Source organism: Caloenas nicobarica, chromosome 1, assembly GCF_036013445.1.
Source record: "Caloenas nicobarica isolate bCalNic1 chromosome 1, bCalNic1.hap1, whole genome shotgun sequence".
Taxonomy (NCBI): Eukaryota; Metazoa; Chordata; class Aves; order Columbiformes; family Columbidae; genus Caloenas; species Caloenas nicobarica.
In genome coordinates this window covers 94933632-95480747 of record NC_088245.1, presented here as the reverse complement: position 1 = coordinate 95480747, position 547116 = coordinate 94933632, and the positions used below count along the sequence as shown (strand labels likewise).

The 547116-nt window shown below is 40.3% G+C and overlaps 7 protein-coding genes across 26 annotated transcripts; 2 read left to right on the top strand and 5 right to left on the bottom strand.

The window, feature by feature from the left end:
• Positions 1-29377: 29377 nt before the first annotated feature.
• Positions 29378-92702, bottom strand: VWA3B (von Willebrand factor A domain containing 3B). Its single transcript, XM_065654066.1, has 27 exons — positions 92663-92702; positions 90813-91031; positions 88870-88964; positions 86224-86474; positions 83978-84137; positions 79976-80145; positions 77926-78041; positions 71239-71355; positions 69068-69255; positions 68275-68429; positions 66413-66551; positions 64529-64660; positions 61338-61436; positions 59624-59806; positions 58036-58163; positions 56383-56564; positions 55575-55712; positions 54363-54402; positions 54086-54242; positions 49909-50024; positions 47012-47062; positions 44648-44867; positions 36884-37004; positions 35933-36057; positions 34657-34794; positions 34022-34119; positions 29378-29651 (listed from the first exon to the last, which is right to left on the bottom strand). The coding sequence occupies exons 1-27, from the start codon at positions 92700-92702 to the stop codon at positions 29378-29380; spliced, it is 3852 nt and encodes a 1283-aa protein (XP_065510138.1).
• A 41755-nt stretch (positions 92703-134457) lies between these two features.
• On the top strand, positions 134458-237586 carry TMEM131 (transmembrane protein 131). Its single transcript, XM_065633348.1, has 41 exons — positions 134458-134659; positions 155469-155530; positions 168892-168932; positions 176657-176725; positions 186154-186277; positions 187147-187263; positions 188106-188228; positions 188945-189025; positions 192010-192160; positions 192277-192333; positions 193284-193345; positions 199099-199207; positions 201198-201306; positions 202140-202293; positions 202395-202565; positions 202887-202997; positions 203084-203218; positions 203688-203792; positions 205096-205182; positions 208752-208904; positions 209055-209130; positions 209237-209354; positions 211232-211370; positions 211480-211589; positions 211970-212036; positions 213006-213157; positions 213869-214011; positions 215118-215304; positions 216581-216766; positions 220266-220424; positions 220959-221554; positions 225586-225761; positions 226949-227076; positions 228450-228574; positions 228724-228882; positions 229624-229798; positions 230103-230224; positions 230314-230410; positions 231531-231628; positions 232990-233153; positions 236545-237586. Exons 1-41 carry the CDS (start codon positions 134503-134505, stop codon positions 236839-236841), a joined length of 5652 nt encoding a protein of 1883 aa, XP_065489420.1. The 5' UTR covers positions 134458-134502; the 3' UTR covers positions 236842-237586.
• A 15643-nt stretch (positions 237587-253229) lies between these two features.
• On the bottom strand, positions 253230-378750 carry INPP4A (inositol polyphosphate-4-phosphatase type I A). 17 transcript variants are annotated; one of them, XM_065658526.1, is made up of 28 exons: positions 378670-378750; positions 357235-357293; positions 326396-326455; positions 302468-302530; positions 299980-300198; positions 299127-299171; positions 297558-297676; positions 297326-297442; positions 296211-296290; positions 293584-293737; positions 292508-292598; positions 291709-291856; positions 290863-290993; positions 290398-290502; positions 289482-289590; positions 287794-287811; positions 285085-285268; positions 283517-283735; positions 282111-282384; positions 278763-278795; positions 274359-274531; positions 272790-272913; positions 271836-271962; positions 269419-269559; positions 267825-267922; positions 266085-266197; positions 265573-265727; positions 253231-256519 (listed from the first exon to the last, which is right to left on the bottom strand). In XM_065658526.1, exons 5-28 carry the CDS (start codon positions 300083-300085, stop codon positions 256387-256389), a joined length of 2997 nt encoding a protein of 998 aa, XP_065514598.1. In that variant the 5' UTR covers positions 300086-300198; positions 302468-302530; positions 326396-326455; positions 357235-357293; positions 378670-378750; the 3' UTR covers positions 253231-256386. The 17 variants fall into 17 exon arrangements, with proteins under 17 accessions (XP_065514605.1, XP_065514598.1, XP_065514601.1 ...); XM_065658529.1 differs by lacking the exons at positions 357235-357293; positions 378670-378750 and adding exons at positions 320307-320450; positions 341558-341698; XM_065658527.1 differs by lacking the exon at positions 357235-357293.
• Positions 378751-387143: 8393 nt separating this feature from the next.
• Positions 387144-390649, bottom strand: LOC135986761 (cytochrome c oxidase assembly factor 5). 2 transcript variants are annotated; one of them, XM_065631161.1, is made up of 3 exons: positions 390428-390646; positions 389940-390023; positions 387144-387840 (listed from the first exon to the last, which is right to left on the bottom strand). In XM_065631161.1, exons 1-3 carry the CDS (start codon positions 390527-390529, stop codon positions 387799-387801), a joined length of 228 nt encoding a protein of 75 aa, XP_065487233.1. In that variant the 5' UTR covers positions 390530-390646; the 3' UTR covers positions 387144-387798. The 2 variants fall into 2 exon arrangements, with proteins under 2 accessions (XP_065487233.1, XP_065487225.1); XM_065631153.1 differs by lacking the exon at positions 387144-387840 and adding an exon at positions 388397-388501 and having other exon boundaries at positions 390428-390649.
• A 22-nt stretch (positions 390650-390671) lies between these two features.
• On the top strand, positions 390672-395610 carry UNC50 (unc-50 inner nuclear membrane RNA binding protein). 2 transcript variants are annotated; one of them, XM_065631141.1, is made up of 6 exons: positions 390672-390734; positions 391597-391880; positions 392771-392891; positions 394517-394656; positions 394733-394834; positions 395417-395610. In XM_065631141.1, exons 2-6 carry the CDS (start codon positions 391601-391603, stop codon positions 395551-395553), a joined length of 780 nt encoding a protein of 259 aa, XP_065487213.1. In that variant the 5' UTR covers positions 390672-390734; positions 391597-391600; the 3' UTR covers positions 395554-395610. The 2 variants fall into 2 exon arrangements, with proteins under 2 accessions (XP_065487213.1, XP_065487205.1); XM_065631133.1 differs by having other exon boundaries at positions 390710-390779.
• A 5175-nt stretch (positions 395611-400785) lies between these two features.
• Positions 400786-479818, bottom strand: MGAT4A (alpha-1,3-mannosyl-glycoprotein 4-beta-N-acetylglucosaminyltransferase A). 2 transcript variants are annotated; one of them, XM_065631120.1, is made up of 16 exons: positions 479710-479818; positions 475347-475661; positions 448324-448491; positions 445581-445721; positions 442873-443006; positions 432404-432450; positions 431700-431813; positions 431017-431092; positions 429509-429623; positions 418891-419021; positions 418150-418257; positions 417544-417737; positions 405409-405487; positions 402876-402942; positions 401424-401577; positions 400786-401299 (listed from the first exon to the last, which is right to left on the bottom strand). In XM_065631120.1, exons 2-15 carry the CDS (start codon positions 475438-475440, stop codon positions 401441-401443), a joined length of 1605 nt encoding a protein of 534 aa, XP_065487192.1. In that variant the 5' UTR covers positions 475441-475661; positions 479710-479818; the 3' UTR covers positions 400786-401299; positions 401424-401440. The 2 variants fall into 2 exon arrangements, with proteins under 2 accessions (XP_065487192.1, XP_065487183.1); XM_065631111.1 differs by having other exon boundaries at positions 401465-401577.
• A 17029-nt stretch (positions 479819-496847) lies between these two features.
• On the bottom strand, positions 496848-523703 carry CRACDL (CRACD like). The gene is made up of 10 exons (XM_065658251.1): positions 523637-523703; positions 522508-522673; positions 519230-519365; positions 518703-518867; positions 518065-518133; positions 514575-514805; positions 510756-512415; positions 499674-499873; positions 497813-497948; positions 496848-496993 (listed from the first exon to the last, which is right to left on the bottom strand). Exons 1-10 carry the CDS (start codon positions 523701-523703, stop codon positions 496848-496850), a joined length of 2976 nt encoding a protein of 991 aa, XP_065514323.1.
• Between the last annotated feature and the right edge of the window lie 23413 nt (positions 523704-547116).

The following is a 547116-nucleotide window of genomic DNA, read 5'->3' as shown; positions in this document are numbered from 1 at the left end:
ATGATCTCTTTTTAAAGTACACTTTTCAAATGTTATTACTCTCTGCTACATCGTATTGCATTTTCCATAGTCTGTAGGCACTGGTAGCTCCTGAAAATGCACATAATTTATACGCATAGCCTAGTAACCTCAGTACTAAAGATCTGTCAAACAAACACACTGCCTCTCACAGGTACTCCAGGATGTGCATATACTATACACAACAATGCATATTCATATATGTACAACACATAGTTAGAATGAAATGCATATGATTATCCTTAATCCATTTGATGGCTGAGTCCCTGCCACCTTGTAGTAGCAAAATAAATTTTTTAAATAAATCGAATTATTTGGACTGAGTTTCCCTTCTGTATCTATGAATTATTATTAATACAGTTCAATTTTCTACGATGTACTAAACTTTTTTGCAGACCATTTTGCAGACTGGACACTGTTCAGGAGCAACTAGCTACGTATATTGAACATTACATTGTAAATTACAACATAGTAAATTACAAATTACAGTTGACTGGGCAGCCAAGTCACATTGTGTTGTTTCCGTTGCTAGTACGGGTTAACGACATGCAGAAAAACGTTTTTATACAGAAAATAAGTTCTGTGCAAGGCTTCTGTAACCACTGTCCAAAATTTACCAGTTTTGCCAATATCTTTGGCAGTGCATTCATTTGCCCACGTAGCTCTTAAAAGTGAACATAACAAGGGCATGAATACAGCTAAAACACAGCAGGTTTACATTTCTGAATGAGCATCAATAATATATATAGATATATGTTTACATGTGTGCACATGCATACATTTGAATGTTACCCATTCAAATTCACTCCCTCCTTTACGTAAACTGTCACAGCCATCCCGTTTGGCCAGGGAAGGAAAACATGTGAGGTAATTTGTGTCACGTTTCACAAGCAGTAACGAGGCACTCCACAGAAGAGGATTTAAGAGACGCTAATGAAAAGAGATGGCAACATCGGAGAAGGTTGCAGGATAATGTGCTGAACCGAAATGACAGAGCTTGGGTGCAAATTGGATGACAAAGGCTGGGGATGCGCAGAGGCATATGAAAAGCAAAGCTGAGAGATGCTGACATGGAAGGATGGTGTATAATTTTTTAAAGCTGATGTGCTCTTTTCTCCAGTCATTCACTGCTTGTTTACCGTGATTATCCTTGCTGATCAGACATCCAGAGAGTCCTATTATCATGCATGCCATGTATTTTTCTGATCAGATATGTTTAGCACGCATACTCAAAGCGACAAAAAAGATCAGAGAAAAAAATAAGTGCCAACTGAAGGCCAAGGTATGCTATTTCAAAAACTACAACATCTGAAACTACAATTTATTCAGCTGTAACAATGAAAATTACGGATTTTAAATACAACAGTCCTCTTACTATTTTCTTTGAATGTAACAACTCTCAATCTGGAAAACAAAATGTCGTAAAAATTGCCCACCAGTAACCAGTACCAACATTTACATTTAACATCATTTCTTCAGAGATTTAAAGTAGCATTCGTGCCATTTTTCCTTGTCTTCTTTTGGCTTTTTCCTCTTAGCAAGTGAGTGGACCATGCATTGGAGAAAGACACTGACTACAGTCATTACTGTATCTTGCATGTTCTTAGGCACACTGTGGTCTTGTTGACACTACACAAGTTTTGCAAAAGATGTCATATTGCTAAAAAACAGGGTCAGTTTAATGGGAGCACCAGGAATGCCTGGTAAGTGATTTCTTCTCACTGCATTTGTAGTATTTCCTATCATTTTCTTTATGTAGGGTTTGACAACCTCATCCTTATACCACAGGCCCCGGGCAGCAAAGTTGGAGGCACATGGGTCAAACCAATAAAGCGAAGACTCGGTCAGCAGGAGCGGGGTCATTCCCCCCAGCCCCACTTCTGTACGGATTTGTACCCTGAATCCAATTTAATTGTGCATACACTGTGACAATCGAATTAACACTTTTCTTAAAACAAAAATATTTTTTAAAATTTAAAAGTTACATTTCCATATCAAGCTTTCGCGTTTGGATTTGAAGTCAGATGCAGGACACGATCCCACTCTCACAAGCATCACAGAACCAGAGGATTCCTGCCTCCTTTCTTCTCTTCTCCAGACTCACCTTTCCACGCTTTCCTCCGCAGTATCCCAATTCAGAACCTGTCCGTCTGTCTGTCCGCAAGCAGGCGCTTCGGGGCCGTTATCCTTAAGCACCGCAGACAGGTAGCGCTGCCCTTCCCCGCCGCGGTTTCGGTCCGGACGCCGCTCCCGGCCCGCGGCGCCGGGCAGCCCCGGCTGCTGCAGCCCTCCCCGGCGGGGCGGCCCGGCCCGGCCCGGCGGGGGCGGCGGGGCAGGGCTGGGCCCGCCGCGGCCGCCCCTCCGCTGGGCGCGGGCGGATTACAGCCAAAGCCCGCGCCCCTAAGCCCGGCTCACCGGGAAAAGCCGCTCGAAGGGCTTTGCGATCCTGTTAAGTTCTCGGAGAGGATCAAGACGTCAAATCAGCTCGGCGGCGCCCCGGCACATTGCTTGCCACGCCGGGGAAAGTTGGGAGCCCACCGCGGGCAGGGCAGGGCCGGCCCGGGGGCTCTGGCGAAGCGAACATCCGCAGTCCCGGGTGGCGAAGCCGTTCCCCGCACGATAAACGACGCGACCCTGCGAGACGGCTCCCCGCGACGCCGCGGTACCCCCGGCAGCGACACACGCCCCGGCCCCCGAGGCGCCCGCTACCTGCGGGGCGGAGCCGCGCCCGGGCGGCTGCTCATCCCCGCCTCGCTCGGGATGGTGGCGGGTTCCGCGCCGCCGCCCAACCCGCCTCAGCCTCAGCCCCTCCCGGCCAGGCGGGCTCCCGTCGCCGACGCTATTTGGCTGCTGGCCGCGCTCTCCGCTCCCGCCGGTGCCTCCGCGGCTGCCTCCGCCGCCGCCCCGCGGTCCATGCCACGGGGAGCCCGGGCGAAGCGGGGGAGGCTCCGAGGCGTCCCCAAAGGGGCCGGCCGCCGCTCGGGAGGACAGCTCCGGGCCGCCCTCTCCTGCCTCCGCGTCCCCCTTCGCAAACCCCGGCACGACGCACACGCCGCCCCCTGCCCCTCCATCTGCCGCCAGAGGTGGGCGCGGAGGGGCCGGGCCCGGTCCGCGACACCGTCCCCGCCAGCCCCCACCTCGAGTGGGGTCGTGCGAGGGGGGCGTCGTGGCGGAGTGGGGCTGCGGCGGGTTTGGTTGGGCGGGGAGCGGGGCCTCCTCAGGAAGGCGGGCGGGGGTCGTGCCGCTGGCGACTGGAATCCTGTCCCCCCGGATTTCTCTGGGATTTTTTAGAGTTTCTCTGTCTCTTTGCCGCCCATCCCCGCACGTCCTGCCTGAGGGGTACAGTGAGGGGATGATGCCCCGCAGCCGGTCACAGGGCTGCTGTTGGGACCGGCACCTTCTGCTTGGTGAGGAGGCGTTTCTTCTCGGTGCACCGCCAAGTTTCTTCAGTTCTTTGGTCCTCGCTCCCCGACCTCCTGGAGGGAGCTCACCTTCCCCCGACTCTCAGCCTGCGTCAGGCAGCCAGCTTCTCTCATCTTGTCCCCCTGAAGCTCCCTGAAGGCTTTCACACTCCCTGAACTTCACCTGTTCGATTCAGAGTCCGCTTTTTGCAGGGTCCAGAAAAGCTTGAAACAAAGACCATGCATAAAATCTCCATAAAATGATTCTTCAGCTGGAAAAACAGTCAGCAAAAGCCATGTCATTCATAACTGAGGCTGCTGCACTTTGCTTCACAACGTCAATTCAGCTAGACTGCACACATGACACTAAGAATGCATTTAAGTGCTTGGGCTTATGGAGAGGCAGTTACTCACTGCTCTCCCTTTGCTGAGAATTATTTTACATAAGAAAGATGAACCACATCACACAGCAAGTACTAGTGAGAGGAAAGGCCATGTCTAAAGCTCCTAAAACCCCATCAGAAACTCAAGGTATCTCTCATGCAGCTATCACATCGGTCTTCAGAGTAACAGGTTTGTGGGGATCAAAACAGAAAAGCCTGGGAAGTCGGTGTTTGAAGAGCATGCTTTTCTCCTCCTTTCCTGCCGGATTGCTCCCTGAGAGAACTCCGGACAGTGTCCTGGAAGTGCTGGTAGGGGACCTAGCAGACCAGGCGTGCACCATGTGCCAGGTTGCTATTGTCCCTCAAAAGGCTCAAGCTCTGGTTGCGCTTTCCAGGTGCTACATGTAGGTACGCACTCTTTGCAGGTCCTGGCTTCCTACTGCGACCAGGTCTAGTTGTACACCTTGCCCCCAAGTTCTAGTTGCTACGTGAAGAAAGCCTAGGAAGAGAATGCAGGAAAAAGCTGTGGAGATTTCTAGAAGGTCCCAGATCTGGACAATAAGGGGATGAGGCTGGATTGACAAAAACAAATGTCCACATCTAGAATACATCACTTTTCCAAAGTCTGCCATAGTATTCAGAGGTACTAGTGTAAGAAAATTTAGAGAAAGTACTATGTTGAAGTTATAATACATCTTCAGAGTACCTCAGTTTATCTCACTCAAATTATTAAGTCTTTTCAAATCTTTTATATCATAGAATTAAATAACTGAGACAAAAAAAAAGTCTCATAAAGGAAAACAATGTTAACTAAATTTATCTAAGCATTTATCATAAAATGCATATCTGCTTAAAAGTACTATTTTCTATTCAAGGAAATAATGCATTGTCAATATAAGAACTTTTTTCAAAAATACAGAATTGTTTCTCAATTTTTAGGTGAAGCTGAATTACTTAAGTTTTAGAACAGGTAGTTGATTTCTCAGTGTATTAAATATACAGCCTGCACTGATTGTTTTCCTTTCTCTCCCCTGGGTTCTTCCTCCAGTCATCAGTCTCTGTAGAAATACCAAACCTACACTTACAGGTCTGTAGAGGGGTAAAAGCCTTAATTCAAACCTAAAAGTCCAAAACTAATATTCTTAATTTAATGTAGGTTGTTAAAATATACACTGAAGACATAAGCAATATTAAGCTTTCCTGTTGTGTTAGAACAAACAGCCCTTTCTACAGAAAAGTTTTTGCATAGCAAATACATTAAAAAAAAAAAGGACAAATATAATTTGTGATAGTGCCAGGGAAAACAGAATCCATGTGAAGCCTTTTTATCCTCTTCAAGAAGTTGTACTCACTGCAACACACTGCATGTTTCTCCCTTCAGACAAGACGCTACCTGGAACAACAGAAGATGTTACTGGCACCAGAAAAATATGCCCTAAAACCATTTGATGACCCAATAGCCAGGCATGCCTCACTAAAGCAACACAACAATAACAGAAGTGAACATGGAGCAAAGGGGAGATCAAGCTGTTGGAGAGAGTAAGGAACAGCGAGGAGGAGAAGGGGATGAAAATCAGGGAAGGTGGGTTTAGCTGAGAGTTTACGAAGAGAAGGACAAAGTGATAGCAAAGCTCCTTACAGCAAGAAATAGAACTACTGTTATGAAGGATATAGGCATCATTTAGGCATTGAACAACTCCTCGCCCAATTAAAAAAAAAAAAAAAGGCAACATCAGGTTTAAACTTGCTGCAATTTTAATAAGTCTTCTTATACATGCACCCATTACACGTCAAGTCAAACAAAAGAGCCCCTTTCCACCATACATACAAAGTGTGTGCTGGGGACATACAGAAGGTGAGAGGGGACTGAAATGGCTCCAGTGCTCTCTGTGCTCTGGCACGGTGTGTGGTCAGCATACGGTATGGTATGGAGCTGCTGAACCAAGTGCCTCCGTGTCTGCCCCTCCGGTGTCCTTTGCTTCTGAGGCACAGCTTCTGCTGAGGGCTTGGTACAACTAAGCACCACCGTGTTCAGCTCATTCACTAAAGATACTGGAACAGGCTTTTAGCTGGCATAAATTTACTCAAATTAAAATCTGCTTTGCTAACTAGACTGCCTTTCTAAATATTGGTGATTGTTCCAAACGTTGGTACCAGGACTATACCTCTTCAAAGGCAGCCTCGGTGATGTGGCCAGTAGTTATATTTAGAATTATATTCGAAATGAAACTTAACTAGTTGCAAAACTCACAGATTTAAATCTGCTAAATAATCTGCCAAGGAGATTGAACAAACCTATTTAAAAGGTAGAGCTACACAGACAAAAGGAAGTGTTGATGTGGAACCACTAACACTATAACTGCACTTAGCTAATAGCATGAAGTACTTACATCAAGCTGACCAAAAAGTTTCATTGCTGCTTATAGTCATCAGTCATTGTCAAAGTGGTAGACACTAGGAGGCAGAAAACCATCCTGAGTCCTGTAGTTGAATTTGGCAACATTTTCCAGTTCTCATATTAATTCCCGTGTGCTAATTATGTTCTTATTCAAACCCACTTACTAGCAGGTTTCAACCTACCAGTGGCAGAGGTTGGCCAGTTGCCTAGGTATTGAAGATGACAGGAAAAAAGAAATACCTTTTCACTTTTCAATTTTCTGAATTGTTAGATATAAGTAAAAACACAGTTATTCAGCGAACAAATATTCCTTCTTTCTAATATTTTCCTAATTTCCATGACATTTTCTTTCCAAGTTTAGCTCATGCTTTGTTTATACAATCATTAAACTGGTCCTCTGAGAGCCATCAACAAGTAGGTTCAACATACTGACAGCTGCAAGATATCATCCATCCAAATAGTTATTTTCAGCAAGGCACTACTGATGATTGATCTCAGTGACCTCTAATTACCGGTTTCTGACAGACACCTTTTGAAAACACAACCATGAATTACCACGTCTAATTTTGACAAAGTATTTTGTAGTTTTATATGCAAATTAAATACCAGTTTTGTTCCACTCTGTCTGCAATTAAGCAAAGCACCAGTAACAGTTTGCAGCTGGAAATTTTAATTAATAAGAAAGGGGAAAACTGGACTTCCAGCACCTCAAAATAGAAAAAAGAGGGGGGAAAAAAAAAAAGAAAATGTTATGTTACAGTCTTTCATGCCTTGGTCCTCAGCTATCTGGTTATTAAAAGGTCTTCTTACTCATAGCCCACTTTCTCCGTTTATTCTTTTTCAGCTTATTTACAGCTTGCAAGTGGAACTCCTCAGCTGTCAGTCCACTCTCCAAATTCTTCCACTTGTTTTCTTTCATTTTTCATGTCGTGAATTTCTCATACTTACCCTCAAGGCCCTGTTCAGCTGTGCCCATCTACTTCCCTCTTTCATGTTTTCTTGCTTTGTTATTGTGCCAAGAACTCTGTTTTCTAGATTTCTAGTCTGACTTCACTGTATATTTAGTTTTTTCTTCACTTTAATAAAACCAGAACATAGCTGCCAATACCTACTTTAAACTTTCCTAGTTTATTTTGAAGTCCAGGAAAATACTAACATTTAAGTAATATTTAATCAGTGCCTTTTTATCTAGAAACTTGCTTTATTAGATACCAGGCCTCTGCTGCTCATGCCTGCTCCCATTCAGGATTTGCTTCCTAAGATAACTTGGAGGAAGAAGAGATTCTTGAGTAAGGCACCAGTTGGACCACAGAAGATCTCAATTCTGTCTCCCTGCTTTTTCACAAATCTTTCTGTGCCTCAATTGCTGTTACTCAAGTGAGGATCATTTGCCACCTTAGAAATATTACCAGAATAGCTCTAGTGATGTCTATTCATTGTTAGGAATAATACTTCAGCTACTGAGCGCAGGCAGCAACATAGTCCAGGGGTTAGGTGCACACTTTGCGCCCTAGAGAAATGGCTTTAGTTTCTTCCTCTGAGAGAAAATTCTTGTGACCTATGGCAAATGGCTCAGGTCTGTCTCTGCAGTCAAATCTGTGGGCACTGGACTCCTGTGGAAACCAAATACCTCTGTGGCTCTAACCTTTAGATATCCTGATACACCTTAGTTCTTGATCTATAAAATGTGAGAAGTGTCTTTAAACAGACACAGGGACTCTAAACTGAGCATATGTGAAGACATGTAAATTACAGAATCACATACCACCCCCACCTCCCTTCCAAGTCTCTGAGGTATATTCGGGTATATTCAGCAATACATTACCTGCTCCACTCTCTTTTCCTACACTATTACTGCCACAGGAGATGTCAGTTAAGAAGGGCATTCCTTCGTATAGGCAACTAATTTCTACTGCTCTGTTAAAGTCGTTCCTCCTTCCTTTCCTTGCCCTGTCATTAACATTTCAAGTCTCTGCTCCACTCAGAGTTATTGCTTTCAGCCACACTTCTGCAATCTCATATACGCAGCCAACCCTCTGCCTCTTCATACCACTCAGAAAAAAAATCCTTGATACTTTTAAACTTGGAATTTATACTGTTCCAGGAAATTTGAGGCAGGGCTTAAATTTCAAGGAGACTGACTTAATAAATTTAGCTCAGCGGAAAAAGTTAACAGAATCAGACTAGGTTTCAAAAGTGTAGAGCATTGCTCCACCAGCTGGCACTGGTAAAGTGACTGTACAGAACGGAAAATAAATTCTATAATCAAAGTATAAAAGTTCAATTAAATAGTAGCATATTTGGTAGCAGAAGAATCAGGAGGCAGGAAAATTCTAGCACTTGGATTGCTGTTTAAAAAGCTGGTGAAGAAATGAGCTTGCTGCAGAAGAGAAAAATAAACCAGAAAATATCTGAGAGTTAAATAGCCAGGTTAGAAAAATGAAGAAATATAGTTTATATGCATTTGTGCATATCACCACAAAGTTAACCTTATTAACTTCCACAAGGATCCACAAGTTACTGAACACAGGTGTAGTAGATTGAGAAGATCAGACATCAGGCTGTCACCAGGAAGACAGTATCAGTCACCTGCTCCCTACTAAACACAGCTGGCATCAAAGAGTTTTCTGCTGCGTGCCAGGTTTCTCAGCAGTCCACCTCAAAAGAAGCGCTTCTGGGTCTCACCCAGCAGAGACTTGAGGAGCACGGGGCTGGCAAGGGCTCCCTCAGGAGAGGCAGGCATCTCTTTTCCTTGAGTGTCAGTTTGGTAACTTTTAAATTCGTTCTTATTCCATCCACTTTACAGACCACTTGGCTGTTGAGTTGGAGAAATGAGAAAAGTTTCCTCTGACTGCTCATATACAAATAACTATAACATCAGGCCATGTGTCCTGAAAACAGAGCCTTTCCTTGCTAGCAACCTCTGGTGAAAAGACCTTGCCAAGACAAAATATTTTTATCCTCTTATCAATGAGCAAAGCAGATGCTGGAGGAACATTCCTCACCAACGTGAGGGATATGATGGAGGACCCACATTCCTTTGGCTTACCCTGAAAACTTTTGCTTCTTTGAGCTCTCCCATTCTGGCTTTGCAGTATCCATTTCTTCCTTCAGAGCGTAACACACAAAGTACAGCCTCTCCAACTCCGATTCAGAGTGAATATCTGGGCTTTAAAAATCCTATAGCCACTAGGAAATGGCTGATGAGCTGAGGTGATATGTCTCAAAGTATTTTCTGTTAATATATTTTTCAAACATTTTAGGAAATCTTTATCTTCAGTAAGTTGTAGTGCATGGCTTAGACTATTTTCAGGAGAGAAAATGGGGAAACAGCCCTCCCCTTTGTCTGTGTTTTATGACACTGCCTGTTTTGTTATTTGCCTTTACTTGCATATAATTGCCTCTCCTATCATGCTGTGGGCTTTAAATAGGTCAATTTTATTGAATTCATTAGATGCCTGTGAGTTACAGAAATACTACTAGTAACACAATGGCTAAATGACCATAAAAACTATAGATAATCTTGAGCAATTTTCTTTAAAATAAAAAAAAAAAACAAAACTGGGGAAAAAAATTTGCAATTGTCGAGTCCATAAATTGCACTTTTTTATAACAAGTACTTTGGCAATCCTCTGAGAAAAAAATTCACACAGATATTTTCCTCCAGCTGCCTTCCATTTCTCCAGAGTTAGTCTGTCAAGTTGAAGCTCCCTTTAACTCCAGGACCAGCTGGCTTGTGAGTTTTCAGGTTAATCATCAGTAGCCTCTGAGAAAAAAAAAAAAAAAAGGACAGATGATGCAGCAATAACTTCTCCCAAATGCACTAGAAAAATAGGACTTTTCAGAGCCTTGACTGAGTCCATCGTAGAATGAAATCTTGAGCCCATGATAGACTGGAAGCATTCAAAACTCATCACTTGCTGGAAGACACACTACAGTGTCCTCCTGCATCCAGCAGCAGATCAGCATTTTGAAAATGTCTAATCTGTGAGGCAAGAAGTAGATCTGAGAAGAGGATCAAGCCAGCTGAGACTTGCAACCTGTAAATCCGCCCTGCTCTCTCCTGGCTCGGGCCCAGAGCATTGATGAGGAGCTGAGTTTCACTGATTTCACAGAGTTGAACCAGGCCCCGAGCTGGATGCAGACATTATGTCGGAGCTGTCCTTCCACATCCTGAGGCCAGTTCCTGGCATTAGTCATCTGACCATAAATGCAGTTTTTGAGTCTGCCGAGGCAGCACACCTCACAGACCATGTATTGTAATGACCAGCCAAAACATGGAGAGAGTCAGGCCCTATAGGGAGGGTGATCAATAGACAAAGCAGAAATTCTGGTACCTAATCATCCTTTGTTGTCAAAAAGGAGTAAGTGTTCAGTGACACTGCCAGAAGTCTCCTTCTGAATCTGTTAGGTGATTGGTGACGTGTAATCATGTCATCCAAGAAGTGATACCTCATCCTTTCATTCCAGTGAACTTCCAGGTTCTCAGCTGCTCTAAACTGGTGTAAGTCCAGGGCAATCAGCAGAGCTGAGCTTATTTACCGTACGTGAGGATTTGACTACGTGGTTCTGTTGTGAGGAGCACTGACATTATTCCAATAGTTCTTGCAGGACTGCTATGCTCTGCAATAAAGCACCACCAGGATGCATGACAGAGGAACAAGGCTTTTAAAATAAATAAATAAATGGATGAATGAATGAATAAATAAATGAGTTTTAAAATCTCATTTTGTTCAGGTTTAGAAATGATAATTTCCTGTTTGCACTGTAGTTCTGACCCATTTCTTCTGATTGTTCCACTTCAGAGGAATTAAATGAACAAAGATCTGTGAAATAATTGGACTAAATTGCAAACCTGAGGAAAGCTCATTTGGTTTCTTCCCAAGAGAAACACTGATTAGATCTGACGTAGAAAGCTACTTGCATTTAAACATCTTGAGTTATGATTTGTAGATGATCTGCAGAGTGGGAGCTCAGTTGAACAAGGCCAAGCAGTTCACATGCACAAATGCAAGACAAAAAGATTCGAAAGACAGAAAAAACAGAAACAAGGAATAGAAACGTTCAAATGGGGCATGTAAAATCCATATCACAGGTATCTGCACAGTTCTGAAACAGCCTAACCATGAGTCAGCCATGTGCCCTTGTGGCCAAGAAGGCCAACGGTATCCTGGGATGCATTAGGAGAAGTGTGACCAGCAGGTCGAGAAAGGTTGTCTTCCTCCTCTACTCTGCCCTGGTGAGGCCACATCTGGAGTACTGCATCCAGTTCTGGGCTCCGCAGTTTAAGGAGGACAAGGAATCACTGGAGGAAGTCCAGCGGCAGGCTACGAAGATGACTAGGGGTCTGGAGCATCTTTCTTATGAGGAGAGACTGAGAGAGCTGGGTCTGTTCAGCCTGGAGAAGAGAAGGCTGAGAGGGGATCTCATCAATGTTTATAAATATCTCAAGGGTGGATGTCAAGAGGATGGGACCAGACTCCTTTCAGTGGTGCCCAATGGTAGGATGAGGGGCAATGGGCACTGACTGAAACACGGAAGTTCCATCTGAATATGATGAGAAACTGCTTTGATGGTGCCAGAGCACTGGAACAGGCTGCCCAGACAGGCCGTGGAGTCTCCTTCTCTGGAGACATTCAACCCCCCCCAGACACATTCCTGTGCAACCTGCTGCAGGTGAACCTGTTTTGCAGGTGGGTTGGACTAGATGATCTGCAGAGGTCCCTTCCAATCCCAACCATTCTCTGTGATTCTGTAATCCTGTGAGGAACTGACTGCTGTAGAAAACTGAACATGAACAAGCCATTTTTAGAAACTAGCCTCACTAGAGCGAGAGATGTCCTGATAAATAAAAGCAAAATGGCACACATACCTGCTTAGTGTTCCACTTGGAATCTCCATGTTGCCCTAATTATAAGTTAATAAACTCTATTTATTTTACCTTAATCTGCACTATTTGGGGGGAGGTACAGTAAAAAGGAAAGCTAGGACTGCGTGCAATTCTTTTTTTAATCAAAATGAACGAGCTTTTCCTTGTTTTGCATAAAAATAAATTCTGAATACACAGCAGCTGCCATTGAAATCAATGGAAAGCATTCTGCATATTTAGGTGTAACAGAATTGGATCCTTGATGTATTATGTAAATGAAAGCCTTAGCATCCACCTAAAGCCAGTCATTTTTACAAGCAAAAATCACAATACAAGCCATAGGCTAAACTCTCCAAAGAATGAACAGTAAGCTTCTAATATTGTTTGGTGTTCCTGCCACAGCAAATAGAGGCATTTGCATAAGAGTCGAGCAAGGCACAGACAGATAAGGAACCTTCCCGCCTGTTGCCTGAGCACTCGGCTGTATCATTCCTGTAGCACAGCCAGTTTACAGAGCATTTCACAGAAAAGCAAGTAGGTGCCTGAGCCCAGTTCTCTGTCAGAAAAGAGCCCCAAGGGATGGGGAGCATATGGTCACTGCTCAGCAGAGTCACAGCTGGTGGCCTCAGAGAGGTGTGGAAATTCCTGGTGACTGCAAGCCTACCTGTGAATTCACTTGCCATCTTGTGTGAGTCAAACTCCCGAAGACACAGGCTCGGCGAGACGTGCAGAAGCACTGCAGATGCTCAGGGAGCATCTGTGAAGGTTTTTCTGTGAATTTTTGTGCTGCTCTGTTTAAACAAATATGATTGCAAATACAGCCTTCTTAATGTTTCCCAGGTGACGAACTTGGGATAACAAGCATACACAAACCCACTTATTTTTTATGTTGCTTCTCAGGACAATCCTATCTCTTAGTCAAAATAAAACTATCCTACTTTGTCTACGGGAATTTCAGGAAAATGCTAATCAGGCCTGAGGCACTGATAGCGATATGGCCCAATTCCTCCAAACAGAATAAATTGGCATTTTCAGTCACATAATGGTGGTTCATTAGCAGCAAGCGTAAGGAAAGAGATATGTGAAATATTAAGTAGGGCTTAAAAACTTTTCCCATCATGCTTTATGAAGGCAGTTGCTGTCATCGCTGGGCCTCAGTAATGAGCCTGAGGAAACTCAGTTGACAATCTGCGGCCAAATGTTGATAATCAGAGATTAAAGATGTCTCTTCCATGAACTCATCAATATCTTTACTTGGATCTGACAACAGTCTGCCCAGACTCTGAGATGGACTGTGTCCCATGGTACACGAGACAAACGTGGTAGGTCTCTAACTGCTTTCTGTAGGTGCTGCACCAAGTTGTAAACTCAGAACTAAAGAAACTAAGGAAATGAAAGAACTAAAGAAAGTGTATGGGAAAGCTACAAGGGGCTAACAGCTCCAGGTGCCCATATGCTGACCCTCGCTTCAACAGAACTTCAAGCAGTCTGATGCTTCCTATCAGAAAGCAGTGACTTAGCTCAACCACTGAGCAAAGAGGAGAAGAAAAAAATCCTATCCTCTGTATTTTGCTTTGGAGTTATTTTAGCCAAGACCATTTAGTTCCGTTTCCTGTATACAAGGCTCAAGGTATAAAGTATGCCTCGCTAATACTGGTATTAATAACAGCCATAAAAAGCAAGCATTTGAAAATGATACAGAAAGTTCAAAATTTCAGGAAGAAGGGCTGAGTCCTGCTGAATCGTTGTTTATCTGGCACTGTTAAATGTCTTTATATGATTTTCCACAGAACAGAGAGTAAAGCAGGGCAGCAGCAGTCCAACATGGTTCCATACAAACAACCCGCAGCCAGACCTGCAGTACTGGGACTATGGTATCACTGGCAGATATGGGCAGCCCCAGCTCACACAAAGCAGATGAGGCAAAGCTGAAACACTGAAGAAAGTAAGAAATGCTTTCGAAGAGCAAATATCACTGACTGGGGCAGGAGGGAACTGATGTATTATGTTATCAAGATGACCGCAGACAACAAAGGCAAAGAGACCAGAAATCTTTGCCAATGAGAACATACTGTGAACAAGCTTTGCATCAACACGCAAGCTGTCTGAGAGCTGAGGTCAGTGATTAATGTTCTCCCTCGCTGATTCACCTGAACTGAGCAATTTACTGGCTCTCACCACTCTCTTGGTGAGCGAGACAGGATCTTAGATGGCTCTTCTGTCTCTTGAGGACGTACCTTCTTTGGTTGTGTGAGTGCTAGGCTACCTATGTCCTAATGTCTTTTAACATACAGGCACACACACATGATTAAGGCATGATAACTTATCATGGACTGGCATAGCTTACCATAGCTTATCAGGACGTATATATTTAGCAAGATAAGGAAATAATTCTAGATTCAGGCCAGCTTGTCCTAGTTTCATACCAACAGGAGTTTTATTTCAGCAAACTAACAACATGCTTAAAAATTGTGTACAACAACCAAAGACCCTCCATTACAGTAACTATCAGCTACATACAAGTTTGAAAGTTGATGCTACACATATGCAAGGAATGAGGAGGACTATGCATCACTGTGTGCCTTTTGGCCTGAGTAGACTTGTGGAATTGCCTTGGGGATGTAACAGCTATGTCAGCGTAGCTCAAGGCAGAGGTATCGTATGTCTTTGCTAATATCACTGTGGCACCTATAAACACCTATATTCTGTTTATCATCTACTTAATGTCACATTCAATGGGACAGCAAGGCACTATAGTACAATGTTCTGGATTAGCAGCCTGCAAAGAGATCGCAACGAATTTTCTGATGCCTCTTGGAAAGCTGAATGAGAAACGGCAGCACAGCTGCCACTGGGAAAAGGGATTTCCCAGGATGGTGCCTCTTTTGTTTTTTTAACACAGAGGAAACTCAGGGAAAACTTTGAGCGGTCAGTAAGCCTGAGGGCTAGAGACAGACCCAGAGAGTTTTTGGAAATATCTTCAGAGGCTGGCAGTAAGACAGAACTACTCATGAGATTAATCCTGCTTAGATCCAGTGTGGCTGATGAGAATTAATTGTGCTTGCACCTGCCTATGAACAACACAACAAATACTGGCTGATTTTACGCTGGTAATGGTGAGAGGGAAAGGAATGATTTGGCAGATTATATTCATAAAAGTTAGCTCCCCATTTATTGCCTTACCTATGGAGAATAGCTCTGAAAGACACATTTCATGCCCTTAGAAAATAGAATTCCTAAATTTAGATTATCCTTAAACCCCTTTCCTTGGTAAGGGAGATGGGGCTTGCTAGAAAGTACAATGTGCTAGATCCGCAGAAATAAAGAGACTGAAACTGGGCTTCAGACACTTTTGTAATGCTGCTGAAAGACTGGGGAGGAGAGCTCAGCAGTTTCTTCTGCCTCTTCAATTGCCATGTAGCTGTCTTTCATGGAGAAGAACTAAAAGTCCTTTTGGTTTTAGCACTCTTCTCCCAGTGACAATTTCATTCTAGGGCTATTTCATTTGCCTTGACCTTATCGTTATGTATGGGCTGATAAGTACATAAACAGGTAGTGAATGGTGTGTGCCTCTAATTCAGAGGTAGGCAAGCCCAGATGTCTGGTTTACATGGTAATTAAGAGTTTGATAACTCATTCACATGGACTCTTTAAACACAAGAAAGAGGAGCGTCTGCTCCAAAATTAAAAACCTCTGAAATGTGAGCAATCACCATTCACAACGAAACTCCATTCAACTTTCACAGCTATGCCAAATAAAAATATAGCATAAAAAAATATGAAAACCAGCTTCACTGACTTCTGATTGCCAATCTAAGGCTCCAACATTCCATAGCATCAAAGTGCGATCAGGCCATTCTTGGCGCTGCAGGAATTGCATATATTTTCAAAAATAAATCCTGAAGTACTATCCCACATCAAAACTATTGGAAAGTGACATTGCTGCATGTTATTTTTTCTGAAAGATGGGCAAGGTAGGTCAGGTGACTAACTCACTGCTGCACTGGTTTCAAAGAATAACCGAAATAAAATAGGACAGCACGCTAGAAATCAATGTACCACAGAGAAGTCAGTGGCTACATTTTGTTTATACATCATATGCAGTAGTGAACAGCAGAGGGTGTTAGCTTAAAGGAAAACTTGAGTGCACTGTATGGAATATATCCTGTTTGCTACAATTCACAACAAAAAAAATCAGGTCCTGGGAAGCACAGCTGTGGCTCAGTGTAAACGGCACTAGCGAACCTGCCCGTCGTCTTCTTCAAGACCAAAGTGAAGAAATAGAAGAATTGCAAACAAACCTTTCTGCCCACCTCAAATCTTACTCCACAAATTCTTCATGTCCAAAGAGGGTCCAACTACCGTGGCTGGGCTTTTTTTTTTTGTCCTTTCGTGTCGTAATGATTCAGCAGGGCACGCTGAGGCTTCAGCTGGGCTCAGGCAGCCGGCAAGGTCCTCGCTGCATAGAAGGGCTTTGCCAAGTGGGGCTTGACCAGAGCTTGGAGCTGGATCCTGCTGGGTGCTGGGCACTGGGTACAGGGCATCACACCTTCAAGTCACTCACCCTCACGAGGAGCCCTGGGCCAGAGTTTTACACACTTACTTACACATTTTGTGGGGTTTTCAGGAGCAGCAGCCACTTAAATCAGCAAGAAATACGCTTTTTTGAATGTCTCTGTAAGTGCCTGTCACCTTGATGCGGCCCATGCGACTGCACACAAACAGTGCTCTCAGACGAGAGAAGCTCCCTTTCTCATTTGCTTTGCCACCCTGATGGGAGAAAAAAGCCATAGAGGCTTCTTTCTTCCACTAGCAAAGTACTGTTTGAACACACACACGCACAAAAGGCAAACGTGTCAAGTACAAAAGCAGGCTGGCAAAGGCGAATGGCACTGACAGGGCCTGAAACTCCATGCACAGCTGAACACACCTGTAAGTTGCAACAGATTAAAAAAGGTGCTATTTCCTCAGCCAGGAAGCCTTTCTCCAGCTGAAAGATCTGGCTTTGCCATCAGCAAGTTTCAGAATGGTAGTTATGTTAATGTTTCTTATGTCATTTATGACTATTGTTTAGACTTGAATGATTTTTCAATGTACCTTGCAGAATGGATAAATGTTCTCTTGATGACTTTCCAAGCAGCAGCTCAGAAAACCTTTTTAATGAGATTTTTTTGTGGCATGCCTTGGTATCAGTAGGTGTGCCTTTGTTTTTGAAAGCTTTCTAAGACCAAAATGATTTCTTCCACTCTTCACATAATCAAGCAGATATAAATGGTAATGGATATAAACGGACAAACCCAAGCCCCTCCTGCAGCATCCACCAGAGGGAATGACTTCACTGACAGGGCTCAGTGCTATTTCAGGTCTATGGATTATCTCACCCAGCATCTAGCAGCCAGACCAAATGAGTCTTCCATAAGTCCCAGGTCATATACGCCAGCCTGAACCAGATGTCTTGAAGACCCTTAGCTATCTCAGATAGCACTGGACAGACGTGTCTAGGCAGCTGGACTTCATCCTGTTTGTTTCAATTCTGTGTCTCCGAAGAGAGAAAAATAGAGAGAGATTTTTGAAGTTCCTTAATTTATTTAGACTTCCTCAGGAAGCATATTTGTGGCTGGATTTTCCTCCAGCTCAGCTCATTTATTATAGATGCTAAATCTGTACCCTGGGCACACGTGTACTCCTCACCAAGTGCTTGCATTTAGATTTCAACTTCCAGATGAAAATTGTCAAGCATGAATCTTACTTGGCCAACTTTCTTTTGTACATTTTAGCTTGTAAAAACCCATATAGGTGACAAACAAGACACGTTTTAAAAGTACCATATAGTCATAAGTACCAGATGAATATGATGATAATTAACTGAAATCACGTGCATTGGCATCTCAAGTGCCTGTAACAAAAACCCCCTAAAGTTTTCTGGGGCCACTACTGGAAAGATTAAAAAATTGCAGTGCCATTGAGTTCGGTATTATATAGCTTATACTTCTACAAGCCCTCGTAGAAGTACTCATAATCTAAATCAAGAAAAAAAAAAGGCAAAACAGCAATAGATGTGCATGTAGATACAATGTATAATAAGATAAACCTTTTTTTGTTACTGACTCCACCTGACCTACAACATAAGTATTCTCAGATCTGTCTTCGCCACTTTCTGTGAAGGAGTGGACCTGACCTCTCTGCTTCTCCCTGACTTCTTTGAAGTTAAAAAGTGCTTGCCAAAGCACCTGTAAACCTTGTATGCACACATATATACAGGAACAAAAAAAACCCAAACCAAACCAAACCAAACCTGTATGCACACATATGTAAAGGAACACAAGTTTCAGTGGGAGACACAGTCAGTGGTGGGAGGTAAGGAATATTGCGTTCAGTGCTTTGGCACGCTGTGAACTTTAAGGCTTCTGCAGTCAAATTGGACAGGTTATGGTTAAAACTGGCCAGACCTTTATTTGAATGCATTGATCTCTTTTTTAAGCAATACTGGGTGGATAGGCTTGGAAAAGGGGAGAAAAATGGACCACGAGTTACTAGTCAGGCACCAGTTTGTCATTAGGAAAATTCCTCTTGGTGGACCAGGTTCCACTCCACACAAATGTCTCACATTTATAGGAGGAAGGACACCCAAAATCCTCACGGACTACAGAGACTGGTGGGGCTGTGCCCTCTTAAAAAGCATACCGTCTTATGCTTCTCCCTTGAGAGTAACCCATTTCTCTGGGGTGGTAAAATATGCGGTCTCCTGCTGCTCTTAAACGCGGAATTAAGCACAAGATCCATGGTATGAAAAGGAGAAAGAAAAGGCAAATAAATTTAATTTTGTCAAGGAAGACATGAAGGAAGTCTACACGTAGCTTTTGTTCTCAGGATGAAAGGACACAGTGAGAGCATGGAACTGCTCTTTGACCACAAGGGCTGGCAGAGCTGCATGGGACAGGCAAGCACTGCACCACTCGCCCCAGCCATCACTAACGTGGCTAAATGCATTAAGCCATAGATTTAATTAGGAGAACAAACAGACCAACACTAAGCTGCTGGCACTGCAGGCATACTTAAAATGTAATTGTCTGAAAACAGATTTTTAAATTCATATGCTAAAAAATACTTAAGCACTCGATACCAAGCTGTTAAGTTGAAATGTCACCTCGTTTGGCAAGGAAGGGTCTGAGTTTCCTTCATCTGTAAAACAGCTGCATAAAAGAAAGGTTGATGGTAAACCTTGGCAGAACTTTCTTGCAAAAGATTTTTTTTCTGTTGATATAACTCTTACACCCATCTTGAAGTGAATGAAAAACTGGTCAGTAAGTACCCAAATATACTTCTGCTCAGATATAAAAAATAAATACTGAAAGGTACAACACAGCCTGCCTTGGTGTCTAGTCTGCCACCATTCTATGAGTTATCGAATCCAACAGTATCTTGCCTTTTTATGGGCAACTCAGATTCAGTATCCATGACCTCCTACAGTGACAATCCCTACAAAAACTTGCCTGGCCCCTGTATTTTGTATGCGTATATTTATATTTATATTCTTTAATATTTTGCATGCCTAGCCAGGGCAAAGCTCTTTCAGTTCAAGGTGACTTTCATGTTAGATCAATGAAAACAACAGGAAAGAATAAACAGACAGCATCTGTGGGTGGTAAATGGATGTGCGAAAAGACTTTCAGAACAAAGCCAGGTTCTGCAGACAGGCAGAGAAGATGAAAGACATGAAGTATAGTAGAAGGAAAACAAAACATTTTCAGCTATATTCACCATCTGTATTCACTACATTGCCTGAATTCACTCCCCACACATATTTCCTGGTAAAAGGTTTGGTTTTCTTGGTAAAGGGTTTGCTGGACCCTGCAATATGTTTCACTGGAAACACTCAAGGCCAGGCTGGACGGGGCTGAGAGCAACCTGATCTAGTTGAAGATGTCCCTGCTCATGGCAGGGGGTTGGGCTAGATGACCTTTAAAGGTCCCTTCCAACCCAAACTATTCTGTGATTCTCTGATTCTGTGACTCTGTGAGTCTATTCTATTAATAGCTCGGGCCAGCGCAGCACCTGGAGCACAGGTAGTGGCACTGCTCACCACATATGGTACCAGCTGCCACTTCAAGGAGATGCCAACAGGACAATCCAAGGAGGACATAATATTAGTGATTTAATCTGAGGAGAACACTGAGCTTGAAAAGTCAGCACCCACAAGTATTTATTACTTAACTGCTGGCCTGGATTTTGTTTTCAAGCACAAGCAACCAAACTCTGCCTTAAGTCTGAGCCTACTAGCAGCTGTGTAGTTGTACTAGTGCCGAGTGGATCCCAAACCAATGCAGGCTGCTTATTTCTAGGGCTGTGAACTCAAAATATATTCCAGGATTAGGGAGAGCTTGGCTGGAGCTTGTGAGCTCCTGGGAACAAAGCTTGGTGCAGGTTTGAATAAATCTGGTCTGTTCTGGATCTTTACAGCAAAACCAGGGAAGATATGCCAGACTGTTCAGGTTAGCCTTGAGTTTTAGAGCTCAGCTGAGCCTGAAACTCACAGCTTACCTTAGGGGAACTAAAGGTGTTGGAGTTAGCCACAGCCCTAAAATCAAAAGCCTTCCATCTAACCCTGCTTTAACCACTCCAGTGGAATTCAATTACAGTAATTATTTTTTTAAACTACTGGAACTGAGGACAATAGTCCCAATGCAATGTCACAGAAGAACCACTCACATGCTGGAGGATAGATATATCAATGAGATCAAAGGCAAGCTCTAGGAACTAAAAAAAAGGCTGCCTTGGCAAATGAGGCCCTATAATACACCACCATACTTCTTTTTATGCCAAGCCATGCAATGGTTGCCTGGAAAACCTTATATACCTGTCCATAACCATTTCCACAGGAAAAAGACATGAGCAGCCTGAGGAAAAGTTCCAAAATATCCCAGTTTCCCTAAAAACTATGGCATCTCCGGTCCTAAATCTCCATCCCTCTTTGATCTTCTTTCCTCTCTGCTGGAGACAAACAACATAAACCAAAGATGAGGTGTACAGGGATCTCCAGTCTCCACATCACTGTCTGACATTAAGAAAATCAGCTTACAATCAGAAAACTAGGCTCAAGATCAGTGTATGCAGGTGGCTGTGACAACATGTCCTCAGTTTCTCAACACCCTGCCCACAAAAGCCTCAGATCACAAAAAATCATGTGGAAAACAGAGGCAGAGACGCAGCTGTATGGATGCCGCAGTGCTCAGCCCTGAGTTACCTGGGGAGGAAACTGTCTGGAGCAGGGAATGCCACTGCAGATGGACAATTAACTCTGCTAAACCTGCTAAAAACCAAAATGTGGGGCAACATTCAGTGGAAGGGAACTTTCAGCTGTCAGTGCCGAGGCCCCAATATTAAGAGCTAGGTGGAGTGGGAGAACTGGGCAAGAAGAGCTGGTGTTCAGTTTACGTCACATGTGCGTTTGTATTTGTTTGCTTTTAACCTTTTATTTCAACCCTGTAATTAGGAGACGAGCCTTGCAATGTGCTGGACTCAACCCTCACACAGTTTTGCCCTCCAGCATGTTTTCTATTAAATTGGAACCTGGGTACTACCGAGCCAGTTTGATGTGTGTCTCTCCAGAAGCAGCAAGGCTTCCTCAGCAAACCTCATCTCGTGACTTGGTTAGGGCCAGCACTTGCTTAGGGCTGTTGGCCTGGCTGCAGGGCCGGTGTGGGGAGGACTGGAGAAAAGGAGGCTGAGGGGAGACCTGATCACTCTCTGCAACTACCTGAAAGGAGGTTGTAGCATGGAAGGGGTTGGGCTCTTCTCCCAAGTAACAAGTGATAGGACAAGGGGAAATGGCCTCAAGTTGCACCACGGGAGGTTTAGATTGGATATTCGGAAAAAATTCTTCACAGAAAGGGTTGTCAGGCACTGGAACAGGCTGCCCAGGGAAGTAGTGGAGTCACCATCCCTGGCGGGGTTTAAAAGATGTGTAGATGAGTTTCTTAGGGACATGGTTTAGTGCTAGGGTTAGGTTATGGTTGGGTTCAATGATCTTAAGGGTCACTTCCAACCAAAATAATTCTATGATTCTATGACCGGCATTGCTAAGTGCTCCATTTTGAAGAGTAGCCAGCATAGACCTGCACCCCTTCCTGCCCAGCACCCCCTCTTCCCAGGACGAGCAGCTCACAACTGTGGGGAAAACCTCAGGTTTGATGGTAATACTCTCTGTTTATCAACAGGAGGTGGTTACAGGTGGCCCCAGATGCACTTGGAGCAATGTGAATGTGTGGTTACGAGCAGTTATGTGATCTCACACAGTGACATTTATCACAGTATCATTTATCAAAAGGACTGAGCCTTTTGCAGCTCAGTTGTATTTACGCAGCAGTCAAGCTCCCAGTGTTCTCACTGGGCAAGAAAGGAATCATAGAGTCATTTACATCAGAAAATACCTTTAAGATCATCGAGTCCCACCGTAAGGCAACAGCCATGGAGGAAAGGACCCTTTGCATACCTGTGCAGATTGAGTCAACGCTTCCTATACAAACTTTTTTTTCCATGAAGCTGCCCTTTACATGGAAGATAAGACACTGATCTGATTTCATGGTTCCACAACTGAGTAGGAGGTTACTGATGACTTTCTAAAAAAATGCAAGCTCAAAAGCTTTTCCACTTCCTCCAGTTCTATCAGCTGGTCTCATAAAAGCCTTTACACTCATTGTTTTCTTCTACCCTTGCTTCCCTTGGACCTTAGGAGTTTTCATTGTCACACTACCAATGTGACAGCTAGCTCGCAGGTATTCTTGTCCTACACTTTTCTTTTGCTCAATGGAGAAGTCCAGTATAAAGTATCATCTTTTACCTTCTTGTGCAGCACCAATTAATGCATGTAATGCTGAATGCCAGGGGCTGAGTCCCAAGCCCTGGGGTCCAGAGTTTGATCCAGGATGACTAATACAGGTGGGGTGAATATGAATTTTTTCTTTTTTTGTTTTTTGTTTTGTAGGCTATCTTTCTTGACAGAACCTGAAATTAGGCTGTCCTGGTCAAGCTCAGCCATCTGGCAAATCTAATTGGAAAATTCATCTTGTTGACCGAGCACTATATTAATAGTTGACTCTTTAAAACATATCAGTGGAAAGAAGCAAGCATATGAAAACATCACCTGTACATCTGCATTACAGCATGGAATTCAGGACAGAGCTCGCTTTGTGCAAACAGACCAACAGGAGTGTTTGAATGAAAAGAATAAATCATCCTGACAATTCCCAGGCTTGATGCAAAGCAATGCAACAAAATATTTAACCAAACTCAGGCAGGAAAAAAGTCTTGTGGGCTGTATTAGGGAAAATTAATAAATGTTATCCCATGACAGGTGCTTCTTGAGGTCAGACTGCTCACCCAAAAAGGAACGGTGAAATGGATCCTTAATAACATGTGAAAAGGGAACTCATTCATCACCATCCATATCTCTATAATGTATCAGTCTTTAAATGAAGCTTATCTAAAGGTCCAAGAGTGATTGATGATCACCCTTTACGCAGCAGCAGAATTCACCATTTAGACTACCTGTGCTGCCAATTTTGATCTTGCACTTGGTTAACATTCCTGTTTGTATTTCTCACTAATTTGTATTGTACCCAGTGGAATACTAAGGTAACTTCAGCCTTTTTTTCAGAAAGACCTTTGGTGGAGCTGAGCATTGCACAGTGTTTGGGACATCTTCTGTTCATTGCTCTGTTTCTTCTAGGTTTCAGGGAAAAAAACAGTCAAGGTTCTCACCATGCTACCATGGTTCCATTGTGCTAAGTGAAATATTTAGTGTGTGCTGCATGAAATAGAGATCCCTCACTCAAAGAAGCACTTCCTCACTGTTATTCTGAACACACAAACACACAGAAAGACCATAAAAGCAGCAATATGGCAAAACACCTGAGCTCCAGCCAACCCCAACTTAGAAAAACCTTTCTTGAGCAGAGGAAATATCTTCTCTATTTCTGTCCCACTCATTTTGCCCCTGATGGAAATTATTTCTCCATGTATCTATGCAAAAGCCTCCCTAACAACATGCAGAAATCTCTGCTCAGCTGCAGAGGTGTCCTTGGCTCATTTTATCACTGGCTCTTGTCAGGGCCCTAAGAGTCCCTAGGTACAGCAAGCACAGCAACCCTGCCACTGCCTCTGGAAATGTGCAGTGACCGCATTACACTCTGGGCATGTAGAAGAGCCAGGAGGGACAGACCTCATCTTGTAAGGCGAAATTGTTTCTATTCCTCTTCGTTTAATCATGCAGCAAACTTTAATATTTGCTAATTTACTCAGAAAGATATGTGGAATGTAATAATAATGTTTTATTAATCTAAGAATATTCTTCACCTGAGAAAGACATCTAAAAAGGGGAGAATCGAAGTCTAGAGGACATAATAAAGGAAAAGGCCTGAGATATTACTGCTACATCAAAGCAGAGTATCCTAGCAGTCAAACCCAGTCATAAATGCGTCATGTATTTGGAACACACACACACACACACAAAAAGGTCTGTGATTAAATTGGCTGCCATAAAAGATGGAATTCACCAAATATAAGTGTACTACTCGGTTGCAATATCTACATATTTACGCATTAGTTGGCCATCTTCTGTTTCTATTTGGTTAAGCGTATCTTTTTAACTCCGCTTTACTGTAAATGTAAAGATGAATACATACATCTGCCTAGAAATTGCATAAGTATCTAAAGTCAAGCTTGCAAGAATTTTTAATGTCTGTTCACCTTGATATGCCAAAAATATTAAGAAGCAGTCTTCACCTTCTTAACAGAAAGCCCCTAGACAACCATACAATTGTGTCACTACATCCACAAGTCCTTCTTGAGTTGAGGTGAGGATCGTCAGTGCTAAACACACTACATCCCCCCACTACTGTGTGTCATTTCAAATGTCATGTCTTGGACAGCGAATATCACATTACATTCGTTAGACAGAGAAAATGAAACTTTACTTGATATTTTTTTTTACGGCATTCAGTCACCTGTCTGTTATTTGGGAGCTAAGAGCAGAGATGCTCCTAAATGTGTCTAAGTGCAATTCCTGCTTTCATTTATAATGCCATAATACTGAAGCAATTTCTCTGCCTTCAGAGTAGCACTGGCTTTATATCTGTCCTGGTTTTATTAAAAAACAAGTTTCTCTTTTAGTGAATTTCCCTGTAAGCTAAAGCCTTCTAAATAACTGCAGTTTCCCTGAAAGCTGGAGACATGTTTTGGTAGACATAGCAATGGAATGTGAGGTCATTGGTAAGGCTGGATGCACATCCCACGAGAGCAGTGAACTGAAACAGGTGACCAAAAAACTGACCAACTAAAGTATTCCATCCCATTCATGTCATACTTCATATAAAAGTGGGAGATCACGAGGATCTCGTCCCTTTTTCCTTATGGCCGACATTGGGAGAGGACCTTGTGAGTTGTCCCTGCGAACTGAGGCCCAGTGACAGACCGAATCCAGCTCCGGTTGGCAGCAGAGTCCAGCCCAGGACTTCGGGTGCCGGCCCCACATCTGCCGGAGCAGCTGCCGGGACTTTCAAGATTGGTTTTGTGTATTTTGTATTATTTTCTTTATTTTTATTGGTAGCATTAGTAAAACATTTTTAATTTTTCCAACTCTCTTCTCTCTGTCCTTCTTTCCCTCCCAATTGTCTGTCCTTAGTGGGAAGGGGGGAGAGGGAGGGGTGAACAGGGGAGAGGGAGGAGAGAGGGTTAACAATACATCTGCCACAGTTTTATTGTCACCCTGCAATCAAACCACGACAATATCAAATGTCACAGAGAAGAATTCAGCCCTTGGTCTAAATCTGTGTTACCAAGAGGTCAGTCTTCGAGGGCAAAGCACCTCATCTGTGTTCTCAGGGGACAGTCCCCATCAGTGGAAAAGCTTAGGACAGACAAACTTAAAAGTCAGCACCAGTGGAAAACTGGGCAGGATCCCTGCAGGAGGTCTTCCCAGATGCCTTACAGACCGCAGCTGTGAAAAAGGAGTTTTGGAAAAAGGCATTTTGCAAGAAAAGATCCACAGTTAATAAATCAAATAGGCCTACTGCAAACAAAGGATACTCAGACAAATATAATTTTCCATTCTCTCTTCTAATATTGATACCTTTCAGCAGCACAACTGAAACTGTGACATTGTTTCTGTTTCATTACCATTTTCTAAGCTTGTAGCTGTTGTTTTTCCCATGCCAACTGTTGTTCTTATTCTTCAGGAATCATCTTCTGGTCCCTGCTGGGGACAGGGTACCGGGCTACATGGACCTTTGTCTAACTCAGTGCTTACCTTCTCTGGTTTGCTATTGGCAATACACTGAAAAGTCACTTTTTACAATCACACCAAATGAGAACACAAACTAATAGGCACCCTCCTGGCACAAAACCATGACAATCTTAATTAATGAATGGAAAAAGACCAGAAGCAGGAGGAAAATACGAAAGAGACTAAAACAGGAAGAAACAAAGTAAACAAAATTGCGTACTCTATTTTGCTCCATATATTTCTTTAGGGGGGATTTTTTGACTTTAAATGATCATATAAGAAACACTCATGTAGTAGAAAAGAAAACTGAGAGAGGCATCTGAAAAATAAATATATGATATATTAGGATGGGGAAGCAAAAGCACAGATTGAGTACACAGAGAGTATGAGATACAAGTACGATCAGTTTTCAGAATGCTGATCATCCACAGCTACCACTGAAAACTCTGAAGCTGAGGGTTTAAAAATTAAAAGTGTGCCTTTGAAAATTGTCTTATAAATGTACATCAGCACTTAGATGCACAAAAGGAACATTCTGATTCTTCTTGGGCAATCTAAGAAACAGGAATGTGGAGTTCACCTGTGTGAGGTTGAGGAAATTTCTTGGCTGTATCCTAAAAGCTGACAGTATCTGTCTGCAGCACAGAAACATTGCTGGACCAAAATACTGAAAGGAATTGTGGCTGTACTGCTTGAATAAAATGAGAGATGCACAGTTAAATGAGTGTTCCCCATCACACACAATTCACGAACTGTTTATTTTCTTCACCCAACACATGTGCTCTCTATGTACCTTCCCAAGATGTTGAAGAAAAACCTTCTGGTCTTGCTCCCAGAATCTGGACAGAATTGCCCTTTCTCTCCCTCAGACACCCCACCACATGCCTCCTACACCAGTGGAACTGCACTTCTGTCCCTTGGATGTCTCCATGTTTCATTCTTTACAAGGAAAAAGACAGGAACTTTAACACACTTTCCTCTTTTGATGAGCAGACAACCCTGACAGAAGAGTAATTCTGGCCAAGTTGTAACATGCTATCAATGGAAATACAAAAGCTAAATCTGGAGGCTGTTGAGGAGCTCTTAACAACACACAGCTGCAGTAAGTAACAGATGCAAGCGTAGCTGAATGGACATCAACTGCTTATTAAACAAGCCATGACCAGCAGATGGGAACACTGCTTTATTATGACAGCCTTCTCCAAATGCTGAATGAACTCTCTGGAAAACAAGTGGGTGCTACAAATGTGAAATCCTACTGTGGGAAATCCAGCCAACCCACTAGACTGCCAGGTGCCACAGCTGTTACACATTGAACACAAATCAGAGGAACTAGATTTGCCACAGAAAATAATAGAAAATGGTAATTTTCAAAGGTCTCCCATGTACCCCGTATCAGCAGTTACAGTAATTATCAGCGTAATTGCTTCAAGTCACATGTCATTATAAATTAAAAAGGATACTGGGGCTCTCTTAGCTATGACTTGCTAACGCATCAGGCAATGCAGTCTATTACTTTGTATCATACCTGTACTTACCTCTGAATTGTCTTCTGATTTAGTTTTTTACTAGATCACCATTTTGGAAAATCAATAAGGAAATAATGTGAAATGAACATTGAAATTAGGCATTACAGAACAGAGAGGAGACTAGAAAGACAGGGAGAAGAATTCTTCTATAGAAACAAATACATGTTTTTTAAAGTATCTATAAAAACAGTTATTGTAATAATCAACAAACTAGTCTTATTTGAGTTATCTAGATAAAGAATCATTAGCCCACTAACAGTAGCAGGAATTTGCCAGGACTTATAAACTTACAGAGCTAACTAACACAATAAGAGCAACAAGCATACACATTAGAATAATAATGTGTTAAATATAATAGTTCTGGAATAAATAAGACAAGATTACACAACAACACGATGATTAAGCTAATATACTCTAAATAACTAACAAAATTACTTAATCTTATTCACTTCTGTTAATGTTGTTTCCCTGAGTAGAAACAACAGGAGTGGGTTGATTGCTCCTAACAATCAGGAATATTTTAGCTGGGTACAAATGAAACCACAAACAGAATCACAGAATGTTAGAGACTGGAAGGGACCTCGAAAGATCATCTAGTCCAATCCCCCTGCCAGAGCAGGAACACCTAGATGAGGTTGCACAGGAATGTGTCCAGGCGGGTTTTGAATGTCTCCAGAGAAGGAGACTCCACAACCTCCCTGGGCAGCCTGTTCCAGTGTTCTGTCACCCTCACTGAGAAGAAGTTTCTTTTCATATTTAAGTGGAACCTCCTGTGTTCCAGTTTGAACCCATTGCCCCTTGTCTTATCATTGGTTGTCACCGAGAAGAGCCTGGCTCCATCCTCCTGACACTCACCCTTTATATATTTATAAACATTAATAAGGTCACCCCTCAGTCTCCTCTTCTCCAAGCTAAAGAGACCCAGCTCCCTCAGCCTTTCCTCATAAGGGAGATGCTCCACTCCCTTAATCATCTTTGTGGCCCTGCGCTGGACTCTCTCCAGCAGTTCCCTGTCCTTCCTGAACTGAGGCGCCCAGAACTGGACACAATATTCCAGATGCGGTCTCACCAAGGCAGAGTAGAGGCGAAGGAGAACGTCTCTTGACCTACTAACCACGCCCCTTCTAATACACCCCAGGATGCCATTGGCCTCACAATATAGACATGCCTTTAATCTAACAAGTAACAAACAGTAGAGGGATTGGAATATATATTTTTTTACTAGCAGGCACAAAGATTGGTGTTACTGCATCTTCACTGCAGCTACAAATGTTAAGGAAATTAAGATAGCATATGCTGGAACATGCTTTATTCAGTTCTCCCCTTTGCTGTGGAAACACATGCTGAGAATGATCAGTGTGAAGAATGGTTTCCAAATGAGGTGAAAGAACCTCGTCACATAGGACATGGGAAAGCAGGCTGGTCTACAACACAGAAATTGAAAAGCCTGGTTTCTTGTGTGGTGATTAACTGAAGGCTCATCAGATCTGTTTAATTCCTAATATTTATAATTTTCCAGAGCTACTTCTTTACCGTCAGATTCTTCTCCATTATTAGGCAGTGAATTTCTTCCTCTCTGTTTTACTTCCCTTCTGGAGACAACCAAAAGATCATAACAGTCCAACGTCTTCTTCCTGGGATGTCTTTTGTCTTCTGCTCTCCACTTCTTTTTCTTTTTTCCCCTATCTTCTTTCGCAATACTTTTATTTGCTTCTTCTCCTTCATCTTCCACAGATGAGTGAGGATTGGGCCTTGTGGTCTCTCTGTGTAGGCTGGAAAATCAGATCAGGAAATGCACTATGCTAAAAGCACACATATCATGTACTACTTTAAATCCTTTTTTACATGACATAGATTTCACCTTTTCCCACATCTCACAGCACTGACAAGAGAAAGACTTACCACACTCTTGACCATTTGACAGGACTATAAATATCTTACAATTCAGTTTCTCTTCTATTTATAAAATAAGTAAAGAATAGCCTAAAACAGGCCTCTGGCCCCTGATTCTGTCTACCTCTTATGACTCCACAAAGGATTTGCGCAATAATGATCTTTTACGGTGTGGGCCCAGAGCACATAACATTTTCCTTTGCATGTGGAATTTGGTAGTTATATTTGAAGAGTGCTTGTTCTACCACAATTATTTCTTTCCACTGTGATGGCAGGAAAACACTCCAAACACATGCCAGCATCTGATATTAAAATGATGAGAGCTATATTAGTACCTCTAAAGTTCAGTGAATTGAGCACGACCCCCAGCACACGCCGCATAAACATCAAAAGACAATCTCAAAGGACCCAGAGCTGAAGAGTTAGCCAGGCCATTGTAATACATCTACGCACACTGTGGACTCCCTGTCAACAGGGGAGCCTGGTTTATGCCTTTTATTTATTTTCCCTTACTTCTACAGGACTTAGCACACAGGATTGTCTCTTTTTGATCTCCTAAAAGTGTATTGCATTCAAACTTTTTGTTTCCTTTCTGATTAAATCATGGTTCTACTTTCTTTGTTTCTATCAACAATGTCAGTGTGTTCTCATTAGATCTGTGCACACCCATGAGCAATATGCTGCACTGTTCCCCTCTGGTAAGTATGACATGGGAGGTAGGTATCTATTTTAGAATATAATAAATAAAAAGTTCCAGTGGGAAGCACACTTCCATGCCCTTTAAAAGGTAGTGGCTCTAATGGAAACTCCAACTCAGTGTGAGCTGGAAAACTGCCATAGCATTGCTAATATTAGTAACTGATGTGTGACTAATGAAATACAGTTGTTTAGTGGCTTTGAATGTACACCTTCTCATAAAAACAATAATTCAACATGACATGCCAGCTACACAAAGAAACAAATATAAAGTAAAATCATGGCCAGTACCAGCTTTTTATGATGCAGCCACTGAGTTAATGGAGTCAATGCCCAGAAGAGGACATTATGTGTGTCTATATGATACTAAAGTGACACGGTAAGCAGCAAGAAAGGAACGAGATTTCACTTTACAAGTATGTGACTTTACAGAGAACTCAAAACTTTGCTAGGAATGTTACAAGCAACTGACAAACATTGTGAATTAGTAAGTGCATTTTCAGGGACTGTCTACTCAAATCTTACAACGCAATTTACTGTAGAAAGTTATTGATCCAAGCAGTAGGAAACTTAAAAGACTCTTAACTATAAAAGCTCTGTGGCATCAGGCTTCCATCACTATTTTTTGCAAAAGAGCCTAAAAATTCAGCAGAACTAGATATGACACATAATGTGGAAAAAGATGGAGAGAAATGTATTGCAGTAGATGATAAAGCTGGGAATGTGCAAAAGAAGGTGCTGCGATTCTGGCAGCAAAACATGGAATATTGATCACCGAGGTTTTATTGGCACACCAAAGCACTTCATCTGGGTACCTGGGAGTTAGGTGTGTGTTGCCTATATGCTAAAAATTACTATTTATGTAGTTTATGCAATGCCAACAGACAACTCTGGGAATCCCAAAAGCTCAAATATGTCTAGTTCAGGGCTGTAAGTGGGTATCTAGTTGAGAGAGTCTCAGTTTCAGATGCTTAGATCTCTTCGTCATTTCTTATTAGATACTTTACACATTTCACTACACTCTGCACTATAAATCTTGACATTCAGTATACACCCATGGAGCCAAAGCACCTAAATTCCACTCTCAGAGCTGCCAAATGCTCAAGTGTTGCTGCTTTGAGTCCAACAATGTCCCTTTGCTTATCTGGGCCTGAGTGTCTTTAAAACACTAGCAGTCAGAAATCATTTGAAATAATAATGTTTGGAGGCATTTCTCATGTTCCATTAATTTGAGGAAAATTTGAATACTGCTATCCTCAAAAATAGAGACATTTTGCAGAAAAAAAACATTGTCGTTTCAAATATGGTGGTTTGTTTCTAAAATCTACTACTGCTGTGAGAAAAAAACAGAAATGATGTAGTGAAAACTTCAGACCTTAAAACAACCATAACACATTGATGTGCAATTGTTATGCTTGCAAAATTTATGCTCTATTCCAGGCCATGCTAAAAAATGTTTTAGTTTGGTTTAAAGGGGATAAAATGAACGCCTTAACTGAGAATCCATTATTTTGTGCTGTGGCAACAATATTGTTTGGAATATTTTATTTAGGTTCCATTAATTTAATTTAAATCATCTGCTATACAAACTGACCAGTGCACTTACAATAAATCAGTGTTTACTAGCTGTAAACACTATATAGAAATTCACAATTAATATGACTTGAAGATGCAGTTTCAAGTACCTTTTTTAGGTAGAGATCTGCCAGATTTGATATCACTTCATCTAAAATTTAGATCTAATGAGTACATTTATTTCTCGTTTGCAAAAATTGAGTGCCTTCATTTCAGTCAGTTCTCCAAAGAATTCCTCTCTTTGCCAGTGAATAACTCAATTTTTTCATCATTTGTACATAACAATGGCAAGGCAACTTGCCAGTAAAGTGTTAGGAGAATGAATATTAAATTTTATATTAAAGCACTCAGTCATGAAACAAAGTGTTTAGAATGGAAGTCATTCTTATTTCTTATGCATTGAGTCACATCTTTTCTTAATCAGCTACTTCATTTAGAATATAGTCCAACTCAGTGGATGGGAAAGACTTCCACTGATTTTGCTCGAACTCAGCTCAATTATATACCTGCCTTTTTTCAACTAATTGTATGTATTAAGTAGGAAACCATGGTCTTCAGGTTAACTTTTCCGTGAAAAGAGGTAACCATCATGTAGGTGATCTGGCCTGGATGCATTTCCAGATTTGGAATTCTGCTCAGTAAAGTGGGGGTATTCATTTGTTTATGTGCTGTGGCTGCAAGCTGGCAGAAGAGTGAGTTTCAAACTGTGCTGGAATCACTCCTATAAAATGTCTGGGAAAAAGGGCTTAAATCAGTGTTGCTTTTTGTTCCATCATTCTCAGGGAACCCATAAATCAGCCCACAGACGGAACCCTCACTCATCATTTTTACATGTAATCTTTAACACTTATCTTCATATTAGAACATTCCAATAAAAATGGAGAAATTCTAAAACTGCCTTTAAAGGTAGGATTTGTCCTGTTCATGCAACCTCTTGGGAAGAAATCTCCCGTGATGGAGATTATACCATCCTTTGGCAGCAGTGCCCGTACTATGTTGACATACACGGAAGAGGAAACCCGTCAGTTTAGAATCCCTATGGGATGTCAAGGCAGATGGAAGATTCAAAACAAAAGCATATGTTTTCTCACACCAAATGTGAAAGTGTGCAGCTCCTTCTGGGAAAAGGCTATGGATGATAAAGGTTTATACATGTTCAAAAAGTAACTGCACAAATTCATGGAAGAAAAATCCATCAATGCTGTTTAATACACAGACTCCATTTCTGCTTCTGAAAATCCTTAAATCCCAGATTGCTGGAGATTGGGAATGTACTCTGGAGAAATGTCCCTAGATGACTGTTCTGGTCATATTCCAATTGCTAAGATCCATTGTTGCTAGCTGTCAGAGATTGTTGGTCCTCTGAAGGGCATCAAAATCCAATGCTACTTCCAATGGATTAAACTAGAACTTAATATAGGACATAAAAGTAATCCACAATCACTTGGAATCACTGCATGTTCAGCACACACTTCACACCAGAAAAATGTTACCTCTGCTGTATATAAGTTCTGCAGAATTTAAATCGGGTCTTATGTTCATCCTACATGTTCTCTCCCCATCATTCCCCAGATTTAAGCCCAGTAGAAGATTCAGCATCTTCGAAACAACTTGTGATTTAATGTATAGCTTTATATTTCAATAAATACCTTAAAAGAAAAATAAGGTCTACAATAAATAGAAATTCCCTTTCATGTTTCAGCAATCCTCTGACAGCTTCATGGGGCTAAGTTTCAATCCATCACATCCCACCAATGTTTCCAAAATGAAAACAGGGCAATAAATTGCCAGATAATAAAATGTTAGCATAGACAGTTAATGCTCTTCTGATCGACATGATTGTGGGTCAAATGACTTGGTTGCATGTGAAGAGCAAGCCAGCTACATACGGAAATCTGGCAGCATAGTTGAACCCAAAGTGCAACATTTAGGATTCATGCAAAATAACTTTTATATTTTTAGGTTCAAGCACACTCACGTCATATAATCCACCATCTGCGCCATTCTTATGTACCGACAGGAGAAGGCATACTTCATTTGGCTGATTTTAATAAGCCCGCTTCTTACACAGTGTTCCTGCAATAATACAATCAACATTCATCTAATTTAAATCTAAATCTCAGAAACTACGAAGATACATATGTATAAAAAGCCAACTGTTTAATGAAACTGTAATCAGCCTCTAAATAATGAAGATAAAATTTTCAAGTACAAAGCACCATTTCTTAATATGCATTACGAAAAATGCAGTATAATTATCATAATGGCTTACAAAGAAATAAACAAACATAACAAAATGAATTGAAGACTATACCGACTGTGATAAAGCTCCTCATGTTTCTCATTTTACCAGCATGGAGCTTGTGAAAGCCACCAAAGGGATTACACAGGAAAGAACAGAGTATAATTTAAGAATAAATTATCCTACAGAATTTCTTAGGTCATGTCTATTACATGAGCCCTATTTCATTGAGCCCTGAAATATGATTTACTTTGGTTAGCTGGAGACCGGGATTGGGACAGTGAGCTCATTAGACTGGAAAAGTATATCTGCCTCGTTAGAACAATGGTGATACCATTGCCAAATTGGTATTATCTCTTAGGTTTACTTACTTTCTTGTTGTTGAACAGCAGAACTGTGTAGAGTTTGTCACCCATTTCCACCCTCTTTGGTGTTGCTATGACAATGGCAGGTGCATAATATTCATTTCCTTTTAGCGTCCCAGTTCTGGCAAAGACATAATCTCCAACCTGCACACCAGGAAAACAACGGTTTGCAAGAACCGTGTAACTTGTCAGTTTTACAAGACATTAAAGGTAAATACTCAGATATTTTTACATAAATCATCATTCTAACATGTTCCTGTGCATTATTTTTTCTTTAAAAGAAACGAACTTGGTTGTCGCATGTAAAGATCACTCACAATTTCCACTGAATCAGGGAGAGAGCCCCACTACATGTATAAGGGCTCAACTAGCAAGTCAGACTCAATAAGGTAACTCATACAACTCTATGTTCCCTTGGATTTCATGCAAATTTATGTTTTTAATAAGCTTTTAAACCAACATTGGGAATTTTAGAGAAGTCCGGATGTACCTGACTTATACAAAATGATTTTAAAAATGAACACAGAAGACACAAATTTCTATCAAATTCTGCGGATGTTCTCTAGAGTTGGATGTTCCCTTTACAGAATACCAGGAACTACCATATCAGGATTTGCTTTCATTTCAAACAGGAAAAAAAGCATGTCCTTAGTTTTAAGTGTAACAAAGCAGTTATAAAAATGCTTCTTGTATTCAAAGTAGCTGTATCTATTCTGCATCCTTCCTGTATCCACCATCTCCCTGGTGTGTAAAATAAGAATCACCTGAAAAAAACAACTGTGATTACAGATAGACAGCTGATAAATTTTAAATAAAACCAGAAATAGACTAAAAAAAATTTTTACTATTACTGCTATTTGCCTTAGTATAAGGTTATCTGCTGTGTTTAATACACGCTGTGAAAAACAAATGGTTATGACCTGCTGTACATCACATTGTGTATAAAAGGCTCTCCTTGATTCGTAATCTATGTGCTAGGAAACAATCAGTCTGCTGGTAAATAGCTCACCTTCTATAGGTGGGCAAATAATCATGTTTTATAAAGAAGATAATATAGAATTCTAGTAAACAAAGGAATTGGATTATGATGACAATAAGTTTCAAACAAATAAATAATAGCATGTTGAAAACAGTATGATATTACTAGCACTAAGAACTCTTCTTTAAAATAAATAGATGTATATAAAAGAGTTTTTAAAAAGCTACCCTTTATTCTATGTGTGACCAAATGAACCAAGTTAAAAATACATATTTGCTGTCATTAAAAAATACAATTTTTCACCTGCAGATGGGGGCATGGCACAGCACCTCCCACAGGTATAGCAAACTTCACAGGCACAATCCAGGCCTCCCCATTGCTGAAGTCAACAAGTGCACAAGTAGAACTGATATTCTTTATCACAGTTCCTAAAAACCAACATAATAAAATATTCAAATGGGGTTTTTTATGCCCTTTGTGGATTCTTTTTTTTAATCCTATAGGCTGTCACACATCACTGAGGTCAAACATGTCTATATTATACATTCTTCATTTTCACTTAGGTAGAGTAAGCTATGCTAGGGCAATAGAGAAATCTGTACCTAAAAAAATACGGTCTTAGTAACCATTCTTAATAATGCCATAAAAATAAAAAGAAGAATAATTTTCAAGTCCAGGTCTGAAATTTGTAAACTGATCAGGTGGATGATTCCTGACAAAATAAAACTATTACCACAGTTAAAAATATGTAAATCTAAAAAAAAAAAAAAAAAAAAAGAAGGTAACGCAAAATAAAACCACACATTCACACACACTTATTTTTAAATGAAACAACAGAACACAATTGTACCTACTAATCATTCTGGCTCAAAAATCAACAAAGCAGCAGAACCATTTAGTGAATTCTTTGAACACACGCAAAAGCTCGGCTTTTGTCAAACACTCAACAGAAACATTCAAAGGAGACATCAGAGAGGGAAAGGTTCACACTCTTGGATACTCAGTTACTTTAAAGGATTTCCTTCCATACTCCTCTTCTGTAAATGTATCATTGCTTTCTAACCTTCCAAAATGCATGTCTTTTTGTAAGTGTATATATGGGCACACACAAGATATTTATTAATTTTTCAATAATATGCATATGTAATATTAAATCTGATTAAGACAGAAGCAGCTAATCATTTCCAAAACTAACATTTTATCAGTATTAAGAAATGCTAAAAAAATATTTTAAATGTGGACAAAAATATATACCTGGATAATAAAATCCTGTGACGTCTGATCTTGCAATGACCTTTTGGCTTTTGTGAGTCACAAATACTTGGCCTTTTTGTCCTTTTTTCAATTTTGACTTCACAGTCTCTTCTTCAAGTCTCTGTAATTCAATACAATTATTCTTTCCACAACAGCTAAGCCAGTCAGCCTCAATCTATCCTTTGGAATTAATAAAAAATGTAGGCAATGTAATGTTATGTCATCTACAGATAATTCACATTAAACTGGAATTATTTTAAACATTAAAAATAGTTATAAACAGAGAAAGTGATGTTACAGGAAGTACTCATGGATAACATAATCTAACAGCTTTCACTATAAAAATCCTCTTTTACATGGTCATAACAATGCCTAGTGTTCAAGAGAAAATTTACCTTGATGAATTATGGTTCTGGCTGGCATTTTGCTAGAAAAAATTCTACAAAGTTGTACAATTCATATTTGAAAATGAGGCAAGAAAATATCAACTGATTTTGCAGAATAAGTAAAGGTGCTATACAAATTCATTTTGTCCAGATAGGTGAGTCTTCACAATAATCTTGTCTTCATTCATTATACCTCACTGTATGGAATGACTGATTAAAAGTTCAAATATAAAATCAAAAAGTTTTTTAAAAATTCCTGAAGTGTCTGGACAAAATGCTTATTTACAAAAAATAAATTCAAAATTAAAATTTTGAGCAGCTTTAAAACATTCCAGCTTAGCAAAATATTATACCATATTTACTAGAGCTGCCACTGTCCATCATTCCGCTCTGCTGGTTTGGGTTCTTCATACACTAATTCTCGTCTTTGTGGGGCAACTTCACAGACTACAGCTCCCGTAATGTCCCACAGGCACACAGAATACTGGAGCTGGCTGGTGAATCGTAGCTGGGAGACCATGCACCAGGTGGTGAGAATAGAAATACGAGTGGGGCTGGCTGGCTGTGGACCGACTTAACTCCTAGTTGAAATCAGTGACCGCAATTAGTAACTGAATGAGGAACAGGCTGCCAGGAAAGTGGTTAAGTCACCATCAATGGAGGTGTTTAAAAGACACAGAGATGAGGTTCTTAGGGACATGGTTTAGTGCCAGTGTTAGGTCGATGGTTGAACTCTATCATCTTAAGGGTCTCTTCCAACCAGAATGATTCTGTGAGTCTATGATTCCATGAATGCAAAAAGCACGATGGATCTTGCACAACAACTGAGGCAGGGGGCTGTGGGAAACACAGTATGTGAAAACAGGCAAAGGTTCACAAACCACACGTGGCTCTATGTAAAAATATACTGTTGGGCTTTCCGAGCTTCTGTGTACATGACTTTGCAGTCACCAGATTCTTTTACCTTAAAGCCTTTTATCTCTCACATTAACACTTTATGGAGTCTCAGTGTTATTCGCCTTTGAAGTAGATCGTGTTCCTGAATCCCTTTTTTTCTAGTAGAAAGAATTTCTTCCCATTCAGGGTGTCTCTCTTACAGAAAGTTTGGAGAGGATCGGGGTATTATGTGGATATGTCAGAATGTGAAAAAACACTTTACATTTTGCTTTCCTGAGACAATTAAGAAAACTAATAATATAAAAACATTTTATTTCTAATACTGAAAAGTCCATAATCCCAGTGTTTTTATAATTACATTTTAATAATCCTCAAGAATAACACTATAATTTATATTTACCACAACAGCAAATTAATTCTTGAAAAAGTCTATTATTTTCTCCATAATGCTCACAATAATGTTTCTAAATATAAATTATAAGCAAGTGCAAAGTTAAAGAAATAATTTTCCCCATTCATTTTTGAAACACATATTTATGACCTACCTCCTAAACAATTTGCAAGCATCCATCTCTTATACAGTTCCTTTGAATCATCAAAACACACAAACTGACATCTCGAACTTTTCCACAGATCTACATGCTATTCTCAAAAACAATCATAACTCACAGATTCCTAAAACCCCCTGCTTGCTAGGGTGTGTATGACCTGCTTCCTTGTCTCATGACATTTTTCTTCCTAAAAATATATTTGATTTTTATACTCAATTTTCTCTAAAAGCCAATAATGATGGAAGAGATGGGAACAATTTTGACTAAATTGTTTGTTCTCAGTTTCACTATAACTATCACAAACTGTTTTTCCAATCAACTCTCACACAAAACCCACAAACAACCCTTTTAAAAAAGTCCTAAAAATAAGCAAAATACACACAAACAAAAAAGAAAAAAGATATTTTAAAAGGGAGATATGTGGGATTTTTCTAGGTCATTCTTTACCTCTACAGAATATAAATTATATCAACACTCTGTTATTCAAATTCAGTCTAAACCAGAGGCTCTTCACAATGCTTAACTGACCGCTTGACGTACAACCTAACAAAGGCTGATTTGAGTGCAAAGACTTAGAGATCCACAGACATAAAAAGGTATTTGGGTAAACCATTTACTTAATTCCTCAGGCTCCAAAGGGACAGCTGCTGCTGAATATTTATTATCAACTAATTTGTAATGCTTGACCAATAACCTGGGCAAGTTCCAGCATTCCCCATTAATCCAAGTACTAAAGACGGAACGGGCAGCCACAATGGCGATGCTGAGCCCTGCAGAGGTCAGGTGGCTCAGAAACATGCTCTACATTCAAATCTGTCTCTCCTTCCTCTCAGACAGCCTTTAGATGTTCAGTGCGATTGACCCAGACACTATCAGAGCATCCATTTCTGCACTATTGTTCTTCAGTATTTTTATTACAAAAGAGCCCTCTTTGATCATCAGGGATTTCCCCACTGTGTAGCTCTGCTTCTGTTGAAGGCAGTGCATTAAACGACATGAGATGAAGGGGACTTTGCTTACCCCTACCAACACCTGCTGCATTTTAAAATTATCTTTCAAAGAGATTAGGTTTTGCACTTTGGTAGAATCACAGAATCATTTTGGTTGGAAGAGACCCCCGAAGATCATCGAGTCCAACCATTAACCTAACTTTGGCACTAAACCATGTCCCTAAGAACCTCATCTACACATCTTTTAAACCCCTCCAGGGATGGCGACTCCTCCACTTCCCTGGGCAGCCTGTTCCAGAGCCTGACAACCCTTTCTGTGAAGAAGTTTTTCCTAATATCCAATCTAAACCTCCCCTGGTGCAACTTGAGGCCATCTCCTCTGATCCTATCACTTGCTACTTGGGAGAAGAGACCAACCCCCTCCATGCTACAACCTCCTTTCAGGTAGTTGCAGACAGCGATCAGGTCTCCCCTCAGCCTCCTTTTCTCCAGGCTGAACAGCCCCAGTTCCCTCAACTGCTCCTCATCAGACTTGTGCTCCAGACCCTTCACCAGCTTCGTTGCCCTTCTCTGCACTCGCTCCAGCACCTCAATGTCTTTCCTGTAGTGAGGAGAACTTTCCTACTGTAAGTGAGAATTGATAGGAAGACTATCCACAGATCTCCATGTGTCTTTGCTCTAACTGGCTTTTCAAAATCCTGACACCTCCAGAGCTGAGCAGCCACTGCATTTCCCAGGCTGTCAGTGGCAACAAGCCCATTCTGTGTAGACCACAGTTCAGTTTTACGAATGAGCTGAACTTTTTGCAGCTACACACTCTCCAACTGGTTACTTCACTGATGACAATGGAAATTTTGACCAAACATTTCCAGGTAGTTATAAATTTTTGTTGTTGTTGTGCTATTTTGGATGCTCATTTTGCCTTGTCTCCCTAAAGACACCCAAGAACAAAGACAGGGATGCCAAGCTGTTTAGGAAACATATGAATGCAAAAAAGGTATCAACAGACAGCAATTAGTGATCCTTGAACAGTGAGGAAGAATGAGGAGTGTAAGAATTAGGACAGCAGGAAATAGATGAAACTATCAAGGGAGATTTAGAATTTCCATTCTTGTAAAGAATCAAGTCTCAGCTATAAATATTTCATTAAGAATAATTAAATCAATTGTATATGAAATACATTTTTGAGAAAGAACAGATTCAATGAGCCACTAGAGGTCCCTTTCCACCCACATAAATGTGTTTTACAAAACGCATTATGCTTATTAGCCATTTAAGCTATTTTTATCACATGGTGACCATTCAACAGGATCACAAAGAAGTGTAAGCCCTGAACATTCAAGCTCAGCCTAAGGGAAACACAGGACTTCTAAAAGTATATTCTTAAAGAGAGTCAATCCTTAGCAAGGAATGCAGCTTCATTTCTCTGCAGAATCTGAAATCCATTCATATGAAGAAACAGAAATATTTAGTATGAGATTAAATCTCCATCACTCTCAAAGGCCAGATTGTGACCCTTAGGGAAAGGAATACTTTACATGAAGATGTCATGGCCATTATCAGAACGTACCAAACTTTACTGGAAGCTGTCCTGGAAGCTGTCGTAGTAGGAGAATAGTAACATTATGACCCTAGTAGGCCTGAGCTGATCTAATAAGAATTGGGTAGGAAACGAAGAACAAGTCCTTTTACTAAGTGACATCATGTTGTAAACAGCTTTATAATTCAGTGAGAAAACAAACAAATAAATACATAATAAGAAATGATGGTTGACTGTTATGCCTGACAAGTCCAAAAGAGAAAACAGATACAATATTTTAAGTCAAAGCAGTTACTTACTGGAAAAAAAATAAAGTAAATGATACCTTTTAATATCTTTAGGTGAAAGCTAAGTGCCAGCCTGAAGAGGAAGATTTTTGTCAACCAGTGCTTTAGTCTGTACAGCAAAAGGACCTGAGTAAACCGAGCAAAATACCACCTACAATTAGCCCTCCCATCATCAGTGTTCAGTGGTTTATATTTTGCCTGATAGTAACTAAATGTGTTTGCCCATATCCCAAAGCATTTACTTCTTCCACCACTAGAGATCTTCAGTCATCTTACAGCCCTGTACAGATGGATTTCTACTTCATCCTCCTCCAAAAAGGCTCTGGTGTACCCCACCTTTCACAGCTATGTGCAAACACAGCAGCCTCAACACAGCTCGCAGAGGTCAGAGCACAGAGGGAGGATAACCAGACCATTAATTCAGGTGTAGGCTTAAACAGAAAGCTCCCATAGCAAGGACATCCAAAAAGGATTACTAATTCTTTAAAGAAGTTGTCAAGGTAATTAGGAACCCTTAAAAGCTAAAAACTAAGGGGGTTTATTTTGAGTTTAGTGAAAAAATTAGCAGGAAATTTAGAAGTCTGCTTTGTTGAGTAGACCTCCAGGTTAATTGTGATTTTTCTACCATCTCACAATGACAATTTTCATTCAGTGCTATATCAGCTATTTCCTCGCTGTGATGTATTTCAACTGGCAGTTTATTTTTTTATACTCATTTCGTAGACAGAAATCACAGTTGGAAAAACCTCTGCCAGCATTTCTAAAAAGCTACTCGGATTTTTTCTGATTTTTTCACTATTTTTTCCACCACATAAACAGAACTCTAATTACATCTGCATTTCTGCCTCTCACTCTTAAAGCCTTTCAGTTGCAGATTAGCAATTACTGAGGATGGTGCTCTGATTAGGCTCCTAAAGCAGGGTGACTCAGGATAAGTGATTGCACAATGTTAATCACATCAAGTCTGAGAGCACACATTGGTTGTTTCAAGGCAACAGTAAAATTGCAGTCAACAAATGAAACATGAACATGTTTCTGCTGCTCTCATATTGGGACATTATATGGCAGAGGTAAATCAATAATCAAAATATGAGCAATGTATTATTTTCAGACTAATGTAAAATGAATGAAGATTACCTGTTTTTTGAAGACATTAAAAGTTTTTCAAGTGTACATTCTTAGTGGAGCACATTCTCCAAGATTACAGAAAAATGAATGTGATCCTGCCCATAATAATTTATTTTCATACATGGCCTGTGTTATCATATTGTATTCTATTCAATTTAACACATATATTTTTAATATCTTATGTCATGGTATGTAAAATCATATCGCTCATCATGAAAACTATTGTTGATCTTGATAAAAAGAGAGGTATATCTCAGTTAGAGAATGTCAAATAAAACAAAAGATTGCCTTTTTCAAGAATACTGACACATTTCTAGGCATGACCTGCTAGGCAGAGTATATGGATACTTGGCATAATTTACAATTGTAAATTCCAATTGCACATTCCCATTCATTGCTGAGAACTCACAGAGTAGGCTTGTACTCTGCTCATTTGAGCTTCACTTAGCTTAACCCTCCAAACTGGTGTTTGTGTATATATACATGCATATGTCAGGACAAAAAAAGAACTATTATGATCGTTTTATTATGTTTCCTACATGATACGAAGCATAGGACTTTCCTCAGCATTCACTGCAACTAGGCCAAGCACACCTTCAAGTTCAGTCAGAGTTGTTTCTCTCACTTGGTGATATAAAACAATGAAAAAAGAGAAGGAATATATTAATATATGAGCTTTATGATGATTTCTCTGTTTTTAATTATCCTCTATTAGAACTTAAAAGTCTGAGAGATTTTCTTTCTTATTAATTTTCTAGAGAGTTTATTTTAATACTATTTTGTATAACTGCACCTAGACAGCAGTTCTGCAGAGGCAGTAGAATTCCCAGTGAAGTACTCTTTGATGAACCTATTAGACGAAACAACTTGAAACCAAATAAACGTTGGTTGGCTTTGTTTTTTCAGAGGTTAGTACTTTGAATTTTAAACAGCGTGTACAGAAATATTTTCACTGGGGAAGGTTAAATTGCTTTTTAAAACTTGTGAGTGTGTTCTTCAGTTCCCTGAGAATTCATATTCATAACTTGAAGATAAGACTATTAAGGTAGAATCAATTCATTTTCAAGAATGTTCTGAAAGAATAAAAATAATAATAGGAGAATAAAACATTGTAACCTAAGACATGTTTTCTGAACATATATATCATCACAAGAAAAGCTAAAATGATAAAGTGTATTCTCTCTCCCAGTAGGGCAGCCTAAAATAACTTTCTAGTCTTATTTTCATACTTCCTGCTTCATGCATTTCCATAGGCACTTCGTTAAATCTCTGACAGCATTCCAGGTAAAATCAGAGATTCATCTTCGGGACATATAGATCTCTCTCAACCAAAAATCTCAAACTTTAATCACAATTTGAGTAGCTAGACTACTTTCCACTAATATATTAATGGACTGGAGAGAGCACTCTGGCTCACCAATACCAGGTGAACCCTTTAGGATGATCTAAACAACTTTCCAGATGTCACTGACTGTCATCTAGGGCTCTGTTCATAGTACTGTGAGATTAGCCACCAGTTCACATATGCCTGCTTTTTATGGACAGCTAAATTTCAGTGTACGAATACGAAGCTGAATCCCATCCCTTCTCTTTATCTTTTCTCTTAGAAGAAAGACACCATGGAAGATTATAGTTAATTACTCCAACATTACAAGACCTTTAGTCCTGGTTACCGATATTAACCCAACCACAAATCTTATATTATAATTGCCTCTTATATATCTCTTTTTTCTCTTTTTTTCATTTATATCTCTGCTGTCATTGCAGAGGAGGTAAAGATACTTTGCCCAGATTTGTTTCTAAGAGGCTTGACTTCTGCGGCTCCCTCAGCTCCAGAACTTCTGCTTCCCCAGCACGTCCAAGAAGTCATTGAAAGCTTGCTCTCTTTTTAACTACCTTCTTTCCCCTATCCGTTTTTATAATAAAATCATGCTCATGCTAAACACCTAATTTATCAGCTATTACCACAGAACAATATTATTCCAGAAGCAAATACTGAAGAGGAGTATCTGGTATATTTATTACCTTTTTATTGTTGCTTATGTGTGATTCCGAGGTTTTCTCAGTTTCCTCTTTGACAGCTTCCTGAAGATCAGAGGCTTGTTGTATATATGTTAATGCTGCCATTATCTCATCTTCTAACAATATCACATCTTCATAGGAAATCGGCCATCCCAAATTCTCTAAAGCCTCCAGCAAAGCTTCTTTATGCTGCATATATTGGACTGGCCCATCCTCCTTAAATCTTTAAAAAAAAAAAATCACAAGTAGGAAAAATTTTAATTTTGGTATTACTTTACAAATAAAATCACAAAGCTCAAAGGCAAAATAAAACACCAGATTCATCCAATTTATCTTCTGTATACCCTAAGTTCTCATGTTTCATCCAACTAACATTGTGTTTAGTCAAACAATCACAGCTGGCTTAACGACATCTTATAGAAAAACACCTACAGAGCAATTCAAGTGGCTTGGCATAGATGTCTGGTGCCATTTGAGATGTTCTAGAATATATGAGGCATCAATAAAGAACTTGCAGATATGACTGAGAAATTATAGAAATCCCTGGCCCTGTGGGGCAGCAGCTAGGGTGAAGTGGCAAGCATCTAGATGCCTATTAAGTCCTGATTTGCCACATCAGTCTTTACTGATCACGTAAAAAAAGAGAGAATCTCCTGCTGTTTATTGCTCTGACATTCCTGCACTGCTCGGTCTTCACTCAATGATCAGGAGTTCGTTTCTATTCATGGTTCAGGTTATGTCAGTGTCCTCAGAACTAAAGAGCCATTTTGAACCTACACACTGAAGGTACCTATATACAGAAAGGCGAATCGGATACAGTCATCTCATCAATAAAACTAAATTAAAACCCCCAAAATCCTGAAGAGGTAGAATTCTTTAAATCTCTACTTGGAAGTAAGAGATTTCTTTTTAGTATTCAGATAATTACTGTGGCTCTTCTCTACAGCTTCTCCAGCATTTAAAAACCAGGAAACCTGGAGAGAGTATTTAAGTGCCTGTCTTACCAACACATACAACCACGGTGATGCCCACCACATTGCCCTACTCTTTGTCACTGCTCATCTCCCTTCTCCTCTAAGAACCATTTCATACTAAAATTATACTGACTAGTATAGTTATTTAGCTACATTTTGTTCTCTGAGTCAATTATTCATCTATACTCAAGTTAACTTATCTCCTGAGTTGGATCTCTCAACCATTTTAACTACAAGCACAATATTACCACTTCTCTAGTAAATCTGAATTTCCCTAGTATCTGAGATAGCCTTTTAATACACACTAGTGAACCAGAGAGCTCCTCAGCCTATTCTTGCAGGATTCCTGTGACCAAGTTAGTAGACTTCATTACCCTCTCCCTTCAGATTACTAACGATTTTGAAACTGTGTTGCCATCCTTTTGTAATACATGAACATGATCATTTGAATTGTAAATAAATTGAAAATAAATAGATCAAATATTTTTATTTCTATGCACCAATATTAAAAATTTTAATATCCCACTCTAGCAACAGACAGTACAATTGCTAGGACTTTTTTTTCCTTAAATAAATAATTGGCCATATAATACCAAGAATAAAATATTTCGCATACCACCTAGTCAACTTTCTATACTCCACAACTCATTGTCTATCAACAGATATCTATTTCGTTTTTAAAATTATATAGTGTTCTTTTGTTTAACAGCCTTCACTTCCTCTGTAACAGAATGGGGTTTTGGTTCTCCTTTTTGATGATAGAACTGTGTATTTTTTGCTCATTAGATTAAGTCTTCTTGAAAGCATTTTACTTTTCATCCCCACTTTTCTGCCTAGAATATTTCAAGCCAATTCAGTTTTCATCAATTGATCTTCACTTTATCCTCTGAAGTAAACAGATGCTAACTTCACTGATGTCAGTCCTGTTTATACAGTTGCCAGCTTTCTAAATCAACATACAGAAATATTTACAGTAGTACAAACTTCCAGTGTGATTTACAGTCACAGCACATGCTGTAAAGGCACTTCTTATACCTTTACAAACCAGCCACTGAAGTGCTCTTTACCAGAGGAGAGAAGATTTACCTTAATGCCAAAGGCAATGAATGACATGCTGCCCTCCCAAGGCCCTGCCGTTTAACACTGATTAAGAATAGACCAGCACCATTCAAATGGAACGCAAGTCCTTTCCTTTAAAGATAAACAGCACTGCAAGAGGAGGTCCAGAATTTAATATTGCTCCATATCACATATACATTTTTGAAAGTAAGCTATAGTTATGAAATATTTAAAAATAAAATCAGTGGATTACAGAAATAGTGATAAAAAAGTATCAAGTATTTATGACCAGCCTTTCAGAGGTAAGTTAGAAAACCAAAAGGTGATAGCTTACTTGTCTCTTTCGTCCTGAGATAGTGCTCTCCAAATAACCAGGTTTAGGCGCCTATTAAAGAAAGCAAAGCAGTTTTTGAGGGAATGAAGTTCCTTGTGCATTTGCCCATCTCATAGCCAGCAAATAAACACACTTTCTTAAGATATGTGCACTGATTTGTATTCCAAGAGCAATATGTCATCAAATTGTATCTTCATCATTCATCTATGAAATTATCAACTGCAAGAGAAGATGGGAAAACAGCGTCTTCCATCAAGTAGCAACATGACTATTTCAGGGTCATAGAAGGACTAATGGCAACCGTTGGTGCTTCCTGCCAGGCATTTCTATGGATGGTTCCCTTCAGCACCAGCAAGTCAAATCAAATGACAAAACTGATTAAATGCCAGTTAAGCTAAGCACAGTTCTTCCAATTAAACAGTTGTAGAAAACGGTATCCTGAAGATACATGGAGAGCAATGCTTTTTTTTTCTTTTCTGCTAAGGTAACCCTTCAGTTTTGTAAGTTAGATTTCTACTTCATTAAACTCTGGCTATGAAGAAAAACTACCAACAGGAAAACAGAAGTGCTTATCCCAAAGCAATGCAGTTCTGAGATCTTTTAAAAGCACCACTAAACTTTCTGCTTTTGCTTTTAAGACACAGATTATAAATTCTTACTAGGTCATCTAGCTTGCAGTTTTTTCTGTTTATTAACTTCTCAAACAATTAAGCCATCACTCAACTACTGAATTTCTTACTATAGAAATAAAACTCTACCAATGATCCCAATTGCCATAATTACAGAAAAACTTTCAAACTTCCTTTGGAAATACAAGAACAAATTCATTGTTAGGAAAAATTCAGATTGTAACCATTAGACTTTTAACAGACTTGCTAGATTTACTGGTGCATGTACAAAAAAAGCTCATGAACATCAGATTTTGAATATGAATTTCTTACTGATTCATTTTATCTACTAGAAACCAAACCCCAGCATTTTTGGAATGCAAATTACTTAGTTCATTCACAATCTGCAGTCTCAGCATGCTCCACTGCCTATTTCATACTTCTTAGTGTGCACACTCATAACTAACTCATTTGTAAAAGCCTCTGGCTACAGACATTTTGAGTCTTCCAGCATTTTTCTCCTTCAACACTGGATATTCTCTTTGTCAGACCACCAAATTTCTGCCCTCACCACTTTTCACCCTCTTCATCTAATGCTAAGGTCAATCTATGTATGGGGAAGATATCGTCATGCTTGTTTCTGTGCTTGAAACCTGCATGCCCTCACATGTTGTCCATCTATAGATGTCAGAATAAATTTGTGACCAATCACTATTCGCGAATCTGAACTGCAGCCTTTGCAAGTTCCGTTACTGTAGAAGTACTGTGGCATTTACAGCAAAATAAATTTGACTGAGTTGCTGTTTCACATGTAAAGGAAAAGCAATGAGAAATTTTCTTTTACACTGTCAATTATAAGGATCTTCAGGCAGATCTCTCTTCTATACATGTTTTTCACAGAACTAGGGAACTCAATCCTACTATTGTAAATACACTGACTCATTGACCTCTACGGATAAACATAAGTAAGCCATACTTCCAATCATCAAAGTTTTAGGGAAACTGTGAAAATGCTGTCAGTAGAATATCATCAGAGTTTAAACAGAAAACACTTTTATTTCCCTCAAAATTTAAGTCAATACATGTAAAATATTCAGTGGTACGGCATAGCAACGAAAAACTTGAATGTTTTTTAGGAAGTCATCATCAAAAATATACCACTCAAACCTTCTGCCAAAATGAGTGACAAATCCAGATTACTATGAGTTCCTCATCAGCCTGATAATAATAGTATTGTCTCAGCGACAGAACACACAAAACAACAGATTTTTCTTCACTGAATTCCATTAATATTAGACATAGCAAGCAGCATTTGCAAACCATAATTCTTGATTTTTACCACAAAAGATGGAAACTTTTAGAAATAGGAGATGGGAATGAAAAAGACAGCTATTACATGCTTTAAAAAGAACTGGTGTGACCATAGAGCTACAGAGAAAAACAAACAAACAAAAAAACAACAACAAAAAAAAACACCTTAAAGGGCTCAGTGGAATTTGTCAAAAAACAAAGACTAAACATTGTCATCAAGGGTTTTTTCATCATATAAAGTAATAACATCTGTAAATGTTATTAGAATACAGCCTGAAAAGGTATCGCATTTATTACAACCATTCTAGTCAAAGCTCTCATAAAGTTACTGGCTGACATTAGCAGTCAAATAATTGTATTACATTAAAAAATGCACCAAGTTAGATCAAGGAAACAAATAGCTTAGACATATAATGTCCTTGTCCTATTTACTTCTGATGTGCTTCTACAGACATTTAATTAATAAGTACAAGGCATATCTTTCTCAAAAAAGAAAAAATCAATTAAAATTGTCACTATCTTATAGGTGCCTCAGTTATACTCTTTCATCCATAGTTAGGTGCTAGGAACCTGGCAGTGAAAAGCAAGCCACTAATTTAAATGCCAGTCTATGGATTTAGGAGTTTAATTGTAAGTTAAAAGTCTAGCTACTACTGTATGTTAAGGGGGAATTCCTCTCTAGGGATGACTGCTTCCAGGTTTATTCCTAGAAAGTAAAAGTTGGAGGTTTTTTATCATTGAACAAACAAAACATGAGCAACATGTTCTTTATTATCTCATTGCCTGTTATCTGTTTCTTCACTCTGCATTTTTTTTGAAGAAAATAAACATATCTCCTACTGGTTGATGGTGGATTAAAGTGTGTCAGTGTGCAGAATTACCAGTATTAGGCAAAGCATGTGTGAGCAAATACCCACTACATAAGAAAAATCTGAAATTAGATGGCAAACATGATACATTTCTGATGAATAGACTTGCCTTTCATAGGATTTAATTGCTTGTTCCAGCTTCTCTTTATAGGCATCGAGATTCACTGCCTGGGGATTAATTAGTGTGATTCGCTTCTTGTTGCTAACATGTGCCAATGGTAACATCTATTATACAATAAAAGACAAAGGCTTAGTTTATCATTCAACTTTTTCTCCACCAGAATAACTGAATGCTTATGAGTCCATGTACAAGCATCAGAATGGACTGAAGGAACACTTGAAAACTGCAGAAAGATCTGAGCACCCTAAAGACATGTCAGGAATAAGACATAGTTTCCAGTCTGCTAATAAAATCTTCTGAAATGATGCAATCACTCGATGCAGAAGTTGCAAATTAAGATTCCTAACTAACAGTTAATTCTGACGAAATCAGTACTGTCAAAAAAGTCACTCTAATAATGGAAGGGTAGGTGAGAAGGCAGACAAGCATGTCTAGATCATGACCATATTCCAGATTGCATTGCTTTAAAATAACACTCTCTTGCACTTATTAGGATCTGATTCTGTCATACAGGTGTGATAGTTACTTATTTAAGTGTATTTAATACTTTTATTTTGGAGGACCATATTTTTAAAGGAAGTAGAGTACTAAAGATGGAGACACTTTTCCTCATCACACTGATCACCAAAGAGTGAACAGGGTGGATATTGCTCACTGAATCTAGTCTTAATTAACCACAATAATGCTTAGGAACCTAACCAGGTTAGTCAGAATCAGGAACTTCAATACCTTTCAAATCTCACAATATAGCATCTACATAAGTCAGCTTCACTATAAAATAGAAATTCAAACAGTTACAAGTAGATCATCAAAGGGCAGAGAAAAGGGTAGAAAAGGGATGATGAGAGGAGGAAAGATGCCTTCCTAGCTCTCAGTCCAAAGTCCCACCATCCTTCAACCTCTTAAATTGCTCAGCAGCTCATATAAGAAAAGCTATTTTATATATCAATGTCCTAAATATGATTATAAACAGAAAAAATCCAAGAAAGAAATTGAGAAGACAGAGAATGTTACTCTCCCCAAAACTGTCTTCAACACATATGGTTGAGTGGGAAGCTGCTTCAAGTGCCTGTCTGAGATCAGGATATAGATGACATAAAGATGGATGAGATTCAATTTAAAGATAACTAAAACCCCTGTTGGGGAAATAAGGCAAGCAATCAGAAAACAAAACCATAAAAAGACTTCTTTAATTGAGAACATGTTTTCAGTGATGTTTTATTTGTGTTTGAATCATCACAGCCTGGCTGCATTCCAAATTATTGCTGTATAACCATTTTTTCAGGAGTGTGGTGGGACTTCATATTCCCCTCTCTTTCTGAGGACATCTCTCTGATTAATAAATCTGTGTCACATCAGTGCCAGACCACATCAAAGCTCCTCATATTAAATTAATCTTAAGATCACTTAGAAGCTCAAGTTAATGGGAATATGTCAGTGAAGTATCTTGCCAGAGACAGACGAGAGAAATCTCTGCCCAGAACTGCGAGCCATGAAATCTGGCTGCCTGTGATTTCCAGGTGGAGTTTGAAAGCTGCAAGGCAAGGAACTGAGAAGACCTGTCTTCCAGTTCCACACTGCCATGGTTGTTGTCCACTATGTTACTCAAACCAAGCTTATAAAAGCCCAGCACATAGAAGCCCTCTCCTGTAGTCCCTACAAATTCCCAGAGTAAGTCCAAGTACAACCAGCATAATTTGCAAAATGAATATTCAATACAGTCTATAAAACAATTTGAGTAGAATATGAGGGGCAAACATAAACATATTATTACAGTATTGAATAATAAAACCAGAATGAACATGTCCTTAGCAAATAGCAAACTTGAAATATTATGCACACTTTGAGAGCAATGAAAACTGCTCCTGAAGACAAGTGAAATTTGACAGATACAGCTGAGAGAAATCACAGGGAAGCTTTTTAAGTGCCAAAATGTTTTGTCATTTTCTAAAATAAATACTTAAACATTCATATCAAAAGAATTCACTTGTTTCAAAATGGCTTTTATTTCAAAACAAAAATTTCAAATTTTTAAAGACAAAACCAAAGCACAATAACTCTAGAAAAATTTTTCTTCTTTTAGACCAAACAAGATGTTTTTGTTGGCTGAATCTGAACTTGATTCTTTTGAGCAAAGCACTGAGTCAAAACTCCAAAACTTGCAAAGCTATAATTAAGATGCCACAATCTGCAACAGATACTCAGGTGGTTCTGTAGGGAAGGTTTGCTCCAGAACAACCATAGTGTAATTTAGATGAGCCCCCATGTCATTTTTTTTTCTGGATATGAATCCGATGGGTAGTTTACTGAATTAACCTCTTTGAAACAGCCTCGGTGAAACTGCTAGGTCACACAGAGCTGAAAACAAAAGGTCAGCCTCTTGTTAATGAACAGTTGTCATGGAAACATTTTGCTTGCTGCATCTCCAAGGTGAGAAAACCGTTCATAGTTATTCCGTCATCACCGCTAGCAAACACTGAAAATAAAAATTATACTATCTCCAGAAAAGCAAACAAGGATGTCCGCATTCCACACCAAGAAAACTAAGATCCCAGAAGGAAGAATGCAAAATTGTCTGTACATTTATTATCTTCAGTGAAGTCTTTTGAAGTACTGGAATAATCAAGATTCTTAATCAATTTGTTAATGTCTCCTATTTGAGGTCTATGTCTACTCTCAGAATCTATTTTCTGCTTTTCCTTGACATGCTGGCATGAAGCTTGAGGGAGAGTGGGTTCCACAGCTCATAAATTCTACTGGGTCCACCTCGTGTGCAACCCCCAACCTTATTTTTCCTTTCTATACTGTTTCAGATCCAGAAAAATCCATGCCTCTACATGCAGAACAATAATTCTCCACTGCCTGAGAAATTCAGTGCCTCTATACAACTAATGGGTATTAGCAGGTATGAAAAAGCAGTAAAAATTATATATCATTTTGTGTTTATAACCCTGAATCTAAAGAAAGCCCATGGATCACTGTTTAGATTCTGTAGAGAAGCTGTTCATTCTAAGAACACTGAACTTAATTCAGCCCTGAACTAGACCACCACAAGCTCAGAAATCAGACCTAAGAGTAATGTGAAAGTCACAATGTTTTTTGTTTGACATTTCACTTAGATTAGACGTTTTGTACAGTTTTGTAATCATTGAAAATCTAAAAAGTTAAAATGTATATTTTTAATGATTTTGATACAAAAAGCCATCTTTTTATTGCATACAAAAAAATTTACCATGTCAAAAAAATCCTTAAAGATCTCGGGTTTGACTTGGTTTTACTAAAACAGAGGATCTGGTTTTGCTTCCACAATCTGGGTGCTACAGCAAAAATTCCCATTCCTAAATTTAAACAACAAACATGAAAACTTTAAAACGTACAAATGTATACATTCATTCTAAACATTTTACTTAGCTCTATATCACATCCTATTCCAAAACCCTTGCTCATGCCTTATTTATTTAAACAGAAACTGTTTAGCTTTTTCTTTGAGTATTGTTTAAAGAAACAGTTTTCATTAGTTAAAACAAACTGCAACATATTCATAGCACTTTGATACGATGCAACACACAAGAAGAATTAGAGCAACTTGCCACAAAATGGATTTCCTTTAAGTGCAATGGCAATTAGAACCTCATAATACACAATTCATTGTGAATTTTGTTCGATCTCACAATTGCCTAAACCTATCAGAAGTAAATTTTAGTTACTGAATTCTAATACTTTTCAAAAGATCTTAGCAGACACATGTAAACTTTGAGAATGCACAAATCCACAAACTCTGCACCTGCACAGTTTTCCTAATGATTCTATGGACCTAAAATACATACTCCGGTGAATCAATATGTATCAGTAGAGGCTGTGGTGCTCAAGAAATTGCTGAACACCTGATGGCTGCACACTGCCATCAACTGGTAAGTGTGAAAGAAAGATATATAGCTCTAAAAGTTAGGGTAAAGTCTGCAGGAGATACTATTAACTATCAGTTTTATCTTCTACTGATGCATGAATGAACATTCAGATATGCATTATACATTTAGTGCACATCAACCACCTACAATGAACATTAGAGAATGCAATTATGACATTTATAGGAATGAATTTTAAAAAATCCTTTTTAAAACAGTGCCAAGTTTTATGTTTCACTGGAAGAGTGTAAGAGTTTTACCTCATCAAATACTTTAGAAACTACATGCTTGTCCAGAACTGGGATGTATTTGGTACCATGAGGGACAGCTGTAGGCGCTAAGGCATCCATGATGGTGAGTCGCCTAGCAACCAAGCCATGGGTCTTTAACCAAACAGCCGAAGAGACATCTAGAGAACTAGAAAAAAGAAACTATAAGGTGTAGCACAAGGTAGAAACACATTCCAGAAGTTTGAAATGACTGAAGAAAAAGATAAACTATAATTTTTGTGATGTATCTATATATGCACACACATACCTTTTAGATATCCTTTTCACAGATTTCTGCATTTTCAGATCTAAGATAAAACATTTGCATTTCATTATCTCACAGTTTTTGTGCACACAAAAGTATACATAAATAAGCTGACATAGAATAGCATGATGTTTTTTATTTGAGCCTGCTAGCAGTGTCACAAAGACTACACAATAATGCCTATTTCAGTTGCTAAACTAATCAATGAGGATTATGTCTCTGTCTTTCTTGGCACTTGATCAATAGTAACAGTGTTACTATATGCCTCATGAGCCCTAATGAATCAATGAGGAAATTTATAAGGTAGGTGGGGAATAATTTAATTAAAAACCAAACCAACCAACCAACCCAACAAAACCACAAACAAACAAACTAACAAATCTTTGTATGTTTTTATTTCTTACAACTCAAAAATAAAGATTAACCAGTTTATTCCCCAATTCAAGATGTGCACTATCACAAATGAGATGGCCAGGAATGGTTAATTTAAGGTATACTGCTATAAACATCTGTATAAAAGACATATAAAGAACTAAAAATAAGATGCTGAAATGTAAAAACGTCAAACATCTTCAAGTATCATAGGTGAGGTTTTAGAACAACTTAGAGAACCTATCATAAAGTTCAGAGTTGCACAAATTACTGAGGGAAATGAAAACTATTTGGATGTATATCTAAGCCTCATCGTAAATACCTTTGTCTCTACATATGCGTCTGCCCCAGAGAGCATGTTTTTTGCAAGTCTAAGCATATTGATAAAGTGCAAGCTCATTTTACATTGTTACCAGAGAATCAGACCCACCACTCGCAGCTTTAACCTCAACATTGAACACAACTACAAATTACTGTATCACAGCACCAATCTATTACTGTATAACAAGATTCTCATCTCATCATTCTTATCTGTTGATAAGAAGCAACTGTGATACCCTTTCAGCAGTCTAAGGCATAGTGGTATCGCAGCTGCTGCACACTGTGGACACAACTAAGCTGTTGTAAATTGAATAGTTTGGGCACTGGCAGGACTCTGGCTGCAGCTGTGAGGACCTTGTTACAATCCCCTGCTGCATGTCCAGCTCCCTGCATCTCTGCTGTGTTGCAGCCCTTCGTACTGCACGTCTGCACAGTGTTGCCTCAAATGAGGCACCATTAGTCACAAACGCAGCAGGAGAAATGTTATCGTCTGCCCCAGAGCTTCCTCCTCTGTCAACTTGCCTTTGAAAACGGTTGTACACTTCACACTCTTTTCGACAGAAAAAGTCTTTTTTTCAGGAGATATTCCTTCCTCTGAGCTTTCTTCCCTAGATTTCACACTGTGGCTCAGGATTCGCAGCAGACTCGTCTTTGTTTGCTCTGTAGGTGTTGAAAGGGAAAAAAAGGAGGAGTTAACTTACTGCTCAAATACATGTCTGGGATTTTTGAGCTCCTCTTTTGTATCTAGCCCCAATTTTTAAGGGACTGCCCACACACGACATCAAACACAAAATTACTTCAGTACTAATTTGTACTTTGCACTTTCCCAAGGAAGAAGACTTCTTCTACATCAGCTGGGTAAACTCGATTTCAGACTGCATGCAAAGAATACTTCAAAGAGAAAAATAGTGTTACAGGTGTAGTAAGGAGAAATATTAGTGTAAGTAATGCTGTAACTAGTGAAACATAGATCAGCTTTTCATTCTTGCCAATGATGTAGTTATTTAGAATAAAAAGAAATAAAAATTTAATATCTACTACAAAAAAACCTGCTTGCAGAGCTTTTAAAACATTCCATCAAAATTATTTCTCTTTCACCACAGGCATGTGATAAAGCATAAATGAGCAGACATTTGTCTGTTTGGGTCAAATGAGTAAGATGGCTGAAAAGTAAAAATGAAGAAAAGTTAGACAGAATTTCAGGAAGATGGTTATTTAAATCATCGAAGGCTTCATTTCTTCCTACATTGAGGGATGCTTTCTGCTATTTTCAACAGAATCTTTTCAAGCTAGTGAATAAATTCTGCTAACAACTTCATTTTAGCCCTACCTGCATATAACGCTTTTTTCCTTCGGGCCGGACTGTCAGCAGTGGTTTGCCAGGTTTGCTGATGTGGTGTCAGCGCTGGCTGTTCTGAAGCACAGCACAGCCTGCTGCTAAGAGTAGCGCTCAGCTCTTCAGCGTCTTTGGTTCCAGAAGACACCGCATGTGTCTCCTTGTGATTGCTGCTTCAAAGCGACAAAAAGAAGAAACAAGTAAGAAATTATCTCAAACATATATCACTGGTTTAAAAAAACACGCTAAGCTAAAGTCTTCTGGTAATTTAAATGTTCATTTCAAATGCTTCCGACAATGCTTCTCTGTTAACCTAGTCTGCATTTCAAAGGGGAGTTCAAAGGAGGTTTAAAACTTCTCAGTTTTTTAAACTATTTAAAAGTCATTTCTTAGCCTATTTAAAAGATGTTCATTACTTTTAAGGCAACACCCTCATATATTTTTAATAAGGTCAGAATGTTCTATAATAGCCACTTTGCATCCTGGGGGAAGGAGTAAACTTGCCATCAGCAATGAAAATGACACACACACATATATATATGCAAATATATATATACACATATGCAAATATATGCCTATGTCCCAGCGCCAATAAAAAATAAAACATGCAAATTCTAAAATAAACACTTACCTACATTTTTATACTGGACATCCTCCCTGCCCTTCCACGTATATTAAAACATTCCACAGGACTCTCCACTTTTAATTTAATTTATTTTATTTTTAATGCTTTTATTTTAACTTACTGTTTTTAATAGATGTCTGTCTTTAAAATTTGATTTTTTTAATGTACTTTTTGCCTTTGTACTATTACCACGCAGATAAATAAGGCACCAGGCAAGCTATTTTTTATTAAGGCTGTGCTCCTGTAGAGATTGCAAGTAACTTCATGTTTGAAGCTAAGTCTGTGTTTGTTCCCTGAACAGAAACTCAGTATAATCAGACATGCAGAAAACTTTTCAACAGTGGCTCATGAGTCTGCTTTCAGTGTGCTGTGGAAGAACCTCTTTTTGAACAGTCATTCTTGGCACCATGAGATTTTTAACTGATGCTGAACATGAAACTATTTTTAATGATGAGATTACTTATCTTTTGTTAAAAAGCAAAGATAAATATGGCATGAACATGCAGACACACACTGCAAAATCAAAAATGTGAAAAGAAGGAAGCTGAATTTAATTCATGGTGTTTGCTATCTTTTAAACAAATACATTTGTACGTAATTTATGTCTCAATCAGCATATCCCAATGAGTGACAATTTAGTCATGAAGTACCAAGCCAGGTCTACCTATAGGACAATAATGAATTCTGTAGGTCAGAAGGGGCAACTTTGTGTGTGCTGGAGACAGAAAAATATTTTCACCGCTTTGCTTTAATTATTCCTAATAATTTGAGGCTATTGAGATATTTGAGATCATTTCGTTTCAGGAACCACAGTTTAGTGTATTTTTCCATAATTTTCTTTTCCATTACTGTAAATGTTTAAAAAATAACACAAAACAACAAAGAACACACACAAAACCCCCCACACCTTTCTTTTTAAAAGATAAGAATGTCAGAGGTTAAAAATGCAAGACAATGAAAAAGGAGAAATGTAACAGCTAGCTCAAATCTCTTATTAACATGATAGCAGTATGAGGACATACTTATTCTCTGGATCATTTTCCCCATTATAATAATCCATCATCAGACATTTAGCATGGAAGGTCTTCGCTTTCTCTAGGTCTCTTTCTCCTTGTTCGATCTCCCTTTTTAAAAGATGTATGTCTTCACTCTAACAACAACAAAAAAAGTCAAATCTTGTATCACAATTACTCCTAAACATGTTTTGTTTCTGAACTGAAACTATGCAAGCTTGGATAATATTTTTGAATAATGTCTCGGTTAGGACAGCTGCATAATTTTGTATACTTTTTCAGGTAGTCTCTGTTTCCTAAATCAAAGTTTGTTTTGTTAACTTTCTGTATGTAGGAACAAGCTTATAGAAAAGAAGATTAAAATGTGCTTGGCAACATTGCCTTTCAAATTATTCTTACTTTTTCAGAAAAGGACAAACACTCCCTAACAAGCCAGTAACCCCTTGAGATATGAACAGCCATATTTCTAAATAATATAATAAAGTCAGTAGCTCCACTCATTTCAAGCAAGTAAATAAGTAAATAAATAAAATACAAGATACATACATTACGACTGTTGTCTACGTTGTACAGATCACAGCTGTATTACATACTGTCCTTGAAAAATGAGAAGTAAAAACTATGTTCTTCAAGCAAACATTGGAACTGACTGGGAATCATTTGGACTACAGGAAGAAGCAGGAATGAAATTCCAACGATGTTCCCTCTACAACTCCCACAGGGTCAGAGGTCTGGAGATGGACAGCACAGACTTGGGCCCTCACCTTTCCGACATACACAGCGTCACACAGTCCACAGCAGCAGAATCACCAAAATTGCCCAGAACGCTCTCTTACATCTTTCAAGAGCTGGAATATTTTCACATCTTCCTACTGAACGGTGTCTGCAAAGTTCTAAATTTCCTGCTACTGCCTTGTTCCCGGCTCTTCTCACTGTTCCACTACCACCATTTTCTAAAAGTTTTGGAACTAATTAACTGAGTGTTAACCTTAATTAAAAACAAGAATATACTTTAAATGGGTGTCTGTGTTAGTCTATTCAGAAATTTCCTATTGGGGATTGTTAGATTGAGCTGCTTAGTCACACTTGAGAGGTGACTGCTATTCTAGTCATTTTATGCATTATGGATCTCTCCCCAGTGGCTGTTGTAGAGCAAACTTTTAGGAAAATTCATAGAATCATGAATTCATCATCATTCAAATTCAGGTCTGCATTCTCTCATTTATTAACAGAATACAAACCATAGTTTCATTTTAAAAAGTAACTTATTTCTGAGACAACAGAGATCAGATATGTTTCTTCCAGAGCTGAATTTGGTATATATGGGCGGGAAGTGGAGGCGGGGGCGGATGGGGAGCAGGTTTGCAAAAGTAGCAGTACAAATATATGTTGCATAATACTTGGGCTTATTTGTTGTCATCTAATAAAATTTCATAAGCAGATGATGGCACACTCATTGACTTCACACCACTTCAGATTTGATAAGGATTAACCCCCTTTTTAAATAATCTAGTGTAACATGAAATCACAATGATGTGGGGGCTGTGGTTCCTTCAACAGCATGAAAAAACAAACGTATTTATTGGAAAATACTCACATCGATAAACTCTGAAGCATCAGGGACAGTCAAATAAATGTTGTAATAATGAAACTGTCCCCCTGTTTCAGTAGATAGTTTGTACAAAAAATTATTAGCTTCTATATCATCACAGTTGAAGGATACGGTATGGATGGGAATTTTACGATGAAGCTGGACTTGAGCCAAAATTATTTGGGGGGCCTGAAAATTGAAAAATATATATTAAATATGTGGCATCTAAAATGTATTCATCAAAATATGAAGAATTTGTAAGAATCTAATCAGTCATACTGTTGCTTAGAGATAGATACAGATCAGTTAAAAGCATACATTTTATATGCACTGCTATTTCACGATTATATAAAAAGAGCTAATTTAAAATTCAGTTTGAAGCACTGATAATGTATTAAGGCACAGGATACTCTAATAAATAAAATTAAAATTATAATCAGTATTCTTTGTTTCTGAAGTCTTAAGGGAAATTACTAAAGTATAGGAAATTAAACTATACATCCACCATTCCTTGTGGGCCGCTTTCCTTTTATCCAGAAAAACAGAACAAAAAGAAAAGTGAGCATTCAACATTTTTCTTCCTTATCAAGGTATAAAGAAATTATTTGTGCAAGTTCATGATGCTTTCTGAATCTGAGATTTATTATATATGCTTCAGTAATGAATTTTATGTACCCTTCAGCCCAGCTATATACCTAAGTCAGTTTTTTTCTGCGTATTTGTTATTACAACCAAGCAAAATTTTCAACAGCAAATAAAGTATTTTTAAAATGCCATTCGTAGCATACCAGCTAGTTTTCACCATGCATTACAGCTTAAAAGCTCAGTTCTACCTCATTTGCATAATTGATCAACAAGTGGGCATTATATAATGTGATATAACACGAAATAGCATCGTTTTAAGTCATGGTAACAATACTTTCGATTTTGGTATCCAATTAAAGCTAGACCTAAAACATCTCCAGATCACTGCTACTCCCAAATTGCACATACATGAGACCAAATTTGACTCAGTAGGCTAAAAATGGCATTCGGTATCATACGGAGACCTAATGGAAAAATACCACTATACGAAAATAATGTAAATTAACCATTAGGCACTTATTCCTCAGACATAACATAGACTTTGTGTAAGCTCTGCAACAGAATGTAAGAAGGTACCTACTTATGTATTTGATGTCTTCTTTGGGGAAAAATGTTGAACACAAACTTGGGGGGGGTTGTGGTTGAGGTTTTGGTTTTGGTTTTGTTTGGTTTTGGTGGGGGGTTTTTTTGCTATCAATCATTTTCTTTTCAGATTTTCAAGTCATCACACAAGATTGCAGGCTTTTAATATTTAAATCCCACCATATCCTGGGACCATCATTATTTTCGGAGTTTTAAGTGATGATACATTTGTACTACTTTAGGGAGATATTTTATTTAACACAAATCCTAACCTTGGTACTCACATACAGCTTTTATATTTAATCAGTTACCACATTCTTAAAACAACTCATAAGAAACGTCATGAGTTATCATTCACCAAAGACTGGACTGTGGGCAGAGAGTTCTAATCAGAACACTTTCATGAACAGCACATTTCTCAGATACAATTTTTCAATATTATGACAACATCCAAGAGACTCGGCTCTGCAGGTATGATATTCATCTCATACTTCAGCCTTCTGACACCACCACTGCAGCACCACACTACTACGTTTTCTCTTTGCAGAAATACCTGGTCAGGTCTCCCATCAGTCAAGAGATAAATAGCCTGAGTGTCAGCATCAGCAAAAGCAACCTGGAGAGCTTTGAGTGTGTTTGTGGAACTTCCAGCCTAAGAAACCAAAAAGAAAGAGAAACAGCTATAAATACTAACAGCTCTTTGCCTTTGTTCTTAAATTCATAATGACAGTGTACTGATTCAAGGGATATTACAGAACCTAAATGAGTAATAAAATGGTGAAAACATTTATGGCAAAGAGCTAGAAAAATCGAAGCAAATGTTAAAGTAGCATAAATTGGCACCAAATTGGTATTCAGTGCTTATGCAAACACACATAAGCAGAATGCTGGCGACAGAAATATGAGCTGTAGAAGCAAAAGCAATTACTAAAAGTCTATAAACAGATGGGAAGATGAAAGATAAAAGTTACGTTCTATTATATTTTCCCACTGCTGCTCCTGATTGCCAACTCATCACACTCCCTTGAAATACACATTTTGCCTAACCAAATAATTCAAAGCTCCACAAAAAAGTTGCACAAGTTTACTTCTCAAAAATAGGTAAAGGACTTCATGGTTTTCCGAACAATATTTTTTCCAGACTATCTCACATCTACCTCCTCAGAATATCAAAGTAAACATCATTTATTTTTAGGACAAAAGTTATCTATAACAACAAAACATCCACAGTAAAGCGATACTGTGCCCCCTAAAAATTCATAGTTGTGCGCTTTTCCTGAGTCATCCACATACTTAGTGATCATGATCTTTTTTTGGGTTTAGACTAATGCAACTCTAAACTCACCAAAATGCATTTCATGGCTTATAGGAACCTAAAAACTACAGTCTATGTCTTCGGATTTCCACCTTTCAAACATTCAGTGTACAGAACTTTTGAAATGTAAGGGAAAAGTAAGGCTTTATCAGAATGAAAAGTGTTTTGTCAAGTTTTAGTCTTTTAAATGGGGTGAAAGCAAAATCCTAGAGAAGATATGAGCCTGGTTTTGCTAGCATAAGACCTGAGTACCACTTTGGAGGGCAGTGAGGATTGTAGTGGTGTGTGAAGAGACTCAGGATCAACATATATAATGCAATACAGAAGATAAATATAAACCACTAACATTGACCCATTCATGCAAAAACCATGTTAAGAGATAGCACTATTTCTTCAGTCCTATTAATCGCGTTAAAATTTCTTGCAGTCCACCCCTCTAGCAAACAATTCTATTAGAAAGGGCAAAGTAAGCAAACCAGGTGAAATGGAATAGGAAGTAAAGTCTGAAAGTGACTCTGTATGGCTGCGTAAGAATATATGGGCCAGGCATTGAGAGCTCAGATGATACTTAATAACCCTATCTTCTAATTCACAAACAATCCTTAACAGTACCCACTCATAAGAAATAACTAGCATAAGGCATTTTCTTTGTGTTAAATATATCTAATATTCCTAATGTTTTAGTAAGCATTATAAACTTTTAGACACGCATCCCTCATTATTATGTGTAAATTTGGTATTCTAGCTCTTTTCAATAATGGAACATGGTTTTGACCTGATTTGAAATGAATCAACTTCTGCTATATCATAGGAAAATGCTGTGTATGCTGATGATGTGAGGGAAATAAGTATGTACCATAAGGTAAAAGCTGTTAATTTGAGATTCCTCCATTGCTACTGTTACAAATGAACACTGTTTTTTTCAGTGTTTAAACAAAGTCCACATGTTTCAACTACCTGGCATAATCACCTCCAAAATTTTAAGTGTTATTACTTCTAAAGGATTTATAAGAAACAGTTGGTTACTGTTTATAGCTCAGTTTATGGCTTCAGCATCCTGGGACTGAAGTATACAAAAGGAGATCAAAGGATCTATTCTGATTAATATTCCAGAGCAATCTTCTGTTCATTTCAGCTTCACTGTAAAGCCAGCTTTCTGATCTCAGACTTATGCCTGTACTGCTTTAAACAGACTAAAAGGTCAGCAGCAGATGGCATCCCTTAAAAAAAGGCTGTTCTCATACCATTCCCTGTACTATTTCAGATATCAAGATGTGAACTTAGAAGGAAATTTAAGATCAACAATTCATAACTTCATCAATAATGATGAAAAAGGCCATTCCCAAATGCCTATACAAGATGGTATCAAATTATAGTAGTTCAAAGTATTATTGAACTTGCATGATGCTGTACCACATATATGGCTTAAATGGAGCCAACTTTTCAAGTCTCAATAAAGGCAGTAAAATTAAATTTACTAACCTCAGTTGTAAGTATTCACCATCTACTCAGTGAGGCCACACTAATACTTTCTCTTCTTCGTATATTTGTCTATTAGTGTTTTCTGAGAATACCAAGTTATTTATCTTGCTTTGCAGTCCCAGAGGAATTATGTAGCTTCCCCAATTCCCTCATTCCCAGGAATTTCATTATTAATTCTGAGGTAGAGCTGCCATAATGCTTCGGAGTTTTATTATATAAACATGTTTTTTGTGTTAGAAAACGTAACATGAGATACATCTGTACTGTTGTGTGACTGATTTTCAGTCCCGTGCTCATTGCTGTCCACATTTGACACATGAAATGGTCCTAAGGCTGCTGACAGCTACAATCTGGTGGCTGACTGGGGCTGCCTATGAGCTTTTCTACTCTGTTTCAGGGAAAAATCCTCAGATTTTGGCCACTGTCAGAAAAAGAATATTGGGTAGATAGACATATCTGAGAACGGTTGCTCTCATGTTCCAGCTAAAGTCAGCTGTCTATCTATGCACCAAAAGGGACTAGAAATGCTCCTCCAACTGGCTGGCACCAGTTCCCTGCATCATCTCTGAGCTGTACGTCTGCCAGCAACAGTCCTCAGCCCTGCAGCAGCCCTGCAGCAAGAGTGACAAATCTAGACAGACGGGGTCTGAGCACCGTCAGGGCTCCTACAGAAACCAAACTGGATGCTGTTTGCATTGTGGCTACTAAACATAGCAGGCAGCAAGTTGAATTATTATGATCTTACAAACAGGTCCACTGTTAAAAGATTATTATACCTGACATGGATAATACATTGTACTCAGATCTACTAAAGTCTATACATTCTGTATATTTTCAGCTTACTCAAGTCAAACACTTAGGCAATCCAAAAACACCCCAGCCATACAGAGAAGACACAAATATAACTTCATACAAATATGCTTTGTGATAATTAGTTTCCATGTTACCTCAAGCCCTTTTATCCAAAGCCAAGCATCTTGCAAATTTTCCTCATTAACTTCAGCAAGTTTGTCCTGCCATGCCACTGCTTGGGCACTAAATTTCACAAAGTTAAATCTCTTTTTGTGTCTCAATTGTTCCTGAAAGAGACAGCATCTGCATTTTAGTCAATGTTAAAAGAAAGAATACTTGTATCTGAAATACTGACTAGCAGGAGTTGTTTCAATTAATATATAGTTGATTATATGGTTACAATAACTTATGATAATATTCAGTTATTATATACAAAAAGACATACAGAGACAGAGGAAATGATTGCCTGCAATTATTAAGATTACTTGAACTTCCCGAAGTAAGTCTCCATTTACTCATATTTCTCAAACTACTTGAACAGCAAATGTCTAGGAGGGAAAAAGGGGAGAGATGAAACTGGGCATGAACTGGGTATAAGAGATTATGACTGCTTACCAAAGGAAACTGAAATCAGAATCAAAGTAAGACACCATTTAGAAGAGGAGAATAAGAATCAAATGTAGCACACCAGCAAGAGGGACTAGGACAGCAAGAGAGAACTAAGTTAAGAATTTGCTGAAGTTGCTTTTGCACAGAAGTTGTAAGGAGTGATAGATTTGTGCAAGCTAGTAGAAACTTTCAGAACCTGGAATCTTTCCTCCCTTTCATCACCATTTCTGTGAAACCTTCTGGCTCAGTATCTAATCATTTTCTAGTGCTGATCTGTTTAGAGTATCACATCATACTATGTCCTATCACTTATGAACTTAGCTCAAAAACCTCTCTGTTGTAGTTTTACATTTTCTAGCTCTGGTTGCTATTGATGCCAGACTGATGGAATTTTTATTTGTCAGTTACTCCTCTCAGGTCTAAAAAAGTTGAGCTGAATCACGTTTTAATAGTGCTTGTTTGTCTCAAACATTAATGTAAGCTTCGGTGATAATATTGCAGATTTCTAAACCTAGGTGAGACAAATCCTGTCTTAGGTGTGTCTGCCACTACTCACTGCTTTTGAGGTACTTCTGCACTTTGCAAGTCCTTTTGCAAAGTTCTGAGTCACTGTAAGATGCAAGCAAGTTCGAAACATTCTATGCTCTCTATTGTAGAAGTATGAAAGTGAATCTAGAACACACGTTACAAATCACGATATGCTAGTGGAATTGGATGACGTCACTTAAAAATAAAAATGAACATTCAAAAGGTGTTTCATTTTGTTTCGTTTTGGTTGGTTGGTTGTGGAGAACTATGGTGGGTCCATGGATTCCCTGACAGAGAGCACAGGAACAGAGACCAGCCTTGAAGATATTAAGGCCTACTCATGAGAAAGATGGGAGTAAAGGAGTATCCGGAGATATTAAGGTGTACCCATGAGAGAGAAGGGAGTAGAAGAGTAACATTGATGATAGCAAAATTAGCCAATGAGATGTTACTGCTGTAATTTGTAACCAATAGTGAAGAGACACATGAATTGGTAAAACTGTATAAAAATGCACTTGTGACAATAAATGGCATCTACTACTTTCATCCTGGAAGAACTTGGTCTATGTTGTTTGTCCGTCTCAACCGCGACAGTTGGTTGGGTTTGTTTTTCTTTTTTTTTCTATTCCTTTTTTTTAGGAGGGAGGTAACCTGAGGGAAAGAACTAAAACTTTTTAAATTTTTAACATTTTCTCCAAATTCTTTCAAATATTTGTAGGAATGATTAAAAAATACGTTTTTAACTGAAAAATGAGCACACGAGGAAAAATCAAAATATTTTTATAAAGCTGCTATTTTTAAAAAATAGTTTTAAAAAATAAAAATTAGAGTAAGAACCATCCAGAAAAGACCAGCCTACTCTAAAATGTTCCTCAGTCTTCAGAATCATCACTTTGGCATACCTGTATGAGTTGAAATATTTTCTCCTTCACCAGTGACAGCTTGTCCTTCATAGACTGGGATATATCAATAAGAATATAGACATCATCTTCAAACACATTCCCAAAGAGCCCTCTGCTTCCTTGCTGAAGCCACTTAATCCTGGGTGGGTGGAAAAAAAAATCAAACCCTGGTCTGTAAGATCTTTGGAGCTTTGTGTATCAGAACCTAACAGGAAAGATCTTTTTATCACTGCTGTACTTCTTATTCTCTTTCCCTAAGCACCTATTACTAGTCACTGTCAGGAGCGGTATATTGGCCTTGATGAACCAATCCTCTGTCACTACATAAATACACAAGGCACTTTTATTTTCTAATTTCATTGGGAATCTGGAGACAGATAAAACAGACAAAGCAATACAGAACCTTTTAAAAATCAATTATCAGGTACTTTGAGCTGGGAAATCCCACGAGGAAGTAACTCTAAGTATCGCCCCTGTAACTGTTCTCCAGCCTGAAGTCAGGAAATCATTTAAGCATAAGCTAATGTGCCTCCCTTTTCAGGAAACCGCTTGAGAACCTTTTCTGCAAGGAACTTGAGCACTTTGAATAGTCTTAATGTAACACAGATGCTTCAATGCTTTGCTGACCTTGAGCCTTAAATACAGATTTAATTTTACATTTTAAACAGAATTTAAGCATGCCTGCCAGTTAAATATGTGCATACATGCTGCTGTGTACAAGAACATTTCCTCAGTAACGGATGCAGCAGGTCCAAATCTGATTTCCCTTGAGAGTCATAAACTACTTGTCTACTCTGAAAAAGATACATTTAACAGACAGAATATAACGGCCCTGGGAAAAATATTACTCATCTCCACAGAGGTTTCAAAAAATGATATCATGGAAACTTAAAGGATCCTATTACATTTGCTACTGATAGCTATTTTGCCATTAGTTATTTCCCCTGCAGTGTTTGATGAGGTCTACCAAGACTTTTTAACAATGAGATGAAGCATTCAAAACAGCAAACCATAATCTTGGCTTGGATTTCAAACATACATACTCACCAAAACCCTTTACCTTAAATTTTCCTTTCACAGTAGGTTAATGTTACCCTAAATACATCAAGATGAAGATAAAATAAAAGGAATAACAAAACTCTGTTTGACCTTGCTAAATGTAATCAGGCTGTTATACTCTTGGTAGAGAAGCAGCAATAAAATGAAAGTTCACATCCTGCTTTTTTCAGTGAGACATCTCATTGTCTGAATATACATGACCAAGGGCAACATTTATTCTTTCAGTTCTACAATATCCATTTTGAAAGCTTCCTTCTCCTAATGTAGATATAAAAGTCAATTGACTTTAAGGCATCTTCAGGACAAATGAATTGGACCCTCAGATTGCCTATTTTTTTGTAGATGTCCTATAAAATCTAAGAGTTTATCTGTACAGCTGCAGAAAATCAAACCAGGGAGCTAGTTTGAGCACTGAACCTCTGATCATATGCATTACTTAATAGCTCATACCCTGACTCTGATCTAGACTGTTCAAACTTGTCTTCAAGACAAAATCGCAAAAAGGGCAGATAATCATTATTGATATGGGCACAAGCCAAGGTAGCACAAGCGATCCTAGGTACACAGGATGGATGTCTACCAAGTTTTACTGGGGATTCTAGAAATTCTCTGCCACGTTATGTCCCAATGTTTTTCGGCACTTTCAGCAGTATTTCAATAATGTGCAGACTGACTTTCACATTTGTGTCCCAGAAGGAGAACAAAAGATAAAACTGTTCATCTGTTTTCTTGACAGTAAATGACAAACATTTCAACACCAATGTAAAATAATACAAACTGATTTTATGTGACAGAACACGAACCTTTCTTCCACTCGTCTGAGAGCCATCCTCATTTTCTCTTCATATTGCTTATACTTTTCTGTACTGACGTATACATGAACTACAGATCCATCTTTCCAGAAGGTATGTACAAACTTGTCACAGTATTTTGCATGAATTACCTTCCTCTTTGTCTCCTGCAGCCAAGAAAAACATGTTTCATGTTCCAAAACACATTATTTTGCAGTGCCTTTAATATCTGGCAAACAAACTTAAAAGGTACATGCTTGTTGCACATGAGCAGGTGCAGAAGTAGACATGGGATAGGGTGGTCATAGAATTTTCTCCTACCAAAAGTCAATACTAACCGTTTTTATTCTTGTAGCTAGCAAGAACAGAAGCTTAACAAACAGTGTAATGGTCGCATTTGAGAAAAACAAAAAGAAGACAAATGAATCTAAATTTGTTCAAGGACCTGCAAACACTGGAGCAGCTGAGACCAACACTTCTTCTAAGGAAAAATAAAGACAACAAGTGATTTTTGCCCTACCTCACATGAATACGTAGTAAAACAAGGCATTGCTTAAGTCAGCCCTGATTCTTCCTTGCAGATTACAGGTGGACCAGGAAGTAGGCCTTGAAACTGTCATTTTCAAACAGCCCTTTGAAACACTCTTATTTAGGACCATCTTTTTCCCATTCCACTAACAAGCTGGTTTTAACAAAAACTAGGTAGCAACAGACCATACACTTTATCAGAAATCCATCTATCAGTCAAGTTTAAAAGAAAAATCAATCAACTCGAAGGACATGAGGGAAAATAAACAGCACTCACAGCATCAGTTTGTGAAGATTCATCCTCTGGCTTGGTTTTTATGTCAACAATCCCATCCGCATGGCGAAAAGTACAATCAGCAAGTGCGTCATACAGTGTGAGCTTCTGAGCTTTCAAGCCATACTTCTGCAACCACTTCTCAGAAGACAAATATTCATCAGATGTATCCGTTTGTAATGGATGATCAGCTTTGTTTGGTAATAAAGAAACAAAACAAACAAAACCTCCTGTATAACATTTTTCAATTTGGATATGGTATTTTCAAAAACAGGCTATGACGCTGCCTGTTCATGTGGAAACATTTGCTTTCTGATTGCTTGTGGTCTTTAGAACAGCCAGTGTGGCAAGTGTCACGAATGCACTCATAATTTTAAAATAAACAATAAACTTTAAAATAAACAATAAACTTTAAAATAAATAATAAATTTCTTTCTTCCACATGCTTTATGTAAAAAGTCATGTCTCAGTTCAGGTAACTACTGCATTATCTGGAGAGTGAGCAGAAAATTTGCCTCTTTTTCTCTCTCTCTTCTCCTGAGGAACATTGCAATCTTCAGAACAAACTACATTTTGCAGCAGAGCATTCTAAAGAGATCACAAAGAAATGCAGGCAAATGGAAAGACTGCATTATTTGGATCAATGGGCAATAGTCAAATAATGCTGAAGAACTGACAAAATAAAACACACTGCAGTTTCATTTCTTTTAATTTATTTATGAACTGATTAGGTATGAAGACAAACACTAAAAGAACATTAAAGCTGCAGTCAGGAGCACATAAATAAATGCTGAAGTTAAGGCTGCTCTTGCAGCTTTATCGTGGTCTTTTTGTTCATATGCATTACTGTATAGCTGTTTAACTTCATATGGGAAGACTTGCTAAGTCAAAAGATGTTATTTTCAGTATAAAAACTGTATTATGCCTTCACAGAAGAAAAAATTCAAGCTTAAGTCCTGCAGAATTATGTTACTGACAGATGTTCAAACCCAGTGCAGGCAGATAAAGTTCCCAGCTTCAAGTCTTCAACATCACCACCCTAAAACACAGTGCTGAGAGTCCCGGTGACTGACCAACTGACTGTACAAAGTGCTCCTCAGCAGGCGATCCAGAAACAAGCATCTGGCCCCAGCCTCCAGCCAGCCAAAGCAAAAGCAATTGCACTGCAAAACCAGTACTGGAGCTACACAAATTCACTGATGACTTGTGCTAACTCAACCCAAATCTTGTATCGACTTATGCAAAAAATACCACTAGACACCATATAAGTATTTTAAAACCAGGGACTAATGCAGAATATAGGCACTGACAATCACAGCTACGATCCTGAAAATCTACCCCTTCAGTTGCAGTCCAACACTGAAGCTGCCTAGACTTCACAGATTCCTAAGTTTTCCGTATTTAAGTCTTGTCAGTGCGATCGTTCCACTCCAGAGCGTGCCCAGAGCACCTCCATCTTAGCAGGACTGAGTAGCTTCCCACCATCCCCTGTTTAAGTCTTCCAGAGATTCAGAAAGCAGCTATACTTCTGTCTTCAAGAGGGCTCAATCCAATCAATATGCACAGAACAACAAATGGATCATGGTTTAGGCCAAACATAATGGTGGGAACTTTGGTTTAATGAACAAATGTGGGTCTTCCCCCATGTTTCTTAACACAAGAGTTGACAGAGCACTCATCCAGAATTGGTTTCAGTCCTCTGCCTTTGACCAAGAGAATTCAAGCCCACACTTCTTCCCTTTTAGGGGAATGAATTAGATACCAGGTTGGAGGCTGTTCCAAGAAGACTGGAACAGAAGAGAGAGAAGGCGCTTCCCCAGCACCACATAGAACAAAGTTAAAGATTTACTGGCCCCAGCAGACAGGGAGAGACCACAAAAAAATGAACCTAAATATCTTGAAATCTAGGCAATTTCTAAACATAGTCACCGGTGAACTAAAAAGGCTGTGTTCCAGCCTGAGCTGTTAAAGTTTAGCAAGTTTAAGCAGTAGTAAACAGAGATGTATAATGCTAAGTTTTAAGCAACCCTAAGTTTAGATGCTAAAGGGAGGTGCTATACATAAATGTTTCTGAGAAAATCATCCCCAAAATGACATGTAATCAAAACTGTTCAAAAAGAAAACATTGATCATGGATGTAATGGTAACTCTCTTGAAAGAAACATAAATAATACCATCTCGAGAAGCAGGCTGCTCAGATTCTGATACAATTTTTTGAATTTGTCTCACTGTACTCCTGGCTTCCTCCAACTCCTTCCAGATCAAAAAGACATCTTCACGGACACCAGCTACTGGAAAAGAAATCATAAAAAGAACTTGACATTTTGAGAAAATTTCTGCTTCTCATAAGTCTTCAATTACCACAAAGTCATTGGATTAATCCAGATGTTGCTACATAACCTTTTTCTTGAGGCCCGATTGCAGTGGCAAATGCTGTTCTTTGATAGACTTCAAAAAAGGGCTCAAAGCTGGCACCAGGACATGAGAGGTGCTTAGTATGGTGGAGGTAACCCCCAGAGTTGGCCACAGACTGTTCCCACAACAGAAAAAAATCCTTTTTAACATTCTTGAGAATTCTAAGAAAACTCCACAAAGAAATTCACACGTTGTCCCCTGGACTTCATGGCAAAAGCTGGCTCCAAATATTAGACCCAATTTGAAACTTTGAAGAGCAGATATTTTCAACTCTTTCAGTTCCCTTAAAGTACATAAACACCTTTATTTAAAGTTAAATCTTCTTTTGTGAAGAGTATTGATGAAATTTTGCTTAGATAAGATTATTTTCATCATAACAATTCTCAACAGTAATAAATAAAAGCTAAAAAATTTAAAATGTTTTACTATCAGGCTGTATTCTGAAAAAATTTGGAAAATCCAAAGCTGGAATTCATATAAGGTTTTCTTTATCTCAATAGATATGCTTGTCTTGACTAAAAAAATGAAAATATGTACTTATTTAGTAGACTACAAGTATTAATTTTGAGGCACCATGGATACCTAAGCAGTATGAACACTACTAAAAATGTGTTAAGTCAGGTTAGTCTGAGAGTTTAAATTACAATATAGGACAATACAGAAACAGTGTGTGTAGTGTTACAGTAGAAAAAGAAATGGAATCATGAGCTATCCTAACCACAAATGCAGACTACAACCTATTGTAGATTACAATCTGTTACTGAATTGCACATAAAGATGCTGAACAAGACAAGCTATATATTATCATCTGGTGGTTCAGTTAATATACAGCAGTGGTTCACTGTATAAAAGATAAGACATGCAAGCTTGTCTACTAAAGTAGGCTATCAGTAAACAAACAAATCCGATCATTTTGTTCTTTGATAAACTTCCCTGAAAAAATATGAACGTTTTACAAAATAACAACTCAATTTTAATTGTAAAATGCTTTAGTTTCCAAGAAATATTTTGAAATGTGTTATTGTACACTGCCATCTCCTGGGACCTTCCTGCAGTTCAAAACCATCTGTTTCAGGCATTCGGACAAAGATCAACATCTCCCAAATCACAAAAAGCTTTAGTAAAGCAGGTCATTCTGCAATATAAAACACAAAAGAGAGAAAAAACCTCAATCTGCCATAACTACCTTTTAAGAAAAGTGTTCTGTTCAAATACTTGAGAAGGAAGTCAACTTTCCTTTTACAAACAATCCCTCCCCAGAAATGCAAAACATACAAAATGTGAGCATTGGCAAAATTCCAGCAAGTAGGGAGCTAGACGTTTTCTGATGAGTAGTCAGCCACTGAATATATATATATATACACACTTCTTGTCACAGTCAAAACCACAAAACACATGCATTCACACCACACATGCACATACTTCTAAATTTAAGACTGTTGAGAATGCAATTCTAGTGGAGATGTCTCCAAATAAATCTGGATACGCTCCATAAACTATAAAATACTGGGACTGAGATTTAATTTTATTAACATTTTTAACATTATGTTTGAAAATATTGAAATGTGTATGTGTATTTCAACCGCCTTTAAAGCAATACCAATTCTATCATTGTGCTGCTTCATTTCCCCTTCAGCTGATGCTACGGACTCATCAAATTTACAGCATTATTGTTACTGTCCCCAGTAAGACGTGTATTGAATTGGCATTACACAAGAAGGTATTTTTTTCCTTATTTATGCTGCAGGACAGCAAAGTAAAACTGCATGCACTTTCAAAGCAAGTATGTTTGATGACCCTTATTATATAGGACAAATGTGGCCATGAACAACTGCACATTGTGAAGGTCAAGTTGCTTAGGAAACCTTTTATCTGGTACCAGTTCTCCCTGGATTCAACTGGAAGAACAGGTCACAAGTGGTGACAACCGAAGCAATTTTGTCCCTCTACGTGGGAGGCTCATCCCCACCACCACCTCAGCCTCTTTTCCTCTCCAGCTAAGGAGGAGTGGGAAGGAAAAGCTGTGCCTCTCAAAACTGAGCCCCCAGACTCAAAATGTATATATACACATAACGCATAGTATCTTCCAGATGCGGTTCTCAACCTGCAGCATGTCCCTCAAAGCGCACCAGTGAAAAATGACCAAGAAAGCACGAACCTCTCTTGGCTTTAAATTCCCCACGCTCGCACCTCAGCTGCACCATTTTGGGGGCCACCAACCAAAAAGTGGCTGAGACTCCCCCGCCAGGGTGGTGCAGCCCCCAGGCCCACTGGCTCTTGCCAACCTTTGGGTACCCGCATCCCAGGAAAATCCTCATCTTAAAAAAAATTGCTTTATCCCCAGAGGGGCAGGGCCCTCCCGATCCCCAGCCACCCTGGCTGGTGGTTTAATGGCCAGACCCCTGTGGAGCCCCTGGTTCATGACTCAATAACCACCACAGGGCAATGGCAATAGGGCGGCCACCAGGTTGGTTTCGGCTCTCACCGACCCTGCAAAGCAGCTCACACTGGGCAATGCCTCAAGACGTGCCCTTGCCCTCAGTTAAACGGCATTTCTGCCCTGAAGGAGGGAGGCCCTGAAAAAAGAGGAAGAGGATGGGGAAGGGCACGGGGAGGGCCTGCGGTGAGGGGCAGGAGTATTTTGCTGACGGCGGGGGATTGAGAAGCAAGATGGTAGGTGTAAGCAAAAACAGAAATACACTTGCACATGCACACGGAAACTCATAACCGCCCTCATTTCCATTTCCCCGGTTATTTAGCACTGTCAGGCAATCTTAAAAGAACCAGCTTTTCCACACCTACGTCCCAGCAGACAAACTCATCTAGTTTGACAAGTGACTGTAACCCATTTGATTTCATAGTCAAGATACAAAACCTGCAGAGAAAAAAAGCCCATACGAAAAAAAAAAGCCTGCAAATTCTACAATATCTTTGAAACATCAAGCAAATATCAGTGCAAAGGCAACTCATGGAAAACTGAAGCATTTCTTACATCTCTGATTATCTGACTTTGACCATGGAAGCAAGCAAATACAAATATAATGCAATAAGATCTATTTTAAACTTAATTTGCCTGCAAGGCAAGAAAGGCAATTTCATTTTTTCACTGCTGGTCCCTTCCTCAGCCTCTACGTGGCAGCAGAACATAGCAATATCCCCTCAAGCGCTGATTTTTAAAATCCCCACTTACAGAGGGATGAATGGAGGTACAAAGGAGCACAGGAGGGAAGTACCCAGCTTTACCTGCATACCTGCCAGGTCAAGCAGCGCTGGAACTCACCGTAGCCCGATCCTGCCCCTTTCCCACTGGGCAAATGGACAAAGCAAATGAACTTTGTATCCCACCTGGTTTCACAGAGCAGCTATCTGCATCACTCTCTACACGTAAGCAAAGAGATTTGCCAGGCCAAGGTTAAGCTGCTATGACTAGACAAAGCACATGCAAGAAAAAAGCAGAAGCAATGATCTTTGCTACAGCTTGTAGGCAATGTAGCAATTCTTAAATTATTATCCAGGCTTTCCAAAAGGACGGTTTGGTCTCTCCCATGTCTGTGCATGTGAACAGTGCAGAGTTCACTGATTTCAATGTCATAGAGGAGGCTGGCACTCTTATGCTTCCCATTGTACACATAGCAATCTGAAATTTTCCCTGTGACCATTAAGTAAATGTGGAAAATCAAGCAAACCTAAGAATACAGCCTTACACTGTTCACCGGGAGGTCAGACACATTCCTCTTTGGATTTGTTACATCAGTCAAATCCTGATTTCAGTCCATTTGCATTTTCTTTGCACATTCTGGCTCATCTATTCTACCTCACAAAAAAACACTAAGCATAGATTTACTGTTGTTTCTATTTCAGCCAGAGAGGAAACTATTCATGTCAGATCTAGTTGAAAACACCATTGCTTTTCAAGCCTTATTTAGAGCTTATCTCCCTGTCACTCTAAGAAGATGACACAACTGTGCTTCTTTTTGGCAAGAACCTTCTTCTCCACAGCTTCCACCATTTCTTGCCCTCTATGTCTTCACGTTCCAACTTAAATTTCACCTCCCTTCCACTTCTAATTTTAACTGCATAACAGAATTGCTTAATTCTGCAGCTTTCTGCAGATGAAGAAGCTACACAAAGAACATAGGCACAAGTGATAACAGGAGAATCAGTGCTGGGTGAGGATATATCACCACGCTGGTGAAAGTCTGCTTTTATGTAAGAGCATTTCTCTGCCTTAAGTAAATCTGAGTCTGACAACATAAGTACCTTAATTTTTTACTGGCTTACACCTATTTTGATCTCGAGCACCTACTCAAAATGAGTGTAAAAAAATTCAATTTTTCATTTTTTCACACTTGCTTTCTAAATGACCGCTCAAGATGCAAAACAGGGGAGAACAGAGCTCTTACCTGAAGTTTTAAAGAATTCACTTCCAACTTGTTTTGGTTAAGCAGATGAAAAAGAGTGAACATGCATATACCCTGCATTTGCAAAATGCTGTTGTTCAGTGGATACCCAGAAAACTATCTGATGCTCTTAAAATTACTTTTCCAGACCATAGAACATAATGACAATTTTCAGTTTCCAGCTGTTGCATTTGTGGTGCAAAAAGAACCATAATCAAAATATTCCTGTGCCTCCCCTTATTTTCAAGAAACACCAGATTTGGAAGATTAAATCTCTGGTGCATTCTCTATTTATTTCCTTATATAGTTTATGCCACACATCCAAGAACCAGTTTCAGAGCCCATTAGCAAGTAACCGACACTTTTATTATTATTGCCTTCTACACCCTTGAAGGAGTCTCTGAAACAAGAGACATCAGACACAGACCAGAATAATGTCTCCAATGTGTTTTCTTTTCTGAAAGGACTTTAGATTATGCATATGACTGAAATGCTCTGATTGGCTGCCAGTGATGTCACGACAGGGCTTATAATACCCCATAAATGCAGAAAGCTAATTGTGCTCCTTTCTAATGTGTAAATCCTACTCCATAATAGCAATAAGACACAACAGACAATGCACTTCAAGGAGATTACTGCCCTTTTGAGCGATTAAATCTATTCAGCTTTCAGCTTTAGAAACAGTGGTGAGGAAGTAATTTCAGTCATACAGGAGCTCTAGGCCCATCTATTGAAACAAGCTGACTGCCCCGGGGGAAGAGGAAGCCAACCCGCCCCCACCCCTCCACCCCCCAAATGGAGTCCAGCAAGGAAGCTGAAGGAGATCATTATAATGCTCTGAACTCGTACAAAACAAGAGACAGGGTTTTGAAGCATATTCTGCTGTTGGTTTCTAAAGTGTGTGAGGCTTGAGTGTCCCACCACAATGCAAAAAAAAAAAAAAAAAAAAAAAATTCCAAACAAACAGGTGACACTTCACTGTCTTATTTCTGCCCTCCCACTATGGTTCTCCCGTACTGTTATAATCACAGTCCTAGTCAAGGATAGGTTAGTACAAAAGGAACTAGACTATAACCCAGGAAAATGGGCCGGTTAGTCCAAGACTGATATACGACCTTAGGTGCATCACTAAATCCACCTTAGGCCATACATTCCCTAGGAGCAAGAAGAGGATAACATCGTTCTACTCCGTTCTACCCTTGGGGCAATACTAACACCTCCCAGCATAATGGGGATGTGAACCATTAGAATCAAGAGGTCTTATGACTCCTGATATTTAAAAGAAATCTTTTTTTAATTTGACGTCCTGCTGATAAAGATATCAGACTTGACATACACAGCCTCACTTCTCACCATAAGCTGATCTCCCCCCAGCCTGGCTGGAATCCCAGTCCAGTGAATAGTGAGGCTGACTTATCCCAGAGGAAGTAGCACTGTGACTAATAAGAAACACAGAGAGCTTTCTGCCCAGTTCCAGCCCCCAGTAAAACCATTGCTTTCTGTTACTTGTTTACTCCAGTTTGTTTGTTTTTCATCAGTTTCCCTCCCCTTCTTTGCACCTTCTTCTCTGTGGTTATTTTACTGTGCTTGTTGCCTGTCTTTAAGACAAATCAGTTCTTGAGAGAAGCAAGTCAATCTCATGTGGATTTAATTCCCTTTTATTACACATGAACTTGGCCTGTATCGATGTGGCTGTTGTATCAGATGGCCTTCCACATTACTCCTCTTCCTTTCTGCCATTCTTCTACATATTTCCACAAGGTCACTGGCATAAGCACACTGGTACTATTCTTCATCTGCCTAAACAAATGTTCTTCTCCTTTTTTTCACTTCTCACATGCACATCCTCTGCTCTCTTCACTTCTCTCTTTTCCTTTCCCTCTCCTTCCCACTCACGGAATTTCCATTTGACCAGTCTTGTCCTCACCCAACCCATGCCGACAGAAGGCTTGTTTTGATCTTATACTTAGCAAGTTCCTATATTATATTTCTATTCTGAAACCTCACTGAGAAAATCAGTAGCATCTTGGCTTTTATATTGTCTACCTAGTGGCATTCGCCCTTTCACTTTTCTGGAATTCAGGACAATTCCATCCTCTTCACATTTTAGTGCAGGTTCAGTAACATCTCTGTAGTCATTCTTCTCAGCAAAAGCATGGAATCTGTAATACAAAATGAGTTTTCAACAGTACATAAGCTACATTGTCATGGTTGAGACGGACAAACGACACTACATAAATACTTTCCTAATTTTAACGAGATGTATGTCACATATGCAAGATAATAGTGGTGCACAACTTCAGAATCATTTGCTTATCTATTCAAAATAGCTAAAGCTTCACTACAACAACATTATGAATATTATTAAATATTTTATACACATTTATGTACATTCTGAAGTCTTTTCATGAAGAACATCCTTTCATTTTGGTATCATTTACTCTGAGGCACCTTCCTTTTCAATCTCCCGGAAATGTATTTTTAATTAATGCTTTTAACATGCTGAGCAAGCATGTCATTTGAGATGTCTGAGATGACACTAACACCTTTTTATCAGATTATCCTCCCAGTTGAAAGCCCAACAGGAACATTTATTTCCTTATCGACATACAAATCAGGAAGCCAAGCAGACTTCATTTACCCTCATTGCAAAAACAGAAAAGCTCTCAGGCAGGAAAAAGATGCATTTCTATACCAGAACTACACTAGAAATAGGCTCAAACATGAAAAGCCCATGAATTTGGCTATTCCTATGGAAACACTGACTTAAACTTAGAGACAGTTATTGGGCAAATACCCACCAGCAAGATACTAATTGGCCCAATAAGTCTCTGCACCAAAAGTAGACTCAGGCAAATAGAAGATAGTGGGAATCATATCAAACAAAATTATTCCTCTCAGCTCCCTGCCACAACCCTTCTTGCCTCTTTCTCTACCATACAAGAAACATTCACTTCCCTTTTACAAAGGAGCTGAAAACACTGCCAAAAGAAAATGAAGGATGGTGAGTGGCAATATACCTGGTATCATGGAGGTACCAGGGTTCTAAATGGCCACAATCATTTTAGGCACACATCAGACCAGAGCAAACATAACACTTTCCCACAGTCCTGTTTTTTGGCAGACGCTCCATCTCTTAAAAGCTACTTCTAAACACAGATGGCTATAAAAGAGCTAAGCAGCTGCCATCTTACCAATTGCTCTGCTGTCACTTGGGAGATTTCTACTGTTGGAGGACTTCCCACTCTTGAACAAACAACAGTGAAACAGAAAGAGCTAGCAGCCGTTTCACAGCTCTGCAACTGTATGGTGACTTCTGTAAAGCAAACACCTACTGACTCCTACTGCCCTCTCGCTGTTCAGCATGAATTCAGTATTGTGGGGTTTTGTCTTTGTTCATTTGTTTTCCTTATTTTGGTATCAGAACCAAGATTAAAGTTTTACTCTCCCTTTCTACTGAAGGCTGATTCTCACCACATGGCTGATTCCCAGCATAAAGTAGGCAACGAGTCATGTGGAATGTATCCGTTTCCACCAACCATACCAAAAAGATGCTAGAGAGCCTGGTGCAGAACTGCATTTCCACACAATCAGGTCTGATGGATAATGCCACATCAATTTTCTGTTATTCCAGGAACTGCCCATTTAGGACTGATATCACCTTTTCAGTACATATCTGTATGGCACTTGATCCAACAAAACTCTAGGTCCTGTGCCTGTGGATATTACCAGAGTACAACGCAATACAATATAAACTTGTTTCTGTTTATGTCATGACCCTTTCCCCTGAACAATTTTTGAGACTTCAAAAGAGAAGCAGATGACAGATGATCTAGTATATAAAAAAGCAATGGCCTTTCTGCAAGCCAGTGAGCACATATGTGGAGAGAGGCTGGTCTGTTCGTGTAGGTCCTGTATTTTAGTCATATCTCTTAGACTATTTCCCCCATTTCCCCAGATTGCTTACTGAGCTGCTTTGTCTCATTTTCCTCATGAGTAAAACCAGGATTATATTCGGCTATCTTCCAATACCATTCCTAGCAGCAAAGCACTTCATAAGTACTGAAATCATTACTGCGCTGCTTCTTTGTCATACCTGCCAGAGGCCAAGCGGCTCAACTCTTTCAGAAAAATAATAGTTTCATCTTCTCTAGCATTGAAAGATACAGTGTTGACTGGACAGGGGCCATCAGAAACCTTCTCAAGAAGTAGCTGCTTTGTGTCCACTGGAATGTCACCCACAGCAAAGTAATAAATGGCTTCAACCTGTGATTAAACAGGAAAAAAAAAAAAAAAAAAGTGGGAACTGGAAGACATGGTTTTGTTACACAGATACCTGGTACTTATTCAAGCACAGTCCTGTGCTGAGTACTGGTAGGAAAATTTGGTAGAACTGATGCATTACTTGGAATACAAGTTTTTCAGATCTTTGGTTCTCCCACTCATTTACACTAGTAATTCAAATTAAGTCCACACAAAATTTCCTGAAGTAAGAAGAGAACCTGGCCCACAGCCCCTGGGTCTGATTCTGCTCAATGCAAGCTCCTTTCCACAGAAGGTAACTGAAACCAAAGAGAGGTGTAAGGAAGGATTATTAGTTGGGACAAGGCTCTGTGCCACATTCCACTCTAACGAAGAGAGATTAGTGCCTTGCCAGGGCTGAAAATCAGTAGGAACTTTTATACCAAACATACTCTTACTGGCAGCATTTATTTTAAGGGTAGGAAAGATGTGTCATTCTTTGAATGCTACTGCTGGTATTTACAGATAATTTGTATTTTTTATACTTCCCAAGGCAGGGGGAGCTTGGCAGGTTTATTGTGACCACACACACTTATATTCTGAAAATGTTACTGCAAGAAGAGACAAGCTCAAGAAATGTCATTTAGTTATTGCTTCAGTATTACATTATGAGGGATTTGATGCTACCTGCACTTATCCATGCTAACAACTCTTATGGTAAGTATGCTTCTTGAATTTTCACCATTATTAAAAACAAATATAACAACAGCCATGTAAGCCAAACGTAACAACAATGGCAATGTTCAAGACAATAAGTATAGTACATTAGTCCTATGGCACGGTATATACCAGCTAATAAATATCTAATAAATAGTTGTTTAACTGAAAAACTACACTCAAGTATGATTAGGAATCACGGGACATGCACCGCGAAAGACAGCTATTTGAGTCTGGGATGGCACTGAGGAAATGTTTCTGCACCCATATAATTTTATGCAGTAGTAAAGCAAATTCATTATCACCTGTGTGTTCCTGCATTTCCACTCCTGCCTTTGATATTGATTTATAGTTCAGCTCCCTGAGTCAAGAGACTGGCACATGAACATCTTTTGTCCAGTTTGTACTCGAAGCTCCCAGGCTGTAGGATTCCTCTACTACGCCACATCATTAGCAGGCTGATATAAGCTGACATGGACTTCTGGATTTCAAGCTCTCTTCCTCTTCTACCTTCTGCCACAAATACTTGAGCTAATCCTCAGCACCGGAGGACATGTCTCCCAAGTAGCAACCCAATCTCAGGCTAGACCCGTCAAATTAACGAAGCAGCAGCTTGCCACCGTGGGCTTCCCTTGGATTTTGTAGAGGGAGTGAGATATTCCTTGTGGGAGGCAGGGCCCACAGTCACAGACCACACTCGCTTGGGAGAAAGCAGTCTGTGGTCAGCCAGGTGTCCTGGCATCACAGTTGATGCTACACAAATACTAAGGTTAAAGAGAAGAATGAATGTGTTTCATTAAAGTGCAAGATTAACAAAATACCTGCCAGCTTTAGAAAAAGGTGCACAGAAACAAAACACAAGAACTGTTGCACCTATCTGTGCTTTAGCTCAGTTTCACAAGGTTCCTGCTCTGCTTCATCCAGCTAAAAAGCTACCCGAGCGTGCCCACAGCTCTCCAACCTGAGACCCAGTCCTTGGACAACACCTTGTTCCTATTCCTTTTGCTGAAGAGGCTTCTGACCCTGGGGGAATGCATGCACATTGCACAACCACTTCTCCCTGAGTTCCTTCAGAATCACATCTTCTCACCCTCCCTCCTAAGACTGCCAATAATTGATAAACTGGATATTCAATAAAGATTATCATTTTTTACCTTTCCTCCAAAGGATTTTCTGCCTGCCTCTGCAACTTTTAAAATACTGACATTTCCTGGGCATAGCTGATGCAGAACCAACTCCTCACAAGAAAATAAAATTGCTAACCACAGACAATTCACTCTACTTAACTACAAACCCAACAATACCACACCACAAAGGAAATGTTCCTTACAGATTAGCAGGGAAAGGTTAAAACCTTTCCATTTAGTCCTTCATGTTTTGAAAACTGTAATTTATGCAACCATCTGCTTAGATGCAAAAAGACTTCATACAAGAAGAGGAAAGAGAACAACATGAACAGTTCCTCAGAGTCTTTACCTTGGTAGGGAGGTGTGTTTTGGATGGGTGACCCACACTTTGTGGAGTGGCACCTGTACAGATCACAAGTTAAACACTGCAGATGCATCTGCGGCAGGTAGAGCTCAAAGCTTTGCAACCTTACAGCAGGTTGATCTTGAGCTTGGGACTGACAGGTCATGAGGAAAGGAAATCTAGGGAGTCACCACACTTGGGAAGAAAAACTCAGCTAAAGGAATGACAGGAAGAGCCAAGTCTAGGGAAAAAAGAGCTATTGTTTTGGAGCAACTTCTGTTGATGAAGCCAGTTCTGCAGAATGAGTCATTTACGACTGTTCAGTGAGAATGCAGCTTTTGCTTAGGAGTGAATAGGGTCTCCCCCACCCTGCAGTACAGCGAAGCTTGCACTCAACTGAACTGACAGTTATGAATAATAATGACTGTATTTGGGAGTAACTGAAGTTTTTTTTATGTTGTTCATCTGCCACAACTGACTTCTCCAGATTACCCATTAGCCCACCAATGTCCAGAAAAAAATAATAGGTGTCTCACTGTTGGACAGATTTTAACTTCTGTTTATTCATACACAGACCCATCAGGACCAGACTTTTTTCATCCAGACAATACTGAAATCTAAATACAATCTCTTTTGTTTCTCACCAGGAAGTCAGTAATATCCTGCAAATTGAAAATGTTAATAAAATTTATGAAGGAGGCATTTAAAAAAGCAGTCATAAAAAAACCCCAGTGTTGCACAATTTGTTCTTTACACAGTTCTTTTTTAATATCAGTTTCCAGACACCCCAGTTCATCTGGATGAGAATCCTCCAGCGCAGTGAACCAGAAGGAAACTCAAGCCAAATTTACTTTCTCCTTCTAACAGTATATCAGAATGAGATTTACAAAGGAGTTAGGATTGAATCTGTGCACAGGGATGGATCTTAATGGTAGTGAAAACCAATTATTCTAGTCCACACACAATAGGCCAAATTTTCCATTAAATTTGGGTGTTAGGGGACTGAAACAATGTCCATTGTTAGCAAATTGCACAAAACACCTCTTCAACAACACAAGTTTCAAGTGACTAGCTCAAATGATGGCATATATGCCTTGTGACTCTGCTATAACAAATAAAGTAACATGGTACTTTTAGAAACAGAAAGAACTTAATTGCAGCAATACCTGTGCATGCTTTGTTTTTTCGTCCTGGAAGAAACTCCAGCTATAACGTGGCTGACGAAAAAGGATTTGCATACTCCTACCATGATTTTAAATATATTTTTTTCATGAGCACATTGGATACATAACAAAGTAAAACAGTTTCACTGTCTTCGATACTGTCAATACTAGCAATTTTCTCATAAACTTGGAGCCCTGAAAAACATATATGGCAAATAAAGTGGAAGGGAAGATGTTTTCTCTTTCCCTTAATGACTGAATATGTTATTTATTCTGTGTACTCTAAAAAGAAAATAAACAAGTTTCTGCATTCAAAACATGGTACATTTACATAAACAGGCCATTGATAAACATAGTATGCAGCTACACTTGAGGAAAAAAAACTTTCCAAGTGCTTTCATTAATATTTATCTTTGCAATATTCATCAGGGCAAATCATAGTAGCCAGTCTGGCACTGAATATTCTTGGATTTACTTGAGGCTTCTGAAAAGATGTATGAGCTTACCGCCTCATCACTCATGGCTTCCAGCAGGGCTTCAGCAGAGCTGGTATGGCTGGCAGCTGTCTCTGGGTCCAGCTTCCAGAGCCACGTAACAGCAGACTTTACAGTGTACTCAGACACAGGAGTAGATTTCTGTTGCCACCTCATAAGATCCTGAGCAGCCCTGAAAATGACATTAACTATAAATCAGAAGTAGTGAGAATAATGCTGGCAGAGTAAAAGAGTAGAGCTCTTCTATTGTTGCTATTCTTTTAGATTCTTAAGTAATAATTGCAATAAACCACAGATACTAAATCTAGACTTGCAATAAAAGAAGTAGAGGAAAAATAAAACTCTTAGAAAAATACTGTAATTTTTATAAGAATTTTTTTGAGACAACAGTTTCAAAATTAGGGTCAAGACAGCTTAAGTACTTTACAAACAGTTCCTAATTCAGACTTACCTTTAACATAAAGGCACAATCAGGTTTTAAAAATATATTTCTGAAAAAAAAAAGTATGGCTTCTACAGGTCTGTTTCCACAACTTGCTGCATGACTTTTGTGTCAGATCTTTTTAAGTGACCTGCGTTTTCTGTAACAGCGCTGATCTTTATCTACCTATCAAAATAAAATTTGTGATGCTAAGCTTTTTGATCTTTCAATTGATGAAAGGCCTAATGGCATTACGAAAGTACAAAGCATATGAGCATGTATGCCTGTGCATTTGCACATAAAAAGACAAAAAGAAAATTAAAAAATGACTGGTTCTGGTGTCTGTGACATTCCATCATTGGTGTCTGTGACACTCCTATTTTGAAGAGTTTCCTGTAAATCGAAAGGACAAGTATGCTTTCCAAGATTCTTTTAAAGTAATGATCTGCATGCTGTATTGTCCTTTGTCTCCCTCCTCCGCAAACAAATTGATAAACACAGTTATTATGCCTCAATTTTGAGTTGGCTTTGCAGATCATTTTAAAAGAAAATATTTCATGTGCTTCTCAAAAGCTGTGGAAGTTACCTTCTACTTTTCAAATCTCAGGTGTATCACAAGGTAGAGAATTAAGATAGAGCACCAGAATCAAATCTGAAGGACAGAGCTTGGGTAAAACAACTTTAACAATCACAGTCTAGCTGCAACCAATTTTAAAATTATATGACCTAATTTGTGCATAATTTTTTTTCACAGTCACAAAATTCCATTCATCTATCAAAACCCAAGCTTACACCTTCAAACCCTTATGCATATATGAGAATTTGTGCAGAAATACATAAATTCAAATAGCTGCTTCTATTATTCTATTTGTAAAGAAATCCAAATTCATTTACTCATGTTAGGGAACAAGCACTTGTCTTTTGTTATGGAAATCTAGTATTGTTTCCTAGTTCTGCTACTGATTCCTGTGACCATGGAAATCTATAGAAATACAAATTACCATGCTTGTGCCTATGGCACTTGAGGGAGTGTACATTTAGCTGTAAGGCAGAAATATGTAATGCCTAAAGACACAAGAATGCCCAGACAGTCAGATGGGACCTTGCTGTTTCACTATGTAATACTTAGATGATTGAAGAGCACTACTGCTATTGCAAAGTCTCCCTTATCTTTCTGTTTTTCTGTGCTACTTTTGTACAAGGCATATATCAGTATTTGGATTCTGTTGGTCTTTATCTGTTTATCAGGGTAACAATGGTCTTCTGCCAAATGGAAGTAGCAAACTCAGCATGACTGTGGGTGAAACTCAGTGGAAAATCTATAGATACTACCATGACGCGAATCAGGACAATTTCCACTACAGAAAATATATTATCCAAACACATGTTTATTTGATATGAGACTCCTTTTATTCTCCAGAAATGGGTAGACATGGACTTCTTTGTTCAGCCTAAAGAAAAGAAGGCTCCAGGGAGACCTTATTGCAGCTTTTCAGTACTTAAAGGAGGCCTGTAAGAAAGATGGGGACAGAGCTTTCAGTCGGGCCCATAGCGATAGGACAAGGGGTGATGGTTTAAAACTAAAAGGAGGTGGATTTCTGCCAAATGTAAGGAAGAAATCTTTTGCAATTAAGATGGTGAATCACTTGAACATGTTGCCCTGAGAGGTGGTAGATGCCCCATCCCTGGAGACATTCCAGGCCAGGCTGGACGGGGCTCTGAGCAACCTGATCTAGTTGAAGATGTCCCTGCTCATTGCATGGGGGTGGACTAGATGACCTGTAAAGGTCCCTTCCAATCCAAACTATTCTATGATTCTATGATTCTTTCTGCTTACCGAATGAGGTTGAATTTGGCAATCTGGGTCACCTGTTCCACAAGTACCGTAGACAGTGCATCCCGACACAGATCAAATTCAGTTGGAGCTGCAGTGCCAAAATCCAAAACAATGACAATGCACTGTTCTTGAATCACTCCAAATATCTGCCGGCTCTCACTGGTTAACCATTCCATTCGCTGCTTATATAGCTCAATAGCTCCCATTAGACAATCCACAAAATGAAGAATCAGTTCTTTTTTGGCTGTCAGCTTTATTTAAATAAGGGAGAGAAAGAAATTGAACATCAAAACAAATAATACAAATGCAGCCCCAAGCTTAGCACAGCTGCAATCGCTGGTTTGCAAGTGCCAGATATGCCAGCCAAGGTAGCAGTGAAAACAACCCATTTTTCTTCCACTATTTCAAGTGCAAATACTTGACAAATGCGTCTAAGCTATAATAGAAAAGACACTGCATTTTGTCCTAATTGCTTTTCATAATCTTTTTATACGAGCATGGGACAGTGCCAGTGGGTTGTCTGACTTGTCTGTCTCAAGACTGGAGCAATTAGAATGAGCTGAACACAGGCTATGGTGTAGAAAGGGCTGCAGAGCAGATGGGTGAACAAACAAGGCACAGAAACTTTGTACCTTCTTAGACTACAATTTAGTCTGGCTCTCAAAATTTTGTACAGCAATACAAGGGAGCATAGGTTTTGGTTCTGGGGCACTTCAATCTCCACCTTGTCTTTAGCATTTGAAAGGAAAATGTAAAATGTTTCCTGCTTATACTATTATTTCAATACCAATGCCCAGCATTACAGCTTAACTATTTGTGGGTAGGTGCTGAGGCAAATTTAGTTCAGGCAACTGCAATCAACAACTAAAACTTTCCATACTATACCAGTAAAATAAGAAAAACCTAGATTCAGTATTAAAACGAAAAACAACAGACCCTCCCTATGAATATATGTATACACATTCACCATGCAAAATGATTTATGGGTTTAAAAATTCACTGCAGGTTCCAGTAAAGACATTCCCCCAAAATCTCTGACCCATGTAAGTTAATTTACCAGCTACCTTCTACCTCCAATTACCTTTCTGGGACTCAGTACAAAACCCGGGAAATACAAATGTTTTTAAACAAGAACATTTCTTAGGGAGAAGATATCTTGTGTGTCAGTCTGCACACTTCTTCCTCTCATTTGTATTTTTCTCTGTTCTTCAATGTCAGCAAGGGCCCTGTAATGTGCCTCCCAGATACAGAGTCTCGGGCTGTCTGCCAAAGGAATGTAGGCCTGGGAAGGAGCACTTAGAAAATCCAGTTTCCTCCTATAACAGCCAGACCCACACAAAAAAGCTGATTGCACTACACTGATCAAACTCCATCTTAAAATAAAGCAGTTTTCTTGCACCACCCCTCCACTTTTAGTTGGACAGTCCAGATTCCCATTTCTCTGAGGGCTGGAAAACTTCTGACTGTCCAGCCTAAATTTATTCATGGCAGTTCATACCTACTTATTCTTGGACTAGCACGCCTTTTAGCACAGAAAACTATAGCTTTTCCCTATCCATGTAATTTGCTTTTTTCTAGGCATTCAAGGGCAGTAATGCTACCCTTTGTCAGTCTTCTTCAGTCTTACTTACATATGTCAACATCAACCGAGCCCTCTTATAAGATCAGCACTCCACTGCAGTTCAGCCTACTAGCTCTTCCCAGTACCTGTTCTGGTTTTAGTTGCCTCTTCTCAACCTGTGGTAGCTGTACACAGTATTGTACATAATGTCCTAAATAAGATCTCACCAGACCTTGCATAGTGGCATTACTACCTTAATGCCACCAGAAATGTCTTCCCTACTGCTCCCAGCATGTCCTAAGATTAAAAGACATTATGTAGATATTTCATATGGAATTAATGGGAAAAAAATGAGGGGCAAAGGCTCCCTGAAATGGTTCCTTTCTCATTTTTAAGCCTTGTGCCTCAGAAGCGACTCTGGTTGTCAGCAAAAATGACAAGCCATTTGCTTTTGTAAAATCCTTTATGAATTAACTCTCTCCCCTCCTCGCTCACATATGTATCTCTTCAATCAGAATCCATCCTCTGAACAATGGGGCCGCCAGCAGCTGTTGCTAAGACATTCCTCAGAACATGAACCTGGGCAGAGATCCAGCTAGCTGTCTCCATAGAGCAGGCCCAGCCTTTTGTGACCTGCTGGCACTAAGCAAAGCAGTGCTTTGCATCAGCAATGACAGCACATTATATCTTCTTATTTCAGCGCCCCTATTTGTTTTATTGACTACGATTTTATTTTTTTTAACTCAGTCAAACATCTTCTTTTAATGTGTTCGCTCTTTCAAGATAGGGTAAATGTTGCTTAGAAACTGCAGTCTTTTCTGGAAAGATTTACTGCAATGCTGCACCATGGCAAGAGCATAACGCTTTGCACGGAAAAAAAGAAAATGATATCTAGCTTCTCTACTGCTGATTGTTATCACTAACAGTTCGACAAAACAGAAAAAAAAATTATCAAGAGCTAAAGTTCTCACACAAAGAATAAAAGTATTTCATGCCATAGACACACATTTTAGTCACATAATTCTGCTACAGTGATAATATCTTCTAAATGCACAGGGAAGTTACCACAAGTCAGTCACACTTACATTATACACGCTGCCATCTTGTGCTCTCTTGTATTGAGGAAACAGCCCATCCGCGTATCGAGAAGCCACAAGTTTCCCCAAGGTGGTCACATAATCTACAGTAAAGGTTACAAAAGAACAAGTTGCTGATCATCAGGATTACTTTAAACAGATATTTTTCAGGTTGATGTGCACACCATCCATGTGTGAGGCACAGGCATCTGTACTGAACTCCTGATATTAAGAAACTTGAGAGAAATTCTACTTGTTTTCGTTCCACAATATTTCTGGCTGTATTTATGTTGGGGCCCTGAGGGTACCAACAGGCCTTGACTGCCCTGGTCACCCTCACCTGGGGGCTTCTACTCACAGGGTTCTCAGGCCTGGGCACTCTTTGCTCTAGCGGTGTTGTAGGTGTACCTGTCTCAAGTTCTGCTAGTGGACCTCTCTCCTGGCTAGACCTCTCAGCCCGGTGTTACAGCCCTGTCTCCAGCTCTCTCTCCAGGATGTGGCTCTTAAACCTCTGTCATGGCCTTGCCTCCAGCCTTGTTTCTGGCCCCGTCTCCTGCTGCTCCTGTCTGCACTCACCGGCTGGACCCTAGAGGTGGTTCATCACCTCACGCTGTCTGTTAGCAGCGCCTTGCTCTGCCTGCCGTGCTTGGATGCTGCAGGACGGCACGCTGGTCAGTGAGGGCACTGCCTGGGCTGTGGTTCCCTTTGGCTCCCAGCTCATTTTCCCCTCACGGAGCAGCCCTGCTCGCGCTGCTCCCTGCCAATTTAGTCACAAGTGGGGAAAACCCCCACAATTTTTTATTTATAGGCCAAAAAGCTACATGGGACTTCAACAAATGAAAGGTTTAGGCAATTAAACCTCTGTAATGGATAACATTTACCTCACAACAGGACTTGCAAATATTTGTCCATCAAACCAAATACAAAATCTGGTACAGATAATGCTGTTCTCTTACACAACTAAATGGGTGCAGAAGTGGGTGCAACTAAGGAAAAGGTTGCACTCTGCTCTTTCAGTAGCTAGAAATCTTCTACAGGATCTCCACTGATAGGAACACATTAGGGGTGGGAATACTTAACGTCACAAAGCAGCTATTCTGTACAGCGTGCTGCCCTGCTAAGCTAGTACATTATGCTCCTAAAATTACACCGTAACAACATTAACCCTGCTTAACAGCTTCTTCTTCATCTACAGCATACAAGATTTCAGGATCTGCACTGTTGATCTTTGATTGCCCCACGGACACAAGCCAGCCAAAATCTTAAATCATGCAACCTAGAACAATTGCAATACAATTCCTACTTCTCAGGCAGCAAGCTCTTCAAAGAAAATATTAATATTACCATGCTTTGCAAAGCACTATTATGGCAGTGATTAATAATTAGCAAACTCTTCCCTTCCAGCTGTCAGATAACAGCAAAGGAACGTTTTTTCTATAGCCTGACTTTGCACAAAAAGCAGCCTGAATTCTAATAACATTTAACTGCTTCCTTAAAGCTGGATCCATGGAAAAAATACACTATTCCCAAGCAGGTTGGCTAGCCCTGATGATCAACTAGTAGATTGCAGATTATAGCATGGCAGACATTATCAGAGATCTTACGGTGTTAATCGCAGGAAGAACGGCCTCAGCAATACGAGTTATTTCCCAGCTATAGCTTAATTGGAGAGGATTTGAACTGCAGCCTAGGGTAAAGTAACAGTACAGAGGAGAAAGGAAAACCCTTCTCAGATCCTAAGTCCTTCTTACATCAAAAGGAGAAGGAGTTCCTCAGTTCTCTGGACTGGCAATGTCCGCAACTGTGGATACAGCTTCCTTTTCTGCCATTAGCACTAGATAAGAGGCAATGTGAAAATCCCTGTGTACAGTGGAGTATAAAATGAGTGTGACCCTGTAGACTATTCAAAGTTGGGGTTTCTTTAATTATTTTGTTATTGATTTGTCTTGTACCTTTCCTGTGCTGGAATCCAATCTGTGACAAAATCTGGGATAGGGATAATTTGTTTCTTTTGAGCCCATGAACTTGAAGCCATTTAGCAGATGAAATGAGGGGTTGTACATCCATGTCCCGCTGACCGACTGCCAATCTCCTCTCCTTCTCTTTTGATTTCATCTTGTGGGCCTCATGAGAATCTTCAGGATCTTGCAGTTGCTTTGAATCAAAGGCATCTGTTTTCAAGAGAAATGAAGGAAACACAATATTTATACTTGAACCAAATTATTCACTTGAATTGTCTCCTTTCTTTACCTATATTCCATGGTAGTCTGTAAACATATAGCTCGTCTCTTGTTTTGTTATACTGAACAACGTTCTTAATCTGGAGAGCTGCTCTAAGTCCTACACATCTACTTGCTCTTATGTCTTTTATTCATCCATATACATTTATCGTCAATTTATTAAAGAAAATGTCTCTTGGATGATGAAATCCAAAGTCCTGAAATCTAAGTCCAGTTTGCCAAATGGCAATTCTTTCAGCTTCTAAGACATCTCTCCTAAATCTTGGGAATCAGAACTCATAATAGGCATTCAAAGATTGTCCAACCATCACTACATGCACATTAGAAGCATTATGCAATAAATAAGGATTTGTTAACAATTACATATTGAACTCCTACCATAAGCAATAGCAGTGCAAGCAGCAGATCCTAACTTTATTGCAAGTCTGGTGAAACTCCCAGTCGTCACTTCATTTAACTCAAGTGTAAATGATGGTTCTGGCAGTATCTGCTCCAGGGTGTGATGTATCACGTGTGTGCACAGGAAATCATGGACATGAAGGTCCAGTTTCATTTTAAGTTCTCCAGAACCTTGAAATATCTCAGCACTGATGTATAGTTGGCTGGGCTAGCTCCATTTGAAACTGGCAGCAGAGACAGCCCAGAGCTGAGAGTGGCTGAGGCAGAAATGGAAGCGATGACAACAGTAATGCCTCTGTTCCTCAGCACAGAGGTTCTAGGAGGACTTTGGTATTTCCTGTTCATTCCCAAAATATTCTTGCATGAGTTAAGATGGCTGTAGTTGATTAAATACCCTTGCTGTATCTAAGTTTATTTTCTGTGGACTTTTGCTATTTCTGTCCATTTTGGCCAGCATCAACATTATCTGGAATATGTCAGTCACCCAATGCCAATATACTGTAAGCTGGCTGTAAATGCACCACATGGATAAAACTGATCCAAAATACAAAGAAGGGTACTTCTGTCTTTAATGACTACAAAATAACCTTCAGTCTAGTATGGAATATAATCAGAACGCTCTATAAGATCAAATGTTACGACAACTGACCTGGTTACAAAGTTTCATTAGATAGACTGTTCCTCAGTTAATACTACATAAAGGAAATGAGACTGTATCTTCAGAAATCATCTCTCAGTGACAGTAGCCTTCTATATGGTGCAGACTGGCACCAGCTCTTTCACAGCCATCAGTCCTACGAGCAGGGCACAGGGCTGGCACGCCTGTAGAGGTTGGCATTTTACCAGCCCTCCTCCTCTGCTCAATACAGAAGCAGCAGTGACAGATGTTAACTCTGAGGAGAGACAGGTGAAGGTTTGCAGCTGTTTGAGCTTCGTATACAGTCAGGCACTGTTTATAGTCATTTGAACAGTCATTTCCAGTTTCCTCCTCCGAAAATGCAGAAAGGCCAGCCCAGCACCCCATGTACAGCACAGGTGAGAGTGGCACAGCTTCATAATGGCTTGTACACAGCTATCAGCGTGCACACCACAATGCTGCAAATGAAACTGGAAGTTGTCCAGGAAAACAGAGATCTATACAAAAATAGTCCTGAAATACTCACAGTCACTCCAAGCAAGTTTCTTAGACAGATTGCCACTCATGATAAATCTCGATCGGCAGCGCCTCTCTGATTTCTTCTTAAAAACCTGAGAAGTATTATGTTTTTCAAAAATTAAAATATTCCCATGCACAGGTCAATATGAACTGGAGATGAGCTCCACAGGCTCAGGTAATGATAAACTGCAGAAGGTTAAGATCAGGATTTTCCCCAAGGAAAGCAATAATTTAAATGAAAAAGCATAGCTACTCCCTGTGCCAAGAAACACTGAAGTCAGATTCGACAGGGAGCCCCATACTCAGAAACAGGAAAGTGGGAAATTGGTAATATGGTTTCCCTTCCTTCCCTCTAAATCATCATAAAAAAAAGAGATAATGTGGAAGTTTCCACAGAGATAGGCTAGAAAAATGAGTGTGGTGTTTTGGTCCACTGTCAGCCAGTTGCATTATATTCTATGATTGCTTTCCATTATACCTTACCTTTGCTGTAATCCAATTTATGACTAATCATGGGAGTATCTGAGAAGCAATTTTGTGAAGAGATTCATAACTTTGCCTATAAGACTACAAGATGATTCACAAAGAATTATGCATATATACATGTACATGTATGTGGTATCACAGAATCACAGAATCACAGAATGTTAGGGATTGGAAGGGACCTCAAAAGATCATCTAGTCCAATCCCCCTGCCAGAGCAGGAAAACTTAGGTGAGGTTACACAGGAAGGCGTCCAGACGGGTTTTGAATGTCTCCAGAGAAGGAGAATCCACAACCCCCCTGGGCAGCCTGTTCCAGTGTTCTGTCACCCTCACTGAGAAGAAGTTTCTTCTCACATTTAAGTGGAACCTCTTGTGTTCCAGCTTGGACCCATTACCCCTTGTCTTACTGTTGGTTGTCACCGAGAAGAGCCTAGCTCCATCCTCGTGACACCCACCCTTTATATATTTATAAACATTAATGAGGTCACCCCTCAGTCTCCTCTTCTCCAAGCTAAAGAGCCCCAGCTCCCTCAGCCTTTCCTCATAAGGGAGATGCTCCACTCCCTTAATCATCTTTGTGGCCCCTATAAGGCCCAACTGTGAATAAGACACAATATATGAATAGAAAATAAAACGCCAGACAAAGGAAGGTAGCATAAATTTGCTGAGTGTATCACTTTGAGACATCATGTTTTGCCACTGACTTTGTTCTTCTTTTAATAAATAAAATGAATGAACGAGGGGTATTTATGAATCACTAGCAGGCCAGCTGCTAGGTATTGTCATCCAGTTTTTCTATGGGAAAGCAAAAATGGGATAAAATAATCTAAAGACTTAGCTTCCTCCCTCTTTCTTCATTGCAGAACTAAACATTCTATTTATTCCTCCTGTATGGTTTAAATACCCATATGGGAACATATAAATCATTCCAGTCTTTGTCCTGCTGGTGCAGAAGGACATGAACAGTTCGAAAGGCAGGGAGGACTTTAAAAAAACAGGACTCTTTTCTGCACCCTAACACTCCAGGCATCGTGCAGAAGATGCACAACACCTGACTACCCTGGACTAGGTGGCAGCACAGTAAAAAGGAGCCCTTGCCACAGAGGACCCATGGCAGACAATGCCCATAGTGAACGGCCATAGCGAGCCACCAGACTTGTGCCATGTCTCTCTCAGGCTGCAGAAATAGCGACACAGCACTTTCAAGGTAATAGCTGAGACACATTTCAAGCAGCAGCCTATGTCAGAGAACAAATTCCAGGTGCCATCTCAGTTTTCCAGATGCCCAGGGGTGTGGCAACAGATTTTCCCCTGCATTAGCCTCCAGCAACACCCCTGGCTGCTTGAACAGCACCTGGACATGTTGCATGAAAAGGGCCATTTGAAAGGAGATGAAGTAACTTCCAATGGAAACAGCAAGTTTACCTCAAGTCTTGGAAAGCCGAGTTCAAAACCGATGACAGCCGGGAAAACCTCCAGCCTAAAACCTTTACAAAAACGGGTTATTTTTGAGAGGTGAACCAGAGTTCATCAGGGCACCCCGACCCTTCCACTCTGGCCAGCGCAAACAATCCACTAAAACCTTCACCTCCCATGCCCTTTGAGTCTGTCACAGCTGCGGCCGTGTTTGCCCAGGCCATAGGACCAGGCTGTCCCCCACACTCAGGACCGCCTCTGGAAAGCCCACCCGAGCAGCCGGCCCACGCCACCCGTGGTGCCACATGAACAGTGCGCGGAGGCCTGATGCGGGCAGCCGCCCGCCGCGGAAACGGGGCAGACGGTGCCATTGCAAAACCACAGTGGGGCCCGGCGGAGACGGGCAGCGCGGGGCGAAGCCGGACCTGCCGTCGGGGCCACCCAGGGGGAGACGCGGCCACGTCGCTCGGCGGCGGCAGCGCCCTCGCAACCCCTGCCTGAGGCGACCGGCACGTCCCCACGTAACAACTGCATGGAAACAGGCGGGGAAGGGAAACCGAGGCCTTCACCCGGGGAGGTGAAGGGCTGCGGGTCCGTCTCACACCCCCCGCCACCGCCCGCCCTCACCTGCCTTCGGCCGCGGCGCCGCCGCCACCGCCCTCCCCGCCCGCCCTGAAACGGCGTCGCCGCCGCCCCGCTGTTGACCTGGAGACCGCCCGGTTGCTACGGCACGGCCTCAACCCCCCCCCCCCCCGCCAGGCCCCAAGCCAAAAGTGTGGGAGGAGGAAAGGCGAGAGGGCAGAGCCGCCGCAGGGCGGCACATCGGCAGGACGCGGGGGTGGGCGAGGGCAGCACGTAAACGCGGAATAAGCGCAGTGTTAACAGACGCCACCGCAGCGGCGTGCGTCCAGGCCTTTAGGAGCCAAAAAATACACAAGCCAGCTTGGAATGTCACAGAAATCTATATATATAGTGGCTCTGAGACTTTCTGGTCTTGTTAAGTCTTAAATTAGACGAAGCCATTGACAATATTTATATTGAGAGCAGCCGCGTGTCCTTTGTTTAAGTCAGAGGAGTGATACACACTGCTGGGGAATCACCATGCTCCTGGAGGTGCCTAACTAAAACTTACTCTAGTGTAGTAAAATATACAAAAATACATGCATCATAAACCTGAACTCGATGTTAAACAGCTTCCATTGATGTTGGACAGCCAGAAACCCAGGTTAGTATCTGCAGTATTTGGGCTGTAAATGTTCATGGGCATAGTTTCCAGCAAATAAACAGCACTGAGCTCTGCACTTTCTCTGCTTTGGTTTACTACGCAATCACAAAGTAATAAAAGATCAGTCATTTTATAGGATCAGCTGATCAGTCTTATCTATGTATTGATGTTCACGGGGCCGTCCTGCAGCACACCAAAGCGTTGGCTTCAGCTCTCAGAGATGACTTGGTAAACAGAGATAGGAAAGAAAAGTTCCTTATAAGGCATGCAGTTGGGTTGGGAACACAGCTTTCTGGAGCTCCAGCTTCTCAAACAGTTGGAACCAAGGGTTTAAAGACTAGCCTAGGCATGGCAAGTCATTCGCTATTGCACCACTGTTCCCCTGAGGTATAGAAAAGGCATTTGTTTCTCAGGCATGAAACAGCTTCCCATTATATCATTTAAAATAGTAGGTACTGAATGTTCTCTGGATTCTTCCGGACACCGCGACTACCATAACACGAGCTTCTTTAGGGACCCATGTTTTCTGAGGTGGGGGCTTTAAAAGTTTCTCTTGAAATGTATTTATAAGTAGATGACTCGAATCAATCTAGTCAATCTCCTGATTTGTTTTGCTGCTTCCAGCAACGGAAGTTATTTAACAAATACTTAAATTGCCTCACTCAGGTGGCTTTTTCCACTGTACAGATCGAGACCATGTATCCTGATGCCTAAACATCTGTAAACATAGTAACTACGATTAAAAAAAAAATATGTAAAAATATATACATATATATGTATATGTGCTGTAACTTTCTATGCAAAGAGTCTAAAGAGTCTGCCAGAAACCTTCACTCTAGGCTTGGCTATGCTAAACAGAAAGTGTTGCAAGAAAACATTCCTTACAATGCTTTGAATTGCAGCACTTGTACAACTGCCTGACAAGCCCAGGGGGAAAGGCTGGCAAATGCAAAGCGACTTCTAGCTCCCATAGGCTTTGTGATCAACTGGCTGTCATTCTTAGTTAAAGTTCTTAGGAAAGTAAGATGCTCTCTGCACTTCAAATAAACATTGCTCCTGGTTCACGTAGAAGCCCTTTGCCTTGGCCACTGCCTGCCCTTGCAACTCATGCGGAAAACAAGGGATCAATTCTCCAGATGCTGCCTGCTGAATGAGGCAAGGCTGAATAATAAAGGAGGCAAGAATCCAAGTAACTAGGAAGTGGGAATTCACTCCTTGCGCAGGGATGATAAAAATAAATCTTGAGCCATTCTGTCATCTGACCTGTAGGCTGAATGATGAAGTGATATTGATGGGTGGAAAGCACATTATTATGGCGTTCATTAGAAAACTGTATTGTAATGTGGGCCTGAGATTGCATTAGCAAGCATGACTGTGTTGTGACTCTAGAATATTTCACCTACCAATAAATATTTTTGATCATTTTTTTTTTCTGGCTAAAAATCAGCATTTTATTGTCATTTCCTCTAGTTAGTGCTTACAACATGGAACTGTTTGCTTGGATTTTATGACTATCTTTCATTAGCCAAAATAAAAAGATAATCCACTCTTTTTTTGTCTTCCACTTGTTTAAAAAATTCTTTAGCATTTCACCATTTTTTTTATCCATGCAAAGTATCGTACATGGTGCATCTAATCTAACTGCTATTGTACTAAGAAAGAGACAGTCTCCTATAGTCATACATGGGATCAGTAAGGATAGTTACGCCACTGATGCTTATGGCTACGATAGCACAAAGAATGGAGCTTCTCCAGGAAGTTTAACACTGTCACACTTCCTGCCCCATGGTGTCATGCTTCCTGTTGACTCCCTCACAAAGAGGGCAGGAATTGACTGCAAGGGCTAAGGAAAAACAACAAAAGCAAGCTGGATTGAAGCTGGGTTAATGCTGTCCTTACTAGACACATTGGTTACAGTGATTGTCTACAAAAAAAACCCAACATACACCTAAAAAACAGGTTGGCAGCACAGGCAGAATACAAAAAGCATCAAAAGGAAGTCAAATAAGTGAAATATTTAAAATAATAGAATTGTAGAATGGTTTGGGTTGGAAGGAACTTTAGAGATCATCTAGTTTCAAACCCCTGCCATGAGCAGGGGCACCTTCCACTAGACCAGGTTGCTCAAAGCCCATCCAACCTGGCCTTGAACACTTCAGGGATGGGTCATCCACAACTTCTCTGGGCAACCTGTTCCAGTGCCTCACCACTCTCATGGTGAAGGATTTCTTCCTTATATCTAATCTAAATTGACCATCTTTCAGTTTATAGCCTTTATCCCTTGTCCTATCAGTACATGCCCTTGTAAAAAGTCCCTCTCCTCTTTTCTTGTAAGTCCCCTTTAGGTACTGGAAGGCTGCTATAAGGTCTGCCCAGAGCCTTCTCTTCTCCAGGCTGAACACTCCCAACTTTCTCAGCCTATCCCCACAGGAGAGCCGCTCCAGCCCCCTGATCTTGTTCATGGCCCTCCTCTGGATTCACTCCAGCTGGTCCATGTCCTTCTTATTTTAGAGGCCCCACAGCTGGACACAGGACTCCAGGTGGGGTCTCACCAGAGCAGAGTAGAGGGGCAGAATCACCTCCCTCAACCTGCAGGCCGTGCTCCTTTTGATGCAGCCCAGGATATGGTTGGCCTTCTGGGCTGCGAGCACACATTGCTGTCTCTTGTTGATCTTCTCATCAACCAAAACCCCAAGTCCTTCTCCTCGGATCTGCTCTCAATCCATTCTCTACCCAGCCTTTCACGTCAATGTTGTTCTCACCCTTCAAGAGCCTCCTAAAAAAATTTCTTCACGGTATCTCTGCAAAAGTCAGAGGTAAATGAGCTAGCCATAGAAGGGCTGACTCCTGTTGTCAGTGACGGTGTAGCGATATGAGTGTGGAATTTTGCCTGTTCTTGCCTCGAAGGCAGGCAAAGGAGGCAGGACAGAGGATTTGGCAGAAGCGCTGGATTTAGAGCGGGCTCAATCGCACCTGTATGGTATTGCACTGTACCTTGTACATTTACCCAAACAGAAGAATGTTAAGTTTCTAGGCATTCCTTAAATTGTTCCTTCAGTTTTTTAAGGTGTTCCTTAAGTTCTGCATGTCAGAATTGTGCAGCCCACAGCCTGTGGACTGACTTGCAGTCCATGGGCACCTTTGTCTAATGTGAGCTTAGAAAGAAGTAAGCAGACTTTTGGGTGAGGACATTGTAGGGAGGTGGCATGAAATGAAAAAATAAGCATTGTGTAGTGGGAGAGTGGAGAATGAAGGGAGACATGGGGAAGAGCAAATGAGGATAAGTAAAACTTCAGGGGGAAAAGAAAGAGACAGGAGGGGAGCTAAGGCATATGTGACTGGTGTGTGATGGCAGGGAGAAGCAAGAATGCAATGTGTAGAAGCGGGATCTGCATTAAAGATGTGGGTACATGTAATAGGAAAATGGGGAAGGGCTGGACTGGCATGGTGGAAGTGACGTGTATTGGGGGTTTTTACCCCTTGCCCCACAATCCGTATAACAAATTGGATGCACTGAATAAACTGTGAGTTCCATGCTGTAGGAGCATTCTACTGGAGGAGGAAGGCATGGGAGTAGGGGGCTAATGTCACTGCACATAGGTCTAACTAAACTTTAATAGCTGTAGGACTAAACTGTTAGCCATAGAGTAATAATAAAAAGCTGGGCATCTCCTGTGAATGTCTGGTGCTCATGTTTAAAAATCTAGTCTCAGGCCTTGAGGAAAGAGAGTCATGCTTCCAACAGAAGCCAGCAATGGGTTGTCTTCAACAGTCCACCCGTGGTTTTGAGTTGTGCATATCTTCTCTGCATAGTCATCCTCTGCTGCTTCCCAAACCTGCCATGTGCACTTTTGCAAGAAGCATGCTTGTTGAAGATGCACTTACCATTCTGTGGCTATTATTTTTTCTCTTCTTTTTACTTTTCTTTAGATCTATATTTAACTAGAAGTTTTTCCAAACTGACAGGAGTAAACAGAAACTTCTCCATGCCTGCCAATTTCTGTCTTCCAGTTACCACATGTAGCATGACTAGGTACTAATGGAGGTGAGCTTGTCACTGAAGCAGCAATGCTACTCGGAACAGTGCATAACAGATCAATCAGATCTTAAAATTTAAAAATTAAAAAAAAAATAGCAGTGCACCATGGACCTTTGTGTTTAAGACAGGTGCTGCACATCAAGGTTTGTCACTCCCTGGTACCCACACGGTGTTTGTGTTTTCTGGAATGGAGGATGAAAGATACGAATGCTGCTGATTCCTCACTGCCCTGTGGTGATACTGCCTTACCTATATCACGTGGATTTCTTTCCAGGGAGCCTGCTTGCTTAAGCACAAAAACATGCTAGCAGGCACAGTGCCTATACTGGAGAGACTATAGTGAAAGGAGGAATATAGGCCATAAGCTGCATGGAAGTGCTTCCTCTCCTCCTCAGCAAATAAAGGCTTTCACAGCTCTTGTGATGGACTTCCCCAAGTCCATCATCAGTGATGTGCTTCTTCCCCTTTCCAGAAGTCAGTTTTGTTTACACCTTGTCCATGAATCAAGGGGTTCTTTTTAAGTGGAGTGGAAAGAAGGGAACTGGTTTCTTATTCCATTGAGGAATCATCTCATTTGCTGTGGTATCTCTCTCCATCATTTTTCCACCTCTGTTTTTCTGTCACAGGATGATTCTAGTTAACATAAGTAGGAAGCCCCTGCGTGCTTCCACCAACATCTGCCCGCCAGTATCCTTTGGGCTGTGAATCCCCAGGACAGAGCATATCTACCCTGGAAGATCTGGAAAGTGCTTTCAATATCATAGGCACTGGTAGTCTAGAAATAGTAAGAAATTAGGAAAGCCTTAACAGGCAAAGAGGCTGGAAAGCATACAGAGCGAAAGTGAGAAAGTAAGTTGTTGTTGGTTGGTTGGTTGGTTTTTTTTCCCAATGTTAGCGCAACAGACAAATGAAAGAGACTAAGCTAGCCATTAATTATTCTAGTTTAGAAAACAGACGAACTTCTTAAAGGGAAAAAGAGTGAGGACCTGGAACAGACTTAAAGCTGGAATATTGGTGGGACACAAACAGCTTAAAAGATAGAGGTTGATATACAAGGGACCAAAGTGACCAAGAAGGTCCTGCCCATTCATCTGTTTTTTGGAGTAGGAGTGCAAAAATGCTAAATGCAAGATATAAAATGAAAGAGAATAAAGAGGCATAAATGGAGAGACAGGAGGAGTGAGAAAAGGAAGGAATAAGTAGATTAATTTGCACTGGAGGGGAAATTTTCAATGGAGTATTTGAAATAAGAGTAAGTAAAACATTTATTAAAATTTGCTTTAGGTTCAAACACTCATTTTATCCCATCATAAAAACACTTGCATGTGGAGAGACATTTGAGGCACAGCTCGTGTGCACATAGTGACAGAAGTTTATACTGAAGATGCTTCAATTGTTTGGGTGCCAGAAGAGTTGAAAAATCTAACAAATATTCTGCAGAAACATTTAAAAGCTAGTAAATAACTTAGCAAGCTGAATACATTAGCATAAGTTTATTCTTCCAATGCAAGATGGAGAATGAACAGTTTCCTCCAGTAAGGGAAGTTTTTGCTTATTATAAGCACTAGGGAGCAACAGTAATAAGTTGTGGTTTGTGGAAACCAACAGATTCAGTGTTGGTTCAGTAATAAATGACAATTGCGCAAATGAAGTGAGTGTCATCAAAAACACCGAAATCTGTCTGGCACCATCTGGTGTGAAAGGGTTAGAGAGAGGTCATGTATGACAAAGTCATCAAGATCCATCAGAGTCCCTGGGATTCCAACCAAGCTGAATCCAACTCAAAGAACATTCATTTATAATGAAAACAGCCTTTATGAAAGTCAGGTTGTTTTATTCATAAATATCTAGAGCTGTACTACATTCGCAATAATCCAGCTGTGCTGTGACCCTGCCATTCACGCTCAGATGAAATCACCAATGCATGCACAAGGAATTTTGCCATTGCATTTTATTTTCTTAAGTGCTCACCAAGGGTGTTACATATTTTTCTGTCGTGTTGTCTGCCTTCTATATGGAAATATGCATTCAGCAGAATTCCTTGTTACAGTGACTAAGTCTATGAGAGTAGGGAATGTTGGGGGAAAAAAAAACAACCAACCAACCAGAAAACCCCACTAATTGTTAAGAAATTTTTTTTTAAGAAGTTGCCTATCTTGTATAGCAGATAACAGAGGAACTTCACTGCAACAGCAAATCAAAGTGGGTATGTTGAGATTTCTAATCAAGCCTAGACAAGAGGTATTGTAATGTTATTGTATTACTGCCAGAACTATATCAAGGGTGGGGTAAGAGAGGCACCAACTGAGGAAAGTAAGTCCAAGTCCCCGAAGCGATGGCCGATGCAGGTGGAGGCAGCGTAAGGGTGAGCAGGAGGCAGCTCCGGATCAAAGCAAGCACGGCAGGAGCCAGAGGAGGGGAATCCATAGGAACCAGGGCTGCCCCAAAGTATCCCACTACCATTCTGCAAGGTGTATAGTATTATGTAACAATAAATTCAACACTTTAATGTACAAGTGAAAAGCCTACATCAGTAAGCTGCTCCAGTATAAACCAGGTTGGGTATTTTACTGTGGTCAACTGTGAAAGCAGCTTTTTCCAATTTAGATAAAGTTGATCTGGACTCTTCTGCTCTTCAACTATTAAACATACAACAAAGGGCAATGCCTCAGCTTCAAAAACTATTTAAGCTAAACAATATTTCTTTCATGTAGACTATAGTATCGTGGTGTTATCAAAAGAGATGAGAATTGTGGTGGCATGCTGCCGGTCACTCAGGCCCACAGAAGGAGTTTTGCCTCATGTGAATGATGGGCAGGTGTGGCCCCACCAGTGGGCTCTGACTGGTGCAAGTGGCCGAGACAGATGCACTTTTTTGTTTCTCAGTGAGAGAAATGCATCGGTCTGTGCTGCTGCAGCAGAGGGCTCTCACCGTTCACATCTATCTGCACCAACTCTCCATCGGGTAGCAGGAGAGATGGGACCAAGAGAGTGGGTGAGGACCTCGCAGCTCTGCTGAACCCAAGCTGCTTGGGGCTATGTGCCAAAAGAAAAGGTCTCAAATCTGACTCCTAAATCTTAAGCTGAGATCACAAGGCTGGCCATTAAAAGGGGTAAAAAAGACTTTTTTTTTCCATTTGTAAATGCAGCATCAGTCCAACAACAATCACTGAGAGATGGTATTGATCCTGAAAGCAACATCTATACCCAGTCACTGCGTTTATACCGAGACCTGTGTTTTGAACAATAAGTGAATTACTCTACATTCACTCATGCTAAGGGTTACTTGGCCAACATAAATACATCGTAGATGGCAATTTTTACCCAGCAGGATGTACGCTGGACAGTTATTTCATATAGAAAAAGTATCTAGTGTATAATTTGCAAAACGTAGAATATTTAAGGATTGGCTTTCGCTTCACTGGCCTATCTGCAGTCTTTTCAGATTATATGAGTTACATCAGGTTCTATAGGAGACATTAAACCTATTAATGCTATATTTAAAAACATTTTACTGCCTTTTAACAATATAAAATAGCTTTAGTGTTGGTAAAATCCTGCAGAACATTTTGATAATACAGGAAAATAAGTATATTAAGCAATTAAAAAATTTTTTCACCTTTTAGTTTTCATATATTTCCGTATTACATTTGTGATGGACACGTTGCCTAGAATACCTTTAGGCAGAACTTTATGCTTAAATAACTTCAGCTCTCTCTTCACTTTAAAGCATTTTAAAATATTTTACTGTAATACCACTGAGCTCATTCAGAAGAGATCAGTAACCTCAGTGCATTGTAATTATTTTTCGGGTCTAAGCACAATTAAGATAATAATTCTCAAGTCTGGATAACTCTTTACAGCATATTTTCATAAATACTCTACAGAGTTATGAAATAATTCATAGATAACAACTTCCATGAAGTACTTACTGATATTTTAATCCCAAGTTGTCACTGTGGGCCGGACATGCCTCTTAGCAATAGTGTAATTGGAACTCGGCCCAGGTGATTTATAACTTGGCTCCAGTTCCTCCTGCTGGGATTGTCATATGATGTCCATGAGAAGGACAGTGACACACATCATTCTGTAGTAAAGAAGTTGTATTTAGCAATATCTGCACACATGGTTCTCCAGGATTTTAAGTGGACGTGAGTTTAGAACAAGGAAAGAGCCAGAGAAGTGATGCTGGAGGGGATGATTTATATCATCATGGAAGTGCATTTTGTAAGGCCTTTGAAAGGCGATTAATAGCATTAAGTAAAAAAAAAACAAAACCAAACAAACGAACAACCCCCCCCCCCCCCCAACAACAACAACAAAACCCCCTTATTTTGTACTGAGCACGGAACCTGCCGACTAGGCTTGTTGTTTTAATCAGCGCCTTTTGTTGCCTTCCACCCTGGTTGTCAGAGCTGCCAGCTTCATCGCGGGGAGCGGGAGCCGGGGTGTCTGCTCACGGCTGTCTTGCTGCAGGGCTGGCAGGAGGTGCTGATACCGAGCTGAAACCGATTCACACTCTGCGTTTGGAAACCAGATGCGTGGATGTAATTATGCTAATCAGGGGAGTTATGCCCCTCCCACTTTTCCCATCTCTTCCAGCTGTGGTACTTTTATTGTAATTGAAGCAGTATTATGTCACATTAATTTTAATTTCTCATAATACCCCCCACCGTTGGTGTGTGTCTTCATAACTCAGGGCCCATTTTACAGGTGACTCACATAGTAGTCAAAGTTATTAATTTATTACAAGACTGCCTGCAATCCCAGTTTTTACAGTGTGCCAGCGTTGCTCACAGACTTAAAATCTGGAGCCACTCGTATTACTCATTAGTCGAGCAAAATAACTGGAAGAGTTAGTGTAACTATTGTTTTACAGGGCCCCAGGCCATGGCATTGCATGCTGGAGAGTCAGTGGAGCCTCTTGTCCCACCTGGGTGGCTCAGAGCTTCTCAGTCACCCTTTGTCTGGTCCAGGAAGCACCTTTCTTCATGAGCAGTCCCACAGGCCGCCGCGGAGCGATGCTGAGGTACGCCTCCATGCCACCTGAGTCAGGACACCAGAATGTGCCCCTTAGGTGCTAATTAAAATCCACTTCATGCACAGAAATATACTTCCAATTAACACAGTAGCCCTGGAATGCATTGTGGGATGTGGGAGCAGAGCAGAAGCTATTGTAGAAAAAAAAAAAAAGTAATTGGAGCATTTAAATGACAGGGCCCTTGTGATTAGTCTCTGTTGTCGTACGAATTACCTCACAATAAGCTGGCTCCAAGTTCCAAAACAGATGCTTACATTAAGGTTCTTCCAGGACTTCCAAGAGCTGGGCTTCTCAGCAGTCCAAAAATCTGAGGAAATCTGGCTTTTTTGGTTTCCTCACTCTCGAGTTTAGCATGTCACAACATGGTCAAGAGCCAGAGCTCTTGACTGTTCAAAGACCTTGAGGAAGAATTTGTAAAGGACAAACAAATATGTCATTCAGAATGCTGTCCTGGAAAAAAATCCAAAAATCTCCTTCCATGAGAAATTTCTAAGTTAATTTTTTGTTTTGGAATGACATTTTATTTTGGAATTTCACTTGGAATAGAGATTTGAAGACTCTGCCAGTTCAAGTCTCAGTTGTGATTCAGCTGTTACTCATCCATTAAATTAATAAGTTTATGTCCTGTTTCTTAATTCGTAGACGTTTATCGTAAGTTTATCATTACCGTTCCTCATCCCCATCAAATACTAACCAAAGCACTATTCAGGAGAGAAGTAAGGAGAAGGAGAGACTCTATCTGAAAGACTGTGCTGAAGCCCAGTATGTTTATTTTTCTACAGAGGGGTAGTATATTTTCCTTTTTATGCTGCTTTGCTTCAGGAAATACTAAAACAAGCTCTTCCACCATTTTGCACCTAAAATCTGTGAATCCAGTACCAAAGCCACACTTCAACAAGAAAACACGTGCCATCAAGTAATCCCCAGTATGCCCAGGACATTTGCAAGCAATAATCACATCAGACTCCACCTCCTGCAGCTACCTACATTGGCTGCAGATGCAGTTAAATTGTCTGTCTTGCAATTACTATTTATATAAAGCTGTGATTCCACACTATGTCCACAGTTTTTGGTCTGTGCCAGTAAAATAAAGGGGCTCAACCGCAAGGAACGTTTTGACTTTAGCCATAAAAATGAGCACCAAAAGCAGTTTAAGGTGCAGCCAACTAGGAAAAGGGTGTTGGCACTCTACAGTTCATATTCTTTTTGCTAAATCATTTACTTTTACAAGTATTTAAACAAGCACACGGTGACAGGTACACAACAACTTTTGAGAAGCTTTGTGTTTTTGGTGTTGTCATCATGTGGCAACAGTAAATACAGAAAAAACTGTTGCCTCCAACAGCAAACAAGGAGATCTTTGAGTAAGGTGCTACAGAAAGCCCTGCTCTCCCGCTTTCGACTTCTTCCTCCCAGAGACTCCATCAGCCACCTGTGACACAGCAACCCTGGCTCTACATACAGACTGGGGAACAAGAAGCTGGAGAGCAGCCCTGCAGAGAGGGATCTGGGGGTTCTGGTTGACGGCAAGTTGAACATGAGCCAACAGTGTCCCTGGCAGCCCAGAGGGCCACCCGTGTCCTGGCTGCATCCAGCACAGCGTTGCCAGCCGGGCAGGGAGGTGATTGTCCCGCTCTGCTCTGCGCTGGTGCGGCCTCGCCTGGAGCGCTGTGTGCAGCTCTGGGTGCCACAGGATAAAAAGCGTATAAAGCTACTGGAGAGTGTCCAGAAGAGGGACACGAAGCTGGTGAAGGGTTTGAAGAGGAAGCCGTGTGAGGAGCGGCTCAAGTCAGTCTGTTCAGCCTGGAGGAGACTGAGGGGAGACCTCATCATGGCTTCGTCACAAGGGGGAATGGAGGGGCAGGTGCTGAGCTCTTCTCTCTGGTGACCAACAACAGAACCCAAGGGAATGGCAGGAAGATGTGCCAGGGGAGGTTCAGGTTGGACATGAGGAAAAGGTTCTTCCCCCAGAGGGTGGTGGACACTGGAACAGGCTCCCCAGGGAGGTGTCACGGCCCCAAGCCTGACAGTGTTCAAGCAGAGACTGGACAAGGCCTCAGACACATGGTGGGAACTGTGGGGTTGTCCTGTGCAGAACAGGAGTTGTACTCGATGATCCTTGTGGGTCCCTTCCAATTCAGGACATTCTATGATTCTATGATTCCCCTTTCACGTCTTCCCAGAGCAGACTCTGAGAAACAGATCCAGCCTCGCTGCTGTAACAGCTCCCATTCCACTTTCGGACACAAAATATAAAAAAAAAAGCGGCACCAGAATCTTGCCAAAAAGTATCTGGTTTTGAAAAATATTGTCGGTGTCCTGGAAACCAGAAGCCAAGATGACCCAGTCTTTAGCAACGGTTAAACATGTTGAACTGAAGGATCACAAGCAATGAGCTGAATGAGAACAGCCCTTGAACCCAAAGCAAGATGGGAGCACGTTTTGACCCCTTCTGCTTTGATGGATCTGCATTTGTAGCAAGTAAAATAGAATTATCCAACAGAGGCTTCTCTTTTGCTTATTTTGATACATCTGCTTTGTTTTAGGTTGTCCTCTGATTTCCAGCACTCCAAATAAATTCATACTTGGCATACACAACTATATCATTGGAATTTTCTGGGAAAGGAAGAGATTGAGGCAGCTGGCAGAGGTGGGCTAATGTTTTTGACAGAAAAATGCAGAATTCACCACAGCTTATTAGAATCTTCAAGTACTTCACTATTTGTATTCAGGAAAGGGCACACTTCATTTCTCCCTCTCTGTTTTTCCTTGTTATTCAGAAAAATATTTTTGTAATAACAAAAAAGGTCCTCAGCATATGCTTCACTGAATGTACACATGAATCCCTTCAGTACATATGCAAAAACATTCCAAATAGAGATGGACTTTACTTAAACAGGTCTGTGAAAGGAAGAAAAAGTTGCTGTAATTAGTCTGAAAAAACCTGGAGTGCTGATAAGTTCCTGTCCCCAAAAGGAACTCAAACTTTCTCCACTTTGTTTTTCACACCCTGTTCCTTTTAGTGTCAAATCCTGGTGCCTTGTCTACACTACAGAAGTGTAAATGTATAATTTTTCAATATATATGAGTGATAAACAATAAACTTTGTAATTTAGTTGGTAATAAAAGATGAAATTTGAGCCTTTCACTTTTCCTAATTTACCTTCTTGGGGGTCAACTCCTAAGTGTGACCATTCATTCTATGTATTCAAAAAGGTTCTAACTTCTACCGAAAGAGAGTGTGTTATTGTTCTGGTTGAAGATTGACTCAGTCATAAGCTCTTTCTTCCCTGAGAGAAACAGCTTTCAGATTTTTAAAAGACATGCAAAATAAAACTCAGAAGCTATTCATCTATATGAATGCATGCTTTACTTTTCCTTAAGCTAGAGATTATTTTGCTCTGTAAGAAGAAAGTATTCTTTATTGTCACGTATTGTCATGTATATATATAGCATTTAAATAATTCTGATTTAATTTTGATTGTAATTCTGATTTTATTACTCAAATAAAAATTTGAGTAACTTATCTTTTTCACTGCATGTTTTCCTTTCTCACAGATATGACTGGTATATCTATAAGCATGCCGTAGTTTAAAATGTAATAGAAAATCAGGCTATTCCTTCATATTTCTGCATGTATACAAATACTATGATACGCATGGCCTACTGTATGGCTTGGCTGGTGCTAACATTCAGAAAAAAGCAGTGCACAGACAAACACGGGACATACATGCAGGTGCAATGCAGACATCATTTTTCAGCTCGTTGTTGATATCACATTGGAATGAAATAAATGAGCACCAGGACATTTCTATGCAGATCACCCAACCCCTCTGTGTTTCTTTGTTGCTCTCACTAACATGGAATGAAACACACTTAGATGCATCTCAGGCTGATGTCAGGTTTACTCTTCAGTTAATATGTGCAAAGCAGAGTAAAATGTAATATGCTAGACTAGGGAACTATAGAATATTATTGTTTATTCATTGCCACATCTGTGGCAGCCTTTCTGAAAACTATTCAGCAAATTATGCAATTATAATTAAATTATTATTAACTAAAATTGTATAGATGTGCATGTTATCTTTTTTTACATCTTTGTAGAAGTATGAAAAAAGGTATTTTTAAAAATTGTTTCCTTTTCCATTGGCGTTCATGTTAATGGTTTTTACACTATTGCTCTCTCTCATCTGCATATACTCAGTAAAACTAACATAAAAATGCACAGCTCTGGGAATTAGTATTGATAACTAAGCCCCCCATAAAACAGTTTCTCAAGCAAAACTTTAAGGAGCACAGTAATAAGTTCATTTAGCAAATTCCTCAGGAGCTTCCCAGATATTATTATTAAGATGTCATTATATTTTTAAGCTAGCTAAAATTTATTTGTGTGCTCTTTACTGCTGTTCCTTTAGATTTTTTTAAATGATGCACAATAAATCTATCAAATCTATAAAAGTGAAAAAAAGAAAGCTTTCAAAGAGGTTAATATCTTAGAATGAAGAATGTAGCTATTACAAAAACACAACACATATTATCAATTACTGGAAACCTGCCTAGTTGATCAGTCTGCTGAAAAAAATGTGAAAACGTAAGTGGCAGTGACCGTCAGCATCCCCATGACACAGAATAACAGCAAAAAGATATGTAAGAGTCTGCTTTGAGGTAAGGCATTGTGTTTGGAAGATGATTCCTGGTTTAATTTTGAGAGGGGAAGCTGGGTCTACAGCCCATTTAATTATATTGTTATGAGCAGTTGTCTCTTTTTTATTCTTTACAGAGAACTCCTCTGCCAACACCAGTTTCAGAAAAGCAGGGCTGTAGGAACTGAGACTTGCTGCTGAGGGCTGGTGACAATGAGGAAGAAACAAGTGGAGAAAATGGCCAAGATGTAAGAATTTAATGTATATTATATCAAAAATTACATGGCATTTAGGATCTCTGGCTCTTGGCAATTAGTGAAAGTGCAAGTGATTATAGCTCTGTTACAGCAGAAGTTTTCCCCTCTCAGTACTCCCAGGTTACCATTCAGTGCTTTCACATACCTGCAGCGCTGCGCAAATTGCCATCCTTTGCTAGGAAATCCCTTTAATTGGCATGGAATTAGGTCATTGCCCAGTTGCCTTTCCCACAAGCGCAGGAAAACGCATAGATGCTTAGAGAAAGAGAGGAAGGACACTCCCCGTTTCCCAAAGAAGACGAGATGGGAAAGTAAAATATCCAAGAAATTACACTAAACATAAAACAATCCTGCTCTTCTATTTGCAACGTGTTTTCTTATTCCCACTCATCTATGCTGCTGCTCCAAAGATAATCCCGCTCAACATAACCACAGAACCAACGGAAGACAGCAAAATATATACAGCTGCATATTAAAAATGACAGGCAGAGCAAATTAAGCCATAATTAAAGCACAGCATAGCCTCAAAAAGGTGGCTTTGTATGTTAATATGGGCAGGAGAGGTATGGCAAAGGCTGCTGGCATCCCTCTGCCAAAGCCCTGGGTGTTGCGGTGGTGTCAGGGGCAGGAGTGCAGGAGTCCCAAATAACACTTAGCTCCCAATCTTGCCAAAGCACTTTACAAACATGAAGCTAATCTCATGGCAGCGTGCCCAAAGTCAAGTGACTTGTGTGGCCACACGTGGAGTCACCAGGGCAGGGCCAGAGAGAGAACACGGAAATAGCTGATTTTTTTGCCTTATCCTAATTCCTCTCTATTGAAACCATCCCTAACTGCAGACCCCATTTCTTTCCTCAAAAACTGAATGGCAAAATTTTCCCTGAATGCTGTGAATGCCAGACAGTGCCTTAAATGCAGCCCCCTCCCTCAGTCCAACACTGAGGAACATGTAGCATTTAAGGATTATTCGATTTCCAATCTGGGCTTGTTGCCTACTATGGCTTCAACCAGGCTTTCCATCTCAGATCGTAAAACTGGATTCCTGTGACTATCTGAAACTGGCAGTGGCACCAGCTAGCTTTACAAATCAGAAAAAAACTATTTTCCAGCTATTTTTGCCAAGCAGTGAAAGTTCGCCAGGAGCAAAATAGCTGCTTATGTAACCAGCCTCAGTTAACTGGGGCTGGGTGTACATATTATTATTTTTAAATATTTAATTAATGTTTATAAGAACCTCCAACAGATTCTTAATGCTCCATGTCACACTTGAGTTGCCCTTTGTAGATGAGACTCTAAGAGAACAAGCCCTATACCTGTTTTGGAGAGGGGAACACTGTCAAATGTAAAAAACCTGTGTCAAATTTTCTTACGCTTTTAATGTAGCTCCTGTTTCACAAGTGCCTTCCTCAAGCTGTTAAACAGCAGTTGTTTTCTTACAGGCACCCCAGCAGAAGAGGGACTTTAAAACACATTACAGGAAGATGAGATGACCCAGGGGGCCTCTTCCATGCAGAAGAGGATGCCATGGAGGAACGTGTTACGGAAGGAGAGAATAAGGTATCATCACAGATATCACAGATAAAAGGGCTGCAAGAAATGCAACCCATTGGCATTAAACCTTAATCTTCCTGAGAGGTGTTTGCCTAGCAAAATAAAAAGATTTGTCAATTATGAGTTCAGTTTACAGTCAGTGTGGTCTTCTTAACAAAAGCTGTAGGACTTGCTTGAACTAATGCATTCCCCAGCCCAGTAGCTGTAGCTGAAAATATATTTTAGAGAAGTCTTTCATTTGGATTTTGAAGTTAATTGCGAAGGAGAAGCAATCTTTGGCAAGTTGCCTAGGGTTTATTTTCCTTCTCAGTTAAGACAGATTAAAAGACCTATTGGGACGAGTCTGGGGTGCTTGTGTTGTCCTTTGAACTACTTTTTCTCACTGCATCCTCCTTCTTGCTTATTACTCTAATGGCATCTTCATAAACATTGCTGCACGAACTACGCAACTGTCATAAATGACAGGACTGTAGCTGAAGGCAGCAGCGATAACGTCAGGTTCTGCATACAGAGTCCTATTTTTAAATTTTTGCTTTGTTGAGAGGGGAGGGGGTTTCCTGCAAGTGTAATGAAGTGGTGCTTGGCTGCGTGCTACAAATAATTTCTCATGCAAATTTTACACAAGGTTGTACTTAAGGTTCTCTTACAGCCTTGAATGGAGAAAATAGAGTCATCTATACAGGGATAATAGTTCGTTAAAAGAAAAAAAAAAAAAAAAAGGAGATGTCATCTTCATGACAAAAAAGGATAAAACACCTTTCTCCAGAGAAACAGGTATATGAAAATTAATGTACCAACTAGAATTTGTGCAACACAGCTTTAATCCATTTATTCCAGAATCTATAGGAATCTGTGGGAACCATGCCGTAGCCATCAGTGTGAACTGGGCCAGGCTTGTCAGGGGTTTCTGAGCAGCAGCTACTGAGAACCTCGGCTCTAATCCTGCTCCCCTACGGCAGGAGAGCAAAATCTCTGTAGCCTACTATAGCACAGCAGTGAGATGTTCATGTCTTCAAACTCCTGCCACAAGCTTCCCAAGGCCTTATTACGCCCCTTAAGAAACAGCAGGAAACAATACTCTGAAATAATGTTTAATTTAATCATTGAATCTTTCTGATAAATGAAATGATGATTCAGTCATTCATTATTTACTCCAAAAGTATATTAAAATGTGCCTACCAATGAAATCAAAACAAAGCTTTTAAACTAATCTCAGTAATAAACAGTCCAGTCATTTATTTCAGGTCTGAAAAAATATTCGCAGCCATCAAAAAAATTATTATAAAACTTAATTAGCTCAGTACAGTTAATTGATGTGTTCTGTGGCGTCCTTCGAATTTAAATTCTGTAATTTGAAGTCATAAATTAAATAAAATTAAGAAACGTATTTTAATTTTTAATCCCATTAAACATTTTAAGCATGAGGGAGCCTGAAATTCACAGTCGACATTTAATGAATAATCAGATCTGGAACATATAATTTGTCACAGCCACAGAAAGAGCTTGGTAAAAACCAAGCCTGACAAGTTAATTAAATAACTCTGAATATACTGGATGGTAAGAATATTTGCCAGCTTGTATGTATTGTTTCTTGCTTTAAAATTTATTCTGGCATACAGAAAAAAAAATAAAGACAAATAAAATATACATCATACGGAACTACAAATCTTGACCAAAAAGTGTATTTAAATATTTAATGCCTACTGGATGCAATTCTTCATGCTTTTTATACAAAATTTCCTTCTCAGAAAACTTGGCCAATATTTAAAAGCATATTTTCATAAATGGCTTGGCCTTACAACCCTTTAACCTGATGAGTCATTCCAGAGCATGCTAAAGCTTACTCATGAGGAAGAATGCAATTTTTGGATCCTTAGCTTCTGACCTCACAAAGCATTGATGCAAACTTTACTACCACAAGCGAGAAAACTAAGTGCCGTATCAGGGTGCTGGAATCTCTTGCTGGAGGAGATGGAGCTCTTGTGCGCCTTCATAGGTAGCTCTTGCTCCCTGCTGCCACTTCCATCCACATGAAAAGCTGCTCAAGTGGATCAGGCACTTGCAATACCGAGCCATCAGTGTGCTGTCTTCTCCTAAAGGACCTGGTCTGGCAGTGTGCTCAGTCTTCTCCAAACCAGCTACGTACTTCCAAACTCTCACTAAGGCTGGTTTTTTGTTTTGTTTTGTTTTGTTTTTTAAGAGGGCTGGCATTGCCAGTGACTGCCTTCCAAAAATCGAAATCCTTGCCTTCACAAAGATCATGAGATGTTTATGTCTCTCTCTCCCTCCCTCCTTCCTTCTATGCAGATAGGCAGATACACACGGACGCACCCATCCATGCCATATATACACATACCTATGCGTGTATGGGTGTAGGCATGTGTGTGTATATACACATTAGAGGTGGGTTTGTTTGCTCTCTCTTTTTTCAGGCTTCAGGAAGCCTGCATTTTCAAATACTTTCATGATAGCTGCCAACATCATCCTTTGACAGGAGGGGAAGGACAAGAGGGAAGAATCTCATAAAATCCCATGACTCAGGAAGCTGGGATTCCAGATGAAACTTTGTCACTCATAAAGAACCTGTGAACATTGCAGCGACTGAACCAAGCCCACAGCACAAGTTAGCAATGTTTACCTGGTTCCCCATTTTGAACTTTTGTATTTTGAGGTGTATTTTTGCTACTGTGAAAGAGCAGCTAATGAGAAACTTGGTATTTATGTGACATTAAGAAACTGTCATCCTTTAAGTATTATTGATCTTTCAGAGTAATAATTGACTACCCACTATTTCACCAAAAATAATATTTTGGTGTGATTGCAGGTGAAGTTTTCTCCTCTGGCTGGTGGTTTGTTACCATACAGCAAAAGGTACATTTTTGTAGGAGTTGTCTCAAGTCAATCTCCTGACACCACAGAGCTGCATCGCTAGTGGAACCAGGTGGTCATAAAACCTCCCTGCAGCTGTTGCCTTTGCAGTGGACCCTGTCCAGATTCCCCCTCCCAGCAAGGAGAACATAACAGAAGATACATTGCAGCCTGGGACACTCTATTCTATAGATAATTTTTCTGCTGGGAGTGAACTCAAATGCCTTTTTTGCTCTTTGCTTGTAATAGCTACCTGACTGCAGATGAGGGCTCTTCCTACTGTTTCGGAGGAGACTACAGTGCTGGGGAGATGAGTGGTACTTTCTCTGCTCACACATATCCTCCCGAGGCAGAGCATTTATCCCCTCTCTTCTGCCACGTAACAACTAGGGGATGCATTAGTAAATAAAGCAAGCGCCAAATCCGGAATGGGAGGTTAATCATCCTGCTGAAAAGTCAGCAGTTTTAGTCATGGTGTAAAATCTCCCGTGACAGCATTCCTTTCTGAAACCCGATCCTGGAGAGAACAGCTTACAGGGCTGAAGAGATGCCAGGCAATGATCTACAGCCCTGGCCTTCCTGAAATGTATTCCTCCCCAGCTCCTGTAAGCTGTCAAGTCATCTGTGTAGTCCTCATGTATGTGTAATACATCCTTGAGCCATGACTTTTCTCCTGTGGTTCAAAGCCGTGTTTTTATGTGGCTCTGAGCACTTTAACTATGTGCAACATTGGGATACAGGTCCAAACAAAATAATTTTATATCAGCTTCCCTGTTTTGAGAGAATAGCTTATGTCCTGCTTGGCTGAGTGATTGGAAACATTTGGGAATAACCCTCAACAAACTTCGTTTAAGCTGGAAGTCTGAATGCTACAGCTAAGTGCAGGCAATCACATGACCATGAGCGTAATCAGGACGACACATCCGAAGGATGTCTTTAGCCATTTCCGGAACTTTGGATCTGTTGCAAGAATTGCAAAATTTAAAAAAACTATACTCTTGCTATTAAAACCTGTTATTACATACAGTAAAATTGTTTCTACCTAAGTAAATCTATAAACCTTTAATGATCTGGGGCTTTTCTTCCAGATATTGGAACCAGACGTGGGGGAAGAAGGGAGAGAAAGGACTTCTTGGAAACTTGGGCATTTAGACTTTTACCAGCATGAACCTGATTCCCAAAGAAATTGTAGCTTAAATCATAAACCAGCTAAAGTAAATGAAGTAATTTTCATAAGAGATTCTGATGCTGAAATGTCCAGTCTGTCTAGAGTTTGGGGTGGATGTATGATGTTTACGACTTCTGGCCAACCTCTGGAATGAATGTGCCCTTTTCCCATTTGAGCTGTTATGCCACAAATTTGATCTCATCGTTGCAATCACAAGTTGCACAGAACACAAAGCAGCGCTGCTGCTAGCAAGGGTTATCTGTAGCTCATGGTTCCTTCTTTTACAATTTGGTTACCAAACCCAATACCAAACTCGCTGTGGTTTCCCACAGTTGTTGATCGTAGGATCTAGATGTAAGGCATACCTTTAATTACTGATATAATTATTTCCACCAAGGTATGGGTGATGTAGAATCCCATGAACTACGTAACTGCCTACATTACCCATATATCATAGGCACAAACCCACATGCTCTTCTGAAGAAGTCTTTAGTGTCATTTCTGTACACTTCTCTCCAGAAATTCTCCTAGAAACACTCTTCAGGATTTAAAGAGGTACAACTTTTATTTGCTGGCTTTTTCTTGACTTCACGTGTAACCAGTGACTGCCTCATTTAAGTGCAAAACCCAGCCCTTACAACCAGCACACTTTCTGCTCCACGTTAATTTTCTTGTCTTCCTCACGCATTAAGGGTGACTTGTCAGGGGTAGGATGATTCCTGTTTGCAAAGATAATTCAGGGAATTTTCAGCACACATTGACATTTGATTTCTTTTTCCTGCTAAAACAGACAGTTAGAGGTCACCTTACATTCAAGGCTGCCCTAGACTTTGGTAAATGTGGTACTGTCTGCAAAAAAACCCCCCAGCTAATTAAAACCGCAGGCAGTTTTCTACTGAAGAGCCTATTTTCAGTTTGATCAGCATGATGGCCTCCCAGGACAGATAAAATATACTACTTGGTATTTACATTGGGATCTTCCCTTCCTCCTGAAATTACTGAAAACTTGACATGTCTACAACATTCTCTGCAGTTTTTGAAAATTATTTGCAGATGACAGGAAGGGATCTGGTGGTCTCTCATGTTTCTCTTGAGTCTTTTCCAATTAAAGAATTCAGGCAGCTTCAAAACTTTAGCTGTATCTGATTAGTCAAAAGAAGCCCATGACCAAAAGCTGTTCAGCAGTCAAGCACAAGAAGTGGTGGGACAATGGAGATACAGAAAATCAACAGAGGAAGACGAGCAGAAAGCACAACTTTGTGAACACCCAGAAAAATTCTTTCTCCCTATTGTAGATAGTAGCCTTTCCTCCTCTTCAACTAGTTGTATTTAAGTGATTTCTTTTATAATTTTTAACATATCGGTGGTTTTGTTCTTCATTCCTGGCTTCATCAGAATGGAACAGATTGGAGAACTGAAACATGCATATATCAACTCTTCAGCAACAAGAAGCACTTAGTTTCTTATTGGTTTTATACAGTACTCTGCAGAAGTGTCTAGTAGCTGGAAGAATGAGTAAGAGGAACAGTCTATGATTGATCTCTTGATCACTATAGGAAATAAGCATTTTTATTAGTTGGGTCTTTTTTTCCCTTATAACCTGGGTTCCTCTGTCCCTTTTGTCAGAGACTTTTACTGATAAGAAAAAGTTGGCAGTATGCTAGGCAAGAAGGCGGCACTGGGATTACCAGGTATGATGGGATCAGAGCTGTATCATCTGCTGGATCATCAGCTGCCAAAGGACCGTCTCGCTCTTCTGCAAAAGGAAAGCACTGGAGTCACACCACGGGGATGGGAGGCACAGCGTCGCACTCCCAAAGGAATTGCAGATGGCTGGACAGATCTCGGATATCTTTGGCAACAGAGGATCAATAACTCTCACCCTCAGAATGATGGGGGAAAAAAAAAAAAAAGAAAGAAAACTGGCCTTCCTTCAGCAAGAAAGAGACAGGCACAGATAGAAGGGTCTCAGCCACGTGTCCAGTATTTCTATTCATGAGCCCAGAAGGCCTTGCTTACTAAGCAGTTTCCCCTTCAGGGAAAGAAAAAGGCAGAGCCTTCTGCACAGAGCTTGTTAGACCACACTCACTGTTCAGAGCCATCTGATACCCTGGGAGTAGGAGATAGAATTCAAATATCTGAAATCATCAGAGTGAGGACTGTACAAGTGAACAACTAAGATATCAGGTGATGGCACATGCTATAATTGCTAGATAGTATGGAAATAACATTCAGCAGCTGTTATTTTACCAGCACTACTAACTCTAGTTACCCACAGGCATAAATTAATAAAAAAGCTGTCTACTGCCTACGAATCTGAGATCACAAGCCATGGGCCTCAGAAATGACTTTTGTCCTAAATGTCTGCATTTTATCATGGTGGTAGATATATACCATAAACAAAATGAACCAAAATATTGATTTGTTTGGTAACTAAAACAAATTTCCCTACCTATCAATACGCTCCTCAAAGTATGAGTAAATGTGGACTGATGACAAGTGAGTCACAGAAATAATAAAATAATCCTGTTTATCTTTACACATCAGCTGTTATGCTATATAAAAGTCATTCCACATTACAGAGTTTATAAAGTTAAATGAGATTGTACTGCTACAGTAAGGAATTACTCTAGGCCTTTCTTTTCTGTGAAGAAGTAAAAAAGGAGAACAAAAAACTATTACGTACAATTCTAATGCTAATATTCACAAAAACATCCATTTTACTCGAGACAAAGTCTTAAACAAATGATTTATCGTAAAGGTATTGGTAACCCGGCTGGGTCAGTGCCTTAGATTACCCTACTAATCTTTGACCACACAGCAACCAAAAATCAAACTGGCAGAGGTATGAGTCAATATTCTTTCACTCTGATAACGAGGACAAGATGGTTTGACAAGCTGCCTCAGTTGCTGTTCATTTACTGAGAAAAGCGTATTACCAGCAAGCCTGGTTACCTGAAAGCACAACTACGCAGGTCCAGCTCCAAGCCCAAGGGCCAGATTCAGGCTCAAAAGAGTCTTGCGAGTCTCTCATCATTGCCTTGACTTGACTTAGGCCTTCCTCTGCACAAAAACCATGCGCAGCTTTAACTCAACCATTACCTTTTCAGCAGCTCAATTGCCTCTAGGTTGCAGCCCCAAGTCCCTGCTGTCTCCCAGGCAGGTGAGGAAATAAGTAGTTAAAACTTATTAAGCCAGACAGCACCTCCTCCAGAAGATGGAACTGTATTTTATTAAAAACACGTTCTACAGCTTTATACTGCAATTGCAGCCTCTGAGCCAGCGGCAGTAAAGGCAGGCAATGCTGTTCTCTGCACTGGGCACGTTACTATCTTTCCCTGGTAGCCACTGAGTGCTCTGCACCTGTGTAGCAGGCTCAAAACAGAAAAAAACATTTCTTCTAAGAAGAAACTTGTTAGCTTTGAGTAGGAGGACTTTCCAGTCACAGAGCTGATGCTCCCTGAGGGTAAAGGGAAAGCAGGACAGCATCTTAAAGGTGCTTCTGCATGGCAAGGCCAAAGCCTTTTGCCACCATTTTTAATATGCAGGCTGTGCCTTTTGCGAAGTAGACACTTATAAAACTTTTCTTGAAGTGCAGAAAGGCAAAAAGCAGAAACGTGGCTCCTTGGAAATGTCAAATAAACAGCAAACTGAAAAGCAGCAACCTCCACAGAGATGGTTATTTGCATTGAGGAAGCTTTTGCTGGGGGTTTCCCTCTGCCTTCTGGTCAGAAGATGGTTCAAGTAAGGCAGAACTTTGTCTACTGAATTCAGAATCAGTAGTACACAGAGACAGTGTACCCAGGGGGAGGCCATCAGAAACTCTTGTATTAACATTTACTTTGAAAAGAGTTTGCACAAACACAAGTCCTAGTTTGTTTGCTGAGGAAGATAATGTCACTGATAACGCCGTGGACAGGCTACCGAACAAGCTATAAGCATGGAGACAGAAATTTAAGGTCTTTTTTTAAAGGTATCAGCTGTGAAACCCCAGCCTCGGGGTGAGTCATTTAGACCAGATGCAGCATTTCAAGGAATCATTTCTAGTGAGCGACTAAAGAGTTGGAGGAAGCCCAAGTGCAAAGCATTCACAGGCATCCCATGGGTCAGACAAAAGAAGCTGTTTCTTAAGGGGACCCTGGGCCAGATGGTATTTGCAGATGATGTGGAGACAAAGGCCAAAGAAGGTGGAGTTGCCCAAAGGGAGGGAAGTCTCTTCCAGGAAAGCAGGAGCTGTAGAGATGTCAGCACAAAAAGACTGACCAGAGCAACATATGTGAAGATTTGTCCAGGCACCTGCTGCTCTCCACAGAAATCAACAGCTGAAAAGGGTCATGATTTGGTGAAAATATGATCCACAAAATATACTTAGAAGCTGAAGGAGAAGAAAATGTACTGCTAAAATAACACTGATAGCTACTAAAAAGAAATTAATCTCCATTCAAATTTGGTATGTCTGAAAACTCAGTGGACTATGTTGTGTGATCAGTATTTCTATTGCTATTGTACTGAGAGTTGTCTTCATCTAGGGACCTTGGAGGTGTTCTGGGCTGCTGAAGTGAGTAAATGTGCAGAACTGAAACCCTCCACAGAAAGCTGGCAGGAACTGACACAGCTCTGGGGAGTTCTCCAGGCTTCAGATGCTTCTAGAATGAGTATGGAGTGACAAAGATTAATTGATCCCCGTGATAGCTCTAAACTAGGTCGTTGTGCAATAGCACACCTCAGTGAACCTGTGTGAGTATTTGAAACTACAGCTGTGCTGCCAGGTTTTCTCCTTGTCAGGATGCAGCCTCACATGGCATCAAAAGTTGAGCTCTAAGTAAGAACAAAAAATGTGATTGACATTACCAGACCCTAAGGACAATATCCAAACATTTCACAGCATGTCATGGCCAAGAAGTGTGAAACATCCCACTTTTTCTAGAAATTAGGGAAACTTTCACAGAAGATGAATAGAAGCTAATGCTCTACTACAACCCATTTTCCTTAAATTTGCAAGGATTTGAGCAATGCAACTGGGTGTACTATCAGGTGACATACCACAGTGTGTCCTTGCATCTTTTTTTTTCTTGTCACAGTGTATAACTGTGAGGAGTTACATTGGGTGGTGGAAAATGGCCTGACTGCATCTACATCATCTTGAACTTCCCGTACTGCAACTATCAAAGGAAAAAAAAAACCCTCAACAACTTTCCCAACAACTGAGTCAAAGCTTTGCAATAACTATGAGAAATGCAATTCAAAATAGCGGCACAATTTCCCGCAATCAAGAGCGTAATGTCTTATTGGTTTTGACTGGGAGTCTGGGTCATCCAATTACATTGACACTGACAAATTAAGACAGAGCACAAACCACTGCAAGTTCTCCTAAATGCCTTTCATATCATAGAATCATAGAATGTCCTGAGCTGGAAGGGACCCACAAGGATCATCAAGTCCAACTCCTGTCCCTGCACAGGACAACCCCGCAGTTCACACCATGTGTCTGAGGCCTTGTCCAGTCTCTGCTTGAACACTGTCAGGCCTGGGGCCGTGACACCTCCCTGGGGAGCCTGTTCCAGTGTCCACCACCCTCTGGGGGAAGAACCTTTTCCTCATGTCCAACCTGAACCTCCCCTGGCACATCTTCCTGCCATTCCCTGGGGTTCTGTCACTGGTCACCAGAGAGAAGAGCTCAGCGCCTGCCCCTCCTCCTCCCCTTGTGAGGCAGCTGCAGCCCCATGAGGTCTCCCCTCAGGCTCCTCTTCTCCAGGCTGAACAAACCCAGTGACTTCAGCCGCTCCTCACACGGCTTCCCCTCCAAACCCTTCACCAACTTCGTGTCCCCCTTCTGGACACTCTCCAGTAGCTTTATATCCTTTTTATCCCGTGGCACCCAGAGCTGCACACAGCGCTCCAGGTGAGGCCGCACCAGCGCAGAGCAGAGCGGGACAATCACCTCCCTGCCCGGCTGGCAACGCTGTGCTGGGTGCAGCCAGGACACGGGTGGCCCTCTGGGCTGCCAGGGACGCTGTTGGCTCATGTTCAACTTGCCGTCAACCAGAACCCCCAGATCCCTCTCTGCAGAGCTGCTTTCCAGCCTCTCATCCCCAGTCTGTATGTACAGCCAGGGTTGCCATGTCCCAGGCACAAAATCCGGCACTTGCCCTTGTTGAACTTCATGTGGTTGGTGATGGCGCAGTTCTCCAATTTGTCCAGATCCCTCTGCAGGGCCTCTCTGCCCTCGAGAGTGTTGACAGCTCCTCCCAACTTTGTGTCATCAGCATATGCATACACCAGAGATATTTCAGAGGATGATAAATTATCTAACTCAAGACATGAAAACTGAAGACACCCAAGAAAACCCACAGGAGGAAGATAAAGCCCAGGTTTGTGAAGCTTTTTTAGAATATTAGTTAAGAAAGTTTAACTCACTGAGGATGTAATTGACTTCTGCACTGAAGCCTTCAAGAGAGAAATTGCATGCAATGGATGTGACTGGTTGGCAGAACAAACATTTTTGTGTCACCAGTAATCTAGAATGAAGAATGTAGGGTATCACCCAGACTTGAGTAGGCAATCTCATGCAGGAGCCTGCAAGGACTGGTGGGCTTCCTGCAAGCATGGAGATCACGGCTGTGATCAAATTGCAAACGTCTTCAAACCCTTGCTACACAAAATAGAGAAAAGTTGCAGAGAGTGCCTGGTAGTGATGCTGTATGGTTGTCTTAGTGTGAAATTGCTGTGATTGCATTATATTACACTTTTTGTGTTTCATGGGTGAGGAGAGGCAAATGGAAGTAGTGCCAGCGCTTTTACTCAGAGTGCTCCTCTAAGTCTCAGATTTCTATGTGAATGATAAAACAACCAGGCAGAAGACAGCTTTAAACAGATAAAACTATGCCTATTATAAAGTCTTCAACGCTAAAAGTATTCCTAAGATATTTGCTTTATTCCACATCTGATCCCAGCTGACCGAAAAGAGCAACAATGGGAATTTCACAGTACCCCACCCAGACTGTCCTCGAGAAGACCAGTCCTGCAAACTATAAGATGTGTGTGTGCAGGGATCATACTTTTTGATCTTTATTTCCTGTGCAATCTGCTCCAGGTGAACCTTCTTTAGCAGGTGGCTTGAACTAGATGATCTGCAGAGGTCCCTTCCAATCCCAACTTAAATATGAGAAGAAACTTCTTCACAGTGAGGGTGCCAGAGCACTGGAACAGGCTGCCCAGGGAGGTTGTGGAGTCTCCTTCTCTGGAGACATTCAAAACCCGCCTGGACACCTTCCTGTGTAACCTCATCTAGGTGTTCCTGCTCTGGCAGGGGGATTGGACTAGATGATCTTTTGAGGTCCCTTCCAATCCCTAACATTCTGTGATTCTGTGATTCTGTAACCACTCTGCAATTCTCTGATAACTGCACAGATATTTTAAAAAAAAAAAAAAAAAAGTTCAGGCTACAAATTGACATTGTTATTTAACAAAAAAACCCAGCCACCTGAAATAAGGCCTTATCCATCACCACTTGTTCAGTGGGGGGAAACAGCATATCTGGCTTCCAGTCCCGCAGCTGCCTGGCTGAACAGGGCTTGGGAGCACTGAGGAGCTACTGCTGCCTAGGAGGAAGGGAGTGCCTGGCATTAGTCACCAGAAACCCGGTCTGAATCAGTTCATGGAGTCCTGATTCAGCAAGTTAAACATTGGTGTGAAACAGGACATGGGTCCTCAGCACTCGCGTGGAAAAACTGCTGGGAAACCTGAGGGGATGCCAGTGACGTGGCTTTGGAGCCCACGCACGATGCAGAGCCAGTGAGACGGGACCTGGGTCTCTGTGGGCTTGGACCTGGGTGTGGGACATTTGTGCATGAGGTGGCTCTGGGAGCCCATGGCCACGTTCAGAGTTTGCTTTTCCCCATCTATTTTTGCTCACCCTGAGCAGAAGATACAAAGGCTTCCACAGTTAGGCCTCCTGTGCCTGAGAATGACTGCCCACACTACGCAAAGCAAATGTGCGCTTGGGGAATGCCACATCAGCAGTCCTCCCAGGGTGCACAGAGGACTAGTGCCAGCCCCGTATGATGTTTACATAAAAGGATTTGATCTGTGCTTCCTCGTGTGATTCACAGGGCTCTGCCCTGCTGCAGTAGCTAGAAGTTAATTCCTCTGCTTCTGTGCCTGGTCCCTGGACTCTGCTTTCTACAGCAATTGTATCGGTAACAGTAACGTTGCAGCAGACATTATGATCCAATTTTAACACAGATATTTTTAATTGGCATTTTTGGTTTTTCTACATTTTTAACCTTATTTTTTTGAGCTTACGAACCAAATTTTCAACTGCAAATCCTGCTTTATTTAGATGAAAACCAGAACACTAACATTTAGAAATACAAAGTTGCCAGCACTGTTTAAACACCTCCTTTAAAATATGTAGGTTTGCAAAAATGAAACTGGTGCCTCTGTATTTTGAAGAGCTAAAAAAGATACTGGTTTCAAAGATATGAAGCATGAAAAGAAAAGTTAGACTATAAATAACTCGGTTTTCGCATGTGCTCCAGAAACTTGCACAGCCTTCTATATAGGTAGCTACTAGGGTGCCAACTTATTTATCAATGACCAAATGTAGTAACAAGTTTTGCAATTTCAGAGAAAATCACTATAGCACTATTTTTTTTTCTTTTATTAAGGACAGCAATTTCAAAAATATGGTTTCTCATCTCTTAAAAATGTATAGGTCTTCTATCGAAAAAACATTGCTACAAAGCCTTGGTGTTCCCTCTTCCTGCCTTTCTGTCAACATAACCATTTTGCATTTCGGTTTTGTGACTTTGAACAGATCACAAGACTTATGAACCACACAAGAATATAAGAAAGCTGCACTTAGCAATATTTGCAAGTCTTTCGCCTTCCCAATATTTTAGAAGGGACATGCAGGTAAACCAGAAGGGATGGTAAATAACCATGTTTCGAGCAGGATCAAGAGTTTAGGACTTGCAAATTCTGGACATGACCAGCCCCTGTTGCTCTCAGGCTCTCAGTTATGATCCTGAATGATCTTTGCTCTTTATCTGGCATGACTGCCACTATGCAACATTTTCATGCAGCTTTATTGTCAAAATGCAGGTTATCACGGCAATATGTACTTTGGCAGGTAATTTGTTATCTTGGTTTGCTCTTTTTCTTCTTGCAGATTTATTTGTTTGTTTCATTTTTAAGTGTGGTGTGGTATTCTGGATACTTCCAACACAAGCAGATGTTGCTTAAGGGAGAAGCTGGACTCCTCAGATCCATCTGTCATCGTTGTTTGCCCAAATGGTTCTCTGGGGATGTTTCTGTATTAGAGTTTCCATGAAAGCAGGCTGATGGCTGGCTGCACAATCCCCAGCCAGGAAGTCCCCTTGGCTGCTTTTCATCTAGTCCCTTTCTTCTGACACATCCACAGCTTTGGTGGCCCTACAAGGAGCCAGGCCTCCTCCTGAAAGAGCCACTGAGTTCACTTGGGACACTCAGGCAATCATGCTGTGTCAAAGTACAATGAGAAGAAGAGGAATGTTGGCAAGAGAAAATTCTGTATAAGCTATGATTAAGACATTAGCAGAATCACCTATTACCCAATTTTCTATCACAGCAACCAAGATCAGAGGTTTTGTCATTTATTCCTCTATGAAAACCTTATCTGTATCAAGTTGAGTCATAGTTTACAGATTTGTGGGACTCCTTCCCACTTGGGTTTTTCAAGAACTTGCAAGCATACTTTATTGAGCCCAGCCCTCTATGACCATCTCCTCCTCATTCACCACCTAAATCATTTCTGCACAAGTAAGTCTGGATTTTGTTGCTCACTGTTTGTTTTGGAGCCACAAGAAACCCATTCATCTTCAGAAAGCTTGATTTCATTTCAAATTTTAAATATGTCAGTTTAGAGCTCCTCTGGTTTAATTTTTTTTCTTTGGTTTCAATATATTGTCATTTTTACATTTCACTCGAACAATCCAAAAGAGATTATATACTATGAAATGCAAAATCATATACTAATGGTGCTGTTGTGAAAAGAGCTGTTTGCTTCCACTGTGCAATGACTGCCAATTCACTCATGTATCCCTGTACAACTGCTGCAGAAGCCTTTGTGAGAGCTGACTACTGCAACTAACCAAAAGGGTCCGTCCGTGCAGAGTGGTGCATGCAGTTGCTCATGGTCTGAGCTAGCTGGACGTAAGCCAGACCGGTCTGGGTATTAGGCAGCTGCATTAACCCAAAGCTCAGAGCTGTGTTGATAAGCTGTACAGAGAGAGTGGTTATGGTGTGAGCACAGTGTCACACCACTATGGTTTCAGTTTTCGTATTGGAGCTGGCCTGCATCCTGGTAAGCTCAAAGTGCAACAGTAGGCAAGCAATTCTCCACACTCATCCATTGAAACATGATCCCTGAGGTATGTATAAGGTCCTTCAGTGTTCCAGAGAGCGCGTCAGTACCAAAATGCTCTGTCTTCTTGAGGAGTCTCAATACCCCTGCACTGTTCTTCCTGTCAGATGAAATTCCACCTCTGTCCTGATGCATGCCCAGACATCTACACCTCGGTTTGGATGGGCAAGGCTGACAGCTCTTGTGTTGCTGATGGGAGAGCAGCACCTGGAAGAAGAGCAGCTGGTTCTTTTTAAAGATAAACTTCTTCAAGAAAATTGACTGCTCATTCAGGAGCCTCAGTTCAGGCTTCCTTGGCCCTCCAACCTGCTGCAGTTCTTCACCCAAGGCAGCGCTTCATCTTTTTAATCTTTTTATACTCTGTGGTATAACATAAGACTGGGATGTCTCACACTCAGCCACATCTCGGCTTGTGCAGACTGGGATTCGATAGACACTAGATACAACTTCGCAGGGCAGTAAGACATGTTAGCCCAGTTAGGATGAGCCAGCATTGGGAACTGAAGCCAGTTGCTGAATCACTGGCAATATCCCATTAGTGGGAGTGCTCAGCCCCATGCTGTTACTGAAGACTCTTGCAGGAGCTGTGTTACTCCTGTCCCACTCAGCTGGTGCCACATCTCCTTCTTCTGCCCTGACAGATCTGGTATCTTCTCTGAAGGGCGAAAGGGAGGGGACGACACTAATGAACTCTGTACCTCAGCTCTACAGACCCCACTCTTTCTCCCAGAGCCTACAGCACAAAAGGGACAGCACGGCACATTTTAAAAGAAGCTGGGGTGGTCACAAATAAACATGGAAGCTGAGGGAATCAAGCCTTGAATGATCATACTAGTACAGTCTATAGTAACCGTCACCCATAAACATCTCTGTATTGCTTCCTGGGAGCCTTTATTTCCCAGTGTGAGAGATTAGATAAAAAGGACTTGGAGGCATGTTAAAGTGACATTAATCAGTCACCAGCAATAAAACACCAGGGAATCTCTTTCCAAACCTACAGAGCTGCATCGTGAGAGTCTACTCTAGCTTTTGGTCTCATCTTTTTTTTTTTTTTCTATTTTAACATGCAGAACCAAAAAAGATGCTCACCCACAGTCACAAAGGGGAAGTCGGACAACAGTGAAGAGCCATCGTTTACACAACCCAGCTCAGAAACAGAAATGAAAGAGACAGCAGAAGACCAAAAAAGAAGAAGTGCACATCTGAGAGCCTGTACCCAGAATGCCAGTACTAATGATAACATAGGCTACCTGAAAGGACAGGAAAATCCAGACATCCACCTACTCAGTCTTCATATTATGTAGCATATGACTCAGTTAAGATGGAGAAAATATCTAGAGCTGTTTGAAAGGCAAAGAGAAGCAGCTTATCATCAAACTATTCAAGCTCCTCCAGAAGAGAGATTTTAAAGACAGACAAGAAGATACACCACAAGCACATAAAGCAGGAAGAAGCAAGTGGAGCTGCTTTCAAACTTTAAGGCATTTAATCAAATTCTACCATCAGAATTTCATCCTGCCTCATCCTGCAAGTTGATCTCCATGAGCAGATGTCTCTGATTTCAGTAGTCTTCTTTAAGAATCAGAGGCCCAGGCAGCAACCAGAATCTACAATGCCTGATATGTGCCCTTTTTGCCTGCTTCATCTATCACTCTTTTCAGCTTATGAATTGAAATCAATAGCACCTCGCAAAAATGCCCTCTTATGCCATAAGGATATCTGGGTCCCATGTGCATTAGCACGGGACTGAATAAACTCTGGCCAAGAATTTCAGATGGAGGTGTCTGTGGCTGGGCCTCTGAATCTGCATGGAGGACAACTGGATAAACGATCAAGCGTACTGATCATTTTCAAATTGCCATGAAAATCACTTGCACTTCACCAGTCTCAGTATTAACTAACATATTTTCACCTGGCATGGATACCTTTTGGCACTGGCACATGATTGCAGTGTTGTTGGATGTGCCCATCAGAAAAAAATACACATAGCTGAGTATATCAACATTTTGGCAGAATCCCATTAAACTGAAAGAACAGGTGTGGGAAAATAATGGAAGACTGGCCAGAAGGATTGTAAATGTCTTCAAGTGACCTGCAGCTGGGGTGTAGAAAAACACATATATCATACTAATTGTTGTTTAGCCTTGTGTGTTGGAGAAATAGAACATCTGTGTTTAGATAACATAGGCCTCTGATAGACTCAGAGGCGCACTCTCGAACATGCTTGGATTCCTGCCCTGCTGTGGAAAAGATGAAAGCACAGTGGTAAACTGTGCCTGTGTGAATCCTTGAAATACAGGCCAGAAGCAGGTTTGGTGATGCTCTAGCACGGACTGAGCCCCGCAGTGCCTGCGTCCCCTCTTGTGTGCCTCTGCCCAGGTGGTGCTTTGGGGAGCCCCCAGTTGGTGAGGTAAAAAAAATAAATTTACTCTTGGCATTTCATCCATAGTTTTGTGGTCGTTCCTGCATCCTGCCTGTGCCACCTCACACAACAGGTTTACAATAAGTTTCAACTCTCAGAAAAGCTTTAGGAACTTAAGAATGTAGTCTGTGTATCTTTGGGTTGAATAGGGTTTTGGTTGGCCAGCACTCTGTTTTGTTTTCTATTTCTATTTCTTCCTCGTTTCTCTTTCTTTCTAATGCATCACTAGATTGCTTCTGCAGTCAAGGCTGGTTTTGCACTAGATGCCTCCTATCCCAGAAGAAGAATCAACACATAGAATTTACAACACATTTAGCAGCTGTCTAGCATGATTCTGTAGGTACCACACTATGATACCATGTCAGCAGTCCTGGTTTTCTACCAGACTATAATTAAGAGGAGTTTCATATTATGAAGTTCCAGCTGAATCAGTGTGGAGTATGGGGGAAATAAATATCACATACCTTGCTGTCACACCAAAACACCCATGAGCTACACCAGAAATGGTGCCAGATTGCCAAACATAGGGGAGGCAATACTACTGTGCTGGCAGCAAAAGGGGACTGTATTGCTGCACCCTTGGGGAATTAATTTGGAAAGTCTGGGGCATGCTAGCAAAGCATCTAACAAACACGTGGTGAAACAGGAGCAGTTCCCTTCGCAGACAGTACTACGGAGCTGATCTGGTGTTGAAGTCTTCTGCTGTGTTGGACTTTGTGGTGGGATTGAGCCCTTTGTGCTGTATCTCCAAAGTTCGCTATGTCTCAGTATGGGATAGGGCCTGAGGACACTTCTAATGCATTTGGTTAAGTAACAGTGGTCTGTCACTCAGTACAGAGAGCTCGTGTCACTATGCGACAGCTACACAACACCCACAGAACGGAGCCAGCCTCCTCTGAGTGCCTTCACCTTTTATACACCAAACCTATAGGGCAGACACAACTAATGAGCTCATTCCAGATCAGACCAGCCCACTCTGTCTGGTGTCAGGACCACAGCAGAAGAGAAGGGCTATGATGTGGCGATTGCATGACCCCAATGTAGCAGCAGCGAATCGTGAAGTGGTGGTGAAATGAGTGAGGCTAATGCTTATTGCATGCAACTTGCTAGTTGTAAATAGGGCCTATAAGATGGAGACAGACTTTTTAGCAGGGCCTGTTGCAATAGGACAAGGGGTGATGGTTTTAAACTAAAGGAGGGGAGATTCAGGCCAGACATGAGGAAGACATTTTTTGCAATGAGGGTGGTGAAACACTGGCCCAGGTTGCCCAGAGAGGTGGTAGATGCCCCATCCCTGGAGACATTCCAGGCCAGGCTGGACGGGGCTCTGAGCAACCTGATCTAGTTGAAGATGTCCCTGCTCATTGTGGGGAGGTTGGACGAGATGACCTTTGAAGGTCCCTTCCAAACCAAACTATTATGTGATTCTATGATTCTAGGTATAGATCCACAGTAACAGTTCACATCATAGTTCACAATAGCAATACTACAGCTAGCACTATTGCCAGGAAAATACTGCATTATTAGAGGAAACCAGTAAACTAAAATCACAGAGTGTCATGGTTTTTGTCATGGCAAAGCTGAAAGCAGGCTCTCGTTGTGTATCTCAGTGTGTATCATAAATGATGAGCCCGATGAGAAGGTGATCATCCCTTTCTCTGAGAAAGTAACTTCTGGGTCATTCCATTTAGTTCATAAAATGTAAAATTCTTAAAGAAATTAAGGATATTTTTTCTCAATGGGTTAATAAAAATTATATGACATATCTTGGGTTTTAATTTAGGTGTATGATCATATGAGCGATTAAGTGAACAGAAAATAGAAGTAAAACAAATAATAAAAAAGCAAATTTACCACTGTTTACCTAGAAAATAAAGTCATTAAGTAAAAAGTAACAAAGATTCACTGAAAATAAATCTTGTAGAAAATCTTTAATATTAAACCCCCAATATATCATATCTACTCTGTTTCTTCATGCACAAGTTTTGCAATGCCACAAATAAAATGCTGGAGACCAAGCTCTCCAATGCCTTGAAGCTGTCATGGACAATTAAGTGGGGCAGGGAGGAGCCCTGAGCCAGTTGTCCTCACTGCAGGGCTGCCTCCAGCAGACAGGTCCAGCCATGTACCAGAGCTGCAGTGTATTGGCAAGTAAAAGATGTGCCACAGGTCCACAGGGTGGTAAACCTAGTTTTAGGGTGTTCATGAAAGTAACCAAGTGATGCAAACTCATTTTGGCAGCTTGAGCTTACTGAAACATTTCTGAATGGACAACTTTTCCCAGGCAGACTCAATGCTGGTATGTATGTGCACCATTTCTGTGCAATCAATCATAACGTCGAGGCAAATGAGGCAATTTAAGGAAAAGCAGAAAGAATTATCTGGAAGAGCAGTTTTATAAGGAAAGGTTAAAAGAGTTTAATACATCTAGTTTTGTTAAAGCAGAGGTAGAGGGAGGCATGTCTCCAGACAGCAAGTGCTTAAGTAATGCAAACCTTAAGGATGTGGAGGAAATACTTGGGCTTATACATATGGGAGCAAGTAGGAGTAAATGAAAAGAGGGTGGGAAAAGACCGAATATCTGAAAATCTTGTTGGCAGAGAGAGCTTGTGCAAATTTCGCAGAGGAAGTGGCAGGAATTCTTTTAGTGAAGTTATTTTAAAAATAATTTGAAAAATACTAATAAACAAACTGCCAGGGCTGAGTCTGTACTAGCAGGAAAGTTGATTGGATGATCCACCAGCCTCCTCTCTCCCCATTTCTTTCTTTGCTTGGTTTATTTTCAACCAATTGACCATGTACAACAATTTGGTGAAAACAAAGAGGAAGTAACCCAGGGCATATTCACAACAGTGAATTTAAGAGACTATATTTCCCACTGTGAGTTCCTGTCCTCCCAGCAGAACCTGAGAAAGGGACCCCACAAGCATTTCTCATTTATTCAAGTGTGACATCACCTGGATTTGATAGGTGTCCCACAGAAGAGTTAACGCCCCACAGGACAGACAAGGCGGTTAAAACATTTGATTATTGCTTTTGGAGCCTGTCAGGCAGATAACTTCTAGTGAGTACCAGCAGCTCTAACTAACTGCTCTGCCACTCTCCCAGACGTTTCTGCCTCCATAGCAAAGATGGCAGGAGAGAAACCACATATCTGTATTTGAGCAGTTCTGGTTTCTGGCCCAGAAAAAAAAAAAAAAAAAAAAAGAGTATAAACTATCAACGAAGGTAACTTCCATGACAGTCAGGTGCTGACACTTGGGTGCGCTTAGGAGGAATAGTTCAAACTACCATAGCTTAGTAAATGTCGCAGTCTTTAAGTACACACTTTTCCACTGAAGGTAGGCAAGAGTGAAGGTAGACCCTACCCCTTCTGGTCTTAAATTCACTCTGTTTTAGCAATCATGCTAACAAAACTGGCAATGGATGCACAATTCAGAGTACGGCTCCCCATTTCAAAGTCTTTCTGATGTGCTCTCCACTAGAACCGGACATTTCTTCATGTACCAAGCCAGGTGTCGAACTTCACCATATAAGCATTCACGCAATTTCTGTTTTGCGACACATTTCCATAAGGATTATATTCTATGTCTCATCATAGTTTATTATAAGAAGGTTGTTTGTTTTGTTTTGTTTTAGTATGGGAATTGGTTTTTTAGGAAACTGTTCAATAGGCTCAAGCAATACTGCAATACCCAAATATTAATATTTATATGCACTGCATGCATAAACCAAACAACTTGAAGAGCCTCAAACATGCATGAAATAATATAACCTAGATTAATTCAGAAATAAATTAACAGAATGCTTTTTGCTTTATCATTTACAGACATTGAACCATATTGTATTTTTTCCTGCACAGAAAACAGTAGGAGTTCTGGACAGAGATGAAAGGGAGAATATATACTGTGAGCTATTTGTTTTCTACGCATCTAATAATAGATTTTGAAAAAGACATTCCGTACATAGAACAATTAAAAACTGCCCATATTTTAATGCTGTAAGGTTGAAGATTCATACATACCATAATGGTAGGACTCACAGTTGTTCTCTCATTTGTATCACCAACTTTTTTTTTTTTTTTTTTAATAGCACAGTTGGCATTTCCATTTTTACTGCGAGGCAGACTTTGCCATGCTTACATCTTAGTTTCATTAGAGTTCCCATTCATTTTAGTGGGTAGGACGCTCTACAGCATGAATTAGAGCGAGAAAGTCTGGCTGCTTGGTTGTGCAACACTGGATCTGAAATATGAGAAATAGAAAATAGCTGACTTGTTTTTTCCAGAAAAGTAATGCATGTACAGCAGAAGCCTAGTTAAGAAGGTAAAATCAAGATCACTGTAATAAAGCAGCAGTGTTAACTGCTGTTTGTCTTTCTGAGTTCTTTACTTAGGTTTGATTGGGCTCTTTGATGTGCATACCTATCCCCCCCCAGCAGTCAACATGTGGGCTTCTGCTCACAGCGGTGATCGGGCTTTATATTTACAGTGGCCTGTGTGGTTCTGAGAAGTGTGACCAGAGACTCATGCTCCTAAGTCACTGACTCATGTATGCCCTTTTTCAGCGCAGTGGTCAAAAGATTATGCAAGTTTGAAAGATTACTAATTATACAGAAGGCTTTAACTTGATTCCTCACACATCTGCTGGAAATGGTCACTGTTGCTGGGGAAGGCGTTGACCCAATGTTTCTAACTTTTCATTTCTCCCTTGGGAATAAACCTAGTTGATGCTGTGGCCATAGTTCAACAAAACCACAGTATCCAGAATTTCAAGGTGGTTTTGGGGTGTTCTGACAATAAAGAACAGTGTATGTTATGATTGTGTAAGAGCCATAACAACTGTTACTATTTCTAGTTAGGCTGTGTATTAGTCAGTTCTTTAAAGGCTGGAAATATCACACTATCCAAATCCATTATGCTGTTGTCAGAGCTGAAATTCAACCACATGTTCAAGCACTTCAAACCCAGTGTTGGTCACACAGGCAAATGAATGATTAAGGAACAGAGCATGGGTGCATACAGCTTTTTACTCTAAAAGGCTAAGCCAGTTCATCACTGAACAGAACCCATTTGTACTACTGACTCTTCCCTCCGCTCCTTTATCCAAAATGACTTTGGCAGTATCAGCCCTAACCCTGGACACACGATATCCAGAGCAAGCTACAGCTGCGGTTCGCACATTTTTATCGCCAGCCTTGCCGCACCACGTGCCTGGCGTCACAGCCTCTTTCAGCATCGGTGAAAACGCACCCATCTGCCAAGGCAACGTTGCGTCCGCTTGCCGGATATCGATGTCGGACTTGCAAGAATGTGCCTTCTGTACTGCAAATTTGCTTCATGCTTTCCACAAAGGCCCTGCGCCCACCCGCGTCGCTGACGCACATCGTGACAGGCACCCATCTTTCCTCAGGAGCGGCAGGCGCGCGGTGTCACACCCTCGCTTCAGCCAACGGCCTCACGCCGTGGCTCAGGTGCGCGACACCTCGCTGTCCTCCGATTTTATTGCTGGCGAGGCTGCCGTAGCCCCGGGAGCAGACTCCCTCATGGGGAAAGCTACCGACACCCCTGCCCCACCACATCCCGGGCCTCCGGAAGCTCAGGCACGGGAAAAGGCCACAAACAACCGGAGAGAAACGTCCCCGCCAGGCGGCCTCTAACCGCGGGCACTGCCGCGGCCGCCCCGCCAGCCAGGCCGCAGGGCGCCGCGCACGGACCGCCGCGGGCACCGCAGGAAACGGGCCTTCCCCCCGCCCCGCCGCGGGCCTGCGCACAGCCACCCTCCCGCCGCCATCTTGAAGGCGGGCAGGAGAAGCCCCGATGCCCTCCGTAGGGAAACAATAACAGCGATACACCCCCGACCCTTCGAGAGACGAGGAGAGTGCTAAAGAGGCGGGGTGGCTCCGGCACGAACAGCGAGCACCCACAGAAGAGCTAAAGTCACGTTTAAAAAAAAAAAAAAAAAAAAAATGCAAAGCATAAGAACCCACCGCCCAAACTCTCTACCCCGGAGGGAAGCAGGCGGCTTGCCCACAGTTAAAATGGCAGCTGCTTTCCGCCCTCTCCTGGTAACCCCGCCCCCTCAGGCGGACGGCAGAGCCGCGCTGGCTAACCACGCCCCCTCTCCCTCCCCTCCCGCTCCCGCCCGTGACACACGCGTCAGGAGACGCAGCGCGCTGCAGGGTGCCCGCCCCTCCCCCCGGCCCCGCCCCGCCCCGCCCCGCCCCGCCCCGCCCCGCCTCCTCCCCCCGCCCCTCCCCGAGCTCCCCCGCGCGCGCGCCGCGGCCCGGCCGGAGACACGGAGCACCCGCACCGGCTGCGGCAGCGCGATGACGGCGCGGCGGGAGGCGGCGGCGGCGCCCGGCTGCCCCGGCTGCCCCGGCTCCCCCTTGCCTCGCGCCGGCAGCTGGGCGGCCGCCTGGCGGGGCGCGGCGCTGCGCTTCGCCCTGGCGGTGCTCCTCCACACGGCCCGGGCCGAGAAGGAAGGTGAGACCCAGATTTCCCTTCATTTCGAATCCTTCCCCCTCGCCTTCCTCCTCCTCCTCCTCCTCCTCCTCCTCCTTCCTCCGGCGACGGTTTTGGGGCCGGTGGCGGCCGCGGCCCGCGCGCTCCCCGGCGGTGGTTGCGGCGGGGGCGGGGGGCGGCTGGTGAGGCTCCCGGGCCTCGCCGCCCCTTCCCCCTCGGCGGGGCCGCCGGGTCCCGCTGCCCGCCGTGCGGCGGCCGCGCGGGCGCTCGCTGCCGTTGTCCGTCCGTCTGTCCCGTCCCGCCGTCCCCCCGCCTCCCCACCCCAGCTCTCAGCCGCGGCTGCCGGGGTGCGCCGGCGGGTCTGCGGGTGTGTGTGCGTGTGGTGCCGGGGGAAACGCCGCTGGCATTGTGGCGATCTTAGTGAGGTTGGGGTTTGTCCTCCCTGACAGCGGCGGGGATGGAGCTGGAGCTGCCCTTTAAAAAGGAGAGGGAGGAAAAAAGGCAAAGAAAGAAAAAAGGCTTTCTCGCGTTGAGCTGGTTTCCCTGCGGCAGGCTTCCAGCGGGAGACCGAGCCAAGCCAAACAGACGGCAAACCTGCCTGGGAAAGGGCAAAAATGCACGTTCGGAAGTGACAGCAAGACCCTCTACCCGCCCCCCGCTTCGCCTCCCGCAACTTTTGACAGGTGCCTGTCGCTTTTGCGAGGTCGATGGCGTCTTCTCCAAACTTTAGTGAAAGTCAGAAGAAGACTTTTTAACTTCTAGTGTCTTTGATTTTGGCACGTTGTATTTTCATTGTGGTTTAACAAGGAAAAAACGCCTGGAGCGAAACACCTAAGCATATTCTGTAGCATTGCTGAGGAGGACTTTCAAGCATTTCCAAGGTGCAGACTCACAGTCTACTTTAAATTGTGGTTGTGTGGCAGCGTTAGAAAGCAGCAGATAAATGTAGTGTGCTAAGAAGTAGGTGAAACAGATTTACTTGGACTGACATGAGAATTTACTTTTCAAACAAGTTGCTGCACTGGAGGAGGGTATATTGGAAGGAGATTGTAATGTATCAGGCCAGATGGGGTCCAAGAGGATGAAACGGAATAAGAATTAAAAAGAATAAAAAGGGTATGGAATAGGAGTTGAGTGAGGAGGTTGTAGTCATGTCTCTAGACCAGACTTGAGGGAAGAAATGCATTCTAATCATGTATCAGAATAAATGTAGATATACCTTTCATTTTCTAATGAAAGGCTCAATTTGAGTAATTTCTTAGCAACTTGTTTTTACAAATATGATGGTGTTAATATTAAGGTGATGATAAAAATCAATTTTGAGTCTCAGCCACTCTTGCTCTCTTGACTTTGTCTTCAGAGAATTTAACATTTAGAAAACAGTATGAAGAAGATGCAGTATTCTTAGAGTGATGAGAATTTGTAAGTCTGTCTGTTTAGTTTGTAGTGTCTTGAGGTACTAGAAAACTTCAAATGCTTCAGAAATACCTACTTATTAACTGTAATTTTGATCGCGTTCCTTTACAGGTAATAGCTTGTATGAGTTTATAAGCTTTATCAGTGATGTCATATACTGGTATGATGGAATTGATTCATGCCCTAATAGTTGTGACAGCTGGGGTCACGACCTGGCTTTGTTCATTTGTGGAAGTGGTGGGGTTTAATCTGTCAGACAGCTAAACACCACACAGCCGTTTGCTCACCCCCTTCCCCATAGTGGGATGAGGGAAAAAATCAGGAAAATAAAGGTAAACCATGTGGGTTAAGATAAAAACAGCTTAATAGGACAGAATAGGAAAATAATTGTAATAATAACAGTGATATAATAATAAAATAAAATGTGCATCACTTGTTTTATAATGCAGTTGCTCACCACTCGTCAAAACAATACACCACCAGTTCCCGAGCAGTGATTCCCATGGCCAGCATCCCCCAAAATATATACTGAGCATGACATCATACAATATGGAATATCGTGTGGCTGTGCCCCCTCCCAGCTTCTTGTGCACCTGGCATGGTGTGAGAAGCTGAAAAGTCCTTTACTACTACTTCACAACAACTAAAACATCAGTGTGTTATCAACATTATTACCATTCTAAGTCAAAAACACAGCACTCCACCAGCTACTAGGAAGAAAATTAACTCTATCACAGCTGAAATCAGGAAAGAAAGAGATACTATGGACTTTCTCTGTGGACTTCCTTGGCATTCCTAGATCAACAAAGACAGGTTTAGATTCACAAAGTTTGAATGGATATGGTTGAAGCCCTTCAAGAAAATGGAATTATTTGTACTTGTACCATTTCCTTCTATTGATACAGTCTATTACTTAAAGCTTATGCCAGCAACACTTCTGTCATTTTCGACAAGTGGATTTGATTCTCATACAGAACATGGATCTTTTTTCAGTCTTTCTGATTTCTGACACTCATTTTTCTTCCCAAGATTTCTGCTGCGTGAGTGTAGTCTATGAGTAGTGGATTTAAGCTTACTAATAAGTCTTGGTTTGGTGGTTTCTATTTTATTTGTTTTGGTTTGGTTTTTAATCAGTCTTTTATGGATTAGTTAGAAGAACTTGTTGATGATCTGCATTTGTGGATCGCACATTGAAAACTGTTATCTTGGAGTCTTCATTTTGCTGCGTGCAATGTGTGTTTATAGCCCTGGATAAAAGAACAGTGGAGTTTTAAAGCAAGACAACGTTGAATAGTGAACTTGTGAGATCCAGTCCCACTGACCTTAAATTACAATCTAAGTGCCAGTCTGGAAGGGGCAGTAACTGAGCACAGGTGAGGAAAGACCAACTTGGTCAATGGGCTTTCAGACCAAGGTAGGAGCTCACAATGAAACACTAGTTCAGAAGAAAGGAGGGGAGGCTGTTTCAGGCTCGGTCCTTCAGCGCCTTAGCTTCTCCCAGATTAGGTCAGGGTAAGCATAGTAAGGCACAGTTTAAAAAAAATCAATAATCTGGAAGTAAGGAAATACCTAGGAATATGCTTTCCGTCCCCCAAATGTGGGCATACATGTTTCACTACAGCTGTAGAGGGATGAGAACTGAGGTTGTGGATTCTTGCTCCTGTACTATTTCTGGACTGCTGAATGGAAGGTGACTGTAGTGCAACACAGTGCAGTATCTATTCCAGAGAAGTTGGTACAGAAAAAAATTGATAGAAATGGGTACTTGGGCAATAAGAGTGAAAAAATAATAGATCAGAATATCGCAAAATAAACTGAAAAATGGATTTGGAGGACACTATTTTCCTCTTTTCATGTACAGGAGGAGAAACGGGGAAAGATGGAGCTGATGTGCAGAAGAGTAATGCTGCTGCTTTATGCTTCTGTGGAGAACGAGCAGCAAACCATTCTTTATGGAGCTGTCATGAGTAGGAAGAAGATTGATGCTGAAGTATTCCAGATTGACATGACTGCTTCTAGTCCTCAATCTTAGTTAAAGAGTTTGAGGGTAAAAATGTAACATAAACAGCTTTGCCATTTGTCTAACAGCAATAAGCAAAACTGAAATCCTTTGTGTATACAAGCTGTAAATCAAACTCATGGGGAACAGTGATATTGCTGTATACTCTCTCTGTGCTGGAGAAAGAGAACTTGTGGAAAGTATCTGCTATATGAAGAAATACAGGAGCAGAGAAAACTGCATGTGGGCCAGCCAAAAAAACTTAAACATCACTTTCAGACTAAACACTGATATGCGTGACTTTTTTTTTTTTTTTTGTCTGGCTGAGTCCTCAGTGCCCATGTATTGCTGAGGAATGAGTAAGACTGAGAAGGTTGTAATTTTTTTTTTTTTTTTTCCCCACTCAGGAACTCTGTGAATCCATAGCAAAAGAATGACATGGCAGTAAAAAAACTCTGCATTCAGTCTCGAAGAACCTCATGCCATTTAGGAGGGCAAAAATAACTTAAGAGTTTCTTTTGCTAATACATATGATTTTCAGGCTTTTTGTAGGCTCATCCTTTCCTAATGTAATTATCACGTTCTGTATTGCCACATGGATCAAGGACAACTTCAGTTTGTTTGAGCACGTGTCATTTTTGTTTTGTTTTGGTTTAAATTTTTTTTTTTAGTTGTTTTTTGAAGGGACATACAACAGCCCTCTGGGTTTCAGGTTGAAGGAAGCCATAATAATGCCATAAGCACCATGGTGAGTAAAATAGATCTTGAAGACAAATGTCTAACATCAGCATGCTTTTCTGAGAACTGTTTTGTGTTGTTCCTTTATTTATGTTAATGTATATTGATTTATATTTTTTTAAAAAATTTATTCAACAGTGATTTTTTTTTTTCAAATCACTTTTTGTTTGGCCAGCTGACTGAAAGCCTGTTGAGACTATTTTGATAGTTCTCTTTTCTACCCACCTGCTCACAAGATTGGTGCAATTAGAGCAAGGTTGACACTTAGGCTAGGTTCAATCCCTAACTGTAACTTTTCAAGTTATATCTTAGTGCTAGATCTGGGGAAAATTACTATTTAAACATCTAAGATCTGATACCAGATAGGTCAGTGAAAATGCAGAATGTTATCTTTTTCCAACGTTTGACATGCTCTCTGCTAACATCCTAGAAACAAAGATAGTTAGTGTAAATGATAGCTAAAATAATCATGGAAGAGTTGAAGGGAGGTGTTGTCATTATAAGAGTGCATTGAGATCCTGGAGTTCTGGTTCCGTTTTTGTCATTCTGTCTAATCTCAGACAAGTAGCTTTTCCTTTTTGCTTTTTTTAAACAATATCTAAAATGGCAATCCAGGCTACTTCATATGACTATATGAAGTAGACTAATGCTGGAAGGTGGTGTGGGAGAAAGCTTTTATGTTTAAAATAACATTATAAAAGAGCTCTTCACATATACTGCTTGTTTGTCATATCCTGCTATCAGAACTAATATAAAGTACATTATCATTTATTTTAAAGCTAATGTTTTGACCCTGACTTAAGTCAAAATGTGATCCAGAAAGAATGACCTCAGTCAAACTGGAAACACTCTAGCAGCTGAAGGGAGCACAACAAAATCATGACTACTGTGAGGAAAATACAGTGAATAAAAATTGACCATGCTGTCTCACTGCATTTTTGAAGCTTAACTATGGGAGAGCTGGTTAGGTTTGTGCTATGTCTTTGCTCTTGTGAATGGTAAATATTAAGCATGTCCTTGGATTGAAAGGTCTTATACTTGTCTGCAGAATCTTTGGGCTAAATTAAATTTAAGAAAAAGTTGCACTGGACAGGAGGTCAAGCCCACACATTCTCCATCACCTTCTGTGTAATCATGACATGTTTGCTGTTCCTTTCTCTGCACCTCCTTCTCCCTCACCTGTGTGCAGTTGTATTGCAAGTGTGAGGCAGACTGAGGTACCCTCACCTGTAGAGGTCGATTGAAGGATGGTGTGCTGCAGCTCAGGGCCTTGGTTTGTAAACTCTTGAGGGAACTTGCTCTGTATTTGTATAGTGCCTAACATGATGAAGCCTCTCCAAAGTTTGAAGAAGTCTATAGGCTTTGCTTTATTTAAAGCTTTCAGTTGTGGTTTTTGTGATTGGTTGCTGGTATTGCAATATGGGTTACTTTGAGTAATTTGGATACATTTGTGCATGTTAAAATTTCAGCTATTTGCAGTAAAGCTTGGATATTTGCCATGTGTCACTCTATTTCAAAACATGCCTAGTTTCGCTCTGCTTAAAGCAATACATGTTACAATTCCATGGTATGATTTGCAAAGTTTGTAAGTATAAAGAATCTTTCAAACTGTAAACTTGGGAGTTTGACAGTGGATGGTGTATGTTGTGGTTCATGCATAATCAGCAGTAAAAGTTGTGTGACTGAAGTGCAGGCTAGAACCAGTTTCGTTTGCTCCTGTCTTTGTGGGTTCAGCAAGAATAAAAGTCAATAAAGATCTTTTTTATTTCTCTTGCTAGTAACTGCTATCCAGTGTGGTGCCTCTGATTTTGTCAGTCTACAGCCTGAACTTACCTGGGTGTAACAGGAGCTGTGAGAAGGTGTCTTTTTTTTTTTTCTTTCTCTGAAAGACAGCATCTGAAGTAAACCTGCACTTTTCATGGTGATAAGTGGGGCTACTCACAACTGGGCTGGGTGATACCTTGAGCAGCTTCCTTGAACTGGACCCGCTCTGGCCAGGCAGCCAGGCTGGAGGCCTCTGGGGTCACTTCCAGCCTGCGCTATCCTGTAGTTCCAAAAGGTGAGTGAGCGCACCAGGTGCTTATTACAGAAGCAACTGATTCGATCCATTTGCCTGTGGTAGTCAGCAAATTTGAGTGTAAACTACCGTTATTTTAAAAATCCTTTCTCTGCTTTCTAAAAATTGGTGTTAGTATTTCAGCATATTTTATTTGTAATACCGAGATAGAGGATGCAGAATTTCTTCTTACGTAGGGAGTATATCAGTGTCTTGCTTGAATGGGCCTTATTTTGTGATTGACATTTGGTGTTAGTAATCTAGCTTGTTAATTTGAAAATAGGAATATAGTTCAATTTAGTTTGCTCACTGTCACCCACCTTTCTTATATGGAAGAATTGTTAACAAACAGTCTGGATATGGAGGCAGTAATTCGTGCCACAAACTTCCCTTTTTCTGTTTTGTAAAGCTTGTAGACCGAAAATATAGATGCCTGATTTAGGAAACCAAAGGAACCAATGACCATGAGAGTTAAAGGGGAGGTATTTATCTTTCTAGTAATAAATACAGGTGAAGAATAATACTGTGTCAGATACGGGTTTGTTACAGGCAGCTGGTAAAATTTTAACATGATGCAGGAATGTTGGTTATTTCTGTTTTCTGAACTGTCTACATGGAATAATTAGTGATTTACCAACAGTAGCAATGATTTGATGCAGCATCTGCATTTAGCACTTCTTAAATCTGTTTTTAACATTTTCTGATAAGCAGGCTTGGATAACTTGTGCTCTGGAATATTAAAAGAACTAAACCAGGATTGTGTACCATCATACTCACTCTCTTTTTAAAAACCTTGGATGTAATGGGAAAACAGCAAGGAACTGGAAAATAGCAATGTGGTTCTACTCTCTGAAAAGGAGGAAAAAAATTAAGGTTTTTACACTAGTTTGAGATTTTTCCTGCTACACTTACTAGATCTATCTTTTTGATAAGACTATCATGGAGTGATTTTTTGATACCTCTCTTCCTACTGCCTGGCATGCATAGCAGTAGAGAACCATCTGAAAACAGCTGGAGTTTTACTGTGGTTGTTGAACTGGTTTTAAGGATACCTGAGTGAAATTTAATGGAAGGAGGTGTACAGGAAACAAAACTGTGTACCTGACAGCTCCTTCTGTCCGTGTACTGTGTGAAGTTACAAAATGTTATTTAATAGAACCGTTCAGCTGACTCTAATACAATATGCTTAGGTTTTCAAAGTTTTTTGATCAATGTATCCATTAACTATTCTTCATAATGTAATCTGTTTTAGCAAGCATGTCTTAAGGCTAATCTGAGGGGTTTTTTCAGTTGAACATCTAGATGTATGTTGGACTGTACAGATTTTGTATAATAGAATGTGCACAGACGTTTTAAAGTTACTTAAACTTAAAAAATCCCAAACCACTCTTTGTTTATAGGGTTTTTTAAAGTTATTTAAGTCAGTAAGTACAGCTAATGGTGGTGTGAAACATTAAATTACCATTTGAGGGAGTGATGATAGGAGACAAAGTCATAGACAAGCATGGTACTGATTTAAATAATTTGAAATGCTTGTTTCCACTAAACCTCTTCTATACCCATTTTTTATCAACTTGACTTTTTGGATCCATATATCTGAAGCAGAGTGAAGTCCTTGAGAGGAGAGTAGTCGTGAAGAAAAAAATTTCTGAGAGAAGTTCTCAAAGAGAATATTTTTGAAGGAGGAATTTTAGCTTTTGAAGGCATAAAGTTTTTTCATTTCCCTGCAGGCATACTCTGTTGGAAACATCTCAAGGTAGTTTCCTCAGTGTGAAATTGGATAGCTTCAGCATGGTATGATGTGACTGGCTTATGAAATGTCTTTATTTTTTTTAATAGATAAGCTGCAGACTGAAAATGTCTGGTTTAGATTGAAGATTATAGGAGATATTGATATTGAGATAGAGTACAGAAATCAGCTGTTTTTCATGACATCTGCTTCCACCAGGGGATTTTTGGGTCCTCCATTTGAGATGTTGATATAGTATGTTGAGTTTAAAAACTGATTATCTGAAGCTTGTCAATAAATCTGAAATCATCTAGCAATACAGAAAAAGTCTTAATGAGTCAGCGATTTAGACCAAAATACTGTACAAATATTTGCAGGTGGAATTTGTAGATAGTGATAAAAACTATCCAGGCAACTAGATAAACTACAGGGTGTTTGGTTTTGGTTTATTCCCAGCAGTGGTTCATGCCCTATCTTGGAGGCTGCTTACAAGGAGTTCCTCCTGGCTCTATTCTGGGACCTGTCCTGCTTAATATCTTTGTCACTGATCTGGTGTTGGTGTGTACTGAATCTGGGGAGCAGTCATTGTGTTCAAGGGCAGGGCTGCATTTCAAAGAGATCTAAACAGGACAGAGCGATGAGCTGACAGGACCCTCATGAAATCCAAAAAGGACAAATAAAAAGTCCTTCAAATGGGACAGAATAACCAGTTGCAGGGGGTAGAAGCTGGAAATGCTATACATGAGTCAGCAATGTACCCTGGCAGCAGACAGGAGTGTAGCCACTAGATTGAACAATGTGATTATTCCTGTTTATACTCAGCACTTAATAGACCACACCTAAACCACTGCCTCCGGTTTTGCTCTCTGCTGTCCCACTGGAAGGCCACAAAGATGGCTGGTGGGCACATGACCTATGAAGAGAGGCTGAGGGACCCAAAGCTGCATGGAGATGAGGCTTCGGAGGGACCTCATGGCAACCTGCTGATATCAAAGTAGAGGTTATGAAGAAAGAGGAGCCAGACTTCTCACAGAGATGCATGGCAGGGGCTTGGGAGACAACGGCCATAAAATGAAACAGGGAAGGTTTGTTTTGTACCAGGAGGTGCTGGTCTGTGACAATGTGAGTAAGAAAGGCACTTAGTCACTGTACAATATGATTGAAAATGATCTTTATTAGAGCTAATGCTGTACAGAGAGAATAGTATAGATAATCTTACCTTTGTTTTGATGCTGGGAACCCGGAGTTGTGCAGCATCAAACAGGCCTCCAGACCATGTTCAACATATTGTGCAGACCTCATTCATAGAAAGGGTTACCCCATGTTGGTCCTTCCAGCTATTGTTGGATTTCCGTGCAAGAAAACAACTCTATTCATGGTTTCTACTATAAAGCAGAAACGATGCTCACATGAGACCTTCTAGCTGCGCTTTTAGATAAAGGCAAGGCTGCCCAGGTGGCATAATGGCCGGTACCAAGTGGGAGCTGCCTGCAGGCTCCTTTGTTACAGGGAGCTGGCTGTGCTCATCCTGCAGCCCAGCACAGGCTGAGAGCCCAGCTTATGCATGGGGCACAGCACAGGCATGGACCTATTCAGGTTAGGTCTTGTGTGAATCACTGACTTCTCCATGGATCACTACAATGTTCTGGCTTGACATAATGAGACCGTATTTCACTGTGAAGACAGGCATTGAAACAGATTTCCTAGAGAGGCTGTGGAATCTCTGACCATGGAAGTTTTCAAGGCCCAGCTAAAAAAATGCCTAAGTGACATTGTCCAAATGCAGCATTCACCACGCTTCAGCAGAAGGTTGAGCTAGATGACGTGTTGAAGTCAATTCCAGCCTGAATCGCTCTTTCTCTGTTTTGGGTCGCCCTCATGATCTTAAAAACTTAGTTGGAAGTTCTGGTAATTTTGTTGCAACTGATGGGAACATCTGTAAGATAGGAGAACTCTGGATTTCCATGTAACTCCATGGTGAAATCAATGCTATGGTAGTAGTAATTTAGATATGATTTAGAAAGAAGTGGAGTTGTAAATGGATCCAGGAAGTTTCATGTGCTGCTGCATCACTAAAGAAATGTCACCATAGAATAACAAAAAGACCCTGTCAACCGTTCTGTTTCTATAGTCATGCATCACATAGGCTTTATTTGTCCCCTAGTTCTCATTCTTTCTCTTGAAAATTTTGTTTCAACAGAAATACTTGTATTCCATTTTTCATGTGAAGGATAATATAGCCATTGGTTTCCATCTTTGCTAGCTGCTGGTAATGTGACAATAAATTGGATTGTGGTTGACATGTTAATATACAAGATGTATTAATGTAATACTTAACAATCTGTGCAACTCTTATATCTGAGGTCATACTGGGAGATCTGGATATTGAATGTTGCCAAGTTTGGCTGTTCCATTCTTGCAGCAGGAGACATGGTCCTTACTGGAAACCATTTCCTTCTCATATATTTGCTTTGGTGTTCTCGACCTGTGGGTAACTTCAGTCTGTGGAGCCAGCAATGGGCAGTCTAGAGAGGTACCTGAAATGACCATTATCTGGTGAGACCCTTGCCTCCAGCCATCCTGCTACTTAATTCAGTGATAGAAAGCACTGAGACTGCTCTTGCCCTCTGGGTTGTTGCTCCTAAATCTAAGAAGGTAAGGAAGGTGTGTGTGGGGGGAACTTCTGTATTATGATACAGCTGCTTCTGTATTATCATATACCTTGTTAGTTGCCTTTCATGTAGCTTAACTAGGTCATGATCTGCTCAAGTGGCTTTGGCTAAACTGTATCTTGTAATGATGAAAAGATGAACAAATTCCTTGGTTTTGGGGGAAACCTGATTATGTCCATTGCTGAAGGAGAGATCGTTTTCATTGACAGACACTGAATCTTCACAGGTGTAGTTACTCTGCCTATTAGTACTACCGAATATTGTTATCTGATGGAGAAAAGGCTGAAACAAACTTCCAGTTCATTGAGGAAAATTTTATCAGAGTTCCAGTACGTGATGAGTCCCATGAATTCTTCCTTCCATTGAATTGAATTTCTCTAGGGAAAATACATTACAGTAAGGAACTCAGAAACTGAATAAAGAATTTATTTAGCATTATTTAATTGTGCTTTAAAAGTACCTGTATTGGGGAAAAAAGTCTAATACTAAAGGGCCATTTAATCTAGCAAAGGTATACATATTTAGGCTGAGACTCGGTGCTAGGTGTATCAAAGTAGAAATGAGGTATTCTTGAGTGAAAATAATTGACTGTTATCTTAGGTAAGGGGCAACTTAGTGATGTGGGATGATTTCAGTCTTTAAAGTAGAATTAGATGTCTCTCCAAAACAGACTCTGGTACTACACCTAAGGGTTCAGAATGATTCCATGAAATCGTGATCTGTGTTGCACATGGTGTCAGCCTAGGTCATCGTGGCAGTTTCTGAAAGAGTCTGACCAGAAGAGATTGTTTATTTACTTCTGAAGAGTAGCTGCTTCCAAGGTATTTTGGGTAGCTGAATTGAATTTCTGCAATTAAACATACTTAAGCATTTCATTTCCATATGCCTACTTGCACCGTTAATTTCTTATTAATTTTTTTAAATTTTTCCCAAAAGCTATTTTATTTCATTCCCCTATTTTGTTTCATTCTACTTGCCCTATATTTTATCTTCTTTCAAAACTTGCTGCAGTTATACTTCTCCACCCGTTTTTCTTCTGGCTTTATCAGGCATTGCGGCCAGCTCCTTCCTGCTCCTCTGTGTTCCCACGTGGCAAGTCAACAGTCTGGATCGCTAAACAATCGATATACTTATTACTGCCACATCATTAACACTAGGGCTTTACCATTAGGCTTTTCCTACCTTTTCTTGACCTTCGATCATTGTATTTATAGACTTTGTATGGCAGCTGATTAAGCATAAGCTTGCTGCTTTTTTGCTTGTCCTCCAGGCTTAATAGCTGTTTCCAGTGGACACTTGAGTAACAGCTGCCACATGAGCACAGAGAGGGTGGAGATAGTGGGCTCCTCCCTCTCAATGATTCTTCTCTCCAGTCGTAATTTAGTCTTAACCAAGTTGCAGGTGTTAGGCAGCAAAATCTAAGTTAATGTGTTGTCCAGGTTACCTTGTTGTGCTATAAATTCATGCAGTTCCTGAGAAGTGACTAAAAAAAAAAAAAAGGGCAGGAGGGATCAGGGCAGGGTAAAGAGCAGAACTCTCACCCAGTAGGCACTGTTGCTGTGTTGTGACGTGGGTTAAGATGAGTGATACAAATCATCCTCTATAGCAGGTAACGAGTTAGGAGTGGGGATTGAAAACTGAGTGGTGGCTGCAGAGCATAGCTGTGGCTCTTAGCTGATGGCATTCACGTTGCCAGCAAGGCATTTAGATGTTGGAAGGTACCTGTCTGGCTCTGTAGTATTCCTGTTCTGTGGGGTTTCTTGGAAACTATGGAAATCCCATCCTCCTTCCTCTTTTCTACAGTGCAGAGAACAATTCTTGCTCTCTGTGTAGGTTTATCAAGGTCATTGATCAGCCTGGATGTACCTTTTAAATAGGTGTTTGCACTAGGTTGGCACAATCCATTTTTTTGAGCAAGTGGGTTTTATGGATCTGTTTGGCTAATTTCATAAGAGTGCAAGTTTGGAAGGCTGATGTTAATGGTAATAGTTACAATAATTGTCAGTTAATGCATTATTCTGAGGCTGCAGAATCTGTGAAGTGACTAATTTCTTGTAAACTACATATTAAATGTTTGTATGTGCTGAAGAGGTTAGAACTCCAATTGAAGTCCATGTTATCTGTGCACACATCAGTATGCAGTGCTACATGAGTAGTAAAACTTCATGCCACAATTAGAAGTTTATGGTTTAACATTTGGCAACTGAAGTGTCATGAAGATTTAAGAATAGTTTGGAAGGGCTGCCACTTTCCCCTTCTCTCATTGCAGGACAGGTTATCTCGTTTTTGAGGTTAGTTCCAATTAATTTTATGTCTGTACAAGCTAAATAATGACAAATCTGTAGAGGTGTAACCTAATTTAGCATATGGAAATTTTAAAATATTTTAAATCACCATCATTAGAAAGAATAAAAAGCCATAATTTATATAGCCCCAAGCCAGAAAAAAGGATGCTATTTGTAGATGTTTGGTTTGTCTTGAACTTCCTTTTAATTTTTTTTCCTCTCTTTAAATGATTTATGAGAAGTTTCCATGAGTGTCAGAAGTATTGTTCTCTTTGGCCTAAAAATAATGTGTGCTGAAGTCTTTCTCCAGATGAGAGAATTTTTTTTCCTTTTTTTTTTTTAATTTACTTTGAAATAGATGTTCTCATTCATACACCACTATGAAGTCTTCATGAAGAAACAGAATTTAATTTATTTCCCAAGAAGCATTTTGGAGCCAGCAATTAAATATTTTTAGAGGAACAAATGAAATTATTGCAGTGTTTAAAGCACCAACTTAAAGAAAATGTTTTTAATAGGTATTTTAGTCTAGTGACTTTTAAAGTTGTATCATATTTATTGCTACCATCTGAAATAGACCATTTTGGTCAATGCCAGATAACTTTTTAAACTCTTATTTACAAAACAGAGTAAAATAAAAATTGCTGTAGCTGAAGTGGATGAAAATGCAAATTTCCTCAGGCTGAGTACAGAATAAGCATCTGAGAATAAAGGTGTTTGAATAATGTGTTTCTTTTTTTTCTGCCCATCTAAAATCATCTCAAGTAATTTTCTTACAAAAATAACTAAATGAAAGCAGACTGCTAGGTGTAGTAAGTGTTACTTCCAGTGAGCTTTTTTGTTTCTAGGTATGTTTCTATAGTTTCATTGCAAGGATATATCTGTTACACAATACATCCAAGCAGTGCAAACTCCTTAAAAGAAACCTTCAAGCAGTTGCATCATCTTCTGAAGCGTGAAACAACCGTCGTGAGCCAGATGTGCGAACTGTGTCTTCAGGAGGGGGAACCGCTTTCTTCCTTTCTCAGCCTAAGCGGTAGCTTCGTGGTCTGTCGGGGGCCCGTGTTCTGAATCAGAATTGTGCTGTCACTTTCTGTTCTGTGGCTGGCTTTAAGAACTGCATTGATCACTGCATTCCTAAAAACCTGCATCAGCCTTAACTAAGGGGAAAGGGATGAGTGGATGAACACGATGTGACAGCTGTCCTTACTGGGAAAGAGCCTTGCTGTGTAAAGAAGCCTGTCTGGTATCTAAAGTCAGAAATGACACATGAGTAAGTTAGTGAAAGATTATATGCAGACTTAGTTGGGCAACAGTGTATGCACTCAAATTTGTGCTGTTGTGTGCAGTAAAATACAAATTATTTGACTCTTTTTCCCCTCACTGTGGAATAGTGAGTTGTGCACTCAAGTATTGCAGTGCAGGTGATCTGCTGTCTCTTTAGCTTGTATGAACCTGGGCGTAGGTTTTGGCACGTGAACTTCCTTGAGTATGTGTTGTATGAAGTCATAATTTTTTTTTTTTTTTAATAATCAGTAGTACAAAATGAGGTTTTTAATGAAAAATCTATCTTTTTGTTATTTAGTTTAATTTAATGCTCTTTTGTTTCACATGTAATATATTTCTATGTAAAAAGACTTCAAAGTGACTTAATTTTGCATATGATCTTTACTAGTTTGTGTCTATTTACTGTCTTAGCTGTGATGGCTCTTCCTGAAGTCTGTTGGAAAAATTATCCATTTCCCTTCGTTACGGCCTACTGGAAAAGAAACAAGCAAGTTGGCCATGTAAGCGCAAGAGGATTTAGCTAGAAAGGAAACCTGCTAACTGGTGCTCGTCTCTTGGAGCCTCTTGCCTGAGGTTCGGTGGCTCTTAAGAGAATGGTCTTTTACATTTCCAGTGAATGCTCACCTGTTGAGATGTAGACAGAAATTCAGGCTGATAGCTACACTGACTCTTCCACCTTGGAGAATAGGCCTTTCTTTAAACAGATTTTATGTTGTTCAACACTGAACTGGGATGTGTTTCTTGAGGCTCACCAGACTTTTGTGTTCTTCAAGCAGATAAAAATGGCTGCTTGCATTACAGCATAATTCTGTTTTTCTTTATCTGTGTGGTATTTAATTTTTTACAATGTATTGTTCCTTTTATAATGATGTTATTTTATCATTCTTTATCTACCTGCCTGCAATTCACAAGCTGCTCAATTTTCCACTGTTCAGGATGATTGAAATTGTGTGATTGTGCATACGCAGTTAATTCATAGTCAAAGCTTTAAAACCAACTCATCCAGTTTTAGTTGTGCTGTTCAACCTGTAGTGATACAAATGCTGTAATTACAATTACATAGACAGAAGTGAATGACACTTAGCACATTGTAACTGGCTCATGTGGTTGTACTTACCTTGAAGTGAGCTTAGTCATTAAGACAAAGGGTTAGAAACTGGACTTTTAAAAAAACTTAGTGTTAATTAGGAGAGATTTAAATAATCCTCCTGGCCATATTTAAATAAGTTGGGACACTATTTCCAGAATTTGGAGAAAATTCATAAACTAGATGATATCAGATTATATAAATACAGTTTATAAGAAAATTGGAAGATTGGTTTAGACAAGAGTTAAGGGAGAAGACAGTTCTTACAAGCATGTAAGAGGACATATAATGATCATTAACATAAAAATAAATGAAAGCACTGTTATGGAGTAGCTGTTCCAGAACGAAGTAATATTTCAGGATAGTGTTTTTATAAGCATATAGGCCAGAGTATATGTTCCTATTGAAATGAAAAAACTGACAATCGCTAAAGGAAAGAAGAATTTGCAAAGCCACCTTAAAAATCAGATCTCAGTCAGAGGAGGCCTCATAACCTGTGAGCCATGGAGAATGTTTTTTATCGTCATGCACCGAGAGTCTTGACATATTGAGTGGTCTAACATTACATGCAAATTTATTCTGTTATGTGTAATTCAGGGACATCTAAAGACTGGTGTTGGCTAAAGTGATTTTTTGATATTAAGTTCCGGTTTACTTTGGGGAAATACAGGATTTTAAAATTTTCTTCTTGTTACATGACGCTTTATATGTCTGTAGTTTTCTTATTTTGAGCTAAAATATAAAAGGCTTGGACCAGAGACAGTTAAAATAGGAATGCGTTTGAGGAAAATTTGGCTGCTTAGCTATGTCAACTTGTGAGAAGATTGTGCTTAAGCTTTGAGGAGTTTAAGTGAATTCAGTATCTCTTTAGGAGAGTCACTATTTTTTCCATTTTTATTACTCTAGGTGTTTACCATCAAGCACTGTGATGTTGTTGGAAAGGGTAGGGGAAAGCATTTAGAAATCCACTGGTAATAATGGCTAGATAGTGTTTCTGCTGTTCCAGAAGGCTGTGGTTTGGGGGTGGGGATTATGGCTGTGGTGGTGGTTTTTGTTTTGCCATTTTTAAAAGAGCTTGGAAAAGCTTAGAAAATGCTTTTTGTAGAAAAAGGTGTTTTGGAAGCAAATGGAAAGACCTACATTCCTAGTTTTTAATGATATCTTTAATGGGCTTTTTGTAGAAAAGCTGCCTTTAACAAAGAAGTCGCATTTTAGAGGCTGTAAATTGAAAACAAACAGAAAATGAAACAGTATTTTTAGTGTTTGCTCTTGCTTATATCACTTCTGTTAATAGCGACCTACTGTCTGAAAGGAGGTAACCAGGATATGTACGATACAAGCTGGAAAAATTTGACCCTGAAATCATTTAGTATCCTAGTGGTGAGAGTGAATCTGATAAATTTGCTTCTTGCGGCTGCTTGAAAGGATAAAAGTTTTCTGCTGAGGGGGATCTGTGTATACCTCTTAGAAGAAAACATTCTGTTCAGCAGAGGTGAGGAGGAAAAGCAGACTGATTCTTCTGGACTTGAAATCTGTGGATGATGAATCTTCATCCTTCTCCTTCTTTGGGCCGTGAACTTGCTAATAACATATCAAGTTTGACTAATAACTAATATTAATCAGCCTTCAGGACTTCAATTGCCTGGAGGGTCAGGAAGAAATTATTTTCCTAATGTGTAATTTGGCTTCTTGGCTGCTGATTAGTGCAGGGGCACATCACGCTGTGACAGCTGAAATGCTTGCTACCCCAAATGTTCTGTTGTGCCCCTCTTGTAGTGGTTACCGGTCATGTGGCAGGGGTGACTGAAATGGCACAGTCAGCAGTTTGTAACTTGCTGCAGTTTACTATTCCAGAGTATTAAAGTATTGGCTACAGTATTAAACTGATAATGGAACATGATGGTATCAGCCTGGACATTCGGAAGAAGTTTTTCCAGGAGAGATTAAGAAACTTTGCAGAAACAGTCATCTTCCTCTGTAGCATGGGGAATGGTTCACCTAATAAAGCATGCCTAAGTGATCTCATACTTAATTGCTTGCAGAGTCTTCTGGCATTGGTAATAACCTATTCTCTATTGGTGACATATATATTTTGTGTAAAAGGACAGAAAATACTATTTTTGGACTTGCACTGCAGAAGTTTGTGAACTTACTTGGCTCAGGTAGGACGAGTGCAAATGGTGACCAACTGCATCTAATTCTGGAATGGGCAAGGATTCAGAAGGAAGCATTCTGCTCTTTGCGCACTGTCTGCATTTCACTTTGAAGAAGACTTTGTCCTCTCTGTGGTCCACATTGGACAGTTTCAGAGCTGCTCTTGCAGGGATTTGGGTGATTCTTTATGACTCATCAGAGGAGTTCTTTAAAAATTTAATTGGCTTTGCCCCATTTGAATGAGGTGACTCGTTCCTTCATCCAGAATTGAGTCTGAGAAGTCAATTGCAAAAACAAGCTTTCATCTTACCAAGGTGTAGGTATTTCCTTGTAATTTCCTTGCTTTGATGAAATAGCCGATAAAGTAGAAACCAAGGCTTGAAAATCAGTCTAAAACAAGTAAGGGGTATAGCCACAGAAACTTCATCACAGTCTGAGATGCGACTATTGCGAAATGGCCAGCAGCCAAGCTTTGCAGCGCATCTGACTTCACCTGGCACTAGCTGTCATCCACTCTCTGAAAACATTTCTTAAATGATATGATGATGAATGGCACTTCTATTTAACAGTGTTGTCCACTCAGAATGTTCTGTAACATCTATTGCTTTGTCCATAAGGTGCAACAAGGATGGAATAAGTGCAGAGTGTCTGAGAAAGTGTTTGGAGTTTACAGAAGGGCTACCCGTGTTCAAGCCGCTTGGGTAGGAGGCTTTGGCTGGTTTCTGTGAGCTGCCATGTGTGTTATCCCTGTGGAAGAATTGTACCTGCAAACAGGGGGAAAAAGGCCTGAGGAAAATATTAAGAATTTGTAGTTTTATGTAAAAGTATACGTAGGAAGAAAAACCTTTTGTGTTTTACTGGTTGATGATAGATTATGAATACAAAAAGCTGTTTTCTAATTAATTTTTTGTTATTTCTTCTTGTCACAGTCAAGTTGTGTATATTCTTTGTTTCCAGAGCTGGAAGATAGAAAATGAAAGAATGCTGGAAAAGCCAACTTCAGAGGTGCAATTCCTTTGAATATTAGGAAAGTGTGCTCTTATTGGTAAATTCTTATATTAAATTGTGTGTTTTAAACCCACAATAAACCAAATACATGGCAAAACATCCTTTCATTCTGGATTTCTCCCTAAGTTAAAAATGGAAATTTTCCCCTCCATATCAGATAATCTGAAATTTCTTTTTGTGTGTGTGTGTTTTTTAACTGTCACACTTTGATTTTTAACCTAACATGTCAAAGCTTTGTTTTCCTATGGCTTGCACTGCAGTTCACTTATAGATTTTTTTGAATAGTTTTAAAGACAAAATTAAACAGTGGCTTGAATGTCTTACATATGTATTGCCAGTTAAATTGACAAGAATCCACTTATTCTTTCATCCTGGATTAAACTTTAAACTGATAGACATAGTCCAGTAATTTAAGTTTTAAAATCCCAAATCTTCATAAACTGTAGGACTTGATCTTGCAACAGCTGTTTAAATGCTGTTTTGTTGTCGTTGTTTGTTGGTTTTTTTGATCTCTTGCTCTATGTTCTGTATAGTCCTTCAATATAAACGACTGACCCAACCCCCAGTTCTTGGATTAAGAATGATTTTTGTTTGGTTTGAAAATCACTAAGGTAATAGCAATAAATATGCACAAACATTTTTCTAAAATATCACTGACATGACTTGACTAGTGCCACTCATGCTATTGTTAATATGGCAGGACATGCATATTATTTATAATCCAAGTTCCCCCTTCCCCTCTGTGGTGATTTTCACACTTCTGCATGAGCTGGGCTGCTTTCTCAGCCTGTGTCGCCGAATGTTGGAAATCTGAGACGTGGTGGCTTGAAAAGTAATTGTATAAAATCTTGTTCTTTGAGATTTTTGATTGGTTGGGGTTTTTTTCTGCATACCAAAAGAGACTTTTGGAGATGACAGAAGCAATCTTTGTTTTACATTAACTTTTACTTTTGGCCGTATGAAAGCAAGGTTATGGAGTTTGTGCCATTTAGGAGAAGGTATCAAAATATGGGGGAAGCCAGGGGTGCAGAATGGGATGTGCGAACAGTGATATGTTAAGTAGCAGACTGAATTTTGGGTGCTGAGCGAGGTGTCACTAAAACAGCCAGCGAGGAAATGCTTGGGACAAATATGTGTCAAAAATAGTGCTTCTCTGTGTGGTAGATGCCTTTACTCCTGTCTGCCAAGAGTGCTTTTTTCTTATTTTTGCTTTCTGAAAGTAATGTCACTTTTTCTTTTGAGACATCTTAGAGATAAGTGACTGTGTTGGTGACCTAATAATTGTTCTTATTGGAGCAATGACCTTCAAAGCAGGAGATGAAGGTTTAAATATCCTTTTTCAGACTGGGATGCAAATTCCATGTTCCAGAAGCACAAACTATCTCTTCTGTGTGCTGAGGCATCTTTAACTTCTTTCTGTTTAAGTTGTTCCTCTTTGTAGAAAGAGGAGTGTGTTCTCACTCTCTAAACTTCATCTAGCTGAATAGTAAAGCCAGTCATGGAAAAAGGTAGTAGAGGAAGGGATGAGTTATTTATAGAGATTTTTTTTTTTAAATAAAATTTTCTGGTTTGAGGTTGTTACTGCATTTTATCCTAAAGAGCAGCTGTTGTGTGTGTGAATATTCTTTTGGGGAGTAAAATTTAGATCTCTTTGAACTTTTCTTTCCTCTTTAACTCAGGTTCTTTCTTGTACAGATTATTACATTTTACAGGAAGGGCAATGCCCTTTTTTCTTTGTCTTTAAAAGAAAGTAGCATTCCCTACATTTTGAGAGGAATTGAAGAACAATTGCAACAATTGCCTGACCAAACATTTAGAGGAAATGAGTAGAGGAGGAATGCTTCATTTGAGGATCCTACATGTTTCTGACACAATCGTATGGTGCAAACAATTCTAAACAATTTCAAATTTTGTTACATTACCGTCTAGATGGAAAGAGTTGTTGCCATGCTGAGGGTTAGGGAACAGTGTGAAGAAGGCTTTCCAGATGTACAGTTAATATTTTCAGTGTAAAAATGAAACCGGAATTCTTTTTGGAAGTGTTTGAATTCTTTTGGGGCTTAGATGTATTCAATTCAGTTTAGGTACCCAGTCATACTGGTTGAAGTACTGAGTTGGCTTGGTACAGCCAGTCTTTCTAGGGAACCTAGAAGAAGTTGTTCACTTTGGAGTTAAACATTTATATGCCAAAAGACTGATTTGCAAAGTGTGGTACTTATTCACATGAATTGGAGCTTTCGGAGGAAATTAGTGTTTTGTTAGACTCTGCATTGTTATTTTGGGTTGTCACAGCTCTATTTACAAAATGACGCACAGCAGATTTTAGATATTTAAGTTGCTCTTTTTAATAACAAAATTTTTTTCTATTAAGTTATTTAATCTTTTGTTTTTCCTTGCAGCTTTCATCAAGTCAGATGGCATAATAGAAATGCTACGTTTTGATGAAGGAGACCTATTGCAGGTATGTAGTCTTGAGTAAATCATATGAACTAGCAATGTTTCATCTTCTTTTTGATAGCTGCTTTTTGAAACTCATTTTGAAAATGAGCAAGCATCAAACTTAAGTCCAAAACACTTTTGGACCTTCTGGAGTTGTTTTCAACGATGTGCTTTGGTGTGTCCTGAGGTTCTGGTTCCCTGATCTTTTCCATTGGGCAACTGGTAGAGTTTACCACAGGTTCCATCCGTCCTGTTTGTCCAGTTTTGTTTTGTTTTGTTTTTCCTCAAAAAAATCTAGGGGATGCTTTATGTTTAATACTCATCTTCATGTAGAGTTGGGATGCAATTGGGTAGCAGAGCTAGAGGAACTGGGAAGTGTTGCAAGATTCCCAAATGTAAAAGTAGCCCTTCGGGACCAAGTCACCACTGGGTTTAAAGAAAGTTCAAATTACTGCAGTGAGGTAACTGCTGTTGCAAATATGGATTTTTCAGGTATAACATTGCCATTCTTGTCATCTCTCTGTTGGCGTAAGTCAAAACAGATAAAATGTTTACTTTAAGGAATATGTGCTGATACTTGGAGATGGTAGTAGTAGTTGGGATGAAAGACATAGCAACCTGGTTTGATACATTAGAGCTATGTAGTTCTGAAGTTCTATTGAGTAGAATTTCATACGCATGCATTTTGTGGATTGTATTTTAAGAATATCTTTTGTTAAAATTCTTCGGTGTAAGTCCTGGCAGTTGAGAGGGAGAAGAAGCAAGCAAGCAATTAATTGTTTAAATGATTTGAACTCATGGCATGTGACTATGTTTAACTTGATTAGTTAATGAAGTTAAGCACTGGTGCAGTGCTTGATTTACAATTCCTAACTCCCATCTAATCTAGAAAAGACAATAATGTGAAAGTTGTGTGGTTGTGATAGTATTATTTGAGATTTATGAAGGTGTATTTTCTTTTTCCCTCACCTAGCTAAGTGATTTGAAGTTTTTTGTTGATTGTTTGGGGTTTTTTTTCCCTTCTTCCACTGCTTGATCCCTAATGTAAGTCAAGATTAATTTATTACAGATTTTATGATTATAAAGTATAAGGATAAGATCCTTCAAAATGATCTAAGCTGGTGACAGAAGTTTGCAGTTAAAAACAAACACACACAGGAAAAACCCAACCAACTAACCAACCAAAAACTGACCTACCAATGAAGCAAACAAAAAAGCCCCAGGTTCCTCATTAAACAGTTGTTTAGATGTCATGTACTAAACACATTCTCATGCTAAATATCTACATAGGCTTCTTTTTGGACATACAGAGTAAAGTGGTGAAAGTTTTCCATATAGTGGTTCCAGTCTCAACTACTGCAGGTTTTGCCTCTGAATATTTATTTAATTTGCATGGAGATACCAGATATCGGTATTAATATAGAGGAAAAAAATCACTAGACTTAGTTTCTTTTATTTTACGTACTCTATTAGAATATGTTTTGTTTAACAAGAGTGGTTGAATAAAAATGACAGACAGGTGTTGGCCCAATTTTTAAGATAAAAATGACATAGTCACATTCACTTATCTACATTTTAGGTGTTCTTGAGTTGATTGTTTTTGTTTGGTTTGTTTGTTTGATTTGGTTGGAGTGGGGTTTAGACCCAGGATTTTTTGTTACTGTTTTGTTTAATGAATTAAAATAATGTTACAATTCTGGAATTATTTATTTAAGCATTCTATTAATCACTGTAGTTCTCAGGACTAGAAAGTGATGGTGCTGCTGTGAACCACCTGCATAATTCATATAAAGATGGAAAAATAAAACTGCTTGATAATCTTTCCAACTTTGTTGCAAGATGTAACAGACAGGAAAATAAGTTTAAATGTTATGATGGGACAAATTTAAGTAATTCTGGATGTTGCACTGTAAACTTCGGTGCTTTAGATTGCATTTGGCTGCCGCTTATAACACTGCTGAGAGTCAAAATTTCTAATAAGTGGTATATATGTTTTATATTATAGTTGTGGCTCTTAAGCCAAAAATACCTACATAAGTGAAACCAATTCCGTTTAATCAGAATGATACAGCATATTTTCTCTAGCTTACAGGTTTTTTTCCCCTGTAGATTTTAATGTGGTGACCTCTTGTGACTGTTTGCTGCAATTAAAAAATTAAAGCAAATACATGTTGTAAAAACAGATTTACATCTTGTGAACAGCAGTTACTGAAGTATTAAACCTACTGTAAAGTCACTCAATGTTTCTGTTTCAGTCTTTCTGTGAGTTTTCACAAATGTTTGTTGATTGTAGGTCATCTATCATTACAAAACAAATATGATGTAGTAGTAGTTCAGTATTGTCTAATGATACATCACCTTCAGGTAATTTTTTTTAATACAAAACATAACCAATTCAGTGCATAAAGTGATTAATAATAATCAAAGTGTCTAAGCCATCTCCATTCTTAGTTTATTTCCATCCCCCTCAAAGAATTTCATATCTTTACAGTGGAAGCAAGCTTTTTTTCTTGTTGGAAGGAGTTGCCTTCCAAGTAAGGTAAATCAAATGCTGAGTCTTACATAATTTAGTCATTAGAGATTCCTGCCACCTCCCTCCAGTTAGAGTATATCCTCTTGATACTGTTTTTTGTGCTTATGTGAACTACATACTATCGGTAGAACACTCCTAATATGTTATGAAACCACTGCACACAATCACATTTTAGGACTTTTGTTGTTAAAAAAAAAAAAGTATTGGAAAAATTTGTTTTGACCAGACTGACTGAAAACAGTTATTTATTGAAAGAGCATAAATATTTTAATATTTAAGTAAAAAACCCTTACATCTAGTAAAAATAAACTAGCAATGGAAATTTCATTATTTCATGCTAGTGGGTAACAGTAGCAAAGTAGAGACTCTATTTTTTGTGTGAACTTACAGTATGTGGATTAGAAAGTGCTATGTCATGTAGCTTTACCCTCTGTCTTAACAGAAGTGAGTATTTTATTGTTTAGCATACATGTTTGGTTTAAAGGTTTACATCTGAATAAATTTATGTTACTTCTGACCATGGATTAGATTACAATAATGAGAGAATTTCCTAATTCTGTCTGTTCTTCACATGAATCAGTCCCCTTAAGGAGTCAACAACTTTTTGAACTCTTCAAATAATTTATTTAGATCCTGAACATAGAGTAGGAGTTGTATTGATATAAATTGTCCATTGCTCAGTGCAATATAGAGTTTCTTTTTTGTTTTGTTTTTCTTCATTAGCAGTCATTTGCAGATGTCTATATAAATGGTTGGCACTTCACAGAGTCGTAGGTTTGTTTGATTGGAATGGTCCTCAGGAGATTACCTAGTACTTTCTTCAGGTAGCATTGTGTGTAGATGGACTGACCTTGGCAGATGCTTGGCTCTCCTGTTCTTAAAGCCTCTAAAGAAGTAACTTTTACAAGTTTCCTTGAGTACCTATTTGTTTCACACCTAAGCTGATTTTACTGCTGCTTTTTTCTCCAATAAATAGTCAGTTGGTTTCTTGTTAGGTTTTTTTTTTTTCCCTCTCTTTATCATGATAATTTTGTACTAAATGATACCTGTAGCTTCTTCATGCAAATTTTTGAAAACACCATGTAACTTTCTTTACTGGATTTTTATTTGTCTACACACTACTTAAAGCATAGCATTTAATTGGAACATTAGTATGCAGAGGCTTTGGGAAAGGACAGAGTAGTTGCTAGTTGCTTCCCTGTGTAATAACACTTGTTCTAGTAATTCTAAAATGAGTTGTAAATTTTTGACAGCATTTTGTTTGGTCAGGTAGTTTGTGTTTCACTATGCTCTCCAGACACATTTTCTTCTTTAGCGTACTGCAGCTTAGTCAGTTATTCCCAGTTTTAGATTTGAGCTCTCCTTCAGCCAAACTTCCCCTCCTCCATGTGTCCTGATTATCTGAACCCTTGTCCAGACCTGACAGATGCTTCAAGCCTCTGACAGTGATGTCATCTGCAAATATTAGGAGTCCTGAAATAAACTACAACTGTTGCTTTTAATAAATTATCCTTTCATGTTAGGCCAACATACTGTCTCACTTTTGGAGGACTTTATTTTGAAAAATGAATAGTAAAGTAAAATTTATTTTTCAGAGCAATGTTTTCGTTTGCTTTTAGTTCATAAAAGACAGTTTCCCGCATCGTCTTATTTATTATGAGAGCTTTTGCCTTGTGTATCTGATGTTTTCCTGAACAGCGTAGTTGGACCCGCTATATTCCAGAGTGATCTATTCAGACTAAGTGCTTGGAAGGTACTTCTATTTACATAGTAGTATTTTTAAAGTAGCATCTTCCTATGGTGAAAAAGGAAAATGGTAAGGCTCTTCAGTCAAATTCTCGTAATATGAATCACTACACTTACCCTTGCTGCAATAATCTTAAGTGTATGAAATGCTTTTCTAGAGGTGACCTCCTAAAAATTGTTTTACTCATACTTACTGGTTTGCAGAATAGCTAAAATAGGGGAAAAAGAAAACCTGTGTTGTTATATATACTTAATACATACTTTCTGTCTTTGTTCATAAACTGCTGTAAGCTGCTAGTCACAAAAGCTGGTAATAAGAATCGCAATGGTCCTAAATGTTAAATAGACAGATTTTTAACATGACTTGCGGTGACTGTTGTGAGGAGGCTACAGAACTGAGTTACATGCATGGGAATCAGCAATACTCATCTCCTACTGGAGAGATTTTAGTATTTTCTGCATGATCTGTACTTCATTCCGAATGGCATGGTAGAGAAGTATCTCAACAGAAGTGGCAACCATTCAGTTCTGGTATATCAGAAACAGAGTTTTGGGGGTGGAAAGTTTAAATGAATTTTTTTTATTACCTCAAATTTTCATATTGTATGTTGACTTTTAAAAAGGTTTTGATGTGATCTCCATTGATACCTATATAGCCAAACTGCTAAGATGCAGACCACATAAGTGGGTCATTGACCTTGATGGCTGTATTCTGTAGTATGTCGCTTAGCTGACAGTCAGTTAACTGTGATGGAGCTTGATACCGAGGGCAATGCTTCTTAATGTCTGTCTTCATTAGTGACTGGAAAGCTGCCCAGCAGAGAACAACCTGGGAGTGTTGGAAAGGGACCTGGGGGTATTGATTGACAGCCGGCTGAATATGAGCCAGCAGTGTGCCCAGGTAGCCAAAAAGGCCAACAGCATCCTGGCTTCTATCAGGAATAGTGTGGTCGGCAGGCCTAGGGAAGTGATCGGTCTTGCTGTACTTGGCGCTGTTGAGGCCGCATCTCAAATCCTATGTTCAGTTTTGGGCCTCTCACGACAAGAAAGATGTTGAGGTGCTGGAGAGAGTGCAGAGAAGGGCAATGAAGCTGGTGAGGGGTCTGGAGCACAAGTTTGATGAGGAGCAGCTGAGGGAACTGGGGCTGTTTAGCCTGGAGAAAAGGAGGCTGAGGGGAGACCTGATCGCTGTCTGCAACTACCTGAAAGGAGGTTGTAGCATGGAGGGGTTGGTCTCTTCTCCTGAGTAGCAAGTGATAGTACAAGAGTAAATGGCCTCAAGTTGCACCAGGGGAGGTTTAGATTGGATACGAGGAACAATTTGTTCCTGGAAAGGGTTGTCAGGCACTGGAACAGGCTGCCCAGGGAAGTGATGGAGTCACTGTCCCTGGAGGTGTCTGAAAGTTCTGTATGCAGATGAGATTCTTAAGGACATTGTTTAGAGGTAGACTTGGCAGTGCTAGTTTAACAGTTAGACTTGATGATCTTAAAGGTCTTTTCAACCCAAATGATTCTATGATTAGCAGCGTGGCTGGTGTTACAGAGATTACTCTTAGTAAGTTTGTGGATACTACCAAATTGGGCAAAACAATTGGTATACTGGAAGGGAAGGCTAGTATCCAGAGGGACTTTGGCAGGCGGACAGGAGCCTCATGACATTCAGCCATAAGGCAAATGCCCGTCCTGCACCTGTGAGGGAATAACCCTGTGTGACTGGGTAGGCAGCAGCACTGCAGAAATGACCTGGGTGGTCCTGGTAGACAGTGAGTTGAACATTAAGTTAGCTGTGTGCCCTTGTAGCAAAGAAGGCTGCCAGCCTACTGAACAAATGTAGAGCCAGAAGACAAGGGGTGTGATTTCTCCTCTACTTAAGCATTTGTGGGGCTGCAGCTAGAGTACTGTGTCCAGTCTGGGCTACCAAGTACAAGGAAGGCACTGACATACTGGAGCAAGCACAGCAGAGGGACACTAAGATGATCAGGACAGGAACGCTTCTCATGTTAGGGTGTGCTTCTTCAGCCTTTAGAAGACCAAGGATAAAACTAGTTGCTGTGGGCAGTGCAGAGTTGACAAGAGCCAGATTTTCCATTGTGCACAGTGAAAGGATGAGAGACTTTGGACACAATTTTCAGCATGTGACATTCCAAACTCCTGTAAGGAAGAAAAGCTTTTAAACTTGAGGGTGACCAAACACTGGACCAGGTTACTCAAAGAAGTTGTAGAATTTGGAGGTATCTGGAACTCAATGGCCCAAAGCTGTGAGTGATCTGTACTAACTAGACATCCCCTGAGCAAGGGTTGACTAGATGGCTTACAGAGCTTTCTTCCAATGTGTGTGATTTTATGAAAGCAGAAAAACCATTTCGGTTCATAGCCATTGCTTTTGAGCAGCTGAAGTCATGCTGCTTAGAAAAAAATTGCAGGTTCTTCGTCTTGTACAGGAAGAATTGCCATCCCCAGGCTTTAGTTTAAACAGAATTAATTGATGCCCAGGAGTGACTCTTGCAAAGCCAAAGTCAATAGCATGTGTTGCATCAGCTAGAGTCAATTGATGTTTTTGTTTCCTCATATGAGTTTGGGTCATGAAAGAGCATGGCAAGAATGACTCAGTTCAGTCCACTTTCAGCTACGTTTCAGATTACAGCATTCATTTTTTTCATTACCTTAAGCAGGATATTTGTCATTTATGTTTCTTTTAATTATCCTACTTATTAGCATAGAGCTTATTAATGCAGCAATGAAGTTTTAAGCTGCCATCTATGTATCAGTTTTGTAGCTGTCTCCCCATTTAGTTGCAAGCAGCAGATAGCTTTTCTACATGAAGGAACCAGCCTTACTATAAAATAACAATATGTAAAGCGTTCTGAAATGGTATTTCCTACTGAGTCTTTTAAATTAGTGTGGATACTCTTGTATGGGAAAAAAAGAAAGCTTTGGTTGTTGAGAATTTTGGTAAACATGAAAGAAATGTATATGGTGTCCAGAAAACTCAGGTGTTGATTAAGAGGGCCTCTTTGCTTCACCCCCCTGCCCCATCCTTGTTTAAGACTTCAAGGCTTTAATTCAGTTGCTTAGACACAGGTAACCAGTGCTATTTGAGATGCCCTAGGCTGTCCCAGACAACCGCATGGACCTGGCAGATATGGCAGGGGACACAGGAGAAACTCTGTGTCCTTCTGGATGTCAGTCTGAGACCAGGCAGTTTGCCCCAGGCTATTAATCTCCTGTGGCAGCAGATGCCTGTGTTTAGATGACAGAACGTAGTGCAAGGTAATAAGACCTCTTACCACGAAGTGAAGAATAGCTGTTATAACAAACTGGTGAGACATTAACTACTTCATTTTTTTTGGTGGAGTTTTTTGTTTTCTAGCTAAAGTTAACAACCATGGGTATGTCTTTAAAGACAGACTTCAAACTGTAAGGTGTGGTTTTTGATTCTCCATGTGAGCAAGATTGTTGTCTGGTATCATTCCATAACTGTACTGAGTCTGCAAGGTGTGCTTTCAGGTCCAGGTTCTCTGTGAAATCTTTCTTGAGGATATGAGACTCTGGAGAGAAGTTGTTTTAAGTCTTGAAACTGGTGCTGGCTGACTGCCTTCACATTTTCTGACAGTATGCAAGTTGTCTCAAGATCTTTATTCTGAAATCCCTGTAGTTTAACCCTTCTAGGGTTGTATAAGAGATAAATTAAGGCGTGCAACCATTAGTAGCAACAGCATAAATGCATATGCTGTCTTTACATTTTTTTAAAAAATAATTGATTTAAAAAAAATAATCATCTGTCTCCAAGACTCAAAAACAGCCTTTTGGTTGGAAAGGTTATAGGCCCCCAGTACTGGTAAAAGGGGTGATTTTTTTTTCCCTCTCCCGCTTCTTTTTCCCACTCAATTGTGTATTTCTACTGGTTTTGTGCTGACTTGTTGTTAGGCAGTCAGTTGGATCAGGAAATTATTCCAATTGATTTTTTTGCCCCTGTAACTTAGCTTATTATATCTTCTGAAATATTAATAGTGTGCACATGCAGACTTCTTTCTGATATATATATTGCAAGGTAGTATTTTGTTATTTGTAATGCTTTTCCTGTACAGATAAGATTTAATAAAATTTTCCTAGAAATCATGTTTTGTTAATGCTGCTCTATTACAGATATATCCTTTACAGGAAGAAAAAAAAGACTGTATTTATTAAAGAGCATTATTTTATTTCTCTTTACCTGATAAACCAGCAGTATTCAACAAAAGCTACACTTTAGATAGTGTATTGATGTGATATAGTTTTAGTTCTTGACATTTATGTTTGACAGTTTTGTGCAGTCACATAGGAAAAATAGCATGCCAGACTGCAGCACAGTAGGTCTGCAATTTTACTTGAAGATCAAATTTAAAAAATAGTATTTTGAACATGTAACTGAACACATTTCTATGTTTTTGTTTACTACATGACTCTAAAGATTGACATGTAATAAAAATGAGTGGTAATTATAGAAACTGCCACATGAGATTTATTTTTGGTTTAGTTCCATGATGCTATGGTTGATGAGCTGCTGAAGTTGGTATGCTATTTCTTTGCTCTTGATTGACCCTGATATTAAAAAAAAAGCAGCCCCACACCAAGTAAAACCCAAAAGAAAACCCACAGAACAAAATACACACAAAAACCCCCAAACCAACCAAAAAGCAAACAACCCCCTGCTGAAAACACGGAAAGTGTCATTGAAATTAATTTGTCATTTTGCTTGTATTTAACAGATGTCTGAAAGCAAAAACAAGGCTTTTCGTTATAAGTGTGGCTCTTTGATGGATCTCTTAAGTATATTTCAGGCATATGATGTCCTACCAAAGTAATTTGTGATTTTAAACTTTACAGATAGTAGACTAATATTTTAATAGTAAATCTCTAGTTTCAGAACATGGAAAAACTGGAGTGTGTGATCAGCCAGAGAATTTAACTCTCATCAATTAACTACAGCCATGGCTATGTAGTAGGTCAGTTATTGTCAGTGATGTGTATTTTCATTTATTTCTGTATTTTTCTGGAGTTAAATTTGATTTCCAGTACCCTCTGTCTAAAAGTTGGCCTGAGTGGAATCTTAGACCAAGACTAATATTAGAGGTATTGACTGCCAGTTATGATGCTAAAGAGCATAGATAAAAAACAACTTTCCCTACTGAATAATTTAAAACCTAATAGAGCATGGTCTTTTGTTTGTGCCAAAGCTAGTTGTCAAGGATGGGACAGTGTTGGTCATGACTATTTTGGTTGCCGTGTCATAGGATCTGAGTCTGTTAGCTCCCTCATCTGTCAGGTAACTGCTGGTAATTCAAATAAGTGCTTTAGTTTGTTTCTAAAGAAAAATCAGTTACTGAAAGGAAAGTCATATATAGTTGTAGCGAATAGTATGCTTTCAAGGACATTGGCAAGGAATGCAGAGTCTTAATACGTCTGTTAACTTCATGGAGTCTCAAGTTTTGTTGTTGTTGTGGTTTAACCCCAGCCAGCAGCTCAGCCCCACGCAGCCACTTACGCACTCTCTCCTGATGGGACAGGGAGAGAATCAGAAGAGTGAAAGTGAGGAAACTTGTGAGTTGAGATAAAAGCAGTTTAATGAGTAAGTCAAAAGCTGTGTGTGCAAGCAAAGCCAAACAAGGGATTCATTCAGCACTTCCCATGGGCGGGCAGGTGTTCAGCCATCTCCAGGAAAGCCGGGCTCCATCATACATAACAGTTACTTGGGAAGACAAACTCCATCACTCCAAACATTCCTCCTATTCCTTCTTCGTCCCTCAGCTTTATATACTGAACATGGCATCTTATGGTGTGGAATATCTGTTTGGTCAGTTGGGGTCAGCTGTCCCAGCTGTGTCCCTTCCCAACTCTTCATGCACCCTCAGTCTCCTCGCTGGTGGGGTGGGGCGAGAAGCAGAAAAGGCCTTGATGCTGTGCAAGCCCTGCTCAGCAATAGGTAAAAGATCCCTGTGTTATCAACACTGGTTTGGTCACAAATCCAAAACACAGTACCATGCTACTATGACGAAAATTATGCCAGCCAAAACCAATACAGTTGTGTAATGATATTTCACGGGAACACTGTCTCAGCAACTTTGGTTGTCTCCCTCCAATAGGCAGGAAACTCAGTGGTGTGAATGCATAGCATGGTAGAATGGAACTGGTGAAATCAGGAGAGAAATGGCTTTAAATGACTGTGCTGTAGTAAAAAAAAAAAAGAGGGATATATGCAGTTGTTTGGTAGAGAGGAGTAGCATATTATTTCAGTTAGTATACTAGTGAAAACACTTAAACTGGATTTGGGTAATTTTTGGTTACATCTCAATTACTGATTGTATTGTGTAGCTCTTCAGATCCGGAAGTTCCTTATTATCAACACTGGAAGTGTACCTGCTTGGTACATTCATCAGAGATGTGCAGAAAGCTCATAAATGCTGAGACTTATTGAGCAAATCATCTATTAGCTTAGATTGATAGTAGCTGCCTGTGGTGAAGATCAACTTGCCCCTTGGCTGCAGTCGAATAGCTCGAGCTCTTTAGCCTTTACAAGCAAGCACTGCTCTGTTCCTACTGAATAGACTGTACAGCATCTCTTGCAGAGCCGTCTGATAGTCTGATATGCTTTAAGATTGAATGGGTACATCTGCAAGCTGTAGGCGATAGTTACATAGTTTAAAATAAAAAAAAAAAAAAGAAAAATTAAATTGGAAAGGCAGACATTGATTCATGGTTGTCAAATTTATTATAGAAAAGTAGATAATAAGGATATGTAATTATAAGTGGCTGTCTGAAGCTTATTAAAACCCTTTTTAAAACACTCAAGCAATGTGTATTTTCTGCAGAGCTTATAAAATCAAGCTCTTGTGAACTAGAGGAAGTCAGTGGCTTAATGTTTTGAACAAGTGCTTATATGAAGTGTTAAACCAGCTTTTGACAGCACAAGTCCTTTTTGGTTGGAGAAAAAATCTTTTAAGGCAATTCACTTTGATTCAGTTTCTTATCTATTTTTCAAGTTGAGAAATTAACGAGTGGCTATCTAAAACTGGAAGGTTTGCTCTCACCTTTCCAGTCTTGAGTTCAAAATATGGTATGCGAGGCAGAGATGTGCTTTTTCTGATTAAATTATTTAGATTTCAGAGCTAATCAATTAGCTTGTTATGCAGTACTTCATGGGAAGTTTTAGATACAAAACATTTTGTATCTTAAGCATTAATCAATTAACTAAAACTGATTTTAAATTTCTGCTTTCTTTTTAATTGATTTTCTATTCATATTCTGAAACAATTCACTGCAGTTGTCATTATTTACTTCTGTCTTGTTGGAAACAGAAAATTGAGGGTGACATCAGAAATTAAGAAGCTGACCTAAAAGCTTATCAGTATGTAAGTAGTATACCTTAGCTAGGAAAACTTAATGGAAAGACTTACAAGCCAGTGTGTTTTAATGAAGAATAAGAAATACCCTGTTTTCCTAATTATGGTACAAATGGAATACATAAGTTTAAATGAAAGTTTGCTGAGTTTAAATGAAAACTTGCTGATTTTAAATTATAATAAAATTGGCAATATAAAACAACTTACCTTGTATCTTAGAATCATGTTCAGTGAGGAAAAACTGCAGTGATCCTGCTTTACTGCAAAGCACAATTTCATGTGAGCCTCTTCCTCCTGCAAGATCCCTTTAAGCAAGGCAATCTGCCCGTGTATTTCAGAGATTTTAAAATAAAAAAGCTAATTGATGCTTTGCCTAAACATTTAAAATTGCAAGTAAATCCTCAAGTTACAAACATTAACTTTGTTTTACAGTGATAAATAGTACAGTTCCAGCTTTCTTTAGTCTGGAAAAATTGCAGGGTCAATAAACCAAATAATTTCATTTTAAATCTGAAACACTACTTAGATTTACAATCCAGAATTGATCCTTGACATGAATCAAACATTGATGTTTGTAGACGAAGTGATTTAATAGTAGTAATTATAAAATTTCAAAGAAGTGTCTCCAAAATGCAGAATAAAGTTACATCTTCTTTTATTAGAGACATTTTAAAGTAACGATATCTTTAAAAAATATTTTAAGAAAAAGTAGTTTTATCTTAGAAGAAACACAGAAGGAAAGTGTAGTTTGTAGTTGAAATATAAATTAGTAAAGTGTCCAGCCAAGGGATTTGATTTTAGTTCTGAAATGAGTTATGAGAAATTTGTATTCCTCTTGCAAACAAATGACATCTTTATACTAGAGGTGAACTGCGTCAGGTGAGCCAAGGTGCATCATAGACTTTTATCAGGCCTATAAGCTTTCTTTCCACTCCCGGAAGACAAATACCCATCTTGGTCATGAAATGCCTTTAAGGGGAGGACTGGAATCCTTGGTTTGGTCTCCAAATACTATGGGAAGACAGAAGTTTTCAAAGTCAGGTGTGTTTTAACTTTTGCTGCATCAGGAGGACATTCCAAACACAGCCCTCTAAACCAGCTGGGCTTTTTTAGACAAGGGTAAACTACTTGGAATTAGACAACTTAACCTCTCTTGTTTTCAGGTAATTTAATGTGCAGCAGAGTAGTAGTAAAGGTATGAATAATAGAGGCTGGAAGATCATTATGAGGGAAGGAGATGAAGTTTTCCTAATCAAATGGAGATTATAGAGTTGTTTGTTTTCTAGTTTGTTAAATTACACCAGTGAGATAATTGCTTGACTGCTGTTGTTTTAATATGCTTTTCTTTGTAATGTGTTTCTGACATCTATGCTAGGTTTTTGTTTTACTCCCTGCAATGTTGTTATTTCCTGGACTTTTTTCTTCCTCTCAGTTTCCAAGTTGTTAAGTTGCTGCTCATCTTACAGTTTGTAGGAGTTCCTGCCACTGGAACTGATTGCAGTTCTTGTTCAGGGCCAAACGGTCTTTCAGTAGAGGCTTAATTTCTTTAAGTAATTAATTAGAAAAAGCCAATTGTGTTTCATTTTCTGCTCCAGATCAGAACTTCTTTTGTCTTTCAAGATCTGATCTACTAACTTATTACAGTTGCTGGTGGTTTTTTCCCCATAGGAAGTATAATGCCGTCAGTATCTTAAATTCAAAACTCTTTTTTTTTTTGTGTTACAGACTGAGACAACTATAGGCCTCAGTTCATATCAACAGAAAAGGTAAGCATGATTTTATAAAAGTTTAATCCAGCCATTCTGTTGTGAGATTTGTGATATTTTTCGTAAGAATAACAACATTTTTGTGTAAACAATATCGAATACAAGTCATGTAATTTTTCAATTATTTGTCTTATACAGAGGAAATTTAAACTAAAAAGTAAAACAATTTTTAGTATTGAACAGCTAAATAACTTCATATATGGAATAAGAAATGGAAGAATTACTTAATTCACTTTGTAATGTATACCACAGAGTAATTCTCTGTAAATAAAGAGGGGATAAACTGAGACTCTGCTTGTAGATTTTTTTGTTGCTGTTCTTATCATTTTACTGAATTTTTATTGAGAAAGGAGTGGGTTTGTTCAGCTGCTTCAAAAGTTCTTGCAGTCCTTTTGAAGAAAAACTTCATGATGCTAGTTTCCTTAGATTCTTCCCCGCTCCCCTGGTCCCTGTTGTTCCCCCCACTGTCCCCAAAGACATAATCTGTTATCAGAGAACTTTGCATGTATAGTATCTGAGAAGAAAAAGAAGTGGCCTCTTGTTTTCCTTGGTCCCTTATTTTTCTCTGGAGACTCCTCAAATACTCCTGTGTATTTGACAAGTACATTGCACAGTAATAGTGAAGTTTGTTTCTTATACAATAGCGTTCAAACTGTCATGTGAAGCACAGCTTATTTTCAGTAAATACAGCCAGATTTTTTTTCGCCAGTTGTTTCTGTTTCCTTCCCAGGAAATCTAGTAAAAGGACTATTTCTTTTTTTTCATTTCAGATGAGTATGTGAAAAGTTCTTATTTTACTGTGTATATGGTTGCTTAAACATGAGCTTAAGAGCATTCTCTCTGCAACAAGTTTTGAAAAATCTCTGGAAAAAACCCAACATTTTTCATTTAACACTTAAAAGCCTTGATCCTATCTGTGTCACTTGCCACCAGTCTCTGCTGCCTTCTGATTAGATACAGACCTAAACTGTGCAATGTGACTCTCCTGAGTTGTATGAAACTACTGTAGACTTTGGCTTACCTAGCAGCAGGTTTCTAAGTATACTTGGAATTCAGGTTTTCAGGCTAAGAGTGAACATGAAGGTGCTGAAGAATCTTAGGAGCATATGGCAGGTCTTTCACTCTATGTGAAATTAAAACATAAATTCACATTATCTTTATTGTCATAATGTAAAAGAGAAGAGCTAATGTTATGTATTGAAATAGGGCAGTTACTTCATATTTTGACCTGAAGCTTGAGACACTTTGTGTAGTATGGTACTGTGAATTTTGTCAAACTTGTATTATACGAACTTCTCATTTGCTCAGTTGTTCTGCATAAAGCTTGAAATTTTATGGTGCTGTATCTTCCCTGAGTCTGTCGTCTTTTCCCTTCCCCAGCAATGGAGGCTCCTTTTTGCCCTTCAGGACTTTGCCCATTTATCTCTTCCTATGAAGTCCCTCAAATTAAACTTTCTAGCTGGTGCTTTTACTAAAGTACTTATTTTCTGCTTGCTTGTTAACATGGGATTAAGCAAGCACAATATGCATTTCGCTAAACTGCTCTCATAAATAATCGCATCCAAAGATGTATTCAGTACTGATTTATCTGTTAACTGCTGACACATACACATGCCTTTGTGTGTGTAACGATACCATGATAGGAGAATGAATTACCACATGTAAAGTTACCATGCATTTAGAGTTACTTGAATTTGATTTTCCTGGTTGCTGTAATCATGTAAATTGTAACGTTTTGGTCAAGATCAGATTAGAATGATGCACTTTAAATCATTTGTTTGCTTGGAGTTTCCCTCATTTTGCTATCTTAAACCACTCGTGTGCAGGCCTGTGCTTATTACCTAGTAGTGCACTCAGACTTTGCACAGCAGTAAAAGGATCGCTTAAATTTCATTATTGAACTTCTCTTGTATGTTGAAAGATAAATAAAATGATCCTTAATGCTTCCGGAAGAACACAATCAAAGCAAATAGGTTACAGAGCAGTATAACTAATGTTAACTTCCAAACCTTCCATTTCCATAAGCCAGGCAGTGTATGCTAAGTGATCATTGTATTCTTCCCTGTCATGGTTTGTAATATTAAATATCTGGTCATTCTTAACTCCCAAACAACATGAGTGGTTTAAGATGCTGGTACCCCGGTTGTTTTTACCTGTCCTTCCTGCCAAGGATTCTCTTTCCTGGGGCAGAGAAAGTTTGTGTGTCTGGGGCTCAGCTGCTGCAGTTCATGGTCCGCTGACTTATTTTACCCTGCCAGATGGGTTTGTACCTGGATTGTGAATTGGAGCTGTTGTGCCGTGGGTATTTGTTGCATTCTTCCGTGAGCCCTTGGGGATTGCAAAATGGTAGGAGACACAGCTGTGGACAGGAATTTAAACAGCTGTAGCTCTGCGCTGCAGTATGTCCATCAGATTGCATGTATGTCTTGGGTAGAGTCAGACTTTATAGAGACAGTTTAAATGGAATAGTATCTTGTTTTAATCGTTGAGTCTCAATGGCAGAAAGAAGGTGCCTTTATTAGGACCTAGGGATTATGTGCAATTTTTTCGTCTCCCAGGAAACAACTGAATTTGGTGGTCCGTGAGAATGAGACTGAGGCTATGGGTTAGATATGCTTCCAGGACTTCTTATTTTAATTTCTCATCTAAGAAGATTGCTTTCTGTGTTTGAAATGTCAGTGTTCTAGAGTGTGTTCTAATAAAGCACTGGTTTACAAATTTGAAAAATCTCTAGGTTTGCCAGGAGAAATAATCTATTCCACTTCAGAGTGCTAGCCTATTTGGGGTTCAGTCACAGAGTGATAAAGATCTGCATCGCAAGCTCTTCAGTGCCATATTACAAAGTAAACACCCAATTTGCCGTCTGTACATTTCTCTCTCTCTGTGTCTCTCTCTCGCTTTCATTATTGGTTTTACACGGATCTTTCAAGTATTTTTTGAGGTGATTTTTTTCAGTGGCATTGCTAAAAACTCTGTTTCTGATCCACGTACTTCTTTAGATGACTTGTCTTTTATGTCCTTATTAGAGATTATAATATCGCCTTCTCGGTATAGCTTGCAGATATTTCTTCCCTATCGAGACAGTTTATTCAGTTCTTTGATCTGCTTTTTAACACTAATTGGAAGGAGGGAAATGAACTAGCCATTTAATTTGTTTTGTTCTTCCCAATGGTCAGGTGCTATTCAAGCTTCTCCCTGTTCTTTCCCGACTCTTTCCCCAGACAACTGCCTCAGGAGGTGTTGGCTTTGAAGTTTAAGATCTGATATCATAAGTGTGTTTTGCCGGTACAAGGTTAATGTTGGCGTAACAGCCAACCACTAGCTGGCTGTAGTTAGTGAAAGACTTTTATTGCTAGTTGTCTTCATCTGCACTTCCAGCAGTGGTAACTGCCAGATACCTAAGTCATTGAATGTTTTGTGGGAGTTCATTTTCTCAGTGAGACTGTGTTTTGATACCCATATTTCTAAAATAGTTTTAACTATAAAAATTTAAGTACATTTTCTGATATATGCAGCTCAGCCTTATTTTAAAATATGAACAAGTCATGGATGCACTCAGGGAAGTATGTTGGGTTATTAACTCTTTTAGCCAAAAATATTCTGTCTTTGAGGTGGCTCTTTCAAGGACATTGTGGCATGAAAAATACCCACTGTGAGGTATTTGCCTAGTGATGATTTTAAAAGTTCACATGGTTATTTTTGGACACACTTTCATTTGATTTTGTAGTAATAGGAATAACAAAGTTGTGGCTTTCTAAGAGTTTGTATTACTAAGTAAAATGAGATCTCTTGCTATTTGACAGCTTAATGTCGTCTTTATTTCTCGATGATTTATGGCACAGGAGAGGAAATAAAACCCTTTAAAAAAACTGGTAAAGTAATGTGGGAAAAAATACATGTAGAATAATGCCTAGATTTGAATTTTCCACAGTAGCAATTAAAGGTGGTACAGATAAGATTTGACAGAGCACAGGCCTCCTCCAGAAATCCCAGAACAGCTAGAAAGGTAAAGTGAGGATACAGAGAAACAGTTACTGCCAAACTCTGCAGAAATCTTTAAATACTGTATTAGACAAGCATTTTCTTCATATCCAAATGCAGAGATGTGCACAGATTATTTCAAATTATGAGTGCACAGTACTCTATGATAACCAGGAAAACATTATAGAAGTGCTGCAGTGTGTTCTTAGACACAGATAGACATCCATATCACCTGCAGTCTTTCCAGGCATTGATATTTTGACCATCTTTATAACCGGATCTGTGACTAACCTTATTGAGACATAAAGTTGCATTTCAGTGAATTGCATCTGGTAGTAGGTTACCTCTGGGTAGTAGCAGGATGGTAGTTAGTAGCTGAGGTTGATGCCCTCTCACTTGGATGACAGAATGGATGGTACAGTGAGGGTGATCACTGTGTTGGGGACTGTGTGTACTTTACTCTCGAGTCTCATTTTTAAAATCAAAATTCTTGCAGAAGGGAAAAAGTGTTGGGACCATCTCAAACCATTGCCAGGAGCTAGTCATTCTTGAAATTTCATAGGTTCAGATGACTCCTGGCCAATGCTTGGCCTGCTGGAGCTTGTTGGCAGATGTCGGTAGTCCTTTCTTGTCTTGCTTTTCATGTTCTTTTTTTTTTTTTTTTTTTTTACTTTGAAAGTTAAAAAACTTGAAGGAATAGGAAAAGAAAAATGTTTAAATTCTGATATAAGACTGGGAGCCATAGTTCTACATGCATACAATAGTAATTAACTTAAATGTCATTATGCTATAAAGTTGCCCTACCCATGGGTGTATACAGCCTTCAGTGAGCAAGTGCCTAGCAGAGCAGACATTATCATTATTTTCTGAGTCTGCTGCAAGTTGACTCATGTTGAGCATTTCAGGAGGCAAAGTTTGGGAATTCCAATATTACTCATTCCCATTTAAATCTTGTTACAGTTGTTACTTTTATTGTAATAGTTGGCCTTCATTATGATGTAGTTGCCTTTACCAGACTTTATCCATGTAAAAATTCTGTGTTGTCTAAATGGCTATCCAGGATAAGATAGCTATGCAGTCTGAGAAAATGTTGCTTAAACTTTTAATGTATGTGGAGAATTGTGTATGTCCTGATTGCTCAAGTTAGGTCAAGCTACTCTTGATGGTATTTTCAATGCATTTGAAATAAAGATGTTCATTATTGCATTTGTCAATACCGTGAATATTTCTGATAACTTTTTCATAAAAGGTATTGGTGTGTCCTTTTACCGATAATTATCAATGGAAAAAGAGGTGCTGGATGACTGTTCAGAGTTTTGAAATTGGACAAAATTGCCAGAAATATTTTAAAAATCATTATTGAGGAAGAGTAGTTTCTGCTTAGTGTTATCTTGACAACATGAGATTTTTGTCCTTTTCAGTTTAAAAATGCACTCTAAGTGTTTTTTTTAAAGTTGGACCATAAACTTTGAAAAGTAAGAAGATCACTTTGAAGACTTGTTATCAACATTTTTTATCTTTTCAAAATATCACTGCTAATAGAATTTTCCAACTTTATTCCTTCTGTCCAATGTCTTTTGTAAACTTGATTTTATCGAGCACTCGTTCCATGAGGTTTGATTTTAGCCTGAGAAGGTATACTCAAACTCTTTCTTATTTGACAACTGTATTGAGTCACAGCACTTGCTCTTAATAGTAGCAAGAATTGTAATCATCTGTAGATCTGAATACAGTTCTTCCTGTTAGTGTGTCTTAACCTTCACTTCTGTTGTTTTGTGATCTATATATACACATGCATGTGTGCACACACACACATGCATATATAAGTGTATACTAAAGCTGACTGTACTGTGTCTACTCTTGCCCCAGCAGCATTTTATTATGTGGATAAAGCTATTTTTAATTACTAAACTCTAAGTAGTATTGAAGATGCTTTGACATCAAAGCTTAGAGAGCTGTAAATTGATCAACATGAATAGAGATCTCCCTATTATACAGGTATTATACTTGAAGTGTGAAGATTCAGTTGTGGAGTACTAGAGTGAGCCTTAGAGACTTTGCACTTTCATAAGAAAAGCTGTTGATTTGTTATACTGTTGTCGTTGCCTAGATCTCTGCTATTACAGAATACAGTTTTCATACCCTGTTCTTAAATTTTTATTCCTGTAATAGCTTCTTTGTTGAAGTGATTCTGGAGTACAGAAAGACATCTGAATTTGATAAATAATTAGTTTTCCTGGAAGTATGCTGTATGGAATTAGATTGAGTTTTCAAGGCCTCAGCTTTCATAAGGTGAGCCACACGGACCTGGCTGAGGGCATCTTCCAGGTCCTGGCTTCTCCCTCTGTTGAGGCAGAACTGGGTGGTTCTGCTGCCCTGGCTGGGTTTATGGAGCAGCTTTGCTTACCCAGGACACATGTCTGCAACCCTCTCTTTGGGCATCTAGGATTGATACAAAGTCAGAAAACAAGGATATAAAACGAGAGTGCTATTTTTATATCAAAACCAAAAGTATTTAAAGAAAAAAGAAAGCCATTGGTCTTGAGCCGTTCAGGAGCCATTGGTCTTGAGCCATTCTTTAGCCTTTCCTGTTTATTTCTTTTATGTTATTGTCTCCCTGTTTTATGTTTTATTGCGTGAATATGATTTTTACTCAAAATAAAGCATTACTGAATTACAGCGATCCTGATGTGTGGTCACAATCACATCGTTCTGAATAAGATGATGTTTCAGTCAGTGAAACTGTTTTGTATTTTTTCTTGTACATTATCTTGTGGGTTATTGATTGTGCTGTATTTAACGGTACTGGTAATATAAGCAGTAGTAGAGAATGTTTCCAGATACTTCGTTGTCTTCACTGCTGGATTGTTTAAGTGGTATTTTAAATTTTAGCCTTCACCTACTAGCATTCTCCTAAAGAGTTCCCAGTGGGAGGTTAATATAGGCAAAGGTAAGGAATACTTCCAGAGCAGAATCACAATCTTCTGGAGATCGTGAGTTTTTAATAGTAAAGACATCAGCTATTTTCTTCCATGTGGCCTCAGTACCATCAAATGGGTCCAATATTGTTTATGTACTAGTATAGATGTAGCTAGATAAACTCGTGATGGTGTATATAAGTTACTGTTATACATTGAAGAGAATGTTTGGATATTAGAATCATAGAATCATTTAGATTGGACCATCAGGATCATCAAGTCCGACCATAACCTAACTCTAGCAGTAGCCCATGTCCCTAAGAACCTCGTCTAAACACCTTTTAAACCCTTCCAGGGATGGTGACTCCACCACTTCCCTGGGCAGCCTGTTCTAATGCCTGACAACCCTTTCCATGAAGAATTTTTTCCTAATGTCCAGTCTAAATCTCTCCTGATGCAACTTGAGGCCATTTCCTTTTGCTATGAAAGGCCATTTCGTATTGCTATGAAAGATGATATAAACCTATTTAGCTTACAATTTCATTTAACCATCACTATATAGAGGAAAACTAACAGTTCAGTTATGTCAATTTCCACGATATGTACACTTGCATAATCTTTTTTGGAGACACCACATAATCATGCAAGTGGCTAGTAAAATTACAGTATTCTGACTGGACAAGTTTGTCAGGCCGTCCTCTTTTGAATTAATTGCTCTATTAGTTTGAATGGATATTTTTCTAAGAAAGGACAATTTGTGATGGGAAGGGAGCAAAAATGTATAATTTAACAGTATGTTTTACAGCATTTTAATTTTTCTTGCAGTGTATCCCTGTATCGGGGGAATTGCCGACCTCTTCGGTTTGAGCCACCAATGCTGGATTTCCATGAACAGTAAGTTAAAGTCTTTTCATCTGTTTAGTTAGAAAACAACCAAACAAAATCTCAAGAGCTTTTAAAACTGATGGAGAAGATTGTATATGTAAATGGCATTGATAGACTGACCATGTGGTTGACCTACTTGTTCCAGAGAGCTGGTGTACTCAGTCGTAGACATGTGTAGCGACCTTTCAGCTGCCATGGCTTTGGTAGCATAGGTACTTATACTTACTTCTTAGGTACTCGAACAGTTATTCTGCAGACTGGAAACAGTTTTAAGGCTGGAACTTCATGTACTGAAATGAGATTACCTTTCTGCTTTTATATAACCCCGTCAGAGAGCATCTACTCTACCATGTCCATTTTACTATTGCTTTGGTGGCAAAAAACTTTGTCAGTGCACCTGCAGTTGTTAGAACAGCAATATAGAGTTATGAAAATACAGCCTCAAGGAGAGCAAACAGCCTCCAGGAACCTAGCTCAGTACTCCACCTTGCAGATGGTTGCTGGTTTGCATCTCAGTGGCTGAATGTAATGGTTTACAGCAAACTTATCTGTGAGTTCTCTAAGAGATACAAGAAAGGAAGGAGGAAGGAAGTTTAACAATTTCAATATACCTGTTTGTAATCTGAGAAGTGATTCAGTCTTAGCTTTTCTTACCAGTAACTGGTTATTTGGTATAGGTAGCTACAATCATTTTCTTGTTAACAGTCAAAATTAGTTCTGGAGTTGGTGTACATGGATGCAGCCTCTGTGCACTATTGGTACTTTGACACAACATAAGCTGCAGTGAGGACATTTCAAACATTTTGTTAACAGTTCAACCTGGAAGGAACAAAACAGCCCAGGTGTGCCTTAGCACAGCATTGCTTCCCCCATCCTCAGCCAGCAGTGCTACTGGATGAGAGGCTGCTTCATTTACAGATAAACCACAGATTATTAATAAACATATAGTACTCCTTCTCTTTAGGAAAGACCATTGTATGGTGTGGTGACTACAGAGATGTTCACGGAAGCCCCTGTCTATTGATATGGTGTATATATACTTCTGTGTTTCTGAAAGAGAGGCTGTAGCTGTGTATTGTCTGTGCAGAGTAGTTTTCCAGGACTAACCTTTATTCAAAAAACCAAACACAATGCCACTAAACAGCAAAGCTATATGAAAATGCATCACTGTACATTTGTGCACAGTCTAACAAAATTGTAACTTTTATTTCTGAGTAAAGACATAATAAATCACGCTGTCCCCTCTTCCTTATTCCTTCAGAATTTCAGAATCTTAAGCTTTTTATGTTTTTGTTTGTGTTGTTTTGTTTTGTTTTTTGTAATGTAACTAGTCCTAGGTAAGGGGATATTGAGCTTCTAAATTGAATAAATACATAATGATAAGCCCTGCTCTACTGCATCTCTCTCTATAACCAAATCAGGCTATAGTTAACAAATCATACTGGTGAGTGCAATACAAACACAAACTTGTAGAGCAGTTCGTTCTTTGTTAGAGTTACTGTAAACTTACCTATTGATTTGGTTTTAAGTTATTTTCTCTAAAAAATGTAAAAGTTTTCAGTTCATGGTAGTTACAGAATTTGACACTTGAAATGTATTTGATATACCTTTTTCTAAAACTAATAAGGTGATTTGTTGATGTGCTCTGAAATACCTTGCTTTTAAAGGTTGTCTGTACTTTGTGTGCTTATCCGAATAAAGCTACATGTGCTTCTTTGCTTTGTGAATTTCCGAAGCTGCCTTTTCTTTTCCTCTTGCTAAATATAGAGCCTACATAGTATTATAAATACTTTAAGCTGTTGTTCATTATATTTTGGCTTTTTATGTAAGCTGTTGTTGTCAGAGCAGAAAGCATTGAGGAAATAGTGTCAATCTAGTACACTGTTAAAGTGATACAAATCTTTTACTTAGGGAGGGCTCTGTACAATAAATGCAGAACTGCACAAGGGATCGCTGCCTTCTGTCAGTTAAAATAGGGAAACTGTGTGTTAGATCTTGTTCATTATGTGTTCTGTTTATTTTTTTTTCTAACAGTATATGACAATTAATTTATTTGTTGTAGTTGAGTTCATAATCTCAGGCAGAAATTGACTTCTGATTTAATAAAACTTTAGTAAGACATCAAAAACAGTTTTAGAAAAGGTTTAGATACGGAGCCCCAAAGTTCAGTTTAAAATCAGTACTTAGGCATTTAAATGAAAGGGAACCAACTCCGAGAAATGCCGAGTAACTCAGCCTTATGGGGAGAGCAAACTGCAGGTGCCAAGTACCTTGGAAGTCAAATAGTGCAGATCTAAGCTTTTGGCTTTTTTGTCTTTTAAAATACATAGCGTTTTCACATTCAAATTCTGGCTTTTCTTTCTTTGTTAATAATGGATTTTAGTAAAGGCATAAAATGCATATTTAGTTTCTGCGTAAGTACCGTACCTAAACAGTGTTTTGTTTATAGGTAGCACATAGGATTTAGTAAAGCAAGCTTGTTCAAAGTTCATGTTTATGCTGAGGTATCAACATGTATCATTCCTAGACTAGAGAAAGGTGCAATATTTAATTTCAATTGTAAGCTAGCCCATCCTTCCTGTGGCATTTTTGATCTGCTAAGAGTGTGTGGGTTTAATCAGATGTTTCAAAAACATGCCAACTTGAGCAGGAATAATATTTATTAGAAGTAATTTTACTAGAGATCTCAGAACATCAAAATCAGTATGAAGTTGATAAATAGGTGCTGTAAACATGCTTCCTGTCTTCTACCTGGAGATGAGATTACAATGGCCTTATACTTCTGGTTTATAACAGTTGGGGTGTTTTTAATGCTGTTTTAATATAACATAAGCACCACGATACTCTACCACTCTGAAGGCAGTCCAGTTAATCTCACGTTTATCAAAGGAAATTTATGCTATACGTTGAGATATGCAAATATGTTCTCTGTATACATTAAGCCTCTGGGAATGGGGTGGAACTGAGGCAGGTTCTCCCATATCATGGCTCCAGGGGACTGCTTAGACTAAGTGGAATACTCATTTGGTTATATAATGCGAAAGCCTCCTGCTTGTGTTTCTGAAGCAACACCAGCCTTCCTCTGGAAAAAAAATCTGCAACATATTGGATATCGGAGATTTGGGGCTTTAAAGAAAATAAACAAGCAAAAAAAACCTCCTCCCAGAACCAACTTCACAGCTAGCTGCTTTTCTTCTTAGCTGTGTTCTGTTCCTTGTAATCTTTTGTTTAATCTGTTACTCTCCCTGTTGTTAAATTGGAATGGAATAATTGAGGTGTTCTAACATACAAACAGTAACGATTACGTCATCTTCCATAGCTTTGGGAGTTGGTTGCTCAGGGGCTGTTTTGGCAGAACAGTCATTACCTGTATGGCTTTCTGTGTTCGAGACTATTCTTCATCTTAGAGCTCTCGCAGGTGGCCCCTCTGGGTGAAGGCTGCAGATTACTGTTGCAGGGTAGTTTGTATTCAGGTCTCGCGCCTGCTGCGTGGGAGAACTTGAATCCTCGTAGATCTTGATACATACATTGCCCTCATCTGTGTTAATTAAACTCTGACTATATCAAAAGTAAAACTTTTAAGTTCTTCACGAGTAATTTTTTTTCTAGAAATAGCTTTTGGTAATGGAGCACTTGGGTATTGAGTATTTTAGGATACTAATATGGGCCAGAACTGCTTACCATCAAAATTTTAGAATGTGGAATTAATTTAAAGCTGAAGTTGACATCCCTTGCTTCATAGAAATGACTGGTAATGCATGAAATGATACTTTTGGCAAAAGTAATATTATAATCGCTGATCCCCATATGCTTCTGTGGTGAACGATGGTTCTTGCTTCATTCCATTTGAGCAAGGTCCCATTCTCTACACAAAGTTGTCTTGTTGGTAGGACAATGTTCTGAGAATTTGTCTTCCAGTTTTCTGTTGATAAACAATCTCGCTTTGCATTTCTTTTGAACATTTTTGTGTTTCTTGTTTGTGAGCTCTAGTATTTGGCAGGATATTCTATGAAAGCTTGACCTGGCGTTGAAAGCAATTGCTTGGTAATGTTCAAGTATTTGAGACCTTGCAGGTCTTAAGACCTCATGTTACTTGAAGCAACATAAGAGGATGGGAAGTGTTGCAAATTGGTCTGTTTTCTTCAAGAACTCTAATCTCTTAACAGTAAATAGTAAACAATTTTAGCAACTAGAGAGTTTATCCAAATCACTAGTTTTCTTACGTTTTAAACAAGTATATTTACAAATGGTGAAAGGACCTTTATAGGTGCCTATAATGTGCAGCCAAATGTTTATACAGTACATTTGATACACTTCTAATATGTGAGAGTTTGAGGTTGTTGAGATTTTTAAAAAATGCTGCAAAATGAAATTTTCGTTTCCCTTGGAGTTTTTTAAATGTAAGAAACTGTTGACAGTAAATTGACACTTAGTCCAGATCTACCTCTGGTTTTGTTCTCATATCATGCTAGACTGCAAAATACTGCCAAAGCAGATAATAGTTATTACACTCTTAGATTCATTCAAATCACAGTTGGTGACATAATTGGATAAGACTCTACTACTGGTGGTTTTTAAATGGGGTTTTGCTGACTGTTTGGAAAAGGTATGATTTGTTGCGTGGGATCTAAGATTCCTAACATAACATGAGGCATTTGCTCCTTTTAGTGTGCTACATGGACACTAACTTCTTGCCTAGTGTAATATAAAAGTATTTTCTTGGTTTGTTAAAAGCCAGTGAAATCTGGAAGCTGAGAAACAATTGCTCTATAGGCCAGTACATATACAAAAAAACCCCAACCCAAAACAACAAAAAACCAAAACAACCCCACACACGAAAAACCAACCAACCAATAAAAGACCCAACCAAACAAAAGCAACTTCTGTTTTCTTCTGCTTTTCTGAATTAGAGACACATTTGCATTCTCAAACTTATGTGCTTCAGTTACTCTAATTTCAGTTAAAGAAGCAACTTGCCTGTGTCACCCAGCTGGTGACGCGTACAGTGTAATGTGAAATGGGAAGGATGCTCTAGTCACTAATCCTCCAGTCTTGTAGCTCGTGCAGGCTTCCTTTACGAAAGAAACTAGCATTTTCTTCAGAATGGGGTACAAAAGGCACTCCTTGCAGTCTCTAGAGGTAACTTTGTAAGACCTGCTCAGTTCATTTCATTAAAAGTAGCTGGATACATTACAAGTCAACACCAAAATTCTGTTTGTTAGGGCTCACTCGCTCTGATCTTCTGACTGGAGAACCATCTGCATTGGTTTAGGAAGTTCCCAAGCTGTATGTATTTAGAGGCTAGGAGAGCTTTCTGGGCATCTAGCTTTGTATGCTTTCTACATTATTACGCTTTCACCTTCTAGGCGTCTGCTGTTCACGCCTATCTGACACAGGATACTGATTTAACCCATGTGAAACTTCTGATATGCTGTGTGACAACTAGTCTTCAGTTGTTTCAGCAGTTGCCAAAGATGCTAAAAGAAAAAAATATACTTAGGGAAAAGCATATTTGTTAAACTCTCAAATTCATGAGAAATTTACCTGAATTGAATCTTGAGTGTATTTATCTATATTCCCAGGATTCCAAAAATCTAAGTGGGAAGCTTTTGATTGACTTCAGTTTGCTCTCCAGTCTCATTAGAAAGGAGATGGAAGAGGAAGAACATATCTGCTGAATTTATATCCTTTGCTTTTCAGGAATAGATTTGTATCAGTTTTCATAAATCAAATGAGCATTTTACAGAGGTTTCTACATGCGGTAAGAAAGTGTAATTACTCTTTTAAAAGGGCATATTTGCTTTGGAGTGAGTATCTAGATATTTTTGCAAGTTAAGTTTGAACCAATAACTCAAGGACTCATCTCCCAAACTTTTTGCAGGAACTGGTTTCCTTTGTTAAGAGAGTCTGCCTCTTCATCCCTAGAGCAGCAATGAATTCCATCACAGGGACGTACTTACAATACGCTGCAGATACTAACTCAGACTTCAGAAAGAGTTGAGTTGCAGCAGTGAAGAATGTGAACACGGGCCTCTTTACCTATTTGAACAGGCACCTCGCCCTTGTTACTTACCATCTTTTCATCTAGGTTGTGCTATCTGCTTTTTATCAGTGTGATTATGCAGGAACAAAAGATCAGGGGCGAAATTTTACATGCTTTGACAGTTCATGTCTGCCTGAAGGTGTGTGTCTGTACCAGCTTCTTGCAGTGACAAGTGCCAGCTGTGACTGCTCCAGGAAATTCTGCTGTAAAATTTGGCACCAGGTTACACTATACTTGTGCAGGTCATTGTGGCTTGGTAATCCACAGCCTGGAGAGCATCCCTTATATGATTATTCCTTTAGATGTAGGTTCATTAAAGGTGTCTGGTGCACACTGCTTTACCTGGATTTTACCATGTCTGGTGGCAGAAAAAAAAAATAAGTGAGGTTTGTCCTACTTCTGTAGATTTGGCTAACATCAAGCTTGAATATAAGGAAACCTGTATTTGAGCAAAACATAATACTGGACTTATTGTAGCAAAATCAGAATGTCAACAAAATAGTAATATAAAATGTAGTCCTAGCAACAGAATTCCTTTTTACTGACTTCTGCCTTTATCACCAATGATCATACGCTGGTGGTTTAGTCTGGAATCTGAAGTTAGTGAACTATGTGAGGGCTGCCTCCCTACTAGTTGTTTTTATAGGCTTTAGCCTCTCAATTATAGTCCTACATTCCTGTCTTTTCAGAACTGGAAAAGCGTGAAGGCCTTTTTAAAAGATTGCTAAGATTTGAAACATTTCCTGGGATAATGCGTTTTACTTCCAAACTACATTTCTGACAGGAACAGGCTGGTGCTTCAGTATTACCGGTTCATTCAACATGATTTTCTTGGCTTTGTGGTGTTTCACACACTACGTATCATAAAAAGTGTCACTTAACTCAACTCTGTTTTGAGTACACAGCTGAATTTCTGTAGACTCCACAGGTGATGCGCTAGTCATGTTGTTTGCTCACATGTAATAGTGCTTAAAATCTACCTCACCTTCTCTTGCTTCCTGCTGTTGGGGTTGGCAGGAAGTGTTCTGCTTTAGTCTTGTTTTCGGCTCTTAAGCTTCTCTTATGAAGACTGGTTTGAGTGCATAGTAATAGAGAAGGAGGATGGTTTTCCCCTTCTCGGGGAGCTACTGAATGTGCTCTGGGGAAGAGAAGCACCCAGAAACTGCACAGTGGCAAGCAAAAGAGTTGCAGCAAGGTGCTGGGAGCATGTCTTCCATTGAGGAGAAGTTGCAGTGAGAACCAGGGGACAGACAGCTGATCCTCAGGAGAGACTGAAAGAGCTTTCTTCAATGTTGGAGGAGTTGGACTATTTTATATGGGTGGGGTTTTTTTTTGGTGGGTGTGTTGGTAGGATCAGAAAGTGCTTGTTTAAGGCATGATCACTTTCTCTAAACAAATTCACTGCAAAATTGCAGACTGTTACAAAAGCTTGCTTGTGCCTTTCACAGTTACCAGCTGTACTGGTGTCAGTGAAGGAGTGTTTGAAGCAGTGGGTTCAGAATTCAGGAGGTGCTGGGTAACTCCGTATCAGCAAACGCTTTTCTCAGTTGTGCTTTTGTGGGTTGTTGTTGGTTGTTTTGGTTTTTGGTGGAGGGGTGAGGTAGAGATGGGGAACTTTGGAGGGCTAGCTCTCTGTTCAGATTCCTCTGGTCTGATAAGCTTTTCCCTAGCAAAGGGAGAACAAGTGTATAGGTTTACTGTTTGATTTCATTGATCAGCAATGTAGCAGTTACAGCAGTTAATGTAAAACATGACAGCTGATATAAACCATTTCCCTTTCTAATATCCCCATGTATGCTGGCAACAGAGACAAGTATTATTGTGTTACGGCTTAACCTGGATGTTAGGTTTTGTGTGAGTCTTAAAAGGTGAGGAGAAAAATTCTCGTCTTCATTACCGGTTAAGTTGGAGAAGTCGAAGTGAGGGTTTTTTTTCACAGTGAAAGAAGGATCAACAGCAAGGGTTTGCTGATGGAGGCGTGAAATGAGGTGGACTCAGCAAGCAAAGCGAAGAGATTTACACTAGTAGAGTGCAGATACAGTCTACTGTCACTGATTATGCAGTTTATTGAAGGTTAATAATTGTGTCTTTGACGTAATATCATGGTCTTCAGCATCTGTTTAGCCTATGTTTCATAAGTAGGAGGTTCTGTCTGCTGCTGTAGTCACTTTGTAAATCGTGGTGTAGTTAGATTACTGTCACTAAATCCTCCATCCAAGGCAACCTTTAATTTGCAGCAAATGTATGTTGCTCTGTTTATTGAAACATGCCCTCCTCTTCCACCCCCACCCCCCCCAAGTTGAAAATCTGTGGTGCAGCTACAATAGCAATTATTAATTTGGCCTGTTAAATTCACTGAGGATGGCAGAACAACTGCTCGTTGTTGGTCATCATCACTTCAGGTACTACAGATAGTATTTCTTATCAATAGTGTTGTGGTCCTTGCAGTGTTTGGACTGGGTGGCATGGGTGGGAGTACTACATGGAATATGTGTAGCCTGAAAGTTAACTGTTTTGAATTCAAAAATTTAATTTGGAGTAAATTGTAATCTACACTCTTTATTAGCACTTTGGTGCTGATGCTTAACATGTGTGTTAAAAGGCATGAAAACAATTCTGAAGAGATACCAAAGTCTGAAAAACAAACGGTGAAACTAAAGCATTTATCGTCACGTCAGCTGTTGTAAGCAAAAAGGAACAAGACTAAAGCTTCTGTGGAATAAATTGTTAGCATGCATTGTTACTGAAAAAGTGTGTTGATGTTTAAGTGTTTGACTTCTGTGTTTCAGACTTCTTAAATTCAAGAATTTATCTCAAGCATTTCTTATTTTTTTCCTTAAGGTATGAATTCAAGTGCAATATACAAATAAAACGGTTTTTTACTGCATATGTCTGTGTACTTAATTCTGTAGAGCACATTATAAAATATAATACTAGAAAAATTCTGGATTCTGGGTAAGAGTATTTACAATCTACCAGGGAAATTTGTGCTTAGACTTTTGTCTAGGGTGTGTTCTGTTTATTTTAAGTTACTGTGTGCAACCTTTCTTGAAATAATTATTTAGAGGTTCTAGCACAGTAACAGGAAACTTAGCCTCTTCTGATTCTGAAGTAAAAACCTGAAAAATAGAATTTCATTTTGGAAAGGTGTCATTTTAGAGGTTGATACAATGTTAGGCAAGCCTTCAGGAAAAGTAATCAACAAAATAATGGAAAATATGTTAATGAAGTAATTCTTCAAGGTAGAATTTACATATTGTGCTTGAAAAAACATTTAATGCAAAGTTCTATTGTCAGTGTTCGTCACTGTTATGTTCCTATCTGGTTTAATGAGACAAAGCCCAATGCTGCTCTTTCTCAAATCCTAACACTTTGAAAATATTCTCTCTGACAGGCCAGTTGGAATGCCAAAAATGGAAAAAGTTTACCTACATAACCCTAGCTCAGAAGAAACAATTACATTAGTATCGATATCTGCTACAACATCACATTTTCATGCATCATTTTTTCAAAACCGGGTAAGTTATTCTGTTTTCTCAAAAATCAGCTTTTTTGTTCCTCCTCCTCACCCCGAATGGGAGCTTGTTAAATGAGCTGCTGCAGTTCTTGATCTTATACCAGTTACCAAGCAAATTTGAACTGAGCACAGAAACACATATAAACTCTCCTAGAACAGAAGGAATAAAATACTGCATAGGAGTTCCAACTATGCTGGAAGTGTATACTGTAACTGCTGGCTTAACAGCAGATCTCCTTTGTTGCTGAAGTGACTAAATGTACATTGTCTTAGAACACATACAGGAACAAGCTGTTCTTCTAATTTTTCTGAAAATTGTAATTCCGGTGAAGTGGTATTAGTGTGAAGCAGTCACTCCAATGCACTTACAACTACTGCAATCAAGTTACAGGAACTTGCAAGTTAACCCTGCTGACACCATGCTTTTTAACTCTTAACGACGTTACTGTTAGATATAGTCCTCTAGTTTCAGTTTTGTTTGAAGGGCCTGTGGCTTAGCAGAGACCATGTAAACACTAAAGACTTTAGAAAACCTGTCTATAAGCAACGTTTCTCACTTAGGTAAGTCTTGTAGTAATTGACTTTCTCCAGTGAGAACTCTTGAGTTCAGAATTCAACATAAAAATCCAATTAAATGTCATTCTGCACTGCATAATAGTTGTAAAATACTGGCGCTTTTTTTTTTTGTCTACAACTTCCACTCTTTTTTTTTTTCTTTCAAATCTGCAGTAGAGTTTCTAATTTCAGTTTTCCATAACGAACAGATGGAGATTTTCTCTAGCACAAAGACTACTGTTCATCTGCGGGGTGGAATGTCTTCACTAAACAGTTTTGCTTATTCCTCTGCTTGCTTGCTTTTATTTTTTCCAGAAAATTCTTCCAGGAGGGAATACGTCCTTTGATGTAGTTTTCCTCGCAAGAGTAGTGGGAAATGTAGAGAACACTTTATTTATTAACACTTCTAATCATGGGGTATTTACTTATCAGGTAAGAGAATTATATTCTTTCAGAAGAAGTTGTGGAGTGGGAATCAACTAGAGCAGTATCTATTATGGCATGCTTAGCTATCCAAGGATATTTGCACAATAGGCTTTTTTTTATCAGCCCAGTTGACATTTTCATCCTTGATGCTTGTTGTAACATGGAGGTATCTCATTGTAAATATCTGTAGGGCAGTACTGTAAGCCAGATCAATGAATTTATGTAGGGTTTAAAATCCTCCCAACAACTTTGGTGTGTGTGTTGTTTTAGTGGCTCGTTGTAGCGATCTAGCTCATTCTTTAGCTCTGTACTCATCTGATCCAGTGACAGGACAATGTTATTCATTAAGCTGGCAAAAAATTGCTCACTTGAGATTCAGAAAGATAAACCAGACAGATGAGAGAATCTGAAAAATGAGAGAAATGCTCTTATTGAAAGAAAATTACTTTTACCATGGCAATGTTTTGAAAACAACAACAAAAATGCTTCCCATATGGATAGTCTGTTCCATAATGGTATGATTAAAGGATATTTCACATCTTTTTAACCTTTAGCTGGTATCTAGTGTTTCAGAGTATCAGAAAAAGATGGTATTTTGACTTCCTGTGTTCTAAATATGTCAGTGTAAGTAAGTAGTAGCTATGAGAAATACCCTTTACCAGCAAACTAAACCAGTTTCTTTATTTCTGTGCTTTAGCATGGTGCTGGTTTTAAGTGTTCATTTAGAAGCATACTTTAAAATTGGTTGAAAAGAGTACTTGGCAGATTACTGAAATTGGCACACACATGTTGGGCTCTGCAACAGCTATGTGCAGCTACTTAAGCTTGTTTTTCTTTTTCTGAACTAGGTGTTTGGCATTGGAGTACCGAACCCCTATAGATTGCGCCCATTTATTGGGGCACGAGTTCCTGTAAATAGCAGTTTTTCTCCTATAATAAATATACATAACCCTCACAGTGAACCTTTGCAGGTGAGCCTAAGAGAAAACCGCTAAATGCTCATTTATGTTTATGATATTAAACTGAAATTTTGTTTATTTTAGTACTTCTTAAAATCCTGTTTGGATTTTAAAAGCTATTTGAGGCCAAGTCCTTCACGTTATATAAATGTTTTTGTGTCTAAATGCAAGTCAGTTGTTTTAGAAATTGTAGATTATGCTCACAGATCTCTTCATTTGCTAAGCTGAGGTTTTACTGTGAAATTTCCGTTTATAAAATGGTCTTAATTACTGCAAAATAAATAATTAAACTTCACTGCTAATTAGGAAAAATACTGAAGAAAACAAAGTTGAGTAGATCTTGTACTTTTAATCCAGGCATGCTTCTTAGCTTCCTTCTGCTTGTTACGCACGGCATAAGTTGTCTTTATGTGTATCCTAGTGCGTAACGCTGACAAACATTCTTATATTAAGGCAGTGTTGATGTCTATACCTAACCAAACAAGTAAGTGAATAGTCCACTGATAAATGTGATTTGATTCGGTTAAGTGATCAACAGACAGTGAAATGCTACAGAAAACAAAGTGTTAGCAGTAGCAAGTGGCTATATCTTCATTAAAAGTGAATTTATAAGATACTCCAATGGTCAAATAGTCGATAACCCATGCCATTGCACATTAGAATACCTGATAATTAAAACAGGATCCCTTTAAAGTTGAGTGCTAACATCTTCCTGTTATCCACCTCAGGTGGTAGAAATGTATTCCAGTGGAGGTGATCTACATCTAGAGCTTCCAACAGGACAGCAAGGAGGTACAAGGAAACTATGGGTGAGTAGTTGTCTCTTGCAGCTTTCATTGTACCTGTTTAGGGAGGTTTTATTTTGATATGATTTTAGTTTTGGTTTTTTTACCAACTTTTGTTTCTTGTCATGTAGTCATTAAAAATACCCCATAAAAATTGAAACGATAACAGGGTCTGTTAATTGTATGGTAATAGGAATTGAAGGAAAAGTGTAATTACAAGAAGTTATGTGCATTGAGCTGTGCTTTTTTGAAATGAGAGGAACAAGATGATTCCCAGTACAATGAATTGCACCTGCTTGAGTGTTCAGGACAATGTAGTCCTCCGTTGGCATGTGAGCTGGATCTAACCCACTGGAAAAATATATGGATTTTTTTTTTTTTTTTTTTTTAAACTGAAGAAGTCCTTCCTGCAAATCGTTATGAATACGTACATGGCTTGAAAAGGCAGCTGAATGAACTCAGGGAAGAAGAATCTATTAAGGACTACTAAATAAATCAACAGTATGTCTAGCTGCAGTAAATCCCTAGATCCATGAGTCGAGAGTGGCTGGAAACTGTTATGGAAAATATTCCTACATGCGTGCCCTGCAGTTGCTCTTTACTCTTGATGTTTGTTGCTGGAGACAGGATAGTGGGTTGGATGGACTCATGGTCTGGCCCTTTAAATCTGTTTTGTTGTGTTATTCACTTAATGGAGTTTTGAAGTAACACATACTGATATCTTTAAGTGAAATACAGTTCAGGAGCATCCTGAAGGTAAAGTATTGGCTCTGTGCTCTATATCATGCTCTTGGTAATGTCCAGCTAGATACAAAACCTATTTTGCTCTCTAATTAGAATGGTTCCTTTTTGACGACTGTTATGGGAGAGACTTTGAAGTCATTGGGCTCCAAAACTTGTCTCTTCCTCAAGTGTATCATTATAGTCACTTGCAGTTACATCTGCTGTAGTAAGTAAAGCCGGGATATTTCCAAATGAGCTAAGGAGGATGATCACAGACCTTAATTCCTGTCTTTTCTGGAGAATGGCACTATCTTTTACTTTTAGATACAAAAGTTGCAAACAAGTGAGTGTGAATACAGATCACAAGCATTTTAAAAAATGCAGTGGGAAGACTAAACACGTGCTGAGGGTTAGATGTAAACATTAAAATGGATTTGAAAACACAAAGTCCCTAATGTTTTGACACCATTTTAGTCAAATGGCATTGCTTCTAAAGATAGCCCATTACTTGTTGTAGAAAGAACTCAAGGGGAATGTTGAATTCTGTAGCCATTAGTAGGTAGGTAACAGACATGTCAGAGCCACAAACAGAAGAAGAGAAAGTTTTTAAATGTCTGTTTTATTTCTAGTTCTGTTTCTCAAGCATGTAGCTTTTCAGCTTCTTTAGGCCAGGTTGCCAATTAAAGCAATGATGACTTCCATGTGAAAGCTTCCAGTGTATTGTGTGGAAAGGCAGTTAGGCTAATACTAGTCAGCAGCAATCCTCTTCTTTTTCATATCAGCCACTGGTATTTTGAAACAATAAGGCAACTAGAAGAAATTAAACCAGTAGGAGGAAACATCCAGATCTGTAATTGTGTTGGTGATGTCCAGAGCTGCGCTGCAGTTAGAAAAAGCTGCAGAAGAGAAGAAATTATTTGAAATACGGTGATAATACTTTGACATAAGGATGTGCATCTTTGTCTAAAATTGTTTCGATGCCAAATGTTTAGAGTGTTGGTTGAAGGAGTCTGCATACGCAGGAGTGATTTTGTAATCACTGTTCAGAGTAGCTTCAGGGATCTGACAAACCTTGGATCCATGGTTACACATATGGAAGAGTCAAATCACATCCTCTGAAACATTAATGAACTGCTGCATTACTTAGGTCTGTGAATAAGTGTGAAAACAGAAGATGAAAGCTTCATCATTTAGGGATTCACCAAGTGGTAGCAGTTGCAACTAGTTACTTCAACAGTTTTCAAAGAATACATCTGCAGTCATTGTGCCGTGGAAAATATGGCTTGACCTCCAGAATGGATTGGTATGAGTTTGTACTACAGAAAGCACAGAAGAGATGTGTAAGACAATCAGCCCCTATATGGATTATGTCCTGTCCAGTTTCCTTCACCAAAAACACAAAAGAAAGAATCTGTCAATTGAAACAATTGATGGACTTCCAAATCAAATTTGTTACTTATGATAAGATTTTTTTTTATCAATTGATGCAAGGACTACTCATCAAAAATTCATACTTTCTACCATATTTATTTGCATTTAAAGTGGAACAAGCTCCAAATTTCAAATCAAGGTTTTCATCTTCTATTTAGGAAAAAAAGAATTTAAAAAGGAAGATAAATCCAGTTCTGCAGCCCTTCTGTAATGTGATGGGGGAGAATATGCAATGTTAGTATGTCAGCTCTCGTTCTGAAGCTAGTCTTGGGCTGCAGCTGCGTCCAGCAAATACAGAAAAGGTTGTCTTTGAAACCCTGAATACAGATTGGAACTGATGGAATAGGCTTTGTACAGAAACTTGTTTGGTGACTTACAAAGCTGTACCTCCACAAACTTCTGTCTCCTTGCAGTTCTGCACTGTTTCAATTTGTGTTCAGCACCAAAACTGAATGCCTTATGTATGGTTTGGAGAAAAAAAACGATCATTATATATAAAAGCAATGTCTGATGTTACTGCACTCAATATTTTTATGAATAATTTTGTTTATTGGTAGATTCTGGCAATTTAGTCTACTGTCTTCTTACCACAATTTTAATACATAAAACTTAATCAAATGGGACATGAAAGTCCTCTTACACGTACCTATTTTTAATCAGTGTCATATTAGATGATTACAACTATCCTTACTAAATTTAATGGTAATTTTAATAACATGCAGCCTATCTCTTATTGCAATGGCAGCTTTTTCTCTTAATACATTTATACTCAGTGCTTCTATTGTATTTTTTTGATGTGGCAGCTTTTTTTGTGATTACTGCACTCTCATAGATGTGCTTTGATTATTTATCAGGAAATACCTCCCTATGAAACAAAAGGAGTGATGAGAGCCAGCTTTTCTTCAAGAGAAGCAGATAATCATACAGCCTTCATTAGAATAAAAACAAATGCCTCAGACAATACAGAATTTATCATTCTCCCTGTTGAAGTAGAAGTTACAACAGGTTTGTAGAAAAGTGGTGGTGTGGTTTTTTCATTGATTGCTGTTGGTTTTGTTGTTTATTCAGCTTAATTAACTTTAATATATTAGAAAATGGTAACTTCTTTTTTTTTCTTAAAGCACCAGGAATCTATTCATCAACAGAAATGCTAGATTTTGGTACACTACGAACACAAGGTAAATTATACTTAAGGTCTCAAAGTGTACTTAGTAAGGTGGGGAAGGGAAAGGCCAGTTCTCTGGGTTGCTTGTGGAATGATGCTTTTTAAAAGCCAGGGTTTCAAAAGCAGGATTACAGTGTGTACAATGGTGCATAAATGTATTCACCTGCAAATACACCTGAGATGTGTACCAGCAAACAATACCCTGCACATCCAGTTAAAAGTCCAGAAATAACATTAGTCTTACACAGTTGCGCATGGCTTAGTCTGAAAGCCATTGCCAGTTTACTTAATTTGTGAACCTGTTTTGAAAGATCGCTTTACATCTGCGGAAGTTTAAACAATTTTCAGACACAGGGAATAGTGAGAGTGTGCAAATCAAATTTGTTACTTATGGTAAGATTTTTTTTTTAAAGTGCCAGTTACACATTTGTGCCTAACATTTTACATTTTAAATTAATATTGTTTAGTGAAATTTAAAAAAACCCCATATATATGGCAGAAAGTAGTAAAATAGAAGGCATCTTTTGAAACTGTGGAGGGGACTCCTTAGTGAAGAACAACAGTGTATATCTTCTCTGAACTAAAAAAGGTAGCTTCTAAAGTCCTTTTCCACACAACTTACTTAACATGTAAAAATGTTTAAATAAGATGAGTTTTTGCTGAGTATTGATGCATCTGGCAAAATCATTCATAGTAGGATTTTTAGCCTGTTCGCTTCTTAATGTGTTAGAAATACGAGCAGTTAGCTGAAGCATGTGATACCTACTTAAAAATGCAGGTTTTAAGTGTGTCATATTATTGGGACTAGCCGTTTTTGACTGGCTGGACTGTCATGTTAGTGTAACTTTTAAACACTAAACAACAGTGGATTTGTATGAGAAACCAGCTAGTGCAGATGACTTTGTATAAGGTTCTTCTGTTAAAATGGCCTAATAGCCAGGTATGTTTTTTGTTCTTTAACAGATCTGCCAAAAATTTTAAATCTGCATTTATTAAATTCAGGAACAAAAGATGTGCCAATTACAGTAAGTTTTATTTCCTTTCAATTTGAAACTTTCTACTTGGATTTACTTTCATAAAAATTGATCATTCACAGGTTCACTGCACAGTGTTCAGAATTAGAAGCCAGGTGATGTGTAACTTAAAACCTAACTTAATAGTAAAGCAACTAATCTATACGCATGGTAAAATTAATTTGCTTCATCGCCTTCTTTGAATGGCTGTTTCAGCATTTATAGCCTGGAAGCTTTTATACTTGTGAACAGTAACTCCCGTTCAGTGAACAAGAGATTAATGCAGAATCTGCCGGGATTCTTTGTCCTCATCACACACTCCATGAGAGCGTATAAAGTGGTTGCCCAACATAATCTTTTAAGATGAGCAAAGAGGAGCTTTGAAGAGCATACTGTAAAATGACCCTTGTTTTCTTGAGGTTATCTGCTTTGTAGCTTGAAACAAGAAAAAAGCCCGCAAACACGCCAGAGCCCTTTCCAGTAAGATCACTGCAGCTGCACATGAAGTTCAGCTAGCTTCAGAATTTTGGGATTTTCTACCCTTTATTTTTATTACAGAATTTTGGCTCTAGCATGGTAGTCCACCTTTATTCGTTCATACCTTTTCCCTGTGTAATCTTTCTCACTGCCCACTATTTTTCTCACTTCTTCCTTCTCTCCTTCTTGTCTTCCTTGTTTTCCAGATTTAGTTGTATAGCTAGCTATGCCTTGTCCCAGTGCACTTCAAAAAGTGTCAAAGTGTTGAAAAGAAACCAGAGAAGCCAGAAGAATGACTGAAAGATTGGCAGAGGGGTCTTACTGAGCTCTTGAAGGGCATTTCTGTGGTTTTTGGAGAATATAAGTGTAACTGTAGGGAGTAGTTTAATAGTAGAGGTCTAACAAAAACTTAAAATAGGGTGCTGGAAACTGAGGCTAGATGAATTTAAGCTAGAAACAGAACATATTTTTAGTAATAACTTTCCACTGTGATAACAGTCCATTGCAATGCTTGCTAAGTTGTTCACTAATAATTTTCTAGTTGAGAGAAACTTGCAGTATAGTGCAAACAGAATTTAATTCAACAAAGTCCTAATGTTTATTGCGTTCATGAGGTCAGATGATACTATAAGGTCTATTGTGGCCTTGTAAGCTGTGAACCAGCTTTCATGGAGGGTTTTTATTTTAAAAAACACCTGTATATTATTTTTTACAATCAGAGGGTTGGTAAATTTATTACTGCTGTTGGATGTCATGTCCATCTTCTTAGATTTGCCAGGTTTTTGGCATAGGGACAGGTTTTTGTGTGTTTGCGGTTTGGTTTTTTGTTTGTTTTTAAGTGTGCAATGTACTTCTTGAGTACAATGCGAATAGTTATATATTCAAACCATCAGTATCACTTCTAATGTCTGATAATGTACTACATGATTCAAATTCCTCCATTTAAAAAAAAATACTCTTTTAAGCTATTGTATTTGGACTGTAGACCATCAGCTGTGGTCTAGTGGAAGGCTATCATTTGATAGCCATTATACATGCCATGACAGAACTTTACCAGATGAATTATTCTCTTACGGTGTATCAAAGCAGTAAATTTGGTGTTCTTAAAGCTTTTGGGACTCACTGTTGCAATGATAAAGTTGCCACGTAGGTCTGGATATGATGTATTTTTCAGTGTGTCACATATGGCACGTGAAGTCAGTTGTTCTCATTAAGGCACAGCTTTGTTGGGAAGTTTGTAGCATTTGAAGCACTGTGTGAATTTCTGCTGCTGTGCCAGTCAGAGAATTTCGAAGTGTTAAGCAAGAGTAAAGAATTTTTGGAAGGAACCTGGTGAATACCTTACTTTTAGGAAAGCTCAAGAAATGGATTTCTGACCCTTTAGAGCAAGAGTTTAAAAGCAGTGAGACAGAGCTCTGTGACAAATTTCATCTTAATGTCAGAAGAAAAGGCCAAGGCTATATTTAGCATATATTTAAGCTGGGTGCTGGAGGAACTAAATATCTTCAGGTCATCTGTGTATGAGAGGCTGCTAATGCTGTTGCCAGAGTTGTAGTTGTTCTGCCTTTTAGTACTTAGTCATGCTGTGGTCCAACAAATTGGTTGAGGAAAATAAGAACCAGTCACTTGACTTTCTTTTTTGAGTTCTAAAACTCTTTATAAAAACTTTCTGAATTACATTTTCTAGGGTTTTCTCTATTATTAGGGAGAATCATGTTTATTTCATAACGGAATGAACTGTTGTCATGCTGCAACAATTAAGCCATGCTGTCAAAAATCTAGTAAATGTAGATTGCTGAACGCCTTCTTTAGAATGAAAATTTTGTGTTTCCCTAACGCAGTTTAAGTCCATCTGATTGCTAAAAGCAGTTTGAGCTCCTGATCATGTTTGATGCATAAAGAACCAGGAACTTCAGGACAGCTGTATATTGAACCTGAGTTCTATCAGTTTGAAAATAAAAGTGTTTGCATAAAAAAGTATTTACTTGCTTCTGTCAAAATTTCACATGCTTCAGAGTAGATTTTTTTTTTTCTCTTATCAACCTGCAAGAAGTAGTTTACTTCTGAGTTATGTTTTCAGTCTGCATGTTTGAATATATCTCAAAGTTATCAAGGGAATGTTCCTTTAAAGGATTAAAAAAGTAGTTTATTCCATGGTTATTCTGGATGGTGTTTTATGGTGAAAGTGGACTTCAATTAGTTGTGTCCCTGTTTAAACTGAAGGTCAAGTTATTACTGACAAAATAATTGTGTATGTAAAAGGGAATAAAACAGTACAGAGGTGGTTCTGATACTCACTGAACCAGCCTTAGCCACGGGGCTTTTTCCTCTTGCAGCAGGGTAACTGTGTCTTTACTATCTGTAAGTAAAAGTCTAGAGCCTGCTCAGTCTTTAGAGCGATATGCTGGGTAGACAAGACAAAACTATATTTGGGAGCCTGCTAACAGGTAAACAGTGTGGATGAACATGTGCTAGTGTTTCAATCCATGCTCTTCTCCTCTTTAGTTTATTAGACTAGGTATAGTCTGAGAGTTGTTAAACCTTCAAAGTCTTTCCCAATAAGTGCTGCAGTAGCACAAAGCTTTATCCCGCCTCAGTGTTCTGTAGAACACTTAAAAATCCTGATTTTCTGCTCTTTTGCTAAATATTGAATGTATCTTCATACAGCAGGGTTAGAAGTCTTGACTGAGGCACTCCATGGGAGAGCTATGTGTTAATGAAGCATGTCTGGTTTTAATTCTTCTTCCCCACAGAATCATATAATTGTTTAGGTTAGAAAAGACCTTTAAGATCATCAGGTCCAACCATTAACCTGGCACTACCAAGTCCACCTCTAAACCTTGTCCCTAAGAGCCACATCTACATACACAGCTTTTAAACACCTCCAGGGATGGTGACTCCAGCACTTCCCTGGGCAGCCTGTTCCAATGCCTGAAAACCCTTTCTGTGAAGAAATTTTTCCTAATATCCAATCTACACCTCCCCTGGTGCAACTTGAGGCCATTTCTTCTCATCCTATCACTTGTTACCTGGGAGAAGAGACCAACCCCCTCCATGCTACAACCTCCTTTCAGGTAGTTGCAGACAGTGATCAGGTCTCCCCTCAGTCTCCTTTTCTCCAGGCTAAATAGCCCCAGTTCCCTCAGCTGCTCCTCATCAGACTTGTGCTCCAGACTCCTCACCAGCTTCGTTGCCCTTCTCTGCACTTTGTCTAGCACTTCAATGTCTTTCTGGTAGTGAGGGGCCCAAAACTGAACACAGGGTTTGAGGTGCAGCCTCACCAGTGCTGAGTGCAGGGGCACGATCACTTCTCTCGTCCTGCCGACCACACTATTCCTGATAGAAGCCAGGATGCTGTTGGCCTTTTTGGCCACCTGGGCACACTGCTGGCTCATATTCAGATGGCTGTAGGTTGCTGTCAGGACATTTTCTGAGAAAAATTGGTGGTATTAGATCCTTGGTGGAACTTGTGTGCATGTTTTGTCATGACCTGTCCATATTTGTTGATCCTTGACGCACATCTCAGGACAAGTTTTGCCTGGGCTTTACTTGAAATAGGTTAAAATTTGAGAAAAGTAAAGTTGAAAGGATTCTTAAGGATGTTGGTTTTTCCTTTAGTTGTCTTAATTCTCTATTTCTTTTATAACATGTAAGCAAGCAACAGATGAGAAATGTTTATGATGTAGTTAAGAAATTTTCAACAAAACAGTGCTCAATTACTTCATTAAATAAAGTCTTCAGTTGTAGACATTTTGAGTAAATACATCTAGGTTTGTTACACTTGTGTTTTAAGAGATGCTCGTCTGAAACCTGCCATTTTTCTCGCAACAGGCTGTCCTTTTGAATATCTCTGATTTGTTTTACTAAATGAAATCAGCAGTAATTAAAAAACCCAGCCTTTTCCATGAAAAGAGCTACTAGAAATGGTTGTGCTTTCTGCCATGCCAGAGCTCTGAACCTGATTACAGCTTTGGTTTTGTCTGCCTTAAGAGGTTTTTTTTAAAGGCACCTCAGGATCTCAGTTTTGTAGTATGGATTTCATTGGAAGAAAATTGTGATAATTATGAATTTACTTGGGAGGAGAAGTAGCAAATATCTGCACCACGTGTATGCTGGTGGTTGACAAAGGTCAGTATTATAAATCCAAAACACAAAAACTTAAGTTCACGGATTATTCATTAGCTGTAGGAGCAGCACTGCTTCTTTCCTCTAAAGATCACGTGGCCTGCAGAACTTAATTATGTATGCATGGTTTTATGGCTTTAATTTACAATCGAGGACAGCTGAGCTTGGAAAAACTGTAATTGGGTTGTACCACTAGCCGTCTGCCTTGCTCCTCTCTGATCAAGAAAGGCTCAGCTGCTGGTGAAGCAGGTGCTAAAGCTCTGCAGCCCTGCACAAGGTAAACCAGTGCTCATTTCAGTTTCCTTAACACAACATCCTGTAATTTGCAGTAGCTTAACAGCTTCTGCGTGAGCAGCTGAGCCATTCTTACAGCAGGAGAAGGCAGCTGGGAAGGAGGAATCATGGCAGCCATCCTGATTTTAAATAAAACAAGAATAAGAGCATTTAAATGCTCCATGCCCAGTTTCTCTCCACGGAATCTAGATAAAGAGGTTGCTAGCAATCTTTTATAGAGTCTTCAGATACTGACTTGGAATCCATAATCCTGCTGCATAGCAGTATCTATACAAATCAGCTCTGGCACTAATAAGGGACGCAATTGCTATTCTAGTAATGCCCAATTCACCTTTTAATTTAGTGTAAAACAGTAATCCTCAGATACAAAAGGTGATCTTGTAAAATGTTGGTATAGAATGAGTGTCATCTCAGATTTACGAAAATGTTCTCTGTACAGTTAATTTTTTTTCCTCTGGCAGCTCTGCAGACTAGCATGGGAGCAGGGACAAGGCAGGTGTCTTTATCATCATCAGTAATTAGACAAGTCAGTTAACAGCTTTGTTAATGAGCGCACCAAAGCAAATGGTCTAGCTATTGTAAACCTGCAGTATTAAGAATAAAAAAACAATCTCTATTTAAATGAAGAGTGTTTTCTATTCTGTCCATACTGTCACTTTTGTTGCCCACTTTCCTGGTTACTTAGTAATTTGGCAGACCTGAAAAACTTCTAAAGCCTCTTACAATGCTGGTTTGTTACAGGAAAGACAGACCTGTAAGAACTCAGCCAAAACTGAGTGCTATTGTATCACTTTGAAGGATATGTGAAGGCTGCACAGTGTGTTAACAGTGATAAATTTACAGGTGCTCTGTATTTTGATTGTTTGCAGAGTGTTAGACCCACACCACAGAATGAAGCTATAACAGTACATTTCAAGCCAGTTACGTTAAAAGCCTCTGAAAGTAAATATACCAAAGTTGCAAGTATTAGCTTTGATGGTAAGTACTGCTCCTCTCTTCTTAGAATTTCTCAAGTGCTTCTTAAAACTTGCTGAAATTTCATGAATTATTTTCCCCTCTCTTAACAAAATGTTATTTGTAATTTTGAGAAGGAAATGGAATTTTCCTACCTGGAAAAGGCTTACAGTTCTAACTTATTTCTGAAAGGATCATCTCTAATCGTAATCAGCGGGTAACTTAGGCCGGTAAATATTGGTGAAGAGAAGGAATTCTTAAGCAATCTTCTATGTGTGTATATAAAAATTGAACATCAAATTTCTATTAAATGTAAGCAATAATATTATATTAAGACACAGATTATTTTAAAGGTATTGTTAGTCTAAATAGGCATTTGATTTTGAGAAATGCTAACAAACCAGGACATGTTCCTCACAGTAATATATATTAGAGGAGAATATATCCCTTGAATTACCCTTTGATCCTTCATAGCTTAAAAAGTAATCAATATCTTATTTCTAAAAAAATTGCCTTTCATGTTGGAACATGCATGGAAACGGGGCTCTGCAATGCTCTTGAGAACCTTATTATAAAAGTTGGCTTATTTTATTTTGCTATCTTGAATTCATATTGCAGAAAAAGGGAGGTGAAGATGGAAAAACCTTTTACTGGTACCTTTCCTACAAAGATATGTTATGTATGCTGATACTGACTTTCATATATATCTTTATGAAAGAAGTGCTGGGTCATTTCCCTCCTGCATAATGTGACTCCAAATATTACGCTGACATTTTGTAGAAAGGCACCTCCGTTTTTATGGAGATTTTAATCAGCTGCCAGAATGCTACTGACCTACTCAGATGTTAGTGCTTTGAGATACTAGTTGGTGCTGTAAAGTTTCTTTCTCTGCTGGGATTGCTTAGAAGTGGAAGTTTATAGACACAATGTTTTTCATTTCAGACATAATTTTAGAAGTTGTGTGGAAAGAGAGGAGAGGATCAGTTTTTATTATTGTTATTTATTGATTAGCACTTCAGATTTTTAATAGCTTATGGTTTGTAAGATGATTGAAGTATGTTTTAGCCTGTAAATAAATTCTGAAGTAGCTGAACTCTGTCAACCTGAGGTGGTATTATGTTCCAATTTTGAAGCTGGAGGAAATCGTGATATGAGGACCTACTGACTAACATACAGTTGATCTTGGAACTAACGGTAGTTGGGGAAAAATACCCAGACAAGCTGCTTAATGTGTTTTTAAGGGATTGACTTGGTGAATTCTTTTAAGTGAAGCTGCCAGCCCCAAATATTTGCTATTTCAGGTGTCCTAATACATGCAGGGACTTCAGAGGCTGATGGTTTCTCCTAATTAGTATTTGAATCCCTTGACTTTGCCAGCAGTGTTGCTACCAGGATAACTGCTCGTGCTGTGATCTTGGAGCAGACCTATGAGCTTCGTTCTTGGGGCTTGTGTAATTTGGATTCTTACATGGGTTCTGATTCTATTTCTGTGAAGTTTAGCATGTCTTTGAGTTATTGAAATGTTGCTGCGTTCCTGGCCCGAAGTCTTGCTCGACTGGTAGCTCTAAGTGAGGAGCCCAGCCATCTCAAGTTCCCTGTTAGAGAAGTTCAATAAGCTAAGGCATTCTATTTCCGAACATTTCACTTCTGTTTAGGGGAGGGATAGATGTATTCCATACCTGAAATCAGCTCACCTGGGATCTGAATTATCCTCTGAACATGTCTAAGTTATTTATTTGACAGGAACAAGCAGGCTTCCCTGTCATTAGATAAGCTTACTAACTCAGGCAGGTCAGCTAACTGGTGTTAAGGAGGAGGAACTCAGAACCCTGATCTCTTGCTTCCTACACTTATTCCATGTCAGTTGCTTTTTGAAATTTTCTTAAGATCCATTTTTCTTCTCCATGATACTCTGGGCTAGCTCTGTGCTTCTATTTTTCCATTCATGGTAGTTTAACCTAATGGATCATTTTTTTTGTCTGCTTTAACAAACCTCATATTCTTGTGTGCGCAGCATCAAAAGCAAAAAAAGCATCACAGTCTTCTGGGAAAATAACTGTTAAAGCAAAAGAGAAGAGCTACTCCAAACTGGAAATACCATATCAAGCAGAAGTGTTGGATGGGTAAGCTTACAGTAGTTGAACATAGTTCAAGACCTAAATGCTGTAAATTAGCTGATGTAGCAGGGAATTTAGCCTTTTTAGAGGGAGAGGGTTTATAAAGAGCTGATTACTAAGTTTTCTGAATCTGGAGGTTGTTTAGAACTACAATTACTTGTTTGAATTCTTCTGTTTTTACACTAGTAGATGAGGTAGTCTTAGTAATGCATAAGCTGGTTTCAAGGCTTGAGTTCAAAGTGACCCTAGGGAGTAATTTTTCAGAGCAGTTGAAGGCTGCAGATGAGACATTTTAAAAATACAGTATTGGAAATTTTTCCAGTTTTGCATTTGCCGTTCTATCACTGTATTAAGTAAGGATAGAGAAAATATTTTTGGTTTTAAGCAAACTTTTGGAAGACCTGTCAGTACTTCCTTATTTTTTGTTATTTCCTTACTAAGTGTGGCTAAGTTGATTTCAAAATTATTGTTGAAATGGGGCGCTACTTTATCAACAGAATTGACAGAGTATTTTAAAGGCAAATCAACTAAACCTTACCTATTAGAACTTTTGTGCTGCAGATACCCGATTTGGTTAATAAGGAGATGCACAATTTGCAAACTATCTTAATACTCCAACACGTACTTTTAGTCCTCCTAATATGCTGATTCACATACTTTCTTATCTGGTTTGGATTACTTGATTATCAGTGTCCCTGTAGGGCTAGTAATATACTTTCAGCATGCAGTGAGAGTTATGTACCTTTTTTGCTCTTGGATTGAATGAAATCTAGTGTTTTGTGTAATAAAAACACTTCGAGGAAAGTATTCATTTTTCTCATACAGTTTTCTTTTAATAGATATTTAGGATTTGATCATGCTGCCACACTCTTTCACATCCGTGACAGTGCTGCTGATTCTGTAGAAAGACCAATCTACCTAACAAACACATTCAGTTTTGCAGTCCTTATACATGATGTTGTGCTACCAGAAGAAACAAACCAAATGTTTAAAGTAAGTCGCATTTCACTGAAACTTTTTACCTAATAGTAAATGCTTTAATGTGATACACTTTGTTAAATTGTAACATTGGTCTTCATTGTTCACTGATCCAGGTCCAGAACTTCAGTAAACCAGTCTTAATTCCGCCTAATGAATCCAGATATGTTTTTACACTTCATTTTATGCCTTCCACATCATCTGTTCATATAGATAACAATATTTTACTTATCACCAATGCTTCTAAATTTCACCTACCTGTCCGAGCATACACAGGATTTTTAGATGTAAGTAATTTCTTTTTTTCTTTAGCTATTTTAGACTAATTAAGAGGCAGACTTCATAGGACTGTTTTTAATTCTTTACTTGTATAGGAGGATGGCTTTTTTAATTTCAGAATTATTTCGCCACTACTTTTCTGAAACAGCTTTGGTCGCTGCAGAAAAATTGTTTTTTCTTCCTTTTAGTTTTACATAGAAAACTTACAGAATTTTGAGGTTGTCACAGAGCTGCTATATTAGACTTATTAATGCATTTGGTAATGAACTTAGAGCTTGAGCACATTTTATATTTAACTTACGCTAAAATACCTTTATCAATCTTTCTAGTACTTCGTACTGCCCCCCAAAACTGAGGAGCGATTTATAGATTTTGGCATATTGAGTGCAACAGAAGCTACCAGCATTTTATTTGCAGTCATCAACAGCAATCCAATAGAGGTAAAGATGAATTTATTTTTAGTTTGCCTTTTAAAAAAATTACATCACTGTTGTTACTGAAAACAGTATGTTTTGCTCTTTTTAAGCTGGCTATAAAAAGTTGGCATGTTATAGGGGATGGTTTGGCCATAGAACTTCTAACAACAGAAAAGGGAAACAGAACAACGATAATTGCAAACCACCATGAACTACAAAATGCCAGTGCATCCTATCAGTCCTCAGTAAGTAATCTTTTGAATCCATTGCTTAAAGATAGGTTTAGGAGGAGAAAAAAATAGACAAATCTGCGGAACTTCTTGCAGTTTCATTTTAGCAAGGGAGGATAAGAATTCTTAATTTTTGTCTGAATGTGAGCATCATAAAGCATGTAGAATTTCTTTATTTTTAGAAGGATTATTATGCTCAGATTTCATTAGATTTTGAAAGGGGAAACTTCAGAAATGGTAACCTCTGTGCCCTCAGATGATATTCATTATTTATTTGGGAAGAGTGGAATTATCACTTCAAGGAATAGGTAATTTTTGTGTTAGTAAATTATGTGTTTGAATTTTTCTTTTTACCACTGACAGGTGTTTTAAATGGATTTTGGTTCAGTTGAAAGAAATTAGAGGGAGCTTGGTATGTTTTTTAGTGAAATTTCTTTCCATCTAATGGAATACAATGGATGACTTTTTTTTTTACTGTTTACAGGTGATACTAGCATCAGGTTATTACGCTGTGTTTAGAGTAAAACTAATGGCGAAAGAACTTGAAGGAATTCATGATGGAGCTGTACAAATCACGACAGATTATGAGGTAAATTTATTGTATATTCATGGCTGTAGCCCAAATGAAATGTTCAGTTCTTGAGAATAAACAGATGGCAGTATCGGGGAGAAACTGAGGTTGGAAGGGACCTCTGGAGGTCGAGTTCTCTCTGCAAATTAACCCTGCATCAAACGACAGTAACACCACTTATGCTGTGTCTGCTCTGAATGAAAGAAGAGTGACTTTTATTATGATTTTCATCTGGCTTTCAGAAATACTTATATCTCACCTGATGCTTCGAGCTATGGATTCTCCAATGACTTGGTACATCCTCAAAGCGTCAATGCGTGGATCTTTTGGCATAACGCATGCTGACAATGTGCTTTTTGGTACATTATCAGTTACTGAAACTGAACTATCATTTCCAAGGTCTTTTTGTCAAAAGCCAATGTGAAAATTGTTTTGGAGAAATTGCAGTTTGCTGAAAATTGATGAAACAGAGTTCTTACACTAAGATTAGTAAGAGAGAGAAGAACAAACAGTTAATTCTCAACTTCATATGTCTGTCTTGTTAATAAATTATTTTGCAGAAGAGAGAGATTCTAATACATAATGGAATCTCTATTTAATATCTTTGGGTGATATTATATAGAAAAAAAGTGACACACTGCCTATGAAGTCAGGAAACTATATAGCTTATTGTGTTGTTCTCATGAAGACACAGAAGATGAGAAATTCCACATTTCTGCCAGTTATCTGAGATTTTGAGCTTTTTAATATGTCTGTACATGTATGCGACCCTTCAGCTACATCTGAAGTGTTTTTATCTTCTTGCATGTTCTTACAGGTTATTCTACTTGTATTAGTATCTTCAATAATACACAGAAAGGGTCTCATTGCCATCCTATCCATGCTTCTTTTTCTAAGTCTACATCTATCTTGAGGTCTTACCATGACTTCCAATGTTTTTTGGGAAGTTCCGTTTGTCCTCTTCCCTCATACTCATTTACTTTAAATGTTATCGTACTGTTTTCCAACAAAGTAAGCCCCACTTCAGTGAGACCTATCTAATGCCCCATTGAAGAGCTTATATTTTAACTATGCTTTTCTGTTCCATTTAGAATGGTGCTAATTATGACTGAACAAAGGTCAGTCAGTATGGAGTGGCTGTTCTGAATATGATGATGTGTTGAAATCTTAACTCATGTCTCTTTGTTTGAAATGTGTATATAGACCTAGACTATATTAATTGTAGAATTTCAGAGTTTTATTATTCTATGCCATTTAAAGGTGGAAGAGACATTTACAGGCTGAAATTTAAGAGGTTTTTTTCTAACTTTTTTTTCTCCAGATTTTAACTATACCAGTGAAGGCAGTGATTGCTGTAGGCTCGTTGACCTGTTCCCCAAAACATGTTTTTCTTCCACCTTCTTTTCCGGTAAGATAGTTGAGTCATAGCATTAAAAGTTTTCTTGCTGTGTTTTTTGTTTGTCCTTTTCAAGGGAAACTGCAGTCTTGAACTGTTGCATGTCAAAATGCTGAAGAGATCATGCTGTGTACCAAACTGTTATCAGTTTGTAGCTATTTTTTGTTTGGTTTTTTTTCCCCTTCCCCACATCTCCCACGCACGAGTTACATCTCCTCTGCTGCCTGCTTGAATGGTATCTTGGAATAGTGTAACAATCCCAAACCTGATTCTTCGCAGCTTTATTCTACTGTAGCTGTGGTCACTTGGTCATTGCCAATTCATGGGCATTAGCACCAAGAGTAAGAGAGATATGAAACTACACAAATGCGTTTTTCAAATTCCTGAAGTCTAATACCAAAGCCAACAAAGTCAGCTAATAAACTGATGTTTCAGCATAAGATGTGTGTGGTCTCTGTGGAAGGACTATTGTATTGTTTCCACACTGAAAGTAGGTCTTCTCAAATGTACATGGTAGAGTAAGCTCGGTTGGTCTACAGCTCTCTGCAAAAGTACCTGATGGCTGTTTTCATCTCTGCTCCTGCAGTGGTGTTTAGTGGGTGAGTGCTGGAAGCAGCTTCTTTGCTCAGGGCTACAGACTCAAGCAGCAAGCTATTAACAGATAATACTTTTTTCTCATGCAGCATTCCGCATAACCATAGGAGCGTGGGCAGTCAAGGCATATTGACTTGGCAGTTGGTGTTTCATTGAAGTCTGAACTTTTTATGTGACTTTGTGATGAGTGAGAAATGTAATATGGTGGGAAATCATAGGGAGAGAGATTGAAAACTGGGGAGAAAAAGTAGCAAAAGGAGACAGAGATGGCAGTTTTCTGAAAGGATAGAACTAACTCCATGCATTTGGCCGAAATGTTTTTTTGTTTCTTTCTCCTGCATAGTCTTAATCTGTTGTAGAGCTCTGTCTGTTCTCAACTTCATCTTCCGATAGCTCCTTAGTATCTCCTGCTTATCTTACAATTTGTGTACTCTTAAATAGTAATTTTTCCCTGGCACTTTATCAAATGCTTTACCTCATTTCTGATAGATAAATTATGATTTTTTGAACATGTAGTGCAATAGTTCTCATTGGAGGAAGTTAGGTCAGTCAGCAGGACTTGAGTAAATCATTGCTACCTTTTGCCCCATTATGCATTCCATCTCCCTCCTGATCTCCGGTTTCACAAATTGTTCTGAAGTCTTTTGCTACTCTTGAGGTCAAGCACTCATGCCTACAGTTGCACAGGTCACTTATTATCTTTTACCTTCAGGATCTATATTTCCTATTTGACTATATGGCCTCGCCATTATATGGATGCTTATTACACTGACTACTGTATCTGTAACTACATCAATGAACTCTTCCATAAGCCTTTGATAAACTGAAATAACTTAAAGGTCTGTAGAAATTTTTTTACAATGAGGGTGGTGAGACCCTGGCCCAGGTTGCCCAGAGAGGTGGTAGATGCCCCATCCCTGGAGACATTCCAGGCCAGGCTGGACGGGGCTCTGAGCAACCTGATCTAGTTGAAGATGTCCCTGCTCATTGCAGGGGGTTGGACTAGATGGCCTTCGAAGGTCCCTTCCAACCCAAACTATTCTATGATTCTTTTTCTTTTACCACATACAAAGCAGTTTCTGTATTCTAATTTAAATATCCTAATTCCTGGCAAGATCATTGTCCCTCTTGGGTGCCACATTAAAATATCATCTTCCATTTTGAGCGATAAGGAAGTAATTTTTAATCTCCCTTTATTTTGGTCTAACTGGAATGGCTAAAGAGCTTCTTGATAGATCTTAGGATATGCCACAGGTCTTGGTTAGCTTGGATTTTTTTTTTGTTTTGTTTGCTTTGGTTTGGTTTTGGCAGGTACTACTTCTTATAGCACCTGTATTTCTCAGCCTCTAAGGTGTAGTTTCCTTGCTGTCATCATTCTTTATTGGCTTTATGCTCTTTTCTAGTAATGTGTTCATGTAAATATTAATTCAGCAGACCTTTGGGCTCCTGCATTTTGTTTGGGAGTGTAAATTCAGATCTAATTATCACCTTTGACAAGATTCTAGACTGTTTTCTGTGTTCAAGCCCCAAGCTTTTCAGAACAGTCAACTTCACTTACTACTTCTGTTGATCACTCAGCTCTTTTGATATTTGAGAACATTGACAACAGACTTCTCTTTTCTTGGATTCATTTCAAACTAAACTTCTGATCACTGAATTCATGATAGTCCTGCATCTAGTTGTTCTCTAAGGCCTCCATTACTTAGGAAAATAAGCATAAAATAACATCAGTTCTTCTTGTTTCAGTGGTTGGTAGAGAAATTTGACAGCTATAACATCCAGGAATAACGAGGTGCTACAATTTTAGTAACACATGTTTTTCAGCGCAAACCTAGGATGTGATTCTCCTGCAGCTGCCCGGTTCCCGGTGCTGTCTGTCTTTGTTTATAATTTTAGTGTATTCGCACCTAATTCTGACTTTCGGTGTGCTGTAGAAGTTTGTCAGCAATACACTGACAGTGTATACAGGCCTTGTAAAGATCAGTGTCTTGATTTAAACAGATCTTTAGCTGTGTTGACTTCTGCTTCATAATGGCATTTTTAGCGTACAGTGCCAATAGCTTTGTTCTAGCTTTGTTATTGCTGCTGGGTAAAGTTGTCTTCCATTATCTGTTGTTTCGTGTTTAAATGCTGTATAAGGGTCTTAGTAAAACCCTGTTCATTTGTGCTACAGATTTTAACAAGCATTTATCTTGCCCAATTGATGGCAGTTTGTTACGCATAAGATTCCATAAAGGAAGCACAGATACACCTCTTATTCAGTTTAATGGGACTATACTGTTTAGAGATCTCTCCTTGTTTCTTTCTCTGACACATTGTTACTACTGAGACTTACAGTATGTGACTATTTCCTGAGGCCACAGTCAAATTTTGAGCCTGCAAAAGTACGTCTCTCCCATCTGTCCACTTCAGTCCTTGCCTTGCTGGCTTTTTAAAAAGCTCAAAGTATTGATTTAAGAGGAACATGAAAAACTCTAGTCATGTTCACTAGAGAATAGTCCTGGGTGTTTAAATTTGCTTGTATGCGTTCATTTTACATAAATCTGAAAACACGTAATTGGTCCTGAGTTTACTCCGTACTTGTCAGGGTTGGGGTTTGAGATAAGGTAAAAAACATGTGAAGCTTCTTTCCCTACTGTAAAACGAGGCTCAGAAAACTGAAGTTTTCTCCTGCTTTTCCTCCTCTGGTGCTTTTTTAGCATGACGTGATTAAACAGAACTCTTGTCCTAGCTCTTCTAGACATTTAAGGTGTACTTATTTTTGAAAGACGGATGAATTGTGTTTGGAAGCAGATGGAGGAGAGGATACAACTTCACAGAAACTTACTTTGAAGTGTTAGAAGTGGCATTTTTTTAAGATAGCATAGTTTAAAATCTCAGTTCACTATTTCAGCTCTGCTGTGGTCTTTCCCAGCCTGCATAAATAAATACATATGCTAGGGAAAATGCATATCCTGCAGACTTGTTTAATTCTTTCTTTTCTTTAGGGGAAAGCAGTTCACCAAAGCCTGAACATTATGAACTCCTTTTCTCAGAAAGTGAAAATACAACACATACGCTCCCTGTCGGAAGATGTAAGGTTTTATTATAAGAGGCTAAGAAGTAATAAAGAAGATTTAGAGCCAGGGAAAAAATCAAAGGTTTGTTTATGCCTTATTTCTACATTTTTACGTGTTCTCTCATATATAGTATATGTCATGTTTTTGTGGTCATCAGAAATCTTCTTTTATCTTTGGTCATTAGATTTACTCTGCAGTTTCTTAATTGATCTGCTCTTACCTGTTTTGCAGATTGCAAATATTTATTTTGATCCTGGTTTACAATGTGGAGATCATTGTTATGTAGGATTGCCTTTTCTATCTAAATGTAAGTAACATTCAACTTTATAATGAAAATCTTGGGGAAAAAAAAGTTTTCTCCTTAAGCAATGATTTTACATTAAGAGTTTAAAAAAACATGTTATTTCTTAAAGCGGAATCTAAAGGTCAGCACAGCGTAGCAATGCAAGAAGACGCGTGGGATTCTGACTGGGATTTACATGAGAATTTATTCAGAGAATGGATAGAAATAAAAGAGAACTCAAGCCATAGGTAAGTATTCTATCCCTGTTACTTTCTCAGGCCTTAAATCACTAGTTAATTCTGTGTTATATGTGCTCTTATAAAATACAGAGTTTCTTAATACTGCAGTGCTCTTTAAAAAGAGCATTTTAAAAGTTAAAAACCAGTAATATTTTCCTCAAGGCAAACACAATACTGAAAGCTACTTTTCACTGGAGTATGCTGCAGTTATTGAAAAGATGGCCACAGCAAAGTGGTCTTTACACTGCAAAAACTTCGTAAAACAGATTATACTGTCTGTGCAGTATCCCTGCTTAATCTGCTTTAAAGTAGTAACCTCAATATCCCTCCTAAGATTTCATGAGGTTTTCTATTGCTACTATTCTGAGATGATTGCATCTCAGTGAATTATCAAATTGTCTGGTGTTTCTCTGCTTCAGCTAAGTAGAAGGTGATTAAGGATTGCTGTTTCATTTTTAGAAAAAGTCAAACTCTGCAGGCTGCTCTATACCTTTCAAACATCTGCCTTCTCATATATAAAGTGATTTAATCTCTGAGAGACATAAGTTAGCATTAACAGCAAGTGCATGTGTCTTTTGTGATGACAGCACCCAGACTACCATTTCAAAAAGGGTATGCGTATTTGCAGAAAAACAAAATGATCATATGTAGCTAAATAGATTAACAAAAGCATACCTCCTTTATCACTTTTTTGTTATAATGCTGGTACATCAATAACTCCGGAACAAATTTGATCTAACCAGAATTCTCTATTTAGCCACACTGGTAACTTTCAGGAACGTCCATCACCTACACTAAGAGGACAGTAAGGGAAAATTCTATGAAAAACTACTTCTGAATAAGTAGTAGTTCTAGGTATTCTATACAATGTTTTAATATTATTTAATGTAATATATAATCTAAAATTTGTCCTGCTTTTTGAGAGAGTTACAATTAACCAGCTATCCAACATAGCATTCAGTGAAAGAGAAACTGCTCCTTCTGAATACAGAAGAGTTCCAGTGTGGGCATTTGGAGTCTCTCCAAAATACATCTCTAGGTTTGGAGTCTAGCATTTCATCCGGTTTGCTCACTCAAGAACTCAACACTGTTGCGGTGGAGAGCTTGTAGAACAGGAACCAAGTCTGTTGCAGAGGTTGGTTGATAGCAAAGAAGTTCATTCACTGGTGGAAACAGTAGCTGGCCCCAAGTGTGGCTAGTTCAGATTTGGTTTAGATTTGTTAGACTGGAATATGGGCACATATATCCGTGTATCCATTGCAGATTTACAGTACATTACACATGTTCAACCACAATACGCTTTCTGGATGTCGGATTGGAAACAGGCTGTAGCAGGACTGATGTTTTTTCTTTGTACTGTTTATACCTTTACAAATCATCAAATACATCTTGGGTTATTTTTCTTACTGATCTGAATCTCAGTTAAATTCTCAAAATTTCTTTCTGCTGTAGTAGGGGCTATGCACTTCCTAATGACAGATAAAATATGTGTCTGTGTCCAGAGAACAGTGATTTAAGAGAAATGCAAATACTGAAAGATTTGTGATGCATTGCGTAAGTCCTACCACATTTTCTGCTCAACTTTATCCATAAATAGGCCATAACAGAACTTGGAATGGATGGATGTTGGCAACAATACTTGAATAGAGAATATCTTTAGAATCTTTGGGTTGGTCTCACATAGCATGTTTTGACAGTTTCTGTTGTGCTTTTTAATAGCAGGACATATGTGCAGAGCGCAGTGTTTCTTTTAATTGCATACAAATGCAGTGTATCATTCTGTTTCTCAAACTAATATCGTTTTCAGGGTGCTTTTAAGCACGCTGCTTTTTCCAAGCTTTTGCTATTTTACTCCTGTGAAGTAAGTTTTGTAACTATTTCTCCAGACTGAATGCAGTCTTTGAAGTAGACACAGATCTTCAGAAGAATGTCCGGTTGAAAATTACAGCAGAAATGACCTGGCCTTCCATACTTAGTTCACCACGACATCTAAGCTTCCCTCTTACCAATACAAACAGTTCATCAGTAAGTTATTTTGCTAAAAGTATCATTTTGGAGGGACTGCATTTTGAATAAGTGTTTCTAATTGCATTAACCCCAATATAAACTTTACAAAAATTGTGTTTCTGAATAGGAAGAAGAAATTTTTCTAGAAAATCCAGCTGATGTTCCTGTGTACGTTCAGTTCCTGCCTGTTGCTTTGTATTCGAACCCATCCACCTTCGTTGATAAAATGTTAGAACGGTAAGTATTGTTTCAGAGTAGTTAGACCATTCTCGCTCTACAGCAAAATGCATTTTACAAAAACAGCATGCGGTGTTTGGCAACTGTGTTGGTAGTTACAGTTCTGGCCACTTCTAGAATTTGAATCATTAGGCCAGTTGAGAACTGAATCTAGGCTGATTGCCATGGAACTCACATCTGTAATTTTTGCTAAGCTAAAATAATGTTTACATTTCTTCCTTGACTTGAAGTGTAAGGGCGGGAAATAAGAAAAATTGAATGATCCTTTCAGCTGTGTATTATTTGAGTCCTACCGTAAGTTCTCGATTTGTGCTAAAATCCTTAAGTGCGAGTATGTCGTCTTCCCTGATCTGGGGAAAAAAATTGCATATCTGTTTCAGGTTCAATTTGAATAAGCCAACTAATTTCAACCTGAGGACTCTGGAGTTCCAGGTCTTCAGAAATTGCGTAAGTATTTCGATAGGTTCTTTAGATTTTAAAATTTAGATATTTTAATGTTTTAATACTGCTTCAGTTGTGCATCTTTTCAAGTTTCAGTATTAGTATGTGTGAAAAATGTGATGCTTCTGTTGGATATTTTCAGGGAATTGGGAAAAGTATTTAGTCGTATGTAACAGTTAAAATATCATTTTTTCTGTGTGCTCACATTATAATAGGATTGTGGAAGTTACTGGAAACTGCATTTATTCATTCTGTTGCTGAAACATGATTATTTTCTTTGGTGTGATGGCTGGTAGTTCTAAAATTAGCAAAGTACTGAGTTTTCCATTGCTTTGTTCTTTATTTTAAATGATTTGAGTTTTGTGGCCAACGTTACTTGTATGCTTTTTCATATAGAGCATGCCACATCCCGAACACTTGCTTTTCTCATGCAATATGTATACCTTTACCTCTCAATTTACAGGTAGTTTTAGATTAGAAATTTGATGCTTTCTCAGTATGTAATGGCAAACTTAGCAAAATACACTTTTTTCAATAGGTCTTCTATTTTAAGTTTGCTTTTCCCCTTTTTTTCTTAGGAAAAACAATAGTCTAAAAATGTTCTAACAATGGAACATTTTGAGGGTAGAAAATGTTACATAATGGCTTAATGCTAGTTTGGTGCTAAATATACATTTAGAAAACTTCTGAACTCTCTTTTCTACTAGATCTTTATGAATCCACGAGTGTAGCTTAGCTCACTTCTGTCTTGCTGTGTTCTGCTTCTGAATAAACACAGGTCGTTTGCTAATAAGTAGGGAAATTCTTGTGCTATCAGACTTTCTGGTTAAAAAAAACCCCACAGTATATCATTGAGTAGTACGCTTCTTTATGACAAGACCAATTTTCTAGCTCAAATAATATGATTTCTATCAAATATATGTTAAAAAATCCTATTTTTAAAAGTGTTACTTCGTTTTTCCCACTCTCTTTAAGGTCCAGCCACTGCAGAACACTGTAGGACTTACAAAGGGCCTGGCTCGTCAATCAGTTTTAAGCCTAATATTAAAACCTGGTGAGAGAAAGTCTGTCAAAGTAAAGTTCACTCCAGTTCTCAATAAAACAGTTTCATCGTTAATTGTTATCAGGTATGAGAGATATTTCTGAAATGAGTGTGATTTTTTTTTTTCTGATGGTTTTATTTACATACAAGATCATATTTGTGATCAGCTGCCAATAAGAAACTATTACTTTTACAAGAATAATAGTAGAATTACATGTGTCTGAAGAAAGATTTAATTTAAATGTAATTTTGATATGTTTTACAGTAGATAAACTGTATTCAGTGCATATATATATATATATATATATATATATATATATATATATATATATATATATATATATATAAAAATAGAAATATGTAGTCCACTGTTATACTTGGGAAACTTGAGTTCTTAAATACATACTCTATCTTGAAAGCAGAGACTCTAGTTATAGATGGCATTTGCAAGATCAAGCTACAAGTCCAGTCTTTGTAGTAAAGAGCTCTGTTTGAATAAGTATTTCACTTTTGTATCAGGTGTGATAAATTAATATGATGATGAAGCAGAAACTTTAACCAGTACCTGATAGGGCTTTTTATTTGTACACTGTTGTGATTTCTTAGGTTTTTGTCTTGCAAACTATGTTTGAGATCCCCACTATTCACTTGCATATTGTGGGCAATTATCTGTGGAACTGCTTATGTTTCTGCCCTCCAAATTTGGGATATAACTCCTTAATCTCTAGAGGAGCTTGCAGGAGCAATAGACCGCATAATCCTTTTCTGAATGTTTCCCCTTTTTCTTTGTATACAGAAATAATTTGACTGTAATAGATGCTATAATGGTACAAGGACAAGGAACGACTGAGAGCTTGAAGGTTGCAGGCAAACCTCCTGGTCCAGGAAGCTCTTTACGCTTTAAAATCACAGAAGCATTATTAAAAGACTGTTCAGAAAGTGAGTACTTTGTGAGCTACTATGCTGAACAGAAAAGAAATTTTACACCTACAGCTTGAAATGTGGAAGTATTTTTCCCCTCTTCTAGTGCCCCAGAAGTTTCATTCCTTTGAATACGTTAAAATGGCTTCTTCACTTGGGCAAAGCATGAAATATTTTACCTTTTTCATTTTAATGTTAAAATTAGGAATGATGAAACAAAAGCCCTTCATCTGCTAAAATTCAAGATAGAGGAGGTGAAGGTCCTAATACATTTATGGGGTTAATCTCTAATTCCTAAATTTAAGTCAAATTGGATCACAAATGAAACTTTCTGTATACTTTTTTTCCCCTCACACCTTCAGAATCTGTGCGCACACAGCCAACACGGAAAAAGGCAGAGTGTGTTCCTTGATGCAGATTAAATCCCAGCTACATTCTACTCTGGAGTCAGAGGTTTTCTCCTCTATGGCCCAGGCTTGCTTCTGAGAAGAGAGCTAAGAGTACCTGTATTACTAAAGGAACTGGTAGAAGAGATTTAGTTTTATTTGGTATTAAAATCTGCTTTGTCGCTTTGCAGGTTTCCAGACATGTTTGTAAAGTGCCATGTTAATTATTATCTGAGATAATTCTGCTTTTTCTGAGGGATGAGAAAAAAACTTCATGTAAAGCTTAACCTCTTACATGTCATGGTTTAGGGATTTTTTTGCTAGTAAGATGGTTGTAGCTCAACCATGGATTTTATATTCAACACACAAAACCAAGTTTTAATTCTCTTCAATGTGCTACTTTTCCCAGAATTCCACAACACTAAGCAGTGCATCAAAGAACTTTACAGCTTAGATGATTTTTTGGTGAGGCAGCAGTGCTACCAGAGGTTTGGTGGTTTGTATTCTTTCCCTGATGAGTTGGAGTGCTCTGGCATTGTACAAGTGCCCTGCCTTGACAGTGACGAGAATTTGGCTGCAGAGATCTGTTCCTGCAGGTTACATAAGGATTTGCATGGGCCTCGCGGGTCCCCTGTCCTGCTGCAATCCTGACAGAACTCTCTTTGGCTGTAGAATATGAATATAATGAAGGACACCCATTTAGCACAACACTAACCACTTTCTGCTGTTCGTTTCTAGAAATGAAATACAGAGAACCGAATTTCACACTGAGAAGAACATTTAAAGTGGAAAATACAGGACAGCTGCAGATTAATGTGAAAACTATGGAAATCAGTGGCTATACGTGTGAAGGATATGGATTTAAAGTAGTTAACTGTCATGAGTTTGCACTAAGTGCCAATGCCTCTAAAGACATTGTCATATTGTAAGTAGTTTTTCTTACATCTAAATGGGGTCTTACATTAGGAATTCTGTATACCTAATTCTATTTTGAAGGAAAACTCTGTTGGTTGAACTCTGAGGTTTTTACTTAAGCTTTGAGCGTTTTGGGTTTTTTAAATACAACTTAAAACGTGAAATTGTTCACTTTTCTTGCAAACACTATTCAATACTTAAATAACTTCAAGTTTTCAGACTGTCTATAGTATCACTTTCATTACTATCCAGTAAGTATAACTTACTCAGTTAGAATAGTGTTACTATATGTTTTTTAAATACATTTCCTTCATTTGAGTTGTGAATGCACATGAGATCTAGATTTGCATGGTTTTGGTGCATTGCAGTAAATAGAAAAGAGCCTTTGGACTAAGGATTATTATCATAATGCACAGCATTTGAGTCTTGAATATTTTGTCTGTTGCCTAAATGGTGGTGGTTTAATTCTGTCAGTTTTTATTGTAAAACATGTCTGCACCAAAACCAATCTTTTAACACTGCTTGGATGTAAAGTTAACCATTCAGAATATGCTATCTAAAAAGTTCAGAAGATGCTGCTTTTCTGCAAGAGGACATAGAAGATATTGCAGGCAGTGAAACTTCACTGGTGTTTCTGCAACAATCATAGTTTGTAATGAGACGGAAATATAGTGGTGATGTTTTTGAAAAGAGATATTGTTGTGACTTAAATGTGAAGTGTTTAAAAACTTCATAGTTCACATAATAGTTGGTTCCATTGCTTGCTTACAGCTGCTGTGATTTTTTTTTTTTTTTTTTTTTTTTTACTGCATTCATAGCTTTCTTTTAACAGATTGGGTCAAAACTTAATTTCAGTTATTAGAATATATCTTCATATGGTGCATCTGGGCAATCTGATTTCAGGTGTGTTAAGCATAGGTGTTTATGAACTGAGTCATACATCTTGGGGTATTTGAAAGATACTCATAAGTATTTTTGGGCTAATTGTGTGGATGATTATTAGTCATACTACTAGGACTGTTTGTTACAAATGTTTGATTGGAATGACAGGTATAGGAGTAATGGTGGAGATGTTGTTGTTGTTCTGTTTGGGGTTTTTTGGTTTTGTTTTTTTGTTTGGGGTTTTTGGTTTGGTTGGTTGTTTTTATGTGGTTTTGGTGTGGGGTTGGGTTTTTTTGCTTTTTTTTTGCTTTTTTTTTTTTTTTTAATTTATGAGTAATATAAATGACCGCAAACTTTCATGCTGTTCATATGAAAACTTCTAACATGCTTTACTTTATTTTCAGGTTTACACCTGATTTCACTGCTTCCAGGGTCATACGTGAATTAAAATTCATCACCACGGGAGGCTCGGAATTCATCTTTATCTTGAACGCATCCCTTCCGTATCACATGTTAGCAACGTGTGCAGAAGCGCTACCCAGGCCCAACTGGGAGCTGGCCCTGTACATCGTCATCTCAGGAATAATGAGGTAGCGTGTGTGCATCTGTTCTTATCGGTGTATGTGCACAAACTGCTACTGCTTGAATACAGGTTACAGAGGAGCATCTGTGTATTCAGTACGTGCTGTAATGGGTGTAAAATAAAATAAGGTGAGGTGAAAAAGGAGAGCACGTTAATAACTAGTACTGTGGATTGAGTGCGAACAGTTTAAGGCTGAGGAGTACTGGCTTGCTGTTCAACCTGAGGACAAAATAATATACTTCTTGCTTGGGCCTGTTTCCTTAAGTGAGATACATACTCCTGTTAAGCGTCATAATGTGTAAGTTTTTGATAAATAATCACGCCAAACTTGAATCAGATTGGGTATTAAAGCGCTGCTAACCGTGAATTCCCATATAAATGTAAGCGTTCTTCTGGAGTATTGTGCTTTAGAGAGGCATGAGGCAGTGACTGCAATGAGCTTAGCAGATGCTTCGGATTAATTTAACTTTGCTGCCACTTGGATGTGACAGACAACTGGTGATACTAATAATGGGATTTCTGAGAAGCTAAAGGACATTGTCGGCAACTCAGAGGTTACGTAGTAGCATATTAATGTACTTTTTTCTCAGCAAGCAGGCGTTTGTTAGCTATGACTGGTTTAAATATGGGTTGAAAATTCCACTCTGTTTTCGTAGTCTAACCTCTACCTCTCTTTATTTATTTGAAATCTGAGGTTATAAAAGATGTGCTCCTCTCACTTTTAGGATGCGAGACACTTCCCCTCACTGCCTTTATCCAGAAAAAATCCCAGCATAGAAACTTATGAGCATAAGTTATTACTTATCAGTAACAACGAACACTGTTTTACTTTGTCATTAGTGTTAAGCTTATATCTTCATGTGAGATAGGTAGCAGCAGCTGTAGATGCATGTGGTGAGAAAGTGATATTTCTGTGTGCTGCAAATCCAAAGTATTATTACAGAAATGTAATATTTTTGCCTTGTTTGTTTGTTTGTTTTCTTCATATTAAGGTAATGGCTCTTCCATTTTGCTGCACTGTATTACACAAATGTTCCATTAGGCTGTCTTTCCTTCTAAGGATTAATAAAAGAAATAGAGAAGATAAAGTTACAGCCTCCTTCATTTTCTGTTTTGACTGTTTAGCACTTTCCTAAGTAATGCAGTGTTACTTAAGAAACTTTCTTTTCCTAAGTAATGGGAAAATTTCTGTTACTTAGGAAATTGTTTCCTGACTAACATTGCATTACTTAGGAAAGTGCTGAGTAAGCACTTAAGCGGCTTTCTTCTGTATATTTGCTAGAAATTTATAAGCTTAGAGTTTCTCTTTAGTTTGTTGACAGAGTAAATAATGCTTGTCAGCTCATGAGTGTAGTTTGCGTGGATAATTTTATATGTACTGTATTTATTAATTAGACTTTACAACAGAATACTAAGCCTTCGTCTTGCTGTGTCCTTTTCCTCCAAGTACAAAACATCCTTCTTAGCAGCAGACTAAAGAAGAGTCCTAATGTAACCACTTCATAATATTCCAAAGATTGTATGCACAGACAGGCTCGAACTTCTACGATGCCGTCACATAGGGATTGTTACTTCCCTATTGTTGCAAAGTTGTCCTTAATTGCTAGGAGTGAACAACTCTAGGAGTTTGTCTAGTTCATGTTTTTAACTTGATACGGTGGTGTTTATTGTTGCCTTCCCTAAATCACTATTGTTTTGAGTTGCTAGCATACTTGTGGCTCTAAGTTTTGAAGTCCAGCATGATACGATGTGTACAAACACAACAAAGGAGCCAGTCCTTTTCGTGAAGAACTTCCCAACCAGGCGTGTGTGTGCTCCAGGATAAAACCGTGAGGGGAAAGAGGGATGTACCACGATCATTCTTGGGTGTCTAGACTGTGTTCTTCACACTAATTTGTTTTGTAATTTAAATGATGTGAACACTCTAGGCTAGTTTTCTTTTTCTTTTTTTTTTTTAATAATAATTTTTTAAAAAAGCAAAAACCCAAACCACCACTGTTCCCACCACCACCACACCAAAACCAGAACGTGCAGTTAAAAAGATGACAGAACACGACTTGTTCTGGTTTTGTTTCAAAGCTGGTATTTATTTATCAGAGCACCAAAGCTGGCTTCTGTAAAGAGAGTAGAGTCCTTACCCAGAGCATGGTGGAGAAGGAGAAGCCCTCGAGGTGACCTTTTGCTGCAGCCTCCCCTGTACAACCTCTGCAGAGCCCAGCGTTGATATTATTACCGTGAGGGGAGCACTGTGGGGCTGAGGGGGAAGTGTCTGCCCAGCTCACCAAAACCCTGTGCGTGCCACCCCAAGTTTGCATAGCGCCATAGTGGTTGATGCAGACACGATGCTCTTGTTGGTATCAGGCTTGTGAAATTTTCAAAGAGCATCATGGATTACAATTAGTAAGTGAAAGAGATGATGCCTTATTCCTTACACCCCAAAGCTAATTCCATTTTTGATGGTATGGCACCCAAGGCAAGCATTACTCTTTTGAGTAACAGTTGGTGTAAGCTTGTCTGAAAATTTCCCCTATTGAATTTAACTTTTCTGTTGCTTGTTAACATCTTGGATGAAAATTATCTTTCCAACCTTCTGCCATCTGGTTATGCATCTAGAATCCTTTTTAATCCCTGAGGCAGGGAAAAAAGCACTGATTACCAGCTCTCGACAACTGAGTTGGTCTCCAGAGTTGGTTTTAGTTTTGGTGACAGTTAAAACTTAAAAGCTATCTAGACTGGATTCTTTTAGCTGAAATTTAGCAAGAGGTATCTCATCCTTTTGTGTGAATTGATGCTGGTTTTCATACATTTGGCTTAGAAAAACTGGCAGTCAGAACAGAGGGGAGAACAGAAACCAAAGTTGCTAATTTAAAGTTATTTTTTCATAAATTTTGTAGTGTAGTAGGCAAGGCAAGCTTTAGCCATCGCCATTGTGTCTCCTCCCTCTGAAAGTCCCACCTATTAGAAGATGAAACCGATAGCCCTGCGATGAAGGTCTCTCTGCAGTGGTTTTATTGCTTCATTCAAAAATATAGTTCACTGCAGTGCATTATGTAAGTGGAGAACTCATAAACATGGTATTGCAGCAGATGCAGTTGGTTGTAAAACTCCTTGAAATCATGCTCTTAAATGTTACTTCTTGAGCAGCCGTACAGTTGTCTACAGAGGGTCTCTGCCTTTAAAATGGAATTGCACCAACAAGCTGTGAGAGCTGCTGACCAGTTGGATGCCATTTTGATATTTTAATTATATCTTTTATTCTTCTTTTGGTTTAACATCGTTGGCAAGTGCGTGTCAGACTTGAATCTACCTTATGTTCTCAGTGTTAGTGATGTGTATATCATGCCAGACTTGGGTATTTTATGTTTCTATCAGATGAAGTTGTGGTTTGGATGCAATTTTCAGCTTTTCAGTACAAGATAAACACTTTTTGTCTTGTGATTAGATTCGTTAACCTTAAAATGTTCAAAACTAAGAAATACTTAGATGACTGCCTCTCTTCTCTGCAGTGTGCTCTTTCTCTTGGTAATTGGAACAGCATATTTAGAAGCTCAAGGAATTTGGGAGCCATTTAGGAGACGCTTGTCCTTTGAGGCCTCAAACCCTCCCTTTGATATGGGAAGGCCACTTGATCTCAGGAGAATAGTTGGAATTTCATCTGATGGAAAGTAAGTCTGTTTGGATTTTCTGTGGGATGTTTTCCCCTTTTTTTCTTTTCTTTAGTTATAAGGCACCAGTAAGAAAGTAATACTGCTTTTTAGAACAGGTGAATGAATAAAGATTCTCCCAGTTACTTATAAAAAGATGGCTTGAGTAAAAAGAACACCAAAAAAACCCACCAAAACCAAATCCTGCCAAGTTTCCTGTTAATGTTCTTGAAAATGAAACTCATAGACTGCAGAAAAAAGGCCACAAGTTCCTGCCTTTGGTGTCTTAAGTTTAAAAAAAAAATCACCTTTCAGTGTTCCCTCCAACATATATATTGACTGTCATTTTCCTGTGTTATTGTTCATATGTACAGCAAGCAAGTGAACAGGAAATGGCAAAGGCTCCTGACTTGTCAAACAAGTTTTAGGCATTTTTGTTGGTTATATGCCAAGAACAGTGTAGTTCAAGGATTCTTTTGGACCTAGTGAGTCTTTTCTTCATGTGGGAGAATGGAAACATTGTAGAGTATATTTAAACACCTGTTGTTCTTCCAGCTTGAATGCACTTGGATCAGATTCTAATCACAGTTCATCCAGAGGGATCTATGGAGCAGGCGGTTCGTCTTCACGATCCAGTGCCGGGAATCATAAGCAATGCAGTGCAACAGCACACCTTCACAGCAATAGAAATGCACCTGATGTTGAAAACATCAAACCCAAAAGCAGCTCGAGCATACCTAATAGGACTTCAGCACAAGCAGCTTCCGTGCCGTCAGTGAACAGAGCCAGCTCCTTTACTTTGGATGCGGGTGCCGCAGCCCAGGCTCATGCTGCAGGCAAAAGGGCCAAGGGGACGAGGCAGCACCAGCAGCCGACGCAGCAGCAGCCCCCAGCTCTGGCAGAGCAGCCCCTCCAGCAACCCCCGGTGCCCGGGCCCCAGCAGCAAGAGCAACAGACTGAAAGTGCTTTGCCACAGCTGCCGCTGCTCAGCCCGCCCCATGGCGAGTGCACCAGCAGCAGAAGACACAGCTCGGAGGATTCAGATCTCACTGGGCTCATAGAAACGATGGAAAAAGACTTTGACCACCCAGAATCCCCTTCCCCAGATGTGTTTACAGAGCAGCCCCCATCTCCACTAGCAAAAAACAAAGGTAATACAATTCTGCGGTTTTTAACACGATTCATTATGTAAGCCGCAGAACAAGATTTAATCAACCGTAGAGGTCATGTTTTCATAGCGTGGAAAGCGAGAGCTGCTCCGCTGTTCCCTACCCTGCTCTACACGCCTGTGTCCTGAACACTTCCTTTATTCATTTTGTGGCAGTGGAGTTCTCCTCGCAAAGCTAGATTGTGATTTTTCCTGCAAAATTTTTGGAACATTTAGATGAAAGCCAGTGTGAATGTTTAGACATCTGACCATCTGAAGAAGAAAGATGCTTTTGGTTGCTACTCCTTTGCCTTTGGGTTAGCATCCCCATCCCTCCAGTCCATCATTTGTACTTGGGGCTGGGGATTGAGGAAAGGAAAAGGAAGTTGTCTCAGTGTATTATGAAAACTGAGACAGGGAGAAAGGGAGGAGGGGGAGAGAGAGGTGAGTAAATCCCTGTAGTATTGTTTGGGAATGGAATTCTTCATGCCCAGACTTGCAGTTGTTGAAAAATCCTTGATGTCAGGTGGACAGCAAATTGATATATGGCACCCGTGTTTATAAGTTGCATTCATCTTTGCATGAGGTTAGAGCAGAGTTTGAATTGTTTATGCATCTTGTCAATTGTCTAGTGCTTAAAAAATGTTTTTAATTTCTTACATTAGATACATTCAGACTTTTAAAATTATATGTCAGTAATTTTCCTTCTTATAAACACTTCGTTAGAGTAGAACTTCTAACCGTGCTTTTTCTATTAGCCATTTCCATTGTGTCCCAGAGTTATGCGATTATAAATTTAATCTTAACGTGTTTCTTTCTAAATTATTTCTCACTTTTTTCTAACAGCACTATTGTACAGAAACGGTGTTGATACTGTGGTGCTTATTAGAGATAAAGCTCAGAAAATGAATGGTGGGAAGACACACAAATCCTGAAGTATCTGTATGATCAGGCACCACCAAAGAGGAAAGCTTCACTCTGTTAAGTAGTCATGAGCAGGACATTCTTAATTAGTTCAGTGTGGATGTGGTGACGCATCTGGACTTTTAAAGTGGAGACTCTGATGAGAGGTTTTAGGATCCTGCTGTGAAATATGCTACTTTGTTTCTAGGCTGTTTCAGTTTTAATTTAGACAAGGGGATGTAGTTGGGGAATTAATCTGAAGTGAGTTATGACCAGTTTGTCAGGTCTTCATTTCATGAACACTAAATGGTACTGCAGCAAATGATGTGACCCTGGGTAAGTTTCAAAGGCAGCGTCTATGTTAGTGAATAGTGCGGTACTGGAGCTTTGGAAAGCAAAATGACTGGTAGCGAGGATGCAACATCCTCATAGGACATGTCTGAGTGAAGGAGGAAATTTTTGAGGAAGACATTTTTTACAGTGAGGGTGGTGAGACCCTGGCGCAGGTTGCCCAGAAAGGTGGTAGATGCCCCATCCCTGGAGACATTCCAGGCCAGGCTGGACGGGGCTCTGAGCAACCTGATCTAGTTGAAGATGTCCCTGCTCGTTGCAGGGCGTTGGACTAGATGACCTTTGAAGGTCCCCAAGCTGTTCTGTGATCCAGCCTATGCACTGAATGCCTGAAAGGGCTGTGAGCACTTCTGGAGTGCGTCTGCCACGTGTAGCTCAACTTAAAGAGAAATCAGCTCTTGCACTGTAGTACTCCTGTACAGTGCAGTTGCTACACAGTATGTGGGGACCGTGGAGTTCGGTTTCAAAAGCATATTCCTGATCCAAATAATGCAGTGTACCTATGGCAACTTCTAGCAGTCAATGAATTTGGAGCTTGTCTTATTAAATAGCTGCTTCTAAGTGTTGATAGACCTTTGACTACATTTTTTTCAACTAGATTTAAATGCATTTTTTGAGACGGCTGCTTGTGTGGATTTGTCTATCAATTTCAAAAACTGTTTAAATGATGATAAAATACTTAGTTCTTAATCACTCTACATGGATTCAGTTTTTTGGCATTACTTTCTTGTTTTGTAACTTTCTCCTGATAACAAATTAATTCAGATAAATTCACAGTTTTCCTCCTGTTACAGGGGCTTTGCATCATTTGTGATTTGACATGGTGGTCTACTGAATATTTAAACATATATTGCATTGCAAAATATATTATGAATGTTACATTTTGCAATCTGGATAGGTTTCTTGACCTCTTCATCATCTTAGATGAATAAGTCAGGTTTATGCATGTAGACTTCTTTTTGGACAAGCTTTATTAAAAAACCAACCAAACAAACAAAAAAACCCCACAACCTGTAAACTGTAACTTCACTCACAGAAGCTCAGTGCACCAAATAGAACTTGCTCATTTCCATTTGCCCTCTTTAAAAATGCAAAACCAGAGGGGAAACTCCATGATCTATCTGCATCTACATATAGACATTGATATTTGTCTTTAGATAAATTGCTAGAGCTGGTCACAAACATTTGCAGAAGCAGCAGCCTCTGGACTAAAACTGGCTGGCATCCCATCCTGTGCCGGATTCCCCTCTTTATGGTCGCCTGTTTCAGGTTCCTAACACTGCAGTCCTAGCAGGCTGCTGCAGAGGCTACATCAGATTTCGTGAAACAGATGCTTGACATTACGTTTTTATGTCATGATAACATTTTAAATAGATTTTCTAATGATGAACATTACACTGTTCAGCAATCCTGAATGCAGACTAAATGTGAAGCACATCTTAGAATGAGGACACCTTCTGAGGCAAAAACCTCAGACACACACCTTCCTGTGTAACCTCACCTAGGTGTTCCTGCTCTGGCAGGGGGATTGGACTAGATGATCTTTCGAGGTCCCTTCCAATCCCTAACATTCTGTGATTCTGTGAAAAACAGAACCCTCAATAAGCTTGAAGCTGACCTTTAGAAAATTTCCATACAAAGATCTGCTTTTATTTACACTTTCATTTGCATTCACAATAAAAAGAATGTTTTCTCTCCAATATTTTGTTGTTCTTGGTACTGAAAACATTAAGTCTGAAAAAAAACCAAACACGACAAAGTTTGAAGGCACTGCCCTTTGATATGTATCTGGTATTTGGCAAAATACTGAAGGCAAATTTGTGTTTTGGTACAAACTTTCCCTGAGGGACATTTTGCCAAATGAAATATGACAGCTGTCATTGTGCTTCCAGACCCAATTCCGACTTGAGCTGGTACAAATCCCAGAAGAGGCTGAATCCACTTATTCAGCACAGGTTAATTGAGTCTTTACTTGAGTGAACTATTAAGTCCATCCTGGAAGCTGTAGACAGGCACTGTGCGGCTTATAAATGAGAAATTTAGGCCGAAGGACAGTATTTAAGAAAGATCTTGCTGGTAAAGGCATAGATTACATCTAATGAAAAATAGAAGAATATTGTGAATCTTCTTATCCTGTAAGAGAATAACAAGAGGTGATGGTAAGATGATGATGACTCCACACACACAGTTTCTCTGTATTGATGCTTTTTTTGATAACTTTTTTACTCCCCAGGAGCCTAATCCTGCCTGTTTTGCAAGCCATGACCTCTGGCTTGATTTTGAATGTTCTTAAACCTCTACACTTTGAACTTACACTATGCTACATTTCAGTTAGCCTGTACAAACTGCAGAAAAAACAATCAATTCTTCAAGTAACAATTCAAGTAATAATTTCTTTTGTTCGGATGATAAAGCTTGTACCAACTTCTGAAGTTCATGTTTAAATCTAGTCTTACATGGTTAAACTGTGAAATTAAATTCTAAGGTGTTTAAAAGGTACGGCAGGAACAAAAGCAGAGAAGAATTATAGGTAGCCAGGTGCCTACTGTCTACAAAGAGGCGATGGAGGTAGAGCTCGGGAGCATAAATGTGACAATGGAGTTCGGGGTTCTTCAGGTTTGATGCTGTTGCTCACATTTGGTGTGAAGTGGCTGTGAATGGTTGGTGGATCATAACAGATGACAAACTTGGGAGTCTTAATCATGTGGATTAGCCTCCAAAATGAACTAGCCCATCTCCAAGTACTGCTGCTGAGAACCTGAAGCATCCTTATCTCCCTAGGGAAAGGGAAGACGCTTCAGCGCAAGGCTAAGCCACAGAAGAAGCGGGAAGAAAAGGACAGAAGAGGGAAAGGAAAGCAACAGGAAGATGAACTGAAAGATTCCTTGGCAGATGATGACAGTTCTTCAACCACAACCGAAACCTCCAACCCAGATACAGAACCACTTCTCAAAGAGGTACAGCACTGCTCCTAAAAGGAGGCTCTTGTGTAGCTGGTGGAATATGGTCTCGTCCCCCCAGCCCACCCCCAACCTTCATATACTATAATACCTATCAAAGGAAGAATGCTAATTAAAAAACACCTTTCCCAGTCTTTGCCCTTGCTTCTTTCCTATAAAATTTGCTCTTCTGAGTGTGAACATGCTTGAATCGTGTAGTCTCAGGACAAACTACCTAAGTGGCTGTGGCTTGAAGAAGACACCAGCTGTCTGCAGCATGGTGGTAATTGTCTCTCTGCAGGCTCCTAGTCTGTTCTGTTTGCAGACTAAAACACCGAAGTATTGACATGAATGTTACTCAATAATTAATGTGTATGCTAAAACCAGGCATTTTGTCATTACAAAGGGTCAGTTGAGTGGTGGTAACTTGTCAGCAGGTAGTTAACTTCATTACCATTGACAATACCCCTGCCTTTTAGTCATTTGGCTCACACCCTTTTAGGTAATAAACTAAAGCTCAATAATTTGTTTAGTGGTCAGGTTGTCTTACGTTTTTTGTTCTAAACTATATGCTAGGGAACCAAACAAAGCCAAGGTAATCGCAAAGTGAGGAAAACCAAGCCTAAATTTTGACATGTCTTAGATTTGAACTTTGGAAAAGATAGGGATTCCAACTGGGGGAAAAAAAAAAAAAAATAAAAGAAGTCCATGTAATATATTTGAAAAGTTATGGTTTATTAAGTTTTCATTTGAAAATCATCTTTGATTTTTTCAGAATGGCTATTTGACAGTATACTTGTATTCAGGAAGTGTTAAAGCGTGGTTAAAAAATAATAAATTGAATGGTGAAGTTGCTAATACACTTTGCTCTGTTGAAGAGTCTCTTTTAGAAGGCCTGGACCGCGTACAATGGATGTAGTGTAGGTCTCAGTACAGAGCTACCACCTTTTTAAGTAGGCTTGGAGGTGTTGAAGCACATTAATTTGCTAGACATTTCAATTTCTACTTCTCCAAATAGGAAAAAATAGATAATACATATTTTAGGTATACTCAGTAAGTAGTAAAAAGATACCTTCTAGCTACAAAAATGCACATGTTTTCATATAGCTTTCTTTCCTCAACCCTATTTATACCATCTATGTTGTGATGCAAGAGGAACTTTACTTTTCATGAATATTAACGTGTTATTATAATGTCTTTTATAGGAACCTGAAAAACAAAAGGGAAAAGTCATACCAGAAAAACCTGACAATGAAATAGTCCAAGTAAAACAGAAAACTAAAAAACTGCTAACAAGCATCAAGAAAGAAATCCCTGTAGATGTGAAAACCAGGTAAGCACAACAAAGTCTTTTTGGTAGAGAAGGCATCGTGCTTGAAGGGAAGATGGGTTGATAAAAACCTGGGTATTTGACTGTTGTGGCTGCCAGTCTGGCTAATGCCAACAGCAGATAACTTCAAGCAGCTTCCTCTTCCTTCCTGATATCAGGGAATATCTGAAGCTTGTAAATAATAAATTATTTAATGTGAATATAGTGTGTAAATAAAATGAGAACTAAATCCAGAGAAATCAGGTTAAGCAATTTTAAGCATACATGAAATAGGGTTAATGTTTCTACAGGAGCTTCTAACGGTAGCCCAGTAAGCCAGTGTTAACATGCGGGCCTCTAGTTGCCCTTGATGAAATCACAGCCATGCAATTTCCTTTTTTGTATCATAGAGTAAGATCAGAATCTGGGGTGTATTACTAAAAGAGGCTGCTGCTGCCAGTCCCTGTCCCTTACTGGCAGGCATTTGACTGCAGATTATAGAAAGGGGAAAAATTAAGAACCTTAGTCTTACTATATCTAGTTCATTCTGAAATCAGATTGGTATCCAAGTGCCACAGAAGTAAATTTTACCAAACTGAGGCATGTTATATTGGCTTGTGTTTTCCCTGTTGCTGTCACTAATGCTATATTAACTGGGATTAGTAGCTAGTATAAATTAATTTTCTCCAAAATATTTCTGAAAACGTTGCCTGGCAAAGTCTCCTGCTTATCATATTTATTCTTACCATTATCTACTTTCCGTTATCATCAAAATCACAAGTTCATTACATGTGACAGTATTCAAAAGCCATAGTATGACAGCTGGTTTGGAATTCTTCTGCAAGAAATGGGTAAAATAGTTCCTCCCTAGAATGACTGAGAGACATAAATAGCTGGAGAAAAAGAACAATATATAGCCAAGTGAATTTGGTGGTAGGTTTAAGTAGTTTTATGTCGTTGATTAAAAGATGATCATGTCCATTCAGGGCAATAGCATATTGGGAGGATGTGCTCTAACAAGAGTGTGTGGGGGCAGAGTAGAAAAACGGCTGTTGCCATCTCTTCTTTGCCTCTGTGTAATCAACAGATTTATAATCCTGGAGCTCCAGGATGAAAGCTGCTCCTGGAAGGTGAGTGAGCCCTAATAAATGTGTGGAGCAGTGTGGGTAGAAAATGAGCCAGGGCTAGGAAGGGTGGAGTTGCCTATAGGATAAATACAAAACTCTGTTTATTAATAGCTTTGAAGATGAGCACAAGTTTCACGTAAGAAAGCCACAGAAGAGTCTTTTGTAAGACCATATTGCGCATATATCTATATTTGTGTGTGTATATATATATATGGTCCTTTTCGGCATTTGAGAGAGCTTAAAAATAAATGGATCTCTGTTTTCATTTAGTTCCTTGGAATTGTCTTATACCCCCCCACTGGAAAACAAGCAGCGCAAAACCTTCCCATCCAAGATATCTACACAGCACCTTTTGACGAATGGGGCTAAATCAAGAAACCTCCCCAAAACAAGAGGTAGAGTGAGGCTATTTTTTGTAAATACCTCAGGACTTTTATTCGGTTGGTTGTAACCCTTCTTGAGTGCTTAATTCTAAGTCTGGTGTGTGAAGAAAGCTGTTCAGTTTACTATCCATGGACTTGCTTTTCTTCTTTTGTTGTGATAGGTCCAAGCAGTAAGTTAATGGAGAGCAGGCCATCAGTATTAGCAAAATTTCTCCCCAGTGGTTCTGGACAGGAGCTAGGAAACACTAGCAGCTCAGAAGGGGAAAAGGATTCTCCGCCACCCGAGTGGGACTCCGTGCCTCTCCACAAAGCTGGCAGCTGTAAGTAATGGCTAGAGGACGCAGAACTGGTCTGCAGTCAACATCCGTAGGTAGGCGTGGTCTGTGTATAGATCTTCCTGTCTTTTTTTCCCCTGCGTAGCTGCGCTCCTGTTTTCTGCTGTAGGCCTCGTTGACAGCATCTGGTTTGGGAGGTTTGAAAACCGCATGGGCAGAATGTGGGCCATTCTGCAGTTCTTCAGTATTCAACAGGATTTAGAAGCTGCTGGGGAACTTGAGAAAATGAGAATTGTCTCTTGAAAACAACATGTATTTTCTACAGCAGATGGAGTTTTCCTTGGTCAAGTCTGCTGTAGCTAGAGTTGAAACTAATTATATGATCTGTCCTTGAGAGGAAACACTGAAAACACCTTAATGCAGTGGTTAGCGTGGTACTCCATTAAAAGCTCTTTGGTGGTGTTTTAAGTCCTTTGTGTGGGAATTAAATCACTGTCCTCTTGGTTGCATGCAAGCATAAAGTCATGTCTCTCCACAGCACTCACTTAGAAAGCTGCTTTCTTCTGTACAAATCAGTTTATCTTTGTGCTTTTATTGCACTACAATCTCTCTGAAAATAGGTGGAAAACCTGAACGAGCATAGATGAACAGGAGCTACTTCTTCGATCACTGAGAACAGCCTTTGTCATAATTCCTCAATTTGAACAGAAAGCATAGCAAAGGTTAGAGAAGCCTATGGTTTAAAGTAAATACTACAGCAAGGTGTTTTGTGTTTTTTCTTTATAGCTACAGACAACCTTTATAAACTCTCCCTGCAAACCCTGAACGCAGATGCTTTCCTGAAACAGCGACAGCCCTCACCGACACCTGCCTCTCCATCTCCTCCTCCTCCTCCCACATCTCTGGCTTTTGGGCCACGAGGAGGCACTTACAGCAGCATCGTGAACAGCAGCTGCAGCAAGTGAGTCCAGATCTGCACCTCTGTCTGGTTTCCCAAGCACAGAACACCTGGGGAACCCACGTGGTGCAGCTCCTGTTTCTCACACCCATTTCCTCTTCCCATGGAAACTGCTGCTTTGCAGATATTACTGCGCATATCTTACCATGCTATTTATATTTTTCTGGGGTTTCTTATGGACTGGGTAGATTGGAAAAAAGTGCAGTTACACGAGCTCATGAATGCTAGCTTAATTTGCTGCTTTTTTTATCAAGCTGCTGAAGTCCAAAACCTTACTTTTTTTTTTTCTTTTTTTTTCTCCTTTAAGTGAAACGAAAAGCAAGCAGCCGAATGGCACCAAACACAAGCTGGCAAAGGCAGCTTCTCTTCCAGGCAGGAATGGTAACCCCACTTTTGCTGCTGTAGCTGCAGGTTATGACAAGAGCCCAGGTACTAAAACCAGTTCGGACTTCTGAGTATTTCCTAAATATTCTGTTGTTATTTTTTTTACACATTTTGTATCTTATATATTCTTGCAGGTGGCAGTAGTTTACCAAAGGTTTCTCCAAGCAAGATGGATGTTTCCAGCAATATCAACATTTCCCACACAGTTGTTGACAGTGATGGCTCTGACAGGTAATTTTTATCTTCTCTAAGCAAATACCTAGGCCCCTAGAAAGGAACATTGTAAGCTCTTAATAGCATTTTGAAGGTAGTGACAGAATTCATTCTGGTTCCTTTTTTTTTTTTTTTTTTTTCCTAACTGTTTTTTAAAGTCTGGGCACACTATCTTTCACCGTGCAAAAAAATTAAGAACTCAGGAGTGACTCAAAGAGGAGGATGTTCTGGATGTGATGGGAACTTTCCCTGCCTCATTCCTAGTAACTCAACCATCTTGTGTTCCCCAGGCATCCAAGCAAAGAGAAATCAGCCTGGCTCTTTCAATATTGAGGAGTGTAAACCAAGGTCACTTGAAATAGTTCATAGACAGAATTATCTTGCTGTACAGCAATATCCTTCACTCCCAGTGTTAACACCAAGACCAGAACTGTTGCTGGGCTTTGCATTATGAGTAGGAGCAGAACAGATCTGCGCTCAGTCACGTTCCCCAAGGCACGCTGGCTTTTCTGACATGTTTTGACAGTGCACGTCTATCTGAGTTGTAAAAAGCAGTGAGAGTCAGGTAACCTTTCTGAAACAGGAAGGAGACTTGAATTCAAGTTTCGATATGCAGAGGAATTGCTTTTCTGAGCAAAGTTTGTGGGCCGGGTTTTGGGTTGTTTTTGTAAATGTTTATCACTGGTTCCAGTTAACTCATCTGCAGTTTCAAGAAGCTTGCCCCCAAGCTTGAGCGTGAGCATTTGTATCCCTCCTGAGTCATTTTAAATCTTATCTTTTTGTCAAAAAACTGCGCTATGGCTTACACCCTGTAAGTTTTCTGAAAAACTGATCAAAAGAGCTACTCTCAGGTTTGTGGTGGAGCTCAGGCTAGGGATTAAAAACCATTATGTCCATAGCAGTGTGTTGCTCCAAGGTAGATGTATACATAGGAAAATGGTATTTCACTGAAATCTTTTGTTTAAACAAAAATAGGCTGATATCCTAAATCTTGGTCACCATTAAATATATATATATAATTAAATGCATACCAACCTACATCCATTTGTACATTTGTATGCAGATCATAAGTGAATATTGTTGTTAGTACCGTATTAATGAGTTGTGTATTGCTTTCCCATTATTCCATAATCTTTAGTTCAGGTTTGTGGAGCCCTATCAGCAATCCCAGCAGTCCCGACTTCACCCCTCTCAACTCATTCTCGGCATTTGGACATTCTTTTAACTTAACTGGAGGTGAGTTTTTGGGATTGAGTATTTTCTGTATTCAAATACAGGTAAAGAAATGGCGTGTCTCCATTCTACTGTTCTAAGTACAGTGTTCCCATCTCTGTCCCCAAAAAGGATGACTACTTAGGAAAGTATGTTAAAAATGTGGCAGTGTGTATTCTGTGTTTCAGCCCAGAGAGAGTAAATGGAAACTCTTTACAGTGTTTGGGCTGGAAATACTTGGTTTTGAAGTTTTTTCAGTTTCAGAAAAATTTCTTGATATTCGTGGTTTGGTTTGTGGTTTTTTTTTTCCTTAGTCTTCCTTCCCTCCACTCCTCCCCCTGAAGCTTTACTGTATGTCTCAGAAATGTGCCACTGGGCCTGTGGTTTCTTGAGCACTTAATACCCACATAAAACCTTTGCTCTATGAATAAGGCAATGGCCTGTCCCTCATGTTACTTTCCTCTTGTGTTTTCCTCCAGTGTTTGTGTAGCTGCATGATGAGCTGATGCATAGTAATCCTGTATTTAAATGTTTAGGTAAACTTTCTGTAAGTTGGGCCTTGATGCAGGCAGGGCATGGATGCTCTGCATACTTTCCATAGATTTGTATACCCTGTTTGGGGATGCATGGTATTTTTTTGAGTTGCCTGCAAAAGATAAGCAAAGCAAATCTTTCATATGGCATCTGCAAAATGGATTGTATGTCTACTGAAAAAATGCTGTCTACTGAAAAAATTCTATGTCTACTGAAAAATGCTGGGTGTATGCCATCAACAGCAGCTGCTGCTGCAGAGTTCTTTCATCTTCATCAGCAACACTCTGAGGGCTGGCAGTAAGGTGCTGCGGGTAGTTCTGTGTGCAGGGACCACGCAAACCGCGAGTGCTGGTGGTGCCTTCTCCTCTGGCGGAGATGGGGTCAGGGCTGGGTACAGCTGGGGCTGCCTTGTGCACCGGGGTCACCAGGGCAGGGAGTGCTGCCAGGCAAACAAGTGCTGCAATTACGAGAGGCTCCTTCAGCCCAGTTCCTTATTCCATCTGCAGTTACCTTGTTAGGAGGAACTGCTGGGGCTCTCAGCAGTGCTGTGCTTCTGCCTGGTTCCCTGACTGTTTGCTGGTGGATAAATACCAGGAACCAAACAAACCCCATACGTGGATAGCAAATAAGACACAGTGAGCTTAGAACTCTTTTCCTGACTATAACCTTGATTTTAACTTTGTAGCCACTGTCTGATGTTGGGCATGTGAGATCTGTGTGACCTTTCCTTGCACTGCAGCAGGACCTGCTAGAAGAAATACGGGAAATAACTGTGCAGAGTATTAGTCTGCTATGGTTCTTGGAAGAGGATGAAGAGTAATGTACTCAGTCTTATTTCATTTTCTTTTTAGAGGTTTTTAGCAAACTTGGTTTAGCTCGATCTGCATATGGGCAGGATGTTCAGAGAAACTGGAGTGAATTCAGTAACGTTCCATCATCCATCTGGGATCCTTCAGCTACAGATTCTGCACCCTCCTGGCCAACAAGCTCGAGTTCCCCAACTCACACAACTGCAGTAAGTATTCAGTCCAAATACAGAATCTTTTTACTATTCCAAACCCATTCTGTGTCTGCCATCTAATTTCATTTAGGGGATTTTAAAATTTGGATTAAAAAAATCAACTGAAGAATAAAGGAAAAGGCAAGTTATATGTATTCATCATTCTGTGTAGTTGACATGGCTATTGGACAACGAGTGATTAGTCTGCTCACTTGTGGATGACGAATCCATGTAAATTGTTTCACATGAAAATATTTCTCACAAGAGCACCTTGCAGCACTTGCAAAAGTGTGCTCCATTCCCACATGCTTCAGGATTGTGGAAAGCGCTGTTCTGCTCCTGTGCCGTGGCTGGACGCTGCCTCTGTTGCTTCCAGTTTGGACAGTTGCAAAGTAGCCGATAGGATAACTTTCAGACTTTGAATCTGCCTCCTGAATCCAGTGTTGCACCTAGTTATAAATTAACAGAAGGTCAAGAATGATTTATCTAAACGACCTCAAATATATTCTTTTCAGTTTAGAAAACACACTAAAGGCCTGAGCATAAGGTGAAGCCTTTAAACTGACTCCTAATTTTGATGGAGATCTTGAGTATAGACAAAGAGGAAGAAAAAACAACTTTTACACAGATTGTAGCAGTGCTCTCTCATCTTTGTGCTTCTCTATCTGTCAGAATAAAGCTCACACCACAGCAGCTGTCTTCAGTGCCAGCTGAAATCATTCTTCATCTTGTCTTCTGAAAATGTTTTTGTAGTGAGTAAGAGGCAGTGTTTACTTCACCTGGTAGCAGTTCAGATGGAGCGGAGGCAGGTGGGGGCAGGGGAAGCTGAAGAAGGTCATGCAGCTTCTTAGAGACACACACTCACCAATCCTGCCCTTGTCATGTGGTTACAACCATAGCTGTAACCTCACTAGAACTATGTAAGAGATTTTTGCTTTTTAGTCACATGGAGGGCAGATGTCTCAGCATTTGATAGAAGGAGGGATTGAAGACAACCTGAACAATCTCTCTAGCCCCTAACCTATTTCCTAACTACTACTGAAGAATACTTGGAAGTGTGCTTTAGGGTGCACTTTAGGAAACATCGAGACAGAAACCAGATAAATGGTATAGAAGAATTGTCAGTCTGTCTCTTTAAATGCTTCAATTTTGGGGAAGAAGGAAAAAAAAGGGGGGAGGAAGGGAGTCATTTTAGGGGCTTATTCAATGAGAAGATCACTTAACAAATGAGCAACAGCAAACAGACTGAAGTATTCAAAGATGTTTTTAGTGAGAGTGATTTTTTTTTTTTTTTTTTTTTTTTTTTTTCCCCAAGTGCTAGTGATAAGCCAGAACAGGAAGACTTGGCTGTACTGCCACTGAACCTCCTTGCTCCAAGTGCTAGATAAGAGTGCAGATACCAGGCCAGGGCCCTGGCCTTTTCTCCTTTCTGGCACAAGAGCCAAGTTCTTGCAAATGGCACTTACACAGTGGCTTCTGTGTTACCCTCTTTTCTAGGAAGGTTTCTGGGGAGTTGATTTTGATCATTTTCCTTCCTTATTCCTCTTGCTTTCCCATTTTATGCATAACTCTGCTTCTGTACTAAATAGCATTTGACTTCTGGATCCCATCTCCCCTCAGGCCTTGCTGCAGGCCTTCTTCCCAGGTTTCTTTCTGACTGCAGTCCCTTATTCCTCTTTCCTCCATTTCCCTGTGTGTAGTTCTGTCCAACGGCCACTTTGTACATCCTGCTGCCAGCCCTGAAAGGGAGTAGCAGTCTAGTCTCGGGTACTCTGCTCTTCCTTTCCTGGTTGCTTCAACTTTATGAGCAATTGCCTGTCTATCAGGCTTTCCCAAATGCTTTTGGGACATGTAGGAATAGTTTCTGGCTCTTGCCCACAGGAGAAAATAGAGTAGACTTTCAGTGTGTCATGGTTGGTGTCTGAGGAACAGAACAAGTGTTTCCTGCTGTAGGCTTAGTAGTCTAATGCCTGTAGAGCTTAAATATAACCTTTTAGTTATGTAACAGTAAGAAACTGTGACCCTAGTTTGGCTCAACTTCTCAGTGACATTGGAGAGCCCTCATGATGTTGGCCCAGTTAACCCCTGAGTATGCTCAAAACTCCTGTCCAACCCTTGGTAATTCTATGAGGACCCTGTGGTAATGTGTTAGTGTCCAACCAATTTCAGGTATGATTACAGTGAGCTGATCTTCATTGCCAAGGAGAAAATAAAAAACAGAAATGAAGACATTTGCAGAGTTTACCTTGTTTGCTTTTCTAAAGGGATTTTTATTTTCATCTGCCCTAACTCTACCCAGTAAATCCAAACATAAGGATGGTTGTACCTTATAGCACTTACTCAACAAGTCTACTGCCTTTTGGATGTATCAAGTTTACTGTATATTTGCAAATTGAATTTACAGCATCTGTACACTAAATGTATTAGCACTGAGGTATGTAGTGCGTTAAGCCTACATGTAGCAGGTTCTGTGCTAATATTAGCATGAAAGTTATGCTTAACCTTTCTTATCTCCATCTCTGGCTGCTTCCGGGTATCACTTTGCACCACACCACGGGTTAGATTCCTCTGCTGGTTGCTTGCTACTGTTTGGGCTTTAATAAAACAGTTGACAAAACCTGGCCCTTGTTCATTTCTGCATGTGTTCTCTAGGCTTGCTGTACCTGTCCTATGCATCCCAAATGCAGTTGTGACATGTTGCAGCACACCTGCATTTGCACCGTGACCATTTGTCAGAGACTTCCAGATGTCTTGAACCAAGATAGACTTACTGGAGCTCCATGACAAATGGCCAGTTCCCCAGTCTCCTCTCCCTTCATCTGGAGCCATTTTGGATGGGAGAAAAGTATACACTGGGAATATGGGGAGGTACAGTGGGGCTGAACACAGGTAGGTTCACCTAAAATGTGTAATTTATAACAAGGAGAAAGGTTTGCAAACAGCCAAAAAAGGATCAAGGAATAGACTTTGCTGTGACCTTCCATTACAACTTGAATTTTGTTGGGTTTTTTTGAGACGTGAACCACATTCATCTACCTCATTCTAACTAGTTTTAATTAAGCTTGAGCTTTTTGGCCCTTTTGTGTTAAAGCTTGAACACTAGTAGTGCTTAAATTAGTAATGGTCTGGGGATGGATAAGCGCAAATGAAAACAGCTTAAAAGCCTGTAACGTAATTGCACCCTACAGCCCATTCAGTTACCAGAGGTGTTTGGTGACCATTAGTAGTATGGTTCCTCTCGGCAAGCTCTAGTAAAGGGAGTTCCATACTGCATGTTGCAGTGAAGACAGAAGGGGTTTCACAGCAGCCTTGCTGCTGCTTAGATACTTTTCCTCCAGGGGGTTGTAAACAAGGTGAAAATAGAGGTTATTGAACTGCTGCTTACTGGGCTTTGTCTTCACTGCAGTCAATCCTTGGCAATCCAACTGGCTTGTGGTCCACCACTCCTTTCAGCAGTTCCATTTGGTCGAGTAACCTCAACAGTGGCCTTCCCTTCACCACTCCAACAAATGCGTTGTCAGGCATCGATCTCATGGGTAGTGAAAACTCCACTGCCGCTCCACCCCCACCCACTGCTGCTGCTGTTGCCAGTCCTGCCGAAGACATGGGACAGACCTACGATCCTTGGAGAATTTGGAGCCCAACAATTGGAAGAAGAAGTTCAGATCCTTGGTCTAATTCACACTATCCTCATGAAAACTGAAGTTCAGCAAAAGGAAAGAACTCTTATTCAGGTCATGATACAATTCTGAATGCAAATTTTTGAAACATCATTTTCAGGCTGTTGCTGGTCATTGCTTCTCCCTCCCCTTTTCTTGCCCCCCACCAGTCATGCTTTCATCACTTGCTCCTTTTTGAAGTCTGTCCTGCAATATGGTAGTGTGAGATTGTGGATAAGCTTGAAAAAGTCTGGGTGTGGTCACAAATCCCAGCTACAGCTGAAGCCTGTAAATCTGAACAATTTCACTGGTTTCATATTTTACCATCTGCCATCTCTATTTAGGAAACAATTTGAACTATAAAACGGCCCTGGCATGCAATACTTTTATGAAGAGTACCAGTTTGGGTTTTTAAATTTTTTCCAGTATTATCCTCCAAGTTCTAATTTAAAATCAAAAGGCACTTTGTGCTAAAATGCAGAGTATTTTTTTAAAATAAGGCTGTCTTTGTTAACACAGGTTCTAAGAATGTAAAAAAAAATAAAAATCAACAAAAAAACCCAACAAAACCAACACAAGACCTTAAGAGCAAATGGCTGAATGTAAGAGCATTCTGTTGAGACTGTAATACACTTTCTGTGCTGTTTGTACATTTGTAAACCTGAATGCATTTTTAAGTTGAACTGAAATGCACACAGCCAACACTTGTGGAAGAAACAAGATACCTTGTGCATTTCTTACGGGATACAACTTTGGGTTGTACTTTAAAATAAATACTGCTTTTTTCAAGATTTGTCTGCTGTAATTCTGTTCTCCTGGTCTTTTCTGCACCTGAGCATGCATAAATCTACTTGGCAGAGGTAGCCTTCAGGCCAGAATTTACTGCGCGTAGGGCCTATATGAACAGAAACTTCACTGCAGATGAAACCTGGCTTCTTGGCAGCGTGGGTTTACATAGCAGTGGAGAATTAGAAATTATTTTCAGGGTTACACAGTAGCACCCACTTGAAAGCTGGATAGCAAAATGGTGAAAATGTATCTACACTGGCTAAGTTTCCCGGTATCAGGCATAGGAGCAGATGCTGCTGTTTATGCTACACCCACCTTTGTAACACTGTTCTTGTATAGGTCTGAACAGGAACTTTACCATTTTTAGAAATTATTTATCTGTCCCTTTAAAGTGCCTCTTTCCATTCATTAACAGTAAGGCAAGCCCCAGAGACTACATATGTCTCTCTGAGCTAAAGCCAGGTAAAAATGAACCTTTGCATTACAAGAAAGCATTAGCACTAGCAACATGAATTTACTTAGGACTTGATGGCACTTCTTAAAATTTACAGCAGCAGATTTTTATCAGAATCCATCCTTTAAAAGAGTAAGAACTCTATATTTTAGTTAAAACCTTTATGTTACAAAGAATATGTGATCAATTGTGATCAATGGGGCGGAGTCTGGTTGGAGGCCTGTATCTAGTGGAGTGCCTCAAGGGTCAGTTCTGGGACCAATACTGTTCAATATATTCATCAATGACTTGGATGAGGGAATTGAGTGTACTATCAGCAAGTTTGCTGATGACACCAAGCTGGGAGGAGTGGCTGACACGCCAGAGGGCTGTGCTGCCATCCAGCGAGACCTGGACAGGCTAGAGAGTTGGGCGGGGAAAAATTTAATGAAATATAACAAGGGGAAATGTAGAGTCTTGCATCTGGGCAGGAACAACCCCAGGTTCCAGTACAGGTTGGGGAATGACCTATTAGAGAGCAGTGTAGGGGAAAGAGACCTGGGGGTCCTGGTGGACAGCAGGATGACCATGAGCCAGCACTGTGCCCTTGTGGCCAAGAAGGCCAATGGCATCCTGGGGTGTATTAGAAGGGGGGTGGTTAGTAGGTCCAGAGAGGTTCTCCTTCCCCTCTACTCTGCCCTGGTGAGACCTCATCTGGAATATTGTGTCCAGTTCTGGGCCCCTCAGTTCAAGAAGGACAGGGAACTGCTGGAGAGAGTCCAGCGCAGGGCCACAAAGATGATTAAGGGAGTGGAGCATCTCCCTTATGAGGAAAGGCTGAGGGAGCTGGGTCTCTTTAGCTTGGAGAAGAGGAGACTGAGGGGTGACCTCATTAATGTTTATAAATATATAAAGGGTGGGTGTCACGAGGATGGAGCTAGGCTCTTCTCGGTGACAACCAACAGTAAGACAAGGGGTAATGGGTCCAAGCTGGAACACAAGAGGTTCCACTTAAATGTGAGAAGAAACTTCTTCTCAGTGAGGGTGACAGAACACTGGAACAGGCTGCCCAGGGGGGTTGTGGATTCTCCTTCTCTGGAGACATTCAAAACCCGCCTGGACGCCTTCCTGTGTAACCTCACCTAAGTTTTCCTGCTCTGGCAGGGGGATTGGACTAGATGATCTTTTGAGGTCCCTTCCAATCCCTAACATTCTGTGATTCTGTGATTCTGTGAATATTGTATGCAACAAAATGTGAGGGTTAAGTAAATGTGGCCACTTTTCCTGCTCACACTATGTGAACAAAATTTCTACAACTATCAGCTTGCTGTTTTCTTCCTGCCACCAGCAGAAGCTGAAGAAATAGATCTCTGAAATAGGAACTTGCTGAAACGCCTTTGTTCTTAAAATTTGGGTATTTCTAGAACCATGCAAGGTCATGAAATGTTCAACTTGGATTTGTATGCAATTTCCTTCTGAGTAACTTGGCAAACAAGTCTCTAAATGCAAAATGAAGAATAAGGAGTTAAGCTGCTGACATGCCAGGGCCTGTTTCTCTGTAAACAGAACTTGGGCAGATAACTAGCAGGAACTTCAAGGTGAAAGAAGCTGCTTAAAGTGATGTGCCACCTCTTTTCTCCAGGAACTGTTTATATTAGAATTGATTCCATGGAGGAAAGAAGCAGAAATGAATTCTGAGATTCTCTGTGGTTTAAGCATTTGTAAGGACAGGAAACAATTTCTCCTGTAAAAACATTTCCCTTTGAACAGGACAAGGCAGCACACAAATATTTAGATCTTTTCCCCCCAACAAATGTGAGATATTCTCTTGTGTTAATGCAAATAACCTCTGCTGCCTTTAGAATATTCTCAGTTCTTGCTTTTGAAGAGTTTCCTCTTGAGCACCAATTAAATATTACTTAAATTCCACAGGTGAAACAACCTGAACTATTGAGATCTTTGACACATAGTTTTCAGTTTCCTAAGAGAGTAGAAAGTATGTCCTTCCCCCCAAATTTATAAAGAAAATGTCCTAGGCCTAAAGAATTCCTGCTTGTGAGTGTCCTATCTTCCTTCCCTTTAGTCAAAGGTTATTTTGGAGAACTACTTCATGCTGTTCTGCCTAGTTAAAGAAAGCAAAAGAGCTGCCTTGAAAACAAGTCCTAACTGTAATTTACAGAATTGAGTTGAAATAAAATCTGGACACAAGTTGGTTATTTCTAAAGAAACTTCTGTGCGTGGTAGTACACATACAACACAGGTTTTGCTGCTTTCTCCCTGCCAGCTTTTATGATATGATCATTCTTTACATGTGTTGAAAACACTTGCAAAATTGCTGAAAAGGGGAGGGGGGAGCAGTGTGGGGATGACGAGCCAGAAGCATCCACAGACATCACAGAATAAAAGCAAGGATGGACCTCTTATACTGACGTAAAAATAAAACTAGGTTTTTTGCCAAAGCACATGTGAAGTCTTACATAAAAACCTAGATGAGGTTGAAAATGTTGCAGCCTGCTAGAAGGATAACTGAAATATCACAGGGAGAGCTAAGGTCAGAAGCTTGGAAGCAAGGGTGGACTGTGTTTTCAAAAGCAGAATGAACAAGATGAAGCTCAGACCATGAGGGAAGTTCTCTCTTGAGTAAAAACACCAGAGGAAAAAAAACAGGTTAAAGTGCTTGGAAGATGGGCTGTCCTGGAAACCAAGCAGCTCACAGCGCCTCTGATAATTTAAAACATATCTTCAGAATAGCATCAGGGCCAAACTACCATGAGTCAGCTCTGCTCTTCCAGACCTGGAAGCTACTGGGAATAAAAGGAAGAGAAACAATTACTGTTAATTTTGGTAATTATTTTGGTACTCCTAAAGAGCAGTTCTATTCTGCCAATTCTAACAAATAGACTTTAAAAACCCGAAAAGTTTCTGGCCCGTTTTTAAATCCTAAAAGCCTGAAGTAGGTAAGTATGGCCCTAACATGTGAGACCAAGTTAATTAGCACAAGCTCTATTTCAAAAAGCTCTTGAAAGGCATTAGAGATTTTGTTAAAGACTGTATCAGAACAGGATAGAAAATTCCAGTCAAAGGCCACTTAGTGTTTATTTCACAGATGCAGACACCTGGAGTGAAAAACATACCGCTGAACAGGGCTGGGCCCAGCCCTGGTCAGAGCTCTGTCAATAGCGGTACATACTGTAGCTTGGCTGCTGCCCTGCAAGAGAAATACCAAACTCTAGGACAATGTAGGGTGCAGGCTGTGAGTAAACAGCAGATTCTCAGCACTGGAGCATCGTGCTCAGCTCATATGAAAGTTGTCCACTGCATGCCAGCTGACCATGAACTGTCTGCCCAACCCAATGAGGGGTAAAATTCAGCGTGCACCGGTGTTCTACCTTCACTGGGTAAGAAGCTACCTTTCACTGAAACTATTCCACCCGGAGTGATGTTTTACACTAAATACAGCTTTGCCTGTGCCTTCTCTGTTTTCCCGACCTGTAATTATGAGCAAGTTTTCTGAGCTTCAGTGTTTCAGCCTCATGAAGCAGTGGTGACTTCAGCTCACAGTGAGTCACTTCGTTAGAAGAGAGCCACATGCTGGCATTGGAAATAACCTAGCTTCTCCTGTATGGTTGCTGCAACTGGAAGAGCACAGTATCACCTCATTTTAAACAGGTTCTGCTTCAAAACCGAGTCTTTTGCCCAGTGCCTGTTTTCATCTAACCCCAGTCAAGGATGGACTTTATGTTCAGTCACACAAATACTCAAGCAGTCTTCAGGATGACTGGACCAGCACACTCTTCAGCAGTCCTCTGAACACGAGTGCTAACCATACTTACTACTACTAGTTTGCTACTTAGATGCTGTGTGATCCAGCAGCAGGTGGCGCATGTATTTTCTTATTCTATATATAGCAAAGAAGAAATCAAACAACCAGAAAGTAAAGCCACAAGCATCTGCAGGAGTCAGAGAAAATGTAATGAAGCACTAGCCTAAACTCGGACTAATAAAAATTGAGTCTTAAGAAGAAAACCCTACTATATTTGCTGGAATATGACGACTGTCCTGAACAAAACTCTTTTTTTTTTTTTTTTTTTTTTTTTTGAGCAGAACAGTATAAAGGTAGCTGCTCAAATCCAAGAGTAGTGCAGAAGGTGGAAGGAAGAGTGAAGACAGATTTGACAACCACTTCCTAAGGGAACCTCCTTGAGGTGTTTTGTCAAGCTAGGATCACCAAATCTTGGTCCTTCAGGAAGGACCCTGTAGCTGAGACATGACTTCATGCTCTATCTGCCTACTGTGAAGCAAATGTTCGAGTCAGAGTGTCATTAACACTGGATAATATGGGTTCTTCAGGGGGGGTATGCTCAGACTCTCCTGAATTTTTACAAGATAAGACTCAAGTAGTACTTGAGTGGCAGTGAGAAGTGAGTGGGACGTTCTAGCGCTGCGATAATGGGATTCACTTGGGCTGTGTGCCAGAGGGTACTTACAGGCGGTGAAGCAAACAGACTGCCCTGAAGTCCGAGCTGGACTCTCTTGCAAACTGTGAGAAATCACAGTTCAATTACTTACCCTAAACAAGACAGGAGATCTGGAGTCTGGCATCCTACAAGAGACTAAAGGCATGGGCTGGGGAGGGCATGAGAGGAGAGATACCTCTAGGAAGAAGGTACAGGGTATCCATTTTATAATTCTGGGGCTAAGAAATTCCCAAGGGGAAAAAAAAAAAAAAAAGATATTCTGGAAAGTTTCCTAGGTGTTTTTTGGTATGGGTCCATGGCAGGATGAAGTCACTTGTGGTATTTTGGCCTAGTTACAAGGAATTTGCTGGGAAGCAAGTGTACTGGGAAAGCGAACACCTGGAGCAGCTTCTGCCTCGCCCAGTATCACTCCCTGGCCCTGGAATTATTTTCAGAGAAGACAATACTCACAGGAGAGAGGACATTAACCTGATTTATGGCCATGTGGAAGACAACAGAAGCAAGGGAGGATGGCTTGCTGCCTCTCAGGAGGGAAATACACAGAAGCTGGAATCAGGCAAGAGACTAAAATGCTTCTTCACGGGCTGTTTTTGGTTTTCTGGAAGGGGAAAGAACTTTTAGCCCCTTCAGCTTTGCATCGCCCATCCTCCTGGTATAGTCTGTCCTTATCAGTCAAGTTAATTGCCAGCAAAATCCTGCCGACATTGAAGAGTTTGGCAATGAAGAATGAAGAAAGTCCCTAAAAACTATGCAACATTCTACATTAAGTGGGTATGAGTCAGCTTAAGGCTCACAGGGAAATTCCTGTTGTGCTGGATAAACTAGGAATCTTTTTGGATAACAGTAATTTCAGGGAATATTAAATTACTTCTTGTTCCAAACCAGCAACACAGAAGTTTCTTCCTATGAGCTTCTGACTGCCAAACCTTGCTCACATCTGCCTGCCTGTCAAATTCTGTTCTGTGGCTGGAGACTCAGCCTCAAATTCAAGGGAGAGATGGGGTGTAAAAATCAACAGAGCTGAAGAAAACAGCAATAATGCCTTAATGATTCAGCTAGACTAAGCAAAGGCCATGGCAGAATGGAATATCTTAATACTTTGAAATACTGAGAAGGAAAAAAAAAGGCACAAGGAATAAAACAGTTCAGCTACATTTGGAAAGTTAGTGACAAATTCAGATTTCTTGTATGTGAGAGGGAGGGAGGAAGGAAAGGAAGGATAAAAGAAGGTTCCTTTCTTTGAAGCAGCTGAACTCAACTGTCTAAAGAAATGCTCCAAAAGGGTAATTCATCACAGCTCAAACAGAAAGCAAATGTCCATGCTACAAGGGGCACGCAGAGTGCCTCACTGTTATGTAGAGATTTATTTCAGATGTGCAAATGTGGGACCTGGGCGTTGCCTGTGAGTTGAATCTCTGGTTCCGGGTATGTGAAATGAGAATGAGGTGCATTTTGTTCTGACTTATTGACCTTGCATCCATCAACTGCATGCAAAAATCCATACGATGCAGTTATTAGAACAATAAAAACTGAATATTGCTGAAGTCAGCAGGTTCAGCACCAGACAGCTTCAGAAAATGGATGGTATAGGTGCTGGCTTTCTTTTTAAATGGAGCCTCCTTGTGGGAAGTCACTGATTTGGTCAATACAGCAATATTAACTCATGGGGGAAAAAAAAATTCTGGTAGACTTTCAGGAATTCTGATTAAATCAGCAAACTGGAAGACACTTTTCCTAACTCAATAAATATGAGTTATGCTGTTTCCTCTCTCTGCACAGTGAAGACTAAGAGTCCTACTATTTAGATAAACAGCACACCTCTGTGGCTATGATGAGCATTCAGGCCATCGCAGCAGTGCCAGCTGGCCTTAAAATTTCCTCCCCGATTTTTTCCTGAAACCTTGCAAAATAATCTGATATAGTAGTAGCATTTTGTGTGAACGAGTTGTACATCAAGAAAATTAACACTCCCCACTGCCTGTCTATAAAGCTATCATTCCTTAACAGTAATGTGCCAGAAATCCTAAATCAAGAGGAACTGGAAAGTTCTTGTAGTTCAGTGGTGAAAGTCCCCAAATCTTTCATGATGAGAAAATCTCCCAGGGAAGTGGTGGATTCCCCAATATTGTGTGCTTTCAAGATTCACCTGGACAGGGTACTGGGCTATGTGCTTTTGCCAAGAAAGTTTGGACCAGATGATCCTTGTGGTCCCTTCCAACCTGGAATTCTATGATTCTATGAAATGGGGGCACCCTGTTAGTCACATCAGGCTTTTACTTCTCTTTAAGCATAGTATCACAACATGCCAGATATATATTTCCTATAGTTTAACATTCCTTTCATTAAACTATCTGCAAATGAACCACTTTTCTTTCTTTCCCCTTCTACATGCTTTCAGTATGTTTTCTTCTATATCTGCTCACCTTATAAATGTCCCCAACATTGAATCCTTTTAACCTGCGATGTTCTGTACACGTTCACGACTCCCAGCTCCTCCAATTCACACAGAACTTTTTTACAACTCATTCCTACACCCCCTACTTGAGGGATTGCATGCTGTTATTTGTATTTTTTGTTCAAATCTCCAACACATTGGTTTCTGCTCTCCTCCCAATCATTCAGTCCACTTTATCCCCATGAAAGGCCTTTGCTGAGCTTTTTTCAGGCTCCGCATTCACTCCCCTTTGAGTATTTCAGTTCTATTTGTTTGTTCTGTCCCACTAACTAGTTTCAATATCAAAGCCCTGCTGCAGCCCTGCTCTCTTCCAGGTTGCATTGGGTGCCTTGCGCAAGATGTATTGGAGGAGTTAGTGATCTCCGGCAGGTTGTGCCTACTGCCCGGTCTCCTCCTTGAGGCCTGAGCAGCTGGTGCATTAGCAGGGGTAAGCCCTGTGTGACCCCATGTAGGCAGCACTGGAAGGGGATGTGCTAGAATGCCCTGTGCCTGCTGGTGCTGCACTCTGGTGAACATCATGAAAGAGAGGACGGGATGCTCCTACCTGTCAGGTGGAGACAGATGGGTTTGATCCCTACGCAACACAAAAGGCATCACGGTGCAGGAGGGGACTGAACTTCGGATCTGCCATGGGAATCCATCTGGGGTCTCTCTGATGCTGCACGAAAGCATGGCTCCCAGCACCTGTCAGGAATTGAGATTTACTATCTATATTTCTTTTTTTATTCTACCTTATAAAGTGGCAATGTTATTACACTATGTGCCTTTCTCACTGAGATCCAAAAGAGCCCTGTGCCCACCCCATGCAGAACCCAGGTCACCATAGGTCACCTACATTTCAAGATGCATGAATAAATATTGATTAAAGAAAAGAGTAAATGTTTTAAAGCCAAACCCATCCCAGGTGTAAGCGCATTCAAAGCTTCTGCCCTTCTAAGTCCCACTTTTCTACCCTGTTTTAGCCCTGACTCCCAGCTTAGCTCTTCAACAACCAACCAACAGCATGAGCATAGTGCCATGCAGCTGTGAGACACTGAAGTGGCACTTGAACTTTAATACTGTGGATGGTCCTGAACCGCCCCTGCATGCCCTCACATGGTCCTTCTCCACCTCTGCGAGAACAGACTTTGGGCTGCCACCTAACCTTTCAACAGGTTGGTAAAGTGGTGGGACCAGAACAGCAGTTCACTCCTCTCAGTCTTTCGAAACTACCATGAGTTCGGAAGTTTGCCTTCCTTGGAAAAGCTGCCCAATTTTTAGTAACGCTATTCAGTAGTTCTGCATTCTTTAAATAACCATCAGTCTTGATCTACAATATGAAAATAAGAACAATGATCCGATTACTGTCCTTCTAGAGCCACAGTCTGACAGCAGACAGGAATGTATCAGTAAAATGCAAAAAACGAAACAAAAAAGAAACCAGCTACCGCTTGTTGACAAGCCATCAACTTTCTAGTTAACTAACTCCACCACAAAGTAATACTACAGGTTAATTCAGGTACTCCATGCACAACTTGCATAAACCTCATAATCCTTATTCTCTGAGGACTCAAACGATGACAGCCCAAAAGGAAATAAAGAAAGAAATACACAGAGAAGGGGAAGTAGAGATGATGTGACACAACAGAAAGCACCATACTAGCACTATACAAATGGATTCAGAGCTGACACTTCTGACACACACACTTCTGAACGCGCAAGTAGTAAAAAAACTGTACAAAACCACCTGGAAACACCACATTATGTTTCTGTCCTTTCACAGTTATAAGGTAGAAGCCACTGCCAAATACAGGACATGAAGTTGGTTTTTGCTGTCACAAAGCACAGATGTTTTGAGGTTCCTAATTTAGGTTGGTAAGCCTTGAATCTAGCTGGCTGCCCAATCTTACCTATTAACTGCCTGTTTAATTAAGTAACTCCCAAGACACTTAGAATTACTTCTGTGTCTCCCCAAGCAGGACCCAGAATAACAGCATTTCTCTGGCCCTTGGGGAGCCCCATCGATATGGGTGTTCCTGGAGCAGACCAAACACCAGCAGAACAGCACTGCTCATGAAATGTAAGCCTAACTGCAAGAACCCTGTACCCGGCAAACATTTGGGCCATGGAACTACAAACAAGAGGCTGCTTCTTGCGTTCACCCCAAACCATGAAAAACAGGTAGCTAACCTAGGTTAAAAGTTCTTCCAGGAAAAAGTTTGCACCTGGAAATGCCCCATGGCACTCAGCCTGCCTTAGTGACAATCCCTCCTGCAGACATGAGAAGTCACTTTCCCACCTCTCCACTCAGTAAAATCCCCACTGAATTCCCACAACCTAAACCAGCAGCACTTCACCATCTTACTGGAAAGGGCCGCGCTGGGTAGCAACTCATGCACTGAAAAAGCCTCTGGTGCTTTTGGAGTTGTCGCCAGAGGATGACTAGAGGAAAGGGAGGGAGGCACAAAAGCTCTTCCAGCATCTTGTGCAACCAGCTCAAGCAGTGGAGCTGCAAAAAGGCTCCAGTGGGGAAGAATGGTGAATGACGGTGACTGGGTTCTATTTGGCTGCAAAGCATCGGAGAGCAGAGGGTGCAGGCAGCAAACGAGGACCTTGCCCACAAGCCGTGTTACTCAGCTGCCTGTGACAAATGCAGCTGGGGTAAGGCTGTGGCTGTGCCCGCAAGGCATTACTTGCCAACAGCAGTACTTCAAGACATGGCTAAAATTATAAGCAATTTGTGATGAAATATTAAAAGTGGTTAGCTATCTTGCCTTCATATAACATGTTTTATTGCTACAATATTTTATGAACTCCATAGATCAACTTGCCTCTATTTCAAAACTGAAATTCTAAGCAAATGCAATGCAATGCAATGCAATGCAATGCAAATGCAAATGCAAATGCAAATGCCTTGCAATGCTTGGAGACCCAGAACAGCTCACAGGCCACATCCAGGAAGCCCAGGCCCACAGCCTCACCGCCCAGGGGCGGGGCCTCGGCCCGGCGGGGGCGTGGTCACCGACGAGGGGCGGGGCCTCGGCCCGGCGGGGGCGTGGTCACAGGCCCGGGGGCGTGGCCCGGACAAAGCCACAGCCCGGGTGCAGCAGCACCGGCCGTGGCCGCAGGACGGAGCTGGACGGTGGGGGCGGGCCACAGGGCAGGGGGTGGCCGCGGGCTTGGGGCCGCAGGGGATGCAGGCTTACGGGGAAAGGGCTGGAACCCAGGGCCCGGCTATAGGGCGGGGGCAGGGCCACAGGGCAGGCCAGCCCGGGCTGTTCTGGAAGACACCAAAGCGAAAGAGAGGGGCTGATGATCAGCTGCTGAAACCAGGACAATTTTCAGCGGCTGTTGAAGCGCTGCAGGAGCAGCAGCACCAGCGTGTGTAGACAACAACGACCAGGCACAAGCGTACGTCGGAAAGTCGAGCAGGAGGGAGTCACGGCCCGCCAGTAATTGTACTCTGACAATTCTGCTTTTAGGAAAGAAAGAAAAAAAAAAAGGGGCGATAGCACGACCGGTCTCTCAACTTCTCTGTCAAGGCTGCCCGCAGGCTGACAAATTGCAATGGCATTGCTCTGTCCAGCCTGGCAATCATCTGCTCGGCTGGTTTCTCATCGCTAGGTAGCAAAGGCTCGCTACCCAGAGCAAAGCAAAACGGAGCTGGGCGGTGTGTCGCGCGGGCTCTCCGGGCTTCTCCCTCCTCCTCCTGCAGGTCCGAGCGGCAGGATTCGCAGCTTCTGCCGGGTGTTGCCTCCCGAGGAGCGGATCCCGCCGGTGCTCCGGAAGGCCGCAGTGCCCGGGGACCCCCGGCCCCCCCCGAGTGGGCTCCCGGCACTCGGCAGCCACCGGGGCGGCCACCGCCCCCGCCCAGCGCAGCCGCAGCCGCAGCCGCAGCCGGGCCAGGCGGGGAGCCGGGCCGGCCCTGCTTCGGCAGCCCCGGCGGCGGATTGGCTGGTGCGTGCGGCACGGAGCTGGTTGCCGGCCCCTGAGTGGGCGGGGCTGCGTCCGGCCCGTGTGGGCGGGGCAGCGGGCGGAGGGGGCGGGGAGAGGGCGGGCCGGGGCTGGGGGGCGGGGGAGGAGGTGGGCGGGGCGGGAGCGGGCGTGGGCGTGGCCTTGGTCGAGGCCCGTGGCGGTGGGCGAAGGGTGCGAGAGTGCGGGGAGCGTTGTCCGCGGTGGCTGTGGGGCCAGCAAGGGCTGTTGGCGGAGGGGCTTTGTGGGGATGCGGGGAAGGGGATGGGTGGGCAGAGAGGCTCCCCGGGCAGGGGAGAGGTGCCCAAGGCTGTGAGTGTTGCAGAAGAGGAATGCAATTTTTAGGAAGTTTCATTTAAGCACAGGCTCTAACAAATACTACGACAGGATTCTCGGTCCTATTGGATTGAAGAATACTACATTGCTAGCATGTTTCTAGAAGAGATGCTGCAGGCTGGGATGAGGGAGCACAAGTCTGATGAGGAGCAGCTGAGGGAGCTGGGGCTATTTAGCCTGGAGAAAAGGAGGCTGAGGGGAGACCTGATCGCTGTCTGCAACTACCTGAAAGGAGGTTGTAGCATGGAGGGGGTTGGGCTCTTCTCCCAAGTAACAGGTGATAGGATGAGAGGAAATGGCCTCAAGTTGCACCAGGGGACGTTTAGATTGGATATTAGGAAAAAAATTCTTCCTCAAAAGGGTCGTCAGGCACTGGAACAGGCTGCCCAGGGAAGTGGAGGAGTCACCATCCCTGGAGGTGTTTAAAAGATGTGTAGATGAGGTTCTTAGGGACATGGTTTAGTGCTAGGGTTAGGTTGTGGTTGCACTCGATGATCCTGAGGGTCTCTTCCAACCGAAACGATTCTATGACTCTGTGGTAGACCACACCGACGAGCAGCCCTTGCTGCTGCGGAACGGTGACCTGGAGTAACACGTACGTTGCGGGGAAGGGGGCTCCACCAACCGCCAACGCGGCCGAGCGGGGTGATCACTCCCGCGCCGCACACCGGCCGCCAGTGCCGACCCGCCCGCTGCTGCCTCCCGCTCAGCTCGCTCCCCGTGGGCCGCTCCCGTCGCCAACCCTACCTGAGGGCACTTCCCTCCCCTGCCCGGCTCCGGCCTCCTGGCGCCCCGGGGAACTTACGAGCGGCGGCTCCGCCCCGCGCCTGCCGGGAGGGCGCCCCCGTGAGGGCGGCAGCGCCGCCGCCGCCGCCACCCGGGCTCGCTGGCGCGCGAGGCCCGGCAGCCGTTGGGGCTGGGGGCTGGCGTGCGCGCGCGGCGGCCGGTTGAAAAGGAGCGGGAGGGGCCGCTCGGGGGCGGGGTTAACGGGCGGCTACGGGCGGAGCGGTTATCACGGAATAGAACAGTTTGGGTTGGAAGGGACCTTCAAAGGTCATCCAGTCCAACCCCCCGCAATGAGCAGGGACATCTTCAACTAGATCAGGTTGCTCAGAGCCCCGTCCAGCCTGGCCTGGAATGTCTCCAGGGATGGGGCATCTCCCACCTCTCTGGGCAGCCTGGTCTCACCACCCTCGGTGTAAAAGGGCCCTGGCAGGGCAATGGCTATTCTCACTTCACGTGTTGAGGGACATGGTGCGCCTCAATCTCCCGTGTGTGGCTGCTCATGCACACGTGGGCCCACAGGAGTTTTGCCATTGCTTAACAGCATTATGCTCATTCCTGGCTTCAGAGAGGTATGATATACCTGCCAGGCCTCCCTGCTGCAGGAACTGCCAAGGTACAGCTTTAAGTTCTTTGCTCCTGGATAATAATTTTGTTTTTGTCAATTACTCCTGTTGCTGTTACTTTCATTATGCACTGGCTAATTACATCACGAGTAAATGCATAAACTGCATCCCTCCTGACTTGATTTAAATCGTGTTTCTCTGCATCATACTGGTACATAGGCACAACTCACACAGGGCCTCGGCAGCAGTGAGGTTTTTACTGATGCTTTGATGCATTGGAAAAGCTTTATGAGCTTGTGTGAAGCAGGAGACTGAAGCGACTAAGCACACACTGTAGTTACCAGCATCAGGGCTGATCTGAAGGTCCTGCGGATAAGTAACTGGTTTATATTCCAGTTCTGTATTCCTTATCATTAAAACTTTGTATTAGATTGAGAATTTTCTAAAACTTTTTCCCTTTTCGCCCCCACCATCCGATGGGGACATACTTACAAACTCTCTTCCAAAGGTTTATGCCAGGAATCCCTTTGCAGTGTCAGCAGAAAAGGTTTCTAATGACTTTGATGGGAACACAAAGCAAACAAAACCATTCCTGCCCCAGATCGCCAATTCCAGCCACAGTGTAATTTCTTCATGTTCCAGGTAACGCCTTTCCCACTAACCAGTGTAATCTCTCTTCTTTTAACTTTTCAACTTTACGAATAATTTAATGTTCAGTGAGCCTGATGGGCAGTGACTGAATCCAGGCTGAGTGATCTAGTCTGGGGTTACAGCTGCCAGTACTGTTCGGGACATTTGGAAGGCTCCTCAACCCTGCTCAGGAACAGTCAACAAGCATCATGACTTTGGGTTAGGTACAAAACGATACACATCAGTAATAAACGGCACATTATCTCAAGTATTTGGACTACACAGACCAAAAGTTTACAATAAATTACATTAGGGGATGTAAAGTACATTCCTTAATGTTGTAAAATAGAGATTTGCAGAACTTTACATTCAGAATACTTTGGGTATATGCACCAGTAGCCACCACAAAAAATAAGAACTTGATGCCAAAGTCTGTGCGGAATACCAAAACCATCAGAAATTATAGGGTGAGCCTGGCAAATAACACATAATAGTGGCATGACTTAATAAAAAATACAGGATGATTGGCAGGGATACCAGGCTCTTAAAAACTGTGTTTTCATGCCATCAACTGATGACGTTAGAAACTACTGAATAAAGTACGACACAGCTTCACATGTCACCATCATACTGCTGAAGGGAGCCAGTTGCAATGGGCAAAATATTCCATTAATTGGCAGAAAGTTCGCCAGACATTTAAAATAATGTGAGAAAAAGATGTTGTTAAGCTTTCCCGTTCATAGCCTGAAAGTCTTGTTACTCATTAGAGAGAGCGCCATCTTAAACAAACCCACATGCAGTTGGCAACAATATATAGATACAAAATTTCTGAGGTGACTCTTAGAAATGTTTAGAAATTCACAAACTGAAAACGGCCAAAAAAGCTTACTCTTGGTCACCAAAATTACCTACTGTTTCTTCTGATGAGGACTCTTTTCCTGGTTTAAACAAGCGTTTTGCTATTTGTTGTATTCTTTGTGGTTTTCTAGTCTCGTGCATTTTTTGTGTTGCATCTATTATCATTTCCTCTCTTCTGTCAGAGTATGTGTTTCAAACTTTAAGACGTTACTTTTGTGACACCAAGTAAGCCATTCTGAAGTTAGTGCCCATACAGAGAAGCCCGTTCCAGAGCTTCACGTCCTGCCTGAAGGCTGTCCAACAGCAGAAGCCACGGAAAAGAGATGGAGCGGGTTCTGGTTCCACACCAGCACATGCGGCCATCGCTGCCTGCAGCACCATTTACAGCCCACGGACACACGTGCCCTTCATCCAGCCGCAGTTCCACAGGCCACCTGGATGCACGGTTGCCTTGAGTTTTGAGTAGAACAGCCTTTACCGAGTCAGGTACATCAGTCTCAAACAAGTGACAATTTCTCTACTAGCTCAGAACGCCTTTTAAAGGTGTTAATTTTTCAACCATCTTTTAAACTCCTCACCTTTTTAAATTAAAAAGAACACAGGTGGATACTTTTTTGACACCAATTTAAAAATTTTGAAATGTAGATATGCACACATGTATGTATATGTATTTTGCATTTGCAGTTTAGGAATTCCTACCTGTCAAGCATCTTCTCTTTTTGCATGTTGAATGAAAGCAGTGTGGGTTTTCCCCTGGTACTGTTTTTCTTTCTATGTAACAAGAAAAACTAATTCATTGAGCCCCACCTGTGGCCCTCTGTCATGCAAATAAAATGGTATTGGGCAGTTCTCAAACATCCAGTGACAGCAGCATTATATTTTTGTTTTCTTTCTATTTTATAGAAATCAGAATGCTCTGGATTATTGTCTGTTACACCATTATATACAATTTATTTAACCTGAAATCAGAACGACAATCAACAATGACAACCTATCCCTGCTGAAAAGCAGCACCAGCACTCAAGCTGCGGGAGGGAAGAGTTGGCTGAAGCAGAAGCAGCAGCAGAGAAGGAATTCTGTTAATAGAAGGAAGAGCGCAAAACATACAATGAAGCTCAGTAAGGTCTCATAGAAGATTCATGGAGAAAGTATGTAAGATTTTAAAAAAAGATTTAATACTACTGCTTTAACTGTTGCTGCTGAATGATTAGAGTGCGGGACAAACTGGTGCCTGACTTAATTACAGAAAATTGATAGCAGCTGTCCTTCAGCAGGGTAACTACTTCCTGACTTGCAGATCTGTATAAAATATCCCCATACACAACTTTACATATTCTCCAACAAATGCAGCATATCAAGCCAAGAAACCTGAAAGTGATGTTTTTAATTTACCATAAACACATTAGAAGTAAGCCGTCATTTGTTATTCTTGTCAATTCTTTATTGGTTTTCATCCTAAAGACTAGCACATTTACAGCATACATGGATTGGATGAACTAGAGTATATATAAAACAGTAGCCATATGTTTATGATATATTAATACTGCCCAAAACCAAATAAATAAAGTATTTCAATGCACAAAGCTTGGCAAATACAGTTGTGTTGGGACAAGACAGTGTTGTATTATACAATAATTTTACATGTATAAATGAAACAAAAGGCAACTGTGCTGTAGGTACTTTCACAGAACATACACAGAACATACTTGGCAACAGGGTTTTTTTACCTTTGTATGTTTTATAATTTAAAAAATGTACTCAAAAAAGAACATTAGACAGAACTTCATTTTACAGTAATCCTTAAATTTGCCTCTCCTGTGCAACAGAAAAGCTTACTTCACCCTGGTGAAGTGTCCTATGTGGATTTCAAGTTTCACAGTTTTTTGATTAACTGCTCGAGATCTTACGGTTCATTCCGCCCTTTAAACAAGCCCGTCGACAAGCAAGTACCGACCATGTCACATCTATAAAATGTTAGCTGGATGACGACGTTGTACATGTAAGCATACTGAAATCAGAATATTTTAAACAAAGTAATGCAGTACTTGAGACCGGTATTCCACCACTTTAAAAAGGTGAGCAAAAACCATGCACGTACAAAATCCCGCAACTTCTTCTGATGACATTGGTATACAAAATAAATAAAGGACTGTTAAGTTCTAGAGTAGTTCTAATGTTTGTTGGCCACAGTCTAAGAGTGGCACTGCTAATTGTTACAATAGACCTCTTGTTATTTTCTTCTGAAGCTGAACATTGGAATATTTTTAGTGTAACAATATAGGACTTATAATTAACTATGTTTAAAATATACAAAACAAAATTATCAACTCATAAAAACTAAGGGATATAAAGAGTATAGTTTATACAAAAATAAATGTAGCATTTAATAACGGGCTAGTGACTGGGAGTCGAGCAGAACTAATGGACTAATGTAGAAAGAGATTCCATTCAAAAGTTTTTCACCACGTGTTTGTTTACACATTAGCAATAAAATAAAATCAACTCTCATTTATTAATTGGCATACAGGGTTTGTAAAATTTCCAAGAGACTTTTCTACTGTAGACGATTTGTTCAGACCTGGGATAGGTATGACAACACACTGGATTTGCACAGCGTTCAGTGAGTTTTTATCCTAGAGAGACTGAAGGAACGGTAACAACCTAGTTCAGCAGAACTCTCTGACCTGGCTTTGTGACATGCTGCTCAGGGTTAAACTGAAACAAGCAAAATGCAAAAACTGCTAGACCTGGAACCCCCAAACCTACATGGGAGCAGAATGGACATGACTGATTGATAGAGCAGTGACAGCACAGACAAACATCAGTGAGAGGGCAAAAGAAATCAGAAAACAGCCATATACTTACCTGGCTGTTGCTACTCTCACCAGAATAAACGGGCAGATTTTTCTATTCCAAAGCTTATATGCTTAGAAACCAAGAAGGAAAAGGGCATAGTGTGCTGAATGAAGCTAGCTAAAGGTGACTCAATCCTGTTACAATCTGGAAATAATGCTGAGCTGCTTTTTAAAAAGGTATCTTAGCTTCAAAGTCATTCTTTGGGGATCCTTTCTGAGGAGATCTGTTGAACATTTTTTATCAAATGATACCCAACTGATCCCCTTAGTCATAGGCTAGAAAACATCTGCAGTTCTCATGCACTAACAGTAGAACACAAGCAGTTCCTTTCTACCAACACGGGGCATCGCCACCTTCCTCAGAAATACTCTGAAAACAGTCGTACTTTCCTCTCCCTCCAGGATTCTGAACATCTACCCAGGTAAAATGCAAAGCTAAACAGAAACCAGTTTTGATTATGAAGTAACGGGGATGTGTTGGGCACTTTGAGCATTTTTCTGTTGGCATACAAAATTGATATGGAAAAAAAAAAATCAAACACCAATCAAAAAAATGTAACCCCTCAAGATACTAATTCTTACAATCCAGAAGTGATATAAAAACCCATGGGTAAAAATGTATTAATTAATATACAATATCATGGAACATCCTGAATATGTCACGTGCAACATTAGCAACTTGCCTGTTGCACTTGCCTTCTAGTGGGGAAGGGCAGGGGGAACAGTTGCTGGCATTAATAATTAAGTATCATTATGGTTTTGAAATGCTTTTTAAAATTGGTTGTGTGCCCAAGTCCTGATCTGCTCAAGACAATAATTTGTTTTATTTGGACGGAACTAGAAACTAGACCTCATATGCATGGCCTTGTATGTATCGTTAACTTCATATATGAAGATGGCATCCTATATACAGTAAAACAATTTATAGTCCTGTTTTTTATTGTGCTGATTCATTTTAAAAAGTTAAACTTCAGTTTCGTGATTGTAACAATGCATTCTACAGTTATTAGACTGTCTAGGATCCAATCCCTTTTTATTTACAACTTCGGAGTTTTACTCTCAGTTTTAAAAAGTTTATGAAAAGCTCAGTCTCAAGTCAACTCAGTATAAAAAGATGTCATGTGAAACAGCTGCCTAAATGCCATTCTTAGAGTCCTTGCCTATCCAGAAGGTACCTAGCTATTTGCATATAGGTAATTATTAAGTAGCACAATATCTGTTCATCTTACAAACACTGAAGGCTATTTAAATGGGCAGAGAGTCATCACACTATTCTCAAGCTAAGGTGTCAGAATAATTGTTACTATAGATTCCAATTCTGTAGGTAACATGCTCTGTGTAACCTAGTGAAACGTATGAGAAGGTTATTGATCTCTTCTGGATGACAAAATCATGTATTAATCTAGAGTGTATCCACATGTTTTAATGGAACAGCAATTAAAGGACATAGGATGCTTATGTTTCAACTTTTCCATAAGTTCCTTCTGGAGGCCTGTAATACTTTGGGAAAGCCTTCAGTTGCAGGGAATTAAATGCATACTTGCGACATCCAACATTCTTCATTGTATTTTCTCGCCGACAACCCTCACTGGGGAAAAAAAACAAGCACAAAAAATGACAGCAGTAAAAAGGAAAAAAAAAAAGACTTAAACTAAGATGAAATGAACTGGTTATTTTATAGCATTAACAAAAAGTTGGTTATATTTAATGAGCATTTAATTAATTTGCCACTGCAAATATTTAAAATGATGACTCATCATTCAATGCTAGTAAGAAGCACACAGAATGGATACATGCTATGTCTGATCACTAGTTTTGCATTTGTAAAAAGCAGCTGAAAAAAGTTCTTTCACGACGGTTTCATGTATTTCAGGGTGCACCGTTGTGGAGTTCACATGCCGCTTCATTGCACAAGAGATCCCACGAGATTGCTTAAAAGCAGTTCTGCTAATTTATTAGTATATTAAGCTGAAAAACTGCCGATCTCTCAATAAGAGCTTTAAAGTAATTTTACTGTTCCCTGTTTGTCAGTATTATCAGTACTTACTTAAAGATTAGAGCTGATACAAAAATAATGACTTTCCCGTTATCTTTGCATGCATGAACTGACTTGAAAACCAACATACTCTAACAAAAAAAATCTTAATCATGAAATATCAGCTTTGAGTGCAAAAAAGATTGACTGTGTTGACAGTCATCACCCCAATGAAACAAAGCTGTGCGGAATTCAATTTTTACCCAATGTTTTGGTGCAACTGCTCCACATTACAAAGAGGTTCTGTGCTACAATAAAAAACTACTCCAGTGATAAGGCTTCTTTACACTTGTAAATCTACTCCAGAGTTCCTTTGATTATATCCAAAACCAGACATACAAAGAGGAAGCACAATCCAGGCTTGCAGGAGAATGTCTTTCCCTGATAGAGAATCGAAACCTAAACCATGAATACTAGAACTTTACGGCAAAGTGTACAGTACACCATCTGATGGTGGAAGTGTCCTGTCTTGGAGATGGTTGCAGCATCTACCAGGTAGACTGTGGTCATCTCATTCAAAAGGAGGGTTTGGATTCTGGTTCAGTTTGAAAGCTTTCTTGCTGACCTCACTGTTTTCTAATTTTGGTTAATCAAACTGACTGTAACTGTGTTCTGTATGTACCGCTTAGTTTGACTTCATAACACATTGTAACTTTTTGCTTTCAGAAACAGTTCAAGTAAGTTTGAAATTTGTCTCTGGAGCACATTCTGTGCGTGCCTTTTAAAACAGAATGGATCATACATGATGACACTTTTTATGGTATTGTTTCGCGTTTTACAGACTATCCCCCCCCCAAAGGCTGTCACAGTCAAATAGTTCCATCAAAAATTTGCACAAATTATACTTCAGAGATCTAAGAAAAAGTTGTTTAACTAGCAAATCTGGGATGCTAGATGAGCATTTTCACTCCAAATAGAATAATTCTGTTCATAATTCATTCCACTGCACCTGGCTATTAAACGTGTCCCCCTGTGACACAGCTGGGCCACAGAGATGGTGACAAAGATGTATTTCACACACCATTTCTTCTGCTGGAGGCATGTAAGCGGAGTGCACTACAGCATTTTAAATCTGAATGCCTGAACAAAAGCAGAGATCAAGCTAAGAAAGAAAAATGATGAAAACTTGTCCCCACCAAAGTTTTAAGAAAAAAAGAAAAAAAACTACATTATTTTCAAAAAGCTTAGGGTTTCATTCTTGATGAATTTAAGGGTGGACTTAATGCAACCCTAATGACAGTCGTTAGCAAAGCCTTCATAGGGATTAATAATTAAACAGGGGGAGTTGAGTGAAGATACACCTACTAAAGTTACTTTCACATTGTGTGAGACTGAACCCAGGACACCCATCACATTGCAAGAACGAGGCCACAGTCCAACCTGACATTTGTTTGCTTGGTAAAAAGGTAGATTTTGGTACCCATAACAAATGAACCAGTGCTTGTCAGAAAGAAGAGATAATTCGTACAGAGACACAGTGGTATTAGATATCAGCACAGGACATGGATATGTCCAATACCACCATATCATGATTTTAAATCTCATCAGCAGTAAGGCATTGCATAAATTCATTGCAACTAAAAATAAATAGGATACATGCTTAAATATATTAATGTAAAGATACGTGTATGTCTTTTTTTTTTTCTTTTAAAAACAAAATTGGAAAAATAGTGAGGAAAAACACCAGGAGATAGTGTACTGTACAGTCTGATTTCATGAAGACACAAATATAAGCACATACGTTCTTTTCTTAGAATATCCAGCAACTTTAGGATTTTTTCCTGATTTTTATTCTGTGCTTTTTTCTTTTTTTTTAAGCTTACCTCTCTCAGAAGCTTTCAAATTTCATTGAAGTTGGTAATAAAAGCTATAGCTACCTATGTTTTTTGAGCAAGTTAATAATAGTAGAAAATAGAAATCACAGTACTAGAAGAATTCTCCTCAGAAGCCCACTTTTCTGTCATCTCAGGCACCAAGCGAAGTAAATCCCTTTATGAATTTAGCAAACTATATTAAATGAGGTTAGGCTTTTTGATTAGCTATTGCTATTGCCAAGCTCTGCCAGACCACTGCATCAACAAAATCTTTTGGTTTAAATAGGCCTCTCACAGTTCGGTGTAATATATAAATGATGATTAAATTTCATCTGCAATTATTCTGCGTGACTAAACTAGGTAAGCTGCTTTAGTCTCACCACTTAAATAAATGTTAACTTAACCATCATCCGTTTATCTCTAAGTCATTATCAACATAATAATTTATTAAAGCTGTTCAACACTTATAAATGGAAATAACAGTAATATTTAGTCTAGTGTAATTAAAACAAAGCCCAATGGAAAACCTCAAACCCACCCACTAGAGGAGCTAACTGATACCTCCCTCTTCTTGCCTGAAATATTAAAGACCAATATCCTAACTTCTAGGATGATAATGACCCTATTTCAGAATAAACTCTATAACAGAGCACCTGAAATATAATGGATCATTAGCAGGCTAATGCCAATTACATCTTCTTCCTAACCACAAGTCATTCTCTTTAGTTCTTTAATACATTACAAAATGCAGATCTACAAACAGAATGAAAGAATTCTGCATGCAGCGCACCGCAAGTTGTTTTTTGAGCGAGTACACTAGTCTATTGGAACATACTTAACCATGAGAAAGGAACAAGACTATGGTTCTACAAACTGTTCAGTAGTGGAATTTGGATATTATGCTTTGAAACAAAGGTAGAAATTTGTTTATTTCTTTAAATAAATTTCTCAGAATTTCTTATAAACCCCACCCATGTTTTTATTTTTCTCTTCATACCTCGTAAAAATGAAAGGCAAGATTAGCATACACCTTAAATATACAAAAAGATACAAAATCTTTCAGATAGAGTTCCTTTCTCTGGAATACATGAAGCAAGTAACACAAAACTGTATTTGGATCTTCAGGCCGGCTAAAGTAACGAGGTAACAGGCCAATGTCAGACTATGTTACAAGCACTGAAAGCAGAACAATAATTTAAAGTTTCAATACAATTCTTTTTGATAAAATAATTTGATGTATATTTACAGTTTAGTACAATAGAAACGTAAAATTGTAAGGCATAATAATTCTTGGCAGACAATGCTATGACACATTCCTTTGTCCAGCAGGTACCAAGTGGCAATACACATTCAAGCACTTTTTTAAAAAAAAATCATCTTTATCTTCACTTGCAACGTAATCTGGCCACCAGGTATGCTATGCTCAGGAACAGCCACACAATCAGTAAATTGGGGCTGAGAGCTAGTAAAGGAATAGAGTAGAGAAGGCTGGGATCTAGTCTGAAATCTCGGATGGGCACCAAGCCACTCAAGTTCTTCTGGGTGACTACCTCCCGTGTTCCAATGCTGTGAAAAGGAAGAAGGTTGGGAGGAGGGAAAAATAAAACAGAAAGGAAGATGGACATGCAAATGAATGTATAAAAAGAGATGGTAACACAAGGTGGTCAAGAAAATGAAAAAACATGGAAGAAAGCACAACAGAACCAGAAGATGAAGTAAAGAAAGAGTGGAAAAACATCTCAAAAATATGTATCAGCATAATTACAGAAATAAGGAGAGGGAAAGAGAATAAAAGAGAAAAATAAGAAAGAAGTACTGTAGTCTACTGAAAATAAACACATGTAGGTTGAACATAAATGGTTTTCCATGTTCATTCTTTCAGATTACTAAGCAACAATATCCCATGCTGCTCTGCCATGCTTCCGCATGCTGCAAAGAAGTGGAGCTCTGAAAAGCAAGCTGAACATGAATAACCATTGTGGTATTTGACCCTTTCAAACATCTTTCCATGTAGGCTGCAGTGAAATAATTTAACCTCTTAACTACCTAGTCAATATACAAACAAAAACCCCAATCCACCCACTTACTTTTCTGCTTCAACATGAATTCAAATCTGTTATCAATATGCTTTCCAAAACCCATGTTTGTGAAGTGCCTCAATATATGCACGTGAAGGCGAGACACGCTGTACAGCCCATCTCATTATGCTGAGGCTTTGTAGTGTGGTGTTTCATTTTGGGTCACTCTGACGCCCTGTGCAGTTCAACTCTATTTTTAGTTTACAAAGCAACAACTAAATGCAATTTGTGAGTCTGATCCTGTTAGGACAAGTGCACTCACTCCATCTGTAACAGAGGATACATAACCTTGCTGGTTGCGTAGTGAGGTTAGGTAACCAACAGAGAATGTCTTGGAAAACATCAGAGATATTCTAGAGGTGGTCAAAGAGAAAAGCAGCCTTCAGATACCAGTGACACTTCAAGTCAAATGGAATTAGGTGGGCACGGAGCTAAACCAACTGGTGCCTACACTGGATAAGGGCAGATGGAATCTGTGATGCCCACAAAGCCCAGCTCTCTTTGGAGGGGAAGGGAGGGGTGTGTGTGATCAGGAGAATCAGTAAGTGGGAAACTGATGTTGACTGGAAGGTGATGGATAAAGCCTAAACAGAATACTCTGGAGGAAGAAAAGTGTTTTAGGATATAGATAAGGAAGTAAAACAATGGGAGAGGCAAAGAAAGAAGAAAGGCTCAAAAATGACAGTTTTACACAAAGACATATGCACAGACACATACAGTGGGAATGGAGGCAAGAGCTGGAAAGTGCTTTCCTTGTCACTGTTGGCCCATGAAGATGCTTCCAACTGAGGGGCGAAAAGTCACCTTTCAAAAATACTAAGTATATCAAATTTTACAGTGTCTTAAACCAAAACATTCATCATCAGACTACCCCTAGGAGAGCACCAGGGTAAAGAGACGAAGCAAATTCACTGCCCATCCAGCTTGTGTATGGGAATCTTCTCTGTGAGAAGATGCCGGGGCTGCCCCGTGCTGGACACAACCAGCTCCGGCTGGCTCAAATGCACCCACCGCAGGCACAGCCAAGCCCCCCAGCCGCGATAGTGGGGCCTTGGGGAAAATGTGCCTAAGAAAAGGCAAAATGCTGCATAGCAGTGAGAAGTGATGGGAAAAGATGCAAAAAACAGCCCTGTGAGCACCAAAGTTAGGGAAGGAGGGAAGAAGGTGCCCCAGGTGCTGGAGCAGGGATTCCCCTGCAGCTGTGGACATGACCACAGTGGAGCAGATAACCACACTGCAGCTGTGGAGGACCCGAAGGTGGAACAGGTGAATATTTCCTGAAGGAAACGGGAGCCTGTGGGGAGCCCACACAGGAGCAGGTTTGTCTTGAAGGGCTGCAGCCTGTGGGATGGACCCACGCTGGAGCCGGGAAACATTGCGAGGAGGAAGGAGCAGCAGAGAGGAGATGTTGTGGACTGACCACAAATGCCTGTTTCCCATCCCCTGTGCACTGCTCACTGTGGGGTGGAGATAGAGGAGGTGGGAATGAAGGAGTGAAGTACTTGGGCCTGGGACAAACAGGGTTGTGGAGGAAAGATGTTTTAATTTTTGTCTTTGTTTCTTACCATCCATCCATCTATTTGCAATACAATAATTTTCTCTGAGTCTGTTTTGCCTGTAACAGTAACTGGCAAGGGATCTCCCTGTCTTTATCTCAGCACACGAGCTTTTTCATCGTATTTTCTCCCCCCTGTCATGTTAAGGAGGGGGAGTGAGAGAGCAGCTGGGTGGGCGCCTGCCAGGTGGCCAAGGTCAACCCACCACAATTTTATTATTAAAGGAGGTCAACCAGTGAAGAAGTCCGACCAAGCTTTTTATCATGGCAGTTTTACTGCAGTGGGTAGTCATATCCAAACATAACTGTCAAGGCTTTACTATGTAGTCTTTTTAGTCAGCATCAAGGCAGCTAAAAGAGATTATTTCCCTCACCCCATTTCCAGTTGCTTTTTAAGAGTCTGTATCAGAGACAGCTCTTTGTTGTCTGAACTGCTTGTGTCGCAACTTCCTAATTGGTTTAATGAAAATGAGCTAGGCTACCTTAAATGTGTAAAGGATTTTGCTCCCCAGGCTGATTTTGACTGAAACTGGATTAGTGCATATTCCCAAAACCAGCTCCGCTGGCGTATCTGACAGGACAGCAATCTGGTACGGGGAGGGCAGGGAGTCATGGGTCTAGTGGGAGGTGTTGGCACCACCGCGGATGGAAGAGGCTACGTGATCCAGTTGGACTTTGATTCTTGAGCTGCCTTCACTGGCCAGGTATTCATTTCCTCTGTAGCTTGGACTTCCAGCCACATCATCATTATTTTACTATTTGTAGGCTGTGAGTTACCATATCTTTGATTTGGGACTGGAAAAACTGCGTCTTATTTAAAGAAAAATGAGTTCATTCTAATAGGATATTTGTTCCTAAGGTGAAAGCCACAAACTTGTATCTCTGAATTTCTACAAGAATCTATGATGAGCACTCAGTGTTCTCTCCCTGATGTCCATGCTCACTGAATATAATTATCACAGATACATAATTATCACAAGACTAGGAAGGAAAGGAAGTCCCTGAGGACAAGTAAGTGGGAACTTACACCTCTGAAGACCAACGTCACATGGAAGAAGGTGCTTTCTTAATTTTTCAAGAAGAGTGTAAGCAAGGATGCTTTTCTTCTCTGGAAAATTACCAGTAGAGATGAAATACTTCTTTGAGTCCCACAACTTAATAGTACTTCTTCCCTGTCCTTCCAACTGCCCCAGAAACTTCTGCAGTCTTCAAGACTGAACCAAGCCTTCCTTCTCCAGTACAGTTATGCAAATAAAAAGATCCAAGTTAAAAGAAAAAGCACATCTTCTGAATGCCCTGAAAACAATTTGTTACCCTTTCACTTCCTCTTTCTGTCATCTAGGTCAGGTCATCCTATCCAGGCTGAAATGGGTTTGGGTGGAGTTGGACTCCTACATATTTGTTTCATAATCCTATCTCTTTCATTAAGCTTTGTTAATTCTGTGCCCTTGTTTCTGAGCAGAATTGGCAAATAATTTGAAAAACACAACCACCTACCCCAAAGAGCAATGAGATGTGAGGAAGAAAGAGTGATGAAGAATGGTCTAATCTCAGCATTCCTTCAGGACTAGTTAGTATTTGTTCTGCACTACCTCTCTTAGTCAAAGATCTAACAGAAGAAGAAAAAGTCATGTCTGTCACCTGTGAGAGCAAGCCCCTGATGTTGCCAGAAGACACGAACCAAAGGTTTTGATTAAATTGGCCCTCTTTCAACCTCCCTGTATAGGTCAACATAAAGCAATGTGGTTTTTTGGTCATTATTTTACCTGATCCTGTGTTATATTAAATTGACAGTCTGATGGTGCAAAGCAATGTTATTATTAACCTCTGTCTCTACTGTGTCCACAACTGCATTAAAAAAAAAATCAACTCAGTAACTAATTTAAAGTAACAAGATTCCTAGTATTATGCTCATTCAGTTTTTATTCTTAGTAAATAGACAACTGTGCAAAAAAGCTTTTTTTCTTTCAGATGTCTAAGTCAACAAGCTGTGTAATTTAAATAAAGACATTTGAGAGCCACTTAGCTCCAGTTAAGCTAATAACTTCTGCCTCACAAAGCTGTTCCAAGTTTTGTTTCTAACATCAAGGTTTAGTCTCTGAATGGTTTTCATGTACTGTACTACCTCTGTAACAACACAGCAAAAGGTGTAGCTAAAGTGAAAATAAAAAAGTCCAGTGACATCCAATTAAATGTAGATATTAAAAAAATTATTAGTATAAGAAGTTGCAAGCGTTATAAGACATTCTTCTTCTTGGCAACCAAAGAGTAAGAAAGGGTCAAACAGTAAAAACATACAGAAAGGATAAGAGAATTGAACACTCTAGAGAATTTGGTGAGAAGACACACAGTACAGTACATTCGGTAAGAGTGAATGTTGAAAAACAGGACTGAACAGCATTGTTGAACTACATTGATAAAGACTAAAGCTAGATTTCTTATCCTTTCTTTTGGTATGTGACTTACGGAGTTTTCCAGCAGTGCTTGAAACAAGGCATTGAACAACAGTAAACAGATTTTTTTTTTTTTTTAGTACAGTAATTCTGCAAACATCTCTGTTGCTTCAGAATACAGAACATCATTATATTGATACGACAACAGCACACTTGACAAGTTGTGATGAAATTTGGTTGCTATATTGTGAAACACTCATACTGACATTTCGCCCAGTGAGCAATGTTTCACTCCTAAAGAATACACGTGACAAACCAGTGCAAATTGCAGGTGTCTCTGTTTCCAAGAAAAAAAAGACAGGTCATCCCCAAGAACACTGCCTGATCTAGAACTAAGAAACCCAGTGCTATGACAGTTCAGGTAACCTCGTCATTAAGCAGCTTTCAAAGCAGCACCAGTTTCCTGTTCTGTAAGCTCAGCATTAACTGAAAACATGTTTTTACATACTTCTCTGAAAACTCCCGATTCACTACTGAAAACTAAGGCCCATCTGATCCAAATCTGGTAACAACCACTTTAGGATACGCAACTCACTAATACATGCAAGGGGGGGATGAATTCTAAACAGCCAGCTTTGCAGTTTTCTGGCTTTATTTTACCTTTTTTTTTTTTTTTTTTTCCCTCTTGATAGAAACAGAGACCATTGCTCTTCTGCAGTTTGCATGATTCCTCATTTAGGAATAAGTGACACAGTCAAACTCTTACCTCCTCATACACTCCAGAGCCTGGGTGAAGACCTGTGGAGCCATTCCATGTTCATGCTGTAGGATTAAACACTGCTCCAGGGTGACTGACATGGCAGTCCTGTCCTTGGCACTTTTACAGCTTGTAAATCGAACACCGTTCAGTCTGCGGCATATCTAGAAACAAGATATATAATTCATCATTCCTTGCTCGTGCAACAACCTTCTGTCAGAGAGCACACCTGGGTTCCTCCTTAGACAGACACAAATGCTGCATAGGACTTTGATGTCAAAAGCTGTCATATATGAGAGAGCAGAACTTTTGTTACATGAGTTGTAGGGAAAATACTGATGTGGAAAATACATTTTATCTCCCCATGTCTCATTCTAGAGGAGGTTTAACCTGGCAGCATTTCCAAGCTACATTCAAGCAAATGAAGGCATTTGAAGGTATCAGTAATAAAAAAGGGGGAAAATACATGTGCATACAGAAAATCAGCTGAACTATGCAGAGGTGCTCAGATTAATAAATACCTCAGCAGCTTGCCAAAGGATATCAACATTCTTATTTTTCCTTGCATGTACATTTTGTCCCAGAAATCTTAACAGTTCAGGCAGGCACGTCTGACTACGAGATCGAGGTAGACCTATAAAACAAATAAAACCAACTCCACTTATTTATCTGTATTTGACACTTTTACAAAGATAAGTTATGTGGAAAGTGTTCCGATCTGTGTGTTGCAAACACCATCATGTTTTCCTGAAGCTATCAAAGCTTACAACAATTAATCCAATTCTTAATTACTTAGTACCACCAACAAAATAAATTCCAGTTTAATTAAACTCAACTGGAAATATACATTCATGTTATTTAAAACTTTCCAGGCTCAGAATCTGATAGCAATAACAGAGTGAACAAAGGGAGCAAGATGGTACAGTATCTTGGTTTGTGTGGCACAGACGTACTTGCTTTCACATGCTGTTCAGAACTGTATATAAACATGTAACTATCTGTATTATCACCCTGCTGAGGTGACAGGATATCATGTATGTCTCTACAGAAACTCTGAAGATACCATTTTACATTCTGCACACATTTGCAACTTCAAATTTGAAAGCTGGCCAGTTTTCAGTTGCAAGAAACACTCTCTCCAACAGGGCACTGCAATGCCACAGCCTGTTCATGAATATTTCACTAAGTGGAAATAAATGAGTTGAAATTTTTCAATATTTCAGAGTGCTTTCAGTAGTCATATGTTCAAAATGTTGCACATCATGTTTTCAATATGTAGCAAGATAGTCAAGACAATCAATGACAAGCATTAAACAGGTGTTTGGGGTTTTTTTTAAGGGGTAACTACCAAGGACACCAATTAAAGCTATGACTGGATAAATAAGGAGGTATACACTGTTAAAAAATGAGTATGTGACAAAAAGTATCCTACATGGATGACACACAAGGTTTTAATTTTTGGACCACATCTTTTCTGACAGTAATTAGTATGTTTGCAACACTGTGCCTATCCTGGTCTGCTCTGCAGGAACTTTACACCTAGAAAGAAATACCTGTAAACAAAAAGAGTGCACAGACCATCTCCCCAAGTATTTCTAAAGACAAGGAGAGCTAATGGAACAAGGACAAGGAGCTAATGAAGCTAAGACAGTAATTCACTTCTTTGAAATTCTGCAGTACTCAAGAGCACAGGGACAAGGACAGTGGATCAGGAATCAACTTTCCATGTGTATTGTTCTTGAAGGGAACATTTCCTGGATGTCTTGTGACCTAGAATGACCCATTTCGTTTTCCTTTTGCCTGTACTTATCACAGACTATATCACTAGCTGGTCACAGTAACCACCTGTTTTACAGTTAAATTATAAAATGTAAAAAACTCTTGACAAGGGTTCATGGAAAAGTATGTTTCACTTTGTATGTTCTATATATCACCACAGAAGAGGTACAAAACACACTTTTATGCTTTCCCCTCATGGCAATCTAACTGCCTAGCTGCATGTGTACACAGCACATAAGGCCGCTTAGAAAGAACAGAAAAGTAAATTAAAAAAGGAAAGTTAAACAGACTGACCTTTAAACTTCTTGAATCTGCTCTACTAGTAATAATGTATTAAAACACGAGTTGCCTTATTTCTTGGAGATTACAAATCCTGGTGTATCATCAACATTTAAACAACTAACATGAAGCCAACAAATGAAAAAAAATCAGCCTGAATTGTGCTGTTTAACCAAATTTGCTGTTAATTACCAAATACTTACAATCATCAGGCAAAACTTCCTTGAACTGCTCAAAATATGAATTCAACCGTACTAAGCTTTCCATGTTAATTACTTCTTGCAGTGAGGTGTCTCCAAACCTTTAAAAGGTGAAGAAAGGAATAGTTAAGCCCAAGGTTAAGGGTTGCTGCTGTTCTTTGACACAACTGCACTTGGCAATATGACCACCACAAACCAGTTTAAAGATTCACCCCATGAAATTCCAAACTATTCAAATACAGAGCAAAGTGTAACAGAGAAGTGCTGTAGAGATTCAGTACAGAGAAAGAAAATATATGAGTGTGAAGGGGAAAGCAGGAAAGGAGGTGAAAAAAAATCTTGTAGCAAATGCTACTTAAAATTCTTTAGCTTTTGTGTCTCTCTTTCAACATTAAATACTCATCTGGTAAATCATTTTGCCAAAATTCAAACTTTTAATAATAGATTTAGCAGTTTAGTTATAATTATAAACATAGTATCAGCAGACAGGATTGAGAACTTTGACTTCAGATATGTATGTGAGAATTACGGATCTAGGAGTAATAACCCACAAATGTAATAAATACTGTCAACGATGCCATGATTCTTCTCATCTAATTATATCTACATACATAGATACACACAGTGTTGACATCTGTAACTATGCTTGTCACCTTGGGCTCCCTTTATAAGCAAGAGAGGACAACAATAACTCATGAAATGCCTTTGTTAGACTTTTTCTAGGCATCCGCCATCATACTGCGCACTACACCCGGGTACCAAGGCTGCCGTCATGACATGCATGTGCCTGACTTCACTGGAGTTCTCCGTTGGAGCAGAGCTCTGTCAATGCATCCTTTACAGGATACGGCCATAACAGAGGGAAGCTCTGGTGGCCCTTTCAAAATGGAACGGTTTCCCTAGCAAACATAATTACAAAATAATATTTTGCAGCTTTACAAGAACAGTGTTGCATTACATAAGTACTGCAAGGATACGTTAAAACAAAGGTCAGTCTAGCCCAGTGGTGTCAAATTCATTTTCCCCGGGGCCCACATCAGCCTCGCGGTTGCCTTCAAAGGGCCGAATGTAATTTTAGGACTGTATAAATGTAGGAGTAGTTACCCACACTAGTAGTTCCCGGGGAAAATGAGTTTGACATCCCTGACCCAGCCCATTATCCTGTTTTCTGACAGTGACCAGAAGAGGGAGTCTAGGGGACAGGGCAAAACCAAGAGGGCAAACACACAGCCATACTCAGAAAGATCTCTCAGTCTCTGCCGATCTGTCACTCACAGAGGTCACAAGCAGCACCTCTGTGTTAAATACGCCATGATAGATTCCCTCTTCTAAAAATTCACTTCTGAACCACATAAACCTGCACTAGACTCAGACCCATGCGGTAAGGGGCTCCACAGCTATGTGCCGTATGAGGAAGGATCTCCTTTTGTTCGTTTTGCATTTGACAGCTTCATTTAATATTCCCTTATTCGTGTATGGGAGATACTGAATCACTGTTAGTAATGCAACAGTGCAACTGCAGAGAGACATAACTTTCGTCAGAACAGGAGATTGCTGAACTGCCATTAAGGTTGAGCTTGCATGACTGAATACATACTTCTCTGCTAGGGTTTGCTGCTCATTGATTCCCACATTGAAAAGAACAGGCTGAACCCTCAGTAACATGCCACTCTGAATCTCTCGCGGCAACAAATCAAACAAGGCGCTTGGCAGAGGGATCCTCACGTTAAATCCATCACTGCAAATAAATAAACAGCTATTAGATGTTAAGATCAAAAAGCTACATTCTGAGCCATGTGTTATTTATGTGAAGAGGGATAACATATAGAACATAGTATGACTATTAAAAAATAAGTATCAGTCAAAACTGAGGAATTTAAGAAACTGCCACAGCTTGCTCTAAGCAGAAAAGCTATTGTAGTTCAAAACCAAACTTGCAGCAACCTGTAATGTTGATTTTACATCCTCATGGACATTTCAATCAGATCTGCCAACTTCCTGACAAAAGCTGATTTTGCTCTGCTCATTAAAACCACAGCTCTTGTACGACTTGGCTAGAAAAAGCCAAATTTTTCCTCATCTCATCAAGAGTAAAGTATATTTGATTTTAAAGTGGTAAAGCCTAGTGATAATGCACACGCATAACAGGATACATTTTTTGATACAGTAGGTATTACTGACATTTCTGAGAATGACTGGAGCAATGGTAGTAGCGACCCAAGCATAAATTGAATGGGGCGCTAACAAAAGCACTTATACAGGAACCTTATGCCTCAGACCTTCAAGCTGTTCCTGCAGCACAACAGGTTACCTTGGGTCAGCTGTACGACAGCAAAGAGCACTGTGTATGCTTTATCTCATGACAAATGGGAGGTAACACAACATATCTCATCCCATAACATCAATGCAGATTAAGGTATGTCGTATTACCCAGTGTTGGAACTGCCCAGACAGAAGTTACTGTGTTTTGTGTTCTGCGTGTTAACCTATTGGCAGCAACACCTTGGCAGAACCCTCAAGTATAGCATATACTTTCAAGTACAGCAAAAGATCTCTGAGAAGTGTACAGTAAGACAATCAAAATTGGTCTATCCAACATTTACATTGGATGGACACACAAATCCTGTGCTGTGTCTGAAAGCACAAAAACCTATTTTCACCTCTAAATGTAAAGCTTCCAATAGTTCGGACCAAAATAAATACACGTGCAAAATAATAAGCAACACTATCAGACCCGAAACTAATGAAGATTGGTTTCCTGCTGATTAGTGTCCTATAGCTGATGGCAAATTTCAACTAAAGATTTTCTTTGAAAGGGGTTTTCCGTCAGCTCTTAGCCATTTCTACAGGTCTCAGCCATTTCTGTAACATACATGATTGTACTGCAGACCTCCTTCAGCCACAGCACTTTTCACCGCATGTGAACCTTAATGAAGTTCCTCTAAATGTTTTTATCTTTGAGAATTCTAGCTCTTTTTCAGATGTGGACGAAGCTGGGCAAAGCTTCAGTGGAGGTTGGTACAGCACACTGTAATCGAATAAGCCTGATTTCCTCCAGAAATCAGATTTGAAACTAGAAGATTATAAAGACTCTGAAATACAGAAACATTAAAACATCAGCTGCCATGAGGCCTCTGTCCTTCCACAGCGTAATCCTCATTTATGAACTGGCTCCCCCTGGGCAAGAACTTTTGCAGGGGCCCACCAGCCCCATCAGAAACCAGTGTAAGGCCAGCTGATGAGCCAGCTGAGGCAGCAAAAATTGAAGTTTGACTCTGTTGTAAATGCTTCCCGTCATAATAAAGCTGTAACAGGTCACTCCCAATCCATTTTACATGAGGATGTGAATGTTTGTTACTTCAGACTTTTACAACAAAAATTGCTTTTAAGCTCAAACTGGAAAATATCTCCTTTTAGACAAGTGGCCAAAATGAGCAGCAGTCTGGTGTTTCACAAACACCACTAAGTTAAAGGCAGCTTGGCCCTGATACTTTGGAAACTGAACCTAAATAGCGGCCCTGATACTGTGGAAATTGATCCTAAATAGGCCTCACCTCAGCAGCAGCCCATCAACTGCCTGATACACATTCCATGTCCTGTTGTGCTAATGGTGACCCATTAGTCAGTGGCATACAGTAAAGCACTGACCAACTGATCAACAGCAGTGAATTTCAGACAGTGAGATCAGTCTCAAAAAGTAAGTCTGAAATTTAAAAACGGCACAAGTGCTTAAGAAAAGAATGAATACTTCTGGCTTATGATTTTGGAAGGCTAGGTCAAGATGATATTTGTTCATGAAACACTACTGCCATGCTTGCCATATACCCCTTTTCAGCTTAGCTCCCTGTAAAATGAAATAGCGGTAAAAATGAGTAAGGCCACTTCAAAACATTTCTTTGAAGTTCTGAGAAGACCAGCACAGTACAAAAGCAAAGAATTCATTTCAAGTGCAGTATCACTGCTTCTCCTGTCTGCAGTCCCACCCCACTTCCTGCCCCCCATTTTTTTTTTTACCGATTTCCAGTGATGACTGGCAGCATGTCAGTAGATGTATTTGACGTGGCCTGAGTTACTTTAAAGGTTACATTCCTCAAGTCCATGATTCCCAAACTCATGTCCTCCAGCATTGCCAGCTCCTCACCTAAATCAAGGAGGAAAAAATGAATTGTAATCATTATTTGTTACATACAACTCCCCTTTATCAATCTGATGATGACTGCAGGTCATCACTCTCATAAAGAAGTTCTATGGACGAAGCAGGTGCAAAGCCCAGGCATTCACCTTGACCTACAGACAATGTCATGATTTACTTTATGAGTTTATTAAGTTTAGGAAACACCAATTAACTAGCATGGCCCAGACTGTTGTTATTGAAATAGATTATATGCTGATTTTCCAATTTGGACAATGCTAGTAAGGTCTTCCTGGCATTGTCACAGCCGTGATGCCCTTTGTGTTGGAAAGTTATAAGGTATTCCAGATTTGTTCAGTAAAGCATTCCCTAACTGGCATCCAGATGGCTGTTTAGACACAGGACTAAAACACTTTACAGTGAAGTACTTTCCCTTTTTGTATTTTCTCTTCAATTTCACGTTGTACTCTAGGATTACAGGACGTCAAGAAAACTCAAAAAGCGTATTTTGGGCATAGGTTCTCCCATCTTACCAGAATTTTGATCCATTTGTTTTCTGAAAAAAAAATATCAATGTGATACTTTTATTTTTTTAATATATATCATAAGGCGAGTACATTTTATCCTTTAGAAGCAATTCAATTAAATGCAAAGAAAGTCAGAGTTGCTAGCTAATTAAGTACTCCAGATATAATCTGGATTTGCATTTCAGTTTTCAAAATAATTTTGTAGCTAAGCTGCAGACAGTCCCAAACACTCATGTCCTGCTGTAGCCAATTTAAAGCAGCATTTGCTGACTCAACAGCTAATACCACCCACTTGCCCTGTGCCTTTACCATAAGTGCTCAGCAGGCTCTCAAACTGAGCCAGCAAGCCAATGGTGTAGAGTTGTCTTAGAAATCCATCATCATGCAGGCAGTTCCTCAGCTTGATAATGAAACCACAAATGAGAGCTGTCAGCTGTGGGAGAGAAAACACAGAGGAGTGAAATGATTCCAGACAAAAAAGGCTCTTCAGTCCCAAACAGAAACAATATCACATATAAGAGGTGCCATAAAATCTGTCAGACTGTTGCTCTTTTCTCTTAAACATCACTCTTCCTTGCAGCTGAAGAGAGACAACGAATCAAGAAAAACCTGAAACACTCATAAAATCAGATTTAGGGCACACTGTCTTCATCTTGCAAGCTCTCCCAAGACAGGACTGCTGTTGATCTTCCATCTATTTGTTTTCTGGACACAATCACTTGTATTAAGGTCTACAACTTACAAAGTACAAAAGAATATCCTTGGAGAATTGTTTTAGTTACAGATGGAAAAGCAACACATCTAGTTCCAGGCCATGAATTCTGACAGTATGAATAAATGATTTCTTTTAAAAATAGCATTGTAAGAAAATGTAAAAATGCAATGTCTGTTTGCATTATCCAAAGATTCAAACTCTAGCATTACGAGATATTCAGGATAAGGTCCTGAAGACACAGTACTAAAATCTAAGATTAGTCCTAGCCTTAATTCACTCTGTCAACAAAGGAATTTCCCAGGTGATTGCCATAAGCTATGTACATAGGTGTATAACTTCATTACAGAACTAAACAGAAGGAAATACAGTTCTGTTTATGATGTGTCAACATATTCAAAGCATTGAGTTTAAAAATTATCTGCAATATGAAGTGGGTTTTGAATAGAAACATTCCCTGAATTTATCTCTATGAGATATTATATTTTGAGACAACAGCCCTACCAAACAATGTCCAAGAGATAAGCTGTTTGAAATAAATGAACAAGATACTGATTTCACAGGGAAGCAGACACACTACAGAAGTGTAGTGGGCAGAGGAAATGGGGAAGGTTTTTTAGTGCAGACGCCTGCTAGTCAGTGGCTGACACAAAAGATCCCAGCAGGACTAGAAACAGAACATCTAGGGGAAAAAATAGCACTAATTTCTCTTCCTATAGCTGGACTTTTCTCCTTAGGTACCACAGGTCCTGTTGGTTTTCTTGATGCGGAAAACAACAAAGGTAATTGAGGGAGCATACTTTCTGCTCATGGGCTTCCTCCCCCTGGCCCCCTCGCCTCTTTCACATCTTTTGATTTTAGTTTGGTGGCATTGGAAGGCAAAGGTTGTTTCTGCAGGCAGAAGTATGTTTTCCATAGTTCTGGAATAATGTTTTTTTTCAAATACTGAATGCATATCCAAGGGGCCACTTAAGTTATTTATTGCCAAATACATGTAAGTGACATGTAAGGACAAGATAGCACAGCCTGTGAGAGGAGATCACAGTGTTAAACCCAAGTGTAGAACAGATCTGAAAAATTCTGAAAACAGTCATCTTTCATATTTCATATAAACCCCATCACATGTCAAAGTGGTGCAATCAAATAATGCATATTTGCTTGCTTACAGTTTGGCAGAAGACAACATCCCTGCGATACTGAAGGCTCAGGCAGAGCCCTATTGTCGGGGCGCTGTCCTGCATTAATAAAAAGACCATGGCTTTCTTTGCCTTGTCACTCATCATGGCTACGCAGTCTGTGAGTGTTGTCAGCAAAGGATAAAGAGCTTCGCTCCATTCGCCTGGTTAAAAGAAAAAAAAATGGCAGCACTGTAAGTACCTTATTTGAAACAAACATGCATTAAGAAGAAACTTCCTTTTGCAAGTCCAAGTTGTTGATAATTCACATTTAGGTCTTGTTTTATTTTCACTGGCTGGTTACTCCCTGCTTATTATTAATTAAGTAATCTTACAGAATTTTATTCTGTAAGGATGTTATGACTTTCCCAACCATGTAATAGCTCCCAGATTTGTGCACACAGAACAGGCTATACAATAGCTCATTCGGAAAGCATAACAGAAAGATTAATTTCTATATACACAAGTGTATATAACTGTGTGTACATGTGCAAACACACCCTTTCACAGTGCATGTGTGGGACAGACAGTATGGAGTCCAACATATAACAGAGGTAGTGACTATTTGCTTAGCCATTTCTGTCAATGAGATTTCTCCCAAATATCTTGCCTTGAATCTTTTGTGAACTCATAGGTATATCATTTAACTGTCTCACCAACATATTGATCCTTGTTGCACCTCAGTGCACTAAGACAATGCTTATCTCTCATTTGTAGCATAGAAATAATAAGGCAGAGAGGTGAAAAATCCATGTAGGTACTCTTAGGTGTCCTCTGCTGAGTGGCTTTGAAGGCTTAGAGCTAGCAAGCAAGAAACACTAAGTACAGTGACTTAAAAGTGCATTGGTCAGATCATTGGAAGTAGTTTGGAGCTTGACTTCCCCTGAAATACATGACGTATGTCCCAGAGGGACTCTGTTCAAGGTCCCACACAGGCAGCACAGAAATGAAACTGGGTTGCCAAAGTCCTATTTTAGTACCCCAAACTTTGTGCCATTCCCTCTCCCTAAGAGATTGCTCTGCCTTAAATTGCCCCACAAGCTCATTTGCTTTTCTTTCCTTCTTTCACTTTCTGTCTTAACTACCAATTTTAAAAACCTATTTCCAAGACTGTATGAAAAATTATTCAGATACTATACCAAAATCCGTTCTCTCTGCAATACAAAAAGAAAATACAACAGTGCTTTGGTTTTGCCCTCCTTAATGTAAAGTTGAAACAGAAGAAAACTTCTCTTTTTAAAGGCAAGGAGAATGTGTTTTATTTTTAAAAAGCATCAGAGCTCACAAACAGGACAAACGCAACCCCAGCCTGGTTGGCTGTAGGAACAAGGCAACATACAGATCAGAATCTGCATGACTGGGGCACTGCAAGCCCCTGAAAGGAAGTTGTTTGGGATTTTGACTCAAAGGCAGGACCAAGAGCTAGGAATAATAAACGGTTCTTTGATAACCAGCCAAAGAGGGGAACTTTGGAAGTCTCCTAACAGAAACATAACTGACAAGATTAACAGAACTATCCTTCTTGCTTTTGTTCTGTGTGGCAGATAGATAGCATAATAAACTACACAAAGAGGAAGTTGTTTGGCTCTGTTCCCTTGCCATAAAAAAGCAGGAAAAATCAAAAGAACAGGCAAGGAATCACAGCTTGTCTTTTATGTTCTTTTAAGTGTCTTTCTCTCAAAATACATCAGATGCCATAACATGGCCCCAGGAACACTTAAAAAGCAAAACACGGATGATACTAGCAGTGTTTCTCTTACTGCATTTAAGAACTTTTCTATAAACAAATGAGAATGACAAAAAGAACAGAAAAGATCTTCCAGCACATCATCATCATCCCATTGCCTGGATATACATACATGTGTATAGTTATTAACTCAGTGGAGATTCCAAATTGTACTGTGTCTGGCAGCACTTAATTTGAAAAATATGCTTATCTGTGGTAATCATAAAGTATACTGGTGGTACCCCAGCCTGCCTGAAGACAAAGCAATTGTTAGATGTTTTCTTTCTCCCAACACTCACAAGCAATGCAGTGGTTCACCAGGGTAATGAGCAAAAATCCTCTGGGCTGTGTATTCTCTTGGTTAAAAATTCGGGCCATGAAAAAACAAACCCTTGTCAGCCTGCAAAATTCTAAATGCTTTTTGCCATCTACTTCACACAGGCATCACCTGTGTTTTTTAAAATTTTTTAGTCAATGGCAGGTGCTACTAACAGTAAACAGAAATAAAAGGAATTGCACTCCCAGGCTCAAATCAGGTTGGAACATTTCACTGGCAACAACTTAATAAATGAGAAAGGACTCTGAGTGTTCAACTTTCACTTGGATTTTCCTGTCCTTCTGTGTTCCCCTCATTAATTTTCCTAACAGAACTTTATTACTGAAAGTATATTTTCTATCAAATCAATCAACAGCACCTTCAAACACCATGAGGCACCAATTCTACTGTGAAATCTACTCTGAGGTCTCCTCCTACATTCTGTGAGATGACTAGAACTTTAAAGAACTATTATAGACTCCACTGGGCAGATCCGTAGCTAGGATGATTTGGCACAGGGCCTGCAAAATGGAGATGCAACAAGTTGTTACAAGTTTACAACTGCTAAAGACCTAGTTCAAGCTAGCTGTTTGTAGGTCTGGGACAGAAATCCTGCTTTTTAATCAGAGTTTTTCTAGCTCATGTTAAAAGTTATTCCGTCTAAAAACTGGCATTGTGCAAACCATCAGGATGCCTGTCATTTGCCTGAGGTGCTTTATATTGTACAGCAGGAAGCGAATCCTGCAGTCTCCACTCAGACAGCTACCACTGAATTCTGGCAGGTAAGGAAGGGCCAGACTTGGCGCCGTAAGTCTTCGCTATTTTTCTTACGAGTGCTGCCAACCAAAGTCATACCTTAATGTACACTTGGAAATGTGGCATTTTGAAAAAGAGGGGGAGAGAGAGAGAGAGAGAGAGAGAGAGATGCTACGAAGGCCTATGAGTTCACGTAGTGCACCTTCTCTGACTATATACTACTGACTATTTTATAGAACAATGTCCTGTTAAAGAGAATCTAATACATAAAGCCTGTATAAATCAAGGATGTAATGACAGGTGAGAAAGTTTTTGCTTTTTCTCTCTTCTCCAGAGCAATAAAATTATTATTAAAATAACTGTCCTCCAGAGCCTTGAAAAGATATTTTAGTCTTTTCATATTAAAAAGAACCCTTAGTATCCACACTGGGCACCCACAGTTGCCCTCGGTTTAGGTCAGGGTTGCAAGCACTCCTGGATCTCTAAAAAAGAGATTTACTAAATAAGTGGCAGTTGCTTAGGCCTGATCTAGTAAAGTATAATTGGCAACTCACTTAAGCACACAGTCATGTCACATTTGGCTTCGGAGGAAGCAAGTATTAAGTATTAATTAAATATTTCACTACACTGTGGCTTCAACCACTTATGTTTAAGATGCGGTTTTGTGTATATCTGGGTACCCAGTTGGGGTAACCTGGCTGCTTTTAATTACTCCCATCTTAAAAACATATAAATAGCATTCATTTATGTACTACATTCATATTTTGCAAAAACTAAAGGGATGTTCCAGGAATTAAAAACGTGTGGAGTCTTTTATTGTTAGAAACACTTTCTTAGAAACAGAGTAGACAGCTGAGAAGAACATTGATATATTTTGTGAAGATGAAAATCATACCTGCACTGGGGCTTTATTTTCCCTTAGTTTCACTAAACCCAGAAGCCCACCTTCACTGGACTCAGATTAAACTACTCTCAAATGGGAGAAATTGCAGCCATCTAGTTGGGAGAGAGCAGTATTACAGAGGTATATTATTCAGACCTTGTAAATGCAACACCAGTGTGTAAGTACAAGGACAGCGGAAGGAAGGCTAACAGCGCAATGAAATTCTCCTCAATTCTGTATTCCAAAACATTAGATTTGCAGTGTACAGCACTGCTTGGTGTGTACCCACAACAGAGATTTTCCATCCGCCTTGCTGACTGCTCCATGTTCTGCTCGAGTTCTCATTCAGAAAGGCCAGCTCAACAGCACATATGAAAGGGCATGTCTGAAATAGCTGAAATGTCAGACTCCCACAGACTTCAGTGACATTTGGAAAAGGCCTCAAATTGTTGTTACCTTCAACAGTTTGCTGAAACACATCAACTGGAGAAAGCAAAGAGGCCATGAACAAGTGCTTTCCCATACCTGGACATGAGAAGTTATGAGATACTCCCTTGCACTATTATCTAGAAAACAGTAACTTCTCAATATGCTTAATGCAGAGCATTACCATTTCAAAATGGTCAATCTTAACAGCAAGGCACTTGTTCAGTTGTTAATTATGAACAAACCCGTGCAATTTTCAGAAGAAGCAGAAGCCATGAATGCACGTACCTGGGCCAGATTCTTCCGGAGCGGGGCTGCAATCTGCACAGAAATGGAGGGGCAACATGCATGATTAAGGAGCAGCAACACAGTCTAAACAAAAGCAACTCAAATGCTCAATGCCAGAGTTCTCAAACACTTTCACCAAGGGAAGAGGAGCTCAGCAGAGATATTCCTTTGCCTGCAGGCACCAAGGGCATGGGCTATCTCCTCTGCTCCACTGTTTCTGATCAGAGGAACACCTGGATGGTGACTTGGAGGAAAGCCAGTGCCTGTGAGCTCAAGGGCTCTCTGTGGATTACCAGCAAGTTCACTGTCAATCCCCAGTGATCCACAGGGCACAATTTGAGAATCACTGGTTTAGTGCAATTATAGAATAAGCTGGCAATAAGGCTGCTAAACAGAATAGCAAAAGACTAGCAGTAAATTCAATGCACTTAACGGAAAATTACATTTAGGCATCCACAATGCAAGAGTAATAAAGAAACAGGACCTCACTATCTTAGATGAATTTCTGTTAGACAATTTTTGAGATAGTTAACACGAGCATTAGATTGTATATTAAGATCTGAAACCTCACCAGTGAAGCCTGTGAGTGTTCAACACTCACTTCAGTGGGAGGAACAAGCTCTCAGATTAAAATACACTTCAGTGCAAGGCAAACAGTAAAAAGATAATATACACCCTGTTACAGCAAGCCTTGCCTTACTGAAAAGTAGTTTATTAAGCTAACAGGATTTCAACTTCCGTTATTTATATCTAGATTCACTAGTAAATGAATTATGAATTTAAAAGTAACAACAGAAAATATCAAATTCAATTGCATGCATTAGGACAATCAGCTGAGCTAGACGATCCAAGATAAAAACCTCTCCGTGAATTAAAACTCGTGTTCATTAAAGAAGCTATATGCCCCCCCGGCAATTTTAGTAATGAATACCTAAGCCTATAGCAAAAATACATTTTAAAAGGATTTCATAAATCCCCCTTCTACTATTTCAGGCAGTATTTTCTTTCACAAACATTCATCCTCTAAAGTCCTCTGATAACATTCTACTCTTTCTCATACCAATTCTGGAGCTATCTCAGTTTGCTGGTTTTCACACTGCTTTCAAAAAAATTTCTGGCCACTCTGCTCAGTGTCATTTATTCAAAGCTCAAAATCAGTAACAGAAAAAGTGTTAGTTCTTTGAACACATGACAAGAAAAAGCTTTAAAATGTTGTGATTCTGTACTTAGAGAAAGGATCTTCTTTGTTCTTCAATTATTCCCATGATCAGTTGTCACAAGTGACAGTGAAAAGGTAAATCACAGAATCACAGAATAGTTTGGGTTGGAAGGGATCTTCAAAGGTCATCTCATCCAGCCTCCCTGCAATGAGCAGGGACATCTTCAACTAGATCAGGTTGCTCAGAGCCCCGTCCAGCCTGGCCTGGAATGTCTCCAGGGATGGGGCATCTACCGCCTCTCTGGGGAATGCATTCAGTGTTTCATCAGTGCCACTGCAAAATATTTCTTCCTTCCATCTAGTCTAAATCTACCATCTTTTAGTTTAAAACCATTTAACAGGCCAAGTTTGGTATAGAGTCAAGGAAAGCAACTCAGTGGAAAAATTCCCATTCATTTCAGTAAGACCAGTCTTTTTCATAGTATTGAACCTGTTCATCTGTCAAAAATACTGACCATTAATTAGAAGCTACATTTGATAAGAAGGTGATCAAATACTCAGTTTGCCCTGGCTTACAATAAATTTCCCAAGTGCAATTCTTGATTTAATGTTTCTGTTCCAGGTTCTGTGGATTAAATAGTAAGATTTTTTTCCTATTTTGGAGGAACAGCAGGGAAAGATTACAGAAACTCTTGGCACAAACAAAACGTTTGATAGGTAAGTGCAGCTAATTCTACTTTTATATGGCATAAGAGTCAAAATCCAGAGTAGATTTAAAAGATCAACTGAAAATGAAAGACAATTATTGTTCTAAGATGCTTTCTGCATCAAATTGTCTTGGGAAAAGTTTCTGATATCACCCACCACAGACTTTTCCTATTATTTTTAATATTAAAAATCCACAACTTTTAATTATTGATATGAAGGTGCATTGAAGTTTACTGATAAAACTTCCATGTAAATACATATAAAACTTCATGTAAACTAGCTAGCAAATAAAAACATTTAGAGGTATCAAACTGGTAGAAGAAATTTCGTCAAAGAATAATAGAGAACACAATCTGAAACAAGAACCACCTCTTCTATTCCTTTATAATACACAAAAATGTCAGTCTAATCTAGAAAACACGGTCATTTAAGATACAAAGAAAACCATATGTAACATTTACAAAGCCATACAGAAATATATTAACATTTAACTTCCTTCTTGCTTTCTTCTTCTTAAGGTACTGCCTTCCACTGCAACGTTAACAATGGGATGGACATGAAGTCACAGACACACGTAAGAGACAAAGGGCCATCAAACAGTAAGACAGAACAAGCAAAAGAAATGAAAACACAAATCAGTCCTTCTAGAGCATAACTCGGCACACCTGCTCTATGAAGTGGCCAAATCATAGTGACCACATGTAAAGAATGTGAGAATAAGCCAAATAAGTACATATGTAAATAAAATAATTCTGAAACTTAATGAACAGCTGCAAAACTGTCAACCTAAACTGATAAGGATTTCTTTCATTCACATGCTAATGGCATTATGCTGGATTCAATCCAGCACCCACTTTACCTCAAAGTTTGATAGGATTATTCCACTGAGAGATTGCACTGCCAATTCTACCTCCCAGCTACGAGAAGTCTGACTAATTGAGTGCCTCAGCACCACAGCTTTTGACAATGTGGGATAAAATTTGCTTTACACTCCAAGTTCATCCAAGTTCAGCTCAGTCTAATGGGACTGCTTGGCTCCCCCTCCTATGCTTTCGCAGCCCAGCTGGGACCATTAGCATTGCAGTAGTGCCTGCACTTCTCTCATGTTTTATTTATCTTTTATAGAGGTGCACTGTAATAAGCTTTGATCGCTGCAAAGAAGCTGAAGCCTCCAGGAGAGCTATGGGTGGTGTTTGACATGTGCTAACCCAAACACCTGTTTTACCAGCTTAAAACACCCGGTATGAAAACCAAATGCCACTGTTGTCAATGGATTTGGCAACGATTTCAGTGGGATCAGGACTTCAAAACAAGTAATGGGTTTAGCAGCTCCCTGTACACGACCGGCCCCTTTTGCCTGACATCAGTGCTCAACACCACCATTAAACTAAAAACACATGGAAGGATGTAGCGGAGGTTTAGGAATGACGCCAGCGCACAGCAAGAGAGCAGCAGCGAGAAGCGGTGTCTGGCATACGCACTTGTCTTTCTGAGAGAATGGCATGCACATGATGATGTGGATGAAGGTGGTGGTGAGGATGATGAAGGTGGTGAGGATGATGAGGTCTCATTTAAATCTTCTGGATTTATCCAGTAGGCACGAGTGTCCCGATTACCTTTCTTACTAGTACAGCTGATGTCGCACTGGAAAACGTCTTCACAGCTGTCACTCTGCAAGCGCTCCTTCTGGAGAAGTTTGTCCACTCTCTGTATAATACACTCCAGACTTTTGTCAACATTCAACCAAACCTTCTCCTTAAAAAAAAAGATTTATTTCTCAATTAAAAATGAAAAGAGACATTGGGTAACAAATTCCTTGGCAATATATTTCCTCCTGTGATTCTAGTCACAATTCCTCTGCAGAGTTCCCTCTGGGTTATCACATTTACATTTGTGCAAACACAAACTCTGGATATATAAATAATGTATACCAGTATGTCAACAATACGTAGTGACACGACTTGTGTGGTAAATTGCAAAGTTATTTTCTAAGTAAATTTGCCTCTTTCCACAGTATGGCTCCAATTTCCACTTGGCACTATTGTTTATTCTTGAAACTCATGTTTGACGTAATAATTGTATACAATCACACATCTTTTTTTGTATATGACTCAGTGAATAACAGATAAAATTACTGTATTGTATTATTATCTAAATAACTAAATTGGCTTTATTCATATCTCATTACTGTGAGTTTGATTGTAAATCAAAGTGAGCCAAAACCATTAAAACTAGCAAGGATCCATTTCCAAAATGAATTTGATCTCAATTCTAAATTGATATTTCACAATATTAATAATGGTTTTAATTAATCTTGACTATTTTTGAGATCTAATTCACTTCTGTTTATATTACACAATGACAGAATTTACACAGCCCAATTCTCATTTCAATTGGCAGCGTGGTAAGGAAAACCATTTAAATTCTTTGTGCAAACAGTTTTAAAATAATCAAAACAGAGATGGTCTGCAAGTTCTAAATATTTAGATGAGAACAAAAGCCAGGGAGGCTGAATTGTACAGCTAACACATGCAAAATATGCTTTATCTTGGAGAAATGTAAAAGCCCTTTGTAGTATGGTCATTTTTTTTTTTTTTTACTTTACAAGCTGTTTACTTGGAACTAACTTTAGAAAAGCCATGCACCTACTGCAATGATCTCCACTGTTCAGGAGATCCAGAAATATTCATTAAGGCCTGTTTGTATCCCAATGCCAACAAGTAACTGAGCACAGGCTGGAGGAAGTATCTTTGCTAGTTGAACAATACCTCCAAAACAGTCATCGTGTGCATATCCGGTGAGCAGTTATGGAGCTTATAAACAAAAGAACAAAGCAAACAAAATCTAAAAAGAAGAAAACATTCATCATTCCACTAACCAAACGTACCCATTCCTCTTCATGCCAATCCACCTGCAGAGAAGATCGGCTGTTTCTTCCTGTCCATCTGGCCACAAGTGTATCTTGATCATTCCTCAGCATCACTTGCTCCCCTTCTCCAGAGGTTGGAGAAGCTTTTGAAGCTATATAGTCTGGCCTTGCAGCATTCAGTCCATGTATTGAATTTGCCAACAGCTTGCAGTCACAGACTGTGACAAGTTGCCGGGTCTAAAAAGCAATAAACCCCCCACATGTTAACAACTTCTCAATTTATAGCAATTTATGCTATATTCTTTTGCAGAATGAAAAAAGAAGAACTAGTATTCTGGAAAACAAACTAACCATTGTCTGTAAGGTGCCTTCAAAGACGTTTTACAGAACGGCCTTAAAAGGCAATTTAGGATACCAAACGACAAATGGTACATTTCCAAAGTCAGTACTACTCTATTAGCCTTGTAGCTGTCGAAAATTTTACTAATAAATGTGCAATTCACCCTTTTTTGCACTCTCTATTTGATGAAAGCTTAGAACAAGGTGCAGACATTTTTATACCCCGCACAATAGTTGCCACACCAGAGAGATCATGCTTAACGTCCACCATCCTGTCTGAAATCAGAACAAGACAAGAGGAAGGCTGAAGATATAACCTCCTAATCAAAGTAACTTGTTCCCTGTCTTATTTACTGGTGTTGTATTAAATATTTTCTGCAAGTTATGTGAATATGAAAAGTATGTGGCCTGCACATCTATTAAAAAAAGAAAACAACAAACAAGCCCATACTATGTTACACATACATGTTTGTCCAGCTGTAGAAAATCCCACGGATCAATTATACACACTGTACCATCTAGAGTGAATATTATAATAAATAATACATTTATATGGGGTCATGTTATTTTTTGCACTCTACAAAGTCATATGGATATCCCCTCCATTGAGGCAATTTATGGCAAGCATATTGGCCATTACTGCCATTTCCAACCTTCAGATCTGCTTCAGGGACAGAAGTCACTAAAACTGAATGTGATTCTTTGTCCCTCTAAATAATATTGTGTTCAGCTGTGGGTCCAGTCTTGTTTCTGTCAGCACCCATCGAGAAATACCTGATTCACATCACTATAATTTAAGCAAAGGCTGTGTCAACATTATTCGTTATTTCACCAGTGGAAAAATACAGAACTGCTTCATTTACTTAAGTTTTGCCCAGTGCTGCTGCTTGACAGATGACTCAGAGGAACATTTTAAAAAAAGAAGATAGTCATGGAGAAAAGGGAATAAAAGAAAGTGAAAAACACACAGTTCTGGAATATAATGAATTAACAGAGGGAACCAGAGGACACTGCTCTCCACTGCACTCTCAAGAGAAGGCGAAGGCAAGAGTGTGAAAAGCAGGAGAAAACCTAAATAAAAAGCAGCAAATTTTAAAAGCTGATCTGATTTTGCTTTTGCTTTAGGACTGTGCATGTTACAATACACTACTGAACAAGGCAAAATAGATGTTTCAAGAAAACCTACTAAAGACAGAGACGGAAAAAAATGTGCTGTGCTTCAGTGTATAAATGTATTAATCTCCTACCTTGTCTGCTAGGATGGCAAGTGTTCTTTCAAGGCCATTAGCTGATCTATCCTTGGCAGCTCTTGAGAGCCTTTCTGCATAGTAACTGACTTGTGTTTTCAAGGTGTTGATCTGTGCAATAATTTCCTTTGCTCTAACGATGTCCTGTGGGATGTATATTATAGACTGGGAACTTGTTGAAGTGCTGGGAAAGAAAGACTGATTTTAGGGAGAAAATTGATCTAGGGGTACACACATTACAGTGGCATGCTGGGGAATTAATGGCAGACAACAAAAAATTACCTAAGCTAGCAATCAACAGTGAAAGGCTGGTGGGCAATTGCACAGCAGGAACATGATCCTAGAGCCTTCTCTGCCTTTACTGAAAGCATTTAGATGCAGATTTACTAATCCCTTATGCCAAGGGACTGTAGGCAGAGTTTGTATACCAGAGGGACAGTTTTGCTAAGGAGAATGTGGGTGATACAGATTTTTCCATCAGATGCAGAACCACTGGTGGCAGAGACAGCTTGCCCCACTCTCCCTCTCCTTATGACACAGACACTTCCCTGAGGCCTGGTGTACAAACGTGTATCATCACACAGCTCTTAACAACATGAAAAGAAAATCTGCACTCCTTCCAACACAGAAATGCCACCTAGGTCTGTAATAAAAACACTGTGGTATTAACAAAAATTCCTTCTGCTAGTGTATCCTTTCCTCTATTGCAGGCCTGATTCAAGTTACACCAGCAAAAGCAATCTTACGACACATAAAAAACAAATTATACCTCCAGGCTAATCCAAGGACCCTGTCCTTGGTGTAGGTTCTGTTTGTATATGTTTACTATACCAAACTAGGGACATAGTACAACTCTCCCTAGTATAAACTCAGCTGTAACAATATAAAGCAATACCAATCTTTATATTGGGATTCTACAGCTCCACTAAAACTGCTTACTTGGGCAGTGGAGGAAAACAGTTCATGTCCTCTAAGTTTAGGTATCTACACAAGTTGCTTATCTAGTCCAAGACAGATGCTTGGACTCTGTAAGTGTGGCAGAGAGAACAGCACTTCTAAAGGGTGATTTAATCCTACCTGAGAAGAGCCATTCACAAAAGCTGCCTTTTAGCTTAGAAAATTACTTTAAACTGAAGTTGTGCTCTTAGTTAACTATTTGGAACCAACCCACCACTATTTGCTTTGCCAGGCAATATGCAGGTTTTTTTCTCCCGAGTAGGAAAACTACAGAAAGATCAGGCCTTTACATCAGCACCAGTTGTGACAAGTGTTATGCCCACTCAGGATGTGGCATCAAGCATGAGGTGACACCAATTGTATATTGTCTTAACTTTATTCATCTTTCCCCAGTCATGAATGGCTTCAGCACAGTAACAGCACAGAATAACCTACTGTTCGCACCAATCTCAGCACTGTTTGATGGACACAGCTATGCTGAGAGACTACACAGAGGAGTTTCTTTTCCAGGCACAGTTACATCAGATCACAGCCTCCGGGGAATGTTGACTTCTGCAGTGTGTCTGTGAGGTAAGACATGAGGGTTGCATGGGGCACGCTTTAAAATCATTGCCACAAATACCAGCTGTTCCTTAATGGATATTAAGGCAAAGGAGCAGCTTAATCCCAGGATGTCTGAGCTCCGTTATGATAAAAGATTGGGGTTTTGTTTTCAAAGGATATACTGTAGAAGTGATTCTTGAAAGAATTTCCTTATTTGCGTCCCTCTGGTCACCCACCTGAGTGGAGAAGAGAACAACCACTCCTCGGTACTGCTATGCCATGCAGCAAATTAATCTCTGCTTTTAGGACTTTCCCTGTACATGATTGTTGCCCTCTGTTGACTGGTGATCTCAGTGACAATTCCTCTGAGCAATTTCTTTCCACGACAGTGTGGTTAACATGCATAAAGACGTATTTGGCAGGAAAGGCCATGCAGCATATTGAGATTTGATTTAGAATTATTACATTTTTAATCACAAACATTTGCTGGGATGATCAGGGGGAAAAATGTATGGTGTAAAGTTCACATATATTTACTTTCCAACCTGCAATTGCTTTTTCAAATGAACAGCTCCCTTTGTACTATATCAGCAAACTGTAACACAGCCTTAAACCTCCAGTGAATTAGGGTTCAACCTTTAATATGAGTAATTTAGAGCAGAACAACTGCGCTGGTGAACCATCAAGTAAGGTTTCCTTTTCATAGCACTGAACATCATGACATGAAGAAAAATACACAAAAATTAAGTGAAAATATTTAAATGAAGACATGGGTTACAAAAATATAAACCATGCCCAATCTATCACCATAAAGATTTAAAAATATGTAGATTTATCTTAATTATCTTCCACCTCTGGCAGAGTGTTTCTCTCTCCAGGCAGTTTTCAGTGGAAATAACAGAGAAAAAGAGGTAAAATTCTTGTGTTCTGATCTTTAGCTTTTTAACTTCTTATGATCAAAGAGAGCTAGGAAGCTAGCTGTTCATTACAAACAAACATTGCAGGTGAAATGAAATTCATTCACACATCATGTTCTACAAAGCAGCTACAATTACTTTGAGCACAATAGGGATACCATGATGCATAACATTAAAAAGCCCTGCACACTTTAAAACACACCAGATCTTTGCCAAAGAAAATAAAAGAAAAAGAAAACAACCCAAAGAACAAAAACCCTCTCTACAGAACTCTCAGAAACATAAAACTCACCAACACTCCTCATAACTGCTAAAAAAACAAAAAACCAAAATAAAATTAGCAGATTGTTAGCAAATACCAAAAGCAGAAAACAAAACAAAGGATGTCTGGGGAAATAACTTCCAGTCATCTTTTCAACATGGCGGGTACATAATGATGAAACTTGTAAGCACAGAAACAGATTGCCAGATGCTCATGTGTTGTTTCAGGGAAATGTGGATGCACCAAGCACAGTTTTGCCCATGAAAGGAGAAAGAACTGAACTATATCTATGTAACAGAGAAATTGAGGAGATGGATCTCAGTTCTACTATACTGGCTTTTATGATAACATAAAAGAACTTGAAAGTTATTCTTCAAATGTTGAACCGGCAGTTTTCATGGACCCAGAAAGAACAGTTCTGTAAAACTTAGAGGAAAATGTACTGCATAGAAATCAACTGATCAGCTAATTATTGGGTGAGGGGAAAAAAACCGAAAAGACATGGGAATTTAGACACTGCAGGAGTGAGGACCATTTTCGTAGCTAAGCTGACAGAAGGAGGTTGTTTCAGAAATCAATAGTGGTATCAAAGGAACAAGATGGGTAAGCCTAGCATATCAGTGTTTCCAGGTTTACTGTTCCCTCTAGTCCCATCCTAGCATACTTTGTAAGTCACGAATAATTACACCAGGCATATTTTTGCACCAATCTTTTTATCAGTACATATCTGATTGATGTTCACAGGATGCTGCTATTCAGTTCTCCACTGCCAGGACTAATTCTGTAGTTGGCAGCGCCTGGTTCCCATGTCACTCTCTCCTCCCATCAGTTCCAAATCCTACAAATCCTTTCTTTGGAAGGGCATTATCAAGGTCTCCTTTTCTGTAGCTACAATGACTCCTTGTCCTGCTGTTCTTATTGTTCCTTAAATTCTCCATACTGTGGCAAGAGGAATGCGGACCCTGACGGCATTATGTCTTGCTTGCGAGCTGGGGTGGGTGCCAGTCAAGTCTCTCCCTTCAGCATACGTGACCTTCCCAATTTTTATCCCTTCCTCTAGTTGCACTTCCAGAGAGGTCACTAGACAATCTCTGAAGACAGGACAGTGGAGGTCAAGTATCCTGCCTGCAGAGCAGAGTAAGGCCAGGCTGACAACCCTAATCTGTGCATAAACCTCGAGGCGGTACAGAAAAGCCTCCAGTGATAGTCCCAGAACTAAACCCAAGCTGTCAACAAGGAATCTGCCTATCAGGCACAGCTGTTCTGTACTAAAGAGAGTTCAGTAACAGGACCCTGAAGCTTTGAAAGGAGTGAAAGTCTGCTGAAAATAATAAATTGAAAGCATAATGCAGTGCATCTGAGGAGGTTCTACAGACTGTTTTTCTAATCCACAGTTAGACAGAACCTAAACTCAACACCTAAAATAGCTAAATTAAATGAACCAAGAAGTATTCATGAAAATTAAAGATTTCACTAAAAAGACTGTTAGAAAGGGCCCATCAGTAAAACAAACAAATATGGTAATATAAGGGGGAAATTGTTTTCCCTTTCCTTCTTTGGAAAAAAAGAAAAACCAACACGGAATAATCTTCACATTGTATAGTAGAACTATTGAATGAAGTGCAACAAAATCAGAGAATAGAATGGTTTCCCAAATCACTGAGCATGGACTAGAACGAAAAGGCACAATAACAGCTGACAACAATATTTCTACTTACTGTTTCTTTGCCTCTTCAAATTTATGCAGCTTTTTCCGCAAGCCACCTGATTTAAAGCCTTGACAATGAGCTGCTGGTGCTCCTATGGTGACTATGTCGTAGTTCTGATCTGGGATGGACAAAAAGGACTTACAAATGAAAGCTTGTCATCTTTACTGTGGACAAACAATTGTGGAAACTTCAAAAACTACTCTGAAACTAATTTTTGTAGAACTTTGTGCCAGTGTTTTGAAGAACATGGAAAACCGAATTGTTTTAGAAGCCCTGGAATTCCTTCAAGTACTTGTGAGGTGAAAGTATCATACTTGAATGCAGGTCCTCTGTTTCTTAATCTAGAAGACTGACAGTGAAAAGGAAGCCTTGAACATTGGTCTTTACACAAAACCTGCCATTACTGGAATCCATCACATGGCTACATGGGACAAGTGTGTATCCATGGCTAGTGGGAATTACTGTCAAAAGGGAAAACCTAGGTTACTTACAAAGAAACAAGCTTGATGTGAACAAACCAGTGTGACACTGCGTAACTGTACATGATGGTTCCAGAGAAAAAATGCACAAGCTTATCAACAAACACCAGTCAGAACCTTTGCTATTCTGCTACAATCCAAAATGACTCGAAGGGACACAGCAGCTTAATCCAATATATTCTCTAGTACAAAGGCTGACTTGTGTCACCTACGGCACAGTTAATTCCAGAACCTCGCCACCTGTAGGGTAGTGATAACTATACTTACACCTCTTCTTTTGCAAAAAGATTTGGAATCTGAGGATAGAAAGTGTTACAAAAATGCTAAGTAGTACTAGTACTACAGAGCAGTAGTTTGTAGAGACTTGGCTATATGGCTGAGGACAGAAAAAGAAATGGAGAGAAAATTAAAAGAATAAGGTGAAGAAAGAGAGAACAAACAAATACCTGATCCTCCATCATCCTGGACTCTCATTCTCTGTATATGCAAATTTGTAGGAACAAATTCCAATTTTTTATCAGCTTTCAAGCTACTGGCTTTAAATGAAGGACCTGAGAAATGCAGGAGAAAAGTAAGCATAAAAACCCTCTGCTTCTGCTTATGCTAAAGCATTCAAGGAGCTTCATTCATCATTTGCTACATGCTGGAAGTAAAGCAGAGAAAAGAAAAAAAAAAATATATATCCTTCTGTTACTGTTCATCATTGTTCCCGATTTTCAGGGTAAAATAAGAGAATGAATAAAGCAGATAAATATTCCCAGATCATAAGTAAACTCACAATAAATGTTAATAAAGAAATCTAATAATAGCATTTTTTATTCATCAAACTAAAACATTCTGGGTTCCAAATTTCAGAGGAGCACTAAAAATCACAGCTGAGACGTATCATGTTATTATGAAAAAGAAATCACCTTTATACTGATGCAGGTCAGTTAGATTTTCCTGATAAGTTAAAATAATTGTTTGGTACTGAGTAACTATTTGTCGACGAAGGCTTTCCCAGCAAGGAGACAGTTCTCCTAATTCTTCTAGTTCACAAACCCTAGGGAGGAGAAATTATTTAAAAAAAAAAAAAAAGAAAAAAAAAAGATAGGTGTTTAGCTCCATTTCCACTTGACCAAGTTTCACATTTTACCAATGTAGCACCATCCTCAGCTGGCAACATTCTCAATTCACTCTGGTCTAACCTACTCACCAGACTGGGAATGTCCCAAAGCAGAGCTGTCGGGCTCTAACCCAAGGTAGATATATTCCTCAGAAGCAGAATACACTGTGTGCCCCCAGGAGCCTCAGGTGTTGGTCAAAACTGAAGCTTCCCACCTTTCTGTTCTCAAACAATATGATGATTTGCAAATGATGGGCACTGTCATCATGTCAGGTGACTTGGGACAATGAGGTCCTTTTTAGGCCACTCCACTGAACCTCAGTGGCTCTCAAATCAGAACCGTGACAAGGGTTAGGCAGGAGATTAGCACCTATTAGGTACAAGGAGTATCTGTGCTGGCCAGGTATCTACACAACAGTTTTCAAGGTCAGACAGGAAAGGCCTAAGAAGCGTAAGCATTTATAAGGGTCTGGAGAGACTAAAGATGAGCCAACGAAACCTTCATCTGAGATTCTGTACAGTCAGCAACTTGCAGCTTTTACTATTTTTTCTTCAGTGCCTCTGTGCATGAAGACAGATACATTCCTTGGTAACTCAAATAAGAGCCATATCACTGCTGTATTATCATACATGCAAACCAGCCTGAACTCACCTCGCTGCATCTTCTTCTAGAAGAAGCTTCACAAATTGCCTAGGGATGTGCAGCGACAGGACGCTCTCAGCCATCTGCTCCAAGATTCTCAAGTGGTTTCCATCAGTGGTTGGGAAGCGATACATTCGGCAAATGGCGCCACCAAACACTAAAGAATTAAAATAATGTTATTTTAGCATAAGGTTTGAGTTGAAAGTTTAGGAAGTCTCTCCTTTTTTAAAGCAAACGGCTTCAATTCGCTAACATGCTGTAACACACTGCTGTAAAGAACTGGTTTAATCAGGCATCAGTCTAGCTTTTCCAAGCATGGTCATTCTGCAATAATCATTCTTTGGGCGTTTTCAGGAAAAGCCTCCAAATGATTTAAAACACTGGTAAGGAAATAAAATACACATCCAACTTTTAAACTACTTTTATTTTTCTAACGTACTGTGCATTTTCCTCTCATGCAATAATTTCCCAGAAAACGAATCTTTCTTCAAGAAATTTCTTTTAAAGCCACTGTTTTCCTCTGTCCCACTCCTCACCCTCCAATGATTGCTTTAGAATAGACTAGCAAATTGCATGGAAAATTTTATACTACAGTCATCTTAATGACAAAAGTTTGCTTCTGCTGTTTTTACTATACAGTTGATAAAATAAAATATGCCTCCCCCTCAGAGGGCTGCTCAATCAGCAGTCTGTTCCTGTTCAAATGAAGTATCTGCTTAAATAAACGCCCTGAGGCCACAGGCAGACAGCAAGAGATCAGCTTTTACTGATGCCTAATGCTTACTTGTTATAGGCCACAGTAGCTTACCAGATTTCAGTAGTGCATCTTTCCGTAATGAAGCATATTTGGATCTCATTCCTAAAGATTCTGTTAAACTTTCATCAACTGGCAACACAGTCTAAACAAAAACAAAAAAACCCACAAATAGCAAAGAATAAAACCTCAGTGCCAGGGCAATATGCAGTGATGACTCTATTACGCAGACTTGAAAGAAATATTTAACACAGTGGATGGTTAAAATAAGTATTTCAAATATGTTTACTGTGGGCAAAAAACATTGCAAGCTGAAATAATTAATGAGCTTAAACCCTCCAATGTAAATATTCTTATTTACTTCTACTGCACAGTTTGAAATGCTGTAAAAATTGTCATCCAGCCCATTAACTACTTCACGTTAGCACAGCTCCACAGTGCTTAAAGGTACTGCACCAATATCTGGCAGATACAGGTCTGGCTGGATAGAAAGTGATACTAATCCACATTGTGACTGTGTTACACAGATATGAGTACAATTATCACCAGAATATTCAGAACACAAGGTTTACAGAATTAAACATATGTCTAGGCTGAGAAAGTGCTATAAATATCTGCTCTCAGACAAATCTTTGGGGATCAGGAAAACACCAATAAACTCCACTATTGAAGTAATATGTTAAGTTTTATTAAAATCTTTTAAGTTGCCTGTGAAAATTCTGGAAATTCCCAGAGCATCCCCATTACAGCTTTGCTTAATGCCAACTTCCAACACACAACATGAAGTGGTCTTCCAGTTCTTTGTGAAACTGTTTATCAATGCAACAAGTACACCCACGCACAATACCACAAGCATATTCTGATGAAGGGCATGAGCACTTGAAGCTACAGCTTAATCACTGTAAACTAACATTTTCCCCAAGACTTTTAACGCCAAACATGAGCATCAAGAGCTCTGCAAAACACCAAAACCACTTCACCACCATTAGGCTGTTCTTTACAGTATTTTGAAATTGTAAAGCACTACTAAATACCAAGATGGACAGGAAAGTTGACAGCAGATCTCAACTTATTTCAATACTACCAATCAATCTCCATTTTTCTGAAGCTGATACAATACTCATACTCACCCTTCCATTAATTGTATCGGGTGACCTTGTCACTGGAGGCCTTTGGTCAGTTTTTTCCTCCATTTGCCATCCAATAACTGTAATGTTACCTACACGGTCACTTTCAGCCGACCTGCAACAAACACTCTGCGTTGAGATTTTTTTGGAGGTGGACCTGTTTATCAACAAGGGAACACTTATAAAAGGCTATTAATCTTCAAACTTAATGAACATTTTATATAGGAAGCGTTGCAACTTCATTTTACATATTTTTATAATGTGTTATTTCAACAGGAAAACGCTCCCTGCATTCTGCAGGGATACTGTACGGACCTCCTTAAGGAAGGCAACCTAAATCCATGCATGTGTTTCAATACTTCTGTAAAACCAGAAGAAGTTCAGATTTTACAATTAGCCTGTTGTAGGCAAAAGCAGCTTAAACTGTGAACATTAACAGGGAGCAGATACTTGGATGTATGTGCACGTGTGTGTGTGCATATGCGAACCTTTTAACTCTCAATCAGAAGCCTGCTACTTGCCAGCTGCTACTGGTACAGCTGCAACTGCTAAATTTGGATAATACATGGACTAAACAGCAGTAGCACATCCCAGATCTTCTACTTAATAGAGAAGTCAGCCAAGGTCAGCAATTAGGAGGCTGATCTTATCTTGTGCCTCTGCAGACAGACTATTTAGATTGGGAAAACTGGGGGCCTGACATTCCAGAAAGAAAAGCCAATGCTAAAAAGAAGGATTCCGAAAAGAAATGGTCTAGGGGAAAAGGTGAAGATTCTCAATGGAACAAAGATCCTTGAGGTAGAGGAAGATCCTGGAGATCAGGGAGATGCATGGAAACAAATGCTGGGGACCCCCAGGGACCTGGCCACTGTCAGCCGAGAGAGGTCACTAACAGCTGGGCAGCTGCACAGCACAAGCTGTCACAACTTTTGGTCCCATCTTCCCAGATCAGCAGCCATCTCCCTGCTGGGGAGGAAAACTGAGACAGTATAACACATGGCAGAGTGGGGAGTGAGTGAGAGTGACTCAGACACAGAGAATCAAGCGGGGTAAAAGCTCTAATCTGGCTGGTTTTAGATCCACACCAGTACCCAGATCTACCATGGATGTCATTTATCCTGTCTCAGCCCATGACACACAGTAATTTTGGCAGAGACTTCATGTTGTTGTTTTAAGATAGATTCTAAATTGTTGTTTACGTGTAAAAATATGCTGAGACAAAAGCACAGAAGAGGACTACAAGAAAAGGTTTAAGTAGCTAAATCATGCAGTATGTTTATAGGCATTGCTTGTATATCCAGGGGGTAACAAGACAATGAGAAGACCTTCTCACACTTTCATAATCCGAATATACTTGATACCAAAACAAGAGAGTTTAATTGAAGTCCATTTTCAATTTAGTCATGAAAGAATACACCTAACAGAATAACGATGTCTAACACAACCATGAAACTCTTGCCATCATATTCCTCCTCTTTTTCGTCTCCCTCAAAACACCCTCATCTTCACACTTATGATAAATCAGACTATTTTACGTACCACCAACATCATACTTTGGGTGTCTTTTCTGACTCATTTCCCTAATCTGCTCCCCCTTGTTAAATCATGTCAACTTTTTATTTGCAACACATTGTGGAAAAGCTGAAAACCTTATGCATCTCTTAGCATGAAAAGCTTTGCCCATGTTTTGTTAGTTGTGTCTGGGCTAAGAATTTCTTTAAGTTTACCTCTGTTGCTGTTTCTAGGGCTGATTTTGCTGATACCACCAACACAATCTTCCTCTGTCTCTTTGATTACACTTTCCCCCTTTAACTGACTCCCCCTTGTCTGCTCTGACAAGGATGCCTGTCCTACTTTCATCACATACTATTACAGCGTGCATTTACACATCAGTGCTCTCTTTCCATAATCTCACTTTGTTTTCTTCATTCTTCCCCAACCCTCTGCTTAACTCTGTCCCACACTGGATTTCAAGAGTGCAGTTTGATTTCTGCGATTAGAACCACTACCTCAAGGACTGGTGTTAGACTCACACCCTCTTTTTCATTCCCTCCTGAGTCACGTTGCTTCCACAAAAGTTTCCAATATGAATTAAAGTAGAAAATTACATCAATGTTGCTGTAACGTGACTCCTCCTGTTCCTTGTGCATTATATTGATAAATACACTATTCAGCAACAAATACACAATTTAGCAACAAGCAGGTGTTGAAATAGTAAATAGCACCTAGATTTATCTAAGCCAAGGTATTCCAAACAGCTAAGACAACCCTCTGTTTCATTGGGTTTCATTCTACCCATCACAGTTTCTTTATACACCAGCACAGTTTAAAATACACAATTTTGTCACTGTCCACAGACACATACGCTGAGGTAATAGGATGAAATGCAAAAAAATGAAATTGCTTGACAATATTTTATTGACTTGTAGAATTAGAACTAGAACCAATGCCTAACATTATTCACTATGTTGGAAAGGTCTTGTTCTACATGTTTTAATTATCATGCAATATAAAATAGCTTTTCCTTAATAGTGGCCTGGAAATAAAACAAACAAAAGGTTTTCATCACATCTTAAGCATGCATTCAAGAATAAAGAATTAATTCCTAAATGGGGAAGAATATTACAAACCTTAGTGTTAGGTGCAACCTGTGATTCTTCTCCTGAAGAAGTTCTTTTACAGTGAACATCCCAGAACCCAACAAATACATCTGAAATAAGATCATCACCAGAATTGTAATTATTTACCTTTACAATGAGCAAAGGCTTCATTCACAGCACTAAAGCCCAGAATACAATTATTATGCACAAAAGTCTTAAAACAAAAATATAATTACATGTGGCCATACGTAACTAATTAAAACCCTTTAAAATTTAATAAATTGGGTAATTTCTCAAAAATCCTTTTCCTCCTGGAGGACAATAAGCATTTTTCTTTCTCTAGGATTTGAGCAGAGGGACCTCAATATATATAAGGTTAGGCCCAGCAATACAGGAACACTGTAAGCAATGACTGAATGAGGCTCAGAGTGACTAGGTCAACACTTCATAGTCCCTCCCTGACCCAAACTTTGCTCCTCCTGAAGAACCTACCTCCTCTGGAGGTATTTTTCTTCCCCCCCAGAGCCTCCCCATGAAAGACTTTCCAGAGAGGGACAGCCCTGCTGCCCCTAAGAAAGTCATGGAAGGGCAGACACGTGCAGCCTGAACCAGTATTCTGGACAACAGGCTAAGAATAAATGGCCTGAGTTGCCCCACAGATTCAAGCAGCTACATGGAAGGGCTGGCATTTAAAACTTTGTTTCCGTAAGGGAAGAAATCTTACCCCTGAACAAAGTCATTAAGGGGTCAGGGCAGGGCAATTTCTGGAATTTAGCAGCTCTGTTCAAAAGGACTTTTGGCACAGGTTAGAGGCCTTCAGGTAGGGGTGTTGGATCCTGTTCCTTACCTAGTTCAGTGAAGAGGTCCACAACATAAGAGAACAAGTGACAGAACCTCTTCATTTAAATTAGTGGTTCCCAAACTTGCTGTAGACAAGCCTTATCTGAGAAAACTGGCAATGCTCCCCACTCTGCCAAACCCATCTCATAGCATTTGTCCCTCCTTCCCCTACCCATCGTGCTTCCTCTAGGATCAATGCTGCTACCCCTTTGCTTTATTCCACAAAAGTTACTAGTTTTATCTCCTTGCCTCTCATTTTCTTGCTCCACACTGAGGGAGGAGGCAACAGAAAAAAGAAAACTTACTGTTCCCTGAGATCTATCTTTGACGTCATACACAGAGAGTTTGATTTGTGTCATTTGATTGATAAGAGAGTCTTGGAAAAAGGCAATGCTGCTTAGAAAGATAGGATTACTTGTCCCCTGTAACCATAAACAAAAAAGGCAAAAATTAATGCAAGGTGATATCTGTTAGGGAGAAATACTTCTTTTGTTAGCTTCGATTTTAAATCTAATCCAAGAGTACCTCACCACTTACCTCAATAATTTCAGTCTGTGCATGCTTCGTCCAAAACGCCTGAGGAGGTGTAGTTACACTCACTGCTACAAAACTATTTGGTTTTCGATCTAGCGATGGAGTTAGCAGCTCACTGCAAGCTTTAGATAAATAAATTTAGATTCAGGATCTTTTTCAAACTGCTGTAAGACTCTACACTTTTATAAAAGCAAATTATATACCCTGAGCCATGAAGGGCCTAATATTCATTCTACCGCCACACTATAAAGGCAGATATCACTCACCTTTGTGCATGCAAACAATAAATATGCAATCAGATCAGCCTGGCACCAAGGTGTAGGGCTGTAATTTAAACTTCTTTTATTCCAACACCTGCCTATCCACCCCCCTGGCACACAGCTCATTAGACCAGAGCACATGCATAGGTTTTCCTCTGGTAATCTCATGAGCATGGCTGCATTTGATTTGAAGTCACGCTCCATTAAGCCCATTACCAAACTGCATTTTGCCACCGAGAACCAAGAGAAGTGCTTGAACATCAATCAAGCAGCACTGCTAGGAGGAGAACTAGCTTGTCACTGTAAAAGGACAGTCATTTATTTCCTCTAAAATGTTATTGGGAGTTTAACTGCTGGGAAGGGATTATGGTGAGTAGCAAACAAGTACCAAAAATTTCAGTGAATGACTCTACACAATTACATTAAACTTCAGAGCCAAATTCTGGCTAGCCAGATACAGGTAATTACAGTGTGGTCTGACTGCTTCAGCTAGATGCAGAAAGTTAATACTAAAATTTACCTTGGCAAGCAAAATGTTCAAACGTACTCTAAACAGCTTTGCAGTTCTATATATTTTAATTTATCTGAAAATATTCAAAATACCTTAACAGCTCTAGCGAGTTCTTAAGATTATTACTCATAACACAAGTACATACATCTGAGAAAATGTACTGTTAAGAGCATAACCTTCCAAACATTAGTCCACTATTAAGCCAAGAAAACCATGCTGCAGTTGAAAATGTAGACTGATTTTTCATGAAGGATATACTTTTCACTTTTTCTTCAAGTGAAGAATTCACAAGCTTCTTGTCCAAATTTAACCGTCCCAGAAATTAGGTCACTTCTGCATCTCATATTATCATTTGGCAGCAAAGACCACAAAAAAGAAGGTATGTGTAATAGTTGGTAACTCTTAGAAAATATTCTGTCCTAAAATGGTGCTTCCAGCAAATCTTCCATTTGCTTGAAAACCTGAACTGCTTGATATGTTGAGACTGAAGACGGTTTCACTCTATCTTCACATAAACAAAATAAACATTTAAAAATAATATTCACGTAGTAAAGATTTAAAATTTTATAGGGCAGATATTTTAATTACAGATTTCAAAAAACATCACAAAATCAAACTGATGGCTGCCTATCAAAAGATACTGTACAGGCAGCAAGAAAACTGTACCACATCTCCATAAAAATCAATGAAAAGTTTCAATCCTTGCTATATCAAAGGCACTTCAAAATAAACTATTAAAATACTGCACACATACTCAATAGCATGTATCATCAAATTTAGCATAAAAATCACTAAACCTACCTAAACTGAACTCTAAAATTGGCTCATCTGGATCCTGAATGTTTCCTGTAAATCAGAAAAATTAATACAAGATTAGGCAAACATTGCTGTCATGTGAATCTTTACCTCAAGTTGCAGTCATACAGAGAAAGAAATCCAATTTTATAGAAAAAAAAAAATTAAGTCAATGAGCCATGACTGGTATTTAAAATATAAGCTAATCTTTGGTATATAAAAATTATTTGATGGTCTCATTTGATAAAACCTGTTAAAATATGTAAAACTATGCAAGATTATATGCAATATGGGAATATAAAATGCCCAACCTCAGTAGAAAACAGCAGGATTAAAGCCACTTAGTGTCTGAGCCACTATTAACTCCAAATTATGGAATCAGATATGTCTCCTCTGTGATCAGTGAACAGGGAGAAGTTTGAAAGTACTTGTCTCTCTCACTAATCAAAGAAAGCCTCTGGGGGCTACAATCCTAATTTTCTCACTACAAAAGATGAAGGAGATAATTCTCAGCTTCCTGAACTCTCTTGAAAATTTTATACAATGTCAAACAAGGAGGTTGCCTAGACTCTTCCTCAACCTTGACATTCTTTGGTCGTTTTCTCCCTCTGCTGCTTATTTTTGACCAATAAACAGAATCACATAAAATCTAGTTTATATTTCCTTCCTTCCTTATTTCCTTCTTTCCTTCTCCAATGTTAATGTTTTCTTCTATTTTAAAAATGTCAAGTTTAAGATTTTTTTTTTTTTTAGTATAACTCCTTTATCTTATTCCCTCCAGATAACCAGACACATCTAAATCTTCTACCAATTAAAAGAAAAAAACTCACTGTTAATACACGGTAGATTCTGTACATACCTGCTAGAGAAAGGCCTAGCATGTCAGAGGTGACATCAATGGTGGAGGCCCGTTGCATGGTGCGGGATTTCGCCCCATGGCGGGGGCTGTGTTCTCTTGCTGTCATTTTGTCATGAAGAACCCTTCTTTTCTTGCTGCTTGGCTTTACTGATGTTTGTCTTACAGAGCAGCAGAGTGCAGCAGGTTGTCTCCAGCTGCTATTCCTCTCACATTACCACGCTAAGCAATAAAGAGAGCAAAAACATCCATCCAAATTTAAGGTCATGATCAGCTACTGTACTTTTTAAGAGCAGCAAACCTACTGCCATAAAAACACCTCAGGTCACTCGAATAAAACACTCAAAGCAGATCCAATGCAGAGTAACTCAATTTGCATGTACATCTGTAGCATTTTACTGCAAACTGTTGAAGACTGTACCACACGCAAGAAAGGCTCTTCTGTCAGAGAATGGGGGTTAAGAGAGACTCGTTAACAGACCAGCTGCTCTTCTCCATTGTCTAAGTTATTAAACCAGCCTTAATGAAGTTTCCTGGTTTTCATAATCCCCGGGGAGCACAAGTAAATTTGTCAGATGGGGCCTCTATTTGCAGAGGCAGGACAAGGGATAAAGACAAAGGGACAATGGGTCAGCAGAACGCAGCACAAAAGGGCAGGACACGTTGTTGGTGTCAGCGGGCTGTGTCGTTCCAGGCCCTACTGCCACGAGAAAGGGATATTGAAAACTATAAATAAAACCTACTGGGCCAGAGTGACGCTGAAATTCTGGGATGGTGATGGAAAGAAAAAGCAAAAGGGGATGCCTATTGATGTGGCACATGGCGGTCTCTGTGCTTTTCCTTCACCCTACACTTTATTGGTTGACAGACATCCATGACAATTGTTCTTCCCTCATGACATCTATGAAGTGAAATGTTATGCTAGCAAGGAAGCACACAGCCTATAGAAAATTTGGTTGTGTTGTTAAATGTGATGCTTTCAGTTTGGCTGATAAATTTGCATGTTCCTTCTGTCAGCCACGTTAGCACTGTAGTTATGGAACTTTTGTATTCATTTCATACTACTATTACAAACTCCATTCATTTAGGAAGTGAGATTAGGAGCAAAATCTAATAAACCTGAAATGTTTATTATACGGTGAGTGACTAATTCCTCTCAGGTTGAGGAACCTAATAATTGGCAAGATGCAGTCTAATCAAATAAAACATCTAGCTTTTATCTGTGTTTCAAACAGGCATTTTAAAACTGTCTGAAGGCCTCCAAATGAACATTCAACCTGCCTAAATTAAGTCTCTAAATATAACTAGTCAGCATCTCCCTCTGGAGGATTTCAAATGAATCTCACTCTCTCCACGGGGAACTCAGGCATTTTCTTAACTAGCACTGGTTCACTGGCTATCTGAAATTCAGATACAAGTTAAGCATCTAAGACAACTAAATTGAAAACAACCCTGGCCATCTACATGAGTTTAGGAGGGAGATTTTAAATGGGGAGCTCATTCTAGAGAGGAAGGAATTTGGGGTGTGTCCACCAGATGGGTCAGTCTATAGCTACTCAGAACTAATAGTTTGCCTCAGTGATTCAACCCAGGTTTATATGATAAGTCAAAAGCCAATTCCAAATAGGAAAAATGTAAATTATTGAGTGGAAGAAGCAGAAATTGAGGGCTCTGAATGTCCCATCCCCAAAAGGTATGAAACTCAGTGACAGCAGACAAAACACCACTCTGCTTATAGGTATAATTTGTGATAGCCAAAAATCAAAGCAAGCAGTTTTCCAATTTCCAGAATCACAGGATAGTTGAGGTTCGAAAGGATATCTGGGGTTCATCTAATCCAACCCCCCCTGCTCAAAAGCAGAGTCACCTAGAGCAAGTTGCTCAGGACTGTGTCCGGTTGGTTTTGTACAAGTGGTTAAGTGGCTAGTGAGTCACCAGTCTTTCTTAAATTGTACTGAATAGCCTAAAATTTGGTCAAATAAAACTTCCACCAAAAGTCTTTGCCCATTTCCAAGTATTTCCACTTTACTACTTTTTTCCTTTCTTTCAGCAATAGGTTTTCCTTGGTTTGTTCTTTATGTAATGTGATGTTTAATGGTTTGTAAGTCCATTAAACCTACTGCCTTATGAAACAGAACACCTACAGAATGTGCTTGCAGAGATTTAGGCAGGATGTCATAGCCCCTACCCCCAAATCCTACAAATACCTTGTTAGAGAATAACTAACATGTTTGCAAAGGTACAGTTAAATTAAAGAGTCCAGTTATTTTTCAGCTAAAATCTCTGTAATTGCTGACATCCCTAAAAAGGGTCAATCCTTGAGAAATTAAAATAGGGTCAGGTATTTTGTTTTGAAACTATTTCTATTGAAATATTACTGAGCGTAATAACTTTCCAAGGCTTTCTAAGTTCTCAACTATTCATTTAAATTGCAACATTGATTTGTCAGCTACTGATACATTTTTAATTTACTTACACCAATCATACTCACAGAGGGCTCTTTTCCTCATGTGTGAAGGGATTTTGCATATTGTAACATCAGTTAAGTCCACATCTAAAAAATTAACAAAATAATCATCATAAATAACCTATTTTTTTATACAGCATAAATCACATACAAGGGGCAGGTGCCATTCTCAGATTAACTGTAAATTTAACTTCTGATTACTAGGTGTCATATTAAAGTCTACTGGGAATAGAAAAAGAGTACGATCCTCTGCTGGATCTCACCCAGCACTACTCATAGCAATAGCCAGTCAGAGCAAAAGCACAAATAAATAAGCTTATGCTGAAAAGGACTGACTTCAGGTCTGCATTTGGTGAGTGGGTAGAATGGCTGTAAGAAACATATGTTAACATGTTTACTGAAAGGCTTGGTGCTATTAAGAAAAGGAATGTATATGGTAAGTTAAGTACAAGACAGAATCTGTTACTACACTTGCTTTTCTATAAACTTCCAAAATTTTTCTGTTTAGAAGAGTTATGGTCGTCACTGCCAGCAGAAAAGATCCTGTGTAAAAACACAGATGTTCAAAAGATCGGGATGAAGGGTTCTTTCTCCATTGGGTGAAATCACTATGCAAGGCAGGTTTCTACAAAATAAGCATATAGGAAAAGTGAATTATTTTTAAATCTACTGCAGGTTAACTGAAGGTTTGTATTTGCTAGTGGTACCATCTCACTCAAGTACACTTGCATTAATAGGATATGCCTTTTAAGATCTCCCGTGTATGCCATACCACAATAAACGAGATGGGGAAGTCTAGTCATGGTCTTCGACCAGTTTGATTTAATTGCCAGCCCTACCAATAACATAGCTCTTACCACTTATGGAAAGGGTTTTATCTCACCTAATCAGCATAGGAAGCAGGTATCTGATCTCAAGCAGGTATCCGATCTGATCGGTGATCTCTGATTCACCGCCCAGGTTCTCTACACAGTCAACAGTGAGACACAGGCACTTCCCAAGAATGAGTCACCATTTTCCAAGGTAGGCGGGATGAATCACCCCATGAAGGTACCTCTCTCTCTCTAATTATAGAAAGAATTTAGATGACTAGGTTAGGCCTGATGCTGCAGCTAAGCAAACTGGATCCCTCCCACGGTTGTGCTAACTCAGGCAGGGATGACTTCTATTCACTGTATAGCCTGATACATCCAAATGGAAGGTCCTCTGATCACTCTCTTGAATTACAGCTGTTTCAACTATTACAACCTTATGATCATGTTTTTTATAAAAATCAATAGAGGGAGGATTCCTACCAAATTAAAGGCAGTATTAACACAGCAGACAGTTTCTGCAATGGTACAAAAGACTGGTACCACTCCTGGAGCCAGCAATCCCAAAGGCTGATGTAATTCAAGTGCAGGCAAACCCCGTGTTAAAGATGGCACATGCACCTAGACACAGCCTTTGGCTTTGCCCTTACTAATGTTGTAGACAGTTGATGCTGACAATACAACCAGCTTTGCACTCCATGAAGTTTTGCTGCAAGCCCAGTTTTCAATTGTGGTTTCAGAAGAAGTGTGAAAAGCTGTTGTTGACCCCCAACACCAGTAACGGTCATTTTCATTGTGCAGAAAAGGCTTCTAAAGAAGCCTCCCTTCTGTTATGTGAATATTTGGTGCTCTATTGGCACAAAAGCACATGGCCAGAAGGAAAGATCTTCACCAGATGCCACTTCAGTCTTGGCTGAAGCCAGTGCCACTCTGCTCAGCTGCAGGGCTCCATGTGCTGTGGGCTTGAAACTTTCAGGCATTCAGTTTCACTCTGACTGCTTGCAAGTCCTCAAGCAAAAGCAATGATCATCTGTGGGCCCCCAAATCATCTCCCGATGATTATCTTGTACAAGTTAATATTCTCCTTATCTCTACAACTGTTTTGACAAAGTGCTTGGTCTGTTCTCTTCTTGGAAAAAAAAAATACCTCCTAATAAACCAACCTGTGTCAAATGAGATCAAGCCTTACACCTTACACTCTTACATCTACTTTTTGACACTCATTACACAACTGTAAGAAACAGGATTTTTCCAATTCACACATCAGTAAACAGGAGAAAGAGGCTACTCCAATTATAGACTAAATCAAAACCTACTTTGAGACTGTACTTTTCTACAGCCATAGTGCTCTGCGTTTATGGCATTTGACTGGGTAACAAGGCGTGCCAATGCTGAAAATGCAACAGCAGTGGAAGGTTAAATGTTATTGGTACATCTACATGAAGAGAATAATAGAGAAAGGGAGAGTGTGACAGCTTCTTTAATGCTTTAACAAAATGGAGATGCAATCCTACTAAAAGTTTATGATAATCTCCAAGAGGGAGTGAAAAAGTAGTTGTGGGGTACTTATTGAAATGCAATTAGTTTTGCCACTCTCTGGACTGTAAGAACCTTACAAATTAGAGTTCCTGTTCCTGAACAATCAGTTTGCAAACATCAAGAGGGATCCTTCAGCCAATTGCATTCTTCAGATAACATCTTAGTAAAACATTTCTCTGCTTGAAAATGATTTAGCAAACACAAAAAAGTGGAAATGAATACTACCTGAAACAGTAAGTATTTTGGATCTGCAAGACGGCCAGGTTTCCAGCTAACAACCTATTAACTCATATGATTATGGACAAAATAATGAAGAGGATGAAATGCCAGATAATGCTAATTTATGACTGTTGCCTTTCATGTAAGAGCATCATCTCCAGTACAACGAGCATACAGATTTTTTTTTTTTTAATTTTTTATTTTTAACTTCCAACTATAGAAAACCTTGGTAGTGAAACAAGATTTGCCATGCTGGCTAAAGATCAATCTTCCAGTAATTCCAAATTCCAGCATCCCATCTCCAATAGCTGTTTCAAAGAAGATGCAAAGAAATCTCTTGACCATGCCTCAAGGTCTGAGGTGAAGGTCTGGATCTACCCTACCACTCACAGATGCAGAGGCAGCCCAAGAGCAGAATATCAACTCAAAGGACAGCAAGTCCCAGTGAAAGCCTGCTAAGACCAACACCAACCAAGAGCTATTTTTTTTTTTTTTACAGTCCCACAAGCACTTCACTCTTCTGTCTCATTTAATGAATGTCCTAGATCTCACACAGATCACAACAACAGGAAAACCCAGAGCCATCAGTCTGATACCTTGAGTCAGGTTGTTCCTTCTGGCCAAATTCACGGGAGTGGTAACACAAACTACGCCTCCTGCAGATCCATTCACTCTCCTTCAGTTACCTCATGGTCTAGGACATCCTGCTTACCATGCCCCTTGGGAAGGTTAAAGGAAGTAAGTGGAGCCAGCATCCATTATGGACCTTTTATCTCCAACTGCAATCACTTCCCCACCAAGAGCAAGTTTGGCAGGTGCTAGTCTGTCAGCTTCACAAAGAAGCTGCATTTCCCCCTCTCAGTCTGCCCCTGAAGTCTACATTCCCCTCACAATCTGGTTCAACATCCCCCTCTCCCACTGTCTAGAATCTTGATTACCAAGGAGAAAAAAAAGTAAGCCTGCCCTGAAGAGTCTTCTTGTCACTCTCTGAAGCCCTCGGAATTCTAAGCAAGTCGGGGACCTCAGCAAGAACAGGGAAAAGTCTTCCAAAAAAATGAAATAAACTGTGGCAAGATACAATGAATACATTTGTGTAATGTGGAAATCCCCGAATGCAACCTTTAAGTGATATTTAGATAAAAGGCCATTTCAGCAGCAGAAAAGTATCTTGCTTTCTTTGCTTTCTGTCCACTCTCTCCCACTTATAGAGAAATCTGTAAGTCACAAACATTCTTCTTGATCCTTCCCCACTATGAACTTCAGCAAATTCAATTAATCTAAAAACCCAATTTTATCTCTTCAATACATTTGGGTACTTCTAATAGAAAACTGCAATTTAGGCCATTTAGGTTTTTTTGTGCAAATTAAGTCTATATTCACAACTGAAATACAATTAGCATTCTTCTTAATGAGATATTGTTTTAATTTCACTTGTCATCACAACACTGCTATTTCTTCGGTACTACTTCTATGAGCACAAAAATATGCACACCCACAGGTGGAAGCGAGCATTTGTAACACATGGTTGCTAACTAAAAAAGAAAAAGCACAGCTCTGTTTCATTTTGCAGAACAGCTTTTATCAAGTTAAGCACAGCGTAATGCCATGGAAAATAATGAGTCTTGCTATAAAGCAGTTTGAAGTCTAACCCCCTCAGCCTCCTCCGTTGTTTAACCAACAGAAACTGAAACAGCTCACAAATGGTCTTTACTCCAAATTAATCTTTTCCCTCTTCACAAGAAACGTCCTGGGTACATTGTGGTGAAGTTTCCTGTGCATGGGATGACTTTTCTCCCGATGACCCAGGGTTCTCACACAACCTTTACAGACACGGAAAAAGCCCATCAGAACAGGGGACATACTTTCTGTTGAGGAGTTTGGCCTGGTAACACATTTCTGATTTAGATGGTCCTTTGGACACCCTCCTAAAGCTTGCCTCTTCTAAAGCAGTCTTTCATCATGATGCTCACAATGCAGAAACATCGATGCTCTAACTGGAAAAAACAGTTTAACCTCCTCTCTGTGCTCCTCCTGCTGTAGGAAAGGGTGGAGCAGGGGAACAGAGGCAGAAAAACACAAACAAAAAACGCCAACAGTTTATGACCTGTAATAGAGATGAACTAGACCTTAGCGTTTACTAAAGATTTCCTATTCCTGTTGATTACAGATGGATGGCAGTAAAATATCCTCCAACACAGAGGCAAGGTGAGAGAGGGACCACAGAAGACAGGGAGGGATAAAAGCATTGATACTAGATCTACAGTCAAAAGTTTTGGTCAAGTTTGGATTACAATAAAAAGTCTAGGGAACTATCTGATCTATTGGCCTATAATACTCCCCCCATTTCACAGACTAACATAGCACTAATTAAAACTAGTGTATTCTGGTCAAAACAACCCAGGAATCACAGGCTACTGTCAGTACTATCCTCTGTGTGTTGAGATCTCACATTCTGCTCTGAAACCATTGGGTTACACTGAGCTTCACCTGTGCAAGGGGACTGCACTCTGGGGTCACAGTCTAAACATTTATGTACTTTCCTGACACTACATTTTCCCATATGGAAGGAATGCTCCCTTAGGTCATGGCCACACCACACACATCTCCCAAGCACTCTTAATTTTCATACAGCATTGCTCTGACTTGCTGTGATTCCTATGCTTACTGTTGAAACATTCATATAAACTAAAAATACATAGCAGCACCTGAGGACAAACCAGAAATGCATGAATTCTCTCTCTAAAAATACGTGTTTTCAATAAGACATAACTAATTGACTCATTAAATGAAAGTGTGTCAAGTATTTAGAAAATTTAAAAGAAACGTTAGTGTGGGAGTAATATTCCACAAGAGTTATTACCAGGATTTATGCAGCACAGCAAAACTGGAGTCTTATGCTTCTAACACAAATCTGCTGATGCATATTTCTGAATCAACATTTGTTTTGTACTCCTGAACTGTGTTTTGTGTATTTTTCCTCCATATATGTTTTTTTTTCTCAATGCATGCCTAGACTATGTCTAATAGCCATGTTATTGAATGTCTTTTCAAATGAAATAATTACTTTTTTTCGTTCCAGATATCTGATTCCTTTGTGCTGCTTTCATTTCTTCTTCCCGGAAAATAAAATGATTTGTTTGTTTACCTTGATCTTTCTAAATAAATGGGAGAAAGGGTTGTTGTGGGCCAAGATGCTGACCGCAAGGCTCTTTCCTCGATTCCTTTCTGGAGTCATGTAAACAACGGGTGTGATGCTGGCAGAGAAGCATAAGCATCCAACTCCACACAGGCCCACAACAGTGAACGCTTCCCACCACTGCTCCCATTTCAACACCTTGGTGGGATAGCTGTCCCAGTGAAAGGAATCATTTTTCATATCAATCCTACCCTGTGGGTTAACAGTAAGATCACCCTGTAAGATATAACAGGAGGTGTGTGCTGCCTCAATATCTTGCCAGTTTCCAAAAATATTTTCCTTGACAACTATTTATACAGCATGCAGACCCCACTTTTCTGGCCCTGTCAAAGACTTCAGACTCATCCAGAAAATCCTGTCCAAATTCCTGGGATCTGGGCCAAAGCCTCCCAATGTTAGGGTTGCTCTCTTGCCCAAGTTGTGAGAAGAAAGTATAGAGTTTCACACAGGGCTATCTACAAGCCAGATAAAAGCAGATGTGAGCTGAGATGACAGCCAAAAGGGAGTAGGGCTGGTAGGTTTGAGGATGGATGGATGGATGGATTGCTGAGTAGGACTCAGGACTAAACAGAGCAAAAGATATTGCTCATCACCTGTCAGCCATTAGCTATGCCTCAAGACAGACACTGAAAGAAGAAATAAACCTATTTCTGAGCGGGCCTTGAGCAAGATGCAGCCTTTATATACTCAAGAACGTTTATACATTAAAAGATTATTCAGGAGCACGAGCACTGTGAAGAAGCAAGAGGAGACTCAGGGACAACTAAAGGGACCGTGTTATTGGGTTGCATTGCCCGATGCAGCAGGCGCACTCCAGGTCGGTGGGTGCAGATGTGCTACCCCAGTTCCCCCCTGCACCCCACACCTCCCTCCCACATGCACACCAGACACATCCACATCCTCCCCGCCCTTCATAACATGGTCACAGCAGCTGCATTCTGATCATGGCCAACGAGACGGGGAAGCAGGAAGTGAAGTGACAGGGTCTGAGATACACGAATTTGTCAAAGTTTTTCTGCTATAGGCAAGGAACTGCTGCAGACAGCTCTCTTTCAGAAAAGGTAGCCATAATTTCACTTCCCGACAAAGCCAAAAAACATGAAGAAGTAATTTTTCAGAGGTCTCAGAATGTCACTATCTGCCCATTGCAGGTCACAAGGACGGATACTACTGACGCTCTTCAGAAAAAACTGGTTGGGATGGTAACTTCAGAGAAACCGACATTTCTACACTTCAATGTCAACAACAATAGCTTCATTTTAGTGACTGTGCTGATGAGAATTGTCAGCAGTAGACAATACATCTAGAATTTAAGTAAGAAAGAAGAAATAGGGAGATGTAAGGAAGCCCAGTAAAATAGTTCACAGAAAGCTGTATTATATTTCCCTATCTGTTTTTCACATGGAATAAACTGCACCTGGATTTTAAGAGAAGATACATTTCACCACATTTCCAAAAAGCAATGTCCACATCAAGTATAAACTGAACTGTTGCTAACAAGACCTGACAATGTCATTTACTAAATGGATTCTTAACTTGTAGCAGAGCTACTGAAACATGACAGTGTGTGAAAGATTACATGTATCGACAGACATGGGTGATTTTATGACATACTGGAAAAATATTTGGAATATATCGAAACATGCTGTATTTGTTTGCTGAATTTAAAAGGCCTAAATCAGTAACAAAAACTGGAATGAATAAAGTATGTGACCTACAAAAAAATAGACCATAAGTGGCTTGCATGTCTTTGAAGTGAACTCATAAGAGGAAATCAAACCAAATATCGCTGAAATATTTCAATGAATTTCATTATGAATAATTCTCCAATGTAAGATCAGTGGCTTTCTATTAGAATATCATATTTCAAAATTTGTCCTTTACTTGTGAAAATTTCCATGAGGCTTCCAAGCTTTTTATATCAGCCTTACTGAAATACTATATTCTTTGTTGAGGTGTGATTGAACAAAGGAACTATTAAAGAAAATAAATGTCTTGTACTGAATATTATGATGTCTCTGTGAAAAGACTGAATATTATGATAAGCTCTAAGACAGAAAAGTCAAAGATAAAATAAAGTTTGGAAAGAGTAACTAAAGGTATTTCTGCTACTCTGATGAGCTTAATGTATAAAATAAGCAAACATATGAACACCTACAAATAAAAATGTTGCAGGTACTTAGAAGGTTCATGTCTCCTCACTCCAATATATTACAGATTAAAGTGGTTTGTTCACACAGAGAAGGTAGCAAGTCCTTGTATAGCTGCAGTATGTGTTGTGCAACACTTTATTCTGCTATGACTACGTTATTTTCTTTTACTCTCATCTGCTAACAGACCAAATGTAACAAACTTTTCAGCCCCAAATTCAGAGAAAAATTAAGACTCCTATAGGCTTTGGCCACCAATTTCACATTTCTAGAGTCCAGGGCTTTTAAAAACAATTTTAAAATAATTGTAACTACAATCTGCTTGTTTGTTTTCAGCAACTAGTATTGATCAATCTTTAGAACTGACACAGTTTAGTGGGCTTCAAAAGTTTATTTAAAAAAATAACAACTTCAGAAGGGATGGTAGCAAAGACCACAAAAATATATAAATGCTATGCAAAGACAAAGGGCAAATATTAGTGCTGCGTTCCTTGCAGTGCTCAAAAATGAGCTTAAATGTCAGAGTTTTGTCAATTCTCCAAGCACTAACATGCCTTATAAAACTGCTATGTTACTATAGGCCAAGTTTATGCGAATTTCACTTTTTTAAGAAGCAAATTTTGCATGGATACAGAAAAGCCTGAAAATGTGAAGGATGCATCTCAAATTACTTTCCTTCTTAAAGTTCATGACTAACTCACTCTCACGACTGATACATCTGACTCTCGATTTTGTATGCTGAAGGCAAGCAACAGTGACACTGGCTTCTCCTCCTAACTCCAGATGCCTCCCACCACACTCTCTCAGAAATTCATAAGCATGCTGCCTATCACAGTAGTTAAACCTCCAATTCAAGGCAGGCAAGGCAGCCAAGACGATGTTTCTGCCCACAGCTGCCTGTCTTGCTCCTCTGGCCCAGGTGCAAACAGGTACCTGCACTTCAGCCACACAAGTTTTTAGTCCACGGTCTCATCGAAGCCACTTTCAGCAACAGGTTAAACTAAGATACTGAACTGCATCTCAGTATGGGCACACATTTCTACATCCACTGTCTCTGCTAGAGAGGCAGTATCTTTTGGCAAAAGGGTGGGACCAAAAGCTGAATATGAAGACTGGGTCAGAGCAAAAGGTTAATCAAGTCTGGAGTCCTCTCTGAGAGCAGGCAGAGAGACTGAGAAAACCAGTACAATGAACAGTACTGGTATTTTGTGAAGCATCTTCAGGTTTGCATTCCCAGATTCAGCTGACAAGCACTCTAAGAACTTTCTGAGCTGGACACCACACCCAGACCTCTGTATTTATGGGTTGGTGGTAACATGACAGCTAACGTGTTACCACAGTTCATCATTGCCCCTTGTAGCACTGTTACCCTGTAGCCCTGTAATACCATACTGCCATCACTACTGACTGGCCATAAGCCTTGCAGGGGGGCTTGCAAACGCTGAGGACTTTGGCTTTTCAGCCTTGCTTTGTCTGAACTTTACTTGACCTGCGTGCAACTTTGTTTTAGCCTGCAATTAAACTTGGTTTAGTTGTAACAACAATTTTTCCAACTGCCCAGAACTCAGTGGCTAATTTGTTTTTACTTTTGCTTATCTTTGTGTGGTAGTATCATCATTTTATAACTCCCCAACAACCACAGAATCATAGAATGGTGTGGGTTGGAAGGGTCCTTCAAAGCTCATCTAGTCCAACCCCCCGCAATGAGCAGGGACATCTTCAACCAGATCAGGTTGCTCAGAGCCCCGTCCAGCCTGGCCTGGAATGTCTCCAGGGATGGGGCATCTCCCACCTCTCTGGGCAGCCTGGGCCAGTGTTTCGCCACCCTCAGTGCAAAAAAATGTCTTCCTCATGTTTACCCTGAATCACCCCTCCTTTAGTTTAAAACCATCACCCCTTGTCCTGTCACAACAAGACCTGCTAAAGAGTCTGTCTCCACTTTTGTCATAGGCCCCTGTTAAGTACTGAAAGGCCACAATAAAATCTCCCTGGAGCTTCCTCTTCTCCAGGCTGAACAACTCCAACTCTCTCAGCCTGTCAATGATGTGGTGTAGAAAAATACAGGCCTGGTATGATAACAGAGGCCTTGAGAAATGGAGACATAGGATGCAGAGGAGAGGAGTACAAGCATGGGATAAAAAGAGATAAGGTACAGAGCTGACACTTGGTGACACTGTGGCTATAGACCTATGGTCACTTAAACAACTGCAGACTTGAGGCTGGCTAAACTGGCTTCAGGGGCAATAAACAGAACAAAGAAGTAGTATCTAACGTGTATGTAAGGTACCACATATAGTAAATTTAGATGTAACGTGGAGCTGCAGACCAACGAAGCAAGAGCCAAGTTTAAAAACTTATTAGCAAACATAAAAATGGTCCTAAAAGGATCTGAGAGCGAAGAAGAAGAGGAAACTATCGACATGAACATCATAATCCTCATGTCAGAATCTGACGTACTTTAGATAATAACAACTTCCTGCCTTTAGATGTAAGATGTGTTTCATCTTTGCACATTAAAAAAAAATTGAGTGTAATGGCACAGATGTGGAATTTAGTGCCATTCTTCACTGTTTACTTGTACCAGCAGATGCTGTTGTCATCCTGTGTTTTAGGATAGAAATTTTTGAACAGTTGGGAGCACTAATTTCACTGTTTCCAGCTTTTTAAGGTCATGAAGATCTCATCTCTACAGATTCATTTAGGGAGTTTTTATAGACTAAAGATGCAAGAATGAGAGCTAGACATAACATTGTCAGGATAGTTTGTGATCACTGAGATAACATCTATGCTCCAAGCACAATCTATTTTCATCCTCTGAAAACATAAAATGATTGTCTGCCCACTGTGAACCACGGATATCGGTGTAATGCATCTTCATAAAATAATTGTTTTAAAACAATAAATGTCGTTAAACTAAATTTTTTTAACAGTTTGAAGTGAAACAAGCTAGAATTATGACAAAATGAAACAGGACATCATTAAACTCCTATATCAGTAGCTTTCAATCTTTTCTGATTTGAAAACTTCCTGAAAATTTTCCAGTGGAAGAACCCTTTGGAACAAGCTAATTTAAAGCTACTGATCGTAGGCTTGCTTTCCTCTGCCACTTCCCACCAACTTATTTGCATAGTTCATGGACAATTTTAAACCACCAACTTAAAACATTATAAGAACTGAACAGCTATGATTGTCAAGACTGTTGGGTTTTTGCTGTTGTTGTTCTTTTCATTTTACATTATTTCCATCTGCTCAGAACTACACACATTATTCACCTAACATTCTAAATTTTTCCATGTTTCGTCTTGATTTAGAAGTAAATTTGTATTCGGAAAATGTGAGCAAAAGGCTTTCTGGGCATTTTCCAGTTCTGAAAAGGGAAAGTCTAATAATAACTTCTTTATCAAATTAATAACAACAACAACAAAATAATCTTTTTCAACAAATAAAAATGAAGTGTAACTGAAACCCTGCATGGCAAATAGTTTTTTATGAGGTATAGACTTACAAAAAAAACCCCCAATCCAAAACAAAAAACACCAACCAAGCAATTTGCTATCCCAAATAAAAGCGAGTTAAAGAAAAGTCAGAGTCTGGCATTACCTATGAGGAAAGAAGCCAGTGACTACTAGTTGAAATGCAGGAGACTAGCACTCAACCCAAGCCCTGTGGATCTTTTAATAATGAAGCAACAACAGTGTCAAATTCTTACGAAAATTCAGGCTGCTAAAGGATGATGCAGCCTCAGTTCAAAATAAAGACTGTGAAAGCCACAAAAATGCTGTTCTCTGCACTTCTGCTGTAGTACAAGTTTTCGTATAAGCCCCACAAGTAGTTTAGCTAATTTGAATGATTTGCACTGTAAACTCCAATTTTACAAATGAATGAGTGTTTTCAGAGATCCAGAGGGAGTGAGAAGGTAGAGAAGTTGGACTGTACAGTCAGACAGAAGATGCAAAAGTGAACATATTTTTTAACATTTCTGTTTTTAAAGCATGATCACTACACAAATGGGCAGTTTCGCTTCCAGTTAAACTCGCATAAAAGTGAATGTCATGAAACTGCAGCTGTATCTGCCTTTTACAACTGTAGATAAAATTACATTGCCTGGGAGTGAACAACAGTGGCATCCAAATAACAAGTGACAAAACATATTCTATTTTCCTCCCCAGTGACACTCCCAGGTCAAGCCTGCATAAGTGAGAACAGAGTTTGCAAACACTTATCCAAATGGATTTTCCTAATGTGATCTGTCATAGTATAAAAGGACTCTTTAATCTGCCAAGATCAAAATATACTATGAATTTCTTCTCAGTTCTGGGAAAGCTCTGACCATGCCGTAATTGCTGTGTCTGTTTTTCAGGAGACTTAACAACCACAGTCTTCTCAGCTCTCATGTTCAGATTTTCCTTTTTGAACACTGACATGGAAACTAACCTCAGGACAGAGGATATCTTACTCCTTTCACACTATATGATTTCAAAGCGAAAATATTAAGATTCAATACGCCAGTGCGGCCTCTCTAGTGACAGATGCAGCTGGTCATAGAAGGGATCTTTCTTATTCTGTGAGGCTCCTATTTAGTGTACCGATTTTGTCTAGTCTAATGAAAGATATTCTTTAACGGATGCCAAGTACTTATGGGTATTTATTGGTGCTCCTAGGAAAGGAGAAAAAGGAAAGTTTTTTGAATGACCCAGAAGAGTAGCTCCAGCTGAGTGAACCTGCACTGAGAAAGTTACGAGCTGCTTTTACTTTAAGATTTGAAGAAAAATCATCAGAGATTTTTTGTCTGTGCTTGCCTCTTCACTGCACAGCAAGACACCCAAGCTCTCATTTACAGACAACCTGCAGTAGACCAAGTGCATTTCGCCATAAAGCTGAATAAATATCAACAAATGTATATGGTAAAACACATCTCTCTTGAGACCACTCATTCCCAGTGTTCTGGGTGGCTGTCTTGTCTGCGGAGATCCATCACCACTGCTCCCCAAGTGAATTTTGCTCCCAGCAGTGCTTTCTTGAAAAATCAGTCCTCGAGAACTTCTTCTTTCCATCTTTGCTCCTTCCCCATCAAATAATATCTGAAGGCATTGCTCTCCCAACTTTCCTTCTCAAATAAATAAACAACTGTGTGGCAGTGTTAGTTGACTGTAACTATGACTTAACCCATTAAAGCAAATGGGTTAACACATATAACCCATTGTTTGTCTGAGGATAAAATGCACCGACAGGCACCATACAAAACAAAGTTGATTTGTCATACTTACAAATCTGAAATACAAAAGGCTTTTCTTCCTGTTATAGTATATGGATTTCAAAGCTGATTAATAGAGAAATATCAGGGAAATAAACAAGAAAATATTAAAGTTTGTAATTCAGAAATTAAATTCTACCTTTTAAACTATTACTAAGTGCTACATATGTCTGAAATGTTTACAAAAGACATTTTTTTCAGAATCTCTCTTCAACCACCATTTAAGTATACTGTTACAGAACTTACCCTTGAACTAGCAAAGGACTCATCTGTTTGAGAATGCATCAGTTGACCCAGAATGTTTTCTGTTCTCCTACCTTATTGTTCAAGAGATTAAAATTCCCCCCAAACACTTTCTCTTTTTACTTTGTTCCTATTTATGTAGCCTATGAACTATAAGACAATAACAAACAAGAGCAGCAATAACCTTTTTTTCGCTAAAAATGAAAACATGAAAATCACTTATAAGTAACTGTAATTATATGCCAAGTTTAAACCTTTGTAGACTTACATGTGAAAATACTCATAGCTCTTCTGCTAAAAAGTTAAAAAAAAATTTAAAAAATTCCAGCGAGCCAAACTAAGCTGTTTATATAAACATGTACGCATGTAATTAGAAGGCAAGAAACTCCTCTCCTAGTAACTGTGGATAGAAGGAGGATCACATAAAAAATTGGCTTTTGCTGCAGAATATGGTATTGAGCCAAACAGAAGGGAGTCTGATTGTTTACCATCTTTTCTGTATTCCTGTTACCAAGATTATTACCATGATATTCCAACCACTACTTGGACATGCTTTCAACTTGTTTTTTACCAGTCTTCTTTCCTAATATTGTTACTTTCTTTCTGTAAGGAAGATGTTAATTTTTTTCCTTTGCTAAAGGTTATTTATGTTCTTCATAGTAAAATCAACGAGTTATTGAATTAACCTGAGCTCATGCATTAAAAGAAACAGAATGCAGGGAAACTCAGTTACTTAAGGAATAAAGGTGTTGAAAATATTTCAGAAGTAGTTTCCTTTAATTTCTGTGGCAGTTTAGCTAAAGTTTCCCTTCTCTCTAGATTGAAGATCTTCATCCCACACCTTAAAGCACAATGAAAACCTCTAAAAAAGGAGAATCAACAAAAGGTATCTCATGGTGGCTGCTGTCCGATCCACCACCCATAAAAATTACAGCTGGTGCCTTGGTTCGAACAGGTTTAGCTTCTTAAGTCCAGCCTTGTTCAACTAGTGCTAACAGGGTTCACTGCAGACTAAGGCACCTGTCTGTATTAACTGGTATGTTTATTAAATGGATCCCGGCTCACCTTATGGGATGGAATTAGCAAGCTGCGAGTGCCAGGTGAATAAAAACAACAAAATCTCAAGGTGAAGATTTCCAAGTTTATGGAAAGAAGCTCCCAACCAAAGCGGTGGAAACCCCACTGTCCAAGATGTTTCCAGGACACTCTTAACAAACCTATAGGGTTACACAGCCAGAATTTCCTCCACGTGACTCTTTTTCTCCACACCTCCACTTTGAATCTTCGAGAATATTTGGCAGCTGCCTGGCACAGCTCCAAAAGATCACCTTATCACAAATCACAGCAAATTTACATAGAGGAAAGTTGCCAAGGCGAACATGCACAACCACAGTGAAAATACCTCCTTTCAGAAACACCAAATAAATGTTCAAACATCCCACTAAAAATAGCTCAGTGTTAACAGCTGAGCAGCCCTTTTAAATAATTTTTCTTTGTTTGCTCATGTTAATGTGTGCAAAAATTCAACAATAAAGTACAATTTCAGACAGCTTATTTTTTAATGCTTTCAAGGAGAGTAAGCTCTCATAAGGGCCCGAGCTACAATTCATCTTTTAGACTATCTCATCTTTGTGTTCTAGGCATTTCTGGGATTAAAGTCTAGCAGGAGCTGTATTAAGATTTTTTTCTTAATATGGAAATTACAGAACAATCTTGAACATAAATATTTCCAAATGGATGTATTTTTGTTTCAAAGCAAAATTAGCATAAACACATTTGAAGAAGAAATTAATATTATCTCTGTCATGCTTGTCTACAAACCCCCAAAATACCTTGGGACATTTTTAGTTTTTACAGCATATAATCTATCCAAACAGAAAACATATTATTAAAAGTATCATGATAGAAATAACCAAATAAGTTGGAACAACCTTCTCTCTTGTACTGCATATAGTTCAACAGATACAGTTCACATAGATCCTATTTAATAGTACAAAAATATTTCATTTTTTATTACTGTTTAAGAATCTGTGTGAACAAACCATAAGGACAGTGCTTACCTTGACTAAACACTACACTGCGAAAAGGTTAAGCAAGCTGTAGAGTCTTCAGATGGGATTCACTTCACTGAACTGTACTGAAGTTAAGCCAAACAGGCAACTAGTTAGAACTAAGCAGAGAGAGACAGGAATCCTCAGAAGGCAATTCTTTCTGACTTTCAAACAGCTATCTTAAGAGACTATGAAACAGGATTAATTTTGCATTCTAATATCTCGTGTTTAATAATGATCTCCAACAGTTCTTTAGCAGACCAGGGAAGCATTCCAAACCTGACAATACTTGTCTCTTAAATTTGTGCTTATTTCACCCATCCTATCCCCCAAAAAAGAATTGTGATGGGAAGCAAAGGTTTCCTACAAATTTCTCTATTTGTTTTTCTTCCTCAATAGGACTGTGAGAAGCCTTTTTCCTTAAACTTAAGAGGCAGAAGTCCCTCAGACGTGATCATCTTTTCTCTTCCAGAAACCTCTTCAAGTGTTGTTCTTCCAGTTTTTCTGGGCATCCTTATAAGTGACAGTCATGCAGGCCTGGGATGCTTCAACTGTTGTCTCTCAGGAAGAGGCTTAGACAGATTTTCAAATTAAACCCCCGGTTTACTAGCCATAAAAACATGACTTGGAGCCAAATAAAACCTAGAATATAGAAGAAAAGGCCAAACCTAAACTGGGACAGATTCTAAATCTAAGGGAGTTGACCAGGACTCTAATAAACCTGAAAAAGCACTCAGAGTTTTTCACTCTTCTCAGTCCTCTCGCCTTGCCATCCATCCTCTCAGACTGTCATTCAAAGCAGTGTTTCTAGCAGAACATCCCCTTTCCAAACTATTGACAATTCACTCCATAAACAGTGTTTTTCTTTACTGTGGCAATTTTCCAAGTAAGGACTGTGAGACCATTACACAATTGTTTTTTACCACGGAACAATAACGACTTAGTACGACTATGCAATAATTAATTAAGAAGCAGGAAAAAAAAAAGAGAAGCTGTACTATTCTCTGCTGATATTTTTCTAGGCGCTTAAAAACCTCAGAAACACAAGCCCAAGCACTTATTAATAAACAAATAACTAGAGAGATAAACATATCATTGCCAGAAGTACATTAAAAAGGTTTCTTGTTGTGGCATTTTCTTCCTGTTATTTTATGGATAATTCAGCTAAATATAATGACCTGATCAATGTCTTAATAGCTGATAAAGCCACTTAAAGCAACTCAGGATTTGCAACAGAGCAGAAAGCACATTACTTACCCCTGCTCAAAGAATTCAGATCCTTTTTGAACCTGGTGATGCGACAAACCAGCATCTAGCTAAAGGGCAGTTCTTCACCAACATACAGTTACAAGTTTAAGCATTTCTCAAACTAAGGAGATATCTGAGGCAAGGGCTGTCACTGACTGTAAATACCGCACTCATCATTTGCCACTACAGGCACATCAGGGATCTTCACAATTTTCTCGTCAGAGCGAGCTTTCTTCTCACTGGTCGTAAGTTTGCTGCTCAGCAGTCTCCTTCTAAATGTATCTTTGTCACAGGTTAAACTTAACACACCTTTGTCCAGCCCTACAAATTCACTTGATGCCTGATTTATCATGCAGCTTTCCTTGTGCAGTGCATAGAAACTACAGCAAAATACCAGCAAGTATCACACTGTATGGGAGGGATCAAAAAGCACAAGCTACCAAACAGCCTAACTCCAAAGAATCCAAGCAATCATCGCCCTTCAGAAATCTTTAAGCTTTTCCTTAAATGTACATCAAGCGTTCTCCTACCGACTACTGCCATATATTACAGGATTATCTCTTTGCATTTCTATGTTGGTTAAATATTTTATTCATGTTCTAGGGACACACACAAACACCAGTCACTAAGAAATGTCATATATTCAGTTCATTTCAACTCTACAATCCCGCATCTGGACACTTCTGTTTCTGTACCATAACCTTCCTACAATAACACACTGTTAGATGTAAACTTTCATTTGTCCTCTGATGGACTACAGCCATCCCGTGTGTTAGCTGTCACCCAGCTGCTATCAGCCACATTCCAAAGCTCCCCATGACTCCAGCAGCACAGCTGCAGTAATTGCATTTCCCATTTTGCTCCTCTTCCTGACATAGCCAACACAGCTGCTTCAGACTCCTCTTGTAACATCGCTCCTTTGATCATCCCTGCAGCTTTTCTCTGCATCTGTTACATACTGAGCTGACGTTTCTTGGATATTACAAGAAGTGTTTCACACTTACTCCAGATCAGATCCCAGTACAGATGGACCCAGCTGAGGCGCCCTCCCTCAACTGCAAATACCTCTCCTGACACTTCTCTGGATCCCATCCATCATTTTCATGATGGTGTCAAATTGACAGAGTAGAGACAAACTTGCACCCACTTACCCTCATACAGGCTTTTCTCCTTCAAAGTCATCCACTGCTGAACTCCCTGCTCATAGAAGTTTTTGCATTAGTTCCTAAGCTGAGGCTGCAGCACCATCCAATTTCAGGCATTCAGGACAGATGCCAGAGTCAAGTGCCCAGGCTCTGTTAACAGTCAAGAGAGAAAGGCAGGAGTTGGGTGCTTAATTAAAAATCCGCCACTTTCCACCAATTATATAAGAGCTTAGACTGCTAATTTTGATATCAAGGTTAAACTCAGTAAGTGAATTCCTGCCAGTATGTGGCCTGACACTTCCCTGTGTTGAATTCCATCCCTTTAGTATTACCTAATTGTAAAATTAATTGTATAGTCATTCCATCTAAAACTGTGTACTGGAAATTAATCAGCAAGTTTCAACAGCCTGCTTTCAATACAACATGACAACAAAATCAACTCAACCCAAGAAAAAAAAAGGCAAGAAAACTAAACAAGTTAATTAACAAAGAATAGTTAATCTCATATGTCTACCCCCTGTTGTCTCCCCTTGTGCCAGTTCTTCGTGTGAGTTTACAGTTCTTATACTAACCTAACCTTTCTCCACCTTGAACAGTAGTTTTGATCCAGCACTATGTTAAATGGTTCAACAGAATCCAGAGAGACCAGATCTAGCACGGGTTTTTTCTTTTTCTAGAAAACCTACTTTCTTATTAAAAAAAGATACTAGGTCAGTCTGACATGACCTATCTTAGCAAAAAAGATTGTGTTTCATCCTCCTTCCACTCAACTCCGGTGTCTTTAATTATTCATTCCTTCAAAATTTTTTCTAAGGTTATTAAGGTCAAATTAACAAACCTGAAGTTGCCTAGACCACATTTTCCATTTCCTTAGAGATATAGATAACATTCAACAGTACCAAGTAATAAAAATCCTCTAAGATATCTTAGTAACAAATCTACATTTTAATTACTCATAAAAATAAGTTACCTTTAAGAAATTCCCAACTTGGGAATTCCCAATATAGCACCTTAAAAAGTCACTCTGACAGCCAGAAAGTCTTGATTGCTTTTAAAATCCGAGAGATGCAAAAACTGAATGCTTCTTCTGAGATTACAAAAATCTACGTGAAATGATGAGTAAAATATGCAAGACTTCCTGAAAGCTCCTGAGACCCCAAAATCACAAGATGCACAGCAAGATATAGCGAGGGCTTTGTTTAACTTGGGAAATCCCAGCGTCAATCTGAGATGCTGCTGGGATCTCTGTTACACAAGCCTCTTTAAGAGGTACACAGTATCTTAGATTCGCAACATTCAGTACAATTTCTTATATTCACAAACTGTTCAATATGTTCATGTAGACTTTTTGATGCGTTGGGTAACCCAAACATAATACATCTGGAAAAGCTTTTGTGCTGCAGCATGATTTTCTTGATAAAATTAAGACTTCTTAAAAGGATAAATACACTATCCAGTTCAAGAAAACTGTTTGATAGCATGTAAGAACCTTTTCTTCCTTTTCTTATTGATTCATTCTTTAAACAGTAGAAGTGTGAGTTGTGCACCCTGGTGCTTTAGAAGTAGGTTCATAGCTGTCTGTACAGGTCACACAATGTTCAAAACAGGCAGCCAGTTAAGATTCCTTCTAAATATCATGGCTAAAAACTTCTACTTGGGCTCTGCCTAAATTAACACATGTGGCACCTCAATAAACTCTCGTTCAGCAAGGCAACTCAGTTTGGGGGCAGCACATAAGCCCATGTGTAACTATAAGCTCCAGTCCCACTGAAATTAGCAGAAACATTAAAATTCCTCCTAATGTACTTTAAGACTGACCTGACCTCCTGGGAGATCTCAGATCATTGACAACTGTTCTTCACCAAGAGCTGCAGGTGCTCAGTGTCTGCAAATGACTTTTATTCAGATGTCAGAGTTCAGATTAAAGATATGTATTTGAAAATTCGACCTTAGGTATTTAAAGGCCATCTGCCCTGCCCTCTCAAAAGTTATGAAAAATCATGCACTAAAGCTAAAAATAACTAGGAGCCCCTTCTGCTATTTATTCTGCAGAGACTGGCATGCTAGCAATGCCCCAGTCTGAGGCATACTACCAGTTTTTTTGCTTTTATTACAGTGCTTCAAGCTACTGTATTCCACCTAGCCTTGGAGACCATACGGAGAACTAGCAAGTGTTAGTACTGCACAATCCAGACCTTTTGATGTATAGAGGACTGGACGGAGGACCCACACAGTCACTTCCTGTCTTACCTTCCTGGCAAAAAACAGCACTGGAAGTAGGAATTATCCACATCCAAAGTTTCCAAAAATGAAAGTATTAATAGTATACGGTAGGTAGTTGATTTTCAGGCTTGGTTTAAATGGTTCAGATTGTGTTAATCCTCTCGGTATGTTTTAGTGAAACAATTATTTCTGAAATCCTTATAATGATTCTGTAGTAATTCATCTGTGTATCTCTCAAGGATAATGCTGAGATTATTAACAATTAGGCATGGGACATTTTGTAATTTAAACACTGCAACAGTTTTATAATTAAAATGCAAACACAAGAGTGAAATGAGCATCTTATTGAATTGTATGTGAGCTTGGACAGGATAATGTTCCAAACACTCCCAATGCCTGACTTAAGAGTAGCAGTTAATACCAGAAAACCCTTAATTTATTTTTGTGCTTGCACAGAACATGATGTAGGTTAAATACTTGTAAAAACAGACAGAGTAATGATAGTAAAGAAACAAAGTAATAGCGCGCAGATCATGGTAGTCTCTAGACACTTAAAACATCTGCGATTCTGCTGCCTTCTTCTCACTGACTCTGTGCCCCCTACAGTCGTTTCTCATCAGCTATGTATCATCGTGTCCTCTTACCCTTGTTTCTGTCCCTTTCCTTGCATTCAGGCTCTGCTCAATCTGATGATGCCTTCATTTAAGATTTTATTCAGACTCATTCCTCCACCTCTGTCTTCACTGCTAAAGTCACAGTTAACTCTGAGAGTCAGAAAAACACCTAATGGAATACAGAACATTATTGAAAGGCCAAGCGCCTCACATTATGCAATAACTACACAGTAGTTACTGCAATTACACATACCAGTCTGGCACAGTGCATGCAACCAATCTAGCACTAACAAGAGGATGATGAACATGATGGTCTAAGAAACTGCACACTGAAGACAGCCATGCATTCACACATGGCCTGCTCTGCATTTTAATACACTTGTCATGTATTGATAAGGATAATGGCTGAAACATTGTGGCAAAACCAGTTCATCCAGCCACAGGAGAAGATACCTTCAGTATAGGGTGAATTGTGATTTACATATCAACAATGAGCTAATGAGCCACAGACAAGGCCGGCTGGCCGATACTGGACGTGGGGGATCTGCCAGAGGGCACATAGCTCCACCTTCTGATATGCCCAGCATGGCACAAAGGGAAAAGCTGAGACCCTTCAACATGGCCTGAGACTTTTCAGTCTTTCGCAATCACCCCCTCCCCCCAGACTTTCCTCTCCTTCACAATGATACCTCCACAAAAGACCAAAAGTTACGCAAGCAGGCAACCCAGAGGGCTATAAAGGTCCACCTTGTGCAAGCACTGGTGGCACCCATCCACCGTCCTGAGGACCACTCTGCCCACCAGTCTCACCACATGAACTGAACAAGACACCAGAGGACACTTTACAAACAGGCAAGAAGGGAAAAGCAAGAGAGGAAGGAACAAACCAGCAAATTCTGGTTTTTGTTAAAGAACAAACTGTGAAAGTGGATAGTAAGCATGAATTGAAAGCTAACAATCATAAGGTAGTTTGCTGTGCTAATAAAAATTGCCTTTCCTTAGTCACTCATGCAGTTCGTCCATTCATCACCTACACCAGTATGCGCTTTACCAAGGCATGTTTTCTGGAGAGAACTGACTGAGGAGAAAGCAAGGACAGTTACTTAAAAAGGGTGTCACTGAAGATAAACTCTGTGTTACACACAGACTTTAAGGAGCCTCAATCAAAAACACTGTGGAACTTTACATATGCAACACTGAGTTCGACTCTTAATGAAGAAGCCACTAAAGAAAGTATGCACCAAAATACCAAGCAAGGAGGCAAACAGAAGTGGGTGGCATTCTCTTGTCTTTCTTTCCTATTTTCTCTCCAGATCTCATCTAACACAAAGCTTCAAATGAATAGTAGAATCTGTCTATATGGAGTTGATTGCACAGCCAGGGCCATATTTGAGAAACACTTAATTAGGATGATACACTGTCCCTGCAGGGGAGCCCCAAATGCTGTTTTTTTTCCTCTATTGTTATGGATTTATTTGAAAGTGTGGAGACAGACCCCACTGGGGAGAAGACATAGCTGTCTTGGGGAAAAATGACAATTCTTTAATTTCTTCAGCAAGAAGTAGCGCTGAATTGGATGGAGATGCACGATTGCCCCAGGCATGTCTTTTCCAGTGCAGACAATGATTACTGAAAGATGATGATATAAAGAAAGATGATCTGAATGGCTAGTATTACTGCAATTCCTTTTAAGTCACAGTAAAGCTAGCTACAGGGTCTGGCAACACTAATTTGCTGCTGGCAACTCCATCTCTGCCTTCCTGGGATCAAAAAAGATCTCTAAGTGCATGCCTGTTTCCTGAGTTATTCTTCACTGAACGGTTCAAGATGGTGAAAGGAAAAAAATTGCATAAAGCCCATGGAGCATCCTGTTGTGCACTGTATTCCATTCTGCCCCAGTTAAATAACCAAGTCCATGGTACCGACTGCTCATTTTAATTCCAGAGGTAGGCACAATCATGGCAGCACACCTCTCTAGACTTTCCAATAACTGATCCTCAGTCTTCATTAAGGCACACATCTGATACAAGAAAAGCAATGCTGCATGAGGAAGTGCATTTGCTGATTCCATCTGCTTGATCTTACAAATGAGCTTTTTCTCCCTTAGCAGGAATTGGGGAAAAATATCTCTGAGAAGTCACTACTGTTCACCACTGACAGTATTCCAGCATTCATTCTTCGCTGAACTCTGTAAAAGGGCAGTAAGGGCACTATATGAGAGATGAGGAGACTGAGGTTTCCCCCTCAATTTCTGCACATGATTACTCACGTGACTGTTAGCATCACATTTGACCACAAGCATGGCATTTCACCCCTCGCTGCCTCCTATTCCCAGACCAGCAAAACCTCCTGCCTCTACTGGAAGACTTATTTGTCGTATCTTATTATCATACCGCCTTGAGGTTAAGGCCACATCCCACACATCACCAGCATGTATGCAACAACTTCTCTTACCCTCTGAAATCCCAGAAGCCAGGTGCAGCTGGTGAGTCTGACATACAGCCAGCCTGTCAACAGCTGCTCTGGCCCACACGAAGAAAGAGAAGTCCTATTACTGAACTTTGCTTCGAAACGAGTGGGGAAGAATCTTCTTGCAAGTCTTCTACTAGCAAAAACCCCACCAGGACACACAACAACCTCTCAGGGCCTAGTAAGGTGACTATCAGACTCAGCCCCCTGCCACATCACAGGCTGTGAAGTAATTCTTTCACTATGGAGAACTAAATACTTGACAAATGTTTGTGAAGTGCCCAACAGGTTTCAGTTCCCATCCTGAAGGATAGTGCTCGATGCTACAGCAATATTCAATTACAAAAAAAGCAGATCTGCCTTCCTCCATCTCTGTTGACCCAGGACGTTCAAGGGAAGAAAATTAAAGAACGACCAGTTTGTTCTTATGGTGGAAAAAGGTGCCAAATATTGACCTTTCAGCATAGGCTGTACTTTAAATCTCAAAAATTTCCAGAAACACATCACTTGTTCAAAGATGAATAAATCACACTGTCACTAGCTAATGACCTACCTCAGCTTCTGTGGACAACACACTCAATGATAACACAAAACCTCTGGCCACAGTACAACACATAGAGTAAGCATGCCGCTGATACCAGAATACAGGATCTTATCAGCACTTCATTATTTCTGAGGTTGAAGTTCCTTTTGCTTTGTACGATTCTAATTTATTTAATCTTTGAACCTTTGCATTCAGTGTCCACAAATCATCACACATTATAATAGCAGTCACTAGAATTATATTACCTTACTCCATCTTTCACAGATGAAATTTGGCATGTGCATCCAGTTCTTTTTTAATAAAGCCTGAAAGACACACAAAGGACAAACTGTTACAGACCGAATGGATCCAAATAAACAGGCTACTAGTATAGGAAAAAAAATCCAGGGGAAAGCAATAAACATAGGAACAATTTTTTAAAAAATCACATTTTATAACACAGACCCTTTATCATTTGAAATAGAATCTGGAGCGTGGGTCAGTTCTGAGGAAAGATAATACAAGAATAAAGCCAAAAGGGAAATTTCAGAATCAGGTACTGTTACTGTAACATTTTACACTTAAGGACTGCAATGTCTATCTCCCTTCTACTATATTAATGAAAATATAATGCACTTAACTAAAATACTTTTCTATTAAGTTTGTAATACACTCAACGCAGTTATGGTATAAGAAGCTCAATAAAGTATCTCCTTCACATCACCAGCAACAACCGAGCTGTCGCAGCACAGCTTCTCAACTCAGCTACCGCCTGACTGCTCCTTCCAGCTGCAGTCAGTGCTGGGGTCACCACATGGCACTGCAGCAACTTCTCCAAGAGGATGCTCAGTGAAACAGAAATGCTAACAACTGAACCCAGCCCCCCAAGCCATTTTTACTTCCTGCAGGTCCAGACTGAATACAGATGCCACTGGCAGAGAGATTTAAGAGTTTCATTTCTTGCTGCCAACATCCACAGCTCTTCCATTGTGACAAAGAACATACTGTCCTTGGCCATACCAACATCACTCACCACAGCTAAGCAATAGGCATCTTAATGGGGTTTTTTCCCTTCAAGAAGTATAATCAAGACATTTTCTAGCATGTTTTATCCCATAAATTGATCAGCCCAGAATCCTTATCCAAGTTCAATGCCAAACAGGTACACAATCCACACTGCAGTAAAGGCAGCTAGACATGAAGGTTAACTTTAACCTGAGAAAGCCACAGCCCTCCTAGGTTCCCTCTGTAGCCAGCCAAATCCAAGATCTACACCGCTTAATCCACCAGCTATTGGAGTCAGACCCCGAGGTGCAAGTGGGACTCCCCACCACACTGCCCAGGGCTGCTTCTGCTCTGCCTAACACAGTTATCACACAGTATCCTAACATTTCACTTGTGGCTTCTCCTCAGCCCACATGGTGATCTTAAAACACAATCATTATTTTGTGAGGGTACTGTTGTCAATTTTCCAGTTAACAGTTGCTGGAATGATGCAAAAGCTGTGTTGCAATCCAACAGAACAGTGCTTTATAGTGGCAAACTGAGAGTAGGTGCCTTGCATGCTGGCACAAGGGCAGCTGAGAGGCTGGATAGCGCAAAACCTGCCAAGATGGAGAGCAAGGTGAGGTACACAGACAAACCTGGCACAGTGCTGTCCATACAGGGAGCAGCCCATGGAGTGAATTATCTCTACCAATTCACTCATTCCGGATGCAAACCTGAAGTAAAGTAACATGCAGTATGAAAAAGCAAGGAATCAGGATAAGGGAGTAAACTGGAGAGCAAAATGCGAATGAATCATATGTGAAAAGGGCTGGGCTACAGGACAGTCCAAGACAGCAGCCAGCTGAATACTCTAGCTCGCTTCTCAGCCTTTGACTTTGAAGGCAAGAGACAGGCTTCCTCTAAAGTGGTCCTACTGAAGTTATTAACTCCTTCTATAGCCCAGACATGACCACCTCAGGTATACTGGGTTTTTTTAGTTTCCTCTTTTTTTTTTTTTTTTTCCCTAATGACATGAAAGAGAATGAATGTGAATCCATGCAGGTCCTTTTGCAGCATCACAGCATCTTGCAGGCTGAAACATTACAGAAGAGCACAAGCCAAGCCCAGCAAAATGACACTGGTGCATTCAGCACACTCTGCTGAATGATTGCTCCACTGCACATCTCTTTCCAAGAGGGAATCCATTCCTCAGCACGAGGTAATCAAATCTGAATTTACAGAATCATTCAGGCTGGAAAGTATAGCCCAGCTTTCCACTCCAAGCAAGGTCACCTCTCAGCTCAGACAAGGTTGCTCAGGGCTTTCTCCAGTTGGGTCCTGGAAATCTCCATGGACAGAAACTGTTCATCCGCTCCCAGCAAAGTGTTCCACTGCTCGACTACTTGTTGTAACAGGTGCCACTGGAACCAGTAGTACAGTTATTTCACATTTCCAAAAGCATTACAGAAGGAAAACAATAATTAATAAGCAATTGCTTACTCCACAACTGACGCACCACACAAATTGATTATTCAGTTTCACACCTTCGCCTCTCTATTTACACTCAGAACAAACACATTAACTATGTACCTGGAAATTATAAAATAAATCCATGGTTCAAATTTTTTATCCTAAGGCCAAAACAAAATCTTCTCAACTAGTATGTTCTCCAGGACAAGAACAAGTATGATTTTTAATGTGAAATATCTGCCATTTTGCTACAACAGCATGTTAGAAATCTTTGACTACAGTACCACAAAACTGTGGCAATGCAACAGGTTTCTACGTGAAGAACATACTTCTCTAGTAAAATACACAGATGGGGCAAATATATAAATACACACAGTAGGATTAAGAAAGCTAAGACTTTAATTCACAGAAAAATATACTGATCAGTCATACACAAAACACTCCTCATAATATTAAATTCAGGGAAGATTCATACATAAAGCAAACTGTTCAGATTTGTAATGCAGTAAATAACACGCTATGTGTAAATATTTTTGGAAAATCAAAACTATTAAAGAAGAACCAGGACTGAAGTAGAAGAAATAAGATGAAGTTAAAAGCACTAAGAGACACACTACACACTAACAAGAAGAACATCTGCTACAAATTGGGAGTTTATAAGTTGAGAAAAACCAAGAAAAAGGAAGATCTCTGTGTCAGACAATGCAGCCACAAAAAGGACAGATAATGCATGAGGGTGTACCAGCCAATGTGTTCTTGTCACTACAAAAAGCAGCAATGAGACCAAGTCAGGCACACTGGCTAAAACAAGCTGAACGCTGCCCACTTGGGTCTGTAACATGTAGTTATGAGGACAACTGAGAGTCAGCCTCCGCAGAGCACTCCAAAAAATTGTGATGTTTGGCTAAGTGAAGGCTGAGATGAATTACAATTTGCTCTCCAAAAGCACATGACAAGAGATAAACACCAGAGAGGTGAAAAAAGCTTTAAGATAAATAGAATATTAACAAAATAACTAACCTAACTAGAATGATGGCAACCAAGAAAGCTAGTTTAGCCAAGGAAAAACTTGGTTTCCATACAAAAGGAGCATTAAGCGACAGTTAACACTAGACACAACAGCTCAGGAAACTCCTTCCAGCTCTGCGCTTCTATGCGTTCATCAGCAAACCATCTAAAATTTCTTACAAAACTACACCTCTTCACAGAAGTAAGGCAGCTCAAGTTTTCTTCTCTTTCATTGTCCAAGGTGAAGACAGAACAAACTTGAGGTTCACTTCTGTGACTGTCAGTTCACATGAGAAGTTACAAAGCACTTTACTTACTCTGGCTTTTGGAGAGTTCCTCAATGAGGACAGAGACATCTGATATTACGTGGAGCTCTTTTCAGAGTTAAATGTGATATGCAGTAGTTTTTGGCAAAGTCATTTACTATTTTAAGTCTTTTTAACTTTCATAAATTCAGTGCAGGCACACAAAGTTCTAATTTGGTATCCTTTATGACTTCAACTGTATTTGTTTAGTATAGTTATTTTTTCTTTTTTTTCATTCTAAAAGCAGGGCACACACAGCTCTTAGACACCACGAAAGCTACTCAGAAAGCAAGTCAGAGCCAACCAGTCACAAGACCAACGGCTGATACAACGGACCTGCTACATTATAACCCTGTAATATACTGTACCACATTCACCTTCAGGTCATTTAATATAAATACTTAAAACTTCATAAGTTATTATTCATTACACCTAAAGTGAAGAAATTAAAACGGCAGAGATGATAAAGGAATCTAAAAATCCTATTTATAATACTGCGGCAAAAGGCTAGTTCTGTGGCCACAGGTAAATCCCTTTCACCTCTGCGGCTTAGCTCACGCATCTGCAAAATAGACACAGAGAGCCAGTACCTAATACATCAAGTTTCTCTGCTGGCAAGTTACTTTCATACCTTGCTCACCACTATCAGGAGGTCACACCCATTTTGCAGAGCAACATTGGAAATCACACATTCTAGAGTGATAGGTTTTGAAATCAGTCTGTCAGTGAGGGTTTTAGAAAAATATTGCAACTTCTGCAGAGCAGGCTACCTACCAATCTCCCTGCAAGGTCTGACCTCACGCAGGTGCCCTCCTGCTCTGAATCCCATTCTAAAAGCAACTTTGGTTCTCCAACTACATTTCTAGAATCCGCCTGTAAGTTCTCCTCTTTGACACGATCATATTTTCTAATTACACTCCAATTCTGTTGTGCTTTGGTACCTGACTAAGAACCACTACAGCGCTAGCTTTAGTCGTAACAACTAAATCGAACATCAGTAGTATAGGCCCAAGTACATGCCCAGAGAGTCCAAAGGCACTTGCATATGAAAGATTCTAACTGGGCACCAACTCAAGCCCCTCTTTTTCACCCTACGTTGTACTTCTCAAGTTACATTGCCCTGTAACAGCACTAATACGATGGCAATGTGTGGTAATGCGCTACTGCAGATCACACCAAGGCACAGGCTTCTTGGCATGTTCTGCCTCTGGCCTTCTGCATTAAGGAATGATGATAGGAAAAAAAGGTTCTTCGAAGACAGTGGCATGGTTTTGCTTAATTAAAACCATCTAGAAATTGTTTTGCAATTGACCGATGATGGTAGTTTAAGCTTTAGTACTTGCTGCCAGATTTTAAAAGCCATTCAGATCCTTCATGGTGAGGAAACGATACATAGCCATTTTTTTTCTCTCCAATGACTTGTACTTGCAACCAGGGTTACCACACAAACTGAAGAGAACACCAGTTCTCAAATTTGCCACACCATTATTCCTAAACACTGCAGAAAGTGAAGCACATAACACTATTCCCTGGGGAGAAACCTCAAAGTGTGACACAAAACAAACATAATAATGACAGGGAGTGTACATGCTCCTGTTGAAAATCCTTGACTTTCTCCTCCACCCTCCCTTCTTCCCTCTTTCGCACTCACTGGACAGCTGCTAAATCACTCCATGGAGGAAGGAACAACTAACCCTTTTCCTTTGCAATTAAACGTGGTGCCAACATCTTTGAAGGGTACCTGAAACTCAAGATACCAGGTGTGATTTTGCTCATTAGTTAAACAGAGAAAACAGAGCTGCCTTGCCCAGAGGCCAGCTGTGACAGCATTTGTGCAGGCACAGGTCAGCAGACATGCCCTTCCCATGGGAGTTGAGCCAAACTAAGCTACTGCCTCCCATTGCTTGTCCTCGCTTTCCCCCTCCTATCCACCAGCAAAACTGCAAATGTTGGTACAACCTAAACTTCTTTTTAAAAACAAAACCAACAAAACCCCCCAACACTAGACTACTTGGACACACACACAAAAGAACAAAACAGAACAGTTTGCAAAAGGTACAATTTAAACCAAAGCACTCTGACAGAACCAAGATGGGGAAGGGCTATATTTACTCTTTATGGTGACAAATTTGAGGAGCAGGAACCTCTGCAGTGCACAAGCAGCTGAGGATGAACCGCATGACAGTAGAGCTGCAAACAAATGCTCATTCAAAGCAAGTTGTCAGACCCAATGTAGGTCAGAAGACATTTTCCGTAAACATATTTTAAAGGCTCAAGTTTCCAATAATCAATCTACGAACTCGGGCAGCATGTTCTTCTTCTAGGTCAAGATAGTTGTGACCCCTGCTACAAACCTCAGGCACACAGAAGGTAGAATATACTGTGCATCCTGCTGTGCTCTGTCTGATCTTCTTTGCCTTGCAGCAAATAAATTGCAGCGTTCTCTGAACTCTTTTACAAACTATATACAATTTCCTGAAGTCTTCCCTCATATTTCCATTTTGATATACCAGTCTTCAAGATTTTAAAGAGCATAAACATATGGAGCAAATTATTACTGTGATCAATCTGGCGACTCCTTCTGCAGTAGTAACTTACACAAGATGCTCTCGCCATTATATCAAAATATGCCTTACAGAAAAAGAGGAAACTTGCCTTGGCTTGATCTAACTTCCTCAGAATCATTTCAGATTTGCTTGCATTATGTATGCAACCTGTACTTTCACAACATTAAATTTTGAGCTATTTTCAGCTCCTGGTTGGGAAGAAATAAAACACACATCTGTGACTGTATCTGCATCCCTGGTTGCAGCAGTGCTCCAGCATTCCTAATGCTAGGTCGTGTTCCTGAATGAGTCACAACTTCTTGTGGGGCAGAAGCACAGTCACTATTTACCTTGCTCTGCACCTGATTTTCATGGAAAGAAAATCATGGTACAAGCCAATACCTCCAAAAGTTGAACAGACACGGAGCCAGAACCCACAGCATGCCCCCCCATTAGGTCTGTTCCTCAATGTCGTCGCATACACACCTCCACAAGCCAGTCTAGCTAAAGACTGCTGTCCTGCAAAATGAGAAGTGAGCAAAAGAAGATTACAAAACACATTCTCAAGGTCAACCTGGTTTGCACAAGTGGATTCTGTATTTCGTATTCTATTTTAAGTACTAAAGAGAAGCCCTGGTTTGCTATTACAAGTATGATCGATCCAACCATTCGCTACGTGCTTATGTAGTAGAGATGAGGCGCTTGAAGAACGCCCGGGACCATAGTGAATTAACTTGAATGTTTTTGTAATATTCTTGACAGTAAATCAATGGTGTCCAGTACCTAAAATTCTCACCTTCTTCTTTCATTTATCATATTAGTGTCACAGTAATATACATTTTTTCTTAGTTACCAAATGCCCATGTGCCCACCCCTTTTTTATCACAGGAGCCTACGCTTTCAGTATTAAATAATATTCCACTGTAAAACTATACACCCAAGCAATAACGGGTGGAAACTACCTTCATGTAATGTAACCAAATGATAATTTTCTGAGGGTGTCCAGTTTTACAAAAATCCCTGAGATGTTGACATTAAGATGGGTTTTTCTTCTAGGGTAATCCATTGCAATGACCTTGTCATGCATATACATTTGTGGATCCCCAAATGCAACTTGAGAGCTGATGCAGATTAGAACACTGGGCATTCTACTCAGGAAATGAGCAGCACAAAATGGGGAAATCTAGGCTGCATTATTATTTTTTTGCACATAAATGGTCATATGTTTACTGTGAAGACATTTTCTTGGGTCCCAGAAATATGAATGACAGAGAAACAAGGGGAAAAAGTGCAAGTTGTAGGGAAGCTGGGAAAGTCATAGAGAAGTTGGGAAAGATATCATACTTCTAAAATATAAATGCTGTAAAATATTACACTCTCCATTAGCTACCTAGCCCTCCCAAATGCTTATTTGCCACCTCCGTTCTTTCTCTTAGAAGCCTTTTAGAGATTTGGAAATGCTGCTATTGAAAAGTAAGCACTGTGCTAGGAATGAACTACTTTTCCCATTTATCCTGTATGCCTTGCCTATGACAGGAAGGAGTATCAAATCTTCACACAAATTGAGTCAAATCACTAGCAAGTTCTTGTCTACTATTTATCACAAATATAACATCAGCTAAGCAGATCTTCACACTGATAAGTGTTCTGCCCTCTGTTTGTCTTTTTGCTAAATTTTAAGTAAAATTGGTATTTAAAGACACCATCAGGTTTTAAAGAGACAATTGTTATGTGTGCCAAATTGTTTCTAACCCCCAATAAAAATCTTACCAGTGGCCCCCTTGTGACATTTTTTTATTTTCCATGAAATTAAAATCTGTGAGGATGTTTACGTATCTGAAACATAAATCCCACTAATAAGCACAGGAAAGAACCTTCAGCTCTTCAGCTCTTCTTGGGCTGCTAGGAAACACTTGCCTCGCACAAAAAAAAAGCAAAGCATTTACAAAGTAGCCAAAACTCAGACATCATGGGTTTAAAGCCAAGCCCCTCCCTTCCTCAGTTCACACAGATAGGCTGGCAGCCTCCCATCACTTCCAAGCAGCCATTGGAATAATTTCCCCAGGGAACTGGCGGATTCCCCAACATCAGACACTTTTAAAATTCCGCTGGACAGGGTGCTGGGCCATCTTGTTTAGACTGTGCTTTTGCCAAGAAAGGTTGGGCCAGATGATCTTTGTGATCCCTTCCAACCTGGAAGCACAAGAGCAGCCTCTTTCTTTAAACACTTTCTGTGCAAATGGAAGTTTGTCCTTCCACGTGCCCCACCAAGTCCCCTCTCTCACTGCTCTCTGCACCCTGAAGGTGCTCAGACCTCTCCACTACCCCTATGCGCTGAAATGACACAGTGTCTTCAAAAGGATCCTGTGAGAGAGCTCATCTTCAGATGGAAAAACAAAACACACCAACTACCCCATGCAAACTGGCCAGCACCTCCACCTCCCTCTCCGGGGCACAGAGCAGCCGACAGAAACTCACGGCAAAAGGGGAGAAGAAGGGGGCTGGATGGCAGGAGCTGACAGGATTGCTGCTGCCTCGGCCTGACAAAGCTCCAGCTGCCGCGGGTCTCTCCCGGCCGCAGGCATCGCTGCCCTTCAGAAGGCAGCCCGGCCCATGGGCGGCATAGCCATGTCTCACTGCCCACTCAGGCCCACAGGAGCTGACTGCTGGGCGGCATTTGCGGTTCCGCTAAGGAGGAGACCTCAGATCACCGATTCAGTCTCTCTCAGACCATAACAGTTAAAAGGATAATAATACTTGTGTGCATTCAATAGACGCTGGTAAAAGAGAGGCAACAATAAAGGATGTAATTTCACTGTATAGCGATAAATGTGACAAATTAAGGTCATGGCATGGGAAGACAGTTTAGACTGTATTTCACTCTGATCCCTCCAGCCCTCGCTTCATGGAGCTCAATAAAATAAGCCTCTTGAACACCTCTAGCAATGAGGGTCGTGGCTTTCCTTCAGAAATCACAGGTCTGGGTCCTCGAAGAGCAGATTAAACACCTTTAAACACAATTCCCTTCAATTCAACTCTCATTTCTTACTTTAGCCACACCCTTAAGTGGCTACTTCCAGTTACCATGTATTTTAGTCAAAGTGCTATAGATAAACTGAGTGTACAAACTGTGAACATTCTGTAAAGACAGCAAAGCCCTGTAGGGTGTCTCATAAGATCCTCTATAAAACACCATGTCACTTCAAGACAAGCTTAGGACTAAATCTTTATTTAATTTGCTTTTGCCAGTAACGAGTAATACCTAGTGCTGGGAAAAAGCAAATTACATGACAGTATGAATGCTTGCTCACACTATATTATAAATTCTAAAAATGGCCAATCTGCAGACATGAGGAATCTTACGTTTGTGATAAGATCACAAGCAATTTCTCTAAAATTCACAAATTTGAGACCAAACTTGTCCCGATTCCCTTCGACTTCAGAGGAAGGCAGCCAAGAAGAATCCTCTCTAATTCCCCATCAGTCTTTCTTTCCGAAGTCCATTTCTGGTCAAGACTGGAAGTCTGCCTCACTGCTATGTACCAGCAAAACAGTAGTCACTTTTCCATGCAACTTTTCTGTGTAAAATCACTGCCCTTGAAGAACTTAATATCATGTTCTCACCAATGAGTCTACAAAGCTATGGGACAATAATCAGAAAACTTCCTTACGTAGGCGAAGCCACAAAGGCCACATTCTTCCTATTACTCACTACCTCCTGTTTACCAAAATACAACTGAAAGTCATCCCCTTATCTCAGAACAGAGAATAATTTCATGAACTTTTCCCAGACACCCACATTTGAGAGAAAAGTTTACAACAGAAAGACCTCATTATAGTCAGTTCAGCTGCATGAATTTTTATGTCATGTATTCACAGCCACAATACTAATATTTAGTGACGGTAATACTCAGGATGCAATCTTTTTCATACAAATGCTCCCTACTAACATACAGAGCTCTGAATACCTCTTCTTGCAAGCTCTCCTGAAACAGAGGACACTATCAGCATGGCATTATTTTTTCACATCCTTCTATGTGCATTAAAAGAATCAACATTTTACCTTGTTGGTCCATTTGTCCTCAGGATAAGCTCTCTCAATTGCTGAGCAGAAATAACATTGATGTCAGAGAAAAAATAAACCTTTTCCTTTAAAGTCCTTTAAAGTCAGACCGCTAGTGTCTATTTCTGAAATAAGACAGAAGTAGTATTTTATAGCAGCTTCTATTTCAGGAATCTGAGGCCTCAAATACACTTATCTATCACATGCGGGAAACCTGATAAAATTAAGGGCTTTTTAGTGCAATGTAGAATATTGCAGTGTCATTTTTTTTTTTTTAAATCAGAGTTGCTGCCCAAATAACCTGAAGAAATGGACATGCTCTGTTATTCACCTCTGCCTATAGCAGCTCTGCCATCTGGCACTAGCAGGCATTTATCTAAAAAGTAAATCTGAATTAAGGATCATGAACCCATTCCTTTTAAACCGTGTTTCATCTAAACACAGAAGGTCAATTCACAGTCATGGGAGACATCGAACCTACCAATTCACTACCATTTATTTAAGAAGCCAGCACAGCAAACTCAGAGGTACTCTGCTACTTTAAAAGATGAAGCACCAAACTGAAAACTGAGCTAATCCCAGATTTCTGCGTGCTTATAAAATATGAGGAGAATTCAGCACAGAAATAACATGTCATCATAATCCAGGCCATAATCTCATTTAACCAGAGCAAAATGAACTATCCTCATCCTTACGCTGGCTCCGATTCCAGGGCAGGGCAGGGGGACTTCAGCCATGAAGGATTAGACAAGTGGAAACTCAAACCCTGAAGGACCGTCATTGCTACATTCACAGTATAGGCTGCACCCTTCACTCTTTTTTTAAAACTGGCACATGCTCAAGAATACACAAAGGTTTCGACAGACAAAAATGGAGATTGTGACTTTTTGTGTGTGATACAAAACTTCATGTAATGCAATGAGGTGGGAGCCCCTCTAGCAGTTTGGGCCTTCCAGGGCAAACAGGACACGTTCACACCTCCCTCTGTCCCCCTGCTTGAACTGCTCCAGGATTAAGCGAAGAGCTTTTCAGGACACAGTATAAACAAAGATTTAACTGCTCTTTCCCCCTCCTCTTTAAAACCAGGCAGCAAATCTAATCCAAACAAGAAGACTTATTCAGAAAACAGGAAAAGGGACAAAGCAGATATCCTCTAGGTGTATACACATGTACAAATGAAGGACGCCCAAAACAACTGATGCAAAACCTCACATTTCTAAAAGTTATGCAAATAAAAAGATGAGTTCTCCAACAAACAAGATGGCTCAGTATTCAAATAATGCTATTCATACTGCTTACATACATGGATTTTGTTCCAATATAACTCCAGTTTCCAGGGGCTTATTGCTAACATGCAAAAAAAGAAACAAAAACTTCTAAACCCCCCCTCAAACTTCCTCTCTCCCTCCTTTTCAAATTTAGAGTTGAAAACAGAAATGCTGTGCTATGCTGTTCTGTGACATAAGGATGCACTACATAAATATCAATATACTGCTGATTTTCATATACTGCAGGGTCCTCTTTCGGAAAGTCTAAAGTCAAATAGCAAATCACCATAGAAAATATGGCAACCATTTTTTGTGAAAAACATCATTATTCAGTGCATGGACCATCGACTGTGTAAAACTCTGCATCTGATACAGCAGTGTTCCAGTTTGGGTTGATCATTAAGTAAAACTGCAATACAATCAAAAAATCACTCATATTAAAGATGATTCACGTAAATTTGTTTCGATAAGACTGGATTTCCCCTAAGTTCTTCGTCAGCCATTTAGCAAGGCTGGCTATAAATCATTGCTGACGCAGCTTTTGTGTAAAATAAGAGAGTAGGTGCTTCCTCCCACTGAGGGTCTCAGAGCTTCAAGAATTTTGGAGAAACGCTTTATTTTCTCCACGCCCCTCGTGGCTCCACTTACTACCCATAGCAAGAGCTGTGTTTCCTGCAGAGTCATTTCCCCCTGCCATGGTAGGGAGATATAGAACAGCCTGCACAAGGACAACGCCACTGCCCCTTTCGAAACTTCTGCTCAAGGACTAAGAAAGCAGAACATGTAAGAGATCCGAGCTAAGGCAGTAGCATTGCTTCCCATGTGCCAGGAAGGCAGTCGAAAGGCTCAGAATAACAGTCAGGCCACAGCCACAAAGGAAGCCACAGAAAAAAGCAGGTTTTACAAAGGAAGAAATAAATAAAAGGGCAGTTGAACACCCTGCCTGTCTTTCGTAACAACAAGCGGCACAGGTGCAAAAGGGAAGAGCTGAACCACATGAGCTTTGCATCATTTAAGGCTTGCCTAGGTGGAAAACCTACCAAAGGGAGAGAATCATTAAACAGATTACAGTAGAGCAGCTGAAGTGAGAATTGAAAAACGGGGCTTAAATTTTAGCAAGATGTCTGCAAAAGCTTTTGTGAGGGCAGAGATCACAAAACGTGGCTCTGGAGTAATGCAGAGCTGAGAAAACCAGGCATGCAAGCACCACAGATGCCCTGTAGGTTAAGAACAGGGAGGAGAACAGTGAGCTGGGCTCTTCTGCTTGAGTTCACTGGAGATAACAAACCTTTACTACAGAAAAGAAAGGCCAAGGAGATCATGAACTCTCACACTTCAAGTCCTGCCAAAAGTACAGGTGAAATGGCCCTTACAGCATGTGCCATATGTTGCCTTTACAGCCTGATGCAAAGCCAACTTAAAGCAATAAAAACTAACTTTCAGGGTGCCTGCCAGGCAGACTTTCACAAACCTTGTTATACCTATTACAAAATCCCTGCATAGAAGGATCAAACGCAACTGCTTCCTTTGCACTTAACACAGTTACGATCGCTTCCCTGCACAAACCTCTCCTGCTATTTACATTTTACTTGTGTCTTGCTAATATATCTAAAAGAAGAAATGTAATCATTAAGATAATATCATAACAAATCATCACTAAAACTGCTGTAGATCATCCCAGAAGCTTTCCAACTCACATAAAGCAAACTGTCTAGCTATCTTGCAAGGCTGGGGTTTTTGTTCTTTTTTGAGCTGATCCTCTTTCATGTAGTGGCATTCCGGTGGCAGACAGAGGGACATAGAGGCAGCATGAGAACGAGATAAATCAGAAAATAGTTCTTCCTGGTGGTCAGCACTTAAATAAAGAGTTTATGTACAAGCAGGATGGAGAGGCTGTCTTCAGGGTTGTTAAGCATGTTCTTGACATTTCTTTTCAAATGTTAACTGTTAATTATTTAACTGTGCCCACAATGCATTAGTAAAGAAATTAAGTAAACTCAATTGAAGATAATGGAAGTTTATTATAACAAATTATTTATTCTGGTTTGACATAATACAAAATTCATACTCTAAATGCAAACATACTTAAAGGCAAACATGACGGCAAACACAATTCTGACATGCAGTCTCAGAAAACAATAATTCAGACACAAATCAGTGGAAAAAATAAGACAAAAAAGACTGTTTTACTTGGACTTGTTTGGATTTGGGAGGGGAAGGAAAGACTGCCACGTGCCAGCACTTTGTTAGTGAGCAGTCCTAAAGCCAAGCCTAATATTGTTTAAACTAGCTTGAATATCTAATGCTGTAACATCAGAAATATATCAGAAATATAATTTCAATCAGTCATCAAAATTTTGCTCTGGGAGATGGGCATCCATGAGTGCCATAGTTTTAAAAGCTTCTCTCTATAGTTTTCTAAGCTGGACAGCACAAGAAGTGTAAAGATGCACTAACAAACCATACCTTCTATTATATTTAGAAACCTATTATTTTTTAAAAGAGGAAGTAACACCAAACCTAGTAATGAATACTACAAATTAGCAGATAGAAGAACGACCTAAAGTATGCTGTCATTTTTAAATGACCTTACTACAGCACCATGTTCCTTTGAGAAGACAGTGGTCATTCAAATGTAAATTATACAAGGAAACTAGTGGAAGTTTCAAGTGGTTGAAAGTAAGCTAGTAAAAGACCAGTTTTTGAAAGTATCTTCATTCTCGCGTTCTGAAAATAATATACAGAAGTGACCAGGTTCCCTTGTAACTAAGAACAGCTGCTAACTTCACTGTAAGATGCACTTTAAAAGGATGTTGCCTCGCAAATCCAAAATAAATGAAAGAAAAAAAAATAAAAGAAAAATAAGAATAAGGAAAAGAAAATAAAAAAGAAATTAAGATAAATTCATTATTGCAGTTCAAAACCAGAGTCCCTAACTTAGAAAATCTCTTGTGGGGAGTACAGCAAAGGCTCAGGATGCAGTGTGAGAATTTCATGTGAGGATAATTAGCAATACCAGTCTAGACTACACTAAAACTACAGCAGAATGACTAAAATAACAGTAAAGCCACTACAAAAACCTGTTTTACCCACTCTGCATATGTCAACACTAACTATAATATATCCTACTTTTTCAATATAGCCAATTGTCAGCATGGGACACATATATATGTGGCCTTTTAGTGGCACAAAATGAAAAACACCCCAATATCTGGAAGTATCATTTAAAGCATTTGAAGACACTGTAAACATCCAGGCACGGCACACATCACAGCGTGCGCACACTGCCAGCCTGAACGCTGAAGGCAAAACAACACTGTGATTCGAAAGGTAAGCAACTATTTTGCTATTTCTAATGCCACTGTTTTTATTCTAGTAACACAGAAATTCAGAACTCAGTAAATTTCATTTTAAGTAAGAACTACAGAACTGCAGCGCTCTCCAAAGAACTGAGGTCTGCTTAAAAACTAGCTGTTTTCCTTCCCCTACCGTCTAGCAGCACTGTTTCTTCGAAAGAGGTCTTCTGTCCTTAACATGGCTGCCATGCCTTACATAACATCAATGAATGAGAATCAGAGTTGTTTTGCTTCCTAGGACATGCACTGCCCATTAACCATATGATTCTCCATATGGCACCGCGAACAGTCGAGACAAAGCTTTGCAGTAACACAGCTCCAAAGATCGACATCCTCTGAGAATAAGCAGCAGAAAGAGACTCAGCCTTCACAAGCTCTAAATTCCCTTTTCATATCTTTCTCTAGTAAATAACAGGCATTCTTACCTTAAGAAAACAATAATAATAATAACGGTGCTCAGTAGAGCCTCCCCGGTTTCATCTGTGCTCGTAAAAAAAAATCTTGGTGCAACTGCCTGCTGCAGCAGGTAATCAATAACACAACCTGCTTCTTCTGTTGCCAGAGCCGCTCCATCGGAAGGCTGGCTAACGTGAACGCTGTCAGCGTGACTCATGCCAGTGACTCACAGCAGATGCAGAGCTGCAGGAGGAGTTTAAGTTTCAGGGCTTCCTCTAGCTTGCTGCCTCCTGCTCAGTGTCGCACAGGCAAGAACACACTCGCTGCCCCTGTGTCTGTGTGTGTCTGCAGGCTGCCCCAGCTTTTTATTTCAGCAGCAAGTTTGATTTCATCCTCCACATATTCTTCTATGTTTTGTCAGTTTATTTAGAGGTTGGGTTTTCTTTTTTTCTTCCCCCCCTCCCCCTTTTTTTTTAATCTCCCCAGGATGGCAATTCTGGTTCTTTCTTCACTCTAGATATATTTATCTTGAATGCAGAAGCTTGCTCTGCAAGCCAGGTCAATACTGTGGTATGCCAGGTGGTGTGCTACTATGGCATATCAGTGGGCTTACACCTCTCATCAAGACTAGGGGAAGAGCTCACCCTAAGAAAGATTCTGAAACAAAAGTATCGAGTTAGGGCAATATCTATTTATTCATCACAAGTTTATAGCAAAATGCCTGTGATTTCATCAATTGCTCTGGGGAGGACAAATTTGGTCTCAAATGCAGTGAGATAAAAGAACTGTAGGAAGGACTATGGTATGTCTGTAAGCAGAAATCCTTTGTGCCTGACACCAGTTTAGCATGGAGAAGCGCCTATAGGAAAAGAGCATATCTGCATTATAGACAGAGGCAGTGGGGTTTGGGCTGAATTCTGGCAGCCTCTCCCACAGCCATCCCTCTCACCAGGCACTGATTGCCACAGTCGAAGAGGCAATTTGATCACCTATTTATTTCCCAGGCCTTCCAGACTCCCCACTGCATACAACTGAGAGCATGCATCATGAAGCCAACATTAGGCACTTGATGCTAGAGAGCGCTGATCTGCAACGCTGTAGTGATTATGCTTTATTACTGAAAGGGCACACGATACTAAGAAGTTTCAGGGTTGAGCAAATCCAGCCTTCAAAAGAGAGAGATGCAGCCCTCTACTACTGAGCCAGCAGGTCAGCCACGTGGTAACAAATTATTACAGTGGGATTAATCAAGAGAGTAAAGTCAAAAGAAGCTGCTGGCCCAAGGAACAATGCCATTAAAACGTGTAGACCTGCTTAACAGACATTCATGTAAACATCCCAGATAGTTTGGGAAAAAGGCACTTGGTTTATGTCAAAGCATTTACAGCAGAACATCTTTCCTCATACTTAACAAATGTCCAGCTGGCTATTGCCCAGATAAAACAGACTTGCGTGGAGATTTCTCACGGAAAAGCTAGTATCAAAGCATGACTTTCGTGGTTCTGTGGTTTTCATCTTTTTAAAGAATTCTGTCTTTTGCAAAGCCCAGTCAAATTAAAGGTAAGCCCACCCATCCAATCCATGCATGTGCACAGCACTGTTCAGTACTGTATCTGTTCGTTAGTAAAGCTGCAGAATGAACTTTGTCCTCTTAATGGCAAATGTTTACTCTCTCCATGTATCTCAAAGCAGCCAAGAACATTGGCTTGGTAGGGATCAAGAGATGAGAAGGAATCAAGCTGAGCAAAACAATCCTTGAAGCATGGTCATGGAGATAACATAAACAAGGGGGATAAAGAGTAGCTGGTGTCTATGAAAACACGCTGACCTACACTCCTTCCCCTAAAACCACTAGTATTCCATCTATCACTTCGAAAATCTTCTGTTGAATCCCATCACTTCCTGAAATTTGCTAATGACAGTGAATCTTTGCTCCTGTCAAGCTTTCAAGGCTTTATTTTCATGTCTTAAATGCCTGGAAAGGCAAAAGAATGCTAAAATACACAGCATGCTCAGCAAAAAAAAATAAGAACCAAAACAGAAACAAAAAAAAGCCAAAGCAAGACTCCTGAGATTTTAAACAGGAAAACTAACAGCGAGGCCACGGTCCAAATGGTATCTATGATACAGACAGAGAAGACGACAAAACTGGAATGTACTTCAAATGTCTGGGGTTTTGGAGTTCTTTGGGGTAGCGGTGGTGTTTTTTGCTTGTCTGGTTTTAAATGTATGGCACACAATTGTATATCTACATTCAATTTTGTGCTGCTGTCCACCTAAAAGCATAGATTTGGATCAAAGATGACTCAAAGAAAAGAGCTGTTACAGGCCTCAAAGAGATAAAACACACCAAGAGTCAGCACGCACTAAAATGCACATACATGCCTCAGTTGCAAACAAAATCTACAAATCAAAAGTGATCTAGCTGCTGTAGGCAGCAGTTCAGTGTTGCCTCATTTATTAGTATCCTTAGCTGGACTTTCTTTAGTAGAAAGGGTTTGGATCCTGGATCTGAAAGTGGGAAAACCTGAAGCTTCTTACCCCAGAGAGGTAAAAGCCCAAAACTTAGACTGATGTGGATAAATTTGAACAAGAATTTAGTACAGCCTGCTAAACTAAACACTGATGCAAGAGATTTTGCATTAAAAGGCAGTGTAGACCATTATGCACTTTTAAAAGACTAGAGATAATAGTTTTTTCCTTTTTCTCCATTAGGAAACAAGCCAGCAAAGGCTTACCGATTCAACATGGTACCCTGGAACACGGTAGACTAAAGAACCCTGTTTCTCCTCATCATCTCCCCATCTCTGGGAATTTGTTCGGAATATTTTTTTTTTAAATCATCATTACGCCAATGATGATGGAAATGGTTTCCTACAGACTCTTCCTGGATGTCAGGTCCCATATTAACCTGCTTTCTCATGAATGCTCAGTGTACAGTCAGATTGTCCTTACGTAGAACACCACCCTCTACTCCTGTTCTTGAGCCTTTTTTCTGCTTAGCTATACTGTCTCAGGAAAAAAAAACCAAACTAACAAACAAAGCAACCAACCACAACACACATTTGTTTTCTTCAAGGACAGAGAGAGAAACAAAAGCAGACTGAGGACCACCACCAGTACGCACAGTGACACCTCCCCTTCTTCTTCCCCCTCACCCTCCTGGTCTTCCAGTCATCTTCCATCAACCGCATACTCTGTTGCAGCCTAACGTTTTGTAGTCTTCTTTTTCTGAGCCCTGTGGAAAGGTGGGAGTTCAGAGATACTAATTTTTGAGGAGCACTGACACATTTTTAAGACAAAAAGCAGAGCACATTTTCTGTACAGGCTCACACTGCCTTTATCATTGTTATGGGCATTACAGTTCCTTCCAAAGGCCCTCACCACTGAGCAGCCACACACGGAAATGAGCACTATGCACACACAGAGTATCAGAGACCCACTGCAAAAGGAGCACATATTTTGAAGAGACATACAAGCAAAAAGTTGAGATGGGAAATATTTTTGCATTGCCTTACAAAGCACAGCTAACTGACTTGACCATTGCTGCTCCACATGTCCACAACAAGGCCAAATGCAGAAACTAGATTTCAGTGTCTTGCTCACTACTAGGTCATCAGACTTCTCTTTCAGTGCATCTCAGCAGTAGGTCCATTTCTTCCAGCTAATTACCTTTCGTGAGTATTTTGACATGCTATGACAAAAACGCTGTTTGCTTCTCAGGAAAATTAAAACTCCTGCTGGGAAAAGCATCAGCACCAGAACCTTTAACCTGCGCAGACAATGAAAAGGAAGCCATGTATTAAAACAGAGCTTTAGCGATTGAGTATGGGAGGAGGGTGCACTTATTAATCACTTTTATCTCAAGGCTTCTGAAGATAAATAACAGGACACACTACAGCGCTTGAATTTTTATCATCACTACATCACCCACCAATGTCCCACTAGTATATCTTATCGCTACAAAAGCAGTTAGCAAAGCAATCCGCAGGATGCTGTGGGAAACATTTCCACCACACCACACAAGTGCATCTCTTCACTGAGATCACCTCCTCAAGCTACTGCTATAGCTATGACCCAAGTAAAATATATATTTTTATTTCTCTCATAACAATCCAAAGCTACATATGCTGCACTGGAAAGAGACTAAAAAGTGACAAGCTGCCTGTAGCATACTGCACGCAGATCTCAGAGGGAAGTACTACTGCACATCTAGTGAAAATGCACAGGACGACCTAAATTCCCATTTCCTCTTTATGGTCTGTTCTCAGCAGATGAAACAAGAGACTCTCAGAGACTAAGATCAGAGAAATCAGCCAAAACAAGATAAGAAAAATATATCTCATAGCAACACAGATGTACTGACCAGATGAGGGACTAGTTTACAGACACTGCTATGGCTCCTGTGCATACAGACATCCAGCCATTTGCTCCATGCGAACATTTGCTTGGATAAGGACTCCCCAGGCTGCACTTGATGTCAGCATAGTGTCAGCTGATCTTTTGGCAGCTAGCCTGCTCGTATCTATCCATTTCCGTTCCCTTTCTAATGCCCACATCTGTCCATGTTTTGCATTTACAGGAAAGGTCAGCAAGACCCTAATGATACATTAAACCTGATAATCAAGTGACGCACCATTTGCAATTACTGTGTGCCTGATCTCGTTCTTCTTACATTCAGAGCTCTGTTTTTTCCTAAAAAACTATGCAGTGCAAGTGTGGAAGCATCTGTAGTCTGACATCTTATGTACATGCTGTAGAGATCACTTTGAATACCACAGAAGGCATGTCAGAAAACACCTGGTCTCTTCAGGCTTCCCAAAAAAAGAGACACCCAAACCCAGGCGTAAACTCATTTTTAGGCAAACATATGATACTGCATGACATAAACATGATGGTTCTTTGCATTGTCTAACAAAAGGCTATACTCTGGTGGGAATTGCCTACATCCACTCATTTTGCTCATTCAGTACACTCTATACATTTTCTGAGTGAAGTTTTTCCTGTGGTCTTTCACAACAGACGTGCAGATGTCATGCTGGTCTTCATGACCTCTGACTGGTAGGTTCTTTAAATGCGTCAGAAAGAACAATTGCCCATGCTGGAGAAAGTCGATGCAAAGACTTATTGTTTTCTCAGTACCATCTGCTGCACTAGGTAAACTAAATCAAAAACCAGTAAAACTGAATGTAAAGCTGGACAATTTTGATTACTATTATGCAACGTTTCTTGTAAAATTTACTCCTCCTCATCTGCATGAAGAAAGAGCAGCTGTAATGCAAGACTTCTATGTCTGCGCAACAGATTTCTAATGCTTTGTCTTGTCTTCTCAACTCATCTGTACTCTTTGCAAGTTAACCAGTCCCTATCTTTAGAAAGGAAATAATCTTCTGATATGTTCCTCACCAGTAAGGTCATGAACAGGAACTTCCTATCTCTCAATGTTCTTTATTTTTTCAAAATAAATTATGTAACAATCCAACCAGAAAGAGTTATCTGAAAGCTCACGAATTTTATGTCATTACATGTAAATCCAACCTTTATTTGTGGTGTGCTGTAAATTATTCCCTGGATTAATGCCACCAAATATCAACGGGACCATTCAAAGATTAAGGTGCCGTACACATTGGATTGTGTATCAGAATCCAGGCCAGTGGGAGATCAAGGTGGAAAAGCTTATTAACAGTGTTGATAATGGAAATGTTTCTTTCCTGATTAATCTAAATTTTGACATTCAGAACTTAATTGACTTCAGATCATTTGGGATTTTCCTACAATTAGGCCACGGAAAAAGCTCACAAAACGTAGCACCTCAGTGTCTTTAATATGGTTTAAAAAAAAAGTCAAAGGCTACATGTCTTATTCTAATAATAGCCAACTACAAACTAGCAAACCTACACAGATAATAAAAGAAGGCAAAAAATACAAAAAATAAGAATAGTTTCAGAATCTCCTTATTAAAGAAAGCATTTTCTTTTGGTTCAGGGACATAAAAATACATACTGCCCCAGATACCTGTTTTCTACATTATTTTCACTTCCTAGTACAGTAAGAGGTCTCGTTGTCTTGGGGATGTCTTCAGGACTAGAGGGAGACCAGAGATTACAGATGTTTGCATCACGTTGTGTTTCGTGAAAAGACTTTGAGTCCTTGAATTTCAAGGGAATTAGACTGGGCAGATAATAATTGAAGACATTGCATCATTTGTTTGCCACGTTTAACGCATTATTAGAGTCTCATCGACCTTCTCTAACAATGTTTGTGGTCTGTATTAAGGAATCACAGAATCATAGAATGTTAGGGATTGGAAGGGACCTCAAAAGATCATCTAGTCCAATCCCCCTGCTGGAGCATGGAAGGAAGCATGATTAGTATTAAGGAATTATGATCAAAAGGAAAACATTATTAATTGTGCTCCTTAAAGGTAATTTCTTGACATCTATATCGTATGATTATACAAAGCCTTCATCTGTTCAGTTTCCTATCAAATGTATGGGATACATTCATTCAGTTGTTGAACAGACCCATCTAAGTCACCAAACAATTCCAGCTATGCAGAAAAGTGATGTATATAGCCCCACATACAACTTCTTGTTTATAGTTCAGTTCCAACAGCCTAAACTGCTAAGATTATAACATAAAAGGATGATGCCAGTAAAGGCAGTAAAACATGTATTTTCTATTACCCTGCCCCCCATCTCACCCTTACCCCTGCTTGCACCTTCTTCTAATTCTGTCTGTGATGTACTTAGCTGTCTGGAATTGATGGCTACTCCTGCACTTGCCTGATGAGGCTCGCAGTGGTCCCAGGCCACTGGCCCTGCTGCCCTGCACCACTGGGTGCTGTGGCCACCCTTTCCAGCCCCACCTGGGCCACACACCCAAAGTTTGCTTGACATGGAGATCAGTTTGGCAAAAAGCACAGGTCTGTTGGCACACGTTTTGCACCTGAGACAGTCAGGACAGAGAAAAGGCGTGCACCCGGAGATCTGGGAAACAGCAGGACATGTTATCCTCACTACCTATCTCCAGATCACCTCATGGGTTTTAACCCAAAACAGAGGAAGGTAAGGCTTCCCTCTCACCAGCTCAGCAGTTTGGGTTTTTTGGGGGTTGGAGGACTGCATGGTTGTGTCTTGGTTTGGTTGTTTTTGTTTTGTTTGGTTTGGGGTTTTTGTTTGGTTTTGTTTGGTTTTGGTTTTTTTGGGTTTTGTTTTGGTTTTCAAATGGAAGAATGAAGCAGAGTCTGAGGTGCAGCAGCATAAGTTTCTAGGGCCCACTTCACTTAGCTTGTAATGATTTTATTCATTACTTGCCTGACATTACCCAAAGAGTCTTGGGAACTGAAACTTAAACTCCAATTAGTGCACTAAATATTGGACAAGCTTTCTTTGAAGGTATTATCAAGTCATTTCAGGATAATGCTTAGTTTTGGAAGAAAGATATCCATTTATCCCCATCCAAATCTTGTGAGTTGATTCTAATCGATGTAGGGCTGTTTAAATAAGTATTTAGTAAATGGCAGCCACATTCCTAGAAAGGTATGCTCCAAAATACACTCACTTCTGCAAGCTGAGGATTTTGAACATTCATGAAATCATTTTAGAGATAAGTAAGACATACTGAAAAGAGCTGGCTATAAATACAAAATCACCAATACAAGCATAAGTTAGCAAGAGCCATAAAGACAGGTAGTGTAAAAATACTTCATCGACTGCTATAGTCCAAAATAGCTTAATTCTCTGTTAATTTCTCTGGGGAAAAACAATTCTAATAACCCTTCATGAAAGGGCTCCTGAAATAGATTACAGTATATTCATCTTTGCTGATTATATCAAAATTGAACAGAGACATCAAGCTGAGCAAAGAAGACAAAGCCTTTATTTGTATCAGATCCTTCAACACAATCTAAGTAAGAAATCCTCTCTCTAATACAAAGAGCAGTCATTTATAGCTTCAGAGCCACCCATTGTGCTTGAGAACCACTGAACTATCTCCAGTTGTTAACTACTGCACAGTGCTGGTTCAGCGAGGACATCACAAGTAAGGGCAAATACCAGCACAGAGCTGCAGTTGCCTTGAGCAAGGCACAGCAGAGTACGGAAACTACAGGATCCACACCCATGACTATGGAAGGACTCTTAAAATACACAGGCTGTAATTCAGTGTAACAGCTGTACTTAAGATGGAAAAGGAAACAGACACATTAAAATTAAAGCAAAACAAGTAAAAACTATCCTCACATTAAATCAGTTTCAGAAGTATGGGTGTCTTTCTTTTTACAGTGGTCTAAAAGAAGGGTAAGATGCAAACAGCACCTGCTAGGCAGTGTTTCTAAATAGCCTGTCTTTTTTAGGAATCATAGAATAGGCTGAAACCACACAAATACCAGCCAAACACTATTTCAAAAGGACTTGATGCTTTGTCAGCTTCATATACCTGAGCTTAAAGTTTATTTTTATAGACTATAATTTAGATAGCAGCTAATCAGTACAACCCTTTTTTCATACAAAAAGGGTGCGCATTTCTTCTACCCACACTTTCCCCACCTCATTCTTCCTCCCAAAAAATAATTGATTGCAAGTTCAAAAAATATCATGGAGACCGCCTGAGCCTTTTTACAAATGGTAACAAACTTTGCATGAAATTGGTAGCAATTAAAGTTTATATAAGAGAGTGAAAAGGAAATAATCATTTATTAACCCATATAAAAAGCTTTCTACACAGGAAAGCAACATATTTTTCAAATCTTACATGTGATCTTTTTGTTTGTTTGTTTTTAAGAGAAGCCTTTTCAGCATTATTACTCTAATGTTCCATGTTGCTATGGGCTAAAACCCTGTAATTTAGGTACTAAAAAGGGGAAATACATAAGTCTGTAGAGTTAAATTTTTCACTGAAAAATCTCCCATGAAGGAAAAAAAAAAAAGGAAAAGTTGAAACTCCAAAAATTGCATTAAAGAAACAAATCTATTGATTCTTCCTACAGATGCAGCCTGCTAACCAGGAATAAAGGAATATTTGAGAACATAAATTACACAGTTGTGGCTTAAAATTCTGTAACGCCTCTGATCTTTTAGTACCTTTAAAACGACTGCAATTCATGCACACCCCTTATATGTAATGCAGAGGCTGAAGAGACTACATTAACAAGAACATCGAGGAGAGTGAGAAAATGCAGTGAATTCTCTACTTTCTCAGAAACAAGACAGGTGGAGTGAAATTCAGAGCACCAAAGCTAAGCAGGAGCTAAGTTGCTGACTTAGGTGTCAGCAATCACCTCACTGTAGGCCCTCAGTTCCCTTGAAAACCACGGGGGGGGATGAAATCTGCTGGTGCTAATATACCCCAATCAGGCCAAGCAACAAATAAAAAAATCCACAGAAGACTTACAGAGATGCTGCAGGAGCTTAAGTGCTAAAGTTAAACTGGGAGACTATCCAGTAAAAGCAGAGTTCAAAATAGAACTTAGATGGGAAGAATTTGGCTGTGAGGTATGAGATGTTTTTAGAAGATGACAGACAGAAACAGAGGAAACGTCAGAGCTGGGGAATCAAGACTCTCAGGAAGGCAAAGATTGATGTTACCATCAAGAGGTATGAGTTCCAGTTAATATACCAACCTCAGAGCAGCTCCTAGCATATGGTCTTGAAAAGAGAGAAGTTAATAGCATTGTGGTGGCTTGCTAATGGGGCAAACTGGTTTAGAGAACAGAAAATGGAGAAGTGATGGCAAAACTGTACGGCAAATCATCTTAGGGGAACGTATGGCGGAGCAAGTCAAACAGTGCAGTTTACTGTACGATGGAGAAAGATCCAAGGAGGTTGATTCAGGAGAGGAGTGATTCAGGCAGAGACACAGGCACACATTTCTGAGCTGCAAGGGAGAGCTGCCTGGCTGACAGGCTGCTCAGAAGTGAACACAAGAAAAAAAGTTGCCTGGGGAAGGTGTGACAGTAACGAGAGAGAGCAAAGACAAAAGGACTTGGGAAGAGATCAGCAGGAAAGCTTCATAAAAGTATTGTTTGGCAAGAAAAGCAATGTTTGTCAGGCTTCTGGGGAAAAAAAATAATACACAACAAAAAACTTTGCTGTACTTAACTGCATGCACTCACAGCAGTGAGGCCTCTTCCACTAACACAGGTGTCTGAAGAGCCACGCAGACCTCTGCGTGTTTCAGCCTGGAAAAAAGGTCCTAATCACACCTTGACCAACGGCATTTTCCGATGTGAAAGTTCGAGTCTGACTGGCAGGAACCCAAGTGAGACACTAAGTCACTAAACTCTGTTATCAGAGGCTTCAAAAGTCATTGTTCAGTGGACAAACCATTTGCCATCGTGCAAAAAATTCTTCCATCAAAGCAAGCTCTACTTAACATGAAGTATTTAAGGTCTGCTTAGCCTCTTTAATGCAATAAAGGTAATAGTAATGAATAAAGGGAAAGTGATACCATGCAAATTTCCGCTGCTTCTTGAAACACGGATCAGAAACTCCTGGCCTGCCATGAAGCAATGCTCAAAGGTTTGGCTACTGAAGCTGCAATATAAAGCTATGCAAATCTTCCACAACCCCTGATCATGCTGTAGCTCAGTTACTCAAAACACATGACACGTTGAGCTTGGATGCTGTTTTGGGCCACCCGTCCCTGAGACTCCTGGGCTTTTGGCTCATGACAGAAATCTTCCTTTATAGTCACTACAGCTTTCTCCAAGTGTCACATTGCTGATTGGCTCTAGGGCCATTTTTCAGAATTGTGTGGCACTGACAGAAAAGCCAACAAGAAGAAAAATATCAGTAACTCCAGGAAGAACTGCTGGGCAGAGCCTCCACAGGGTATTTTACTGCACAGGCTGCGGGCCCGGAAACATACCATGGCAGGTTTGGCCTCTTAATATTGCAGAAGCCACACATCCCCAGAAAAATTAAAACCAGTACTGCAGAGTTTAAGCCTCCTATGATACTCTAGGAGTTATCAACATCCTGAAATTTATAACACAGCTGCCTGAAGCAGTTGCATTTTATAAGCCCACACGCTGCTTTTTGTACAATAAGCAGGAGCTACCAAGTACAGGCTCTTCTTGAGGAGATGGATGACAAATACAGGAGGAAGAGATAACTAACAGGACTGCTTCTTTACATCTTGGAAGTTTTGTGGGCTACTCATCCTCCTCTTTCCTCAGAAATCTCTTACTCATCATTTTTCTCACAGTACGAAGAGCAGTGGAGGAAGGCAGGGAAAAGGTATGTAGATACAGAGCAGTATTATGGTATTCCATTCTCAGCCTAGTTTCTAAAAATTAAAGGCAGTAACAGCTGAAGTACAAGACAAGTCTGGTTTAGAAGCAGCATTGTGGAGAATAAAGCACAAGCCAGAGCGAAAAACTGGCTTTCACTCACATAACACTCAACACACCCCAATTTGTGTACCAAAGCAGATCAGTCCTAGTTTATCGAAATAGCCTAAAATTAATCCCAGCAAGACACAAGCCATTGGATAGTATCCTTAGCAGTCAATCTAGGAGAGAATCGAGAGCAGCTGTTGCAAAGCAGGATGTCTCTAAAATAATCTCTAAACTGCTACCAAGTCCTAGCGTGCTCCTACTATCATCTGCAAGCACAAAAATGAGACAATTAAAAAAATGTCTGTTACTCCTTCTTCTCTCCCCTCAACCTCTCAAGCCTGAGAGCTAACAATGCTGATAAGAAAAATAAAGAGAAAAAAAACACCAAACATTTTTTAGATAACTAATTAAACTGGTAGGTTTTATTTTAGACAGAATTTACACAGTTAACCATCCAAAGAGTATTCAGTCTCCTGGAAAATTTTTATCACGTTGCCAGTTTGAACAAACAAAACATAGTCTATTTTTGCAGCATAGCGACTGACATATGGGTGCTAAAGAAGGGGGAGACTTGTACGCTTGTGGCTGATTAAAGGTAATGTCCCACTCATGCACACATGCACCACAATCAAGCACTTACCTTTATTTGCGTGAGCAAACACAAAAGCAGTCAGCTAGTTTATTAGTCATTTTTCTCTATTTTGCCAAGTCTGTCTGCTTCGTCATCCTTCAAATGATTAAAGCAGGGCTGCCACAAAATCATTCAGAGCTAATTACTTACTTGAAAAATATCTGCCTATAGGCAGGTGTAATTTTTAAAAGCAAAAGCAGCAGCAGTTTTCTCCTGGCATTCTTTGAAGTAATGCAAGATTTGTGTCAAAGAAGTAACTCCTGTATTTACAAGAAATCCTTTAATATATTTCTTGAATAAATTTCACTTAGAACATGAAGACTACAAATCTTGAACTCCTTTAGATTAAGGTCAGCAAATACAGTGAATACATTAAGATGACAGTACAGAGGCACGGACCCATCTTACTGCACAGGTTCATATTCATCCACATCTGGCTTAATGCTGCATTGGAAGATGGAAGATCAAACCAAGGAAAGGTATGTTTGCAAAGAAAATTAAGGAAGAAAAACACCTTAGGATGAAACTACTGGGAGAAGCATTACGTTGACAAGATATTGTGTCATCCCAAGTCTGGGGCGGGGTCATAAATTTTAAAGCACCTGTGGAGAGACCTATATAGACCTATATAGTGTATCAGCAATTATAAACTGTGTGATATTTGTCATTTTCCATAAATGCCCAATTGCTAACATTGTAAGATGAGGCAAAAGTCTCAGGTCTAAAATTAAGTAAACATCACTTCAAATCTCTGCTCTTTCATGATTTAGCAGAGGGAAGTTTGAAGACATGGACCACAAAAGTTCGAGTGCTGGAAATCAATTAGAAGGACCTCCACTCTGGGATTATTTAAAACCTCATCAATGTTTAAATCTAGCTTAAATAGTGAGTTTTAACAAGTGGCAGTAGGGCAGCTGCACCCAAACCAGCTTCCAGTTGACTGGATTGGAATACTGAAGAAATATTTAGCCCAGGGTTCAGTACCAGAAAGGAAAATCCATGTTGCCACAAAACACAACCAAATATTCTGTTCCTTTTAAAAGGAAGGGAGAAGGAGTGCAGATGAGCAGACACAGAGTAGCTGCCACAGGTAGCTGCTAGCTACCCTTCAAGAACTGATAGGAGACTGAGGAAATCTGCAGCCACAACATTTCAGCCATGGGACCAGAAGAACCAGCAAGCCCAGTCAAAGACCATGACTTCTACTTGTCTGTTGTGAATCCCTTCAATAGAGCCATGATGCCTGAAACAAGCTTGCATCTTGAGACAGGAGAAAGTAAAGAACTCCTAACACTGCAGTTTGCTTTCCTATGAAAATGCGAGTGATAATTTGAACAAGCATAGAAAGACTCATTCCTGCAGTATGTTAGACTAGGGCCTAATCACATAAATATGTCCTCTTTTTTAAAAATCCAGCAATCAAATGAAAATAAGGCTTAGTTCAGCGTAGTAACATTGTCGTATTAACCTGTGTATGGTGCAGAGTGAATTGCAGCTTATTCTTCCTAAAATATGCAATGCATTTTAAAAGACTAGTAAGAATAAGGTACTGATCAAGAATAGCAAATGTCAAAGAGCAGATACAACTAGTACCTTATATCCAACCCAAATATTATTCTATAAAAACAACACTTTCAAAACAGTTGGGATTTTTTGTTTGTTTGTTTGTTTTTAAAAAGGATCATTGGTTAGGATCAAAATAGTATAACACAATCTTAGACACATGAAAAGCGCTGATGAAAAAGACAGAAATGCCATTCTTTGGCTCTGACCTGCCTGTCACAATCAGATATTCCACATTTATGGCTATAAAGACAAAAGCTCAGGATCAAAGTACTGAAGTTTAACAAGTTATAACATATCAGCTGAACCACAGCAAACACAAAGCAAAGTCACTTTGCTTTACCTCACTCCACTGTGAATGACATAAGTAAATAACCCTACATGTGCAGTGAGCTAAGAATATGGCTGTGTAAGATTACTAATACATGCTGGCCTGTTAAACATCAGTAATGGGGTAAGGAGTCAGGTGCTGAAGTCAGCAACCTGAATAGATAAAATCAGGCCAAATACATCTTGGACAAGGTAGATTGTTTGCAGGTTGAGGGCTGCTGAAGCCATGAAGAACACCCTTTGACGTATCGGACCATCCCTGCAAGAGACAGTTGCATGGTGAATGTGAATATAACAGTAACACATGCAAAGAAGTCAGGAGATAGGTCAGTCAAGAATAAAAATCAAGACTTACTACTCAGAGTTTTTCTTATGAAAATTATGGTTGTTGTTCACTTCCACTAATCCACTACGAACACTATGCTCAGAGAGTCACCAAGATGGCAGCTGCATAAATAAGGTAGAAATTTTCCCAATTAACAGTTCTGCAGACATAGCAGTGATTCTTTGGGCTTCTCAAGTAGTTACATTAAGTACATTTCCTAGGACAAATCTCCATGCTAACAATTAGTGGATACTGCAATAAAAATCAGAGTGAGTGCTGTGCTAAATTTAACTTTAGCCGGTCTATACTGGACACCACCCTAAATTTTCTGTACGTCATAAGTTCTAGTGCTGGTTTTTTGGCTCTTAGCAATGAACTTTTGCTTTTTCCTTTCCACAACCACTGAAAAAGTGAGGTGACTCCCTTCGTAACAGCAGTGCTTTTCTTGTAGAAGAACAGCATCAATGTGTGATTTCCCCTACAAAGACACAAGTATCTGCCAGGCATTGCTACATCACAGGGTGCTCTCTACTCAGTTACTCCCGCCCTCTGTCTCTATAGCCATACATCCACAAGCAAATCCACCTCCCTTCCTCCCTCTAGCAACCCCTTTCAATTTGTTTCTGAAAAATGCTCAATGACAAACTGGTTTTCCCTATGGTTACAGGTGATTTCTTTAACAGAAATTATTTAAAACACTGACTCCAGTCAGATAACTCTTTATTCTGCAAGTAATTTCACCAATGTCCGTAAAACTTGGCACAAGAAAAGCACCAATGCTTGACTTTGAAGCTGGTTTTGGTATGTAGGATTGGGTGACACACAAGAAGAATTCAGTTTCCCAAGGCAGTTTTGTGCCTAGGGACTTCTGAGCACAGCTGCCAAACAGAGAGGAGAAATCCAAGACACGTTATCAATCATGAGTGTCTCAAGTGTCTTGTCCAAATTTGTCTCCTTTAGAAAATGGCTGGGAAGCACAAATCAATTAACCATTCATAACTCTGAACTTAGTGTATGTCTGAAATATTCCATTTAGCAATGAATTAAAAAAAAAAAAAAAGTAGCCAGAGAATCCATAGGGACATCAGAAGGAGAGATTAGCAAAGCCTAACACTTCTGTGATCCACATTTCTGGGTTTTTTTGGACAGGTATAAGCAAAACCAGAGAACCTCTACTGTAAAATGCAGACTACTTAAGAAATCTCTCTTAGCAAATTTCCTTGTTTCATGCTTAATACAGCAAAACCACCTTAAATATTCTAGTGGTACTAAGAGCATTAAGAAAATGAAAGGTACTCATCTTTTTGAGGGAACTTTTTTAGAGAACTTAGGTTCCTCTAACTATATCTGTTGCCTTCAGACAGCAATCCCCAAGTCCCATCGGAAATCTGTCAGTGCTTTAGACCTCAGCTTGCCTCTGGCTTGCACCTACTATCCACACAGCCCTTCAGCAGAAAGAACTCATGCCACCAATAATTTTTCACCTCCTTGCTACAAGACTTTCTAATATGCCTACCTGTTGAGGCCCAGGCAAGTTGGTTCAAGCCAGATTGGTGCTGGTTTCACCAGTAAAACCTGCAGAAAAAACAATGTGAGTCAGTCCTTCACTCCCACCCTACTTCCAACAGCAGGCTCATGTCCCTCGGAGTGCAGAGGACTGGGCTGAAGCCCAGGCAAATACGAGTGCACTTACAGCCTTTACAAAAACAGTAAGACTGATGCAAACAAGCGCATCCTGTTTCAGCTGGTTTCCAACAGTTACCTAAAAACGTCTCAGCTTTGCTCCAACTATGCTTAACTACCGGCCCTGTATTTCATCTTCCAATTAATCATTTCTCAGTTCCAAAGGTCTGCAAGCAGAAAGGATACATCAGAGCTAAAGCAGGGCTTTTCTATTCCCCAAAGAAGCAACATGCAGCTACCCCAACTCTCATCTGCAAGAGCTAGACCTTTCAGATTTTGTTGATGAACCAGAACATGAAGTCATTTTGTTTAAAAGAAATTACTTCTTTCATCCAAAACCAAAGAACTAAAAGTTCTAGTAGTATTTCTGTTTTCTGTACATTGCTTGTTATCTTTCCTCATGTTTGCTTGTCTTATTTCAAACTTCTTGGGATTTACACTTCAGGAGGGAAGGAAAGCCCAGGTAACTATTACTTTCAGAGGTCCACTAGAAGATTTTTTTCATTTATGCACCCTGTAAGAGAGAAATATTCATTTTTTTAATAAATGTGGACTACATGTCCTCTGTTCACATGATTAATTACAAATTATTTCCCTCCTCTTCAGTCTGTTTCACTTTGAAGTTCTACCGTTGCAGGAGCAGTTATTAAAAAGCAAAATCATTCAGATGAGAAATTCAGGTAAAATGCAAATCCTACAACAAAACACAGTACTTAAACAAAAAAATCCCTGCAAAGTGAGTACGAAGAAGTACTACAACTTTTCATCATTAATAGCAATGGACGTCTAAACACACACTCCAAGGAACAGATGTTCACTATATATTTTTGTTAGATTGCATGGTTTTAGAGGCAGAAATGTAAGGCTACAGGACTGTGACTTAACAGAAGAAGGTGGCCTTCTCCTGTAGAAGAGACAACATCTGTCTCCACATAGAATTACCGTTGAGTATTGATCATGAGACTTTCAGGTTTAATTGCTTGTAACAACCACAAGCAGTACAAACCACAGTAGGAAGCTGGTTAATGAACTTGCAGCAAGCCTAACAATTGCTACCAAGATAAAATTATGACTGTTTTAAATAATAGCACTCCTTTCTTCCTGCATTATTCCCATTTTCTCCCGCTACAAAAATTTACAGATGCTTTTTTCATCTCCAGTCTCTAAGATTTTCATAGAACTAAAGGTTTGACATCACTGGGTGTTGGATCAGAGGAAGAGACAAATCAGACCATAAAGAGAGGAAAATATCCAGGTCATAAAAGGTCTGTTCTGACCAATTTAGTGTCTGGCTTTAGCAGTTTTTAATGATACCAAAAAGAGCCTAGAACAAAGACTCCCTGAGCTGGAGACTTGACAGGTATCAAGCAAAGACAAGGATGGGTTTTGCGCAGGCTTCATTCTCTGTGTACTTATCATTGTGAACTCCATTCACGCACTGTGACCGATTTATGCTCCTGCAACAAAACGGAACTCGAAATTCTTTTTTTTAAAAAAGGAAAATAGTACATCTCTTCATCCTATCTTCTGTTACCTACAAAAGTTTCTAGTTTGTTGTCCCTACTAACCCAAATAAGTGCCCTGTACAGCCATAAATCCAAATTTAGGAGTTTGTATGTATATATAATTTACATACGTATGTAAGTTTTCATATTTGTAAATGTTTCTCACCCAAGGATGTGTATACAAATACCTATTTCTGAGCAGAAGACCATCTAGAGATGTCTCATTTATTTGCTCTCTCCATGCCCATAGCAAAAAAATAATAAATCTAGGTTCCCAGAACTTTATCTTAAACAAATCTGTCATTATTAAGTCAAGTACAAAGAGGAAAGCAGCCAACAGGTCAAAGAAAAAACCCCATAATATTTTGATTGGCCTTTTCATTGTTTTTGGAGAACTCCTGAATAACACACTGTGCACAGTTTAACTGAAATTAAAAGCCACTTTCAAGGGTAGCAACAATTCTGTCCAGCTAATAAATTATCATAATAATTTACTGTCACGAGTTGTCTCGGTTTTTATACCTCATTTTCCTTGAGCGATAAGAAAGCACTCATTTTAATTTTTCACGCAATAAGAAAATTTTCTGTCTTAAAGCCTACATTCACATTGCATGGCAAAGAACTTTTTCCAAAGCAAGATCATTACTGGTCACACTGTAACAATCGGCAAATGCCATATGCATCATATTCCTCTGTAAAACCAAACTTAGGTTCAAAACACACCTATCAAATTCAGGATCCCAGCCTCAATCAACTGTCCAAAAAGAGACAGATGACTAGAAAAGGACCCAGCATAACAATTTAAGAAATCCACAGTCCACATGCAGCACAAGCTCATATGCTTGTCTGCAGATGTTAAAAACTAGAACTAAGGGAAATGCTGAACACTCAGTCCAGTACCACAGCGCTTTCAAGACGAGGCTGATGAGTCTCCTCTTGCACTGTAGAAGGTCCCAGACTGGGTTCTGTCCACCCACGAGTGCTCACCTCTGCCATCAGGGAACACTTTGGACAAAACCAGAGGTAGTAAAGGGGAGGAAAGCCTGTAGATTCTAATACGGGCAGTGATTCGTACCGAAAAATCATCACCTCAAAACGTGAAGAACTACTATGATGTTTGTGCTTATATTTTTTTCTTGGACTCTCACCCGTCAACAGCCACATAGAGCCCTTTATGTCACTCTCCTAGGAGTCGTGTTGCATTTTTTCCTCCATGATGCAAGCAGCCATAAATAGATGTGGGAATCCAAAAATATTAAATGAGTTTTGTGGGATTTATTTTCTTTACTTAAAAAGGGAGGAAGGTTGAAAGAAACAAGAAAAATAAAATTATACAGTGCAACACATTTAATTACATTTAGAATTGTCAGGGGAAAAAAAGAGAATGACTTGAACAAATTTAGCATCTGAAACTAAGTCTGGAGTTTTACAGCACACCATAATGAAAACACACAAAAATACGGAACTGTCCCAAAGCCAGAGTACAGGATGTGTGTTTACCTTATGTAGACACCACCAATGCACACAATAAACACTGCTATCTATTAACTAGACATGCGAATATAGTTTTTCCCTTCTATCTGACCTACAGTCACGTGGCAAAAAAACAATAAGGAATTTCACTAGCTTGCAAATGTTGTGCTTGGTCTGAAATGGTTTGCTTTTCCTCCGTCAGGAAAATATGCCGAACTCAAATCTTGCTAAAATGTATGTTTATATAACCTCCAGAAACCCACTGTTTTTCTTGAACATTTTGCTTTTCACTAACTATAGTCTAAGAGAACCTGAAAAACAAAGATCCAGGAAATTTCTAAAAATCTCTGTGAAAATAGTAGATTAAATCATTACATCTCTCTAGGCAAGTATTTTCTTCACAAAACAGAAATAAGCATCCTGTCATATTTACTGTTGGTTTGGTTGTTTTATAAACTTGATCAGTGAAAATAAAAATTACAAAGCTTCCTACATCCGCTTTGTGAAGAAAGCACCAGAGAGAAAGAATCTTTCCAACTTGAGATCACTGATTACTTCTACTGTCCAAGACATTATACTTTGATTTAACAACTGGTGATTTGACAGTTTTTACTAAATAGGTGATTTTTACTACTGCAACACAGGCAAAATAATATTGAACTTTAACTTATTTGTGGTATGTTAGAAAACAGAACTGATAACACCCATATCACCAGTTATATTTCAAGCTTTGCTGTAATTTTGAGATAACATTTTTCTCCAAAATCTGGAGCACATGGTTTCTAAACAATTTGCAAAGTGCACATCACATGTATCACTGAAACTTTGATTCAACTAAATATTGATATTCCGTTGATATTGATCTTGAAACTTTGGCATACAAATGTAAAATTCTGTTTCTAAAAACTAGACTGTTAGCTATCAGAAGAGTAAAACATTAAACAAAAATCCTCGAAAACATATGCCTGCACATATAAAAGCAATCAGTATTCAAAGTTTCCAGGCAAAATGCAAGGTGAAAAATAAGTGATGCATCATTGCCACTGAAAGTAAAGCCTATCATATCCTTTCTCTTACAACTTGAGTACATGTCCAGAAGAAAAAAAAAAAGTATAGAATTTTTTTCATGCAAATGTTTTCAGGTGGGATTAAACACTGCACAACATTTCACTTTCCTGATTCTTGTTTAGTGAGCAGAAATAGACTGCTTTAAAAGTAGAAGCATTCAATCCAAGTAGAAGACACATGCTTCATGTTCTTCAAACAAAGCTCTTAGTCTGAACAAAAAAAGTTTAATCACTTTGCTCAGTTAAGCCTGAGCATTTAAGAAATATTTCTGGACAAGAGGTTTGAAAATGATCTTTTTAATGTTTGTATGAAACCAAGGTGATTTAAACAAAGAGGCCTTTTCTCTCTATATGTATCTTTTTCATTAAAAACAGGCTTCCAGTTCAAGACCTGCAGTGTGAAGGAAAATATACTGCTGTTGCTCAAACTTTATATGCTACTTGTTTAAGACTCAATTCCTCTGAACTGTCAGAACACAACCTTTCCACAGTTCAAACCTTCAACCAAAAAAAAAAGAGGAGACGTTAACAAACACCTTTGGGCTCACAAGGGGAGAGCTGGTTTGCATCAGAGCTGGCAAAAAAGCCTCTTGCAATAGACAATTCTCTTACACAGTTAATAGCCAGCCTAAAACCAACAAAAACGTCCCCCAAGATACTAATGGAGATAACACTGCAAACGTGAAAGTCCTTGTGGATGAGCATTTTTATTTCGGTTTAGTCTCAAACACTTCTGCTGTGAACTCTGGCTCCAGCCAAGGCTGCCCTGGTCCCTGTTCATGCTGTGAGTGGCAGTGAGGGGCTCTCAGTACCCTGCATCGCCTCAATGCACAAGCAGCCCTTCCCTCCTAGTCTCAGCAAAGGAGGGCCAGGAAAGATTAAGGTCCCCGGTACTGACCCCTACAGCTACAACGTATGTGCACCCACGACCCCGGCCACCGCACTCCCTCCCTGCCACACAGGTTCCTTGTTCAGCTGGTGTTAGCGGGACCCTTACAGTTGTGCAGCTACCAGCTCACCAGGAGGCTGGGCCAAGTCGCATTGCTCAGCTCAGCTCTAGTCCCACAATCCAAACAGCTGATGCAATGACAGAAAAACAGCACTTGTATTGAGTTATAACTTGTTTTCAGCAGAGGACATGGCATTCTAGATCCCAGTTACAAATTACTATGTTAAGCAAATCAGGGGAGAAGCATCTCATGCCCAAGAACCTGAAAATGGCTCTACCTAAGCTATACCATAGCAGTTCCCTTTTTGCCCCACACTGGCCCATTTGTGTCTATAAGCAGCATCTTCTACAGTCTGATCCAAACAACCACTGCTAATGACTCACTGAAGCACCATTACTAATCTGGGATTCATGCCATCATTTTTCAGTCAAGACTGATTAAAGAGATTTGGCAATACTGCAAACATAATTCAGCATCTCTGGCACTGTTTAGAAAACTGTGATCACAGCTTCACATGTATTAAGAATGGTGACCATCTGCAAAATTTCATGCTGATGCATCCAAAGAACATATATCCAGCCAGCCACGTGAACTGTGGGTGAAAAAGATGGGTGGGAAAAGATGATTATAAGATCCAACAGAGTATGATTAAGCAAATAACACTGTTTTAGAGAGGCTAAAGCTCCAGCATTAAAAACAGACACCTTGTGCAATGCTGTCTCAAGTGTGGCAATCACATTTTATAACACCAATTTTTTTATATTAACAACAAATCAAAAACCAAGACCTCTATTAAAAATATAGATAATGGATTTTGATACATCACACCTTAAACCAATAATTATTTAAATGTGTTATCAAACTGCAACATGCTTCTCCCCCACACTTGCTCTTTCCTTTTGACTTTGCCTGAAATGTGTACTCCAACGACAGGAGCAAACCCAAACTGCTTCAAGCATTCTTCTGGCACCAAGAAATGGAAGCAGGGTATAGAGTTAATTAAGACTGCAATATTAAAAGCTGTGGTATCAGCAAAGCGAAGGTGCAGACGGCAGCAGATTTTCTATGACTCTTTACTAGATAACTTGTCTCCACTTCCATCTGAAAGCCAACATCTAGTGCTGTGAATATGGAAATTCAGTTAAAGCCTGGAGGTCGAACTTCTGCCAGCAACAGATTTGAGATTCACGCAGATGGAAGAGAGAAACTCCAGCAGCAACAGGTAGGGACTGCTGCTGCTATGTGGGGCTATGCCTTCATTTAGAGGGTTTGCACATAGTTGTTAGCAAATCCTGTTCAGAGGAAAAGTAGGCCAGTCAGCCTGACAGTGCAAACAAATGACAGGATCACGTTTCCAAAGCCTTCCAATGTGTTGCATGTCCCGCTGATCAACCCCCTACACACATTTTCCAGCAAAAATCATCTTCATGGGGACATCACGGACCTCCCACTCCAGCTTCACGTCCCTCCTGTTCTTCTCCCCCTGCAAGCACCAAATACTGAATGTTGCGGAGGAACTAAATAGCCAAAAAATGCAATGTCAAATACATGTTTCAGTACTAAAATATCACTTTCAAATGTGAATGTGACAGAAGAGGAGGTCTCTGGGAAAGGACTTTTTTGAGCATTTGAAGCACATTGAGCCTGAATGTCAGGTCTGAGCAGCATATGGCAGTTTCTTAGTGTAAAATCAAGGGACAAGAGCGGGACATGTCTGAAAGGCAACATGGAAAACGGCTTTAGCTGGGCTGCCACAAGAACAGAAGGGTTATGAACCATTCTCGTATTTTGGTAAACGTGGGCACATGCCATATACACATACAGGCACAGCTTCTTTTTCTCACACATCCAGACATAAAAAGGAACCATGTAGCTTTATGTTCCTTTTCAGCCTTCACCTACCTCCCCATTACCTTACTCACAGCGGCTGCTCTCAGACCTGTGCAACATGTCATTTAGGAGAAAACCAGGTCTACACCCACATTACTTCCAACCTCACGTACCACAACAGGAAAGCACAAATATATCCTGTATCATTATATCATCTCATTCATCACTGCAAACGATAACCTCATACAAATGCAATACTCTATTACAAAGTATCTGCACTAAAAAAAAAGCAAACAAACAAACAAAAAATCTTTTCCTTACAGTTACCCACCTGCACAATGCCTTTAAACACTATTAACCAAATCCTTCCTCAAAACACTCCCACTCACCTTGTAAAGGGGTGTAACAGCTTGTTCAAAAGTCAACAGGGAGGCAGTAAACAGGATGGGGAAGGGGACTGACTTCCATTTGACAGCTTGGGAAGGCTTACACTTCAGGAAGGATGGGAAGCAGCTCTTCAGAGGCAGAAGGTGTTCCTCTGACTAGAACCAACTCTCATGCTGCCTGGTCTGGAGGAGGGTAGAGTTGTTTCTTACTCATGGGATGTTACCCTCTCTTTATGGTTCAGTAGGAAACAAAAAACCCGTGGTACCCACAGCCACCTGACGGAAAGGACTACAACCCACCATTTTAGTATGCAACAAAGTTCCACCTTCAACACACAACAGCCACAAGAGTCTCACCTTAAAAATATACTAACCAAGTGCCTGGTCAGAAGTAAAAACCTCTTCATTTGGGTGGAGAGAAAAGAAACTGGTATGCATCTTGGAGCTGATGGAAACAGGAAAGATGAGATCATGACAGCAGATTATCAAGGACAGGATAACAAGCCATTTCCTTGGTGTCAATGGCTTGTTGAACACATAGTCAATTGAGCAACCTTGGTTTTATTTTTAAGTCATCTTTCTTCCTCTCTGGAAATTAAGTACATTTGCATCTCTCTTTCTACCCACAGGGTAACCATTAAAGATGTTTTTATATTAGTAATCACTGACACTAAAATCAAAGCATTTGAGACAGAATATTTTAGAATAACCATGCAAAGTGAAACACTATTTCTATATTCATCAACTGCAATTAATAGTTTTCTTTGATTTAGGTATCTGTAGTAGTCAGTGTGTGGGAATCTCATATTTCGCTTTCAAGTTTTATTTTTGCCTGTTTTGCTTTAAGACTCTGATTCTGAAAGTATAGCAAATTCATATCCCTTAAAAATTCTACATGGCCTCTATACTGGACCTTCTAACTCACACAGTGCCTTGAAGGTACCCCTTTCAAGCATTACTTCAGTATTTTGAAAATGTATTGTGCAGAAGGCTGTTTCTCCTTTCATTTTCTTTCTGAGAAATGCAAATGTCCCATTTTTTAGAATTTTGGGTGCTTTCACTTTCTGACTGCTAATTCTGTTAATTCAGTAGTACCAAAGTCCCCTCAGAGGTCATAGTTCCCCTTCCTTGTTTTTTGTTTTCTTCTGTTTTCAAGTCTTGCTTCTTGCAGTTCCCTAAGCTATGCTCTCATGATCTGTGATCATAATTCTAGAGGGTCTTTCATTATCTCTTTCCCACCAACTACATCATAAAAACAATGACAGATAAATTATCTTCCCCATAAATTAATGTCAGGGTCTTTTAAAGTTCGTTTGGCTAGAAGTCATACATATAGCTTTTCCTAATCCTGTCAAACCTTCACAGACAGCCCATGCCTCTCAACTTCTGCTCTACGAGTACCCTTTCTGTTCAGGTATATCTCCTGCCACCTTCATGGCTTCACTGTTTCAAATGGTCTCAATTCTAGTCTAATCCTAATCTGCAAACATAACTGCAGCAATGAGGAATAAGAGGCCGTTGAAAAACTTTCCATTTCCTTCTACTTGTGGAACTAACACTTATATTTGCTCTTTTAGCCCCCAAGCTCTTGACACTTTTTAGGTGAACTGAAGCTCTCCTCATTCCAGAGCCACATAACAGTACCCTCCCTAGAGGCATATGTCTTCATGGGCTCTCCAATCTATCTGCTACATAATAAACCAGAAAAAGAGCAAGAATATAGATAGATTTTTACCACTTCTTGCCTCCTTCCAATCCTTAGACATCACAGTTTAAATGAGACCAACTGTTCACTAGGTCTAATTTATAAATCTCAGTGAGAGGTCCCAGATGGAAATAACTGGGCTACACTGTGCTCTGAGAACCTCAGAATGCTTCTGGAAGGGCACTCGTCATGACAGGGAGCAGCCTGAAATTAAATGCTTCCCATGACCTGGCTCAAAACCTCCAGTTCAGAGACTGTGTAGCTCCTGGTAATGCTCTGCTGCAGAAATGCCACAAACTGGACTTGTGTTTCACTAATTCTTCACTTTCTAAAAGTTCCAGTTAGATGCAATACATAGAGATACTGATGTCGGCATCGACCTGGTATCCTCTGCATAATTTTGCACCCTGAATCCCTAACACAAAGAACCATATACAATTACACAAATCCAGACATCTTTAGAAGCCCATATAAAAGTGAGTTTTGCCCATCCTCATAACCACTGTGAAGGGCCTCAGAGAAACTCAGAAACATGGAGATTTTGTGGAACCCCCAACAATTACTCCCGCAGGAATCACTGTTCCTTCTGACTGTTTTATCAAAGTCTCACAATACTCAGCCTTTTCATGAAAATCTGAGGTCCCTGAAGCATGTATTACACGTAGGAAAGACAAAACCTTTCACCCTATCATTGTCAGAATCGAGCTTCCAAACATGCTGTGCAAGTCAACTTGCGCAGAGGGCAGGACACATGTTAGTTGTTCAGCACCATTCACAGGCACAAAAAATTCAAAGACATGACGGTTTTCAGGAAGAACGGAATATGCTATTTTACTCAATATTATTGAACAGGGACTATTGAGATTGGGTGCTATCCTAAAAGCTCCCAAAGCTGGGAGACAAATATGAAGTCTACCGCAACGACTATTTCAATAACTCTCATGATTTTGAAGACTTTCTGTGATTTTCAAATGCTCAAGGTTGATAATACTACTGCCACATACATTCTCTGACATTATTTTTCAACTGTTGCATGTAAAAGTTAGGCCTCACAACCTTCTTTGTTCAAGAGAGAATTACTTAAGACTTTATTTTACTTGAGATGCGACCATCATGGATTCTCCTAGAAGAACCTTTCACTGGATTCTCAAAACCAGTTTCAAAGTACTATTTCCCTTTCCCCTTCTATGAACCTCATCTGTATAGCTCACCAGCTGCCCGTCCAAAATGCAAGAAGTAGGAAATGGGAGGGGGAAAAAGGTTTGCTCACAGCAAAATAAATTTCCACCCTCAGACTGAAAGTTCTCAGGAGCACCTTTGCAGAACTACTGTACCACTGTGTGTCTCTTCAGTCCCTGTCAGACATGGTGTGGAAGGGAAGACAGGTTCAAATAGCTCCTAAGGTGACCTATCCCACTCATATACACGTCAGTGGAAGGGACTGTGTTGTTTGCTTGCCTTCTTCACATAGCAGCAGATACTCCAGGAGCAAGCACATTCTGGGGATTTTAACTCTCCAAAGCTGGACAGGAGATGTTCAAAGCAAGCCTGGACTGCTATGGCCAAATGGTAATACAACACCACTGCTGTTCCCAGAGTAAGAACTAACACGTTACTTTCGGAGTTGCAGTACCCTGAATTAACTCTGAGATAAGGGAAACCAGTGGGAAAACATGCTTTCACTCCTCAGAGCAACAGAAGGTAAATAGAACAAGAAGGCAACATGAGTGAACCACTGAAATTTAAAAAAAAAGAAGAAAAAAAAAATCTATTCCGATGCCATGCCTTTAGCCCATGGAACATCTATGAGAGCGATGACATTTATATAACAAAACACTAGAAGTTTTCACTGCTTTTCCTGAGAAGTGAAATCTCACTAGAAGAACACTGATCATCACAATTCGTTCCCCACTAATTGTCTCCCCACATACCTGCTTTCTGCTAGGACTGGAGAGCAGTGTTTTTAGAGCAGCTCTCCCTGTGCTTAGCAGCTAGTCTAATTGCTGAGCTGCTTCTACATGGCAGAGCAGAAGCCTCCACTCCACCGGCACCCCAGGGCAAGTATTATCCTGCTGAGAAGTAACAGGCATTATGCACCCACTGAAAAGCACCGCAGAACACATACAAAGAGCCAACAGTGAGCCTGTGATGACTTCTAATGACTTTACTTACATCCCACCAGTCCATTTTTAGCAGCGCTCATTTTACCTGTGGGTTTTGAATACAATTGCTCAGTTCACATCCCCACCTGAAGGGTGCTGAAATTCGCAGTTTCTGACAGCACCCGGATACTTACCGCTCTACTGTAACTGGGCTACTTATGCTATGGAACAGAACTGCTAAATATTTTATGTAGGCATGTTCATTCAATATATTCATCAGATATTTAATCTGAAACGCTCTCAAAATTGAATACAGCACACATATCGAAAACTCTCATTTCAGATTAAATTCAATACAGGAACTTTCACATAGATTTCTTGACTTACTGTATTTTGCTGTGCTCTCTTTTTATAGAGTATATAATCTTCTGGTCATAACAGATTGCTTGCTCACAGCTGGAAAGCCTCTTGGGAGCACAGAACTGTAACCTACCATTAATATATTAAGTACAGAACATTTCAGACACCATGATGCAGAAATCACGAAGACAGAAAGCTAAGTGAGAACCTGATGTAGAATTAACAAGGCTTGTTCCATATCCATCTCTAGCTCAAGTGAAGCAGTAAACCCACAGCTCACATTGGAAGCCTGTGCCTCAGGCACTACTACTGTAGCCATTAGTATTTCTAGCAGAAACTTATTCCTAACTGATATTTCTTGGAAAGGGTAATTTTACTAAAATATAGATTGGGTCAAACTAACCAGAAAAAATAACTATTCTTGGATAATCTGTTCTTGACAAAAGAAACATATTGTAGAAAACATTCAATCAGAGCATATGTAGTTTTCTCAAGTCTTACGAACTTGGCAAGATGAAGTCTGTCTACTACTTGATGGAAAAAAAAAAGCTTAGTAATGCAGACAACTTAGATGGCAGCACACACATTTTGAGTTAGTGCTCAACAAATGCCTCCTCTCAGTTATTTGGGAAACGTACTTTGCCTGGGGAGAGAAAGAGTTTTGGTATACATCAAAGCAAAGATGACCTTCAGCATTTCCATCATTCTTACCAAAAAGGGGAAGAGTAGGAAAGTTTCTGTTTACACTGAAATAAGTTCCTTGCTATGCAAGATTTCCTGCATTTTCTAATGGACCAGTCATTTACATGCCATCACTAGTCCCATGTTGTTTTAAAAATCTCTTATATGCCACTGCATGCTAAACATGCTGTTGTCCCACTGCACAATAGCTGAGATACCTAGGTTCACATGAAGAGAATGAACAGTTTATAAAGCATTTTCTAATGCTTCACCTAGAGAAGAAAAATCAGGTGGGACCAGCAGCATCACCAGCCGTAACTATGGCTCCTCAACACCATTTCTTAAAAGACTGCTTTTTTCAGTTGCTAACATTTTTCCAAAGTGTGTGCCAAGAAATTTTTCATGCTGAGTGTTTGCCTCAGACTGATTTTTAAAGAATAATCATTAGTTTCAGATAAAACAATTAATCTACTGCCAAGAGTAAGGGCTAAAGGAAAATTGTTTTGCACAAATTTAAAAAACAACAAAAACTGGCAGACTTTCCTCTCTATCCTAATCCTTTTAAAAATCACAGTAAACACAGATCCAGTAGAGATTCACTCACAACTAAAATCTCCAAAAAACCTGAGTACTCTTGTTTTCCACAGGAGCTCTAACTGCACATGTAGTGCCCTACAGACAGACCCACCGATCCAGCCCAAGGGGTTCGGAAAACAGTTCATTTTAATAATCATTCAACATCAGTTTGGCTGAACATTGAACTGGGCCAACAAAACCTGTACCTCTAAGACGAGCCTTAAGAAATAAGAGAGAAATACCAAATTCAAAAGAATGGGGGAAAAAAAGCCTAAACCAAAGGAGCAGGAGAACAAGTAGTAGATTTGAAGAGCAGTACTGGCAAAGTTGGATTAAAAAGATGAAGGTGTCAGAAAACCAGGACTGAGGTCTGGGCATAGAAAGAAGGTCAGAAATTACATGGCTGCAAAGAATCATTGCAATAAAGGGCTCATGAGCAGACAGGTATGGGCAGACCAAAGAGACTGGACAAGGAGCATAAGAAGGAAAACCAAAGGGGGCAGCCTAAGCTGGTGCAAGGAGGCTGGGAACCAGCTGTGGGGACAGAAGAGATACTGGACACAGACTTCAAGGGAGAACCAGCCTTCTTCAGCAGAAAGAATAAAGTATTGACTAGCTTGGCGTGTCCAACTTGAGACATCCAAGATTCAACTTTGAAAGTATACAGTTTTTTACATAATGTATGCAGAAATACCTGGGAGGGCTTAGCAGTTCTGTAAAACTGAAACTAGATTTTATATCAGACACTCAAAAACTGAGAAATATTGTATTGACCAATGGCAAAAGGACAATTTTTAAAGACTTGCCTTGCACCACACAGGAACCGTGGGGAGTGGTAGGGTTGCATCCCAGGCCTCTGGAAGGATACAGCTCTCAATTAGAAAACCACCTTGTCCTCCTCTTCCTTGAATCCCCTGCTTTGACCACTATGTAACTTCCAATTTCTGCAACAAATAAAGCTATTACACTCACTGATGTCCTTTACTGCGCAGTTCATCCCCAAATTAGGCCCCTCCCGTGCATTAAATACAACACAGAAAAGTAGATCATCTAACCAAAGATTTTGCATAATTGGAACCCATGAGGTCAAACTGTGGTTACATGGATTGCTCTTTTAAGACCATTATTTTGTAAGCAGTGTAGGTCATTTGTGGTTTAAAATGTTGTCTTCATCCCTATAACTGTCTCATTTGTATGGGGCAGCATCACCTTCCATTCAGCATGAAACCAACAGTGCCGAACAATTCCCCCAACCCCAGAAGTTACGACTGGTGATCCACCCACACTTTGGGAGCAAAAGTTATGATCACTAGAAAAACTCAAGGAGCGTGTTCTTCCATGTTTCTAGAAGGATGCAACTGGACAGCAAAGCAAGTTCATGAGTCTACACAGAGTTAAGTGTCACACAACACTACCTCCTGACTTCCAGCTGTGACACCAACTTTTAAACGTGGCTAGACATACATGACTTTTCTAAAACTGGAAGGCATAAGATACCCACGACAGAATTCTCGTGCAGATAATGTGCATACAAAGCACCTGGGAAATGCCTTCTGGACCCAGACAGGAAGACTTATCCCAGATCTTACATTTTATATGTAGCATCTTCCACAAGACAATACACAAGCACCTTTTTTTAAACAAATACTGTAATGTTCAATAAATTCTGATTTTCACAGAGCTGCTATCAGAATTAACAATGTACTAGTACCTATCGCTTTATGGTAAAAATATAACAGAAAAATGGCACACAGAGGTCACCAAGTAGCTCTGGTGACTGAAAACATTACCACACTGCAGTTCAAGTTTACTGCCTCCCAAGCAAAGTCAATGGACCAGATCAAGTGAACACTCTTCAGAAATGTCAAACCAACAGTTTAAGTTAAGCCACTGAACTTTGCACTAAAGTTGCTGAAGTGCAGTCACATATTTCGTTCCACCTGTCCTATTGTGGGAGACAGTAATTTCCAGCCTAGTGAATGTAAAAAGTAGCTATAGGATCAAAAGAATTGTTAGTGGCAAGACAAAATGCAGCAAGATGTGCAGAGAAATCCAGGTGGGTAAGGGGAAAAAAAAAAAGCAAACCCAAAATCTTTAGAGAGTCTATCAATAAATACTTTATTCTGAGCAACACTGAAAACATACAAACAAAAGAGAAGTTGTTTTTCGAAAGAGAACTCTGAAAAATTAGAGGCTTAACAGACTATGAAAAACTATTCCCTTAACACTGGTCATCACAGAGAAAACGTAGAAAAAGAACGGGAAAAAGAATAGAGGAGACCCCAAACAGGCAAGTATTTTTAATACACCTTATACAAAGCAATTTCATTCTGAAGTCTTATTATAATTCTCAAAGACTGGACAATTCTTGAAAAATTCTTCTAAAGCCTGCATCCAAGCTTCAGACTGCCAAGGATTAAGACTTGAAACAAACACAAACCGGAATTACAGAAAGATCCAACGCCTAACTCTAGCAGTAAGCCCAGCACTGCATTTTCCCCAACACAACAGCTTTAACAGCAGAGAATGAGTGGAAGAACAAATTCTCAGCAAATCCAGTACCCTCTGGGCCTCCACTGTTAGCCAGAGTTTCTACCTTAGAGACTTGTCTTACTCATTACATGGTGAAACTCCAGGCATCATATTCTTTCTAAGCACAGTTCGTTTTGCTTGTATGTGCTTCTGCAGCTGGAAGGAAGTTACAGAAAACTCAGTGATATGGCAGGCTACCACCATGAAAAGAAGCTACTCGAGCAGAGAGTTACTCTGGACTACTTAGCCTTGTAAAAAAGGAAGGAACGGTGCATGTGCAAAGGCACTCACAGACACTGGTTTTATTTGTAGAATTCTGTACAGTTTGTTATGCTGCAGTAAGGGTACCTTAACTGTAAACTGCCTCAAGGAACTGATGTGTGCTGCTTCTGTATATATATGCTTCCTATAATTAATCATATGGTGGAAAGAATATTTGTTCTTATAAAAGTTTAGGTGGGTGGTAAAATGTATTATTTTCTTCAGTAAGATGAAAATGGTCATGCTTCTGAGAGCATATGACCCCAACTTCTTTAAAGTATCTTATCTAGCAATGGGAGTTCGCAACACGTGCACCCTGCACCTGGCCTTTGCCTGCAGGTTCTCAGTCAGAGTGGCACAGCCCCACTCCCAGTATGCTCCAGTTGAGGATGCAGCTGCCAGGGAAGCCCAGCTCTGAGGCCTAGCCCCTGCTTTTGCATTCTCTCCAAGCACACCCCAGCTGGAGCTACAGGTTGAGAACTCTGCCAGTTTTTTTGCAGAAACTACAACTTTGAAGTGCTCCACTGGCAAATGCTGTGAAACAAGGATCAGAAACAAACTGTATGCATTTTTCTACCACTCTCTCTCCTCTTTCTTTTATGGACCATCTACTCTCTCATCCTTCTCGCTCCTTTCCCTTCAGTTTCCCCCTCTACATCCACACTCCTCCCATGCTAGTCCCATTCACCTCACTCAGTTATCTGTTCCACAAAATATGTTCTGTCCGCAACAACTTGGAAGAACAGAGCTGTATTTACAGAGCATAATCTCTCACACAACAGGCTCCTCTGTTAGCATGGCAGAGCAGTAGGCCACAAACAAGATGCAGGCATTTGTGAGAAATGTAAGAACATCAAAGGGGTTACACTCTCATGAGCAGGCCAGGCCTACACATAACAGTTCAAGAATCTCAATGTATTTATGAATATAACCTGCTGATTTCATACAAGGTCTTAGCGATGACATGTGCAGTGAGTACTTTTAGTGAATACAGACACATATTTAAAAATCTTGGTTGCAGAGAAATCCTTGGTCATGTATTACAAGCTGCACAAAAAGTCTCCTTTAACTAAGATCAAGATCTCAACTCGCCTGGAGATTAGGGGGAAAACTACGTTACTTTCTCATATTTCATCAAGATGGTTTTAGCTAAGTTAGGACGTACCTTGGTACTTCAATTTCCCTATTTACTATTTATTGCATATCAGGTAAAAATATCATAAATCCAGAAATTCACACTCGGTGGAAGTATAAACAGTCAGGGTCAGCCTTTTTGCTGAGTGCATACACTTTACTGTAGCTTTCAAACGTTGTTTTCAAGAAGTGCTAACATATTTCTGCAGTGCTGGCACTCCCCTTTCCTCTGCGAGAGAGAAAAGCGGCTAGTTCAACAGGCTGGCAGAAGCAGCAACAGAACGTCCACCTGTGCTGGCTGATGCAACGTGATTAACCCCATTTTCTGAAACAGGGAAAATACAGCAGTAACTGCCAGGGAAGTCTGGGGAGTTTGCCTTCCATTATCTCATGCACACTTCCCTTACGGCATGCCATACAAACCACAAAAGCCGTCTATGACCCTATCAGTCCCCTGTGCAGCCAAGGCACACACGTCCTCCTGTCGGTCACGTCCTTAATTTACAAATGCTTCTGTTACTTTCCTTACTTCACTCGGCCCATGCTTCATTCTCAGCCTGTTTTGCCCTGGTGGTTCTTTGGCTTTGCCTCGCGTGCTGCCAATCTCCAGCGACACTTCCCTTATGGTAGGCAGAGCACTACGGGAACAGAACATGGGAAGCAAAGGAAGGAAAGCCGTGGCAGCGGGAAATGGCTGTGAAGCGGGAAAGGGAAATTTCTCTATCAGGACGCCAGAAGAATCAACTTGGTCTATAGTAAAGAGTTCATCATATTAGGTTAAGCAGCAATAGGTGTGATTTAAACACATTTGAGGCTACGTCTATCTGCCCATCAGATGTGGATGAGGCAAGATACACCCCAAAGCTTTCTTCTTCCGAGGCAAACATTTTCCAACAACCTTTCTGCAAAGGATGTCTGCTTGAGATTTAGGTAGATAATCCAACAATAGAGAGGAAATTCAGTTTGTCAGAAAAGAAACAGGAAGGGAAGTGACAAGCAGAAGCAAAGAGCACGTAAGAGCTCTGAGCTCTGCTGCCTGTGTTATTTCATCTCCTACCTCTAAAGGACAACAAGTGGAGGTTTCAAACTTCATCTCCAAGCGAGGCAATCGCTCTCCACATCCAGGCAAAAAATGGGGAAGTTTTTCCAACGAAGTAATATACAAAAGGCATCCAAGAGGTATTATTCTATTCTAAAGGTGCATCTTATGTACTAGCAATTAGGTAATTAAAATTTGCTGTAACAAAGCACATGCCAGAAGACTGAATTAAATCTTAACAAGGAAACAAGAACCAAAAGGGCATTCTTTGCCTTCTTATTTTCCTTCCTAGTTCCAGTACAATAATACAGAGATTAAGTAGCCCAGAATATACAGGAAACAGAGCAGCCATTTCTCCTAGCAGTCATTTCACTCCACAGGGAGAACTTCTTCCATTTAATACAGCACCTGTGCAACCAGACTGGACTTAAACAGGTCTAACAGACGGCTGAGAATATCCAACCTTCAATACACCTGAGATCTTAAGACCAAAAATTCTACTACCCTAATAGGGGTACAGCCTTCTGTCTCAGCTGACAGAAGTTTCTGCAGAGGTGTGATCACTGCCTTCAGTAACGGAGCCAAACACTCTCTGAAGATCACATGTCTCCATTGCCATACTTTGGCAGGGCTCCTTGTTTCTCCACAGCTCCCCACAAGTTACCGCCTACTATAGATTAAGTTAAAATTTGCTCATATAAAATAAATTAAATCACAGGCAAAGTTGTAATGTATCAAGAAAAATGCATACAGCCTCGATACGGATCCTTGAAAACAGCACTGAAATGATTATTTGCTAACAACTTGGTACTGCCAGCAGGGAGCAGTAAATAAGAGGTCACATCCACTTCAGAGTTTAGAAAGTACCAGATCTCTTAGATTTAAGAATACTAAATTTCAAATTCTTGCCCAAAATACATGTTCTCCCTCATTTGCTCTCACCTAACACTTGCACTGAGAACACTTGCTGTGCTGCCATCCAGCGAGATCTGGACAGGCTAGAGAGTTGGGCGGGGAAAAATTTAATGAAATATAACAAGGGGAAATGTAGAGTTTTGCATCTGGGCAGGAACAACCCCAGGTTCCAGTACAGGTTGGGGAATGACCTATTAGAGAGCAGTGTAGGGGAAAGGGACCTGGGGGTCCTGGTGGACAGCAGGATGACCATGAGCCAGCACTGTGCCCTTGTGGCCAAGAAGGCCAATGGCATCCTGGGGTGTATTAGAAGGGGGGTGGTTAGTAGGTCGAGAGAGGTTCTCCTTCCCCTCTACTCTGCCCTGGTGAGACCTCATCTGGGATTTTGTGTCCAGTTCTGGGCCCCTCAGTTCAAGAAGGACAGGGAACTGCTGGAGAGAGTCCAGCGCAGGGCCACAAAGATGATGAAGGGAGTGGAGCATCTCCCTTATGAGGAAAGGCTGAGGGAGCTGGGTCTCTTTAGCTTGGAGAAGAGGAGACTGAGAGGTGACCTCATCAATGTTTATAAATATATAAAGGGTGAGTGTCAGGAGGATGGAGCCAGGCTCTTCTCGGTGACAACCAACAGTAAGACAAGGGGTAATGGCTTCAAGCTGGAACACAAGAGGTTCCACTTAAATTTGAGAAGAAACTTCTTCTCAGTGAGGGTGACGGAACACTGGAACAGGCTGCCCAGGGGGGTTGTGGAGTCTCCTTCTCTGGAGACATTCAAAACCCGCCTGGACACCTTCCTGTGTAACCTCACCTAGGTGTTCCTGCTCTGGCAGGGGGATTGGACTAGATGATCTTTCGAGGTCCCTTCCAATCCCTAACATTCTGTGATTCTGTGATTCTGTGAATCAGAGAGACTTGCGAAAAAATTGGCAAGATATTGCATTCCCTGTGAGGGCACTGAGTTCCCATAAGCAAGGTAGCCCACTGAATTTCAATCTGCAGCAGAAAAAAACTTTACTAGTTTTTACATTAATAGCTCTTGAAAACGGCATTAGCAAACAGTGGTTCTTCAAGGGGAAACAAATAATCTTGTTTCCAGGACAAGAGGGTTCTTACTAGCTCATCTTCCTTGCTTTAGAGTTCGAGGACATACAAACACACAAGAGCCTCTGTTTCTGTTGCTTAAAAAGTAACCCAGCAAGACTTTCCCAGATAGCTCTCTGCTGCCAATGTAGACAAGCTCCGTACTACAGACTTTTGCAGAAAGAACGATATTGGCCTGCAGATGGAGAGCTACTGTCAACACAGAGAGCCTGACTGTCCAGGCAAAAGCCACTCTACCATCTATGCAGCACAGGCAGTCCATGCTGAGCTTTGACCAGCATATATTGACTGTGCTCATTGTATAGAGGAAAATATATGCCAGCGGGACAGATGTACAACTTCATTCTTAACACTGCTCCGTCAAATCCACGTGAAATGGATTATGGTGCATCAGTACTGCAAAGGCATTTCTACTACATTTCACAACCTTATTCTAGGTTAATAAATGCGCAAAAATCTGAAATATGCGCCGAATCAAATATTCAATCTTTTTCCTTTTAAAACTTCTCTACATGGGAAAAGAATCATAAAAGCTGGTCTGGAATAAGCTAAGGGAGGTTAAATGTTCTTAAACTTCCCACCACTTTCCACAGCGCACTCTGCTCACTAAGCTCTGCTGTTCAATCCCTGTTCCCTGAACGATAGCATTGCTGCTGAGAAAGCAGAGCCCACCGAAAAGCATGGGTGCACCAGGCATCACCAGACAGCAATCGTGAACAGATCCTCTGATTTGCACTTTTTCAAACTCCTGCCAGCAACACTGAAGGGACAATCCCACCTCAGGACAGGACCTCCCGCACACACAAGTGTTTCCGTGAGTCTTTTTGAGCATGAAAGCGTGCAGGTGTGGAGGCTGTAGTGCTACTCATGGTCCCAACCAGCCCACCTTGCCTTGGGGTCGCCCTACCACCACCACAACAACTGCGGCAGATCAGGAATTTCTCAGGGACGCGGGGCCTGCCAGCCTGCTGTTCTACAAACCCACGCCACGGCACAAAGCCGTAAAAGCAGCATCCAGGCTAATATCGAAAAGCACAAATCTCGTGAAAATACCTGGAAACGGGAACACACAGGAGCTTTCAAGCACCTTCTTAAATAAAAGATTAAAAGCAACTTTTTTTTTTTTTTTTTTTGACGTCTCACTCTTGCATCTCTTCCTGAGACAGCTGTTTCTACGCCCTTATTCACACACGGCAGCCCGGCACGGCTCACCTACGCCCAGGACAAACCTCAATAAAAGCTAAACGCGCAACAACAACCCCGGTAAGGCCGTCAAACGCAGCAGCGCGCTGCAGATGGCAACGACGACCGAAACCGCGGCACGAAGCAAAGCCCGGGTGCCAGGGCCTCCCCAAGATGGGGTCTCGCCGGTGCGCGCCCGGGCCGCTCTCAGCACCGGCTCGCGACGGCGGCGCTGCCCCCACCCCGCAACGGCCGCTCCAACGGCCGCCCCCCGCGCGCTGCCACCGCTTCCCCCCCACACCCCGCACCTGACCCCGGAGCTGTCAGCGGCGCCCCCCGCCTCAGACGTACCGGACCCACCGGGCCCAGCCCCCGCCCCGGCGGCACACCTTCACCCTTCGCCCCCCTCCTCAGAGCGCGGCGGGGCAGCTCCGCGGCTGCCCTCGGACCCGGCCGGGCGCCCCTCGCTTACCTCCGCAGCCCCGGCTCGCCCGGCACCGCCCCGCGCCAGCCCCGCACCCCCAGCGGCCCGGAGCCCGCCCGCTCGTGACGGCACCGGCGGCCCCGCCCCCGCCGCTGGGCTCCGCCCCTGCGGCCGCCCCGCCCCGCGGGAGGCGGGCAGGTGGGGAAGGCAGGGGCGGCAAGTAACGGGGAGGAAGGCGCGGGCAGGGGCCTGCTTTCAACATGCCTCCGGTAAGCCGAGACTCGCCTTCCAGCCAGCCGCCTGCTTTTTCGTGCTCTGTCATCTCCGACTCCAAAGGATCCAAAAATACAGAATCACAGAATGTTAGGGATTGGAAGGGACCTCGAAAGATCATCTAGTCCAATCCCCCTGCCAGAGCAGGAACACCTAGGTGAGGTTACACAGGAAGGCATCCAGGCGGGTTTTGAATGTCTCCAGAGAAGGAGACTCCACAACCTCCCTGGGCAGCCTGTTCCAGTGCTCTGTCACCCTCACTGAGAAGAAGTTTCTTCTCAAATTTAAGTGGAACCTCTTGTGTTCCAGCTTGAAGCCATTACCCCTTGTCTTACTGTTGGTTGTCCCCGAGAAGAGCCTGGCTCCATCCTCCTGACACTCACCCTTTATATATTTATAAACATTGATGAGGTCACCCCTCAGTCTCCTCTTCTCCAAGCTAAAGAGCCCCAGCTCCCTCAGCCTTTCCTCATAAGGGAGATGCTCCACTCCCTTCATCATCTTTGTGGCCCTGCGCTGGACTCTCTCCAGCAGTTCCCTGTCCTTCTTGAACTGAGGGGCCCAGAACTGGACACAATATTCCAGATGAGGTCTCACCAGGGCAGAGTAGAGGGGAAGGAGAACCTCTCTCGACCTACTAACCACCCCCCTTCTAATACACCCCAGGATGCCATTGGCCTTCCTGGCCACAAGGGCACAGGGCTGGCTCATGGTCATCCTGCTGTCCACCAGGACCCCCAGGTCCCTTTCCCCTGCACTGCTCTCTAATAGGTCATTCCCCAACCTATACTGGAACCTGGGGTTGTTCCTGCCCAGATGCAAGACTCTACATTTTCCCTTGTTATATTTCATTAAATTTTTCCCCGCCCAACTCTCTAGCCTGTCCAGATCTCGCTGGATGGCAGCACAGCCCTCTGGCGTGTCAGCCACTCCTCCCAGCTTGGTGTCATCAGCAAACTTGCTGATAGTACACTCAATTCCCTCATCCAAGTCATTGATGAATATATTGAACAGTATTGGTCCCAGCACTGACCCTTGAGGCACTCCACTAGATACAGGCCTCCAACCAGACTCCGCCCCATTGATCACAACTCTCTGGCTTCTCTCCTTCAGCCAGTTTGCAGTGCACCTCACTACCCGATCATCCAGTCCACACTTCCTCAGTTTTGCCGTGAGGATGCTGTGGGAGACAGTGTCAAATGCTTTGCTGAAGTCAAGGTAGACCACATCCACTGCTCTGCCATCGTCAATCCACCTTGAAAGTGGAATTCTTCCTTGTATCACCACCTGCAGCCAGGAATTGGGGATTTTGAGAAAGAAAATGTCAGGGGGCTGAGAAATACCCACATTGCAGCTATGAAGTTTGGGCCAATTAATTTGACACCCGCATGTTTATGAGGAGCGGCTGAGGGAGCTGGGGCTGTTCAGCCTGGAGAAAAGGAGGCTGAGGGGAGACCTGATCGCTCGCTGCAACTACCTGAAAGGAGGGTGTAGCATGGAGGGGGTTGGGCTCTTAAGTGACAAGTGACAGGACAAGAGGAAATGGCCTCAAGTTGTCCAGACGAGGTTTAGATCAGATATTAGGAAAAATTTCTTCATAGAAAGGGTTGTCAGGCATTGGGACAGGCTGCCCAGGGAAGTGGTGGAGTCACCATCCCTGGAGGTGTTTAAAAGGTGTTTAGACGAGGTTCTTAGGGACATGGTTTAGTGCTAGAGTTAGGTTATAGTTGGACTCCATGATCCTGAGGGTCTCTTCCAACCAAAATGATTCTATGATACTATGTTTCTTCCATTCATCCTTACTCCTTGTCCAGGCTTCAGGTTGCTTGATAGCGGTTGAGTCAGCTACATCTGTTGAAACTTGCGTAGCTGAATCTGAGCTCCATTTTTCAACCAATTTCTACACCACACGGCTATCACTGAAGGATTTAACCCGTTCAGTGCAAAGTGTAATTTGAAAGAATGTAATAAGACATCACAATCTATCTCTGCCTCATTCTATTATTTTTACAGGGTGCACAAATGCTGCGGAGAAGACAGGTTACTCACAGGCAGCCCTGTGGGAACTCCCAGGAGGTACATGAAGGGCTCCTGCACACAAGAAACATGCTGAAGGGTGGAAATGGTGAGACACACAGACACACTTGTCTGGATGCCTCCAGCCAACTGTGCATGATCTGCAGAGGGCCGCTGCCAACTACCAGTTGAGTCAGTCCCGACACCACTCTACTGTAAGAATTTTAATTTGCCTGCTGCAGTTCCCTGGTGCTGGAAGCTGCCAGCTCAAGTCCTCAATATGATCTGAATTTGGATAGCAAAGGCAGGAGATGCAGCTTGAATTCTTCATTTTTCTTTCCACCTGTTGGTGGTGAAATTCTGTTTTTAGCTGTGTGACAGGATTGAACCAAGCACTTTCATTAAAAAAAAATATATCAGATCTTACAGAGGAGAGCTTTTTTTCAATGCCTAGTCAAACGTGATTTTTAACATTTATCTTTGGTCACGGTTTAGTACAAAGCTGATGAACCATGCCACGTTTTTTAAACAAAAAGACGACGGAAAATACAAGTTCTTTGTATATCATGCAGCTTAAAGCCATCCTCTCATAAAAAATATTAAATATACTTGGCTAGGACAGGCTAGAAAACAAGTAAACATTGTCACCAACACCCTTGAATGTGAATACAGAGTTCAAAAGGGTTAAGAAGCATAAAACACTATAGTTTATTTGTAGCTGATGACAGTTTTAATCATCAATCAAAATAGGACCTTTTAAAAACAGCAGGCTTGGACAACTCCACACCAAGGATCCTTGAAGAACAGCATTTAGTACTGATGTCCACTTAGCATCAGTAAATTGAAGCAGCACTAAAACCCAACAGACTAGAAGGGCACCTGTGTTAAAAGTTGAAAGAGGACAAGGAGAACCACCCTGTTACTTATTGGCAATGCAGCCCAAATTGCCCAGGGCAAAATAAGAGGAAAGCCAGCAGGGTAGGAATGGATAGGGTAGGCAGGTTTTACTTTTTTTTTTTTTTTTTTAGGAGTACAGATTTCTTTGATTAAGAAAACCTAAGTAACAAACCTCAAAAACTCATTGTCAGAGGGGAGTTGTATTTGAGCAGAGAGCTGCCCTAGGACTCTTACCAGGTTTAAGACTATTCAACATTTTCCTCAAAGATACACAAACTCATTGCTGATTATATTTGCAGACAACACAAAGGCTGGCACTATGGTGAACAAAAGAACTGGGACATCATCTAAGAGTTATGGAACAGCTGATAAAGCAAACTGTTCCAAAAAAATTTTTTTTTTTTTTAATATCCAAATCTCAGGTTGTACATCTGGGAAAAGAATAAAAAGTTGTACCTTGAAACTGGGAAAACATCAGAAAACAACAGACTCTGAAAAAGGTATCAGGGTCATAAAAGACAAGGAAATAAACACGAGATCCCAACTTAACACTGTGACAAAATGTGACACGTATCTTGGAAGCACAATCCCCAGTGTACAAAGAAACAAGAGGGGATTTTACCTCTATATAGATCACTGAAAAAACCTGTAACAGGGGTTTATCTCCTTCTTAAAAGATTATGAATTTGTGTGAGCGGACTAAGGAAGACAAGCGTAACAAGATTTTAAGACTTCAATTCATGCATATCATCAAAATACAGTGAGTGGTTTTATAGTTTTAAATGCATTCCCAGCAAGAAAAAACAAGATACTACCGACCTCTTTTGCAGAGTCATCCCGTTCCCTTTTCCTGTAAATGGAAGCTGAAGCCAAATTCTAATCACGAGACAGACGTGCACTTTTAAGGAAGGGATTACTATCAAATGAAGACAGAGATTACATTTTATGCCTTTTTACAAGAGTCAATGCCTTTCTCTAGCATGAATACTTCACAGGAGGTCAGACTAGATGAAAGGATGTTAAACTCTCTTACCTTAACTGCTAATATAAAGCAGGAAGAAAGGCACACTTCACTGGATGTCCGGTCTCAGCTGATAAAGGGCTTTATGTAGTCTCCATCTTTATATTGAGCAATGCAAAATTTTAGAAAACCCACAATCAGTTTCTATTTACCCTCATTTTCTTCAGTATGCTAGCAATCCGACGATGTATAACAGATACCTTATCACTCAGATTTTTAGACACCACCCTGCTACAGCCATGAGAGAGGTATGGCTAATGCAGAATCAAAAGCCTGAGAAAAGCAGTATCTAACAAATATAGGGCCTCTGTGACCTACATACCAGAAAGACTAAGACTTGCCTCACCAAAAAAGCCTTAAAAATTCCTGCCATAATTTTGACAGAAAAATTCTATATTCCTCATGCTTCATGATAATGAGGGACAACACAATACCATTTTACAGTAGCACAATTTATCATTGGAACTTACGAATTACAAGCCAATTTCTATATTCAGTATTTTTTTCCCTAGCTCCTTTAAAGTAAGAGCAGCAATATTGCAAAAATACTTTTGGATATCTTGTTCCAAGTCACAGAGATTTGCTTGTATCATTTCCTCCATTACTAAAAATCTTTAAGAAATTATTCCCTTCCATTTCGCTGCAGCCCATAAATACCTACAGACAAAGAAAGAATATAGCACATGAAAGCTTTCACCAGGACAAAAAAACCTCAGCTTGATATAAAAAATAATTTCAATGTTTATCTACTAAAATACATTATTATTTGAAATGTATCACCTGCTGCTGACAACATTAAGCAGCTATTAAAATGCTAATCTTGTTGCTTCTTCAACGTTATTAATCTGCAATTTTATTTAATACTGTCATTTAACTTAATTCTGTAAATCCTGAAAAATCAAGCATAGTCCACTTCAAGAAGCTGCTCTTCATGTTTACAAAAACTTCTTCCTATAGAGAGTCAACCGAGTCATCAAGGAGCCTACCACTTACAAAAATAACTGGTTAATAATTTTCTGAAGATAGCTGGAACAAGACCATGCCAGAGACAAATAATTCAGCGTGCACATTTGGAAAAAGAAAAAGGAGAAAGGATCTTAAAGTTTCTGGTTAGCGTTCTGTCAACTACAGATTACGATGGAAATTAAGCTCTGTCATGCTCTTCAGCTTTAGACAATGAGATACATATTTAGAATAAATGCACATATTCCAAATGACCACATATCAAGCACTAGGGCAGCATGACTATTTGTGAAATTCATCATGTCAACAAAGCTGCTCCAGTTCTGTATTTCTAAGTTTTCCAACCAAGGGCTTAAACAACAGATACTGCTTACCACCTACGTTCTGTAGCTGCGTTTTTAGAAGATGATATCACTTAGTGCTCGTCTTATGAGCAGAAGGTGTCAGTCTAGTTTGTTCCAGGCTTCCACTGAAATAGTATTATTTTAAAAGTTTGCTTTGAAAAAAAGCATATTGTCCAACCTGCTGCTCTTCACAAACTTAAAAGTGAAGAGAGAATACACAACTAATTTCTTATGCCAATCAGTGAATAATGAAGTTCTTTGCAATACGAATGAATATATTCCGGAAGCAGAAAGGCTTTCAAAATTTTTTTTTTTTTTAAGATGCTTTGTCTTTTTTTTCAACAAGCATAACTTAAATAATAAATGCATGCATACTTGTTAAAACACCAACTCCTTTCACTTATTTTTTTAATATATGAACACATGAGCCTATATTAAACAGATTCTGCTTAAACAATATCGTTATCACTTCATACCAACTTGAAAGAAGAGAGTTGATTACCTAAAGAATGTTCAAACCAGAGTAAATGACTATAGCCTATCTTCATCATAACAAACATGTCAGTGGTTCTGCAATCTGTGTTTACATATATGTAAATACAAACCTGTTTGCAGGATTGGACCACAGAAAGAATATGTTAATTGATTAAACTAGACACAATTACATCGCAGATAGGTCCTAACACTGATGGAGCCACAGTCTCCAATGCGAATCTCGACAGCATTCAGCACCCTTCGAGTCGTGTAAAACAGTTGGGAGAAATTAGAGCAGCAGTGAAAGGTTTTTGCAAACTGCATCCTGTACTTATTCAATACAAATTATTAGCACTGCATATATTTGTGATTCTAAAACCAGTAACGACTTTTTGGTGCCATTTCAGCCTTTTGTCCTAAGCAGTCAAATTTCACAGGTTCAAATACATCACACGTTCAACCTTGCAAAATCTACCACAGAATAGAAACATGTATTTTTTTAAATAAAAGACAGTGGTGTAGCACAAGGCATGAGACTGAAAAGTATCAATATATTCAAATAAAAACATTTTGTGTATTAGGAAAAAAGCTGGAATCGTATACACAAATTTATAGCACTGAGGGCTTTCCATTAATGAAACAAATTATTTTTCACATAAGAAATATTAATAGCTCTCAAGTAGGCCAGTACTCAAAGTCCTAAGGTAATTATATAATTAGTCATTTTTAGACAGAATATTATGTTACACAATATTGGAATTGAATAATGATAGTCTCTCAAGCAAGTCAGTATTTAGACACATATTATATGTATTTTTATACTGCCCTAGATAGCCTCGTGAACCATTAGAAGTTTTGACACTAAGAGATCTTATTGGATCAAATAATACAAGTATTCTGTTAAATTAATTACTAAATCCTTAAATGCCGAACAGTAAACACTGCATTTAATTTTAACACTTGATCTCCACTGGATCAAGCCAATTACTAAAAATATCTTTAACTGGTTATCTGCCTACAATCTGTTACCTGCCTGCTCCTTTCCAAAAGGACTTTCGGCAGGTGAAGCTCGGTGATTATGGCTGAGACAGGAAAAAATCACCCGAAGTATCAAGCCTACAGTCCCCTGTGGAAGGGCAGATCACTGAAGGGTCCTTGACTGACAAAACTGCATACCATTCCCACTCTCCTCTCTATCTGACATTTAATTACCTGCCAAGTGGCTTTAAGTTTACTTTTACTCCCTTTTTAAACTTTTTCCCACCACCCCCCCTGCCCAGAGAAAACTTGTGGTAATATTTTGAACACTCTTACAGACATGACATCAAATTATCATTTTAGTATATGTAAAGAGATATGGTAACTAGATTGGGAAAATAAAGGATGTTTAGAGCACTTCAACAAATGAACTAGCTTTCACGTGATCAACAGAATATGAAAATGTGCAATTGATTTATGATTGCAAAAATAAAACACTACATACAAGGAATATAAACATGCTTTGATCACAGAGCAGTTGCTTACAACAGAATTAAATAATCAACATGCACTCATTCACTGAAGTCATCAATTTTACAAACAATAAGCGTCACATGCATCTGTTCAGACTAAAGGTAAATCAGCCACATGACTATAAATTTTAGCCAAGAAAAGAAGTTACTATGATTCTCTCCCCTCTCACTATTTCCTAATCTTGTTTCTAATTAGCTTCTCTGAAGTTATTAGAATTTCCATATGTAAGAGTTACACTACCATTTATTTCTTAACGACTTCAAAAGGCAGGGAAGGAGGTAGAGAAGGAAAAAGAAATCTTCAGAAACAACTTCTTAAACGGAACCAGTAAGTACTGGCCACAGTCACGGTTTAAACACTATCTAATGCTTGCTACCCCCATAAATCCCACCACAGTCATTCTTGATCAAAGGAAAGCAAAACAGTATTTTCCTTCATTAATTTATATGCTTTTTGACTGCAGCTGTTTTATAACTTATGAAACTATATACAATTTGACTTAAGCACAAAAAAAATTCTAAAGGAATAGCAAGTTTTAAGAAGTATATGGCCGACAGTAGTTACAATTTAAATTAACATGAATGGCAGTTTGAACATTTTACAACCACAAAATGTGAACAAAATAATTTAGAAGTGACAAAGTAAAACCAAGAAAAATAAAATACAAAGTAAATTCATGGAGCACGACTTCCTATAAACACAATGAAGTCCAGATCATCATCCCTTGATGGTACATATGTTGGGATTAGTATTTATGCACTTGCTTGGAAAATACCACTGAAAGATCATCCAGGGTCATCTCAGAGGAACTTAAATATTGTTGTAAATACCTCTAGAACACAGTAACAGCAGCCATGGTCTCCTTAACTGTTGGCCTGAGGAATCCCCTCCTCCCTCATCCAAAGATACATAATTAGCTACATCCTGGCATACGGCTTTCAAGCCATTGACTATAATAATCCTATAGTTCTCTTGTACTTGTGACAATACAATGAGAAGACTGAAAGATAAATCAGACATCCTTTAGCTTAGAGTAACCAAATTTTAATCTAGTTGTTCAACACGACCATATTGCACTAAAAACCATGTATATCAATCATCATATTAAAAAGAACTTGCAGCAAGAAGAAAGAGATGCCATCCTTGTATATGTGGCACTGCAAAAACATGCCACTCCTACCCATTAGTGCAGGTTTATTGGGTAACGGACCCCCTGCTGAGGAAGTAGCTTGCACATACATTTCACAACCGTGTCCAACTCATCACCTCTGGAAACAGCTCTGTCCTGAGGTATCCTCTGGGACAGCAGTCAGGTGAACTCCCAGTTCCATATCTTGTATTATTTGCAATAGTAAAACATGATCAGAATTAGTAAAACCAAAAAAGACAGCTTCATTTCAAAACAGAATCATAACTTCTGCAGCTTATTCTGGATTTTACATATTTTATTGCAAGTGCATGACAAGTACCCATTTTGGCCAGAACTTCCAGTTTTATGCTTGTCTTCTTTTTAATATTTAAATGCACATCCAGGTCAATCTTTCAGAATACTCACACCTTCCACGAAAAAGCTGCAAGAAAGGATGCAGCAGACAGAATCAGCTTACTTTAGTCTCTGTTTTGCTTAAAGTGCTGATGAACCCTGATTTCCCATGGCCAGGTCTCTTCACAAGGACTTCAGTATCCCTTCCTTCCTCTGAACCTTGCCCTGGTATCCAACTGAAAATTGAAGTCAATACATTAAAAGCGCACATTTTGCAAAAGAAATACTTTAGAGTGCTTGTGCTATATTGGCATTTTGTAACATCAGAAGAAAGCACAGAATAAAGCAGAAGTCACAAAGTTAGTGATGTAGCAAACAAATCACAGGGTTCTTCCAAAGAAACAGACATCATATTATCTTAAATATCACACAAAATTAAAATTATGCGATGAGCATCCTGTGCATTCTGAAATAAACAGCATAACACAAATTACAGAACAGCACAGTGAGATGGCAAAGAACACATGAAAACGAGGTAGTGTAGATCTGCTTAAATCTGTTTTTCCAAAGTTAACTGACAAGCTGAAGGAGGAAAATTCAGATTGGGTTGAAGTGGGAGTCACTGCAAATGTCAGTGAGAACGGGGATAACTTAAATACAACAAGCATCTGAAAAGTACCACCAGTAAAAATTGAAATAATATTAAGCTTGTAAAATCTCCAAGTTTCTTCTTGATAGTTACAAAAAAGCATTTAATGGAAGACAAAAAATGGCGGTAAAGCAAAAATTACAGCTACAGCACAGCACTTACTGAAAGGAAATTGCAAATTCTTTCCCAGTGCAGCAGAAAAACATACTTTGATCTCGGGAGAATTCTTCTGAATGTAGATAGCCAATCTTGAAGATGGCAGTTACAGATTGCAAATCAGCCATATTCAGATATTAGATTGAGGACTTATCTTTTACCCCTCTTAACTAACCCTCTTCCAGAATTCAGGGCTGCAGCAAAATTTGTAAAGAGCTAAACTGCAAGATGGCACAGCTTGTCCAAAACCCAAGAAGCTTCCACTTTAAACCTTGTTCTTACTTTAATATCTAAGGTGTACTACAGTTTAATCCTCTGATAAGAGATTATATTTCCTTACAAAGAAAATAGCATCTAGGAAAACCTCCTAATGATTTTAGCATATTGTCAATTATGTCTGCATTTAGTATCCAACTTGTTTTTAAATACTCTTTAAATCTCGCTATTATACTAAGTAACAAATTGGGCAGAGCGTGATTATTGACATTTACAGAGTCAACAGGACAAGAAAAACGCCCTTCTGCAGTCTTAGAATTTGGAGCAGTTAAACAGAACCATGTAAGAGCCAGGCCTCCTCCCACATGAAACTTTGTTTCATGAGGCTCCTTTAATGATCTACAGACAGAAATACAGGCCCATCATCTGGAGATAAATATATTGCTACTGCAGCATCAAATGGGTATTTCAGGCATTAAATACACAGAATTTTTTCCTGTCCATGGAAATAATCATGTCACTTCATGCACTAATACAGTTCCTATAGGAGAGGTACAAAAAGCTGCTGCTATGACTTAAGCAAAAACACAGATTGGAGGAAAAAATTTAGATACACTTTCAGCTGTATATTCTTCATTATGCATCACATCAGCTAAAAATTAAAGGGAGTCCTGCACTACTCATGATTAGAAAGCTTTGATACCATCTTTGCCACATCTTAAGTATTTTTAAGTGTTATAGAAACACAAGCAAGATATTTCTAGAGAAGGAACTCCTATCAAAATTGGGGAAACTTTACATTTTTATAACTGGCTTCTCACTACCATACTCAATAGCTCACTACATAAAAAACCCCAAAGCTTCTTTCTAATGAATTCCTGTCCTCCAAGAAACCTGACAAATGCAAGAGCCTGTTTCAACAGTAGAAGTCTCTTTTGGCAGGACACCCTTTTCACTTAAATGTTGTTTGTTCGCAGACAAAAAATAGCTTGTTAATATCCTACAACTACCTGATATACTCACTTTCTTTAAACCAGCACTTCAATTTAAAAAAAAAAGACCAAAACCTACCTCATTTATGTGTTACATGCTAAGCCTAATTTACTTTAAACACGTGGTTTTTGTCTTGTTCACACTCTATGACTTTCTTCATGAGAACAGTGTACAACATTCCTATTTTAAATGGACTTGAAAGGCAAGAACTGTTCTGCTTAATGACACCAGTTTTCCTGAAGTAGTTTTCTTCAGAAAGCAGAGAAAAAGACAGAAAGCAACCGGGCCACAAGCAGAAGAAAATACAGTGCAAACACTTACCATTGATCTTTTGCATGCAAAAAAAGTCACTTGCAAACTCCTACAGTGTCCTTCCCTTAAACATTGCTTAGGGCTTTTGTTTTCCTGTTAGATGAAAAAATAAAGGATTAAAAATTTAATGGATTTGTGCTGCACGTGAAAGAGCATTCAAAATATTTCTGACAAGATTTACACGGTATCTTACTAAGATATGCGGACCTGCACTTCCTTCTCAAGTTATAATTTCTTTAACCGCTTAATACACAAAGTAACAAGCTTAAAAGGGACGAAATAAGAGCTTCTCTGCCGAGGGCTCGTTGCCGCCAGCGGGAGGCCACCGCCCCGAACCGCACTCCGCTCCCAGGGGCGCCCGGGCAGCGCGGCCCCCGGCCCTGGCAGCGCTTTCCCCCGCCAGAAGACGCCCCCACCTCAGGCAGCAGCTCTCCGTGCAGCAGCGACGCGGGGCTGGGGGCTCCGGGGCTCTCTACCGGAAGGGCTACAGCGCTTACCTGCAGGACACAAGCGCTCTCCAGCAGGCACTGCCGCAGGTCCTCCCTCACCCCGCCGCAGGCCCGCCCGTCCTCCACCTTCTCCTCGTAGTACTTGGGCATGGCGGCAAGGCCGACTCTACGCCTCGCTGCGGCCTACCCACGGGCCGTTACCGGCGGCAGCCGCCGCCATCTTGGCAACCCCCAGCCCTGCCGCCGCTTCCGGCGGGGAGAGGAAGGGGCGGGGCGGCCCTGGGAAGGAAAGCGGGGCGCCTGCGCTGCGGACGTTGCCGGAAGGCTGCGGGTGGCAGCGGCAGCGGCAGCACCGGTGGGCGAGGCGAAGCGCGGGTCGCGCCGCGAGCCGGGGCAGCGGGTGAGGCCCCGCCCTTTCCTCGTGCGCTTGGGGGGTGGGCGGCGCGAGCCCGGCCGTTAGCGGGGCGCGGCCGTTAGGGGGTGGGGTGGGGGTAGTTCGGCGCTGCCCGTCCCAGCTCGGCGGGGAGATGCGGGTCGGGCTGAGGGAGCGGTGGCTATTTGTGGGGTGGGGGCCGCTTCGGGCTGGCGTGGGCTGAACAGCCAGCGGGGAGGCCGGTCAGCCCTCCCCTGCCCCCTGCTGCGCCCTCCGGCCTTTCCCTCCCCGCGAAGCCCTTTGGCCGTTACTGCCGTGAATCGCTTCTGCGATTGCAAGAAGGCGGAGTGCCGGGAGAGAGCCTGCTCCTTCCCGGGCGCCGCCGCGCAGCCCCGCGGGGCTGAGGGATGGGGCTGCCCGACGGGCAGTACTGCAAGCAGAGTTGTCTGGTATTAGTTTTCCACTTGCTGCCTCCCCTGCATTCAGCGAACTGACTGCCAGGCCATGGCAGACTCGCGTGTAAATGTGCTAGTGGAGCACTGGAACAGGCTCCCCAGGGAGGTGTCACGGCCCCAAGCCTGACAGTGTTCAAGCAGAGACTGGACAACACCCTCAGACACACGGTGTGAACTGTGGGGTTGTCACATGCAGGGACAGCAGTTGGACTCGGTGATCCTTGTGGGTCTCTTCCAACTCAGGACACTGCATGATTCTATGTCATACTTCATACTTGTGCATTGTTTTTATAACTTCAGTATTGCAGGTGTAGCCCACATTGCGCGATTTTATTTTTAGTCCTTGTTAAATGCAAAACTAAATGCATCTTTTGAAATTCTTCCTTTAGCAAAATGCTGCCGACCACTTCGTTCAATTCTCGGAGCCAGGGCAATGGTGTGCTGAGCCCCAGAGATGCTGCAAGGCACACGGCTGGAGCAAAACGCTACAAGTACCTGCGGAGGCTCTTTCATTTCCGACAGATGGACTTTGAGTTTGCTCTTTGGCAAATGCTTTACCTGTTTACTTCGCCACAGAGAGTTTATAGGAACTTTCACTATAGAAAACAGACAAAGGACCAGTGGGCAAGAGATGATCCTGCTTTCTTAGTACTTCTCAGTATCTGGCTCTGCGGTGAGTGCAGGAGAATAGAGAGCATAAAAGAGAGGGAAGAAAAGCTTAGGAATGAACATTCGTGGCCCTTCTCATCTCACATACGCACACACACAAAAGGATCAATCCATATGGATTCTCTTTTAATCAAAGTAGAATACAAGAAAATGGCCTAACCTTTCAGAAGTTAAGATGGGAATTAGAAAACGGAGGAGGCTAAACTAATACTATGTAGTCCTCTCTAATCCAACTAATTTTCTGTTGTGTTTCAAACTATGTAGTTTGCTGTAACTTTACAGACACTAACAAAAACCCCATGCTACACAGTAGCAATGCTTTAGTTAAAAAATACTGAACACTTGGTTTAACTGTATGTTACAGATAAAATACTGTTTTTACAATAAAGGCCCTAGTGAGATTCTATATATTGCAGACTTAAGTTATAAACAAAGTGTCTCGTGTAATTTTTAGATTTAATTGAAAATGCAGTGAGAAGCATTATCCTAGTTTTCTTCTGTTATGTAGCATTGCTTTTAGTAATATCAAAACTGTTAACTCTGAAATAAAAGTATGTATAACCACACACATGGTTTGGGTTAACAAGAAACTTCTATAAAACAAAGAATCCTATGGTAGGATTGTGCGAATTTTTAAAAAATACTTTGGGGAGCAACACAATTTGCTATCGTATCATTAAGGCTGAATACAGATGAGCATTTTCCAATCTGTGAAAGGGATTATATTATGAATAAATTTCATTATACCTAGTATTTGGTGGGAAGAAAAAAAAAAAGGGAGAAGAATAGTAAGGAAACTGGAGACTTTGTAACCGTATACTCAAAAACCCATTGGTTTAAGATCTCATGCTTTCTTTTCCATAGCTAATTTTAATAATATTTTTCTCCTTTCAGTGTCGACTGTAGGATTTGGATTTGTGCTGGACATGGGGTTTTTTGAAACAATAAAGCTGCTACTTTGGGTTGTCTTCATAGACTGTGTAGGCGTTGGCCTCCTGATTGCAACTCTGATGTGGTAAGCAGTGGTGTCTGAAACTGAGCTCAGTATTGGTGTTGGGATATGGATAGTCTTGTGCTGTTTGCAAGACACTTGGCTCTCCGTTTCAGGCAAAATTATAAAGTAGGTATTGACTATAGGTTTTGTGCTGTTGTGGTAATTGTTTCAAAATGTTGCTTTCAAAAAGAACGCATCTCTTTCTTTACTGTTTCCTTCAAAAGCTGAATGTTCAGGAAGTCTGTATTATGATGAACATTTCAGCTTATTTTCTTTCTTCTTGAGCTGGTTAATCTTCAGCAATAATGCCAAATTAAAAATGTGATTTAAAAAAAAGCTTTATTCCTTATTTTGGTTGGACAGCTTAAATAATATAAGCTTGAGAATGCTTGTTCAAGGATGGCGATATACAATTGGCCCATGCTTCTTGCTGAATATTTTAGCTATTTTCACTACAAGCAATGTCTGTTCTGTTTTGTGCATGGTGGCTTTGTTGGTTTGGTGGGAGTTGCTGCCAATTTTATCCTGTAATGGCCAGAGACTTACAGAGGGGAAGAGCCAGTAGTGACTCATTCATAACCCAGGTCTCAGTGTGTTATAGATGTGTTCTGCACCAGCAAGGAAACCATGAACCAACAGGAAGCTTCTGTGCTGTGTCAGGGTGCTGAGAGCACCATGGGAAGAACTTTTATTTTACCAAGAAGTTAAGGAAGCTAAGGGCACTTCAAAGAGTTCTTGGTAATGGAACTGACATCTTAAATTTATGCTGATTGGCAGAGGGAGATTCCTTTCCAATAGTGACCTTGGGAGCTCCTGCTTGTAATTGCAAAAGTCAGGATGAGGCACATAAAAGAACTATAGCTGATAAATGAAAGGTCCATCTGACCTGCTGTCCCATCTGGGACAACAACCCATAAATTGCTTGGGAAGAGTATATAGTAATGCTCTCCCTTCCTCCTCCAGCAATTTCTGACTCTGGATGCAGTCTCCTGAACCAGAAAGCCTGAACATCTGCATGTTTACTTCTGTCCATCAGTCAGCTTCCTGAAAGCTCTGATCTCTCCTTATTTCTGAATGTATATTGACTTCTTGTTCCTCTTCTACATGAGGTACATTTTCTGATGTCAGCAGAACTTCAGCTGAAGAAAACAAAGTCTCAAGGCTTGTTTGGTAGTCCGTAACAGCAGGCAGTGCATGTTCTGTTAGCACTTCTTTTCACTAAGAATGGGTTTATCTCAAAGAGTGCTACCTGTCCTCTTTCTGTCCCTGCAGTGCACCATTTCTGTAGAGATGAAATAAACCATCTCTGTGTGAGGTGGACCAATAATGTGCAAGTGCTTTTCTGAAGTCATTTCTGTGCACACAAACAAAAGCAGCACGTAGCACAGATCCGTTTAAAAAAGAGTTCTGGCTCTTTGTGACCAGCAGCGTATTTCAGCTGCTTGTTGAACACAAGGGATGTATAGTTTTAAGAAAAATGTTTTAATGATAGTCTGGTCTGCATAATTCTTGCATATTTTTCTCCCAGATAGCAGAAACTTTGTTGGAGTACAGAGTTTCACATGGCTTACTACCTTGAGCCAAAGTTTTGTCAGTCAGCTTTATATATCCACATTAACAACATTTTCGAATATCTGTTCATGTAGGTTCATTTCTAATAAGTACTTGGTGAAGCAGCAGAGCAGAGACTATGATGTGGAGTGGGGATATGCCTTTGATGTTCATCTGAATGCTTTCTACCCACTTCTAGTCATTCTGCATTTTATCCAGCTGTTTTTCATCAACTGTAAGTAGAATATTTTGTGCTTTCAGCTTCAAAATCATGCTCTATCAAAACAGCTGAGAGCAGTTGTCTCTTTCAGATGTCATCATATCTGATTCTGTCATTGGGTATTTTGTTGGGAATACATTATGGCTGATTGCAATTGGCTATTACATCTATGTGACATTCCTAGGATACAGTGGTGAGTAATAACAACTTCTTTTCTATTTGTTTGATTAAAAATAAGAGTGTGATTTCAGTTTATTAATTTGATTGTAGTCTGTTAGTAAAGTAGAGGCTTAGCTGGGCATTTAAGTAATTGTTGCCTCATGGTAAAAGAAGTTTGATAGAAATTTACTGATCTGTGTTTCCAGCATCTTAACCAAAGAATTTACATTCTTCACCATCCCAATTTCCCTTCTTGTATTAGACTTGTAGCATCACGATTTGTTTTTCTTGTCCCTCTGTAAATCCACTTGAAAATGTTTGCATTGGATCAAAATTCTGTAGTGAGTTTAAGACTACAGTTTTAGGTGAAACAGTTTCCCAGGGCATTACCTATACCAATTACCTCAAGTACTCTTCAATGTGTGATAATGTGGTAGGACTAGAAGGGCAGAGAGGACAAACCTGCCCTTCTAATAAGGCTGGCAGAGCAGTACTGGTTTTTCCTGCCATCTTTCCCTGACGCCATTCTACATGAAGCACCTTTTTACTTTTTTTTTTTTTTTTTTTTTTGAAAGAGCACTGCTTTATACTTTCTGCATTGTTGCTTCTCTTTCAGCACTGCCCTTTTTGAAGAACACAGCAATTCTTTTGTATCCCTTTGCACTTCTCATCATGCTCTATTTGATCTCATTAGCATGTGGATGGAACTTCACCAAGATGCTTTGTTCCTTTTATAAATACAGAGTGAAATAAAACCAGGACTTCATGTATCTAATGTTTATTTTGGTTTTATCTTAGCTATCTTGACAGTAAAGAAAACATTAAGAATATTTTGTAAATGGTTGTAAATTTCTCTTTATTGTAGATAATTGTGTAAAAAAGTTTGAAGTGTCCTTTTTTATTAAAATATTTACAACAGTAAACATGTTAGCAATTTTGTTCAAATACTTTTGCAGTACATTCCTAAAAACAAGTTACTTGTACATCTCTGTAGCTTAAATTTAACTGCAACAAGTCTTTTTAGCATAACTCTTACTGCAGATATTTTGTACATACTGGCATAAGCTCTATGTTACGAGGGTTTTAAGTGACACTGAAAAGCAGATTTATTTAATATTGGAATACCTCGCCTTGGGACTGTGTGAAAGGTAGGGATCTTCATAGCGTTGCAATGGTAAAGCAACAATTGTCTTCTAGATACAGAACTGTCCCCTCCTTTTATGAAAGAGCTTGAGAACAGATTTATTTTAATGACTACTTCAAATATACACGGACAACTCTGGCACACAGAAGAAACAGTGATGAAAGGCACCATTAACATGACCTATATCAGGTTTCCAAATATAGCAGCAAGTTTTTAAACCCAATCTCTAGCAGTCCAGTGGGTATTACTACATCCACCATGATGAGTTGTAGGTCAATGAACATGGCAGGAAAGTACAAGTTTTGTTTGGCTACAGGGGTGGGCTCACGGCAATGCCTGCAGCTGTAAGGTCCACAAGGCAGGAGTATGAACTGACCATCACAAACAATACCTTCTGAAAAATGAAGATGACAGAGTGTTCAGTATGAAACATAAGCACTAGGGTTCAGTTTCCAACATATGCAAGAGTAAACTGGTCACAGTAAGACTTAATATTTCAATACTAGAATTTGATCTCTAAGGAAAAACTATATTTATCTTAAAATACCAAATATGCTGGCAGTGCATCTTACAGTACTGTGTGTTTCAGCACTGTTAAGGCTTGAAGAGAATTGTGTTCCCCTCTCAGCAGACACTGAGCAACGTTCCCCTTTTCACAAGGAAAGTGCTAATCCGCAGGAGGTGAAGGATTCCTGTCAGGACCTGCTTCCCCCCCTGGCTCACAGCACAAGCTCCTGTCCCGCAGGCAGCTACAGCCACACCATACACCTTTTCCCTGACAGGAGTCCTGGCACCAGTGATCACCTGCTTCAGTTCAACAGTAGAAATACTTCATATTTAGTGCCCTATGCTGCGATACCACTGAAATCGATCAAGGACTCAGGGCCTGTGTACATTCCCTTTAGAGATACCAAAGTTTGCCTCCTTGAAAGAAGGCTTCATCGTTCTCAAAATTAAGCTACTTTAAGTTCTAGCTGCTCACAGCAGAAATCAGCAAAACCCTTAAGAGGCCACTAAGTTCAGAAAAGTGACACTCTTGAAGACTAATTCATCAAGTCTACATGGGATGGATTTTTTACAGTCAGCAATCAATGCTAGCCTGAAAACACCAGTTGTTTAATAGCCTTTCAGCATCATGCTGGTGATTGTAAAGATGATTTAAAAACGTAGAGTTTTTTCCCCTTCTTCTACAGTTACTTGCTTTAGCTTTTTCAGAATACATCCTTCCTAGTAAGAACAAATACAGAACCTAGGGTTTATTTATTTCAGGGGAGCAAGGTTTGAAGAGATCTAATTTTATTTTTTTTCCTCCACAAAATTAAAATAATATTTTCCAAGTTGGAAGCAAACTACAAATTACTACAGTATTTCATTTGAAGCAAGTATTTCCCACAAAGAACAGGGATTACTGAAATGATAATATACTTGGGGAAAAAAAGGAAAAATGTTAGTTGTTCAGTTTTGCCAAAGACTAATCACACTCCAGCCCATTCAAGGAATAGCGTATCACGTGGGCAAAGCATAAACTTCTTTGCTCTAAACTGACTTAACGTATTTAAAATCTGCTTTTGAAAGAGCTAGACAAGCAGTGATATGGTAGAAGAGTCCAGTCTCTTATTGGTCCACAAATCATGTTTATCTGTTTGAATTTTTCTAAGCCATCTTTCAGTTAAGAAAAAACAGGTGCATTTATAGGAATATTTTATATCAATGCAAATAAATAGTTGGGATGCCTGCAAAAGCCCTATACAGTGCTTTAGAAACAATCTTTAATTTAAAAAAGTGCTAATTTGGGATCACATCCTGTTCACATTATTTAGAGTTTTCAGCAGGACTACTCAATGAATGAGCAAAGCAAGATTATACTAATAGTTTTGTATTTCCTTGGTCCAGAGCAATCCTGATCAGCTCAGCATCTGGTATAAGAACTTAATAATTTCCCAGATACTGAAAGTTTCCAGTAATGCCTTTGGTTTCACAGAAGTTCTATTTTCTGAAGCTTTAGCAGCATCAGAAGGAGCTAACAGGGTCACAGGATAATGCAATTTATTTCAAAACACTTTCCATTGTTTGATTACTATAAGATTCAGTGGCCTAGAGGGGATTTTTAAGGCCACAACAAAAATAACTTGAAATTAAATAAATGTAGGAAATACTCCCCCAAATCAGGTCATAGGTTTAAGATGCTGAGGAACTTCTGTGGTAATACTGTAACTTAGGACTGAGACATGTCAGAGACACCAGCCCTGCTGGAGTACACCCAGTCACAAACAGTGCCCAAGCTCAGGACTGTTGAGCCAAACCACCACAGTGTTCTTAGACCAGCACCACTTTAGCCTGACTTGGGGATTGGAATTTGAAAGGTAGAAAGCCCCAAACAGCTGTCTGCAGAGATAATTAAATAGAAACTACTTTCACTGCTTTTTCTCTATCTCAGCAAAATTTCCAGGCAAATTTGCAGTACTAGCTGATTACACCAGGTCTGAATTTCCCTGAATCTACAAAACGTCATTTGTATTAGTGTGGCATATTTATTTAGAGAGCATATAAGCTCAGGAACATTTAAAGTCTTAAAGCAGCCCAGAGTATTTCCAACTCCTGCTAGTACAATGTAATAAAAAAGCAACGATCTTTAGAAAAAAACCCACATACTTTACCAAGCACTAGTTAATTTGTTATCTTTGATAAATTTCATCTCAACATTTTTGAAAACTAAATATACTGTTAACCAGATTCCTGCAATCAATGTGGTAAGGTTCTATATACTTAGATATATTAGCAATGATTCATCTTAACTACTGTGAAACATGAGGAACAGTGATGCTTTGAGAATAAGCACACACAGCTTGCTTAAATAAGTGGTACCAGTAAACTTTGAACTCATGGGAAAAGATGAAAGTCACTGTCAGCAAAACTACTTATATCAAGAAATTGCAGTATCTAACATATTTCTGCGATCAAAATTGTAATAGATAGCTATAGTTTAAATCACTTGCATCATTCATTCCCAGGCACAGCTGAGAAGAAAACCTAAATACTTCCTTAGACCTTGGCTAGCTAACGCGATAAAAACCCATTGCATGGCAATAACTGGATGATGTTATAACGAACCGGGCTGTGGCACCACAACAAACTAGATCCACACAGGACTCTGAGCCTGTTCACCCACATCCTAAATCCAAGAATAAACTCCATTTACAAGGCCAGTTCTTAGCTTATGCGCACAAGTCTCTATGGGCAAGGCGAGCTTTCCAAGTAACATTTTATTTCCACTATCTGATACAATCAGAGAAAAGTAAATGAGGTCTGCCTGGTAGCTTCCCACTTTTCTTCAACTTACACCAGTCAGTCTAAACAGAAGGTCTTACTGTACAAATCTTGTCTTCCCTGTGTCCTCAGACAACAAAGCTAAAAACAAAATGACTGTGGTCTGTAGAAGTAGTTAAGCTCTTAAACTTGACTCTTGCTGAAGTGTTAAAGATACTACATACTTTTCCAACAAGGCAGAAGAGAAGACATGTTGCCTCTATAACCCAGTGGTGATGGCTTTCAGCTTGCAGTGGTGGAGAGTCATGTTTAGGCTGCTGCTCCTTACCTCATGAAAAAGAGGCCGAATCTACTAGTAGAACTTCCATGCTGGAGATACGAATTCAGGATCCCCGCTCTAGATCAAGGATCCCGCAACAGGTTTTGACCACAAAGATGTTGGGGATAACGGAGGGTTTTTTCCCTCAGGAAAAACTGGGCCAGCTTTTGAGATGCCAGTTCCAGGAGGTTGGTTCACAGCACAGCTGAGAATCCCCAAGGCAGGGCAGAAGCCTCCTTCCAGTGTCAATCAGGCACTTCGTTCCTATGAAAGGGAGAAATTTCTGCTTCTCTTCTTCTTCCTGACCATTTCTGACTGGGTAACTTAAATTTTCCCATGCCTGTGTCCTTACACATAAGCACCTAAACAGAAGGACCCGTAGAGCAGCGGCAGCATTAGTACCGCAACAATTCTGCTCTGGATTTAATCCAAACCACTTTTTGGTCCTGACCGAGTTTCTGATTCATTTAAGATCACTGTTGTTTCCCTTGAAATGAAAAGGCGCAGGGTAGGAACTTGAAGCCAAATTCAGTTCCTATTAAAAGCTAGTGCGAGTCATTACACTGATCAATAAAGGAGTCAAACTGAAACCTTGCTTTTGAACGATGGAAGAAAAAAAATAAACTATAACTATTCACTGTAATGTAACCAAAAGAAACACTGCAATAACAGAACTTTTTAAAAGGAGACCTCTGTAGATCAAATGTATCTAATTACTAGTAATTGTTTTGCTAAAAGATAACCTCTATCACTTAACGCAAAGCTGGAGAATGATTTTTTTTTCAATACAGAAAATGTATTTGTCCAGGCTAGGAAATGTCTACAAAGATTTTTAGAAAGAACTGTTTGGAATTGAAAAAATTCTTCTAAAATGCAATGGATTCAATCTAAAATCACTGCAGATTTAGTACGTAATACGAAACAAGACATTTCAGCATGCTTTTTCTGTGGCTACAAACTGTACAGAGTGGAATTTCATAGCCCCAAAGAATAATGCTCTTCAGAACTCTGTTAATGCCTCTGAACATCATTCAGATTCTGTATATAAAACCACATAATTTAGAAACTTAATCTAGGGGGTTTTTTAAACATGGCAGTATATTTGAAATATGGTATTAATTTATGTTTGCATCTCCAAAGAAAAATGTAGAAAGATAACTTAGAGAATTCATAAAAAAAACTATATCAATTTAAAATTTTACTGCATAAAAATATGTACTTTTCAAATTATTTTAATAAATTAAATATCCCTAACATTTTTAATATATATCCCTGACAGTCTATAAAAGAGGGTTCTTGTTATAGAAAATAAATGGAACTCCGAAAGTACCCCCTTCATAAAACATATGTAACAATAATTATATTTTTTTCTTCTTCAAGGAATGTAACAATATGTACAACTTCTCTATATTACTATACTATCAAAATAGTACAGGTTAAGCGTAGCAGGGTTCTGTAACCATAAGATGGTAAAGTCACATTAAAGTGGAGGACAACTTAGGCCTCAGACGAATGTTATCAGTGTGGAGCATCAGTTTCTGGATGGATCAGATAAGAAGGGGTAAATACAATCTTCTCATCTACAGTAGATTTCACAAGAGGTAGAGTTCAAGTGAAAAGAAAGAAATTTGGAATAAGGTGCATGCTCAGTATTTTCAATTTGTGACTTGCTAAGGATGTCAGATTTTATAGGAAAAGTTTTCAAGGATTCTTTCTTTTTCCTCAAAAGTAGATTTCCATGCTCAGTTTGGAATCTTTTTAATATGAATCTGAAAAAAAAAAAAAAAGAAGTCACATTTTAGGTCTTACATTTCTCAGTAATAAGATGCAACTGTTTTCAGCATTAGCCAAAATTTTGAGCTTCAACACACTGACAGAATGAAGAAATCTCACATTTGCCGGCTTCATTTTTAAAAGGCTACGCCACCTCTCACCTCATTCAGAATTGCCCAAACTGCTGAATTTTGTATCACCGAAAGCCTGAATGTTGAAATAGGATTTAGACTGGGGTCAACTGTTCCTTCAGCTACACCGTTTTCAAATTTCCCTGCAAAAGAAGCAAAAATATATCCTCAATTAACTCCTGTTCAACAAACTAAAGTACAAAATATGTGTCCAGAAAAATGTATCTGTCATATCACAATTCACAGGAGAAACCTATTGCTGGTGGCTGTAAGACTGACTGGTGTCATTCCGGAAACAAAAGACGAATGGTGATTTTTTTATATCAGATTCAGATTTGCAGCAGCAAACAAGATGGGGCATTATCATCACAGCACACCGATCTGACTGATCTGAACAGGATTACACGTCAGAATAAAAACTTGGAAACTCACTAGAGTATGAGCATGTCAAACTCTGGGAAGATTTTGGCAGGTTTTCATTTAATATCCTAGAACTAAACCTGGAGCCCCTGGCTCATGTGTTTTCAAGGAGGACAAGGGATATCATTCTTGCTTAATGGATTCCTGTTTAAAGGATCTTCAATTATATTAGAATGAATAAGAATCCAATTTAAAAGCCCAGTTAGACTTTACCCTTAAAACATACGCAGCAACTACAATTCATTAAGATGAAAAAACTTCCTTTTGTAAGAACAGGGATGCCCAACCTATGTCCAGCAAGCTAAAGACAAACCATGACCAAAATTTCTCTCCCTTGACAACAAGTATCCTGGCATTTTCCCCAAGAGGTGCTTGGCTATGGAAATGCCAATCTCATCCCATGACGAGACAGTTGATTATCTGTAGGGTGGGTTCAAATCCAGGCCAAGCACACCAGCTCACACAGAGGAACTCGTCCAGTCACAGCACAGAAGAGGCAAGATCCCATAAAACATGGAAATGCCTCTGCAAAAATCTACGTGATAGATCCTGGCAGAAAAGTTGGATGTAGCTGCACTGCAACTAAGAGTTACACTAGATCTTTGTTTATTACATCAGTCTCAGAACAGAAATTGTAGAACCATAGAATAGTTTGGGTTGGAAGGTCATCTAGTCGAAGCTCATCTTCAAAGCTCATCTAGTCCAACCCCCTGCAATGAGCAGGGACATCTTCAACTAGATGAGGTTGCTCAGAGCCCCGTCCAGCCTGGCCTGGAATGTCTCCAGGGATGGGGCATCTGCCACCTCTCTGGGCAGCCTGGGCCAGTGTTTCACCACAGTGTAAAAAATTTCTTCCTCACGTCTAACCTGAAATATTGGAAACAATATTAAGTAAAACCTACAAGGTCATGTACCCAAAATTGAATGATCAAAACTCAGTTTTAGGTTTGTTTTGGTTTTAATGAAAATGTCTTAATTGTTGCAACAGTGACAATACACATTTCTTTCCCCTGTGACATACCTATCCTGAAGAAACCATCCTCTAAGCGTTTGTCTTTGGTTTCTTTGCTTAATACCAGTTCTTCATTCTACAACAGAGCACAAATGGGATCATTTATTTTGACATATGACTTTGCCAGGGAAAGATAAATGTGTGTGCACTCTAGTTATATATTCAGCATCCATCTTTTCTAAATAATTATGAACCAGCCTAGACTAGTTATTTATAGCCTTAGACAAGCTCACACACACAAAATCAGCAGTGTTGCAGAACTGAACAGTATTTGTCTTCAAAGTAGAAAAATAAGTACTTTAAGCACCCCACGTAACTTGCACGTTAACTGCCACGTGAACAGAACACGTGAACAGAACGCATAGCAGATACTGGCATACACAGTAGAAGAAAAGCAAAGGCAAGATCTTGCCTTCCTTTCCTATGGTTGAAGCAGAGATTTCTCTCAGGACAAATGAAATTTACAGCTTACTTTTCAATGTAAGAATTTGGGCGAGATGAAAAGCCATCAGACCAGCGAGGGAAGCATTGCAATTAACACTCCCTCACTAAAAAGGGATAAGTATCAACAAGTTTCTTTAATAAGCACAAAAAAATGAGATTGTAGACCAGAGCTTCAAAAGCAGCTGGAAAATTACAACCAGAATCACATGATCCAATACTAAAAGATCCACTGTAAGAATTTCCTAGGAATCAAAATGCTTGGCAAAACAGGAGATTGAATCCATCCGCTTTTTAATTTTTTTTAATTCCTACTTTTAAGGGAGACTGCTGAAAATGTGGGGTTTTTGGTTTGGGGTTTTTTTGAGGTTGGTGGGTTTCGGTGGTTTTTGTTTGTTTGTTTGGTGGGGTTTTTTTGTTGTTTTTGCTGTTGTTGGGTTGGGGTTGTTAGTTTGTTCAGTTAGTTTTTTCGTTTGCCTTTTTGTTTGTTCGTTTTGGTTTTTTTGAGCGTGTTGCTTGAGTCCCAGACAAATCCAGTCTGGGGACACTCTGGTTTCTAAGGGCTGTTTTTTGTTTTTCTGGATTCTGCTTAGGGAGGATCAGGGTCGGAGTACCTGCATGGGCTTCCAGCTCTACTGAAGCCCACGGTGGAGGAATCATTCCCTCAGGACAGTACCAGTCATTCTGCAGCATCTGCCCTCACATTGGTGACATTTTCTGTTGACATCAATGGCTTAGGAACAGAGCAGATGCAGAATTTCCTGTTTACCTTTCCACAAATCATGTCAATAGCAATAGAAGCTCGGTAGCATTACTTCCTTAAGGGATGTGCCAGTTTGAGGGACATTTCACAGCTGAGTGTAGCCCAAAAAAGAGATGCTTGTTGCACATTTTTTCTCATTATCTTGTGCATTCTTGTGGTATCTTGGGCCCAGATGAAGTGAGGGCTGCTGGTCTTTTTGTGGTTGAATATATTTCCAAAGGCCTTGAGAAACAAAACCCATAAATCTTATAATACGATATAATAGCCCACAATATGATAGAATATCCCACATAATGTGTTGTATAATTAAGATCAAACTGACAAACTCCTTTTTAGGGGTAGGAATGGTCAGAATTTCCTATTTTTGCTTGCTCCCAGGAAGACAGACTGCAAGAATGGAGAAGTGAACTCCTCCATGATCATTTACCTTTTTTTTTTTTAAAGAAAAAAAAAGAGATTCAGCATATAGTAATTTAGGTACAGATTTCAAGCTACCTACACCAGGTGTATGGGAAAAGATAGAAATACTTTGCTAAATAAAATAAATAATAAAAATAAATAAATAAAACAAATAAATAATAACTTAAAAAATAAATAAATAAAATAAAATAAATGAAATAAAAAACTAAATAAAATAAACTTGTCTGAAGTAGTATCTTAATCTTCTCACAGAGTTTTGTGATATAAATGGTTAGCTATAATATCTAGTTGAAGAAAAAGAACCAATATCATCTGGCTTCAAGCAAGAATATACTTTAGATAGTGTGGTGCTCTCCTGAGATGGAACTCAAACTGATTTATAGATAAAAAAACCAAACCAAACAAAAAACAACAACACCACACACATACACACACAAAACAACAACAACGACAACAAAATTAATCAGGAGAAAAGAACACATTCAGTTTAAGAGTCCAAATATTTCAATATCTAGTAAGGTCTGGATGTGTGCCCATTCCTGAACCACGACTATTTTACTCAGTCAAAAAGCAGTTTGACTTAGCTTTCCCTTTTTTCAAAATGCACAGGAGAGGAAAGATTAGTTCTTGTTTTCTTTCAAATAGTAGCAGTGAATTGGAAGAAAATGAGCTTGTTCACCTCTAAATTATCAACAGCACTTGTAGCAGACTGCACCCTGAATGAACATCTGAATAGTTACAATAGCTTTCTGTGAGTAGATCCAATTAAAAAAAGAAAAAAGTATGAGAACATCAGAACATCAAGATCCTACAGTTAAAAATAGAAGCATTCATGTCTCACCCAGTTAAAAAAAGGCAATAAAATTAGGCTTTGCTTTTATCCTATAATGGAGAAGACACGAATCAATAAATTCATACCTGAAAAGGCAAAACTTCCACAGTTGTGTTTAGAAGTATGTCTCCTGGATGCTCTGGATTGCCACTGTGAAACAAGTACCTATAAATGAAAAGCGAAAAATAAAACAATCTACACGCATCAGTCAGAATCAGCTAAGTTATTATGTTACATGTTAATAGTCACCTGACGGATGTTACAATGACAAACATACCTTTTATATCGGACCTACATCAGCTGGCAACAAGAAACGAAAGATGGTTTCACATAGTACAGTAATTGAAAGGGCTAACGTTCTGTATGTTTTAAAGAGTAGTTGGACAATATTTTACTTAGAAAGGTGGTTTCCATAACCCGATCTCGACAGATTGCGTTATACAAAGCGACAGGTGCTGCAGTCACCGCCTGGCATGCCCTGGTGTCACCTCTAGAAGCGGGAGCCCTGCCTCCCCTCAGCCTCTCCCCATCGCTCCCCACCACGTGTCCCCTTCCTTGTGCCCACAGGCTGAACGCTGCAGATCCATTCTGAAACACTTCTGGGCACTCGCCCAAGGCAACATTTTGCCAGGCCAGTTTTCCCCAAGACCATCTCTCCACTCTGGTTCATTGCAAAGTCTCGTTAATGACTGTGCCAGGAATTTTTTGGTGAAGGGTTTGCAGAGAAAGCCATGTGAGGAGCAGCTAAAGTCACTGGGTTTGTTCAGGCTGGAGAAGAGGAGCCTGAGGGGAGACCTCATGGGGCTGCAGCTGCCTCACAAGGGGAGGAGGAGGGGCAGGCGCTGAGCTCTTCTCTCTGGTGACCAACAACAGAACCCCAGGGAATGGCAGGAAGATGTGCCAGGGGAGGTTCGGGTTGGACATGAGGAAAAGGTTCTTCCCCCAGAGGGTGGTGGACACTGGAACAGGCTCCCCAGGGAGGTGTCACGGCCCCAGGCCTGACAGTGTTCAAGCAGAGACTGGACGACACCCTCAGACACATGGTGTGAACTGTGGGGTTGTCCAGTGCAGGGACAGGAGTTGGACTCGATGATTCCTGTGGGTCCCTTCAACTCGGGACGTTCTACAATTCTATGATTCAATATCCACAGCCTTAGTGTTCTCTGAATTCAAGCTTCTATTCCAAACACTGTTTTGTTTTAAACAAAAGCACATTTCGGATATGTTTACATAAAAGGAAAGGCCCCTTTTTTATACCTCTGCAAAGTCCACATTACATTCATCCAGTTGTGCACTTAATGATTTTTTTTAATATGCTTAAAACTATATCAAAACCATCTCTATACATATCAAACAGTGAAGTGTAAGTGTTCAAATTCTAGCTGTTCATTCTCAAACAGCTTTTGCAGTGCTATGCATGTGTAGATAATGTTGCAAAAGACACAGTTTAATTCCCCTGTCTTTATATATAACGCAAACTTCATATTCTTTTGAATACATATTATGTAAACAGGTAAGAATATTTTTTACCACTAGGTGGTATCAATGCTTGAAAAATTCTTCATTACTTACTATTTTTTTCTAGTGGACCACAGAGTTTACTCATATTACTGTCAAAAACTACATAGATACTACACCTACTTAGATGCCACTTTTAACAAGCCTATTTTATTTTTAATACATTTAAATGAATATGTAAAAGTCTATCAACACATTTCAAACCTTTCTTCAATTGGAACTTAGAGAAATTAACAGTAAGCACCATCTTCGCCATTAAATACATCGCAGGGACAAAATTAGTTCAGAAATTATCACTTGATTAAAATTACAAACATTAGCGCAATTTGCAATTTATTAAGACATAATTGGAGATGTAAATTCCAGTCTGTCTTTACCCAGTATGTCTGAAGCCAGGTAATTACTTGCTATTAATCCATACTCCATAGCTACAAGACAAGTAGAAGAAAACAGAGCTCTCTGACTCTTAGAAATGTCTGTGATCCCAGAATGATAGAATTAAAAAAATACACACACATATACGTAACATTTCTTCTATCAAGGCTGAGAAAAAAGTAAAAGCACAGTGTGATATAAGAAAGGTACATTGATTTATATTGAACCGGTTTAAGCAGAGCTGCATAGACTGAACTGCAAAACAAACCCGGATTCAGTGAGCTTCAGCACGGTGTGTTCTTCAAGAAAAGTAATTTCCCCACTGTAGTTTAATGTAAAGGTTAGTCAACTCTAAAGTACACAAGATACCTAAAACATCTACAGTTCTTCCAAGAAAAATCTTGTGACTTTTTGTAAACGTCAGTGACATCCAAAAAACCCCAAAGACTTAGTTATCCATCTTAGGAAGACGCCTTTATTGTACATTTCAATAAGCAAAAAAAAACTCTTGGCAAAGCTGACCAGAAGACTAAAAGTATATTCTGCTGCCTTCTGACCTAGCAGATCTGGCTTGCCACCCTTTGGTCTGTCAGATATCCTAATAGTTATTGGGATTTTTCCTCTTGAAAACCCTGACAATTCTAAGGAGACTTATTTTAAAATATGTATGTGATCAAACACGCATGTCTAAGGTGCTGCCATCAAACAGTCCAACCAAACCACAGACATGCTGCTTTTCCTTAGTGCTTTCTAGTTCAAAACGTTATTTCTGAGAAGACACACCTAAAAAGCCACAAAGAAAGTCCATGATCTGTGATCACTGAGCAATAATGGGTTTGGGATGTTTGGATGGGGTTTTTTTGGTGGGTGGGCAGGTGGGAAGTGGTGGTGCTGGGGTTTTTTTTGTTGTTTGTGGATTTTTTTTTTTTGGGGGGGGGGGGGGGAGGTATTTATTTATTTGGAGTTTGTTTCTTGGTTTGATCTTCAAAACAACCCTGCAACCATACAGCTACAGCCAACCATTTCTCCTACTGAGCCATCAACTTTTGAAACCAAAGTGTGGTTTCCTCCCCCCAGCTACATCAGGGCAACACACACAAAAGTTGGCACAATGCCAAAACAATTTACAGAAGTAATTAATAAAATATGATTTCCAGATTTCCACATAATCAAACCTGCCTTTTTAGTATGTTTTCTATAACTGTCTACCCACATACACACACACATGTAACATACATCTATGTCACATCTTATTTAAAATCACTTAGAAAGGAAGTGGTATTTTTATATCTGAGCCTTGCTTGAACACTTGAAAGATAACACCTACTTAGAAAAAGTTTCACAGATTAAAAACAGAGATATGGATATACATACACAGTTCGCATCTGTGATCAATCTTTTGCTTAGAAATAAAATTTACAAATTAAAAATATATTTGAAATAAGATTTAATTTACAAATAAACAGATGTTCTACAGGTTCTTCAAAAAGTGTCATTAGCTGTTCTTTTGTGAAACTTGCCTCCCTGACACACTGAGAAGCCACGGGCTTTCAAGATTTACAGACTATGAAAGGTTTTTCTGAATACAGCGGCTGAAAGAGCTGGAAGTAGCTGTGCTTTTGGCTACGTTCTTCTGACACCTGTCCTGGGATTTAGAGATGACAGTTCCTGTAAACACTGAAAAAAATTTTTTTCCCTTCCTAGTTAACTGACATTTGTCTTCGGATGGAATCACTAAGATATTCTTGTCTATCTGCTGGTTAAACATAACACCTTCTGAACCGTTCTTTCAAAATCAAAATTCTGAAAGCCGTAGACATCTAAATGCAGTAATCCCAAACAAGTACAAATTCACTTAAAGTTAAAAATGACTACTATTACCTCATGGAGTATTACTTAACAGCTTTTTTCAGATGAAAAAGTATAAACGTGGACACATGTGGACATTCTTGATGGAAGTCATCAGAAAAGTGACTAACAGCTGGTAACTGAAATGCTAATGTATCTGAACCTTAGAGAAACTTTTCCTCTAGCAGAGTCTTTTTGAAGTCACAGGTCAAAGATAACAACAAGCTACTGTAGATATTCAAGAACACGGACATCCTCCCCTCTGCCAAAAGTTACAAAGTGTAGGAACTAACTTGCGTACACTCTTGCATACATAACCTCAGTGTAGTATGACAATAACGGAAGTTGTTAAACATTAACACCTTATGGGGCAGAAAAAATTATACAAAATTTCAAGAGCACTGAAGGTTTTGGAAAAAAAAACCCAAACCAACCAAACAAAACCAACGAGCAAACAACAAAAAAAATGGAGTAAAGTCAAATTTGCAAAGATAACTTCCATTTTCATATTCAGTAACTTGCATATTTACCCAAATTGAGGGTCTGACTTCTTGCTATGGAGCTAGATACACCTATAAAATCAAGCTAACTGGAGGGGGGGCCGGAAATAAAAGCTGAAAAGAATATTCAGACACATCCTAATACACAAAGAGAGAGGAGGGGAGAAGCACGATTATCACACTGACAAAAGGTATCATAAGCTTGCCAATGCAGTTCACTATTACTGTTCTTTAAAGCCTACACTCAGATTTAGAAATACCCCAGCAGTGAGCACCTGGGAAGCTTCTCATCTTTTGTAACATCCCCCCCAAGATATGTATAGATTAATATAAATATTACTAATCTGCACTGTTAGTGTTAATATTCTTCTTTGAATAGCTTATCTTTTCCATCTTCCAGCACTAATCCATCACCTGTACTTTCCAAAAAAAAACCCAAAACACCCAACTACTTGCAACTCTTTACCCTCCTCCTATTTTGCTTACGAAGGGAATGTATCTTCTTTCTCTCACATCAAAGCATATTTAGGCCCAGAAAACCGTTATTCTGTTATCTAATTTGTTTTCTCTTAGGCATTAAAAAAATCTGTCTTACTGTCTTTTACATTTTATTTAAATAAATAGAGGTGCCAACATTTTTTATATATCTAGAAAGGGTGATTCTATGCATCTTCTATTTCATTAAGCAATTAAAAATGAGAACAAAACACAATCACTTCCAGTGAATTATGGCAGCTTCATAAAAAGAAATAATATACAAAAACTCTTTAAAAAGCGCCATTCACATCTGCTGACAATATATTTGGGGTTTGTTTTGAAGGAAAAAAAGACTTCTCTCACTTGATGCTAAACAAATATTCTAAGAATCTATTTATGAATGCAGGCTTTTGTGCACTGTAAGCATCAGGAATCAAATCATTTTCCCTACATAGCCTCCTTACATCTCTTTTTAGCAATCTGATATATTTTAGTATATCTCATTTTCAGAAAAGAAAGAGAGGTAGGAAGGCAGAGAAGAAATGTTTCCTCCCATGTTTGAGCAAATTATCCATAGCAACGTGCAGCATAACAGTTTTTAATTCTGCACAACATGAATTTCTATAAAAACAACATTCAGTCAGCAAATTTTTGGGTTTCTACAGATGCCGTCATCCACTGCAAAAGTCATTATTCACCAATTTTATCCAGTATTTTTGATCACTGGATGCAAATGTGGTAAAAGAAATCTAATCTACATCCTCTTTGTCATTTTCCCAGAATCCTCATTAGGAAATGTTATTTTACTGTCACTGGAAAGTGGTATTAACCCTGCATTATTTCCTTGTGCAAAATACAAACAGAAGATGAATGCTTTTCCCTCTCTCAAGCTCTATTTCTTTTATCTTTTATGCCTCTTACCCAGTCTTTTGCAAAAACTGCTTATACTTCCAAAAAAAGCTGAATTCCTCAAGTACTCACAATAGGCAAGCAATCTAATGAGAGCTTTTCTATCTTGTTATAGACCCCAATTGGAGGAAAAACAAAACAAGACACCAACAGCCCATGAAATTCTATGCAAAATTCCTGGTAAGATTTCACTTCCTCTGCCAAAACCAGCCAGTCTAGCTGTCCATACATAAAGTGGGGTGCATGGTTGAGAACTGTGAGGGATGAAACCTCCATTTTTACAGCAGTGCTGAACCAGCACACCCAAAGGAGAGAACTTTCTCATGTTTGTCAAAGGACCCCAAAGTAGCCTGACCGAAGAGGTGATAAGGGGATTTTGGGGAGTGGTCTTCTTTTATCCAACATACACCTAAGAACTTAATTTTCTCACACCATTTTAAAAGTCAATCTAAATCTTTTGATAAGGTTACCCATACTATTTCCTAACTTTCTTCAACTGAGCAATACATGTAGAAGGCATTTAGCTGGGCAAGAAAATCTTGTAATTTCCAGGTCTACTTCCTGCCGTCTGTTTCCCAGTGAGGACAAGCAGATCACCTTTCGAAACCTGCACTGTGCTCTCTGGAGCACATACACATCAACTGTAACAGAAAAGGATTTGGCATTAAATTCATTTTAACTAGTTTGCATTTTTAGTTTTGGATGTGGTTTGGGGCTTTTGGTGTTTTGTGGGGGTTTTTGTTTGGGTTTTGTTCTTGTGTTTGTTTTTTTAAGGGAGGGGCTGTTCTCTGTCCTGAAATCTTTGCTCTTTAAGGAATTTACTTGCTTTTCCACCACATCAATGTTAGTTAAGAGGCCCTTTTGTTCTTTTGCAAGGTTACTTCTGCTGGATTTTTAATCCAGTGACATGTAGAAAGGCTTTGGGGTTTGGTTTGGTTTGGTTTTTTGGTTTGTTTGTTTGGGGGTTTTGTCTGTTTGTTTTGTTGTTGTTGTGGTTGGTCGGTTGGTTGGGTTTTTTTAGTTGTGTTTTGTCGTTGTTGTTATTGCTGTTGTTATTTGGTTGTTGTGTTGGTTGGTTGTGGGGTTTTTTTAATATATGTGCATGCACATAAACACTTCCCCCCCCAGCTTATTTCTCCAGAAGCACAAATAATAACTCCATTCAGTTTTCTTAAACATAGGCATTTGCCACCATTTCTGGCTGGCAAGGTGCAATTATGACATCTCAGAGACTCGAACCCTTCTGGAAAGCAGGTGCAGTATTTTAGAGTATCTTAAGTGGCACTAGACATCTAAGGTTTAGGCAACAGCATTACGCCTCTTAAGATTTCTGACTTAGAACTGTAAACCCAGGAACACTGCCAAATACACAAATCTTGAATATTAGTGCCATTACAGAGGAAGCAGCATGTCCTTGGCTCAGGCAGCTCTTTTCTTCTGTCTCTGATCCACACACTTCGTTTTCTTTTCCCCCTTTTCACATGAAGCTCTTGCCTCATTGTGATGGGCAGAGTTCCACGCCCGGAGCAAACAGCATCAGCGGCTGGGAGCCCGCCTGCCAAATCCCCGCTGTCAGTGCATCCATTTGAGGATGTTCTTCTCATTAGCACAAAAGCTTATGTAAACACAAAACCCAAAGACCTCAAATTTTCTTTTTTACATACACTAAAACTAATATCCCACCTGAAATATAGTGACAAACACCAAAATATTTTAAAAAATGAATTCAAAGACTTTCAGAAATTTCCTATCGACTGACACCACCATTAAAGCTTCATAAAATCAAGGTGATGTTAAACTTTAATAACCTGTATTATATCTTTAGAATCAGAACAAAGATTATTTCTAAATCATACACTGTGTGTGCGTGCGCGTGTATTACTTCAGCTGAAACTGCCCAAGAAAGGTTGAATGTATTGCATTGTGCTGAGGGAGAGTTTCTACGCTGAGCAGTGATTATGATCAAAGAACAGCTTACACATCAGTCAAGTTACAGCTGTATTATTCTAAAAGTTCCACGCCACTGCCAGTTTTGGAAAGCTGTTAGAAAGTCTTTTTTTTCCTTTGTAATGCATTTGATGTTGTATCTCTGGACCCACAGGAGGACTTGCATTCCACAGGACGGATAATTAACTACATTTTAGATACATACATGACCAACTGCTGTGCTACTTTTTTTTTGGTAGCTTTGTTCTACTTAAAAAAACCATAAATTTCTTTTAAGTTTTCACTGCTAGAGAACCTGTTTTAAAAGCTATGTTTGTTTTCCTTTACGAAGTGGCAGTAATAACAGGCAAGCAACTGTCAATTTTATGCAAATATTTTTCAGCACTGTCACAATAATTTCAAAGTAGACAAAGTAATGTATACATTTAGTTACCAGAAGCCCATCAACGTATTCTTCATACTCAATACATTGATCTTCTAGCTCAAACAGTCAAATATATTTTTCTTGCATGAGTGGGAATTCTATGTTGTGAGAAGATGCCACAGGAAATATATGCAAGGTTAACACCACATGTTCCCTGTGATTCCAGGGTCAACAACATGGAAAATTAGATGATTAGTCTCAAATACTGCACATCCAATATCTATACCAACATCAGAACACAAAGAAATCAATGTATTCTACAAGCTGGTTTATCAAATAATTAAGATCTCAGTTTAAAGCTGAAATTCCAGACTGCAAGTTCTAATTCATAAATCACTTTATTAATAATCAATGTCACATTAGGATGACTACCCAACAACTTGCTAAAAGAGCACCACAACTATGGTGGAACTATAGCGTTAAAAGTAGTGCTAGAGGGGGAAGGAAAAAACAAAACAAAACACCACCAGCAAACACATACGCCACTAAAGACAAACTGCTAATTCTTTTGAAAATATTCAAAGTAACACTACCAAGCAGTTACATACAAGAAAGGATGAGTCTCATATTTTAAAAACACAAAAAATCTAAAGCAAATTTAGATATACATACAGCCTTCGGTTACACACTTCCAAGGGCTTCCTCAATGTAATTAGTGCACATGTCCTTGGAGAACAATATCTGATTTGTGTCAATCACATCTATGGGAGGACTCCAAAACTCAGGCAGTCAAAAAAGAGACTGTTATGACAATGACAGACACCAGCGTCACTTAAGTGCTGCAGTGGAATATCTTTCTGGGATCTGTTTTGTTTTTAAACCAGGATTACATTTGAAATTTACTACCTCTGTTCAAGATTCACTACTCCTGCACCAATATTTCAGAGCCTCCTACATACAAAAAATCCTCAAGCAAAGCCTAAAGTCAAAAGCTCTTTGCAATAAGCTGCTAAGGTACAACATTGTTCACTGACTCCTCTGAAGAAAGAGTAACTACTGAAGAAGTATCTTGAATCTGTTATTTGTAGTGAGAAAAACAAATTCACATTCAGAACAAACATTGAAGTAGTAATGATGTATGCTTCATAAAGAAACTTTGAAACTTGTAAATATAACTGTCAGTTTTAGTAATTATGTGTGCTTTGAACAACAGTGTACATATCAATAATATCAAACAGGTACATTTCAATAATTACATAAGAACCTAAAGGAACAGAAAGTCAGTATTTCTTATCTTTACAATGTATGCTGTTTTGAGCATTTAGAAAACAGCCCATGCATAAAAAAAGAAAACCAACTGAACAAACCAAAACCAAACCATCAGACCTTCAACACTGCTCTGAAATTTGTTCTTAAGAGAAAAGTCAATGGATCTACTTTCATTCTCAAAGATATGTTACTGAAAGAGAGGTATGAATATTCTTATACAAGAATGAGATCCTAGCTTAATATTAAGGGACGTCAGTGTTGTGGCTGGAGATCTTTTGCTTGGAAAAAAACTGCAAAGATTCAGTAGAAGAGCTAATGAACATTAGGCAATTTCAATTTACACATCCCTGGTTTCCAGGTGCGGTTTAGAACAAGCACTGTCTATTCGACTGTTCCATATTCAGCAGGGATCTGCCAACCAGGTCTTGCACAAAACAGCCAGAAACGTTACTCATACTGAGCTCAGCAAAGTAAGCTCAGTTCTGATTTTAACATTTTAAGAGATCCTTGCCAGCATTATCCTTGACAATATTCTCAGGTCTCAAAAATTAAATATTCAAAGACTTAATGAAAGCTAATTACTGAACTGCTATACTCAACAGTAAATTTAAATTCAGTTCAGCAAAACATTCTGCATGGAAAAATAAACTATAGGAACAAGTTAGTGCTCTGTCACAGTGTAACAGACCTGCCATTCATTCAGTCGACTTGCGGTCAATATTTCCATTTAAAAACTTGTTTATCGAGAATTTATCATGGGAGCTATTAAGCAGGTACACCTCAAACTGACTTGGCAGACAAAATTTTCTGTAAATTCAAAGAGGTTTTCTATTACTTAAAAAAAAAAATAGGGGAAAAACTTGCTGCATCTCTTCAGAAACACAAGATGGCTTTCCAAAGTGTCTTTTCTACTTTTAATTCTCACAGCAGATGTATCTACCCACCACGTAAGTTTTCCTAATGGTTGATCCATTTTCCCTTTTCTGTGTTTCAACCTGCAAGTCAGAGTTTTATTTTTGACTGCCTCAGCAAGCATCCTTGAAATATCACGAAACATCATTGCTCCACTTGACCTTCACCCACCAGAGTCTGCTGCTGCTGCTAAGTCAATAAACAAAAAAAGCCCCCAACAATTTGAAATGACAACATCTGTAGCCCTAACAGGCCACTGACTTCAGAAAGGCAAAATTCTGCATTTTTGAGGACACTGTGGCAATAGAAGCTAAAATGATAAAAAACTTTGAAATGGTATAGCTCAAACAATGTTAAGCTAAGTCTGAACAGGTAGCATCAGTCTAATTGGTGGACTTGCTTTGAGGAAGCGACAAGATGTTCCCTTTCTGCTAAAATTAAAGTGTGTTTCTTCAACAAACAGAAATAATAACAACAACAAAAAATCATATCATCCTCTACTGCTAGGACTGTTCTTACCACAGCAGGTAGACATAACTACCTCAGGCCTAGCTACGGTTTTCCAGGGCATTATAATGAACATTGTCTTTTGCACAGATAATTAGTACTTAGTCTTCCCCCAATTCCCTCACCATTAAGGTAATACATATCAAAAATAATTTCTTCAGACCTGTGTATGACACTTGCTAGCAATGCTTCCCAAAATTGCCATTGTGCATCTGACTCATCCTAATTCACCCAAGATGAACATTTGTTGCTTACAGTTACTCTATTCATAATGTAGATACATAGAATTTGTTATTAAAAGAAAAAAAAATTGGACAATGTTTACTTCATAACTTTGAAAAAATAATTAGATTTTTTTAAAAAGAATTAACATATCTGAGTTGAAAAATGTGTATTTTTAAAACCATTGGCACAGGATAAAAATGATTCTGCCTTTAATCCAAGGTGGTATGGTAGTCAGATTCCTCAACACATGCATCTTTGGAAGCTAACCAGGAAAGTCTTTTAAAGCATAATGATGGACTGAAAGAGTAATTTGACATCTCAAATGGCAAAGTTGAGTTTCATAGGTCAGACTAGTTTGGAACAACATAGTAACAAGGAAAACTACTGATCCTCACTATTGCACTAAGCCAAGGTGAAAACTTAGCCTGGGATTATGTACCATGGCACAGGAGTTGACTCACTGGATTCAGTTCAGGACTGCAAAAAAAGGGCTGCTTCATGAGAAAAGCATCCAGTCAAATCAACCCAAGAAACTTCTATCTACCAGACTATAGGTACTGGCCTCAAAAGAACACATGAGCTACATGAAGGAAAGAGAAAAGGAATCCACTAATATAGCAACACTTAGACACCAAATAAACAACTTAGAAGTCTTGGACTACTATGTTGGCACGACAGTAAAAAGCAAAGCAGCAAATGAACCTCAAACTAAGGGATGACTACACTCTATAGCGCAAACTCTGTTATCCTTACTTGATCTGACTAGTAGCTAAAAATAAGTCACCTTTATTCCTCTAACAAATCAGGGTGTTTCAAGGGCATGTCCCGCCTTATTTTTTGGTTAAATTTTGATTTTTTTAAATAGGCCAACTTGGAGTCTTAGCACGGTAACTTTTTTCACGCCCTAAAGCTACATCTAAAAAGCATTACCCTTCAGAATTCCCAGCTTCAGGTCTGGGGACATCGTGATATGCTCCAGCAAGATTTCTGATCTGGACAATCAAGGGACTGAGGCTGCAGGGCACAACATACTGTACCACACACCATGCTGCACAATTGCTCTGTAATTAGAAGCAGACCAACCAAATACAAATAGATTCAAATGGACTTCTTTTAAATTCTCTCATGAACTGCCAGAGAAACACTAGTTTAGAATTGCATTTAAAAGATTAAATTAAAAAGAGCGATACAAAATTCACAGTAGTAAAAGAATAAAGAGGGAAGACAGTACTGATCATAGTTTCAGCTGAACTCAAAAGACCCTGTGTCATTTCACTTTCAGTTATAACGACAGCCCCAAATTCTATCTTTAAGCATTCTTGGCAAAGAAGCAGTTTTAGAGTTGCAACCAAAGGCAAATAATTACTAACCTTTCTACATTGACTGGCTTGTCAAATTTAAATAGAATATAATCCCCAGCAACCGGTGTGACAGCCCAGAAAAAGTCTTCCCCTACATAGGTTTTTTCTAGTGTATGTCCTTGGTAGACTTTTAAAGATGTCGAAACCTCTGCAGGTGGATTCACGTGGATTTTATGCAGTAATGGTTTCAGGAAGTCTTTATCCTAATTGAAAGAAAGACAAACATCAGGCTGGTCAGATAACCTGTTTTATTATGTTCTTTTCCCAAGAGGTTACACTTAAAACAAACACTTGCATAAAATGGAAAAAGAATGCATTACTCATTTTTGGATGTATCACATCCTATACTGATTAACAAGATTAACATGCCGTTAAAGTAAAAAAAAAAAAAAAAAGAAAAAATATCCCCATGCAAAAAACCACAAAAATAAACTGATATGAGCAGTTCTTATTCTTGACAGTATACAGTTTAAATCAGATTTCATTCCTTTTGGAGTAATACACAACACACTTGAAAAAGCCACACAACAAGAAAATGCCTGTTTTCTCAAAGGCTACAAAGTTTTTCATTTAATCAGCCTGCTCTGGAAAGGAAGGAAAATTTTTGCTACTAACTGTGAGTTTCTGGATCTTCCCTGCTAGAGAGGAGTGGAGGCCAACATGCTGGAAAAGAGAAGGCCTGAAGCGTATCCGTAGGTTAGATTTCTGTCGATCACAATGTTTCTGAAAGGGGGGGAGAGAGTGATTAAGAAAGAAAAAAAAAATCACATTAGTAAAACCAACACAAAATTGCTGAGTTCTTACTGCAAGTATGTGATGTTACATGAACCGAAAAGACTCAGTGAGAACCCAGGCCTATTTATCCCGTTGTTCTTGTTTTCATTCCAGAAATCTACCAAGACTGCTGTTCAAATATAATACTCTTCAAGGTTCTTGCACTGAACCTGTTTATTCGGTTTTCCAGCAAGGGTGCTACTTGAGAAATGAAGGACCAAAATCCAGAGTTTATTCCCCATTTGGAACCTTCTCTATGACTGCTGTCCAAGCAGTGGCATTCTGCAGAGCCTCAGTGGAGATTAGACGGATGAGTTTTACGACGGTTACACAAAGAAATTAACTAGATTTTTGCTTTTCATCCTGTTGCATCCATCTCCAAAATCTGCAATAACAGTTACAATACCCCTGAGAACTGTCTCTCTGAAGTTCTTTTTGAGATTAAAATCTTGGTGGGAAGAAAGACTCTTTCAGGACATGCAGTAACCATAATACACAGTATGCCAGCCTCCAGCTCAACAAAACCTACTAATTCACCATCATGAAAACATTTTAGAAGCTTTATAATAAAAATAAACTTACGGCATCTTTCTCAGGGTTACACACTTTCACCCAGAGGATATGGTCCAGTAGCCAATCAATAGGTTTCTCTTTATAAAACATAAATATGAACTCTACAATAAGAGTGATATCTGGAGACTGGAACATTTTACCTGTGATGACATTAAGAATAACTGGAGTTATTTTAGATTAAAGATAGCATTGTCTTTTGAAATCAGTGAGACAACAGAAGATAAGCTTGTGCCAAAACAAGAAACGTTGGCAATGAGCAACTTGAAATAATCTTATTAAAAGCTCCATACATTCCAGCTATGCAAAACTAAATAAAACAACTACTCAGACAAGAACTCATTGTAATATATGTTGGTGCTATCAAAATATTCAGTGTATACTACAACACAGTCTCCTTCAGAACAGAAATTGTCGGTCTGAAAAAATAAAGTCAGACGAGTTATAGATTTGTATCTATTATTCTCCAAGCCATGTGTGAGCTTCGAGCATTTGAGACAAGGAGCTGTTGCAAATGTTACCTTCCCAGTCAGACAATTTCAGCTAAAAAAAGCAGAGAGGGAACACCTACCACTAACTCAGATCCTTCTTTGTAGAAAATCAGAGGCAAAGAAGGAAGCCACTAGAACATAACTAGAAACAACGCAAACCAGAGACATCACACAGCAGCAACTGGAGTTTTTTCTGAAATGCACAGGCCGTCAGCAAACTCACACTGAGGACATTTCTAACTAGCCATACTCAAAGTAGTCAGCTGCCTAATAGAAAGCCTAGGTCCCTCCCACAAACAAAAACTGCAGAACTTCTTCAAGTACTGCCATGACTTCAGGGCTTCCAAGACAGCATACTGCTTGGCCAAGTACAGATGGACTTCTGGGTGGCGCTGTGCCACAGGATTCCTGGGAATCCTGCGAACTGCTTAAAGGAGGCCTTGGCGAAAGAACAAAACTTAGTGTTGAGGAAGAAAGTCTATTTACTATCAACAGGAGCAACTTTTTATGTGGTTGTGGAATACACTTCACTGCCAGCACAAGTGTCTGAAGAGAAAGGTGGCCAATAGGCTGGGCTATTCTGTTAAACTGAATCCAGCTCTTCAGAAAGGTGCCTTCTATGAAGGCTATCAGGAGCAACATGTAACTGGGAGTGGGGCAGTCCAAGGCTGCAGACAGACTGACAGCAAGTGCTTCCACCAGGGACCAAGTGCCAAGTAAACTCCCAAAGGCAGTTCCAGATTTGAGAGCAGATTCAGAAAACATCACTGGGTATGCAGATTAAGTCTGCCTCTACTTTGGTAGGCTACAAGGGAGGAGACAAGGGAGAAATACATGACAACAGATCTCTTAGGAGGACACTAGCTGCAGTGATTCAGTTCTGCGGATGGTGCTGAGATGTGGGCTGTGCTGACTTAGGCATGGGCTCTTGGGGCACATGTGCATTAATGGATCAGAGTCCAATAGAAGCTCCTCAAAGTTTTCTGTCTGTCCACACTTGGGAGTGCTGTACAACACACCAACACACAGCACTTAGCCATATAATTATTTTTTTTTCCCACTTGTAATATGTGAGGCCTTCATAGGCTCTTTAAATAACAGGTTCCACAAATGGCAGAGGTCCTAATATTTTCTCCTACATTTAAGGAAGAATAGCTGGAGCAGACACTAAGAACAGGTTCCTCTCTGAGGTGGCAAAAAACCTTCCCATACTCATCAGAAAATGGGATTGGGTTCTCACCTGTAAGAGCATGAAGTTCTTTGGAAAGGACACTAAGGAGCTGTATAGGCCAGTCTGGATGACAAACGTTTCGTGTGAAGCTTAAAAACTGTCAGCAGGGTAGTGCTCTATTGGCAAAGGTGGCTGAGTGGAAATGAAGAAATGGTGCAGGGAGTCTACCTGATTTAGCCATTAAGGAGGATGTTTGCATTTATATAAACAAAAGAGAGCATGTACTTAAAGTATCACCCTGAATCAGTACTATACAAAAGGTAAATATTTATCTAGCCTTAAGTGATTAGGAACATACATTTCCACTGTGGATGTACATGTGGACTGTCACTCAGAGCCAGACATTTAGTTACTTCTCTTTCTTTTGAGACTCACTGAAGTTTGTAATTCATAGGAGATTATCGCAAGGCAGCATAAAAATACCCAAGGAGCTGGGAGTTCAAATTCCTCTTGTAACAGGGATTGAAAATTTCACCGCTGAAACAGGTGACTGAGCCTGGCACATTATACAATATCTCAGAGTAGATACAGAATGACATTCAGCTTACATATATTAGCAACAAGGATATTTTGAAAAGGAAAGCGTCAAAGTTGCAGGGGCCTTGTTATGTGTGCTCTGACAATGCCAGGTATCAGACTCTTACATAAGGAGATTTGCTTTGAGAATGCCAGGATCTCAAATTGTAAGTTTCTTTATTTTCTAAGAAAGAGGACAGATAGTTAGGGGATCACCTGAAGGGCCTCATTCTTTCCAGAAAACAGATCTGATATGATCTCATTCCCTTATGACTTGTATGAAGTTGGATAAGAACATAGCCAATGAAATAATACTTATTTTGGAATTCTGAGAAGAGTTTGGAGGGGTCTGAGCGAGGCTACATCATGATGCAGTGCAATAAATATGGAAGAAGCATCTGACAAAAGTCTTGATTATTTCATCTGTTGGAATGATGCTATATTTGTAAAGCAGACCATTCACACAATGGGCTGGAGAAGCAAATGTGGTAAGACGTTAACTGAACTGACAAGGCTAAATCAAAGTTGTGCCTTAGAAAAACCCTTTAATTGGGCTGTTTATAAAACGAAAACATTGACGTCACTTGTAAGTGCTTGTTGCAATGAAGTGCTCAAATAGGCATCTCCACTTGAAAATACTCTGTAACTAAAATTTGAAGCTCCCGCTAAATAAGGGACAACTTCTACTAAACTAGGGACAACTGCAAAGCTTTCTTCTTTAAAGACATAAGAAAGATGTTATGATTTTTTATTAGTATATTGTTACTATTTACACTCTATATTGTCATATTGTTTAAAATTATTTCTGGAAGTAAATATTTAAAAATGGGTAGGAAACAATCATATGATTCGTAGAATGTTGTGTAAAATATTCATGCAGAATAACAGCTCTTTCAGCTTGTCACACTTCCAACTAAACAGGCTCCCAGTTTTCCTGGTGATTCATCTCTGCCTACTGCTTTCAATAGCAGAAGGCAGGAGAAGAGAAAAATATGAGAAACCCTAATCAAACACCAGCTGAAAAATGGGACTAGTCAGGTGTTTCTGGGATGTTTATGGGACTGAAACCATCATTTCTAGATGACATCTGCTGAGACAGTCTGTCAGCCACACCTGCTTGCACAGGAAGTGGAAGAGATGCACAATACCGTGCGACTCAGAAGACAAAAACATCCCCACGTCATCGCTCCCATCTCAGTGGAAGCAGACTGACTGAAGAGATCGTTTATCCTCTTCCAGGAGGTATACACGGTCATGGTGCTCTGGAATCCTTTTCTTCTTCTACCCAAGGATAGAGCAATGGAACCACACTGTACATTTTTTCCTTTGATTAGCTCATCTGCTGAAGAGCACAAGGATTACAGTGTTCAGTTGTCATCTATAGTGAAAAGACACTCATAGACCACGTCACTTAAAACCTGAATATTAAGGTACAGGACCCTTACCTACAATTAAATAAGCAAATAACAAAGTGGAAGTTTACTCTTTTCTCTAATTTAAGTTATTGTAATTTTATTTAAAATAGAAACACAATAAACAAATTGTTTACTTCCATATAGCAAACTTGTCTAGGCCCAGAGGCACTTTCCTCTAGGCCTAGATTGGCATACTACTGTCAACCATGCAGTCAACTGGTCCTGACTTGGGGAATAATCTAGTTAACATGGTGATGTCACAGGACACATCAGAAAAAAATTAAAAAATAATAATAAACCACCACCAAACCCCACCCTGGTATGTCCAACTGCAGCCAGTTAGAATATACTAGGTAAGCATCAGCTGGTTGTACTGCACTAGCATCTTCAGACCCAACTATCCTCTCTACTTTACACTGCCCAGCACCATGGAAGGGTTCAACACTGCAGGCAATGCCTTCTCACTTTAATTTGTAATAATCACTGGAGCGAAGATGAACAGGCAACACCCTGTTCCAGAGACAAGCCCTCGTCTGCCTTCAGTAACCAAGGACAGACCTCCACACACTACTTGTTGAAATGCTGTCAACACCTTCCACATCCAGCTTGGCACACAGCATCCCTCACCTGTCACTCCTGTCTCAGGACACCACCAGCACAGCACGGCAGTACTGCCATGTTCGTGCTCGATGTTCTCCTTTTCTCCCTGAGAACACTCTTCCCACACCAGCTCACAGACAGGACTCTGCAGTGAAACCCCTGGCAAAAAAAAAAACTTCTGGACCCCTGACTGAGGCTGTCCTGAGGAGCCCCATACCCCTGAGGCCCCAGAGGAAGGCAGGGCAATGGAGGAGTTTGCCTCAGTTGATGAGGACTGGGTTAGGGACCAGTTAAGCAATCTGGACATCCATAAATCCATGGGTCCAGATGGGATGCACCCGCGGGTGCTGAGGCAGCTGGCTGAAGTCATTGCTGGACCACTCTCCATCATCTTTGCCAAGTCTTGGGAAACGGGAGAGGTGCCTGAGGACTGGAGGAAAGCAAATGTCACTCCGGTCTTCAAAAAGGGCAAGAAGGAGGACCCGGGCAACTATAGACCAGTCAGCCTCACCTCCATCCCTGGGAAAGTGATGGAACACCTTATCCTTGGTGCCTTCTTAAGACATATCAAGGAGAAGAGGGTCATTAGGGGCAGTCAACATGGCTTCACCAAGGGGAAGTCGTGCTTGACCAACCTCATAGCCTTTTATGAAGACATAACAAGCTGGATTGATGATGGCAGAGCAGTGGATGTGGTCTACCTTGACTTCAGTAAAGCATTTGACAGAGTCTCCCACAGCATCCTCACGGCTAAACTGAGGAAGTGTGGACTGGATGATCGGGTAGTGAGGTGGACCGCAAACTGGCTGAAGGAGAGAAGCCAGAGAGTCGTGGTCAATGGTGCGGAGTCTGGTTGGAGGCCTGTATCTAGTGGAGTCCCTCAAGGGTCAGTGCTGGGACCAGTACTATTCAATATATTCATCAATGACTCGGATGAGGGAATTCAGTGCACTATCAACAAGTTTGCTGATGACACCAAGCTGGGAGGAGTGGCTGACACGCCAGAGGGCTGTGCTGCCATCCAGCGAGATCTGGACAGGCTAGAGAGTTGGGCGGGGAAAAATTTAATGAAATATAACAAGGGAAAATGTAGAGTCTTGCATCTGGGCAGGAACAACCCCAGGTTCCAGTATAGGTTGGGGAATGACCTATTAGAAAGCAGTGTAGGGGAAAGGGACTTGGGGGTCCTGGTGGACAGCAGGATGACCATGAGCCAGCCCTGTGCCCTTGTGGCCAAGAAGGCCAATGGCATCCTGGGGTGTATTAGAAGGGGGGTGGTTAGTAGGTCGAGAGAGGTTCTCCTTCGCCTCTACTCTGCCCTGGTGAGACCTCATCTGGAATATTGTGTCCAGTTCTGGGCCCCTCAGTTCAAGAAGGACAGGGAACTGCTGGAGAGAGTCCAGCACAGGGCCACAAAGATGATTAAGGGAGTGGAGCATCTCCCTTATGAGGAAAGGCTGAGGGAGCTGGGTCTCTTTAGCTTGGAGAAGAGGAGACTGAGGGGTGACCTCATCAATGTTTACAAATATATAAAGGGTGGGTGTCACGAGGATGGAGCCAGGCTCTTCTCGGTGACAACCAATAGTAAGACAAGGGGTAATGGGTTCAAGCTGGAGCACAAGAGGTTCCACTTAAATTTGAGAAGAAACTTCTTCTCAGTGAGGGTGACAGAACACTGGAACACGCTGCCCAGGGGGGTTGTGGATTCTCCTTCTCTGGAGACATTCAAAACCCGCCTGGACACCTTCCTGTGTAACCTCACCTAGGTGTTCCTGCCCTGGCAGGGGGATTGGACTAGATGATCTTTCGAGGTCCCTTCCAATCCCTAACATTCTGTGATTCTGTGACTGTCCACAGCTACTCCTTGGGATGGAAAGCAGCCCAGTACAACTCCTACTCCACTGATCTAGCACCACAGCCCATCTGAATCCAAACCAGCCAAGCCCCTGCCTAGGCTCTCCTGAGCGAGGGTAGCAGCATTAGCCTGGCTTCCCTAGGGCATTGCCATAGTCCAAGAAGCAGCATTTGCCAAGGTCCTGCAGTCCTGTGGCCTCCCATGCAGCTGCAGGTGAGGAGAGTGCTGTGAGCCATGGAGCCATTGAGATGCCACCCAAATCCAGCCTACAGATGGCCCACTGGCCATCCCCAATGTGCAGTCGAAAATCAGCAAGTCAAACAGACCTAAGCAAAAACTGCAGTCAATATGCACTGCCACAAATCAAAGACAATGTGAAAGAATTAAAGCAATGGCTCATCTTGCACCGTGTTCATGCACTTGGTACAGTGCATGAGAATAGATATAAATCAAGGAGACTCTGCTGACAAAATTTCAGAGGTTTCAGATTTTGGGTACAACCTACCCTTGGAAAGAAATTTCAAAATCCAAAAGAATTAAGACTCAAAGGTAAAATCCTGCTCCATAAATCCCTAGAGATTTAAAAAATGTGGAAGACTTTCCCCATATTATTTATCTATGCTGAGAAAAGTGAGAGCCAGGACTAAAAAAAAAAATATTGTGGAACATTTTCTGCTATTTATTGTGCCCTGCCAAGGCTTCTATCTGATTTTCAGTCAATTAAAATGCTATCATTAGTGAACTACTGTGGCCCTCTCAGTATTTTGTTGGCAAGTGTAACACACACACAAAATGAAAAACTTCGTTTTCTACAGTTCTCTGAACTGCAAATATCTAAATCATTAATTTTCATTTTTTGCATAAGCATCATTTAATGCATTTGGTCTACACCAACAATAATTTTATACCTGCAAGCACATACCCTAACCACAGTTGAAGTCTTTCAATGCTTTCCCTGTTAATGATATGCAAATTACTGGTGCTAGAATCAGAACCTCTTTGAAGTTATTTAAATCTCAAATATTTGACTTGATCTACTGTTCCCCACACTTCAACTATGTGGACAGCTTGAGCAAAATTGTAATCAGAACAACAGGCCTTAAAACATCAGGGCACAGTAAGATGCAGAGGAACTGTAAAAGGCAACCAAAAGGCTGATTTCAGGGCGCTCCATTAAAAGTTTGTGCCAGCTGGCATTACAGCCACAGCACAGAGTACTGCAGATCCTCTGGAAAACGCTTCAGCTCACAGGCAGCTGGAAGACAAATCAATATTTCTCATAAAAAGCTAGTACAACTTTCCCGTGTTGTGTCAGGGACTGCAGTGCAAATCAGAATCCAGGAGAGCAAAAGATGCATCTCCTTCCACAGAGTTTCTCAGGGAAACAGAATATATCTCACCCATTATTTATTAGCTACTTGACAGCACTTAAGAGTATGCTTTCAGTATTTAAAAAAAAAAACAAACAAAAACAAAGGAAGGCACTTCTGCTCTGTGGCAGAGGTGACAGAATTCTATAATCCTGCTGTCAGTCTAAATAGCTGCATTTGACACTTCCTTATGTAGTACTTGCATAAATTAGATTTTCAGTTCAGAGCTACACTATGACAAAAAACATTTTTACCTAGCAAACTCGCAGGCTGATCAAGGTTTCCAATAGCTTAGAGCAAATCAGCCACTCCTCTCTGTTTTAGAGATTATTTCTAAATCAGTAGCATCTAGGCAATTCAGTGCTCTACTTTCTCTCTTGGACGTCTACACATAAAACTAATCCCCGGTTAGAAACAACTACTTTTGCTTTTCTCCATAGCTATCCACATTACCAAATTACCATAGTATCAGTCTGCATCAAGATCCATAAAGGGATAGCAGAGATGAGGCAAATCTACATTACTTGCATAAAATTTTTATGCAATACATGGTTATAGCACACCAATGTATCTCAAAGCCAGAAATTTTAGTCACTTTCATGAATACTAATTTTTCTCTCAAAACTTAAAAGCAGAATAAGTAGCTCAATTGGGAGAAAAAAAACCCTGATTTAATTTTCTAGGTAGAAAAGCAACATTAAGATGTGTAGCCATAGCTAAATGCATCTGAAATTCTACTGATATCTACTTAAATGGAGGCAAGAAAATACGATACAAGAAACAGAGATGCAAGCAGCAGAAGCTAACAACGAAATTCAACTACAACTATTATCAGAGGCTACACTGAAAAAAGTATATAGACAGTATAGATAAACAACTTTAAAATATTTTTAAACTGTTGTGCGGGTGATTAAGCCAAATCTCAGTGTTAAGAACTATGTACCTACCCCTTCTGGCTTAGACACTGTGCCCTCTATAGCAGCACTGAGAACAGAAAGGAGTGTGAAATACACAAATAATAAGCCATCTGAAATGACATCTACATGGGGCAGACAGTGCTTTTCCAAAACTGTAAGTTGGTTTTATGCCCGTTTTGACGTATCAGTCTTACAAAACTGCAATTTGTAAGCAAGTACTCTCTACTAGCAAATTAAGCAAATGTAGAATGAACATAAATTACTTCTGTAGCCCAGGAACTTCATACGGCATTTACCTTTAAAGTGCAATTAGGACTAGAGCTAAAACGCTAACAACAATTAAGCCCACAATTTAAGTTAAACTGTTCCAAAGTAGAAGCAAAGCCACAAAACCAGTCCCATAACTATCGCGGCAACGGTGCATCTCTGTTGGTAGCCAAAGGCAACCAAGTAGATCGGCTGTGTGGTGGTCAGATAAATGAGGAGACTTCCCTCTGCCCATTTCCTCTCCTCCACTCCATTGTTTCTCTCGGTTAGACTGACAGGCAAACATACAGAGTACCATTTGTATCCTAACAGAGCATATTTAGGAGATAACTACTGTTTTCCTTTCTACTCAGGCGAATCTCTGAGACCCTGAAAGCCAGGGAGTATTGTCTCAGCAGCACACCTGATGCTGAGCTGGAAACAGGATAGAATTTGCCACTCACACAGTGACAATGTTCTCAGTTCTCAGTGTTGTCATTACCACTTAAAAGAATGAATTCTGTCTGTAATTGCTAACCTAAAGATATGTAAATCCTTCCAGTTTTAGGTCAGTCTGACAAGATTAAGAGTTACTTGCAAAACACCTTAGCATGAACTGACCTTGCAGCTTTAGACATTTTGAAGCCCGCACAATTATTTGAGTCTTGCTTTAACACATATCTGCTGGATAAAGTGTCCTTTAGCTGAACATTGCTCATTACACGCTAAAATGATTATGTAACCAATATGCAAATGCGTAACCAATTGGGTCTTTAGGACTGCCCTGAGCAGAGATAAGATTTTGTATATAATGGCTGTCACTTTTCTTTCTGGCATGCTGGCTTTGTTGCAGCATGAAGGCTTGTACAACTCTATAATAAACAATATCTCATCTCTGTGCTACGATCTGGCTTTTTTTTTTTGCACACCAGGTGACAGAACCCTGGTTTTGGGACATCAGTGCTACCCCTACGCGTCACTGAGCTAAAAATTTAGCTCTTCTCTGGAAAGCAGATCCAAAGTAAAAACAAGAGAACAACAAGAATTTCCAACAGAATGACAGAACTCAGGACTGCACTTTATCCTTACATGTACGATTTTCTTCCTGTTCTGAGCTCAATGTACAGCCTTTGCATTGGAATAATTTGTGTTGACTACATACAGGAATCTCCACAGTCTGACTCCGCTTTTGATCTTTCCTCACAGATCTCCAGCTTAGCACTTTTAAACAGATCATGACATATCACTGTGGTAATGAAATAACCTTTTGATTTGTAAAATCTCTTCAAAACTTCTCTTTCATTGCTTTTCTGTTAAGTCTAGTCCCTCTCGGCAAAAACATCTTCGTGTAAGAGCAAAAAATCATAAAGTAATTTTAACAGCACCCTGGTACTCAATCCATAACAGCCTGAGATGGTGCATCAGCTCCTCTCCCTGTTGTTCATTGCAAACGACAGACTAACTACATCCAAGAAGGAAAAGACTGTCATAACTTCTCCTTGATGGAACAGAAAGGTGGAGATAGAACAGGCTTTGCATCCAAGACAAACTGATGCCTGATGATTCTTGGAAATTTCGGCACAAACACCAATGAAGTTGTTTTAGGTGGAGTTAGTTTTCATGCTTTTTTCTTTAGTCAGTTGTGTTTCAATGGCAGCTAAATTCAAAATAAGTCCTTCCTTGCAGTTCGACTGTTAGTATTAATATTTTTATAAATCAATTAACTTTTGGTTATAAAAATGCCCTCTTCTCCAACAGTTTTGAGTTCGCCTCAGTCATACAAAAGTACATGAAACAACTGAGAAAACAAAACAAAACAAAACAAAGAAAAACCCAAGAATGAGTTAAACCAGAGTTCCTAAAAAATGAATTTCTACTTCTTGGTCTATTTCCAGCACAAAGAAGATAGCTTTGAAGTCAGATCACTATTAATTCACAGTCTGAGGATGAATGTGTTCTTTCGAACTACTAAAGTGAACATTTTCTTACCAATGAAACCCAGCTGAGAAAATTCTAGAATCATCCAATCTTCAGAAGCAAGCTGCAGAGCAAAATTTTTTATTGTGCTGAAATAATTCTGCTTGACAACGATGTCATCTTCAAGCTAGAGGAAGGTAGCAGTGATATCAACATAAATTTTTCTTAAAAGCACCAGCAAAGCAATAGGAAAAAGTACAGCTGGGAAATACTGATTTATGATGTATTGCTAACACATAGCCATATATTTCTATATGCAAGCACTGCTATAAAACCTAGACGCTATAGGCAGGAGTAACTATTGCAGGGATCACAGTCTGTCTTTGTGGAGAACTAAGCCAGAATCTTTCCGTAGTAAGAATCCACAAATGTATCTTAACTTATCATTTCAGAACATTGCTTTTCTAGCTTTTCAGATAAAAATAATCCATGAAATAACGTTAGAATAAGTGACATCAGCAGCGGAACAAGTAGAATATCTGTATTATTTGTACGCAAATGTGACTCTGTTTACTCACACCCTCAAACAATTTCTCCCATGAGACAAGAAGCTAAGAGATGTTATCTACAGAGGTGGGATTCACTTCACCTGGCTTTAGCTGTCCAGCAGCAGAACAGGTGCACGGTCCAAACTAATCATCTAGTCCAGGTAGCAGAACTGCCAAGATGGGGTTACAATCCCTTTACTTCACAGTAAGTGCAGGTCACTGCTTGAAGTATCCTGCTTCTCTGTCCTTTCTCCTAGTGCATTCATGCTTTCCCCCTTGTGCTGGCACAAACAGAAATGACTGCCTCATGTCATTCCTTCTAGGAGAGCTGAGTCTCCAGCGGCCCTCAGAAAGCAGTCTGCATAGCTTTGTAAAAACTAGAGGAGATGAGTGGGGCTTTATACCCAAAGTTCACAGTCCCAAAATCTAAATAAAGATCATAAGTGCGGTTACTCACTAAATCTGCAATACCTGTAGGTAAGGCTTTTACTTTAAAGCAGCAAGACATAATAGGAACAATTTTGAGCTAAATTCAATTTAAGAATTGTTTAACTCTGTTATTTAAAACCTATTTGAAAAAGGAAAACCAGTCTAATCACACATTGAAAATGTATCTATATACAACAGTCATATTAAAGTGATGCTGCACTTGCCCTCAAAATAAAGTATACTAAAAATGGATTTTAGCTCAATTTCCAATCAGAAGTATGCTGGTGTTCTTGGCGTAGGCAACCCAATGGTAACTCATTTGGGGGACAAGTAAAAAATCGTAGTTAAGCTGTCTGCATTCCTTCACTTTTTTTACTAAGCATCTTAAGATAAAAAACATCACATAGGACAAAGTACTTTCTCCTTCGGAGGCAGTGTCCTCTGCAAATTATTCCTTCATGTACCATAATCTCCATACTTAATGCCCTCCTTCAACTATGGAATCAAGTTCTCTCTGTTCTCTGTTGGTCTTTCTGATATGTCCAACAGCATAATTTCTGGAGACCCATTTGAAAACTTGTCTCAAAACAAAGATAAATTTACCTGAATGTAATAAACCCCCTTTTTCTGGGCATACATCATAAGAAAACAATAATCCAAGTTTTGTTTTGTTCTCCATCTGAAATAAAATTAAAAGCTTAAGGATTGTGAAAAAAAGATATTTCAATACATGCTGGCAATGCAAAGTAAATCTCACTATGATGAATGACGCATATTAGTGAAATGTTAGGATAGCTGCTTTTGGCATTGTTCCTCCAGGAAATCCTCTGTCTGAAAAAAAGGAACAAAGCTTTTGCCATATGCTTTAATACAGACATAAAATTGGTTTAACTTGAATCTGATTTTGTGAAAACTACCTGACATTTCACTAAAAACACGTGTGCATTTTAAATGGTAATTCAGCAGGAGTTACTGGGGTTTACACTGTATTTCAGGAAGAAAAAGAGTGAATGAAGAAGTTTACATACAGGAAAAATGTCTCAGTTCTCCTCCCAAAATTTAACACTAAATGAATTCAACCAAGCATAGCATTAGGCTCTGATCATGCAAAGAACAGCATGTAGATAGGAATGAGGTGGATTCACATAGCATTTTTAGCATCCCCACACTTTCAAGAATTACAGTAAGAAAACATTTCAAGAATTCACATCCCACTTGGCATTTCATAAACAACTAAAGTGTAGGTGTGGGAGGAGATGGGAAAAGATCTGGGGGAATAAACTAACCTCACTCTCTCTTTTGAGTCTCCAAATGTCTCTTTCAAGTTTGTCAAGTCAGGATAGTAAGTTGCAGGAGGTGCTATTACTTCCACCAAGCCAGAATTAATCTCTGTAGAAAACCTGTCAACAGAAACATCCTAAAGTCACATAAAAGATTCTGAGTTCTGTAGAATTCCTGCTTGCTTTCTGTTGGTACAGTTATTACATCTGGTTACAACAATGACTGATTCTAACAAGGCATGTAAAATAAAACTAGTATATAAAAAAGGATTGCTTTCCTTAGCATCTTCTTCAGAGCAGTATAGCCTCCTGACCAGTAATCAGAATTGTAACTAAATTCTAATCACTTCTTTTGCTTTCTTTTTTCAGAACCTAGAGATTTTTTTTCTATAGTTTTCTTTGAACATATGAAATACAAAGCTCTAACACAGATGTCACAAATTTCCATTCATGTTGAAACAATTCCATCTGCTTATGTTGCACCAGATAATTTAATCCCACTTACTGTTTTAAAATTTAACTGACTGAATCCACTGCCCCTTAATTTGTCATCTATTACTTCGTTGTTCAAAAGTCCAGAACCCCAAGAAACAAAAATGCATGATCTTATATTGCCAGAATACGTTTTATTACTTATCACAACCTGATTTAGGAAAAAACAAAAAGCGAACTAATAAAATAAGAAATCCTCCATTAAAGCGACAACTTACTCTTTTTCCAGGCTCGCAACAACACTGTTAACATAATCAAGATCAGTCTGGAAGAAAAACAAACACAAAAAACAAATAGAATACTTAACAGTTTTGGAGCTATGTTCCAAAGAGCCCAGTAAAACAAACGTTGGAGGTAACTCTACTTGAATATCAATTTCAGCATGTAAGATTTTTAAGTAACATATGAACACATCAAACACGTAACTATCTTACGTCTAATGGGAGAAGAAACAATTCTTTTTTGTGAACAGAGGGGAATAGTATTTGCTTCATATCTGCACTTAACAGGCAGTTCTAATCCAACTGTCACTATTTTCTTGCAATCTCTTGTGCTCAAAACGATCACGGAGCGTTTGTGCAGGAAGAACTTCATACTATTGTTATATAATAATAATATATATGAAACTATCACCAAGGAAAGCTTTCTGGAAAACAGGGCATTGAACACCCCCTCTTCTTCCAAAAATACATCTCCTAAACTTCGCATTTAAAGCTTGGATGTCCCAACCACAGCCAGCCATGAGCTGTTTTCCTGACTAGAATTGCTTTTTTGCATCAGAGGATATATCAGTCTTCACAATCACCCGATTCTTAAAGATGCACAGATTCTAAAAATTACCTGTTGGTTAAAATACAAATTGTGACATTCTAGAAAAAAACTAGATCATCTAACTTGCCAGAACCAGTCAATTACTCAACCTTTTCATTTGGTACACATGCATTCCAGGAAAAGAGAGTTTGTGAACTCAGGAATGTGACTGAAACCCCTAATCTTTGTTATACTTTCTAATCTAATAATATGACATACTATTTATCAGTTTTCAAAAGAAAATTTACAGTCTATAAATCAACCCAGATTCCGGTGACTCATGAGGATTCTGGAGAAATAACTGCCTTTGAAATGCTGGAAACAAAGGAAGAGATCATACTTTTTCTGATGAATTTGGATCATTAAAGGATTATAGAGAGAATAAATCTCTCCCAATCATTTCTATAGAACTACTAATCTTGTTTTATAAAGATGCTTACCCTTTGATCTTAAAAATCACCATTCCTATTTTTAAAGACTTATTTTTATAAAATCCAACATAATGCCAGTGACGCACACTTTTCCAAAAAGGACAACAGTGGGTTTCTTTCAAAAGCAGCTTCTAAATGCTACAAGAATATGTGAGTAGAAATAATTTGTAATAAATTTGTCATACCTATTTTATTCATAAGTGCTATGCCTAGTGCTGGACAGAAGCTCTAATAAGCAGATAAGACATTCACAATTTAAAACTCATCCTGCAATGAGTTCCACACAAGGAGACTCACAAGTCCATATGGACCTAGACATATCACTAAGTCTTTAAATACACATGTGGACTGTTAACACACAGTATCACTGGAATGGGGTTTAAGACATAACTTTTTCTGCTGTCTCTAACAGTTGCAAATCAGTGACTCAGTGACTACCTAGGAATAATTTTAGTATACCCATCTTTAACAAAATGTTTATTTTTTCCTTTTGTTTAGACCCTTTAAAGATAAAATATAGAGAATTTTTTGTTTAGTCAGCATACAAAAAAGACAATTTGAATCACCAGCTGGTACGCCAAACTTGAATTACCCAGTCTAGCATTAATAACTCAAATACTTGTTAAACAGCCCATTCTGTAATTGCATAGAAAAATGCAATATTTTTATATATATACATATATACACATGCACAAAGCAGAAATACAGCTTATTTCCATATAGTATTCCAGAGATTAAAATAAATGCCAACTTCATCCCAACTGGAAGTATGCATCTGGTCACAAGACTGTGCCTTAGTGCAAGTCTCATTAGAGTGAACATAGTTTTGACCTATTTTGCAGGTGTACCATGATGCCTTACTAGTGCTTTTAAAACCTCCCACACTTATAAAGAATGCACCACAATCAGGAAAAAATAATCTAGAATAAAAGGGTTTTTTTCCTTACTTGCCCTTAATGTTTGTGTCCTTCACGCACAAGGTTGGCAGCTTCCCAGTCAGAGCTGCAACCACAATAGCTTCACATTAAAGAGATGCAGCCTGGAGTCTTCCAACCTCATATTGTAACCTGTGCTGCCGTCACACAAAGTCAAAAGAGTCTGGTCTAGCCACACTGAACACGAGATATGGCAAATACCACTGTTGGTTTAGTAGGTAACCCTCCTTCTGAATCAAGAATCACTGCAACAGCATAAAGCAAAAGGAGATGCCATTTTTAGAATGAATAAGAACACTGAGATTATAAGAGTTGATGCCATTTTTCACATGATTAAATGCATTAAAAACTTGATAACCTGCTGTTATTTCTAAATAAGTGGTTGTATTTATATCTACTAGCAGCATCTGACATTCAGAACCAGGATTTCAACACCAAACTCTTCCCCTCGGGATAGCAGGTTGACTGTCACCTTTCCACATCAGAACTTCCAGGGGAAACCAACTCCTCTTGTTACTCAGCCTAACACTAAGTGGGGTCTTTGCCAACACCCTTCAACTGTGGACATGTCCCAGGAAGGTGACATTTGTAAGTTATTTTACACAACCTCATGAAATAAACATGAGAACATGCAATAAATTTGATCAAACTGTGCCTACACCTGTGGGAAGAGTTAACTTTACAGAAGACTTTGTGTGCTGGTTTGACTGAAAGCAAATTTTTGTCATGCAGTTAGAAACCTTTCTTTCTTTCATCTGGGCAGAAACAACCCCAGGTTCCAGCATAAGTTGGGGAATGACCTATTAGAGAGCAGTGTAGGGGAAAGGGACCTGGGGGTCCTGGTGGACAGCAGGATGACCATGAGCCAGCCCTGTGCCCTTGTGGCCAAGAAGGCCAATGGCATCCTGGGGTGTATTAGAAGTGGGGTGGTTAGTAGGTCGAGAGAGGTTCTCCTCCCCCTCTACTCTGCCCTGGTGAGACCTCATCTGGAATATCGTGTCCAGTTCTGGGCCCCTCAGTTCAAGAAGGACAGGGAACTGCTGGAGAGAGTCCAGTGCAGGGCCACGACGATGAATAAGGGAGTGGAGCATCTCCCTTATGAGGAAAGGCTGAGGGAGCTGGGTCTCTTTAGCTTGGAGAAGAGGAGACTGAGGGGTGACCTCATTAATGTCTATAAATATGTAAAGGGTGAGTGTCAGAAGGATGGAGCCAGGCTCTTCTCGGTGACAGCCAATGATAAGACAAGGGGCAATGGGTGCAAACTGGAATACAGCAGGTTCCACTTAAACAGGAGAAGAAACTTCTTCTCAGGGAGGGTGACAGAACACTGGAAGAGGCTGCCCAGGGAGGTTGTGGAGTCTCCTTCTCTGGAGACATTCAAAACCCGCCTGGACACATGCCTGTGTAACCTCATCTAGGTGTTCCTGCTCTGGCAGGGGGATTGGACTAGATGATCTTTCAAGGTCCCTTCCAATCCCTAACATTCCATGTGATTCCTTGTAGGTGGCACGGTCATTGTTTGGATTTAGTTTGAGAACAAGAAGATAACACCCCAGGACAGAGTTAATGTTTTTTAGCTGTTGCCTGGGAGCCAAGGCCTTTCTGAGCTCTCTGCCCTCAGGTGTGAGGCAGCTGGGAAGGGGGGCACAGAGGGGTCAAAGCTTGACTGACATCCAGACTGATCAATAAGAATATTCCATGCCATTAGCGTCATGCTTCATATTTAAGGAGAGTCGGATTTTGCAACTAGAGGGAGACGGAGACCCATTCTGGTTTCTGCTCCATTCAGGAGCTCTGTTCCTGTTCTGCTCCATTTCAGCTCTGTTCAGGAGTGTCTTTAAGTTCAGCCTTTTGCCATCCTGCCATTTTGCAGAGGCCTCTGGGCCTTTCTGCCTTTTTCTCTGTTCTCTCTCTGGGATCAGCTGTTCAAGACCAGGGTGCTGCTTCCTGGGACTGGAATTTTGTTATTTTATTAAACTGTGTTTATCTCAATCCACGAGCTTCTCCCTTCTCTTTCTATTCTCTCCCCCATTTGGGGGTGGGGAGAGTGAGCAAGCGGATACTGTGGTTTTGAATTGCTAGCTCGGGTTAAACCGCAACACTTTGCAGGGTAGCAATGGAAGGAAATCTGGAATAGCCAGATAATTGCTCTAGCCTAAGGATCTTCCAAGCATATCAACAAATTCAGCTAGTAACTGAAAAGCAACAGAAAAAAATATCTATTCTTGACTAAAATCTATTCCCCATTTTTGAGGAAGAAAGCATTTACTGTCTTGACAAAGAAAGACCTAAGGTCCTCTTTATCAACCTGCAGGACATGAGACTGCTGAAAATAATTATAAACTATATATAACATGGAGAAGACAAGGGTATTACTCCTTCAAGAACCTTAAACAGGTCAAGACAAATCCAAATTAATTAAAAGCAAGTCTCCCATGAAAGACAGAGTGTAACTGTTCTTTACGCTTCCAGTGAAGATCATCTGGTAGATACTAGGTTGACTTTGAGGCAGTTATGATCAATTTAAATTCTGTTTCGTGGTATCAGTGCTGTTTGCAGCTACTGAAAGGAAACGTCACTGGTGATCCCAACCAACACAGCACAACTTGTAAGACTATAGCTATGAATGTTTTTGTCTACCAAATCAGAAGGCAATAACAAAATCAGAATTTTTCCTTAGTGAAACTCTTAAGGTTGAAGATTAAATAATCCCCAGGAGTTTGGGACCCAAAATAAAGCAGCAGAAGTGAATCTCTCTAAAAGAAAACTCAGAGTCCATTGTGGAACAAACTAAAGTTTCAGGCTGTCAGTGAAATAAGTTTAGAAATTTCCTGGTTTTGTAAGATGCTTCCCCACAATTTTCTAAAGTACCTTCTCCAGTTTAGGTGAGGCTGCATTTCAAATTGCCATTATTCTAAGGTTTGTCTGAACAAACACTGTTATTCATAACAAACACACAAAGAACCAGAGCAGCAATGAACTTTCTAATATTTTTTACTTATTTTTATGAGTGAGAGTGTGCATAGCAAAGTAGGAAAATATATTAGCTAGCAGACAAAACAAGAGGTTAGAAAGTTCTGATTAACAGCTACCCAACTGTCAGACGAAACCAAGATTTCTACTTGTAAGAAGTTTTTTATTGTTAAATCCTACCTACCCACCTTCAAGAATGACAGAAGGTAGACTGTTTCTCAAAATGCAAGCTATGCTATGCTAGTGTCATACAGCCTTCTACTAGTTTTGTGCATATTAAAGATGAAGGCTGGTTTGTAGTACATGTAAATGTAACTACTCCTTTATAGTCCTCAAATTACATTTGGCTCTTTGAAGGCAACTGCGAGGCTGATATGGTCCCCAGTGAAAATGAGTTTGACACTCCTAGTCTAGATGGTTTGTTTTCCAGAAAAAGACAGGTAGTTGCTGCGTACAGTCAAAAGCACCCTTCTATGATACACGTTCTTTATTTGGAGGACAGAAGGAATATGTCTTCATTATCTTTAGGCCAAGGCAGACCACAGTAGCAAAAGTTGATTGCGATGTCCAAAACTCAGTGTTAGTTCAGTCAGTCATTCGGGTATAAAGTCATCTGCTACTATGTTTCTGAAATAAGTATTACTGTCACTTTGCATCTCACAAATACACTAGATGTTACCAAAGAGATCAGACAACTGTCTATTAACAGTGATGTTCCCTTACCAGAAGCATCAGATAGTTACTGTGGCCCGGGTGCACCTCAGAAGGTGTCTTACAGACAGACAAGTATTTCAGTCATTCAAGTCTAGGGCTTGAGAAAAGAGCACAATCCTGAATTTTATGTTTGTGCTGAGATACTAAATTTGTCTCAGGTATACAGAAGTTTTCAAATCCTGTCAGGATTCTTTTCTGAGATCTAAGAAAGATTCTTACCACTGATATAATCTCATATAAAAACTTTGCTAGTCACTGCCATGAAAAAATGAGTGTAAAGTCCTATGATGGTGCCCAGTGTTGGCAGCCCATACTCTTTGGGCACCAAAGCTTAGATGCCAAGGAAATGGAGATTGCAACATCAGCTTAAATGTCTCACATTCTTACTGACAGGCCAAGCTATCCTTTCAGATATAAGAGATGGCAGTACATCTAGAAGCTGTGTTCATCCTGATCAGTTTTGAGTGAGATGTCCAAACCAAAGGCTACCATCTGTGTAGGCCTTCAAAACTACCTAGTGAAGATAACGTTATCATGTGGCAGAACAGCCTTGTCTAGCTTTGATTTTTAAAAAAATATATATGTATTACACACATACATATGTATATGCTAAGATCTACTGGCGTTTCTTCAATTTGAGATGTGTGGTCAGATCTTTTGAGGACTAGGAATACGCTCTCTAGGGCAGCTCCAGGAAGGGGTGGCTCTCAAGTTCTCAACAATTAGTGGAAAGAATGGAACATCTCTGAAGCTGGGATGATACTAATACCTCTGAGTTGAGAGCAAGAGAGACAAAATACTCTTTTGTTTTCTATCAAGAGATCTGCTGATCAAAGAAACCTATAATTCAGTCCCAGAGCAAGAAGAGCTGAAAATACAGATGCGTTTATTTTGCTGGAGAAGTTGTTGATATTGCATTCCAATGTTAACTCATCCAAAACAGGTTCAGCAAGGTTTGACCCAGTATGTGCACTCAGTGCTTAATTTGCTCAGGCTTTGGTCATACCAGCGCACAGGATGGTACCTTACCGAGTGCTTGTGTCACACTGACCCAACCAGCTTCTTTTCCAAAGAAATATTGAAGGAAAAAAAAAGGTTCTCCACAAAAGGAAGACAGAGAAAACACTACTGAGGTGAACATATTTTAATTTAGCAGTCACTGTTTACATAAAGAGATGACACAGTGACAGTAAAAGATACTCAAGACATCCAGGTTTTTCTAGCCTAAGTGAATTGTACACACAGGAAACAGAGTAACATTTGAATAAGTATCATAATATGCAAGAAGATGCAAGATGTGGACTAGTGCTCCAAGAACAAATGGCTGCTTTATTATTTCCTAGCCAGATGCAATCAGTAGCGTACAGAATTAGCAAAACGCTGTTGCATACCTGTAGTGTTTTCTGATTCTTACTGAAATGATTTGTCCTTCTGATATTTTTGGTCAAATCAAGGGCATCCAGTCTTTCCAACATACACTGATTACTGTTTGTACAAAAGACCATTCTAAGTGCAGTCACTGATTAAGGAAGTGGACTGACAATAAGTTGTGATATATTTAGAACAAGTTTAAGATGTAATTTCTTCATGGTAAATGAGATCTCCACACAGGAAAAAAATAAATTTCTCTAGATTCCAGAAACGTATTTTAATTTGTCTCATATTTAGTTTTGTGTGTGTGTACATATATATATGTATGTACACACGCATACATGTTTGTTGTTTCACTAAGACGACGTAAAGTACTTCAAAACCATGTTTCCCATGTTAATTACAAACCATATTAAATAAAAATACTAGACAACCATTTTAATCTGGAGTTCATAGTTTCTTAAACCTAGAACCTATTCCGAAAGCAAGTTCTCATACAGAGCAGGTTTATGGGATTTGAATCACTTGAAACAAGTCATCTGATGTGCCTATGAACTAGCTATATAGTGAAGGGGAATAAAAAGATTTTTTAACTACAGAGGCATAATGAATCATGCCTATTTATTAGTCATCCTAATGAATATCTGCAAATTATTCTGCAACAAAGTTATTTTAACAAATTGGAGAACACAGACATATGTCAGTTACTGGGACAGTTGCACAGTTTACTGTCAAGCAATTTTAGTAGTTATTTGAACTGGTGATTAGATATCACATCATCTGAGATATTTTAGAATTCCTTGACCTTCCAGTATGGAAATTTACTGTGTATAATTACATTACTGAGAAATATCCATACAGTAAATGAATATGCAGATCTCTTTATTTAGCAACCATAACATCTATATTTACTAGCGCATCTGTTTACACGCGTTCGTGCTGTTTGTAGGTGACCATTAGTGTTAATTTTCAACTTGTTTTCTAGTAAAAAAGTCAAATTTACAAGAAGAGAGTGAGATTAAGCTACTAAAAAAATAGCGGGATTAAAAGAGTTTTTTAGGGTGCTTAGCACAAAGAGATTACAGTTCCTGACTATGGCTCCCAGCAATGCTTCTCAAACACTGTCAATTTGATTTCTCAAATAAAGTCAGCAAGAAAATACTAAAATCCTTTCAAAATATTATTTTTCACATAATTCTCTTGTAAACACATTTTTGTAAAGTCTTGTTCCTTTTTTTTTGGTACAACCTACAGACAAAGCACAGATAGTAATTTTAAGCTTATTAGCAAGATAACCTAACCTCACATTATGACCATTTCTTGCTGTACTTAAACTGCAGAGATGTTGAACAGAGGCCATACCTTTCTTCAGAAATTTTTGCCATCATTTTTAATACAAGCATAGTTGCTCAAAGTTCTAATGTATTTTTAAATAAGCCTTTGTTAATGCACACATGTTAATTATAGCAATAGTCTAACACATTTTAGGCTAGGAAACCCCATAGACGAAGCTATTTTAAAAGATAAAGCCCTTCCTTTTGCTTGAGGAGAAACAAAAGTCCATCAGAGAAGCTGGCCTTCCTCCAAATAGCCAGAGAAAATGCTTAATAATCCTACACTTTTCGTCTTGCAGAAGGAAGCTGAAATATACAGCATAACTCAGAAAAAACACAGCATAGTTCAAGATGAAGTATTTAGTGTACTGTATTATTTATTGAAAGAGTTCCTTGTAGCAATTACATAGCAAACTCTAAGATATTGAACTTAAGAAAATATAAAACATCGTCAAAGAAATACCAAAGCACGGAGAACATAAAATTGGATTAAAAAAATAAATATAAGCAAATATAAGGAATGGTAATAAGAGGACAAGAATTTAAACTTGGGTTCTTCCAATTTTCCCAGACATTTGTGGCTTGCAGTGCCCATAGCAGATATGTGAGTAAGCACATAGTGCTGCTCTCGAAGAGACAAAGAGATAAGATACAGAGGGTAACTATTCCACTCCGGAGCAAACCACACAAGTCTCCTTGGGCACAGAAGCAATAGCTCCCAGGTTAAAATGTTCAGTTGCTTCACAGTGACTTTTGCACAATCATTCCCAAGATGAAAGAGAATTCCGCACCACCTCAAAGCAAGAAAGTTATTTTGCTATAGAAAACTTGCGTATAGCAATATGGCTTGTCTAAGGCAAGAGAAGAAACTTGTGCAGTTGGAGACAGAGTCTGGATTCTGTTCACTCCTAAGTTTTGCAGAAGACAGAGAATCCAGTGATAATGAACAGTCTTCAAAGCTCAGATCTCCTTAAGCAAAACAAAATGAAACTTCAGTTTTAAATCTTGAAAAGAAGCCACACTAGCGGGCAATGAAATTACTCCAACTAATACAGTGAAGAAAAACCCAGTGTTACAGGAATTCAGAATGCATTCTGTTCTCCTGGTATTCTCAACCAATGGATGTTTTAAGGGCATTTTCTGCTGAAAAGAGGATTTATCCTGACAAATAGTTTTTGACTGACTGTCAAGAAAATGAAAACAGGGCAATTTATATCAGGAAACCATAAAAATCAGTTCTCAGGAACAGGTAAAATGTTTACAAACCTTTAAAGGAAAGCTTTAAAACGTGCTGATAATAGAAGTATTAAAATGCCTGATTTTCCACTGATTCATCCCTGAATGGACACTGGCTCTCAGGATTAAAACAGTTTTCACAGTTATAACTAGAGGATTTAAATTTGCATCTATGGGACTCATAAATCACTTTCAGTAAAGCATTATATGGTTAAGACGGATGAAGGTCAAACATTTATATAAATTTCTCACTCTCCAAGTCAGACTTCTGAGAAAAACATAAAGACCAAAATAAGTATATACAATTCCCAGCAGTCAACAGAATTATTTCTGAAAGCATTCTATAATTTCCTAAATTTGACTTCCACTAAGTCAGAGCCAAACTAACCAAACTGTCCAACTCAACACTGTTTGAATTAATCCGTGAAAAAGTCTGGACTTACAATATCCACACTGTCCAGAAAATAAAATTAGTAACAATCTCTGCCTAACATCTCAAACTGCAGCACTCATTAGAGGAGGCACTAAGCAGAAGCATGAAGTGAATGGAAAGAATCCTCCCTAAAACATCAGAATACCTTAGCCATTATTTTGATGTTAAAGGAATATACCCGTCACTAGGTATAAGCATCGGAAGATTTGCAAAATAACCAGTCCACTGAATCCACATCACTATTCCCTTGATAAACTGAAAAAGCTGAGCTCTTCAGGATTGTTTCTCTCGGAAACACAAGACTGTCTCCTTTTCATGGAAGAAGACAGTCATCTATCTACATCTTGAAAAAAAAGTAGATCCTCATCAACTCCTGAAAGGAGTGGTACTTGCAGTTAAAGACTGTTAGAAGACGTGTTAGAAACAGTATAAAAATATTTACATTATTACCTCTCCTATAAAGACAACCATAACACAATCCAGTTTTTCTTCAGGGGACAGCTTATCAATAAGGGAGTGGAGAGTTTCTGTCAGGTATGACTTCACTTTTCTTTTCACTGTAGGTATTCCCATTACAATGGAAACTGAAATCAAACAAAGCAGAAACGTACTTTCAGTGATTTCATACACAACATAGAAAACAAAAATCTTGTCTCATAATAAAGCATTGCTGAAGAAATGCTAAGAGTTAAAAGATGGAGATAACAGCAATTAAAAATAGTTCAAAAATATACCACCCACCATCAGGAGCATGATTAACATAATCACCATCAACACTCAGAGCAAACACAGCAAACACAAAAAAAAGTAATCTGAGACATGCCAGACTATTGCATAGGTAATAATCAACAACCATATTATTAATCAGATAAGGTGCACCAAGACCTACAGAGCGATCAAACTCCCTAACTTGGATTATATCAATTTGAAAATAAAACTTTCTTCACACCTGAAGTATTTAACTTATCAAAGTCGTCTTTTAAAATTACACTGGTGAAAAAAACCTATTACTTTCCTTGCACCTGATTTGGGTTCTTCTAGAAAAAAAGTCCAGGTCACTTGGATTGCTTGGAAATTCTTCATTGAAATCTCTTATCCTTGTCAAAAGCACCTCAAATGCAAAGCAACCTGGCCCCAGCTACAACACTATTAACACCATTTTTCAGCTGGCCATTTGAACCCCATGTTCCCTAATTTTCCCAGAGTCTTTCTTCTGTACCCCAGCCTGTACCCAGGGCTGGCTGCCCAGCAGGAGCACAGCAGAGAGCACCAGGAATGCAGTAACAGGATAAAGCAGACTTCATGAAGTCAGCACCAGCGTTTCAAGCCATCTGTGTGAGACTACTTACCACATCGTAAATATATGAAATCAAACGACTATTTAAAAATGTTGTTTATCCTTCCTTATAGAGCCTGTTTCGCCTAGCAACTACACATTAACAAGCTCTGAATTTTTAAAACAAACACTCAAAAAGCACAGTGACCAGGAAAGAAGATAGGAAAATAATTTTAACTTGTAATTTCCTCTCTTTTTTAAAATTCAATAAATCTGATTCCAATTTCTATTTTGTAATTTCAAACGTCTGTCATATGTTCCCAGTGGGATATAGTACAGGCTTCACTTGAAACAATAAAGGAATATAAGCCTTTTCCTTCCTAAATAACAACATTGAAATAAATGGTATTTATAGTTAGAAAAATAATCCCGTGCCTTGAGCCCGCACATTTGTCACACAGGCATGCCTTCCGTTAAAGGAAGGAGCAATCAAACTTAGTGAAGTAATGAAAAAAATACAGTCCAGGAGTAACTAATGCTTCTTTCAAAAGCAAAGGGGAGGATAAAATTAAAAAAGAAGGGCCTAGTGGACAATAACACAAGCCATTCAAATCAGATGGCACACAGAGAAACAAGGATTCAGTGGTGGCGCCTTCAAGCTTAGAGATGCACACATACATGTGCTTTGAGGTATATCAGCTTGGCTGGGCTTTATGCTATTGATTTTCTACAGTTCCAAGAGTGGGATTCCATGGAGCTATCCTAATGAACAAAGCTCCTCATTTGTGAGGGTTAGAAAAAAGGGGGATTGACAGTATTTCAGCACAACACTGATTTTTTTCCTCTCCAAAGAATGTCCACATTTTATTGATGTAATTATATCTGATTATCCAAGTTCTCACAACTCTTAAGTTATACTTTGAAATATATTGTTCAAATGGCCAGAAACATCAAATTAAAATAATGATATCCATGCATGGGTGCCTCACAAATCTGAAAAGCCTGAGGGGTATCACAGAATCACAGAATGTTAGGGATTGGAAGGGACCTCGAAAGATCATCTAGTCCAATCCCCCTGCCGGAGCAGGAACACCTAGATGAGGTTACACAGGAAGGCATCCAGGCGTGTTTTGAATGTCTCCAGAGAAGGAGAATCCACAACCTCCCTGGGCAGCCTGTTCCAGTGTTCCGTCACCCTCACTGAGAAGAAGTTTCTTCTCAAATTTAAGTGGAACCTCTTGTGTTCCAGCTTGAACCCATTACCCCTTGTCTTACTGTTGGTTGTCACCGAGAAGAGCCCGGCTCCATCCTCATGACACCCACCCTTTATATATTTATAAACATTGATGAGGTCACCCCTCAGTCTCCTCTTCTCCAAGCTAAAGAGCCCCAGCTCCCTCAGCCTTTCCTCATAAGGGAGATGCTCCACTCCCTTAATCATCTTTGTGGCCCTGCGCTGGACTCTCTCCAGCAGTTCCCTGTCCTTCTTGAACTGAGGGGCCCAGAACTGGACACAATATTCCAGATGAGGTCTCACCAGGGCAGAGTAGAGGGGAAATATGTCCATTAGCAGTTCAGAATCTGTTGTTTAGAATCTCAAGCTTTGTTCCCTTTTATTTAGTTACAAAAAATTAAATCCAAACTAAATGCTTCTTAATGTGCACCTTAACATGGGATGAGGTGTGATGGAGATGACGCAGAAAAGAGCAAAGCTGAAGCCAAACTCCTTTGATCTTGGATTCAGTGTGAATTCTAAGAGATATCAGTATCACACAAGCTAAATAAGATGTCCTTGATCTACCAAGTAGTGCAGTAAATTATATTACTAAAACTAGAAAGTTCTCCAGATATAAAACATAAAAGAAACATCATATCAGCATACCTCCTGTCCTTCCAAGGCCAACCTGCACAGAAGGTTGAAGGCTTCCTTCATTTTTCAACAAATGAGGCAAATGGTAATAGATATTTGGCACTTGAAGAGTTTTTCTACTTGTTAGCTCTTTTAACAATTTCAGCGTCTCATCTGCAAACATACATGAAATCAGTAATGCAAAAAACAAACAATATGAAGTTTTTATGCAGTGATAAATAAGACAAAATTCCAATCTTGGTCCTAACTGAGGAACAGAACAAATGATGCATTTTACTGAAGCATTTTATCTTGTGTACAAAGGAAGTCTTTTCTCCTTTTGATTTTTTAACTAAGCTATGGCCAAGATTATTTTCCACTCAGTAACCTTGCTACAGATAGAGTTAACACTTATGTAATCATACAAGATTTAGTGTGTAATCACAGAAGAGTGCTCCATTTATGGGGGGGGGGGGGGGGGGGGTGGTTGTTTGGTTTGTGTTTGATTTTCTGTGTTTTTGGGTTTTTTGTTGTTGTTGTTGGTTTTGTTTGTCTGTTGATTTCTTCTCTCTTCCCCCAGTGGATCAAAATGGGAAGCTTATTAACCTGGAGCTCATCAACATGTAGTGATGCTACTGCAAATAACTTTTCAAAGCTACAAATACATATTGGAATACATTGCACATAGAGACAGAAAACGAAAATAGCATTAAATATTTGACTAATGTTTTTAGTATTTCTGCAACAGAATGAATGCTAACATGAATTTAATTTAGTCCATTAGAGTACTTAAAATAATTCTCACTCCTTCTAGAATAGCTGCCTCTCAGAATGTCCAGGTGGCACTCGAAGCTGCAAATAACAGGTTTTAAATTCCCCTGCTGTGCGTGTTGAGTTTCTTACAGCAAGTGTGAAAACAACTCTTATTCCAAATGACAAATATGATAGCATATGGACCTTTGCAAACTTATGGGCTTTACAATATCAAGTTCAGTAAAAAAACAGTACTCATGGTTTCTGAGAAAAAAATTGAATTGTGCAGAAGTGAGAAAAGTAATACCACGAATGTCAATACTCTCAGATTCTGAGTGCAGCTTCCACAAAGCTGGAAGAGTTCTATTGTGAGTTTTGGTTTGTTTTGATATTAATTTTTGGGTGAAACTAAATTCCTAATCACTTATAATATTGAAAAACGCTTTATCAATAGATGCCATAAGTAGAAATGCTTATTTTTATAGATTCCAATACAGGTACCTTTTACTTTTCCTGCTAACATTTCCTTTAGCTTCAAATGCAAAAGCTGGACTAAACATTCTCTCAAAATATGACAACTCTTTGTATAAATGAACAATGATTTACATAAAACAATCTGGAATCCTCTCAGCTTCAAAGATAGCAAATACTACATAGTATGATGTATACTTAAGTACATTAAACTTAATATAAATCTATCTAATACTAAGTTCTGAGCACAAAAGCTCAGGAATTCAGACTTCAGCTGACTTCCCCTCAGCTCCACAGGGAAAAAAAGAGGATGTCCCAGATGGGATCCAGACATGGTAGGAAGTTTAAAATGTGAATCAATAACTTCAGCTGCATCAGAAGAGAATCTCTCTGAGTATATTGTCTATCAACAAGCTAACTCATTTTTAGAAATCAATGTGGTAATAATCATAAATCCAGTATCAAACTTACGTGACTTCCTCTATTGTTGTTCGCTTTAAAAGCAAACCATACACACAGATGAGGAAGACGAGTCAAAGACTATTTAAATATAACCTTTATCCATACAATTCCTGGACATCCAAGGAAATACAGAGATCAGGCTGGACAGGCCATTAGTGTCAGATAGAGCAATTAGTCCTTAAATCCGCACTGAGGGCCTCTAATTATAACCTTTCTCCTCCTCCCAAAAAAGTCTGTAGAAAACAGTAACCCATAGCACTAATGCAAGTAGATAAGAGATTCAAAAAGCTTGATCCAGTTTTTTTGCTTTGCAAAAATTTTTGGGGTTATATTCTTCATTAAGCCAATACAATGAAGTTTCTGCAACCTACCAAATCAGACCTCTCGCCAGAAAGTTGATATTTATTTGTTATTCATCTTCCATCTAGAATCGTCAGAGTAACTAAAGCAGTAATAGTGTAATTTTGAAAGTTAACTTCAAAACTGTGTGAATGCATACTCTCATATCGCCAAACACAGCTCTCAGTAAACTTGAGCATCAGCCTCTGAAATGGGTGAAAACTAATGAAAGACTTTACCAGTTCAACATTTAATCACCTTATTAAAAAGTGCATTTTATAAATCATTAACAAATACCTTACACAGCCTGTATGTTTTTATATCTTCCAGCTGACTTTTAAACATATTCTAATTGCTGCAAGTTCATCCATTTCTTAAACACTGTTTGCTCACCTTTCCCCTCAAGCTCTATTTAAAAAGCAATGTAAACTACTGTCAAAATATACTCCATATGTTAAATAAGTAACCAGAAGTTCCAAACTTTGGAAGTTAGGCATGGAATAAGTATTCAGTCCCTAAAGTCATAAAAATGAAGAGTGGGTACATCATTAAGAATAGAAATTGGAAAAACAAACAAAATCCCCACAAATACAAAAAATATCCCTACCAGATATAAGCTATTACAGATTCTTTATTTGCACTGCTGAACAGTTTCATTCAGCTTTCTTGGTATTCATTTCTTATTCTATAGTAATAAGAAGAGATATTAGTAGTGCAGAGTTATACAAAATAGCTCAGTCACAGAATGTACCTGAAAAATTATTCATTGCGTTCTTACTCCCATTTGTTTCTGCTACTGCACGCCTGAACTGCTCCAAGATAGCATTCAGCTCAGAAGAGCGTTGCAGAGTGCGATGCTCAGCTATACGAAGACGCTCCTTCAAAGCATGAAATTCCCGTTGATATGCAATCAACTTCTCTAGAGAGAGAGAAAAAAAAAAAAAAGAGGATTCTGGTTATTTTTGGAAACAAACACCTACAGAAAGATCCAGCAAGGGTCAGGGATGCTCAGCTATGCAGCACCTGAAATTCAATGAAGGCACAGCCCAGCACCATCCCACCTGAGTTAGGTTAGCATTCACACAGCATACAGAGGGAAAAGTGAGCTGCACGAGACAGGGATGCAAAACGGGCACTGAGGGGGTATGCCCTTCACCAGATCCACAGACAGGGGCAATTTTTGAGTCCCCATTATGCAGCATCACAAGGTAGTTCTAAATCTTTTCTTGGAACAGGTGCCTACAAACCCTTTATTTGAAGAAACAGAATAGGAGTGGTGCCTTACAAAAGCACAAAATATGCCTTTTGAAAGCCCCCTCTGAATACCTTCTAAGAATGAGTGGAATTCAACAATATAAAGTATCTCTGGTTATGCATCTTTCCTTCTTCCTATTGGTCATTTCCTCAGATCTTCTGCTCACCACCTTCGCCCTCCTTCAGCCAACCTACAGGTACAGACTGGAGTATGTTAAGTGATTTTATACCTTGTAATCAATATTCCAGCCACAGAGCTGTCATCTATAGACATATTTTTTTTGTTATTTACCTATCCAGTCCCAACCTTTTAGTATTGCAATGGTAGGGAAGTAGAAGTTTTGCAAGCAATTTGAATCTCTTCCTGTTGCTACACTACAGCAAGACAGAGTGAAAAAGGAATTACAGTCAACTTCCCCTTGTTAATAATGCTGCATTTCCTCCAACTTCTTTCAATTTACGTTTATTTTCTTTCTTGTAGTTGGAATGTACTGTTCTGATTATGTTTAGAAAACATAATTAGCTAAAATGCCCTGTGTTTTGAAGACAGAAAAATAAAAACATAGTTCACTACCTCTTAAAAACATTTCGCTTGCCAGTCTTATTTTCCTTCTCTCATTAAAACCAAATGGTTATTGCTTTTGTGCCAATGAACCCAGAACACAGATGCTGGCCCACACCACAGTGCTAGGCACACTACACACTGATGACTGAATCCAGACTGCTATTTGAAACAGGATTTAGTGCTTTAGTCAGCAGTATTGCAAAGGCCAAGAAAATTTTCTGGAGTTCCTGGCATGAAGGACGTTCTTAATTGCCAATGATAACCCAAAGAAATCAAAGACTGCTTGGAACCATGTGTACTAGTTACAGTAAGGTTACAAAACATTTTGACAGCTAAATGAATATAAAATTGTATTGCATAGACACCACACAAGTATGTGAATGATATCCCCTCCCCAAAATCAATGGATGATGGCAGCCTATATAGATCCCTGTTAATCTCTGTCTAAATAGGGAAGGACAGGTGAGCGACCAAAGGACAGGCAAAGTTTTACTGGGGGCTTCAATAGCAGTAGATAGCCTCAGAAAGCAGCCTGTAGCATCAGATCTCTCTTCTTGTCTTTCTTCACAGTACAAGATAGCGAAGTCTGGACTTCTGTTCTTCCTGCTTTGAAAAGGCCCAACTTGCCTGTGGGAGAGTCCGTATTTCTCCTGGGAAAATGGTGACAACCCTATGGAACCTCTGGTTCAGACTCCAGCACCCCAAGCAGGATGAGTTCAGGTTTTCCTCTTCTGACTTAGACAAATTCTTGACAGAGACTATTTGTCTTCCTACACTTACCTTAAAGATACCAGCACATCATGCACAGTGCTCTGATGACTCTGGTGTTCGAAAGAACAGCAGAGGCCTAGAAGGAACAATTTACTTAGGAATACGTCAAACAGTGAAGAACTGCAGTAGTTCCTCTGCCATCTCCACTTAGCAAACTCCATAATGCAAAATCAGACATATCTTCTTACTAAACTCAGTTGTAAACAGAGATGAAGATTTTTTTACCTCCCTAATTCAGGTAGGTAGTACATAAACTGGAATTACGAGACCCTTGTAATTCCACAGTAAATTAAAGCTCTGACATAAAACCATAAGAAACGTAGAGGTCAACTGAAAAGGCAGTTTTATCACGCTGACAAAATGAAAACTGTAGTTTCATATCAAGAACTACCAACAAAAATCCCTTACTGAGGAGATGATATTTTCAGGGGAGGTAGCTGTTGTAACACCTTTAATTGACAATTAATAAAGTATGTAAAAAATACAGAATGTAATCAGTTAATTTATTTTTAAAGAAATGTAAAATTATATATGTAGAAGTAAACTTCATAATGGCAGTTTTTGATCAAAGAACATAGGATCCCAACTGTGGCATTGTAAAACAATCATAGAATCACCCCCATCTATACTTAAAGGAGGATCCAGGAAATTATAGGCCCATCAGTCTTAGTTCAGTCCCTGGGAAAAGTTATGGAATGAATTCTCCTGGGGGCTATGACAAGTCAAATGAAGCATGTGATTTGGAATAGGCAGCACAGATTCACCAAAGGCAAATCGCACTTGACAATACGACAAAGTAATCTGCTCAGTTTATGTGGAGCAAGTGGTGGACACTGTCCACCTGGATTTCTAGAAAGGCTTTCTATACAGTTTTCCACAGCCTCAAAGAGAAACTGATGCAATATGGTCTAGGCAAGCGGTCTCTGCAGTGGGTGGTGAACTGGCTGATGGGCCATACCCAGAGGGTGGTGGTAAACAGCCCCTTTTCAAACTGGCAACCTATCATGAGTGGTGTCCTACTTATATCTTCATAAGTGATATGGATGACGGGATCAAGTGGACCCTGATGAAGTTTGCCGATGACACTAAACTGAGTGAGGAAGCGAACACTTCAGAAGGGTGTCACCCTGCAGGAAGACCTGGATAGGCTGCAAGAGTGGGCTAACAAGAACCTTATGAAGGTCAACAAGGACAAGTGTGAGATCTTGCACCTGGGAAAACATAATCCAGGAGTGCAGCACAGGCTGGGATCCACCTGGCTGCAAAGCAGCTCTGTGGAAAGGGACCTGGGGGTCCTGGTGGACAACAAGCTCAATAGGAGTGAACAGTGGGCTGCTGTGGCAAAGAAAGCCAACAGGATGCTGGGCTGCATCAACAAGGGCATTATCAGAGATCAATGAAGTCCTTATCCCACTCTGCTCAGCACTTGTCAGGCCACACGTCTCTAATGTAGTGTTCAGTTTTGGTTCCCGCTATGCAAAAAAGACGTGGACAGGCTGGAGAGGGTCCAGAGAAGGGCCACAAAGATGATCAAAGGACTGGGAAGCCCGCTGTGTGACAAAAGGCTGAGAGAACTGGGCTTGTTCAGCCTTGAGAACAGGAGGCTTAGGGGAGACCTTATCACCATGTTCAAGATGGAGACACTTTTTTTTACAAGGAGTCACATGGAAAAGAGGAGGGGTAATGGGTACAAGTTACTACTGGGGAGATTCTGATTGGAGACAAGAGGGAAGTTTTTCCACAATGAGAACAATCATTCACTGGAATAATCTCCCCAGGGAAGTGGTGGACTCCCCAACATTGGACACTTTTAAGGTTCAGCAGGACAGGGTGCTGGGCCATCTTGCCTTGACTGTGCTTTTGTCAAGAAGCATTGGACCAGATGACCCCGGAGGTCCCTTCCAACCTGGTATTCTGTGATTCCATGAACATTTTTCCCAGTAGAAATATTACAAAGTAGTTCAGTTCTGAGGCTCCCAGTGAACAGTACTGGTTATGCATTTATGGTACTTGAGACCTCAGCCTGAATTCCTTTAAGAAATCCTAGTTGATTGGTTCAAACTAGTCAACATCTCACAGTTGCTTCAACCAGACACATCTGCATTGAGAAGGCTCTCTAAGAGATAAAGTCCTGAAACTCATTCTTCAAAAATGTACGACTGGGTTTTTTTGGGTTTGTTGTTGTTGTTTTCTTTTTGGTGTTGTTTGTTTGGGGGTTTTGGGGGGTTTTTTTGTTGGTTGGTTGGTTGTTTTTTAGGTCACAATATTATTCAACCAAGTAAAACTAGAAAATGCTAACATTACAAATATAATCATATTTTAAGTCCATTACCTTATGAGTATTTTTCTAGTTATTAACACAAAATGAAGTAAAAATCATTCTTCACAAGCACTTAAGTAATTTAAAACATTTACATCTCTAATACTAACAGAGGTAGTTACTTTTCATGTATTTGGAGATTAATGTGTAATTTAGCCTTTTGATACTTGTTTTGTAATATGACTGCCTGTACTTAAAACAAAAAAAATTTAAATTTCTAACAGTCACATCTTTGGCATACTTGAAGCACTTAAAAGCATTGATCAACTGCTCAGATACTTATTACTTACAAACAAACATAAAAAAACCCACAACAGCACCAATACCAAATTTCACCTCATACTGAAAGGCACTGGCAACCTAGAAAATATTTCACAGGCTCTTCCAGCACCACCAACATTGGTCACCACCTGTCTAGACTTTAGAAAAGTAAGCGTACCTTAAAGGCATCACAAGTTTATAAATACTATAATTCGATTTTCCAGAGTTCTTGACTCCTAAGTACTTGTGAATGAGCCTACAAGATTAAATGTAAGGATCTACTTTTATTTAAACTTTGACTTAGCTCAAGTCTTTGCCTTTTTCTTTCTTTTTAATTTGCTTTTTTATTTGCTTTTCCCCCTCCTCTCTAAAATATGAAATCACTTGAAAGCTAAATATTTTCATCAAATAATTAGGCCTTTTGAGGAGAATATGTTACATTCCACTTTCTTCCTCACAAGGAGGAAGGAATCAAAATTTGCAAGTGACTGTAGAAGCTTCTCCAGAATTTCAAGGCAGTCTTTCTGAAATGTGTATGTAGGATGAAAGGCCAGTGCACAATTAGAGTTGAAACTGGCCAGTGCTGTATTGGACAACTAGAAGGGCTTTGTTAAGTACATTAATGGCAAAAGGAGGTCCAAAGAAAACATTGGACTGCAAAACGCATCCTGGGATACAAACACAGTATAACTAGCCAGTCAATAGAGGTGATCGTTCTGCTGTACTCAGTGTTGATGTGGTCTCACTTTGAGTAATGCATGCAGTTCTAGGCCCCACAATTTAAGAAGGGCGTGAAGGTCCTTGAATGCCTCCAGAGGAGGCAACAAAGCTGGTGAAAGGGCTGGAAGGCAAGTCCTGGGAGGAGCAGCTGAGGACTCTGGGCTTGTCTAGTTCGGAGAGCAGGAGGCTGAGGGGCGACCTCATGGCTCTGCAGCTCTGAGGAGGGGAAGGGGAGAGGGAGGTGCTGAGCTCTGCTCCCCGGGATCCAGTGATGGGACCCGTGGGAATGGCTCAAAGCTGCGCCAGGGGATGTTTAGATCTGGCATTAGGAAGCATTTATTTACTGAGGGGGTGGTGAAACACTGGAACAGGCTTCCTAGAGAGGTGGTCGATGCCCCAAGCCTGTCAGTGTTTATGAGGCATTTGGACAACGCCCCTAATAACATGCTGTAACTTGGTCAGCCCTGAAGTGGTCAGGCAGTTGGACTAGATGATCATTGTAGGTCCCTTCCAACTGAGATATTCTATTATATTCTATGACAAGTTGACTTGTAAGCATTGTATATACAGAAAAGTCAACCGTGTAACCAATATTTTCAAAACACATTTGACCATTTAGTGTTTTATTGCTGAAAGGTTTCCTAAAAACCTAAAGAAATTGAATTGATTTCTTGTCAAAAAGTATCAAAACACTCTTTTTCATTGCTGTTACAGTAAAAAGAAAAATACTGAGCCTAAAACCATAAAGGAAACAGCCACATAGATCAGTGGTCACCATTGCAAAAAAATGTTTCTCTTTCTACAATATAATAAATTATTTTTCTTCTTCTTATGCTGAAATCTCAAGTAATTTAAGAAAACAGAGGAAGGAATTCAGACAGTAAGTTATTGGCCTTCTCCAGCAGATGGAAGAACCCCAAACATATCTGTTCTCTGACAAATAAAACCTCTCTCCACCAGCAGTTGTAGCCAATATCAAACACATTTGGTCTCTAATGGTTTCGGCCTACAGTCATATTTTTACTTAAGAATAATACACTGCTTTACATTGAAATGAGAAAGTGATGCTTTCCCACACTTTGCTCTAGAAGCCAAAAAAAAAAATCAAATAAAAATAACTAGTCCTTATACTTCAAATGAAAATATCTTGTAAAGAAATTACTTGAGAACTGAAAGCATTGATTCTTCATAATTTTCTCTTAAACTCTAGTAGTTTCAGCAAAACTCCAGAAGCTAAAACGCAAATATTTTAGCTGGCTTGATGCTGCACTCTTCTCTGAAAGTTAACACTATGTCAACTCATTCAGTAGTTTGCTTTCTCAACTTTTTTCCCTCTTATTGCAAGATTTTGTCCTAAATATGCAGAAGCTAGAATTTAGACAAGCTTGCTTGAAAGTTGATGCAGTATATTGAAAATTCAAGACTCAAATCAAACTGTGAAGGATTGCAAGTTTTGACCAGAGATGGAATCTCAGTTCTCAGCCTACTCTTCCTTTGCTGGGTTATTTATGGTTCTCCTACTAACTGTTTAAAAAAAAAAAAGTCATTTCAAAAAGACACCATTAGCCTAAGTTACAAACTCAGTCCATTCTCCTCTTAGCCCAGTCATGATTACATGATTTGATTTTTCTTCCAAATTTAGACAGCTCAGAAGTGAAGTTTCAAACCAGACGCTAATTTCCTAAACTCAACATGGAGCTTCTGAACATCTTAACATACAACTAGTTTCTTAGTTGTGGGATTTGTACTACTAGTCTAATTCACTTATGTACTTCAACCCATGATTTTTAAGAGCAAAGAGCTTTCCTTTGGGATAAAAAAGGGCATCAAAGTAAAGGAACAAGAAAATATGCTGTAGTTAGAGTTTACAAAAGCATTTTGCAGATTATCTCGGTTCAATTAAAATAGCAAAAGAAGTCTGAATTGTAGCTAAATTACCTGCACTGGCAGAACACTTGCTGTACCACAATTCCAAATGAAACACATAACTGCACAACAAAATGGCAAAAATAACTTGGAAACACAACCAAGACAATTCTGTGGCTATTCAGTTTCAGTGCCATTAAAAATAATCAACAGCTCTTAGTGTTTTGTTCTTGTTATTAGCAAAATGAAATTTTTAAAGCCCAAAGCGTGTCAGTGTTTAAAAGACATTTACGCAAGGCCCTTAATAACATGCTTTAACTTTTGGCCAGCCCTGAAGTGGTCAGGCAGTTGGACTAAATGATCATTGTAGGTCACTCCCAACTGAACTATTCTATTCTAGTATGAAAGCCATGTGAGGATACTACTTTGGGTGCACTTTTAAATTGAATGGAGTACAGACAGCTATAGAATCAGGAAAATTCTGCTGCCTCTTACTATTTGAAGTTTCACCATAAACCACCCACAAAGGAAATGGAGATGGGTCAGTATCAAAGAAAGAACCTAGGTACCCAACCTTCAATTGCAATGCACTTTTGAAACCTTTATACATGTGTGTGTGAGTTGCCATTAATTTTAAAACACAGAAAGTATACTTGAATAGGATTCCTGGTCAAGACACCAGTATTATTAAAGCAACGATCACCAGAAAATACTCAATTCAGTATTCAGAACTACTTAGATCCACCAATGAGGTTGCAGGTGCAATTTAATATTGTTGAGAGCATGCAAGTACATGACAGTCTTGACCAAAGCTGTACATATATTGATATATGAGAATTCAGAAGATTTTTATTTACATATCTGAGGCAGTAGCAGAAGAGGAATACAGAGGAGCATGTATTTAGATGATATGCACACACATCCATCTTTGTTAACGTTGCATCAGGGAAAGGAGGTACAAACACTGCAGAACCAGAGATGTCTGTGACCCTCTACAGATGCCTCTCTCAAGAAATGGGCTAAATAGTGGACTGAGAAAAAGGGCTAGAAACTAACTAAAAAGGGAAGTCTGCATTTCTGGCAATCTCTGCAAAGTTTCTGACTCCATGTAGCCTGTAACAGCCATACTATGATAGCCTGTGACTCCAGTAAAAACCCTGCTGCTCTCTATGGAAAAAACAACAACAACAAAAAAACCCCAACAACAAACATCAAACCTGTGCCTGCTGTGTAATATGCCCCCCTTGGCCTTTTTTTGGTGGGGCTGAGGTAAATGAAAACAGAATTGCATGAAGACCCTTATACACACCAAGAATGTTTCAGTGATTCTCAGTTAGTATTGCCATTCTCCCTCAAGGAAAGCCTTTTACTGTTCACTAAAAGAAGCACCATCTACAACATAAAAAGCAGTATGAAAGTTTTGCAAGTTGTTATTTATCTTATCAATCAATCAAGTTCACAAATAAGTTAAACCACAGGCCATTTCACTACTGGAAGTAGAACTCACTGAACTAAAGTGACTAAAAATAAAAGGCAAACTATAACTTACTCAAGAGCTCTATGGAGGTACAGCTGGTTGTCTCCAAAGGCAGATGCATCAGACTGTCCTGATTTCAGCGAGGATAGAGTTAATTTTCTGCCTAGTAGCTGATATAGTGCTATGTTGTGGATTTAGTATGAGAAGAATGTTGATGAAACATTGATGTTTTGATTGTTGCCAAGTAATGTTTATACCAAGTCAAGGACTCTTCCACCAGAAAGCTGCAGGTGCACAAGTACCTGGAAAGGAACAAAGCCAGGACAGCTGACCCAAGCTGGCCAAAGGGGTATTCCTGACCATTCATGGTCAGTATATAAACTGGAGTTGGCCAGGGGGTAGGTACCGCTGCCCTGGAACCCAGGGGCTATCGGTGTCACAGGTGGTGAACAACTGCATTGTGCATCACTTGTTTTGTATCTTCTTCTATTACTATTATTATTATTATTATTTTCTTTGCTGTCCTATTAAACCGTTCTTATCTCAACCCATGAGTCTGTTCTGGTTTTTTTTCCTTCCTCCCTTTCAATTCTCTCTCTCAACCCACTTTGGGGGAAGGGAGCAGGATGAGTGAGAGGCTGTGTGGTCCTAGTTGCTGGCTGGGTTTAAAACCACGACGCAGACAACAAGATGAGAAGAAGCTTTATGACCTTCCCATATCAACAGCAGGCAGCGGAGTCTTCCTTCAAACTGCAAATCAGCTAAATACCCAAAGTGATAGATATGCCACACAGAGAAAACGGTAACCAGCCAAAGACTTGACACTCATAAAACAAAGCAAGATAAGTACAGAGGGCTTTGCTTTATCACATTGTAGGCCTGATTTATATTTCTTGCTCTTACCCAGCTGAACTCTCAAAACCTCTCATCCCCATTGTTCATTAAATAGGAACAGGAAGAACTGACTGCCATCTGACATGCAAAAAGCTTTAGCTGGCAACAAGGCATGACACACAAATATTCAATTAGTAAAATGGGTAAGAGCAGGAACAGATACCTGATGCAGCAGGACCTTTCCTCTATCCAAGAGGATAGAGGACAGTAGGTACCCGACAGTAGGTACCACCCCACCATGGGTCAGAAACAGTAACAAACTTCATGTATCTATTCGTTACACTTGCATCAAGGATGTTGATCAATTTACAGGTCGATACAAAACAGAGCTCTTAATGGACAGAGAGCTTCCACACTGAGTTTTATGTAGAGTCGGTGGGTGGAGCAAGAGCAGGTTACTCTTCAATGAATTAGGGATTTGTCAACATGCCAGCCACTTCAATCTGGCACAGCTTTTACAGGCATATTTCTTTGTTTGAGCTACATAAGGTGAAAGAGTAAGTTCTGCACTTCCCCTAAAATCAGTTCAGATTCTTTATGTGATACATGAAACCATGGTATCAAGTACATCAGTATTAAGTCATGACAATACCTGCACTGATGTGCACTTCACTCCCACAGAGATGTACGCAATATGTATTTTTTAGACCATGCTTGATCTGTAATATCTGAGTACCTTACAAACTATTTGTAGTTATTACCTGATCAAATAGTCATCTTTGTCCCTCACAACCAGATATTGTTTTAAACTAAAATCCTGCTACACTAATATGTGGCAGTCTAAATTATTTCCAATATCTGTCAAAAAAAGACTGAATTCCTTTATAAAGCCAAAAGAAAGTCTTAATACACTAGCACTTAAGTAATTTTCAACTTAATCTTAAAACTGACACTTTTTTTGACAAAGGCTAGTCTTCCTATTTTGCATGGGTTTTGCAAAATGTAACTGTAAATGCAATTACCCAATACTGCCCTCACTGCACTGTACAATCATCCACATAAAGATGCACAGACAAGAAATACATAGTGGCATTTACTGAGGAAATACAAACATTGCTTCCATTGCCCTTTGGAAGTGACTCCAGAGCTGAGGAGATATTCATGGGGCACAAATCAAGCACAGCATTCTCATATGTCTGACTGAGGAGAGGGGGGGCAGAGGAATTGCCAAACCAACCACACAGGCATGGCCAAAAAGCTCTGTCTACAAAAAAGAGAGATTCGAGATGTTCTAGCATCTACTTGTAATATTAGAGCTTATAAAAACAGAAAATCTGAAGTGTGCTTATAAATCAGATTCTGATTTTGTCTGGAAACTGCCTAAAAACTGATACGTGTTGTCCTTGAAATGTTATATTACCATGGATGACTACTCCCCATAAGCTAATTAGCTTCCTTGCTCTTAAGTGATATTAAAATCTTTTATAAGCAAGTTATGATGAATTATAAAATCTGAAGCAGAAAAGCAATCAGCCATGCAAATACAGAATAAAGCAGTATACTGTAAATGCTAACAAGAGACATGCTATAAATAAAAGCTCTTAAGAAAACAGCTCAAGGTCAAATTTTATCAGTCCTCTTTGAACATTTGATCCTGTGGGCCATTTTAGTTACAGAGTTCGTAGCTATGCTTATTCATAAAGCTATTTTATTATTTTGAAGGCATGAGAGAACATGTGATTGTCTTATAAGTATATTATTCTTTGGAATTAAAAACAGTAAGGTAGGTAATTTACATACAAAAAATACATCCTATTAATCATGACAAAACATTTTCTGCTTCATGAAACAAACAAAAAAGGTCTTGTATCAAGATTTAGGAAAACAAGAGGGCAAGTCATTCTTTTATCCCTAATCTTGTTACTCAAACTGACAGGTCATTTCAGCAATCCGGTACTTCAATCTACCAAAACAATCCCATAGAACTACTGTTTATTGCCCTTGTTTTCCACATAAAGATGTACTTCTTAGGACTAGAAGTATTTTTAAAAGTGCTTACTCAAGTAGCTTTCACTGTGAATAACCACTTACTTTTGAGTGAAGGTTCCGTAGGTTTTTCTATTTTTTTAAAACAACCCAAGAATTATAATTACTTAATTTTTCTTCACAACTTGTTCATATTTAGCACTTCAAGGCTCTGTATAAACAAATGATGGGTTTTTGTTCTTTCCAATTCTAACGCACTAGCACAAGCCTGAAGTGTTTGCTTTGAAACTTTCAGGGCCTTACCCGATCTCATTCCAGATACTTTTGTTTAAACATTCCTTTGCAGCAGGAGCTGAAGTTGTTTCCACTAAATTTTTTTAAGCAATCTGAATAAGATCCTTTGTAATATCAACTGGTAAAATCTTCCTATTTTGAAATGTAAATTTCGGAATCAATTTACTTGTAAACATTCTTTTGAAAACACTAAAAATGCTGCAGCTTACCAATCGAAGTGGAAGCATGAAGTAGTACATCAGGCTGGTTTTTTGTTCTGGTTTTGTTTTATTTTGTTTTCCCCTAAAAAGCTACAGAATAAAACATTTTCTTAGATGAAAAACAATCCTAATTAATCAGAAAGCCAAAACCACCAAACTAGAATTTGACAACTGATGAATGATTTACTTAAAGGGTATTTTAATAGCTGGATAGAGCAGTCAGGAACAGTTTTAAATGTCTCCAGATGCAATTGTTCACCTTTGCCTCTATATACAAATCATTCAATATAGGAAATTTTCTAAATTGTGACCTTTCAGTACAGTTATAAAACCCAATAATGGCATCACTCTCCAGTCTCTACTGATGAGGGCTGACTGAGGGTCTGAATGTTCCTTTGGACACGAGGAATAAAAGGAATAATATATCGGAAAATCCAGACACCCAGACTAAGGAGGTCAAGTCAACAGAAGCATATGGTGGACTGTCTTGTGCATTGGTTTCAGACAATAAGGATAATTAAACACATGATTCGAGATGAGATACTGGCAGCACTTGAGCCGAAGGTCTTTTAAAACAAAGAACAGCAAGCTACAGCGATGGAAAAAAAAGAAAGAAATCGCACATTTGCAATTTCTTTGTCCTGATCTGACTGTTAACTTAACTAGCATTCATACCACTTCGCCTAGTAAACACCACCCAGGATTCTATGGATGAATATAATCCTCAGGGCTTTCTTAGGTTCCAGCTATTTGGTTTTTATCTTATTCCCAGTGCTAAGAAGCACTGTCAACTCTGCTGGCATTTCTTGTTTAAAGGGAAAGTGAGATAAAAAGGTCACTGAAATCATATGCTAAATCAGTTCCACAATAAGCAATCAGCATCTCTAGCCCTGAATAGAAACACTAAGGAATAAACAAAAGCTTCATGGATTCTATTCCTAAAAAGCAAGGCTGTACAAGGAAAATTATTGCAACTTCTGTTGTAGACATAACACAAAGAAATTAATAAAAGAGCTCAGCTGAGTATGCAATCTATTGAAGTCATGTAATTTGAACATTAACTCTTTGCACTGTCAGAAAAAATTACCTTCAAACAATGTTCACCAAAACCCTCCGTTTTAATACTTCATACTTGTCTTGCACAAGACTCAAAGTGTACAGGAGTGTAAAAGGAACTAGGTAATGGTCAACAATAACATCACAGTATTATCTCAAAAACAGGAACAAAATTTCCAGTGACAGCTTTTACAAAGATCATTAGATCACGATTACTTTTCCAAACTAACTGCCAATTAAAAAGCCACACTACAAGTCTGACTAAAATCTTATGCAGACCTACTGCTCAAGCAGCTGTGAAGCTCCAGGTCAGGCAAGTGTTACAATCATAGCACTGAAACGCACTTGAAAGATACAAGACAGGTCGATATCTAGCCTGCGTTCTTGGCAACACCTAAGTACCAAAGCACATTAGCTGAAAGCAAGAATTCCCATTGCATTTTTTAACATATTAAAATAAAACAATCTATTGTACATTTCTGCAGAAATGTGTGTATTAAGCATACATGTTGCATCTATTTATTATATTTGTTTCCATCCTTTAGTTTATATGTGTGTATGTAGATACTTTATTGCTACCAATAAACAAAAATATCTTCTTAAAACTACATAATAGCTAATTATGCTTATTTCTACCAAGACATATGAAAGAACTTATAACCGCTTACGCTGATTCTAGCAGAGTGTCGCTTTATAATGTAATGATCAGCATCTGAGTGGTATTATAATTTCAGTGTTAAATATAATACCAAAAATCTAACACTGGTAAAACACAATTCTTCCACATCGGTTAAAAAAGAGAACAGACAACCCCTTCACCTGAAATACTTACAGATTTGCTGACAGTGTAAACAAATGTAATTACCCTTTAGGTAATTCAATCCCCTACAGCCAGTTTGACTACAAGTCATCTATGAGATCTTGTGTCTTTCCTCAGACCTCAATCAGACAGTATTTTCAGCTAATTTCTACAAACAAGTACATATATCTATATTAAGATAGCAAATCAAAATACTGTTGTTATCTAGTGGTCTAAAAAAAAAAAAATCCCTCCAAGAATTTAAAATGAAATATATTTCTCTGCCTACCACTTTTTTATAAGCTACCCAATTTCTAATTTAGTTTACTGAAATAGTTTTCTCTGCCGTAACAGAATTCATGACAGTAAGGTCTTTGATTCTCATTGTTATTAACTTGATAAGTTAAAAGTGGAACAGGGATTTGAAAGAGAAAACAAGTTTCCATAAAAGCTCACAGTAAAAACATTTTTGTTGAAAATGTTTATTATCCAAACTAGCGTGCACAAACAGTAAAGCAATTTTCCAAATCAATCTGGTAATCATTCGAGCTTCCGCTAAGCCTGTCACTCACATCTTGCAAATAGCCGGTCATCAACTGAACCTCTATTCCACACTTCTAAAGAAATCTCTTCTGTATCTGATGCCCCCACATCAACTTCCTGCTCTAACAGCTACAGTTAGAGCTCTATTTTAAGATTAAAGAGATAAAGTTTTAGTCAAAGGTTACACACATTATTTCTTGTATTCATGATATACTACTACACATAGGACACTTCAAGAGTGGAGTATCTCCGTTATGAGGAAAGGCTGAGGGAGCTGGGTCTCTTTAGCTTGGAGAAGAGGAGACTGAGGGGTGACCTCATCAATGTTTACAAATATATAAAGGGTGGGTGTCACGAGGATGGAGCCAGGCTCTTCTCGGTGACAACCAACAGTAAGACAAGGGGTAATGGGTGCAAACTGGAACACAGGAGGTTCCACATAAATATGAGAAGAAACTTCTTCTCAGTGAGGGTGACAGAACACTGGAACAGGCTGCCCAGGGAGGTTGTGGAGTCTCCTTCTCTGGAGACATTCGAAACCTGCCTGGACGCCTTCCTGTGTAACCTCATCTGGGTGTTCCTGCTCTGGCAGGGGGATTGGACTAGACGATCCTTCGAGGTCCCTTCCAAACCCTAACATTCTGTGATTCTGTGAAGCTAACTGATCGGAAATCAACTTTTTTCTCTTCTCCAGCTCTTGTTACACCAGTAAACTCTGTTGCTAACATAACACAATGTTAACTATACCACTGGAACCAAAGCCAGCCAGTGCCTCCCACAGTGCCTAGTGTCGAGGGATCTCTCCTGATTCCAAGGATAAAATTGAAAATTGTCAGTTAAAAATTGAGAATAAGGTACAACTTCAGTCTTTTCATTCTGGAAACGCCCAAGAATCTTAAATAATAACCATAATTCAGATAATATTGATGACAGACTTAAATTCTAGTTAAGAGGAACATTATAATACACACAGATAGGGCTGCATTTGAAAAAACACAGAATTGGGTATGGTTTAGAGATGACCACTCCAATCAATATGCAGTTGTGAGCACCAGTGTATCTCGATTCTGTAATTATGGCATGACAGCATTTCAAAATTCAGGCCAAGTTGGACACCCGAGACTAGTTTAATCTCAGCTCTAACATGGTCTCTGTGTATCATAAGTTTCGTCATCATTTCACAGATAACTGTCATATGAATTTTTTAAAAAGTGATTATAAGGTTAAAAAGAATCAAAGAAAGGGGATGAGATGAACAGACGTAGTTGATTATGTCATGTGCAAATGCTAAAACAAATAATATACTTTAACAGATCAGAATTTCAATCGTGGCAAATGAAGACGTTAACAGGAAAAGAATGGTCTAGAAGCAGGAACAAACATTTTCACAAGGCTAGAGAAGGCACTACTTGGTTTCTAGTTAAACTTGACTAAGGCCATTGGAATATGTCGCATGGTATAAGCAGCTGAAATTTTTAATTCTTTTGGTGACAACTACAGAGTCTCCAAAATATGCAGAGCAGAAAATAAAAATTTTGGTTTAATTTTCCCATTACGCTGATCTTCATCAATATTATTGAACATTAGTTGATGATGCTATCACACTACAGGGAAATGTGGTTCCATTTGTACTTCAAACGGTTTAAGGTTTCTGAGTAGAATTATAGCTTTCATACTGATCCTTTCTGTAACAAGGAAGTAAAGAGTTTGTGGAAGAACTAGCACAGTATAGGAATTATTCCCATAGAAGAAAAGATCCAAGAAGCATCATGTGGCTGTAAACCACATCTTAATACAGATTAGTTGAAATGAAGTATAGTTTGATTTTCCCTTACATGGAAGACTTTGGGTTTTGCTAAAGATTTGTTCAAAAAAATTTTTGCGTTACAAAAATGGTATGTAAAATTCCATTTTCACTTTTGAAAGATGCAAATCAATATAGTCATAGGGCAGAATTTTCTATTAAGTGTCCTATTACTTTTATGCCATTATTGCAGTAATTCAATCTGCTATAAAGCCTTTTTTGAAAATGGAAGGTATAGTCAACTGCATCAGCCACCAACTCTACAGTTTCACTTAAATACCACAAATGGCAACACCCCCTTTAGCTTAACAATCCCCCTCCTACATTTAATTTCCATTTGAAAAATGCATCTCTAACTTCTCAATAAGCAACACAAAGTAGCCATGAATGCCTTTTTCTTCTATGGCACTTTTAGAATCATAAAATGTCAGAATCATTTTGGTTGGAAGAGACCCTCAGAATCAGAGTCCAACCATAACCTAACTCTAGCACTAAACCATGTCCCTAAGAACCTTGTCTAAATGCCTTTTAAACCCCTCCAGGGATGGTGACTCCAGCACTGCCCTGGGCAGCCTGTTCCAATGCCTGACAACCCTTTCCAGAAAGAAATTTTTCCTGATATCCGATCTGAACCTCTCCTGGTGCAACTTGAGGCCATTTCCTCTTGTCCTATCACTTGTTACTTGGCGGAAGAGACCAGTACCCTCCATGCTACAACCTCCTTTCAGGTAGTTGTACACAGCGATCAGGTCTCCCCTCAGCCTCCTTTTCTCCAGGCTGAACAGCCCCAGCTCCCTCAGCTGCTCCTCATCAGACTTGTGCTCCAGGCCCCTCACCAGCTTCGTTGCCCTTCTCTGCACTCTCTCCAGCACCTCAATCTCCTTCTTATGATGAGGGGTCCAAAACTGAACACAGGATTCAAGGTGGGGCCTCACCAGTGCCAAGTACAGCCTGTTTCCTCGAAACTTACAGTAATACAGAGTTACTGACAACACCAAATTTTAAGCAAGCGAGAAGGACAGGGCAGGGGAAAGATGATACAGTGGCATGTCTTAAGGCAAAAGACGCTGCAGTGACATTTCAACTTTTGAAAAAAATTAACCACAGCCATCCTACATTCGTTATCTGAGTCATCAGCTTATCATTATGACTGTACCAGGGAACAACTTGAAGCCATTGGTATTGAATATACAAACATAAATTGATACTAGGACATTCACAACTTTACCCGCATGAGGACGAATTCTCAACTTCACCCAATTCAAATATTTGATCATTGCAATCACATATAGGTAAAAATAGGTAAAATACCACAAGACTTGATGCAACTCATCTCTGGATCCCCAAAATACAAGAGAAAGAGAAAAATCTTCCATTCAGTTACAGCTCATTCCAAGTTAAAAACTTCAATAAACTAAGTTAAATACAGTTAGGTTTAAAGCAACATGTTACAAATACAGGGCAAAGCATTAGTTTATTTTTCAATGTCTCCATATAATATAAAATTTCACATTTATTATATATAATGGCTTTCTCAGTAAAGCAGTGTGGACGGGAATGAGGGAAAAGGTCCCCTGACCTAAAAAGATCATCTCTACCTATGAATGCACGTGTCCCATTTACATCAGAAGATAAAATGGTTATTCTTCCATCGTGTGTTGACACACAGGGGTTTCAGAAAGGTCTCCCTTATTTCTATTCAGAGCCTCCCTGATAAACAGATATATTTATGCAAATTGAAAATGTTTAATCCAATGTTTCCATGCAAACAAACTCTACAACACATACACCTCTATACATCCTCGAGAATGTGACTCGCAGAACATATGCCAACCAACCAGGCAGCAACTGAGTGGTTAATCCCTCTCAGACATCCCAAAAGCACGTGGACTGTTGCGCAATTGCTTAGCAACTACTTATCACAAATAAGCACTTAAATAAAACTTCCCCAAGGTGTCATTGTGCACACTTAAATAATCTCTGTGTACACAGTTGGGATTTCTGGTCATGCAGTAACCTGGTCAGCAACAGAATACCTGTGCAGCAGCATCCACCCATCCAGGGCTAACAGGCTCTGCATCCGAAGGATTTTTGCCCACACAAGATTTCCATGAAGATTAAAAAAAAAAGTCACGTCCAGGAAAATCCAGGCATATGTATCCCAAACCTTCTCCAAGAATCATCATATTATATGGTCACACACTGTCAAACATTCAGGGCTCAGATTTTGAGAGTTGGGATGCTGTATATTCTCAGACAGATTAACTCAGCTTCAGACCAATGTGGCAAGGAAACAAAGCATATAGCAAAGTAGAACCATGACACAGAAAGAAAAAGCAACCATTCAGTTCTGACCACCTGAAAGCTTCTAAAAACTTTAACATGATTTCTTTCCACCACAGAACTGCCAATAACTCCGAGTTTCTGTACATGTAAATAAAGGCACTCTTACTTTAAACCATTCCCTTCTCTCAGAAGGCAATGAAACATACACATACAAGCCAGGAACTACAGCAAGCAAAGCTAGCTTTCTAAATTAAAATGAGATTAACAATGGTAGATCTACAGCCAAATGTTTAACATTTTAATACATTAGAAGAAAATTCATCTATCAAAAGATAACTGGCCAGAAGCCTGCTACTACCTCACAATTAGCAATACTATTTTAAGAGCTGAAGCTTTTAGAAATTCATATTAGCTTGGGCACAAAATTCAAGCCACAGCAGAAGTTGGTTTCCACACATCCTAGTGGGCTGAGGTTGCCGACACTCCTTATTTCTTTGTGCCTTGACATCTGTGTTGAACAAGCTCTTTTTCTAAGAATATATTCTAATTTGGCCTCCTTGCAAACAACTCAGGATCAAAGCTTCACCATGCTCCCACATCACTGCAAATTAACAACCTTGTAAATCAAATGTGATCCCACCACATTTGTTTTATTCAAATCTCTCTCCAACAGTACCTCTACAGTTTGTCTCTAGGGGCTGTGCAATCAAGTATGAGGGCTGTTTATTTGCACAGCTACTTTACTAGTAATTCATAATGTAAAAAAATATTTAGTTCAGCCCAGCTCTGAACTGAGAAAATCTGCATTTTCACAGCGTTGATATGTAAGATCATGATACATCTGTGGGCTACAACAGTAACATAACTACAGGAAATTTTTAAATGATTTTTGAGCATAAGATAGTAAAATTATATACTGCCACAAGCAAAAATAGGGTTTCTGTTGTTTACTGTTAGATAGATGGGTGTCACATCTGTGGGAAGCATCTGCAGAAAGAAAGCTGCATGAAAGCCAAGGAGACAACCAGAAAAGTAGCTGGAAGCACAGCTCTAAAAGACTGTCTAGAGTAATTGCTTTTTAGGGAGAGATTAGCTGAAATAAAGCCTTGCACTGTGAGCAAGGAAAACACTTTCTATTCACTTCCTGCCATATTCAGGAAAACAAAACATAGTGCATTATAAACAAAACTAAATTACAGACTTACCGGTGTCTCATCCTAAAAAGAAACAACATACAGGATTCTAATCGTAAAGATTGGTTCAATAATTTTTTTTTGTTTTTGTTATCCAGGCAGCAAATAAAGTCATGACTACACAGTAGGAATAAAGTTACTGAATAAGATACTACTCTAAACAGCGAGGGTAAGGGGTGGGGTGGAGGGAAATCAATCACGCTAGAAAATAAAAACAAATCGCTTTGGGAGATTTTTCTAACACAGTGTTTTTATGGTTCCTAGCTATAGAAAGGGCTGTGGATATTAACAATAAAAGGTTAAGTAAACCTGCTGAAATACAAGCAAACATTTTATGTATTTTAAGGGATCAAATTTTACAACAGTAAAGGGCAACTATCTCATGCAAACATCAATATTATTTAGCAATGAAATGCACTGGCATGTAGCTCTTGGCACAGGAGGAGATAAACTTGGCAAAGGCCAAGAATACCTAGTATAACTTAGGTTAGAAGGGACTCCTAGGGTCATCTGGTCCAATCCCTTGCTCAAAATTACTCTTAGTGAGACAGCTAGTTCAAAGTTAGATGATTCTTGACAGCTGTAGGTCTTCCCTACCTGAAACTTATTTTAGGAGTGCCATATTGACTTCAAAAAAACAGCGTAACTCACTCTTTTTGTGCTAGCCCAAATCTCTATTGGTACCAAACGTAGTATTGGTGTCTTTTACTTGTCATCACTGGTTTAACTGGTTCTTGAAAATGCCTACATGGAAATTCTTCACCCCTCCCAACAATCTACTCTAGTATGTAACTGTACTTGCTACTAAAACAACTTTTTCCACTACCTAAGCTTGCTCTCCCTTTCAATTTCAGTCCCTTATATCCTGTTATTCACTATAGCCACAAAGAATAGATTTCCCCCTGCTCCCCCGCTCCCCCCCAACACCCCAAGAACTTTTAAAATGTTTGAAAAGTATCTCCCCATCTCTCTTCTCACACCTTTCCTTCAAGTTAAGTCATGTCAGGACACTGACCCTCCTCTTACAGTGTAAATTTTCTAGATCTTTGATCACTCATCGCTCCTTTGAGCCCCACCTAACTAATCTATTTTCTTTGCAGTGCACCATCCAGACATGGACACAGTGCCAAGCAGAGCAGACAGAAGACTTCCTGTGTCTTGTTGGAGTAGTAGACTTCATACTTCTTTACTTCTCTAACATCCCTTTTCTGTTCAATTTCTTTTATTTTCTAGAATAACGTGATGACTCATACTTAGCATGCGATTTACAGTAAACTGCCATTTCTAACTAGAATCCTAACGCCAAATTTCTTCCCCATTCTTTATGTACACATTTGATTTCCTTCTGCTTTATTGCACCCCATGCGTTTTGTCTGGGGCACTTTCACCTGCTTTCAACCCTCCATTGACCTCCTTCCTGACCAGGGCTTCAATTTGCATAAATTATTTTAAACTTCCATCTCTCTGCCTACCTTTGTTGCTCCTCCCAGCACGGTGCTGTTTGAAATGTAGTAAGAAATCTCTCCCTCTCATCACCCAGATTCACTAAGGAAAATACCAACCACCACAGACACCAGGACAGATCATTGAAAAGCCTCTCTTGCTCACTGTTAAAAATGTGACTATGTAAGTATTGTAACTACTCTAGGAAGATAGTTTTTAGGAAGAAGATAAATACATGCTGGCTTACAATCCATTGCAAAGGTTTCTTCGTAGATACATTTGTAGATAAATTTCTTACAGTAGAGCTGCTAGAGAATAAACAGCCGCGACAGATGCAACTTTCTTTCCTGGGTTGGCTAAATTACTATATGACAGTCTCCACATGGGAGCAGCAACCAGCGTTCCACAGGAGTCATGCAAGCATAGAAGACACAGGCTAAAGAAGTACTAATAAAAGCCACACCGAGCAAAAAGTATTGCCTTTCCCCAGCCCTAAGGGCTGGGCCACAGTCAAAACCAGCACCTCAAGATGTTGGTTGAGTCTCATCACATTCAGTGCTCTGGTAGTAACCAAGTTTTAGAATCCCATAAACTATTGAGCTAACTTAAGAAAGCAAAGGGACAGGGCAGTGCTGCAAAAGCCCCTTCGGTTGTCATCCTTTCCACTGCAGCTCACCAAATCACTGGTGTCAGTAGTTCTGCTGCAACAGTCACAAGACGGACACAAAGACACTCTAAACCTAAGCACTGCCTACCTCAACAGCTAGTATATATACCAAGAAGCCTGCTCGATTCACTTGGGACAGTGGGCTCGCTGCCTGCACGAGGACTCTCAGTAACCATTCCAAACCTACATTCCTGACTGGCCTTAACAAAATTCAACTCCTATGTTTAATATCAATAACCTATATCCCAATGTTTGGGAAACCAAGCTGGAAGTGTATTTTAGGTAGAGACCAGAATAATGTCCATGTGCTGCTGTTAAAAAGAAAAAGGAAACTCCTATTTCCTTTAATTTCAGCTCCTGGAAGATCTGCAACAGAATTTCCAAAGGAAACCAACACTTCCCTTCTATTTCACAGAGGAGGAGGAAAAAAAAAGACAACACACACCTTTCTTCTCCTCCAAACAAACTCACTGGCATAAACTGTTATATACACTTTCTACTTTAGCATCCTACCCTGTCCCTTCCCCTGCCTCCACTCTTCCCATTTTGTAGTCTGTTTAAGTTTTTCAGTTGGTTGGCTTTAATTCACATCCATGGGAAATCAGCACATAACTCTGAAAATCAGAATGCGCAGCCAGAAGACTGTTACCAGCATTTACTCAAACGAAAGCTTCTCTTAGGATCAAAGCACAAACTAAAGTTGGTTGTAGTTGCAAAATACTAACATGCATCTCTCAGATTTCTGATCTATTTTTAAAGAGAATGTTTGCATAACCACTGCCAAAGGAAAAAATATACCTCCTGTGCTCCTTGCCCCATTTCCTCCATGGTTCTGTAGAACTCTTCTCTCTCCAGGAATTAATATTCCTGGTTCTTAATCCAAAATTTTCTACCGTTGTCTGATGCCTTTTGGTTTAGCCTCGGTTAGATTTTCTTATGTTTGTTGTTAAGTTTAGATATTTTTCAGCACTTATGATTATTGTGGCTAACAAACAGTGCAGTAATTCTAATTTAATGAAAATAGCCGGAGAAGAACAACAAGAACAGTTTTATTATACAGCCTAGGCCATTTTCTCTCCAAATGAGAGAAAACATCAGGTTTAAAACAAAACAATAGCTCCAACCATCATTACTTAAGTATGAATGAATATTCAGCAAACTAGGAATCTAGGTAAATATCTCAGAAGTAAGTGTCCTCTTGGAAGTTCTCTCATGTGAATTTTAATCAGTGTACCAAAACATGCCAACCCTATACAGTGAAGAGATCATATGGTTATGACAACACCCTTAAATGAACTGAAAACCAGAAGCTTTTTCAATTAACTCTTCATCATTAAAGAAGAATATGTCTTACATGGGAAGAAGATGACATACCCTACCAGTTTCAGATTGCTCTGAAAACTACATAATTTAGACAATCCTGAGGGGTTAATTTGCATCAGATTTTCCTGACACATATGCCATCCAGGTCCTCACCACTTTAAGTAGCCAAATATCTTCTAAAAATGATGCAAGACACTGCAAACTACTGTCTATCACCAAGAACAAAGTACACATACTTCAAACAAAAAAAAAAAAAAATTTTTTTTTTTAATCAAAGGCAGCAGGATCAGAGTAGAACTTTAACACAGGAAGTTAAGCGATTAGGTTGATGAATGCTTTGCTGAGGAATCTCAACCTACCACACCTACCCAAACTCAGTATTTACCTTCCTTACCAACTTCCATGCTGGTGACAGGCATCAGGAAGTTTGTTGACCCAAGGAAAGGCTCTTGAGCATTACGGAGCATAATGCTCTTCCTGGAACATTATGTACTCAGACCCATAGTCACATTAAAGATCAAAGCATCAAGACTATGCTCTCTACATAGCACACAACAGCTTTGATGTAATTTTTGTACTGTTTTGTACTGGTTAGATCTTCCTAAGAGTGGTGCTTTTAGGATTAAAAAAAAATAAAATAAAATGCATTTCTGTAGCTCACAAATGAGGGGGCAAAGACTTGTGACCCTGTGCAGGTCAGTAGTACCAGAAAGCACGATTCAGTCAAAAGAGATGGTGTTAAGCAGAAAGTTATTGCTTGCATAAGAGCTCAGTCTTAGGGGGAATTCAAGGACATGTTACACTGAACTGACTAACTGTGAATGTGAAGTGCACTGCAGATCCTTTAAAAGTGGTCCTTCTGTGCAAAGTAATCAGCATTTTGGTAAGATTCAATTTCCAACATCTACTTCATTCATGCTAACCATAGCACATTTTTAACTCCTAGGAAACAGTCTTACAACTCTTGTTCATGAATCTCACAGGAGAAGTCTTTCCTGGGTATATTCAGAGCTTGTACTGCTTCCTGACAACTCCAGTGCTTCTAGACACTGCACGGGGTCCAAAAAGTGACAAAGATCGTGGCCTAATTTTGAAACGCTCTCAAATGACCAGGGGTATTTCAGTCAACATTCTTCAAACATAGCAAACTTTAAAAGCAAAGCCATGTAATTGGCCATTTCATACAAACAGCAATCCAACAGCCCCCTGAAAGGCTATTTACACAATCAGACCACTGAGCAAGCTAAAGCCATGCTGTTGCCAGTGATGGAGCTTCAGAGTATTTCCTTCAAGCCCTGAGAACTTTTCAGCATAGCCCTAACGTTTGTAAAGCACTGCTCTGCAGAGGCAAGGTTTTGTACTTTAAACTAGTACCAAACTTTGTATCACTTTTAAGTGTCTAAATCCTATCCTGCATAGACTGGGACTAGGTACATTTACCAGAGGAAGACATGATCTACAAAAATACCACATCACCCCTGTCTCATTGCTATTCTACAAATGTTTCTGTATTTTAAGCGACAATTATCCAAGATCTTAGTTCCTCAATAAAATTAATCACTTGAAGACTAGATTAGGGTTGTTATAAACAAGGCTCTATGCTTGGTAGGTAAAATTTCTTCTAGTTATCACTGAGAAGCTAGCTATTTGGGGCTTTGCTTTTTCTCTTAAAAAATGTAAATAGTATTTTCTTTCCAACTATAGACTTACTTTGATGTCCAAAGACTGACAAATACCTACAGGAATCTAGTGCATGCTATATAAATGAAATGAATAACAAAAGATGATGATCAGAGTATGTGACACCCCATAGCCTTTCAGTGAATGGGGACAGCAAGCTTTTATTTGCTTCTAATCAAGACACTCAAAAATATGTAATGAAAAAGTTATCAATTAAGATACCATCCTGCAAGGCTTACTAAATAAATATTAAATGATATTAAGCTGAAAAAAATCCTGGATAAATATATATCGGCAGTTTCTGAACCTTTTCCATTGGTGCAAAAATGTCTCTGGTTGATTGAAAACGTGGTACAAATGAACTCAAATCTGTTTTGGTTTAAGACAATCTGTGCAAATCAATAAAATACTAATTGTAAGTTAAAAAGTAAAATAAAATTTTAAAAATGACATTCTATGTGTAAATTTCTCTTGAAGCAACACCTTAAGAGCAAGTTATCTAGATTGTAGTTCTACAACTGTGATTTATGATTAATTAACACATTACTGATGTCTTGTTACACTGATTTTTATTCAACAAATTACCATCTTAATGCTCAACAGCAAGATCTGGAAGAAGACAAATGCGGAACTTTTATGCCAACATTAATAAATTATTGATTCCAGGCATCCATATGGAAAAAAATAGTATAAAAAATAGAGCAGTCTGACCAACAAAAGCTTAAATTGTCACCAAGTGCCACATATACTAGTGGTCTCCAAATAGCAGATTTTTGTTAATTTCTTTTAACAGATACTTTTCTTTGTGTTATGCTTTGACAAAACAGAACGAGGCTTGTAAATCACATGTCAAGTAAGAAAGAAAAAAAGCATGAGAAATAATTTCATAGATATAAATCTTTCCTGAAGTGAAAGCAAAATTCTTGTGAGGTTCCTCAGCGATAAATGAATCAGTAACATAAAATGTAACAAGAGAATGTGGTATTAGTCAAAATAAAGAAAATACTACTTACAGTGCTATTCAGATACCCTTTCCTTGTCAGTCTTTGGCACGTCTACACTTTTGTTGTCCAATTAAATGATATATAAATATTGCCACAACCTTGAGAACCTGACATTTTTCCTGCTGCTCTCATTGAGAAGGCTAGCCTACCAACCAACTGCCACAGCAGAGATCACACCACAAAGCATCTGCTTCTCCTACAGACGCCCAATGGGGCGGGGAAATCAATATGCCACAGGATTCATCTGCTTCTTTGACGCTTAAATAAGGGTTACAAGTTGGCTGTGCTACAACAGACAGTATTGCTGGAAAACCTCAGCTTCCTTTTATTGAACCTGAGGCATGACTGAATATTCTCAGCAGAACAGTCAGAACAAACTATGTAGCAATCTCATTTGATACAAATATGGGTTTTAAAAATAATTGCTTTTTGAAGGACATAGTCTACTGTTTTTGAAGAGATCAGATATTTATAAAGAAAAAAAATTCCACCTTTTTTTTCTTCTAGAAACCATTGCTGAAGAAGTTTATTTGTTTTACTAAAGGACAAAATTGAAACATCTTACTTGCAGCAAACACTCCTGACCTTCAGAAAAACTGAATTTTCCAAGGTTCACATGGAATGGAATTAGATCAACAAAGATATATAAAAAAGTAAAAGTTTATTACATAGAGTAGTTATTTGATTTCATGAGATCGCTCATGTTATTATAATAGATACATTTCCCATTGCCTGGTCAATTTGCTCATATTACTTTATTTCTGATCTCATACTCAGACAAGGAATATTTTACATTTCCTTCAAAGACAACAAGAAAGGTCTTTCAACAATGTTGACTGGCAGTTTGCCACTGCCATCACTGAATCATCAGGGAAGACAGAAAGCAGCACCAAAAATAATAATAATTCTCCAGCCAGGTCCATTTGCCATATGTTAGAAAGGAAGAAAAAAAACAAAGCCACCCATAACAACACCACCACCACCACCACAATCGGAGAACACATGTTTTTCCAATGACCATAAACCGGGAAAACAAAACAAAAAAAACAAACAAAAAAACACCAAAATAAGACAAACAAAAAAACTCCCCAACAAAGAAAAACCCAAAATAAGACAAACAAAAAACCCCAAACAAACAAACAAAAAACCACACAAAAAACCCCCACCAAAACTATAAGCCTGGAGCAAATCCTTCCTCCAACAGCAGCATTTCTTTTTTTCTTCTTCCTTTTCTTTTTTTCTTTTTAAATCAGGATCACTCTAAGTTAGTTTTCCTGAATCTACTAGCACGTGTTTATACCTCACCAAGGCAACACCTTCTGGAGCAGAGGTAGTCAACAGGTAATTTAAAGATTTCTAGCGCAGAGCAGCACTGCACAGCCATACAGTTAAATGAAGGTCAATCTGATTTTGGAGCCTTTTACTTACCTTTCCCATTTTGCCACGCAGTATACCAGGACAAACTGAGGAAAGTAGTAATGAAAACTAACACGGTGGCCACAGTTCCATTTCGGAGCCTCATCTCATTTCAGCATCACAGTTGTTTATGTTCTATTAGCGACGAGGACCTGTCTGTTGGGCTTGCTGCAATGAAGTCAGCTCAAGTCCACCAGCAGCAGCTGGCCAACAACACCACCAAACGTAGCTCTCACATATCAGAGGTGTCATAAATCAATCCTTTTCAAACTGTTGTAAGCCTTCTTATAGTTCTCATAAATAAAACTTCTCCTTATTCTTTTAGTCCTGTTTAAAGGAAACAAAATTTAAACAGATTATGCTAGAAATACTTACAAGAGTCCCCCACATACCAAAATACAGTGAAGAAATACTACTGCATGCTCATTATTGTGGCTTGCGTATATCCCTCTTACACTGCCTCACTCTTGGCTCGGGGAATAGACCTTATTAGATTAATTTGTTCTTCTCCTGTTAAGACTGCCTGTATCTGGAGGAGCTGTATTTCACACAAATTCGGTCGTTAAAGGACAAACATACACATCACCGACATTACAATTTTCTCATAAGCTCAAGGCAAGCTCATGTGTCATTCTGGCAGGTGATGAACTGATACAAGGGTTGTTTTCAGGAAGCCAGCAACTCAAGGCCCCACTCCTAAGTACTCACTTTGACAAAACTCCTCTGAAATCAGTGAGGACTAATGTAACTGCAGCAGGAGAACCATCCCCAGTGAACTGAGAGACCAGAGCTTTCAACAGCATTTACAAACCTATATCGTTCATCTTCCTCTGCTCAGCGCAAGAATATTTGATCCATCCACAATAGCTTTTTCCTATCTTGGCTGCAGCACGGACGAGTCACACATGCAAAGACTGTTCAATTTATACCAGCTGGCAACTATGCAAAAGCCCCACAAAATGCCATGATATGACCATATCACTCTATCTCCACCACACAGGCACATGGACAAAACAGAAATTACCCACGGTTCAGTTTTATTTCAGATGAAGGCTCCATATCCTGAGATTCAAAATCCTCAACTGACCAAACACAGCCAGCATCTAACCACACTATCCTAAGTGAGCAAGACAAACAGAAGAGTGAAATAAATTTGCCAACTTTAAAAGATGGGGGGGCAGGCAGATTTGTTTTTAAAGCACTAAATCGTCCTTTACAGTAGTTCAGACATCAACATTTGGCTTTCTTTTAAGGCACTGACAGTTTTTCACCACTATAAACTACATCTGATACAAGTATGCTACCCAGCAATAAATAGCTTTCTCTGAATTTTCTTTGGAAGCAATCTCTGTCACTCTTTGGCCTGGGTGCATTTAGAACAACAGGAGGAAAATACTTTTTTATTATTCTGGTACCAAGAGATTCCAGTCAAATTTGAACTACTCTTCCCAAGCTTGTATCACAGCACACACTAACTTTACCGATGAGTTTGCAAAACAAGATGTAACGAAGAGGCACAATTAAATGAACAGAAGAGAACAACAAAGTTGCAGAACTACATGCTCTTGCATTCAAATCTTGGTCACAAGATCCAGTTTACAGAAAGTGTTTACCTTCGGACTGTGATTACCTCAAATGCTAGTAACGTGCTTTGTTTTGAAGAACTTTACGCGCAGGTAGGTTTGTGGCTTTAAACATTAACTCAGAAATCACAGAGTACCTATGAGGAAGGGAACAAATGCAAGTACACAGTAAGCAGACAAGATGGGTGGTAAAATTCAGTAAGAAACAAAATAATGAGCGGGAGTAGAAAGAACTGTGAAAGGCCTCATGATAGAAGAAACCTGAATTCAACACAATGAAAGATAAAGACAACTGGGAGACCTATAGAAAGTGAACACGGACAGCACGGCATGCCAGGAAATATCACCAGCACTTTGAAGAGGAGATGGACATAATAAAAGCCAGAAGTACAGGCAATAGTAATTAGGTGAGAAGATAAAAGTCTGTGTGAACTTTAATAGCAAGGAAAGGCAAAGACCTTAAAATGCCAAGGTTTTATAAGGTCTGTCTACAGGAATTTAAGAAGTTCAGGTGATTCTCAGACTACCAGAATAAGAGACTAGGATACTGACAGGGCAATGACACTAACAGTTTAACACAGCTAAAGTGGCTCTGAAGCAAGGATGCCTAAACTGTAATCTACCATTAGCATTACTTTAGCAGCAGTCAGATCTCTCTGGAGCAGCTCAGGTGTGCACAAATGACCTGGCTGCAATCTAGACAGATTATCCCACTGGGGGCAACAGACAGCTGGTCCGACATGCAAACAAGAGAGGGCAACCAGGAGGGTAAAAATATCATCTGATGATGCAAGGAAAGTGAACCACCTGCCTTGCCAGAAAACTTGGGCATCACTTTTACAATTGCTGCAATAAAATCAAGATGACGTGTTCAGGGCTTCTTCCTGTGCTATTTGAGTCCACGGAAAAATACAGCTTGAAATAATTCAGAAAACAAAAAACTAAACTAAAAACCCCGGTAGCAACATGATTAAATTAGCAGTGGGTATGCACATAATTAACAATTATAATGGTTTAGAGTTGGCTGGTTCTGCTTTTATCCTTCTCTTCTGGTGCTGTACCCACTCCTCTTAGCACAGGCACCAGCAGCTCAGCAATACTTAGATGATTATTCAAGCGTTTCACTATATCAAACTGCATACATCAAGGCCATGCACAAACCAGAAGCATTCCAGCTTTTAAAATTGCATATAGTTAAACCAGCAGAAACCAATGTGTAGACACATATAAGTTATTTAACCCCCAGGTGGTCACTTGAGGTTTGTTCAATAATTTACAACACAAACTAAAGAAATTTAGCCAAGGGGTAAGCCAGTTAGACCTGACATTACAACAGGGTATAACTAGATAGATGAAGCCTATGAAATTTTCCAGTGCCGTTACAACCTGAACCTTTCCCACTGCGGTCTGACAGGAATGACTCTGGTAGATGCTGAAGGCCGTGGGTACTGAAGGTACCTGGCACCTCTCAGGTGCTGAGAAACACCTTAACGAACCACATCTTACATAAACCAAGAAGTTGCTGTATGCATCCAGACACTCCCAAAATACATACTGAGCGTATTTCCAACTGCAAAGCATAAAACCCGGTGCACTTCAATGCCCCTGCAAAGGCTCTTTACATAGTTGCTGAAGGGTTAGATGGTGCAGGATCAAAGCACGAAGGGTGCCAGACTTCTGAGCGGGTGACGCACCTCCCATCCAGCCAGGAGGTGCAAAACCACCCACCGCGGCAGCAGTGCTGCATTTAAAAGGTTTTTCTTTAAGGCACGGGAGAACGGTCCACGATTAAAAGACAACGCGAAGGAAAAAAGCTGGAGGAGATTCGCCAAACAGAGGCTTTTCCACCTTATTCCACCCCGAAACGCTCCAGCAACCGGCGCGCCGCCACCCGCCGCCGTTGACGGCCGCTCCCCGCGGCTGGCCGGCGCCCTGCCATTTCGCAGCCGAATCCCCTCAAGCACCGGGGAAGGGGGATCCGCTGCCGCCGTGGGAACCGTCCCGAGTTAATCGGGACCTTCCCCGCTGCCCCTCCTCCCCGGTCGTGGCTATTTAGCCGGGGAAGCGGCGAAAATCAGGCTGGGGGAAGATACGCACCGGCCGCCGCCAGCTCTGCCGGGCGGCAGAGGGCGAGAGCTGACGGAGCGGGAGGGGAGGGAGAGCGACGGTCCGGGGAGCTGCGCGGCGCCCGGGGCATCGGAGGGAGGTTGTTTGGTGTGTGTGTGGGGGGAAAAGGAACAAGGACGGGAAACCGCGAACTCCGCCGAGCTCCCCTCCTTGGGCTCCCGGCACGCAGGGAGGAGGAGAAGGAAGGGCGGACAGGGGGAGAAGGGGCAGCGGCAGCAGCGCTCCCCGGGGGCTCCTCAGCCGGAGAAGTAGGGGGAGCAGCGCCGCTCTGCCCCGGACCCCAGCGCCGCCCTCCGCACGCCCCGCGGGCAGCCCCAGCACGGGGGGAAAGCGGGCAGGGGGTGGCAGCAAGTCCCGCTAAGGAGCCGCAAGCACTCGCCGCCCCGCAGGTGCATGTGAGCGCGGACACGCAGACGGGGGAGCCGGACGGGCCCCCAGCCTCCCGCCTGCCCTCCCTGCAGCGACACCGCAGAGACCCGCGGCTCCGGGAAGAGGAGCGCCGCCGCTCCACACCCACTCCGGAGAAGAGGGAGGTCCGGCCCTAGCCTCCCAAAAAGCCGAGTGGGTTGCAGCTGCTGCCGCCGCCCGGCTGCCGGCTCCTCCAAGCCGGGTCCGAGGGCGAGCACGGAGGCCCGGGACCCACGGAGCGCCGCTGCCATCCTCACCTGTGCGGTGCGCTGTGCTCCGGCAGGGGGAGCCGCGGGGCGCTGGCGGCGGGCGCGGCGGCGAGCGACTGTGCCGGGTCGCACCGGAGCTCCTGCTCCCCTCGCCCGCCCGCCCGCCCCTCCGCTCGTCAGACCCGGCTCACGCAACCGCACACGTCCCGCCCCGAGCGCCATGGACCCGCACGGAGCTCCGCCCCGCCCCGCCCACCGGCGCGGAAAACCACGCCCACCGGCCGGGCGCCGTCCCGGTCGGCAGCCAATAGGCGCCGCGCCGGAGCGCGCCGTTCATTGGCTGGGCGGCCTGTCGCTCTCTTCGGCGGCGGCTATAAATTCGTCAGTCTCGGGAGGGCTCTTTCAGTAGTCGTGCTGGGGGCTGAAGAGCGGGAGTGGCGGGCAGCTGCTCTTTCTGCAGCATGACCCCCGCCCCCTTTAGGTTGTGCTCTTTGGGGTTTATTGTTCTGGAAGAGCCCCAAGAGAGGCTGAGCTGCTACTTGCTGCCCCAGCACTCGGTTACTCGCTGCCCTGGGGTCAGCTGCAGGAGATCCATCCTTTAACTTGTCTCTGGTTGCTTCCAGGGTCAAGCCCTCGGCCTGCTGTGTATGGGTATGTTTCTATTACTGAGAATAAATTGAGTTCAGCAAAAGATTTCTCATGCTGCTGGTCAGTGCCAAGCAAATTGGTTGTGTTGGTGCTGTGTGTGATGCGCTTGTTCACCAGCGATGAGAAGTCACAGTTGTGAATTTTACCTCTCTCAGAGCTAGTATCAAGGACTGGGTGAATTAAAGAGCAGCTTGTTGCTTCACACCAGTTAAATGAGCTCTCTGTCCTTTGTACCGTTCACAAGTGTGGCTGTGAGGAGAGCCTTTGGTGTGCTGCCCAAGAGGCTGTTAAACATGGACAGCTCTGGAGGTGTGAAAATGGACTTGCTTTTCTCCAGAGGGTTGTTACTGTGTAACCAATGAAAGAAAGTCGGTGGCAGCTTTCCTCTGTGGGTTCGTTATTTAGGGTTGTGATGTTTCTGTTCTGTAAGTAATCCCCTATCTTCAGTGGTTTGTTTCATGTTTTCCAGGAATTTCAGGCATGTTTTGGAGTCTGAAAGCTCCTGTTAAAATCAAATAACACCCTCAGGTTAGGGTAGGATCCTATCAGCCTTGTGAGAGCGCTACTCTTACCGTATAGTGCTAACTGCTTAGCAGTGTTCAATCCTTTTGACTGACTTGATGGCTTCCCCTTTTTGCCTCCCACCTAATTTAAACAAAGTCTACAGTACACATTTTTACTTTCAGTTAAGGCTCTTATGCTATGTATAGTGGGACAGTTCCCCACTAGAACTTTATAAACTGTTCAAAAATCTTTCTAATTATTCTGTCTGAAGAGTGAGATTTAACAAGTCTCCATAGTTTTTTTTTTTTTAACCAATGCTTAAACACATTACAATATTTTTGCACATTTGGATAACTGCACAGTAGCCCTCAGTGATTTTTCTGGCTTTCTCAAAGCTTGCAAAGAGGAGCTGGTGGCAACTCAGGCAGAGTGCAAAAAAGCAGCTCTGGAGAAGTTTGCGAGGTCTTGACACCCAGGCTGTTCTGTGATTTTATTCTTTGAGCAGTGAGAATTTATTATGTAAATGTATGCTTCAATCCTCCCTTTTATAAAGAAGTGGAATGAAGTGGATTTTTTTTTTAATTTAAAAACAAATTCGGTACAATAATTTTCAAACAAAAATTAGTGCATGTGTATCCTCAAGTGCACACACATGCATTTACAGCAGAATTTTCTGTAGAGATCCCAATAAGCTAAAGACATTAGAGCCACCATTGTTTGCCTGTAATAGATTAGTGTTGCTTAGGGATATGAATTTCTGCATTTCTGTGCCGGAAAAAAAACCCCGGTGGAGACATTTTCGCATAAAAGTCCTTTTGTCAGGAGAGCTCAGTCTGCTGAAGAAAAGACTGTTACAGGATGAGTTTAATGATAGTTATTTCACAAGGACTGTCTGAGCCTTCCTACTTTTTGATCTTTCATGGATTGAGCATTTGCATTAGGAAGGTTTACTGACTGGACCTTGATGGTACCCTATGACCTTCCCCAAACAATAGAGTAAGTGTAATGTGGTTGTTTCGCAGTTCCTCTGACATCTTCCCCTGAAGTTAGTTTCCTGAGAAGGTAAGCAAAGTTCAAGCCAGGAGAAAAAAAAAAAAAATCAACATTGCCCTCGTTGGACTTACTATAGCAATAATCAACTGGCTCTTGGCATATTCTGCTGCTTGACATGTGGAAAAAGTGTGCAGTGAAGGAAAATGCTGCAGCTGCCAGAGGAAAGGAATTGGGGCTGTTTGTCTGACACACTAAAATATCCCTTAATTCTGGTGGGGGTGGCAGCTCCCTTTTAGGCCTGAACAACATATAATGCCAGCAAATTTTAAAATTCTTTCTTCCTGCTGAGTTATTATTTCATCCTGCAGCCACTACTCTTCAACTGGAGTGTCAGCTTGAAATTGGAGAAGATTAAGCACTTCCAAACACTTTGTGTTTAAATGCAACTGTTGAGGTGCTTTAAACCTTGACAGTGCTTTAACAACTAAAATAGGCAAGACTTGAGGGAAGAAATTATTTTAGAAGATGGGAAGTTTAAATCCTTAGTGTTCCATCTTTAGATGCTGAAAAAAACCAAAAACACAACACCCCACAAACACACACAAAAAACCCACCAAGGGGCTTGCTTGCTATTATATACCAGCAGGAAAAAAAAAAGGGGGGAGAAATGCATAATCTTATTTTGACAGAGAGGAGATTTCATGCTGGGAAATTTTGCTAAGGTATTACCTAAATGTCAGAGCGAAGACAGAGTGGCAAAAGATGCTCCAGGACTGCTGTAATTTCAAGTGTGCTGTGGTGACTGTTTCTGGCACACCTGAGCTGCCGACTTCTATAGGGCTGTGCCATTCCTGCCATTCATCAGATTTGGAGCTTGTTTTATCCAGGCACTTTTCCCGATGCATTCAGAAGCATGACAGCATTTTTGTCCTGGCATTTCACTGTGCTCGTGTTCTGGCTTTCCCAGGTGCTAGGAAGGATGAAGAAAAGGTAGAGGTGCTTGGCAGTGGCAGCAAAAGTCTTAATGGTCGCTTTGCTGAAAAATGGCTGTCTCTAAATTGTCTGTATCTTCTGACTGAAAATTGAGTCCTGTCTCAGAGACAGGATTTGTTCCCAACCTGCCACTAACCTTGTTTTTTACAAGATCAAACACCTTGGGATTCTCAGTGTGTCTACCTCCATTTCACCTCAGTTTTGCTTTTTTCAACTGAAAGGCTTTAATGACATAATTTCTTTGTTTGTTTTTTCCTGTATGCTAGCTGGACACCTCACTCAGTGAAGCTGTATCTCTGCTGTGCCTTTGCTACACTCCCATATTAACAGTAAAAATTAAGAGAGGCACAAAAACACCCGGTGTGTATCGGGGAGGGATTGGTAATGGTTGCCTCCTGCAACCAGTCTGTGCCCAGGCTGTCTTATGCTGTCCCTACGGCTGGTGAAAGGAAAAGCAAACTCGCCGCCTTAAACCTGGTGTGCTGAGGAGCTGTGCATCAGCTGATGGTGCAGTGCGGGGAAGATTTGAGGTCCTCACCTGGCACCACGGCAGGGCAGTAGAAGACCAGGCTCATGAGGAAGGGATAAAGGGATGTAGAAAATTACACTAAAATGTGATTGTAGATACAAATGCTTAGTAGCCAAAAAGTGCCACATTTAGGAAATCTTTATTCTGCCTTTTCTCTGACTACGTTATGAAATAATCTTCTGTTACATGTTGTGATGCTGCTGTTCCACACAGATCTGTGTCTCACTCAAAAGTCAAGTGTGATGGTGCCATCCATTCCAGTAGGTGAATTGTTGATCTGCTTTAAAAAGATAAAAACTGACATAAGAGAGGGCAAATAATCTGTCAAAGAAGTCTATAGAGAGGGTAGGAACAGAGCTCGATCTCCAAACTCATTTTTTCTCTACCTGCGCCCCCACATCACCGTCATTTCGCTCACTGCGGAGGTTCTGTCTGAGCCGCAAATACCTCTGCCATATGCTCAGAGGTGATGAACACACATTTATTCATTGCCTTCTGAAGGCAGAGACTTTTAAACACATTCCTACTACTACATAAACATAAACCTGGAAACCGTGAAGTTCATATTGTGCCAATATTGCTGACGGTAGCTGAGGTCCAATGCCTGGGTAAAGAACAGTCAGATACAGTTACTGTTGAAGAGATAGTCCAAGCAAAAGGAAATCACATTCAGAGTTAAGGATTTTGATTGCCAGCTCATTTTGCACATGCCTGCTCCGTGGTACACTCTCTGCTAATTTTAAAAGACTGAAAAATTTTCAGGGAAATTTCAAGAACTAGCCTTTGTGCGTTGGACTTCATCATGATAAGAAAAGCACACTGAGAAGTTGTCTCCTTTCCCTTACCTTGGAGTAACTTGGTGGCTGGTCCACCAGCAGCAGACTCAGGCCCTCAGTGAGTACAGGATTCTGAAGGTACTCTGCTGAAGGTTTGTTTTACTCTTTCCTAACAAAATTAAATATAGGTCCAGACAGCATGAGGAAAGAATCCAAGTCAACTTTCACAGGCAAAAAAAAAGGTATTTTAGAAGGATCTGTAAAAATCCAGTACATTGTCTCACTGGTAGATGAAGCTTTGGAGGAGACTGTGACTCCTGTACCAGTCTTAATTATTTTTGTGCAGAATTGTTCCAAACTGTAAAGATTTTCTAGGTCCACTCACTGCAAATGCCCAAATACCTACTTGAACAATGCACAGTTAATGCTCTAGCATATTTGCCAAAGATGTGGAGCTTTGTAAAACCTGAGCTAAAATCTGCAAAAACAATGCAAATCTAAACTTCTGACTGCCAAGAAACACAGACTAAAACTTTATACTCCAGACTTCTGGCACAGGTTCCGCTGCCAAAGAGTGGGCTGGCTGCACGTTAGTCTTTGCATCATTTTCTTTGTCTCACCTCTCTTTTTGTCTAGTCCAGCCGGGCTCTTCATCACCAGTCCTCCTTCCCACAGAAAGGCAGGGTTGTGCAGGACATGGTTCAGTCCACTTCATTAGGACCAGATGTTAAAGAGTCAAAACCAGGCACCAAACTGTTGGCTAAAACCTGATTCTGGGGCAATAAGCCCCCTCCTACTCTTGCCCCGTCACCCAGGAGATGTCTGATCATTGGGTGTCTCTTTCTTTCACTGAAGGGCAGATCTGGACAACTTGTGCAGACCAAACTGGAATCAAGGGGTTGCTGCCACATCCCTTCACTTTTTGTTGTATTTCTAGTGGCAGCCAATAGCTGCAGCAAGAACTCGGCAGGTGGAGGAGTGAAGGGAAAGTTTCCTGTGCTTTCTTGCACCAGCTTGACCTCTTTCTTTGTAAAGAGTACGAGGTAGAGGATGAACTTGGTGCATGTTTTCTGCCAGTAGACACAGCATGGGGCAGGGGTTGAAAATTCCTTCTTGCAGCAAAAGATGAACAGAGGGTTGGTAGCGACAGGTGAAGAAATGGGGTTGTTTACAAGGATGGAGCAGGCTGTCTCTCCATGAATAGCATGTGTGATCCTCTGTGTTCATTCTTGGCAACTTAATTCCCATCCAAGACTGTATATGTGGAACCCAAAGCTTGAGACAACGGCTGAGTGAGAATTTGCACTATCTGCAGTCATGGGCTGTGGCCTGCCAACACTTGATTCAGCATTGCCTCAGTCGCCAATAAGGCATAGCCCTCACTTTTGTACTTCTCCTGTGCCACTCTCCTGTCTTCCCTGACTGCTTTGCCTTCATAATCCTGTACTGAAATTGTGAAGAACAACCAGAAATTGTTAAACTTGTTTTCACTGAGAAGAGACAAATTCATGAGCACCTTGGCAAAGCATGACCCTGCAATGTGCATCCTTCTAATCGTGTCCAGCCCCATCACATCCAATGTGGGTAAAATGTTCAAATCTTAGGTGCATCCCTAAAAACTGGTAAGGGGTTATTGGTCTCCCCATCAACCTGCCCTTTCTAAACTTTACCCTGAGAAGTGTATTCACTGTGCGTGTCATTCCACACCACAGCAGGGTCACAGACAAGTGGGCAAAAAACCATTCCATGGAGGACGAGAGCTGTCATTTGAACCCAAGGTATGTGCAAAAGTGATTCAGTCAGCAGCTGATTTGGGGCAAGGAGAGAAGACAGAAGGAATGATAGCTTTAAACCCTGTTGCTTGAATTACCTATAGTACGTGTCATTAACCTTAACTTGTATCCCTCCGAGACACGCACGGCAAGTGTCAAGACAATCCCCGTGAGCGTGTGGACTCTGCAGCACTGGAAATAATTATCAAAGCCACTCCCCGTTTAAGCTGGCAGAACTGCTGTTCTGCTGTAGTGAGAAGAGCTCATGCTTTGCCTTTACACAGCAGGGATCCAGGCTGTATTAAGTCGTCCTGACTGGCCCTGAAGGCTTTAGTGACGTTTCATTTGAGCGTTCTCTTTCTGCCGATTTAGAATCCCATCTCCTCCCTACAAAGCAAACCTGTAGTTATTCAAGCAATAGTGGAAGATGGTAAGATGGCAATGAAAACATAGGTAGGACAGGAGCATTCTTCATGGCATTTAGAAATGATGAGTGTGATTTCCCACATCTTAGGACTTTTTAGACCAAGGTTTTAGGAAAAAGAGAAATGAACCTCAATCAGACAGGAGCCCTACCTGTATATCTGGAATAACATGTAAGCAGCAACAGCTTGGCACTGCCGCAGCTCCAACAGACAACAAAAATGACAGTAATAACATAAGAGCTTTGGGACTATCAGACAGCGCCATCCCCCAGGAAGGACACTAAGGACATACATTTTAAAATGAAACAGTGTATTCCTTTCTTCACAGATTCAAAAGGAGCTTTAGATTCCCATCTCCACATGCAAGCTAGGTGTTCAGCCTCCTTTCAATTGCATGCAGATTACTCTCTTGGCACACAAAGGGAAACCGGCAGTTTAAGAGCAGTATGTTGATATTGTGTTTTATTCCCCAAAAATACTTTTCAGAATGACAGCTCCCACTGTGATCCCACCTGCTGTGCAACCGCGTGGGCAAATGCTAATTCCACCCACCAAACGCGCAGGTAATGAGAGTGAATGGGACGGGGGTCAGGAGCAGACACCAGTCAAATCCATTAAGTACCACTGGCAGCTGGAGCACACTGAGCAATTAATAAACTCTTTCTGAACTTTGTAACATGTCAGCGATGACGGATTTGATAACTACACTGGCTGTATCACTAGCATATCGCATGGATGTGTACTGTTACTGCTACTCCTATCCTGAAAGGAGCAGAGCTGTAACAAATTACAAGGCTGACGCATACAGAGTCCTTTGGATTTGAGGATGATTACACGTTAACCCTAGGTGACAGAGTTGTGGCATGTGTACTAAAGTGTTCAAAGTCAGGCCTCAGGACGACTCATCTCAAGATGAGCGTGTTTATGGATAATTAAACCCTAGAACCATCAAGGGCCGGGTTTTGTCCCTCATCACTAGCAGGGAAAACTTAAGGACAAGGTGGAGAGCATCACGTTGGATGAAGAGCATCATGTTGGGCACTGCGAAAGTGGGCTTGTGTGGAAAGCTTTCCTCCCTGTCTCTCCCATGCTGCAGGCTGCGTTCCAGCCCACAGCCCTCTTTGTCCCCCTGTGCTGAGGTGAAGTTGCCAGCTGTAGGAGGGTGAGCCCAGGGCTGGCTTTGCTCCCCAGGGACCACATCTGAGAGGGTAAGTGGTTCTCAGAGGGGAAAACTTCCCACCTTCTCCTTTGCAGAGTGTGGCTGCAGCCTGACTCTCAGCCTTCCTCTCACTCTCATCCCGTTTCATCAGAACCTGTTTGTATTTTTAAATCACAGTGATACCATATCTGCTGCTAATTGCAGCCCAACAATACCAAGTTGGAGTGCAAACAAGGCCATCATCCAAGTATTGTTTGGCATAACCAGAATGCTGCGGTTGTGAACATTTGCATAATGTTTAATTATTTAGTCAGAACATAAAATTTGTCTCTCTCTCAAAATGTTTTTATGAAATGTCTCAATAATTAAACACCACTATGTTTATTAACAGCAGGGAAGATTCATGAAATGTATTAGTCAGAAACAAGCAAGTAACTACATCTTGCTACAGTAATCAAAATATGCCAGTCCAAAGTATGTCCCCAAGCATGGCAAACACCAGCATGAACTCCTATGTGCAACCGAGCAGAATATGATTAAAAGAATAACAGTTCAGCAGCTGTACCTCGGAGGGGTCAGGGAGCCAGAATTCGATGGCTTAATTCACTCATTAATCAATATATATTATTTTGAGAAGACCGATTCAATTATATTGAGTCAGCTGAAGTGACCCCTGTGCCTATGAAAGGTAAAATTTGGTGTCAGCTGGAGGCCTGTGCGTTGTGCCGCAGTCTGGGGAAGGCTTCTGCAGGCTCCTGCTCCCCCACGCTGCCTGTTGGACCCACGTACTGGGTGACAGGCCTACGTTTGCACCCCTTGTGTGGGACCTGGGAGCAGGGAGGTGTTCTTCATGGCGTTCTTCTAGGCAATTGCCCGACAGGCTGAAAAAAAGTCAAACAGGATCTAGGAAAGTAGGCAGAAACATGTGATAAAAACATCTGTCTTGACAACATAGGAAAAGGGTTCGTTCCACAGTGTTTCTACCATTGTTTGCTGATAGGGCAGAGAGGTGTGTAAATAGAAAAATTCCCCTAACATGAATGGTCAGAGTATGGGCTGAAGTTGCTGGATGTGTTGGGGATGTCCCCAGCACCAGGCAAGGCCTGGAGGTTCTTTTAAGCAAGTAAAGCTGACAGGCTGCAGAGGAAGAGACGGACACTGGCTGTCACACACCGCAATCCAGCTCAGTCAAAATAGTTTCTGTGCCCAAGTGTAAAAGCTGCAAATTATACTAAATTGTTTGAAGGGAAGGCAGAATTCAGGACCAGAAATTGTTTCTTGTTAAAGGAGTAATCACCAGCTAAATTAGGAGGAAGAATGTCTCATGTCCTGGGAACAAGCATTTGCCTCTAAAATCAAATATTTTAATAATTTGAACATACTACCTTACATATAAGAGAAGCATAAAATTCGAGGGTTATTTTATTTAGGCCAGATGGAGATTTTTTATTCTGCCTTTTAAATTCAACTTTATACTTCAGCTGTATTTCAATAACATTACACAAGAAATTAAGCTTGTGTCTTTCTGCCCTCTCAAAACTCATCTGTTACGTGCTAACAAGGATTCCAAATTACTCGAGCCAATTTCTGAGACATGCATATAGTTAAGAGAATCCCTTTTAGCCCATCAGTTACATAAAAGCAGCCAAGGAAACCACCTCTTTTCCTCCCATATCCTTGGTGTAACTTCTAAGACTCAGGCTGAGTGTTACTGTTTTGCAGGACTGTGCTGAGGGTCGTGTCAAACAGGAGCTGGTGAGGGTACGGATTACTTTGGTGGGTAGACTTGAGGAGCTGTTTGTGCAATGGGGTAAAGCAAATGGGGAAAACTGCACAAGTCTACCTGTTCAAATAGCCACCCTCTGCTTTCCCCCCATGAAAATGTCAGTCCATATAAGCAGGCCCTGCCAACAGATGCTGCTGTTTTCCTAAGGCAAAGCAAAACCCTCCTTCTCGTCTTGCTTTTGGGAAGTAGGTCACAGTAAAATCTGCCTCCCCCAATCACCTGTCCATGATCATAAAGTAAGATAAATGATATCGTCACGTTTATGGGGGAAATTGTGGTGTGAAAAGGCAATTCAAAAGCTCAGTGTCTCTCTGGAGAGCAGCTGACAGCACGATCCACCATCGAAAGTGCCTTGCAACCTGGTGCCCCGGGGTGCTTGTGCCCTGCTCTCTGCTGGTGAACCGAACTCAGTGGCTGGATGGCACGCTGAAGAAATGCAGCCTCCCTTTGACAGCAGGCAGCCCATTGCGGGCTGGGAAACAAACTGAAAATCACCGAGGAGGAGGAGGAAGCAGCTAGGAACAGTACAGGAAAGACATGCACCTGTTGGAGAGGGTCCAGAGGAGGCCACAAATATGATCACAGGGCTGGAACAGCTCTGCTGTGAGGACAGGCTGAGAGGGTTGGGGTTGTTCAGCCTGGAGAAGACAAGGCTCCAGGGAGACCTTACTGCGGCCTTTCAGTACTTAAAAGGGACCTATAAGAAAAGTGGAGACAGACTTTTTAGCAGGGCCTATTGTGACAGGACAAGGGGCAATGGTTTTAAACTAAAGAAGGGGAGGTTCAGGTTAGACATGAGGAAGAAATGTTTTACACTGAGGGTGGTGAAACACTGGCCCAGGCTGCCCAGAGAGGTGGCAGATGCCCCATCCCTGGAGACATTCCAGGCCAGGCTGGACGGGGCTCTGAGCAACCTGATCTAGTTGAAGATGTCCCTGCTCATTGCGGGGGGTTGGACTGGATGACCTTTGAAGGTCTCTTCCAACCCCCAAAAAAACAACCAACCAACCAAAAAAAAACCCACTACCACCTAAAGGCAGTAAGAATTCCCTGCTGAGCGGTAAAGGTTGGCTCTGTTATCTCTAGCTCCAAGTTCTTTTTTTTGCATTGCTTTTCTTCCTTCTGAGGTCGTAACACCACCTTATGCAGGCCGTGCCCACCAAATTTGATAACACGTTGTCCAGCTGGGGTTAATGTATGGTTTGCAGCATGCTGTTTGCAGTGTGCTGGCAGGGCCTTGCCTCGGTTGGCCCTTGTGTTTCCCATCCTGTGAGCTGGATTTACTGCACCACTGAACCACCACGTAGCCCCAGGGTTTGAAAGAGCGTAGGGGTGAGCTTTGAAATGCCACGATGCCAGGGTATGGGGAGTGACTTGCACCACAGCTCCTCATACTTGAGAGTCTCTGTTTTTTTGTGGTTCAAAATAAAGTCATGAACCAAACAAAAGGCTTCAGTAAGCAAAAAGCAATGCCTTGTGCCTACTTGAGGGGAGCGCTGCAGGAAGAGGCAAAGGAGTTAAAAGAAGTCAACCATTGTGTAAAGGAGTGGCCAGATGAGGAGATGATGTCTGTTTTGCCTGGACAGGCTCAGGGCCTTATTCTTCTGCCTGTCTGCAGGCAGCCTGCCCATCAAAATTATCTCCTGTGCTGAGTGCAGAGAGGATGAGCCAACGGCTTATTAAGGAGTCTCTGTTATTTCTGCTGAGAAAGGTGGCTTTTATTTTCCTGAAGGGTTATTAAGTGAATTCTCCTCTGGTCATAACTCTGGATGTTTTCCTCTGGCCTTTCCAGATGGTTCTCCTTGGTTCTTCAATGTAAGCAACACTTTGGAGGGCTTTACTGATAGTCTTATTAAATTCAGGGGTTGGGAAGGAATAAAAATAACATGGAAACAGGATTTCCTTGGGAGACATGATCACCAGAGCATGATGTGGGGCGAACTTGACTCTGCAGTTCAGCAGCTTCCAGTTTCTGCAACGGTGTTGAAATCTTTGCAGCACCTTGGGCTGTTCCTTGCACAAACAGTCCCATGACTGGAGCCCAGAGACAAGCAAACACCGTTGCCTCACCTCAACACGGTCTGACACCAGCCGCTTGTTGGGGAGGGCAGCATGGGTGGTGGTTGGTGGTAGGAGGGTCTGGCTGGGTTCCTCTGCCTCCTCGCCATCTCTGATGGGGCCATGTTTTCCACGGTCTGGCCTAAAAGCAGCATGGGTGGCCTGGTTACCTTGCCCTCCTGGAGCTGCTGGCATGGATGACAAGTGACAGCGTGGAAGCTACGTGCTGGTAATCATCGCAGGACCTGTTGGTGCAAAGTGCCTTTTTCCAGTAGACAGTGAACGGACATTTCTTTCTTTTTCTTTCTATTCTTTTATTAAAATGTTTCTCAGGCAGAGTTGACTTTCAAAGGCCGGGTAATAAATTACATCTCAATTCTAAACTTTGGGAAAAAATGGGGACTACTTGCTACAGTGAGTTAAGAGGCTCTCAGACAATATGGTACCTGGCTCAGCATCCTTGAATAAGCTTCAGCGGATTTAGGAACATGCAACATCTACCATTTCATATGCAAATAAGTAAATAAACAAAGCAAAAAATAAATCAACAATAGAAGTATTCAAACTGAAGGTGTGTGAGAGGAAGGAAGGAAGGAAGGAAGGAAGGAAGGAAGGAAGGAAGGAAGGAAGGAAGGAAGGAAGGAAGGAAGGAAAATGGTCCTCCATCACTTTGCTTCAGGAAAAGCTTATGCAGGCTTAGCTGTGTTCCTAACAGTTCCTAAAACAGCGATTTGGGATCCCAGAGATGGAGATAGTCCAACATTTTCCGGACTGACCTCCATTTAAGCTGCCTTAGGTGAGCTAGAGAGGTTTTCTTCTGGGAATGCAGCCAGTGTACATAGAGAATTAGAATTTGCGGGTGAAGAAAAGGCACTGCGAGATATTGTAAACAAAGATGTTCTGAACGGACTATGTAAATACATGTCCCATCAGTCTCCAGCTACTTTGATGCAGAGAATTATCTGGGAGTAATAATCCATAAAAGTCTTCACGTGGTATTTATTTTGTGAAGTCAGAGAATAACAGATCCATGCTGCAAAAATGCAGCGGTTCCTGTTGCTTGTTGAGCAGCTTGGTGAACATCAGGAATATGTGAGCCTGAGACCTGTGCTCACTTGGAACCGAAACGCCTTCTCCTACCAGAGTTAATCCCCTGCAGCCACTCTGTGCTGGATGACACAGGGTGACATTCCCTCGTCCAGGGTTTTATGACATGCAGCACTGCCCAGTGTTCACAAATGGCTTTTTCTTTTTTTGGACTCTGTAACAGTACAAAAGTAATCTTCTAACCGCAAACACAAAATCCTGTAATTAAACCTTTGTTACCCACAGCAGAGCACTCGTGTATACAAAGCAAACATTTTGGCAAGTTTATTATGCTCCTTGAGACTAAGAGGGAATTAATGGCGTTGCAAAATTACAGCAAGCTGCTTGCTATGCCACTGCTGGATATTTTCACTGGCAATAAGATTTTATATTCCTCTTCATCTTGAAAAAAATGCAATAGATTTAGTAAACGTTTTTACTGTCAAAAGCAACACAGTGCACAACACCAGATCAAAGTAAAGGCCAGAGGGATATTTTGGCCTTAAAAATTGATTGCACTTTGCTGTACATTAAAAAACATGTAGCTGTAATTTTTTACTTAAAGTTACTAAACATTAGGAGGTAGCTAATTAGGATAAGCCAACTAGTAAACTGTGTAAGTCATCAAACCTAGAATTTTTGTGCTGAAAGATGCCCAATAGACACTTTCATTTTCATTGTGTGAAGTCCTTCACCGCTGGGAAGGACAACTGCCTGCAGACTGTCACCTTGCTCGTCACACGGGAAGCCAAAGATGTAACATGCAGCACTCTTCTATTTTTCAAGTCCATTTTGTTGTTCTTTGACTGTAATTCCAGCTGTGTTAGTTTATGTGCATGAGTCACGAACAAAGGGTGAATTTTTACATTGTATTTCACTGCTAGATGTTATACACCAACAATATATATTGCAGCTGCCTGAGCAAAATGGATCAGCCTGAGTCAGTCATATCGCTTCTCAGCTGGAAAAGCACAATGACCTCCTTAGGAAAGCTGATGAGATCTGAAAGGCTGATGGCACCGAGTGTGAAACATAAATCAGTTCATACAGAGAAGAAAAATGTATTTCTATTTGCATCTTTCCATCGCCACAAACGAGCCATTTGACCAAAGAAGAATACACAGGCTCTAGAACTATTTTTTGCCTACCAGCTGACAGGACAGCTACAGCAAGACCAACTTGCTTAACCTTTTGACTTAGAATGAAGAAATCTGGGTACAGATTGACACCGTAAGAAAATAAAAATTCCCCCTAGTCAGTCAGATCAGAGGTTCAGGTGGCCACATGTCTTCTCTTGCACAAAGGCCAGGGCCATTGGCAGTGATAGGAGTATATGAAAAAGATAAGCCCACCAATCACACCTCCTCCCAAAGCTTTTCCCAATCTCCCAGGCCAAGGCCCTGGCTTTCCTGTTGAGCAGCACTTGATGGATTTTTGTCTTCCATGGCTTTGTCTAGCTGCTTATTGAAGTCAACTAAACCTTTGGAGTTGACAGCCTCCTGTGGCAATCAGTTCCAGCATAATTGCGCATTGCATGAAAAGTAGCGCATCATGTTTCTGCTTCTCTGAAGCGTGTTTTGAGATTCCTCCATAATTATGGCAGAATTGGTCGAGGTTCTGAGTTCATTTCATGTTGGCTTGGGCAGCCTGCAGGATTGCAGTCCCATTCCCTTGGAGGCTGGGTGCAGGTTGCTGATGGGTTCATAGGGTTCCACAAAGCCATCTGCCACGGCTCACGGCAGTCATTCACACCCACTCGGTGCTAAAAACTGAGCATGAGTCAAGGCAGGTGAAACCTTAAGGCAGAAATACCTGGACCACGTCACAGTCAATGGCAAAACGCAGGCTGATGTCCACACCACACCTCCTGCCTCAGCATGCTCCCAAATTCTGATCCCAAATAGTGCATGAGGAGCAGGGCTGTGCTCCCTGAAGAGCTGATTCCCCTCACCTTATCTCCTTGACACATCTGCAAGGTTGGGGGGACATGCACGGCCTTGTCTCCTTGAGATTGTGCGAGTCTTACCACAATACCTCTGCCTTTCGCCTCCATTATTCCTGAGTATCCGTCTATGAAAACAGGAGATAGTCCAAGAGACTTGTACCCTTGTCCATACAGCTGCACAGGTCACGCTCCAGGAACTCAGTCATGATTCAACAGAGTTTTAATAATTTTAAAAAGGGAGAGGATTATAAGGAGACAGACCATAACTTTAGCTATATTTCCTTAAAACACTGTGCTCTTTGCATGGAGTGGCAATAATTGGAAAATACCAATTTAGTCTTTTTTATGTATTATATTCCTTTAATACAGAAACTACTTTTTCTTTCCAAGATTGCTACAAAAGGTAATAGCAAATCTTAAAATTACACCTTATGCTAATGAGTTATTTATTACAGAAAGGGTGTTTAGGAGAGAGAGAGAGTTAAGATGTTTTTTATTGTACCTGAAAAATGTACCTATTTATACTGTAGAACCTAGAATATTATTTGACTACCTCCCAAAAAATCACTTGAGATTAACAACTGTTCATGCTTGCTCATGGGGAAGCAACTTGAAAGTTGTTTGCACAACCAACCTTAGGGCTACAGAGCCTAAGGTTGCGTGTCCTGTAATTAACTCTCTATTTCTCTCGTTAATCTGTTGAACAGAGAGCTGCCTTGCCACTTCTCATTTCAGCAGGTATGTCCACACCGCTTTTTGTGACCTGCATAAAAGAGAAAATCCCAGGCCAGTTGGCAGAAACTCATTTGAGTCGGGACCAATAACAGCTACTGTGATGGGCTGGAGCATGTCTGTCCAGTGGCTGCATCACATCTGTCCAGCAGCTGCATCAGGCCTTCAGCAGCAATGCAGGCTGACTGGCTTTATCCAATGGCTTTGACAATAAAACTTGTGTTTCCTCCTCCTATTTTTGACAACAAAAGACAACCTGTCTGAAAACCGTACCAGTGTCTTGGATGTTCACATGTTCCAACACCCTCTTTCTTTATTCAATACAAAATGTAATTGTCACTGCCGAGTTTCCTCCCTACTGCCTTAGAAAAGGTAAGATTTTGAAACTGCAAATGCAGGTGTTAGGAAATCCTAGGTTTCCTTAAGTTGCCCTACATTTTTCCAAAAAGACTGTTAACGTGTCAAGAAAAAACAAAATCACAAATGTATACTTAAATAAACCCAGGGAGTGCAGTGCTGAGGTAATACTTCACATGTACATCCATACACAAAGCAAAATGCTTGCCTTAGCTTGCATCTAGTTTCAAAGAAATTCCCTAATGGGGTTTGTCGTTTGCTTCTTTAGCTCGCAGGGAGGTCTCGAAATATATTCAGAGCGATTCTGGTCAATCAGCAGCAACGATTTCTCTTGTCAGTCTCATTAAACAGGTGAAGGTGAAGACCCTGGGAGACTTCGTAAGTGGGAGTTCCAAACTGGTGGGGGAGACTCAGGCTGATGAGCATGCGAATTTTATATAAAGGTAGTAAGTACACAAATGCAACACAGTACTATTTTTTAATAAGATTAACTAAGATAATGTAGGGGGTGATATGTGAAGCTGATACTGCAATGAAGCTCACAGTTTTTACCAGCATTTCAGTTTGGACTCTAGCTCAAGGCTTTTCAGTTCTTATTTTTCAAGTAAATTCATAATTTCTACTGTTCTACGCTCCTAATTGAGAATGATGATTTCACACAAGGGAAAACCAGTTGCAACCAGATAAACTCAGGTAGGAAAGTAACTGTGAATGCATTGATGGTCTTCCAACTGCAGTTCAGTTTCCTTACTTTTCACCTGCTTGCAAACATTGTACAACCAAGGTAGCTCACAGAAAGAGCTGAGGAATTTTTATTTGTGACCATGCATAAATGTGCGTATTAGTGCCTCATGAAATGTAACCTAAGCCCAGAAACTGTATCACTTGGTTTGGCAAACACGCAGCTCAAGCAACACATTTTAATGTAGTACTCACTAGCAGCTATTCATTAATACCTCCATGGTCCAAACAGCTTTGATAGAAAGAATGTCAGGCGATTCTAGTGAAACACATCAACAGAATAAGGTTGTTAGTGCACAATTTATAAATGTAAACAGAGAAAACCATAACAAATAGAAGTTGCCAGCAACAACAGAAGCTCAGCAAAGTTTAGCAAAGGTCCTGTTTCAATGCAAATGTCATTAAAAGCAGAAAACGCTGGAAATACATAAGGCAAAAGTTTTATTCTCCAAAGTGTAAGTATATCCTTAGCATAATTTAAGTAATCCATTGCCATTGCAATCCTGATTGCTACAAAGTCGAAGGTAAACTTTTTGACTGTACCTATTGCACACTTTCTCCACAGCTGTATAATAAAACCCTTCTCATGTATCAAGAGATTCTTCACTGTGATTAGCTGGTCTGTAGAAGTTCAGTTAAGTAGTTGACGTAATTATGAAAGATGCTGTTCATCTGCATCCTTCTATTTTATAATCTGTGGCATATCACTCCAAGCTTGTGATTTCTTTTTGGCCAGTTCAAACCACGATGGCTGATCCGCAGCAGCATTACTGGCTTTCTTAAAGTGGCTTATTTCTTCTTTATCCACCAGTGCTGGTGATGGAGCTACTGTAAATAAAACACATGGACATTTCATACTCACGAGCTGTGCACCTACACACCCTGGCTCTCTCGTTAACAACTTCCCATGCCTTGCCCTACAGTAGAAAATCTTTACATTTCACATGGAAGCTTCTTCTACAACATATTATTGAGACAATAACCATTCCGTGCCCAAAAGAATACAGTTTTTCTCATTAATAATATCTTTTGGTCCCTAAACTTACCAAAACCAACAGGGTGACCTGGATTCCTTGCCATGCCCTGTGTTTAACACTCAGGCCAAATAAGAGAGAGTCTTTTCATTAGCAAGAACATTCATTTGCAAATTCCTCCTTCATCCAGCCCCCAGCTCACAGGAATTTTATTACCTTCCAAACTTCTGCCCTCCTTTCAAATTGGAATTTACCAAATAGATTTAAAGTTATTGTGGAAGGACTGATGGGCAGACAGTTTGTGATCACATTATTCCAGCTTTCTGAGGAAACCACGTTAAAATTGAACACTACTCGAAATAATTTTCCATGCATTTTACATTTTACACTGGGATAGTGCATTTGGAACCCGGTTCTGTGAAGTAGCCTAGTGCTCTCAGTTCATTTCTTTCAACAAGAGTTTTGACTGTTGTGCAATCAAAGTGGTGAAAGGAAGATGCCACCAAACAAAACCCCAGACGTGAGTGCTGAGAAAACAGTTTGCCCCTGCTGATGTGAGGCTGGGGAAGAGATTAGGATCCAGCCTCTACTCCTTTTGCAGCACACTCAAGCAAGATTTCTTCTGACAAGGTTGTGAGATAGCAGCCTACATTTTAAGCATTTTATTTCCTACCAGGAACATAATGTGACAGTGAATTTGTTCTCAGCAGCGGCTCCTTCACTTCAAACTTTATCTCTTTCCTCTGTTCTTCAGAAGGGGTTTTAGGTGCCAAGTGTGAAGGTCTGCTCCATTGCTGCTTCACGGACCCCTAGACACAGAGAGGGATAAAATCCAAGTAAAGCAGAGAGAATGACACCGGTTTGGAAGAGCACAAGCAAAGGGAGTGGATGTGGTGCCTGTCATGGTCTGAAGACCAGCGCGCTTGTCTCACATTGGTCCCACATCTCTCACTTGAGCTGATACCTGTACAGAAAGCTCCAGTGATTTCACGTTAGCATCCACAATACTCAACTTTACAAATAAAAACTATCTCTCTGTATCTCCTATTCATAACGGTATCTATAAGGAGGTAGTTATAGTCTTCAATGCAAAATGTATTCCAAGCCCTTTGCACACTTCTACTAACATATATAGGATTTAGAGACAGCCTTGTTCTCTCATGTTTTCCTTCCACCTCCCACATTTTGTGGATTAGAGCACTGTATTTCTGGAGGGTTGACAGTATAATGGATTTTCCATAAAAAAGAAATTGAACACATCCTCCCATGGATTTTCTTGCCAGTATCACAAACTACCCTGAAGTGACAGTGCCTGGTGCCATGTGGGAGAAGGAGAAAGTGGGAGTAGTACAGTGGCACCAAGCCTCATGCGCAGCAGTCAGGAGCATCTTGGCATGTTCCTCTGTTAGCTGATATAGGGAAACAAAATGCATGGCATGAATTCCAGGGAACATTGCCAGCTAAAATCTGGAGTTTCCTATTCTGACACAAACTGTATTTTGGGATCATTTAAACCCTTGGTGTTTTAAGTACTATGACAATGTTGAACATTATTACAGTTCATAATCTTGCCTAGACATTTTATTAGGTGTTATTTCTTGTTAATGTAACCACTGCTATTTTTCGTCGTCTAGAGATCTCTTATTCCAGGATATAATACAGCTATCTGGGTGTCTAAAAGTACCATGTCTGAAGCAAGAAAGTAGGCCGTTTGCACTGGGAATGCTATACTGCTATAGGACACACATGCTCCCGCATCAGCGGCGGGTTCTTACTGCGCACCAGGCGACACAGGCAGCACTTGCAGGCTGCTGCTTCCCTGAGCCAGCCCAGTACCAGGGAAGCCTTGTCAGTATTCTGGATTAATGCCAAGCGCTTCTGTGAGCACAGCTTTGTCATCTGGGAAGATCCCTTGCTACAGGTTTCACCTTCTTTTGCATGGAATCTTTGGAGAGGCAGCATCAGCGCATATTCCACGGCACCACATGGGCGTCCGAGTTATCCACATACAGAGAACCAGAATTTATATCTTGGCACTGTCTGCAAGTGCAAAAGTTATTTTTATCCCATTTCACTTCTTGAGGCTCTAAAAATTGTTACCTAGGAGCTTCTGGGACCGAGCTGTTCATTCAGTGTTAAATCAGTCAGGAGGTATAGGAGGTTCAATGAAATGCTGTGCTTGGAAAAATAAAGAAAATGTATTCCCTCTGTATTGAGAGAGATCTGAGATGGTACAGTTCAGCACCTTGTTTTGGGTATTGTACCATTAGATCTGGTAAGTGTATATTGGGCACCCAAAAAATTGTATGCACCTCACATAGTTCCAGAACTTCTTGAAGATATAAAATTACTTATCTGAGCAATGAGGGGACTCTGAATCTGTAACACATTTCCAAGAGCAGTGTCTTTGCTACTTACAATGATATTCATTAAGCATCTGTAATCATTATGGCACAACTGGTAATATAACAGTAGATCCAAAGAATACTACAGGAAGGTCACACAAAAGCATCACGAATTTGTACTGTAAGTACCTCTGCTCGTTCCTTCTCTTTATTCTGTTTCTCTGTGTCTGACTTCACATCTGGAGCCACAAGTTTTTCTCTGTCGAGTTCCTGCTCCTGCTGCATGCCCCTCTGCTTTTGCCTCGCAATGGAAACCCAGGCTGGCTCTATGGGACTGTCGGGATCTCTTCCAGGGTCTCCAGCAGCCACGGGGGAAGGCACGCGTCTCTCTGTTGGCAGGTGATTTATGTACATGGTTATTTGAAAGATGTCATTAGCTCACGCTTGCTCAATATGCAGATTGGTCCCAGGACATGTGGCCAGCTTGGGTAAATAGGAATTCTGTTTAGTTTGGTCTCCAGGGAGCAATATTCCTGTGCTCACTGTTTCAACTTACCGTTTTGCTGGTGAAAAACACTTTGCATCTTTGTTCAGCTACAGTCACAGTGTCACTGCTCTCACATGAGGGAGATGCAGAAACCCATTTCCCAGTCTCCCCCTTCTGCCTCCTCCTCCCATCTGCTCTGTGGCCTCTCAGAGATAAGCAGCAGCTGGTTCAAAGCTGGACACAGCTGGACCGCGGTGCTGCAAAGGCAACCCCCTCCCTGCTGCCTCTGCCCTCACCCCCAGCACTTCCCATGTGCCCACCGCGGCAGCCGGAGCCTTCGCCTGGTCCCTGCCCTCCTTCCCCCACGTTGGGAGCAGCCTTCCTTGCATGGCCCCGTGATACCTGTGGGTCCTGTGGGTGACTGAGCACAAGTTTGTGGTGTTTGAACATACAGAAATGCTGCTAAAACCACAGGGTTAATTCGTGGTCTTTTCATGTGAGTTTTACTGTGAGTTATCCCTGCTGATGCTGACCATGCTCTCCGTTGGGGCCGGCCACTCTCACGGTGCTCTACTGGAACTGAGATTTCAGCGAGACAGGAAAATAAAAGCACGTCTAGTGTAAAGGGTCAAAAGTTCTGCCCTGATGTCCTCACAACCGCCACCCAAGGACGAGTGGTACCCAGAGGTACGGGGAAGTGAAATACCCTCTATGCAAGTATTCTGTGAAGGAAAATCCTGCCTGTATGGTGAGCAGAACTATATCAAGAGGAGAGCCTCAGCTCCTCTGTTGGCTCCAGCCCTCAGGTTCTCCACTTCTTCACTGGCTCACAGTGCACTCAAAATTCAGTTTTCCAACCGTGTGGTTTAAAAGACGAACAAGAACAGCACTAACACCCTTAGAGCCATGTTAAAGCCATGTCACGGCCTTAGGGAAAAACAATTTAACTTCTCCCAGCCGTTTCTGGCCACTAACATACCCAAATTTACAGAAGGCTATTCCAGAGCAGAAGCTAAGCTTCTCATCTTCAAATCACATGTGGTCCTGCCCCTAGGAAAAGTTACCTAGGTAGCATCCTTTGCAGGGACCCAGGAGGAGGCAGACCCATCCAGGAAGGATTACTGTCCCAGTGTGCCAGCCCCCCTCGGGGCTCAGCTGCTGTGCTGGCGCAGAGCTGGGCCACCCAGCCACAGAACCCCGTGGAGACAACAGACACATTTCTGGAGGGGTATGGTCTCATTTAGAGGAACGTGGCCCTGATCAGGAAAGCAGGCAAATGTCTCTGAAGGCACATTTGAGAAGCCTCATGAAGGCAGAGGAGATGAAAGGGATGATGCTCTCCCAAGAGCTGGAGTCTGCAAACTCAGGCACATTACGAAAGCCCACAAACTTCCTTTGCTCAGGGACTTTCCCAAGTCATTGTTGTACCTCACCAGAGACAGAGTAGTTATTTGAGCAAGAAAACAGTGTAAAGCCTATGTCAGCTAAAAACCAGAAAAAGAGAAAACACAAGTTTTGCTTTAAGGCCAAAGCAAGATATTTTGCCAGCTGATGCCTGCATTTCCCTTCATGTTCACCTCATGTGATCTTGCAGGGAAACGTCTGAGAGAAACAAGACAGAAAGTCCAGCTGTGCAAACGCAGCACAGTAAAGCAGGGCCCCTGGACACAGGAAGAACTTCCCTCTCTCTTGCACGGAAAGTTACTCCAATTCTCTGCATCCCGCCTACACCCCAACTTTCCATGCCAACAGCTGTTCCTCCCATATTCTTCTCTTCACTAGCTGCCCTGGCTTAATTTTTGTCTCATTTTACAGGATGATCGAGAATAAGACTGGAGAGATCTCAGGATGTCATCTGGTCTATCCTTCAGCTACAAGGCAAGATCAGTTGCAAGATGATTTCCACATAAACTGTTTCCTGACAAATATGTATCTAGCCTGTTCTTAAAACCCTCCAAAGATGTGACAGATTTCAGAGTTTCCCGAGACAACCTGTCCTATGCCTTGGCTCTTCTTTCGCTGCCAGATCTTTTCCTTGTTGGGTAAGTTATATCTTCCTTGCTTTAATTTAATTCCTTAACTTCTTCCCCTGTACACTATGGACACAGGCAAATTACTCATAGCCTCCTTGTGGCAGCCTTTTATGCATTTGAAGACTTAAACCATGTTTTCCCCATTTTAAAAACTTTTCTGATTAGTCTTATTCTCTAGATCGCTCTTGCGTTTGTAGGAATTGTCCTAACTTGGTCCAAATCTTCTTCAAAATATGGTGCACAAAACTGGCACGTAGCACTTGAGATGAAATGGTGCTGGCATCAGGTGATGTGGAAGGACCACCTCACTTCACCTGAGATGGTCTCCTGTACACATCAATCAGTATGATGAGTTTCTTGCAGAATTATGTTATTTCTGTTTTGTCTTTAGTTTGTGAGCTCCAGATCGTGTTACTTCCCCTCTTCCATCCCGCTTTTGTGTCTGTGCATCACGTTATGTTTGCACACATAACAGAACTTTCGACTTGTCTGTAATGAAAATACTATTTTCAAACTACATTTCCACTTTCTCAAGATAATCCTGATTTCTATTACTGTCCTCCAGTGTGCCCACAGGCTTTCCAGCTTGGTAATACTTGCAAATGTAATAAGCACACACTTAGCTCTGTCACCCATGCCCTTAAATACACTGAATAGTGTCACACCTAAGATGGCCACCATCTAATACGACAGTGAATCATTAGCTGGCACTCAGTAGCTTTGCATCAATGCAAGGAATAGCCCCACCAAGACTGTATTTATAGGAATGTCATGATATTCATAGGAATGCCATAATATTCATAGGAATGCCCTATGACACCAGCTATCATTTGATTTGACTGCTCTTGACCAAGCCATGTTGGTTGGAACTTGTATCTACGTTATCTTGTAGACGTTTTGAAATAGCTCAATTATTCCTTTCAGTATTTCATATTAAGACAAGTGGTATATAACCCCTTTTCTCCCTCTCTCTCTTCTCTATCTCAGCTGCCTTTTCAAGAAGTGTGACCTTCTGGAGTGCCCCTTATCTTCCACAATTTGCCAAGATAACCACTATCAGCTCAAGGACTGCTAGCCCATCTTCTCCGAGTATCCAATCTAGCTGAAGATGTCCCTGCTCATTGCAGGGAGGTTGGACCAGATGACCTTTGAAGGTCCCTTCCAACCCAAACTATTCTATGATCCTGTGATCTTAGGACAAATTTCATTAGGACCATCCTCAGTAAACCCACAGTTGAATTGACGTGATGTCTGCTAGTGCACCTGCCACCACATTCTTTCTTGTGCTTGTAGCCCATGCCCTTGAACCCATCTGCATCTTTTTAGGTCATGAGCAATTTGGGCAGGATCTCTTAATGGATTACCCAGTAAAGCTGGGTGCCACGCTTCATCAGTTCCCAAAGCCCCACTGTGATACAGACTGACTGCCAACGCTGAAGGTGATGGTGATGTGTAGTCTTCCTCAGAGGGGAGGATCCCTCACGTAGTACATAAAGTAGCTTTTCACTTTAGTTACCTTCTATCCAAATTAGTTAACCCATTTTCCTAGCATCCTGTAATGAATAACGATCCAACATTTAGGCTCAGTATTATGAAGATGTTTCCTCATTGAAGCCTCCCTGTGCCCTGCTGCACTCATCCTGTAAATCCATCCCATCAAACAGACCCTTCCCCCCATGTACAGGCCTCTTCTCAGCCCAGAGAAGACTGGGCTGCTTCTCTGATGTCCAGCTACAGGCATGCCACCACACACATTCTTTTCCATCACATTTCTACCTTCTTTCACTGTCAGTAATGTCTCAGTGCTCACAAACACCAACATCTTCACCCTGAAGGTCCTTTCCAGTCCACCCACCAGCTTTCCCATGATGTCAGGAGCCAGGCTTCTCCCTTGACACTCCTATTGATGTATGTCTTAGAATCATAGAATCATTTGGGTTGGAAAAGACCTTTAAGATAATTGAGTCCAACCATTAACCTAACACTGTCGAGTCCATCACTAAACCATGTCCCTGAGCACCATATCTCCAAGCCTTTTAAACAACTCCCGGGATGGCAGCTCAGGCACATCCCTGGGCAGCCTGTTCCAATGCCTGACAACCCTTTCTTAGTCTCTCTGATACAAAATCGCCCTTTGTGTTTTGTCCCATTTTCCCTGTCACACCACAAGAGCTTTCTGCAAACACCAACTGAACCGCACATTGCTCTTCCTCTGCTCCCACCACACAATTGATACTGACAAAATGACTGCTATGCCCAGCGTCTATTTACTGCACTACATTTGATGGTCTTATTGCTGCCTGTGCTCCTGTTTCTCTGTCATCCTCATGGATTTAGGATTCATCTTCCTGTTATTTCGATGTGCACTGCCTAGCACAACGGGGTTCCCAGTCACGCAGCAACATGTCTGGAGGCCGCTATTATAAAAATGTTTTTCATAAGGCAGATACTCCTAACGAACGCACCAAGCACTTTGGCTCCTCAGACAATTCTCCCTGATGAGACGCCAGACATCCTAGTCATGCCAATTAGGAGGCAGCCGAATTAGAGCCAAGTATCATCCCATAAGAGATGCTATCAGAATGCCTCTGTGATAGCAGGGAACAAAAGCTCTTTATTTTATATGTATCTGTACGGGCCTGACTTAGGACAGCAGAGTACTATCACCTTCAGAGGATCAAGAGCTTCTGGGAGGGGCTTTCTTGTTTATTTGGGCAATTATGTTCTGCCCTTGTTCCTGTGAAAGTCTTTGCTGCAGAAATCCAGGCAGGCAGGCAAAGCAGGGGACATGCCTTCTCTTCAGCAAAAAAACCATCAGATGCAACCTGTGCAGGATTAGCTACGTCTTCTGTCAGGCAGAATTACTGTAAGGGGTAGAAGAGGTGTATTCACTATTTATTATCTTTCCCATTTCCCAAAGGTTTTACATCCTCCCACCTCCATCTAGAGAAGGCTTCTTGGCAGTATATATGCACCATTTTTCCAGCCATAAGGATGAAAGGTGGTGAAGTAATCCAGGTGAAATAAGCTGGCAGTTTGAGGTGATCTGAGACTGTCCTACGGAGCTCTTGGTACCCTGAGGGGCACGAAAAGGCCAAAAGCTTTCTCGGGAAGCGACTATTCACAAGAGAAGTGCTGCTTGCACATCTTCTTCCTCAGTTCAGTGACTGCCTGATCACCTTGAACAAGCCTTCCCTATCTTATCTCATCCACTCATGAGACAGTCTGCACACTTTTATGGTTCACCATGTGGCAAAGCACAGCATTTAAGAACCAGACAGACAGTGCAACCAAAAGTAGTCAAAAGCACAATCTAATTCCTGCTTCTGCTGTACATGGTGTGCACAACAGCTGGCACAGCAGTTCCCAGCTGGTAAATGCCACTTTTAGGGTGATAACGTAGTACGAAATGCAAGCAGTGGCATCCTGTGTTGACAGCTGTGTGAGTCCGGCAGGCCATAGCCACCACAAATGCCCTGTGTTTCACTTCTCCTCCGATGAAGCAGGGCTAAGCCTCTTGCTTCTGCATTACGCTTGGGAGACTTCCTGAATAAAACTAAATTCTGAATCGTATTCTTCAGTTCTTATTACAACATGTTATTTTAAACAATATGCTATTCAACTTGTTACTGAATAACTTCATTAGCTAATAAAGGATATTGCTGGCAGCGATTTGTATCTTGTTCGCTCACAGTTTTAACCTCGTGATTGCATCTTTCCCTGGTCTCCTTGGAGCTGGCTTGGCCTGAGGCCTTCTGAAAGATGAGTGAGCCCCTTCTTCCCCTCAGGATAAGTCACCGACAAGTGGAAGATACCAGGTCAGAACTCGTCAAGCCGCTCTGTGTGTAATGTCACCCCTTATTAAAACTAACATTTAATGCAAGCTGCTAAGGTCTTTTTCTGCCACTTGCAACCACTCCCAGAGGCTGCTGAAGTCCTCCCTTCTGCTCTTCACCACAGCCACCAAACACACAGACAGTTGCAAGACCAGCTGCTCCATCCGCCTTCTCCATCACTTTTGCAGCTTCCAGACTGGCCACTGAGGACGAGCCCTGAAGCCAATGAACCACAGCCACCTTCTCCATTCCCTCCCGCAGATCAGAATCACTCGAGCTGCTCTCCGCTGGGTCAGACAGCAACAGGGCTGGCTGCCTCAGTGGACCCTAAGGATTCCCCTTAATAATTCCCCTGCTGCAGCCCCATTAAATGCAGGTATCTGTTTCCTTCAGTGCCTCACTCAAGCACTTTTTTTTTTTCCCCTCAGACTAAAGCTCTGATCTTATAGATGAAATTTATTCTGCCTAAATATTGTGGAAATGGATGTGTACACTTCTCATTGATAGTTGGATATTATCCTTTAACTTGTATCACACTGGTTGTGTGAACAATAAGATGAAGATAAAACATTAATCTTTATGTACAAAAGGAGATCTATGATTGACTTGTTATTGTGCATTCATTTATACACACACAGAGAAAGTGAGAGAGAAATACATACCTATTTCTGTCTATTGACAGACAGATATACTCAGTGTATTCAAGTGTATCTGGGGGTGTGTGTGCTGCTTATATGGATAACCACTGCAAAGACATATTTAAACATTACCCTGAGATTTAGGGATTGATTTTTTTTTTAGAGATGGCCTCAGATATTGTACCTGTTTTCTTTAAATCTAGAAGCCTTTGTGCACACAAAATATAGTAGAGACTCTTTATAACATTTAAATCTCATACCTGAAAATGAACATCTTATGCCTGCAAGGACTTCAGAGAGTGGTTGCTCTTTACATACATCTGTGCAGGCAAAAGGTCAGAGGCAGAATATTAGAGCCTTTTGAAAGTCATACCTCTAACAGCAAGCAAAGCTAACTTGCGGATTCCCTGCGTATTTTAAAAGCAAACATACTCAAAACTAATCCAAACAACTTTATACAGGGAGATAACACCCCCTGTATACAACGGTGTCATTGTTTTATAACACTGCTTATGCATGCATATTTAATTCCACACTGTTGTATCTTTGCTCATTTATAAAACACCAGTTATTTTAAGAAGGGCTTTACAAATGCATATGGCATTTAGTATATCCTGGCCTACATATTTCCCTTTGTTTATTAAAGCACTACATGCATTTGTGTCAGTGTACACACCCACTTCTTTAATGCCAGACAAGGCTGTTCTAAAAGATTTGGCTAAGTATTTCTGACACTTCTTTCTTCTCTAAGCTTCTCTGTGAGGTACTTGACTTTTGGTTGGATTTATACCACTGAAGCCAGGAGAGTCTTTTTTTACACCAGAAACTGCTATGTTTGCATCAAAGTCTATTTCACTGCTGGAAAACAGCCATATTGCAAAACAGCCTGACACAAGTGAAAAAGCAACTTCTTTTGGAAAAAAAAACTAAGACAGATTTCTTTTCAGCTGTAGCCAGGACAGCATTAAAGCAACGTCTTTTTTTACATAGAGAGAAACATTTTTCTTGTCATTTCGGAGCCTGTATTTGCCAGACAATACACACCAATTTCATTCGCTGTTGCGTTCACCGTCCCTCCCTGAGCTCCTTTTCTCTGTTAGAGCATGTCTCCCTGCTACAGTTCCTCAGTTACTGATTTTTATAAATTCTAACATGCACATTCACCCAGGTATTGCTTATGGCTTTGCTCCTGTGACAACCTGTTGGCATATGTTAATTGTTTCTGCCCTTTACAGGATTTACAGCAAAATGTATCAGCCCCAAACAACATAGCTTAACCTTTTAATTCTTACAAAGACTTGTGCCTTTGGTTCCAGAAACTTAAAAATTACTCCTCCTGGGGTGACTAATTTCACACAGCCATTGAAGAGCCACCTTGCAGGGTGACAGAGACCTAGCAATCCCTCACTAGTTCCCCAGAAACCTCTGGAGAGCAGGAGCACTGCTTTCACTGGGGTGGTGGGCCACCATCTCTCCCATAGCCTTGGGTACCAGGAGTGCTGAAAAAGCTAAAATTGAACTGAATGAACCAAATTGCTCCTGCTCACCCCACGACACAGCAAATTGACTTTTTTGAGATGAGTGTACATGAGAAGGGAACTGCAACCCCTTACATCACCGTATCACAGCTCGTCTTCTTGTTCAGCACAGGCATTTCCTAACATGCAGTGGGAAGAAACTCCATAAAGTCTCTCCTGATGGTGACCACAGCTCTTCAAAAGGGCCGATGATCTCAAGGGCTAGGAGAGGGCTGGGTGCCAGTATTAAGGGTAGATGGACAAAATAAAGTGGGTGTCCCAGCTGATCAGGTGGCTGGCAAGCCATGCAATCCACAAAGGGCTGTGCTGATCACGCTTGTCAGATTTCTCCTGCTCCCGATTCCCTGGGCTGAGGCACACATTTCAAAGAATGTAAAATGACATTTGGGCAGTGGTATTGCCCCACTAAGTCCTCATTGCGTCCAGTTGCTTTCCTACATCTTAGAGAGGGGCATCGCTTCTGGGGCCACAGCACAAATGCCCTCACCAAGGCTGGTGTGGTGCCAGGGCAACCAGAGGACGTGAGGACACCTTGTTCACCCACAGCCAGCTCAGGTTGATGTAGCAACTTAGCACAAGGAGGTACTTGGTCAGATGTCTAAGCAGAAAGGTCTCCTGAGGGGTAGGAAGGACCCCAGGTCAGTTTGAAGCAGGTTCCTTTGTATTTAGAATTAAACTATTTCTGAGTCTGGCAGGCCCACATATCAGAACCCATTACCAAGCAACTCAAAGCTGGAAATAGGTGGAAAACTGTAGCAGCGTTGCTTAAGGTGGTACAATAAGATCAGTGGGGCATTAGATAAGGAAGAAGACTAATTACCATTGCAGACCAATCTGAACCACTGTGTTAAACAACCCCAGGCCATATAGATTCGGTGTAATACTGTCAGGTGGAGAGGAACATGTCCAAAACAGGGCTCCTTGACCTGCAGCCCCAGGTTCAAATTCCAGGTGTGTGTAACCCTGCCAGTGGGGCCAGGGCACAGCTCTCACCTGCAGACCCTATTTTGCAGAGGACAGTCCTGAGCCTGGAGGCAGGAGTGTCCTTCACCCCAGGGCTGAGGAGCAAAAGGAGAAGCCTGGAGGAGAAACATGTTCTCCGGCTCCATTTCTTCCCCTTTTCCCTCCTCCAGCACTCGCTGTCCCCTGCCCCACTCGCACTGCAGGCACCTGGGGCTCAGCAAGAGGGATGAGAAGACAGGCTGTGTGCAGGACTGCTGGTACCTCCGCTGCTTCCTCCTGTCCTCTGCCAGACCAACCCTACCATGCCAGGTCTCCTCGCTTGTTCCTGGTATGACCTTCCTCAGAATCTCAATCGATCAGAGATTTGGGCGTCACTACAAATAATTAACTACTCCTCAGGGCAGGGCATGGGGGAAGAGGCCTTTAAGGGGGGGCTGGGATTACACAAAGGAGGAGCACCTTGCTCGCGGGGTGCAGGGAGGATCTGGCTGGATGGCTGTGGGAGCCTCGTCTGGCCGTGGAGGCAGTGAATCCTTTATGGCTGCGAGGAGAGCAGGAAGCTGTAAACGTGGCCAGACCCCTGCAAAACCATCTGCGATCCTGCAGCAGGTGACAACTGGAATCAGCTGTCTGGGGCCAGGAGGAGGCTTTTGTCACCCTACAGGACATGCGGCTTGCTGTGTCCTGAGGTCTTTTGGCTTGATGTTTCCCCCGCTCCGAGGCCCAGAGACTGACCCCAGCTGGACAAGAGCAACCACGGAGGGGAGCTCTGCAGCAGCACAAAGAAACCTTTTCATTGACTTGGCCGCAATCTCCTCCTGACATTCTTAACATCAAACTCGTGACCAGACAGACTCAGGGCAGCGAAGAAGTTTCTCCCGCTTATCAGAAGACCCAAGGATTTTTTTTTTTTTCCCTTTTGGCTGCTCTCTGAAGTAAAGAGCAGAGGTCTCCTGCTAGAAATGCTTGAGCGTACTTTGCCTCACTTGTTTACTGTCGTTGCAAAGACCTCAGACAGTGGTGCCACTTCCAGTTCTTTCTGTTCCCTGCCTGTAGCACACAGCATATTAGTCTCCAGAGGACTGATTTTTTTTTTTTAACTCTAACCCAATTATATAATACAGACAACAGGGTGAAATTTAACAATCTGCAGTAGACAGGATCTTATGGTTTCTCCTGGCTTTAAACTCCAGGAAGCTGCGGGGTAGTTATTTTTTGTTTTTAAACAAGAAATGAGTAATGATAAAGATGGATAAATGAATAAGCAAAGCTCACAGGAGACAATAAATAAATGGCGTGTTGAGCATGCCAGGCAGTTACTAGTATTTCTGCCTCAATGCTATAGTGACAAAGAAGGTCTAGAGGTTTGAGTCACTCATCCCATGCAGAGCACTCCACTTAATATGTGCTCTGGGCTTTTAAATTGCCATACAGAAGCTCTGAATGGGGATGCTTAGTGGCCTGATATTTCTGTTTCACAATACTTGCTAATGCACTTTATTTTTTGAGTGTCACTTTGAACATCCTTTAAACAATGCCCTGAAATGCAAAAATCACAGGCAAAAATAACTTATTCTCTCTGCTGCTTCTTCCCTGCTGTCCTTCTGATAATCTTTTCAGCAAAGGAGAATCAGGGGGCAATGTCACTGAAGGCAGAGCCATCAGCTCGCACTCCCCAGTGTCGCTATTGACACGACAGGGCTGCCTCACGCTCTCTCACAGATAAGGTCATTCCTCCTGAGTTAAGACAACTTTATAAGGTAGGGGGAGTCTTACCAGGCAATTTACAAGGATTTGTCTTTTTCTCCAAGTCTCTATCTTCTTTTCTGGATTCAGGAGAGTGAACTGCTTTGTCCTGTTTCTCCTTGTTTGCAGCAGTATTTGGAAGGGTGATGTTTTGCAAGGCTGGCTTTTTAGGCAACGGAGGTTTGCTACTAAGCTGTTCAGAAGACTTAGCTTTGGGTTTGATCTTTTCATTTAAAGAATCACCAATATTTGTATCAGCTGTTTTTTTGATCTGTGCCTTCTCACCTTTCAGAAATGAAGTAAATCCCTCATTTTCTAAATTAATCTCTGCACTGTATCTTTTAATCCCTTTTGATTCTGGTGACGAGTTGTCTCTATATTTCAAGGACAGTGAGGTGGATCTAAGTTTCACTTGAAAAGGACTTTTATCTTCACAGCTTGGCTGGTTCTGAGGTATCACTGAAGAATCGCTTGGCACCGGCACCGCATCGACAGCCGGAGAAACGCAGCCAGCCAAAATTTCTGTAGGTTGGCCTGAGTTCTCAGAGTTGGACTCTGGCAGCCAAGCCTGCTTTTTGTTACTACTTTTTTCCTCCTCCAGATCTGATCCCTTCTGCAAGTCTTCTTTCCACTTCTCATTTCCCAAGGAGACCTTTGCTTTGGACAGGAAGAATCCAGTATTTATTGGGCTTGCCAACTCTGATCTTTCTGGGAAATGTAGGCTTCTGGTCCTTGGTCTCTCCCGTGCAGAGGAGACAGAAAACTTTCTCAAGGCATTGAGTTCATTGGCTGCTTTTTCAGCTTTCTTCTCCGAAAGTTCCTCCTTGTGGACCAGCGACTGACTGTTCTCCTTACCAGAAGCAGCTGCCTGTTGTGCCGTCTTTGTTTTCTCCAGGGAGCAGGAAGCAGATGGTCCCATCCATGTTGAGGAAGCAGGATGTGAAACATGGAATGAGTCCATGGGCTGGAAAGAACCTATGGAAAATTGCTTGCTGGACTCTGACAACAGAGCAACTTCTTTCTTTGTGTCTTTATTACCTGGCATTTCCACAGATATCTGTTCATCCTTCTGTATATTTTTTTCTGACCCTTCCAAGCAAACAATACTATTCTTACTAACTGAAATATCTTCTTCAGATGCTATTTTATTTGCTGAAAACACAGTAGGAGGCTCCTTATTGTCTCGATTTAAAATATTGATTGACACATCGCTCACATCCTCAGCCAACAGAACTGGTGTTTCTGAGGAATGTTCTTGCTTTTGTACTTCTCTGTCTGGACTGGAGTAGGAAGACGTTGCAGAATCTTTGCCTCCTAACAGCAGTGAGGACTCAGACTTCACACACGTTGTTTCCAGTGTTGGTTGGCAGCCCTCTGGTTTATTCTCTGGTAGCGGAACTTCCTGTGAAACAGCAGACTCAGAAGTGGGCTGAGTCATCGCTGGTCTTGAAGCAGGAGGAAAGTCCTCAGGCATTCTGGGCTTCGGCCAGGAAGCCACATCCTGCGCTGCAGCTGTGCCGCATGGCAGTTCTTCATTGCTGGCTTTGAATACAGCACGTGGCAAGCCTGTCTGCCTCTCCTTTTCATCATCCTCTTCTTCTTCTTTTTCTTCTTCTTCTTCTTCTTCTTTTTCTTCTTCTTCTTCTTCTGGGGTACAGCTCAAATCAGTCAGAGATTCAGACTGGGTCCTCTGCAAGAAAGAAATTCAGAAAGCCCCATCACCATGTACAAATTCACTTTTTTTCTTATTTGTCATTACATTTATAAGCGAGATCTTAGAGAGGAAAGCAATACTTGCCTCCAGTGCTGAGCTTGCTGTTTTCTCAACCTACATACTGGATGCTTTTTTATTTAAGCAGATCCTGGAATATGTATTTAACCGATATAAAAGCAATGACTGACACTTCCTCCTGCACTACTAGTGCTTTCATGCCTTTGTAGATGGCAAGTTTATAAAAACAATGGCCATTGGGCTGCCCTTGGCACTTGATTCCCCAGAACATACTGGATATGTTGTGTTGCTCTCAGGCAAAAAGCAGCACTTGAAAGAGAAAAATCTGTCCCTTTGTATTTTGCTATTCCATATTAGCATTAAAAATAAAACAACCCATTCTTCCTAAAGCATGACTCCAAAGAGCGAACGGTACAGAGAAGGAAGATCAAAAACCTAACAAGTCAGTCCAGTTATGACACTTTATGCCAGCTGAGTATCTACCCCATATGGCCGTCCTCTGTCTAATCCCACTGCCACAGAGCATTATAGCTTTGCCTCCTTCATGTAGAAGACTTCTTTTCCTTTCAAGAGTTAGATTATTAGATAAAAGTTTATAAATGCATATGTAGTTATCTGTGAGGTCTTTTGATTAAGCTTCAGGTAAGGACTGGCTAAATACACAGGATTATTTGAAAGCACATTATGAAGCTGCTGAATATGCGCTTTCATATGGTGCCCGTATTAGCTCACTGTTTCACTGTAGTTTCTTGGGTAAATACATATTCTGGATGTAGGCCCTAATTCCGAGAACAAGAAACTTGCACTCTGAAGATACTTTTAGGGTTCTCTTCCAACTTCTCATTTTGAAAGTGCAATTGCAAAGACAGAGCTGCGATGCCACCTGCATTCACAATCCACATACACAGGAACATAAATGCACAAGACATCAGTTAGCAAGAAGCAAGGTGTGCAGGCAGAGCTGGGCAGGAAAATATTAAAAATGGTATTATCAAAAGATGTGAACACCCCTCATGGAAAACCAGGAGGGCTCAGCCATCTGGCAGTTTATGGGCAGACTGGACAAAGCAACTGTATTTCAGTAACAACGTTACAATGGAAGAGGAGGTTTGATCAGTGAGTGATTGCTTTACATGCATTTCCAGATAACTGGCTTCATTGTGGTGCTCTATCGAGCTGAAAGATCACTCACAGATTTTGCAAAATACAGCATGTGAGCAAAGTAATATTTAGAGAGAGAGGAAATAATATTTCTGGTGTTAAGTAAGACAATTTAATGGCTTTAATGTGTTTAAAACATTGAAAGAAACCACAAACAATAAAATGAAAATACTGTAGTAAGAGCTGCAAACTTTAGTTCTAAAAGAGCAGGGAAAGAAGAAAAATTAAGCTATGCCCTTCATAAGATATGACAAAGAATCTGATAAATGGTGTTTTAAAAGGATGGCTTTACAAACAACGTTTTTTAAAATAATATACACTTTTTAATAGTTTTTAATAGAGGGGTTTTTTTTTGTTTTGGTTTGTTTTTTTGTTTTTGTTTTTGTTTTTTTTGTGGAGACTTATTTTAAGTCTCTAGTGCACATAAAGGGTTTACAAGTTTCGGGGCAGGGAGAGAGCTGAATTAAGAACAGACCTAACAAACAGAATTTGGCTCCAATTAATAGGTCACAATTGATTCTTTCTGTACTTTTTGAAAATATTAGCCAAATTATATTTGGGAAGTTAAAACAGCTCCATCAATAGTCCCTCAAAGACTCAAGATTTTACAGGATCTTTCAGACTAGGAAAAATACACAAGTCGATCATAACACTTTAAAAAAAATTTTTTTCAAGTAAGAAATGAAGCCGTCAGCCCCAACTTCTGCATCACAAACAAGATACTAAATTGTATTGCATGATAAATTTAAGAAGAAATTGTTACAGAAACTCACAATATTTAATCTGTTCCTAGTGTCTACTCCAGCTATGTAGCCTCATCAAATAACAGCTGTTAAAACCCAATTAAATATTCAGGCCACAATCTGACTTTTCTTATACCTGAGTTTGAAATATAAAGTCCAGTGAGAATTTTCTGGTTTGGTGTCAAAGGTGACACTGCTTATTTTCAAAAGTACCTGGGAAAATCTTCTCATTTTGCTGGATCTCTGATTCCGGGGTTTTATTAAAAGCTTGTGTTTAGCAGCAGAATTGTCCAAGCAAGAGGAAAGCTCAGGTGGAGCGTCAAAATCAGCTGCAGGCGAGATGGTACTGTCAGATATCTGGGGAGTTCCAGTTTTAGCACTTTCATGCCTGGGGAACAGCTGACCGTCTGTAGAGCGAGATCTAGAAGAAGGACCCGATGTAACCTGAAAAAAAAATGAATCCCCGGATAGAGAATTAAAAAAAAAAAAAAAAAAAAGAAAACAAAGACATGGTAATAACAATTCTACAAAGAAGGGGCTAAGGTTGCTTCTTTTTCTTTTTGACATCTCTTTAAAATACATTGCATTTCCTAATGCTGCACATGGAGTATCAGTGTTAGCAATTCTGTGTTTTTAGCTGCTTGAATATCATGGTATACTGTCCAGTGGAAAGGACCAAGTCACCTTTAACCAGAAGATCTAAAGCACACAAATACACAGCCACCAGGTTTTAGAAGACAGATTTATGAAGAGTATTCAGTTTTGCAATGTAAAGGGCCAGTTCCCTTTCTGCATCTGTCCTCCAGCATCTGTGTCTGGGCTCCCACCCATAGATATGCTGGGCTGGAGCATCTCTACTCTAGCTTACTATCCTTCATCAGATCCCTTACAACTCTACAACACCCTCCTCAAGACAAAAGAATCAAATGTCAATGGTGTTGACACTTAAATCACCTTGTGTTTTTTCCTCATGTATTCATATCTGTAAAATAACTAGGAAGTTTAGCCGAAACGTAACATTTCATTTATAGACTATTCTGGGGAAGGAAACCATGGGCAATTCCTACTAGAGGCCAACACCCCATCCAGAAACAACTCCTGAATGCTCCAAGGGGTGCAGCACTTTCACAAAGCTGGAATTCAGCCTACCTGTGCACTTCACCAAAACCTACCCCAGTCTCAGGGCTGATGCAAAAAGAAGACTGAAAAATTTATGAAAAATGACTCTAAAAAGGGTTCTTCCTTTATCTCAGATTCAGTTTCTGCAAATAGGCAAAATCATATTTCCAAACCATCTGTCATGGTATTAACACGACCTCTGACAACTTGTGACCACTCCCTTCGCAGGCTTGAAATTCCAGTTCATTTCGTTAGAGGAGCTTTCCTCCTTTGCATGCTTTCTTCTGAGGGCTTCCTTCTTCTTTCTTCTTTCCTCTTTCTTCTTTCTTCTTTACTTCTTTCTATTTTCTCTGGAAGCAGTATTTTACTGAGGGGGTTGGAGGGGAGAAGGGGAGAGCAGGAGAGTGTTCATTTTATTCAAGGAGGGAAAAAGCATCAGTGTTTTTTGCAAGTGGAGTTCTGCATTATGCACTGCAGCCAAAAGATACTACGTAGTGTGGCAAGGGCATGCTACGGCTTCCTCAACAGCCAGGGGAGAACTCCCATTGATTTTAGCGGAGGCTGGATCCACAGCTTCCGATCATCCTTTCTATTAAAAAAAAAGGCAAAATAGCTCAGCTGTGCTGAATAATGGATGCTCTCATTAATTTTCACTCTATAATACCTACAGCCTAGTACTCAAACATGACTAATGTACAACAAACGATATGTGGCTGCATTATACATTAGTATCTAACAGTGAATACATTGACATTTCAGCTCCATGATGAAGACGCAGCACATGTTCTCTTTCAAGGCACGTCATTATTTGCCTGCCTTTCTTCTGGCTTCTGCTTTTCCTCGAGAGCTTTCCATGTCTCTCGTTGGCAGTGCTCAGTGTTGGCCATTACACTGGAAAATCAAGAATCTGGTTTGTTACTTAAATTTCAGCAGCCCAAGTGAATGCCAGCTTGGAGCCGGCTGTAGAAGTTGCCTGTCCCATGACGCCTGGCTCTGATGAAGCCTGCTGGAGAAGGGGACAGATGGCAGACCCCTTTCTCCAAATCTCACATGCACATGGCTCAGTCGTCCTTCAGCTGGTTGTGCTGGGTGGCACAAGGTGGGGGATCATGAGGGAACCGCATCCCCAAAGCCCAGATGGGACAGTTGTGATCCTTTTCTCCCTTCTTCAACCCAGGAAAGCTTCCAAGACACAGCAAGGTGCCACTGCTGCCCGAAACCTCAGGGCTGTGTTGTGCAAAACTCCTTAGCCCCGTGAGCTGGTCTCCTCTGACTTCTAGAAGCAGGGCTGATCTCTCCGAAATGATGGGTAGCAGATCCTGCAGTTCAGGAGGAAAGCCTTCGGATGGGGGTACTTTCTGGCTGTGCTCTGAAACTGGACTGGGATGAAGAGAGCTCTGAGCTCAGTGATGGGGCATGTGGAAAAAGCTGAGCAACTGCAGAGTCACCACCGTGTCTCAGGAGTCAGCGAGTGAGTCAGAGTGATGTTAATGGAACAACAGGGAAACATAAATCCTCCTGTAGCAAACGTGCACCTGGACTGGACAAATTCACAGCGAGCCAATATCAGTTTTCCAAAAATACCTTTTTCACGTGTTCTGTTGGTTTGCTTTCAAAATATTAAAATTTCACTCCATATAAGCAGTTTTTCAAACAGCTCCATGTGGAATCTAACAAGTGTGGCCAGAAATCTCTGCTGAGCCCGCTAAGCCCTGCTGCAGCTGCCCTTGAAATACATTTTGCATAATTAACCAGGAATAGTCAGCTCAGGACACGCTTCTCCATTTCCTTTCTGCAATTCTCCTCCACCTCCCCTTCTATTTCTAGAAAACGCTTTTCCCTTTACCCGCTATGTTGTTTCCACCATGACTCCAGCTACAGACAACTACAAGGGACTCTTCAGAGCCTTTCCAAACCGCCCTTTAATCAGCCAGAAGGGCTGGCTGCTGATTGAAGAAAGCCACCTATTTGCCTGTACTCATGCTCTGAAAACATCACTTCAGCAAAATTCACAGCTCGCGGCCAGAATCTGACTGAAAGCTGGACCTCTGACTCCTGAGCAGCAGTGTCAGACACTGTCACCAGGCAAACGCTTTCTGTATCGGTGTGAGGTATCCTTGTACTTAAAGCAAGGGTCTGGGCAGATTTCAGAGGATCTAGATTTTGTTCACAGCTCCTCAACAGGCTTCCTCCCATACCCTATGCGTGGAACCCAAGCAGCCTTTCCTGCAATTTCCTATGTTTGAAAAAAGGGATGCTGTTTCAATGTCTAAGTCTGGTTGGTCACGCTTGGAGATTAAATCATGTCTGTGAAGTTTGCTAAAGGATATGAGCTGTTCTAGAAGAGTTTAATTTTTATCGACGGGAGATTACTTGGCGTCAGAATTATGTTGATAAATAATCGTAACTTTTATATTAGATGGACAAGCATTAAAAACCACAGCAAACAGACAGGCATGCAATTACACACACACAAGGTTGTTTTTTGCAGCAGACAGGCAACAAAATAATATTTGTATCTTATATTAAAAAACCCCTTAATATATGTAATTGCTTGGCCCTTAATACATTTGGCAGAAGTTACCTGTTCTTCTTCTTCACTGCCTGTTCCAGCTAAACTCAAAGAGCTAAGGTGCTTGTGAGAGTCAGAGAACTGTGGGATGGAATGAGGAAGAGATTCAGTAAGAGATGACAAACGAGGTGGATATACTTGCAGAAACCATCTACACAAAGTGCACACAGGAACTGACAATGTAAGTTGTTTTTCTCTATAGTCTTAAGGATTAGCAAGGACACTGCAAACAAAGTGTAAGACATGCAGATAAAGAATGAAATAATGTATCACAAAACTATAATTTAAAAAGAAAAAACAGTTTCAAATTATTTTATGTTTCTTTTTCTGATGACAGTCTAGAAAAACATTAAAGAAGAGAGCTCTCTTGTCAGCACATTCAAGGGAGAACCCAGCATCCCCATGCATGCGCACAAACACATCCTCTCCTTCCTAGTTCTGCATTTTCTGGCATGATATTTATATTTTAACAGGAACAGAGATTCTAAGTAGCTGTTTACACAGAGAGATAGCATTTTCCTGTTTTGAGTAAGGTAATTCAGGCATAAAGTAGTGATACATATAGCAAACCAAATAATTTATTCTGCCTTCCACGCATAGGTAAAACAAGTCATTAAACATTGATTTTTGTCAACACCAGAACTACTCACTCTTGTTGTCGTGCCTGAATTTAGGTTTTCACGGAGCAAAGACATTTCTGGAGGGCTCCTGGGTAATCCATCATCCTCAGAACTGGTCCCAGCATCCTCTGTTCGCTTTGCATGAAGTCCAAATGTAGGCGGGGGTCTCAATTTCATGGTAGGCTGGAGTTTCAGCTGCAGCATGGCATAAAATACATTAGCATGTGATAGTGATGGAGGTTTCCCCAGCACATTTTTTTAGCTCAGGTCAATGAGTTACCTTTATTTTAACTTCACAATTAAATGATCCAGAGCACAGGACATCTCATTTGAGGCATTCTCTTAGGGAGCCAAACAACCTATCCATTTTTCAACTATCATTTAAGTAAAGCAAGACATAATAGTGCTGTCTAATTAACAGATGTGACATTTAATGTAAGCTGCAGACAGATATTACTTACTAATCAAATGTTCAACCACAAATATTATCCCAAAAACTCAAGCCTGGTAAGCCATTCCACTTCTTGCATTTGAAAAAGTTATGTTGTGTAAATTACCTGTAAAGCTCTAATCCGATCAGAAACGTTTTCTTGAGAAAACACTCTTACTGGCCTTGCAGGCTCTTGCCCAGTCTCAGGGATGAAAATGCTATCATGTGACAAAGCTCTGCTTCCCATAATGCCTTTATGTCTCCTAGAATAATACAACAAATGAGTGAAGGCAGACAGACTTTTTGCCAGTCCTATTACTCTAAACTCAGGTGATTTGCTGAACATGGAACGGGAGACGGGTGTGCAGCACACATCACACACCAGAGTCCAGACTTCACCAGGAACTAAATACAGTCATTCAGGCTAATCTAGGGAACACCTTTAAAAACCAAACAAAAAGTTGCAAATGCTGTTATCTGTCATGTTAACAAACTGAATCAAGGTTAAGGACAGTTTAACCCCAGCAACTGAGTTATATGGTATGGAAAAGCTGCTGCCCCTTGGCTGGCAGCCAGCGGCTGGGTGGTGTGACACGGCCACAGGCGAGCCCAGGTGCAAAGTGAAGGGAATTCACATAAATGAGGCCGTACCCGAGATGGACTGACTTCTTGCTAACGTAAGAACGGGTCTTGCAAATGACTGACCAACACCATAGGAAGAATAAGTAGCTTTTACTATATAAGTGTGGTACAGCGTTTAATGTATCTCTGCAATGCAGGTCATTAAGAAAAATATTCCAGGCAATATAGTTTTCATATAGAATCATTTGCATAAAACTTTACCAGATGCTTATAAGGTCCTGTGCTCTATACCAAGATCCCCGGGATTTACCCTTATGAGCCTGAAGGACACATTTTTTAATGGACATCCTTTGTGGGCTGGTGAGAGGAAGCAGGAGATGCTTTGTGGGTAGCTTCTCTCGTATTCTGTTTCCTGCTTTTGATGCATGTGGTACCGTAACTTCTTTTGCAAATGTTACATGTGGGGCACGAACAACTTGTTTCCTCGTGGCAATGGTACAGGAGACCCACGGACAGCCAGCTTGCTGCTAGGAGGTCTCTTGTGCCCATTTTCCTCAGCTATGCTCATAGCCTGAGTAGGGACCAAAAATACGTGCACATGGCATTTCTTCTAGAACTCCCTTCTTTTAATTTTTTTTAAGTAAGACAGCTATGAAATGGCAAACCAGAATACAGAACTGTTTGGGTTCATGTAACTATGAAGTTAATTGAACAGACACTCTACAGAAGAAAGAAAGAAAGAAAGAAGAGAACTGTGTATTTTTGGATCTTAGATACTGTCATAAGGACATTCGGCAACATAAACAAACATGGCAGAAAATAACATTTTCCTTGTAATGGCTGCTATAAATATGTTTGATAAAACAATAACAGGAAAAAGTTGATTTGTATTCCTGCTGCAGAAGGAAGGAAAGCCTGCTGCTTCTGCTTAATGCATTACAGACATTAGAAGAACAATTTATCTAAGTGAAAACGTGATCTCTGCAATGCTTCCAGAGTCAGACAGATCAATAGCAATTTGCAAAATAAGTGCCAGGCAGGGCTGTGATGGCTGCTCAATGCACCGACATATTACAAAGACTGCAGCGGCAGCCAGATAAGCAGCATTGTTCCACGTGCACATTTATGCCAGCATGCTACCTTTGCTTTCTCTTTCTAGCAGACACGCACCTTCCGGATGCGTAGTGGAGGTACCTTGGATGTCTCCTCAGATTATGAGTGCTCGAATTGATTTTCCTTCCATTCCAGGAATTTCCTGGTCTTTGTCTGTCTAAGCAAATACTAAGGAACAATAAGGTATCGACCCTGCAAGTAACAGCATAGGAACGTGGCAAAACCAGCCAAAGATCGTACCCACTCGGACATGACCTTGTTGAGTCGGGCATGAGGGGGAGAAAATCTGAGCATCCATGTCTTAAAAATATGTTGTCAAACAACAACACTATAGCTCACTGTAAGACCTGGTGCTGCCAGCCAGGAACTCCTGGGGCTTCAAGCTGGACTATTACTGGTGCGAATGCCACAGAAGAGCAAAAAAAAAAAAAAAAAAGTTAATAATTTATTTTGGTTGTTTGGCGCTGCCTGGTGGCCGTGTTGTATAATGTCATATTAACTGGCTGGGATGGTTTCCCTCTCCCATCCCTGGGCACAGCAACATCTCTTGCCTGAGGACCAGGAGGCTTGTCAGTGCAAGGACTTGCTTTTTAGGCAGCCAAGGGGCTCCTCCGTCCACCTCTCCATCCAGGAACACATTCGATCTTTAGACTGGGTTTCTCATGGTTACCTTTCAGGAGTGGGGAACATTTTGGCAATGCCTGAATGAAGACAGAATTTTCAGAGGCAAACAGATACACAGGCCTGGTCTAACTACAGACATTAAACCACAGGTATCTACATTGGAGCTGGTGACCCCTGGCTCCCGTTTACATTCAGTGCGGGGAAATAGAATTGTAGAACGTCCTGAGTTGGAAGGGACCCACAAGGATCATCGAGTCCCAACTCCTGTCCCTGCCTATAACAACCCCGAAATTCACAAAATGTGTCTGAGGGCATTGTCCAGTCTCTTCTTGAACACTGTCAGGCTTGGGGCCGTGACACCTCCCTGGGGAGCCTGTTCCAGTGTCCACCACCCTCTGGGGGAAGAACCTTTTCCTCATGTCCAACCTGAACCTCCTCTGGCACTTCTAGAGCCTGGTTCACCTGAATAACCTCAGAGATCTACGCAAGAATGGTACAAGCTCTCTTAGTAATGTTGACTTCTCTCTGCTGATTATAAAAGGCAGCTGGTGACTAACTCAGATGCAGACATTCGTCCTTTGGTCAGATGAATCCCATGTACACAGAGGAAATAAAGGCTTCGCAGCCCCTGGTTGCTGCTGATTTCAGTTCCAGCCATCCCCTTATCCCTTCCTTGCTTTCAAAACCTGAGGTAAATGGCTAGGCTTCTACATTTCTTTAGCAATCCTTAGGAGTTGCATCTTAGGGGTATAAGACAATCCTGGTAAGATACAAGCTGAGTACCTAATTCGTTTTTAAAGATGGGAATTCTTTTGGGATTTGGGAATTCATTCTTTTGAAACAGTAACCTAAGGCTCATTTATGATTAAATGAAAGCTTTTTTAGTTATTATTTCTTGTTGCGCTCCATCCAATTCCCTTGCGATTTCTCTTGCATCAGCCATTTTAATTTGTACTTTCCTGAAAAAGGCAACTGTTTGAGAATGCAGCATTCTGAACAAGAGAAGGAGGCAATCTGCGGTGTATTTCACCTACAAACACTGTAGCAGTTCTGTATTTGTTAGCCAGCTAGAGTCCAAAGACTTACTCAAGTTCATCTTCAGAATCATAATTAACGTGCATGTCATGAGAGGCTGCGACGTCACTTGTTGACTGGAATAACTTCAGATCACTGCTCCCAGAAGACGACGTCTCTTTCCTTTTCTTTTTACCAAAAAACTTTTTGAAAGATTTGAACTTTGATTTTTTCTTTCCTAAGTGAAGAGACGTAAAGAAGATGCAATCAGCAGCATGTGCAAGTTTTTGGAACAATAATCATTCCTTTATAATTTCTGCATAGGTGGATTTTTTTCATGGAAAATGCAAAAAAAGTCCGCTCTTGCATTAATGTTTTTCAAGACTATACTGATAGCATGAAATTACTATTATCTTGGAGAATGGATTGCAACATTTATGACACACAAGAAATAATTTACAGTGGAGAATCTTTCTGAATAGAATTTCTACTTGCCTCTTGAGAAAATTAGACTGTGAAGAAAAACTGAGGTATTAACAGCCTGGGATACAGTTAGAACAAATTACAACTTGGAAACCCACTGCCTTTGTTCAGCAAGCTAAATAATGATGACAAGGACAATGTTACCAAAACCAATTTAAATGTAGAAAAGGCTTACACAGGTGGAATGTGCAGTGTCAGGAGGCTAATGCTTTTAAAAAGTCAGTTTTATAACACAACCCAGAATATTTTGAATGCTAATTACAAAACTCAATGGATCACAAAGTACTAAACTAGAAATCAAGCAATTATCTTGAAAAGCAATGCTAGTCTGCTCGCTGAGGAAAGACCTTAATTAGGACCAGTTGCAAGCTCTGTGAAGGGAGCTACTTAAAACTAAATCAGAGTTTTGCACAAGACATCCCAACAACTTGTGCCTGTCCCATATAAGCTGGCACAACGGCACTGAGGCATTCCTGCCGGCACTTCACTTATTGTCAGATCTTGTTGGGTAAAAAAGTTAACTTGGTCACAAGATGCTACAAAAATCATACTTCAAGTCTCTGAAAATGTCAAAAATGTAACAGCTCTTGGAGACAGGAGGAGAGAAAGGGAGAATGCGTTCTCTAAATAAACAGATTCACTTCTATGATAGAGCTAAGCCATTGAAGCTCAAGGAGTCACAGCACTTTTCATTCACTGGGGAAGGCAGCAATTCTACCTGAATTGTCCTCTCCATCTCCTTCAGTCTCTCGCATCTTAGGGTCCATTATCCTTGAGGAACTCATGTGACAGCCACTAAAGAAGGTAGAAAAAGTGTCACTCAAATCAACAAAATAACAGTACTTCACTATATATGTGTATACACAGATACAGGCAAGTTACTAAAATATAAAAATGTGAAATAATATATTACGTATAGGCTTTTATATATAAACACATAGGCAATATATGTCTAAATACATATATCTATATATAAATATACATACAATATAAAAATATCCTATAGGATGAACCTTATTAGGCTAAGGTATAATAAATTCCATAGAATATTTCCACTTTCATAAGACAATAGTACAATTTGTTTTAGCTAACCACCTAGCCTCTCTTGACTGAAAACTGAGTTTGGTGAGATTCTCAAATGCTTCTAAAAGCACGCATTGAAGGAGGTGGGCTTCTTTCACTCTCCCTCTCTGGGCCTATGCAGGACCACAGAGAAAATGTTCTTGTGATAATTACAGCATTTGGGTAACATGTACAATTAATGTTAGTGAAGAACCGCACGTATTTTTCCTTTATATCTAAATTGAAGTATTCTACAGATTCTAGTTTTTCTTCATTTTTTAAGGAACTTGTGAAATGGTAACGACTCTTTTTACTCCTTTGGTTGTACAGACAGCAGAAAAAGACAAGTAAAAATAAACCCATCTATTTTCTTCTTTTCTTTTCTCTTCTTTGCTTTTTGGAAGCAAAACATCGTTTTGCTTATTAAGGTTCCTAAATTAAACATATATTTCCAAAATTGTGCAGGTTCTGTGCCTGAGGACAGAATATCTGTAATTTAAAATGCACTTCCAGAACAGCAGTCTTTTTGTGCTCTCTTTGCTTCATCCAGAGAGCTGTAGTTTCATGGTCAAGGCAGAATTAAGTCATGGACTGGATGATGCAGAGTGACTCTTTGGTGACAGATGCTCATGCCACAGCCTGGATGGGAAGGTGAGTACTCCGTGGCTATTTTGATCCCCTGAAGCACCAGCAAACTTAAGTAACGAGGCTCGTAAATTCAAAAATTTAGCAAAATGGAAAGGAAACATTTATTACTCAAGTCTAAAACACGACACATTGCCTGAACCATCAGCAAGCGCTCGAGCTGGGCCATGACGAACGGCTGCATGACAGCAAAGAGAAACACAAACATGAGGGTCAGCAACTTCTGGTCAAAGGCATCTATTATGTAGGGAGAATAGTAAGGAACTGGCCCTAGAAAAGAGCAGACATGGATGATACATGTATTTTTAAAGTAAATGCTGGCTGAGAGGTGACAGATAAATATGTATTGTGGACTGTGGCATATCTAGTCGATTATTAAACAGGCTCGGGGTGCCTCAGACTCAAGCTGCTGGGTTGCAATAGCAATGGCAGGAGCACAAATCAATCCCTTCAAAGCCTCAGCTGTTCTATGCATGCCCCATGGCACCCATACTCTTATCATCTGCATCCAGAGGAGGGATCCTATATTCTCTAAACAAATTATGGATGCCATAACTAAGATCCCCAGCTGTGGCCCACTGGAATAACTCTGCTGCACCCAGCTGCACTCAGGTGAGGGTGTATTTTTTTAATCCAAATGTTTATATGCCATACTTTGCTGGTTCTGAATAGCAAAGGCACTGCAAGATAAATACCCACATCATGAAAGTGTTAGTTTGAAACATGCTGGCAAGTATAAACATGTTCTCTCTGGCAAAATTCAAGCAGATAATAGATTACATTTCTGACAATCCAGAAATGTACTGTTGTCCCATCTCAAACCTTAGCAGCCAAGCCTCTAGAGAATAAAAAAGATGTTTAAAAAATATTAGCTCCACTATAATGTCAGAAAATATTTTTGTGACTGACGTGTGACACCTGAAGTCATGAAGTTTTACCACTGGGTGTACCAAACATTTGGGGACAGTAATATATGACCAGGGGTGCACCATACACCTCCTCGCTTAAGAGAAACAGAAAGACACTGAACCTCGATGAGCTTTCTCCTTGCCAGCCATACATCTTGAAGCAAGGTCCTCGCTCCCCTTCTGATCTCATGTGGCCATTTTTCAAGTCTGCCACATTTTTGCTGTTTTCTAAGGTTATTTTAAGAATTACTGTGTCATTCCAAAAAGTGCCCAAGATCTGGAGAAAGCAGCCTGCCACCGGTATGCTTTTGGGGATGCCTCCCCAAGGGTGCAGCATGGGGTGCAGGGCTGGAGCACTGCCTTGTGAGAAGGAGCCAGGTCCTTGGCCAGGTCCCACCACCGCTGCTGGAGTTGTCCCCGGATGGCTCCCCAGTGTCACCTGGGGGAAGAGCTGGCTGCTGTGCTGTGGGAGAGCTGCTGCAGAGATCCAGGCAGCATGCAGGGAGGAAGGCTGTCTGGGTAAGATGGCTTTGGAGCGAAGAAGAAAGTGACTTGAGGTGCAGGTCAGAGGCACTCGAGGTGGAGGTGACACGGGGTGCAAGCACCAGCAGCCTCAGCATCGCACACAGGAGCCCAGAGACTCTGATGTGCCCAGCAGGGACACAACTATTTCAAGTTATGGTAAATAAATCCCACAAGTTTGGGTCAGACGGGCAATATTTGTTTTGCAGTGAGGGGACTGTAAGGCTTTTAGAAAAACTGCATCTCAACTCTGCATGTGATTACAAGGATTGAGGAACTGTGTGGACCTTGCACGTGGATGTACCTCAGGTTTTCAGTTCAAAAGGCAAGTTTCCAGCCCGAACGCAGAGTCTGATGTGACTCCCTCACACACAGGAGGAGGAGGAGAAGGCAGCAGCGGCAGCCCTGGCCGCAGTCGCTATGTTGTGCAAACACGCTGTGACGAGGACCACGAGGTGCGGCCACCCGCCCAGAGCCAAGGGTGCGGGAGTTTTATGGCTGCTGTTACCAAGGGGACTTTTGTTTGTGTCAAGAGATGAACAGGCACCCGCTTCCTTAACCTGATGACAGCAGGAGGGGGTTGGCAGGCGGCAGAGACTGCAACAAATTGCAAAATGCTTGGCAGGTGGCACGCTGGTGGCCAGGTTTTCAGAAGTATGCTCGAAAGTCAACAGATCAGTTTTCAGCAAACCCTGACTTCAAGCAAATACTGAAGCTGGGACTTAGCTTGCTTGAGTGTTTTGCCAAGTGACAGTTTCCACTGGAGCAATATCCTAACAGCGTGTGAAGAGATCCTGGCCTCAACGAGCATCCGATGGCTGCCAGAGATCCCTCTGCAAGCAGGGTCCTGTCCCGCTTGAGGTCTCACTGAGCCCAGCTGCAGACAACCACATTCATTTCTACCTTAAAATTTACGATGACGTTTTTATTGACATGGGGAAAGTTGTTTTTCCTTTTAAATGCTTCCTTTGCTGAACGCTTTTAGAGAAACTGTGGTTTTCACCTGCTCACCACGCACTATTTTCTTTCCCAAATATATAAATTCAGAGCACTGTTCTATCTGTATCTCCCCCTTTTTCCTTCAGTATAACCTATTTTAACAAATTTAACAATATCTTTAGGCATGTTTTCAATCTTCCAAGCTTTTTCCTCAGCATCTGTAACAAACCTTCCATTCTTAATACATTAATCACAGGAGAGATTCAATTAAAATATGATACTTAGGAGAAGGGGGGGAAAAAAAAGGAACAAGAAACCAGCAACAGAGGCCAAAGTTTAGCCTTGGTATGACTATAACTGCTTGTCACTTCTCTGATGTAAACAGAGATTCGAATGCGTTCTCTGAAGCTGAATTTTATCTTCTTCAAAGCTTTACTTAAAAATCTATGTTGACCTACAAGCTTAATATCTGTTCAATGAAAGGCTGACAAAATCCAGCAGCTTTGGATCGGCAGCCACTGGCACGGGTGCTATTCGGCGTGCGCTGCTGCCTGGGTCCTGAGGCTCGGCTGTGGAGCGGGGCTGCTGAGATTTCTCATTTCCAGCTTCCCCAAGGATCTGCTCAAGTCCATCACTGAGTTAAATCACCCTGTGATCTGAAGACTCAGCAAGATTCACATCCTAGAGGAGTAGTCTGCATCACCTCTCCTCTATTAGCAAGCACAAGATTTACCACACCACTGGCAGTCGTACTATTTTCTTTTTCTTTTTGTTTTTCCTTCTTATTTTGTGTGGTTCTTTTCACAGCGGAATACTAGAGATACCTTGTTTATCAATTTATTATGAGGTTTTATAAGCCCAAAATGTCTGATGATAAACTGCTAAATATTACACGAGCTTATAACAGTATTTTTTTCTATATTGGACTTTTCCCAGCAGAGACTTTTTGCACTTTCCTTCTTCCTTCCCATGCCCTTTCTAGATGAGCTAAGATACAAGAAATGCAGCTGAGACTATGAGTGCGGATAATAGAGAGGGAATATGACAATCGAATGGGTGTTTATTCCAGTTCCCATCCCTCCCAAATGTCAGTACATTCAAAAGGTGTCTCCAAAAAATCACAGCTGAGCTGAATGACAGTAATTTACAGCTTTTATTCCTATGATGTATAAGAATATTGTATTTCTAGTAGGCAAAAAACCACCAGGAATTAAAGTGATTTAAGAAAATCTGAATTTAGGGAAATTATTTCATGTGAGAGGAAGACCTGCCCTTTTCTCTTTCCAGTACCATGATATGCACTAAAATCCCTACTGATATGGCACAGCCTTGTGGATTTGGGAAACAAACTGCAGGGATTCTGGGGATATAAAGAAAACACAAATACTGAGAAAGACTCCTCTAGTTGTAGTAACCAAACCAAAAACATCCTAAATACCAGAGGTAAAGATTGAGGCAGCTTTTCTTCACCCACCCCCTCTCTGAGTGCTCACACCTGAAATGATGGCACCATAAAATATTGGAACAGGAGGTTGCCCAGAGAGGTGGTAGATGCCCCATCCCTGGAGACATCCCAGGTCAGGCGGGACGGGGCAACCTGATCTGATTGAGGATGTCCCAGCTCATTGCAGGGGCTTGGACCGGATGACCTTTGAAGCTTCTTTCCAACCCAAACTATTCTATGATTCTGTGATCCCTGGGCCATGCAGCCCCTTCTCCTGTCATATGGACTGCAGAAAAGGGACAGCTGGAAGTTTCCAGGGGGAGCAAGCCCAGGGCACCCATCGTGATCCCCTGCCAGCAGCAGGCACATCAGCAGAGCTGCCCCACCTCTGGAGATGCTCCAGCTCTCTGGCACGTGCGTTACTGAGAGCACCATCTGGACACAGCTCCAGGACACCACGTCTTGGCACAGTCACCCGCCTGCCAAGCAAAGGTTTATCCCTGCACCTAGAGGAGAGTATGTGCTGAAGACATCGCACAATGGGATGTGCTAGAAGGAAGCATAGCACAGTAGGGTAAGGAGCTTGTGATGGGGAAGTATTCACACAGTGCAACAACCTGCTGTTCAACATGCCTCTCTGCTCAGACCTTCACCTACTAACAGAGGTTCCAACATCACCCCCCGCTTTCATGCTCTCAAACCACTTTCAGTGCTCTCAAGTCATAATGCTCGAGCTTAGCCGAAACTTAATCTCTCACAGCATGCCCAATTATAAAGTTGCTTCCAGAAGTCATCCATCATCTTGAGCTTATGTTGCTAAGATAAACCTCTCCTCTCTACTCCCACTTCCGCAAGAGGAGGTCTAGGAAGCACGGTGAAGTGAAGCTCCTCGTGGGCTAGCACAGCACATATGAGCCCACGTATCAGGAGTGTCCACATGAGTGAGATGCAGGTCTCTGGGAATCCAATTAGTTTGTATAAAGACATCCAAAAAGCTCACATAAAGGGACAGGAGAATTTGATAACAACCACAGCACCATTTCCAAAGCCATAAATCTTCTTGCTCCAAATCTCTCTTTCTGTCAAAGGAATACAGGTTTTACAGAATCATAGAACATCCCGAATTGGAAGGGACCCAAAAGGATTGAGTCTAACTCCTGTCCCTGCATGTGACAACCCCACAGTTCACACCATGTGTCTGAGGGTGTTGTCCAGTCTCTGCTTGAACACTGTCAGGCTTGGGGCCGTGACACCTCCCTGGGGAGCCTGTCCCAGTGTCCACCACCCTCTGGGGGAAGAACCTTTTCCTAATGTCCAACCTAAACCTCCTCTGGCACATCTTCCTGCCATTCCTGCCATTTCACTTTTTATTCAGCCTCCAATTTTTAAATCGAATGGACAAATGCACTTGAGTGCATGCTTAGATACACACACCCATCCTAGGAGCTCTATCCAGAATGCCAGCACTGTGACTGAAGGGCCATCCTCCCTTTCTACCACATCAGCATCTATATAGGATCTATGCATATTCTAGCTGCGTTCCCATACTTTTTAAATGGGTAAGCATTAAAAATAATTTACCCACAGAACACATATTACCTGAGAAATGGCATTGTTTTCTTCTACTATACCTAAAAAAACCCAGGCTCACGCCAAACCAAGAAGAAAAATACCCTGTCACTTTTTATATACAATTTAGCCTTCTATTTTCAAAATTGGGCAATCATCTCCTTCCATTTTGCTCAAATGTTTTGAATCAGTAAATTAAAAGTATTACTTTGCAAAGTCTCTGACATCATGCGTTCTCTGCTGGTTTTAATAATTTAGTGAGGATGCTGTAGCACCTACTTTTTTATGCTGACAGATGTCCATGAGGACATCATCTTCAAAATGTGGTATTTTCACAAATGGTTTATTGTCTAAAACATGATAGCTTGTTATCCATCTTCATCAGTCTCACACTGAACCTGGTGCACCTTCCTCATCTTTTCTTCGCTGCATTATTGGTTAATCATAGAATCATAGAATCATTTGGTTTGGAAAATACCTCTAAGATCATTGAGTCCAACCATTAACCTCACACTGTCAAGTCCATCACTAAACTGTGTCCCTGAGCACCATATCTACACATCTTTTAAACGCCTCCAGGGATGGTGACTCCACCACTTCCCTGGGCAGCCTGTTCCAATGCCTGACAACACTTTCCAGAAAGAAATTTTTCCCAATGTCCAATCTGAACCTCTCCTGGTGCAACTTGAGGCCATTTCCTCTTGTCCTATCACTTGCTACTTGGGAGAAGAGACCAACACTCTCCACGCTACAACCTCCTTTCAGGTAGTTGCAGACAGCGATCAGGTCTCCCCTCAGCCTCCTCTTCTCCGGGCTAAACGGCCCCAGTTCCCTCAGCTGCTCCTCATCAGTCTTGTGCTCCAGACCCCTCACCAGCTTCGCTGCCCTTCTCTGCACTCTCTCCAGCACCCCAATGTCTTCTTGTAGTGAGGGGCCCAAAACTAACAGAGGATTTGAAGTGCGGCCTCACCAGCACCGAGCACAGGAAGACAATCACTGCCCTAGTCCTGCTGGCCACACACCAGTGGCCACACTGGTTTCTTTGCTTGTGGCTGACATTTTCTCCAGCTGCTGCTACCCTTGTAGCATGCTCTCATGTTATTAGAAAATCTGTGTATCGCACAACCACCATGGTCTGGTGACAGCCTATGTGCCAGTCCACATGCTCAGAGCAAGGCTGGCCATGGGTGGCTTTGACACCAGCATCCTCTCCGTGGCTGTGCAGGTCCTATGCTGGCATCCACATGAGAGCACCCAGCCTGGACACAAGATCAGTGCCCTCCTCTTTAAAACTCTACCTTTTAGGGATCCTTCCATCCTCTTCGCAGTCACTGTCAAAATGAATAGAGCTAGCTGTGAGAGATTTGCCCTTTCTCAGAAATGACTAACAAAAGTTAGTTGCATCAATATATAATCTCTTCCAATTCTGCTCCTTGTGCCAGAGTTTGTTATTCCTCCACCTCCAGCATCAGTGGAGAAATAGCAAGCTGTGGCATAGGGACTGGCTACGTATAACCACCGACACACTACCATCTCTCTGCACCAGCCCTTTCCCTTGCAGTGCTCACATCTCTCACTCAAATCCCCTGTTGCGTACTGTGTAAACATAAGGTGGTGCCCAGTGTCCCTGTGGTCACTGACAGAAGAGACATCAAGGGATCTCAAGTAATAAAACACCTGGTAAAAGGAGGATGGGAGAGAGGAGATAGGATACAGCTCACTGCATGGGCTCCCCTTCCCAGCCTTTGTGCTAACAGGGTGATACCCACCATGACCAGCATGTCAGGCTTCATGGGCTACGACAGAAAAAATAGAAGAGGCAGCAGGTGCATCTTCCCAAGCATGTCACTGGGTTTTCTGGGTGTTGGGTTGTTTTTATTTGCTTCTTTTGCTGCTGTTGGGCAGCGTGCATCTTCCCTCGCCTAACCAGCCCAAACTCCTCCCTGGTGCACCTGTCCCCGTGATTCCAAAGGCTGTGCAGATTCTTGTGTGGGATCTTCAGCAGCCCTTCTGTGTGCCCCTGCCAACAGCACATTCCTTTCTCTATTACAAGCACGACATATTTCCAAGGGACAGGAGGGAAAAAACCCCTGCTCTACTTGTTTTTCTCAAGAATTGATCGACCTTCCTTCCTCCATTGTTTCTGAGTGGACTGAGAAACACTCCATAAAATAAACCTTTCTCCCAAGCAGCCTTTGAAGAGTGAGCTTTTTGGTTTTTAAAAAACTGCTTTGCAACAGAACACACAAACATGAGTGGTCAGAAGGCACCACTGTGATTGCCCAGCCTGATGTCCTGGGTGGCACAGGGAATAGGCTGTGCCATAGAAGGGTGCAGGGAACTCTTCTTCCCTGATAGAGCTCAGTAATTCATGGGTACACACCTTGCCATATGCCATATTTTGTTCATGGGAAAAGCCTTAGCTTGTGTGCTTTCTTTAAAAAAAAAACAACACCAACAACAAAGCAAACCAAATAACCACGTAAAAGAATTAAAAGCGTGTGTGGGGGGGGAGTTTGCATTGGCAAAAGAATAAAGCAAACCCATGTGAAATGTTTTATTCCTATGGAGTAACTCCTTCCTTCTTGCTTTCAGTTCTCTGGTGTTTTGTGATTTAACAGAGGGGCCAGGAGATCTATTCTACCAACACGGAAAGCACGGCTATTAAAAGACCTGTTAGAGTAATAAAACCACATTGGTTCTCCTCCTTCTTTCTCAGCATACAGGAATAATACAGACATAGCTGTTTTACACAAAGACACAAGACCTCCCCCAGCCAGCTCCCTAATAGAGACCCTCTGCTATATTCAGGAGCACAAACAGCTCAACATACTACCAGAGTTTTAGGCTTGTATCAGCCATTTTTACTGACAGAAGTACAATCTGTATTTTTAACTTAAATAATAGAGAGTATTCATGTAGAACACTTTGGCTAATCACGTTCCGAAGTTCATCTTTTTTGTATGATAGCAGACTAACGTCACTTAGAGCCAAGGGTCAGTAAAGTATTAAAAATTCACTGTGCCTTCCCTTGAAAAGCAATAGAAAAGAAAGCAAAATGTCTTGCTTTAGTTAGAACAAAATTACATTTGATTCTACATGTCACAATTGAAATCATTCTTTAATTTGGTACTGGGAACATTCCTGAAGCTATTTCACAAAAATCATTATACAAGGTCTTTTGGTATTCAGAATGAGTATAAAAATCAACCTTGTTATCAGGTCTCAATGCCTCTAAATTCAAGGAAAAATAACAGGCTTTCATTGATCCTTCCTTGCTTTTTGGAACCATGGATACAATAAATTGTCTATATACGTACACACACAATTTTTGGCAAAGAAAGAACAAGACTCACCTGGAATCACAGCAAGCCCTGAGGAATGGCGCACTTACACCTGCTGCCCCATCAATTAGGCTAATGTAAGCTTGTTCTTGTACAGTGTGGAGGTTAATGGGATTTTAAGATGCAGAAAGTGTTTAGCACTACCCAGAACAAGATCCTTATTCAGCTTTATCTGCTATTCTGAAGAAAACTCACAGGGCCAAGTTAACCAAACAATGAAGGCAACTCTTAATATCAGAGCTGAATGTGGCACAATTTTTGTCCTTTCTGAGCCCATCTATACTGCATGAAGTAGTTACTCTCAGCTGCATATTGTGTGGTATACGCAACAGTGTCATTTCAACAGTTTTATTAAGTTTCTTCAGAAGTTAATAACAAATCTTTTCAAATGTCAGGTTCATCTGAACACAGAATATAGCTATATTTCACGCCTACTTCCAAATATTTTGCCATTAACATGATGAAAAGTACAGTCTGGTTTGGCCAAACACAAGTAATGAGGAAAGTGCATGAAATAAAGAGATTAGGCTGGGATTTACTGGCTTCCTTGAGAATTCCGATGCTGGAAAGACAAAGCAATCATTATGATCATCTATGTACCATGTGCAGAACAGTTTTAATATTGAATATTGAAAGAAGAGAAAAAAAGGAAAGGAGGTAGGGAGTGCAAAGAGATCTAATTAAATATTCTAAGAAAAGCCTGAGCCCTTCCAAGCAGAGATACACCAGCCTACCAGCTGAGACCAGCCAGAACATAAGCAGGTTGATTTCCAGGAGCTGCTCATGTAAGGTGTCATCGGGGCCCCTCAGTCCTCAACACTCCCTTGGCTCTGCCTCTTTTCAGCCCACACCACTCCGCCGAACCGGCTGCAGTCGTGCGCTAACCTGGAGTCACCTCGGATGCAGGGATAACAAGACGATGCCATGTCTCCAGCCCAAGGACCCGTTCGCCCTCCTGGGTCATCCTAGCACGAAGGAGCGGCAAGGATGGAGCGAGATGCAGCTGCTGGAGCCACAGGAGGGCAGCGGGAGGCGGCGGGGAAGGGGAGCATCTTCCCCTGTGTTGCCTCCGCAGCGCTTGCACTGCAGACTCAGGGGCCAGGTTCTCCCTCAACATCCACACAGACCATCCAAGAGGTACAGCCACTGTCAGCACAACCTCAGCCCTCTGAAATTTCCCCAGGCAACGGCGCTCGCATATTTCAGCAATAACTGCTACCTTGTAAACACATTCCACATTCCTCTTGCATTAAAGCCCACAGGCCAAATACAGAGCTGAACGGCCTCTCATCTAACTGCTGTACAAGGCCCATTCTGAAACAGGCCATGTGGTAGGCTTTTAATTGGGAAGGACCTTATTTAGCCTCTTTTGACCTCTCCTAATTCAGTCTCTCTTGGCTTTCAATGAATAATAATTTTCTTGAGCCCAGATGGGAGAGAGATGAGCCATGGGTACTTTCTTCTACCTGAGTAATACTCAGATCACTTCCAGAATAAAGAGCATAAGATTTTTAATGCAAAGTCACAGCAATGCGTGACTACCACAGGGACTTCAGGTAGGAGTCCAGTTAAGTTGGACAGTCTTCCTAACCCAAATAATTTATTATGTTAACAAGCTGGAAGGTTGCCTTCTGACCATGCCACAATAAACAACATTGTTGAGTCCTTTCATCTTTGCTCGAAACTTCCTGCACAATCTGTAAGAAAAACACAACTGGATTTTGCAAATGTAATCGCCCTAATTTTTTGTCATTTACTCCCTCACAACATGTACTTCCAAACTTTTCATTCTTACTGTCCATTCAGGATATATTTGCTGCTTTGTGTTTGAAAGAGAGATACTTTCCTGCAGTTCTTCTCTCCCCCTATACTTGCAGGTCTGTGCTCCAAACCACACTCTGTGCTCCAAAGCAAGGATATGAGCAAATGGAAATAACTGCCGCTTGCTCAGATTCTCATTTTCCCCTTCGCTCCTTTCCTGCAGCAACAACCTCAGTGAAAATAACCTCTGGCAAGTCACTCTGCACGTTTCACCTCCAGTTGCCACTTAGACTCTCAGACTTTTGGAAGTCAATACCCTGAATGCAGTTAAATAGTTTTTACTGCTGCCTTGTCAGAAGTCAAGAGCCAAGTCTCCAGTGCTCCCTGCACCACAAGCCCACTCATTCCCATGGACTGGGAAGCAGAACGCACTTGCATGTGCCAATTCGTCCAGGACAAGTAACAGTGAACATGTGTGCTCATATATTCAGAAGATTATATGCAAAAATGTTACATGCAGAACAAAACAAAGATGGGCAACCGGAGAAAGTACAAGAAAGGACAGCACTGAAGAGCTCAAACCTTCCCTGACAGTATTTATAACAACAGTATGGGACATGGTCACTGGGAGGGCTGCTGCTCCTTATCTATCCAGAGCAGAAGCAGAAGATGCTGCCAGCCACAGTGTCACACTGATTGTGCATCCTCTCTCATCTGCAAAACAGATGGATCCAGCCCTGACAGCACTTTCGTCTTAAGCCAGTGCAGAAGGATGGGTAATAAACATGGCTATGCGATGCTGCTACTCCTTAGGTTTGATTTCCTAAGGAAACAACATTTTACAGGTGGGTACAAAAGTACAGAGAGATTAAATGCTTTCCCTGATGTCCTTCAAGGAGTATCTCATCTCCATCTCAGCTCCAGGCCTGTGCCTCAGTCCAGCTTTGCTGGAGCTGATGGTACAGACTGGGGTGCCCTCTCTGGTCCAGTGCCCAGCTCCCCATGGCACCCCATGGTGTAGTGGAAAGCAGGAGGCAAAGGGAACTGGATCCCGCTCCCTGGATCTCTCTTGGAAGGGGTCCCATGGGCCACTGGTGGGGAATACACTGGGAGAAATGTCCCCCTTTTCCCACAGCACCACTTGCCCTCAGTCTCTTCTCATTTCTGCCACTGGGGCAGATATTCTTCCTGTCCTCCTCTCAGGAGCATTTCCCTTGTGAAACCCCTCGCTGGTTTATGATCTCTTTGGCAGAAAACTCTCATGTGCACATTGCCCCTGGCTGCATCACCCTTTAGGTGATGGAGGAAAGAAGACACATCAGATATTAATAGGTGTAAATCACCTTACTGCGAGGAGACGTCTCTCCGGGGAGGACAGAGGGAAGCCAGGGTTACTTAGCAGCTCATGGGTAGGTGCTCTGCATTCCCAACCCCACTGTCCTCCCCCCCATGCCAAGTAAGTTCCAAAGGCTACATGGGAACCTGGAAATTATGTTTAAAAGGGGCAGAAAGGAAAAGACCCATTTGGGGACTTATCCCATTTGTCCCCAGGCTCCCTTCTTTGAATACACCATGAATGTTTTACTTCCATACTCAAAGCCCGATGAGATGCACATTATTAATTTATGACGATGACAAGATTATTATGGTTAATTTAATATGTGCAGGCACTTAACTAACTACTGTTGGGAAATATTTGTCATTAATTCAAAAATTTCCTGCCAGCAATTAGGCAGATATAGCTCAAGTGAGCTGCAGAAATCCAGCATGACATAAAGAGCTCTCATCTGCCATCACCTTTACATGTGACTGTACAATACTTGAACACTGCCTGATTTAAATGAGCACAACAAAATGTGCTGCAGCTTTAGTAAATTAAATGGCATTGGCATTCAAACACTAGAAAAATCTAACTTAAGAGGAAGCTCTTTCAGATGTAGGAAGGGGAGCAGAGAGGCATGAAACCTCCCCGTGGAGAGCGAAAGGGCCACCACTGGGAGAGAGGGTGGCAGAGAAGCATTCCTCACTAAAGCTCAGAAAGCAAAACCGTGTGAGCGAAAGCTGCTCGTGGTGGGCTTTCTGCCCACCTCCTGTGGGTCTGCCATGATCCCAATCAAGGTAGGTGGCGCAGAGTGAAACCAACAAAGTGGCTTCATTCAGGGGCAACCTGTCATGCATGGCACAGCCCTCCAGGCCATCCCACCCCCCACCCCAGCCACTCCTGGAGAGGGAACTCAAGCTGCTGTTTCGTTTGCTTTCCCAGGGTGGCAGGCAAAAAAATCTGTGTGTACAGAGCCAGTTACAGCAACAAATTGAAATTCCTGCCCAAAATGGCCAGTTTCATGGCACCTTTGCAGGGGTCCTAGTACTTCTTGGCTTTTTCCGATCCCTTGGGTAGGTTCAAAGTAACAGAAGAGATGCTCAGCAGCCATCCAGTGTCTCACAGAGTTTAGTGATGAATCATTTTGCTCACAAAGGCTCTTTAGCTCTGTGTTTTTGCAAGTCTTACCACTATCAGGTACAACCCACCTATCAGCCCTCCCCAGCACAGGGCCTGGCCTTTTTCAGTTCTCTCCTGAGGAACAGCATGTTTTGGTACACCTAAATCTTTGAGCTTCACATACGCCTCTCAGGATAAAACTTCGGAACATACTACGAGAAGGGACTTCCTGAGCATTTATTTAGTCCTCTGTTGTTGCTGGCAAACACTCCATATAATCCTTTCACAGGCTGATTAAAGTCTTATTTGGAAAACATTTCAATTTTTCCCATCCCTTTGACTGAAATGGTATTCCAGAAATTTGTAACTCTAATGGTTAGAAGTTCCTGGACTCAATGGCCAGTTTATACCTGTTTATTAATGGTTGAACTCAATGATCTTAAAGGTCTTTTTCAAGCAATACGATTCTATGATTCTATGATTTTTGTCCCAATGCAATCCTTTTCTTTAGGCAGCTTTTCTCTCTTGCCAGGGGTATTTAGAGAGGACCACTGTCGCCCCTTTCATCCTTCATCTGTGAATCCAAACAAGCCGTGGTGCCTTAATTTCCTCCCAGAGGAAAGCTCTCCATTCTCCTGGCCATCTAACTAACCCTCCTCTGCACCCGTCCCACACTGAGCTCACCTTTTCTGACAGATGGATGCCCAGAACCAGATACTGGATCCCAGATGGCCCCTCTCCATAGCTAGATGACACATGGGTCACTCCTGGATTTAAGCTCCCCAGCTCCCAGCTAGACTTGCACAGGTTGGCAGACAGGCACAGGGGAAAGCATTCACCTTCCAGCTGTAGCCTGCTTTCTACTGCAGAGTCCAAGGACCTGTCTGAGCTGTTTGCTATCAAGAAATGCCATTCTGTGAAAGACGTATATTTCAATAACCTCCTCAGACTTCGCTCTTTCCTACATCCAGCCACCCAGATCGCTGATGCTGGCTGCCAATACCAGACTACAGGACCCGTTCCAACTTCTTTTCAAACCCAAAGCATCAGTGTACGCTCCCTTGGCTGGACTCACAAGGGCCCAGCCATCTGTGTATCTGCAGAATGTCTCTGGTGTAGGTGTAATGGGAAAATATTTAGCCTTTTACACGCAGTTGGCAAATGTACTAGCTCAAGCCTGAGGAAAATCTGACCCTCTCTGCTTAGGGGCCTCCTTCCTTTTAACATTTTTTTCAGACAGTTTAAAAATATTTGTGAATTATAGCAACGGGCAGGGAAGAAGATGTCTAGCAGAGCTCCCAGCTCTGACAGAAGAGCATTTCTAAGAGGACACTGCAAGGCTTTGTGGACAGAAGAAAGATCAGGGAGTGCTAGACAACTTAATCTCCCGGGTTCCATGCTACCCTCTGAGGGTGCTGCTTTACTAAAATAGCTAGATCCAAGTGACCAAAGAGGTTTCTACTGTTAACTGTCTCCTGAAAGTTATTGACCTTGACACCGGAACAATTAAATGAAATGTGAAGCACATCCTCAAACAGGTATTTCTCCTTCTCTGTCCTACATCACCTAAACACACAGTAGTGTGAAGTTACACACTTGGGAGGGCCTTTTGTAATAAAGAACATCCTGAGCTGCACAATGATCCTGCCCTGGTACAGATTTTTTTTCTTCTTAAGTGGACACATATACTGTGGTTCCTAGGAATGGACATATGAGTTGTCCCATATGTGTGATAGAGACAAAAAACTCGGGATAGCAAATCAGACATGTACACTTTGAAAAGCAGCCGCTGTATCAGGTATGCAATGTGAGACTCTGGGAATTGTTTTTCTGAATACTAAGTGTGGAAAATATCAGTTGAAACGGCACTTAGTCTCTCTAAAGAAATCAACTCCTGAATGCCTTAGAGTGAGCACTCAAATTAAACAGCTTCATATTAGAGATAATTAAAATGTATGGCTTAAAAATAATCCAGTCTTTTCTGTCCCTATTCACAACCTACCACTACAGCCTCCTGTGCATAAAACCTACAAACATGCTTGCTGTGAACCTGTCCCAGAGATGTGCAGCCGGATCTTTGGCCCATGTCACTTGGCAGGCCTCTGATGAAGTTAACTGGAGCTGTGCCAAATCGTATTGCTGAAGACCTGGAGTGTATTGTTTATAGACTACTGAAAAAGGCAAGTTAAATAGCTTGTGTGCACCTGGAGACATCCATTTCCACATTTTTCAAAATATGAAAACTGTGTTTTCTGTGAGGAGTGGTCCTTCAGAAAACTATGATGCCAGCCCTGTACCAGCACTAGATACAAATATACTCTGGTATAATTCCTACTATCTTTGCTATCTGTGAACAGAGAAGAGAGGCTACAGCACAAAGGCGGCGATATTTTTTCCTAATTTTTTTTTTAGAATGGTACATCGCTTTAATTTTTACATTTGTCAAAGTTCTTCTACTTGTAATCTATCAAAGCAAAACAAAAAGCAGTAACAAATCCCATTGTGTTACCAGGCAATGATTGCTGGCCTCTGCAAACAATACACAGTTAGAGGGACTTGCTGCTTTCCATTTTGTAAATGTGCTACAAGGAGCCAGTTGCAGCGAGAGCGTGGCAACCAGCAACCCTTGATCATTTAAGGATTTTTCATTAGCCAATTCTACAATAAATTAACTAGAGAAGTGGGAAGGTTGTTTTCAGCTCTTTATGAACAGACACCACAAGGAACTAGGGAAGACAGTTCATCTTTCCACTTAACTTTTTTACTTACCGTCCGATGAAACTTTAATAAGTACAAAGGCAGGTCAGTACTCCCACAACTGAATGTTGTGCACCTGTGTAACCAAGAAACGCATTACACCTGTAGGAAAACAACCTTTAAATCACCTCACACATAAACTTTCTTCAGCTGCTTACCTGCATATGTTCCTGTTTGCCAGATTCAACGTAACACAAAAGGCTACTGGTGTTTCAAAAGGGATCTGTCACCTTGCCAGACACTTAAGGGAAAGCAAAATCAGCAGAGGCACTTTCAAGTTTGCATGGAGGATTCTGCAAAGTCTCGATCTGGTTCAACTTGGATAGCGCACCCCACGTCTCATCAGTCACCCAGCACCAGGCTGCGCTCTGCCTTCCCAAAGCGTTATTAGCGCTGCCCCAATCCCTTCCCCAGGCGGTCCCTGTATCTACGACCGAAGGAGCCGGTCAGAGGAGAAAGCACCAGTATCCCCCAGTTGCTAGGAAACGAGCAGGGAGATCCTGACCTGAATTCTCAGTGGAGGCTGATGTTGTTCAGGAAGCTTAGCTGGGTCCTTCCTGGAAAGGCAGGGACCTGTCGAAAAGTTACTCCTGGCTTTGCAAAGGCCACTGCGTGGCACCACCTGGGACAGAGGGACAGCAGCTGAGCTGTTTTTATGACAAAAAGGCACTTCTTGTGAAAACGGGAAGTGCACATACAAAAATGGAGGGTGAATTTTCTGTTCTTTGTGCCAATGAAACTAGAAAGTTTAGCCTTAAAATAAGATCTTCGTATTTCAAATATGGTCATTAGATAAAGTGGAAGAAACCACCCACCACATGCAGAGCCTCAACATTAATAAATGCAATAACAGAATATTAAAGATATGAAAATCCCAGACATGCATGCTACAAAGCCAAATTCATAACATAGGAAACTGAAGAGAAGGAAATCAGGAAAGTTAATGATGACACAATAAATCTGCATTTTTTGACCTTTTAAATATTTTAAATTACTGCCATGCCGTTGTATTAATTACTCTATTCAGCTTGCAACCATCTCAGTATGCATTTTCTAAAAGATGAAAAGTGAGAGCTGAACTAGACCTGAACAACTAAAGCACCTCTGGGTCCCTTGGGTGGGGTATATCTGCCCCTAGTTATCCTGTATACTGGAAGGAAATAATGACTCTTCAAATGCAGCACGATGTAAATGTCTCACACAGACCCAATTACCTGAAAAAAAAATGTCTGTTTGCTTTCTACTGCCTCCAATGGGCATCCATCCTCTTGGCAAAATCAGCCGGAAAGCGATGCTGCGCACACCACAGGTGGCATGGTTTCCGCAGGCTGGAGGGGCCACCAAGGCCAGGAGGGACGCGGGGTGCTCGTGCAGAAATGAGTCCTTTCATTCCAGCTGGATGCTTCCCCATCGCGTCTGGGCATGTTCTCACATGTGAGCAGCTCCCTCCTTGCTCAGGCAGATGCTGGCAGTCACAGAATCATAGAATAGTTTGGGTTGGAAGGGACCTTCAAAGGTCATCTCGTCCAACCCCCTGCCATGAGCAGGGACATCTTCAACTAGATCACGTTGCTCAGAGCCCCGTCCAGCCTGGCCTGGAATGTCTCCAGGGATGGGGCATCTACCACCTCTCTGGGCAGCCTGGGCCAGTGTTTCACCACCCTCAGTGTAAAACATTTCTTCCTTGTGTCTAGCCTGAATCTCCTCTCCTTTAGTCTAAAACCATTAGCCCTTGTCCTATCGCAACAGGCCTTGCTAAAAAGTCTGTCCTCATCTTTCTTACAGGCCCTTTTTAAGCACTGAAAGGCCTTCTCCAGGCTGAACAACCCCAACTCTCTCAGTTCCCAGACAGGAATATCTGCGAGGACGCACAGCCGAGACAGGGCAGTAGCTCCAGAATGACCTTTTCTGGGCACATTCTCTGCACGAGAGATCTACAGTGGGTACAGCTACTACCCAACCACCACGTGGGCAAAAGCTCTTTTAAAAAGGGGTCTCAGGCCCAGGAGGACTGGCCTGTCATGTCTAGAGAAGTCCAGCTATGACCTTAAAAGGGAATTACTCCTCAACTTACAACAGCTCTCTATCTGTTAAAAACAAAGCAATGTTTTAATGGAAGGGAAATGCACACAAGTGCCGTTGCAGAAATGCCAGACCAACTCAGCTGTGCAACAGCACACCTAATGCTTAACTCCTGATGTGTGTGGTGTACCTCCAAAAAGGCTCTTCTTTTGCTATAACATACAGCCAGGTTCAGTGGCCTAATACAGCTGTGCACAACGCAGGCTAGGGGTCAGACAACAGCCTCTTAGCTAGGCTTGAAATCTCTCCCTCCCCCATAAATATCCATATTTACCCAGAGAATCAGTCTGTCCCTGCAGCAATCACAACTGCCCACAGATGAGTATTACAGTGCTTCAAGCACCTTTCTGAACAAAAGCCAAAGCCCATCACGTTGATAGGAAAATTATAGTTCTTTTGTTCCCTTCTCTCATCTTTGTGCAGAAATAGGAAGCGCTCAGTGTTAAGTCCTATTCCAAAAGCACTTAAATTTCCAGACAAAACAGTTATGGATGTCATGACCCAGGGAGCAGCAAAACTGAATTAGTCCATGTTTTAAAGAGAGTCACAATAAAAATATCTTTATAGATAACCAAGTGACATTTGGAGGAAAGAAACTGAAAATTTAAGATGTTAAACACATACTCCCTGCTAAAGTAAAGATGATCATGTAACAGAATACTGAATAAAAGTCAGAAATCATAGCTCTGTACAGTGCAACTGTATTTTAAGTAGTGCAGGTATTCTGAAAAAATTTTCTTTATGAAAGGCCATTCTAAAGATACTATCATCAGAAGGCAGAATGATGCAGAGAACCTACTCATAAAAATATTTGTATTTTAGATAGTGATAGATTCATTTTTTACCATAGATTCTTCTTTTGCAAACCAAGTGGAGTGAATGTCACTCAGAACATTTTTTCCTACAAATTCTTCCAAATGGCCTTAATGTTCAGCAACACAACAAGCTGACACTAAATAACAGAAATCAGAGAAACAGAGAAAGCTTTGCAAAATGAAAGGTGCAGAAAATATGCACTTCTAATAATGAGGTCCTTAATAAAGGTAAAGAGAAATTTAAATACAGAAGTATGGAAGATTTTGGAAGAAATGGAGAATTCCTGAGTCTGAAAGAGGAAAAGGGAAAGCCTTTCAGGGGCACAAACTTCAGATGTGAAAGAGGAGGAGGAAGATGAGCAAAATACTTCTGGATTTTTCTGTAGACAGACTGAAGGGCATTTACCAGGACTGTCATGTGGGTAGAAAGCCAAGGAGATATTTGGTGAAGACAACAGTGCCCCAGGTAGGTGCCAGAATCCAGTGACCTCCTGGCCATAGATGAGCAAATAGCTCAGTGATTTGTCACTGACACTCTTGGAAAAGTTGCTAATTGATTTATTTAGGTGTTTTCAAGCATAACCAAAATGCTGTGAAGACTCATGGGAAGTTTTAAACTTCACCTGTACAGACGAAAGGGTACAGGGAGCAGAGTGATGACAGGCAACAAACCAGTGAGAATCGCAAAACAATAAAGCAGTTTTATGTAAGAGTGAGCAAAAGTATGTAGATGGGAACAAAGCTGCTGGGAATGCTGATTCAGGGGAGAGCCCAAACTGAGCACCCTTCTTCCCTCTTAACGTTTCCTCTGGTCATGTCTTGAGCAGCAAGAACAGGTGAGTAGTAAAATGGATCCAGGTGGGGTAAAGAAAAGCCATTCCATAGTGTTAAAAATAACTTGTCACATCTTCCTGTTGTCTAAACTGGCATAACTCCACCAGGTTAATTTTATGCCAGCTTAAGATCTGGCCAAATGCACTGAGTAAGAGGAAGGCGGCAGTTCCCCTTACATGCTTCACTTTGCCTGCGGGCAGGTTTCAGCAAGGCATGTGTTCATTCCAGGGGAAGATACTTAATGAAGGATTTAATATTCCTGATGACTACAGAAGGATGCTAAAGTACCAAATCCACCAAACACACCTTGTAAGATATGTTGTTAAAAATTTACTTTACTCAGCTATGTATTTGTAAAGCCATGTAAAACAGACAGTTCCAAACTGCCTGACTTCCACTGCTGAAAGTCAGGCGCTGCTGTCCAAATCTCTCGCCAAAGGTATAGTTTTACAGTAATTGAGATAGTACGTAATCCGGTCACATCACTGCATACATCAGTAATACAGTACCGAGAAATCTCCTGGTTGTTTGGAGGCAGAAGGAGCCATGTGAAGCACTGATTCACGCTGATGAATTGTAACCAAGCAACACCGCCAGCATCCCTCCAGCTCATTGTTCCTCTGAGCTGGGGAGAACTGCAGCAGAACAGCGCTGAAAACCTGCCAAACTCCCACTTCCCCTGTTTAAGGACACCCATCCCTCTAATGCTACATATAGCAAATACTTCAACCAAAATTTATCAAAACAAACTGTTACCTCCCTCTCAGTAAAAATATAATGCCATACCTGAAGGCAGCCAATGAATTTCTGTGTGTCCACGGCTCTCTTGTAAATAATCTTTACAAAAGAAACAGTTCAAATTTACTTTACACGAAAAGTGCAGGGCAATGAATTATTCATCTGAGCAGAGGGACAGAAATACTGCCTTTTTGTTAGTCTGGCTGTTAGATGCTGAGGAAAACTAAAGACAACTTTCTCAGATACAATAACTAATCAGTAGCAACACAGATGAGATGGAAAGGAAGTAGATACTTTAAAAAAATTGTTCAGTGAGAGCTGGCAACTATATTCCATGTAAGTATCTGAAACCGATAGTTAATGCACAAAATATAGCTACTACATCATCATCGACATGAACCTTATTATCAACAGAGGCATTAAAAATGACATTACAATACTGATTTTTTTTCCTTTTATTGCAGTTAAGTCTGAGTGGTGGGATTATTTGTTCTGTTTAATGTCATGGGCCTGGACATCAAGACCAAAATTCATTGTAAAACGATCCATCATTGCTCTATATGGGAATAAGAAGACAACATAGTCTGCCAACAAAAGTGTCAAGTTACCAGAGAACCTGAATTTAGAAGATGTGCCACAGCGCTCCCGTTTTACTTGGGGAAAAAAAAGAAAAAGCACACGTATAAGTTAGAAATAAGATACAGAATATACAGAATTGACTTGCTCCTATAATGTAAAAGACAGGCTAGCAGCTGTGTGCTTTTCTCAGAGAATAAAAAGCCAAAGCACTGACCTGTAAAACAGAAATAGTAATAACATCTGCTAGACTTCTGGGCTCTGAAATCACATTCCCTGAGAGCAAGTTTCCCAAAGAAAGGCTGGGCACTTATGTAAGATACCATTTCCCTTTTCAGTGAATTGTGCTTATCTCTTGAAACTACTTAAAAGCCTGAGTGCAAAACCACGTTACATCTCTCTACTCTGGGAATAAAAGTAGTAGGGCAAAGTAACAAACTGCCATGGCATCGGCATAAAAACAGATTTATTGATGTCTTCCAGAATTTGGGATATATTAGATCACTCTCTTTGCTTACTTCCTTCTCTTCTTTTCCGTCCTTTTCTACAAAGCAGATGTGGTCCTCTCAATCCCACTGTGGGGGATCAAGCAGTCCTGTACTCACTGTTCTACATGGAGTATCACCAGGATCTCACATGGGCAGAAATGATGCTGCTGCTTAGGCTGTCTCTGCTTGGCAATTTAGGGTCTTTCCTCTAAATGCACAATGCTGCCAAAGGTTTCAACACTCCACAGAACTTCTTACAGGTCAAAGTCTGCTCTCCCATGGCATGAGTTCCCAGCAACTTCCCCTCAGTTGTGAGCAGGTATTTAAAGCAGAACTTGGTCTCATCTTCTTCTTTCCCCTCATACACTTGCCAGATGGCTTTATTTAATGTCTATTCCCCAGACTGGCTCTTAGATCGATTTTTTTCCCCTACATTTGCCATCTGCTGGTCCAAACAGCTAAATGATACACTTGCACTTCAATCTCACAGCATTGATTCATTCTTGCCACCAACTTTGCATCCAAAATAGTATGGCAGGCAGACCGGCAGGTCTGGGTAAGGCCTCACTCCACCAACAGGAATTTCTCCTTCTGGTGCCTTTGTGAGCCATCACCACAGGAGCAAAGTTGTACGGGGGAGCAAAGCACAAAGCCAGAGCGAAAGACAAGTATCAAGAGAAACTGAACCATGTTGTCTTGCTGATGGAACGTGGTCTGTGTTGTAGCTCTTGCCTGGAAGGAGGATTTGCAGCCCCAGCAGCTGGCGTTGTGTGGCCACATAAAAAGAGAAGGTGACACGTTGTGCAGTGGCTAACGGCAGAGAATTGCATGTTGGCTTCAAAAATAAACAAATTCTGTGTGGGAAAAAAAACTTGACTTAGATCCTCTGATTAATTTTCCAGGGGCTTTGGGTACCATCTTGCATATCTAGTCCACCCCCATGCAGTGAGCAGGGACATCTTCAACCGGACCAGGTTGCTCGGAGCCCCGTCCAGCCTGGCCTGGAATGTCTCCAGGGACGGGGCATCTCCCACCTCTCTGGGCAGCCTGGGCCAGTGTTTCACCACCCGCATTACAAAAAATTTCTTCTTCGTGTCTGGCCTGAATCTCTCCTCATTCAGTTTAAAACCATTGCCCCTGTCCTGTCGTAACAGGCCCTGCTACAAAGCCTGTCCCCAAATGCCTGAGAGCAAGGCGTTACTGAGCTGCCTGAATGTGCGTGTTTTACCCATCTTGTTACCTTAAACCCAGAATTTTTTAGAGACGATTCCGTC

Bases quoted from the DNA above. Each gene is read 5' to 3' on its own strand.
- VWA3B (XM_065654066.1), bottom strand. From the start codon at position 92,702: ATGAGTGGCAATCTGTCTAAGAAACTTGCTTGGAGTGACT. The intron at 58,164-59,623 runs GTGAGTATTTTC...TGTTGTTGTTAG, and splicing joins ATGCTTCAGAGTTTATCGAT to AGTGAAGACATACATCTTTT. The intron at 34,120-34,656 runs GTAAGTAAACCT...GTATTATTGCAG, and splicing joins TGCTGTTCAACAACAAGAAA to GAACACTGTGTAAGAAGCGG.
- MGAT4A (XM_065631111.1), bottom strand. From the start codon at position 475,440: ATGAGGCTCCGAAATGGAACTGTGGCCACCGTGTTAGTTTTCATTACT. The intron at 431,814-432,403 runs GTAAGTTGTCGC...TTCTGTTGACAG, and splicing joins GTTGCGAGCCTGGAAAAAGA to GTTTTCTACAGAGATTAATT. The intron at 431,093-431,699 runs GTTAGTTTATTC...ATTTTATTTCAG, and splicing joins GACTCAAAAGAGAGAGTGAG to ATGGAGAACAAAACAAAACT.
- CRACDL (XM_065658251.1), bottom strand. From the start codon at position 523,703: ATGAGTTCCTCAAGGATAATGGACCCTAAGATGCGAGAGACTGAAGGA. The intron at 518,868-519,229 runs GTAATTTACACA...GCCATGCTGCAG, and splicing joins ATCGGATTAGAGCTTTACAG to CTGAAACTCCAGCCTACCAT. The intron at 496,994-497,812 runs GTAGGAAATAAA...TTTTATTTACAG, and splicing joins ACTGTCACATTATGTTCCTG to TAGCTCCATCACCAGCACTG.
- TMEM131 (XM_065633348.1), top strand. From the start codon at position 134,503: ATGACGGCGCGGCGGGAGGCGGCGGCGGCGCCCGGCTGCCCCGGCTGC. The intron at 202,566-202,886 runs GTAAGTAATTTC...CAATCTTTCTAG, and splicing joins CATACACAGGATTTTTAGAT to TACTTCGTACTGCCCCCCAA. The intron at 231,629-232,989 runs GTGAGTTTTTGG...TTTTCTTTTTAG, and splicing joins TTCTTTTAACTTAACTGGAG to AGGTTTTTAGCAAACTTGGT.
- LOC135986761 (XM_065631153.1), bottom strand. From the start codon at position 390,529: ATGCCCAAGTACTACGAGGAGAAGGTGGAGGACGGGCGGGCCTGCGGC. The intron at 390,024-390,427 runs GTAAGCGCTGTA...TTCATCTAACAG, and splicing joins AGAGCGCTTGTGTCCTGCAG to GAAAACAAAAGCCCTAAGCA. The intron at 388,502-389,939 runs GTAAGTGTTTGC...GCCATCTTCAAG, and splicing joins TTGCATGCAAAAGATCAATG to ATTGGCTATCTACATTCAGA.
- INPP4A (XM_065658526.1), bottom strand. From the start codon at position 300,085: ATGACAGCAAGAGAACACAGCCCCCGCCATGGGGCGAAATCCCGCACC. The intron at 299,172-299,979 runs GTATGTACAGAA...TCTGATTTACAG, and splicing joins GCTAGGCCTTTCTCTAGCAG to GAAACATTCAGGATCCAGAT. The intron at 291,857-292,507 runs GTAAGCTACTGT...TTAATTCTTTAG, and splicing joins AGATGCACTACTGAAATCTG to TGTTTGGTGGCGCCATTTGC.
- UNC50 (XM_065631141.1), top strand. From the start codon at position 391,601: ATGCTGCCGACCACTTCGTTCAATTCTCGGAGCCAGGGCAATGGTGTG. The intron at 391,881-392,770 runs GTGAGTGCAGGA...TTCTCCTTTCAG, and splicing joins TCTCAGTATCTGGCTCTGCG to TGTCGACTGTAGGATTTGGA. The intron at 394,657-394,732 runs GTAAGTAGAATA...TGTCTCTTTCAG, and splicing joins CCAGCTGTTTTTCATCAACT to ATGTCATCATATCTGATTCT.